General features: G+C 59.7%; 25 protein-coding genes and 1 pseudogene across 52 annotated transcripts; 17 read left to right on the forward strand and 9 right to left on the reverse strand.

Moving 5' to 3' along the window:
* Positions 1-915: 915 nt before the first annotated feature.
* On the forward strand, positions 916-4,039 carry NKX1-1 (NK1 homeobox 1; the record flags this gene model as incomplete). The annotated part of the gene is made up of 2 exons (XM_080678831.1): positions 916-1,375; positions 3,186-4,039. 2 exons carry the CDS (start codon positions 916-918, stop codon positions 4,037-4,039), a joined length of 1,314 nt encoding a protein of 437 aa, XP_080534957.1.
* A 4,906-nt stretch (positions 4,040-8,945) lies between these two features.
* UVSSA (UV stimulated scaffold protein A) lies at positions 8,946-32,599 on the reverse strand. Of its 2 annotated transcripts, none has more exons than XM_080642752.1 (14): positions 32,566-32,599; positions 31,805-31,904; positions 30,406-30,736; positions 29,761-29,881; positions 28,686-29,060; positions 27,727-27,839; positions 27,506-27,634; positions 21,489-21,600; positions 19,032-19,176; positions 18,559-18,684; positions 18,073-18,256; positions 17,702-17,813; positions 15,110-15,284; positions 8,946-13,656 (listed from the first exon to the last, which is right to left on the reverse strand). In XM_080642752.1, exons 2-14 carry the CDS (start codon positions 31,900-31,902, stop codon positions 13,563-13,565), a joined length of 2,115 nt encoding a protein of 704 aa, XP_080498878.1. In that variant the 5' UTR covers positions 31,903-31,904; positions 32,566-32,599; the 3' UTR covers positions 8,946-13,562. The 2 variants fall into 2 exon arrangements, with proteins under 2 accessions (XP_080498878.1, XP_080498879.1); XM_080642753.1 differs by lacking the exon at positions 32,566-32,599 and adding an exon at positions 32,224-32,328.
* Positions 32,600-33,914: 1,315 nt separating this feature from the next.
* On the forward strand, positions 33,915-37,918 carry LOC308242287 (putative GTP-binding protein 6; annotated as a pseudogene). The gene is made up of 2 exons: positions 33,915-33,976; positions 36,078-37,918. The product of its transcript is annotated as a putative GTP-binding protein 6 (transcript).
* A 2,764-nt stretch (positions 37,919-40,682) lies between these two features.
* On the reverse strand, positions 40,683-61,287 carry MAEA (macrophage erythroblast attacher, E3 ubiquitin ligase). 3 transcript variants are annotated; one of them, XM_080671663.1, is made up of 10 exons: positions 61,158-61,287; positions 49,872-50,054; positions 48,256-48,459; positions 47,199-47,321; positions 46,580-46,693; positions 44,254-44,330; positions 43,799-43,907; positions 42,491-42,624; positions 41,735-41,930; positions 40,683-41,342 (listed from the first exon to the last, which is right to left on the reverse strand). In XM_080671663.1, the coding sequence occupies exons 1-10, from the start codon at positions 61,224-61,226 to the stop codon at positions 41,247-41,249; spliced, it is 1,305 nt and encodes a 434-aa protein (XP_080527789.1). In that variant the 5' UTR covers positions 61,227-61,287; the 3' UTR covers positions 40,683-41,246. The 3 variants fall into 3 exon arrangements, with proteins under 3 accessions (XP_080527789.1, XP_080527790.1, XP_080527791.1); XM_080671664.1 differs by lacking the exon at positions 46,580-46,693; XM_080671665.1 differs by lacking the exons at positions 44,254-44,330; positions 46,580-46,693; positions 47,199-47,321 and having other exon boundaries at positions 40,689-41,342; positions 41,735-41,926.
* Positions 61,288-65,180: 3,893 nt separating this feature from the next.
* CTBP1 (C-terminal binding protein 1) lies at positions 65,181-85,514 on the forward strand. 5 transcript variants are annotated; one of them, XM_080687735.1, is made up of 10 exons: positions 65,181-65,388; positions 71,679-71,873; positions 73,358-73,512; positions 79,378-79,522; positions 81,049-81,255; positions 81,935-82,149; positions 82,731-82,861; positions 83,488-83,615; positions 83,943-84,060; positions 84,611-85,514. In XM_080687735.1, the coding sequence occupies exons 2-10, from the start codon at positions 71,867-71,869 to the stop codon at positions 84,792-84,794; spliced, it is 1,290 nt and encodes a 429-aa protein (XP_080543861.1). In that variant the 5' UTR covers positions 65,181-65,388; positions 71,679-71,866; the 3' UTR covers positions 84,795-85,514. The 5 variants fall into 5 exon arrangements, with proteins under 5 accessions (XP_080543861.1, XP_080543857.1, XP_080543859.1 ...); XM_080687733.1 differs by having other exon boundaries at positions 65,192-65,388; positions 84,608-85,514; XM_080687734.1 differs by lacking the exon at positions 65,181-65,388 and adding an exon at positions 65,555-65,671 and having other exon boundaries at positions 84,608-85,514.
* Positions 85,515-106,138: 20,624 nt separating this feature from the next.
* Positions 106,139-110,917, forward strand: SPON2 (spondin 2). The gene is made up of 6 exons (XM_080678277.1): positions 106,139-106,908; positions 107,325-107,550; positions 107,888-108,111; positions 108,186-108,377; positions 108,738-108,912; positions 110,160-110,917. Exons 2-6 carry the CDS (start codon positions 107,328-107,330, stop codon positions 110,342-110,344), a joined length of 999 nt encoding a protein of 332 aa, XP_080534403.1. The 5' UTR covers positions 106,139-106,908; positions 107,325-107,327; the 3' UTR covers positions 110,345-110,917.
* A 5,086-nt stretch (positions 110,918-116,003) lies between these two features.
* Positions 116,004-139,963, forward strand: LOC308246067 (transmembrane emp24 domain-containing protein 11; the record flags this gene model as incomplete). Its single annotated transcript, XM_080663990.1, has 6 exons — positions 116,004-116,355; positions 116,576-117,870; positions 130,846-130,946; positions 137,523-137,648; positions 138,339-138,485; positions 139,814-139,963. Exons 2-6 carry the CDS (start codon positions 117,621-117,623, stop codon positions 139,961-139,963), a joined length of 774 nt encoding a protein of 257 aa, XP_080520116.1. The 5' UTR covers positions 116,004-116,355; positions 116,576-117,620.
* Positions 139,964-143,669: 3,706 nt separating this feature from the next.
* On the forward strand, positions 143,670-160,504 carry RNF212 (ring finger protein 212; the record flags this gene model as incomplete). The annotated part of the gene is made up of 10 exons (XM_080656268.1): positions 143,670-143,778; positions 144,685-144,746; positions 150,033-150,107; positions 151,702-151,758; positions 152,700-152,758; positions 155,347-155,392; positions 156,844-156,904; positions 158,557-158,629; positions 160,183-160,325; positions 160,467-160,504. The coding sequence occupies 10 exons, from the start codon at positions 143,670-143,672 to the stop codon at positions 160,502-160,504; spliced, it is 723 nt and encodes a 240-aa protein (XP_080512394.1).
* An 18,100-nt stretch (positions 160,505-178,604) lies between these two features.
* On the reverse strand, positions 178,605-192,036 carry FGFRL1 (fibroblast growth factor receptor like 1). 2 transcript variants are annotated; one of them, XM_080659303.1, is made up of 7 exons: positions 191,772-192,036; positions 191,195-191,290; positions 181,853-182,125; positions 180,719-180,799; positions 180,353-180,634; positions 179,921-180,274; positions 178,605-179,776 (listed from the first exon to the last, which is right to left on the reverse strand). In XM_080659303.1, the coding sequence occupies exons 2-7, from the start codon at positions 191,274-191,276 to the stop codon at positions 179,322-179,324; spliced, it is 1,527 nt and encodes a 508-aa protein (XP_080515429.1). In that variant the 5' UTR covers positions 191,277-191,290; positions 191,772-192,036; the 3' UTR covers positions 178,605-179,321. The 2 variants fall into 2 exon arrangements, with proteins under 2 accessions (XP_080515429.1, XP_080515428.1); XM_080659302.1 differs by having other exon boundaries at positions 179,921-180,634.
* A 13,909-nt stretch (positions 192,037-205,945) lies between these two features.
* On the reverse strand, positions 205,946-222,799 carry IDUA (alpha-L-iduronidase). Of its 4 annotated transcripts, XM_080642122.1 has the most exons (15): positions 222,538-222,782; positions 221,613-221,753; positions 212,047-212,068; positions 210,574-210,659; positions 210,289-210,396; positions 209,700-209,795; positions 209,409-209,611; positions 209,144-209,323; positions 208,839-209,055; positions 208,345-208,557; positions 208,116-208,237; positions 207,906-208,031; positions 207,730-207,806; positions 207,329-207,429; positions 205,946-207,172 (listed from the first exon to the last, which is right to left on the reverse strand). In XM_080642122.1, the coding sequence occupies exons 2-15, from the start codon at positions 221,665-221,667 to the stop codon at positions 207,066-207,068; spliced, it is 1,713 nt and encodes a 570-aa protein (XP_080498248.1). In that variant the 5' UTR covers positions 221,668-221,753; positions 222,538-222,782; the 3' UTR covers positions 205,946-207,065. The 4 variants fall into 4 exon arrangements, 3 of the variants coding, with proteins under 3 accessions (XP_080498248.1, XP_080498247.1, XP_080498249.1); XM_080642121.1 differs by lacking the exon at positions 212,047-212,068 and having other exon boundaries at positions 222,538-222,799; XM_080642123.1 differs by lacking the exons at positions 212,047-212,068; positions 221,613-221,753 and having other exon boundaries at positions 222,538-222,774.
* SLC26A1 (solute carrier family 26 member 1) lies at positions 217,078-221,272 on the forward strand. The gene is made up of 2 exons (XM_080642151.1): positions 217,078-218,554; positions 219,086-221,272. The coding sequence occupies exons 1-2, from the start codon at positions 217,970-217,972 to the stop codon at positions 220,616-220,618; spliced, it is 2,118 nt and encodes a 705-aa protein (XP_080498277.1). The 5' UTR covers positions 217,078-217,969; the 3' UTR covers positions 220,619-221,272.
* A 5,780-nt stretch (positions 222,800-228,579) lies between the features above and the next one.
* On the forward strand, positions 228,580-240,220 carry DGKQ (diacylglycerol kinase theta). Its single transcript, XM_080676308.1, has 22 exons — positions 228,580-228,959; positions 231,424-231,503; positions 232,086-232,185; positions 232,450-232,535; positions 232,619-232,744; positions 233,121-233,274; positions 233,371-233,442; positions 233,540-233,879; positions 233,987-234,077; positions 234,180-234,234; positions 234,312-234,373; positions 234,707-234,857; positions 235,214-235,252; positions 235,640-235,755; positions 236,999-237,150; positions 237,303-237,451; positions 237,568-237,746; positions 238,025-238,125; positions 238,303-238,449; positions 238,567-238,678; positions 238,760-238,912; positions 239,204-240,220. Exons 1-22 carry the CDS (start codon positions 228,680-228,682, stop codon positions 239,303-239,305), a joined length of 2,847 nt encoding a protein of 948 aa, XP_080532434.1. The 5' UTR covers positions 228,580-228,679; the 3' UTR covers positions 239,306-240,220.
* On the reverse strand, positions 239,743-253,027 carry TMEM175 (transmembrane protein 175). 4 transcript variants are annotated; one of them, XM_080676324.1, is made up of 11 exons: positions 252,806-253,027; positions 249,671-249,840; positions 249,370-249,408; positions 248,077-248,171; positions 245,380-245,431; positions 245,147-245,182; positions 244,546-244,629; positions 244,058-244,171; positions 242,564-242,642; positions 242,291-242,426; positions 239,743-241,104 (listed from the first exon to the last, which is right to left on the reverse strand). In XM_080676324.1, exons 1-11 carry the CDS (start codon positions 252,912-252,914, stop codon positions 240,450-240,452), a joined length of 1,569 nt encoding a protein of 522 aa, XP_080532450.1. In that variant the 5' UTR covers positions 252,915-253,027; the 3' UTR covers positions 239,743-240,449. The 4 variants fall into 4 exon arrangements, with proteins under 4 accessions (XP_080532450.1, XP_080532449.1, XP_080532452.1 ...); XM_080676323.1 differs by having other exon boundaries at positions 244,058-244,222; positions 252,806-253,022; XM_080676326.1 differs by having other exon boundaries at positions 244,058-244,222; positions 252,615-252,888.
* On the forward strand, positions 253,002-294,998 carry GAK (cyclin G associated kinase). 2 transcript variants are annotated; one of them, XM_080676292.1, is made up of 28 exons: positions 253,002-253,240; positions 255,323-255,384; positions 256,131-256,190; positions 256,966-257,080; positions 259,017-259,159; positions 263,460-263,585; positions 264,499-264,588; positions 269,670-269,805; positions 270,070-270,182; positions 271,345-271,435; positions 272,885-273,008; positions 276,826-276,875; positions 277,367-277,515; positions 277,954-278,076; positions 278,798-278,931; positions 281,734-281,928; positions 282,100-282,217; positions 282,453-282,532; positions 284,306-284,499; positions 285,031-285,177; positions 285,341-285,787; positions 286,122-286,295; positions 286,945-287,055; positions 289,160-289,276; positions 292,607-292,831; positions 293,112-293,260; positions 294,009-294,185; positions 294,541-294,998. In XM_080676292.1, exons 1-28 carry the CDS (start codon positions 253,096-253,098, stop codon positions 294,640-294,642), a joined length of 3,897 nt encoding a protein of 1,298 aa, XP_080532418.1. In that variant the 5' UTR covers positions 253,002-253,095; the 3' UTR covers positions 294,643-294,998. The 2 variants fall into 2 exon arrangements, with proteins under 2 accessions (XP_080532418.1, XP_080532419.1); XM_080676293.1 differs by lacking the exons at positions 253,002-253,240; positions 256,966-257,080 and having other exon boundaries at positions 255,350-255,384; positions 256,131-256,178.
* Positions 294,999-303,153: 8,155 nt separating this feature from the next.
* CPLX1 (complexin 1) lies at positions 303,154-319,332 on the forward strand. The gene is made up of 4 exons (XM_080642812.1): positions 303,154-303,307; positions 304,523-304,623; positions 314,148-314,323; positions 317,732-319,332. The coding sequence occupies exons 2-4, from the start codon at positions 304,593-304,595 to the stop codon at positions 317,927-317,929; spliced, it is 405 nt and encodes a 134-aa protein (XP_080498938.1). The 5' UTR covers positions 303,154-303,307; positions 304,523-304,592; the 3' UTR covers positions 317,930-319,332.
* A 6,681-nt stretch (positions 319,333-326,013) lies between these two features.
* On the reverse strand, positions 326,014-353,601 carry PCGF3 (polycomb group ring finger 3). Of its 6 annotated transcripts, none has more exons than XM_080671709.1 (11): positions 353,408-353,599; positions 344,881-344,919; positions 344,444-344,588; positions 343,526-343,643; positions 342,362-342,458; positions 341,443-341,498; positions 340,210-340,320; positions 338,284-338,372; positions 336,677-336,814; positions 329,672-329,752; positions 326,014-329,156 (listed from the first exon to the last, which is right to left on the reverse strand). In XM_080671709.1, the coding sequence occupies exons 4-11, from the start codon at positions 343,632-343,634 to the stop codon at positions 329,109-329,111; spliced, it is 729 nt and encodes a 242-aa protein (XP_080527835.1). In that variant the 5' UTR covers positions 343,635-343,643; positions 344,444-344,588; positions 344,881-344,919; positions 353,408-353,599; the 3' UTR covers positions 326,014-329,108. The 6 variants fall into 6 exon arrangements, with proteins under 6 accessions (XP_080527835.1, XP_080527837.1, XP_080527836.1 ...); XM_080671711.1 differs by having other exon boundaries at positions 344,435-344,588; positions 353,408-353,571; XM_080671710.1 differs by lacking the exon at positions 344,881-344,919 and having other exon boundaries at positions 353,408-353,601.
* A 9,326-nt stretch (positions 353,602-362,927) lies between these two features.
* Positions 362,928-371,243, forward strand: SLC49A3 (solute carrier family 49 member 3). 4 transcript variants are annotated; one of them, XM_080687872.1, is made up of 10 exons: positions 362,928-363,521; positions 366,211-366,369; positions 366,486-366,699; positions 366,868-366,944; positions 367,557-367,694; positions 367,818-367,934; positions 368,332-368,484; positions 368,702-368,859; positions 368,975-369,084; positions 370,031-371,243. In XM_080687872.1, exons 1-10 carry the CDS (start codon positions 363,387-363,389, stop codon positions 370,258-370,260), a joined length of 1,491 nt encoding a protein of 496 aa, XP_080543998.1. In that variant the 5' UTR covers positions 362,928-363,386; the 3' UTR covers positions 370,261-371,243. The 4 variants fall into 4 exon arrangements, 3 of the variants coding, with proteins under 3 accessions (XP_080543998.1, XP_080543996.1, XP_080543997.1); XR_013961630.1 differs by lacking the exon at positions 362,928-363,521 and having other exon boundaries at positions 365,697-366,369; positions 368,979-369,084; positions 370,031-370,170; XM_080687870.1 differs by lacking the exon at positions 362,928-363,521 and having other exon boundaries at positions 365,697-366,369.
* Positions 370,517-376,373, reverse strand: MYL5 (myosin light chain 5; the record flags this gene model as incomplete). Of its 4 annotated transcripts, none has more annotated exons than XM_080687903.1 (8): positions 376,223-376,373; positions 374,138-374,308; positions 373,128-373,235; positions 372,907-372,982; positions 372,198-372,302; positions 371,740-371,818; positions 370,942-370,990; positions 370,517-370,676 (listed from the first exon to the last, which is right to left on the reverse strand). In XM_080687903.1, the coding sequence occupies exons 1-8, from the start codon at positions 376,361-376,363 to the stop codon at positions 370,575-370,577; spliced, it is 831 nt and encodes a 276-aa protein (XP_080544029.1). In that variant the 5' UTR covers positions 376,364-376,373. The 4 variants fall into 4 exon arrangements, with proteins under 4 accessions (XP_080544029.1, XP_080544030.1, XP_080544031.1 ...); XM_080687904.1 differs by having other exon boundaries at positions 370,518-370,676; positions 376,192-376,241; XM_080687905.1 differs by having other exon boundaries at positions 370,518-370,676; positions 375,635-376,237.
* Positions 376,374-376,376: 3 nt separating this feature from the next.
* On the forward strand, positions 376,377-377,805 carry ATP5ME (ATP synthase membrane subunit e). Its single transcript, XM_080687938.1, has 4 exons — positions 376,377-376,502; positions 376,671-376,725; positions 377,377-377,475; positions 377,733-377,805. The coding sequence occupies exons 1-4, from the start codon at positions 376,467-376,469 to the stop codon at positions 377,756-377,758; spliced, it is 216 nt and encodes a 71-aa protein (XP_080544064.1). The 5' UTR covers positions 376,377-376,466; the 3' UTR covers positions 377,759-377,805.
* A 2,989-nt stretch (positions 377,806-380,794) lies between these two features.
* On the reverse strand, positions 380,795-400,699 carry PDE6B (phosphodiesterase 6B). The gene is made up of 22 exons (XM_080658916.1): positions 400,182-400,699; positions 397,093-397,245; positions 396,884-396,973; positions 393,529-393,669; positions 393,384-393,458; positions 393,117-393,181; positions 392,330-392,396; positions 392,051-392,098; positions 391,062-391,211; positions 390,708-390,851; positions 390,339-390,404; positions 389,811-389,957; positions 388,405-388,512; positions 387,972-388,081; positions 387,710-387,797; positions 387,355-387,455; positions 387,066-387,173; positions 386,470-386,533; positions 386,112-386,186; positions 384,657-384,740; positions 382,101-382,254; positions 380,795-381,222 (listed from the first exon to the last, which is right to left on the reverse strand). Exons 1-22 carry the CDS (start codon positions 400,647-400,649, stop codon positions 381,161-381,163), a joined length of 2,568 nt encoding a protein of 855 aa, XP_080515042.1. The 5' UTR covers positions 400,650-400,699; the 3' UTR covers positions 380,795-381,160.
* Positions 400,700-410,646: 9,947 nt separating this feature from the next.
* TMEM271 (transmembrane protein 271) lies at positions 410,647-412,783 on the forward strand. Its single transcript, XM_080688218.1, has one exon. It carries the CDS (start codon positions 411,116-411,118, stop codon positions 412,220-412,222), a length of 1,107 nt encoding a protein of 368 aa, XP_080544344.1. The 5' UTR covers positions 410,647-411,115; the 3' UTR covers positions 412,223-412,783.
* Positions 412,784-424,753: 11,970 nt separating this feature from the next.
* Positions 424,754-451,902, reverse strand: PIGG (phosphatidylinositol glycan anchor biosynthesis class G (EMM blood group)). The gene is made up of 13 exons (XM_080644356.1): positions 451,606-451,902; positions 450,576-450,781; positions 446,114-446,323; positions 444,727-444,915; positions 443,489-443,630; positions 440,635-440,847; positions 438,793-439,010; positions 438,278-438,556; positions 436,955-437,412; positions 434,776-434,967; positions 427,993-428,302; positions 427,241-427,404; positions 424,754-425,841 (listed from the first exon to the last, which is right to left on the reverse strand). The coding sequence occupies exons 1-13, from the start codon at positions 451,757-451,759 to the stop codon at positions 425,604-425,606; spliced, it is 2,973 nt and encodes a 990-aa protein (XP_080500482.1). The 5' UTR covers positions 451,760-451,902; the 3' UTR covers positions 424,754-425,603.
* A 13,602-nt stretch (positions 451,903-465,504) lies between these two features.
* Positions 465,505-467,697, forward strand: LOC308242298 (disintegrin and metalloproteinase domain-containing protein 21-like; the record flags this gene model as incomplete). Its single annotated transcript, XM_080656280.1, has 1 exon — positions 465,505-467,697. One exon carries the CDS (start codon positions 465,505-465,507, stop codon positions 467,695-467,697), a length of 2,193 nt encoding a protein of 730 aa, XP_080512406.1.
* An 18,371-nt stretch (positions 467,698-486,068) lies between these two features.
* On the forward strand, positions 486,069-488,261 carry LOC308242305 (disintegrin and metalloproteinase domain-containing protein 21-like; the record flags this gene model as incomplete). Its single annotated transcript, XM_080656294.1, has 1 exon — positions 486,069-488,261. The coding sequence occupies one exon, from the start codon at positions 486,069-486,071 to the stop codon at positions 488,259-488,261; it is 2,193 nt and encodes a 730-aa protein (XP_080512420.1).
* An 18,301-nt stretch (positions 488,262-506,562) lies between these two features.
* LOC308242309 (disintegrin and metalloproteinase domain-containing protein 21-like) lies at positions 506,563-508,755 on the forward strand (the record flags this gene model as incomplete). Its single annotated transcript, XM_080656309.1, has 1 exon — positions 506,563-508,755. One exon carries the CDS (start codon positions 506,563-506,565, stop codon positions 508,753-508,755), a length of 2,193 nt encoding a protein of 730 aa, XP_080512435.1.
* A 19,802-nt stretch (positions 508,756-528,557) lies between these two features.
* LOC308242312 (disintegrin and metalloproteinase domain-containing protein 21-like) lies at positions 528,558-530,750 on the forward strand (the record flags this gene model as incomplete). Its single annotated transcript, XM_080656323.1, has 1 exon — positions 528,558-530,750. The coding sequence occupies one exon, from the start codon at positions 528,558-528,560 to the stop codon at positions 530,748-530,750; it is 2,193 nt and encodes a 730-aa protein (XP_080512449.1).
* Between the last annotated feature and the right edge of the window lie 11,009 nt (positions 530,751-541,759).

Here is a 541,759-nt window from a genome sequence, read left to right on the forward strand (position 1 = left end):
GCCCCCCGCCCGCCCCGCCCCGCCCCGCCCCCCGTGAAGACACCAGCAGGGCCCTAATTTGACGACGGGAAGGGGGCGGGCGCGGGAGGAGACGGAGGGGCAGAGACCCGGGCAAAGGAGACCCCAGACCGGAGAGGAGACCCCAGCGGAGAGGCGGGGCCGAGCTCCCTGGGACTCGGAGGAGGGGGCTGAAGGCGCGCCAAGACCCCGAGAGCAGGCCCCGAGGCCCCACTCCCCGCCCCGGCCGCCGAGGGGCGCCGGCGCCTCGGGAGCCCGCCGAACGCAAGGGCCCCGCGCGCCCGGACCCAGAAGAGAGGCCGGCGGGCTCCGCGTCCCGCGCGCGGGGACGTCCCAGCCGACTCCAAGCTCCCGCCCGCCCGCCCGCCCGCGCCCGGGCCTCCGCGGCCCCTTCGCCGCCGACTGATCCCGCAATTATTTAAAAGCCGCTGTCTCCTCCCCCTCAGCCCGGGAGGCGGTGCGCCGCTGACCGCGACAGCCGCGCGCGGACGGCACTGCAGCTCCGGGCTGCGCGTCTGTCGGTCCGGCCGGGTCTGCGTCCGTGCGTCCCGCGCGAGGCCCGCCTCCCCTGCCCGGGACCGTTCGCAGCCAATTAGGCGCGCGCGCTAACGAGGGCGGTGGCGCCCCGCGGCCGCCGGCGGGCGCACGTGTGTGCGGCGTGTGGGCGCGTGGGCGCCGCCGGTGGGGCCGCCATAAATGTGCGGGCCGGGCGCGGCGGGCGCCTGAGGTGGCGGCGGCGGCGACAGAACCCGCAGCACCGGCCGAGCGCGGAGCGCGGCGCGGGAGCGAGCTGAGCCGCTGCCGCCCGCACCGGGCCGTGCGGGGGCGCACGGGCCGCCGGAGATGGGAGCCCAGTAGCCGGCGAGTCCCGAGCGGCCGGATTGGCGGGAGGCCGGCATGAGCGCGAGCGGCCCGGCGGCTCCCGGGGACGGCCCCGCGCTGCCGCCGCCGCCTCCCGGACCCGGCCCGGGGCCCGCACCGCCCGCGCCCGCCGCCGCCGCCCGGGACGCTATGGACGGGCGGGCCGAGCCGCCTGCTTTCTCTCGGTCCGGAGCCCCGCCGCTGGCGGCCAGCGACACTGTGCCCGCGGCGCCCGAGGGAGCCGGGGCCGCCCGCGCCGCCCCGCCGCCGCGCCCCACCTCCTTCTCGGTGCTGGACATCCTGGACCCCAACAAGTTCAACAGCAGAAGACGCCGCTGCGTCCTGCTGGGCCCCGTGGCGCCTGCCGCGTGCGCCCCGGCCCCGTGCGCCCTCGTCCCCGCAGCCCCGGGGCGCCCACCGCGCGCAGAGGAGCTGGGGCACCGCGCCCTCGCCGCCGCCGGAGGAGCGGGAGCCGCCGCCGGAGCGGAGCCGCCGCGTGAGTAGGAGCCGCGGGCGCGGGTCGGGGGCACGGAGCGCGGGACGCGGGGCAGGGACCGGCCGTGCTGCGTTTGCGCTCCGAGACCCTCTCGGCGAGCCCAGCGGCCCGGGCCCAGGCTCGGCGGGAAGTTCGCAGCGCGCGGGGCCCGCACCCGCCCGCCCTCGGCCTCCGTCCGACCCGGACTCCGGGTGGCTCTGCCAGGCCGGGTCCGGCTGCGGGGCTGCAGGGCGGCCGGGTTCGGCCCCGCGTGTCGCCAGCACCGGAGGGAGTTGGAGGCGAGGACGCGCGCTGGCCGGTGACCTCCCTGCCCGGGCCGCGGCCGCCCGAGGCCTCCTTCCCTCCCCCCACTTTTTTTTTTTTTTTTTGACAAATCAGACTAATTGTGACAAAACGCTGGTTATCTCTGGAAAAACAATTAAATCCCTTCGATTACAGTTAAGGGGAAATGTGCTTAGCGGCGGAAAGCGGCCGGTAATGGGGCGGCCCGCGCCGGCCGGTCGATAACCCATTACGGCGGCGTGCATATCTCTTTCAAGCACCTTGCAAACTCCCCCTGAACATCTAAATTATAGGGTCAAAATTCGGATAATTACTCGATTAAAACCTATTACACTTATTAGGGCCGCGATCGACCGCGAGCTGCATTCGACCGCCTCCTGATTGCTTTGGGTGCCCCTCCCAGACCCTTCCTCCTCCCAACGTCCCGCCCGGCTCTCAGGATGGGGAGCTCGGGGAGGGGGCGCAGGACTGGGGCCGGCCGGGTACCTGCGCTGGGCCCCTCCAGGTGGGGCTGAGACGGGAGGGCCCTTCCCGCTTCCGGCCTGGCCTGCCGGGTTGCGGGGAGTCACCTCCACCCGCATGCGGAGCCCACCCCGGGGAAGGCCCAGACTCCTGCCGGCTCAGCCCCCTCCCTTCTCGGCCTGCCCTGCTCGGGGGCAGAGGCTGGAGGGAAGGTGCCCAGGGTCCCCGCCGCTGCTGAGCGGGGGTGCGGCCGGGCATCGGCTTTGTTGGCTCCCGAGCCCCTGCGGTTGCCCGGAGGATCTGCCGGGACGGAACTGGTGGTGTATTCCCTGGTCTCGGTACCAGCCGGGACCTGGGTGCCGCCGGATGGAGGGGCACCTGCCAGGCTTCCCTCTCGGTAACGTGACCTCTGGTGGGTGGGAGCGCACAGACCCGCCCCGTCAGACACTTCCTTCCCAATTTTCCGGGACTCAAAACGCAGCCCCGGGGCCTCGCGTGGAGGCCCGGCTGGCCTGGCGGTGCTTCCACGGCCCGCGGTCTCCGCGCTGCTGGGACCCCGCCCGGCCCGGATTCCAGCAGAGGAGCGAGGGCGGCCGGGTTCCGGGGCGGAGGCCCGAGGCCCCAGGCAGAGCCGGCCTGGGTCCCAGAAGCCCCCTCCGGTCGGCTCCAGCCTCCAGCCTCCAGCCCGCACACGGCCCGCGCCTTGCGTAGTTGGACGTCATGCCCGCCGGAATGAATGCAATGGCCCTGAACCAGTTTGTACTCCACACAATGAGTTTAATTAAGTTTGTATCTGCCCTGCGGGTCGATCCGAGTTTTCGCTGCGCCGGAAGCTCCGAGGGTCCCGCTCGGACACCGGCGCGCGGCTGGGGGCGCGGGAGGAGCGCACGGAAGGAAGGCGAAGGCGAAGGGGAAAGGCAGCGAATAAAGGAAGAGAAGCAACGAAACGGGGAAAGGGGTCGCGGGGCAGCGGGAATGGCGGAGGGAGGATGGGCCCGCGGGGAAGCAGGCGCGTGTCTCACTGTGCGTCCTCCTCCCGCCCCGCCCCCCCCCCCCCCCCCCGCAGACGCCGGCGACCCCTACCAGGCGGACGAGGCCGAGACCAACGACTACAGCAGCGGCGGCGGCCGCAGCCCGAGCGCGGACAGCGGGGACGAGGCGCCCGACGAGGACGAGGACCGGGACGGGGCGCCCGAGGCGGGGGCGGCGCACGGAGCGGAGGAGGCCCGAGGAGGCGGCGGCAGCCTCGCGGCCCGCGGGTCGGGCTGCCCGGGCACAGCCGAGGCCGAGACGGCTCCCGGCACCGTGGACGAGGCGGCGGCGCCCGGCCCCCGCGGGAACTCGCCCGGAGCTCAGGGGGCGGCGGCGCAGGGGGGCGCAGGGACAGCCCCGCAGGGCGCGGCGGGGGCCGCCAAACCCAAGCGCAAGCGCACGGGCTCCGACTCCAAGTCGGGGAAGCCGCGGCGCGCGCGCACCGCCTTCACCTACGAGCAGCTCGTGGCGCTGGAGAACAAGTTCAAGGCGACGCGCTACCTGTCGGTGTGCGAGCGCCTCAACCTGGCGCTGTCGCTGAGCCTCACCGAGACGCAGGTGAAAATCTGGTTCCAGAACCGCCGCACCAAGTGGAAGAAGCAGAACCCGGGCGCCGACACCAGCGCCCCGACCGGCGGCGGCGGGGGACCCGGGCCGGGCGCGGGGCCCGGCGCGGGGCTGCCTGGCGGCCTCAGCCCGCTCAGCCCGTCGCCGCCCATGGGCGCGCCGCTCGCCATGCACGGGCCGGCGGGGTACCCGGCGCACGGACCCGGCGGCCTGGTGTGCGCCGCGCAGCTGCCCTTCCTATCGAGCCCGGCGGTGCTCTCGCCCTTCGTGCTGGGCTCGCAGACCTACGGCGCGCCCGCCTTCTACGCGCCGCACCTCTGAGCGCCCGGCGGCCTTTGTGAGTGAGGCCCGCTGGCTGACTGCACAGCCGGTTGTACGGAAGAGTTTACGTTTATAAAGGACGCGTCGGGGCCGGCTCGGCCGCCGGGAAGCACTTTGCCGAACTTGATTCAATCAATAAAGCGCAGAGACTGCGCCGAGTCCCTCCGACTCTCGCGCCGCCCGCGCCCGGTCCCCCTTCCCGCCCTTTGATGGGAGCTTGGGTGCGACGGAGGCGCCCGCGGGGGGTTCGTTCCATCGGGCGCGGGCCCGGCCTCCCGCAGCCAAATTCGCCAGGTTCCACCCCGTGCGCTCGGGTTGGGCGCAGAGGTTACCGCGTGCGGCGAGCTGGAGTTCCCGTCCAAGACCCTTCCCTCCGCCAGGACCGGTGGCCCCGGGACGTCCCCTCCCCCCCCTTATCCCCGCGCAGCCTCGGGGACCTCCTGGGAGTGAGTGGGGGTGCGCCCAGAGGACAGAACAGGCGGGTCGCAGCTTCTCCCCTGAGCGCCCTCCACCCTGAGCGCCAGGCCGGGGTGGGGCGTCTCCAGCTGGGGCTCCGGGAGTGGAGGCATCTGTCCGGGAGCCCCTCCCCAGCCCGACTCCACGTCCCCGGGAGGAACCGAGTGCGCCTGCGTGGCCACCAGCGATGTGCCCACGCGAGACCCGAAGCCCTAGGCCCGGTGTCTCCGGGGTCAGGGACGCTGCTTGGCGGTGAGGGTCCCTGCGACAGCCTCCCAGGCTCGGAGCCACCAGGTCTTGCATCCTGAGCCTCGCACGGCGGAGGGACCCTGCCGCGCTGGGCCCGAGGGTCTAACACGGGTACCCGGAGCTGGTCAGCCGGCGCCACCGCTGCTGCAGGGTGGGGCTGTGGCCGGGGAGCACCATCACTCCGCGGGGGCGGCCACCCGCCCTGACAGGAGTGGGAGAGAGCGCCGCGGCTCCCCGTCACCAGTTGGCACAGGGCAGGTGTGGGGCAGCAGCATTGCGAACGCCCTGCTCTGTGCTGCCACCCCCACCCCTGGCCACCGGCCGTCCTTCCCCTCTGCCCCCCGCCCCCACCCCAGTCCTCCTCCAGCCATGCCCTCCTCTGCTCTCACGGTCTGCGGAGCGGGGCGGGGGTCTGAGCTCAGAGGCCTGACCCTGCCTCGCAGGCTCAGCACCACCCAACCTGTGGCCAACAGGAGGGGGCGCTGAGACCTGGGCCCCCAGGGGTAGGCAGCTGACTGAGGAGGCCCAGAGGCCCCAGAAGTTTCCAGAAGGCTCTTGGCCTCATAAAATCGTCAGCTCGCTGTGCACTTAGCCTGAGGGGGGCGGGAGGCTGGATGGAGAGGCCAGGACCTGGGAGGAGCCCCTGCCTCCCAACCTCCCCTGCGGAGCTCAGCCGGGCTTCTCAGACCAGGTGCAGGCACACGGGGACCCCAGCCCAGGCTCCGAGTGTGCAAACCTCAGCTGGCCAGCAGGGCCGGCCTCTCCCCCTGTACCTGCCCCCACCGGGGAAGCGGCAGGGGAGAGAGGGAGTTCCGGACACAGAAGCTCACCAGCGCTGGCCTCTCCCGCTCCCCTGCACCCACATGCTCCCTCCACCCTCATGCTGCTGACCTTCCAAGGTCACCAGACCCAGCAGCCACCACGCCTGGAGCAGGGCGCAGGGCGGGTTGGAGGCCATGAAGCCAGGGATGCAATGCCCCCCGCCCTCCCCCACCCTGTGCTCTGTCCGCCCCCAGGCTCCCCCGCCGGGGCCCTGAGCCCTGAGCGGGTGCACATGCTGGGCCTGTGCAAGCCCTGCTGTGGAGGGGGGCCCCCAGCAGTCCCTCTAGGGCGCACCCGGCATGTGCCAGGCCCCGCAGGGCAGCCCACGGCTCGGAGCGATGGTATTACTTGGAGGACACGGAGGCCGGGAGGTGGTGGGGCGTGCCGCCATGTGCCCCTCTCCCTCCTGGAGGAGCCCAGGTGAGGCCTGGCTCCGGCCCAGCTGCCCCGCTCTCCCCTTGGTGCCTGGGGAGAGGGGCGGTGCTGGGTGCTGGCCTCTCCGCTGCTGCCCGGGCCCTCCAGGCTGGCCCCGCCCCTCCTGCTCCCACTGGGCCTGGGCCCCCTGCCTGCCCAGCTCCCCTGGTCCTGTGTCTGACTCAGGGCCTGAGCTGGAAGCAGAGGCGGGCAGTGGCCTTGCTGTCCCCTTATCCCTGACCCCCTTCCCCATGGTTTTTCACTTTGGTGTCAGTGTCTTGGGGGGCTGTCACCACCCCAGGACCTGAGTGTCCTGGCCCAGGCAGCATCCACCCACAATCCCAAAACTGAACCCATGTAGTGTCCACAACAAACCGCCAGCGTGGAAGGAGACCCTGCCGGCCACCCTGGGCTCCCTCCGCCCCGCCCCGCCCCGGAGCCCCGCCCACAGCCCACTGCCAGCTCCGAGGGTGGTCCCTTGCTGTGTGAGGAGTGGCTTTGGCTGCAGGAAAGAAAACATCGTCTGGACCAGCATTAAAAGGAGGTTTTCGTCTCTCCTGTGGGGTAACTCTGGTCAGGGTGGCCCTGGTCAAGGAGGACCCCCTCAGAGTCCTCGGGCCGGCTCTGCCCCGCTGTCTCCTGCGTGGTCCCGGCTGGCCCTCGCCCGCAGACCCACACGGAGGACAAGACTCTGGCCGCCAGGTCCTCTTCCACTCACAACAGGCAGGGAGAAGAGGGCCAGGCCCTTTCCCTTAAACTTCCCAGCGAACACAGCTGCTCACAGCTCCTGGGCCAGAGCTCAGTCACATGGCCATTCCTGGCCCGAGGCGGCTGGGAAATGCAGGTGTTTAGCTGGGGAAGTGTTACTCCGAGTCAAAGGAGGAGACGGGCAGGGGGCTGCTAGCGGACCTGCCACCCTTGCCCAGAGCCCTCGCAGCTTTGCCCACTTCCCTGCCACCCACACAGCTGGCTTCACTAGCTCTGCTCTGCCCCCTTCCCCGCTGGCATGGTGGGGACGCAGGGCCTTATCCAGCCATGGCCACACCCTCAGGGGGGCACTCACCTGGCCTGCAGCACCTACCCCTCTCCTGCCCCCACCTGCCTCTGTCCTCATCTCCCTGCTGAGCCCGGTCAGTCTCCAAACCTGCCCTCAGCTCCCCCTGCTCGGCCCCTCAGAGCCAGCCACCCAGGGCTGTGGGCACTGCCCTCTGCACTGGCTTCTCACTCCCACCCACCACCCCTCCCTCTCGGGGTTCCTGTGGCTCCTGGGCCCCTCCTGCTCCACCCTCTGTCCCCCGGTCCAGTCTGGTTGGTCGGTCTGGAGGGCCAGGTTCCCTCTTCCCCATCTGGGACCACAGCCATGCCCAGGCCCCGCCCACCTCACTCCCTGCAGGCCCCCCCAGGCCCAGTGCAGCAGGGGGCCCCTCAGCTGCCCGCACCCCTGCCCACTTCTCGCATGCCCCTTGCTCCTGGTCAGCGGGCCTGGAGTGTCACGTCCACCACCCCAGGGTGGCAGCCAGGGCCCCTAGGTCTCCGACCTGGGTCACTTGAGGTTCATGTGCCACCAAGAAATGTCACTCAGCTCGGAGGGGCCTTCCCAGCCTGTGGGGACCAGGGGGCACCTGGAGGGCAGTGCTCACAGGGAGGGCGCGGGGGCGGGCAGCAGGGAGTGAGGGGCTGGGGGTTGGCCAAGCAGGTCACTCAGGGATGCAGGGAGTCCCAAGGGGAGACACAGGGCTGAGTGAGGCGCACAGGTTCTTGGGGGCCCCACCCCCCAGCATCCTGGGATTGGCCGCTACTCCAGGACACTGCCCCTCTCCACCCCACATCCTGTGTGGTGGCCCCTCTGTGCCCAGTGGTGGCCTGAGGGAGGAGCTGCTGGGACCTCCGCGCCCTCCCAGCTGTGGAGCGCTCTCTTATAGGGGGCTCACACCCCTGGCCCCAGCTCACCTACTGACCAGGCTGTCCCAAGCCCCCTGGCCCTCTGACTCACAGGGACACAAACCACATTGACAGGGAGAGGAGGGCAAGAGGAGGGGTGCTGAGGACAGGGAGGGGGTGCAGCCTCCTCGCCCTCACCTGGGGCCTGAGGGAAGTGCCCCCCCACCCCAGCGCCCAGTCACTGGGCACCCTGGACTCCGCGTGCTGGACCTGCCACCCCGCCCTCCACAGGCCCCTCTCTGGCCAGAGACACATTGAAAGACCCACAGGTTTGTCTTTGGATCGACACTCAGGAGCGGCACCCAAGCACGGGACACAGGAACACGGGTGACAGAGCGCTCCGGCCTCAACGCCAGGGAAACTCGGCCCCCCTCCCTGGCCTCTAACTCCACCTCCAGATGCATGGACACAGCTGCTGGGATCACAGGGTGTGACAACAGGCAGGCAGGCAGGGGGGTGGGGGGGGACGGAGAAAGTTCGGAAACAGCACCGCCACACAAGGGACCACCTGCGAAGCAGGGGCTCGTTAATAACGGCGGGACAAGCCGCTGATAGGAACCCAGGTTTCCCAGGTCACAGTGCATTAAAACAAAGGAGCTGCAGAGAGGGACCTAAGTGTCAGATGGAACCCATCAAGTACGGGACAGAGTGGGGCAGCATTTTTACATAAACCTTGCTGGGGAAAGCGCAAGCCTCAGACGCCATGAAAGATGGGTCAAACACGGCTACGTGGAAGATGCCCAGCAGCCCGGCTGGCGTGGCTGGCGGTTGAGCGTGGTCCCATGCACCAGGAGGCCCTGGTTGGATTCCTGGTCAGGGCCCATGCCCAGGGTGAGGGCTCGATCCTCAGTAAGGGGCATGCCGCAGACATCTGATCGATGGTTCTCTCTCATCAATGTTCCTACCTCTCTCCCCCTCTCCTTCCTCTCTCTCTAAAGTCAATGAAAATGTTTTTAAAAACCACACCAAAAACAACACAAGCAAAATCAGAAGACAAATGAAGGAATATTTGCAATGTACAACGTAGAGCTCGCTTTATTAATGAATGAAGAGCTCCTACAATTTAATAAGAAGTAAACAAATAGGCCAACAGGGAAAGAGCAAGGGCCAGAACACAGAGTTTACAGGAAAGGAAACCAGTCTCACTTCTGAGACAGATACCCAACTCTAAGACTGCACCTTCCATGTCGCCTGGCGAAGATCGACTGTCACGAACACGCCGAGGGCGGGGTGGTCAGACCTGGGGTCCGATGTCATGAACACGCTGAGGGCGGGGTGGTCAGACCTGGGGTCCGATGTCATGAACACACTGAGGGCGGGGTGGTCAGACCTGGGGTCCGATGTCATGAACACGCTGAGGGCGGGTGGTCAGACCTGGGATCCGATGTCATGAACACGCTGAGGGCGTGGTGGTCAGATCTGGGGTCTGATGTCATGAACACGCTGAGGGCGGGGTGGTCAGACCTGGAGTCTGATGTCATGAACACGCTGAGGGTGTGGTGGTCAGATCTGGGGTCTTATGTCATGAACACACGGAGGGCGTGGGGGTCATACCATGCCGGCGGGAGGGTGGACTGACACCACTTCTGAGAGCCACACTGTAGTCTCACCACATCGTACTTGCCCCACCGCCCTGACCAGCAACCCCCTCCCAGGAGTGAAGCCCAGGAAGCATTCACATGTGAGAAGACACGCGTGTAAGACACACATGTAAGATACGCATGCATGCACACTGCCGCAGGACTGCTGGCAACAGCGAGGGGGCAGAGCCCTTGCCAACACTGAACCTCCATGCACACCATGGCACCGTCCGCACTGCGGATGCCACGCAGCCACAAGGGCAGAGGAAGGGCCCCGGAGACCCTCTCCTGTGAGCCACAGAGAAACTGACCAAGTAAACTTTCCCAAAACTCTGGGAATGCAGAATCAGAACAATCCAAGGAGCGTTCATCCAAGAAAAAGGCTGAACCTGACTGGTGGCCCGGGGAGGGGGGAGCAGGCCTGGGCTCCCCAGGAGCCTCGTCCTCAGGGAACAGCCTCTAGATGACTCACCCAGCTGCTCCCTGGAGATCCCACTCGCAGGGCTGGGCTCGCCTCTAACTGGCACCTCCCGAGTGCTCGGTGCAGGTTTGCAGGGACATCAGCGTGTTGTTTAACGAAGCAGCTGCCTGCTGGGATACCCACTGGGCACACCAGAGGCTGACCAAGACCCCAAAGCCCTCACCTCTGGCTGACCATGAAGCTCTGCACAGGAGGGAGGAGGAGGTAAGGCAGAGTTGGCACTGCCTGGCGGAGTGAAGGTGCCCCACCCCCACCAAAAACACACAGCTTGTGGGCCATTCAAGGGAGCCTCTGTCCATCATCGGCTGGCCAGTATGCTGGCCCAGCAGAGACCTCATGGCCAAGCATGATAAAGAACACAGACTTTACAGAACTCATCAGACACCGAACAGTCTGATTCCCAGAGCTGCTACATCCTATTATTTAAAATGTCCCATTTTCAATCACAAGACAATTATGAGACACACAAAGAAACAGGAAGTGTGGCCAATACACAGGCAAACAAGGAGTCCATGGAAACCGCTCTGGCTCCGCCCAGCTGTTGAACTTACTGGACAAAGACTTTAACACAACCACTACAAACATGTTTAGAGAACTACAGGGAGACACATCTAAAGAATCAGACTGTGAGAATGACGTTACACCAAACAGAGAATGTCAGGAAAGGAAATCACAGAAGAGAACAAGCAGAAATGCTGGCACGGAGAAGTACAAGACCTTCTTCCGGTGAAACGAAGACGGACTTTCAGTGGCAGAAGGAAGAACCTGGACCTTGAAGATAAGCCACCAGGTCCAGTCCGAGGAGCAGAAAAAAAGACTGAAGAAGAACAAACAGAGCCTCAGAGACGAGTGGACACCGTTGGCCAAACGGTTGCTCACACAATGGCAGCCCAAGGAGAGGAGACGGGGCGGGAAGACCGAGGGTGAGGCGTGGTCAAGGAATTACGGCCAAAACCTTCCAAATTCTACATCCAAGAAGCTCAACAAATCCCAAGTAGGACACACACACAAAGATCCACCCTGGGTGCCTCCCAGGTACACCGGCAATGACAGGCATCTCGGAAGCAGCAGGAAAGTCCACCCATGTGTACAAGGCTCTGCCGTGACAGTGACAGTGACAGCGGCTTCTCATCAGGTCCATGAGGCCAGAGGGCAATGGGATGACAGATTCAGTGTTAAAAAGACTGTTAGTAAGAATTCTACAGCCAGCAAAGCTGTTCTTCAGAAGTGAAGGCAGGAGAAATTAAGACATTCCCAGACAAATAAACACAGAGAGAACTCATTGTCAGATCTTCCCTTCAAGAAATAAAAAGGGCCCTAACTGGTTTGGCTCAGTGGATAGAGCGTCAGCCTGCGAACTGAAGGGTCCCGGGTTCGATTCCGGTCAAGGGCATGGACCTTGGTTGCGGGCACGTCCCCAGTGGGGGGTGTGCAGGAGGCAGCCGATTGATGTTTCTCTCTCATCGATGTTTCTAACTCTCTATCCCTCTCCCTTACTCTCTGTAAAAATATCAATAAAATATATTACAAAAAGAAATAAAAAGGGCATCTCTCAGGCCAAAGTAAAAAAGCCCTAGAATCAAACCCCACGAAGAAATAATTAATGCTGATAAAGGCAACCACAGAGCCAGATAAAAGGTAGTATGATTGCACATTTGTTTCTAACTCTTCTTTTCCCTCTGATTTAAGACAACAGCATAAAGGAGGGGTGGAACTTTTCCTGCCAAGGGCCCTGTGGATATTTATGACATCATTCATGGGCCACACAACATCATCAACTTAAAACTAGCCTGCTCTACTTGGCCAGACATTTAATTAACTCACCCCGAATGCTTTGGCAGGGCCAGCCCAAATGATTTCGCTCCAATTCCCAAATTAATTTCTTCCAACCTTACAGAAATAAAACGATTATAAATGAATACTATGAACAACTATATGTTAACAAATTATAAAACCTAGATGGAATTCCTACAAACTACTGAAACTGACTCAAGAGAGAACAGAAAATGAAAACAGAACTCTGAAACGTTGAGTTAGTAGTAAGACAAGTGAAAACTTCCCACTTGTACAAAAGTCACATGAAAAGGTTCTCAAGCCCGGCTGGCGTGGCTCAGGAGTTGAGCACCGACCTATGAACCAGGAGTTCACGGTTCAATTCCCGGTCAGGGCACATGCCTGGGTGCGGACTCGATCCCCAGTGGGGGGCGTGCAGGAGGCAGCCGATCAATGATTCCCTCATCACTGATGTTTCTCTCTCTCTTCCTCTCTGGAATCAATATATTAAAAAAAAAAAAAAGATGCTCAATCTGGTCAGTCACCAGAAAAATGCAAACTGAAGCCTCCCACCCACGAGCACGCTGTGGTTAAAAGACGGACGCTAACGAGTGTCACGGAGGACGTGGAGCCGCCAGAGCCCTGCACAGCTGGGAGACGTACAAGGTGCAGCCACGTGGAAAGCAGGTCAGCAGTTCCACAGGAGGCTGAACAGTCACCCTGTGAGCCAGCAATTCCGCTCCTCGCTATGTGCCCACGAAAGTGAACACACGTCCACACAACACGCAAATGTTCCCAGGAGCATTACTCACAAGTCAAAACGTGCCAACATCCACGTCACTAGCGAGCGGTTAAACCAAGGCCCCTCCATACGATGGAGCATGTGGGCAGAAAAGGGGAACGACTTTCTGGCGTTGGCTGCAACACGGAAGAACCTCGGACCACCGCACTGTCATGAGCCAGACAGGCCATCAGGGCTCCATGCCATGCAGGGTCCGGGACAGGGAAATTCAGACAGACAGGAGCTCAGAGGGTGCCTGGACTGGATGTGGGGGTGGGGTGGCCACTCCTGGGGACGGGCTGCCTTTTAGGGTGATGAAAAGTTCTGCAACTACATGGGGGGTGGGGGCGGGGTCGAGGTTCAGCATGGAAATACATGGTGCCACTGCACGCATGCCTTCGAGTGCAAGTTATGGCACGCGAGCTGTCACTCAATTAGGTAGTGTTTTAAACACACACAGTGAGTCATGGAGCCAGCACCGAGGCAGGGTGAACTGGACACTCACCGTGTGACGAGTGGGTGCCCACTTCCCTTGTGTTTGCATTAAAACAGCATTTACACAAGTGGGGGTTTTCCTAGAGGCCCGGAGGGGCTGGCCCCAGCAGAGGGCTGGCAGGTGGCTGGGGTGGGGCCACACGCACATTATCTACACTGAGAAGTGAAGGAGAAATGAAGACATTCCCAGACAAGTAAACATGGAGAGAATTCATTGCTAGACCTTCCCCACTGAACACATCATGACGTGCGCAGGCCCTGCCAGGTGCCCGCTGGGGACACAGCTGCCGAGGCGAGGCCTGTGTGCCAAGGGCCTCGTAGGCAGGCCAGGCCCATAACCCAGATGGTGGTGGCCCCACGGCCAAGGAGCATCCACAGCCTCAGCATTTCAATCAGAATGTGCACCATCTCCTCACATTTCACACCATCATGGAGGCTGAGGCCACTGCCCAGACCTGTCCGCTCTCCCCTCCGGGGCCCTGGCAAAGGGAGAGGAGCTGATGAGCAGAGGGGACCACAGCACAGGCCCCCCTAACTCAGCGCGTAGTTAAACTGGTTGGCAAACTTCTCGTGCTTCTTCCGGTCCATCTGGTTCATGGCTGTGACCACCCTCTGCACGGCCGCCCTGCAGGGAGAGCAAAGCGAGATGTGACCAGGGAGCCCAGGGCTGGGGTCCTGACCAGGGCCCGGCTGCGATGGGGAATCGGTCCTGAGGCAGACACGGCCCTCGGACCTCTCACAGACTCCCAGCCGGTGAGTGACGGCCGGCGCTGGAGGCCACAGTGGGGAGCCCGATCTCAGAGGTGGCCTCACCAACGCCGACTGCCCTCGGACGGGCACGGCCTGCCCAGCCATGGACGGGGAGCGATGTGCAGGCGATGCAGCGGGAAAGCACGGGCTGACTCTGCCCCACGGCGGCCCAGCCACACCAGGCTCCATGCCCACGGTCGTGGGGAAACACTTAAGAACGTGCCGCAGAAAGATGTGGATGGGGACCCTGCTCAGCTGACGGCTGTGATGGTGGGTCTGGACTCAGCAGGGCCCGTGCCCAGGAGGAAGCCACCGAGGCCACGAAGCAGTGACTGCTGGACCCTGTTCCAGGGGCTCTGCCCCCTTCCAGGGGCTTGGTCACCCACGGCTCTCCTTAGGGGACTCAGGGGGCTCCCAGTCACACAGCTGCTGCGAGCACCCGCTCTGGGCCCCAAGGATGCAGCGAGGACACTTCTCCGGGTCAGCACCCAGGGTGCCCTTTACCCCTGGCTGGTCCATAGGAAACCAGCCTCGTGCCTGGAGCCTGGGGCCACGCCTGCATCTGGACGTGGAAGGACACATGGAAGGACAAGCCAGCAGTGAGGAGCCCGTGGGCTCCATGTGGGCACCCAGGAAGCTGCCCTGCTGTCCAGCCCACCTGGACCGGGGAGACAGCAGGGCCAGTATGCTCAGCTGAGAGCCTTCAAGGGCCTCGGCCTGACTCTGAGGAGGGCGGCCCCGCCTCGTGGCGTTTCCTAAACAAAAGCCGTGAACACTTTCTGGCCACACCCTGGGCGTGGTGGCAGCCTGTGACCACGGCAGCGGGAGGGCGGTGGGCGGCGGGACTGGCAGCCTTTCTTCTAGGGCCCTGCCCGGGCCCACCAGCCAGGCTGGTCCAGCTGGCGGGGAGATGCCCTGACCCGACCCCTGACCCCAAGCGGCTGAGAGAGCAGCACATGGAGTGACCACCATCCTGGTGGCACCGAGCTCTGCAATGCCCGTTCTGCCTGACTTGGAGGTGACCGGCCTCCCTGAAGTCGCCAGGTGGACACCTCTGAGCACTGACCGTGAGGGCCCACCGGCCAGTGCCCAGCTCTCCGGGCCAGGGAAGACCCAGGCTGGCTCCGCACCAGCAGCCCCGCTTGGGAAGAGGCTCACCCGTCACCACGGGGCGACCGCTCCGGGCTCCACCCAATGGCCTGCTGCCCCCTCCGTGGCTGGGAGCCCCCGCCTGCCAGGGGCCCAGTGGCCACAGGAAGAGATGCACAGCAGGGGGTGCCTCGGGGGACGGCTGGGAGCTTGGTCGGGGGCTGGTGAGGGGCTCTTACTTAGCGAAGACCTTCTTGGCGATGCGTGTGCGGGCGGTGTCCGCCTGCTGCTTCAGGTCGGTAAGGCCGGGGTGCCTCCTCTTCTTGCCTCTGCCTCTCCTGCCAGCCCTGGACGAGCCAAGGTCCACCCCCGTGGCCACCTCCACGTCTCTCATAAACTCGGGATCCCGCCAGTCTGCAAACAGACCCGAGACTTCAGAAAACACCCGGCACCAACCCTGTGCCTCCCCGATTGCCCACGGTGACCGAGGGGGCAGGGAGGCTGCTGGCCGCTCCCTAGGGCTGAGGCCAAGGCAGAGCTCCTCCCACCGCCTGCACCCTAGAACGCAGCACCCGCACAACCAGCCGGGGGCTGGGCTGGGGGACGTGCCCTCCACAGGCTGCCTCCTGGCATCCAGGCTGGACTGTGTCCCACCAGGCCCCAATCACAGCCTTTCGACCTGCCTGCTGGCCAAGGGCATGCACAGCAGGGTGGGCCCTGGTCGAGGGGGCAGGGAGGGCTGGGCTTTCTTTGTGTTGGTCCAAAGGTGACGTGGCCACAGGTCTCAGCAATGAGGATGTGTGTTCACCTGGAGCCCTGTTCCCGCACCGTCCTTCACAGCCAGGCCCCTCCAGGGGAAACGATGCCAGCGCCGCAGGCTGCACCAGGCCCGGCCCATGTGCTCACGTGCAGGGCTGCCGAGAGCTCTGTCTAAGGGGGGCTCTGGCCCGGGGCAGGGGCAGGGGCAGGCATGGGGTCAGAGGCCAAGGTGCCCACTCTGGCAGCCAGGGCCTGGTTCATGCTACTTCCTGCCTGGGTCCTTGCTCCCGCGTCCCTGGTGGAGGGTTGGCTCTGAAAGGCCACGTGGGGTCCATGAGACATGGTCCCGTTTGTGTGGTGTTGGTTCAGCCAGAGGGCCACACAGCTCAGGAATCCCAGCACAGCACCCTGGCTCACCCAGACAGACCCGCAGGGGGCGCTGGACCCCCACCACACCAACGGGAACTTGGGGGTGAAGGAGGGTGTGTGTGAGCAGAGCACGCAGGGCACAGGGGAAGCCATGCCTCAGACAGACAGATGGCGAGGCCTCCCAGGCTGATTTTTTGAAGTGAAGGAAAGCGGGCTGCACAGCTCAGATACAGAGACGATTAATCCAAGATTAAGGAAAACTGTCTAAACAGTTTATCTCTCAGTAATAAGAAGGCGTCACAGTTTAGGAACCCGGTGAATGGAGCAATTGTTTAAACACAACGGAAAACGCAGCGCCCGCGCGAGATGGAATGAGCATCTCGGGAAAATGAAGGAGCAATTTAAAAGCCTTTGAAGAAAATCAATAGCTGCCGGGGCGCGCCTTCCTGCCGATGGCTGAGCTCCTGCATTGTCACCGAGGAGGGCGCCGGCAAAGAAAATTGCCCCGCGTGCAGGGAGGCGGGATCGATACTGTAGTTAGTGCAGAGATGCTATTTCACATCTGACTGGCCAGCCCGGCCCGCGGCCGCGGCCCATACCTGTTGTTAACAAGTCACCGCGGGCTGGGAACAGCCACTCTCCAGGGCTGACACAGAAACAGGCACTTAATCTGCTCCTGAGTGTGCACCTCCAGGGAGGCTCGGCCTGTGGATTAGCAGGTCCCACCCTCCTGCCCATCGGGCCAGGGCCAGGCACTGGCCGGGCATCAGGCTAAATCTCATCTTCGTCTCTCAGGACAAAGGAAACACTCCACTAATGATGACAAACAGCCCGGCTGGGACCCCACACGCTGGCCAGCACCCCCCAGACTCAGCTGCCTCCCACCTTTCTTGGGGGTCTGGGGAGAGGACACCTGGTGGCCAGGGCCTCAAGACTCCAGCCCACTGAGTGCCCACGTGCTGCCCAGCGGTGACAGCACTGCCCCACGTCACCTTGCGGCCCTGCTGCTCGGGGCCCCACTTGGGGCCGAGGGGCTGCCAGCCACGGCATGTGCCCCAACACCAAGCAGACACGGCACCACGATAAGACAGTCCCCACGTTGTCGTGGGCATGATGACTAGGGGCTGCAGCCCACGGGCCAGCTCATCTGAAACTGGCCCTCTGCCAGAAAATGGGGAGCCCTGGCGAGGACCCCAAGGAGCATCTGGAGACCCAGCGCCCCTCGCCTCTGCCCAGACACACACGCACCCTGTATGCAAAACACAAGCGCAGCACATAAACGCATGGGTGCACATACCACACACCCTACAGACGCACAGAAACCACACCACACGTGTACATGCACACATACCGCACGTGCTATGCGGAGGCGTGGGGCTTGGCGAGAGCCAGAGCGTGGGCATCGGGGCATAAACGAGCTGGTTTTCTCTAAGTAGCATGGGCTCAGCCCGTCAGCTTTTCTTGCCTCGATTCCCTCATCTGCCTGCAAAGCCTGATTCAGAACCCAGAGCCCCACAAGCCAGTGATGACGGGGCTTCTGGAGTGGGTGTGCCCACCGCTCCCCCAGGAGTGCCTGAGACCCACAGGCTGCGTGGACCCAGTGGCCCAGCTGGGGAGGCAGGGTCCACACACAGATACAGAGTCGCCCTGGTGGCTGCTGGGACCCACTGTCCCCCAACAGGGTGCCCCCCCCCAGTGCCCACCTGAGCGCCCGGCCTGCCTCTGCAGCTGCTGCCTCTGCTCCCGGGCCCTGTCCTCCGGGTGCAGGGGCCGCCCCATGTCGTCTCTGGGAACGATCTTGCCGTGGAACGGGCACTGTGGCAAAGCACAATGGTCATCACCCTCTGCCTCTCGGCCACCCCCCCTCACCCCCTCGAAGGCAGGCGCCAGGGAGCTGCCGGCACGGAACAGGGTGAAGGGCGCCTGATGCCCGAGTCAGGCCCCGCACAGAGCAGGCAGCATGCACTGGGCAGGCAGCCCAGGGCCAAGTGACAGCTGCAGCCAGCACAGGCCCCCCAGGCGCCGGCCCAGCACCAGCCCAGCTCGCCCTCTGGCCCCCACGGCCGCGCCTCACCTTCAGCCGGTCCTGGCGCTCACAGAGCCGGCCGTCGGGCCTGGGGGCCCGGCACCGGTGCTGCACGGGCTCGAAGCTCCCCGCGAAGGTGATGTGGCGGCTCCGCAGCACCTCCGAGACCTCGGCGCTGTCCACCTCCTCATCCACCTCGCTCGGCTTCCAGAAGCGGTGCTGAGACTCGACCCTGCAGGCAGGTCTGCTGTCAGAGCCATGCAGGACTGCGCCCCGGTGGGGCTCAAGAGGTCAGAACCACGCCCCCTGGTCTGCAGGGCCGCAGTGCAGGCCAGCACAGCGAGGGGCTTTCTCACCCTCCTCAGGGCCCAGGCCCAGGCACCCAGGGCCCAAGGAGGCCAGAGGGCGAGGGCAGTGGGACGAGACCGCGGTGACAAGGGCTGGAGGCGAGTGCCCTGGGCCCTGGCACCCGGACGCCTGTCTGCGGGTGGTGGGAGCAGGGCAGGGCCCCAGACCAGATGCGCCTGCACTCACTTGAGGACCTTCCCGGCCGCAAGCTGCTCCTGGCCCCAGTTGCACAGGTCTACCCCGAAGGGCACCACGGGCGCCCGGGCCCGCTCTGCCGCCAGCCTCCCAGCCTCCTCCGGTCCCAGCGGTGCCCTGCAGAGGCCACAGAACAGAGAGGGGCGCTCAGACCGTGTGCACCGAGGCCACCACACACACCGCCTCTCCCTCCACGAGTGCAGGCCGGCAGCTCCAAGGAGCACTGAGGCCGTGAGCAGCCCAGCTCCCACTGTTCAGGGAGTGGCACGGGAGCTGGCCTTGGATCTGGGGCCCTGACCCTGGGCTGGGTGCCCCCGCCTGCTCCTGCGGCCCCCTCCCCCCGTAGGCACAGGTACTGGCTGTGCTCCCTGGCCAGATGCACACCTGGGCTGTCATCAGGAGCCCAAGCAGCCTTGGGAGCTCGAGGCCATGCCTTGGGCAGAGGCAGGGTGACCGGGAGTCACCTGGGGCTCGGGCACGGGGCTGGGGGCAAGTGGCCCCGGAGCCGATGGAGCTGGGCGGCAGCAGAGGTGGGGTCGCTCGCCTCCTCGTCCGTCCTCCTCCTCTTCCTCGCCAGCAAGCCCTGCGCAGCTAGGTCTTTCTCTAACCCTGAAACACATTCCTATTCCTGTCACCGTCCTGAGCAGACCCCTGGGCACTGTGCTCCCATCCCAGGAGGGAAGGTGTGACCCGGGGTTAGCAGGCGGCCTGCAGGTCAGTGCACCAAACCCTCCAGCGGCCATGGCTGCAGCCCACAGGGGGCTGGCCCTGCCACCAGCCAGCTGAAGCCTCTGTGCTGGCACCTCCCGGCATCCCCATGGGACACCGCAACCGCTGAGGCCGACATGCCCAGACCTCTGCAGGCCAGCGTCCATCCCACATTCCGGGGGCCGACGAGGGCAGACATTGATAAACTGCGGAGTAAACAGTGGACGGCAAATATAAGCACGAATCTTTAATTATTAGGGATGACCATCAGAATGAATGTTTGGGGGGATTTTAATCCTCACTGAGGATATGCTGAGTTTAGACAGAGAGGAAAGGAGAGAGAAACATGGAGACAGAGGGAAACATTGATCAGTTGCCTACCATATGCAAAGGTGAGCGGAGGGGAGCAGAGGGGAACAGAGGTGAACAGAGGAGAGCAGGGGTGAGCGGAGGAGAGCAGGGGTGAGCAGGGGTGAGCGGAGGAGAGCAGGGGTGAGCAGGGGTGAGCGGAGGAGAGCAGGGGTGAACAGAGGAGAGCAGGGGTGAGCGGAGGTGAGCAGAGGTGAGCAGGGGTGAGCGGAGGAGAGCAGGGGTGAGCAGGGGTGAGCAGAGGAGAGCAGGGGTGAGCAGGGGTGAGCGGAGGAGAGCAGGGGTGAGCAGGGGTGAGCAGAGGAGAGCAGGGGTGAGCAGGGGTGAGCGGAGGAGAGCAGAGGGGAGCAGGGGTGAGCGGAGGTGAGCAGAGGTGAGCAGGGGTGAGCGGAGGAGAGCAGAGGTGAGCAGGGGTGAGCGGAGGAGAGCAGGGGTGAGCAGGGGTGAGCGGAGGAGAGCAGAGGTGAGCAGGGGTGAGCGGAGGAGAGCAGAGGTGAGCAGGGTGAGCGGAGGAGAGCAGAGGGGAGCAGGGGTGAGCGGAGGAGAGCAGAGGTGAGCAGGGGTGAGCGGAGGAGAGCAGAGGTGAGCAGGGGTGAGCAGAAGGGAGCAGAGGTGAACAGAGGAGAACAGGGGTGAGCAGAGGGGAGCGGAGGGGAGCAGAGCAGGGGTAGGTGGAGATGAGCAGCTGCCAGGGGCGCACGTGGCCCACCATCCATCACAGAAGATGTCTGCCCGCCCTGCCCCAGACACACTGGAGCTCTGCCGTCTGCCATGTGAGCATGGGGTCCACCCCGTTCTTGGGGTCCCATGCTGAGAGGGGGGGACACAGGACAGAGCCCCTTAGAGTGACTGTGTCCACCTCTGGTCACCTGAGCACGAGCTTTGAGGCCCAGGCCCCACTGATGAGGGCTCCCGCATGCCCACTTGGGAGTCTGATGACACGCCATTAGGAACACGCAGTGGCCCACACAAGCATGCGAACACGCGTGCCCGCATGCCCACACACGGAGAGGCTGGTAATGACACTGGGTTTGGATGGATACAGTCACAGCCCAAGATCAATATGAGAATTCCTGAGTTACAAGAATGAAATACATTTTTCATTGATTTGTTGTTTTAAGCCATTAAAAAGATGGGTAAGCGTGTTAGAGCGGGGTAAATACTCGGGGCACTAAAAAAACCACCATTTTCACACTGCGGTAGAAAATCAATCTCGCTGACATACTTTCCACGTGAAACCGGAGAGCGGGCGCACGCGGCGTTCAGGGAACTTTCAGGGGAAGGGCAGGGCCCACGGCCACGGCCCACCCCGGCGTTGACTCCGCACAGGGCTTGGGCAGACTCACGCCCACGGCTGCTTTTAGCCAGAACCATGGGAATGCCCAAACCTCCTTTGTGTAAACGGACGAGTGGCACCGACGGCCGGGAGCGTGAAGGCAGGCGGTGGACGGATCAATCCAGGATGAGCGAGGCGGCCCCGCAGCCAGCCTCCCGCCTGACACTATTGATTTTGCCCAGTGCAGCTGGCCTTGTAATTAAAATGTAAATTTGAGGAAGAGATTGCGTCCTGACAGACGCAGGATCAGGGGAGATAAAAGCCCCCCTGGAAACGCAGAGGAAATGAGAGCGCCGTGTCCAGGCCGTGGGCTACGACGGAACAGGAGCAGCCGCGGCCCCGCGCTCAATGAAGAGCAGTGCCGGAGGCAGACCCGCGCGGGACGGACGGCAGCGTGCCGTGGCTCCACGCCAAGCGCACCTCAGGACCGTGGCCCGACCACGGCCAGCTCCCCGTCAGTGGGCCCAGATCCCACCCCGGGGCCCCGTGCCCGCCCCTCCGCACTCACCGTCCTCAGGCCACAGGTGCTCAGGGACACAGGCCTCGTACCCCTCCTTCTCCGGGACCTCCACGAAGTCGCCATCGTCCTCGTCCTCGTCCCCGTCCCCCAGGGCTGCTGTCTGTGGGACACCCCAAGGCTGAGTGGGAGGAGCAGCCAGAGGTGGAGGTGGCGGGGCCCAGCTGGGGTCAGCGTGTGGCTGTGCTCACTGACCCGTCTCCAAGCCCATGCCCTCGCTCCTAACACCACCAGCTCTGTGCACCCCCTCAGCGCCCAGCTCAAACCCACACGAACCTGCCGGCTGCCCGCGGCCATCGCCTGCAGCAGGCACCGCCTCCGAGCCCCGCCGAGCAGGTCTCACCCCAGAAGGCGAGGCCCAGGGAGGTGACAGCCCGGCTCAGCCCGGCCCAGTACCAGGCCCTGCTCGGGGCCCGCTCCTCACTCGGCCTCGGGTGCTGATGTGACCACAGCGTTCTGGAACATCTGTCCTTAACAACGATGCTAAAAAGCCACCACAGGAAGTTCCCTTCGGACGAGGTCCCGCCCAGGTCAGTGTACTGGGTCCCACCCCCAGCCCTTCCCCTTCCTGGCAGCACCAGCTCAGTGGGAGCCGCAGGCGCTGCGCACGAAGGCGGGTCCTCCTAGAGGAGCTCCCACACGGGCCACCAAGGCCACGCACACACCCAGGTGCCGGGCCACCAACATGGGGGGCAGGCGTCCTGGCCAGAACCTTACAAAGCCCCAGGACTGCTCCGCCCCACCCCAGGGGAGCCACCCCTCAGACGTCCTTCTGGAGAGGGAGAGGGCCACAGCAAGAGGCACCCAGAAACCCCGCCCACTGCCCCCCACTGTGCCTTCAGGCCAGGCCCCCTGCAGGCCACCTAAGGCAGGGCCAAGGAAGGAAGGGAGACCCTGTCCCGTGAGCACCAGCGATGGGGCTGCTCAGTTTGTCAGAGGCAAACGCAGGAGACGGACCATCTGACACGGCCCCCCCCCCCCCCCCCCCCCCGCTTCCGAAATCACTCCCGACACAACGCTGACCACAGGGGGGCGGCCGCGCGTGGCCCCACAGCCAAGTCCAGGCCGAGGCACCCTCGGCTGCAGGCAGTACCTGCGGTTCGCCCCCAGAGGCATAATCAGATGCAAATGCACTTGGCTGGGTTCCGGCAGCCCTGCGTCTGCGTGCGGGGACATCCATCACTGGCAACGGCAATTTTTGTTATCGGCCGAACACTGATCAAAGGGAAGCCTGTCTCCGCCACTGACCTGTGAAACGTCCCAATTATACTCTTTGGAAATGACAGGGGCACTTAACTCCCGAGCTGAGCAAATGACGACAATCAATCACGTTTGAATAACAATGAGCCGCAGACCTGAAAATTATTTTTGTGTAGAATCTCCCCAGGAATTTATGAAAGGTGGAAAGAGCCCAAGGTTTGAGGGCATGACGGCTCCCGGCCTGCGCGGTGCGCATCCAACACTAAACACAATTTATGTCTTTTAATTTTCTAAAAGGTAGATGTGGACCGACCGGGTGCTACAATGCATAACATAGATGCCAAGTTTTAAATATGGGGGTCATTTTCATAAAATATTATGCTGATTGCTCCCACCCTGGAATTTCACCAGGGACTTGTATTAAATTTTCACTTTCTAAAAAATACTTAGCTGCTGAGCTAACTACCAGGAACCACACCTTCTTCTCCGAAGTGTTCACTCCACTCCTTAGACACGGAGCGTGGCCTCGGCTCCCGAGTCCAGGGACGGGCTGGGCCGAGGGCCTCTGCAAGCGCAGGCGGCTGGGCCTGTGAGAACGGCTCGCCCCTCAGCACCGGGTCACAGCTCACTGCAGCCCGAGGGCAGCCTCCGGCCGACACCACCCTCAGCTCCACAGCTCCCACTGCCGAGTCAGGTCCCAGGCAGTCTGCACGGGGCTCCAGGCAACTGCGCGCCCGGAAGGCAGGGAAAGCTAGAAGCTCCACTTCGTGGAAGACTCTGCTGCCAGCCCTCCGTGGCCTCTGTGTGCGTGGCCTGCCCGTGGGCCTCCCACCAAGCACCTGTTCCAAGAAGCACCGCCCCCAGGCTGCCACTCCTCCCACGGCCACGGCCACGGCCACGGCCACGGCCACGGCCACGGCACAGCTGGCCACGGAGGCCTGCACCTGAGCTCCTGGGGCCAGCCCCGAGTTTAAGGCAGCAGCAACAACCTCCCCACGTGGTCAAAGGTCACGGATGGGGTCAGAAGCCTGCACTGAGAAAAAGGGGGTTGGGGGGCGCTGGGGGCAGGGCAGAGCGGGGGCCAGGATGCCCGAGGACTCGGGAGGAGGTCACGCCCTGAGGAGGCCCCAGCTGAAGGCAGAGTGTCCCTGGGAGCAGCTTCAGACCTCGTCCGGGACTCGAGGTCACACCAGTCACGTGCTCATGCCTAACAGGTGAGGGCCCGGCAGGCCATCAGTCCTGAGGCCACCGGACTCGTCCTGCGCTTTTCCAAGCTTTCAGACGCACAGCCCGCCCGCGGCCAGGGAGGCCTGGAGGAGGCCATGGCCTCGATGGTTCTATACAAACGGAGTCTCACCCACAGTTAAAAGGATTTAGAAAAATGAGCCTCCACACTCATAATTAAACAAGCAATAAAACGGCTAAAATATACAACGCAATCAGTTTGCAGAAGTGAGGAAGCGAGGTTACTAATTACTGGAGAGGAATGGGAAGTGCGCCTCGCACGAGGGCAGCCCGCCCGCCGGCCCGCCCGAGATACAGCTGGGACCATTAAATAAATTCTGTGCGATCTAATTAACTTGGTGCGCAATCTCAATTACTTTTCACCCAAGAAATCACTTTTGTTCAGTGTATGTGTGTTTCCCTTTAAAAAAAAATGATGTAAGGCCTCGTCAGACAAGCGAGCTCCCACCTGCATTTGTCTCTCAGCCTTGATGGCTGTGCATTTAGAACCCCATTCTATCTTATAAACTAAAAATTAAACGTGCTCAGCTGTGATGGCCGTCATCCGGCGGCTATTTATATGCTAATGCCCTCCCAGAAGGCCGTGCAAATTGCCCAGCCAGGCCGCTATCTCAGCAGCATCAGAGAGCAGAGGACGCGGGCAGCGGGCTGACCGTGGTGAGCACGGACCCCAGAGCCTGCGTGGACCAGCCATGAGCTGGGACAGCAGCTGCACGTCCTCGAAGGGCTGTCCCGTCCCTCTCTGGTCTGATGGCTCGCAGGAGTGAGCTGCACACAGCCTGGCTGTGGGGCGGCTCCAGTGCCCGGCCCGTTGCTGGCTAGAGGGCGCTGCCGCCTGGAGGTCCATCTCGGGGGTGAGGCTGGGGTCCGGCTCTGCTGGGTCTGGGCGAATGGGCAGCAGGCAGACAGGTAAGGGCGCATCCATGAACCTCAGGTGGATGGCAGCCAGGAGACAGGCCGGGTGCCCATGCCAGGCTTGGTCCAAATGGACAGCCCTCTCCTCCAGCGACCACAGGTGTGCCATGGAGGCCCCAGCCTGTCAGAGAGGGCAGGGGCACAGAGCCTCCTCCCCCGAGCTCCTGCACCTGATGGGACAATCGCTTCCCGGCTGGCGAGGCGCATCCAGCTGGAGAGGAAGCTCGATGAGGAGTCCTGCTCTCGGGCTCAGCCTGGCCTCCCAGAGCTTGGGAGGCAGGACTCCCGCCCTGTGACACTGTGGGTGGCACCCTCCCTGGGTGGCTCAGCCTTGGGAGGAAGGCAAGACTCACACAACTGCCCGACTCAGTCTTCCCACCTGTAAAATGGGCTACAGCATAACCCCTGGGGGAGCTGCTTTTGGGATCAGAGGGACATGGGAAGGTGCTGGAGCACAGGGCTGGCAGGGCCGTTGGGAAGTGAGCTGATGCAGGTGTTCACACGGTGGGGGGGGGGGGGGCGGGGAGTGGGAGGCTGGAGCGGGAGAGCCTGGCTGAGATGCTCCCCAGTCCTCAGGAGAGCAGCATGCGGACCCTCCCTCCTCTCAGCCCCTCGAGGCAGCAGCTTGGCCTTCAGCATGATGGAGGGGCCACGTCACAGGAAGGTTGTTTACTGGCCCTGCCGAGTACAAGGTCCCCACATCCCTGATTTAGTTCCTCTGCCTCTCTGGGAGCCTGACACGTCCAACATTTCATTCCCTGCGTTTCCTGCTCTGTCCTTTTCACCTACAGGAAGCCAGGCCCACAGGCCCACAGGCCCACACAGAGCGGCCTGGCCTCACTCCACAGCGGCCCAGACCCAGGAAACCCCACGTGGATGAGCGGGGAGGCCCCACCATTGAGACCATGCGCTGCCGCAGCCGCCTGGCGACGTGAGGACAAGGGCGCCGTGTGGGTTTTAGCCACTCGAACACGTAAGCCAACGTTACTTTAAACCCCCACTGCCGAGTTCAAACAGACTGACACTTAAAGTTATTTTTTTCTGACTTATTGGTTAGGGGAAATTACTATTTTGTTAATTACACAACACTAAGTAATTGCTGATCTTAGCTCCATAATTAGAAGTTTCCAGAGGATGTTTATCAGTGTAACAGAGGCAGGCAGCCGTGATCACTGCCGCTGTCGGGCGGGAGACTGAATCTCCCAGGGATGCATGCTATCGATCGGGGCGAGATTTATCCTGGCGTTTCCCAGCGAAGGCGGCGAGACCTCTATAAAGCACAGTCAGACCCATTTAAACCGGCTTAAATATTTTTTAAAGACAGAACTTCTACATCAAAAGGAAAACACGTAGGAACCAGTGGCTACGTGGACAGAAACAGGAAATCAAAAGGAAAAGGCGCCCGTTCCAGTGCAGCTGCTGGAGGAGAGGCCCCGCGGCCGGACCTTGGAGAGCCAGGCTCCCCGCCCGTGTCGGGGGCTCGGGGTCGCTGGGACCAGGGGCGCCCTCTCACACTGTGACCCGTTCTCAGGTGTTTAAGTCACTTACTGAATCAGCACCCCACTCAGCCAGAACCGGGCTAATGGGGAGACACCGAGGCCAGGGATTTAACCCCAGGCATCTCACATGAAAACGAGCCACGAACAAGGCGATCCTAATTTCTAACCACCAGCCCGCAGGCAGCCGCCCTGCCAGAACGGAACGGGAGCAGATGCACAGATAGCACGGCGTCTATTCTGGGAACGGCGCGCACCTGAGCCGGGCGCTGCCACTCAGCCCGCGCCCAATCGCTCCATCTACAGCCCCGGAATGAGCGCTGTCTCCAAGGACTTCAGCGCAGCGCCTTTAAATCAGCTCCTGGAGCCGTCTCGTCTCCGCCGCCCTCCCCGCTCCTTCCCTGACAGGCAGAGACAAGGTAGGGACGCGCCTCCCGCCTGCTCCCTGCACTCAATCAGAGCCCTGGCCCGCACCGCCCTGCGCAGCGCCCGCCTCAGTTTACCCTGCTGTCCCTGTCAGTGGACACACACACGGCCCCCGGTCAGCCCCTCGCCTGGCCAGGCCCTCCAGCCTTCAGAATGGGCATCTCCTCGACCAATGGCTTCCCACTCCCCAAGCTGCTCCTGCCACAAGCGGCCTGGAGCTGCCCCCACTGACGACCAGGCCGGACACTCCGACCCTCCCACCCACACAGCATCCGCAGACGCCTGGGGCAGCACCCAGGCTTCTACCCGTGAGAGGTGCAAGTCCCTGTGAGCTCGGAGGTGGTGGAGGTGCTGACATGGCCTCTGCAAGCAACTCACGAGCCCACGGCCACACCACCAGCCACCAGGCTCACCACCCGCCCGGCACCCGTCTGCTGTGAACCTCCCTGGCGGCCTCGCTTTTGAAGAAGACAAGATCGCCCTCTGCTGGTCCCAGGGGGCTGCACACCCCACAAAGTTGAGGCCCAACTGCTCAGAAACTCTCCTGGAAGTCACAGGCCCCCACACCAGGGACTGGGGCCTCCCTGTCCCAGCCCCTCTACCTCCTCATCCTCAACTCCAGGGCCTGGTGAGGAAGGACGGAGTGACCAGAGCCCAGCCTCTCTGCTTAGAGGGCTGAGGTAGGGCCAGAGACTTCGCCGCCCCACCAGCCCCCACCGCACTCACCTGCCTCCGGCGAGGCCCCTCGGGCTCAATGTCCAGTTCCTGGGATCTCCGCAGGGCGGCTTCCAGCTCAGCCTTCAAGTTGATGGCGGCCTCCAAGTGCTGACCACGTGTACCTGCGCGGGTGAACAGCTGCCAGCAAGGGGGCGCGTCACCCGGCTGCTGGGCACCCTCCCCTACACTCCCGCAGGCAGCCTCACCCGGACCCAGGCGCGCGGCCTCACCTGGACCCAGGCGCGCACAGCCGGCAGGAACTTGTTCTGGATGAGCTTGAGAGCATCCCGGGCCGACTGGATGACAGCACAATTGTCCTCGTTCTCCTGCACCCTGAGGCTGTCTGCAAGGGGGAACGGGGTCACCAGAGGGCCAGGGCCCCGGCAGGTCACCGGCACTCCTGCCCATCCCAACCGCGTCACAGACCCCATGGGACCCCAAACCTGACGCCCAAGAAGACCTGCTGCTTTATGATTTTGGCAAAGACCAGGTCAGGCGGACCCGACAGTCCTTCCCCCTGGGCCCAAGACCTCTGCGGCTTCCCACAGACAGACAGACCCGGACCTCCCACCGCTGCCCCCACTGCCTCAGGATGAAGGCCGGCTCCTCCCTGTGCCCAGCCAATCCAGCTGCCATCCCCATCTCCCACCAGCTGCCAGCTCCCTGGCCCCGGGCACAGGTGGGCATTTCCTTGGGGCTCGCCAGGCTCTGGGTGAACACATCTGAAGGGAACCCCGCCCACACCCACAGGGACGGACTTCGGGGCCAGGAGGCAGCGAGGCGAGAGGAGGCGGATACCTGGGGTGAAGCCGTGAGGCTGGGACACCAGGCCCTGTGGGCTCTGAGTGGCACCACCTGTACCTTTGCAGACACAGTGAGAAGCTGCTTCTCCACCTCGTTTTTCTTCCAGGCTCTGGCGGCCACCCTGTGACCCTGATGGACTGGGCAGCAGCCATGGCCACCCCCGTGCTCCCAGGGCAGCTGGGGGCCTCGCTGCACGTCACCGTGAGGGTGCAGGGCAGGCCTAGGGGCGCACAGCCTAACCCCACCCTGGGGGCCGGGCCCTGCTCTCAGCCCCAAGAAGTCTGGGCTGTGGGAAGTGCCTGAGGGCCCTGGTCAGAGGCCTGGTTCAGGCAGCCACCTGGGCTGCGGCCACGAGGGAGCCCCGAGCAGCGGCAGGGGCAGGTACCTGAGGAGAGCTCCACGGCCAGCATGTACTTGTGGGAGCCCAGCCCGTGGCTCCGCACAAAGTCCTCCTGGTCGCTGTCCCCGTCTTCCTCCTCGTCCTCCTGGTCGCTGTCCCCGTCTTCCTCCTCGTCCTCCGAGGAGGTCCCCGTGGGGGCCACTGGGCGGCGCACACAGGCAGGCAGGCTCTTGCTGCAGCAGGGCTGCTCCTCCTCCCCGAGGCCTGGGGCACTGGCTGGGCGAGGGGGGCCCTCCTCAGGTGCACCAGAGGCGATGGCAGGCGAGACGGCCCCCCGGCGCGGCCCCAGGTCAAAGGGCACCAGCAGCTGGAAGCAGCTGTCCACCTCCGCGAGGCAGCCCCGGATGTCCCCGCACATCTCTGCGAAGATCAAGATGCTGCTTGTCGGTCACGTCCCAGGACAGCACCGCCCACCAAGGGCAGGGCCCATTGTCTGAGGGAGACCCATCCAGCAGCAGGCGGACTGCCCACAGCTCAGGCCCTCCCACCCGGAGCCCAGCACCCGGCCGCAGCCGCAGCCCCGGGGCCATCCTCCCGAGTCCTGCTGACGCCAAGGGTCTTCTCTCAGCTGTGACAGCCGCTCCTCGGCAGGCCTGTGAGTTCCACATGGACGTGCTGCCTCGGGCCATGAGGACCCCAGCCTGAGTGCACCTGCACCCACTCCCCACGCGGCTCCCCCTCCTTGGGCCCGGCGACCTGCTGTGCACCTGCCTAGCCCTGGCCAGAGGCAGGGCCACCTCCCCATGCTCACACCCTGGCTGCCAGAAAGCAGATGCGGGGTTGGCGGGGCTGGCAAGAGCAAGTGAGGCCAGGAGATGAGGGGGTGAAGCTCGGACACAGGCCACAGGCCACCCAAGGACACACATCTCGTCTCCCTGCCTGGGCCACATGGGGAGGGGCACTCTCAGCGTGACCACCGAGGGGTGGGGAGAGGCGTGTGCTGCTCACAGGCCCCTCCAGCTGCCCACCAGGAGAGATTTCTTGGGCCAGGGCAGGGGTCCCTGCCCAGCTGGTCTGTCCACCTGCCGCCCCTCACCCCTGCCGGGTCCTGGAGACTCACCCTCCATCTCCCGCACAGCCTGCTCGGACCTCTCCCGGTAGATTCTGTCTAAACGCCTCTGCTTCTCCTCCTCTCGCTTTCTCTCAGCCAGAGTCCTGGCGTTCACATCTTGAAAATCCACCTGAGAAATTAATTGAGATAAAGATGAGACTCAACTGAATAGAAGACAAAAAAAGTCAAGACAGGCCCAAGAGAAACGGCACCGGCCCACGGCCAGGCCTTAGCGTCCCCGTTCAGAACACAAGGGACCCGCGGGAATGCAGGCTTAGTCCCTGGCGACAGCCCACGGTCGCTCCAACCAGCAGGGAAGGGCAGCTGCTGGCTGGGCCTGGGGCCGAGACCACCACCCGAGGGCGGCAGGAGAGGCGGCACCCAAGGGGTGGGAGGGGCTGAGGGTGGGGCTTGTTAGAGAGGGCTGCGTCTGAGAAGCGGGCGCTCGCTGTCCTTCCTTCCCCTGCCCACCTGTGGGCACCAGGTCCCCAGGCTCCACTCCACTCACCCTGGGGGGAGCGTGCCAGCTGCCTCCCAGAGCTGTGCCTCCCACCTGCTGGCTATTCTCAGGCCCGCTTGGTCCGCAACCCTGGCCCAGCCGCCGAGGGTCCCGGCACGTCTGTCCACCACGACGCGCTGCCAAGGCCCACCCACCTGCTGGCTGTGTCTCAGGAAGTGGTAGCCCAAGGCGAGCTTCTTATAGGCCGCGCCAAACTTCTCGCTCCAGCCCTGGACGGCCCGGGCGGCAGCCTGCCTCAGCCTCTGGGCCGCCTCCCGGGGGGGCGGCAGGGGCTGCCGGGGGTCGGTGCCCAGCGTGAGCTCCAGGAACCCCTGGAAGTCGGACACGACCAGCAGCCTGAACTGGTGGGAGCGGGCGAAGAGCTCGTCCACAATCTGGAAGGCGGAGAGGCGGATCTCGGCGTGCTCCTGCCTCAGCTGGGCCGTCAGCAGGTGGTAGGTGCGGCTCAGCTGCTCCTCCGAGGACCTGGGGACCCAGCTGTCCTTACCAAGCGCCCATGCGTGAGGACAGCAGTTAAACGCCGCGTGGGGAGTATCCACAAGCGGCAGGGACACACGCCCTGTCCTCATTCTCCCTTTTGTGCGGCCAGACCCAGTCCCTTTCTGCTTCTGGAAAACCCGAGCCAAGCCCTGGCCCGGTGGCTCCGTTGGTTAGAGCGCTGTCCTGTACACCAAGGGGTTGTGGGTTCAATGCCCAGTTGGGGTGGGTACGGGAGGCAGCCCACGGATGTTCCTCTCTCTCTCTCTCTTTCTTCCTCTCTCTAAACATCCTCACGTGAGGTTAAGCAAGAAGACAAAACAAAAAAAGGCCACAGCCGAGAATGGTTTTCTTTTAAATGGTTGAACCAAGAGTAAACCTCAGACGCGTGGAAGTTACAGGAGACAGCGTCGGGGAAGTGGGACTGGGGCCCCGCCCGGCCACACCCCCTGGCTTTCCTCCACTGAGCAGACAGACTCTACCCAGCCACCGGCCCGAGCGCCAAGGCTGATGGGGGTTTTCCGGGCCAACAGTGAAACCCTGTCTGGGCTGAAACCTTTGGGTCGAAATGTAAGTTTTCCATCACTTAATGAGCAACCCTCCAAATTCTCCTGCTTTGTAAACACAGGGTAAGGAAGACCCACAAAGCTCGGCCTAGGTCCCCAGGGTCTGAGCGGGAGAGAAGGGCGGGGTGGACACACAGGCCCACCTGGGACCCCTCACCTTCCTCCGTGGCCTAGCCCTAGTCCGACAGTTAAAGCAGCAGATGTGTGCTCAGCTCTAAGTCACATGTGTGCCCTCCAGGGACGCACCCGTCACCCACACGGTCCCACCGTGTTCCCGCACCTCCACCGGGGACCACTGCCCCCCAACGCTGCGGGGCCTGGGGCAGCGTCCCAGGCGGTCCGTTTGGGGTCCGTTCCCAGCCGAGGCGCCGGTGGAGGCCTGAGATGCAGGCGGGTGAGACTGATGCCGGGGGCCCGGGGCAAGCCCGCGGGAGGGGCACGGGCTTGCTGGGCGGCCAGTCACCAGGGGACACCGACCCTGAGGACATACTTGCAGATCTTCTTCAGCTCCTTCATCTTCTCGGGGTTCAGCCGGGGCTCTCCGGAAGTCGTGAGGTCTTCTATCAACTCGGAGAGTCTCTGATCCATTTCTAGACACGGAAGGCAGGGAGCTCAGGGGCGGCCCAGTGCTTCCTGCTCCCGGCTCCGTGGGCACGGCCTCCTGCGCCCACTGTGGGGCGGGGGCGGGGGCGGGGTCCTCCGTCCTGGCCCCCCGTGAGACGGCCTCCTGGGTGCTGAAGGAGAGCCGTGCAGGGCGACGTCCCAGCCACGGGCAGCAAGGCGCTCTGGGCGGGAATCAGGGAAAGTGCAACACGACGACGTTAACTCCGGGGGGAGCGGGGCGGGCGGCAGGGCGTGTCGGGGAGGATGCGAGCCTCTGTCTAAGACTAAGTCCTGCCCACTCCACACCTCAGGCCCAGCCGCGGGGGACGGGTGCGCTGCCGCCTTTCTCAGGAGAGCGGACTTGCGCCTGGGGGGCCACCTGGAGGCCGGGCAGGAGCAGGGGCAGGGCGGCGGGCGCGGACGGGCCGACGGGGCAGGTGCCCCCGGGGAGGCGCGTCCCGGGAAGGAGCGCTCGAGAGCAGTAACTTCCGCGGGCGGTTCAATACGCACTCGGGGGCGTCCAGGGACCCTGCGGGCCGGCTCGGCCGGCGTCCAAGGGACCCGCCCCGCCCCGCCCCGCCCCGCCCCGCCAGCCCCCAAAGCGGAACTCGCACCCACGCCCAACGACGCAGCCACCACAGCACCTACCGCGCCACCGGGTCGCTAGTCTCGCCCCGCCCCTTCCGGCGAAGGGTCCGCCTCCTGTCACGTGCCCAAGACCGCGCCAGTCATTGGCTCGCCCCGGGGTGCGCGGAGATCAGTGAGGTGACGTCCGCATCTACGGCGCGACGCGGCCTCTCTCGCCTTAGCCCCGCCTGTTCCGGTGGAGGACCCGCCTTCTATCACGTGCCCCGAGATCGCAGCCAATGGTTCGGCATGACCCTGGAGGCGAGGGCGGGGCCGAAGTCTGCGCGGTGACGTGAGCGCGCTCCCGGCGGGGGCGGAAAGGGGTAGAGCGTCCGCGGAGGACGACGCGCGAGAAAAAGGAGGCAGGAGGGCGCAGCAAGTCTTTAAAGGGGCCGCGCGCGCCTGCGCCTGCGCGTGCCGGGCTGGCCGAAGGGGTGCGAGCTCCGGGTGCACGTCACAGCCGCCAGGAGGTTCGCCCGGGCCCTGCCCTTGTGACGGGCCGGCCGGGCCAGGCTGGATGGGAGCTGGTGCGCGTTTCTCCCAGGGGTGCCAAGGCCACCGCCCCGCGTTGCCAGGAGGATCCGGAATGGGGCTGCCCCTGGGGCGGGCACGCGGACCGGCTCCGTGGGGTCCGATACGGAGGGGAAGGGGCCCTGGGGCGGCGGCCTGGAGTGAAGGGTCTGGCCGTCCGCAGGGAGGGGCGGATGGCCAAGCCCCGACCCGTCCCTAAGGGTTTGAGGGAGCCGCCTCTGCAGGTGACCCACTGGCCTGGACCTCCCTGTCTCCTCTTTCCCAGGACTCCCCTCGCCCTGCCCAATGGCCTGCTCCACTGAGCGTGGGCATCACATTGTGAGCCTGGGCTGACCTGGGTGCACCCACCCCGCATCCCACACCCCCCCTTCCCACCCGCATCCTGGGAGGCTGAGGGGTGTGGACATCCCTGACTGTGGGCTGCTCCTGGTGCAGCCTGGGAACTGGGGTCCAGCCACATGGGGCATGTGCACCTGGGTGTTCCCCAGGCACCCCATCCTGGCCATCACCTGTTCCTGGGGCTCCAGGCCAACAGCCCAGAGGAGGGCCCTGGGGGTCGCTCTCTCTCCATTCACAGCCAGGCCCCTGCACCCATGCCCACCCCGCGCGTGCTCTGTACTGGGCCTCAGGGCCTTTGCACATGCTCTGTGCCCTGCCCTTGCCCCACAGGCCAAGTGTCACCTACCTCAGCCTTTCTGCCCAGAGGCCTGCTGGGCCCCCAGTTGCTTTGGTCTCTGGGACCTGCTCAGCATGGCACCAGCACACACAGGTGCTCAAGCAGCGGATGGATGCTTTTAGGACCTGGGGCGGGGGGAAGATAGTGGGGAAGGGCTAAGGACATGGGCCCCCACGAAAGCGTGGACATGCCCGTGAACAGCAGCACTGTTCTGAGTGGCCAAAGGTGAGAATACCCAAATGTGCATCAACAGGTGACGAACAGAATACGTCTCCTTGTCTTAAAACATCGCCGTGAATGAGAGCCGGGCCCTGTGGCTGCCCTCGTATGAAATGCCCACAAAGGCAAGTCCACGAATGCAGAAGCAGGCTAGGGCTCCAGGGGGCCGGAGGGTGGGGAGCGACCGCCGACGGGCGCAGGGTCCTTCGTGGGGTGACGAAGGCGGCCTGCAGTTTGGGGTAGTGGCTGCACCACCTGGTTACGATATGCGAACACTGAGATGTGTGTTTTGAAAGAGCGGTTCTGTGGCGTGTGAATTATACCCCGATAGGGGTTGTTCACGGGAGACGTGGGCCGGTGCCCGCCAGGCCAGCGCCCGTCCCAGGCCTGCGGTTTCTCCGGTGGTGGCTCCGCTCTCCTGAGGAGACGCTTCTATCTTCTCCCCCCAGCCTGTTGCCTCTGGCTCCTCTTGCACCGAATTCCCAGAGCGCGCTGTTCCGTTGCCAGTCTCCCGGCCTTTCTCCGCTGCACCTGCACCCGTCCCGTTGCCCGTGGTGCTGGCATGGCTCACTCTCCTGTGCACGTGCCTGAGCGACCCGCCCTCTGCCCGCCCTCGCCTGGGCTGCAGACGTCCTCCCTCCACTCCATCCAACACCCGATAGCCCTCTCTCAGAAAGCACTCCGAAGAGGATCCCCTCCCACCACCCCACTGCCACCAGGTCCCAGCCGCCACCCCCTCAGCGGGTCCCCACGTCTGCCCTCCTGCCCCCAGTCCATTCGCCCTGCACCACCAGAGTGGCCCTTCAAGCCCAAGGCCAGATCACGTGACCCCTTCGCCCATGCACTGGCTCCCATCCCTGACATGTTGCACTGGGCACAGGGCCTCCCTGACCCCCAAAGGTGGGTGTTTGAAATGATACGATGGATGAGCTTCTGGTTGGACTGACCAAGACAAGCAAGCAGAGGCCTGGTGCTGGGGACATCGGTACAGGTCACAGCTCACCTACTGCGCTCCAGCACATCCGGAACCGTGCAGAATACCACACCCTGCCCGGGGGCTCTGTCAGGAAGGCGAGGGCTAATCATTCAAATCGTCAAGGTCATTCTTCAACAGAATACAGGAGGAAAACACGGTAATTTCTGTAGGTGAAGAAAAGCAGCTTTGACACAAGGAGTGGGTTTAATGAGGTCAAAGGACACAAGACGAGCAAAACAAATCTGTCCACGTTCCCAGACAGGAACAATTGTACAGTTAAACTTAATTACGTATGCAACAGCACCAAAGATGGTGACGTACGTGGGGTGAACAGAATGTGTGCACTGGGAACTGTCAGGTGTAGATGACGCGGTGAAAGGTCTGAGTGCGGGGGAGACCGTTCTGAGTTCACGGCTGGGAGGACTTTGTGTCGTCAAGATTTTTCAGAGCCTGTATGGACTCAGCTGTGCCCCTCGCCCAGGTGGCTGTGTTTGGAGGTGATGAAGGATAAATCGGGCCATAACTGCGGCCCGGATCCCACAGGACTGTTAGAAGAGGAAGAGCTACCCAGCATTCTCCCTCCCTCCCAGGAAGAGGCCTCACCCGGAAGCAGCCCGCCGGCACCTAGGTGTTGGACATCTGGCCTCCAGAATTGAGAAGAACCTTTCTGTGGTGATGGGTCGCCTGCACAGACCGACAGCCCCACCCTGATCTATAGATCCAGCGTAATCCCAATCAAAACCCCAGCTTTTTTGCAGACTTTTATGTGCTGATTCTAAAATTTATTCAAGGAAACTAGAAAAGCCAAAACAACTCAGAAGAAGTAGAAAGTTAAGTATTGCAAAAGGGACTCACACTCGCTTTCAAGACTGACTTGAGCCCGGCTGGTGTGGCTCAGTGGTTGAGCATCGACCTATGAACCAGGAGCTCAGGGTTTGATTCTCGGTCAAGGGCCCGTACCTGGGTTGTAGGTTCGATCCCTGCCATCGGAGCATGGGCAGGACGCAACCAATCAATGTATTTCTCTCACATCAATATTTCTCTTTCTCTCCCTCTTCCCTCACTTCCACTCTCAAAATCAATGGAAAAAAATATCCTTGGGTGAGGATTTAAAACCTTCCAACTAAAGAGTCCTGAGGAACTGCTGCGGAGGGAGCCCTTGCTGCTGGCGGGGACCCAGCATGGGTGCCTGGTTCACCCCGAGGTCAGCTGCTGCTCACGCGAGCCGAGTGGCAGGTGGCGGAGGTGAAGGCGCTGGTGCACGCGCTGGACAACTGGTCGGGGGTGGAGACGATGGCGGTGCCGACCAAGATGCCCGACGGGAAGCTCGTCTCTTCGGCACAGGCACGGGAACAGTTAAACTTAATTACGTATGCTTGGAGCAGCTGACAGCTGTCTTTCTGAACGCGGAGAGGATGTCTGTGCCCACCACGAAGAGACTGGAGGCCGCCTGGCGCATGCAGGTGTTTGGCCGACTCACCTCACCGTGGTCCTGCACATCCTCACTGCCACGCCCGGACCAAGGAGGCGCAGCTGCAGGTGGCCCTGGCCGAGCTCCCCCTCCTCAGGTCCAACATGAAGAACGACCTTGCCCACTGGACGGGCATGGAGGCAACTCTCGCTCCGTCACGGGGTCAGGAGAACCTTTCATGCAGGCGCAGCAACGTCTGAGGAAAGACAAGGAGATGAAAATCCGCAGGGCCCTGGAGAGACTCCGGCAGGAGAGGCAGCTGCTGGGCAGACAGCACAGGCAGCGGGAGTTCCTGGTGGGTTCCGCGGTGGGGTAACACCAACTGTGGGAAGGCCACGCTGATCAAGGCTCTGACGGGTGGCAGCGCCATGCAGCCCCGGGATCAGATGTCACGAAGCCTTATATCACGGCGCACATGGGCACCCTGCCGTCCCACGTGACCGTCATCTACACGGACCATTGGCTTCCTGTCCCAGCTGCCCCATAGCCTCATGAGCCCTCTGCCACCCTGCAGGACATGGCCCCCTCAGACATGAGGGATGTGAGCCACCCTGAGGCAGAGCTGCAGAAGGCCAGCGTGCTCACTGCCCTGGGCGGCCTGCCGCAGCGGGACTCTGCTGGAGGAGCACAAGGTGGACCGGGTACCGCCCATGGGGCTACGTGTCCTGGCCGTGTCTGCCCTCCGCGGGCTGGGCCTGGAGGAGCTGAAGGCTGAGCTGGAAGCGGCCGTGCTGAGCGCCACGGGAGGCGAGTGGTGACCCTCCGTGTGCAGTTGGCGGGACCGCAGCTCAACTAGCTGCACGGGGAGGCCACGGTGCAGAAGGTGCAGGTGGTCCCTGAGGCAGGCATGGCCGATGTCACCGTCATCAGCAACACCGCCTACGGCAGGTTCCGGAAGCTCTTTCCAGAATGATCTGCGGACAGTCCTCCCAGCCAGAGACGATGCAGGTCCCGCCTCAGTGTTGTGGCCGGAGGTTGGTGGGCAGATGTCCGGGTTCTGACCCCACCAGGGGATGCATCGGGGTGGGTGCATTGTGGGGACCAGCCTCCCTCCTGACGGTTTGGCTACAGGACGCTTCCCCTCGGTCCCCGTGTCTGTAAATCAGCCTTTGTCCAAAGGAAACCGGACTAAGGGCCTTGTGACCAGAGCAGGAAGTCAGTTCTTGCAGCAAAACTGTGCAGCATCGGCCACTCCAGGTGCCGAGGGCCCCCAGACCGAGGCCTGGACCCCAGACTCAGCTGCAGAACCGGCCCAGGTCCTTCAGGTCCTGGATACTCATGTGCTTCTCAGAGGCCAGCGAGGGGCTGAGCGCATTGCTAGGGAGATGCTCAGGGAAGGGAGTCTCTCCCTTCCTCACGCTGAAAGCATGGATGCGATCTTCCCTTAGACTGTGCTCACCATCGCACGGCTGATCCTCACATCGTCCCATCCTGGGATCATGAAGCAATAGCCTCGACCTCTCCTGACCAAAAAAAGGAAAAAGGTTCCTACAAGAATAGATAACCCGGTAAGAACAGGCGGAAGACTTGAATAGATGCCGTCAGCACATCCGTGCTGCATCAAGGAGCTCTGACATCAGTCGTCAGGGAAACCCCTCTGCACCCCTGCATGGCTATGGCGGGGTCTCTCTTTTCCGCGTCCGGCACGGAAAGGGGAGATGATCCGGTTCTTCGAGTAGAGGGGCGGGGATTGACAAATAAAAGAAAAAGACGAGACACAAAATGGAAGGAAAAAGCTGGAACCGAGTGGGACCACTGCCCTCTTCTGAGGGAGAGACAGTGACCCAGAGGTGATGCAGCGTGTTTATTTTATACCCCCCCATACCAGGAAGTTTCACCAAGTCAAGACAAAGGAGATTTTTTGCGTTCTTGAGCAGCCCGAGTCCTATTCATTCCTGGTGCTTGACTGGATTTACATATCAAAACCCACTTCCCTACACCTGGGCAAAGATAAGAGTCAATGCTGAGAACACATCTGCCTTTTTGGTAAGATGTGTAACCAAGACTCGGCTTTGCCTGTCGCCCTGGGTTCAGCTGACAATCGTTAAGGAAGAATGCCCATGTGCCCTCCCAGGCGCTCTCTACACATGGCCCCAGTGCACCCACGTAAACACTCACCTGCTCCAGAACCACAGCACCAGGGTTGGCAGAGTGTGCCCAGCAGGACCCTCGTGGCTGCTGTCGCTGGGGAAAATGGGGCCTTGGAAAGCTAGGTGCACAGCAACACCATGGCTGTCACCCCACTTCCAGGCACCCCTCGAGCAATGGATATTATATAAAGACACGCACCAATGTCCATCACAGGCAAAACTCGGAAACAAACCAAACACCCATCATGAAGGGATAAGGAACAGCGTGTGGTTTGCTGTGGGCTCGCTCAGCAGCTCGCAGGGGACCTGGCTCACGGCACCGACAGGCACGGGACTTGGTGAAACTCAGACGCAATTACTGTTTGCTTAATGATGTCCGTTTCTGCACACACATAACTTGATTGTTTTTACGCATCCATTGGTTATTCAGATAAGACAATTTCAGATAACTTGATTTCCTATTTTCTTTATATGGAAACTTGCTGTGGACCTAGTGACTAAACTTCAAAATAAAATATTTTATATCCTGAACATTGATTTTAATACCAAAGAAGATGGGGAAGCTAAAATTTGGATATGATTCTTGTTTTTTAATAGAAATTTTTTTTGAAATTGTTTAATAAACACCATAATTGTGATTTTTCAAAAAAAAAAAAAGAAACTCAAGACGCCAGGGAGGGGAGCTCCGACCATCAACAGTTGGGGTGGGGTGTGGCCGGTCTGGGGGAGACACAGGTGACATTCTGGGGTCTGGGAACGCTGCAGCCGGGCTTGGGAGTTCCAAGTCCACATTTATCAAGACTCACTGCATTGTTTAAAGTCTGTTTTCCGTGTATGTGGTCTTTACAGTTAAAACCCCGCCGTGGGCTGACAGCCAACAGGCTGTGAACTCAGATGAGGGTGCCCAGCTGGTGGGCCGTGCCGCGGGTGCTTCCACACTTGGGTGGCGAGCCCGGCGCCCTGCTCTGGCCAGCTGCCGCATCGCTGCAGCCAGGTGTGTGGCCACGCCCACTGCCTGCACACAGGATAACCCATGTGTCCTCTGGTCTGGTGGGCACTGCCCAGCAGCAGCAAGGACGAGGTCCAGCTTACCTGGCCTGCTGTCGGGAGCCACACTGCCAGTGTGTGTTCGTGAGGGCTAAGAACTGGCCGAGCCGCTCTGGCGGGATGACCATCCCTGCGGCATGCTGGCGGGGGAAGGCCTGCTCTGGGTGACTGCAGGCTGTGCACCCATCTTTACTTCGAGGAGGGAAGAGGCAAGGGACAGGCTGGAGGGTGATGGGGGACCCTGCTCCCAGCTGCCCCAGCGTGGCCAGGCAGCCGCAGGGCAGGCAGGCAGGCAGGCACAGCGGCCGGAGACCACGAGGCTGCTGCATGGCCAGCTGCAGGGCCCTGCTGTGCTGCCGTGCTGGGCTCCCCTGAAGCAGAGCACAGCGGCCCAGGCACAGGTTGGGAGCAGGACAACCAGCACCCAAGGGTGGGACCAGGGGAGGGTGCAGCAGGCAGGGGCCAGGAAGCAGCCAAGGGCGGGCGGTGCAGCCCAGGTGGGGCTGTAAGGGCTGTGGAGGCCACCTGTGGCTTTAGCAGGCCTCCAAGGAGCATTGGGGGTGCAAGTTAACCCCAGAGCATGTCAGGGTCAGGTGCTGGGCGGATGGTCCAGCTGCGTCTGAGCCCCACTTTGGCCGGTGACAGAGCTACACAATTAGGAGGAACTGGCCAAAGTAAGCTGGGCAGCTCCTGGGGCCAGCAAAGGCAGGGCCCTCCGCAAAGGGAGTCCTGCCTGAGGCTGCGTGCAGCCCAGCCCTGCCGCCCCGGCCCCTGGCGTGTGCTGACTGGGGCAGGCCGGACGGTGCGTGACCCAGCGCCCAGTCCCTGCCCAGCAACATCTCAGGAGGAACTCGGCTCCAGTGAGGCCTCGCCGGCTGAGGGGGTGGGGGTGACGCCGCCGGCTCCCAAGTTCAGCTGTTGCCTGGGGGACGGAGGGGGAAAGGGGCCTGCTGGTGGCCCAACCCCTGGACAGCGCACTGCTCAGCAGGGGACACCCCTTCTTCAGGAGCCTGAGACCCAGGGGACCCGCAGCAGGGCCCACCTTCGAGCTGCTGACTACGGGGTGGGGGGTGGGGACAGCAGACAGCGCCAAGGCGTCAGGGAGGCAGAGCAGCTTCCACTCACATGGAAACGAGAAATAGAAACCCTTTTATTGACACGGTTACATGTACAGCTTATCAGCTAAGCACACCCACATGCAACTGAGCGCTAAGCACAAACCTACGGACAGCGGCGCCGGCTACTCGGTTCCCTGGGTCCCAGTCGTTGCGGTCACTCAGCTGGACGTTCGTCGGTGACAGCAGCGTCTGGAGCTGAGTGTCACCACCACGCAGGCTCGCAGATGGCCACGGGGCCCCATGGGGGGCACAGCCACGCAGGCGGGAGGCGAGAGCCGTCCATGCGAGGCGCCACCACGCAGGGCCCGCCTGCTCCCAGGGCTGGTCCCGAGCAACAGGGAGGGAACTGTTTCTGAAACGTCCTCAGGTCTCCCTGGTGTCCAGTGGGTCTCCAGTCTCCGGAAGGTGCCGGTCCTCCCCGGAAGCATCAGCTAGTCGACTCCCGTTACCAAGTCCTACGATCAAGTGTGGCTCCAAGTCCAGGCTGCTCCCTCTCCTTCCTCCGCTCCTAAGCGTCTGCTGTTGCTCACGGATCTTTGGTCGCAAGAAACAGGCACCGCGAGGCAGGCGCCGCCTACATGATGTACACCTTCTCGGCCTGGGAGAAGTGGAAGACCTCTTTGGTTCTCGGGCAGACCACCTTGTCGTCTTGACGGATGGAGAGCAGAGACTGCGAGATAAGACGGCCGCGTGAGGACAGACCAGTGACCCAGGCACCGAGCCCCGCCCACCCGCTGCTTCCTGCGGGAGGAGCCCCCCGAGCCCCGCCCACCCGCTGCTTCCTGCGGGAGGAGCCCCCCGAGCCCCGCCCACCCGCTGCTTCCTGCGGGAGGAGCCCCCCAGCCCCGCCCACCCGCTGCTTCCTGCAGGACAGAGCACACAGTGACCCAGGCACCGAGCCCCGCCCACCCGCTGCTTCCTGCAGGACAGAGCACACAGTGACCCAGGCACCGAGCCCCGCCCACCCGCTGCTTCCTGCGGGAGGAGCCCCCGAGCCCCGCCCACCCGCTGCTTCCTGCGGGAGGAGCCCCCCCCAGCCCACCCCCCGCGGACCCGGCTCACGTTGTAGCCGTAGACGTAGCCGTTGGGCAGCATCATGGGCGGGTTGTTCTCGTTCATCACGTCGCCCGAGATCTTGCAGACCAGGCGGGAGTTGGCGCAGTGGGCCATGGGCAGGGGCTGCGCCAGCTTGTTCAGGGAGCGGCTGCACACGGGGCAGTCGGGGCTCCGGGAGCTGCCGTCCTCCTTGTAGCACTGCCTGTGCGGGGGTTAAGGAAGGGTCACGGGGCCGGGCCCCCCTGCACGCAGGCCCCGGCAGGAAGCAGCAGAATTCTCCTCCAAGGCAGAGAGACACGGCTCAGCAGGAACGCAGCCGGAGGCCGACGGAACCAGAGGCACAGCCCACATGGGAGCAGCCCACCGGTCCCCACAGGCAGGGCCTGCCCAACGGGCCAGCGTCGTGACGAGCAAGAGGCACACAGCCCTGATGGGTCCTGAGGGGACCCCGTGCACTCGAGGGACCCACAGACCAGCGCGGGGCCCGGGTCAGCTCTCTGGCCCAGGAGGCTCCGCTCTGGGGAGCATGCCCACTGGGACAGCAGACACCGCAGGCCCGGAACCCACCGGAAAACTATTCTAAATGGCCCAGTCCCGGCTGCCAGAGGACAGCACGCTTGCTCTCCATGGAGGGGGTGTGTGGCAGGGCAGGTTTCTACGACGGCCGGCGCCCCCTGGGGGGGGGGCCAGTACATGGACTGCACGCGTGACCAGGGCAGAGGCCGCGAGGCACAGGGCTCCCGACACAGCCCAGAAGGATACGGAGTCTTTATGGCCGAGAGGCCGGCCTGCAGGGTGAGGGTGAACACGGAGTTGTTCCCCAGCTGGTGCAGCCGGTAGTTGTCGTACCGGAACTGCTGGATCAGCATCCTCCACCGGGCCGGGTCCAGCAGGTCCTGGAAGGGAAGGCAGAGCTGGGCCACCGGACGGGCCCCTCCAGCCCACGGGCGCTCAGAGGGTGGGGTCCCACGGCCTCGGGACGGACAGGTCTCCATGAGCCGGCAGCACAGTGCTGAGCAAGCCTGGAGCCTCCTGCTGGGAGCAGAGTGAACGGAAACGCCTCCTTCCAGGAAATAAAGCTAAGCCTGGCCGCTGTCTGCCCCTACAGTGATCAAGTTTACACTCAAAGGCTGTGTGTGGGGGAGGGTGGGGGCACAGATGAAAAGGGAGATCCCTGACATCAACCGGGAGACCTGTCAGGTGCACGACACCCAAGCCCAGCGGCCACCTCGCCGCCCTCCTGCTCTCATCCAGCACAGGGCCCACGCTGGAGGGCAGCTCTGTGCCTCCTCCCGGCCCTCTGCTCAGGCCTCGTCCTGCCTCGCGTGTGGCCATCACACGCCGGGACTCCCCGCCAGGCCAGGCAGCTGCACGCGGCATGCGCGTGGTCCTCCAAGCCTCCCGTTCTCCCCGGGACTCCGCAGCCTCAGCTCTACGCTTCCCCTGCTGGAAGCTGCCCGCTTCCCGGGCTGGGAACCCCAGGCAGCGCTGCCACCAGGCCCCGCAGGGAGGAAGGCACAGGCCCCCGCGCTGGAAGCCTGCTCCCAGGGCAGGTCGGCCTTTCTTGCCCACGAGCTTCCCCTAGAGCGGGGCTGTGCGTGGTCCAGACTGCGTGTGGGCTCACCACCAGGAGCGCCAGGACCGTGACTCTGACGGGGAATTCCGTCGGGGAAGCTTCCAGATGCCCTGCAGAGGGGTGGGGCCGCCAGAGGCTGGCTGGCACCCTGGGTGTGGCCCCGCCTGGGATGGGAGAGGCTGCAGGGGAAGCGCTGGGCACAGCGGTTTCAAGGTCCAGACAGCAGGGCTGGTTCAGCCCAAGGAAGGAAGTCACTTGGGTCCCAGGGCACAAGCAGGGCGGGAGGAGGTGGGCCGTGGGGAGGGGCTCAGAGCTTGCGGCCCGCCCCTTCCTGACGAGCAGCGTCCACTCCCACCCCCACCCCCAGCCTCCAGGACACGGGCGGCTGCACAAAGCACAGGAGCGGCTCTGGACGGGGACAGCGGAGGCGGGAAGGGGAGCCTCGGTCTGCAGACGACGGTGGAAAGGCCTGCGGGCTCGTGGGGCGCCGTTACCTTGTAGGGGGAGATGTGCGTGTCTGGCGGGAAGGCCAGCATGCCCATGACCTGCCGGACCTCGTCCAGCTGGCTCCCCTCGGCCTGGCTGAAGTGTTTCCGGGCGTGTCTACAAGACAACGTTTGTTCTTCACCGTTTGCACTCCTCTCAGAGCCTGAGCTCAGGCTACGCTCAGTGACCTGGGCCGGGGTCTGCGGGAAGCGAGCGCGCCGGGGCCGACCCCACCCGAGGGACCGGAGGGACCGGGATGGGACAGTGGGAGATGCACCGGTGAGTCCCCCACAGAGACACCGGAGACAGTTACGCAGCCCCCGGCCCGAGCCCTTCCGGGACCCTGGTCTACACAAACCGAACCCCAAGGACCTCACTGCACCCGGACCCGGGTGACAGGACGGGTCAGCCCTCCCGTGCGTGACTGCCCGTCCGGACCCCGGGCGCCCATCTCGCTGCGCACCTCACGGCGTCCAGTCTCTTGTTCTGCCGGATGAGCTCAATGAACTCCTGAATCCTGAGGCTGAACTCCAGGCAGCTCTGAGGGCAGAGACGAGACGAAGGCTTAACCGTGGCGCCGCGGAGCCGTCGCCGGGCCAACCCCACAGACCAGCTTGATGCTGCGCACAGCGCCCCAGGCAGGCCTCCACCCGGCCGACCGTCCGTAGCCCACGGCTCCAGGGCCTGTGGCTCAGGGCCCGGCCTCTCCTGGCGCAGCCTCGGCAACGCATGGTGTGAGCAGCACTGCCGCCCTGGCCCAGGCCCTCGGGACAGCGGGGTGGACCCCACAGGTGTGACCAAGGTGAGACGCTGCCAGCGTCACCGCAAGGCTGCTGGGCCCCCAGCAGGTCAGGGTGTGGGGGACAAACGTCCTGGGTGAAGCAGGTGCCACGCGGAAACAGCTCCCTCTCTGCATGAGCCCTTCTCCTGCCCGCTCCTCCCGGGCGCCAGCCTCAGAGTCACAGAATCAAAGCCACACCCACCCTGACCTGCCAGGCTGTCCCACACCAGGACTGGGGGGGGGGGGGGCAGGCTAGCCCTGTGCCGAAGCCCAACCCCTGGCACCTGGCAGGAGGAGAGGCCAGAAGGTGGCGTCTTACATGAACAGGGGGTTGAGCAGGTGCAGGGGCCGCCAGGGAGGGGGGGGGGCGGGGGGGGGGGGAGAGGGGGGCGCGGAGGGGGGGCGGGGCACACAGACAGCCGGGGAGGCTGGCCTAGGCAGAGTGTGAGGAGTCAGGAGCCCCAGGACTGGCCGAGGCCGGCTGCGTGTCTGACAGGTGCCAGCCCACAAGCCGCACATGAAATTCTGGGGGCACTAGCACCCCACCAGCAGGGCCCTGGTACAGACACCCGAACAGTAACGCCGAGATCTCAGTGACACCCAGCCCTGTGGGGGGAGGGGAGCAAGAGGACTTGTGCCACCTAAGGCGACAAGCTGGGGCGCCGTGTCCACGCCATTTCAGGGACTCCCAGTGCTCCCAACCAGGAGCGGAGTCATGGGGACGGCGCAGGGCAACGCCTCGTCTCCCCGCATCCTTGGAGCCTCCCAACACCCAGACCCCAGGGGGGCCTGACTGGGGACTGCCCACAGCAGGTCAGGTCAGCGCCCCCCACTCCAAACCTGTTTACCGCTCACCCGCCCGAACCTCCTGGCTGCAGGCAGCCCCAGCTCAGCAGTGACTCAAGCCCCATCCCTGTGCCACGGACCACGTGGCACACCATGGACGCGCGGCCCAGACCCTGGGGCCAGCAGGCAAAGATGCGAGAGCCACTTACCTGGTGCCCACACGCCACTCCCCAGCAGGCTCCCTGCTCTCGCCCTTCCCCATGCGCACGGGGGGCCTTTCCCACACCCACACCTGACCCGCCTGGGTGAGGCAGGTGCGGCAGGGACCCGTGGGGAGAGAACGGCCTGCCTCCCAGCCTCTCAGGGCTGGAGCCCCAGGGGGCACCACGGACAGTGGGGCTGTGGGTGGCGCCAGGGACAGCTCCGTGCACTGACGCGCTCTATCGTTTACGAGGCGCTTTGCTCCCAGATTCACTTTCAAACACAGCAGCTCCTGACTCGCCTCGTCTATGGTAATGTTGACGAGGGGCCCAGGAACAGGCTCTTCTCTGCACCCATCACCCGAGAACAACTGTCCCACTGGTCAGACCCGCGAAGTGTCAGGCGAGGACCGACTGCAGGCTGCTCGCGGGTGACTGTCATGGAAGCACCGTGGTTGGGTGATCAAGAGCACTGACCACGCCTGTACTGCCGTGGCTTCCAGACACGCAGCGCCACAGGGCTCTGCGCACACGGCCTCAAGTGTCTGGAGACCCCGGCCAACGTACCAGGCGCTAAGCTGGCACCTCCAGCTACGTGACACTTGAGCCTCCGAGCGCCTTCCCTCCTCCAGCCTCCTGCCTGCCCTGCAGACCCCGCTGGCCCTGGTGTGACCCTCCCGCCTGCGTGCACACATGTAGAGACCGTCGGGTGCCCTGATCTGTCAGTCGGTGTCTGTGAGCGTGTTGCTAGGACGTTAGGGGTCTTCCAGGCATGCTGTGTGTGACTGCTCTCCAAGTTCACCGGCCGCCGGGCTCGGCCTGGCCCGCTCGCCCACACTAGCTGCGAGGCCCATCTGAGAGCACCGAGTGGCGCCCTCGCCAAGCAGCCGTGGGTCCGGGAGGCAACGGGCTCGCAGGGACAACCTGTCCAGACGGAAGCCCATTTCCTTCCGACCCGGTTCCCGCTCTGCGGGCAGCACGGCTGTGGGAAGGCGGGGGCGGGGCGGGCGGGTGTTACGTACCAATTCTGGCTTTCCTCTTATGGTTTCCATACCAAGATCCTCACTCTCCTTAGGGGAGCCACTGGCCACTCTACTTTTCCGTCCCGGCTTCGCGTCATGCTCGCCCTGGCGGCCCTGAGTGGCAGAGAGTGTCACCCTGGCTGGTCACCATGTGCACAGACAAGCTCACACGGGAGGGGGAGGCGCTCGGGTTAGAAAACAGGAGACAAGGCTTTCTAACGGAGGCGGAGGGTTAACACGGGGAACGTCCCTGCGAGCCCCTGGAAGCACCTCTCCACAGCATATTTCACTGCGACGGCTTAGGGTCCGTTTACAGCTGCTGTGGGTCTCAGTGGAGCTGCATTCGCGAACCCCGCCTGGAGCTCTGCACCCTGCAGGCGGACACCAGCTTCCTGCAGGCTCCCTCGACCCTGACGATGCAGGCGGGCGGGACGGGGCTCCAACCCCAGCGGCGCCCAAGCTGCTTATACGTGGCCGCCACTGGCTCCCCACACCAAACCCGGCAGCCCCGCAGGTGTCCGGAACTAAAACTCCGAATCAGCCGGTGCAGGTGGCACCACCTCAGCCCCACCCACCGAAGCCCCGCCCGAAGCCCCACCCCTCCGGGAGCCCCAAGCACCTTCATCTTGCGCAGCCGGGACTTGTTGTCGTGGCACCAGGCCAGGCAGGTGGCCGTCTCGCGCCTCTCCAGGGATTCCTCCACCTCTTTGGCCGTCAGGAACATCTCGATGTTCACCAGGTCCTTGTGGGGGGGGCAGCGGCGCACGCTCAGAGCACGGACCCCTGCACCCGGACCCTCTCCCAGGGCCCCATACTGGCCCGGCCAGGACCCCTCTGGTGGCGCGCAGGGGTCTGCCCAGGGCAAGGCCGGGCCAGAGGTGAGCCCCGCGCCCAGCAAGCCCTTTGAACCGGAAGGAGCTGAGGCTGGCCCGCCCCACCCTTCACAAGAAGCCGGGAAAGCCCAGCGGCCCATCCCCTCACTTCCTGTTGTTCCCGAGGACCTAAACTGGAGGTTTTCTGAAAGGTGGCCAGAGGGCTGGGTGGTGGGGCTCTGGGAGAGCCCAGCCTGCAAGGCGGCAGGACCGGCACCAGGCCAGGCAGAAGGGCCCCGGGGGCACAGGCCGCGCACCCAGGCTCGGGCGTCAGAAAGGCGCCCTGGAGGGAAACGGACACTTAGTCCGACAAGAAGGCCCTGTGCGGGACCCCGGGCCCGGGCCACGTCCCGACGGGTGAGGCGCTGTCAGGGCTGAAGCTCGGGAGGCAGGGGGTCCTGGGGGGCAGTGTATCGCTGAGGGGGAAGGGGCTCCCCGAGGGGCTGGGCCCAGAACGTCCCTGCAGAAGGCAGAGCACCAGCCGAGGTGGTCCCCCCGGGACATACGGTTGAAGACAGCGCTCTCCAGGTGCAAAACGTGGCCGTTTAGCAGAGTGGGTCATGGGCAGCGCCGTGGACCTGGGCGGGACCGGGCAGGCACACGCCCTGGCTCTGCCCCTGTCCCACCGGCGCCAGGGGAGGGGCCGATGGAGAGCGAGCCCCGCCCTGGAAAAGGTCCCACCAGCGAGAGCAGCGCACAGCGAGGGGGTGTCCCGAGAGCCGGGCGCTCCTCCTCAGAGCAGGCCTCGGGTTCAGGGGCGGGGACCCGCGCGGGGCGGCGCGGGGGGGGGCCCAGGACGCCCACCTCGATGCCGCTCTGCCGCGCCAGCTTCACGGCCGTGTTGTAGTAGCCGCAGCGCAGCAGGTGCTCCACCATCATGCGGTCCATGCGCTTCCGCTTCCACAGGCTGGCGGCCGCCGGCTGGTCGCTGCTGTGCTCCTTGAGGTGCTCGATCCTGCGCTTGCACAGCTTGGCGCTCTCGTCCTCGGCCTGGATGGACTCCACCGCCTGCGACGGGGCAGGGCGCTCAGCGCGAGGCCAGCGGCCTCCCCACCCGTGCGCCCTCCCTCCCTCCCTCCCCCACCGCGGTGGACCCGCACCCCCGCTGGCTGCTGCTTAGGTGGTCCGCAGGTATTGCTTAGCCCTGCCACCCACGGAATTCAGTGTCACGGCTTCCTAACCAGACCTTTTATCGTCACAAACCGACCTTTCTTTTACAAACCCTCCTCCTTAGCCAGTTTTGTTCAAACGAACACAGCTGCTCTGCAACGTCCTAGCCGAGCCGTCCACACAGCCCGCCCACCGCCAAGTGTGGCAGGCGAGTCCGGGCACCCCCTTCCCAGTCGCCACTCTTCGGGGCAGCGGGCTGCTCTTTACAAGTGCCTGCCCCTCCCCCCCCTCGCTGCTTTTAAGGTCCATCTCAGGGTTTCGCCGTTTTGTTGACCGCTTAGGCCCCCGTAGGGCGTGAACTGGCCCTGCTGTGTCTCCGCCCACCGCCCGGCCACTACCCACGTCTGCTCCCGCCTGCCCTCTTCCGGACCTCTGCATCCCTGCGCTGCTTCCGGGGCTCCCGAAACCGCAGCCCACCTCCCGCTCACTCCTTCTCACTGCAGCTGTCTGATGCACAAGTGCTCGAATGTGTCATAAGCAAACGCTTGAGTTTTTCATGTCATTTCTTTTTTCATTTCTTTAAGTTTTATTTGGTTCTTTTGAAACTGAATCACTTGGTCTATTTTCTGCAGAAACTTTCAAGCTGTTCTTTAGTCCTTAAACACAGCGAACCAGGGTCTCTGACAGCTGCCGAGTCTGAAGTCTGTGCAGGCCTCGCTGCACTGTCTCCTGCCCGTCCGCGGTGCCCCGGGTGCCTGCCCAGCACGCGGAGGATGGGACACACACCTCACACCTCAGACCTGCGTTCACTCTGCCTGGCGCCCTGCGGGACAGCTAGGCCGAGTGGAAGGGCTGCAGTGCCTTGTTGGGGGCCTCCACTCCTGGGCACCCTCAGGGCCCCAGGTCACTGCCTGCCAGGCCCTGGAGGGGCTCCACGGCCTCCGCCCCTGCTCCCCTTGGGCCCCTGTCCTCCTGGGGAGCCCTTCTTCTCAGTTCTTTGGTATTTTAAAGTATCACAATCTTTGGGTTGCCTCAGGGGCACACCAGTGCCAACGCCCTACCTACCAGAAACAAAACGCCCACGTGCTGTTCTAGGTGCAATTCCAAATACACCCCGCCCCATCCGGCCTGCGTGGGCGTGGGCACCCTGGAGCCAGCATGGCCGGGCCCCAGGAAGAAGGGACGGGAAGCTGGCCTGAGGCCGAGTGCAGGCGGCAGGGAGGGCCGCCGGTCAGCACAGCCTCCCGCTTCGGGCCGGGCCCCAGCCCTCTCTGGACAGCGTGGGCGGGCAGGCCCAGCCCAGGACCCACCTTCCTCTTGAGGACGCTGAGCTTCTCCACCACGCCATCCAGAAGGCTGACCACAGAGTCCACGGCAGGGCAGCTGCTCAGCGTCTTCTCCAGCTCGGCCACCACCATGGTGACGTGGCTCGTCTCACGGTCGATGTTCTTCTGAGCAGCTCGAAAGCGTTTGTTCAGGGTTTCGTAAGGCACCTGGAGGAGAGAGGGGTGCTGACCCTCCAGTGCCCCGGGCACGACCTTGGGGCTCTGGTTCTCTAACCCTGAGACCCGAATGGAGGGTCCCTCGGGTTCCTGAACGCAGACACCAACCCAAAAATGGAAGCCGCCCCGGCCGGGTGGCTGAGTTGGTTGGAGCAGCATCCCGTAGCCAAAAGGTTGCCGGTCCAACCCCCAGTCAAGGTGCGTATCGTATGGGAGGCAACCGATGAGTCCTTCTTCTTCTCTCCCCCGTCCTCTCTTTCTAAATTCAATAAACCATATCCTTGGGTGAGGATAAAGAAATTTAAAAAGCAAACCGTCCCCACACCCACAGAGCCGACAGGAACGGGGATGCCACGGCCAGCTTCGCCGCTGGGCCTGGAGGTCCAGAAAGGAAGCAGGAGACGCTGTGATCTCACCTGCAGTCGTCGCCAGTCCCCAGTCCCGCGATTTACACCCTAAGGTTAGAGTCAACTTTACCTGTTTACCTTCTGATGAAAGAAATCACTGGGGATGTGGTGCATGTCGGGTGCAGGCACCCACTGCTGCACAGAATCGCAGGTGGGCCTGAGGCCCAGTGTCCACGGGGTACAGCGCTGGCCCACCCTGGGGTCACGGCACCTCACGCTCCTACAGCTGCAAAACTCCACCTCAGCACCCTCCTCTGGGCTGAGCCAGCCCCTACACCTCCACTCACGCACCTCCAAGTGGCCCTGACCCGTACTTCCTGCCCCACCCCTCCCACGCAAGGACTGGCCTGCACTGGCCTTCTGCCACCCACCCTCCCCACCAGTCTGGCCAGAGCCCAGGACCTTGGGCGTGTCCAAGGTCAGGGGTGTGGCTAGCCCCGCCCCCCAGGAGCTCCCAGAGACGGCCTCCCTGGCTGTGTGGGTGCTGAGCCACGTGGCAGCCGCTCCTGCCAGCTGCTGCTCAGCCTCCACCCAGGGCACCCAGCCCAGCGCTCCTGCCCTTCCCACAGCCACCCTGCAGTTCGGTCCAGAGCTCCTTCCCTGGCTCCTCCTCCCCAAAGGGCTTTGGCCAGATGAAACAATGGGATTCCAGAGACGCTGAGCATTCCGACCACAGCCAGCCATCACCGAGAGCGAGCGAGGAGACGAGGGCGGTCTCAGCCGCTCAGGGACCGGGGCTAGCACCCACCAGCCCGGAGGAAGACGGCTCCCAGGAAGGCCTCAGCCAAGGAAAAACAAACAGCCAACGAGGCGAGACAACGGAGACATGAACAGCAGTGAAGAAAGAGCCCGATGAGGGACAGGCTAAAAGAATGTGGTTAGCCTAACGGGGAAAACATATTGCCTAAATAAACGTGGGGAACAGGGCTAGAAATGAAAGACTTTGGAAGAGTTCAAACTAAAGTAAATGAAAATGTCTCCCTAAAAGCACAGGCAACACAATCAAAAGTGGCCAATGGGACCCCATCGAACTGCAACTGCCGAGAGGGAAGCAGCCCAGACTACAGAGAACTCCTACAGCGCAACAAAACCCGGGCAGAGGTCTCCACGGACACTTCAGGCCCCAGGCCGGACCCTGCACGCTGTGGCGGGCGTAATGGTGCAGCTGCTGTGGAACCGGGCGTGACCAGCCCTCCCGCTCGTGGGGGCACAGAAGGGGGACACCCGCATACACTTCCTAGTAAGCCGCCTCCACATAGATGGATTCCCAACCTCAGAGCAAAGATCCTGTTTCCAGTGGGTTGTTGGTCAAACTGTGGACGGGACACCCAGGGACACAGAAGGCCAGCTGTGCAGTCCACACGGGGCTGCTGGAGGGTCCCCGTGCCCCTCACAGAGACCTCTGCAGCCCTTGCACAGAGCTGAGAATGGAGGAGCCCCAGTGTCCAGCTACGGACAAAGGGCTCAAGAAAATGTGGTCTGGCCTGGCCGGTTGCTCAGTGGTTAGAGCGTTGGCCCTCGGTCCGAAGGGTCTGGGGTTTGAGTCCCAGTCAAGAGCATGTACCTGGGCTGCAGGTTCGCTCCCCGCCCTGTGGGGGCATGTGCAGGAGGCACCCAGTCAGTATGTCTCTCATGGATGTCTCTCTCTCCGCCTCCTCCCCTCCCTTCCACCATCTGAAAAAAAGCGATGGAAACCATCCTCTGGTGAGGATTAACAGCAACAAGAAGACAGCACGACCTAGACACGGTGGCTGCCGCTCAGCTCAGCCTTCACAGGCAGGACACCCTCCCAGAGGCTGCAGCACGGCGGACCTGGAGAACATGGTGCAAACGAGCCAACCCGTGCAGCCGGCCCACTTCCATGGAGCCCTAGAGCCAGTCCCATCCGGACGGAAAGGGAGACGGCGGGTGCCGGGCCGTGGAGGGTGGGGAGCTGCTGTTGAATGGTGCCATGGACCCACGAGCCCCCATAATTCAAGTTGAAATCCTAGCCCCGACAAGATGGGGCCTCTGGGAGGTGGTAAGTCACGAGGGTGCAGCCTCATGAAGGGGATCAGTGCCTTAGCAGGGTCCCGAGGGTGCTCCCTCTCCGCCACGCCGGCCATCTGCAACTGGAAGCGGCCTCCCCAGAACCAACCATGCTGCCCCGACCTTGGACTGCCAGCCCCCAGCCGCGGCCTGTCTCTGGTAGTGGCCGCAGCCTGAGCTGCTCACACCGCTGTTGTGGCTATTCTGGGTCCCTCGCATTTCCCTAAGAATTTCAGGGTTGGCTTGTCAATTTCTGCAAAAGAACCAGCTACAATTTTCTTATGGCTTGTGCTGAATCTGCAGATCAACTTGGAAAGTATTGCTATTTTAATAGCAAGTCTTATTCCTAAATATTTCATTCTGTTTCCTTTTTGATTTTCACTTCTAAGGTACAGAAATGCCTCATATACGGACTCTGTCCTGCTTGTTAGTTCTACGAGGCGTGCACTCCTGAGAATTTTCCACGTCCAAGAGCATTTCACCTGCGAATAGCTTTGCTGTTCCTTTTTCCTGCCCTGACCAGGCCCCCAGGACGTAGCACAGCAGCGGCGAGAGGGACACCCGTCGGTGCCTGATTGCAGGCAGAGCGTGGTTCCAACTGCGGGTTTTCAGATGCCCTGACCAGGCTGAGGAAGCTCCCTGGTTTGTTGAGTGTTTCCGTCATCGGAAGGTGCCCAGTTCCGCCGAGTCCGCATGCCCGTCAGCGAGGCGAAGACAGTGGCTCTGCCTGGGCCGTTAGGACGTTGGCGTGTTGAGCCAACCTTGCATTCCTGTGGCCAGGTGAAGCCAGCACTCCTTTCACTCCCTGGTCCGATTCGATTCTCTAGCATTTTGTTGGCGATGACTGGCACCTATATTGATTCACGCTGAATAATGGTCACAGTTTTCGCGAGCTGTCCGTGTCTGGTTCTGGAGTCAGGGTGATACTGACGTCACAGAACAAGCTGGGAAGCGTTCCTTCCTGTGTTTGGAAGAGTGGGTCGAGGACCCAAAATAACCCTTTAAGGGACAGAATTCACCGGTGAAGCCATCTGGTCCTGGGCTTCTCTTCAGGCAAAGTTTCCTTTGAATCTCTTCAAATGTTATAGGCTATTCAGGCATCGGTTTCTATAGGATTCAATTCAGCACATTTTCCCGTTCGTGCCCGTGTCCAACTCCACGAGAAAGAGGTCTTGGATCTTCCTCTCAATTTGAATCAGCTCTTTCTAGTTCACATTTGGTGGGTTTTTTAAGTTGTTATTTGCTTTTAAATTCTGATTTTACCTTATCTGCTCAACCGGAGACCTAAGTCTGTCTGACTCAGATCTACTTGTTTTTTCCTTGGTAACTGGTCGCGTTTCAGCTGTTAAGATCATGGGCGTTCTCCAGCCAGTGATCTGTTCTCCAGCATTCCTCCCTCCCCACCCCAACCCCCACCCCTGCCCCAGTGGCTCTCAAAAAGAACCCTTCCAGTTTCCATAACTGAAACGGGTCCTGGCAATGCGCGGCTGAGACCTGCACAAAACATCTGTGCTCCCACCGGCGCCGCACGCCCCTCCCACGGGGTGCCCAGCTCCGCGGCCTCTGCAGTGTGTGCTGGGGCTTTCTGACGGTGTCTGCTGACAAAGAAATGCATTTCACTCGTCATCACAATGCCTTCAGCCATTTCTACCAGCACAGGAAGGACGGACTTCCCCAATGGCATGAGGCCTTTTATCTTTCCCGACTGAGAAACTCAGAAGAGGCTTCTAAACATCTGTCACAAAGCCAAAAACATCTCCCAAGGCGCTGGCGTGGGCCCGGCAGGCAGTACGCGTCCCCGACGCCCTGGAGAGCCGCCTCTGTTCTGGTGTGTGCTCGGGACAGCCTCCGGCCCGGTGGCTGCGTGCTGCCCTGAGCTGACCTTCCCAAGCACGGCACTCTCCCCGAGGGAGGCTCGCCACGGACAGCAGCGGTTCAAACCCCCGTTTTAAACAGGCTCCTGGAAAAATGACAGGTTTCTGGCCAGTGTCAGGGGGTGTGATGAGACCAGCTCAGAAGGCAGAGCGGTCAGCTCCTCCACTCGCCTCTCGGTGCTTGTGCGGCCGTCCCAGCACTGCCCGCGGGTCACCTGCAGAGGCCTTGCTGGGCCGCCGGCCCTCTTCAGGAAGGGCCCTGAAAGTAAAACACGAGCCCCATCTCCCGAGTCAGCGGGTGCGCACAGCAGCATGGCGCCAACCCCTGCCACCACGGGCAGGGCCAGGCCACCCTCCAGCAGTCCAGCGCCCCCCACCGAGGACGGCTCACTGACCAAATCCAACACAAACCCTGTGGGCACCCGTGTCGAGTGGCATAAGTAACACCAGCACAGCTCACGTCCTCGCTTTAAAAAGATGTTTATTGATTTTAGAAACAGAGGAAGGGAGAGGAGGAGAAACATCGAGGATGAGAGAGAACCTTTGATCGCCTGCCTCCCACACGCCCCCCCTACTGGGGATCAAGTCTGCAACCCAGGCATGTGCCCCGACCCGGAATCACACTGGCGACCTCTCGGTGCACAGGACATGCCCAACCAACCAAACACACCGGCCAGGGCACTTCCTGGCTTTTTATCTACTGTTGTTTGTTTGTTGGTTTTGGGGGGATTAATCCTCAACTGAGGGTATTTTTCCCCATTGCTTTTCAGAGAGTGAAAGGAGGGGGAGAAACAGCGACGGGAGAGAGATACATTGCCTGTTGCCTCCTGCACCTGCCCCACCAGGGTGGGGAGCAAACTCGCAACCTAGGCACGTGCCCTTGCAGGGGAATCGAACCTTCGGTGCATGGACTGATGCTCTAACCCAGCCGCGGGCAAACTACGGCCCGCGGGCCGGATCCGGCTGTTCTATCCGGTTCTCTTGCTCTCCCCTCCGCTCCTTTACTTTGAATTTATATTAGTTCACACAAACACTCCATCCATGCTTTTGTTCCGGCCCTCCGGTCCAGTTTAAGAACCATTGTGGCCCTCGAGTCAAAAAGTTTGCCCACCCCTGCAACCACTGAGAACACCAACGAGGGCTACTTTTTAGATAAAAAAGATAAATGGGCCCTGACCAGTGTGGTTCAGTGGATAGAGCATCGGCCTGTGGACTGAAGGGTCCCAGGTTCGATTCCGGTCAAGAGCATGGACCTTGGTTGCGGGCACATCCCCAGTAGGAGGTGTGCAGGAGGCAGCTGATCGATGTTTCTCTCTCATCAGTGTTTCTAACTGTCCCGCTCCCTTCCTCTCTGTAAAAATCAATAAATAAAATATATATTAAAAAAAATATACATATATAAATGGAAGGCAGCCACTTTCCGTCAAGGTTGTTACTGTAGTGCCTCACACCCCTCTCTGGTGTCAGGCAGGGCCCAGCCCTTGCTGCCGCTTCCTTGTTACAGGGAAGGAATTTCTGACCAAGCGCACACCGGCAGGGTGCCTGCACAGCTGCCATGCGTCTGCCGACAGGAACAGGCGGCCTCCTTCAAGGCGCCGGGGACGCCGCGGCCCGCGGGGTGCTGTGAGCGACGGGCTGGGTGCATTTTCATGCGCCGGTTACCGTGTGACCTCTCTTAGTCACCGCCATCCTTCCCAGCTAGTTGGCTTGTGTTTAACGGTATGTACACATGTGACGTCTCGTCCACCCTAACAGTGACGTTTGCTTCCGTTTGGATTCTTACTGCGTTGGACAGGATTGCCAAAGTAATACTGAACAGTCTACTTTCCAGTGAAGAGTTATTCCTTCTCTGCGCCCCAGAGCTTTAAGCCCCGGTTAGAGAGACAAAGCAGCAAATGCAGGAGATGGTGGGTTTTCCAGCTTAAGTCCGTGACCTCTGGGAAGGGACTTTGGGCAAAGACCAGAGCAGGCGAGCGACTAGCCGTGTGGCATCTGGGGGAGGGTTCTGGGCAGAGCAAGCATGTGCCAAGGCCTGCTTCTGCAGGGAGGCCTCAGTGGCTCAGTCCCAGGGCAGCAGAGGGGGGGAGGGGACAGGGAAGGGACAGCAGGAGGGCCTGGGGACACTGCAGCTCTGGTTCCAACCCAAGGAAGACCAGAAGCTCCCAGAGGCAGGATGGAGGGCAGAGAGGACCAGCAGCTGGAGAACAGGGTTCCGGATGGGGCAATCAGAGCGGTCAGAGGGGGAAACTGAGGCAGCGGGGAGCACCAAGTGCTGCAGCAGCGGGCAAGAAGGTGTGGGCCCCGGGCACAAGCTGACGGGACGGGCAGTTCGCCCACCGGGTCGGGTGGTGAGGGGACGAGGTGAGGAGGCTGTGTGCTGGGGGTGGGGGTGGGGGTGGGGGCGGAGGCGGGCGGCCGAGCACCACCTGGAGCCTGTGGGCCGCGGTCAGGACTGGGGCCAGACCATCCGCACAGCTGGTGCTCTCCTCTTTACTCAGGGACGTCACTTTCCAACCTTCATCGTTGGCAGGGTCACACACGTCCCTTTTCCTCCCACTGGCCCCCTAGCCCGTCCCTGCGCAGGCGAAGTGTAACTATTAGTTTGCAGTTGTCGAAACAGCAGACAATTCTTTTTTTCACAAGTTTTCAAAATAATGGTCTCCAGGTAGAGACTCTGGGGCGTGCTGCACCTGACACACCGCCAGCCCCTGGGCCTCACGGCAGGTCAGCCCCAGCCCTCCCACCGTCCCACACTTGCCTCGCCCTCATCCTGGTCGATAAAAGCTCTGAAATGTACTGTCCACGCGTTCAGTGCCTCCCTCCCACCACCGGGAGCCGCACCAGGTCAGGGACTCACTTGCCTTTTTCTTTAGGACACTCTGGCACCCCCACAGTGCCCGCGCTCAGAGGTCCCCGCCCCCCCCCCCCCCCCCCCCGCCGCCGCCCCAGAGCCGCGGGGGAGTCTCCGCAAGGCCTGTGCCTGGAGCCCAGCCCGCACCCTCTGCCTCCCTGTCCCCTGTCCCCGCACGGTGAGACAAAGGCACCACAAGAGGACCCGTCGGGGAGTGTTATGGGGAGCGCAGGAGAGCAGAACCCCAAAGCCAGGGGACTGGGGCTGCGGCCGCTGCCCGCTGGGGGCCAGCACTGACGCGGAGAGCTGGGCCTCAGAAAGCCCTTCTTTTCCTGACATGACATTGCTTGAGAAAACACTAAACACAGCCACCTGCAGCGAGCGAGCGGGAGGCCTCTGCTCCCAGCCTGCCCTCCCCGGAGGCTCGCTCAGGGCAGACACCTGTGTCAAACCTCCGGGCAACGTGAGGAAGAAAGAGGGAAAGGTGGCAGCGGCAGGATCAGCTCGGCTCTTCCCAGAAGGCCTTTCACCTGCGCTCCGACCTGCGGGTCTGGGAGGAAAAGGCAGTGTGGGCCTGCTGGTGGGGAGGAGCCCAGCGCGCTGAGGTCTGACAGGCTGGAGGCTAGGAGAGGAAGGGAATTACGCTTCAGGGGCCGTGGACCTGAGACCAGCAGTCGGCACCGTAGGGCAGCCACCCTTTGAGGGAGGGACGCCTGACTTTGTAAGTAAAAAAGCCTGCAGGAGGAAGAAGTGAAGACCCAGCGAGGCCACCACCCAGGACCCCGCACGCCAGCAGCAAAGCCCCCACCCCACCCGTTTGTCTCCTATGCCCACACTCCATGCTCACCGGTGTTTCTCCAACTAGAGACCACGTACCCCCAAATCCAGCCATGGCCAGGTTTGGAAAGCTGCCCGCAAGCTCCAACCTTAGGCACGTAGTTGTCACCCAGATTCTCTATGACAAGCTCAAACCCAGGCTTTGGAACTGCAGGCAGCACTTGGTCAAAAGACTGTCACCAAATTAAAAGCACAATTTACACATTCCGGTAGAGAAGTCCTCTACAGACCCACGCTCCCCCGCCTGCGCCTGTGAGGAGGGGACGGGGGGTGGGTGGTGGGGGGGTGGGGGGGACTGAGCTGGGCTGCTGAGATGAGGCTCCAGGTGAGGACGGAGGTGGGCCCAGTAGAGACTCGAGGAGCCAGGTGGCCCGCAGGCCAGTGCCAGGCCCCTTCTCCTGGGCGGTGAGGACTACCCAGTGTGGGTGATAATAAAGGCCTCTAAGACACTATTTGACATCAACGATTTGAAGGAAAGAAATAAAATATACCAAAATATTAGTGGGATGATTAGCAGAATAATTTGGGAGAATAAACATTAGCTACTTTTGTAATCAGAAAAAACTATCAAAAACGAAACTAGTTCAAGATACTGGGCTAGGCACCCAGGTTTCTGCCCTGGCCGTCCGTGGAGGCCTGAGGGCATGACCTACACCCGACACCCAAGGGCCCTCCACGGTAAGGACACAGCCAGGGCCCGAGCACGAGGCTGTGCCCCCACCCCAACCCTTCTAGGAACATAAAAACCAGCCCCTGAAGCCAGATCGGTCCCTGGTTCTCATGGGTGATTTCACCCCAGGGCACATCGGGCCGGGTCTGCAGACCTGAGGCCACACTACTGGCATCTGGTGGGTGGGAGCCGGGCGTGCTGAGCATTCTACAACCCCCACAGCAAAGCAGCACCCAGCCAAAAGTCTGCAGTGGTGGAGGCCCGTGCCATCCACAGCACCGGGGCAGGATCAGGTGCCAGCGAGGTCAGGTGCCAGATAAGGGCAGGAGCAGCAGCACCTCACCACAGCTCCTTTCCCTTCCTGGGGACTCAGGAGCCCCAGGCCCTTCGGCTGTGACACACCTGCCCCAGCTGCAAGTGTGAGGACTCCCATCCCCATTGGCCTGCGGGACACACGCCCTTGGAGCAAGAAGCACAGCAGCACCATTCAGGACCCAGCTCCCTGCCCTCCCTCCTTCTTCCGGCATTGTGTCCCCACCCTGTGCCCGGACCCTGCAGGGCTGCACAGCACGGCTCGGCCATCAGCTCTTCCAAAGTCCCGCTAACTCTATGTTAACAAACATCCAAATCAAAGACCCCCATCCCAGGGAAACGTCCTTATCCACTAGGAATCAGTCCTTCTAGGAAAACATTGGCTCGGCAGTGACGCTGACACGTGTCCATAGAACAGGAAGGACTGAACGGGCCTAAACCAGGGAGCAGGCGGAGGAGGCAGGGTCTCTAACTGCCAACACTCTGCCTTTAAAATCCTTCTAAAAAAGAAGTTCCACTTCTTCACAAAGCCGGCGAGCTCACGTGAAATGACTCGCACCGTTTCTTCACCTGTGTGACTGTGCACAACTATTCCCATCACAGGCTACTTAACAACTGCGGGATCAAGCCACAGCGTGACAGGGGAGGAGAAACCATTTCCTGTCTGTGTTTCTCACAGTCACCAGCCAGGGCCAAAAAGGACCACCAGTGCTGACCTTCGAACCTCGTCTATCAGCTCAGATGACAACAAGATGGTGGGCGAAGACACAGGCCAGCAGGTAACAGTCCTCACTAATGGGGGGCCTCGGTGGGCCGCACGCTGACACCCACACCCTGACAGGGTCCCCTCCTGCCCGACCGCTGGTGAAAGAAGAGCAGGGCCCGAGCCCAGCCCGGCTGGCTCCCGTCGGGTCTCTTCTAATACGAGGTTCCCCCATTTCACGCTCAGGTGACAGCGGAGCTGCCAGTACATCGCAGAGCCTGAGGCCTCCCAGCAAGTGGTGACCACAGGGGGCAGGCCTCCCGGCCACCCTGCACCCACTACCACGCCCACTACCACCGGTCACCTCGGAGGGGGACCCAGGGAAGGAATCCAGAGCCACTGATACTGCTCAGCCACAGCTCTCCCCGGGGGGCTGTGCCCTGACCCCGGAAGGAACTTATCCCCAGGTGCTCCCACCAGATCCTTCCCGGGCACAAGCCTCCTGCTGGGAACACCATTTCACCTGATGGAATGCGACTTGGCTGAGGGGCCACCCAAGGTCACCCAACCGGCCACCAGGTGGCAAGGGCTGTATTTCAGGTTTGGTAACCCCCCCGCAAAACGGGTTCCCATTAGCTAGTGGGGCTCTCCCTGCAACTCCCCTAATTAGTGACTGGAAGCCCACACACACCGCCTTCCGACACAGCACACGGAGGGAGCTGGCCACCCGCGACCCCCCACGCAGAACCCCGGCCTCCACCCCGGCCCCGTCACCAGCCCGCCCGCCGCCACGGCCGTCAGAGGGCAGCTCAGGCTGGTTCCGACGCCGGGGCCACAAGGCGGCCTCGGAGGGCGAAGCCGGCGGCGGGCTGACCCGCTCCCCGCCTGCCACGAAGCCCTCGCAGGCCGGGCGGGACTGCCGCCACCACACGCCACACCTGCGAGGCCGGCCCCACACCCCGCCGACCGGGAGAGCCCGGCCCCCTCGGACCTCGCAGACCCGAACCCCACAGACCCCAGAGGCTCTACCCGCAAGCCCCGCAGACCCTGGGAAGCCGGACCCGCACACCCCGCCGCCCCGCAGGCCCCAGACCTCGCTACCCCCAGGAGCCCGGCCCCCCGAACCCCGCAAACCCGAACCCTGCGACCCTATACCCGCAGGCCCCATAAGCCCTGCCCCGTGGACCGACACCCGCTGGCCCCGCCGCCCTCGGGGAGCCGGACCCCGCAGAACCGCAGGCCCCAGACCCCGCCGCCCCCGGGGAGCCCGACACCCCCGGACCTCAGAGACCGGCCCCGCAGACCCGGGGAGCCCGGCCCCAGACCCCGCCCTTCGTCCAGGGCGCGCCCCACCCCCCGCCGCCACGGCCCGCCGGTCCCGGCCAGGCGCGGCCGCCCACCCGCAGGCCCACCTTGAGGGTCGGGTACTCTTGCACCTTCAGGGTCATGGAGAGCTGGGCGGCCGACTCCTGCACCGCCATCTTGCGTCGGCCAAAACATTAGCGGGCGGAGGGGAAGCGCCGCGCGGCACGCCGGGTAGTGATGTTGCGGAGCGGGGCGGGGCGGGGCCGGGTGGGCGGGGCGACGCGTCCGCACCAATCGTGTCCGCCCACCGGCCCGGCGGCGGAAGAAGGCGCGGCAGCGGCGTGCGCGCCGAGAGGCGTCCAGCCCGACCAATCACCGCCGGCCTGTCTGTCGTTCAGCCAATCAGCGGGAAGACCAGTTGGGCGGTTCTCTCCTTGAACTAGGGGCGGGACAGGATGGCCTCTTGGCCCCTGGTTGCTCCCGACTGTTGGGCCGCCGTGGTCTGTGCGCGGGCCGCCGTGGTCTGTGCGCGGGCCGCCCGCAGCACCCGCGGGTGGAGAGAGATGGGAACGGAGTCGCTGGGGCTGGGACCCACGCGGGGCGCGGCTGTGGGGGCGAGTGGTGTGGGGTCACCCGCGGAACAGCCCTTAGAGACTGGGACCCCTCGTGTCAGTGACTCTCCAGGAAGTGACCCCCTAGCGGCACTGGTCCTCCGGCGACGTGGCCAAAATTTCTGCAGGCCAGCGGCTGCGTGTCAGCGTCTGCGCCCCATGTCCAGGTTAACAGCTGCTGGAGTCGCATTGGAACCCAGGTTTCCTACTGGAAGAGAAAAGGCGGGTATTTAAAACTAATCTGCAGGGAAAGCAACTCCCACCGCAGAAATAAAAAGTTCATTTCCCCAGGATGGGGCATGGGTGTGCTCTAGCAGAGTGAGCCCCGCATTGCGTCTGTCCTCAGGGCTTTTTTAACCTTCTTTTCTGCGGGCGGGAATCTTAGGGGTTTCAGCAGAATATTCATAAGCTTCCCAGGTGCACTTTTAATATGTTGATGCATCAAAATGAGCAAATGGGGGCGCGAAGGTGGGGCGCCAAGCCAGGCCAGGCACCCCTCCCCTCTGGGCACCACGGGCATTTATACCCCCTGGCTTAACAGCGCCTCCTTGTGATGTCACCCCGCGCCACAGCCAATTGGGGGGACTCTCCCGGGCCCTCGGCCCCCCCCCCCCCCCCGCCCCGCGCCTGCCTTGTCCCCTGCTGCGCCAGGCCCCTTCTACCCGGACCCGGACCTCGAGCCTCCCAGTCCTGGAGGCAGCCACGGAGCGGGAAACCCTAGAACTAGCGGTGCTGTCGGTCCGCCACGTGGGCGGGTCCTGGCCCAGGGGTTTCCATGGTGATCGCAGCCCGGGCCTGACGCTGCAACGCTTCTCCCATCTGATGGCCTAGACCTCGGAGAAAGATGGTCAGGGCCGGCAGGCTATAGGTGGCCTGGGGCCAGGACAGAGGATACGGAGGGGAGGGCCCGGGGACAGCACCCCCACCCTTCTGTCTCACCACTGCGCCCTTGATGAACAGTCCATTCTATACCTGGACTTTGGGTCCTGGACCTGCTGTTGAAAACATCGTCGGTCTTTCCCAGCCCCCGTTTCTCTCTAAATGGGTGACACTAAATATCTCCGGTACTAGTCAGTGTCAGCTGTCCTGGTCTCTGCGTGCAGTGGGTGCAGGCAGAGGCATTCCCTGGGGCCATTTAGCATGGTCTTCCCCTTCGTCGTTGCAGGGACTGCCTCGGGGAGGGAGGGCATTTGACCCAGTTCCAGCCAACAGAGCAGCCGTGGGCAAACTACGTTCGGCTGTTCTATCCGGCCCATGGAGCCGAAAGAGCGGAGGGTTCTCTTGCTCTCCCCTCTGCTCCTTTACTTTGAATTTATATTAGTTCACACAAACACTCCATCCATGCTTTTGTTCCAGCCCTCCGGTCCAGTTTAAGAACCCATTGTGGCCCTCAAGTAAAAAAGTTTGCCCACCCCTGCAATAGAGCCTGAGAGGGTGCCTGCTGAGGAGGCAGGTGGGTTCCGGGGTGTCGTGTTTTTCACTAAAAATAAGGCAGATGGCAGGGACCAGTCGCCGCTCTTTGCCTTTGACCTGCGAGGGTGAACATGTGATGCTAGGATCTGTAGCAGCAAAATGAGACCTTGCAAAGGCGGTCTCCGCTGACCCGACGGGTGACCCACGCTGGAGCCTCCTGACGCCGGACGGCTCCTTGGGAGATGACAATCACCTGCACCGGCGCCACTTTGGGCCAGAAGGTCTGGTGCACGAAGCGGAAGGCATCCTAGCCGATCCATTTCTCCCCCAGCATCGTCGGCATACTTCTGTGCCCAGCCCACCTTCTCACTTCCAGGGTTTGTAATTCTCCTGCCGAGACACAGGCCACGGACGAAGCCATGCCTCCCTTCCTCTGTGTCCTCCTGTCCTGCTCCTCGCTTCCCACAGAGGCGGGTGCTAAAAACGTGGGTGATGAGGGGATCGGCTTTCTGCTTTCAGTGCGTGCAGGGTGGGGACGGGCCGTGGGGTGTGTGCTGTGGCAGGATGAGCACCCGCATCTTCAGGTCCCGGGCCTGCCAGGCTCAGGAGGGGCCCTCCCGCCTGGGCTGCCGTGGCCCCATTTCCTGCCGACACAGTGTAATGACATTTTTCCTGTCATAAACGCCTCGTGTGTCTGCGAGGGTTTGGATTTGTCCTGCGGCAGGAGGCAGTTGGTCACCTGCTGCTGTGGTGCGGGTTCTCCGGTTCGCCCTCCTGTTGGTGGCGTCCTCTGCCCTTCCCCTGGGGGGGTGAAGCCAGCCAGCATCAGGGCTTCAGTCCTGGGGGGCGCAGCTCCGGCTCCCCTCAGCATTCTTTGTGGCCCTGAGCCGAGTTTGCCCAGAGGGAGGGAAATGGAGGTGTCGACATATTTGTGGCCCATCTTGGAGGGGCATCCGTCCCTTCTGCTGTATTCTGGTCATGGAATGGCCAGCAAGACGGTGCGTGTGTGAATGCCAGGGGTGGGGTCATCGGAGGCTGCCCCACCACCCGCCTTTTCAAAGCGCCAGCTTTTGGCTTTGTTAATCCTGTCTAACACAGGCTTTTCTATTTTTTCCTAAAATATACTTTTACTTATTTCAGAGAGGAAGGGAGAGGGAGAGAGAGAAACACCAATGAGAGAGAATCATGGATTGGCTGCCTCCTGCACGCCCCACACTGGGGATGGAGCCCGCAACCCGGGCATGTGGCCTGACCAGGAATTGAACCGTGACCTGGTTCATAGGCTGATGCTCAACCCCTGAGCCACGATGGCTGGGCCAGTTTGGGAGGTATTTTCATAGGTGAGCACCAAGCGAGGGGTTAAAAGCATTTGTTTTGCAGACAGATACCTAGTTCCCCATCATCCTTTATGAATCCCCCGACTTTCTCACTGACTTAATGGATTATAAAAAGAAATAGACAACAGGAATGATTTCGGGATGGTCTACCTGTCCCACAGAACTGCCCCACAGTCCAGTGTCCGCTCCCTCCGGGCATGAGGGCCTCCCAGGGCTGTCCGGGTCCTTCCCATCATCAGCGCCGGAGCACCTACCCTTGGGGCCAGGTCCCTTCTGGACCTCTTGAACTAAGCACCGGCTGGAGGTGATGGCCAGACAGACTGGGGCGTGGAACTCTTTCCAGCCACACCCGGCCACCTCCCAGGACGCCCCCTCCCCGCCCCCCAGGGCAAGCCCCGGAAACCCTTGCTCTGCCTTCTCTTGGAGCTGGTTCCCAGCGCTGTGCTCACAGGGGACCAGGAAGCTCGCCCAGGCGCCTCCCGTCCAGGCTGCCCGCTTGAGCAAGCGCAGCCCATCAAGCCGTGTTTGGGGAGGTAGGTGTGCGGGGCAGACGCGTGTTTGGTGCAACCGGAAGGAGGAAGCATGGAGGCCCGGGCCTGGCAGATGCTGGTGTGGAGCCGAGGCGGGCGTGGGCAGACTGGCCTCGGGCGGGGCGGGCGGGCGCCGTCTGCAGCCGCCCGCGTGGTGCTGCGCGGTGCCCGCGCCGGGAAACAGGAGGCCGCTGGGCCGGAAGCCCCGCCCGCGCGCGCGCGCGCGCGCGCCTGTCCCCGCCCGCCCGGTGGAGCGGCTGCTGGCGCGGCGCGGCGCGGCTCGGACGGCGGCGCCGGGGCGCAGGCGAGCAGGCTGAGCAGCGGACGGCGCCCAGGCCGCCCCAGGCGCCGGGCTCGCGGCGGAGCGCGCCGGACTCATCGGGGCCCGCGGCCGCCCGCGCCTTTCAATGGGCAGCTCGCACTTGCTCAACAAGGGCCTGCCGCTCGGTAAGGCCGCGCGCGCGCATTTCCGGCCGCGGGGGCGGGGCGGCGGGCGGGGCCGCCGCTTTGTGTGCGAGTGCGCGTGCGCGCCGGCGTGCGCGCGCCGGCGGCCTGGGGGCGGGGCTGGGCCGGGGAGCGCCGAGCGCGTGCGCGTGCTGCTGCGTGGGAGTGCGCGTGCGCCGGCGCCGCCCTCCCGCCCGCTCGCCCGCCACCGCGCAGGTGACACAAAGGGGCGCGGGTCCTCGACCTTCCAGCCCCCGGCCCGGCCGCCCTCCGGCATTCTGACCCGGTGATTCACAGTCCCCGGCCTGTCAGGTTCCCTGGCCCCGGCTTTCCCAGACCCACGGTGCCCGCACCCGCCAGGCCTCAGATCGCAGGTCCCGGTGTCCGCCCCCCCAAACGTTAGCTCCCAGGTCCCGGGTGTCCACCCCCCAGGCCTCAGATCTCAGACCCTGAGGTCCGGGGCCCCATACCTGAGATGCCAGACCCCAGCGTGTGGCCCCAGACCCCGGTGCCTGGCCAGAGGCTCTGGGCCCTTCGCTGCCCGGGGTCTGCCCGCGGGCCAGGGCCCGTCGCAGGGAGGTGAAGCCCCTGACCTGTCACTCCCTGTTGTGACTACCCCCGAGGGCTTAGCGGGCCAGGGATGCCACACCGGAGTGACACGATTAACTGCAAACAACTTGCTTTGAAAGGAAGGAAAGGAATTGCATTCTGGCCCAGGGGCGTCTGGCCCTGCCCCCGGGGCTCCTCCTCCAGCTGTTTGCTGCCCACTGAGGGCGGCCCGGCTGCCCTGGATGCTGGGCCGCTTGGGAGGTGGCAACCCTCAAAACGGAGGGTTTTCTCTGAGCAACAGGAGCCCGGGGCGCCTTGCCCTCCAGCCGGGTGGTCTTAGTGGGGCTTAGTTCTATAGCCGGCCCTGTACTGCCATTGGGATGTTTTGTCCGTTTCTGAAAACGTATGGAATTATATAGCGTCCAGCTCGTGGGGAGGGTGGCCTTCAGCGGGCACAGCCCTGCAGCCTCTGCATGGGTGCACAGGTGGAGGTGGGGGCAGGCGCCCGCACTGCCCTGCAGCGGGTGGCGCCGCCAGAACTTAGCAAACTGCAGGCCGCAGGCCCTTCCCTGAGCCGATGTTTCCACCTTAATAATTCAAGAGCTTTGGACCCAATTATGTTTGGCACCTTCCCCCCTCGCGTTTGGGAGATGTCAGAAACGGGGGCCTTCGCGGGGGCTCTAGGCCACGCTGGGGGGACCTGAGCCTGGGGCCGGGGGTTGCAGGCCGGGTTGGGGAGGGCCCCCGCTGCCTTCCTGCCCTGCCGACTGCCGGTGGCCATCTTGCACTCTAATCCTTGTCAACCCCCAGCCTGCAGGGCTGGGGCCTCCTCCTGGGAAGGGCCAGGCGTGGCGGGGAGGGTCTGCGGCTTCCTCTTCCCCGCCCCTCCCCCTGCCCTGGAGCCTGCAGAGTCAGGCTCTGGCCGGTAGGAGGGAGGGGCTGCCGTCACACCTGAGCTGCGGGTGGGAGGCCGGAGCTTTGTTTGGCTGGGCGCCCAGCCCTGCCCTCTGCCTGCTCGCGAGAAGCCAGGGTGCCCGAGAACCGGTCTTTGAGCTGGCAGTTCCTGGAGCAGCCAGCACCTGGCCAGGAGCCAGCCCCTCACAGCGATGACCTCTGCGATTGATCGGGGTTAGGGCAGATTCACTTCCTCATCACCCGGCGGGCGTGAGGAGGGCCTGCTGGTGCTGAGCCACCCCCACGAGGAGGTGAATGCGGCCTTCTTGCCGGTGCACTGAACCAGCCACCGCCCCCACCCCCCCACCCCCGCCCCGCTCCAGGTGGCGGGAGGGTCAGAGGGTCAGCTGCACGCACATGAGGGCTGAGGGCCCTTTCTCCTCTTCAAAGCAGCAGCTTCCTTTGTATAGAAACACGCTTGGCTTTGGGAAGCTGGGCATCAGGCTGTGAGGGCACTGCCGCCCACCCACCCGCGTGGTGGCATCCAGGGACCCTGTCCTGTGGAAGTGTCCTCAGAGGCCGCCCCTCTGCAGGGGAAGGCGCTTGGGGTTCAGAGCTAGGTCTAGCGCGGCTCCCCACAGCCCCTGGCGGGTGACGCTTGGTGGGGCTTCCTGGCCAGAGCACGGCCCGCCTGGGCGGTGCGGCCTGAGGGTGCTGATGCACTTGGCTGGCCCCCTGTGCTGCGGCCGAGACCCTGCTGGTAGGTCCTGGTGCCACCGGGGTCAGGTGCGAGGCGCCGTGAGGCACGTGTCCTGTGCCAGCTCTCCTAGAGCACCCTGCCGGTGGCATGAGGGAGGACCCATGCCGGGCGTGTCCTCCTCACTGTGGACAGCTGGCTCAAGCCCTGGCTGGCCCTGGCCCCGCCGTCCATGCAGGTGGGGTGACCCACACCACACTTCCGGCTGCCCCCCAGGACAGAACCTCCCTCCACGTCAGGGCTCACCTCTTCCAGAAGCTCAGCCCGGGGGCTGTGTGTGCCCTGGCCCCTCAAGCCCCTCGGTCTCCTGAGCGGAAACCCCTCTTCCTACAGAGCCAGGGAACTTGGGGGCCTGTTGTCAGGCGGACAGCAGGGAGGCCCTTAGTGCTGTTTCTGCCTGTCATTCCGGGGAGGTGGCCGCAGCCACGCCAGGTGGGGCTCTGGGCATGGAGGGCGGGGTGACCTGGTGAGGCTGGGACCTGGGTGGTCGGGAGAAATCCCAGCTGGTCCCCTGGTGGGGCCCGGCAGCACTGCAGCCTGAAGGGGGCCCGTTAGGGACCCGCCAGGTGGCCCGTGGCCCGTGTAGGTGGGCTCGGTGTCCACATGCCTCGTCCATGGTGACTCGTCAGGCGCGTCCGTGGCAGAGGCTGTGGCTTCAGTTGGCCGGCGCTAACCACGGGTCTTTCTGAATCTGATGTGAGTCCTGCGGCCCCCGCGGGTCTCCCTGCAGCAGGTACTTGTGTTGGGGGCCGGGGGTGGGCAGTTGCTGCCCCGTGTTCTTCCCGGGAGCCTGATGTTCTCACCGCCAGGATCTGAGCGAGGGGCCCGAGCAGAGGGGCTGGTTCCGGGGCTGGGAGAGAGCTGGGCGTTTGGGGCCAAGTTCTGGGTGAGCTGAGTGAGCTGCTTGTCAGAGCTTCGAAGGGCTCGGCGCCTCCTGTGACCCGGGGTGTGCCAGCTGCACCCCAGGTCCTTCCTGAGTGCCCGTGCAGCAGCGTGTGGCCTGACGGGCGGGGCTGCCGCAGTCCCTCCCTCGCTCCGTTTTCTCAGATGAATGGCTTTAGGCCCTCGGAGATGCGCCGGAGGCGATGGAGGTGGTCGGAGCGTCCGCCCCGCGCTGCGTGTTGGTGTGTCGCGCGTGTAGTGCTTGGTCAGTTGACGTCGGCCGTCCCTCCTGTCCAGGCTGCGGGGAGCACGTCGCCTGCTGTCCTGGACTCCGTGCGGGACACGGCCACGCCTGTGCGCTGTCACCTCTCGGAGTCACTGGCTGCAGGAGTGGACGGTGTCACGAGGCCCGGAGGCCGAATCTGGCCGTGTGACCGGTCAGCAGGCGCACATCAGGCGGTTGTGAGAACTCACTCCCCACGCTGCCCGCTGGGCGCAGAGGCAGGCGCAGAGGTGCGTGCGCAGCGGGGCTGACGTGCGGACCTCTTGGCTGTGAACCAGCACAGCCGCCGTCCCGGGGTGAACGCCGAGGCGGGGAGGTGGGGGGCGGGGAGGAGGGGGGAGCCCAAGGGAAGAGAAGGGGCCTGGAGGGTTCAGGTACTGGGATGTGCAGGTGCAGCCCGGGCATAAAGGCACTCTGACGTCTGTGAGGTGAGGGTGAGGGCCGGGGATCAGCTCTGCTGGGAGCTGGTGGGAGACTGGACGGGGCAGGCCGACCAGGGCAGGTCTCACACCTAAACCCTTGGGCAGCCTGATGCAACGTGAGGTGACCCATTCGTGCTCCCCGCTGGCCCCTGTGGCTGAGAGGACCGAGTCACTGCCTGGGAGGTGTCCTGGGCACTGGCCACCCACTCCCCACTATGAACTGACCGGGTCACCAAGGGGGCGGGGCTGTCCCTGTACGGACACGTACTGCTGAGCAAGGGGACCTGCAGGCCCCTCGAGCCACTCCGGGACCTGGAGGCGCGGCCAGCTGTGGGCAGAACAGAGCTTCCTTGATGCTGTTTTCACGAAAGGTGGCGGGGGGGGGGGGGGGACACGGGGACCAGAGGGCGCGACGCCCGAGCACCGCGGGGCCTGGTTCACCTCCGAGGGCGGCGAGGACCCTCGGGACATGTGTGCAGCGCCAGCGCATCACCCCTGGGGCTGAGCCCCGGGCCCCTCGGAGGGCAGGACCGTCCTGGCCATCAGGCCGCGTGGCGGGTGTGAGGACAGCGGCTCAGCTGCCTGTTTGGAATAAGCTCGTGGTGACTCTGGGACTCTCGGGAGCGAGAAGAGGTGAAGGAATTAGTTCGCCTTGGGCTGCAGGCCTTTGGGGGTCTGGGGAGCCCCTCCTGCCAGGGCCAGTCCCACCGCGGGCGGGAGCCACTGCAGGCCGCCTCGCTGCTGCGACACTCAGGCCTGGTGTCCCGAGGAAGCCCTGCTGGGCCCGCTGAGACCAGGGACGGGTTCCACCGCTGCTGGCCATCACGTGACCTGCAGCCGGCGTCCTCGCACCTGGCGCTGTCCGCAGCGTCTTCTGGGGAGGTCAGGGCCGAGGGCGAAACTGGCCTCCGACTGCCCTGAGCTGGCCTGCCGCCACTGGCTGCCCGGTGGTCAGGGGCCTTGGGACAGCCGCCCTGTCCTGGCCGGTGGGGGGGCTGCGGTGACGGCTCACGGGGCACTTCATGCAGCGAAGTGAAAGGCTCCGTCGTTTGCAATGAAAATCGTTTCCCGTGTTCTCGAGTCACGCGTGTCATAAAGCCGAGAGCAGAGGGGCTGTGAGTCTGTCGTGAGAGGTCGGAGGGGCCCTCAGGGTGTCGAGTCGGTCCCATGGGAGCCGCTGTCCATGCGGAGTGGGCGTGGCGGGGGCCGGGGCGGCTGGCCTGGGTGGGGCATCCCGTGCCCGCCTGGACCTGCCGCCCGCCTGGCTCATGAAGAGCTGATGGCGGTGACTAGAGGGACCGGGAGGGACGGGCTCTGCTGCCACAGCTGAGGGGTCAGCCCGCTGGAGCAGGCTGCAGCCAGGAGCAAGGATCCGGTAGGGGACGGACCTGGCGGGGCGGGGCCTCAGGGCGCTGGCCACAGGGGACTGGGGAGCCGAGGCCTGCCGTGGACCCACGTGGCCTAGCACCCCCCGCCCGGGCCGGTGCGCAGCCCAGCACGGGGAGAAGGGCTCGTGAGCCCTGTGTGGCAGGGAGCCGGTGGTGAGGGTCGGGGTGGCACTTGGCCCCACGGAGGGAACGGAGGGGAGATTCTTCCAGATGTAGAGCCCTTGGAGCTGCCGTCTCCGACGCCTGGGATGCGAGGCGGCACCGGCTGCAGCTGGCAGCCCTGACCTGGCTTCCTGGGGGCCCACAGCCCGGGTCCCGGGGGCGTGAGGCTGTGTACATCCGTGGCCGTCCCCGGCTGTGGTGGGGCCAGGCTGCCCCGTCTCCCAGTGGGCGGGGGCAGGGCCCTCCTGGGGAGGCTACCCTGCGCTGGCCACCAGGGCTGCGTGTTGTCACGGTGCACACCTGCGTGTCCAGCCACCTGTCGGGTCAGCCCTGCGCCCGTGCCCAGGCCCGGAACCTCCTCCAGCTGGTCCCGACAGGTGCGAGCCTCCGTGCCCTCAGCCCTGGCCACCGTCCGGTCACCCCGCCGGGGCAGAGCTGCGCACGCAGCACTTGGGGCGAGAGCGGCTGAACTGAGCGCCGGTCCCTGGCGCTGCCCGGGAGGCCAGTGGTGTGTGTGCCGGCCTGGGGAAGCCGCCCCCCACCCCCCCTCCCCCGGGCTCGCTGTGGGAAACTGGCGTCCCTGTCGGGGCTGCACTGCGCCCTCCGCGGGGCCTTGCTGCAAGTCCCAGGCCCGGGAAGTCATAGGGACCTGAGGTAGAAGCTTCCGGAAGGAACTGGCTGCAGACCTGCCTCCTGGCCTCCTGGGTCATGGGCACCGGTGGCTCCGGGTGGGGACAGAGCTCTGTGGGGTCCCGGTACAGGGAGGGAACATCGGCCGGACTTCAGGGCAGGCCTCTCGCAGCGTCTCCGTCCTGGCCACAGCCCCGCGGTCGCTCCCTCGCCAGCGTCGGGCGCCGCCCCAGCCGGCGTGGACCAAGCTCCGCCTGGTGGACGTGCTGGTGTCTGAGGCCGGGCCTCGGCGGCGTGTTAACGTGTCTCTTGTGTTTGATTTTTAGTCAGACTCTGAGCCTGGCGCGGGCGCCAGTGGCTGCCGTGGACCCGGAGCCTAAGAGCTTTGGTTCGAGACAATTAAGGACGTGGGATGAGGATCCAGTGACAGGACGCAGGTCTGCCTGGGGATTCGAAGATAAAACGTGTTGAAAAGTCGAATTCATGGTCGTGGAAGCCGAGCCCATTTTAGGCAATGTCAGGTTGGTAGGGGAGCCGGAGTGGAGGCCGTGCTAACCCTCCCCCCGCTCCGCCAGGGGGCGCCGCGCCCGGGAGCGTCCGTCCGTCCGTCCGTCCGCCGGTGCCGCCGGGCCTGCACCCCCATGCAGTGAGTGGGTCAGGACGTGAGGGGTTCCTGCGCAGGAACGGCGCCCGCTGCCGTGTTTGCTGCGTGTTTGCTGCGTGTTTGCTGCTGTGCTTGGTTTCCGTTGGGAAGCGGCAGGGCGGGGGGTGGGGGGTGCGGGGGAGGGTCCTGGGGCTGATGGAGACCTGCAGTTCCGCCGGGCTGGCCCGCGGCAGGCGGTGCTGCGTTTGCTCTGGTGTCTGTGGCCTCCGTGTGGGCGGGGGTCTCGCTGCTGAGCCCCGTACCTGCACCACCTTGATGGTTCCAGTCCGCCCCTCCCCCCCGCCCCAACACACACACGGCCGTCGGCCAGGAGCCCTGACGCTGGGCGAGGGCAGCCTGCTTCTCGAGTCGCTGTGCCCGGGTCCCAGCTGGGCCTCTGGCCCCGGCGCCTCCCCCGCGGGCGTCAGGTCAGGCCGCAGGGTCGGAGTGCGCAGGGTCAGAGTGCCGCTGCTCTGCCCGTGGCCACGGAGGGCCCTGCACGTGTGGGTGGTTGTGTCGTGTGGCCCGTGTGGACCTGCTGGACGTGGGAGTGGGCGCTGACCACGTCACGTAGGAACGGCAGCCGGGAGCCTAGTTCTCGCGGGAACGAAGGTGACCAGCCTCCTTGTGGTCAGGTGGAGCCGAGGGGGCCTGGGCGCGCTGCTCTCTGCTGCTGGGCGGGCGGGGGGCGGGCCTGGAAGCCGTGGCCGGGCCTTGCAGACCCCACACTGGGGCCGCTGGCCACGGGTCTCGGCATCTCGGCATCTTCGCTGTTTGCGAAGGCGGGTGGGCAGCGCACCCACGGGAGCGGTGGCCGTGATGGGCGGTGCGGCAGTGAGGGCTGGCATGGTCGCCCCTCCTGGCTGCTCCTGAGCCCTGGGCGCTGGCCTGTGCGGTGGGTCCCGGCGAGTCCCTGCGAGGGGCGGCGTGGCCCGGCCCGGACGGGGACCCCTGGGAAGCCGTGTCCCCTTCGCCCAGAGCGAGGTGCAGCTGCCTCACCTGCGGAAGGAGCTGAGCCCTCTCGTGTGGGAGGTCGGGTCCTCGTGTGGGAGGTCGGGTCCCCGTGTCCACCCTCTCTGCCTCGGCACCACCCGGCCAGGGTTTGGGGGCAGCCAGGCCGCAGCCTGAGGCAGAAAGGAAACATGTCCCAGCGCCACGTGGAGACCGCCCTGCGGGTCCTGTCACCCGTGGTCTGTCGTGGTGTCAGCGAGCTGTCCTTTTCCCACTGGTTTCCACTCACATCTGACGAGGGTCAGGTGACTGGACATGGAGCACCATCCCCAGGGTGGTGTGGCGGGCGTGGGGGTGGCTGGCGGGTTTCCCGGGCCGAGCGGGAGGCTGAGCGCGTGTCTGTCATTGCAGGCGTCCGACCCCCGATCATGAACGGGCCCCTGCACCCCCGGCCCCTGGTGGCGCTGCTGGACGGCCGGGACTGCACGGTGGAGATGCCCATCCTGAAGGACGTGGCCACGGTGGCCTTCTGTGACGCGCAGTCCACGCAGGAGATCCACGAGAAGGTGACATGCGGCGCTGGGTGGGGGCGTGGTGGGCGGGACCGGCCCCAGGCAGGCCCTGCAGGAATTCGGGCTTCCGTGGCGCCACCGCCCTGTTGGGAAGAAGAGACGGGACTCACCCTGAGGAGCTTTTCAGTCTCCGTCTCCATCACAGCAGCTTTGCCAGAGGCGGGGCCGGGGCTGTGGGGGCGGGGGGCAGGGCCCGGCAGCCTGCGGTGGGCGGTGGCGCTGGTGCAGCCCACCGTGGTGTCTGCTTAGGGGTCCTGGGGTCCCCCCGATGGGAAGTGGTTAACCTGGTTTTCTGTGTGTAGTCACGGCCAACTAAGTCCTTCAGAACCACCTTCCTGCGGAGACAGGGCGGAAACTGGACCCAGTTTTAAAAACCCAGCAGCATCCAAGAGCAGGCGGGCCTGAAGGCCGGTCCCTGGGAGGGGCGGGCCTGGGTGGCCGCGCCTGCTGTTCTGGAAGCGGCAGCTTTGGGCAGCCTTGCCGCGGGCCGGGTCATGCCGGCCACCTGGTCGGGGTCAGGCCTGGAGAAAGGACGCGACGGAAGCCAGCACCCTCCACGTCTGCACGGGCTGTGAGCTCGGCCTCATGTTCTTGTCGGCCGTTCTAGTGCCCCGTCGCCCACAGTCCAGGGTAACAGGCAGTGGAGGGGGGCTGGCTGAGCGGAGACCCCAGGCCGTGAGCACAGCCACAGCCAAAGGGAGAAGAGAGCGTGACCTCCGACCAGGAACTGATAACTTGGGAAGTGGCAAACGCTGCAGAGGATCTCGACCTGAAAGAGCCACGCTGTGGGAGGACCCAGGGGGTAGGAGGCCGGACGAGGACGACGGTGGGGAGAGGGGCCGGGTGCGGCGTCTACACACTCCTGACGGAGCCTCAGAACGACGGGTGGGCCAGACCCTGCGGAGACGCGGCGGACAGTGCCCGAGGCTGCGGGGACCAGGGCCAGCGGCGAGGCCGGGGCCTCGGGAGGACAGACGCCTGTGGTTACCCGTGAGGCTGGGCACCTGCCTGTCACACCCCCACGGCCACACCTTTGGTTTTTATGCCAGAGAAACAGCTCACGCACGTGAGGTTCCCAGCAGCCTGGCTCCTGGCTCCTGGCCTGAGACGTGACGTCCCTCCCCCGGGCGACGGATGTTGGATGTTGCAAAGGGAGCGAGCTGCCCAGAGACCTGTGACCTACAGAAGGCGCGAGGGCGGCGGTGCCGGGGCTGAGGGTGTGTGGGTGCCGTGCTGGCCTCTTGGGCGAGGAGATGCTGGTAGGGGGTGGTGGTGCCGGGGCTGAGGGTGTGTGGGTGCCGTGCTGGCCTCTCGGGCAAGAATTTGCTGGTGGGGGGGGGGTGGTGCCGGGGCTGAGGGTGTGTGGGTGCCGTGCTGGCCTCTCGGGTGAGGAGATGCTGGTGGGGGGTGGTGGTGCCGGGGCTGAGGGTGTGTGGGTGCCATGCTGGCCTCTCAGGCGAGGAGATGCTGGTGGGGGGCGGCGGTGCGGGGGCGGTGGGCAGGGGCTGAAGGCGGTGCCTGTGGTGCTGGCGGCCAGGCCTGTGTCCACGGTGGCTGCTGAGCGACGGGGTGACCCCCTGGAGCTGGGCGCACACGCTCACGGCAGGGCCGCTGGAAGGTGGCGAGGTTGTCCCGAGGGAGCTGGCTGGGGACAGGCACCCTCTGCGGCGCTGGCAACTGTGAGCCCTGAAACGTGCAACTGGAAAGACATTCCTAAAAAAAGCAGTTCGTGGGACGGAAGAGACGCAGAGGACTTTTAAACCGTCACCAGCCGTGTTCAAACAAGTTTTGCCAATAAATTTGAAAACTAAGACCAAACAGCCGGCTTCTCCTCAAGTTGTAACTGGCCGGAACCGCCTTGGCAGTGAATCCCTCCCACGGGAGCAAGTGACAGCCCCGCCCCACCCGGCGGGCGGACGGACGGACGGACGGACGGACAGACGGCCCCTCGGCCCTTAGCGTCCACCTCCCGGCGCAGTGTCCTCAGCTCTGAAGTGCCTCCTGCCTGTGCAGGGAGCACCCTCAGCCAGGACCGCTTGCCCAGGAAGAGCTGGCCGTTAAAAACGGGTGCATTGAACGTTAATGGGAGTTGGAAGGGCAGTCCCGAGAAGCCCGGAGGATGATGGGGAGGATGAGGCGGCCGACGGGAGCGCTGTGACCCGGGTGCCCTCTGGCAGGTCCCCAGGGGACACAGACCTGGGCAGCGTTTCCCCGGGGTGGCCGCGTGCCCGAGTTGTGTCAGCACCGTCCCTCTTTCTGCTGGAACCCAGACGTGACGGCTGGCGCCTCGGCCGCCTGGGGATGGGAATGCCCGGGAGCGAGGAGGAGCCGGCTCCTGGAGTGTGGGGCTGACAGAGGCTCCCCGGCCGCCCGCCCGCACAGGCTGTGGCGAGGAGGGGGACTGGCTGCGTGTCACTGTGGCGGGGAGCCCCGACCCCTCACAGCGGCTGGATGTCGACCTAAGTGCTGCGGGAAGAGGCGGGTCACCACAGTGCGTGAGCAAAGGCGCCTGCACTCGGCCACGCGAGTTCAGGTTCTGCCAGCGCCGGGGGTGGTGGTACCGGCAAACCCAAGGCCAGCCGCTGGGTGCTTCAGAGCCGCTGGGACGGCTGGTGCAGCACAGGCAGGCTCCTGTCCCTCAAGGTCGGCCCCTGTGAGGGGAGCGGCGACGGTGAAAGGAAGAGGGGCGCCCAGACGCTGCGTCCATCGGGGCTGGTGGGAGCTGGCCCTCCTCGCCGGGAGCCAGTGCCAGGAGGAAGGTGCTGGGCCGGTGAGGAACGAGGGAAGTCCAGGGAAAGCGCAGAAACGCCCTGTCGTGTGGCCGGTGGCTCCTGGGAGGCTGCGTCCCTGCTGAGAGTGGAACAGACGCTGGAAACAGCCCCTCCCAAGGGAGCACGGAGTGGCCTCCAGTCTGTGGGCAGAGGCCTGGTGACGTCCGAGGGGCCCCTGGTCCGTGGGCACTGGAGGACCGTGCGGAGGGATACGCTTACTGCCCTGAGACCAGGACAGTCCGTCCTGCACGAGGCGGTGGGTGGGAGGCCGTCTGATTGGACGACAAGGAGACGTCGCATGCGGAAGTGCCCGAGGCAGGGGAGACCAGGGTGTTGGCAGGACCTACAGCAGGGAGGACCGACGGACGTGGTCGACGATGCTCCGGTCCCGGGAACCACAAACCAGCAGGGGACCCCCCCACCCCCAGGCGCTCGGGGCACCGCTTGCTGCGGGAACACACGGGGCTGTGGCCTGAGGCAGCTGGGCCCTCGCAAGGAGACATCTGAAGCATCGACGCTGGGCCTGCACATGGCGGCTCGTCATGGAACCTTCTGGAAGGCTTCAGAGGGGCCCTGCCTGTAGATGGGGACTCAGGAGACGGTGAAATGGAAAGACACCCCCGAAAGCTTGTGCCTGGTGCCCACTGAACCCTGGCTTTGCCACGGTGCTCAAACAGCACCCTTGGGGCCCTGCTGCCATGGGAGTGCCACAGGCCCTGCTCGGAGCCTCTGCACGTGGGACCTGGGTCACCCTGTTCTGGAGTTGAGGGCACCGGGTTAGTCACTGGCCTGGTCACGCAGCTGCGGGGGGGCCCCGAGTGGACATCTGCCCACCTAAGGGACAGACTTCCTCCCGGAGGTGACACAATACCCGGGTGTCGGCTGCTCTGCAACCACAGAAGGAGCCGTGGGAACCTGCATGGCGGCCCTGCCCCCGGGTCCCGGGCGGGGCGGGCCCGGCTGTGGGCTTTCTGCCACATTGGAGCGTGGCCTCCGCTACAGCTGGCGGGGAGCCGCTCTGAGGAGCATCCCCGTCCTTACTCTGAGCCTTCGCCTGGCGCCAGGTGATGAACAGTAGGCTAGGAAAAGGACTAGGACGTGAAAAAACAACATGTCAAGACACACACGTGGGCAAGTTCCAGCTAAAATCAGCTAGCAATTCGTACCCATCGCAGTTCCCATTCAAACTGCCCAGCGCTGCATGGCCCGGCGGGGGGCGCCCCCCGGGGTGAGGCTGGGAGCCGCCCAGAGCCTTTGGAGGGCTCTGTGGTCCACCCTCTGGTTTGTGTTTCTAAGAATGGACACCCAGGACATGGACAAGCACTGGACGCAGCCGAGCGCCCAACCGTGGGAGCGGGCAGGCCACTGGGCCCCTCGCTGGGACGGAGCGCGGGCTCCCAGCAGCAGCGCAGACTTCACTCGGGATTAAGCCTGCGGGCGCGCTGTGCCTCGAGGGCTGTGGGTCTGGCCTGTCGGCAGCTGCGCCTCACCCTGGCGAGGGCCGTCACCCAGCCCTGCACAGGCCTCACCTCTCGTGTCTCTGAGGCTGGGGCTGCTGCTCCTCGGGCTCCGTTGATGGGTCCGCCTCCATTTCTAGGGCACGGCTGTGCCTGCCCACAGTGGGCACCCTCCCATCTGCCCACACTCGACTTGCCACAGGTCCCCCCTCACCAGCTCTGTGGCTTCCCCCCGCCCCCCAGTTCACACAAAAGAGGGGGCCGAGCCCTCCCCCACCCCTCCACCCTGTGGCCTTCGCCACACTCACTGCCAGGCTGTCCTCCCCACGCACTCCTGGTTCGTCCCTCTGCCCCTCATGGGCACTGGCTGCTCCTCGGCTGGCACAGGGCCCTCCCGCACCAGGTCCATCCTGGCACAGAGGTCCGTTGCCTGCGCTGCCTGACATCCCCTGACCCCGGGGCAGGTACCCAGCAGGCCAGCCGCACACCCCCTCAGCGCTGCCCTGCCTCCAGGAGCTGGTCCCAGACCCCAGTGCAGGAGCGGGCCCCTCCCTTCATCTCACAAGCCCCGGCCAGCCCGGTGCCTGCAGGACCAGGGTCCAGGCCCCTGCCCCGCCACCAGCCATCTGCCTGGCCCTCAGAGTGGCCCCGAGGCCGCCTCTTCCAGGCCGCCTCCAGGGAGCTGTCTGTTCTGGTGGCTGTATGTCCAGCTACAGCGGAGGCTCAGGCTGTTAGCCCTGCATCCCACACGTGGAAACCCACTCTGCTCGTCCACCTAGCGGGTCCACGTCCAGGCTCTTCTGGGTGCGACAGGCTTCTCCCTCAGCTCACACGTGGCGCACGGGAGCCCGGCAAGTTGTGCGCAGCGGGGACTCGGCCTCCCTGCCGTCCCGGAGGCTCCACCTGCAGTAAGGCAGACGGCAGCCCAGGTTCCACCGGCCACTGTCTCAGCGACTCTGAAGTGTCCTTGGCTGCAGGGCCCACTGCTCGTCCTCGGGGGAAGAACACGCCCTGTCCCCCAGTGACGACACGGCCTGTCCTACCGGTGCTCCGGCCCATCCAGAGTGGCCCGGCCATGGCCTCTGCCCTTGAGCCCGGAGATTGGACCTTGTGGGTCATCCGCCTGCATCTGGCTGTTGCCAGAGCATTTCCCCCCCCAGAACCCAACCCTGGGGTTTGGGCCCGATGCCCTCCTTGACCCACAAGGAGTCCCCACGGAGCTGCCCCCACAGAGGGGCCCTGGGAAACCAGGTGCTGGCGCTGGTCCTGCCCCGGGGAGCTGTGTGCTCCTGTCTGGTTTTGCAAGGAAAGTAGTGAGCCCTCATCTCAACTCCTAGGAGACACGCACCGCCCTGGGGCTTTGGTTCTGGACACTGTGCCCCCCAGTGCTCAGCATTCTCCATCCACGTAGTGTCTGGTGCCCAGCCTGCCCTCCCCATGCTGGCGGTGGGGGCAGGGACCCCTGCTTTCCTGGCTGGGGCACCTGGTCGGCTCAGGCGGCTTCTGACCCCAGCAAGCCTGCTGCGCGCACAGGAAGCTGCGGGGCTGAGGGGAGGTGCCCACGGCTGCCCGTGTTGGGCCAGGCGGGCGGGGCGGCTTCGAGGCACTCACGGCCGCTGTCCTCACCGCAGGTGCTGAACGAGGCGGTGGGCGCGCTCATGTACCACACCATCACGCTGACCCGGGAGGACCTGGAGAAGTTCAAAGCCCTCCGGATCATTGTCCGGATCGGCAGCGGCTTTGACAACATCGACATCAAGTCGGCTGGGGACTTAGGTAGGACGGGCCCTTTCTCCAGTCCGCGGTGTCCTTGGTGTGGCCTCCCCCGTTCTGGGCTGTGCCCAGCTCTGCTGCACAGCAAGCCTCCACTGCAGCCTCCAGTTTGGCTGCCGGCGACCTGCGAGCCGGCGTCATGGGGCCCCACGCGGTCGGCCCCGGCACGTGCAGGCTCCAGTGCTTCCCTCAGCCTGCCCGCGCCTGTTCCGTCTGGGGGCAGCTGGCACTCGGCCTCAGCTTCCCAACGCTCCCTGGGCCGGCGGCCAGTGTGTCCTTGGGTTTCACACGTCCCCGTCCAGGAGACACGGGAAGGGCAGTACGTGTTGTGAGTTAGGACACGCATGACTGTGTGTACACCTGTGACTACACGCACACACATGCACATGACACAGTGAAGCGGATTTAACGTGGACGGCACCATGCTACGCGGCCAGGGAGGCGCGGCCACACCAAGGAGACCTGAGGCTGAGCTGGCACCTCTGGTGTCTGGCATTGCCCCCTCCCACCCCCCGCGGTGCAGCGTGGGGAGCCTCAGGCCCTGGGGTCACTGCTGACCTGTCCTAGGCAGTGTCTCCAGGAGGCGCCTGCAGGTGGAGCTACGGCCTGGACACCTTCCTGACCCTGCGCAGTCGGCCCTCGGTCTCGATCCCACGGCGGCTGACGGTTGGCCAGGGAGTCTGGGCACGCCCTGTGTCACCCGCAGGCCGGGCCGGTGGGGATGCAGAAGTCCGGGGCCTGCTGCCCCTTCTCAGCTGGGCTGCTGCCCCTTCTCGGGTGGGCAGCAGCTTGCTTCCCCCCCGGCCTCCCTGCGCCCCTCCTGCGCTTCCCAGGGAGCGGGGTGTGGCCCTTCCTGGGTCCTCGTGCAGCTGTGTGTGTGCCAGGCCCCAACCCAGCCGCCGGGGGTCTCCTCGTCAGGGAGACAGGAGACAAGGGGTGCGCCATGCAGGTTGTTGGGGAGGGGGGTGAGGGCCAGGGCTCAGGGATGGGGGGAAGGGAAGGGGCCGGAGCCACTGGGGCAGATCCCAGGAGCAGCGTGGGCGAGGGCCACATGGAGAGCAGTGGGGGCCGAGGCTTGCATGGAGAAGCTTGAGGCAGCTCACTTTCCAGGGTCACTCTGCTGCTAAGGAGGCCCGTCAGGCTGGAGGTCGGGGACATGGGGGCACAGGGCTTCAGGGGATAGGGATGGCCATGGGGGCTGCGGGGGATGAGAGGATGGGGCCCATCCCTCTAAAACGAAGCCTCCATTGGCCGGGGAAGACAGGAGTGAGGCCTGTAGGTGTGTGGCTGTGGGGCTGGTTCCAGATTCTTCCCTGACCTTGACCCCTTCCCAGGAGGTGGAGGAGCAGGTGGTCCAGCCAGGGCCCAGGCGTCCCATTTTGTCCCGTCTCCTCCGTCTGCCCCGTGGCGGCTTTCCCACCTGGTGTTTATCTTGTGGCCTCTGGGTGGCCTGGGGCGTGTCCTTGGCCGCTCACACGTGAAGCACCGGGATGGCCGTGGTGACCACCCAGCATGTCTTGTGTCCCCAGGCATCGCTGTCTGCAATGTGCCAGCAGCGTCCGTGGAGGAGACGGCCGACTCCACCATGTGCCACATCCTCAACCTGTACCGCAGGACCACCTGGCTGCACCAGGCGCTGCGGGAAGGCACTCGCGTCCAGAGCGTCGAGCAGATCCGGGAAGTGGCTTCTGGAGCCGCCAGGATCCGTGGGGAGACCTTGGGCATCATCGGACTAGGTGAGTTCGCCTCTGCCCTCACCCTCTGCGTGGGCTCAGCCGACGACGAGGTCCCCCACCCAGAGACGGTGAGGGGCGGAGGGGCTCTGCCCCGAGGCTGTGCGGGCCTGTGCCCAGGAACACCAGCCACGGCCCCAGGCAGACATCACCCGGGTGCCCACAGGTCACGCACACTCATGCTCACCTGCTGCCCTGTCTGTGGTGACGGCTGAGTGGATGTGGCCCTCGGGCGGGCCAGGTGGCCCTGAGGGCCCTTCGCCACTTTGCCCGCCAGGGCTTGTCGCCAGCAGTGGCCGTGGCGGGAGGAAGGTGTTCTCGCTGCCATACAGTCCCTCATTCACCCGCAGCTCACGCAGTGGCCCCTGTCCCGGCGGGGGGGGGGGGCGTCTGGCCCAGCACACACGGGGGCAGGCCAGACCCACAGCCCCACCCCGTGCACTGCCTCCTCGTGTCCGCTGAGCGTCCATCTGTGCTCCCTGTGGGCTGCCTCCAGCCCCTGCCCCTTTTCTGAAGCCCATCCCCTGCGCGGCCACGTGGGGGGTCTCATGGCTACTGATTTGGTGGCCCCATGCTCAGTATTGGGGGGGCAGAAGCCTTGGAGCCCAGAGGGTCTGCTCTCACGCTGAGCGTATGCACTGAGGCAGGGGCCCTGGCCGAGGTGACGCCCGTCTCCCCCCAGGTCGCGTTGGGCAGGCGGTGGCACTGAGGGCCAAGGCCTTTGGCTTCAACGTGCTCTTCTACGACCCCTACCTGCCGGACGGCACCGAGCGGGCCCTGGGGCTGCAGAGGGTGAGCACCCTGCAGGACCTGCTGTTCCACAGCGACTGCGTGAGCCTGCACTGCGGCCTCAACGAGCACAACCACCACCTGGTCAACGACTTCACCGTCAAGCAGGTGGGCGGAGCGGGGTCAGGCGGGGGCCAGAGGTCAGGGCCAGGCGGTGGGCATGCCCAGGGAGCGACAGAGGGCTCCTGCTAGCTGCCCCCCCGGTCCAGGGCCAGCGCCCTTCTCTGCTCCTGGTCCCGCTGGGAAGCTGGCTGCCCAGGCTGCGGTGGGCTTGCCCCCCAGAAGCCCCTAAGGGCCGTGGCCTATGGCAGACGTGAAGCCGCTGAGCGTTCGGTGCCAAGTTCCCGGCTAACGGGGGACACGGGGACCAGAGGGTCTTGGGGCCGCCCGAGGGTTGAGGCTCACATCACAGCAGAAGCGATGGCACTGGGCAACCCACACGCTCACCCAGTGTGTCCTGAACCGGGGCTGCTCCCACAGTGGGGGCGGGAGGCCACACAGGCTGAGCCTGCGGCCAGCCCGGGGAGCGAGGACCGCGAGGCACAGCCCCAGGCCTTTGCCGGCAGGGCCCGCCAGCCTGGTGGCCTGCCTGGGAAGTGCCAACGCGCCGTCCTCCCGCCCTCCCGCCAGCAGCAGGTAGTGAGGCGGCCTGGGCTGACTTGCTCTGGGCGTTGTTGGGTGTCTTCCAGATGCGACAAGGGGCCTTCCTGGTGAACACAGCCCGGGGGGGCCTGGTGGACGAGAAGGCGCTGGCCCAGGCCCTGAAGGAGGGACGGATCCGTGGCGCAGCCCTGGACGTGCACGAGTCGGAGCCCTTCAGGTGACTCCGGCAGGGCTTTGGGTGTCCCCGGACGGCACCTCCCCCACCAAGCACTCTCCCCGGCTCAGGCCCCTCACTAGCTGGCATCAGCACCCATGACGCGAGGCCCGGTGCCCACGGGCACCTCTAGGCCACAGCCTCCAGCAGCCAACCGTCCACGGGCAGGGGTGTAACGTGCCCAGCCCACGACCCCGCTCCAGGAGGACCTTCCGCGCAGGCCCGGCCAGGTCTCAGCAGGCGGCGGCCAGCACAGCACCGGGGCCAGGACCGCTCTCGGCCCTGTACCTGCTGGAGAGGGGGCGGGCTCAGACCTGCACTTCCTGCGGATGCCCAGGGCACGGTGTTGATGGTTGCCCAGGTGTGCGAGGTGGCCAGCCCCCACGTGGCAATGTCCAGAGGCCCCACAGCCGAGAAGCCAGTCTGAGGCCGCCGGCCAGCCTGGGTGGGTGGTGCCAGCAGGGCCTGGGGTCAGAGCCAGAAGCTCCCGGGACCAGTGTTCCCTCCAGGCGAGGCCCCCACCCCCGCTGTCGGGAGGCCGTGGACGGGCCTGAGTGCCTTGAGGACCCTGGGTCTGATGGAGGGTGGGAGCCCGGGCTGTGGCTCTGACCTGCGCTGTGCTGTCCTAGCTTCAGCCAGGGCCCCCTGAAGGATGCCCCCAACCTGATCTGCACCCCCCACGCGGCCTGGTATAGCGAGCAGGCGTCCATCGAGATGCGCGAGGAGGCGGCCCGGGAGATCCGGAGAGCCATCACAGGTGGGCGGGGCGGGGCGGGGCGCCAGCAGGGCCCGGGGTCCCTCTGAGGCTCTTTGAGGTGAGAACCACCAGGTGACGGGGGTGGGGGCACCTCCGCCTCTCACCCATTCAGCTGAGTCCGTCCTGAGCTGCCCTCCGAAAGCCCCAGGCCTAGCGGATGGGGTGGGGGTGACTGCCAGACCGACAGGACCCCCATGCTGAGGGGAGCTGGGAGGAAGGGAAGCATGGCTGGGGGACCCGTGTTCTCGACCGAGCTGCCTCTCCTGGGGCCCCCCAGTGGCAGCTGTGTAACAGGGACGCCGTCCTTCCCGTGCCCCTGCCGCCCAGGCCGGGTCCCCGACAGCCTGAAGAACTGCGTCAACAAGGACCACCTGGCAGCCGCCGCCCCCTGGGCCAGCATGGACCCGGCCGTCGTGCACCCCGAGCTCAACGGGGCTGCCTACAGGTGAGCGGGCGGGGCAGGGGCGGGGGCGGGGACAGTGGTCAGGGACACAGGTCTCGGGGACGGCTCTCGGGGGAGAGGGGCTCAGCCCGGGCTCTGGGCCTGGGTGTCTGTGCTCCCGTGGGCCCAGTGGACACAAAGGTCAGGAGTTGGAGCCTGAGTAGGGTGGCCTTCAGGCGGGTGGAAACGAGCATGTGGTGGAGGCCATGCTGGGAGCAGGGTCCAGGGTTCGGGGAGGCGGAGGGGGGTCAGGGTACCGGGAGGCCAAGGGGGGGGTCAGGGTATGGGGAGGTGGAGGGGGGGGCCAGGGTATGGGGAAGTGGAGGGGGGGGCCAGGGCATGGGGAGGTGGAGAGGGGGGCCAGGGTATGGGGAGGTGGAGGGGGGACCAGGGCATGGGGAGGTGGAGGGGGGCCAGGGTATGGGGAGGCGGAGGGGGGGTCAGGGTATGGGGAGGCACAGGGGGCCAGGGCGGGGTCCTCCCAGCAGACAGCTTGGGACGCAGCGCCTGCCCTGCCACTGGGCTCACGGTGGCCTCCCTCCTTTCCTAGCAGGTACCCCCCAGGCGTGGTGGGCGTGGCTCCCAGCGGCATCCCGGCTGCCGTGGAAGGCATTGTCCCCAGCGCCATGTCCCTGTCCCACGGCCTGCCCCCGGTGTCCCACCCGCCCCACGCCCCTTCTCCCGGCCAAACCGTCAAGCCCGAGGCGGATAGAGACCATTCGAGTGACCAGTTGTAGCGCGGGCGGAGCTCTGCAGCCTCGGTGCCGGGTGCCGGCAGCCGGGCCTCGGACAGGCGCCGGCGAGGAGGCGCCCTTGGATGGCGGTGGCACTCCAGAGACTGTCCGGGCGCCCAGCAGCGGGAGGTGGCGCCGGCTCCCCGCGTTGCCCAGTCCCGTCCTGAGGCCGTGCCACCCCGTGTTTTGCGTCCTCGTTAAGCAAAGCAGTTAGTAGTAACTATCATGAATGTCCTAGTCTGTGTGCAGCCTTTAGAACATCGCCAGGGATCTGTTTGCTTAGCTGTCACCAACCAGACCGAGAGCGCCAGCAGCCCTTCGGATCGCTCCTTCCCCGCGGAACGTGCCGTGCAAGGCAGTTGGCAAACTTCTCAGGACTACGAATCCTTCCCGTTTTTCTTTCCACGCCACACAGTGCATTGTTTTTTCTATCCGCTTGTCTTATTTTTAGAATAATTTAGAGAAACAAAACCAAGGCTGTTTTTCCTAATTTTGGCATGAACCCCCGTTCCAAATGAAGACGGCACCGCGAAACAGCGGGAGAGGCGGGAGCACGCAGTGCCCGCCCTCGGCGCTGCCCCGGGGTGCGAGGCGCGGCGTCTGGCCTTGGCGGTGCCGTCCTGCTGATGTGGTAGGCTAGCAGTATTTTGGTTAAAATCATGTTCGTGACTGTAACCATTTGTATGAATTATTTTAAAGAAATAAAAATCCAGAAAGAGCCGGCACGCCCAGCTTCTACTTCAGTGGCTTTGTCTCATAGGACGCTGGTCTCAGTGCTGGCTCGTGGCCTCGGGGGCTGAGCCGGCAGCCCTGGGACACTGGGGCCATGGTCCCCACCCTCGTGTGAGGGAGCCTCCTACCTGGGCACCTCTGCGGAGGGGGCCGCCAGCGGGCAGAGGGGCGGAGCTCCAGCCTGGCCAGTGGGCTCACCTGCCCTCACAGGGGCCGGTCCTAGAGCAGCTCAAGGCGAGTCCATTTCGTCTCCTGCTGACACAGCCGACTGTGGTCCTGGCCCCGCCGAAGCCCCGTTGGCACCGAGCGGAGCCTGTGCATGTGGGAGCACCCTGACCCTCTGAGCCCACCCTGTACCCCACAGCCTCAGGATGCCCCGAGCCCTGTGTGGCCCTGCACCTCCGTCCCTGACCTCTGCCCTCCTGTGCGCCGGTGTGGCCTGGATTTGTGGCTGTGCTCCCTCATCCATCAACTAGACGGGCCGCGTCGGCCTGCACCGTCCTTAGCTGGCGGCTCCACCCACTGCTCGAGAGGTACCGGCACAAGTTGGGGGAGGACACACCTTTCGCAGGTGACAGGAGCTCCCTGCGCAGAGGGCGACTCCTGGTGGGCAGATGTTGGGCCGAGACTGCCGAGGGCCTGGCCACCCTGCTCAGGGCCCTGCACCCCCAAGAACAAAGCATGAACCCTGGTGCTGGAGTGAAGAGGCGGTTCCCTGGGCCTGGTGCAGAGTCAGAGCGGGGGCAGGGCAGTGGTGCCGGCAGACCGCAGGCCTAGTCCCAGGCCCAGCCCGGCCCCCCTGCCTCCATCAGGCTGCCTCTCTGGTCATTCAAGGAACTCAGCAGCCACTGCCCTCAGCTCTCTCCCCTCAATCTGGGTGCTGCTCTGGGGGTTCAAGGCCGTGGGGACACTGAGTGAGTACAGGTTGGGCCCTGGACAGGAAGTTGGGGACAGTCCTGAGCAGGGGACAGGGCAGCAAGGCAGCTCTCCCCCATAACCTCAGCCCTGACCCAGCCTGGGCCCTGCCTCCCTGCCGTCAGGCCCAAGAAGAGGCTCAGAGGAGGCAGGTCCGAATCCACCTGGCGCCTGCTGCTCCCGGCCAGGCCCAAGGGGCTTGTAGAATTGTCTTCCAGCAAAAACAACACCAGGGAGAGCTGAGGCAGGGCCAGCGGCAAGCTCTTCAGGGTTTCCGCTCCGGCGGCCAGGCCTGCGTGAAGAGAGCCATCTGGTGTGCTGGGCCGGCGCCTGGCCCCGGAGGATGACCTCGGGCCCCATGACCAGCACTGCTCCCCGGCTGCCCCACAGCCTCTCCCCGGCACCCGGCATTCAGACCAGCCTGGGTCACGGGCACCGAGCCTGGTCACCTGGCCTAGTCACTTAGGGGCCCTGACGGGAAGTCATCAGCCCAGCAGTAACCCCCCCTCCGACCTGGAGCACCAAGGGCAGAGCAGCAGTTGAGCTCTGCTGCCGGACCCCGATCTCCCACCTGAACGCCCTGCCCCCTGCCCCACGCTGCCCGCTGCCGTCTCTGCAGACCAGCGGTGCCCCTAGACCAGCACCAGGAGGCGCACAAGGCCAGGGCGCCATCTCAGCCCCACCCACAGCAGCTGCACCCCAGCAGCCATGCGTCTCCTGTTTATGAGCACGATGCATAAATCACCGCTTCTCTCCCACAAGGGCGCAGACTCTTTTGTTGTTGTTAATCCTCATCCGAGGATATTTTTTCCGTTGGTTTTTCAGAGTAGATGGGAGGGAGGGAGGGAGGGAGGGAGGGAGGCTGAGAGAGAGAGAGAGAGACAGCAACTGGTTGCCTCTGGCACACACCCCGACCAGGGCTGGGGAGCCAACCGGAAACTCGAGTGCTTTCCTGGAAATGGAACCGAGGCCCTCGGTGCCCCAGCCGCAATAGCTCCTGAGCCACAGCCGGCGGCGGCGTGCTCCTCACTCAGTGGTCCTGGGATGCCAGCACTGAGTGTCTGCGGGAGGCTGCTGTGGCCGCCACGCGCCTCACCTGCCTGCGCCTCACCTGCCCATCCTGCTCTCACAGGACTGGCTCAGCCTGGGGCTTGTCCTTGGGCCAATCTGGGGGCGCAGGTCCCCACAGGGAGCGGCAGGGATTCACACCAGCAGCTGGGAGAGCGCTGCTCCCCACAGCACCCAGGCCCCGCGCCACAAGCCGTGACTCACATCCGTGCGGGGGTGGGAATGGCCCCTCTGGGCCAGCTCGTGTGCTGTCTCCCAGTCGCAGGGAGCCCGCGCTGCCAGGTCCCCGTGGCCCATGAGCTGCCTGTTCTATCTTCTAGTTGGGAAAAGATGGCGGACTCCGTACTGGTTTTTAAGGCTCCGTGTTAGTCATTTCACCTATAATGTGAGCTGTAAATGCAGCTCTTCATGTGCGGTTTACTGCATTGTTCGCTTACACACTTACCCTCCCTCTCTGCCCTGGATGGCCAGCCCCGGACGGCAGGGACTGACCACTGTCCAAACACAAGGTCCCCTCTCCCAGGAGCCTGCTCCAAGTTCCTCGTCCCCACGCACCCTGAAGCCCTTCCTACCCAGATCCAGGGCACAGGCTCAGTGGGGACCTGCCTTGCCCAGTACCTCTGAACACCCCGGAGTCTGCGGGGGTGGAGGCTAGGGCAAGGCCCCGGTGGGGAGGCAGGCTCCCTCCTTGCTGTTAAGGGCCAGGGGATTCCGGTCCAGGCAGCTAACGTCTGACGGTCTCACTGGGCCCAGAAGCTGAAACCCCGTGAAGGAAAACCATCCCAATCAGCCGCGGGCCAGGGTTGGTTAGGGCCCGTGTGGGGTTCATGCCGCTACGTGGAGGCCAGGGATAGGGCAGGTGGCTCCTCTCTGTCCTTGAGGGTCAAGGGCGTTGTTCTCAGCTAATTCCACATCACCCGGGGCACTGGCGACTCACCCTCACCTGCTCTGTCCCTCCTGGTTGTTCCAGAGTAGCCCCCAGACCCCTGACACACAGCTCCTGTCCCCACACAGCAGGGAAGGCCCCCCTCCCTGGCTGTCTCTGGGGAGGCCCTGCTCCAGGAAATGGCCTTCCCAGCGCCTCCCCCTCGCCTGCCCCCTGACCTGTCCATCTGGTGTGAGCTGGGCCTCTGTCCCCTGGGGGCTGCAGCTTGGTGGGGCCAGAACAGAACGAGGGGGGCTGGGAGGGCAGGGCGAGAGGAGGTCCTGGGGCGGGGCCAGCCCAGCGCTTGGGGAAAGGCCTGGGCAGGCTGAGCTGAGGCCAGGGACAGGCCACCTCCATCTTGTTGGTGGGAATCGGGGGACTTCCAGCCTCCGCGTCCCGCCCCCACCCCACCCCCGAGCAGGGGGGTCATGGCCTCCCCTGGCTGTGGCTGTCTGCCCTGGCACAGTCCCCTGCAGCACCCGAGGGCCTGGCCACCAGGACGGGCAGCCCCAGCTCAGGACTGAGGCCAGCTTTCCAGTGGAAGTGCTGTCTCAGCGGATGGAAGGCCCTGGGAACGGCAGGGGGACCAGCCCTGGGCGCAGCCAGGCCGGCCATGACCGTGATGGATGGCAGCAGCGGCTCTCGGCTCCCTGGATCACAGACAAGGTGCAGGGTGCACGTGGGGCTCAGCTGGCCTGGTGGGACCAGTTGGACCAGGCTGCACCCTCACCTGCCCCTCACTTGTCTCCTCACCTGCCTATCCCTCCCTCCACCAGTGGCTGCAGACCCTGCTCACCCCCATGCCCACGGTTGGGTTTGACCTCTGTGCTCCTAGGGGGGTGCTTAAACCACAGCCTCTCAGGGGCTCCCAGCTCTTCGGATCCTTGACTGAGACCCCCCAGGACAAGGCCTGCTCCCCCTCAAGGAGCCCCACAACACTCTCTCGGAGGTGGGTCCAGTGCTGAGCCTGGGGAGTCTCCTACGTGGAGGTACCTGAGTGCCTGCTGGGCACTGCTATGTCTGGGCACCGGGGCACCCCTCCCCCAGCAGGTGGCCAGGGCCCATGTCCCACTGAGCCCGCTGTCCACGAGCAGACCCACCCTCCAGTGCACTGCTGTGGGCCCGCCCCTTTCTCTCCACAGTGGCCCACACCCTCCCAGCTCTCATCAGTTGGTCTCTGCCCGCAGGACAGAGTCCCCATGGGAGGGTGAGAACGTTGTGTGGTCACCACTGTGGTCACTCTGGTGGCAAGGGTGAATGGACAGAGTGCCCAGCAGTCGGAGGGGGGGAGTGGCCGTGTGACCCAGTGGCCTGGTGACCTTGGCTGCTGGCTCCCTGCCCTGGCAGAGCTGCGACAGCTCCTGGGGGCCTGGTTGGGGTACGTGCACCAGGGCATCTGCAGCCCAGGGGGTGGGGGAGGGAGAACCCACAGGAGGAGCCAGCACACCCACAATGAGAGCCACATGCTGGGCTGGCCATTCCCCAAGCCCAAGATGGCCGGGAAGACGGGCTCCCTTCCCCACTCTTGCTCCAGCCCCTTCCTAGGGGGCTGGGGGGCTGGAGGGAGGCAGAGGTCAGGGCAGGTCTCCATGTCCACTTGGTGTCTCCAGGAGAGCTCAAGGTTGGGAGTCAGGGAAGAGGTTGCTTTCTGCTGCCCCGTCCCCGAGGCCCCCAGGCCCCCAATCCCTATTGGCTGCTGAGCGCTGAGCCTCCCCACCCAGTTAAAGTCTGTCCAGCTTCAGAGGGGGCTTCCCAGGCAGGGCCCACTGGGTGGGAGCCTCGCATGGGGGCCTGGGCAGTGGCAGGCAGCCCAGGCATTCATGGGTGGGGCATCCGGGTGAGCGAGGACAGGTGTGTGGGGAGGGGCCTGATGCATCCCGCCTGATCAGCAACAGATGACGCCCGGTCCCCTGCAGCCACCGGCCCTGAGGCTGTGGTCCCTGAGGGGGCCACTGGTGAAGCATTGGGCGGCTCGGCCAGGTGAGATGAGCCCAGCAGGTTCCCATGGGGCCCTGGGGACAGTGGGTGCTGGGCTGAGGGTGGCCCCACCGAGGGACATTCAACCTCCCATCTGTGGCTCTAAACTCTAACGCCCGTCGAGCCCCACGTCCCCACCCCATGTCAGGCACTGTGCTCCCAGCCACACGGGCACAACCAGTTCCATGAAGACATGGACGTGAGAGGCAGGGTCCGGGTGTTCGCCCGTGCAGCTGCTGCGAAGGGGGCCTGGCCCGGAGGACCTCCCAGGGCGATGCCAGCACGGCCTTCTGTGCCAGGGGCCCAGGACGCCACACATCTCACCCATGTGCCCCCAGCCAGGACGGGGCACAGGGGCAGGACGGGCTCAGCTGGCCAGGAGCCAGAAAGCATCCAGGACACCCCTCCTCTGCCCATCACCTCGATCTGCCCCGGGAAGGCCCCCCAACACTGTGGGCACCATAGGAGAATGCGGAGGCCGCTGCGCCCAGCGCGTGCTCACAGCGAAGAGATGAGAAAGGGAAGGCGCCGTGGACCAGAGCGGAGTGCACACTCGTGTGCCAGGTGTGTGTGGACCCCTGAGGGCCGCCGAGGAGGGCAGGCTCTGAGACAGGCGGGCCCGGCCTCTCCAAGGTGCCCGCTCAGCCTGAGCGCGTTTACGATCACAGGCACCAGAGTTTCTCCATCGCGCCACTAAAAGGTTACGATCGAAACAAGCAAGGGCAGCCAAGGAGAGTCTGGAGCAGAAGCCAGCGAGGGGGCCACGGGACTGATGTCAGTGTGCCTCCGCGGGCCACATCGCAGTCCGGGGGGGCGGGGCGCTGTCCCCCACAGAGCGAGGCAGAGCTCAGTGCACAAGGAGCAGCGTCTGGGAGAGGGGCCCTGCAATCAGCGGGGACCTGTGATGAGTTACACCCTGCAGCATGTCCCCCAGCGGGTGGAGGTCACAGCACCACTCCTGGCCAAGGAAGAGCAGAAGGCGTGTCTGTCACCTGCAGGGTGAGGCGGCTAAACACCCTTAGCACACACCATGGATTAACGGACAGAGACCCCAAGCGGACATTTCTCCAGAGGACGCACGGCAACAGACACATGAAGGGTGCTCCACGTTGCCGGTCACCGGCAGAGGCCAGTCGAACGAGTTAGCACCTCCCACCCACTGGGCGGGCCAGGGCCAGACGATGGGCCAGTGCAGATGTGGGTGGACGGACCCCTCACTCGGCTGCCGGGGCGCGTTGGGCCGACCTCACCAGGCGGGAGGCAGGGCACAGAAGTCAAGCACCAAGGGCTCAGCCTGGGCTTGTGCAGAAGGAAACCAAAGCCGGGGAGCTGGGCAGGGACCAGGCCCTGAGCTGGACGGGAAGTCTCGTGTGGGGCTGGGCCCGGCCATGCAGGATGGTCTGAACCATCCAGAATGTTCCGGCCTGGATACCGTGACTGGTGGGGTCCCGCAGAGAGCTGGAATACTTCCGGCCAGAGGTCTAGAGGGCGGTCCATCCACCTGGATTTGGGTGCCCAAGACTACACAGCAGGGGTGTAGGCCTCTGACCTGGGGCCGAGGGTCCTCAATACCGTCACCACCACCTCTCCCCCTCCACCTGCTGGTGATGCCCACGCGGGAGAGATGTGCCCCCCCCCCCGCCTCCTCCTGCTCCGCTGCCGTCTGTCTTCCCACAGGTCTGCCCTTTGTGGCGGGTCCAAGGCAGGGGGCGTGATTTGGGGGTGTCCACACCTGGCCTGCTGTGAACAGCAGAGGCTTCCTGCTGGCACACAAGGGACAGCCAGGTCCAGGAGCCCTGATGGGGAACAGCTGTTAGCGGCAGGCAGGCGGCCAGCGGAAACCGCGTTCCCCAGGCAGTGAGCTCACGGGGACGTGTTCCCGGCAGACTGAATAGGTCATGCGGGCTGGGCGCCTCCAGCTCCTCACCCATCTCTCCCAGTGCCCCTGCCTCTGCCCCAGGCCCCCAGCTGTTCCTGAAGGACCTCCTTGCCATCATCTTCCCCAGTTTCTCATTCAGGGGCCTCTGACGTGTTCGGGCCTCTATTCCGGGGCGCTGGACGATTCACCCTCCATGTTAACAGGGCACAAGTTGGACCTGCAAATAGTACTAACACAGGCTGTGCCCGACTCAGCTCGCCAGATGCCAGCTGCGGTGGCAGGCACTGCTCACACGTCCACTCACTCACCCACACAGCTGCCCCATTTGACATATGTGTAAACTGAGGCACAGGGAGGCGCAGTCAGCACCAAGGTCCCACAGCTGGCCACGGGCAGAGTTGGGATTTGGGCAGGCTCTGACCCTCTTCTTTTTAGTTTTAATTAAAAAAAAAAAAAAAAAATATATATATATATGGGGAGAAACCAAGATGGCGGCATAGGTAAGCACCTAAACTGCTGCCTCGCACAACAATATCAAAACTACAACTAAAAGACAGAACGGACATCATCCAGAACCACAGGAAGGCTGGCTGAGTGGAAATTCTACAACTAGAAGAAAAGAAGAAAGTTCACGGAGAATCAGAGGAGCAGCAAAGGGCTTAGGTACGGAGACACATGCGTAGAGAGGAAGGGCGACTGAGTGCCTGGCTGACTTTCTCTGGCGGGAGGGGGAAGGAAGCCCCCAACTGCACTGAACCCCAGTTCCGGGCGAAACCCCGTGGACCCAGGCTCATACAGGGTGAGTCTGGACTGTCAGGTAGAGAGAAAGGCACACGGAGACTCGGAGACCCGGGGGAGCCGCAGCAGGCAGGGGTCTGGAGGCGCGCGCGAGTGCTCGCAGAGAAAGCTGAATGCAGAGGTTGCTGCAGGCATTCCCTAGCGGGAGGGAGTCAGAAGCTCCTGACTGCACTGAACCCTAGTCCTGACTGCACTGAACCCCAGTTCCGGGCAAGCCCCTGGGGACCCACGCTCTTACAGGGGGAATCTGGACTGTCAGGCGGAAACTCAGGGGAGTTGGGGAAGGCAGAGATCTGGAGGCGCGTGCGCAAGGGTAGGGCTGAAGGGAAGCCAAGACTGCTGCTCCACCCTGAGACTCCGCCCCATCCAAGCTGAGCACAGAGGCTTTTGCAATTTGGCAAGTCTAATCCTATAAGGCTGTCTCCAGCACCAAACTTCTCCCAGCATAGACACAGCTGATCCTCACAGCCAAGTGGCCTGGAGGTCTATTCCTCCCAGTGATACCAACAACAATCAAGACTTAACTACAACAAGGCTGTACACACAGTCCACAAAGGGGTGCACCAAGAGTGTCCACCTCAGATAACTGGGAGGCCGACCCACTGGGCCATATAGGAAACCTAGCACACAAAGCTACCCTACCAACTCAGGGAAGCAACGAAAATGCGGAGACAAAGAAACAGATCACAAACGAAAGAAATGGAGGAAAACAAATGACTGGATATAGAATTCAAAACCACGGTTATAAGGCTTTTCAAGAATATCCTAGAAAAGGCCGATAAATTTAGCGAGACCCTCAAGGATATGAAAAAGGACCAACTAGAAATTAAACATACACTGACTGAAATAAAAGATATTATACAGAGACCCAACAGCAGACTAGAGGAACGCAAGAATCAAGTCAAAGATCTGAAAAACAAAGAAGCAAAAAAACACTCAACCGAAAAAGCAAAAAAAAAAAAAAAAAATCCAAAAAGTTGAAGGTAGTGTAAGAAGCCTCTGGGACAACTTCAAGCGTACCAACATCAGAATTATGGGGGTGCCAGAAGAAGAGAGAGAGCAAGGTACTGAAAACCTATTTGAAGAAATAATGACAGAAAACTTCCCCCACCTGGTGAAAGAAATAGACTTACAAGTCCAGGAAGCGCAGAGAACCCCAAACAAGAGGAATCCAAAGAGGACCACACCAAGACACATCATAATTAAAATGTCAAGGGCAAAAGACAAAGAGAGAATATTAAAAGCAGCAAGAGAAAAACAGTTAATTACCTACAAGGGAGCACCCATACGATTGTCAGCTGATTTCTCAACAGAAACTATGCAGGCCAGACAGGAGTGGCAAGAAATATTCAAAGTGATGAAAAGCAAGAACCTACAACCAAGATTACTCTACCCAGCAAAGCCATCATTCAGAATTGAAGGTCAGATAAAGAGCTTCAGAGATAAGAAAAAGCCAAAGGAGTTCATCACCACCAAACCAGTATTATATGAAATGCTGAAAGGTATTCTTTAAGAAGAGAAAGAAGAAAAAAGTAAAGATACAAATTATGAACAACAAATACATATCAACAAGTGAACCTAAAAATCAAGTGAATTAAAAACCGGAGGAACAGAATAAACTGGTGAATATAATAGAATCAGGGCCATAGAAAGGGAGTGGACTGACAATTCTCAGGGGGAAAGGGGGATGGGGGGTGCAGGAAGAGACTGGACAAAAATCATACACCTATGGATGAGGACAGTGGTGAGGAGGTAAGGGCAGAGGGAGGGGTGGGAACCGGGTGGAGGGGAGCTATGGGGGGAAAAGGAGAAACAATTGTAATAATCTGAACAATAAAGATTAAATTTAAAAAAAATATATATAGATGGATTTGAGAGAGCGCACATGGGAGAGAAACATCAATTTGTTTTTCACTTCGTTGTGCATTGATTGACTGATTTTTTTAAAAAAAGAGCTGGCTTTTATTTATTTATTTATTTATTTTTGCATCTTCCTCTTTTTTTTTTTTAAATGTACTTTTATTCTAGAGACAGGCATGGAGAGGGAGAGAGAAACATTGATGAGAATCATTGATTGGCTGCTTCAAGCCCACCCCCTACTAGGTATCAAGACTGCAATCTGGGCATGTGCCCTGACTGGGAATTGACACTCAACCACTGAGCAACACTGGCTGGGCAACTGATTGGTTCTTGTATGTGTCCTGACAGGGGACTGAGTCCACAATCTTGGCGTGTTGGGGTGACGCTCTGATGGACGCACTCCCGGCCAGGGCACCCCTCCTCTTCCCTTTCAGGTGCAGGCACTGTTCTTCCACAGCCATCTGAAGGTTGCTGCGTCCAATTTGAAAAGTTGGGATTCTGCCCTCGCCGGTTTGGCTCAGTGGATAGAGCGTCGGCCAGAGGACTGAAGGGTCCCGGTTTCGATTCCGGAAAAGGGCACATGCCTGGGTTGCAGGTTCAATCCCCAGTAGGGGGCGTGCAGGAGGCAGCTGGTCAACGATCCTCTCTCATCATTGATGTTTCTATCTCCCTCTCCTCTCCCTTTCTCTCTGAAATCAATGAAAAAATATGAAAGAAAAAGAACAACAACAACAACAGTTCGGAATCTAACAGCAGAGCCGGCACCCGTGACCCTGCGAGCTGGCGGAGCCTTCACATCAGCCAGGACTTCTGTTTGCTTCTCCCCATGTCCGTTCTACATCTTGTCTGTCCAAGGTTTTAGCTTTTGTCGGTGAAAAGATTGCCTGGTCCCTCCTGAGACGGACAGCCAGGCCACAGCCCGGGAGCGGCCAGCTGGCCTCTCAGACGCCAGACAGCACCTGTGTCCTGGGCCCCGCGGCCCGAGCTCAGGCCAGGCCGAGGAAGCCGCTTCAAGGAGGCCTTCACTCACAGAAGCTGGTCCATTCCTCGGAGGCAAGAAACACCTCAATAAGGGAAATGGCCAAGTGGGGTTATTACACTTAAGGTTTCTGTTCACCAGCAGACGCCTGAGAGAGAACGGAGAGGCAGCAGGCTAGCTGCATCGCACGTCTGCCCCTCTCTGGGACCCCACCCCCCGGAGCTTGGTTCTTGGTCCTTGGACCGGCTCTAATTCCACAGGGATGGCCTGGGGGCCAGTGGGTGCCCCACCAGGGCCTGGCGGGGTCACACAGAGGGGACACAGAAACCAAGGTGTGCGCGGGCCTCCCCAGCACACGTTCCCAACGGCGTTGGGGTCCGGGGGGTGGAGGGTGCAGGGGTTCTGGCACAGCCGGCCCCCTTCCTCCTGGGCCCCCTGCCCCGAGGGTCCCCTTTCCAGGTACTTCCTGGGCTCTGATAGGGCAACAGAGGCTCAGGGGCGCTGGGCCCTCCTCCTCCTCAGCGAGGCCTGGCCGAGGGTTCACACAGGCCCTTCCAGGCCCCACGTCCTCATCCTGTGTGTCCACGCCCTCTTGAGGCGTCAGCGTCTCCCTCTGCAGAGTGTGGGATGGGATGGGCTCACCAGATGGCTCCCGGCTCCTCCGTCCCACCCCTGCCTCAGAGGAGAGATAATCCCCTCCCGCATGACCACAGGCGGCCAGGCAGCTTGCTGCTCTGAGTCAGCCCGCGGCCTTGGCAGCCCTGACCCGTCGGCAGGGCTGACGCTGGATCCTGGAAGGGACCCGGAACTGGGGACTTACGCTTTAGCTTTCTCAGTCTCTTCTTCCCAATGGACTTTCTTCCTACTCTTCCCACAATGCCGTGCTCTAATGACCACTGGGGCACGGGCTGAGTCTCCACAGGAAAAACATCTTTCAAAGGACACGTGGCAGCCAGAAGGCCGGCTTCGTAAGAGTGAGCAGAGGGGCACGCGGAAGAGGGGGTCAGGCTCCCAGACAGAGCCGGAATCTACCAGCACCCCCACTGCCAGCGGACCCCTGGCAGGGCTCTGTCGTCCCCAGCCCGGCAGGGCCAGCACCCCAGGAGGACCAGGGAAGGCCCGCCTTCCCCCACGGGACCCACGCTGAGCCTGGGAAGTCTGCGCAGGTGCTGGCGGCCCCACAGCCTGTGGTGGGACGGCCTGGCCCCGGCCTCCTGTGGCCTACTTCGGCCGGCTCAGTGGAAATGTGGGTCAGCATTCGCTCACCTGGCCTGAGGCCAGAGCCGGGGAAGGAAGCACACACAGCTGGGGCCCAGCCCAACCCCAGCAGCGACCCTGACCCCACCTCCTGATGGTCGGTCAGTGGGAGGGCCCTGGCACATGAGGCTCCCCGGAAATCCAAGGCGCCGCCTGGGTCTCTCACGCACCCATCCTGCTGTGACTCCCATCGGATCGAGGTCGGCTGGCTCGGCACCAAAGGCCAGCACCCCCCTCTCCCTGGGCTACTTCGCCCACAAGTCTCACCCAGCTGGGCTGACCCTCACCCACAGCACCCACGCCTGGTGCCTTCACCCCTCCAGGATGTCTGCACCCTCAGCTGCTTGGGCACCCCGAGGCCCCAGAGCTCCAGGGGCGCCACTCTCGAAGGGCCAGGTGCCCTGGCGTTGCCCCCTGCAGCCCCTGCTGCAGGTCACGGAGAGCAGAGCCGGGGGTGTGGGGCCGGCGCCCTTTGCCACATGCCCACGGCCTCCCTCTAGGAACTCCCAAGACTGACTCATAGCGAAGGAAGGAGAGGAGGCCTCCGCACAAGAATTTAAAGCAGCAGTCGCCAATTTAAATCAGGTGGCCACCGCGGATTTAAAGGAAGGATCAGCTCTCCCACAACCACCCAAAAGTGAGAGGGAATGGCGAGGGAGCCCCAGCACGTCTCATCTGGGGGTGAAGGGGGGCGGGCAGGGCTGCGGAGCCCACCTCGGGGTCCTGGAGGCCTGTGCTGGGACCGAAGGGGTGGTGGTGGTGGGGGGGAGGCGTCTTCCCTCTGGTGACCAGGCAGCCCCGGTGTCTTCTGCGCAGGGCCAGGGGCTGGCCTGGGGCACAGCGGGCAGGGCTCCCTCAGGCAGATCACACAGCCTTGCCTCCCACAATCCACTGCCAAGACACTTCTTACCTAGAAGAACACACACGTGCGTCTGAAATAGTTTTAGACGCACAAAAAAGCCGCAAAAATGGTAGTGTCCCCACACGCTCCGCCCAGCTTCCGCTAACGCTAGGCTTTACCCCCGCACAGCGCTGACACCTGTGCGACCGGTGGCAGTCCTCGTCCGCCCTTCAGCAGTCCTCGTCCGCCCTTCAGCAGCCCTCCCCCTCGTGACCACCCCACACTGCATGGCAACCCCGTCTCCTGAGGACCAGCGTCCTGGAGGCTGGAGGGGTGCTGCTCAGTTCCGTGTTTGGGTCTGCCTGCAGCGAGGCTGGTTTGGGCAGGAATCCTGAGGGAGGGAGGGATGTCTGTCCTCCTTTCTCAGGGGTCAGGTCAGGGGCCGTGCCCATTGCCGGCATGTTTTTTTATTTTTTACTAGAGCCCCGGTGCATGAAATTCGTGCACGTGTAGGGTCCCTAGGCCTGGCCAGCGATCATGGCTGATCGGAGCCTTCCTTCCAGCTGCCGGCTGGGGCCTTCCTTCGTTCCACACCGCCCCCTGGTAGTCAGCACACGTCATAGCAAGCGGTCGAACTCCCGAGGGGACACTGTATATTAGCCTTTTATATATATAGATCTTATTTTTATTGATTTCAGAGAGGAAGGGAGAGGGAGAGAGAAATAGAAACACCGATGATGAGAGAGAAACATGGATCGGCTGCTCCATGTACACCCCCCTCTGGAGATCGAGCCTGCAACCCGGGCATGTGCCCCTGACTGGAATCGAACCTGGGACCCTTCAGTCCGCAGGCCGATGCTCTATTCACTGGGCCAAACCGGCTAGGGCTATTGCCGGCATGTTAACCGCTGTGTGAAGCCTGGTGATGAGTCCTCAGGGTCGGCCACCTGGGACTAGCTGGCTGGGGCAACACACCCACCCACTGGCACAGGCCCTGTGGATACAGATCTGATATGTGGGTGGATGGGTGGCTCTGGCCACCATGTGCAATGAGCAAGGCCCAGCTCCCCGTCCTCTGCAGGGTGACACTGTCGGGCTTGGCAATCAGAACATCTGAGGTCCTGGACACCTGTGACCACAGCCATTGGCTGGCACCATGGCTCTGGCTGTGACAAGTGGTGAGAGTTCTGGCTCAGCCAACCAGGGGCTGTGCGAGGTGCAGCCGCCCTGGGGGAGCAGTGATGGGCGGCAGATGTGCCGGATCCAGCAGGGCCTGGCGGGCTGCCCACCGCTGAAGGCAGCACGTTTCACCTGTGCTGTGTGATCTGAAACCAGGGGGATGCCTCCTGTGCAGGAGGCTCACGAGCCTGAGGCTGCCCACCCTCCAGCGTGCCTATCACCCTCGGCCCCACACGCCCGCAGCCTTCTCAGCTCCAGACCGTGAAGCCGCACCTGGAAGGTACCCAGCCTGGTACCCAGCGAGGGCTCAGCTGGGGCTGCCCAGGGAGGCACAGTCTTCCACTGGGTGCACCCCCACAGGAGGCCGCGAGCTCCGGGGGCAGGAGGCCAGCAGGTTTAGGCTCCTAACTCGCCAGCTGTGTGGCCTCAGGAGCTACTCGGCTTCTCTGGGCCTCGGCTCCGCCCCACCTGAGAGCGCGGGGTCTGAGAGCAAGTCCCTAAGGCCTCTGGGCCCTGTCACCACCTCTCACGTCTGCTGTGACAAGAACGTGCGTGGCTGCGTCCCAACAGCGTTATTGACCTCATGCGTCCACAGGAGTGCGAGGGAGGTTCTGAAAGTGGCGAAACCGTGAGTGCTGGCAGAGGGCTCGTGGGTGCTGCCGCCATGATCACAGCCGTGGCCATGCCCTCCACAGGGGCCTCCGCTCTCTCCTCTCCTCACCTCGCCAACCCACGGCCCTCCGGGACGCACGGTGCAGCAGGCCGGGGAAAACTCTGCGCCTGCCGGCCAAAAAAACGTGTGATTCAAGGGAGAAAACACCACCACCACGGCCTGCAGCTCGTATCTGCAGCCCTGGACAGAGGACGGTGCGGTGACATCCGTGGGCCGCCAGGGAGAAGGACTCTGCCTAGGCAGCCAGCCCAGAAGTCCTGTGAGCACGGGAGAATTAGTCATCCCTGCACCCCGTGCGAGGGATCACCGGGAGACCAGCGAAGTGGCCGTGAGTCAGACGAAGGCTATGGGGCCGATGCCAAGATGGGGCGACATGGAGGAAGAAGGACGGCGAGGAGCCGGTGCATACGCACCACACTCGTCTGCGCACCGGTGAGCGAGTGACCAAGACATACGCCAGGAAAGCCTACGTGCCAGACAACGCAGACGCTGCGCACAGGCCGAGCGGAAGGGAAAGGGCCGGCACACAGATACCGACCTTCACCGCCTCAGAGGGAAAACAGCACGTGCTACAAGGCCATGGTGTTCCGCGTTTGTCTGAAGAAAGTACATTCATCAAAATGATCTTATTGTAAGCCAACAAGATTTAAAACAAATAACAAAAACGTCACGCACGTACCTTCAGTATTAACAGTCGGAAACTAAGAGACACGCTCGTAGGGCAGCCCTTAGATACAACGGGACATCAAATCTGAACACGCAAGCTGCCGGGAAAGCCACAGAAAGTAAACACGTCTCGGCAGAGCCAGGGGCTCAACTGACACGGAACTCAGCGGCTGGGGGGAAGCGTCACGGAGGGACTGTGTGCCCATCTCAGGGAACCGGAGTGAGGACGATAATGAAGGGAGTAAGGAAGGTAAAGCCAGAGGTCAAGTAGAAAACAAACAGGTGAAAAGGAGAAATGATCGTGTTCTTGCTAAAACAAATGAAGCAGACACCCCGTCCCATGGACGGCTCACTGGGAACCACGTCTCTGTTGTGTGCTGGGATCTGGAGACCCCTGTGATCAGGAAGGAGAAAGGGCTCACAGAGGGGAGGGGTGGGAGCGTGCTGCCGTGCCATCACCTGCAAATCTGAGCAGCTGCTGTTTGACAATCTGGGGCAAACAGGTAATTTTCTAGTGAATGTAAATTACCGCAATGACTTAAAATAGAGGAAAACCTGAACAGGGGAACAGGAACCTGGAAGGTGATGGAAGGTGAAAGAATAAAGGAACGATCGGGGACAGATGCTCACGGCCCAGGAGGCTCTGACCTTAGCTTGGAAGAGAAGTCATTCTAGGGCTATTTTAACTTTCCCAAGAAAAAAAGACGAAAACTCTGCAATTCATCTCATGAAGCCAGTATAATTTAATACACAAACCTGATGTGATACAAAGAAAACTATAGACAAATGTCACTTATAAATGAAGATGAGAAAAAAAAATCAAGTAAGAGATGAGCAAAGAGAGCCCAGGAAGGAAGTGCAGGCCTGTCCATCAGGGCTCAGCAGGTCCGCACAAGGCTCGGGGTGGCTCCGGGTGGCTCCGGGGCGGACTGACGTAATTGCACTAACAGCACAGACAATTCAGAGAACCCGATCAGTAGGTACTGACGAGAAGTGTGGTGAAACCCAGCACCCATTATTAGTAACACTAATTAAAATAGGAGAAATCAAAGACTTGGCACACAACAGAGGCCACGCTCACTCTACACAGGAACACAAATCCGGTCCAAGACCTGCAGGCGCCTGGTGGTGCTGGCCGTTGCCATGGTTACTCAGCTTTTTCTGGGAGGGTCTAGCAAACACCGTAGAATAAGAAAATCAAATAAATGACATAAACATTAAGAAAAATAGGTAAAACCATTTGTGCTGATGACGTGATTGCAAACCTAGAGGCTTCCCTTTACCCTAGTTTAAAAAATTAGACGTCAGTAAGGAAGAGTGACACGGGGTGACTGACTATACAAACGCGAGGCACGTTCACTCCTCTAGCCACGAGCACCCGGAGGTGAGAGCGAAGATGCCTGTCCGCAGCCCTGACTGCAGTGAAGGCGAAGGGGCTGGGCCAGCCACCTGACGACGGGTGAGAACGCCCAAGGTGCTCCTGCACCGCAGGGCCCTCTGCTCCCCCAGCCCAGGGACAGTGCCCTCCACCCGCCCCCCTCCACCTCCAGGGGTTCGCACACAGCCCCTCCAGCCCGCAGGAGGTGAAGAGCTGGAGGAAGTGGCCACGCCCAGGCTGTGTTCTCTTGGGGAAAAGCTTTCATGCTGGGTGAGCTCTGAATCAAGTAAGTACAGGCAGCCGTGCAAGCGGGGTCTTCGCAGAAGCCACCAGACAGGTCGGGGTGGCAGCTTTCCGGGAATGCCTCTTGGAACGAGTTCCAGCCCAGCCCTTTCCATCCGGGACAGACAGGCTATTATTGTTTTCACCACGAGTGCTACACAGAGTGGGACAGTGGAGTGAGCCTGGGTAAATCCAGCCACCTCATTGCTTCCCAGGAAGTGGAGAAATTGGAACCCTGTGCACTGTGGGGGGGGAATGCAAAATGGTACAATCACTGAGGTTCCTCAAAGGAGGAAAAGTACAACCACCATATGACCCAGCAATTCCACTCCTGGGTACTCCCCCGAAGAACTGACGCGGGTCGGGAAGAGATCTTCGTGCGCCCGTGGTTACAAACGGGAGCAACCCACGTGTCGGTGGACGAATGAATAGATAAGCAAACGTGGCCCATCCGTGCAATGGCCTGCAGTTCAGCCTCAGAGAGGAAGGACACGCTGGCACAGCTACAGCACGGGTGCATCAGCCTTCAAGTCGCGAAGGGCAAATACTGGAATGATTCCACTCACACGAGTTCTCTGCAGTGTCACGTTCATCAGGTGGAATGGTGGGTGCCAAGGGCCGGGCAGAGGAGGGAAGTGAGTGTTGGACAGGGACAGTCCAGGTTCACGAGGTGGGAAGAGTTCTGGGGATGGTGGTGCTGACGGCTGCCCAACAGTGTGACCGATCTAAGACCACTGAGCCGGGCACTGAAGACGGTAAAGACAGACACACAAAACCACTCGCCACGTGGCCTCCTGCTCTTAGCACGACTCGGCCAATTTTCTTGATAAAACCCAAACCTTGCGGCCAGCCGTGGGCCGCCCTCCACAGGCAGCTGGCCCGGCGTCAGGTCAGGTCAGGCCGCGGCGGGCTGTTCGGTTCTAACCTTGAAGATGCTCAGGAGCTTCACCCTCGTTCACAACCACGAGCCTGGGGCACGACTGCCTTTGTCTCCTGTGGTTTTGCTTAAAGGCGCAGAACCCGTGGAGGCCACTGGGCACGCACGCGACTGAAACAAAGCCTGTTCTGACCTTTTCTGCCAGTTTGCTCGGACGAAGGACGGGCATTTTCGGAAACCCCCACGGCGCCATGGTGCTGAAGTCCTGACTTCCAAGGTGAATGAGACGCCGGGTAAGTGCAGCCCGGCACAGACAGACCTGTGTTCCCGGGAGGCGGACACATTTGGTTCACAGCCAGGATGGCACACCACCCAGCTCTGCGGCCCAGTGTGGCCTGGCCTCCTCGGAGACGTGGAGCTGGAGGCCACGGCCCTGCCTGGCCAGAGCCCTGGTCAGAGGGGGCATGGTTACTGAGCGAGGCTGCAGGCAAGGCCCCGCCCCCCCGGGATAACCCTGGGGCTCCCTTGCTCGGCACCTCCCAGACCCTGAACTGCGGAGGGTGTGTAAGCCCGGGACCTGGGGTTCCCTACGGGTCAGGGTGCTCTGAGCAACCTGAGCCAGAGTGGAGCTGAGCTGGAGGGAGGTGGGCAGGTTCCCAGGCAGGTGGGCGAGGAGCTGGTGGCTTTGGCAGCGCAGCCAGTCTGTCCAGCCTTGACAACTCTGGACGCGGCTTATACCTGAGGCAAACCCTCTGCCTACCCTCGTCCAGCTCCTGGCCACGACCAGGCACTCCTCCCAGACCTGAGGGAGGCGCCTGGAAGACTCCTGGGAGTGCCCTGGCCCAGATGGGTGCAGGGAAGGTGCGGAGAGGAGGGACCGGGCGGAGGCTGGGAAGCTCAGCCTGCAGGACGGAGCCGCCCTGGGGAAGCTGTGTGCGGTCTGTGGTGTCTGGCGGGAACGGCCCCGGGTGGATGTCTGCTGAGTGGGTGAGTGAGCAGACAAGCGTGTGCCTGTGTGACTGGCACTTAATCCCCCCAGGAAGCCAGAGTTGGTGCTGAGAAGCTGGCCTGTCCCCACCCTCACCTTACCCACATCGGGCTTGTGCCACGCCCAGGGAGGGCCTTGAAAGAGCCTGGTCAGGCCAGACCTAGAGGCCCCTGGGCCAGAAGCCACATGACGGGTGGCCAAGGTCATCGGGTCCAGCTGGAGGCAGAGCGCCCCAGGCATCCTGGGTCTGGGCTCCACGGCAGGGCCAAGCTGGCGACAGGAGGACGGCACTGCTTACCCAGCGTCCCTGTATGCCAGGCCTGTCCTCAGCAACTCACCACTCGGGCTCCTGGAAACCCACACCCTCTGAGGCCATCTGAGCAGCACAAACCACCTCCCGACGCGGGAAGGCCTGCGCAGCTGCCCAACGCCCCCCGTTAGCAGCACCCTGAGTTAGACACCTTTAAACACTGCAGTCATCCTCTGAGTGGGCCTGCAGAGTTCACTCTGTACTTACGCTCATCTGAGCTACGGCAGGCGCTGAGGTCGGGGGTCAGGGGACAGGGATGTCCTCCGTAGCTCTTAGAGTCACAGGGGAGGGGAGCAGGCAGGGAGCATGGGGTGCAGACAGGAGTGTGGGGGTGCACAGTCCTGGCCTACAGCCACACCCTGAGCCTCATTCCTCTGAAACCACCTCGGGGGTGACTGAGCACAGTGACTTACAGGAAGGGGCCCGAGTCAGTGTCGACGTTAACCAAGCACTCACTGAAGAACAGAACCCCTAAAAAGTGTATTTTCCGTCCCTCCAGCCCCTCCTCCCGAAGCCTTGGGGAGCAGGGCTTCCATCTATTGAGGTCACTCTGTGTCCCCACACCAAGACCCAGAAAGTACTCAGCCCTTAGTCCTCGGCAGGAGACAAGATAGAGGAGCATCCTGGTTTGCAGAAGAGGAGCCCAAGGGTCAGAGTGGTTTGCAGCAGAGTCCAGGACTCCCAAAGGAAGCCTAGTCCCTACTAGCTGGGCTCCCCAACTGAGGCCCAGCCCAGACAACGGGCCATAGGTCACAGGCCCCCAGGACTCTCCTATGCCCTCTCTGAGCACAGTAATTGGCCCTCCCCGTCCATGTGTCCTAAGAGCCCCTCAGGCATGGTCTTAAAGAGGGGCATTCTATCACCCAGGGCAGTGCCTTCCTGGCCAGCCTCCTCCCAGCGCCCCCTGGACTAGGCCGGGCCCTGTCTCCTGGCCTCTGGTCCAGCAGCATGTCCCAGGTGGGGACTGGAGAGTTGAGAGCTCTTCCGGTGGGTGTGGGTGGCTGGGGAAGCAGCCCCCCGATGACACTGGGCTGCCTCTCGGCCATCCTGGGCCTACTGTCAAGTGGGGTGAGCCCTGAGGCCCCCAGTGGCCGGTGAACAGGGGCGAGAACTGGACTATGCCTGAGCGAATGGTTGGAGAGCAGACGAGCTATCCCAAGCATGTCCTGCCTCTGTCCTCAAACCCGGGATGCTGCTTCTCCAGGAGGACCAGGCGCCAGGAGCTGGGAGCTGGCATCTGCTGTTGCTCACACTCCCTTGAGGGTGCGGGCTTTCCCAGAGCGACGGCAGGTCCACACAGACCCACCGAGGCCGTGAGAGCACTGCCCTTCTCCGGGGGGCCGCACAGAGGACCACGACACACCTGTCTGGCAGGCGCAGGAGCCAGACAGGACAGATGGGCCTGAAGGCAGAGCCAGGCCACTTGCTCACAAAGGTTTTCTTGAAAACGTAGTGGCTTTCATAAACACGGCTATTTCTGTGAGCGTGTGGCAGGTTACCTTGTTATTTTAAGTGAGTGACGTATCCTGAGCGACTGTCCATCACCCACGCACAGGAGCTCTTTGGTGTGAGGGTCCCGGGTCCACGTCTGAGCTGCAGGGCCCGCAGCCTCCACGCGGCGCTCACAGCCACGTCCCTGAGCCGTGTTATTGCTTTGAAAGGCAGGCGACATGGCTTGTTTTTGTCTGCATTCTGTTCTTGTTGATCCTTCTCCTCTCCTTTTTTGAAACATCCTAAAACCAGCATGCTTTCTGTTCATGCCTGAGACCTCCCGGGCTCGTAGGAGCGAGACCGTCCTGCCCTCTCCCAGATCCCAGGCCTGTGACTCGGTCCTAGAAACATCCTCCTGACCGTGAGCAGACAGACCGGAACCTAACAGCGATGCCCTGCGTGCCAAGCACCCCTGACCTCTGTCCCTCGAGGGAAGTGGGTCAGGGACGGGCGCCTCCTGCCCCGAGGGACCTGGCAGCCCTGCGGGTGGGAGGTTCTCCTCCCTGAGCACGCCCCCGGGGTTCTGATTCCCTGGAGGGGCGCCCGCCCAGCTCTGGGCAGCCGGGTGTGAAGGGGGCGGCTGTGTTCTAAGCAAGCGGAGCCCCAGGCCCCTCTCGCAGCCTGGCTCCGGCACTCCCACCACCAGCAGGCTGCGGCCGCGGCTGTAACACGCTGGCTTTAGCACCACCTCCAGGGAGACACTGGAAGGCCTGTTGGGAAAGCAGAGCGCAGTAGGGAGAGGAGAGGGCGGGGAGGCCGGGAGGGAGGGAAAGACAAAGAAAGGGGTGCGGCAACTGGCAGGCACCCGACCAGAGCAAGAGTGACCTCAGCGCCGGAGCAGCCTCTCAGCCTCAGAACCAGGCGGCCAGGGCAGCTGCAGGGCACGGAGTCCCTTTCTCGTCTGCGCTCTGCCGGCCGCAGTGGGGACCTGGGCCCGCTGGCCAGCCGGGTGCCATCCTCCGCATAAATTGGAGTTCTGGGCTCTTGCGGGGACCATCCCAGGCCACAGCCCAGCTGCCTGCCTTCCTGCTGCTCCTGCTGGGTGAGTACCGCGTGTGCGCCTCTGACCCCAACCCCTAAGTCACCGGCCTCCTGGCATTCCCCACCCCCCATACAGAAACCCGCAGCACCCCGGAGGGAGGCCCGAGTTGGCCATGCAGTTCTGGACATAGTGAGTCCAAAAGCTGACCCTCCAGGTTCTGGGTTCCCTCGGAAGGCAATACCAGAAGTGTGTAACTGGGGATGCCACGCCTGGGCGCCAGGGCCCCAAACCTGTCGGGCACCCTAGGTTCCTAGACACACACCTGCAAATCCAGCTTCCACTTTCCAAATGGGGGCCAGGCCGAGCCCGAGCCGGAGGTGGAGGCGGAGCAGGGAGGGAAGTCCCTGTCTGGGCTGGCACGCAGCAGGGTGTCTGGGGGCCGGCTGTGCAGCCTGTGGAGCTCACCCCTCTTCTAGGTGATGGGAACCCAGACCCCGGCTGCCGCCCAGGGCAGGGCCCTCTGGGCTCTCCTACTGGCTACACTTGGCACCACAGCCAGCCAGCCACTGCGGGGAGACTCGGTGTGTACGGCCCGGCCTCTGGCCAAGTACAGCATCACCTTCACGGGCAAGTGGAGCCAGACGGCCTTCCCCAAGCAGTACCCACTGTTCCGGCCGCCTGCGCAATGGTCTTCCCTGCTGGGTAAGCGCAGCCCTGCCCCTGCGCTTGGCATGTCCACGCAGGGGGGACGGCACCTGGCAGCGGCACCACACCTCAGTTTGGGGGCACTCTAATCCAGTTCACTTCAGTGCCAGCTATGTTTGCTGGACGCCGACTGCATGCTGGCCGGTGATGGCCTGGGCTCTGGGGGTGGGGGGGCAGGATGGTCAGAGTCAGGGGAAGGCCATTGAGCTGGTCACCAGCAGTGTCTCCGGGCAGCACGAGGCCACAGGGTGTCCCCATGTAACGGGGGTGGGGGGGGGCGGGAGGAGGGGTGCGCTCACGCGGGGCAGCTGCTCATGCAGCAACGGGCCCACAGGGGCAGCGCACAGCTCCGACTATAGCATGTGGCGGGAGAACCAGTATGCCAGCAATGGGCTGAGGGATTTCGCGGAGCGGGGCGAGGCCTGGGCCCTGATGAAGGAGATTGAGGCGGCCGGAGAGAAGCTCCAGAGCGTGCACGAGGTGTTCTCAGCTCCCGCCGTGCCCAGCGGCATGGGGCACACCTCCTCGGAGTTCGAGGTGCACGCTCGGCACTCACTGGTAAGTGCAGACGGTGGGCAGGAGGGCAGAGGCATGGGCGTGGCGGCCACCCTGCTGAGCCCCTGGCCCCCCAGGTGTCCTTTGTGGTCCGGATTGTCCCCAGCCCCGACTGGTTTGTGGGCGTCGACAGTCTGGACCTGTGTGATGGGAACCGCTGGAGGGAGCAGGTCACCGTGGACCTTTACCCACACGACGCGGGGACAGACAGCGGCTTCACCTTCTCCTCCCCCAACTTCGCGACCATCCCGCAGGACACCGTGACCGAGGTGAGGGACGGGGAGGCTGTGACAGCACTGGCCACTCGGGGCAGCTCCTGTTTTCCAGCTTTGTCTCTTGTTTGGACAGCACGCCTGTCCACAGGGTCACGGTGAGCAGGGGTGTGGTCCTGCCCAGGAGGGAAATGGCTGCGCTGCAGGACGGGGGGTATGAGGTGGGGGCCCGGAGGAGGCCAGGCCTTCCTGGTCCCTTTCCCGGACCATGTGCCAGGCGCCCCAATGAGCCGCGAAGGCCCAGTTGGGGTGTTTCCACACTGCCCTGCTGGCTCCCACCTGGGCCAAGCACACAGCAGGTGCATGTGGGCTCCTGGGCCACCAGCCGAGCTGACAGCCCTTCTCCCATCTCCCCAGATAACCTCCTCCTCTCCCAGCCACCCAGCAAACTCCTTCTACTACCCACGGCTGAAGGCCCTGCCTCCCATCGCCAGGGTGACCCTGGTGCGTCTCCGGCAGAGCCCCAGGGCCTTCGTGCCTCCCGCCATAGACGTGGCCGGCAGGGGCAACGAGATCGGGGACGGCCTCTCGGGTAAGCCCAGGTCCCACCCCCACTACCGCGTTCCCTGCCCTCAACAGCTGTGCTCCTGGGCCAAGTGCTCAGGCCTGCGGGAGCCACCACGCCACCACTGGCGCCTGGGGGCAGAGAACCACTCGGTGAGCGTGTCACACGGGGCTGAGCTCAGCTTTCACGGCAACGGCCGCGCCGACGCCCAGCCCTGCACCGGCTCTTACCTCTCCCCCGAGAGTAACCCTGAAGCAGTGTCCCAAGAGGGACTGTCTGAAGTGGCAATAACACCACCTCAGCCCCCCACTCTCCCGAGGCCAGCCGCCCACATGTGACCCCACAGGGAGTGACGGTCCAGGGGCCAGGTCACGTCATCCACCCCCACGGTGCTCCCCTGCAACAGCCCCAACTCGCCATGGAGGTCACCCCATTCTAAGCCAGGCTCTTGGGGGTGATTGCCCAGCACCAGGCTGGGCCAGGACCCCAGCAACACCAGGGGCAGGAAGGGAGTCAAACCAGGGAAAGGCCACTGATGCTCAGACAGCCCAGGGCCCCGAGCGTAGGGTTTGGCACAAGACCTCCGGGGTCCTGGTGGTTCACAGCATGTGGTACAAGATGGGGTTCTGGGGGTTCCGAGCGTTTGGGGCAGGACAAGTTGGGGTTTGGCGGTTCAGAGCATTCTGTGAGGATGACTAGAATTCTGGGAGACTTGGTAGATGGTTGATTCAAGCTCTAAACTTACCAACATTGGTAAGTGCAGCTGGGAGGAGGTGGGAGGGAGGCCCAGCCCCCCTGGGAGGTGGCCTGTCACGGCAGACAGGAAGGGCTTCACTAAGTGGACCCCTCTGTGCCCTCCACGGCAGACGTGGAGGTGGCCCTGCCCACGGGGGCGGATACCTGTGTCAGGTGCTGGTGAGTGTGGGGCCATGCTCCTGCGGTCAGCTCTGAGCGGTCAGTGACTGGATTCACAGCAGGGGTCCCCTCCCCCAGGAATGTGGGCGTGGCTGAGCCCGGGCTCTCGTCCTGCACTGCCTGTGGAGAGGAGAAGCAGGCGGCTCGCAGCGCAGCAGCATTAAGTCAAGTCGCACCCGTGGTTCCTTAGGAGGGTGGGTGGCATTTTCTTGTCGCGGACTCTGAACCACGCTGCGACGGCGCTTCCCCTCCACTCCGCAGTCTGGAGCTGGTCTCACGGGTAACCACACCCCGGGGTGCCCTTCTGCCACCAGCTCCTCCTCCCTGCGGCTCACGGGTCCCTTCTGTGCTTGGTCCAGTTCCAGAAACGCCGCTGGACTGCGAGGTCTCCCTCTGGTCATCCTGGGGGCTGTGCGAAGGTCTGTGCGGCAAGCTGGGAGCCAAGATCAGGACTCGCTATGTCCGCGTGCAGCCTGCCAACCATGGGGCGCCCTGCCCCGAGCTTGAAGAGGAGGCCGAGTGCGTCCCTGACAACTGTGTGTGAGCCCTGAGCGCGTGGCTGGCGGGCCCAGTCGCTTGGGTTGGGGCCACTCAGCGAGCAGGCCGAGCGCAGCTTCCTCACCTCTGAGCCGCACTGCTGACCGACCGCTCTGCACAGCGTGCCCGCGGGCCGGAGGGGCCTCAGGGGCAGGCGTCTCCTTTCTGCAAGTTCTCCCTTGTGGCCCCACATCCCAAGGTCCGCTCGTGTGGAGACGCACAAGTCTGCTCTAACCCACGTCCAGTGTGTGTGCCACCGTGCGGCCGTGGTCCTCCGTGCAGAGGACGTGTGCACAATGCCTGGCTGGGTGCCCTGCAGGACAGCCACCGCCCCAGGCCCAGGAGCCCGAGCCGCACGTGCTGGCTGTGAAATACCTCGGTCCTGGTGCCCGGGCGGCCGCTGGCACAGGAGCCCTCACCATGCCTGCTCCTCAGAGCAAGGATGCCTGGGCACTGGCTGCTCCTGGCATCCAAGTAGTGACGCCATAGGAGATAAAAACGGGGGTCAGGCTGGGGTACCTCACCTGGCATTGTCACATGACTGATCTTGCACTTGAATAAAGACTATCTGTTTCCTGATATTGGTGGCCATCTCCTGGCGGGCCCTGGGTGAGGGCAGACAAGGGCCGCCCACCTCCCCCGGAGGTCTCCTCCAGACTTCCTTGAAGAGCACACAGCAAGCGTCAGAACATGTAAACAGGGTGCCAGGCTCCCTGCACATCTGCAGTCCCCTCCCCAGGCCACTGAGCACCAGGGCCCCACCTCAGAGATGGCCCGGAGGGCTCACTGCTTGCCTGCCCTGGCCCTTGCCAGAGGTTGGGGGTCCCAAACCTTGTGCTACCAGCATGGATCCCACAGGGACTCCCCAGTGAGCGGAGTGGAGGCTGGGCTGGGCCCTCGGAGGACGGAGGACGGAGGAGGTGGAGACACTTGCAGGCCATCATTCCTCCTGCTTGGGTTCCTGCAGGCCCCTCTCTCACCCACCCTGCAGCCAGGGGCCTGGACAGCACTCCTCCCGCCCCGGGCACGCCCCCCATGCCTTCCAGGACCCAGGGGCCATAAATGCTGGCCCTCTCAGGAACAGGGGGCTCAGCTCCCCCTTGACACAGCAAGTTCCTGGCCGGGAGGTGTCCCTTCCCCTCCCTGGCAGGCCTTCCTGCAAACTCGACCTCAGAGCCCTTCCATCCTCTGCGAACACTCCCCTCCTTGGCCCCATTCCTCTCTCCAGATTCAGATCCCCAAAGGTCACCTTGACCCTTGGCCTTGGGGAGGAAGGAGGGAAAGCAGCTGCCTGTGACTATTTTGCTAAAGGCGGGGCGGGGGGCGGGGCGGTGAATGCCCAGCGAGTGCCTTAAACACGCGCTCACGCCTGGAAGTGCTGCTAAACAGACTGGCAGCGTCCCTGAGAGGAGGCATTTTTCTGCAGAATGTTCTGGGCATGTAATCTTGGGGCTCCCCTCTGAGATGCTGCATGACCGCGCTCCCCAGGGAGGGGTACTGGCCAAGCTCCTCAGGGAGCCCCGTGTACATAGCCCTGCACTCCAGCAAGGCCCCGTGCTGGGTGTGTCTGCTCACAGACACCCTCGCCCCTAGGAGCTGGCCTTGCAGGCTCCCAGCGAATGGCTTTGGGTGAAGGGCACCCACGTGGTGACAGCCACACAGCACTGCTTGGGCAGGCAGCAGACACAGCAAATTCTTGCTGAATGAGCAGGGACTCCACTCTGCTCATCTGTTTTGCAGGAGTCCTGACACTGAGCACATAAGAAACCAGACAAAATGAGACACCCTTTTAAAAAAGATAATGCCCTGATGAAGTGGTAGAAGGTACGGAATTCCTCCAAGGCCCAAACAGCAAGCAGCCACTGGGTAAGTGTACGTGCAGGAGCCAGACTCCACCCTGGATGCCCTGCTGGCCTGGGATGTCCCAGGCTCTCATCTCCCAGCGTGCCCACCCCCGCCCCACCCCCCAGTGTAGAGCGAGCAAACAGCTGGCCCTATAAAGGCACGGCCTCTCTTGCACTTGGCTCTGCAGAGAAGAAAAAAGTTGTCCCTGAAAATTCCTGAATGTCAGCCCCTGCTCACACAGGCAGGAGATCGAAACACCCGTTAGAAGTTTTGCTTGAAAGTTCCTGGGCTGGTGACGCCCTGAGGCACCTGGAAGACATGAGCACAAGTCCTCCCTGGAGACCCTGCTGTGGATTCAGGACTCAGAGAATTCCCACTGTAACATGAACTCACAATCTGAATGCACCAACACACAAGGGAGTCAGCAGGGCCCCCCTAAATTAGAGGAAACAGCAAACTACAAAGTCAGACCCACCATGCCCAGGCGCGGGATCGTCATGGGGAGAACGTGACTGAGCACATGACTGTGTTATGTAGCCGAGTGCAAACTTGAGAGCGTTCCATAGAACCAAGCACAGAGTCTGATCTGAACACACGGCTGCACATGCCAGTCCCATGACAGACCGGCAGGCAGGTCTCCCAGGACCATGTACTCTATGTAGGGCGTGTACAGTCCCAAAAGAACACCGCAGGTTGGGGGCAGATATAGCGGTACAGACCCCTGTCGACACCATGTTGCCTCCCCTCCTTCCGGGGCAGGGGGAGAAGTGACAAGTGTCATTTGGGGCCAGAACGTTTACTGCCCATGTCAGATGCTCCAGACCCCAAAGCGTATGACAACATGGAGGCGCCTTCGCAGATGCCACCTGGAGCTAACACACTGAGGACGCCCACCCTGGAGAGTGCCTCGAACCTGCACCCAACTTAGATATAACCTTTGTCGTGTTAAGGCGCGGAGATTTGGGAGACAGATGATGGAAGTAAACAGTTAAAGAATCTTGCGTTACACAGTGCTCAGCTCTGGAAAAGAGTGGAATACTTGCTGGTGGTGACGATGGTGCTGGTGCTGGTTCTGGTGCTGGTCCTGGTGGATAGTAGTGATGATGGTGGTGGTAGTGATGATGATGGTGGTGACGACAGTGACAGTGATGATGATAGTGGTAATGCTGGTTATGGTGATGATGATGATGATGGTGATAATGGTGATGGTGATGATGGTGACAGTGGTGGTGGTGATGGTGGTGGTGATGACAGTGACAGTGATGATGATAGTGGTGATGCTGGTGATGGTGAGAATGGTGATGGTGATGGTGACCGTTGTGATGATGGTGGTGATGATGGTGATGGTGATGGTGATGATGGTGACAGTGGTGATGATGGTGGTGATAATGGTGATGGTGATGATGATGGTGACAGTGTTGGTGATGATGGTGGTGGGGATGATAGTGACAATGTGATGATGGTGGTGATGATGATGGTGACAATGGTGGTGATGATGGTGGTGGGGATGACAGTGACAGTGGTGATGATGGTGATGATGAGGGTGACAATGTGATGATGGTGACAGTGGTGATGATGGTGGTGATAATGGTGATGGTGGTGATAATGGTGATGGTGATGATGATGGTGACAGTGGTGGTGATGATGACGGTGACAATGTGATGATGGTGGTGATGGTGGTGAAGATGATGGTGGTGGTGTCAACCCTAGTCACAACGTTCAGTACAGGAAGGTTTTGGCCACCTGGGTCAGCCCAGGGAGGGTGAGGGAATGAGTGAGGACAGGTGCACTCCGAGGCTCCTGTGGATTGGGCGTGCTACCATACACTGGGTGGCTGAAGGGCACTGGGCCAAGGCGCTTGTCCCAGCGTCTATGTGATACTGCAGGTCCCTCACACAGGCTGGGCCCAGCGGGGGCGGGACCCAGAGCTGGCACGCTGACGAGGAGGCAGAAGTGATCTGCAGTGCCAAATACAGGAGGAGGGGAGGGTCATGGCGATGGTCCACCATGCTCAGCAACACCAAGCACGTGACCAGGGCAGGGCAGAGCAGCTGGTGGCACTGGGGGGCAAGAAGTAGGGGTAGGACATTGAGAAGTGGTGGGAGGGGTGTCCTAGCAGAGATGGTGGACTGAACACTCACATCTAACCCACTCTGTCCACACTCCACTAAGACTACAGAAAAGGATGTTTAGATGGCATAACCCAGAGGCTGCCTTGGGCACTGGGTCTGCCCAGGCACTCTGAAGGAACCTCCCCACCCCCCACAACACACACACACACACACACACACACACACACACACACACACAGCCAGACCCTAACCCAGGGTGGAGACACCATCGGAGACACTGACATTCCATAAGAGGTCGGGAGAGCGCTCACTCCCTCCCACTTTCACAGCCAAGCAAACAAAGCACTGAACTGGCCTGGAGCAGAGGCGCTGGGTCAGGCCCACCCTGCGAGCAGCTGGAAGGCAGGGCTCCTGGGGCTGCTGCTGAGCGGGGGCCAGAGCAGAGTCCAGAAGACGGCCTGGCGCTCTCCTGCCCAACGGGCCCTCCCAGACAGCGGGGTCCCTCGATACCAGGGAACAGCAGATACATTCTCTCTGCAGGAAGCTTTCCCAACTCCCAGTGGGGTCTCAGGCCTCCCACCAATCAAAATCAAGCCATGAGTGCCACCCAAAAGCCACCAGTTAAACCAAAAAGCAAGTCACTATAATTGATTGAAAGTGAACAGAAAACCCCCCGTAGATTCTGAGAGCCAAGGTAATGAAATGATCAGAACTAGAACACAGAACAGCTACAACAAAAATGACCACTCAACAAGGGATGATTATAAAGGAACAGCTACCTTCGGAAAGAAAAGACCGTGTGGGCCGCCAGGCCTCGGTCAGTAGGTTAAAGAGCCGATCCAGGCACAGCTGGAGGATGAGCTAGGGACCTGGAAGGCGTTACTGGGACATCCCCCAGAATGCAGCACAGAGGAGGCAAGGAGGCAGGAAACTTCCAGAAGATACGGAAGATAAAATGAGAAGGGTTACACCCGACACTCTGAGGATGTACCAGGGATAGCGGAGAAAGCTAAAATAGCAACAGCATGGATGGATCTGGAGAGCGTTATGCTAAGTGAAATAAGCCAGTCAGTGAAAGATAAATACCACATGATCTCACTCATTTATGGATAATAAAGAACATTACAAACTGTTGGACAAAAATAGACAGAGGCAAAAAAAGGATCGAACAGACCGTCAGACTACAGCGGGAAGGCAGGGGACGGGTGGGGGGTAAGAGATCAACCGAAGGACTTGTGTGCATGCATGTAAGCACAACCAACAGACCCAAGACACTGGGCGCGGGGGGGACGAGGGCAAGTGCCGGGGGGAGTGAGGCCGGGGGGAGGTCAGTGGGGGAAAAAAGAGACATATGTACTATTATTTGTAATACCTTAAACAATATTTTTTTTTAAAAAAAAAAGGTATCTTTAGGACAAGAAAGCGTAACGGATCCCAAACAGGACAGAGAAAAGCCGCCACGCCCGTGCACGTGACATGAAACTGCCCTCCCCCCCAAACGAGAGACGACCTTCAAAGGCCCAGAGCAGGGGCAGGTCACCAAGAAGGCGCCCCCGTTGGAGCGACAGCATTTTCCAACGGCAGCCAAGGAGTCAGAGGCAGCCAACACTGCCGTCCGCACGCTGAGAGGAACTGTCAGCCCGGAGCGGTGACGGCAACACCGCTTTCAGATGAAGAAAAACGGAGCTTCACACCAGGCAGCTGCCAGGGAAGGAGCTCCTGGAGGAGGAGCTTCGGCACAAAAGCACCCTCTCTGCCCCGGAAAAGCTCAACGCGGAGACAGCCCTGGGAACAGACACCCTTTACCCGGTGTCTTCCTCGTATCAAAGGAACCCAGGACCAGGGGCAGACGGGGGAGGAGCAGGAGGCGCGGGGCCACCTGGACCGCCACCAGAATCTGTCTGATGCAACTGTCCTGGAGCGCTGGAGTCTGCGGACGGCCAGCTACGCCCAGGGGAAGACTTGGACGGTAAATTGTGGTTAATTTTGCTCAACTTCAGCTCTTAGCACAGTAGCAGCCACCCGTCCCCGACTCCAGCCAGGGTCAGGCGGCTGTGTACCTGCTGCTGGAGCAGCCTACGTGCAGCCTGCAGGAACCAAGGTGGGCAAACAGGGCCCTGTCGTCCAGGGGCCTGTGAGCTGACTGGTGACTGGTGCTTCTGATCACAGCGATGCAGACGGGGCAGGGGGGTGGGGGGGGGGTGGGGGGGGGAACGTTGTCACAAGCCCTGCCCTCTCCAGTGGAAGTGGCTCGCAGATTTAAAGAGCTGGCATTCTTTTCTGTCGCCGCCCCCTTAATTTTTCACTTTTTCCCCTTTCAGAGCCAAACACGGAGGAGAAGGTATTTAAAAGAACTGCGCACACAGGGAAACTAGAGAGTGACTGGGCATGCCGGGGGACGTTTCAGGAGAGACCTGAGGAGACCTCAGGGCCATTCCTCCGGTGGCCTTGACAGAGACAACCTACAACACATGAACAGCAGTAACAGAACAGCACCCTGGGAAGGGGGAGGATGGGATTTCCAGAGTTACCACGATATTCCATCCAACTAGCCCGTGACCAACAAATTATCACGGGTTACAGAGAAATAGGAAAGTATGGCCCATTCAAAGGAAAAGAATAAGTCAACAAAGTTGCCCATGAAAAAGATCTAATGGCAGATCTAGTAGACAAAGGCCTTTTTCTAAAGATGCTCAAAAAGACAGCGCAATCACCGTCCAGTTCGGTTCCATGATGCGGTTATGCGAAATGTCGCCACTGGGTGGGGCTGGGCGATGGGTACATGGGACCTCTCTGTACTCTTCCTGCAACTTTGTGAGGGTCTGTAAGTATATAAGGATAAAAAAATTAATTTAAATTAAAAGAAAAAAAGAATTAAACAATTTAAAGCTCGAGAAATACATTGGATGCCAGAACGGAAAGGACCTAATGGATCGCACGGGTGATTTGAACACTTTTCTTTAAAATAAGGAAAGAGACTCGGAGAGTCTTGTCCAGGGCAAGGCCTCTGAGCGCAGCACGTCTCGCCTCAGCAGCTGGCTGTTCCTCTGGCACATTCCACCCGTTTCCCTCCTCTGGACCCCTCCGCTCAGCTCCGCACCCCAGGACAGTCTTCACCTCCTGCTCCCCACCTCCTGCCCAGCAGCGGCGACCACCAGAAACGGCCATGCGGGCCTGGTCACCGGGCAGCCGCTGGGCGTGGCACTTTGGTCCCCAGGCCCACATCGTCCTTCATGCCGTTAGAACTCTGAAATCCTAAGACAACAGGTCGGCCGGCAGGCTGATGCCATAGGGCTGGGAAGGGCCCGGCACAGATGTCTCGTTCTCTGGCCTTGCCGCGATCACCTGCCCGAGGGTAGCGAGCACATGTCACTTCTCACGGAAATCAATGCACAGACGTGTCGGGGGAAACACAAACACTCCCTCAGCAGCAGCACTCGCAATCGATCCGTTTCACAGCAAGTACCACCGGGAGTGGCTGAAGCAGCCGAAATGCGAGCGCTGGCATTTCTTTTAAGTTTCTGTTTCCCACTTTCCACCGCTTTCTATTTCCACGCCGGGGAACGGGAGGAGAAGTGCATCATAGAAGACATTCCCAGCGACACGCTGATCACAGGTAGGTGGAGGTGCTCTGAACGCTGAGCTCGGGCGCCATGCTGTGGTCGCGCGCCCGCCCCTGATGTATGCGTGGTGAGCAGTGAGCGTCATGCCGTGTGGTTTCCTCTTGAGACAGTTTATCAAGTCATGCAAAACCAACATGAAACAGTTTGAGAGTGGCCAGCATAGTTCGTAAACAGGAAGCCCAGAGGCAACACCACAGAACGCAAGCTTGATTTGTTTTCCTGTTGTCACGTGTCCTTCAGTAAAAGATTCTGATGCTATCGATTCTGCTAAGTGTGGCTGAATTCTCCAAAGACACGCGAGGGCTCTAGACGGCTCCAGTAAAACAGACAAAACAGCAGATGTGACATGTCCTCTGAACGCCCATGTCCCACAGGGTGGGGCGGTGAGGGGCCTGACTGACGCTGCTGCCCGAGCCAACTGCCCACGAAGCCGGCCACCGTCTCGGGACGTCTGCTCGCGCCCATCCCCACCCAGTACGCCCCGCACGGCGAGGCTTCCCTGGCCTGCTGAGAGGGAAGCACGTGGCAGGGCCTCAGGGTGGCATAGAAAATCCAGTGTGTTCAACATTCAACATCAAATGCCCTGATCTTCATGCAAAAAAGAGAAAAAGGAGCAGGTGTGAACCCGGTCACTCCCTGTCGGGCTGGTCATGCGTGCGTATGTGCAGCTCAGCCCAAGTGCATGGCGTCCGGTCCGCCTGCGTTCTTGGCCTCCACACCGGGGGGTTCTATTGCAAAGACCAACATCCATCCTGCAAAAGCCCAACACGCACCGCGCCAGGGCAGAGGAAGAGACTGCGGTGTGGGACGGGCCTCGGGGAGGAGCGCCTGCAAAGCAGACACAGAAGCCCTGGTGGCAGAGCCCCGCGGCGGCCGCGGCACGGTGGACACGGGCTGTGCTGGCACTGTGGAGCACCGCCAGGTTCAGGTTCAGGTCCCGCTCTGCCGCCCAGTAACTGTGTGCCCTGGGCAAGCGATGGAACCTCTCTGCTTCACTGGTAAACGGCATACGGTAACAGTGACAACCGTTTATTCTGGCTGTGACGATGCCCGAATCAATACCGTAAGGCTCACAGGACTCAGCCACACACTTCCCTGACCCCAACTCTTCCCCTCAGGGATGCCCCGCTCCCGGGGACGACATCAGTGGTGGGTGGTCGCTTTCCCAGGAACCTGTGAGCCTCTCAGCCTGCGTGTGAAGGGGTGGCGGAGCCGTAGGAGAAACAGGAGCAGCCTACCTCCCCTTCGCCCACTGCCTGAGGCCCACGAGCTGGGTGGACTTGGCCCAGGGCACACTGGCTGGCAGGGAGCCCGGGCATCCCCGGACCCACGGGAGGGTCTGAGGCAGGAGGCCAGTGGTGTTCTGCACTGCCAGGAGCAGATCTCGGTCTGGCCAGCCCCTCCGCCCCAATCAGGGGCCTTAGTCCTTGTCCCCCACGGACATTGGGTCCACCCCTTCCTGGTCCTCCCTGCCTCCAGCTGCCCCTTCTCCCCTGCCTGCTCAAGCCTCCGTCTCCGCTCTCCCCGCTGTCCCCTCTGGAGCCAGCACCCTGTGCAATTATTTAGTCAGCTTCCAAAGTCTACTGTAACCACAGGGACAACTTGGAAACGTGTCAGGTCACCTGCTTACATTTTCCTTTAACAGAGAACGTGGTCCTAAAGTCCCAGAAGGTACAATACGCTAGTGTAGAACAACAGAAAAAGGCAGGAAAGCAGGGGTCAACAGGACAAACGGAACACAAACAGCAAGAACGTCGGCTGAAGCCGAGCTCCGTTTGACACTGCGCTGCGTGAAAATGGACAGCGCTCCAAGGAAAAGACACAAATCCCCTGGGTTTAAAAACAAAACAACGACACAGTGTTTCCAAATGTAACACTTTTCACACAGGGAAGGAATGAGAGGAAAGGAGAGGAAAGACATGGAAATGTGAACGAAGGAAAGTGGGTGTGAAGTGGACGTGCAGAAAACCAGTCTCCCGAGAGGTAAGGGACGCGGGGTCGAGCGACAGAAGGATGCCTGGACGTGCTTCCGCGTGACTCTTGGGCACCCCTGTTAAAGGCCTCTGAGCACACACTTGTGTGATTACTTACGTTCCTTTAGCTCAGGCAGGCCTCTCATCAGCAGCCCATCACTGACACGGGCCCGGTGACATAGAGCATACCTCCCTCCAGAGACAGTTCTTACACGTTTCTTTAAACCCTTTTATGAAGAGGCTTTGTTTCCTGGTTGCTGTATGCTGTGTCCACTGTGAGTTGCAAGCCCGTGTGTCTTCAGCGAGGACCCGGCCGCGTTCACCTGCTCGCCGTGTGGACCCGCTCCTGATGCTGTGGGCCAGGAGCTCGGCGCCTGAGCTGCCAGCGCCAGGAAGTGGCTCCCGCTCCCCCCACAGCTCACTGACCCGTCACAAAACCTTCGCCGCCTGTGAAGCCCACGACCTCCACTTGGTGCACACTCAGCCATGAACATACTTGGTTAAGGAAAGCGGATCCAGAACACACTTACGTTTGATCTTCAGATCGCCACTAAAGGGACAGACGGACTCAACATTTTCCCAGGCACCCGTGGGGCCCTGAGACCAGGAGAGCACAGCCAGCTGGGCACCATGGGGCCCTGAGAGCGGGGAGAGCACAGCCAGCTGGGCACCATGGGGCCCTGAGAGCGGGGAGATCACAGCCAGCTGGGCACCACGGGGCCCTGAGAGCGGGGAGAGCACAGCCAGCTGGGCAACCGTGGGGCCCTGAGACCAGGGAGAGCACAGGCAGCTGGGCACCATGGGGCCCTGAGACCGGGAGAGCACAGGCAGCTGGGCACCATGGGGCCCTGAGACCGGGAGAGCACAGGCAGCTGGGCACCATGGGGCCCTGAGAGCGGGGAGAGCACAGCCAGCTGGGCACCATGGGGCCCTGAGAGCGGGGAGAGCACAGGCAGCTGGGCACCATGGGGCCCTGAGACCGGGAGAGCACAGGCAGCTGGGCACCATGGGGCCCTGAGAGCGGGGAGAGCACAGCCAGCTGGGCACCCGTGGGGCCCTGAGACCAGGGAGAGCACAGCCAGCTGGGCACCCGTGGGGCCCTCAGACCGGGGAGAGCACAGGCAGCTGGGCACCCGTGGGGCCCTGAGACCAGGGAGAGCACAGGCAGCTGGGCACCCGTGGGGCCCTGAGACCAGGGAGAGCACAGGCAGCTGGGCACCCGTGGGGCCCTGAGACCAGGGAGAGCACAGCCAGCTGGGCACCCGTGGGGCCCTCAGACCAGGGAGAGCACAGCCAGCTGGGCACCCGTGGGGCCCTGAGACCAGGGAGAGCACAGCCAGCTGCTCGCGTCTCTCTTCACACCTCTGAGGGCCGGCCGTGCCCACTGAAGTGCACCTGTCGGGAGCGCCAGAGAGCCCTCGGGGCCAGGCACCCACACCTCCCTGAGTGGGTTTTGCTCCCTGGGACTGAATAGACGGCCGGGAACGTGAGCTCGGCCCGCCTCCCCATGGAGGCAGCTCGGAGCCACAGGGGAACAGAGACCCGACCTGGGAGTCAAGGAGGCGAGGCGTGCTTTGCAGCTGCCTTTGTTGCCCAATAGCCGGTGAGTCTGAGCTCTGCCTTATCTGTAAATGGAAGCCCACCTGCCCGGGAGGACACCCGGCACGGAGGGGACCAGCCGCAGGTGTTTGTCAACGTCGGTTCCCACCCCCTTGGACTCTGGCTCCAACCGTGTCACCTGCCTCCAGTGTGCGCCCTAAGCTACCACAGAAGCAGGTGCGGCTGCAACCTGGCTCATGTCCCGCCCCCAAAGGAAGGAAATTCCTGAGAAGCAGAGAAGACGCGGGCATTCCCCTCCTGGCAGCTGAGAGGGTGACGACGGAACCTGAGGGCCGCGCGGTCCAGGGCGCTGGGGTCAGACGCAGTTGCCTGGGAATGTGCTTAGAAGCTTCAAAGTCAAACGCGTTCTGCGTTTGTATAGACAGAGCCTCGCTTAGCTCTCTTCGCAATGCTCTGAGAACACATTCCAGACGGTCTTGAATGAAAAGGGAGAGAGGAGGAGCGGGGAGGGACTTCTGGAGGGGCCGCGGTGTAGGTTCCGGCTGCCAGCTGGATGAGTTTTAAAACCACTTGCTGGTCCTTGCACTTTTTTTTTTTTTTTTAAACAAGGCTGTTAGTCCCTTATAAAAGGCAGGCACTGAGAGCAATGGAGAGGTGCCACGGAGCACAGTGATCATGAAAAAGAAAATAATTAGCTTGGCTGGTGTGGCCCAGGGGTTGAGCATCGACCTATGAATCAGGAGGTCACAGTTTGATTCCCAGTTGGGGAACGTGTCCGGGTTTGAGGCTCGGTCCCCAGAGTGGGGTGTGCAGGAGGCAGCCGATCAATGATTCTCTCTCATCATTAATGTTTCTTTCTCTCTCTCTCTCTTCCTCTCCCTTCCTCTCTGAAATCAATAAAAGTACATTTTTTAAAAATAAAAATAAAATAATTAGAATTCTGAACCAATGCGTTTGCTCCTGGTTGCTCCCTTTCCAAGGTCCCAGATAGGACTCTTGCACTCAGCCATATACCAGGGGGGCTGTGTGCTTTTTCTTTAGAGCAAAACTCATTAGGGAGCAGGAAAAATTAAATGACGGTTATCATTCATCACTCCCACCCGTGTCTCGCAGAAGCCCACTCCACACCTCGGTGTCTGAGGTTGGGTGCTCTCTGGAGCGACCTTGAGACAAGGATTCAAGTACAAGTGATGGATGAAGGCGCTCCCAGGAGCCAGGGAGAGAAGCCAGGAGAGGTGAGGTTTCAGGTGAAGCCCAGACTCAGACTGAGCCGGGCTCAGGAACATAAGGTGCCAATGCAGACACGACCCAGCACTTCTGCTCTGAGTAGGCGCCCACAGGAGCTGAAAGCAGGGGCTCCAGAACCTGCACACCCAAGGTCACAGCAGCAGCATTCGCAACGGCCAAGAGGGGAAGCAGCCCAGTGTCCGTCGGCAGATGAACGGATAACAGAACGCGATGCAACGTTATTCAGCCATAAAAAGGAAGGCATTCCGACACCTGCTACCACGTGGACGAATCTTGAGGACGTCACACTCCGTAAAACAAGGCAGGCACAAAGGACAACGACTGTCTGATTTCACTTACGTGAGGGCCCTGCAGCGGCCAATTCAAACAGCGAAAAGCACGAGCTCGCTCGCCAGGAGCTGGGGAGGGGTGGGAGGCGTGGAAATGGGGAGTGGAAAAGTCCTGGAAAGGATGGTGGTGGCTGCACACAATGTGAGGGCACTTAACGCACCGGAACAGCACACTTAAAACGGTTAGAACGTTCAGCTTTGTTATATACATTTCCATGATTTTTTAAAACATTAAAAAATAGAAAAAAGGAAAAGAATGAAAATGAAAAAGAAAAAGAACAGTCAGATGAGATACTCACCGAGTTTGGCCCACCTCCAGGCTAAGGAGCTGGACGTTGTCCCCTCACCGTTGACTTCCGGCCGGGGCAGGGCACAGGTCACTGTGAAGCGTGTGGCGTGGGGCACACACAGTGTCCAGCAGGGCCGGGCCAGCACGCGTCACGGCAGGTGCTCTCATCGTCCTCAGCGAAAACGTGACGAGTACCTGAGAATGAACGTGAGGAGGCACCCCAGCACGGGGGGCTGTCCGTGTGGCTGGGACAGAAAATGGGGCGGAGACAGGCAGATGCCCCACGAGAGGGGAGACCAAGCACCCGGAAAGCCGATGGAAAGGGGCTCCGCTTCCTTCGTCTTCAGGGGAACACAGAGCAAAGCCAGGGAGGGGCACATCCCGCGGATGCAAACGGGAGAGAGAACAGCAAGCGTGCGGGCAGCCCTCGCGGGCTCCGGCCCTGGCCTTGCACTGCCCGGCCTCCACGGGAGTTCACACAGGCACACCCGTGGCCCAGGCAAACGGCACGTTCCCAGCGGAAACGCATGCACGCACTCACACGCACGAGAAGCTTCGTGGCGGCTCCCCGTGATGCCGGGAAACAAGGCAGTCACCCATGCAGAGCGAAGCACTGGGCAGCACACGGGCCTCACAAACACGGTCGCTTCGGTGCCGACACACGCGTGCACGTACTTTTACAAGGGTCAGTCAGACAGAAACAGCCTGTCTTTACAAGTCGGGTGGTGGTTGCATTCGGGGAGGGGGTGAGTGGCAGGTAGTTTGGGATGCTGGCCATGTTTTGACCAGGGTGAACTGGCTAGCTATCCACTCATGGCGCGTGTGTGACGCGTGACGTGGGTATTCACTCCCCCTCAGCCACACAGCACCTGCCTGCCCTCCCGCTACGTGCTATCTCAGAAAGGGTCCCTGGGGAGCCTGGAGCATTCTAGAAGGGACCACTCTGTGTTCATAGCTACTCAAGAGCAACTGCTTTCCATGCCCAGGTCTTACCAGGGGTCAACCAGACCCCTGGGCCTTTGACCCCACCCCTTCATTCTTTTACTCATGTGTCAAACACCAAACCAGACGCCCGATTCCTGTCTGCAAAACTCTGCACTCAGCTCTCGATCTTCCTTCCGCTCTGACAGCCCGCAGTTTAGGCGCTAGAAGAACATTTAAGGAATAGAAAGACGGTCACAAAACAGGGTGGAAAAACCAAGTTACAAAGAGTAGGTGCAGTCTCATCTCCTCTTTTTAAAATACATTTTTATTGATTTCAGAGAGGAAGGAAAAGGACAGATAGAAACATCAGCGATGAGAGAGAACCATCGATCGGCTGCCTCCTGCACACCCCCTATTGGGGACCGAGCCAGCAACCCGGGCATGTGCCCTGACTGGGAATCCAACCATGACCTCCTGGTGCATAGGTCGACGCTCAACCACTGAGCCACACTGGCTGGGCAGTATCATCTTATTTTTTTTTCCCCTAAATATTTTCTTTTTTTTTTTAAGCATCATCTTATTTTTTATAAAATATATCATTTGTACTTACAGGGGAAAAGGTCTGGAAGGATCATAATGAATACAGCAAACTCCTAGAGGGGATTTTTTACTTCCTAAAATCCCTACAATGGATGCATTTTATTTTTCTGATACTAAGTCAAGTGCCCATGGCTCCAGCCTCAAGGACTGGGGTCAGGGACAAGCACATCAGGTCACAGGACAGGGATGGGAGCCTGAACAGTGCGTGCACTGCGCTCGGGGAGACCAGGAGAGGCACCTGTGTGCTTGGGGTAACTGGTCTGCACGCGCCCAGCTCTCAGCCCGTGTCCACTGAAGGGACGCCCAGAGGAAGGGTGCCTGGCAGTGAGGCTGGCCCGCTAGCTGTGTACCCATTGGGTGAACGTACTTTGTGGTGAGAGCGCAAGGCCCTCGATTCCGGGACCTTGTCATTCGCTCAGCCTTTTGCTGCCGCGTGTTTGCAGAGGAGTCGCTTAGGCCCTGGGGCCTGAGCCTCCTGCTCCGTGGCAGTGGGGACGGTTGGACCAGCTTTACAGGGAGCTCACAGAAACACTGCCCGTTAAAAGCCCACGGTACTGCCCGGAATCATGTAGCAAGGCGTGCATAGAGCCTACAATGTGCCAAGTTCTGTGTTAAGCAGCTGACAAATTTTAAATCATTTAAAAATGGTTATTTATTGATTTCAGAGAGAGAGGAAGGTGGGGGAGAGGGAGAGGAACATCAATTTGTTGTTCCGCTTATCTATGCATTCATCGGTTGGTTCTTGTACATGCCCTGGCCAGGTATCAAACCCACAGCCTTGGCATCCTGGGACGACACTCTAACCAACTCAGCCACCAGGCCAGGGCTCGAATCACTCTTCAAACCCTAAGACACTTGCCTCCGTTATCTTGGTCTTACAAGGTGGGGGGCCTGAGGCACACAGTTCTGTGCTCTGCCCATGGTCTCATTTCTAGCCAGAAGCCCCTGCCGCTGCGAGGCAGCTGTCCCTGCCCCGTCCCTGTGCTCTGTCCCCGGGGCCGCTCCACCCACACTAAGGCCTGCTCTCCCAGCATGCTTCTCTCCTGCCATCTGGTGGTAACTGAGGGACATGACATCTCCCTCCAGCTCCCCTCCCACCCAGGGGCCCAGTGGGGGTTTTGGGACTGGGTGATTATGGTGAAAGCAAACAGAAACCACCTCACTTGTTCTAATTACTCAGGCAGTGTGCCAAGTACACTGGCGTTTTAACAATGGGCCACTGACATTCATTCAAAACTCTTTATTGAACATGTACTGGGGGGGGGGGCATTTCTACCCACCCCACAAATCCTTACCAAGCTTCCACCCTGGAGCCAAACGCTGCCCTGGGCTTACTGCCAGGCCCCAGCAGCCCACGGAAGGGGACACAGCGTGTGCCTGTGCCCCAGAACCTCAGCGTGCAGACACGGGACGGCGGCAGAGGAGCGGGCACAGTGACAGGACCCGGAGTGGGCAAGTGTGGGAGCGTGACAAGAGCCAAGTCCCGGGGGAGGGGAGGGCAGCCACTGGCAGAGCAGGGGCACCCCACCCAGAGGCAGGCAGAGAGGGGGGGGCACGGGTGAGCACTTGGTGGTGGAAAGATACTGTCCCCACGGGAGGCCAGGGAACCATCTCAGGTGCGTGGGCTGTGGGAAGGGCACAGCCTGGGACTAAGACACGCTGATCCCGGCTGGCTACAGCACAGGCTGCTCAGAAGTGCGCGCAGGACGTCCGGAAACACGCACAGAGGCTCCCAGGTGGCCTCGCGTGGGGAAGCCTCCCGCCGCGTGGCTGTGTCCTTTTATTCAGTGAAGCCCAGCGTTCACGCAGCCTCTTCAATCTGTGGGCTTTTCCTTTCGACAGGTTTGGGGTTTTCAGCCATCATTTCCCCCAACTTCCTTACTGTGCTTTGAGATGTTGCATTTTTTACAAACTGAAGGTAAGACCAGCAAAAAGACTGTCACCCGCTGGAGGCTCAGATGATGTCGGCATTTTTAGCACAGAAGTATTTTTAATTAGGTATGCATGTTTTTAGATATGCGCTGTTACACACTTGGACCACAGTACAGTGCGCACACGCTTCCCCATGCACTAGGACAGTGGTCGGCAAACTGCGGCTCGTGAGCCACGCGCGGCTCTTTGGCCCCTTGAGTGTGGCTCTTCCACAAAATACCACGGCCTGGGAGAGTCTATTTTGAAGAAGTGGCGTTAGAAGAAGTTTAAAAAATTGGGCTCTCCAAAGAAACATCAATCGTTGTGCTGTTGGTATTTGGCTCTGTGGACGAATGAGTTTGCCGACCACTGGGCTAGGACACCAGAGAGGTCACATGGCTCGCTGTGTTGCCACGTGGCCTTTACGGGCGTGGTCTGGACGGACCTGCAGCATCTCCGAGGCGCGGCTGCACTTCTCTCCCCTGGGACCTTGTTCCGCTGGTTCAGGAGGCTCGTTCCCCCGTTCGTTTTCTTTTCATTGAATAGATTTCATTATTTCTATTGATCTAATTTCAAGATCACTGACTCTTTTTTCTGTTGTCTACAATCTTTCAGTGAGTCTATTCGGTAAGTTTTCAATGTCAAATATTGTATTTTTCCTATTCTGTGTCCACTTTTTCTTGTTATACCTTCTAGTCTCTTGCTGAGAATTCCTATTTTTCCATTATTTAAAGGGTGTTCCAACTTCTAGTTGATGCATTTTTATGACGGCTGTTTATTCTTGTCAGATAATTCCAGCATTGATGTCATTCTGATGTTGGTGTCTGCTAACCACCTTTTCTCATTCAAGTTGAGACTTTCCCGGTTCTCGGTATGGAGAGCAATCCTGTAATGTCATGTATCCTGGACAGTTTGAGTACCATGTATGATTCTGAATTCCATCTAATTACCGTTTCGGTAGGCAGCCAACCCATTCCGATTCAGAACACACCCTGATGCTAGTTTAGTTTTCCGAGACGTTGCACGACTGTTGTGGTCTACCCTGCTGTGCTACACGTCGGCCAACCTGAAACCGGGCAGCATTCCACTCCACAGGCGGGTTCTCCGAGCTTCGGCCACGCGGAGCCTCGTTGGCTACAGCACAGGCTGCTCAGAGGCGTGTGCAGGACGTCGGGCGCGGTCTTCAAGGCCCTTTCTCCAGCTCCCTCCTCTCCGCGACCCTCCCTCAGCGCTCCGGGGCTGACGTGGGGTGCTGCCTCTTTCCTGTCCTCTAGTGCAGGGCGGGCATCTCGACAGGCCCCACCTACCTCAACATCGAAGGGTCCAGGGGGAGGAGAGCAATTTCTTCCCTCCGGAGCAGGGCAGGTAGACGTGGAGGGGCTCCATCCTGCAGGATCACCTGTTCCAGATCCTTTGACTAGAGACACGTATGGGGAGTGGGTTTTCTCACTTCCTTCCCCCCTCTCTAATTTGGTCTGCAGCTGCATTTTGCTCTAGCTCCCAGGTGAGGACGTGTAGGTGTGGGGAAAACAAACTGGACGCACTGCTGAGTCGTGCTGAGTCATGAGGTCCTTAGCCAGTGAGCTTGTTTTTCCATCTTCCAGAGTTTCCTGACCACTGCCCAGTGCTCAGTTGTCATTCGCAGGAGGAAGAGGGTGGAATAGACTTGCTCCATCTTTTCCAGAACCATCTATGATACTTTTTTTTTTATAATATATTTTATTGATTATTTACAGAGAGGAAGGGAGAGGGATAGAGAGCTAGAAACATCGATGAGAGAGAAACATCAATCAGCTGCCTCCTGCACACCTCCCACTGGGGATGTGCCCGCAACCAAGGTACATGCCCTTGACCGGAATCGAACCCGGGACCCTTCAGTCCGCAGGCCGACGCTCTATCCACTGAGCCAAACCAGTTTCGGCCTATGATACTTTTCAAAAGACCTTAAGGTGGACCATTCTAAAAACGACAGAGTATACAGTTAGCAGACTGCTAAAGGGAAGAGGGCAGGTCTATGCAAACGATACCGAAGGTCAGTTACTCAGGGTGCAGGCTGCAGCCTCCGTCCCAGGAAACGCTCTCTCGGTGTCCCTCAGGGCCCCCCACTGTCCAAAGCTGCCCCCTACAGTTGCGTGAGGGAAGGGCTCCCGTCTCAGGTCCCTGTCAGGGCTGTCCTCTTGCCTCCCAGCAAGGCCGTGTGCACTGGAGACATCCTGGGCTTTCGAAGCAGGTGACTTCGGTGGTGATTCTGCCTCTGCAACTTATTCCTGGGTGGCTCTGGGCTGTGACTCTCTCTCTGAGACTGAGTTCCCAGCTTGAAAAACAGGGATGGTAATACAGACTCCAGCATTTTGTGCAGCCTCCACACTAGCACCTGGTCCACACCACCTGGGTTATGACAGCCTCCAGCTTCCACTCCTGATCCTTCTTCATCCTTTGCTCCACACAATAAAATTTCAAAATGAAAACCACAGCATTTCACTCCTCCAACCAACTGCTTCCCCAAATCCTTACAACGGACCTGTAGGCCCTCCCTGGTCTGGCCCCGGCTCTCCCATCAACCCATCTCCCTGCTAAGCATTCTCTCCCTGCTAACCTCACTCCAGCCACTCTGCTGTTCCTCAAACAGCGAGCATGCTCCTGGCCCAGGACCTCTGCACGAGCTGCCGCACAGAAGGCCCTTTCCGGGGGGACAGCACCATGTGGTGCTGAGGGAAAAGGCACACGCTGCCTGGGTCTGAACCCCGAGTCTGCCACGTGCTAGGTATGTGACCTCTGGCAAATGGCTTTTCCTGGTCTTTGGTTTCAACATTTATAGAATCATCATAAGAACAGTCCCTAGCAGCCCTGGCGGGTGGCTCAGTTGGTAGAGCATCATCCTGATACACCACGTTTTGAGTTCTATCCCTGGCCAGGGCACATACAAGAGTCAACCAATGAAGGCGTAAATAAGTGGACAACAAATCGATGTTTCGTTCTCTCTCCCTTCTTCTCGCTTTCTAAAAATCAATGAAAAATAGTATCTAACTATATAATGTCATTAAAATTCAGATTATATGTGTGAATTCCTTAGAAAGGTGCTTGGCACATAATTAGCACTGAGTGTGATAGAAATATAACTTTCATATTACATTTCTAAGTGTAAATAGTATGAAATTGTGCATTTCTACCCCCCTATTCCTCAGGCCTGTGCTCAATGTCAGCAAGCCCCCCGACTCCCCACAGAGTACTCGAGTCCCCTAGCACGCCTACTGCTACCTGCTCCTGTCGGCACCGGCACTCCCGACACTAGGTATCTGCCTGCTCGTGGCCTGACGGCCCGTAGGAAAGCTCCCGGGACAAAGACATTGTCCGTTCCGTTCACTTCGGTCCTCAGCTCCTGGGGCAGGGCTCCCACCCGTTACATACTTGTCACACAGCTGGGTGAATGAATGAATGGATACAAATACTTCCCTAAGAGCGCGCTCTGAGAATGCATGCGGTAGTGAATGTTAAATGCTCACACAGCGCCTGGCGTACCTAAGGTGCTGTTAGATCTTTTCCAACCAGTGTGAGCCAGTTCTTCCTTCTCATCGCACCTCTGAAGGCTCTGAGGAGAAAGCTGAGCCGCGTGATGCTTATCGGGTCCTAAAGGGAGAAGGTGGGGGGCCCTTCAGCAATCCACGTTTTAGTAGGAGCCTTTGGAGACAAAAGCATCTGGCATGCACACACCTAAGCTTGAAGAAGGAATTACGCTGGGAGTGTTCAGGGTAAGCTGGGGGGTCGGGGGAGACACTGAGGCGGAACCACTGAGGAGGTGCTGGAGGAGGCCCTGCATGACCCATGCCAAGTTATGCTCCGGCGGAAAGCTTCATGGGCTATCTTCCCCCGCAGCCCCACGGCTGAGACCCCAGAGGACTAGAACTGTCCCCGCCTCGCCGCATAGAAACTCAGGCTCAGGGCGGCGAAGCCACCGTAGACAAGAGACGGGGGACCAAGCGCTCAAACCTTCCTACATATCCCAGTTTTCCGCCTCTGCCACGTGACCCACTCAGGGTGCAAACGGCTCAAGAGCACAGGCGCGTGTAGTGGTAATCTCGGTAGCCATGCCTTCCAGCTCCTCTGTAACCTGGCGTGTCTTATACTCGGAAACAGGCTCTTTCAAGCTACAGCAATGGGACGTGGCCAGACAGGACTTCCTCGAATCTGCGCCTGGCCTGGGGCTCTTCGTGACTGTCACAACTTACAGCGAGGAGGTAAAACACTCTTTTACATTTTGTCACTAACCTGTTTCAGTCCCTAAAATGCATGTATCCCAGGAATGTTTAAAGTCTCCACGTGAGCACTCATTAACCAGCATCTTCACTTTTTAACACTCAGTCAGGCCCTGCACGGAGACACGGAAGGGGCCTGCTATCATGAGCCCCGTCTAGCCGATGCCCGCACAGAGAGAGTTTAAAAACGGGGAGTTTTGCTGCGTTTGCTGGGCAGAGGGCACCCACGGGGTCAAGGCGTCCCAATGCTTCTGCAGGGGCCAGGCTTCATCTGCTCTGCTGGTGCCTCATACACACCCTTCCCGTGAGGGCCAGGCAGGACACCTCCCTCGGGTCCTGGCAGGGCTCCCTAGTCCTCGGCAGCCTCTGGGTCGGTCTGGTCTCTCTGGGTGTTAGCAAAGGAGCAGGAGAGGCCTCTTTTTTTTAATATATTTTATTGATTTTTTACAGAGAGGAAGGGAGAGGGATAGAGAGTCAGAAACATCGATGAGAGAGAAACATCGATCAGCTGCCTCTTGCACACCCCCTACTGGGGATGTGCCCGCAACCACGGTACATGCCCTTGACCGGAATCGAACCTGGGACCTTTCAGTCCGCAGGCTGACGCTCTTCCACTGAGCCAAACCGGTTTTGGCAAGGAGAGGCCTCTTGATCAAGGGGAACAGACATGGGTGTTGGAATCAGAGCCAAGGTACAGTGTAGACTGCCTCTCAGCTGAGTCCCGAGCAGGACACTTGCCTGTGTGACCCTCCACTTTGCGTCTGCACGATGGATATAACGACGTCCATCCCTGACCGGCCAGCTCAAGGTGCTCTGACCTGCCCGGCCAGCACCTCCAACACAGCTGCAGCCACTACTGCCACCTGATTGCCGTCGTCCCGCGCTGGCTCCTGGGGAGCAGGAGGTGGTGGAGCCCCGCCTGGTAGAACAGGCACCTCCCCTGCGCGGAGAGGTGCTTGGTGTAGGCAGGACAACGCTCCTCTTCTCGTGAAAACTAGGGGGTGCCTGGGCCTGAGCGTAAGGCAGACATGTGACACCCCTGCTCATGTGGAGGCTGGAGCGGTCGCTGGAGACTCCATTCCAACTGGACGCCTGGACACTTGGTTCTTGCCTGTTTAGCGTTCTTCTCTTGGCGCACTCGGCACCTCCCTCCTAACAGGTCCAGTCCCCTGTCCTCCCCGCACCCCACCTCCCGTGGCCTTGTCCGGGGTCACCAGAGCCCAGGTCTCTTGCTCTTTCCCAGGAGTCCCTCATGAGCAATCTGGAACTGTCTCCAAGGGTTATTAAAACCAGAACCCAAATCCTAGTTGGGCTTAGAACTGTCACAGGAAAATCTGTTTACTGTTTTTAAGACAGAGGAGGTCTGTTCTTCAAAAACACAATTGCCTAAGAGAGGAGATGCGTTTCTGTTCATTCTGCAAACACCCAACACATCTTAACATGGGCCTACTATATGCCCGGCCCTCTGCTTGGCCTAGGAGAGACAAAACTCTCACCCTCAGGCCTTATTTTCAGGAAGGCCCTTCCATTTGGAATATGATAAGAAATGGCAACACCCTAGCTGGTTTGGCTCAGTGGATAGAACGCCGGCCTGCAGACTGAAAGGTCCCAGGTTCAATTCCGGTCAAGGGCACATGCCCGGGATGCGGGCTTGATCCCCAGTGTGGGGCATGCAGGAGGCAGCCGATCCATGATTCTCATTCATCATGGATGTCTCTATCTCTCTTTCCCTCTCCCTTCCTCTCTGAAATCAATAAAAAATAATATTTTTTAAAAAAGAAATGGCTCTAGTTTCAGCATTTCGTACAAGATCAGATCCCCATTCAAGATACCTATCGGCACCCCCACAAGGACACTGGGGTTTGGGGTCCTCTAAGTTGTGTCCATTCATGCATGTGACCGACAGCCCAATAGAATAACATGCGCAAGCAGGCAGAACATATCAACAATGCATATGTGCCACACAAACATGTCTTCTGTGCTCCATTTCCCACTATTCCATGTCCAATATTCCTATTCCATGTTGTAGAAGAAAACCTGTTGTTCTGAGAGGTTACATGACAGACAAGAGCTCACCATCAGCAAGTGGCAACAGGGAGAGTTAAACTCATGTATGTGTGTCTTTTCCCATCACCAATCAGCAGGCATTCAGCGTGTGTGCTGAGCTGACTGTGCCCTGGAAGTAGACTATGCAGAGCTTGAAGCAGACACAAAACTAACGCTCAGACACCGAATGCGATAACCAGCAGCCAGAATGCTTTTCAGAGAAGAGTTCTCTGTTCTTCATTTAAAATCAGAAATCCTTTTTTTTTTAAGATATATTTTTATTGATTTTTTACAGAGAGGAAGGGAGAGGGATAGAGAGTTAGAAACATCAATGAGAGAGAAACATTGATCAGTTGCCTCCTGCACACCTCCTACTGGGGATGTGCCCACAGCCAAGATACATGCCCTTGACCGGAATCGAACCTGGGACCTTTCAATTCGCAGGCCGACGCTCTATCCACTGAGCCAAATCAGACCTTTGAATGCCGTCTTATTTAATAAAATTTCCCAATCAAGCCTGGCTGGTGTGGTGTAGTGGATTGAGCGTTGTCCGATGCAGGGGTCACCGGTTTGATTCCCAGTCAGGGCACATTCTAGGATTGGGGGCTTGATCCCCAGTGGGGGTGTGCAGGAGGCAGCTTCTCTCATTGATGTTTCTTTTTTAAAAATTTTTTCTTAAAAATATTTTTTATTGATATGGGAGAGGGAGAAAGAGACAGAAACATCAACGATGAGAGAGAATCATCGATCGGCTGCCTCTTGCACACCCCGTACTGGGGATTGAGCTCACAACCCGTGCATGTGCCCTAACTGGGAATCGAACCGTGACCTCCTGGTTCATAGGTCAATGTTCAACCGCTGAGTCACATCAGCCAGGCTTCATATATTTTTATCGATTTCAGAGAGAAAGGGAGAGGGAGCAACAGAAACATCAATGATGAGAGAGAATCATCAGTTATACTTTTTTGTAAACATTTTTTTTAGTGGTTGCCCTAGTGTTTGCAATATATATTTGCAACTAGTCCGAGGCCACTTTCAAACAACATCCTATCACTTCACAAGTACATGAAGTGCCTTGCAAGCACTCGGTATCCCTAAGTCTTCCTTCCTTTGCATCACTGCTGCCATTCATTTCACTGATGCGTAAACTATAGTCATTACTGCTGTCATTGTGAACAGACTGTTAGGTGTTAGAGCAGGAAAGAAAAATTAAATGTTAAAGTTTACTTTCACTTACTCCTCCTCTAATGCTCTTCTGTTCTTTATGTAAATCCAAGTTTCTGACCTGTATTGTTTTCCTCTTCTCCGAAGAACTTCTTTAACATCTCTTGCCTGGCAGGTCTACCAGTGACAAATTCCCTCGATTTTTGTTTGAGAAAATCTTTGTTTCTCCTTCACTTTTGAAGGAGAATTTTGCAGGATACAGAATTCTATGTTGGCACAGTTCTCTCTCTCTCTCTCTCTCTCTCTCTCTCTCTCTCTCAACACTGTTCCACTCCCCTCTCTACTTACTTGGTGGTTGCTAAGGGTTTCCCCCTCTGGTTTCTTTCATGATTGCACCTTTAATATCTGCAGTTTCAACTAAGATGCTTGGGCCTTTATCCTGCTTGGTGTTCTATGAGCTTCCTGGCTCTGTGGCTTGGCATACGACATGAACTTGGAGGAAGTCCTCAGTCATGGATGCTCTGAGTATTTCTTCTGGTCCTCTCTTTCTTCTCCCTCGGGGGTTCCCATCATGTGTGTGTTGTCCCATGGTTCCTGGATAGTCTGTCCCTCTTTTTTCTCTTTGCCTTTCAGTTTTGGAAGCTCCTGTTGACCTATCCTCAAGCTCAGAGGCTCTTTCCTCAACTGTGTCCAGTCTACCAAGGAGCCCGTCAGAGGCATTCTTCGCTTCTGCTGCAGCATTTTTACCTCTGGAGTTTCTTTTTGATTCCTTCTTCGGAGTTCCACCTCTCTGCTTACATTGCCATCTGTTCTAGCACAGTGTCCACTTTTTTCATTAGAGCCCTTAGCATATTAGTCATAGTTTTTCTAAATTCCGGTTCTGATCATTCCAATGTCCCAGCATGTCTGAATCTGATTCTGATGCTGGCTCTGTCTCTTCCAACTGTGTCTTCTTGCCTTTTAATGTGCCTTGTAATTGTTGTAAGCTGCACATGACATAGTGGGTAAAGGGAACCCAGTACTGGTTCCCACAGAGGTTCTTCTCTGGTAAATTGTATTCTTTGTATTTGCTTGTTCTTCTCTCTAATTTGGAGGCAGCAGTGGCCCTGTGACCTCAATTCTCTGACAGATCTAAGAAGTGATTTCCTTCTGTTCAGCTTGTGACTCCTTGTTAGGACAAAACAACAACGTCTAAGCTCCTTATATGCCAGACTAGAAGTCCTATACCTGTTTTAAAATCCCAAACAATATATAAATAAACCAAAGTTCCCCAACAAATATAACCACCTAACAATTTGGTGTGTGTTCTTTACAATTCTCTTGTAAGCACACAGAAACATATATGTGTATATGTTCTTTTACAAATGATGCTTTTTTTACAAAAAGAGGATCCTATACAGACTGCTCTACCAGGGGATATGATGGACACCTTCTATACAGAAATGGATATCCTATATAATAAAAGGCTAACATGCAAATTGTCCCCTCGGGAGTTCTACTGACCGGGAACTCGACCACTCGCTATGACATACGCTGACCACCAGGGGGCGGTGTGGAATGAAGGACCCAGCCAGCAGCCGGCAGTCAGGGGAAGGAAGGCCCCGATCAGCCCTGATTGCCGGCCAGATCTAGGGACCCTATTCATGCACGAATTTCATGCACTGGGCCTCTAGTAATATATACTAGTGCAGTGGTAGGCAAACTGCAGCTCGCGAGCCACGTGTGGCTCATGAGCCGCGGTTTGCCACTCTGTTGACTAATAAGTTTGCCAACCACTGACCTAGACTCTCCATTCCAATAATTACAGGCTGTTGTTGTTCATTGTGATTAAGCCCCTATCCTAGTGGTCGGCAAACTCATTAGACAACAGAGCGGCAAACCGCGGCTCGCAAGCCGCATGTGGCTAGCGAGCCGCAATATGGCGACCACTGTACTAGTGGCCCGGTGCACAAAATCCATGCACATTAAAAGGGAATTAATTAGAAGAAATATTTTAATATTGCTATTTGCCCTTTCTCTATAATAGAAATGTCAGAGATGAAAGAAAATTAGTAAAGTGTATATAAAATCTCCCTCCTGTCAAAGTCTGGGACGCGCCACGGGACCTACAGTCAAGTCCCTGCCCACCACCCGCACACACTTCGAAAATGCAGGAGAACCAGACCCGCCGGCCCTACCCCCATTGGGTGAGACCCAGACCTGGCTGGCCCCACCCCTGTCAAGCCCCTCCAGGCAGGGGTCACAGCCTCAGGACCCCCAGCCCAGTGCTGGGCGGGGGTGCAGCCTCAGGTCCCCTAGCCCGGTGCTGGGTCGGGGGAGCGCAGTCTCAGGTCCCCTGTCAAACCCTGCTGGGCGGGGGGCGCAGCCTCAGGTCCCCTGGCCTGGCGCTGGGTTGGGGGGGGGCGCAGTCTCAGGTCCCCTGTCAAACCCTGGTGGGCAGGGAGCACAGCCTCAGGTCCCCTGGCCTGGTGCCAGGGCAGGGGGTGTGGCCTGAGGTCCCCTGTCAAGCCCAGCCTGGTCGTGACTGGAACACCGTAACGGACAAATTGGTGTATTAACTCTTTATATGTACAGATTCTCTTTTAATGCCACATGTTTCGTTATTCGGCTTTGCCTGAATTTAATCAACCACCTTCACTGAAAGGTGTTAAAATTATTTCAAAATTGCAATTTTGGCCTGGCCAGATGGCTCAGTTGGTTGAGCAGCATCACAGCATCACACACACACACACACACACACACACACACGGTTGCAGATTTGATTCCCAGTCAGGGCACATACCTGGGTTACAGATTCTATCCCGTTGGGGCACGTACAGGTGGCAACTGATCGATATTTCTCTCCCACATCAATGTTTCTCTCTCTCCCTTCCTCTCTCTCTAAAACTAATGAAAATATCCTCAGATGAAGATTTTAAAAATTTTTTAATGTAATATTGCTACTATGAATAACATCACACTGGATATCCTTTTATATATAACTTTATCTACATGTAAACTTCTGTAGGTAGAACTGCTGGGTCATTGGTTACACACATTTTAATAATCAATATATAGTGCCAAAGTGCTCTCCAGTATGGTTGCTCAATTCCCAAAACAGTGTTGGGAGATAGTATTTCTCAATACGTCCTTGGGCACTTGTAAATTGTTGCCAACCTGGTAACAAACAAGGGATATCCTACTGTGGATGGTACTTCTTTTATTTTTAGGAAGTCTGAACATTTTTCATGTTTGATTTCTCCTTTGGGAATTGCATACTTTTTTTTACTAGATATACAGAGATTATTTATTTTTAAGAATGGCAACTAGAGAATAATAAACTTACACTATGGAAATCCTCCATCCTAGGTATTATTGTCCAAGTTATATGGCCCACAAGGAACATTCTATTTTACTTCACATTCACCTGGCGAACACATCATTTGCTTAGAATCTAATTCCACGAGGCTTGTGTCGTTTGGAGGGAGTAAGCTGGTAAGTACCCGCCCCCACGTCGCTGCTGCTGAGCACAGTGTCAGCACTATTCAGGCATGACATCAGTATGCAGAGCCATGACACCCGGGCCGGCTAGAAACTTATTAAAGTCCTGCGCCCAGATCTCAGTGCAGCAACCACGGAGGGAGCTGGAAAGCTTGGACGGGGTTCAAAGGAGCGCCACGAAGTTGATTAAAGGGCTTGAAAATTAAGAACTGTGAGGGGAGGTTAAAGGGACTGTGATTATTCAGGCTTGAAAACAAGTGAGGGCTGAGGGTGAATTAATAATGGAATTCCAATAAATAAAACTCTTCACGGTAGATGGTGATTGGCTATTTCCTAAATGTGCTGAGAACGAACGAGGAGAATGTGTACTTTAGCATCAGAAGCTCAGTTGTGTGTAAAGAAACTTTGCTGGGAGTAATCAGATTCTCAGCACCAAACGCATTTGCCTGATAGTAAATTTGATGTCCAGGAGGGTGTGCGTCCCTCAGGTCAGTAGGTGAGCATTCAGTGCATTATTATTACAAAGGGGACTGCTGAGTAAAACAGGGGGCAGAGCGGCAGTGAGGGGAAGGGGAGGTGGAGAACGAGGGGGAAAAGGAAGGAGAGGAACTGAGGACATGAAGAGAGAGAGCAGGAGAAAGGGGAGCTATTTTAAAAATGCGCTTCTTCATTCTGTTTGCACAGCGGATCCATTTAGACATCCACGTTGGAGAACATGACCTCAGTGCCGCCATTGCTCAAGCCAAGGACAAAGTTAATGAAGTTAGCTTCAAGCTTGAACATCTAATTGAGCAAATTGAGCAAATAGTCAAAGAACAAAACTATCAAAGGGTCAGTTTGCCTGTTCAGCTCATTTTATCTCTTCCTGCCAGGAACACAATTCCGCAGACCAAGTCCCTGAACCGAGGAAAGAATAAACTGTCTGCTCCTTGGTCTCCCCCTCTGAGCCACACTGCGTGGACACGCGGGGTGTGGGGGAAGGGCAGTTCTGTCCCCTGGACAGCAGGCTCCTCGAGGACTGGAGGCTGCGGCCCATCCACCTTTGGGGTATGAGCTTACAGCAGGGGTCCTCAAACTTTTTAAACAGGGGGCCAGTTCACTGTCCCTCAGATTGTTGGAGGGCTGGACTATAGTTTTTTTAAAAAAACTATGAACAAATTCCTATGCGCACTGCGGGCCCGGGACGCGTCGGCTGCTAAGCAGGACAGGCAGCGGCACCCGGCGGGCCGGATACATGTCCTCGGCGGGCCGCATGTGGCCCGCGGGCCGTAGTTTGAGGATGCCTGGTTTACAGAATGGATGAATAAGTGCTTCCGAATACAACCCACGGGTCTGAAGAGGCTAAGTGTGCCCACTTCCTAAGTCGCAGTTCTGTTCCTGTGACAGCATGTTTTCTGGGTCACTGCACTCAGTGGACTCTGGTCAGACGTGGGCTCAAATATGCTCCACCAATCACTAACCTTGGGTCATCGCTAGGCCTGTTTCCTCATCTGGAAAATAGGATGAGGGCAGGTGTGCCTGCCACAGAGTCCAGCTTAGAGTAAAGTAAGCATTCAAACCATGAAAATCTACAACTATTGGGTAACGTCCACTTTGCTTAATAGAGACAGATGTATGAAGTAATAGACCAAATACCTGATATTTTACACCAAAATACAAAAATGTCTTAAAAGGGTGATTCTTAATCCTTGTCTTTGCTAACACCACACCTGGCTTAGAAAATCAGAGATGACACTTTGGTATAAGATTCCAATTGAGAAACATCAAATACTTTGTTTTTTACTTGTTTGTTTGTATTTGTGTGTGTGTGTTTTATTGTATATCAAATACTTTGAATGCATACAGCACCTTCCCCGCAAACGCATGCAGTAAGTCCTTTAAGAACTGCCCTGGTCGGTGTGTTAAGTGGTTAAAGCTTCAGCCCCCGCACCAAAGGGTTGTGGGTTCAATTCCCAGTCAAGGACATATTTCTGGGTTGCAGGTTCAATCCCCCACCCTCTCTCTCTCTCCACCTCCTCCCTCCCTTCCACTCTCTCTAAAAAAGATGAATGGAAATATCCTTGGGTGAGGATTAACAACAAAAACAAAAAAAAGAAAAGAAAAAAAGAAAAGAAAAGAAAGAAAAAGAAACTAAACCTGCCTATTTCTCTTCTGTATAGGACCGTGAAGAAAATTTTCGAATGACCAGTGAAGACACAAATAGCAATGTTTTATGGTGGGCTTTTGCACAAACATTAATCTTTATCTCAGTTGGAATTTTCCAAATGAAGTACCTTAAAGACTTCTTTATAGCCAAGAAGCTTGTTTAAAATGCGAATAAAGACAGATAACTACCTGCTGATTTGCATAACATTTGAGTTAATAAATCAAAATACATTCATAAGTGTGTATTACAGCAGATCCTTACGTAACATTTTTTCAATGTCATATATATATACACACACACACACACACACACACACACACACACACAATCCTAATATGCAAATAGACCGAACAGCAGAACAACTGAACCACCGAACAACCAATCGCTATGACGTGCACTGACCACCAGGGGGCGCACATGGAACATGACAGGCGTCAGCCGCAGCGGGATGGTGCAGCAGGTGAACAGGGGCACCAGACCAAGGTGGGGCCCTGGTCGCTGTCATCCGGCGAGCCTCTGGTGGTTATTGAAAATTCTTTGCTCCCATGTGCCGTGGTCCTGCCCGGCACTTGCACCCACTGCCAGTGCCCTGCGCTGGCCCCGATTGCTCGGTGCTGTCAGCCAGTATGAGTGGCGGCTGCAGGCCCTGATCACCCCTGAGGGCTTCTCCACCTCCCCCTGCTCCTGAGGCGTGATCAGGGCAGCAGCAGCCGCTTGCACCCGCTGCTGGCGCTGGCCCCAATCGCTCCATGCTGTCAGCGGGTGCGAGCGGGGCCGGTGCCATCAGTGTATGGGAGCGGCAGCGACAGGAGCAGGGTTTCTAGCAGACAGGGGGCCGGGGGTCACGGCGGGAGGGGCCAGGTGGGGGTGCGGAGGATGGGCCAAGACCTGCCCTGTGCTCACCGCAGCCTTGCAGCCCACAGTTCCTTTCAAGGTGCACAAATTTGTGCACTGGACCCCTGGTTTTGTTATAATGTTGATAAGAAAAATGTTTCCCAGCTGGGCTCACTATCTGTGGAATTTACACATTCTCCCCGTGTGTGTGTGTGGGAGGGGGGGATCCTCCCACATCCCAATGACGCGCACAGATGTACATGTGAAGTGAATGGTGCATCCATATTGTCCCAGTCGGAGTGAGTATGGGTGTGGGTGTGGGTGTGGGTGACCCTGCGATGGAAGGGAATCCTGTCTGGGTGGGGTCCCACCTTGCACCCTGAGCTGTCAGGATGGACTGGCCATCAGTGATCCTAAACGGGAATAAGCAGGTTGGAAAATAATGATCTTACTTGTTTTCATTAATCTTTTGTTTTTGTGGTTTTTTTTTTTTTTTTGGTCTTTTTTTCATTAATCTTTCTTAAATGTACATGTAGCTTATATTTACTTCAGTGGTTAATATGAGAAGTGTTTGGGGTCTTTATTTAGAAGTTAGGTGTTTTTCTGACCAGAAATATGCTTTAGGAACTTAACTCTTGTTAATATCAATGAGCCTAGGGTGAAATTGGTTTCATTATATGTCATTTTGTTTAAAGTTACAACTTCCAAGAACCTGTCAACGACGTTAAGTGAGGTTTACTGTACTTCCATGACTCCAGTCACCAGAGGTTGAAGTTATAGAATTCTAACACTGATAAAAGGTTGCTTTGACAACGTAGCTCCTGGATTTGATAGGTAAGCGCATCATCAGTTCTTATTTCAAACTTGGCATATGCCAGCACTGCCCAACAGAAATAAAGTCTCAGCCACATAGGCAAAATTGAAGTTTTCTGCTTGTCACATAACGAAGGTTTTAAAAAAACAGCAAAATCAACCCTAGTGACACATATTTAACCCATTACATCAAAAATGGGCCGGCTGTGGTGGCTCAGTGGATTGAGCATCGTCCCATGGACCAAGAGGTCCCAGGTTCGATTCCCAGTCCAGACACATGCCCGGGTTGGGCTCCATCCCCAGTGTGGGGTGTGCAAGGGGCAGCAAATTAATGAATCTCTCTCATCATTGATGTTTCCATCTCTCTTCCTTCCTCTCTGAAATCAATAAAAAGATATTTTTAAATGTTACCACTGCTGGTGGGTGTGGCTAAGTGGTTGAGCATAGACCCCGCACCACCAGGTCTTGGATTCCCCAACGGGACACGTGCCTGGGTTGGCTCCACCCCAGTAGGGGGCGTGCAGGAGGCAGCCCATCAATGTTGCTGTTTCTGTCTCATCCACGTTTCTATCTGTCTCTCCCTTCCTTTCTCTCTAAAGTCAATACAAACGTGTATTTTAATGTTACCGCTTATATAGAATCAGCACCAATTGTTACTGCACTCCTCTTCCCATATGAGGGCTTGGGAATCTGGGTATTATTTTGCACTAGGCACACACCTCACCTTGGACCAGGCACATCTCAGGGGTCACAGCCACGTCCCAGGGGTCAGAGCCATGTCTCAGGGGTCACAGCCCCATCCCAGAAATCACAGCCACGTCCCAGAGGTCACAGCCCCATCTCAGAGGTCACAGCCACGTCCCAGAGGTCACAGCCCCATCTCAGAGGTCACAGCCCCATCCTAGAAATCACAGCCACATCTCAGGGGTCACAGCCACGTCCCAGATGTCACAGCCCCGTCTCAGGGGTCACAGCCACGTCCCAGAGGTCACAGCCCCGTCTCAGGGGTCACAGCCACGTCCCAGGGGTCAGAGCCATGTCTCAGGGGTCACAGCCCCATCCCAAAAATCACAGCCACGTCCCAGAGGTCACAGCCCCGTCTCAGGGGTCACAGCCACATCTCAGGGGTCACAGCCCCATCTCAGAGGTCAGAGCCCCATCCCAGAAATCACAGCCACATCTCAGGGGTCACAGCCACGTCCCAAAAATCACAGCCACGTCCCAGAGGTCACAGCCCTGTCTCAGGGGTCACAGCCCCATCCCAGGGGTCACAGCCCCGTCCCAGGGGTCACAGCCACAGTAGGACGGCCCACGCTGAGCGCAGAGTCATCCTGAACCTCCGCTTCTCCCCACTGCCCAGGAGACACCACTTTCCTGCGCAGCAGCCACCGCCCAGGGCCCCTCTGAGACGGGAGGTAACAGCTCGGGCCCAGCAGGCCTGGCGGCGGGCTCCCACCTGCCTTCTGTTCCTTCCGATGCGGAGATAATGGCCGCACGTGGGGAAGCATCCCAGCCGCGGCCGAGCCCCCCACGTGCGGGAGAGGAGGCGGCCGCCCACGGGCGCACCTGGCCCTCAGGTCCCCAGACTCCACCTTCCCGTCCCCTCCAGCGCCCCGCCTCCCCACCACCCTTCCCGAACTTCTGGACACCCCGTGTCACCGCCCGGCCTGCCTAGCCCCAAGGACCCACCCTTGCACCCACAGTTACGGACAGACGGACAGATGCGGGGCCACCTGGTCCCCCTAGGCCACGCCATGTCCCCGCAGTCGTGTCCCCGCAGTCGCGGCCTCACCTGACCCTGCGGCCCACGCTGACGCGACACCTTTGTTGTGGCCTGGCCTGCGACCCGCTGCCCTCAGGACGGTCCAGCGCCGCCGGGAGGAGGTGCCAGGTCCTCGGTGCTTGTTGCTCCCTCAGAAGTGCAGCCGGAGCAGGAGAGACAGGCCCTCCCTGCGCCCTCACGCCGCCTATGCCTGTCAGGCTGGGGTTTGGGCGGGAGCACCGGGCGCTGGTGCACATGCGCAGGGCTGCGCTCCCGTAGGCGCAGGCGCAGAGCTGCCTCGGGCGCAGGCCCGGACTTCCGGCCAGCCCTGGGCCGCTGGGGCCGTGCGTGCGTGGGCGCGTGCGTGGGTGCGTGCGCGTGCGTGGGTGCGTGCGTGTGCGTGGGCGTGTGCGTGGACGTGCGCGTGGGCGCGTGCGTGGGCGCGGCGGCGGTCGCACGCATGGCCAGCTGGGTGTTCTGTAACCGCTGCTTCCAGCCGCCCGGCCGGGCCTCGCACTTCAGCCTCACCAGCTGCGGCCACGTGTACTGCGACAGCTGCCTGAGCAGAGGTGGGCGCGGCCCTGGGGGGCGGGGCCGTGGGGGGCGGGGCCGTGGGGCGCGGCCCTGGGAGGCGGGGCCGTGGGGGGGCAGGGCTGAGGGTTGGCAGGCCTTGGGGGCGCAGTGGGGCCTTGGGGGGCGGGTGAGGGGCGCGGGCAGGACACGGTGGGGGCCGGTGGCAGGGACATCCAGGGCGATGAGATGTCAGCGCCGGTGCGGGGACGTGTCGGGGCGTTCCCCCCCCAGGACGGAGAGGAAGGGGCGGTGAACTGGGCTCCGTGGTGGCAACGGGTGGAGACGCTGAAGCCGCTCCCAACTGGGGGCCCCTCTCTCCTCAGCCCGTACGAACCCCGCAGAAGGAATGGGGGACACCCAGGAAGTAGGGGACACCCCGTAGGGCTGCAGAGCCCGCGGTGCTGGGACCCACTTCCCAGCTGGGTGATGCGGTCCTGGGTCAGGGGACACCCGCAGCTGGGTTTGGGGTGCGGGCTGCCGCCTGGGCCCGGGCTGCTGGGGGAGGAAGCGAAGCTGGCGGGGAGCGGTGCGGGGCCTGCCGGGAGGAAAGGCTGATGCTGGCGCCGCCCCCCACGCGGTGGAGCTGGGATTCCAGAGGAGCCCCGAGGAGTAGGTGCTGCAGGCTCTGGGTTTGGGGCAGAGACTGGGGGAGGCAGTCTGTCCCTTTAGGGTCGCTGTTTGGGGGCGTCTTTGGAAAACAGGGAAGAAAAGGATTGTTAGTTGTATACATCTTTTCAACTCCATCCAGAGTCTCACCCACTGTCTGAAGGTGAAAAAAAAATGTAAGGGCCAAAACCCTGCATGTTTTTTGAAGAAGTGTTACCACTTGAAGTCTGTATTTATATGTATGTAACGGCACTGCCGACCAGGATAATACAGCGTTTGCTCTTTTTTTCATGTAGGTAAAAAGGATGAATGCTTGATTTGTAAACTTCCTTGTCAAACAGTTTTACTTTCGAAACATGTAAGTTGAAATCTGCAGTGTATACTCTGAATATTGATCACTGTGTCTCCCCTTCCATTTGAGATTCAATTTTTCGTCATTTGTGGTGTCTAAAATTTTCATTCATTTTGTCAGGTTAACTGGAAGGTCTTACAGAATTTCAAAGCACCGTTAGGATTTGGTTTGGGGGACTTCATACAACCTTATTTTTTTTTAAATATATTTTTTATTGATTTTAGAGAGGAAGGGAGAGGTTAGAGATAGATAGAAACATCAATGATGAGAGAGAATCACTGATCGGCTGCCTCCTGCATGTCCCCTACTGGGGATCAAGCCCCCAACCGGGCATGTGCCCTTGGCTGGACTCGAAACTGGGACCCTTCAGTCCTCAGGCCAATGCTCTATCCACTGAACCAAACCAGCTAGGGCCATACAACCGTCTTAGTTGTAGGCCGGCCTATTGGCCATTTGCTGTGCGATGTGCCTGGGAATTAAAACGGGTTGCATGGATTCCTTCGTGCAACGCAAGCTCCTTAAGGTGGTGGAGCCCTGGGGTGTGCTCAGTGCTTACCAGGCACAGCGGCCAGAGGTGGAGAACCTCAGGTTGAGAACCGCCAGCAGGGTCGCGTAAGACCATCGGAAAACACAGGTATTTACATTGTGATTCATTAACAGTAGCAAAATTACAGTTATGAAGTAGCAACGAAAATAATTTTATGGTTGGGGGTCACCACCACATGAGGAACTGTATTAAAGGGTCGCGGCCTTAGAAAGGTTGAGAACCCCTGGCTTAGAGTGCCAGCCCACGCACCAAAGGGTGGTGGGTTCAATTCCCAGTGAAGGGCACATATCTGGGTTGCAGGTTTGATTCCTGGCCCCGGTCAGGACATGTGCCGGAGGCAACCAATCGATCTCTCTCACATCAATGTTTCTCTCTCTCTCCCCCACCCCTTTCTTTTTCTCTCTTCCCCTCTCTTATCCTTCCCCCTTCCCCCCTCCCTTCCACTCTCTCTAAAAATCAATAGAAAAAATACCTCAGGTGAGGAGTAACAACAAAAAGAAGGTGATCGAGTTTGGTTTTTCACAGCTGTGATACCTAGTTAAGAGGATTGGAGGAAAGTAGGTTTTAAATGGATTGCTGTTGCAGTAGGCTTAAAACGGTGTCTTTTGTTCTCTTTGTAAAATACATGAATTTAACTTGTTTGCTTTCAATTTAGTTACAGATAATTGTCCTCTTTACATTTGATCTGATGTTTTAATCTACAACAATTGCCTTTTTTCTGGTTACAAATGTAGAACAGTCACACATTATGTGGATGATACAAAAGACACAGTGGGGGAGTGGAAGCCCTGGACTCTGTTGCCCAAAGACAGCAGCCAGGAGGGGAGCGCCGGGTCTGATTGTGCTACTCGGGTCTGTTCCTACAAAAATGGTGCTTTCTCAGGCGACATATTGTGGGCACACCCACACTCTTTAAAGGTGACTGCATGGCCCTTTAAATAGGTTTCTATTGTTTTTATTTTATTTTTATTTTTAGAGAGAGGAAGGGAGAGGGATAGAGAGAGAGAAACATAAGTGGGAGAGAAACATCGATGGGCTGCCTCCTACACGCCCCTTCTGGGGATTGAGCCCGCAGCCCAGGCATGTGACCTCTTGGTTCTTGTGTTAATGCTCAACCACTGAGCACCCCGGCCGAGCACCATCGAGTCTCGTCTATGAGCTTACACCTGCTGGCCTCCTACGTGCACCTGGTAACCACTGGCTCAGCTGTCGGTTTGTCCACACTCCACAGTCGTCGTCTCTGACTGTGTTTCAGTCCTTCTGTGTTTCTCTCCCCTGCCTCAGCCTGGACCCCGTACTGTGCGGAGCACAGACGGCCGGACGTCTCCCTGACTTCAGGGTCAATAGCAGTGTTTCCATGAGGTGCTGTGTGCGGCGTGGGTTTTTTGCTAAGGCTTTTTATCATGAACGGTGTTGAGCTTTACCTAATGGCTTTTCTGTCACTGGTGAGCTTATCATTTGGTTTTCCTACTTTATTTTGTCAGTGTGGTGAGTTGCATTTGTTTTTTAGAGCTTGAAGCCCACACTAGCTCCCGGAATAGATCCGGCCTGGTGTGAGGCAGCTAGTGCGTGTGTCTAGATGAGCTAGACGCCGTGCACCTGTGTCCACGCGGGAGCTGCGTGTGTCCTCTCTCCGGGCCCTTTCCAGGCTTCGGGGCGAGCCTCGTGGAAGCAGCTGGGACCTTCTGTCCGCTCCTCTCCGCGATGGGGCTTATTCGTAAAGTGTGGTGGCATTCTCGGGTGAAACTGTCTGAACCGGGAAGGGATGTGGGAGGAAGGTTCCCACCAGGGACTTAATTTCTGTGTAGACAAGTGACTGCTCAGCATGCCTCCCTCTCCCCGGGCGACCTAAGTGAGCGTTTACCAGGAGTGTGTGCACTTCATCTCAAGGTTTGAACGTCCTGCCCCCAACACGTGTTCAGTCCTCGGGGTTCTTAGTGTCAGGAAGGTCTGGAGTGAAACGCGTTTTTTCGTTTTAATGCTGGTTATTGTGCCTTCTCTCCTTTTCTTGAACAGTCTTGTCAAGTGCTTGTTGACCTTTATTCGTATTTTCAAAGAGCTCACACTTGGTTCTGTGTATCTTTATTGTACACCTGTTGTCTGCTTTCTTGTACACCTGTTCTCTTGGTTCTGTGTATCTTTATTGGACACCTGTTGTCTGCTTTATGAGTCCGTGCCCTTTGGTCTTCTCTTTTCTCTTTGCTTTCGTTTGCTCTTTAAGACGGTGCTCACTTCACTCCCCGACCTTGTCTTCCTGTGTTTCCATCCCAGGCCGCACCCTCCGTCTGTGCTCATCCTTGCCTGAGCAAGACAATTCACATTTCTTCTCAATTAGTCCTGCGACCCAGGGTATGTTGGTTAATTTAGAAATATTGGGGGGTTGTAGTTACCATTTCTACTAACCTTCATTGAAGTCTAATGCAGGAAGTGCACAAAGTAAAAGGGCACAGCTCAGCGAATTCTGCACAGAGTGACTCGCCCTGGTCGGGACACCTGAGCACACAGCACGGTTGCCTTTAAAGTCGGACAGGCTCCCATCCTCCCAGGCGGGGCCTGGACCTTTCGACTCCACTTCCTGCTTCCCACGGTTCCTCGTGCTGCCCCGCACACCTTCTTCTCTCGCAGAGACGTAAAGCCCACAGACATCGCTGCCCAGATCGCCACCGAAGCCCAGGTTCCCACAGTCCCGCTTCCTCCGGCTCCCCCGCTCCCCGTCTCCCTGACGCCCCTGAGGTTCACTTTCTGCCCTCGGGAATTCCTTTTGTCACCCCTGAGGTTCACTTTCTGCCCTCGGGAATTCCTTTTGTCTTCCTTCATTGAGGCCCTTGGTGACGGTCTCCCAAGGGGCCCTAGCTGCCTGCATTGTGATGCATATTGCACTCCTTAGCCTGCTTTCCTGGACATGAATGCTTTCTGTGTCTTGGATAACATTGCTCCGTTTGCTGTGGCTTTCACGGGTTGGCTGTCCTGTGGTATCCTGCTGAGCTTCAGGGAGACCCCAGAACCTGTGCAGGGGCTGTTATCAGAGTGGAGGTGCTCAGCCTCCCTACACCCGGTCCCACTCAGGTCCCTGTCCACGTAGAGTGAAGCCACACCTGCCTGTCCACTCAGGATCCTGTCCACATAGAGTGAAGCCACACCTGCCTGTCCACTCAGGATCCTGTCCACATAGAGTGAAGCCACACCTGCCTGTCCACTCGGAATCCTGTCCACATAGAGTGAAGCCACACCTGCCTGTCCACACGGGTCCCCGTCCACATAGAGTGAAGCCACACCTGCCTGTCCACTCAGGATCCTGTCCACATAGAGTGAAGCCACACCTGCCTGTCCACACGGGTCCCTGTCCACATAGAGTGAAGCCACACCTGCCTGTCCACTCAGGATCCTGTCCACATAGAGTGAAGCCACACCTGCCTGTCCACTCAGGATCCTGTCCACATAGAGTGAAGTCACACCTGCCTGTCCACTCAGGATCCTGTCCACATAGAGTGAAGCCACACCTGCCTGTCCACTCAGGATCCTGTCCACATAGAGTGAAGCCACACCTGCCTGTCCACTCGGAATCCTGTCCACATAGAGTGAAGTCACACCTGCCTGTCCACTCAGGATCCTGTCCACATAGAGTGAAGTCACACCTGCCTGTCCACACGGGTCCCTGTCCACAGGTGTCTTCACTGTGTGGTAATCTGTGTGTAACTTGCTCTCCACTCCTGAGCACAGGCCGCCATGCTCTGTGGGCGCTCCCCATTTCCTGTGGCCTGGGCCCCCAGGCCCTCGGAAGGCATGCTTCCCTCTGTGGCCTGGGACCAGGCTCTGAGGTGTGGGGCGAGGCCAGGGTGGCAGGTTGAGTTGGTGCAGAGCAGGCTCACGGGCACCTGGAGCCCCTGCCCTGCCTGAGGTCCACCTGCCTGTGACTTGCAAGGGTAGGGTCCAGGGACCCAGCTGTCCAGACGCCCTGTGTGGCCTCTCCCTCCAAGGTCTGGCGGCGGCTCAGGGCCAGGCATGGCCTTCCAGGGACATTTTCTAGCTTCTCCCGTCCATCAAGTGTCCTCCCTACACTTGGTTTACTTCATTTTGGTGGGACCTGGGACACAGGGAGCACAAGAGGATGGGCTCACATTCCATCCTGATGCCCGGGACATGCTGACAGTTCTGAAGCCAGGACCAGGCTGCGGAGGGGACGGCTCGCCGGCATCTTCTGGGTCTGCTGTCCTTACCGGGGGCTGTGTGTGTCCCCGTCTGTTCCTGCTCAGGCGTCCTCCCACGCCTAAGCCCTCAGATGGCTGTCACTGTCGGCCGCTGGGGATGCCGGGCTGTGGGTGCCAGGGAGCGGGGAGGAGGAGGCAGGCATGACTCTGTGGAGTGGGCAGCACCACTTCGAATCCCCGCTTTTCCTCGAGTTCTTCATGTTTGCTTCTTGAAGGACTGGCTGATAGCAGGCTCCTCAGCACTCCCGCCCTGACGCAGTGTTTCCTCTGAGCTCGGCTTCCCCTCCGGCCCTGAGCCCTCCCCAGAGGCCTGGGCTCCTTCTGACAGAGAGGAACCTGTGGCCCAGAGGGCTCCCCCAGCTGCCGGCAGGCTGCCCTCACCCACAGCCCCAGGCAGCCAGGAGCGGGGTGCCCCGCGCCTGCTGGCGACAGCGAGGGAAGCACGGGTCCCCGAGGTTCTCTCTGGGCCTCCAGTTTGCCTCTGCATCACGCCCTGAGCGTGCCCGGGCAGCGGCAGCTGGAGTCTTTCTCTTCCAGACGGACCCAGGGATCCAGGCGCTCTTCGTGGGCGTAGACGGCCTGTGCAGGAAGTACTCCAGGGAGACCGCCCAGGTGCGTGGGCCCTTCTCCTCCGGCGGCACGCGTGCCTGTCGCCGTGGGAACCCGTTTCCTGATGACCCAGGGCCAGTGATCTCGCCTGGAGAGCAGACCCCAGGGGCGGGGGCTGTGGGTGGGGCTCCCGGCCCCTGCCCCGTCTCCCCTCCGCGTTCCTGCCCCGCTGCTGCGGGGTGACGGGTCCTTTGGTCGGGACGCCCGGCTGATGGCAGGAGTCTGGGTCATGGCGCTGTGGCTGCAGTATCTGACCCTGAGCCTCTTGGCTGCAGGCGCGCTCCCCAGCCCAGCCTCTGAGGTTGCGAGTAGGTGCCCTCCCTGGTTCCGATGCCAGTCTGACCTCCTGGCCCACCAGGCTGTCCAGGGAGCTGTCTGGAGAGCAGCCCTCTCCGCCAGCCCATCCTGCCTCCCCGCTGACAGCCGCCCCCCTCCCTCCCCGAAGAGGCCGAGCAGCTGGCTGAGCGACCACACTGTGGCCTGGCCATTCTGGGCCGTTGGCTTGTCCTCTTGGAGACATGTCAGCCCAGGACTGCCCGGCTCTGGGGGCTGCTCTCGGGCGCGGTGCCCACGGTGTCAGGGCTGTGCCCCTCCACCCTGCAGGCCCCCGGGGGCCTGGACGCCCCAGGACACGGCCTGGGCACAAGGCAACAGCCAAGCAGGGCCATGGACCGACGTCGTTGCACATTCCCAGGGGCCTCTTGGGCCAGGTCCCCGGGACCCAGAAGCTGCCGTGTCGGTGAGCTGGGGCGCCCTCCCCATCGCACTCAGACTCACAGCAGAGCCTCGGGCAGCCTCAGGAGGAGGCAGGGCGCCTCTATCTCGGGCCCACGCCCCGCCCAGGTGGAGAGAGGCCATAGAGGCAGCTGGCTGCCGAGTGCCTCCCTCCGGGCCTCTGGGCATCATGTCTGTCCCAGCGCCACCTGGGATTCCAGAGCCTCGGACACCAGGGGTCGCAGCTCGCTGTCTCCCTCGGCGTGCTGGGCTTGCTGTTTTACAGTAATAAACCCTTGACATTTCTCTCAGTATTAACTTCTAGTGGGGAAACACTGACATAGCAGAGCTCTTAGGGGTCCTCAGTAACTTGAAGGTGAGCCTGGGACCCCCCCCTGCATCCATCAACCCGCTCCACCTTCGAGGGGCAGGAGCCAGAGGGGCTTTCTTGCTCTGTGTCTGATACCGTCCCTGGTGTGATGTAGTGCTTCCCTCCCCGGGTCAGCACGGCTGGTAGCGCTGGGGCCGCCTCCAGACCGTGTGCACTCCATGTGCAAGGGAGCTCCTGAACGGAAGTGCCGCTGGGAACCCAGCCCCGTCACAGCTCCCGGGAGGCGGCTTGTCCCGCCCACCTAGCCCTCTCCACGCACATGTCACAGAGGTGGGGGGTGGGGGGGCTAGAGAGAGACAGTGCCCTGTGTGTTCCTGGCCTCAGTGGGGCGTGCTCCCCTGTGTGAGCGTGCCCACTGCATTCTGCGTGCACGGCGGGGTGACCAAGGTCGCGAAGACGCAGGCAGCCCTGGGCCAGCAGGCAGCAGGGGTGTGTGGAATGCACAGCGTGGCCATGTGCCCCTGCAGCAGCTGACCTGTGTCATCTTCCCAGATTTCAGAATTTCAAGAAAAACACAGAAAGAGGCTGTTAGCCTTCTACAGAGAAAAGGTAAACCCCATCTTGACTTCATGTGACCCTGTGACCCCCCCACGGCTCAGCGGGGAGGGCCGGGGTGGGCATCTGTCCCGTGGACCTCAGCCCATTGCACGGCTCCTGTCGCCACAGCGATGCTCAGGGCCAGTGGTCACTGGGCCAGTTTTATCTCGGGGCTCACTTCTGACCCTCGGTACCCCCAAACTCACCGGGCACTTTTTCATGAACAGCGACTCTGATGAGCGCTGACTGATCCTTACAGGGAGGCTCGAAACGCCTGCTCATTTGCCCAACACACATCCTCCTTCCCTGATTGGTGAGCTAAGTGAAGGCAGGGGACGCTCCCGGGAAAGGAAGCTTCATTCAGGGCAGCGTTAGCTGGCTGGGACCAGGCCTCCTGGAGGGACAGGGACCGGCAGAGGGCAAAGGAGCAAGGTCAGCTTCCTGTGCTGGGGCCACGCCCACAGGATACACCCCGGGCCGCCGCCTCACCTGGCTGCTTCCTCACCTGGCCGGGAGTGATGTCTGGGCCTCAGAGCAGCTTAGACAATTCTCTATTCCTTCATACCATCGTGTTTTTTAAATTGAAGGTTATGGAGTGAGTAGGGCAAGGAGCCTGGCTTTGAAGCCACAGACCTTACGATCACCCCCTCGAGGGGGAAGCCGGCTGGTGTCCACCCTGGGGCCGTGACCTCTCTGTGTGCCACAGGGCAGGTGTGAGGCATCGCTGCCCTTAGGCCTGGCCCTCCTTACATGCCCCAGGCCAGGCCTTGGGTGGGTCTGCCCAGAGGGGACATGTCGCTACCCAGCCCCGGCCCCTGTGGGTTGTGTCCGCACCTGGCTGCTGCCCCAGGCCCAGCAGCTCCCTCCCGACTCAGGTGCTGCCTCAGGTGTAAGAGTTGAGGGTTGCGTTCTTTGCACTGCCACTTGTAACCGAGTCACTGCGTTGTGTGCAGATCGCCAGGCTGGAGGAGTCCCTCAGGAAGGCCATGCTGCGGGTGGAGCAGCTGCAGAGGTAGGTCTCCACCCCCCACCCCTCCCCACCCCCGCGCCCCAGAGCCCAGCCAGGCGTCCGCTCGCTGCCTCCCAGCCACGGCCCTCACGAGGGGCCGTTTCCCAGAAGCTGTCAGGGCCCGCCTGGGGACGGGAGAGGAGAGCACACAGCGAAGAGGAGTGGCTTCCCAGGGGGCATCCTGTCCTGTGACTCCCAGGCAGCGGGAGGGGCTGGGGAGCAGAGCCCACGACCCCGCCGGAGAGGGGCGGCCCCTCCACCTCCGGGCGGCCGCAGCCTGGGCCTTTCCCAGGAACGGCGGTCATGGAAGGTGAGCACGGGCTGCCGTCCATGCACGGTTCACACGGTCAGGGAGGGCGGTGCTGTGGGACGCGGCTGAATACTCAGAAGCCCCGTGTGTGAGACACGTTCACGTGAAGGCCACGGCGCCGAGGTCCTGGGGCTCTGCTGTCCACTGGCTGTGTGTGCAGGTGCCCGGCGCACTGTGGCCGGGCTGCAGCAGGAGCTGGGCACACTGGTCCCGCTCGGCCTCTGCCCACCCACCACCATCACCGGGCTGCTTCGGCGATGCTGCCGAAGGCCTGTGGGCAGCAGCACGGGGGGCTCCGTGGCCTGAGCCTGACAGGCCCCCTGGGGCGAGACCCAGTTGCAGGGGCACACAGGGCCCTTGTATTTGTCCCCCTTTGTATGACCTGCTTTCCCTCTGGGCAATCATCTCATCATTCTGGAAAGTTCCAGCCGTCGCCTTCCCGGCTGTGGCCCTCTGAGTCCCCGGCAGCATTGTCTGTGCCTCCTGCCCGCAGGCTGGCCCTCCCCGCGAGGCCCCCTGACGCCTGCGGGCGTCCTTCAGGCTCCAGCCCTTCTGTTCTCGCCTCTCCCTTGAGCTTATGTCCCTGCTCTGTTCAGCCGTCCAGGCCATCTGGTCACCGTGACCGGGGCTTATTTCTGTGTCTGCCAGGCATCCTATTCCTGCCCCTGAAACCCTCGAGAGGCCAAGCCTGCCTCCCCCTCGGCTTGCGCTCGCAGCGGAGCGTTTCTGGCGTGGCGGTCGGTGCAGGGTCCTCTGGGCATGCGGTCGGTGCACGCCAGTGAGGCCTGGTTTACCGGCAGCTCCCTCGCAGGCATCCTGGGGTGAGGGGTCCCTGCCCTGCCTTCTGTCCTGCATGGTCTGGGGAGACAGCCTCCCACGTGCCCAGTTGTAGGGTCGTTGGGAAGCAGGAAGTGCTGCAGAGGTGCTGGTGGGCCCAGCCCTGCCGCTGCGTGGCCAGCCTCAGGGCCTCTGGGCTGAAAGTGAGCGCTGGGCGGGCGAGGCGCTGAGGGGGTCTCAGCCCTGCCCGCCGTTGGGAATAAGTTCTTACGGTTTACCAATCCCTTTCCCCATCTGTTTAGTATGAGACCGTCCCAACACACAGCCTTCAGCGTGCTCCAAAGTCCAGTTTCAAGTAAGTGGCGGCCTGCTGCGCGGCGAGCCGAGGACGTGCCAGGGCAGAGCCGGGGGCAGGCGCGCCCTCACCCTGCGGTGTTTTGTCACAGCTCCTTCATCAGAGCCCCGCGGACAGCTGCTCCGGCCTCCCGGCTCCTCCGCCCCCTCCGAGAGGTGTGTGCGCAGGGCTGGGGGAGCTGGGGCGGGTGTCAGTGGGCCACACGCAGGAGCTGTGCAGGTCCTTCTTTGCCATCCCACGCCCCTCCTGCCACCCTTCACCCCTCCAAGTTCCCAAGTTCTGACGCTCAGCACAGGCCCTAGGAGCTCGCTCCGCAGCAGCTCTCACTCATCGCCACGACCTGGGGGCTGGCCCATCCCAGCCCTGTCCCTGTGGCCTTGCGGCAGGTGGAGGAGTGGTCATGTGACTTGGGTGGGCCTCTCTCCTCTGGGGTCAGGATGCCCAGGGCGGTTCAGAAACAAATCTGGCACAGGGGACACCCCTGGCAGCCGGTCCCTGGAGAGCATCCCTCCTCCACCTGTTTTTCCTTGAAATGCTGGGAGCGGGGTCCAAACGCAGCACAGGAGGCCCTGGCGGCATCCGCCCACACTGCCCGTCCCTGTGTCCCAAGGGCAGCCGGGCTCTGGCGCAGAGCACGCAGCCAGAAGGTGACTCAGTGATTGATTCCCTCCCCCTCCCTCCTCTCCATCCCTCCTTTCCCCCCTCCCGCCCTCCCTGCCCTTTCCTCCTGTGGGGAAGCCCAGGTGATGCTTCTCTGTCCGCCTTGAGCGGTAAGTTAAGGAGCTGGCCCTGTGAGCACTGATTGTGTGCAGTGAGCCCAGCAGCGAGTGGCACCGAAAGCAAACGAGATGCTGCAACTCCAGGTGCCTGGCAGGACCTGGAGGAGCAGAGACACGGCCGGAGGAGGCCACCTGCTCTGGAGACGCCCGTGGGCCGGCCAGCAGGGCCTTCTCAGAGCTCGGCAGGCCCTCCCTCCACGGGGGGCAGGGTTTGGTCTGACAGACAAGTGGCAGCCTGTCAAGAGCTAAGAGGGAGGCGGCTGATGGGGCCCAGCGTGAGCAAGGAGGATGGGACGGGCGTCTGGGCACCTCGTGCGCGTGTCAGTCGTCCAAGTCTCAGGCCAGTAACTGTGCGGCTGTCGGTTTACAGAGTGGAGCCCATGGAGGTTGACCTCACGCCCTCCCCACTAAGAAGGGTGAGTAGTCTGTTCCCCTGTGTGTCGTGTTTCCTGCACGTTCAGAGCCTCCTGCTTCTCAGTGCTAACAACCATGGCCGCTCCTTCCCGACGTGGCCTCTCCTTCCCGACGCAGCCTCTCCTTCCCGACGCGGCCTCTCCTTCCCGACCGTGGCCTCTCCTTCCCGACCGTGGCCTCTCCTTCCCGACGCGGCCTCTCCTTCCCGACGCGGCCTCTCCTTCCCGTTCGTGGCCGCTCCTTCCCGACGCGGCCTCTCCTTCCCGTTCGTGGCCGCTCCTTCCCGACGCGGCCTCTCCTTCCCGACGCGGCCGCTCCTTCCCGACGCGGCCGCTCCTTCCCGTTCGTGGCCGCTCCTTCCCGACGCGGCCGCTCCTTCCCGTTCGTGGCCGCTCCTTCCCGACGCGGCCTCTCCTTCCCGACGCGGCCGCTCCTTCCCGACGCGGCCGCTCCTTCCCGACGCGGCCGCTCCTTCCCGACGCGGCCTCTCCTTCCCGACGTGGCCGCTCCTTCCCGACGCGGCCTCTCCTTCCCGACGCGGCCGCTCCTTCCCGACGCGGCCGCTCCTTCCCGACGCGGCCGCTCCTTCCCGACCGTGGCTGCTCCTTCCCGACGCGGCCTCTCCTTCCCGACGCGGCCGCTCCTTCCCGACGCGGCCGCTCCTTCCCGACGCGGCCGCTCCTTCCCGTTCGTGGCCGCTCCTTCCCGACGCGGCCGCTCCTTCCCGACCGTGGCCGCTCCTTCCCGACGCGGCCGCTCCTTCCCGACGCGGCCGCTCCTTCCCGACGCGGCCGCTCCTTCCCGACCGTGGCCGCTCCTTCCCGACGCGGCCGCTCCTTCCCGACGCGGCCGCTCCTTCCCGACGTGGCCGCTCCTTCCCGACCGTGGCCGCTCCTTCCCGACCATGCCGCCGCGGGAGGCAGGGCCATGCTGGTGTGGGACACATGGTGGGCCGCCTCCGTCTGGGCACGTGGTGGGAAGGGGCTGAATGAATCCAGGACCCCTGACAGCCTGTTGGTGAGGAGGTGGTCAGCTCACCGTGAGAGAAACATGGCTGGTGCTGGGTGTGCCTGGCCGGGAGCAGGCCCGGCACGCAGGCCCTGCCAGGGCAGTACCAGGCCCCGTCATCAACACCTGGGTTTCCAGGTGACAGTTTTGCACCGAAAATGAGGATTGACTCGGGGTTTTAAAATGTCTAACGTCAGCTGAAACTGTCTGCTTTTTCTCTGTTCTGAAATTCTTAGAAGCACCTACCAAATCCCTTGTCCACTCACTGCTGTGAGTGCCAGGGGCACAGTGGGGCCAGTGGGACACCCTGTCTCACAGGGCTACGTCCCAGCAGACCGGGCTAGGCGGGCATGGCAAGCTGGCGAGGGGCTGTGTTCTCAGGGCGAAGGGGCTCTCATTACCCATGAAGAGTCATGTGACGCACTGTTCTCTTTCCCGTCCTTAGCCCGAGCCAGCCGGCCCCACCAGAGTCTCCCTGATCAGTCCTCCCCAGGACGGACGCATGGGTGAGTCCCTCCCTCACCCGGACCCTGAGGGATGTCTGATCACGTTCTCCAGGCTGTGCCCGAGGGCCGCCTTCAGCCGTCTCCCCTCCCCCCGCTTCACAGCGTCCGGGCGCCTGCTCAGCGGGGACTCAGCCTCGCCTGGTGGCACAGGGAGACGAGGCTCCCACGCCCTGGGGCTGACCCTCCCTCCTAGATGCCAGGTGTTTTAGGGGCAGCTCTGTCCACGCCGCATCAAATAGCCTTGCTTCCTGCGCGGAAGCCTCAGGCCTGGCTCAGGGGCCTGGGTCAGCAGCGCTCTGGCTGTCTCTGCTGGGCCGAGGCCCCGAGGGCGCCCTCCGTCTGCCCTGAGCTCCGCTCGAGAGGTTCCGCCTCCATGCGCCCCAGCAGACCCTGCGCCACGGCTCGGCCTGAACAGCTGAGCCCGATGGAGGGCCCAGGCCACCTGGCCTCGGAGCACTGTGCTCGGACCCAGACAATTGGTGACCTGTCGGGGCCTCGAGTCCCTCGTCACTGTTGACCACGGTTACCCCACAAGTCTCTGTGAGCGTGAAGAGGAGGTGCTTGCGTGTGTGGGTCTGCCTGAGCGTAAAACCGGGATTTGTGCATCGGCCGGGGAGGCCGGCAGGCCAGGAGACGGCCGCCACCCGGGCCAGCGGGCACCGGGCTCCACAAGGCCAGCCAGCCGGGGTTGGCCCTGGTTGGTGTGCATGGTGCTGGCGGTGTGGGGGTGCAGGGGCTGCCCCTCGGGTCGGCCCCGCCTCAGGGATTAGGGCAGAACGGGATGCCAGGTGGAGGAGGTGGCCAGAGCACAGGCTGTGGGCCGGCGACATCCTCACAGGCAAACCTCCGACCCAGGCGACTTAGCCTGCCCAGCCAGGGCAGTGTGTCTGGGATTAGCAAGGCCCCGGGGAGTCCCCCATCTGGAAATACAGGAAACAAAAACAGGACTACCAGAACCTGCCGGGATGTTTGCGTCACGGGTTCTCAGCTGTCCGCGGGGTCTGCGCGTCAGAGGGCAGTGTCGCCTGCGGTCCACGCAGCCCAGGCCACTTGGCGCTCTGCCGCCTCGGAGCAGTGCTCAGCCTCTCTGACCGGGGCTCTGGGCTGGAAAGGACACAGGGAGCCTCCCTGCCCGCTCTCTCCCGTCTCTGCCTTTTGTCTGTCGCCATCCGCCTCAGCAGGGCTGCTAGGGCCACGCATGCCCTCTGGTCTCACTGACATACAGCCGGCCTCTGATCCAGGAATGGTTCTCGTAAGCCTGGAGACGCGGGCTCGGGGGAGGTGGCACCTCAGCCCTGGTCGGCGCCGCTGACCCCACCCTCTCCTCAGAGCGGAGAGCTCCTGAGGGCAGTGATAGGAGCGGGAAGACAGGAGTGGCGTGTGGGGGCGAGTGCTGAGCGCCCCGTGCCCCGGCGTTGCCCTTGCCACCATGGCAGCGCAGGCGGAGGCCGGCCCGCAGCCCGTCCTGAGCAGTCCTGTGGCCTTCACGCGGCTGCTCAGGGTGGTGGTGTGAAAGCTCTCGGTGCACAGGGTGCCGGCTGAGTGGGGGGGTGTGCAGGGCGGCGCAGTGGGGGGCGTGAGTGGGACAGCAGGTGTGTCCTTTTCTCCCGAAGCAGCGCTGTGTTCACCCCCCATCCCCCCCATGCCTGCAGGCAGCGTCTCCCGCCTCGGGCCTCAGCAGCTCAGCCTGACGCCAGGTTGCACCAGCGGGTCCCAGGCGCTCAGGTAGGTCCCCGGGCAGGTCCCGAAGGACGTTCGGGTGGGGAGTGAGACAGGAGGTCTCGCCTGCTGCTCTCCAGCCCGCTGTGCGCTCGGGGAGCGTGCTGTGCGGACCACGTGATGGTTCGCTTTTCTGAAGTTAGAATGTAACTCAGGCTGCTCCCGGTTAGTGGCAGCTCCCAGGCGCCCTGCGTGGCTGCAGCGTCTTGGCTCAGGGTTGGCAGGCGGGCGGGGAGCCGATGGCACATCTGTGTCCCGACAGCTGCTGACAGGCAGGAGCTGGTTTGGCCCAAGGGCTGCTGTTTGCCAACCCCTGAACAGAACGTGACCCATGACCCAGCCCGTTGCCTGAGACGTGGGCCCGCATCTGCGCAGGGCTCTGCCTGGGCACCGGAGCTCAGGCGGGTGCCCCTCACCCCTCCTGGAGCCTCTTGTTGGCTACCTATGCCAAAGGCCACGTCCACACTTGGCCTCCTGCCACGTCCAGCCGTGGCCTTCGCATCCTCCCCAGCCCAGAGCCACACTTGTGCCCACGGCCCCGGTGCATGAGGCAACCCTACCCGCTGCCTGACCACAGCTCCCATGCAGGACTGTGCCAGCCCCTCACCCCGCCCACTGCCCGGGACCCAGCCCCCTCACCCCGCCCACTGCCCGGGACCCCACCCCTCACCCCGCCCACTGCCCGGGACCCCGCCCCTCACCCCGCCCACTGCCCGGGACCCCGCCCCTCACTCTGCCCACTGCCCGGGACCCCGCCCCTCACCCCGCCCACTGCCCGGGACCCCGCCCCTCACCCCGCCCACTGCCCGGGACCCCGCCCCTCACCCTGCCCACTGCCCGGGACCCCACCCCTCACCCCGCCCACTGCCCGGGACCCCACCCCTCACCCCGCCCACTGCCTGGGACCCCACCCCTCACCCCGCCCACTGCCTGGAACCCCACCCCTCACCCCGCCCACTGCCCGGGACCCCACCCCTCACCCCGCCCACTGCCCGGGACCCCACCCCTCACCCCGCCTACTGCCCGGAACCCAGCCTCCTCACCCCGCCCACTGCCTGGAACCCAGCCCCCTCGCCCCGCCCACTGCCCGGGACCCCACCCCTCACCCCGCCCACTGCCCGGGACCCCACCCCTCACCCCGCCCACTGCCCGGGACCCCACCCCTCACCCCGCCCACTGCCCGGAACCCCACCCCTCACCCCGCCCACTGCCCGGGACCCCACCCCTCACCCCGCCCACTGCCCGGGGACTGGCCCTCCCGCAGGTGCCTGCGATTGTGACTCCTGGGTTTTGTGGGCACCAGCACAGAGGACAGCAGTGGCAGGGCCCGCTGAGAGCAGGCCCCGGGCCTGGTGAGGGGCAGCCACGTGCATCGGAGGCTGCCTGGCGAGCGCTGTGTGTGCCGCTGTCGCAGTGCCATCGCCCAAGCACAGGGCGTGACCTCCTCCTGGGCACTGGGAACGTGTGTTTCAACCAACACACGGCCTTTAACCCTAAAAAAGCGTCATGTAGCCAAAGTCATTTGACGCGCTGGTGACTGTTTGTGACCTTGCTCCTAGGGTCCCACCTGTGCTGATGCCCGGCCGGGGGTCGTCCCAAAGCCTCGGCCTCCAGGCGGCCGGCAGAGCGGGAGGAGGGGGCTCGGCCCCGGCCCCCAGGCCGCCCATCAGCATCTCGGGGCTCCTGCAGAGGCAGCAGTCAGGCAAGGACCGCGGCCTCCCTTGGAGAGCGTGTGACCGGCGTGGCGTGTGTGGCAGCACGTGTTCTGAGTTGTGTCTGAGCGTCCCCTTGGTGCCTCAGAGCTGGTGGCGCTCACACGGTGTCTCTGCTCTGTGCTCCGCAGGGTCTGCCAGCCTCGGGGGCTTCCCGCCCAGGAGGTGACGCCCTGCCGTGCCCGCCACGCCCCAGCCGCCCGCCACGTGCTCACCAGAAGCTCACGAGAGGCAGCGGGTGGATTTTCCGGTTCTCCTCGATGCAGCGCTCTGGCAGTGCCACCCAATAAAGCGTCTTCTGGCTTCCAAGGCCGTGCAACTGCCTTCCTGGTGCGACGCGCCCCTACACCCCGGGTGCGCGAGCAGCGTCTCGGGGGGCTTTCCGGTCAGGCCGGGGCAGAGCCGGGAGGTGGGGCCGCAGCCTGAGGAGCCCCGGGAGAGCCTCGCACTGACCCACACGCAGGCTGGCCAGCAGCTCGGGCAGGTGACTGTTGTCTGGGACATCCTGTCACGTGTGCCCGTGACTCCGCGTGACTCCGCGTGACGCTGTTCCCGGTGACTGACTCCCCGTGACTCCGCGTGACGCTATTCCCGGTGACTGACTCCCCGTGACACTGTTCCCAGTGACTGACTCCGTGTGACACTATTCCCGGTGACTGACTCCCCGTGACACTGTTCCCGGTGACTGACTCCGCGTGACACTGTTCCCGGTGACTGACTCCGCGTGACACTGTTCCCGGTGACTGACTCCGTGTGACACTGTTCCCGGTGACTGACTCCCCGTGACACTGTTCCCGGTGACTGACTTCGCGTGACTCCGCGTGACACTGTTCCCGGTGACTGACTCCCCGTGACACTGTTCCCGGTGACTGACTCCGTGTGACACTGTTCCCGGTGACTGACTCCCTGTGACACTGTTCCCGGTGACTGACTTCGCGTGACTCCGCGTTGACACTGTTCCCGGTGACTGACTCCCCGTGACTCCGCGTGACGCTGTTCCCGGTGACTGACTCCCCGTGACTCCGCGTGACGCTGTTCCCGGTGACTGACTCCCCGTGACTCCGCGTGACGCTGTTCCCGGTGACTGACTCCCCGTGACTCCGCGTGACGCTGTTCCCGGTGACTGACTCCCCGTGACTCCGCGTGACGCTGTTCCCGGTGACTGACTCCCCGTGACTCCGCGTGACGCTGTTCCCGGTGACTGACTCCCCGTGACTCCGCGTGACGCTGTTCCCGGTGACTGACTCCGCGTGACACTGTTCCCGGTGACTGACTCCGCGTGACGCTGTTCCCGGTGACTGACTCCCCGTGACTCCGCGTGACACTGTTCCCGGTGACTGACTCCCTGTGACACTGTTCCCGGTGACTGACTCCCCGTGACTCCGCGTGACACTGTTCCCGGTGACTGACTCCCCGTGACTCCGCGTGACTCTGTTCCCGGTGACTGACTCCCCGTGACTCCGCGTGACACTGTTCCCGGTGACTGACTCCCCGTGACTCCGCGTGACACTGTTCCCGGTGACTGACTCCCCGTGACTCCGCGTGACTCTGTTCCCGGTGACTGACTCCCCGTGACTCCGCGTGACACTGTTCCCGGTGACTGACTCCCTGTGACTCCGCGTGACTCTGTTCCCGGTGACTGACTCCCCGTGACACTGTTCCCGGTGACTGACTCCCCGTGACACTGTTCCCGGTGACTGACTCCACGTGACACTGTTCCCGGTGACTGACTCCACGTGACGCTGTTCCCGGTGACTGACTCCCGTGACTCCACGTGACACTGTTCCCCGCCGGCAGGTGGGACTGATGCTCCCTCTCGCCCACAGTGGGCCACGTGGGATGAAAGAGGCTTGTGGGCTCATTGTAATCCTCTACGTCACCGTCACCTCAACATGGTGTGCGCTGCGTCGCCTGGGCCTGCGCCTCACGGAGGAGGGGCACGCAGGCAGGTGACTTACTGCAGGTGACGCCCTGTCACACGGCCTGGTGAGCCCTCAACAGCGGGAGCCCCGAGCACAGCACGGACGGCTGTCCCGTCAGCGAGTGCACAGTGCGGGGACGCCCGCCACCCAGTGGCTTCAGGGGGCACGTGTTCCAAGTGGGTTCCAGCCCCAGGAACGTCCACGGTCGTGAATCCTGCTGGGAGGTGGCAGCCTCCCCACAGGCTTGGGGTTCAGAGTGAGGGAGCCGCCCAGCCCCATGCCAGCTGGGCTACCCTCGTCCTGCTCAGCGACCGGTGCCAGGGCCAGTGGAGGGTGAGGGCGGAGGACAGCGGGCCGGGACAGGCAGGGCAGCCCCTCCCTGGCCGTCTCAGGCCTCAGTTCCTCCTCGGCAGCCTCCCCGCCACGTCCCCCACGAGCGCTGGGGCGGCGTCTGACAGCTGTGTGTAGCTGCCACCAGGGCCCCGCCAGGGCTCTGTCCTCCCTGCAGCCTCTGTGAAGCCGAGTTGGCGGGCTTCTGAGCTCAGCTCCATGTTTGCCCGTCTCGTCTGCCCACCGGGCGAGGCCCCCCCAGGCCACGGGAGGCCCTGGTCACCACCACGCCCGCCGCCAGCAGAGCGGGCCGGGGGCCGACAAGAATGTGCCCCGGAGCTCCCCGCGTGCCATACGTTGTATCTCCCAGAACCGCCCGCCATGTGAGCGTCTTATCTGTGGCTCTTTCTTCACTCAGCCTCTGAGTTCTGAGAGGAAAAGCACTGGAGGCCAAGGCGAGTGTACAGACAGCAGGCGTCACAGACGCGCACGTGGCCTCCCAGAAACGCCTGCGGGAGTGAGCTCGTCTGCTGGAAGAGGGGCCGGTGCCGAGGTCGCACCCCACTCTGTGGGAAATGGGCTGGACGGGGGGCCAGTGCCGAGATCGCACCCCACTCTGTGGGAAATGGGCTGGACGGGGGGCCGGTGCCGAGATCGCACCCCACTCTGCGGGAAACGGGGCTGGACGGGGGGCCGGTGCCGAGATCGCACCCCACTCTGCGGGAAACGGGCTGGACGGGGGGCCGGTGCCGAGGTCGCACCCCACTCTGCGGGAAACGGGCTGGACGGGGGGCCGGTGCCGAGGTCGCACCCCACTCTGCGGGAAACGGGCTGGACGGGGGGCCGGTGCCGAGGTCGCACCCCACTCTGCGGGAAACGGGCTGGACGGGGGGCCGGTGCCGAGGTCGCACCCCACTCTGCGGGAAACGGGCTGGACGGGGGGCCGGTGCCGAGATCGCACCCCGCTCTGCGGGAGACGGGCTGGACGGGGGGCCGGTGCCGAGATCGCACCCCGCTCTGCGGGAGACGGGCTGGACGGGGGGCCGGTGCCGAGATCGCACCCCGCTCTGCGGGAGACGGGGCTCTCAGACCAGCCGCCTCTGCTCCTTGTAGATGCTGTTAACATGCCATTCGTGTGGGACATGACAACGTGGCGCTCTGAGGGAGCTGGTGAGGTCCCAGCACCCCAGGTCCCTTCCTGGTGGCCACAGGCCCGTCCCAAACAGGTCCTGCAGGACCTCCGTGAGGCTCCGCCCGCCCCGGGCGCCAGGGGTGCTGGCCCAGCTGCGGCGGGGGACTCGGCTGCGCAGACAGCGGGAGAAAGCCCAGCGCTGAACGGTGCCGTGCTTAACGTGGAGGTTCAGCCCACGAGGAGAGACGGCAGCCCCACGGACCGTCCCTTCGCCGCTGTGACCGCCATGTGGGCCCCGGGCGCCGGGGTGTTGCCTGTGGAGCGGGCTCAGTGGACACGCAGCCCCGGGCAGCACTGGGCATCAGTGGCCCAGGAAATGTCACGCTGAGTGACCCGGTGGAGCCTCACGAGGGGCCTCGGGACTGCCTGTCCGTCCGGGGGGCGAACCTCCTGCACAGGGGGCGAGGGGGGAGGCACTGGCCGCAGACGCCGCGCCCGTCCTGGGCCGTATGACGACCTCTGTCCAGATGTGCCCCCAGAGTCTCCGTGTCTTACCCCCGACCGTGCGCCAGCACCTGCTGCGTGGGTGACAGCGCACCCCGTCCTGGTCTTCATGGTTCCCCATCCTGTTTTACTCACAAGGGGACACCGCTTCCTTCCAGCCCAAGACCGAGCGAGTGGGGGGCAGTCCACTCACGCTGGCGCCTCAGGCCCCGGAGACGGCCCAGCCTGGGGCAGGGCCCCCACCCAGGACCCAGGCCCCCCTCCCCCAAGCCCCCCCTCCCCCGAGACCCCTCTTCTGCTGCCTTCCCACCAGCCATCCCACTCAGGAACACCCCCCGCCCAGGGCCCCGCCTGGCCACACCGTCTTCTGTGGCTGCCCAGCGCCCTCCGGGCCAGGTCTCACCTTTCAGACCCTGCTTGTGGGCGGGTCACTGGGTTTAACGAGAACGGGACCACGCGCGGGTGGGGATCTGCCAGCGTGGTTGTGAGCTCCTCCGTGGCTCCGTGGCCCAAGTGGGGAGTGAGCAAGTCCTGCTTGGTGCCCTCCTCAGTGAGCACAGGACGCACCCCCTCCCACACCTACAATGACAGGCCTCGGCCCCAGGGGCCCAGCCCGCCAAGAGCGCCCTAAAGCCTCCCTGACACTGGAAACCCGGTGGGGGCAGGTGAGGGCCCAGGGCCTGGGAATGGGGCTCAGCCTGGAGAGGAGCAGATATCGGGGGCTCTGAACCAGGTAGGGAGTCGGGGGTCCCAGGATGATGGGGTTCCAGGGCTGATGCAGGGTGGGGCTGGGGGCTGCCCGAGGACAGTCCGCTCTGAGACACTCGGCAGGCGGGTCTGGGTCCTGCAGCCGCCACGGAGCCCCCCAGGAGCACCTGGGCCACAGCCCCCCGTCCTCCCCGTCGCCCCCAGGAGCACGGCCTCTCGGCTGCCATCACAGAGGCCCTTTCGCCCGGCCGTGACTGGAGGGAGGCTGTGAATGAGTGCCTTTCAGGCTGGGAGGAAATTCCTGCAGTTCTTAGCGGGCAGTGCTGGGCTGCGCTCCGATCCTGTCGCACCTGGGGCCACGCCGCCGCACTCGAGGTGGAGCAGGGGGCGCAAGCCCTCGGACCCAGTCCTCCTGAGGGAGCCCGGACGCCAGCGGCCTGGTGCCCCACGTGACCCACCAGGTCTGCCCTGGAGGTCCCTGCCACCATCCGTGCAAGTCCGGAGAGGCCACCACGGCAGACGCCCCGTGCTTGGGGACCACACTCACCCCGCGAGGCACCTGACCTGTGTGACCTGCACGCAGGAGCGCCCGCTGCCCGAGCCCCGGCACCGGGTCCGCTCAGGTTCGCCCGTCAGCCCCGAACTCCCGTCCCGTGGAAGGAACCTCACGCACAGAAACGCCAAGGGGTGTGGGGGCTGAGGTCCTGCGTCCCGGCGGACAGCGGGCTGCACATGCACACACATGCTAGCGCACTCATGCATGCAAACGCACACATGCACACACATGCTAGCCCGCCTTTTTTTCTGAGCCGTGACCACGGACACCAGCCTGTCAGGGCAGTGGCTCCGTGGTTCTCATCGGCTTCCTCTGGCGTTTCCGTGTGGCCAGTCGCCTGTCACTGAGCCATGGGCGTGGCTGCGTCCTCAGAGGAGGCGTGTGGCGGGTGGGGTCTCACGTGCCGGGGGAGGCACGGGGAGCCCAGGCTCTTCGAAGGGGGGCTTCCCTGTGGCAGAGACACCCGGCAGACCCCGTGGTGGGCGGAGCTCCTGGCTGGGGTCAGGCCCTTCGGAAGCCCGTAAACCCACCTCAGAAAATGTTTCCTCCCACGTAGAGGCCTCAGCACCCACTTTCCCAGCCACCCCATCGAGCCCCCGCAGCGGGTGGGCTGACTCGGGAGGGTGACGGACGTGCGTCATCACGGCGCCAGCATCCAGGGCGGAGTCCACCCCACTGGGGGTGGCAAATGCAGCCTCGTGGCTGCGTCAGGGACACCGAGGCCCGGAGCCACAGCCCCCACCCCCTGCTCCTCGTGGCCCTCAGGGGCCAGATGTGGCACGGGACGTGGCGGCCTCTCCTAGCCCCTCTGGACACACCCCAGCCACGTGCACCACGCGTGAACGGCGCGTAACAGCTCATCCGGGCCCCCAGCAGGGGTGGGCGTGAGCAGGCCCCCGGGCGAGGACCCTCCCGCGTCCACGGAGCCTGGAGTGACCCCAGCAGCGGAGCCACCGCCTGGCCCGTGCAGACCTTGTGGACGCTCGTCTGCTTCGCTCCATCCACTTTCGCTGCCTCTGGTTCCTGCGCTTTTAAGTCTGGGCCTAAATTTGGCCGAAGAATGATTGGCCTCAGGACTTTCCTGACCCAAGACCCCCAGCGGGCGACTAATTGGGAGCCGGCGGAGCGCGAGCAGGCGTCCTGGGCTGGGGTTTGCTCTCTCTGCGAGCCCAGCCTGGACCCTGGCCCGTGCTGGGGGGCAGCGCAGACCGGGGCCCATCTCCCTGGCGCCCGAGGCGCACGGAGCCACAGGAGTGCTTTCCTGGCGCATGCCGCGGGGCTGGGGTCACCGTGGGGCCCCTCTGGCGTCCCCACCTCGGGAGAGAGGATAGCCGGGCCACCGTGGCTTCTAGAATTCTCCACAGGGTCACCCTTCACGAGGACGTTCGACAAGACCCGGTGTCAGAGGAGGGGCCCCTCACACACCCAGGGCCGCAGGGCAGCTCAGCCGGCTGAGGATCGGGCCAGCGCTCAGCCTTCTGGACCCTCTCCAGCTCCTGCTGTGAGAAACCTCCCGGGAGCTGGTCCCAGAGTCACCCAGGGCTGGGGCACCCCTGGCGGGCGGGGCGGGGGCCAAGGCACGGGCTGGAACCGCCGCCGCCTCGTCCTACACGGCGGCCGGCTTCCAAGTGCGAAGAGCTCGGATCCGGTCCTTGGAAGCATTTCCAGATGTTTTTGGCATCGGAAGGAGCCTTCCGTGGGCCTGGGAGCACGGCCGGGCGGGCGGGCGGGGGTCCCGCCTACCCCGTGGGCACCTTTGTCATCTGCATGTCAGCACGTGGCACCAGGAATGTTCACTGTTTCCAAAGAAAACAGGCCGGCGGGCGCCTGGCTTGGGGGACACGGGGATCAGGGCCCCTCCCCGAGGACGCCTGCCTGGGCCCAGCATGCCCACCCCCAGCCAACAGGACCTTGGTCCCTCCCAGAGACCTGACCTGCGTGTGGGCAGATGACTCCCGCTGTGTACACGCATGCTCGAACACACATGTGCACCCAGGTGCATGCACACCACACGCGCAGCAGCTCCCAATGACCGCCCCACCGAGCCCCGGCCGCCCTGAGACCCGCACCAGCTGGGCTTGCACCCTGCTGGCCAGGCCCCGTCCCGGCGGAACGCCCCGCGGTGACGGGGGGACACCGTGCCCACACGACTCAGAGCAGCAGCTGGAGGCAGGGGCGCCCTAGCCTCGGGGCGGGGGGCAGCCGCCGTGGCTGTGGGGAGTGGAGGGAGCTGGGAAGCCTGCCCACCACAGGTCAGGGGATGACCACCGGGAGTGGGGACCCTCTGGGACAGCTGCCTCCGACGGGGCCACGCAGCCTCGGTCCCCACCTCCCGGCCGCCTGCCGCTCCAGCTGGCGGGCGCCGTGCGGCGGCAGCGGCCACTTCACTTCGTGAGCTCCTCAGGAAGCTGGTATATTTGCGATGTTAAAAGCTCAGCCAACTTTCAAAACGGGGCTGTTTTTCCAGTGGAAACTGTAACGTGAGCCCAGAAGCGTTCTCACTCACTCGCCGCGCAGACACCCCGACGCCCCCTCCACCGTGAGGCCGGCGCCGGGCTCCGTGGCCACGCCAAGCCAGCTCCCCGCCTTGCCAGCGCGGTCCCGACCACAACGGTGCCTGCCCCCAAGCCCCCCTGCTCAGGCCTGGAAACCCACCCCCGCCCCCAAACACGCTGGGCCCGGCCGGGAGCAGGGCCGGCTGCAGACCCGGTGCAGGATGGCGAAGCCACGCACTGTCTGGGCCCAGAGGGGGCGCCAGGGCCAGGAGGAGGTGCCCACAGCAGCGCCCGAGGCTTTGGCGCAAACCCCCAGTGGCACCTGGACCCAGCCCTCAGCCAGACCGAGCCTTTCACTCAAGGCCCCAGCTGGCCAGCTGGGGGCACGCGAGGCCTGCCCATAGGCACCCTGGTTACAGTCTGCCAGGTGCCCGGCAGATGCCTTGTGCTCCAAGGGTGCCCCCAAGGCCATGACCCCCGACCCCAGGCACCCGGCATCTGAGCTGAGAGCCAGCGTGGTTGTCATGCGGCCTCCAGGGCCCCCAGGCCCGACCGGTCCTCCCACCGGGGCCAGGACCCTGGGCTGTGCGGCCGGGCTCGCCAGCCACTGCCCGTGCCTGGGAAGAGCCGTGTCTCCAGCGCCAGGGGTGGGCAAACTTTTTAACTCGAGGGCCACAATGGGTTCTTAAACTGGACCGGAGGGCCGGAACAAAAGCATGGATGGAGTGTTTGTGTGAACTAATATAAATTCAAAGTAAAGGAGCGGAGGGGAGAGCAAGAGAACCCTCCGCTCTTTCGGCTCCGATCCGGCCCGTGGGCCGTAGTTTGCCCACGGCTGCTCCAGCCGCTGCCGCTTAAGCAGCAAAACAGGAGACTCCGGCTATGGACTTGGCAACCCAGAGCTTCCGGAAGACAGCCCCATGCTTTGCAGGGGTTTGGGGGTGAACAGATGAACAGTGGTCCCTGGAGACCTCACAGCTGGCACTGAGCAGACGCAGAGGTTCCTGGGACCCCCACCCCCCCGCGGCCGAGATCTTTCCTGATCCCAGGGCCACCCTCCCGGCACCAAAGGCAAGGGCGGGCTCAGCTGCTGTCCCTGACCCTCCCGGGGAGTCTGTTCTCACTGCCCATGCGGAGCCCCAGGCCCCCGGGGCAAAGGAGTCCCAGAGGCCGGCCCCCGGGGCTGGGCACACCTAGCACCTCAGGCTGCTCCCTGGGTGCCGGGTGCTGGAGGCCACGGGAAGTCAGCCCCGCCCCGGGGACCCGTTGCTGCAGCCCAGGTGCTCTCTGCAGAGCCACAACCGGCCTCCCCTGGGCCTCCTGGGGGACCAGAGGGGCCGGTGGTGGCGGGAGGCAGGGCCCCAGCCCTGTGGCGGGCGCGACTGAGAAACCGCCCAGGGGTTTGCTATGGTCTGAGGCCTGTGTTGGGGGCAGGGGCAGGGGCAGCGAAGGCTGGTGGGGAGTCCAGCAGACCGAGCAGTTGGGGGAGACAGGGAGAGGCCCGGTGGGCCAGGGGCACCCCAAAACCAGAGGTGGGCCCCCTCTCGGGCGTGGGGCCATGTTGCTCGAGCCTGGTCTTCCCGGAAGCACTTGGCACCACGGCCAAGGCCTCGGGCAGCCCCTGTGGTGGTTGGTACTGCGGTTACACCACACCCACCTCACCGTGCAGGGCCAGGCTCCGGCATCCTGAGCCCCTGCCCCTCGCCACGCAGCACCCGCTTGCCCTCTTGGGACAGGCCCCCTGCCCTGGGGCCTCCCACTTCCAGGTGGGCTCGGGCGAGGCCAGCCCCAGGGTCCAGCTCGCAGACCTGAGGTGAGGGTGGCCCGCCCCCGCTGCTCCTGCCTGGCACCCGAGAACTGCTGTGTCCCCTGTGGGTGCCCGTCCCCAGGTGGCACCTGCGGGGGCCCAGCCGGGCCGGTGGCGGGAGCCTGCCTTGGTGGCATCTACCAGCAAGGGGCAGGGTCAGCCTCGGGGGGGGGGGGGGGAAGGATCTAGGCGCAACAAAGGGACTTCAGGCGCCACCCTCAGGAGGCACAGGCTCAGGCGAGGCCAAGACTCACTGAGTTGGAGACCTCCCGCGGGGGCCATCCCGGGGGACCCCAGGAGACCCCGGGCAGCCTCCTGAACAGGCCCCAGGGGTCCTCAGTCCCATTGTGGGGGGACATGGCACGAAGGAGAGGTGTCAGGGGGACAGAAGGGGTCTCAAGCCCCACACAGCCACATGCACCCACAGGTACATGCACACGCATGCATACAGACATACATGCACTCACGGCACACATGCCATCAGTGGCCCTGGGTTGCCTGACAGGATGTGGCAGAGGGGACAGCTCCCCAGACAGCACCCTTCAGACCCAGCGACCCTCCTCGGCGGGTGAGGGGCCAGCTTGGCTGCCTGAGGACGGGGGCGAACCCTGTCGGTCCCGTCTGCCAGGCTCTGGGGAGCAGCAAGGAGCAGGGAGGGCCTGGGCCAGCCCCAACCCCACTCCTTCAGTCTGGGGCCAGGGTGGGGGGCAGAGAGCAGGGGCTATGGGCCTCCTCTGATGGGAGCAGGGTCTGCCCAGGACCCGCCCTCTGCCTGCTCAGGGTGGCCCTCCCAGTCGCCCAAGCAGTCTCACGGGTGGGGGAGGGGGGCGCCTGGCGGGGCTGCTGGAGGTGAAGGGGGGAGACCTGGGAGGTGGCCATGGGCTTCCAGGCCCCAGCCCTGGGGACCTGCCTCCCCCTGGAGGGTGCCCAGAGCGCTGGCCTGGGACTCGGGTGCAGCCTGCCCCTCCCAGGAGCCCCTCCGCTGGGCTGGGCCTGGCGTCCACGGGCCCTGGCGAGAGGTCTGCGGTGGGTGAGGCTTCTGGCTGGCGCTCCCCCCCCCCCCCCCCCATTTCCTCTTGGCCCGCAGACTCCCGGCGGCCTCGGGAACAAAGGGTGGATTGTGCCCCGCTCTGGGCCTGCTCCCCTCCCAGCGCTGCCCCTGACGGGCCCCGTGGGCGATGTTTGTGTTTGCAGCCAAGCAAGGCTTCTCCGGCCAGCCTGCGAGCTCTGTGAGCGCCAGCCGTGGGCATCAGCGGCCGGCCTGGGGCCTGGGGCCTGGGGCCTGGGGCCTGGGGCCTGGGGCCTGGAGCCTGGGGCCTGGGGTCTGAGGCCTGGGGCCTGGGGCCTGGGGCCTGTCCCGGCCGAGCGTCCTGCCTTCTCCCCAGCGCCCCCATGAGCGGCCCCCGCACACGGAGGCAGGGCCTGCCAGCACCTTCCCCTGGGCATCACGTCCTGTTGCCCGCCGGGCCCCCCACGTGTCCTGTCTGTCCACCCAGCCCCCGTCACCAAGCCTCTGGGTGCCCCTGCTCAGGTGGCTTTTGAAGGAGGCAGGAGGGAGGCGGCGGGGCCACAGCTCCCCCACTGCCTGGCACCACAACCCCACATCCTGGGTCCAACCACCCCTTCTCCCACCAACATTTAGTGAGCACCCCTGAGTACAGGAATGGGCGCAGAGCCCGGCCCTCCTGAGCCCACGGGGAGGAACGTGGCCGAGGACAGACACCCCAAGCCAAGCGCCATCCCATTTCCCAGTGGGCCCAGCGTCCTGTCTGCAGCCCCCACGCCACCAGCAGGCAGTGCAGGCCCACCCTCGGACACCCTGCCCTCGGACACTCGGACCCTCGCACCCTGCCGTGCTCCAAGGCCGGCCAGTGGACGGCTCAGCCCACGCCCTGGTGACATCGGCCCTTCACCAGGGGAGCACGAGGGCTGGGCTCCAGGCAGGAGGAGTGGGGGCGCAGGCTCAGCCCGGCAGAGCCCCGGGCAGGGATCCCAGCACAACCCTGTGTACCCCCTGGTGAAGGCACAGGGCGGGGGGCTCTCCCGGCTGCCCCATCCCTGCTGTGGGTTCGGCTCCGTGACCGCCGAGGGAGCGGGAGCGATTGTCTTGGAGGGGACCCAGGAATGAACCGTGGAGGGAGGCTTCGGGGGGAAATGTGGGGAAATGGAGGGAAAAGCTGTGAAAGAAGAAGGAAATCGCCTCTGTGAGGCCTGGGGCCACTCGGTACCCTCAGGAGCCAGGCCTGGGCCCTCTCCTCCAGCCACTGAAGAGGAGGCTGAGGGTCAGAGTGGCTGGGTGGCTGCGGGGCCCCTGAGGACTCAGCTGTGAGCACTCAAGGGGGGAGGTACTGTCCAGGCTGCAGAGAGTGGGGTGAGGGTGGAGTCAGGGTCCTGCTCCCTGAAACCCAGGGCCAGGAGGGCCGAGTGCTGACCCAGAGGGGCGCCGAGGGCGCTGACCGCTGTACCAGATGCTGGACCGCTGGGCCGTCCTCCGGGGAGCTGGCAGTGACACCCCTCCCACAGAGGAGGCTGGGGGAGGTGGGGTGTCAGCGGGGGCAGAGTCCGTGCCACCCTGAGCTGGCTGCCCCTTGCTTGATTGGCAGGCCTGCAGCTGGGTGGCCCCAAGGTCCTGGAGGTATAACGCGCCCCCCCCCCCCCCCCCGCCGAGACCAGGTCCCAGGGCATGGCGGAGGGAGGGGTCTGGCCAGAGAGTGAGCAGTTCCGGGCTGCCCGGCTGGGGGCTTGGAAATGGCTGCTGAGATGATGCTGGGGCAGCCGTCCAGACGCAAGGCTCATCCCTGGAGACGGCCGGCTTCCCGGAAGGTCGGGGTCTGGGTGGGACCCGCTGCCTCCCCTCATGCGAGTCCCCGTCCCTCTGGCCAGGGCCTGCCCCCCGAGGCCCACCTGCACCGCCCCCTCAGGGTGGACGCCGCCTTCGGGCAAATACCCGGCCTGCTGCCAGCCTCCTCCTCTGGCCCCACACGGCCCGTGGGCCCCCCTGTGGGCCCCCCAGGGGCAGGTGCTGGGGAGTCCTCAGTGGAACCTCCTCCCCGTCTGTCCCGGGCGTCCTGAGCAGCCCTCCTTCCAGGGCCCAGGGGAGGTGTTTGGGGGATACGGGGGGGTGTGGGGGGGACAGCTCACCCTTGCCGGGACTCACACACACCCCCTTCCACTGCCACGGGGCCCAGCTCCTCAAGGGCCCAGCCAGACCCCCGGCCCTCACCTGTGGCACAGGGTAAGGCCGGCGCCCACCCCTCCAGCCAGCTGTTGGCAGCTGTCACCACCTGCCGGCCCAGGGCCAGATGCCAGGCGGCTGCAGCCGGAGTGGGGGTGGGGCACGCTGCCGCCGGGTAGGGGGACCTCAGGCCCACACACCGCCCTCATCTGGGGCTGCTGCCGACCCTTCACCCGTCCCCCGATGGCCACTTGGGACCCAGTGTGTGTCTCAGCGCAGCCACCACGGGGCGTCTGAGGTCACCTTCCCGGGGTCTCCCGCACCCAAGCGAGTGGCATAGGGCCCTCAGATAGGCACTCCTGGTGAGAGGATGCAGCTCAGGGCAGCCTCTGGGGGTGGCCCGTGCCCCGCGGCCCAGGAGAGAGGCCTGCACCAGGGCCAGGCGGCGGGGGAGGGGGCCTGCAGGCTGCCGCGTGGCCCGGGGTACCCAGGTCTCGGAGTGAAGACGGTGGGCGCTCAGCCCGGCCCCGGCCACAGCTGCAGCCTGACCCACACGCCGTCCTCTCACCTAGACAAACACCAAAGTCAGGGCCCTCCCAAGAGAAGCAGCCTGCCCCCCAAGAAGAGTGTGCCCAGGGCCCCTCACCCAGAGCCTCGCCCTGCCCCAGCCGATGCCCAGACCTTGCACAGGCAGCAGCAGCCCAGGGACCAGGGTGCTGGGCTGGGGCTGGGGGTGTGCCAGCCTTCGGGGCTCAGACCCAAGGTGAGGACTGACCAGGGCTGGGGTGGGGGACACCCAGGTGGAGTAAAGGGTGGGGAGAGCCCAGCCGGCATGGCCTGGGGGTTGAGCGTCGACCTCTGAACCAGGAGGTCACGGTTCAATTCCTGGTCAGGGCACATGCCCGGGTTGTGGGCTCGGTCCCCAGTGGGGGGCGTGCAGGAGGCAGCCGGTCCATGATTCTCTCTCATCAGTGATGTTTCTCTCTCTCTCTCCCTCTCCCTTCCTCTCTGACATCAATAAGAAAATATATTTTAGGGGGAAAGGGAGGGGGTAAATCAGGAGGACACCATGGACGTTCATGGGGCCCCGGTGGGCAGGGCAGGGCGGGGCGGGGCAGTCCGCGCCATAGGACAGGAGGCTTGGCGGCGGTGCCTGAGGGTCTGGCCCGGGCGCCAGGGAAGAGGCTGGCGGAGAGGGTGTGTCACAAGGTCCTGCCCAGACGGGAAGCCCGACTTCAGGTCAGCCCTGCTGGGCCTGACTGTGCCTGCTTCACACTGACCCTGCACGGTGGGGCAGCGGGGCCTGGGAAACTGGGGACCCCCCTCTGCTTCCAGAGGCCAGGCCCACTCAGCCGCCTCCACGGGTCCTGCCTCCCACTCAGCCGCCTCCACGGGTCCTGCCTCCCACTGACCCGGCCCCCACGGGTCCTGCCTCCCACTGACCCGGCCCCCACGGGTCCTGCCTCCCACTGACCCGGCCCCCACGGGTCCTGCCTCCCACTGACCCGGCCCCCACGGGTCCTGCCTCCCACGGGTCCTGCCTCCCACTGACCCGGCCTCCACGGGTCCTGCCTCCCACTGACCCAGCCTCCATGGGTCCTGCCTCCCACTGACCCGGCCCCCACGGGTCCTGCCTCCCACTGACCCGGCCCCCACGGGTCCTGCCTCCCACGGGTCCTGCCTCCCACTGACCCGGCCTCCACGGGTCCTGCCTCCCACTGACCCAGCCTCCATGGGTCCTGCCTCCCACTGACCCGGCCCCCACGGGTCCTGCCTCCCACTGACCCGGCCCCCACGGGTCCTGCCTCCCACGGGTCCTGCCTCCCACTGACCCGGCCCCCACGGGTCCTGCCTCCCACGGGTCCTGCCTCCCACTGACCCGGCCTCCACGGGTCCTGCCTCCCACTGACCCAGCCTCCACGGGTCCTGCCTCCCACTGACCCGGCCTCCCGGGTCCTGCCTCCCACTGACCCGGCCTCCCGGGTCCTGCCTCCCACTGACCCGGCCTCCACGGGTCCTGCCTCCCACTGACCCGGCCTCCACGGGTCCTGCCTCCCACTGACCCGGCCTCCACGGGTCCTGCCTCCCACGGGGCTCACATTCCAGGCCGGCTCCACTGTGGCGTTGAAAGGGACCCTGAGTTGGCCTCTGTCAGGGCCCAGGCACAGCCTTGGGCAAGAACGACCCCGTGGGCATGTATTTCCTGAGAGACAGTGTCCTGAGCCCTTAACATAAACCTCGAACCCCAGGGTCCCGGTTCCCATGTGGCCCCGGGCTCCCCCCACCCACCCCAGGGCACTCCCAGCCCGTCCTATGAAGGCCCTGAGCCCAACCAGGCCTGGGCGAGGTCACACAGGCTCAGAGGAAGCCCAGCTGCCGGGCCCACCTGCCCCCGGACCCAGCCCCTCCACAGCCCCTGGGCGTGCACCAGAGCTTCTCCCGCCCGATGCTGGTGCCAGGCACAGGGCAGGGATGCCTCCCACGTCCCAGCCCAGGGGGTCCCTGTCTCTGTACCCCACTTCACAGCAGCCCCCCGCCCCACAGGCCCGCATGTCCTTGTGCCCTGGGTCTGGGCAAGGTCACCTGGGGGCACCCCTATCAGTCCCTCCGTCAGGTCCAGGCCCTTGTGAACCCCACACAGCACCACCCAGGAGTCCTTGACCCTCTGCCCCGGGTGCCAAGCCAAGTCTGTGTCCACCCAGCACCCCGTGCTCCTGTCCCCGCTCCTGTGTCCCACACCCTGAGCTCCTGTCCCAGGTCCCCTGGCCCGGCCCCAGGACAGGGCTCTGATCTCCTGCCAGGTCTCACAACACAAGGCCCGTGGGGGTAGGGTTGCCCCACGGGCCCCTCATCCTGGCCTCTGTTGTGCTGCCCATCCCTGGCATCAGCCCGGCCCCCGGCAGGACAGCTGCGGGCGGCTCGGCTCTCCTTTGAAGCCGGCAGAACTGGGCACAGCAGCCGGGGCAGTCACACCCGAGGGTGGCAGCGCCCAGGCCACCCTTTCAAGTTCCCCGCCTTCAAGGGGACCAGCTGACTGTGCCCAGAGCGGATCAGAGGGGAGACGGCCGGCGGGCTCAGCACCTGGGGCTGTGCCCGCCTGGCACCCCGCCCACCCAGCACCCTACGCCCACCAAGGACAACAGGGGTCTCCCGAAATGGCCCAGCCCGGCCTGGTCTGGGGGTCACTCGGAGGACACAGTTGATCCCCCTCCTCCACCTCCAGACTGGGAGCTCCAGGGCAGGGCCTAGACCCCACCCCCCGCCCCCCGTCCCCCATCCTCCACCCAGAGAACCCCGCAGAGCTGGGACAGCAGCATCTGTGTTCCTGTTGGTGAACCCATAGTGCTGGCAGCTGCCCGCTGGCCTTTCTGCCTGTGGCCAAGGGCATTTTGGGGCCTGGTCTGTCTAAGTCCGGGGCAACCACCAAGGGGCCAAGGAGCCCAGGGCTCCGCCCACAGAGCCCGCAGGGGCGTGGCCCAGCCAGTGCCTCCCTGGGTGACTGGGCTCCTCCTGGTCCCTGAACTCCTCCCGGCACCCTGGCGTGTCCTGCCCATCCAGCCCCCCACGGCCACACACCCCACCCCAGGCCCCCCTTGCACCCCAGAGCCTGGCCTGGGAGTCCTCCAGGGAGCAGAGTGGGGGTGACCGTGGGCAGAGAGCCACAGCCCATCAGGGTCTGCCTGGTGAGCCAGTGTCAACGCTGGTCAGGGTGGACTTGGCACCCCTCAGGGCGCCCCTTTCCGAGACTGCGCAGCCTACACACCTCACCCGCCTTCTCCCCTGTCCGACCCACCACGGAAGGGACCCATGACTATCCTCCACTCGGGGTGCAAGGAAGTGAGGTTCCGTCCGGGGGGGGGGGGGGGGGGGCAGGGCGGCTCCCGTGCACCTCTGCAACGTCGGGGAACAGACCGGAGGCTGAGGGGCGTCCTGTGGGCCCAAAGTCACCCAGGCGTCAGGGCAGGCAGCCTGGAGCTGGAGACAGCCCAGGGACAGGACGGCCTGGGGGTCAGAGCTGGGGCCGGGGGCGGGGCTGGGGCGGAGGGAGAGGGTCTGGAGGCCGAGGGGAGCAGACCCCTCCTGGCAGCACCTGAGGCCGAGGGAGCAGGAGAGACACGAGGATGGGGGAGGGGGCTGGAGCCAGGGTGTGGCCTTGGGTAGGGGGCTTGGTCCCTGAACAGCCCAGCACCCCTGAAACGGCCCCCTGGGTGGGGAGCCCAGGCCCCGGGCCCTGCCAGGCCTGCCTTGCTCATGAGACTTCCCTGGGGCTGAAGGCCGTCCCCTTGGGTCCCCCGTGGACAGCACCGGACATGAGGCCAAGAAGGGCCCTGGGGGCTGCACTCCCCCACCCGCTGCAGAGGGCCGGCCCCTTGCTATTCCCCGACCTTGTGTCCAGATGGCACACTGCCCAAGGTCTCTCCACCACTGGACAGAAGTCTCCCTGCTACCAAGGTCACTCCCTCGCCCCCCTCCCCCTCTTGACTAAAACCCAACCATGCCGCTTCCCCACCCCCGAGCCTGCTGTCTGGGGAACATCTCTGTGGGCCACCATTGTGGGCCCCACGGCTCCTCGGCCACTGCAGCCCCCCCAGCCGCCTGCTCACGGCAGGGCATCCAGCCGCTAGGGCCCAGGCCTCCCAGTGTCCCCACAGGTGGTCTCCAGCACCTGGGCCGGACCATCCGAGCAGGGCCTTCTTCGGGGCTGGACCCTGCCTCCTTGAGGACAGGAGTGGGGTCCCCAAGGAGGCATGTGGGATGTTAGGATAAGGGACTGTCCTGCACAGCATGGAGGCCCTGGGGTCCAGCCCTGGGAACCAGCAGGGAGGGGCCCCCAGTGTGAGAAGCTGAGGGAGGGGTGCCCCACCCTGGCCTTGGGGAGCCCAGCAGTGCCTGGGAAGGACGGTGGGTCTCCCACCCAGCAGGTCAGAGTCCGTTCTTGTCGGAGAAGCCAAGACCCAGCGCTGGCCGGGCGGTGCCCTGGACCCCAGCAAGGCCTGGCCCTCCCGCCGGACGCCTCCGCCGGCGGCTTTGCTATAATCACGTCATCTCAGTGCCTTCTTCTCCCCAGAGGCCGCACCCCAGGCTGGAGGAAGCCTCAGCTTCCCCACTGGGAGCAAGGCCTGCGGCACAGCTGGACGAGGGTGCCCCGCGGGCAGGAGGGGCCAGGGTGGAGGTGACCTCACAGCCCAGCCCAGCCCTCTGAGGGCCAGCTGAGCCCCAGAGGGTGGGGTCATGGGGGCTGCACCCATAGAGGGGCCTTCACTGGGCCGGGGGCAGCTACCACGGAGGCGTGTGGGGGCAGGGCTTCTGTCCAGGGGACTGAGAGTGAGCCCTGGACACCCAGGGCCCAGGCCGGACTTCAGGCCCAGCAATGGCACTCAGAGCCCAAGGCGCAGGCCTACACAGGCACATGTACACACACACACACACGTACAGACACAGGCCCACACACGTGTACACAGGCCATGGTGCACTCACGCACACACGTGTAGACACAGGTCCCCCCCCACACACAGGCGTGTAGACACAGACCCACGTGCGTACAGACGCAGGCCCACAGGTACACACGTGTACAGATAGCCCCACACACACGTGCACTCATCTGTCCAGAGATGCACACACAGGCAGAAACACCAGTTTAGAGAAAAAGGATGCACATTTTCTTGTTTAACAAAATAAATTAAATATACGAAGCTTCAGCTCAAACTCTATATAAAATTACAGAGGTCTGGGGCCCCCTCGGGGGACGTCCAGTGGGTCCTGGGCCCCAGCAGAGGCCGGGTCTGTGCCCAGCGCTCCTCTCACCATTAATATTATTATCTTAATTTTTAAATATAAATACCAGGCCCCTTCTCTCCGACAGGGAGGCCGGGGTGACGAGGCGCTCCCGGCTGGGATCCCGCCTTTCCGGACGGGGCCTGGGCCCGCTACGCCGACGCCCGGCCCGGGACACCCCGGGCGGACTCCTGCACACCGGACAGGTGGCGGCAAAAATAGCCACCCACCTGCCGGGCAGGGAGAAGGGCGGGCCGGCGGGGCAGGGGTGGGGGGTTTTGGTTTGCTAAGCTGGGGGGGGCCTCTCAGATCTCCTGCCAGGCCGGGCGGCGACCGCAGCCGTGAAACCCTCCTCGCAGGCCAAGGGCTTCCTGCGAGGGCCAGCGCTGTGTGCACGGAGAGCTGCAGGCGCAGGCCTGTGCGGGGGCCTCTGCGGTCAGCGTGTGTGTGTGTGTGTGTGTGTGTGTGTGTGTGTGTGTCCTCCCCGCACAGCCTTGGTGCTCAGCCCGCCCACCTGGCCCAACCTCCAGGTGCCCCCAGGGGCACCCGCCCGCCCCCACTGTGCGCCCAAGAGCAACACCCCTAGCACTGGTAGTGGATGTGCTGGTGCTGGTGGACCTTGCCCTCCACATGCGAGTGCGTGTGTGAGTGCGTGTGCGTGTGCGTGTGCGTGTGCACGTCCGTGTAGAGTTTGGGGTAAAGCTTGGGGCCGGCAGCCGACCCAGGGCCCAGCAGGTGCTGGGGGGGCGCTGGGACCCCGAGCTCCTCACACAGCCCCACGCTGGCAGTGGTGCCGAGGGCCGGTGACACGGGCAGGTCCTTGTCACCACCGCGGTCGCGAGAGGTCCCGGGTGCACGGTGTGCGGACACAGGGGGTGCGGGGACGGGCGCGCACGGCTTCTTCTTGGCCTGGCAGAGCCACAGGAGCACGGTGCCCAGGATGAAGACGGCGCCGGCTGGGATGCCGATGACCACGGGCCACGGCAGGCTGGTGGCGGAGGACGAGGGGGACACGGGGGGCCCTGGCGGCTTTGGATCTTCAGAAGAGAACAAGGGTGTGGAGGGTTAGGAGTATCTGCGGGGCGGGGCGGGGCGGCTGGGGCGGGGTGGGGCGGGGCGGAGCGGGTGGGCGGGCGCGCGGGGGCGGTGGCTGGGGCGGGGCGGGTGGGCGGGGCGCGCACCTGGCAGCACCGTGAGGAAGGCGCTGCGGAAGCTGTAGCCCATGGTGTTGGCGCCCAGGCAGATGTACATGCCCGCGTCGTCCTGCCGGGCGCGGGTGATGAGCAGCTTGTTGAGGTAGGAGCCGTCGGGCCGCGACCACACGTCGCCCGTGGGCAGCACCACGAACTTCTGGCCGCCCACGTCGATGGTGGAGTTGTAGCGGCCCTCGGCGCCATACTCCACGCGCTTCAGCCACTGGATCACGGGCTTCACGTCGCTGCGCACTTTGCACTGGAAGGAGGTCGTGCCCCCGAAGTCCACGGTGGTGTTCACGGGGTGCGTGCCCGTGAGGACCGGCTTGGACCGCGTCCGCTCTGCGGGGGAGACGGCGTGTGGGTGCCTCCCTGGCCCCGCCGGCCCCGGCCCCGGCCCCGGCCCGGCCCCGTACTCACGGATCACGTCCACCTTGTAGGTGGCGTTGATGGCGCCCGCGCGGTTGGACACGCGGCACGTGTACTTGCCGCTGTCCTCGGGGCGCAAGTTCTTCAGGCTCAGCGTCCACTTCTTGCGGTGCTCACTGTCCTCGGGGCGCGTCAGGGCCTGGTCATCCTTCATCCACATGATGTCGGGCCGCGGGTGCCCGCTGGCCACACACTTGAGGCGCACGGAGCTGCCCACGGGCCGTGCGATCACCCGGCGCCGCATCTTGGAGGGCTGCGTGAAGCGGGGCCGCGCTGCGGGGGGCGGCGCGAGGTCAGGGGGGCCCCCGGCTAGAGGGGCCGCCCGCACCCGAGGGGACAGGGTGTCGCGGTGCTCACCCCACTGCTTGCTGGCTGGGTCCTCCTGGCCCCCGGAGGAGCCCTCATGCCCCGGGCTCTCCCTGGACGGGCTGGTGTCCTCTGCAGGGGGAGGGGTACATGAGCGGGGCTCCCCCTGCCCCCCCCCCTCAGACTGGGCTGGTTCCCAGGCCCCCGGGTCTGGCCCAGCTGGGAAAGCTCTCTAAAGGCACACCCACATCTCAGGCCCGAGACAGCTGGGCAGAGCCTGCCCAGCCCACCCCCAGGGTGCAGGTGACCCTGACAGGCGCGGGTGGGGGGGGGGGGGGAGGCCTGAGAGCTGGCCCCTCACCCCGGCTCCAGGGGGTCTGCAGGCCGGGGGAGGGGCGGCCCGCGGCAGCTGCAGTAACCCTAGCCCACATCAAGGAGCCGAAGGCTGGGGAAGCGACATGGCCCGCATACCGCCCAGTGCTTCTCCCCTTGAGTGGACAGTGTGGGGGGGCGCCTGCGTGTTCCCATTCCACAACCAGAGGAGGCCCCGCGGGGGGCGGGGGTAGGGACCCCTCCCCAGACAGCCTCCCCCAACCCAGGACCGGGACCCCACCCGGGACCCAGCGGGGGGGAGCGTGAAGCATGCTCCTGCTTTGTGAGAGGGGCCCACCCTGGGGAGACCCCTTCCCCAGGGACCCAACACCCAGAGACCCTTCCCCAAGGGACACCGGGGCAGCGCGCGGGGAAGGCTGGCGGCTGAGGCTGGAGCAGTGAGTGCAGGGCGTGGCCGGGACAACGCCCAGGCCCGAGGCAGGAGAACAGAAGGTCCTTGGCTCCAGCGGCCCCTCTGAACTCCGAAACCCGAGCCTCAAAGTCACCGCCGACACCGAGGCCACCCGCCCGCCCGCACGCCCTGCAGAGGGACCACCATCCGGGCACCAGCACCTCCCGCTGCCCCCGCTGCCCAGGTCTGGCGGCAGGACCCCAGGGGAGGAAGGCTCCCTGAGGAGCCGGCCTGGGGAGAAGGGGTCCGGGCTGGGGTGGCGACGGCGGTCAGGCCCCTGTCCTGGGCTCAGAAGGGGCGACTGGACTCCTGGGGCCAGGGGCCCGGCTCAGACAGACGGGGTTGGGGGGCCCGGGGAGGGGACTCAGGCCCGCGCCCCTGCCCGGCCCGGCCCCACTGACCCATGACGATGAGGGTGTAGTTGACGCTGAGGCTGCCGAAGCCGTTGGTGGCCTTGCACACGTAGGCGCCCGCGTCCTCCCGCTCCACCTCCTTCACCCGCAGACCCTGGGGCAGCACGCGGAACCGGCTCCAGCCGCCGTGGATCGTGCGGCCATCCTTGGTCCACATGGTCAGCGGCGGTGGGTCTCCCTCCACGGGGCACTGCAGCCGGACGGTGCGGCCCAGCCGGGCCACCTGCCGGGGGACCACCTTGTCTGCCATCCTCGGGGGGCCTGCGGGCGGGTCGGAGGCCTGGGTCAGCGGACAGGGGGTGTGGGCACTGGGAGCCCGGGGAGGGGCTGTCCCTGAGGGTCCCCACCCCGGACGCCGCCCCAAGACTCCTGCCCAGCACAGATCTGGGGGCCGAGGTCAGGACCGTCCTCCCAGACCGTGGCCGGCACCCACCGGGGCCCACAGCGCTGAGCGCCAACCACGGACCCCCGCACGGAAGCAGGAGCCCCGCGTGGCTGAGCAGCTCCCCGGACGCGTGTCCACGGGAGAGCGGGGGCCCCTCACGACCCCGCAGGCGCACCCGAGTATCTGTGTGCGCACCTGTGCCCAGGATACTGCCCCGGGTACCCCGCATGGCACCCCGCGTCTAGGGGCCCATTTCTGTGTGTGCGGGACCCGTCGCCTGGGCCCAGGCCTCCCTGCTGCCAGCCACACCCAACACCTAGCTGAACCCAGGCCCGGGGTCACAGGGCCAGTGGCTGAGCACGTTGGCCCAGGTGCAGGGCCTCCTGTCCGGCTGGCGGTCTGCGCCTGCTGCCGACCAAGATAGAAGCCACATCCCAGGCTGAGGCCGGCACCCCTCTCCACCGGGCAGACCCCCTCCCATCCCCACCAGCCAGGTCCAGCCTCGGGGCCTCTGAGTCAAGTGAGGGGCAGTGGGCGACCAGGACCGGAGGGGACTGAGTGACCAGCTGACTGGGAGGACAATGTCAGTGTCAGAAAGAACAGCCCCCCCCCGCCCCGCCCTGTGGCCGAGGCTCCGAGCTGGGGGCGGTACACGGTGCAGCTCCTGTGCGTGGGTGGCCCCAGGGCGCTGGTTCTCGTGCAGTCGCCCGCCCACTGTGCCCCGGCCCTGAGGAGGCACCCAGCTGCCCTCCCCAGCTCCCGGGACCCCACTAGCACCCCGTGTCCTGGCCTCACGGGGGTGCCGGGAGGTGGTGGGGCCCGAGACGCAGTCGGATGGGCCTTTGGCGCATGTGTTTTCAATAACCAGCCGGTACTCCCTCCACAGGCGACTACCAGCTGGCGACGGCGGGGCCTGTGCCACCGGGGCCCCCAGGGCCCCTGCGCGTCCGTCAAGACGGCCAAGTGGCTAGCTTCTGCCTCGTCATCGCCCGCCTCCTGGGACCTCCCAGGGCCCTCAGCCCTCACCACTCATCTGGGGCTGTGGGAGGGGCAGGCGCCACCCCCATGTAAACAGAGGGGCCCTGGCCAGTGTGGCTCAGTGGATAGAGCGTCGCCTGCAGACCGATGGACCCGGGTTCGATTCCGGCCAAGGGCACGTACCTCGGTTGCAGGCTCCCAGCCCTGCTCGGGGCGAGCAGGAGGCAACCGGCCGATGTGTCTCTCACATCGGTGTTTCTCTCTGTCTCTCCCTCTCCCTCCCACTCTCTAAAGACCAATGGAAAAGTATCCTCAAGTGAGGACTTAAAAATAACGAGGGAACTGACAGCTCAGGGTTCAGGGTCTCCGGGATCCCAGTGGCGAGGAACTCCTCCCAGCCCCCCCGGCCCTCACCCTGCCCGGCTCACCCCACTCCGCCAAGCCCCCCGGCCCAGGTGCAAGCCCACTCCCCATCCTGCCTCTACTCAGGTCCCTCCCACCCACCACGTGGCTCCCCGACTGTGCACCTCGACCCCAGGCCGCTACGCTCCCCGCCAGCCCCTCCTCATCAGCTCCCACCCATCCCCCGAAGGGACAAAAGCAGAGGGTCAGGGGTCTGAGACCCACCTTTCCCTAATGACTGAACTGTCTGCAGCCCACCCCCTGGCACCCTCCCTAGGACCTACAGACAAGATCCAGCCTCATTCCCAGGCAGACCCTGTCCGCCACCTGTCACCGCCTGCAATTCCACCATGCACAGGGCCTCCCGACCGCAGGACAAAGAGGGTCCCCCGCCAGCCTGCCCGGGGCCTCCAGGGCTGCCACCTGGGCCCCCACGGACCCACCCCGATTGTTCAAGTGCAGGGAAGGGGGACAGTGCCAGGCCGGAGGGGTCTGCCCGTCCCAGCACTACCGAGGGCACAACGGGGCCGCTCCAACACCAGTTCCCTGAAGGAGCCTGCTGCGTGGCACAGAAAGGTCTGAGCTGCCCGTGGGGGGGTCCCCTCAAGGCCCACCCCACCCTGGGCAGAGGCGCCGGGGCAGCGGGGGTGTCTACACGCTGATTCATGCAGATGGGGAGGTCAGGACGCCCCCCGTCCCTGCAGAGGGACAGAGCCAGGCGCCCGCAGACGCAGGAAGTGGAGCCCCGGCACAGCCCTGAGCGGTGCTGGGGGACAGGCCGGCTGGAGCCAGCCTTATCCTAAAGCAAACACCCCCTCCCCCCACCCCTGTGGCCAGCCCGCCCCACCCCTGCTGGACCCAAGGCCAGGCAAGGCCCGGGGCTACCCCCACACCAGCCTCACAGAGACCCCGCAGGCAGGCAGGCGGCCACGCCAGCCCTCCCCCTGGCAGATTCCTGGGAATTCTGGCCGTCGGCGTGGCTGCTGCTGCTGCGGCTCTATATTTAGCCTGGGAAACACAAGCCCCCATTGTGCCACCTGGGCAGGGTGTCCAACCCCTCAGCCACGGGAACTGAGGCAGGGGCCGGGCCCAAGGGCACCCTGAGGGTGCGGCGTGCCTAGGAGGCGAGCCCACAGCTCCCGGGCAGGGTGTCCGCCCCCTTCCCGCCCCTCCCCCTCCCCCAGCCCTTCCTTGTGGGCACCTTCAGGAGGCCCCCAACCTGCCCGCAGCCTGAGCCACAGCCCGGGGAGTTCCGGCACGGGCGGGCCACGATGGCCGTGCGTGGAGGGGCAGCCATGGGTAAGCGGGGCCGGGGCGAGGTCTCGCCCCAGTGAGGGCTGAACCTGAGGGGAGAGGGAGGGACCCTTCCAGCTGTGAGAACACGCAGGAAAGGGGTGCCAGGAGGGGCCAGCAGGCAGCAACCTGGAGCCTCGCACCAGCCAACACCAGGCTTCCCAGCTGCTCCCCGGAGCCCAGGTGCACACAGACCTGCCACACTGTCCCCAGACACACATGCTGCCCCAGACACGCATGTCCCCAGGCACGCATGTCCCCAGGCACGCATGTCCCCAGGCACGCAGGCTGCCCCAGACACGCATGTCCCCAGGCACGCAGGCTGCCCCAGACACGCATGTCCCCAGGCATGCAGGCTGCCCCAGACACGCATGTCCCCAGGCACGCATGTCCCCAGACACACATGTCCCCAGGCACGCATGTCCCCAGACACACAGGCTGCCCCAGACACACATGTCCCCAGGCACGCAGGCTGCCCCAGACACGCATGTCCCCAGGCATGCAGGCTGCCCCAGACACGCATGTCCCCAGGCACGCATGTCCCCAGACATGCAGGCTGCCCCAGACACACATGTCCCCAGGCACGCATGTCCCCAGGCACGCATGTCCCCAGACACACATGATGTCCCCCCTAGACCCATGCTTCCCCCTGAACACCCGCTCTGCCCTCAGACAGTCCCCAGGTGTGCAGGCACACACACGCACACACACACACACATATACACACATACAGTGGATGCAGGCCCCTCCCTGAGGGACCAAACCCACCTCCGAGCACCTGAGACCCCAGGCCCACCTGCCACCGGCCTGCCTGGCCGGGTTTAGTAAACACGGTCCCTCTAAGCCCAGAGCCGGCCCAGGCAGGGCAGAGGGGCAGGGTGCTGGGTAGGTGGCGAGGTGGCCCAAGAGGGAGGGGTGGGGACGGACCCGCTGGACCCACCATCAGCCTCCACCGCCCTGGCCAGCACCACACCTCGCTGACCCCGGGGCCTCCACTCTGACACCCTCCCTCCCCTCCTCCAGGGCACCCACACCCCTTTTTGGGGTTCCCTGGGCACATCCATCAGGGGCCTGGCCCTGGGCTATGAGCCTCGGCCGCTCCCCACTGCCCAGGGCAGCCTGTGGGCCTGACCTGCTGACCAGGCGCTCCCTCCAGGGGGGTGGGCCAGGCCCCGCCCTGCTCCAGGCCCCGCCCTGCTCCAGGCCCCACAGGGTGGCAGGTGTACGGCTCAGGCTCACCCCACACCCTCCCCCTGGTCGGGTCCCCCCGCCCTGGTGGCCGCAGATGCAGATGGGAGGGAGAGTGCCCAGGGACCCCTGGCCAGCTCATCGGGGCCAGCTCCGCCCTGGTAAACCGTGCAAAGCCCCAGAACGTCTTGCCTGGAAGAATCCTCTGGCCGGGGGTGGGTGGGCGTCAGGCCCCTCACGCAGGGACCAGCCATGGGGTGAAGGTGCCACCGGAGCCGCTGACCGGCTGGGCCCACCCCTCCTGGAGGACCTAAGTGGCCTGGGGACAGCCTGGCGGGGTCTGGTCAGAGAGGGAGGGGAGGCAGGTCCAACCTGAATGCCCGCGCCAGGTGGAGCAGGTGGGCACGCTCCAGGAGGGCGGGGGGCTCACGTCCTCACCCCCCAGTGAGAGCGCTGGCAGAACCGAGCTGGGGAGGCCCGCACACGGCGCCCCCAGGGCCAGCCCCCTCCCCAAGATGGCGAGACGTGGGGGAGGGACAGGGATGCCCGCAGAAGGGGGCACAGGGGACAACCAGGGCAGGGCCTGAGGGGCAGGCCAGGCGCCGCCCAGGCCCCGAGCCGGTCAGACACCACACACACATGCACACATATGCACACTCACACGGGCTCCCAGTCCCTGGGCGGCCCCCGGGGCTGGACCCACAGGATCCGTGGTGGAACTGGTAGGACCCGCAGGACAGGTGGTTGCCCCAGAAACCAGGCCATTCTGGGCGGGGCAAAGGGACGGCCTGACCCACACGAGCAAGCGGGCGGGCGGGCGGGCTGGCTGGAACGTCCATCCCCCCTCCTGCCCAGCGGGGCCCCAGGCGAGCCGATAGGTCTGCTTCCTTCCCTGGAGTCCTCAGGGGGTCGGTCACAGGAAGTCCCTGACCACAGGAAGTCCCAGGGGGCACAGAATGTCACCCCGATGATGCCACTGCCCTGAGGGAGCCCCACATAAACAGCCGGCAGCCGCGGTGACCAGGTGCCCAGCCAGGGGCTCAGCCCGCCCCATGCCCAGGCCCACCAGGCTCCAAGGTGACGCCCGCACCCACCCGGCCGACAGGGAACCCGGAAGGCTCTTTCCGCTGGGCCTCCCTCGAATGCCAGCCTGGACCCTGCCCACCTGAGCACATGCCCCCCGGACGTGTGCAAAGAGCCTGGAACCCTGGTCCAGAGGGCGGGCTCTGGCAGAACTGATGCTCTGGCACACTGGACACCCCAACGCACGCAGCACCGGCACTGGGCACCCCCAGGCCTGAGGGCCCCTCGCGCCCACCCGTGCCGGCTCCCGCACCAGGGCCCACGGCCTGCGGTCCAGCAGGCTCTCGAGGACAGGCCTAAGACGGGGCCACCCAGCTCGAGGGGAACACGTCAGGTCAAGGCGTGCCCCGCAGCCCCACCGGGCAGGGCAGGCCACAGCGGGAGCCGGACGAGGAGCCGCTGTGCGCTCGGCTCTGCCGGACTCAGCACTGTGGGGGCCGAGGGGGTCCCTGCCCAGGTCTGAGGCCAGGACGAGGCAGAGACCTCCTCCCGCCCCGTGGCAGACCCTCCAGTCCCTCCTCGGCACTCAGCTTGGGTCAGTCTCTCGCGAAATGGACTCGCCAGGCAGGAGAAAAGCACTATTCCCAGCCGCATGGGGAGCCCGGGCTCAGCGGCCAACACAGGGCACCCTCCTGCCGCCCGCTCTGGGCACGGGCACGGCCCCGGCAGCCCTCGCCCACCCTTGCTGGCTGCCCCCGCGGCAGGCCCTGTGTGTGAGGGTGTGCAGGCCCAGCTGACCTGCCCAGCTCCAGGTCCTACCCGAGCCGACAGTGGGGGCACCGAGTATGGACTCCTTCCTCGGGACGGGGGGCTGGGGACAGGTGGGAAAGCGCCCCCCCCAAGGACACTCCCAGCAGCCCCCTCCCTGAACCCCCCCAGCCACCCAGCCTCCCAGCCCCAACCTGGCCTGTCCCCACTCACAACCCCCCGTCCATCTACCCCTGGACACCCATGTACCCTGGGCGTCCCCCTGGCCAAGGTGGGCCACCCCTCGGCCCAAAGACCGCCCCCCCCCCCGGGAAGCCTGTCCTCTCCTAGGTCTGTGTGCCCAGCCTCTCCCGGTCCCCACCCACCTCCTTCTGGACTGTGGGCCCAGGACGGGCCCATACACAGCCCTGGGCTTGACCGAGGGCACCCAGTGGCCGCCCCTAGGAAAGGGGAGCGGTGGGAAGGGGGTCGCAGCACTGGGAAGGGTGTCCGTGGGATTTGGGGACCTAGGCACCCTCCCTCCACGCTGAGACCCGCCCGCCGAGGCCGCCCCCGGGGCACACCAGGTGAAGCACAGAATGAGCCGAGGAGGACGCCCCGCGTGGGTAGGTAGCCAGCAGCCGGCGCTCCAGCCTGCGGGGTCACACCCTGCCCCCACCCCCACCCCACCCCCCACCCCACCCCCACCCGCGTTGGTCAGCAGTGCTGAGCCCGGTCCTGGGCAGGCCACAGGCTGGGGCCGCTGCTGGCTGGGGCCGAGGTGCGCCAGGAGCCGGGGCCATTGATCCCCCACAATGGAGGAGCCAGCGTTTCCAGGCCAGCCAAAGGCGACTTTGTTCGCAGCTCCCTCCTCCCCATCCCCCCCGGGGGCAGTGATTTATTCTCCCGTCCAGGAGTGGGACCGAGTACAGGAGGCAGCTGGCCCGCACCCCACCTGGCAAGGCCTGGGCCTGGCTCCCGCACCCACCTCGGCCCCACCACGCAGGCAGGCCAGCCGCTGGCTGCACAGCGGGGCTGGGAGGCAGGAGGGGGCCCCCAGCAGCCTGGCCCGCGCCGCGCGCGCCGCACCACAGCCATCCTGACAACCACACACCTTCCCGCTGAGTCACACGCCGCAGACCCCGATGGCCCCCCGAGACCGCCCTCCCCGCGGGGTCGGGGCCCCCCGCGTGCCGGCCAGCACCCAGTCTTCTGGGACCCGTGTTCCGTTCACCCAGGGCACGCTGGCTGGGTCGAGCACGGGCCGACCTCAGGGCTGGCTCCTCAGAGGCCGGTCGGCTTGCGCCAACCTGGGAGAAGTTCAGACGTGGCACTTCCCAGAAAACCCCCAAACAACTGCCTCCCACATCCCCCGTGAAGTCCACGGCGCCCCCGAGCCTCTCAGGCTCCCACTGTGAGCGACAGAATGGACGTGCAGAGAGCCAAATCCTATCTTTTCTCAAATTTGGGGAAAGAAAACAAAAAACGTTTTAGACAAACCCACCAAGATTGTGAAACTTTGGGAAAAGGGGAACTTTAAAAATATGATCCGACTCTAGAGATGTGATTCCAGACACTGTGACACCACGGGGCCGACGCGCTGCACACAGGTTCCCTGGCCTGAGGAAGTCCACACGCCCCATCGCCCGGGAAGTGGGAAGTGCCTCCCCAGTCCAGGCCCCGAGAAGCCAGCACAATTCAGGGAGAGTGCCCCCGCCCCTCCCAAAACCACAGAGGCCCTGCCCTTGGACGGCGGCCCCCGACTCCCACTGCCCGGAGCCAGGCTGGGCTGGGCTGGGCTGGGCTGGGGCTCAGGCTGGGGCTGGATACCAGGCACAGCCCAAGGCCCAGGCTGAGGGGCACCGACTCGGGGCCGTTGCCCACTACCATCCACTGCCGACCGCCATCACCCACTCCGCCTTGGGGCCAGCCAATGACCAAGCCAGGACAGTCGCCTCAGAGCCTCCCTGACCAAGTGGCGAGGGGACAGGCAGATGCGAGGATGGGGGGGGGTCCAAGCAGATAAAAGATCCGAGTCTGGGCCGCCCGCTGCCAGGAGGGCCTTGCTGAAGATGACCTGAGTGCCCGCTGTACCAAGGACGCTGCCCAGCCCAGTCCAGCCATGGCTCGGCAGCCCCCACCATCAAGCCAGCCGGCCAGTGCCCAGCCAGGCGGGCGGAGAGGGGGGGTACCATGGCATGAGGCCCACCTGGGCCGCCGCCCGCCACCCAACACCCGAACGCGGCCATATAAGGCCACGTTGGGCTCGGTGCGCCCGCTGGGTAGCAGGGGAGGGGTTCAAAGTCTCAGAGGACTGGCGGATGGGGCAGGGCCGATCCTGAGTGGTCAGCACACCCAAAGGTCCCGCCTAGCTGAGGGGAGGCCAGCACTGACCATGGCGGGCAAGAGTCCGCGGGCACTCATCACCCATTGCCTACCCGCCGAGGACGGCCCCGCTCGCCGGGCTGGGGGCAGGGGCAGGGTCCCTCAGGCGCACACCGGGCCTGCCCGCTTGGACATCAGGTGGGTGAGCACACACCCAGCCCTAGCGTGGCGCAGGCGGAGGCATAGAGTGCAACCCCAAGTAGGTAGGCCTTGGGGTCTGCCATGAACAGGCACCACCCCCTCGGTGCAGCAACCCCAGGATCTGTACTTAAGGGTGCACAGGCCCAGGGCTAGGGCTGGGTCACGAGTCCCAGGCACCAAGAATGTCCCCCCCATCCGCACACTGGACCCTGGCCACCCTGTGGGGGGGGGGGGGGTCTCTGCAGGTCCCTGGGGATCTAAAAGAGTCCACTTGGCCAAACACCTCACCCTCCAAGAATCCAAGGTGACCAGCTGCCCTCAACGGCAGACATGTGTCCTATGAGGAACTGGGGCCAGAGCCCACCCTGCCAGCAAGGGTGAGTCCCCATGGCTGAGCTGGGGGTGCCCTGTGGGTAAAAAGGTCCCTGTGGGGTCCCAATGGGTGAGCTGGGGATCCCAATGGGTAGTAGGGGTCCTTGTGTGAGCTGGGGGTACCCTGTGAATAACCTGGGGGGACCTTCAGGGTAGGCTGAGGGTGAACTCTGTGGGTTACCTGGGGTGCCCTGCAGGTGAACTGAAGGGACACCACGGGAAGGTTGGGGTGCCCCAGAGGTGAAAGGGGACACCCCACCGGTGAGCTTGGGCCTGCGGGTGAGGGACCAGGAGCGCGGCCGGCAGGGGCGGGGCGCAGGCACGCGCCAGGCGGGCACTGGGGCAGAGTTGAGGGCCGGAGGGAAAGGGGCGGCGCTGGCGGAGGCCGGGGCGCCGGGCCGGGCGCCAGGACTCACCTCGGGCGGCGGCGGCCGGCGGGAGGGCCCCCAGCAGCAGCGGCGGCAGCAGCAGCAGCAGCAGCGCGGGGCTCGGCGTCATCGCGGCCTCCGGACCTGGGAGCGCGGGGCGGGGGGGCGGTCACTGGCGCGGGCGGGGGTCGCCCCCTCCGGCCTCGGCCCCAGGCCGCGGGGTCGGGTGCGGCCGGGGCTCCGGGCGGAGGAAGCGGCGGGGAGACCGCGGATATCAAAGCAGACAAAGGGTTCACACTAATTACCTCCCGCCGCCCTCCAGCCCGTCTGGATTCCTGCGCGGGGAGCCCGGGCCTGCCCGCGGGACACACAGTGCCGGCGGCCCCGCGATAATCGCCTGCGCCATTAGCGGACAAATTTGCGCTGGGGGGCCACGTGGGGTGCCGGGGGGGGGGCGGGGCGCGCAGGACCCCGGGCGGGCGGGAGCAGCGGCGGCGCGTGCCAATGCCCGCAGCGGCCCCGGACCGGGGACCCGGACCCCCGGGCCTGCGCCCCGGACCCCGGACCCGACCCTCCCGCTCGGCCCCCAGGGGTCCCCGGGCCGCGGGCGCGCGCAGGAGCTCACCTCGCGGGGCTCAGGGCGGCGGGCTCAGGGCCGGGCCCGCGGGGCGCGCTGCGCGGTCATCGCCGCCCCGGGCGCCGCACCCGCCGCCCCGCGCCCCCGGGCCCGGCCTCGGGACGGCGCGGCGCTACCTGGGCGCGGGCGGCTCGGGCCGGGGCCGGGGCAGGAGTCGGGGCGGGCCGGGCGGCTCGGTCGTGTCCGGGGCCGGGGGCGGCGCCGGGGTCCCGGGGCGGCGGGGCGAGGGGCCCGGGCGGCGCGCCGCGAGGCGTCCTTCCCTGCGGGGCTTTGTCAACTCTCCCGGAGCGAGCGCCGAGCCCGCCGCGCGCCCCGCCCCCGCCCAACTTCCCACCAATCGGCGCGCCACGGCCCGTCCGCCCCCCCTCTCGCCCCGCCCCCGCCCGAACTTTCAACCAATCGGCGCGCTCTCTCGCCCCGCCCGCCGGGCCCGGGGGCTTAACCCTTGCGCTGCGGGCGGCCCGCGGGCGGGGCGTCTCCCTCCACCCCGCCGGGTGCGGTCCCGCCCCACTCGGCCCTGCCCCCGCCCAGGCCCGCCCCCTCCCTGCCCTGCCGGCCCCACACCCGGCCCCCGGCCCCGCCCCCACCAGGCTCCGCTCACCGCCAGGTGCCCTGGCGCCCACCCCATACCTGCACCCACCCACGACCGGATCAGAGGTCCCAACCCCAGTGCACCCCGCTCTCCAGGACCCCGAGAGCTGACCTCGGGCCAGTTTCATCCGGCGGCCCAGGAGAGGCAAACTGGATGGCCTCAGGCGCTTCTGGGCCTTGAGGTCCGTGTTTCCCGGAGCTGTTGGAAGCAGAGGGGTGACCCAAACCCGGCTCCGGCCCAAAGCGGCGCCAGCGGGGGGCAGGTGTCAGGGAAGTGGGCCCCAGGCTTACCTGGTGCCTTTGACCGAGGGCAGGTGTGTTCCCACAGCCCACCTGCAGGCGTCTGGTCTCTCAGCCGCTGCTGAGAGCAAACAAGGACGTGAATGATAACAGGACACCACGCACCGCGCCCCCTTTCACCCCACAGGCAGGCGGGCGGCTCTGTCTGGTGCAGGTGAACCACGCAGGCCCAGAGCGGGCATGTAATTGACCCGCCATCTCCCAGCCAGGGCGTGGCGTCCGGGGCCGCGGAGCCCAGCTCCCGCTGTCCTTCCTCCACTTGGCGCTTTCCCTGCGCAGCACCCTGGGCAAATGACTCCCATCACCCCCCCCCCGCCCCCATCCTCTCTGCCTGAACTACTGGGCCAGGCTCCCCTGGCGTCCCTCCCACTGTCACTGGAATCAAACATCCTTTTTAAATACAGCCTTATTCGGTTGTGGCTCACCAGTGCCCACCACACAAACCCCATGACCTTTGAGGCCCTGGATGCCTGGGCCCTGTCCATCTCTAACCCAGCTCTGCCCAGATGGCAGCGGCCTCGCCCCCACCCCCAGTGCAGCAGCCTCCCCGTCCCCCAGGACCTCTGCCCATACGGTTCCATTGGGGTCCCTGCCTCCTATCTCTTTCCTCTCAGTCCCCCCCCCCCACTTTTGAGAAGCCTTCCAGAGAAGACGGGACTGCAGAGGCCTACAGGCCAGCATCCCCGGGGCAGAGGATAGCTCGGGGAGGGGTCCAGCCATCAGGGTCAGGGCCCATCAAGGCCCAGTCTGCCCACCAGTCCACAGCCAGTGAGTGGCAGGTTCTCGCCCTAGCTGGGATGGCTCCGTGGATAGAGCTTCGGCCTGAGGACTGAAGGGTCCCGGGTTTGATTCTGGTCAAGGGCACATGCCTGGATTGCAGGCTCAATCCCCAGGAGGGGGCGTGCAGGAGGCAGCTGATCAATGGTTCTCTCTCACCACTCTCTCTCTCCCTCTCCCTTCCGCTCTGAAATCAATAAATATGTATTTTTTAAAAAAGAAAAAAGAAGACAGGTTCTTAAATCCTCTCTCTGGGCTGGCGTGAGCACCCCTGGATGGTGGAGCCGAGTCCGGCGGCTTCTCTCCTGCCTGCACGGTGTGGGCGACCTGGGCATGCAGGCGGGAGGAAGCTAGGAGCCACACCCGGGCCCACCGGGACCCCGAGACTGCACAGTGGCTCTGAGGCAAACTGGCATGCGTGTGGGGAGGTCCCAGGCCGGTTCGAAGGCCGGGCAGCCGGGACTTGGAGGACAGGGCTGTGAGGAGCCGTGAAGAGCGAGAGCACAGGTGTGCGGGCGGCCAAGGGCAGGTGTGTGGAAATGTGGCTCTGAAGTAGGGGGAGGTCAGAACAGGAAGTGGGTGGAGGGGGGGCAGTGGGGAGGGGTCACAGCAGGTGAGCAGGCCACGTGGGGGTGGCAGCCCAGGTGCAGGTGGCAGCCGGTGGGGTGGGTGTGATCGAGAAGGGCTGTCCCTGCACGGTGACACGCTGCCCCCTGGTGGAGGCGTGGGGCGAGGCGGCTCCCCCTCCCCGGCTGTTCCAGCTCTGACCCTGCGGTCCCCACAGGCTCCCCAGGCCCACGCCCACGCCAGGCCTGCTGAGCGCTCAGCAGAGGCCGCTTCCTGTGGGAAGCCCTGACACCAGCAGGCTCCAATGTCCCTTCATGACAACTGTCCGGGAGTGAGGAACCCGTTCAAATCTCGCCCCTTTTCCACGGAGGCTCAGGGCAACCAGCTAACCTCTGGTCTCCGCCCCACCTGGGCAATCCCATCCCGCAGAATTACCAGGAGGATGGCAGGGTTTCCGTCGCCCCCTGCCCGGCACAGGTGAGCCCCTAGAAGTACTAATTTGCTTGTCAGAGGGTCCTCATTCAACCAGGCTCTATGCCAGGCTGTCCCAAGGCTGGAGACGTGGGGTGCAGTCTGGAGGACGGGGGCCAGCAGGCGTGGACGGTTCTTGGCAGGGGATTAAAACCGGCTGGTGTCCAGGCTTCGGTTCCCAGTCGGGCACATGCCCGGGTGCGGGCTCCATCCCCAGTAAGGGGCGTGCAGGAGGCAGCCGATCCATGATCCTCTCTCATCATGGATGTTTCTCTCTCTCCCTCCCCACCTCTCCCTTCCTCTTTGAAATCAATAAAAATATATTTTTTAAAACTATTTTAAGAAGAAATGACCAGAATCTTTCCAAATGTAACGAAAAACGTAAACCCCACAGTCTGCAAAAGCTCGACAAAATGTAAGCACAAGAAGCGAAAAAAAAATAACTACTCCAAGGTATCACTCTCAAAATGCTGAAAACATCCAGAAACATAATAGTTTAAAAGCATCCACAGCCAGGAAGAAACATTGTGTGTGCGGGAACCAGAAAAGGAAGCTTTGTTCATGTCTTGTCGGATGAACACAATGCAAGCCGAGCAATATCTTTAAAGTACTGAAAAAAGAAGCCCACTCAACCTCTATTCTTCTTGTAAAAAATATGTTTTATTGATTTTTTACAGGGAGGAAGGGAGAGGGATAGAGAGCTAGAAACATTGATCAGAGAGAAACATGGATCAGAGAGAAACATCGATCAGCTGCCTCCTGCACACCTCCTACTGGGGATGTGCCCACAACCAAGGTACATGCCCTTGACCGGAATCGAACCTGGGACCCTTGAGTCCGCAGGCCAACGCTCTATCCACTGAGCCACACCGGTTAGGCCCGTGGTCGGCAAACTGCGGCTCGCGAGCCACATGCTGCTCTTTGGCCCCTTGAGTGTGGCTCTTCCACAAAATACCACGGCCTGGGCGAGTCTGTTTTGAAGAAGTGGCGTTAGAAGAAGTTTAAGTGTAAAAAATGTGGCTCTCAAAACAAATTCCAGTCGTTGTGCTGTTGGTATTTGGCTCTGTGGACGAAGGAGTTTGCCGACCATAGAGGTAACCGTTAGGCAACCTCTATTCTTTACCAGCAAAAAGATCCCTTGGGCCCAGCTTGTGTTGCTCAGTGGTTGAGCGTTGACCCATGAACCATGAGGTCACGGTTTAATTCCTGGTCAGGGCACATGGGCTGTGGGCTCAATCCCTTGTAGGCGGCGTGCAGAAGGCAGGCAATCTATGATTCTCTCTCATCATTGATGTTTCTCTCCCTCTGTCCCTCTTCCTTCCTCTCCGAACTCAATAAAAACATATTTTTTTTTAAATGGTTTTCTTGTTATCCTGGCCTGGTGGTTCAGTTGGTTGGAGCATCATCCCATACACCAACACACACACACACACACACAGACACAGACACACACACACAGACACACACAGATACACACAGACACACATACACACACACACAGATACACACATACACACAGACACACACAGACACACACACACAGACGCATACATACACACACACAGATACACACACACAGACACACACAGAGACACACACACAGACACAGACACACACAGACACAGACACACACACACAGACACACACACAGACACACACACAGACACACACACAGACACACATACACACAGACACAAACAGACACACACAGAGACACACAGACACAGACACACACACAGACACACACACAGACACACACACAGACACACACAGATACACACATACACACAGACACAAACAGACACACACAGAGACACACAGACACAGACACACACACACACAGACACACACAGAGACACACACAGATACACACACACAGACACACACAGACACACACACAGACACACACACAGACACACACACAGACACACACAGACACACACACAGAGATACACACACAGACACACACAGATACACACATACACACAGACACACACAGACACACACAGAGACACACAGACACACACACACAGACACACACAGATACACACACAGACACACAGACACACACACAGACACACACAGAGACACATACACACAGAGATACACACACAGACACACACAGATACACACATACACACAGACACACACACACAGACACACACACACACAGATACACACACATACACACACGGACACACACACAGATACACACACATACACAGAGACACACAGAGACACAGACACACCTACACACACACATACACACATACAGACACATACAGACACACACACAGAGACACACACAGACACACGTACACATACACACAGACACACACAGAGACACACACAGATACACACAGACACACACACAGATACACACAGATACACACACACACAGAGACACACACACAGACACACATACAGAGACAGACACACACAAACACAGACACACACACAGACAGACACACAGACACACACACACAGAGACAGACACACAGAGACAGACACACACAAACACAAACACAGACACACACAGACAGACACACACACAGACACACACACAGACACACACACACAGACACACACACACAGAGACAGACACACACAAACACAGACACACACACACAGACACACACACAGAGACAGACACACAGACAGACACACACACACACACAGACACACACAGACACACACAGAGACACACACACACAGACACACACAGATACACACACAGACACACACAGACACACACACAGACACATAGACACACAGACACACACACAGACGCACACACAGATACACACACAGACGCACACACAGACACACACACAGACACACACACAGACACACACAGACACACATACACAGACACACACACAGACACACACACACAGACACACAGACACACACACACACAGACACACACACAGAGACACATACAGAGACAGACACACACAAACACAGACACACACACAGACAGACACACACACAGAGACGGACACACACAGACACAGACACACACACACACAGAGACACACACACACAGAGACAGACACACACACACAGAGACGGACACACACAGACACAGACACACACAGAGAGACACACACACACACACACACACACACACAGTTGTGGGTTCCTTCCAGGGAGGCAACTGATGGATGTCTCTCTCTCTCTGTCTCCCTTACCCTCTCTAAGATCAATAAAAGCGTAGCCTCGGGTAAGGGTTGTGAACAATAAAATAAAAAGAGAACTCCCTGGATAGGAGGGTTTCCCCTTCTCTGTGTCTCAAAAGGAAGACACGTGTTTTTCTCATTTCACCCTCTGGAAAAATGATCGACTGCGGAAAGCAACAACACCGATGTGCTGTGGGTTCGTCCTCCATAAAAACGTAGAATGTGTGGCCCAGGGCACAGGCGAGGTGGGGAGCAGGACGTGGAGCCCCGAGGGCGCCTCACCGCAGGGGCGACGGCACCCTGTCCCTTCACAACAGACATGGGCGAGTTCACAACGTCCGGTGCTCGATTCCCAAGCAGCCGCGGAGGCACCTAACAAGGGAATGCGGCTGACGAGGCACCCAGGGAGACACATGGAATGGTTTTTAAAAATAACAGTCTAGGCCTCGCTGGTGTGGCTCAGTGGATAGAGCGTCGGCCTGCGGACTGCAGGGTCCCAGGTTCGATTCCGGTCCCGGGCACGTGCCTAGGTGGTGGGCTCGATCCCCAGTAGGATCTCTCCCTTCCTCTATGACAGGTGTCCTCAAACTACGGCCCACGGGCCACATGCGGCCCGCCGAGGACATGGATCCGGCCCACCGGGTGCCGCTGCCTGTCCTGCTTAGCAGCCGATGCGTCCCGGGTCCGCAGTGCGCATAGGAATTTGTTCGTAGTTTTTTTTTGTTTTTGTTTTTGTTTTAATATTTTTTTTTTATTGATATTTTACAGAGAGGAAGGGAGAGGGATAGAGAGCTAGAAACATCGATGAGAGAGAAGCATCGATCAGCTGCCTCCTGCACACCTCCCACTGGGGCTGTGCCTGCAACCAAGGTACATGCCCTTGACCGGAATCGAACCTGGGACCTTTCAGTCCGCAGGCCGACGCTCCATCCACTGAGCCAAACCGGTTTCGGCTGTTCGTAGTTTTTTTTTGTGTGTTTTTTTTTTTAAGAGATATAGGATTTAATGCCTAATTAGATTTGATTGGGACCATAGTTTTTTTTTTAACCTATAGTCTGGCCTTCCAATGGTCTGAGGGACAGTGAACTGGCCCCCTGTTTAAAAAGTTTGAGGACCCCTGCTCTATGAAATCAGTAAAAAACAATAATAATAATAATAATAATAATAATAATAATAATTAATAATTAATAAATAAATAAATAACAATCCAAAAGACAGGAGAAAAAGCGGGGGAGAGAACAGCTGAGACAGATAGAAGGTACACACCAGGATGGTAGATTTCACCCCACACATACCAGTCCTCTCACTCAGTGTGAGGGAGGCCGACGGCGAGAGAGAAGCAGAGGCAGAGGCTCCCCGACTGGGTGGGAAAGCAGATTTCCCTCCGCTCGGTGCCGCCTACACAGACACACGGCCGCCCGCACACACACCGGCTGACGGGAGAGGGTGGGGAGTACCGGCCGCGGAGCCGCTCCTGAGAGAAAGCCGCACGTGTGGGACCCTGGGCAGCGCAGATTCCAGAGCCAGAGTCGTTCCAGGGAGAAACAGGGTCATTTCAAACCATCAGGAGAGAACGACCCTCACAAACCCCAGGAAGCCAAGCTGATTCGGACAGATGGGGGAATCCACCGTCACCCTCGAGATTCCAAACCCCTCGCCCAGCGTTGGATTCAAGAGACGAGAGAGTCCCTAGGAACGCACCAGCGTGGCCTCGTCGATACCCTAGAACAGTCCGCCATTTTCGGGGCCACACGTCTCAATATATTCAACGTGGTTTGAGCAACTCAGAGAATGTTCTCGGACCGTGTTGGAGTTACAGTAGAAAATCACGCACAGAAGGATGTCTGGGAAATGCTCACGTAGTTGCAAACCAAATAATCCACTTCTTAATTTCCCACGTACAGAAGGAGAAGCCAAAAGGAAAATTAAACACTATTTCAACCTGAATGGAAATGAGAAGGAGACATATCCAACACCGGGGCACGCAGGTAAGGCGCACCTGGAGAGAACTCGATGACGGAGCTCCTCTGTTAGGGGGACAGGTCTCAGGTCTGTGACCTCAGCGTCCATCCAAAAAAACGAGGAGAGCCGAAACCGGTTTGGCTCAGTGGATAGAGCGTCGGCCTGCGGACTGAAAGGTCCCGGGTTCGATTCCGGTCAAGGGCATGTACCTTGGTTGCAGGCACATCCCCAGTGGGGGGTGTGCAGGAGGCAGCTGATCGATGTTTCTCTCTCATCGATGTTTCTAGCTCTCTATCCCTCTCCCTTCCTCTCTGTGAAATATCAATAAAATATATTTAAAAAAAAAAAAAAACGAGGAGAAATTAAAACAGACAAAACCCGAAGGAAACAGAGGGAAATAGCAAAGATCGCCTTAGAAATCAAGGAAATGGGAAAAACAATGAAGAAAATCAATGAGAACAAAAAGCTGGTTCTTTGAGATCAATAAAAATCGAGCCCTCGCTGGTTTGGCTCAGTGGATAGAGCATCGACCTGCGGACTGAAGGCTCCTGGGTCAAGGGCATATGCCCGGATTGTGGGCTTGATTCCCAATACGGGTGTGCAGGAGGCAGCCGATCAATGGTTCTCTCTCATCGTTGATGTTTCTATCTCTCACTCCCTCTCTGAAATCAATAAAAAAATATATTTTTTAAAAAATTAATGGAAAAATATCCTCAGGTGAGGATAAAAATAAATAAATAAAAATTGATAAATCTCTTCCCAATGTATCTGAGGAAAAAGAGAGAAGACACAAATTATTTATTTTTTATTTTTTTTTAAACATTTTTTTTTAAAAGTCCTTAGGAACTGAGTCTTTTTTTTTTTAATATATATTTTATTGATTTTTTACAGAGAGGAAGAGAGAGGGATAGAAAGTTAGAAACATCGATGAGAGAGAGACATCGATCAGCTGCCTCCTGCACGCCCCCCACTGGGGATGTGCCTGCAACCCAGGTACATGCCCCTGACCGGAATCGAACCCGGGACCCTTCAGTCCGCAGGCCGACGCTCTATCCACTGAGCCAAACCGGTTAGGGCAAGACACAAATTATTGATGTTAAGAATGAGAGACATGACATCACTGCAGACTGGACACACATTAGGAGAATAATGGCAAATATCATGAGCAACTTGGTGCCAATAAATTCGACACTTTAGATCAGTGGTTGGCAAACTGCGGCTCACAAGCCACATGCGGCTCTTTGGCCCCTTGAGTGTGGCTCTTCCACAAAATACCACGGCCTGGGCGAGTCTATTTTATATATATATATATATATATATATATATATATATATATATATATATATATTTTATTGATATTTTACAGAGAGGAAGGGAGAGGGACAGAGAGCCAGAAACATCGATGAGAGAGAAACATCGATCAGCCGCCTCCTGCACACCTCCCACTGGGGATGTGCCCGCAACCAAGGTACATGCCCTTGACCGGAATCGAACCCGGGACCCTTCAGTCCGCAGGCCGACGCTCCATCCACTGAGCCAAACTGGTTTCGGCTGGGCGAGTCTATGTTGAAGAAGTGGCGTTAGAAGAAGTTTAAGTTTAAAAAATGTGGCTCTCAAAAGAAATTTCAATCGTTGTGCTGTTGCTATTTGGCTCTGCTGACTAATGAGTTTGCCGACCACTGCTTTAGATGAAATGGGCAAATTCATTGAAAAACAAAAACTACCAAATCTCAGTCTAGAAGAAATAGGTAACCTGATCATACTATTAAATAATTCGAATTTTTAGTTAAAAACCTTACCCCAAAGAAGACACCAGGCTCCGAGGGCTTCCCTGAGAAAGTCTACAAAATATCTGAGGAGGAGATAAAGCCCCTCGGAGAGAAGGGGACCCCAACACACTCCATGAGGCCAGAGCCACAGCAGCACCTGCCCGGACACAGAGGCCGCCATCGCTAACTCGCGTTCATCAGACCCAACAACAGAAAAAGGGGGGATGCGTGAGGACCAGGCGGGGCTTGCCCCAGGGGTGCCACGCTGGGTTCACCCTCGGGCCCCAGTCAACGTGAGTTGCTATGTTCACAGAAAGACAAACCACGTGACCGTCTCAAGAAACACGGACAAGGCCCTGGGCAGAATCAGCGCCCAGTCCTGATTTTTAATACACACCTCGCAGCACACCGGGCCCCGAGGACGGCCCCAGCCTGGTAAACGCACCCCACACCCAGCGCGGTCACCACCACACCGAGTGGTCCAGGCGAACACGGCCCCCACATGGGAGCCAGGCATGCGCTGCTCTTCCCACACCATCCAGCGCGGGCAGGGCGGCTCAGCCGGCACAGATTGTACAGAAATACGTGCAATGACATGACCGTCTACGGTGAACATTCTACAGAATCTGCCCAAAAAAAAGGTACCGGCCCATCCGGCGTGGCTCAGTGGTTGAGTGTTGACCTATGAACCAGGAGGTCCCGGTTCGATTCCTGGTCAAGGGCACAAGCCTGGGTTGCAGGCTCGATCCCTGGTGGGGGGTGTGCGGGAGGCTGCCGATCAATGACTCTCTCTCCTCATTGATGTTTCTATCTCTCTCTCCCTCTCCCTTCCTCTCTCACTGAAATCAATATATATATATATATATATATATATATATATATATATATACACACACACACACACACACACATATACACACACACACACACACACACACACACACACACTAGAGGCCCGGTGCATGAAAATTCATGCACTGGAGGGGGGTCCCTCAGCCCGGCCTGCCCCCTCTCACAGTCCAGGAGCCCTCAGAGTGGGAGGTGACCCGGCGACCAGGGGAAGGTGACGCCCCCATCACACCTCTGCTGCTGCCCCTGCCGGCAGCGCAAGCCTCAGCCGGCCCTGGTTACCTGAGCCTCAGGCGGCCCTGGGCAGCTGGGCAGCTGCCATCTGAGGCTTGCCTGTGCCTCAGGCCAGCCCTGGGCAGCTGGGGGCTGAGGGGATTGGGGGACTCTGGAAGCAGGCGTGCAGCGAGGTTGAGGGGATTGGGGCCACCATCTTGTGGCTGTGGGCACTGCCATCTTTGAGGGCGGGGCAGTCCATTAGCATATTCCCTCTCTATTAGATAGGATATTTTTAAAAGGCAATGAACTAACATCCGTGCACTTGGTGAGGTGGCAAGATGCCAGAGCACTCTGCACACATCGTCGCCTGGGGTGCAGGCCTGAGAATTGGGGCAACCCTGTGGGAAGAGCAGGGCTAAAAGCCAAGTCCTCCCCCACAGCTGTCCCACCAGGGGCTCCCCACCAGGAGAGAAGGCGTGCAGCAATGGAGGTCCGGGCACCCTGCTCACAGCGGCTTCGTTTGCAGGGGCCCCAAGCTGGCAATGACCCAGACGTCCACGGACACACGAATGGGCCGCTGCACGTCATCTCGGGGCCCAGCCGGCCGTGAAGAGGAGGGAGTGGCCTGGCCGGTGTGGCTCAGTGGATAGAGCATCAGCCTGTGAACTGAAGGGTCCTGGGTTCGATTCCAGCCAAGGGCACATGACCGGGTTGCAGGCTTGATCCCCAGTGGGGGGGCGTGCAGGAGGCAGCCGACCATGATCCTCTCTCATCATTGATGTTTCTCTCTCTCTCCCCCTCTCCCTTCCTCTCTGAAATCAAAAAACATTAATATATATATATATATATATGTATATATATATATATATATTAAAAACGAGGGAAAAAAAGAGGAGGGAGTGCTCCACACAGCAGCACAGATGAAACCATTGTGCTGAGGGAGGACAGTCCATTAGAATGCAGACCGTGTGATGGGACACTCCGGGAAAAGCCGTGGCTAGTGGCAGAGCTGGGGCTGCGGGAGGTGTGTGTGGGGAGAGGGGGCATGAGAGGACAGAAACATTCGCTACACACAGACAGTGGTCATGGTTCCATGTCAAACGTGTCAAACGTGTCAAAACTGATCCAACGGCAGTGCCGTTCGCGCCCTGGCTGACGTGCTCGGTGGGCTGAGTGCTGATTCCTGGTCAGGGCACATGCCTGGGTTGTGGACTCGATCCCCAGGAGGGGGCGTGCAGGAGGCAGCGGGTTGGAGTTCCTCTCGTTGATGTTTCTCTCTCTCCCTCTCCCTTCCTCTCTCTCCCTAAAACAATCAATACAACCATTGAAAAAAACACAGTGGAGTAAGTCCCGGTCCCTCTCTGCCCACTTCTAAGAGGCACGGTGCCCCCTGGGACTGGGACTTGGGGGGCCACTGGTACCGCACCTGCAGCTCTGACCGTTTCCTGGGCAGCAGGTCACGTTGGCAAGACAGCCTCTGCGGCAGCGCAGGTGAGCCGTGGCCCCAGCCCCTGCACGGGCAGCCTGCTCCGGGGCTCAGGTGACCCGAAGCAGCTGAGGCAGAGACCCCGGACCCCGGCACCCAGGCAGGCCCGCTCGATCCTCCCTGTCAACCCTCCTCCCACCGACAACGTCTCAGGCCTGCGGCTGAGCGCTCTGGGAACTGCCTGACCTGGGTTGTGACCCGGCACCCGGCGAGCGCCAAGTGCAGGCAGCGTTCTGTCCAGAAAGGAGTCACGTGCTGGACTGGAGGCTCCGGCTCCGCTGAGCTGCCGCCTCCCTCGCCCGCGCTGGGCTGCCCGTCGGCCGCACGGAGAGAAGGGAATAGCACAGGCGGGGCTATGGCAGTGGGTACACACCCGCGTCTGAGGGTGAGCCAGGGTGGCTCAGTGGGCCTGTGTGGCTCTCCCATGGGCGGCAGCCAGGAGGTCGACCGGCTGACCAGACTCAAGGCCCAAGACGTGATGTGTGGGGTGAGGAGGTCCGGGGGGAGGAGGTCCGGGGGGAGGAGGTCTGGGGTGAGGAGGTCTGGGGTGAGGGCACTGTGTCCCATAGGAATGCCTCGTTGACCCCGAGAACCTCCCCTCTGGGACTCTCATAATCGGGGCCCTGGTGCAAGTGGCCGTGGCCGCAGGGGCAGAGGCTGTGTGAGCCATTCGTGTGGCCTCCCCACCTCAGCACAGCGCCACGCCCAGCCCCCACCAGCCGAGACCAAAGCCAACACAGCAACCTGATGGCCACCTGGCTACACGGAAGCCAGTCCCGGCGGAAACGGTGGCTTTCCCCCTGGGGACAGAGGGACGGGGCAGATGACTGCCCTCAAGCCACGGCCACCTTCCAAGGAGGGGCCATCTTACCAGGACAGGGGGCAGCTGCTGGGCCAGGAACCCAAGCTGGGGTGCAGCCTCGAACGTGTGCTGCTGTTTTGCTGGAAGCCAGAGCGCTCAGGGCTGGGGAAGCGGGAAGGGGCAGGGCCACCCACCACCCCTCACTGCCCCGCAGGATCCCCGCTCGGCATTTGCAGGCCCTGCTGTCCAAGGAAGGGTGTGGTCCGCCAGGGAACCCAGTCCCCTCCCGGTGAGCAGGAAGCTGAGGTGGTCCCTGACCACGGGGTCCTCAGGCCCCTGACCCAGCAGGCGGAGAGGCTCTGCTCTGCCCTTGGGGTGATGGGTCCTGACACCAGGGGACACAGGTCAGGGCCTGTAAGCTGAACCGTCCCCCGCAAAGTTCATATGTTGAAGGTCTAGCCCCCAGCACCGCAGAAGCGGTCCTATTCAGAGATGGCGCCTCGGAAGAGGTGATGATAATATCATGGGTAGGCCCTACTACATGTGACGTGTCCTCATACGTGGAGATCAGCAGCACACAGCCAGCCACGGAGATGGCACCGTCTGCGAGCCGGAGCCTGTCTGCCTACACCGGGGTCTCAGGCTTCCTGCCTCTGGGTCTGTGAGAAGATCCATTTCTGTCGTCTGAGCCGCCCAGATGGTAGTGTGTGTGTGTGTTTGTTTTAAATGTATTTTGATTGACTTCAGAGAGGAAGGGAGAGGGAGAGATAGAAACATCAATCATGAGAGAGAATCATTGATCAGCTTCCTCCTGCCTGCCCCCTACTGGGGATTGAGCCTGAAACCCGGGCATGAGCCCTAGGTTGGAATCGAACCTGGGACCCTTCAGTCCACAGGCCGATGCTCTGTCTACTGAGCCAAACCAGCTAGGGCTATGGTAGTGTTTTGTTATGGCCGCCCGAGCTGACTCAGGGCTTCATTTTGGGGTAGGAACCCTTGTGCGGTCACAGTGGTCAGTGGGCAATGGTGTCCCACAAAGACACAAGGCCCCCCCCCCCCCCGCAGGCCCCGAGCCCTCAGACATCCACATGGGGAAAGGGGCATGGGGAACAGGTGCTGGCTTTGGGGTTCAGATGGACATACGACCAAACTGATGTCTCCCCCCCGTGACAAGGAGTTGGTGGCCCATGAACGTTTCTTTTCTTAAAAATATATTTTTATTGCTATCAGAGAGGATGGGAGAGGGAGAGAGAAACATCAATGAGAAAGAATCATTGATTGGCTGCCTCCTGCACGCCACACACTGGGGATCGAGCCTGCAACCCAGGCACGTGCCCTGACCGGGAATCGAACTGCAATCTCCTGGTTCATAGGTCGACGCTCAACCACCGAGCCACGCGGGCCCTGTTGAACTTTTCACACAGACACTGGATGGGCAGTCTGCAGGTGGACGGGCCTTGTCTTCTGTCTGCCCTTCCAGACCCATCCCCTCCCAATCTGAGCTCAGGGCAGGCAGCCCAGAGCGCGGTGGGGAGGAGTGGGATCGGGCCTCCACACCCTCCACTCCACCCGCAGGGACCCCAGGCCCAAGGTCTCTGCTCCCGCCCGGGTGAGCTCTCCACACCTCTCTGGTCTGCAGAGTCAGCGCTCCCTCACCTGCTCTGTCTGCCGGGGAGTGGTGGGCTGCGGGGCTGGGGTTCTGGACGCCCCTGTGGCTACCCTGCCCCTGCCCACAGCTCTATAGATGTCCCCAAACTGTCTTCAGCTGAGCACACCATCCGTCTCCCTCTGGGCCCAGACAGGGCACCAGGATGTCCGTGGAAACAGGCACAGCCCACTGGTGGCCTTTTCTGCTGCTGGCCACAGTCTGTGCCAGGCAGCCTGGAGCTCAGCCTGCCCCCACCTGGCAGGTGCAGGGAGAGCCCAGCTGGGCCTCAGGAAGTGGGTCCCCGCTTTGGGCAGAAGATGGGATGGGAATGGGGCCTGCTGCCCCTGGGTGCCACCAGAGACCCCAGCTGGGCAGGGAACCACCTAAGAGCACTGCCTCAGCCCCTCCGCCTGCTTCCCAACCTGGCACCCGCGGCGGGGGTGGGGGGGCGGGGAGAGGGGGCTCTGAGTGGCAGGGAAGCAAGGGAGATTGCTCCAGCGGTGTCTCCACAAAGGTCAACTCCAAGGCACAGGTATGGGAAGGCACTTTAAGGGGGTGAGTGACCGGGCGGGAGGGTGAACAGATCTGACAACCAACGGACAGCTGCTGCTGGCCCAGCCCACCGGTCAGCACAGGCGCAAAGTCACTGGACAGCAGGGCCCTCATGGGCCAAAGGCCTCCAGGTACCGCACTGGGTTCGAGAAGGGGCCTGGCCGGGCCCAGTAGTCCACCGCTCGAACCCGGTAGGAGCCAGAGACGACAGCCGTGTCTGGGAACACAAAGGTACATGCGTGTTCTGGAGCATGTGACCCCCTGAACCCACATCAAATTCCTGGCGCCCCTTGACCACAGGCTTGGCGAGGCCCCGGCCCCACCCCCACCCCACGGGCACCCGGCGGAGCCCCAGGAGTTGTGGCAGACGCACCTGGGCTGAACACGAAGAGGTTAAACGTGGACGGCTTCCGGCTGACCGGCGCGAACACCTGGCCATCCGGGGAGAACTGGACCTCGTATGTCCACAGGCACCTGGGAGGTCAGTCGGGACGGGGCTGGGGGGTCCAGGTGGTGGGGCGCGCAGGGCCCTCCCAGAGCCTGGTCCCCCCAGCCTCCTCCCGGCTCCTCAAAGGGCTCTGGGCACTCTGCCCGCTGTGAGGACAGGCCACGCTGGCGGGGGGGGGGGGGGGGGGGCGGGGGGGGCGGCAGGTGTGTGAGGGAGACTGCGTGGCCTCCGGGTGGTGAAGGCTACAGTGGACTGACCACGTGGGCTGCGCAGGCTGGGGGAGCATGTGGGTGGGGAAGGATGGGTGAGCGCCCGCACTCACGTACTTTGAGCCCATGCGCTCATCCGACCAGACCAAAAGCAGCTGCCCACGGGTCAGGGGCAGAGCGCGGAGCCGAGTCACCTGGGAAGAGGGAGGCGGCGTGACGGGGCACGATGGGCGGGGTGGACGGGGCGGGGCGGGGGGGGGGGCGCGGTGGGCGGGGCCGGGGCCGCCACTTGCCTGGCCCGGGGGCTCCTCGGGGCGCGCGCACACGTGCACCAGCAGCAGCGAGGGCAGCGGGAGCTCGCGGCGCAGCGTCAGGCGGCCGTCGGCGGGGAAAGGGCGCGGCGCGGTGACCACAGGGTCCTGGGGACAGAGCCGGGGACTCAGGGCCCTTGGACCGGAGGGCAGCCCCGCCCCTCACCCCCACCCCCCACCCCGCCCGCGGACCTCGGCCGCACGCAGGCGCCGGAACTGCTCTGGCGAGGGGAAGACCGGCCGGCCGAGGCGCTGCCACTCGGCGTGGGGGCTGCAGCGCCGGTTGTCCAGGTAGAGAGTGACGTACACGAGCCCTGCGGAGCCGGACAATGGGGCCCCGCCTCCCGGGCCAGCCCCTCCAGGCCCCGCCCCCGGACACAGCCTGCTGGGGCCACACCCCACTCTGGGACCCCTGGCTCACCCGGGCCCGGGGGCACCCCGTGCAGGCGCAGGGTCACAGCGGCGCTGCGGTTGGCGTGGGCGCGGGTGTCATCGCTCGCGTAGACCAGAACCGTGGCGCGCCAGGCGTCGGCGGGGCCAGCGGGGCGGTGGGCGCTGGCCAGGACGCCCACCGTGTGGTTGGTGTCCAAAACCGCCCCAGCTTGCGACACTTGGGCCCAGAGCTGCTCGCCGTCTGCGGGGCGCGGGCAGCAGTCACCACACGGAGGCTGCCATCCCTCTCCCCCCCGCCCAGGGCCTGGCTCCCCTCCTTTTGCTCCCCTCCACTGGGCCCCCCGCCAGGAGGTCCCGGACACACCGCAACCTCTGCGCCCACCCAGCAGGGCGCATCCACCCGGCTCCCCTGCCTCCTCAGGGCCTGGAATGACAGTCCCACCCAACCCGGGGTGTGCGCGCCCAGCCCCGCAGCGATACGACCTGGACCCCTGGACCGGACCAGACCGGGCCGGGCCTCACCCAGCAGGGCCAGCAGCCCCATGGCCGTGACCACCGGCTTGCGCAGCAGCTGCACGTGGGGCGGGCGCGTGTCGTTGACCTGGAAGCGCGCGGTGAGCGTGCGCTGGGAGAAGGGGTGCGGGTGGTAACTCAGGAAGGCGTTGTCGTTGCTCAGCAGCTCGTAGCGGGTGGAGGCGCTGCTGTTGGCCACCAGCAGGTCCTGGTGCTGCGCGATGACCTGTGGGCACCAGGGGGCTGGGACCTTGGCCGCCACCCACCGCCCCACCTTCCACCGCGGAGGGAACCGCGCCCGGGGCAGGGCCCACCTTCACCACCAGGGCCGCGTAGGTCACGTCCGCCCGCCACGGCTGCGGCAGCGACCAGCCCACCAGCGGGTCGGCTTCATCGTTGTAAATGGGGGTGTCGGCGAACTTGGGGAACAGCTGCTGTATCTGCTGCACGACCTCCTTCTCCTGCTCCAGGATGTAGATGGAGCTGCCCGCACCCTGCGGTCAGCAGCCCGGCCTCAGCACGGCCGGCCGGCGTCCACCCGAGAGACCGCCCCCAGGGCACGCAGGGTCCCTGCCGTACCTTCCTGTGCAGGGCGATGAAGTCCAGCCGCACGCCCAGCTCCCCCGTGAAGAAGTTGGCGCCGTGGTGGCAGTGCGCCAGGAGGCCCCAGCTCAGCGGGGAGCGCGGTGGCGGGTGGAAGGAGTCCCCAGGGCCGCCCAGGCGCAGAGCGGGGCTGGCCGCGCGCAGCCCCTCGGAGCAGGCGTCGTAGTAGTTGAAGAAGCCTGCGAGGTGTCAGAAGGGCGCACCCTCAGCCCCCAGTCCCGGAGCCCCGCCCCCTCCACACACACAGGTCCCGGAGGCCCCGCCCACCTTGCAAAGTCATGGACACGTTGTCGAAGTCCTTGTGGTCCGGCTCATTCCACGTCTCGAAGTTCCACTTGGAAACCTGCTCCAGTCCGTACCTATCTGCAGAGTGTCCATGGGGTGGTGTGTGGGCCCCTGCCCTGGAACAGGGCTGCCCAGGATTGGGGGTGTGGGTGTAGGGCTGTCTGACGCCTGTGAGTCTGCCCCCGCCCCCCACCCTGACCTCCCTCCCCATCAAGTTCATGACAGATGGATGCCTGGCCAGTATGGCTCAGAGGTTGAGCATCAGCCTATGAACCAGGAGGTCACAGTTCAATTGCTTGTCAAGGCACAGGCCCGGGTTACAGGCTCAATCCCCAGTGTGGGGCGTGCAGGAGGCAGCTGATCCATGGCTCTCTCTCATCATTGATGTTTCCCTCTCTCTCTCTCTCTCTCTTTCTCCCCTTTCCTCTCTGAAATCAATAAAAGTATATAGTTTTTAAAAGTTCACGACAGAGATTGGTGAGGAGGCTGCAGAGGTGCAGGAGGAGCACAGCCAGCCCAGGACCCTCCCCACCCCACCCCCGTCCCTCCAGGTCCCCGCTTCCTCACCCACCGATGTACCGCCTGGCCAGGAGGGAGACCAGTTCCTTCCACTCAAACACCTGCTGTTTGTCTTCAAAGTCAGTGAAGTGTCCAGAGGGGCTGCCCATCAGCTCGAAGCCTGCAACACAGGAGGATGTCTGTCCTGCTGCCCACCTCCCACACAGCCCCATGCTTCCCAGGCCTGGCCCCACCATGTCGTGCGAAGGCCAGTCCTGGGGTAGCAACCAGCCAGGACCCAGAGGGGCCAGGTCACAGGGAGAGTGCACCGTGGGCAGAGGCCAGGCCAGCCACTTACCCGGGAGGAGCTGGTTCTCCCTGAGAAGGTCCAGGTACCCATCCAGGTGAGTGAAGTTGTATCTCAGGCCCTGCCCCGCCGACCTTCTGTAGAAGGACACGGAATGTCAGGGCCCTGGGCTGGAACCGAGGCCACATTCACGCAGGTAGAGAATCCACAGGTGTACACAGGATTCAGCTCCACACTCATGGGTCCCCCCCCCCTTGGAAAAACACCAGTTATGGAAACCTATCCCTCACTGCCTAGTAAGAACTAGTGGTAAATATTTCTCTCTTTTCCGCATACAGCGCAGCTAGAGAGTGGTCTGGTTCCTGAGTAGGGGCTGCTGGGGGTTGAGAAAATGAAAGAGACAGACACAGAGATAGAAGGAAAGAGCAGGGGCTGGGTGGGACAGCTGTCCTCTGATGGAGAGACAGAGACCCAGAGTGGATACAGGGAGTTTATTTTATACAGCAAAATACCAGGAAGTTTTACTGAAGCCCAAGACAAAGGAGATTATGTGCATTCTTGTGGGTTCTTTGTAACCGTCACTTCTGGGGGGGCCCAGATAATCGTGTTTGTTCCTGGTGCTTGGCTGGATTTAGATAATGAAACCCACCCCCGGGCGCCTGGGCTGAAGGTCAGACTGACAACACACCTGCCTCTGGCAAGGTGTGTTTCCAGGATGCGGCTCTGCCAACACCACTGGATTCAGCTGACAATAATTAAAGAAATGCTCATGTGCCTTCCCAGGCGCTCTCTACACTAGTGCCTGTCCTGGAATCCCCAACCCAAAGCCATCCGGGGCTCTGAACAGCCAGGGGCTCAGGGGTGCGGCAGGCAGACAAGTCTAAGAATGATGCAACAGGATAGAGCAGGGAGAACCGGCATCCTGCAGACAGCTGGCCTGGACCAGGGGCTGGGGGACAATGGTCAACAGGACCCGCTCTCCTCTGCCCCCCTGGAGGCCAGCGCCCCTGTCTCCTCTCCCACACTCCAAGGGGCAACCTGGGCAGACAGGAACGGGGAAGACAGCCTCCCCTCCCTGCACACATCCCAGACAGAGGCCCACTGCCCTCAGGGCCCCTATTTGGAGAGGAACCGGGCATCACCAGGCAATTAAACAAATCAGACGTGCTGGGAGGGGGATGTGACAGGGAGCCAGGGTCAGGCAGGGGCGGGCCTTCCAGGTAGCGTCCAGGACCCCCACATGATGGGACAAACCAGCAATAAGAGTGCGCAGGGGACAGCTGGGACAGCGTGTGCCGTCCTGAGGCGGACATGCATTCCTGGTGATGGAGTGGCAGAAAGGCGTCTAGCGGACCGGGGCAGAACCAGGGTGTGGGTGTGAGAGATGAGGTCACACGGGGCCTGGCGACCACAGTGAGGAGGGACCCCGACTCAGGAGGAAATGGGGAGCCCTATCAGAGACCCAGGGAGAGCTGTGCCATGACTTTTTTTGTTTGCTTGTTTTTTGTTGTTGTTAATCCTCACCTGAGCACATTTTCCCATCGATCTTCAGAGAGAGTGGAAGGGAGAGGGAAAGACAGAGAGAAACACCGATATGAGAGAGACACATCGATTGGTTGCCTCCCGCCCGCACCAACCAGGGCCAGGATCGAGCCTGCAACCCAGGTACATGCCTTTGACCGGAATCGAACCCGGGACCCTTCAGTCTGTGGGCTGACGCTCTATCCACTGAGCCAAACAGGCCAGGGCTGGGTTTGCTTGTTTTTAAGACTCTTTTTTTTTTTTTTAACAGCAGTTTTATGTTTACAGCAAAATTGAGGGAGGTACAGAAACGTCCCATCCTGCCCCCCACAGCCTCCCACGATCAGCCTCTGCACCAGAGCGGGACATTTGTGACGACCAATGAGACGACACTGACACGGCATCGCCCCAGAGCCCTCAGTGTGCATTAGGGTCACCCTTGATGACGCGCATCCTGTGGGTTTGGAAAGATGTCTCATGACCCTCTCTACATTGTACAGAGAGTCTCAGGGCCCTAAAACCCTCCCCTGCCCCCTCCCTCCACCCCACACCCATGACAAACACCTCTTTCCTGTCCTCACAGTCCTTCCTTTGCCGTGTTTGAAAGGGTCCCCCTGGTACTAACTGGAGCCAGAAGATGGTCCCCAGGGGCAGGTGTGGTGTTCAGACCAGGAGGGCTGAGCAGGTGGGCTGAGAGGGAGCAGGGAGGTCTGAGAGGAAGGGCTGAAAGGGAGAGGGGGCGACCAGCACCTGATAGAGCCAGGAGAGCTGGGGGGGTGGGTCTAGCACAGCCCTCATTTCAGCTTGAGCAGTGTGGCAGGCAGGGGTGCAGGTGGCAGAGGCAGGCAGGGGTAAGCAGCAGAAAGATAGGTCACAAAGGTGGGCGTCCAGGGTGGACCTGGCTTTGGGCTAGGAGGAAGCGGGTGGTCCTGGTCAGGCCGTGGGCCTGGCAAGCAGGAGGTGGCCCAGGCAGGTGGGGAGGCAGGGGTTTGAGGGCCCCGCTTGAGGGCGTGCCCGGCCCACCCACAGGTCTGAGGGTGACAGCAGCGCGTTAGTGGCCTGGGCACCTGGCGGAGGGGTCACATGGGTCAGGCCCTAAACAACCCTTGTCTGTCTCCAGCCCACCCACAGCCTGGCCGGCCCAGCTTGTCCCCTGAACAGGTCAACACCCTCCCAGGTCCTCTTTCCCCACCCCTCACGGCACCCCATCAAGGCAGAGCCTGGGCCTGACCTGCAAAGCCCACCCACATGCACAGCCTCCTGCTCCTTCCGGCTGCCCCTCTGTGCAGGGGCCACTTCCCGCTCTGAGCCCAGCAGGACAGGCGTGTGCCCAGCAGGACAGGCATGAGCCCAGCAGGACAGGTGTGTGCACAGGACAGGCGTGAGCCCAGCAGGACAGGCGTGTGCACAGGACAGGCATGAGCCCAGCAGGACAAGCGTGTGCACAGGACAGGCGTGTGTCCAGCAGGACAAGCGTGTGCACAGGACAGGCGTGTGCCCAGCAGGACAAGCGTGTGCACAGGACAGGCGTGAGCCCAGCAGGACAAGCATGTACACAGGACAGACATGTGCCCAGCAGGACAGGCGTGTGCACAGGACAGGCGTGTGCCCAGCAGGACAGGCGTGTGCACAGGACAGGCGTGTGCCCAGCAGGACAAGTGTGCGCACAGCGAGGATATACCCCTCCCGCACCTCCCTCCCATCCAAAGGTCACAACCGGTAGCAAAAAAGAAAACTTAACAAGCACTTGGGTAAAAATTAAATGCATGCAGCAGGTGGGTTCCAAAGTCCCACAGATGTGTGGAGGGGGGCGGGGCGGAGAGACAGATGCAAACAATGGTGACCAAGTGCAAAGTGAAGACACAGGTCCCTGCACACCCACCCACACAGCGCTGGGCCCAGCAAGCCTTTCTAAATGTGGGCCCTGCTCAGCCTGGCCAGTGGGGAGCCCCTGGGGAGCCCCGGGGGCAGAGGTGTGCCCAGCCTCAGCCTGTCACCTGGATGAACTTGAGTGTCTGCTGGCCCGGCCAGCTAGGAACCCTGGGGCAGTCCTTGGGCCCCCGCGGTCGGTGCCTCCGCCCTGTTGGGAGGGGAAACGGCGCTGTACAGTCTTAGCTGGGGGCTGAGCGGTGAGGTGAGCGCACTGCCCATGCCAGGACTCCCCCCGCAGAGGCCTGGCTCACACACGCGGACTTGGCCACCGCCCGAGCGCAGGGCCCCTCCATCGGACGGCCGGGCGGTAGAACCTGGGCTTGCGGCACAGCGGAGTAGCCTCCCGCACGTGGCCAGGGCGCGGCTGCGGCACAAGGGCCTCATTCACAGCGCGCTGGCCGGCGGTGCGCGGCTCGGGAGCCCCCACCCCAGGGCCTGAGCACGTGGCCCCGAGGACGGAGCTGCCCACGGCCCGGTGAGTGCTCGGTGCTTGCGGGAACCGAGCCGGTCGCCCGAGCTTGGCAGGGGGGACGCGGAGCGGGGCGCGCGCGCGCGCGCACGCGGTGGGATATGCAGGTGGAGACCCAGGCCGGGGGCTCCCAGAGGGGGGATGGTGTGCCCGGAGGCGCGGTCTGCCCTCCCGGGATGGGGGTGGGAGGGTGTCCGGCCAAGGGGCCGGGAGGCGGGTCTGCTTGGCCTTCCTTCTGGAACCCGGGGGCGCTCGCACACGCGCTGTGGCGGCGGGGCTTTGGGGGCGGGGGAGACTCGGGTCTGTCCTCAGGGCCCTGGAGACTGAACCGTGTCTGGAGGCTCCCCTTTACTTGTAGGAATACAGTGTCTCCTTCTCCAGTAACTGTCCTTAACCATGAAAACCTCGGCTGGAAGACAAATATTAAGGAAATAACGTGTGGGTGTGGCAGGGAATGGGCAGGCGGCAGGCCCTGGAGACCCCAGCCCCTGCCCTGAGCCAGAGCCTGCAGCTGGGGGGAGGGGCACGGGGGGCCCAGACACCTGCCCAAGTGCCTGGCCAGACCACAGCACAGCATTGTCACCCAGGGGATACCAGACAGAAGAGCAGGCTGGGGTGTGGGTGTGGGTGCTAGACCCAGGGGCCCTGCCATTCTCTCCAAGGGCAGATGCGACCTCAGTGAGTTCCTTCACCTGCTCAGCTGGTAGGAGCTGGGGGGTATCAGGCTCAGTCCACACTGCCAAGGACGGCCAAGGCCAGGCTGCCACGCAGCTGACAATGGGGCGCACGGAAAACAGCCCTCCCCGAAATACCCACCTGCCCAGAATCCCACCACAGGTGCTACAAACCCAGACAGCCTCCCAGGTCCTGCCCCCTCCTCCATTAGGTTTCCCCCCCAAATAACCTCCCCCTTCCTAAGCCCCCCACATCCTGTCCCAGCACCGATGCTCATCACTCCCAGCCCCCAGCCCGCATGCACGTGTCTGCACCCCAGAACCCTCCATGCCTCTTACATATGTATATGGTATTGGTTTCAGAGCAGAAGGGAGAGATGGAAACATCAATGAGAATCATGGGTCGGCTGCCTCCTGCACACCCCACAGTGTGGCCTGACCTGGACTTGAACCATGATCTCCTGGTTCATAGGTCCACGCTCAACCACCTCCATGCCTTTCAGCTCTGGTGTTCCCCACCCCAGGCAGTGAGCCCAGCCCCCAGGGGCAGCATGGCCCCACCTCACAGCCCCCACTTCTGCCCTCAGGGGCCACCGGGGAGTTCCCTCACTGCCCTTTCCAGGTAGCTGGTTCAGGAGACAATTGTTTTATGACCCCTCAGTAGCTGCCCTCCCCGCACCCACACCTCCTCAGAAGTGCACCTTATTGGCCCTACGTTGGGACTTGAGGCCCTGAACTTCTGACTCACCCCACCCAGACCTTGGGCCAGTGAACTGCAGTTCCTCTGGCAAACAGCTCCCCGGGGTGAATGGATCCCAGGCCCAACTCCCAGGCAGTACAGCCCTGGCTCTGCCCTGTGCGGCCTAACGCAGACTCTTCAGACCTGGAGATAGAGCCGGCCTAGCAGGTGGTTACCTCACTGCCTTGAGGTGTGGGGACCCCTCCCAGTCCCTGGCCATCCACCCCGGGGCATCTCTCCCATCTTTGCCTCCAAATGGGGCTCCTGGTCTCCCCAGCGAGGCCAGGGCTTCGGGGCCAGGACAGGACCTGTAGGCAGGCTTCCCGAGGTCCCCAAATGGGCTGAGTGTGATGGGGTCTGGAGGGAGCCCCTCAACCTCTCACTGTCCCGTCGGGCGGAACAGAGTCCTGCAGGTGGGTGGCTGCTGACTCTGGCAGCGCCCGTGGGGATGGGAGGGTCAGCTGGGCCAGGGCCAGGGCCTCCGGGACAGCAGCCAGGCCAGCTCAGCCCTCCAGCGCCACAGGGACCACCACCTCCAGGACGGGGAGCCCTTGAGGCTTCAGCACCCCCAGGATCATCCCCTGCTCACCCACTCCTTTACTTAAAAAACGGGGGACTGAGGTTCTGAATAACCACTGCAAACACGGCAGCCTGCCCTTAGCGTGTCGTGGGGGGCAGGAGGCCTCGTGCCAGCCCTGCCAGGCGGGCCCTTCCTCCAGAGAGAATGCACCTGCAGGGAGCCAGGCGCCTGCCACTCACAAAGGGTCAGCACTGGGCTGGGGCACAGGTGGTTGGGCTCCGGGGGACAGACTCCGGACCTGTGGCCACAGCAAGAGGGGCACACCTGACTGGTGCCAGAATCTCAGTGCCTGGTAACCCCCCTCCCCTTGGCAACACACACACACACACACACACACACACACACACACACACAGCAGCCTTTCACACAGACATAGAACAGAGAGGATGTCGGGGACCCCTTCCCTGGTCCATACCCATCCTTTAGGGTCCCGGGTGTCAGGGCCTCCTCCCCCAAGCATCCTGCCCAGCCACGCGCTGCCCCGGGCAGCCCGGTCCCCCACCTGCAGCCCCGTCCCGGGAGGCTGGGAGCCTATCGGGGCCACACGTGTAATTATTCGGGGCCTGATTACAGCACAACTCCCAGGTTGGCCGCTCAGGTCACACGCGTCTGGGGGAACCCGTGACTCAGCAGTCTCTGGGGTAAATAATTTAATGGCCAGCCCAGCCCGCCAAGGACTGCCTGCAGTCGGGCTCGGGGTCCAGCCAGCCAGCCAGCAGACCCGGGCCGGGCCGGGAGGACAGACAGCCGCTGGCCCTCACTACCCACCGAGCCCGAGCCCGAGCCCGTGAGGGTTCCCTCAGGTAAGAGTCCTGCGGGGCCTGTGTGGACCTGAAGGCTCCCAGGGGAGAGGAACGGGCCAGGCTTCTTTGGGGGACCCTCAGCACAAGGCAGGTGGCATTAAAGTCCCAGGCCGTGGGGTGAGGTCTCTGGACACAGCTTTCCTCGGTCCCCTAACGGGAAGAACCACCCGGAGTCCATGGGGCTGTGCCCGTGCCTCACGCCCTCCACGCCCCGGCAGTCCAGGCCCAGCTCTCAGCACAGGCGGGGAGTGACCAGGGTGAGGTCACTGAGAGGGCAGCGTCAAGGGCCCCAGTCCGGGCTGAGCAGCCGGGCGGGGATGCTCGCTGTGCGCCGAGTGCGGGGACAGGGTCGGGCCAAATGGCAGGCACGGCCCAGCTCGCGTGTTGCACGGTGCACCCGTGTGTTTTGAGGCAAGACCAGGAGAGCTGCCTCACACGTGGAAAGGGGGCCCTGCAGTCGGAACAGACAGCTGGCCCTGCAAGGCCACTCTCCCAAAGCAGCTGCCAGGGTTCCTGCCACGGGGCCCGGCAGGTGGCGAGGGCTGCCGCTCCTTCCCCCGAGGGCCAGAGGGAGCTCAGGGGTCTGGACGGGGGTGTCGGGTGAGGGGTGAGGGCAGGGCCTGGGCCTGGACAGGGAGGTGGCCGGGGCGCAGCAGAGCCTGGGTCTGTGACGAACCTCCCACGGCCCCACGTCTCCATGGCAGGTTCCCGAGGGCCTGGCTCCCCACGATGGACGTGTCCCCCGAGCAGCAGGGCGGAGCACCGGTGCTGGTCCGCCGGCGGCCCCCGGCACCCCCAGGCCCGCGCCGGACGCTGAAGGCCAGGCTGCGGCGGAGCTGCGTGTGTAGCGTGCAGGGGGCGCGGGCGCTGGTGCAGGACCTGTTCCCCGTCGCGCGCTGGCTGCCCAGGTATAGCCTGCGGGAGGACCTGGCGGGCGACGTCACGTCCGGGCTGGTCATCGGCATCATCCTGGTGCCCCAGGCCATCGCCTACTCGCTGCTGGCCGGGCTGCTGCCCGTCTACAGCCTCTACACGTCCTTCTTTGCCAACCTCATCTACTTCCTCATGGGCACTTCCCACCACGTCTCCGTGGGCATCTTCAGCCTGCTCTGCCTCATGGTGGGGCAGGTGGTGGACCGAGAGCTCCTGCTGGCTGGTTTCGACCCCGCCCAGGACGGCCCCGGGCCCGGGAACAGCAGCAGCGCCCTCAACGCCTCAGCTGCCAGCCTGGCACCCGGGCTGCTGGACTGCGGGCGCGACTGCTACGCCATCCGCGTGGCCACTGCCCTGACGCTGATGACTGGGATTTACCAGGTGAGGAGCCGGCGCGGGGGTCCTGCCGAGCTGCGGGGAGCCCCGTTGGGTTCTCACGGTGCCCCGGGAGGGCCAAGCCCCCGGGAAGCGCAGGTTGGAGCCTCCAAGGATGGGGGGTTTAACCACAGGAACAGGACAGAGCAGGGCACAGGCAGAGGGAGGCCTGAGATGGCGCCCGGGGCAGAACAGCTGGGCGGAGGGTGCCCAGGGCCCATGGAGCCTGCGGCCAGCGGCAGCCTGAGCAGGAATAGGTGGCCGGAGTGACTGGCCCACATGGTCTCCCCGGGCTTCCTGCCCCCGGTGGGACGCTGGGGGCTGCCTGCCTTCCTAGGGCCTCCCCGTACCACCCTCTCCTGTTCCGGCTTGTCCACCGCAACCCCAAGGTCCCCCTCCATTGCCTCTGGGTCTCGGGAGGGGGCAGTACCACTTGTGGGGCGGGAGGGGGTGCCTTCCTGTGGCTGGTCAGGCTCTCTGTGCGGCCACCCCCTCGGCCGCAACGGACAGCCACTCCCTCACGACCTCGGCCCACAGGTCCTCCTGGGCGTCCTGCGGCTGGGCTTCGTGTCTGCCTACCTCTCGCAGCCGCTGCTCGACGGCTTCGCCATGGGGGCCTCGGTGACCATCCTGACGTCCCAACTGAGGCACCTGCTGGGGGTGCGGGTGCCCCGGCACCAGGGGCTGGGCCTGGTGGTCCGCACGTGGCTGAGCCTGCTGCAGAGCGCCGGGCAGGCCAACCTGTGTGACGTGCTGACCAGCGCCGTGTGCCTGGCCGTGCTGCTGGCGGCCAAGGAGCTCTCGGACCGCTGCCGGCACCGCCTGAGGGTGCCGCTGCCCACGGAGCTGCTGGTCATCGTGGCGGCCACTCTTGTGTCCCACTTCGGGCAGCTCCACGCCCGCTTCGGCTCCAGCGTGGCCGGCGACATCCCCACCGGCTTCGTGGCCCCCCGGGTGCCGGACCCGGAGCTGATGTGGCGCGTGGCACTGGACGCTGTGCCCCTGGCCCTCGTGGGCTCCGCCTTCTCCGTCTCGCTGGCGGAGATGTTTGCCCGCAGCCACGGCTACTCGGTGCGCGCTGACCAGGAGCTGCTGGCCGTGGGCTGCTGCAACGTGCTGCCCGCCTTCTTCCACTGCTTCGTCACCAGCGCCGCCCTGGCCAAGAGCCTGGTGAAGACGGCCACCGGCTGCCGCACGCAGCTGTCCAGCGTGGTCAGCGCCGCGGTGGTGCTGCTGGTGCTGCTGGCGCTGGCGCCGCTGTTCCGGGACCTGCAGCGCTGCGTCCTGGCCTGCGTCATCATCGTCAGCCTGCGGGGGGCCCTGCGCAAGGCCAGGGATGTCCCGCAGCTGTGGCGGCTCAGCCGGGCCGACGCGCTGGTCTGGGTGGCCACGGCGGCCACCTGCGTCCTGGTCAGCACCGAGGGCGGGCTGCTGGCAGGCCTGCTCCTCTCACTGCTCAGCCTGGCCAGCCGCACCCAGCGCCCCCGCGCCGCCCTGCTTGCCCGCATCCGGGGCTCCTGCTCCTACGAGGACACCGCCGAGTTCGAAGGCCTGGTCCCCGAGCCCGGGGTGCAGGTGTTCCGCTTCGCAGGGCCACTCTGCTACACCAACAAGGACTTCTTCCTGAGGTCCCTCTACAGCCTCACGGGGCTGGACGCGGGACGCGTGGCGGCCGGGAGGGCGGAGCGAGGCCCGGAGGCTGGGGCCAGCGAGGGCGGCCCCGTCCAGGACAAGGACCGGGGCCCGGTGAGCAGCACGGCCGCGCTGGTGCCCACGCCGGCGCCGGGCTTCCACACGGTGGTCATCGACTGTGCCCCGCTGCTGTTCCTGGACGCGGCCGGCCTGGCCACTCTGCGGGACTTGCAAAGAGATTACGGGGCGCTGGGCATTGCCCTGCTGCTGGCCTGCTGCAGCCCCCCGGTGAGGGACGCCCTGCGCAGAGGGGGCTTCCTGGGGCGCGGCCAGGAGGGCGCGGGGGAGGAGGCGCAGCTGCTCCACAGCGTGCACGACGCCGTGCAGGCGGCCCGAGCCCGTCACAGCGAGCGAGCGCCCGCCAACTCCTCGCTGTAGCGGAGGCGGCACGGCCCAAACCCAGTCCCAGCGGTGCCCACGCCGATGCCCACGCCGATGCCCTCACCACCAATCACCCAGACCCACTCCTCCAGGGCATGGGCGCCATGTCCTCCCGGGAGGGCAGGGGAGCCTTTAAAACAGACGCCACCTCTGTGCGAAGCTGGACCCTGGTGCTGTGTTGTGGGGGCCAGTCTGACACTCGGAGTTACTGTCTTATTTGAACGAGGACCTGAGACAACCCAGTGGCCTGGGCCCCCGCAGTCCCTCCCCCCGGGGAGAGCGGGCAGCTCTGGCCAGGCCGGAGGGTCTGTGTCTCTGGAAGCTCCCCCAACACCCCCCCCCCAAGTGTCCCTTACACCTGGCCAGGCCCCGGCCGGGCCTGTAGGGCCAAGGCCATGACGTGACCAGCGCAACCTCAGGCAGCCCGCGCGCAGCACCTCCCCGCACAGCCGACTCACGAACACCCAGCACATGTCTAGCCGGTGTGGCTCAGTGGCTAGAGCGCTGGCCTGTGGACTGGAAGGTCCCAGGTCTGATTCCGGTCAAGGGCACATGCCTGGATTGTGGGCTCGGTCCTCAGGGGCGTGCAGGAGGCAGCCAGTCAATGGTTCTCTCTCATCACTGATGTTTCTCTCTCTCTCCCCCTCTCTGAAATCTAATAAAAATAAAAATAAAAAACCCAGCACAGGGTCCGAGTGTGAATACTCGCTGGAGCGGTCCAGCCACAGAGCCAGGGCGGCGGGACCCAGCCCCACCCTGAGCGCCAGGTGACCAGCAGGAAGCCAGCAGGGCCCATCCCGGACGGGACCCGTGAGCCCGAGGACACTTTGCTAGGAACGTGGGGGCGAGGGCTCCTCGGAGCCAGGTTCCCCTCCCCGGTGCCCCCACAACAGCCGCACCGCACTGTCGTCCATGGACACAGCCTCGGTCCTGTCTCCGTCAAGTGGGCTCTGCCCAGCCGCTCAGGACTGCCCACCCCTCCACCACCCACCTGGCCGTGACGAGCTCCAGCAGCCAGTGGGTCCGAACCTGCTGGATGCCGCCATGGGGGACGGCGCCCACGTAGGCCAGGTTGAGCTGCTGGTCCCAGCTGAGGTCGTACTGGTCAGCCCGGCTGTGTGGCAGTGGGGGGCTGGGGACAGAACAAGGGCGTGGGAGCATTAGTCTCCGTGAGGGAGGCCCACAGACCAGCCTCGCCCAACATCCGCACGGACAAAGCCACGGCCAGGCGGGTCCGGCAGGCAGACTGGGAAGTGTCCGCAAGCGAACGATGCTCTCCTTGGTGCAATACAATGACCCCCACGACAGAAATGTTGTGAAGTCTCATGTTTTGGGGGATAGGGGTCTCCCTAAGGAGAAAGGACTACATCCCCGCCCCCTCCGTGCTCCGGCAGCCGCAGATCTGAGCTCGAAGCCTGACAGAGGGGGTTGGGGACCCACCGCGTGGGGACAGGTCCCAGGGCAGGGGTGCCCTACAACCCTCGGGCTGCCCCTGGGAGGCCTCTGGGTGGCCGAAGAGCCGTGTGCTGAGACAAGGCCCTCCCCGGGGCATGCTGCCAGCCATGCCGCCTCCGCCATCAGGCACACTCAGCGGGGCCCAGGCCTCCACCACCCCGTCCTCCCTCAGCTAGAAAACCCTGGAGGCGCCCCAAGCACCCATGGAGCCGGACCGAGGAGACCCCCGCTGAGCGAGGGTGGGCCTCAGAGCAAGGAGTGGGCCGGCTGGGGCCGCCTTCCTTACTTGGTAGCACCCACTGTGTGCCATGGGCGCAGGAGCCTGTGTCTCCGCACGCGCGACAAGGGGGTCCCGGAGACCCGGGAGCCGGGCTCGGGGCTCAGGTTAGAGGAGCGCTCAGCGGGAGAGGCGCGGGGGCCGCCCGAGCCCCCCGAGTCCGTGGCCCCGCCGCCACGCTCACCAGAAGCCGGTGCTCCTCCAGAAGGGCCGGAGGGGCCGCAGCGCGCGAGCCGCGTCCACGCGCACCAGGTGCGGGGCCTCGGCCAGAGCCGCCGGGAGCGCGACCAGGAGCGCGAGCAGCAGCGCCCCGGGCTTCGGGGGGCGCATGGCCGGGCGCGGCGCGGGGACACCCCGGCCCCTGCCAGCCCGCGGGGTCCTCTGCGCTCCCAGAGCGGAGATCTGCGCCACGTCGGGCGGTTCCGCCTCCGGGTCGCGCGCCACCTGACGCCATCAAGGGGCGGACCCTCGGGGCCGGGCCGTCGGGGCTGGGGCGGGGCCTCGGTGGGCGGGGGTGTGTGTGTGGGCGGGTGGGGGGCAGTGCAGAGGAGGGAGCGGCGGGGGTGGCTTAGGGGCGGGGCGGGCACTCTGGGTGGGGTCTCTCCGGCCTCCAGCCGCGGGGAGGTTGGATTGCTGATTCCCCCGGAAGGTTCCTTCCCGCACGCCCTCCCCGCCCCCCGGGATGACAGTCCAGTCCCCGGCCACGCGCGGGACCCTTAGCAGCCGGGTGTCTGGGCAGCAGCACGAGGCTGAGCCCCGTTCTGTGGCTGCGTTGGCAGCTGCCCTGGAGGCCGGGCGGGGCCGAATGGGGCTCGGGGCGGGGCTTGCTGGCGGGCGGTGGGGTGAGGGGCACCTTGGGGCAGTAGGACCAGCTGACGGGTGGATGTGTGGGAAGAGGAGCAGAGGCCAAGGCGACCCGGGTTTAGGGGGCATTTTCTGAACGTGGGGCTGTTGTCAAGGCACGGCTACGGTCCAGGACAAGCTGCCTCGGAGAAGCCAAGTGACGTTTCTTTTTTTTTTAATTTTTTAAAAAATATATTTTTATTGATTTCAGAGAGGAAGGGAGAGGGAGAGAGAAACATCAATGATGAGAAGGGATCATGGATCGGCTGCCTCCTGCACGCCCCACATGGGGATCGAGCCCGCAATCTGGGCATGTGCCCCTGACTGGGAATGGAACTGTGACCTCCTGGTCCATAGGCGGACGCTCAACTGCTGAGCCATGCGGGCCAGGCTCAGGTGACGTTTCTAGTAGACAGTGGGGTGACCCCACCTGTGACCCGCGGGAGAGGGAGGGAGTCCCATGGGAATGTTTACACTTTACGCTGCAAATCCGCTGAGGGGGTCACACAGCCTCATACCACCCAGCAGTCCGTCGGCCCCTTCCAGGCAGCGTGGCCCCACTCTGCAGTCCCGTAGGCTGGTGACAACAGTATTTTAAGAGAGAGGAGCTGGTGATTTTCTAAAGGCGATGGGATATGTCAGCTGCAGAACCAAGAAGCGCTGTGAGGTCATGGTGATAAAGCGGGAGACAGACAGACAGGGCTGCTGGTGCCGCTGGACCGAAGGCCTGCCGCCCGCATCGGGCACAGCGTGGGTGCTGACACCTCCGGCTCCAAAGGAAAACCTCAATGTCCTGAGAGTGAATGACTGCAAACCTGGGATTCTAACTCCAGCAAAAAATATGCTTAGAAAATGAAGCTCGGCCGAAACCGGTTTGGTTCAGTGGACAGAGCGTCGGCCTGCGGACTGAAGGGTCCCGGGTTCGATTCCGGTCAAGGGCATGTACCTTGGTTGCGGGCACATCCCCAGTAGGGAGTGTGCAGGAGGCAGCTGATCGATATTTCTCTCTCATCGATGTTTCTAGCTCTCTATCTCTCTCCCTTCCTCTCTGTAAAATATCAATAAAATATATTTAAAAAAAAAATGAAGCTCGCCCTGGTCGGTTTGGCTCAGTGGACAGAGCGTCGGCCTGTGGACCGAAGGGTCCCAGGTTCAATTCCAGTCAAGGGCACTACCTCAGCTGCAGGCTCCTCCCCGGCCCATGCCCTGGTGCAGGAGGCACCCAATCGATGTGTTTCTCTCCCATTGATGTTTCTCTCTGTCTTTCCCTCTCTCTTCCATTCTCTCTAAAAATCAATGGAAAAATATCCTGGGGTGAGGATTAAAAAAAAAAAAAAAAGAAGGTCTATGGCTCAAATAAACTCACAGAAATTCTCTAAAAAAAAAGGAGGAGGCGGTCCAATAGACATTTCAGAGAAACAAACTCTGAGAACAGTTGCCGTGAAGGGTGCCCTTCCCGGAAGTCGGCCAACAGGCCTGGGGACAGGAGGGTGGGGCAGGAGGAAGTCTCCGAGGAGTGTCCTGGAAAACCGTGACCAGGGTGTTGTGTGGGGCCTGCCATAGGCCCAGGGAATCAAACCGTGTGACAGTGACATGGAAGTGGGAGGGGAGTGACCGGAGTGTGGCCCGCGGCCCGCCAGGCCTGTGAGCGTGACTCCGGGTGAAGGGACTTTGCGGGCGTGATTAAGTTAAGGCTCTCACACGGGAGATGATCTCAGATTATCCGAGTGGGCGCTAATGCCATCCTTGGGAGGGGAGGCGGAGGGACACTGGATGCGGAGAGACCAGACCTCAGAGAAGAGGTTTGGCCCGGCCGGTGTGGCTCAGGGGTTGAACATCGACCTATGAACCAGGAGGTCACGGTTCAATTCCCAGTCAGGGCACATGCCTGGGTTGCGGGCTCGATCCCCGGTGTGGGGGGTACAGGAGGCATCCAATCGATGGTTCTCATCATTGATGTTTCTCTCTCTCTCTCCTTCATCTCTGAAATCAATAAAGACATATATTTTTTAATTTTTTTAAAAGAGATTTGAAGCCGAAACCGGTTTGGCTCAGTGGATAGAGCGTCGGCCTGCGGTCTGAAAGGTCCCGGAACCGGTTTGGCTCAGTGGATAGAGCGTCGGCCTGCGGTCTGAAAGGTCCCGGGTTCGATTCCAGTCAAGGGCATGTACCTTGGTTGCGGGCACATCCTCAGTGGGAGGTGTGCAGGAGGCAGCTGATCGATGTTTCTCTCTCATCGATGTTTCTGACTATCTACCCCTCTTCCTTCCTCTCTGTAAAAAATCAATAAAATATATTAAAAAATAAATAAATAAATAAATAAATAAATAAAAGAGATTTGAAGATGGCTCTGAAACGTGGACCCAGGGTTTGTCTTCATCCGTGAGGCGAGACAGCCACGCGGAAATGATTGTCATAAAGGGAGACGCTGGTGCCCACAGGCCCTGGGAACAGGAGGCAGGGCCACAGCGGGAGGGAGGGCTGGGGCGCATTATTCCCCCTCCTCCTGGGAAATGCAAGGTCATTTCTCTCTCTGGCTGAAAGCAGGGCCCGAGGTCTGGGCAGTCCTCTCCTGGGGATGGCCCCGTCCACGGTAGCATCAGGTTTTCCCCTTCTTTCTTCTCTTAAACAAAACACCTATTGTCTTTTCTCTGAAACAGAGTCTGGCTTGCATCCCCAGACAGGCAAAAATGTTCCCTCCTTCCCCCGCCCGTCTGTCCGCCTGACTCCATTTACTGTATCTGCTTGTTTTCTGTATTCTGGACTCCTGGGACCTTGGTTCTGGACAGACTGCCCCAACCCCATGGCCCTCCAGTCCCTGGAGTCGGCTAAGAGGCCCCTGTGAACACCTTTGATTACAAGTCAATCCGACCAGTTCATCATCGCACCTCAGACGCCAAGCCAGGTCCCGGACGGCTAGGGCCTGCCCTCCCTGCGCCAGGCTGCTGAGTTTATCCCCACGAAGCCACACTAAACTCACCCTCTCCCTCCTGTGAAAGCCCCAATCAGATCAGAACTCTGGGCCACCTCCCTGGGCTCCTGAGTCTGCCTCCCGGCCCGCACTGGGGCATCCCTGTGCGGCTCTGCACGCCCCTTCTCCCGGGACGTGCACGTAGTAAGTTGTTCCTTCAAAGACAGTTGCCTCTCTCTCTGTCGCCTTACCACATCTGACGGGAACAAATCCTGGGGACACATTTTATTTTCTCTCTCCCTCTCTCTCTCTCTCTCTCTCTCTCTCTCTCTCTCTCTATATATATATATATATATATATATATATATATATATTGATTTCAGAGAGGAATGAAGAGGGAGAGAGTGCTAGAAACATCAATGATGAGAGAGAATCATTGATCTGCTACCTTCTGCACACACCACACTGGGGATCGAGCCTGCATGCAACCCGGGCATGTGCCCTGACTGGGAATCGAACCATGACCTCCTGGCTCATAGGTCAACCCCTGAGCCATGCCAGCAGCCCGGACTTGGGGACAAGTTTTGGAACACAGATGCTGTGCTGCTGCTTTGGTGATGGAGGAAGGGCCATGGGTGCGGGAACGCAGGAGCTGGACAAGGCGGGCAGGTGGCCTCTGGGGGACTTGGTCCTACCCACACCGGACACACACAGAGGCATGTGCTGTCCTAGACCCGGCCCCCAACGTCTGGGCCTTAAGACGGCGTGGCCCTGGGCACCTCAGGGACACAGCAGGTCCGCACAGTGGCATGAGCTCCCCAAGGGCCACATCATTTTGTAAAATTTGCTAAACTAAGATACCGTGCCCCCGGAGGTCCCCACACTATCTCACGTTCCCTCTGTCACGCTTCCCCTCATGTTGGGGTGGCGCTGGGGAGGCGGGGTGCCTTCGGGATCTGACTGAGGGGAGTCGAGCTGTGGGAACAGTGGCCGGGGTTAGCTGAATGTGTCATCTGTGTCACTTGCAGGCCCTTCTCTGCATAGCGAGGTTAGCACCAGACATCCCAGCAGAAACAGCGTGAGGAACACCCAGGGCAGTTAACCCCGGGGAATCACACTGGCTGCTGGGAGAGGGTAAACCGGCTGCTACTTGACAGGAAGTGCTGGGTTGGCCAGATAAACTGCAGCCGCACAGCAGTGTGACCAGGCCGGGGTCAGAAGGGGCCTCTTAGATGTCACCGCACCGAACGCCCCCAAAACTCTCCAGCTGGCGGGTGGAAGAAGCTCCACAAAGTTCTCTCCAGACCTGACAGCCGTCTTGACAGCGGAGGTGATGCCGGCGGTGCGGGCAGTCCAGCCGGAGCGTCTGTGAAACAGCCACCTCCATCTGCTTCCCAGCCTCCTGTGCTAGAGGGACTCGATGCTTCCTTTTTGCTCCCTGGAAAATGATATTGCAAAATCAGTGTAAAAAAAGACAAGACAAAATTAGTCTAAAAAGTATCATTGTCTCCGGGGCTGAGCGTCATCGCCCTATGAACCAGGAGGTCACAGCTCCATGCCCGGTCAGGACACAAGCCCAGGTTGCGGGCTTGGTGGGCCGCCCCTCCGCAGAGCCGGGTGCCCAGCAGGGCTGGGGCGGGGCGGGGGGGGGGTGTCCACTGCCGGGAGGGAAGGAGGGACGCCGGCGCCTCGGCCTTCCCACGGGAGAACTGATGTGAGGGGCCCCTGAAAGGCCATCTGCAAACAGGCAGGCAGCAACAGCCTGGCGGGCTGCAGGTCCTGCGGACGCTGGCTGAGGCATCAGTCCCGGTTTGCGGTGAGGACGGGGGCCGGGCGCCTGGGGTGCTGCGGACAGGAGGTCCGCGCGTCCGAAGACCCCCCCAGGCCCGCCCAGCCCAGGGCGGTTTCCATCGCCCTGTTCCTCTCCCGTGGACGCCGGCCTGGCCCCGAGTCCAGCCCAACCCGGGGCCTCGGGATGTGCCGCGCGCTCGCGGGGTCGCCCTGCGCAACCGGGAGTCACAGGCGGGATCCGGGGACCGCGTGGGAGGAGTCCCTCTGCGCAGACGCGCTCCTGCACGCCACCTGCGTCGATGTCGGGAGGCCGCGTGCGCGTGCGAGGCAGGCACCGTCCTGCTCGCCAGGCAGCCCCACACGGCGCTGTCGGGACCCTGACTGGGACCCCAGCTCCGCAGGCCCGCCCCGCCCCGCCTCCCGCCCGGAGCCACGCCCCTCCCAGGCCCCGCCCCTCAGGACCGCCACGGTAGGCCCTGCTTCCCTAGACCCCGCCCCAGGCCCCTCGGCCCCGCCCCTGCAGCCCTCACTTCCGCGTCAGCCCCGCCCCCAGCTTAACTCTGCGGGCCCCGCCCCGTATCCCGGCCCCGCCCCCATGCCGCACCCCTCTCGGCCTCGCATCCTGCCCCGCCCCGCCGCCCGGCCGGCTCGGTCCCGAGAGTGCGCGCCTGCGCAGTGGCGGCGGGCGCAGTCGGAAGCCCGGCGGACCGGACCGCGGGGGCACCGCTGGGACCACGGCCTCTCCGGCCCGCAGCGCGGGTCTGGGCCGCCCGGGTCGGCGATGGCGGCGGCGGCCGAGTCCGGGGCCCGCACCTGGCTTGGCGGCGGCTCGCCGCGCCCGGGCAGCCCGGCCTCCAGCCCCGATCTGGACCGGGGAGGCCGCGCGCGGCCGGAGCCGGGGCCGGGGTCCGGGTCGGGGTCGGGGCCCGAGCGGGCAAGCGCCAGGTCCCCGGGCCCCGCGGCGCTGGGACACACTTTCCGGAAGGTGATGCTCACCAAGCCCACCTTCTGCCACCTCTGCTCCGACTTCATCTGGGGGCTGGCCGGCTTCCTGTGCGACGGTGAGCGCCACGACCCCATCGCCGCCCGCAGCCCGCAGCCCCGGGGCGGCCGGGCCCGCACCTCTGGCCTCTGCACGCCCAGCGGCGGCTTCCCGCGGGGCAGGAATGTGCGGGCCAGAACCTCCCCAGGGAGGTGGTGAAGACCAGCTCTGTTAGGGTTTGGGGGCGTCCGTGCCTGCGCCCCTCCGACAGGACTCCCTGGACGTCCTCCCCTGGGTCAGGATCCAATGGGGGAAGAGAGTGGGGGCCCCTGCCTGGGGCAGGGCGAGCGAGGGGCAGGTGCAGTGACTGGGAGGGAGGCCAGCGCACCGGAGCAGCCCACTCCTCCAGCCGGGCTGCCCGGCGCTGGCTCCGGCGCTCTGTGCTGGGCCCTCCGCCCAGGGGCTGCCTGATGTCTGCTGCGCGGGTTTGGCTCCAGCACAGCCCTCCCCAGGCTGCTGTCCCACCTGCGGCGTGTCCCGACAGGGCTCCCATCCAGCTGCCAAGCGTCTGGGCGAAAGGGCCTTCCCTCCTCTGGATCCTGGGCAGCCCGGGCGGGAGGGGGGGGTGCGGAGGGAGGCCAGCGGGGGGAGCTTCCAGGGCCTGCTGTCTTCCAGTCCTGCCCCCTCCCTCAGCCACGTGGGAGGTGACAGGGGTCTGTAGAGCCTTGGCCCCTCACACAGGATGCCTTCTGCCAGGGTACATGGCATGGTTGTCCTGACCATCCCCCCCCCCGGGGGCTGCCCCAAGGTGGCCCGGCAAGCTGGCACGGGGGTGGTTACCCCTGGCTTCTCTATCATATCAGAAACGTGGCACTGTCCTGCCTCCCCTCTGGGAGTTCCAAGAGGCTCTCCCAAGGTGAGATGTGTTTGTGCAGGCCACTCAGCTCCAGCCCGAGGCTAGACCCAGGGCCCCCAAATAGGTGAGAGGTGAGGGCGGGGCCCCCCACACAAGTGAGAGGTGAAAGGAGAGCTCAGCTCTGAGGGCTCAGCAGCTCATTGGCAGAAATGGGGGGGGGGGAAGGGGGGCAGGGGGGGGGGGACGTGAGGCTTTCACTGAGCAGCCGTGTGGAGAAGGGGCTGGTGATCTCGGCAAGTAGAGGCCTGACCAGGATGCGGGAGGAAGACCGCCCCCCCCCCCCCCCCGCCCCGGCCAGGAGCACCAGGACATGTGGGTGGCGTGATGGGCGCTATCTTCGTGGGCCAGAGGAGGAAGCTGGGCACCGCCTGCCCACAGCACTGCCTTCTGTGGCAGAGCTGGTCCTGGTGCCGGGAGGGGAAGCTGGTAGGGGGCTCACTGCTCGGCCCTGTGTCTCTCCACATCTCCCACCTGAGCCCGGCTGCTTCTGGAATTTTCTGTGAAGCAAGGCCTCGGGCTGCTCCTGTCCGGAACTTGTCTGCCTCCCTCCAGGGAACCGGTGGGCTGGGGCTGCCTGGAGGCTCGGTGGGCAGTCTTCGTCAAGGCTGTCCCTCCGCCACCTGCCCCTCCCCTAGCCCTGCATCCTCGTCCATCCCATCCCCCCCCCCCGAGCCCCCCGCCAGGTCCCCATCCTCACAGGCTCTGCCCGCTGTGTGTGCCACCAGCGGCCACTCCAGCCACTCTTCTTGAGGTCCCTGCTCCTGTCCACCTTGGGGTCCATCCCACAGCTGAACCGTAGTCTGGCTGGGCCTCCCCAGGATGGGTGGGGGTGCCCCCATGCTTCTTGGGTGGGCCTTGGGCGCACAGCACAGTCTGAGTGCTCACTGCTTTTGGGGCCTCTGCGCCGTCCACCCCTCTGGACAGGCACATGCAGCCCTCACCAGGCCAGCTGTCCAATGGGCCTCAGTGAGGTTCTGGTGTCACAGACTGGCTGTGGGTCTCGGCAGGCACACACGGGGTGTGGGAGGGGTAACTGGGTGTATGCCACTGCATGAGTGAGGGAAGGGCGTCCCTTTCCAAGCTGGTCTGGTGGGTCCCGCCTGTAGGGGTCCTATCTGCCTGCCTGCCCTTGCAGAGCCGGGAGGAGAGCTGAGCCTGCATGTGGGAGGAGCCCCACTCTTGGGGTACCAGAAATGTCATCCAGGATGGTCAGAGTCACCAGGCCCCTGTCCCCCAATCTGTGCTCTCAGGACAAGGGGTGGGGGTGGGCAAAGGATCAAGGTGTCCCTCTGTGCTTCTGGGGGGGGGGTGTCTGTTGCTATGGCTTCCCTTTCTCCCATGACCATGGGGAGTGGGAGGTCACGGGGCGGGGGGGGGGGGGGAGATGGCGGGAACCACACCCCCACAACGGGATGGGGCAGGGCCTGCACTGACTCACCCAGGCAGGAATTGGCCCATCAGCCAGGGCCGACTGCACCCACTGTGACGGGTACTCTGCCCTGGCAGAACACTGGTCCCGTCACGGCCCTTGGGGTGCCGCTGGCTGAGGCTCCCCGTCTGCATGCCAAGCCGGGGTCTCTGGACTCCTGGGCAGCACAGGGTCTGACTCCCAGCTTTGTTCCCACAGTCTGCAACTTCATGTCCCATGAGAAGTGTGTGAGGCAGGTGAAGACCCCGTGTACCAGCGTGGCGCCCAGCCTGGTCCGAGTGCGTATGGATTCGGGCTGCCAACCAGGCCGGCGGGCAGAGGGGTGGCAGGGCCTGGGTGGTGCAGGGCCTCAGGCTGGGTGGGATGGCCGGGACCAGCCTAGGAGCTGGGGTGGGTCCCCTCCCAGAGCAGCAGCCAGGCCTCACTGCCCACTGTGCTCACCTGTGTCCTCCGCGCCCCAGCGCGGCTCCTGCCTGTTGGTGGGCCCTCCTCCACCTGGGTTTCATCTGGGTTGCCCCAAATGTACCACAAGGGAACAGGCCCAGGGAAGCGGTGGGTGCCAGGGCTCCCTGGGCAGCGGCTGGGCAGGGAAGGACCAGCAGGGTGGCCCCCGGCAGAAGGGGCTTCCTGAGGTCGCAGTGGGGGCCCCTGCACAGAGAGTGGGGAGGGTCGCTGCAAGGCATCCCCGTAGAACCCCTCATAGCACCTTGGGAAGAGTGCGCAGGAGAATGGGGCTGCGGTGGCCAGGCAGTGGGTGGGTGGTGAGGGGGCTCTCTGGGGTGTAGAGGGCTGGCGGGGGGGGGCGCTGTGGTGGACAGTGGGCCCCCAGCTGAGCGGGCTGAGGCTGTGCGCCCCCCCAGGTCCCCGTGGCCCACTGCTTTGGACCCCGCGGGCTCTACAAGCGCAAGTTCTGCGCCGTGTGCCGCCGGAGCCTGGAGGCGCCCGCGCTCCGCTGCGAAGGTACCGCTGGCTCAGGGCCCTGGTCCCTGCTGCCCCGGACGGCCTGGCGGCGGGTGGAGGGTAGAGTGGCTCCAGGGACCTGGTGGAATGTTCTGGATTCTGGAGCTGCCCAGGCAGGCGGCAGGCTCAGCGCTGAGGCTGCAGGTTGAGGGGGGCCCAGCCCGGCCCCTCAGGCCCAGGAAGCTTGCCCTTAGCGGGGCTGGGGCGGGACCCAGGCCTAGCGGAGAGGCCGGCGAGAGGCCCCTAACCCTGCCCGCCCCTCAGTGTGTGAGCTGCACGTTCACCCCGACTGTGTGCCCTTCGCCTGCAGCGACTGCCGCCAGTGCCACCAGGACGGGCACCGGGACCACGTGAGCGCACGGCGGGGTGGGGTGGGGGTGGGGTGGCGGCGGGACCGCAGGGAGCCTGCTGACGACCCCCCCCCACCCCCCAGGACACACACCACCACCACTGGCGCGAGGGGAACCTGCCCTCGGGTGCGCGCTGCGAGGTGTGTCGGAAGGCGTGCGGCTCCTCCGAGGTGCTGGCCGGTCTGCGCTGCGAGTGGTGCGGCGTCCAGGTGGACGGGGAGGGCTGGAGGGCGGGGAGGGACCTGGGAGGAGGAGGGCTGGAGGGCGGGGAGGGACCGGGGAGGAGGAGGTTTGGAGGGCGGGGAGGGACCGTGGAGGAGGAGGGCTGGAGGGCGCGGAGGGACCCGCGGGAGGGGTGCGGCGTCCAGGTGGGCGGGACAGGGGGTCCCTTCTTTCGATTGGAGACTGCTCTTTTGGGGTAGGGATCCCCGTTGTACATAGAGGCGGGTTCCCTGTGCTGGGGGCGGGGCTCCGTGAGGTGGGAGCCCTCAGTCCCGTGTGGGCCCCGTGGGGTCGCTGAGGGCAGCCTGGCCCCGCCCCCCCCCCAGGCAGAGGCCCCTGGCTCAAGGCCGTGCCCCCCCCCAGGTGCACACGGTCTGCTCCCTGGCGCTCGCCCCCGAGTGCACGTTCGGGCGCCTGCGGACCCTGGTGCTGCCCCCCGCGTGCGTGCGCCTGCTGTCCCGCAACTTCAGCAAGACGCACTGCTTCCGCATCTCTGAGCGCGCCTGCCCCGAGCCAGGTGAGCTGGGTGTGGGCGGGGCGGGGTGCGGGGGGGGGGGGGGGGGAGAGCCCGCGGCGGCTGGACCCCGAGTGAGGCCCGTGTGTGCATCCACAGACGAGGGGGACGACGGCGAGGACGGAGGCGACCCCGCGGGCTCGGGCAGGGAGGTGCTGGTGCCAGAGTCCAGTATGTGCCCTTGGCCGCCGCCCCGCCCCCCACCCCGCCCCGACCCCGTCCCCGATCCAGCCCTGTCAGGGTTCACACCTGCTTCGCTCTGGCCCAGACAAGCAGAACCTGAAGATCTTCGACGGCAGCGACGCGGTGCATCGGAATCGCTTCCGAGTGGTCAGCGTCCCCCGCCTGGCCAGGAGCCAGGAGGTGCTGGAGGCTGCGCTGCGGGCCTACTACATCACAGAGGACCCTCGGGGCTTCGAGCTGCAGGCGCTCCCCTGGCCGCTGCAGGCCGGCGACCCCGGGGCCGGAGGGAAGGCCGGGAGTGGCAGGACGTCGGAGGAGGAGGGTGGCAGGGGCCCCAGGTCCCGAGAGGTCACCCCTGAGGCCTGGGTCATCCGCACCCTCCCTCGAACCCAGGATGTCCTGAAGATCTACCCTGCCTGGCTCAAGTGAGGCCCAGGCTCCATGCATAGAGTCTGCTTGCAGGGGTTGGGGGGTCGGGAGGGGTTGGGGGGCTGGGCTGTGTGGCCCCAGCTCCTGAGCGTGTCCCCTGCAGGGTGGGTGTGGCCTACGTGTCCATTCGCGTGACCCCAGAGAGCACTGCGCGGACCGTGGTGCTGGAGGTCCTGCCGCTGCTCGGGCGCCAGGTATGTGCCCTGGGCTGCCCTGGCCCCGCCCCGTGTGGGTGCCCCTGGGTGTCCTGGGAGGTGGGGCTGGTCCAGGCCTGACACCCCGTCTTTGCCCCACAGGCCGACGGTCCTGAGAGCTTCCAGCTGGAGGAGGTGCTCATGGGCAGCAGGCAAGGTGAGGGCTGGGCCGGGTGGGCAGCTGTCTGCTCACGCCGCTCGGCGCCCGTGCTGACGGCGGTGCTTCCCCTGCAGTGCAGCGGACGGTGCTGGCGGATGAAGAGTCTTTGCTCAGCCGGCTTCGAGACATCCGGCAGGTCAGTGGTGTGAACGCTGGCCCCTGGGAGCCACTGGCCTTTGGCCACGGTCGCTACCTCATAGAGAGGACCCCAGGGCCGCCCGGGGGGCAGCTGACCATCTAGGCCTCCCTCCCAGGCCTGGCACGTCCATCTGCTACCCAACAGAAGGCGGGGTTTCGGGCCACAGGCCCCCTGAGTTCCCCGAGGGCCTGCAGGGAGGAAGCCTGTGTCTTCTGTCCTCTCCTCTCCTCTTCTTCCCAGGCCCCCTTTCTGGGTGGAGGTGGCCGGGCCTGGAGTGGGGTGCTGCCCTGCGCTGTGCTCAACGCTGCCCTGCTCCCCCCTCCCCCACAGACGTCCCTGCGGCAAATGAGTCAAACGCGCTTCTACGTGGCTGAGAGCAAGGCTGTGGTCCCCCGAGTCTCCCTGTTCGTTGGTGGCCTGCCTGCCGGCCTGTCTCCCCAGGAGTATGGAAGCCTGCTGGACGAGACTGTGGCCACCAAAGGTGTGACCACCTGGGCTGGCCTGGGGCTATAGCCACTGGGGACCGGAGGGGGCCCTGAGACAGACTGTGGGGGCTGCCGGATGGGGCCAGGGCCCCCCCCTCCCCTGCCGCTGCCACAGCCTTCCCCACCTGTGGTCTCTCCTCCTGGGGCTCAGACTGTGACAGCTCCTTTGAGGGGCTGAGCCTCTGGAGGCCCAGTCTCTGCTCTAGGCTCTGGGAGTGGGGGAGGGGCTGTGCCTGGAGTTGGGGGTGGCCCTTCCTGGGGTCGCTGGCCCTGCCACGCGGTGTGCCGTTTCCCCTGGACACAGGGCTGGGCTGGCGTGGCCTCCGCCTCCCTGACCCGCCTGTCTTTGCAGCTGACCTGGTGACCCTGAGCCACGTGTACGCCTCCCAAGGTGAGTGCCCTGCCCCTTGGCCACGTGAGCCACGGGTGAGGCCGAGTGTGCGGTTCCCTGGCCCTCGGGGTCATGCTTTGCTAAACCATGACGAGGCCAGAACACTGCCATCCTGCCCCTGGATTCGCATCCTTGTCACGGAAAACTTTACATCTCCCAGAAACAAAGTGGGCTCGTCCCCCGTGGGTCCCGGGGGCTTGGTGGGCCGGGGGGGGGGTGGGGCGGCGGTGTTCTGTCCTGCGTCTGGAGAGCCTCCCTCACCTGCACCCACAACATCCTGGCCACCCGTAAGCCTCCCCTGGGGTGGTGGGCCTGCACCCTCTGGACACCCTGGGGTGGGTGGACTTGAGCCTGGCGTGGCCCGAGCTCACGGCCCACCTGCCCCAGGCGCCGTGGTGCTGGATGTGGCCTGCTTCGCGGAGGCCGAGCGGCTGTACATGCTGGTCAGGGACACAGCTGTGCACGGCCGGCTGCTGACCGCCCTGGTGCTTCCGCATGTGCTGGTGAGTGGGAGCTGGGCCTGGGGGGACGTGGCTCCCACTACTGGTTTTAGCTAGAGCTTGGGCGTCTGCCACCTACGCTCGATTCACACAGTGAGAAGCCTCCATGGACCAAGAGGGCTTCCCACAGGCCCTTGCTCTCCCTGGGGTCCTAGCCCCCCTGCCCGTGCCCTTGGCCGCCTCGGCCAGCAGGTGGCACTCTCTAACCAGATACCGTCCTGCAGACCCAGCACTGCCAGAGGAGGGGTGCGTGGAGGAGGGTGCCTGGAGGAGGGTGCCAGAGGAGGGTGCCTGGCGCCAGCCCGGGACGAGGGTGGGCTCCACCATGGCACATGGGTCAGGGCAGGGTGCGGGGCCCCCAGGCGTCTGCAGCCGCCCTGTCCGAGGGTCCAGGGGAAGCAGAATGACAGCTGTGACCTGAGCGTGACCGAGTGGGTGATGCCTGCAGGTGCCCACTGCCCCTCCCCCTGAGCGGGCTCAGGACAGGGTGCCCACCAGCCCTGGGCAGAGCTGGCCGATGCCGACTCGCACTTCGCTCCCGGGAGCCTCCTGCCCGGGGAGCGGAGAATGGTGCTGCAGGCAGCTCTGCCTGTGGGTCACACGTCACCTCGTGTGTCCTGGGCTACTGTGTTAGCGCCAACCTGTATGTCTCAGCCAGCAGCCACCTCCCTGTGGGGACCCCGGCCTCCTGCCCGCTGTCTCCTGGGCACGATGTTCTGGAGATGGGGGAGGAGGGCTTCGTCCTGACCCTGAGGGGAGGTGTGTGGCCTCCCTGTGACCTGGGCTCCTGGCTGCTGTGTGGTGGGAGGGGCCCTGGGAGCAGCGGCCTCCCAGGCTGCACACCAGGAGGCTCAAGGGGGGGCAGGGTCCAGCCTGGCTGTGCGGCCTGGACGAGGCGGTGGGCGAGGTCTCGGGGGCATGTCAGAGGCTGGGCCTTGGCCTGCGAGCTAGAGCCCCCAGTGGCCGCTGCCCTGTCTGCCTCCGGGTCCCTAGAGGTCAATGCTGTGTATCCCTAGAGGTCAATGGCGGGGTCCCTAGAGGTCAGTGATGGGTGCCCCTAAAGGTCAGTGGCGGGGTCCCTAGAGGTCAGTGGCAAGCTGTGATGCTGTGTGGCCCTCTGGGCCCTTTCCTGGGGAGGGGGCTGCTCCGGGTGGGCTCAGGCCAGGTGGGCTGAGGGGTGGGGGCAGCCACTGCCCAGGCAGCGAGGTGGGGAGACGCCTTCCGTAACTCGGCCCCCGTCTCGCAGCACACGAAGCTGCCCCCGGACTGCCGCCCCCTCCTCGTGTTTGTGAACCCCAAGAGCGGAGGCCTCAAGGGCCGTGACCTGCTCTGCAGTTTCCGGAAGCTGCTGAACCCTCACCAGGTCTTCGAGCTGACCAACGGGGGGCCTCTGCCTGGGTGAGTCTGGTGGGGGCCCGGCACAGGCCCTGCGAGGGGCTGGTGGGACAGGTTGGGGTACGGTGTCTCCGGTGGGGGTGAGCTGCAGCCCGATGGGCCGCTGGGCCTCTCCTCCGGCCTGTGGCAGACAGTCCCCACCTCCCTCCTTCCAGGCTCCACGTGTTTGCCCAGATGCCCCGTTTCCGGGTGCTGGTGTGTGGAGGGGACGGCACCGTGGGCTGGGTGCTTGCTGCCCTGGAGGAGATGCGGCACCAGCTGGCCTGTCCGGAGCCTGCTGTGGCCATCCTGCCCCTGGGCACAGGTGGGGCAGCCATGGGTGTGGAGGCGGGGCCTTGCTTGTCCTTCCTTCCTGTCCTGTCAGTTGAGGCCCGGGGGTGGGGGGGCTTCGGAGAGTCAGGCTGCCTCTCGCCGTCCCAGGGAATGACCTGGGCCGGGTCCTCCGCTGGGGGCCGGGCTACAGCGGAGAGGACCCACTCTCGGTGCTGGTGTCAGTGGACGAGGCCGACGCCGTGCTGGTGGACCGCTGGACCATCCTCCTGGATGCACACGAGGCTAGCGGTGCCGAGAATGGTGTGGCAGACCTGGAGCCCCCCAAGGTGTGGCGTGCCAGGGAGGGAATGGTGGCCGGGGGCCCCGTGGGTGACCCTCCCTGGCATCCCCTTTAGGGAAGGGGAATTGCGGCTCGGGGCGGTGGCTGCCGGTAGTGGCCCTGGGTGCCGGGAGCCCGCTCACTGCACGTGCCGTGTGGTCCTCTCCCGGTGCTGGCGGCTACCAAGCAGGCCTTCACGGAGGGGCAGCTCCCAGCACGCGGTGCCGTCGGGCTGGAGCGGGGCGCCGGGAGGGCTGCCCAGGCCACGGAGTTGTCTGCCCCCAGATCGTGCAGATGAGCAACTACTGCGGGATCGGCATCGACGCGGAGCTCAGCCTGGACTTCCACCAGGCGCGGGAGGAGGAGCCCAGCAAGTTCACGAGCAGGTGCCCGAGCGGGAGTCGGGTGCTCTGGCAGAGCAGGGCTGCGTGGTGGCCGCACCGCCCCGGGTCACCCAGCACCACCCCGGGTCGCCCAGCAGGAACTGGAGAGGTGCTGGCCCGGGCTGACGGAGGCTGGCCAAGGCCCACCCACCCGGTAACAGCAGGCGTGTCCTCCTGCAGGTTCCACAACAAAGGCGTGTACGTGCGCGTGGGGCTGCAGAAGATGAGCCACGCGCGCAGCCTGCACAAGGAGATCCGGCTGCAGGTGGAGCAGCAGGAGGTGGAGCTGCCCAGCATCGAGGGCCTCATCTTCATCAACATCCCCAGGTGCCGGGGGGGGGGGGGCTCTCGGGCTTGCCCAGGGCTCTAGCTCGGGCTGGGGTGGGCGTGGGGCCCTGTGCAGCCCGCACCCTCACCCATGCACCCCTCCTCCTCTCCGCACAGCTGGGGCTCAGGGGCTGACCTGTGGGGTTCCGACAGCGACTCGAGGTTTGAGAAGCCTCGGATGGACGACGGGCTGTTGGAAGTGGTGGGGGTGACCGGTGTCATGCACATGGTGAGTACGGGGGCCGGGGGTGGGCCCAGGTGCTGCCAGCGAGTGCTGAGCCACCTGCCCGCCCCCCTCGCCCCTCCCCAGGGCCAGGTCCAAGGCGGGCTGCGCTCCGGCATCCGCATCGCGCAGGGGGCCTACTTCCGGGTCACCCTCCTCAAGGCCACACCCGTGCAGGTCGATGGGGAGCCCTGGGTCCAGGCTCCCGGCCACATGGTCATCTCAGCCGTGGGCCCGAAGGTGAGTCGTGGGGTGCACCGGATGGGCTGGCAGGCACGGCGGGAGGGCATGGGGCCCAGGTGCGCCCTTGAGAGCACCTGCCTCTCCTCTGGAAACAAGCCCCCAGGCCTCTGAAGGAGGCGTGTCTGCTGGGCCGTGGTGGGGCTTGAGCCCCGACCCCACAGGCCACAGCCACGTGGCCCCCACTCCTTGCCCTTCTGTGAAATGGGCTGAGATGACACTAGGGGTTCTGGGGCCCTTGGCTGGTGGCCTGCAGCGTCCTGCCCTCTGACCCCACCTGCCCCGTGACAGGTCCACATGCTCAGGAAGGCCAAGCAGAAGCCCAAGAAGGCTGGGACCCCCAAGGATGCCCGAGCGGATGAGGGGTCTATCCCCGAGGGGGGCCCCAAGTAGAGGCGGCGCTGAGCAGCCCAGTGGCAGGCAGTGGATGGACGTGTCTGCAGCCCTGACCTTGGGGTGCCCCTCCCCTCACCCCTGCCTCCCAACCAGTGATGGGTGAGCAGGGGCTCTGCTGGCCTGAGCGCTGCGCCTGGACCTCCTCTGTCCCCTGGGTGGTCCCAGGTGCTCCTGGAGCAGCCGGCTCCAAGGATCCCGGTGTGCCCAGCAGAGACGTGGGGACCCGCCCCCACCAGCTCCTCCGGCCCGACCCCGTCCCCCGAGCCTGGCTGTGGCCGGGAGTGGCGACTGCACTGCACAAGAGGCCGGTGGGCTGGCCACCTTCCTGAGGATGGCGTGGTCGTGGTGCCTGGAGGCGGCGGGAAGCAGTGCCTGATGGGACCAGAGCTGAGCAGACCTGTGCCCCAGGCCCAGAGAACGTGGAGACGGGAAATGGGAGGAACCAGCTTTAGTTGCCAAGGACTACTCGCACTTTGTGTTGTTTGCCAACAATGGACGTGGACGTGGAGGCCCAGCATGGGCCGTGGCTGCTGGGCCATGGGTCACCCCGAGGGGGACCCACAGACCATGCCCTTCCCACTGTCCGGCCCGGCGCCGGGTCCCTTTGCTGCTATTTGCCCTGAGGTTTGGCTCAGCCTCAGATATGTCCCCCCCCCCCGCCCCCAGCTTCTGCCAAAGCCGCACTGACATGCACTGAGCAGCCTTCGTCCCGTGCGTCCCCCGCGCCCCCCTCACTGTCCTGTGCGTTAGCCTTTGTCCTGCGGTGCTGCTGTGTCTAAGCCGTGGGCGGGGTCTGTCCTGTTGTCTACGTGCGTCTGCCGAGGTGTCTGTGGCTTTGTACCGGCGCCTGCTGTGCCACACACGACCTGCAGCCCTAACTAGGTCGGCACAATACAGTCTGGGCACGGCCTCCCTCGTCTCCCTCCTGTCTCTGCGTCAGGACCACTGTGGGGAGGGTGGGCCAGGCCGGGCCATGGGGTCCCAGGACGGCCTGCCTGGCATCGAGGACCCAGGGCCACAGCACACCCACCTGCCCCACAACCACCCGACTGCCAGCCCCATGCAGCCGCCCAAGCCTGTGTGGGCCCAGGACACAGATGGGCGCGTGTCCCCACAAAGCCGAGTCCTGGCAGGGGCGGTGCTAGCAGGGGGCAGGGAGCAGTGGGGCCCTCGGGTCCATGGTGTCCCGTGTGCGCGGAGCCAGGCCCCGCAGGGCCCGCAGGAGGGCCAGCGCCAGGCGCACGAGGAGCCGCAACAGCAGGAAGGCGAAGGGCACGGCGATCTGCATGCTGTGGAAGATGGCCGTGCTGAACCTGCTCAGCACGCAGGTGAGGGTGAAGGCCAGCAGGCTGGCGCAGGGGTACAGCGCCAGCTTGGCGCACATGAAGGCGTGCTCCTGGCCCCCGAACCGTGCGGAGGGCCGCAGCGTCTCCGCCTCGTGCAGCAGGGCCGCGGTCCACATGGCCAGCTGGAAGATGCTGGCGAAGAAGATGATGGCGCAGCTGACGCGCACGCTCTCGAGCTCGTCGCGTGGCTGCCGGGCGAAGGCCGAGGTCTGCTGGTAGGCCAGCGGCAGGCCGCCCACAAAGGCCAGCGAGAGCGTGTTGAGCAGCCCCATGGACTGCGTGGCCTTGCGCACGTGCAGGAAGAGGGAGTGGTGGGCGAACCAGAGCAGGCCCACGGTGGCGAAGGAGCCGAAGTAGGCCAGGAACTGCGGCCCGTCCACGCTCAGCGCGGCCACCAGGCTGCCCTGGAACTTCTCCTCCACGTCCTTGGCGTCCGGGACGTTGTCCTCGCTGGGGATGGGAACAGACGGCACCTGAGGGGCCTCGTGCAGGTGTGGGTCCACGCCCGCCCCCCAGGCTGCCGTCTGCACCGGAACGCCGGGCAAATGGGGCGGACTTTCGGAACACGAAGTTCGTCTTATCCCCGCTATCAGGGCTCAGGACGGGCCCCGAGCCGAGGCCTCTGGGCTGTCTGTCCAGCCCCCGGCAGTGGCCTGTCCACTTGGGATGGTAAGGGGCGACTCTAGCCCCCCGAGGCCGTGCGGGCCGCTGCCCTCGGGCGCAGCCGGGAGCCTGTGCAGCTCTCTGGTCCCCTGGGTGAGGCGCCCGAGACACCCCCACTGGGGTGCTGCACGTGTCAGCGGGAGGCGGGCTGGACTCCAGGGTTGGAGGAGGAAGCAGGACACAGAGCCCAGGGGACCCATGAGGCCCTCAGGGCCCGGAGGGTAGAGCGGAAGCAGTAACATCCCTCCCCAACCCCAGCCAGTCCACACACCGCTCACGGCGGGGCCGAGCCAGCCACAGGTCATTTCGGGAGCTTAGATCTAGGCTCAGAGATCGGCACCAGCGGGCACTTACTCCCCATTTCAGAAACTTACAAGTTACAGTGAAAGGAGTCACCAAGAGAGAACTAGACTTCAGACCGACAGACACAGAACACGGAATCAGGGTTCTAACACGTCAACGAAACAGGATAGCTGAAACTCAACAAGGAACACAGGCTGTGCAGCGGAGGGAGACCCCGGCCAGTGTGCTCAGCGGTCAGAGCGCTGCCCCACACACCAAAGGGTTGTGGGTTCGATTCCTGGTCGAGGGCACGTACCTGGGTTGCAGGTTCGATCCCCGCCCCTGCTGGGTGTGTGCACGAGGCAACCAACCCATGTGTCGCCCTCACGTTGATGTTTCTATCTCTGTCTCTCCCCGTCCCCCCTTCCACTCTCTCTAAAAATCAACGGGAAAAACATCCTTGGGTGAGGATTAACAAAACACCAAAGAGGGAGACTGACAGGAAGCAGGTAAACCTTGGAAGTAGAGGCAGGACCCGGAGGCGGTCAGGTGGGGCTGCTGGCGAAGACCCACAGCTGGGAGCCCTGCCCAGAGCGGGATCCCTTCTCTGGGGCTGAGGACCGGACCAGAGGCACTTCCTGGACAGGGAGCCCGCCCAGTACGCCCAGGGTGGCCTGAGCAGGATTCTCACCAGATGTCCAGAATGAGCAGCGTGGCCACGATGGCGTAGACCCCGTCGCTGAAGGCCTCCACCCGCTCTTTGCTGAGCGGCTCCTGCAGGTCAAAGGTGAAGAACTCCACGCTGGGGGCTGAGGGCTCCCGGGGACCTGTGGTGTGGCAGGAGGAGCTCGCATTCTGTGGACCCTCCGCCCTCTTCCCCGAGAGGCCGGGAGCATGCAGGCGGGGAGGGGACCCCCAGGGGCGCCTGGCGCGGGCTGGGCCCTGGGGCAGCACCCGGACGCACCCACGAGCCTGCCTCTGCACCAGCTGGCCGCCTTGCTGGCGTAGGGGAGGAAGATGACCGTCGCCATCAGCAGGTACGACTGCGAGACACAGACACGTCAGATCTGCTCTGAAGGGCGGGGCACCGCCAGCGGCACAGGTGACAGCGGCGCGTCCGAGAACGTCCGGGAGGGAGCCAACGCCCACCAACCACGTCTGATACAGGACCGCAGCTCCACTCCACGGGGAGCCCGGGGCCCCCAGGCGGGCACAGGACCGAGGCCACAGCGAGCTCCCCCTCGCCCTCGTACCCACACGACAGCTCCTCTCACACCGCCAGGCGCCGTGCTGGCGAGGGGAGGGCGCGGGAACCGTGTGCATGGGGGCAGGAACGCACGAAGGCGCAGCTACTGTGGCAAACAGGAGCTTCCCCCACATCACACAGCCCACCCAGACCCGGCAGTCCCACCTCGGAGCATCGCCCAGGAGCGAACAGGGTCCCGAGGGGTCCGTGCTCCCTGCTCGCAGCAGCCCAGGCCCACGGAGGGAGGGGCGGCTAAGTGCACGGCCCCCTGGCACCACGGCCATCGTGGGGAGGACGAGCCCGGAGGACCTGACACCTGTACAGTGGGCCTTGTGGACATGGACCGAGGGAAGCCGTGGCAGACGTTCACACGCCATCCTCCTGCGCTGGGCCCTGCCTCCCCACTGGGGGTGTCACCCTCCGCTCCGCCTTCCCCCCCTCACCGCGCCCCCCCGCTCACCTCCCCATCTCACCCCACCCCCCCCGCTCACCTCCCCTTCCCCCACTCCATCTCACCACTACCCCCACCCCGCTCACTTCCCCTTCCCCCGCTCTCCACCCCATCTCACCCCACCCCCCGCTCACCTCCCCTTCCCCCACTCTCCACCCCATCTCACCCCCCCCCGCCCCACTCACCTCCCCTTCCCCCACTCTCCACCCCATCCCACCCCCCCTCACCTCCTCTTCCCCCACTCCATCTCACCACTCCCCCCACCCCGCTCACTTCCCCTTCCCCCACTCACCACCCCATCTCACCACCGCCCCCCCCCCGCTCCCCTCCCCTTCCCCGGCTCCCCACCCCATCTCATCCCCCTCCCCCCCCCCCGCCGCTCTCCACCCCCACTCACCACCCCATCTCACCCCACCCCCCGCTCACCTCCTCTTCCCCCACTCTCCACCCCATCTCACCCCCCCTCACCTCCCCTTCCCCCACTCCATCTCACCACCCCCCCCCGCTCACCTCCCCTTCCCCCACTCACCACCCTATCTCACCCCCTCCCCCGCTCACCTCCTCTTCCCCCACTCTCCACCCCATCTCACCCCCCTCACCTCCCCTTCCCCCACCCCATCTCACCACCGCCCCCCCCCCCCCGCCGCTCTCCACCCCATCTCACCACCGCCCCCCCTCCTGCTCACCTCCCCTTCCCCTGCTCCCCACCCCATCTCATCCACCCCCCCCCCCCCCGCCCGCCGCTCTCCACCCCCACTCACCACCGGATAGAAGAACAGGGAGAAGCCTGCGGCCAGGAAGCACAGAGCTGGGCCTCGGAGGACGATGTGCAGGATGTGCCGCCGGTAGAGGGCCCGGTGGGCAGAACGCCCGATCTGGGGGTTCAGGAGGTGGGGCAAGCTGAAGGCATACACCACGATCAGCGCCTGTGGGAGAGCTGGGCTGCAGGACCAGCAGAAGCCGGGGCCTCGGAGGGCAGGCTCTGCTGTCGGGCCCACCGTACGTCCTGGGGGCGCAGAGGGGACGGGCACCCTGCTCTGTGCACGTGGGTCTCTTCCCTCTCTCCCCACGGCACGGGGCCCAGGCCCTGCCTCTGGACACTCGGCTTCGGCCACGGCAGGTGCCCCGGGGCAGGCAGGCGCTCCACGGCGCCCGTGCCTGGGGCTCACTGCGCACACCCCACCCTGCACCCTGCTCCCTGCACCCTGCTCCGAGAGGCTGCCCGTGGGAGGCTGGGCGGGCGGCCTACCTGCACGGCGCCGATGGCGATGACGCACGCACAGAACAGGAAGATGCCCAGCGGCACCTCCGGGAAGGCCACCATCAAGGAGAACTGCAGCCAGAACACAGAGCAGGCCCTGCAGCCCGGTCCAGGCCCGGGCGTCCCCCCAGGACGGCCAGTCCGTCGGAGCTCGGCCCTCAGCGCTGAGACAGGCCCAGGCCTGAGGCGCAGCCCTGCACTCAGCACTGCCCTCCGCCAGGTGCGGAGGGAGGGGCAGGCGGGGTGGGGAGCCACATGCTGGGCATGGGCTGGGAGTACCAATAAGCGGGGAGGGGGCGCCCCGCATCGGCCTTGGAGGCCCAGGCACATCCCTGCCATGCAGGCTGCTAGGGCCCCTGGGGCGTCCCCTCCCCCACCCGCCTGCACACCCAGGTGCCCCCTCCCAGGCAGCATGCCTGCCGCCCCCCCCCCCCCCCCCGCACAGCCTCCTCTCCTCCTTGCCTGCAGCCCCCACTGGGCTGAGGTTCTGAGGATGGAGCATCTTGGGTCCTGAGTCCTCTCACCAGGCTGGACCCCGGGGGCGGGTGAGGGGGGGGCTCAGCGAGGCCTGGAAGCGGCCAGTACTCACGGTGAAGGGCAGGAAGGTGATGGTCATCATGCAGGCCTAGGGCAGGGGCAGGGAGTCAGGAGGGAGGAGGGGGCGGGCAGGGCACTCCAGGTGGCTGGGCCCCGCCCGTGCTGCCCACCGCCATCTTCTCAGCGGGCCGGGCCGCGAGGAACTGGCTGTGATGGCGCCCCTTTCACTCCTCCTCGGAAGGAGGAGCCACACGCAGCCACTTCCCCTCAGTGGAGGGAACTCACCAGGTTGAGCAAGGCCAGGGTGTCGTCGATTTTCCCAACGACCTGGAACAACCTAAGCGGGTGAGAAAGGCCAGGACCCGCCCTCAACAACGCGGCCCAGCAGCACCACCGTCACCACACGCTGCCGTGTGCGGAGGGCGGGAGACCGAAAACACGCGGAAGAGAACGGAGGTGCCCTGACACCGTCAGCGTCTCCACGCGTCCGCTCCTCCTTCTCACTCACAGCTGCTGCCCGAGCAGAAGCCATTTGTGGAAACCAATGGACGCGCTTGGCAGCGCTGGGCGTCCACGTCCTCGCGCCACGGGCAGGCTGACCATGGGGGGCCGTTCCCCGTTCCTGCAGCCACAGGGCCTGAGGGAGGCCGTGGTGGCCTGTCCCGAGGTGGGAGGCCTGTCCCCGGTGGGTGGCCTGTCCCGAGGCGGGAGGCCTGTCCCCAGGCGGGAGGCCTGTCCCGAGGCGGGAGGCCTGTCCCCAGGCGGGAGGCCTGTCCCCAGGTGGGTGGCCTGTCCCGAGGCGGGAGGCCTGTCCCGAGGCGGGAGGCCTGTCCCGAGGCGGGTGGCCTGTCCCGAGGCGGGTGGCCTGTCCCCAGGCGGGAGGCCTGTCCCCAGGCGGGAGGCCTGTCCCCAGGTGGGAGGCCTGTCCCCAGGAGCCCAGCCCTGTGAGGGATGCCCTGCAGCCCACAGCAGACTTGCTCTTCAGCCCTCGGGTCCAAAGGCCATTTAAGGAAGCAGCCCCAGCCCTGGCCTGTGCGGCTCAGTGGGTGGGCGTCGTCCTGTACACGGAAGGGCTGCCAGTCGGACCCATCAGGGCCCCTCCCGGGATGAGGGCTTGTCCCCCCACAGGGTGTGCAGGAGGCAGCCCCCCGTGTTTTGCTCTCATATAGCTGTTTCTCTCTCTCTCTCTCTCAAAATCAATTAAAAAACCTTTTAAACAATAAGACAAAGTAAAAACAGACAAGGAATCCCTCTCAGGATGGCCCACACTGCACCGGCGGGGCAGCTGCTCCCGGAGGGCTCCACGTCGTGCGGGCGAGGAAGCCAAAGCGGACGCACACGCGAGCTCCCAGGTCGGCCCAGCGGCTGGAGACACACCCTGGGCCCTGCCCGCCTTCCTGCCCCCGGGTCTCCGCAGGGCTCGGACCCCAGGATGCGCCTGCTTCTGGCCTGGGCTCAGCGGCCGAGTCCTCCACCTGTTGGTCCGTGTCAACCAGGGGCCAAGCATGGCCTCTGGGGCTGGCACTCAGGGCAGGCCCCGGTGAGGGATGGCCCCGGTGAGGACAGGCCCCGGTGAGGACAGGCCCCGGTGAGGGATGGCCCCGGTGAGGGATGGCCCCGGTGAGGACAGGCCCCGGTGAGGGATGGCCCCGGTGAGGACAGGCCCCGGTGAGGGATGGCCCCGGTGAGGGATGGCCCCGGTGAGGACAGGCCCCGGTGAGGACAGGCCCCGGTGAGGGATGGCCCCGGTGAGGGATGGCCCCGGTGAGGACAGGCCCCGGTGAGAACAGGCACCGGTGAGGGATGGCCCCGGTGAGGACAGGCCCCGGTGAGGGATGGCCCCGGTGAGGACAGGCCCCGGTGAGGGATGGTCCCGGTGAGGGATGGCCCGGTGAGGACAGGCCCCGGTGAGGGATGGCCCCGGTGAGGACAGGCCCCGGTGAGAACAGGCCCCGGTGAGGGATGGCCCCGGTGAGGGATGGCCCCGGTGAGGACAGGCCCCGGTGAGGGATGGCCCCGGTGAGGGATGGCCCCGGTGAGGACAGGCCCCGGTGAGAACAGGCCCCGGTGAGGGATGGCCCCGGTGAGGACAGGCCCCGGTGAGGGATGGTCCCGGTGAGGACAGGCCCCGGTGAGGGATGGCCCGGTGAGGACAGGCCCCGGTGAGGGATGGCCCCGGTGAGGGATGGCCCCGGTGAGGACAGGCCCCAGTGATGGATGGCCCCGGTGAGGGATGGCCCCGGTGAGGACAGGCCCCGGTGAGGGATGGCCCCGGTGAGGACAGGCCCCGGTGAGGGATGGCCCCGGTGAGGACAGGCCCCGGTGAGGACAGGATCTGCGCTGGCCTAGAGCCCAGATTCCAGTGAACCAGCGCAGTAGGAGGTCAGCGGGGACTATGGCCACCCCGCCTCCTCTCTGTGAAGGCGGTGGGGGATGGGGTTGGGGATGGAGAAGCCGTCGCTTTGCTGAAAGCACTGGGACACTTAGCACAAGTGCCAAGCCTAAAGCCCCCGCATTCTCCTCTGGGTGCCTGCACCCCAACTCCCCCCCCCCCGGGCGCCCGCTGGGGCTCTGGGTCCCCGCAGCGCTGAGACCCTTTTCCCTCGGATCCTAAGGAAGCTTGTCCTGGGGAGCAGCTCGGCCCCAGGGCGCTGGCCACAGTCGAGGGCGTCCCTCCATCCCTCCTGTGCCCTGCCCTGTGCGTCCGAGGCAGCTCTAGAAGGCGGCAGCGGTGCCCGCCCGGACCTGGGAGCTCTCCCCGTCACTGCCCCAGGCCCGGCCCGGCCATGTGCAGGGACAAAGCCAAGGCCTGGAGTGGGAACTGGGCGAAGGGGCGGCCCACTGCCCGATGCCCTTGGGACTCAGCCCAGGAAGCGAGGGGCAGCTCGCCCACCCCCAGAACGGGACCTATGGGCGCTGTGAGTGCACGCAGCTGCCCGTGACCCCATCCGGAGGGAAAGCTGCAGCCCAGCCCAGCCGCACCTCGTGTGTGCCGCCCAGGCCACAGTCACGATGAGGAACGTCATCAGGTAGACGGCGATCCTGGTCGCTAGAAGTCTCTGGATGCTTCGGTCAAACTGCGGGGACAGAGCAGCGTCCGGTCAGGGTCAGGGGTCAGGCGGCTGCACTTACCCTCAGCATCGCGGGGCGTGCAGTCGCCCCCTGGGGGGCTGGGGAACAGGCACTGCTCCGGCCGGCCAGCCCCATCGGTGTGGCTGCTGCTGCCCAGGCAGACCCACTGCCCTCCTAGTGAACTCTCACCCGAACCCCGAGAGAGGAAAAAGCCACACCCAGCACCCATGGCCCGTGGCATCCAGGCCCCGTGCACTGGCTGGGACCAGGCCACGGCCGTGCGGGGCGTCCTCACCCCTCAGCTGAGAGGATGCCATCGATTGCACGGGAGGAGGCACCCCAGGACCTTTCGGTGTCTCCTCAAGTCAGGTCCAGCTCCTAACGGTGCTATTTACCCCGCGGAGCAGAAATGCTCCATGCTGGCCGCCCACGGGGACTCTGCTGACTGCCCATGGGGACTCTGCTGGCCGCCCACGGGGACTCTGCTGACCGCCCACGGGGACTCTGCTGACCGCTCAGGGGGACTCTGCTGACCGCCCACGGGGACTCTGCTGACCGCCCACGGGGACTCTGCTGACCACTCAGGGGGACTCTGCTGACCGCCCACGGGGACTCTGCTGACTACTCAGGGGGACTCTGCTGACCGCCCACGGGGACTCTGCTGACCGCCCACGGGGACTCTGCTGACCGCCCACGGGGACTCTGCTGACCGCCCACGGGGACTCTGCTGACCGCCCACGGGGACTCGGCCTTAGGAAGAACACCCTTTCCACTCGCTCCATGACGTTAACCTGTTTTACACGCCATCAGCCACTAGGCCCTCACTCCGAGAACCCACAGCAGGGACCCGATGCCCTCCCTCCTAGCCTGTCCTAGGCTCCCCCGTCCCCCTCCAGCCTGTCCTAGGCTCCCGCGTCCCCCCCCCAGCCTGTCCTAGGCTCCCGCGTCCCCCCCCAGCCTGTCCTAGGCTCCCCCGTCCCCCCCAGCCTGTCCTAGGCTCCCCCGTCCCCCTCCAGCCTGTCCTAGGCTCCCGCGTCCCCCCCCCAGCCTGTCCTAGGCTCCCGCGTCCCCCCCCCCAGCCTGTCCTAGGCTCCCCGCGTCCCCCCCCCCCCCAGCCTGTCCTAGGCTCCCCGCGTCCCCCACCCAGTCAGGTACTGAAGTGGACCCTCCCCGCACCAGACGCTATAGACTGTGCCCAAGTACCTGCTCGGGGGAGATCTCCGTGTGGGTCACAGGCAGGATCTATCAACAACACAAAAGGAACGGAGGGACGTGTATCTCTCGGGCTTGGTGCTGACTGGTGCTGGGGGATTTGGGTCCCTGCTGGGCTGCTCCCCCCCACCCCACCCCCACCTTCGTAGCTGTCTGAGGGGCTGGGAGCCCAGGATGCTGCTGAGATGGGCCAGGCTCCACCCAAAGGCTGCTGGGGAGGGTGAGGCTGGGTCCTATGGGAGTGGCTCTGGGTGGGGGCAGGCTCTGAGCTGGGTGTGACCCCCCCACAGACCATGACGGTGGCGATTATGGACAGCAGTGCGTCGCTGAAGCTGAGCATGCGATGGGAGTGCTGGGTCCCGTCGTCGTCGTCGGCAGCGTCCTCGTCCCCCATGGCGGTTGTGGAGTCTCCCTGCACGTTGAGGGCTGGCTCTGGGGCCTGAGGCCCGGACATGGCGGGGCCTGGGAAGAGGCACAGGCCTGAGCCTGCTGAGTGCTCCTGGGCCTGTCCCGCTGGCTCCGCAGTGAGCCCAGCAGGGGTCCCTCGGGTGTGCCAGGGGGAAGCAGCATGCAGATCCACACCCGCGCTTGGCTCAGCAGTGAACGCCCCAAACCCTCTAAAGGGAGCAACTGGTAAACCCCAAATGGACTTAGAAAGGGCTGTGGACTGCCCGGCGGGTGTGGTGCAGTGGCTAGCGCATCGGCACCAAAGGGTCGCAGGTTCAATTCCAGGTCAGGGGCACATACCTGGGTTGCAGGTTTGATCCCCAGCAACCAATCAATGATGTGTCTCTCTCACATCAATGTTTCTCTCTCTTTTTCTCCCTCTCTCTTACTTCCTTTCCTTCCACTCTCTCTAAAAAACAATGAAAAGAAATGCCCTCGGGTGAGGATTAAAAAAGAAAAAATGAAAGTGCTGTGGACTAACTGTGTGTGTCCCTGAAGAGTCACATGTGGAAGGAAGCCCTGGCCGGGATGGCTGGGAGGTGGAGGGAGTGAGGTTAGATGAGGCCTCAAGAGTGAGGCCGGTGATGGGCTCGGGGCCCTGGTGAGCAGAGACCAGCGCCCGCTCTCCGCGGTGAGGACCGTGACAGGCTGTGGGCCAGCAAGCGGCCCTCCCCGAAAACGGACTTGACCGCCACCTGGTCGCAGACGCCCAGGTAAGTTCCTGCCTGTGGTACGTTGTTCTGGTGGCCCGAGCTGAGACAGGAAGTGACAATGGATGAAGCAGAGCCACATGAATAAAACTTAGAAACAGCCGAGACCGGTGTGGCTCGGTGGATAGAGCGTCGGCCTGCGGACTGAAGGGTCCCGGGTTCGATTCCGGTCAAGGGCGTGTACCTTGATTGCAGGCACATCTCCAGTGGGAGGTGTGCAGGAGGCAGCTGATCGATGTTTCTCTCTCATCGATGTTTCTAGCTCTCTATCCCTCTCCCTTCCTCTCTGTAAAATATCAATAAAATACATTAAAAATAAATAAAAATAAATAAAACACAGAAACAATGCTGACAGGATCACGTCAAATTGCCCAAGGATACAGTGTCGGGCCATTGAGGTGCATGTTCACACAAAACCACCTCCCACACGACTAACACACGGCGAGAAGGAAACAGGAGTGACAACGGCCACCCCTTCAGGGCTGCTGCAGCGATCCGGCGGGCGGGCCGAGCTGTCTCTCTCCTTCTCACTTTGCTCCCTGCTGTAGGTTCTAAGAGCTCCTGACAAGTGCAGGACCTACCAGACACAAAAGGAACCGAGGGACGTCACTTGGTAACCACAACCACACCGGTCTGCATCCGAGCAGTCCCTTTGTGGCCAAGCCTTCCTCCACCACAAACCCCGGCCACCACCAAGTTTCCTATGTTTGTTTAAAAAATGTTTTTATTGACTTCAGAGAGGAAGGGAGAGGGAGAGAGACAGAAACATCAATGATGAGAGAGCATCATTAATCGGCCGCCTCCTGCACGCCCCCCACTGGGGATTGAGGCCGCAACCCGGGCATGTGCCCTGACCCGGAACTGAACCGTGACCTGGTTCTTAGGCCGACGCTCAATCACGGAGCCACACCAGCCGGGCTCACTAAGGTTGCTACTGTCATTTTTCCTTTTCCATATTGTCCCACAGGTGGGCTTGTCCCCATGGCACCTCCCGAGTCTGGTTTCCCTCACTTACGACGCTGCATCTAAGATCTATGCGTGTTTCGTGAGTACCAGTGTTTTCTCTGTGCAGCTAAGGGCTGATGTGGGTGGACCTATATGCTCCCCCATTCACCAGCTGTAAAATGTGGGTGGTTCCCAGTTTGGGGTGGTTATCAATGAAGCCACACCCCTGCTCGCAGCAGCATTATTCACAGCAGCTAACGGTGGAGGCAACCCAACGGTCCGTCTGCAGGTGAATGGTCAGCAAACATGTCCATCCATAGAGCAGGGTGCTGTCCAGCCTTGAAGAGGCAGGAAATCCCCACAGATGCTGCAACATGGATGGGCCTTGAGGACACCATGCTCGACAAGTGAAGTTAAGTGGTCACAAAGGATAAGCGCTGTGTGATCTCACCTCCATGAGGTCCCAGAGTGGTCAGAAACAGAGACAGAGAGCGGAGGGTGGGTGCCAGGCACCCCAGCCCCTGTATTGCATTTACCAGACAAGTGCACTGGCTGGGAAAGCCATGTGACCTGTGTGCCATGCTAGCTCAGGTGCTGGCCTTGGCCAAGTAATGACATGGTTGAGTATGTTTTCTCACCCCCCGAAAGGGAGGGGGGAGGGCTAACCAGACTGTGCCTTCTTCTCCCAGATACCCTAGGACGGCAGAGAAGGATGTGTGAGCATCAACGCGCTGGGTTAACTAGGCTACTGTTCCTATTAACATGGCCACGAACAGAGCAGCCTGTCTGGAAAGCGCTCCGATAGCTCAGCATGCGGGGAGGATCGGGCTTTCGCGTGCATTTTTTTCGGTTTGAAACCGAATACTCCGTGGAGGGGTTGCAGCCATAAGTGCCTACTGCACCCGCCAGGTACAGAAACCAGCCACGAGTTCGGTGAATGACCGTATGCCCCGAGGGGGCGGCTCTAGGTGATGGGTGACACATGGGGTTCTGGGTCTGATGTTTCTACAGAAACTGGGAAACTGGGTTTTTAAGTTTCTCAGCCTTTAGTAACAACCAATTCTTAAAAACAAACCCACTGATGTGCCCCCCAACCCCACAAGCCAGGGCCGTCCACGGGGCAACGAGCCTTACTCACTAAAGTTGCAGGGGCTGTGGGGTCGCTGCGAAGCTAAAGCTGTCACTGCTCCCCTCGCCCCCCGCCGGCAGAGGCCGTCCGCCGCACACACAGCCGGCTCCCCCGGGCCTGGCGGGGCACCTGGCCACCGGCCTCCGCAGACTCAACCCCCAGGGGAACCGGCAGGGCTGGGGGGCAGTCGGACTACCTGGGCAGGAGTCCCCGGGGCCACCGCTCCGAGCGTCGGTGCCCCGATCAGTGGCGAGCCAGGAACACGACACCCGGAAGTTCTCCGAGAGGCCGACGGCGCCGCGCATGCGCAACCCGCACCTAGGGCTCTGCACACGCGCCGTCGCCCAGCGGGGCGGAAGTGAGACGCCGGCGTCCTTCCGGGCCTGCGTCACGGCATCGGGGCGGAAGCTGGTGCGGCTCGGGCCGGCGGTTGCTCAGCTGCCCGGACGCCCTGGACCCGAGCCCCCGCGCCCGCCGCGGGCCGCCATGTCGTTGCTGCAGTCTGCGCTCGACTTCCTGGCGGGCCCCGGCGCCCTGGGCGGCGCTGCCGGCCGCGACCAGACCGACTTTGTGGGGCAGACGGTGGAGCTGGGCGAGCTGCGGCTGCGGGTGCGGCGGGTCCTGGCCGAGGGTGAGGCGCGGGCAGGCGGGCGCCGAGGGTCAGCGCGTGGCGGGCGGGAGGGTCCCGGCCTGTTCGGGCTGGGAGGCCGGTCTCGGCTCGGGCACTTCCTGGTGGGCGCGGGGCCGGGCTGGGGCTGGGCAGCCCCCGCAGCAGGTGCCGCCGTCCTGCGGGGTGCGGGGGGCTGTGGCTTGGGTGGAGGCCGTGCCGGCGGGGAGTTCGGCCGAGCGCGGGGGTTCCGTGGAGGCCGAAGGCTGGAGGGAGAGAGCGCGGCGGGCGGGTGTCAGGCACACCCTTCCCTTCACGACGGGTCTGCCGTGGGCGGGCGGGAGTGGACGTGGGCGCGGGGCCGGCGCCCCTCCGCTGAGCGCGGTGGCGGCCCTGTCCTCCCCGGGCGCTGGGCTAGGCAGTGGGCGTCCTGTGCCCGGCTTCCTGCTCTGACCACCGTGCCGTCCGTGCCCCTGGTGTCGTGTGGGCTCGGTTCCTGCGAGCTGGTCCTCGCCTCCCGATGGCCTCCCCCTCGCTCACACGGAAGTCGCCACCGGCGCTGGGGAGGCCCCTCTCTCCTCTGGATCCTCCTTCTGTTCCCGGTGCCCACAGGGAGGCCGGACTTCCCAGTCCTGCTGCTTCCGGCTTTGGGCCTGGCGCTGCGACAACCCTGTGTATCGCCCCACATTGCACATTGACTCGCAGGAGTAGGGTGGGCCTGCCCCCGTGGCCACCCCTCTGCCAGTGTGAGGCGGCGACGTGACCTCTCTGAGTCCTGCTGTCCTTATTCTTAAAGGTCGCAGCAGCATCACCTACTTTTTCTCCAATTTGTTGCAGAAACAGATTTGTGTGTGATTTATCGGGAAAACCACAGGCTCTGCTCCTTTCCGAGTTGAGGCCAGCCCCTGTACTGACGCCTCCCCAGGCCACCTCATATGTCCTGAAAATACCAGGCAGTTGTCTTGTTTCCTTAAGAAACTCATGGTGGACAGGAGGTGGCTTCTGCCTTTAAGTAAGACACGCGCTCCAGTGATGGAAGGACAGCGAAGTGCAGGGGAGCCTCAGGTGGGGCACGCAGTGGGGGGAGGGGCGGGAGCAGGCCAGGGCCAGGGGCTGGGAGGGGAATCGCAGGTGGGAAGGGGTCAGGGAGACAAGGAAGCTGTGCCTCCGCTCAGCGCCCAGGAAGAAGAACGAGGAAATGTGCCAGCCCCTTCCCTGTGCCCTGTAGGCGAGCCAGGACGTAAAAGTAACCAGTGTGGCTAGGGCTGGCGGCTCACAGCCTCTAAAGCTCGTGAAGCCTCTTTTGGAAAGGAAACGGTTGAAGTCAGCGTGAAGTCTTTCACGTGAAATAGCTGCCGTGGCGCCGAGGCTGCGGAAACTGACTGTCTTGTATAAATAAACATGGGGTCGGTCCCAAGCCCTTAACCCGTGGGCCAGAGAGCAGTTCAGAGCTCTTCAGGTTTCAGAAAGATGACATGTACCCGTGGGCCCCCAGCGTGTCCCCACGGGCTGGGAAGCACTCCATAACCAGGTGCATTGATGTGTCGGTAACTAAGCCAGGAGGTGCCGTCACTGTGGGATGCGCTATAACCGCTCCACGTCAGTTCACGCCAGGGGTTGCCCCAGATGCCGGTACGTTTACAATCGATCATATTTTGCTGTCAAATGATTTAGGAAGAAAATACGGGTTTTCATCACTTGTTGGAATTTGCAACTGTAGGACGAAATGGGTTTGGGGCAGAGTCGTGGAGCTAGATAGCTTTCTAGTCTTTTCAGAATGTGAGCTACATTTCCATTTAAATTTTGCAATTTAAAAAAAGGGGGCGAGGTAATTGCTGGGCCAACCCAGTATGAGAGAGCCGCCGAAGGGTCCCTCGTGGGCAGGGATGTTGGACCTGTTTTCATGAGCTTACTCACATCACCTGTCTGTATTTCAGGACGTATCTTTTCAGAATTTTGTTACTGAATTTTGCGTGTAAATTGGAGCCATTATTTTTGCAGAAAACATATCGCTATCTGCAAGTCCAGTTTGTATTGACTTAGTAAGGACATCTAAATGTTGAATAAATCACAGCGTGGGCTGATGTGTTTATTTTCTGATTTCAGGAGGGTTTGCATTCGTATATGAGGCTCAGGATCTGGGAAGTGGCCGAGAGTATGCGCTAAAGGTAAGGTGGACGGCACCTTCTGCATGGGTTTGGTTACCTGAAAGGAAACCTCAGAGTGGCAGTGTTGAGGGGTTCCCCTGTCGGTGTGTTTCTCTGTGCGTTCTCTCTCGTCCTGTTAGTTCCCTCTGATGGCCAGGAGCCGTCAGCACTTTCAGTGGACGTTACGGCTGCGGTGTCCAGCTTGGGGCCTGGGGCGAGAGGAGCTCGAGTGCCGAGAGTGCACGTGAGACTCGGCAGAGAGCGGGAGCGGCACAGCCCCTCGGGTGGGCCGCGCGTGCAGGCCACGCTCGCACGCCCCAGAGCAGCTCACGGTGGGACGGGGCAGGGCTGTCTGGTTTCGTCGCGGTGGCTGGTGTCCAGCCTGGGCAGCGGAGTGGCGTGGCCTCCTGGGCGTGCGGCTAAGCTGTACGGGGCCCACGTGACTGGGAGACGAGGGCGAGGACTCTCCTTTCTGCTGCGCCTCCTCTTCCACCTCATTTCCTGCAGCCTGTTGGCAGAGCGGCTCCTCCTGTGGTTTTCTTGTGCCCTCGGGCTGCAGGGGCCATTTCCAGGGGCCTCTGCGCTGTCAGTGTCTGCGTGGGTCAGGGGTCGGTGCATTGTCTGCGTGGGTCAGGTGTCGGTGCAGTGTCTGCGTGGGTCAGGGGTCGGTGCAGTGTCTGCGTGGGTCGGGTCGGTGCATTGATCCGTTCTGCGCGGACTAGCCAGACACGCGGCCACTAACCTTGCCTGTGTTCCCTCCACTGCAGAGGCTGCTGTCCAACGAGGAGGAGAGGAGCCGCGCCATCATCCAGGAGGTGTGCTTCTTGGTATCCTTTCCTGGGCCGGCGGTCTGCCGTGCTTGTTGAGGAGCTGACGGCGGGCTTCGCTTTGCCTGCTGGTCTATGGCCGTCTCTAGTGAAAAGGAGCTGTTTCCTTGTTCTTCCCTCCCAGGGCAGCAGGAAGGGACTCCATGGCTCTGGGAGTGGAGATGTGGGTCCTGCCCCAGAGGTCTCTGTGCCGGGGTGGGCAGCCCTTGGACCTGCGCCACGGCGCCCAGCCCTCCCTGCACCCTGGGCAGAGCATCAGCCAACAAGTAGTTGGCGGCTGGCTTTCTTCTTGGCCTCCCCCGGCTGGCGCTGCCCCTTCGCTGCCACAATCTGCTCTCTTCCCTCCTGAAGCTCTGTCCCTGGGAGCATGCCGGCCGCTGAGCCCGAGGGTGCTTGCCTCCCTGAGTTTCGGGTAGACACCCTCACTGCTCACGGCCTCACGCCGCGCTCTCTCCCGCTGGCCTGCCTGGCTGTGGTCAGGTGTGTATGGCTCCGTGCACACTTCGCGGTCCCTCCCCCCACCCTGCCCCTCTGCTGGCCCTCACCTTTCCGCTCTGATGCGCTGAGGTCTAAGATCACGTCGTTCAGCATTATGGTTTGTACAGGGGAGGGCAAAAGTAGGCTTACAGTTGTTTGTGTGGGAAAGAATACAACAATAAGCAATGACACGGGAGTAAGTCCTCGTGCTCACAGCTGTACGCCTGCCTTTGCCCGCTGGGCATGTTTGTGTGAAGTGTGCAGACTTACGCGTTCTCCTTTAACAAGACACCTGCAGAAAAAGCTTTCTGGCCACCCCAACATTGTCCAGTTTTGCTCTGCAGCGTCCATAGGGAAAGAGGAGTCGGACACGGGGCAGGCCGAGTTCCTGCTGCTCACGGAGCTCTGCAGAGGTAACGGCTCCCGGCGCACGCAGGTCCCGGAGGAGGGGGCCCTTCCCAGGAGGAAAGGCTCTCTCACCGACGGGATGGGGGGCCCAGTGCCTTCTACAGAGTCCCAGGGGCAGGGGGGTCACTCGGTGCTTGACCGAGGAGGAGGAGGAGGGCTCAGTCTGCCTGCACTGCCTGTGGAGGGCCGGGGTCCGCCCTCCTGGAGCCACGGGCTCAGCTGGTGGTGGCGTACCTTAGGGGGAGAGGAGGGCACAGGACATGCGAGGCCCAGTGGGCCAGGCGCCGGCAGCCAGGCGGGGCCCCCGGGCCTGTGGCAGGGTGCTGCCTCATGCGTGGGTGGCGTGTGTGGGAGGAGGCTAGGGCCCTGCTGCCACAAGGCCGGGGAGCAGCAGCAGGGGACCCTGAGGCAGGCGTCTCCCTGGGAGGGACACGTGCTGCGCCCACAGATGGCCCTCCCCGGGGTCCCAGCCACCACGAGCAGGTCTGTCCCGGAGGAGGGGGCAGTGAGCGCAGGCACCTCTGCAAGAGGAGGAGGAGATGGTGCAGGTGGCGGCAAGGGTCTGAGCCCTGAGCAGCCAGCGCAGCCCTGGAGTCGGGGGGGGGGGGGGGGGCGGGGGGGTGTGAGGAGGGGAGGCAGCAGGCTGAAACAGGTGCAGGCGGCTTTATAGGCTGGGGAAGCCGGGCCCTCCCCGGGGAGTGGGGCTGGGAACTGACGGGAGGGGGAGAGGGCTGTGTCTGGGCCCTGCTTCCCGTCGGCTCACTGGGCGGGCTGGGCGGGGCCGGCTCCCCACCCGGGTCTTCCAGGTGGCAGGTGTCCACCGTCACTGCTGCTTTTCGTTACGAGAGAGTGTGCTCCTTGGAAAAGCGCTGTGAGGTGTGCTCAGAGTGGGGTTCCGTAGACACACTTCCTTCTGGAAAGTCTGCGCCCACAGGCTCGCCTGCTCTCCAAGGCCTGGTGCCCGCAGACCCAAACCTCTGGCCCTTGGCCAGTGTCGGCGGGACGTGCTCCCTGCCTCGTGCACGAGTGTTGGTGCACGGGTCGCTGCGTGTCTCTCCCGGGACCTGGCCTCCCCGTGGCTGGCATTCGCAGGGGACTCGGGTTGGGGGTGCCAGTCGGTGGCCTGGTCTGACGCTCAGGTGGCGTGGGTGAGGCCACGCTGCTTTCCGTCCGGGCAGCGCGCTCCTCTGCCGGGCCCGTTTCCGGCTGGTGCCGTGGCGTCTGTCCTGCTCCTTGTCTGGGAGCTCAGGCGGCTTCTGCTCGCTCTGCGCTGGGCCTTGTCAGGCTGGGGCCCTCGCCCCTCTCCAGGCGGTGCTCTCACCAGGTGAGCGTGGTGTTGGGGCACTGTTGTGTGCAGGCGCGGGTTCAGTGACTCGCCCAGCGTCGGGGGAAATGAGCTGGAGCGGGTGCCCGTGTCGCAGGCTGGCAGAGCTGGCTTCCTGCGGGGGGGAGGGGGGGTGTCTGAGCGCAGGAGGCCGGGCAGCGTGGCTGAGGGCCACCATGGAGCTGGAGCCGTGGTAGCCACGGTGGCTGCATCCGTCACTGAGGTGGCCTCGGGCCTGGATCAGGGACGGGCTGGGACCAGGGCAGCGCGGGCACTGAGGTTTTCTGAACACGTGTCCCTGGCGACAGGATGGGCCCAAGCCTCACGTGCCTGCCTGTGCTGTCACTCCCCCTGGCCCGTGTGCAGTCTCACTCGGTGCGGAGTGCGTGTTGGATTCCACGCCCCCGGCAGGTGGCCGTGTCATTTAGGGAAGTGGAGCAGGTGTGACATGAGAGACGAGAAGATGCTGTGCTGTGGTTTCTCTGGCCCCTGCCGTCTCCGACTCGCTGTGGGAGCCTGTGCTGCCCGCGCCGTGGCCACCGGTGTCCCCCGTGTAAGGGCGGCGGCCCCGCCCCTGCCCCTGCCCCGTGGGGATGAGTGTCTCCTGTCTCTTGCAGGGCAGCTGGTGGAGTTTCTGAAGAAAAGCGAGACCAGAGGGCCGCTGTCGTGCGACGCCATCCTGAAGATCCTCTACCAGACGTGCAGGGCCGTGCAGCACATGCACCGGCAGAAGCCGCCCATCATCCACCGGGACCTCAAGGTGCTGCCTCCCACCCGCACGCCCCGCCGCGCCCGGCTAGGAGGCCTGGCTTCTGCCAGTGAGGCCGCCAGGCTCCGCCGAGTCTCAGAGACCATGCAGGAGCCCCTTCCCAGCGAGCGGTTTTCCCGAAGCTCCTCGGTTGAAGCCGTGAGAGAGGCCTGGGGGGCCTGGGCTCCCCCTGTGCCCCAGCTCTGGGCTGTGGCCCTCGTCCTCCCTGGAGACAAGGAGTGAGCCTCCCATGGACGTGCCCTCGGGGTCCAGGGCGGCCTGCAGCGTGGGTGGTGTCAGCGCCTGCCTTTCACGCAGGGTCGCTTTCCTGCCGGAGGTGCTGAGTGTGTCCTCCCGTGCAGGCGGGCTCCAGCGCGTGCCGCTGGCTATCTGTGCGCGGAGCTGCCGCCTTCATTTCACGGGGCGGGGCGGGGGGCGGGGCGGTGAGTGTAGCGGTTCTGCTTTTCCTGGTTGTTAGTGAGTTAAGTGCTTGTTGCTGCTCATGCTCTTCAGTTACGGTTGTTTTCGGTCCTTTTCCTGCTTTTTGCTCTGTCACGTTATTGCTTGGAGCTCCTCGTATGTCCACACTTGGTCTTTGTTTGAGTTATATGTGCTGCGATGTTTTCTGGCTTATGGCCTGGTGTGTTTTTTAAAAATACATTTTTATTGATTTCAGAGAGGAAGGGAAGGAAGAGAGAGAAACATCAGTGATGAGAGAGCATCATGGATCGGCTGCCTCCTGCACGTCCCCCACTGGGGATGGAGCCTGCAACCCGGGCATGGGCCCTGACCGGAAATTAAACCGAACCATGACCTCCTGGTTCATACGGCGATGCTCAGCCCCTGAGCCACGCCGGCCGGGCTGGCCGGGTTTTTATTCCCCCTGTTGTGTCTTTGGAAAACCCAAGACTTTGTGGAAATTGTCCCGCACCCAGAGCTGTGCCTGGCTCTGGCCACGTCTTGGGCGGCAGCCGCCTCTCATCCGGCTTCCTCGAGAAGTGGGTTTTCCTGAAGGATTTTAAAGCCGGGCCCCAGACATCACTCCATTTCACGCCTGGACACTTGAGCACAAAACTGTGGGAGAACGGGAGTTTTCTTAGCAGCTGCACCATCCCTGCCTTCGCAGCACCCAGACACTCGCTAGCGCAGAGGCGTTCACGGGGCGCTGCGAGGATTGGCTCTCCGGTCAGGGCACCGACCTCCTTTCCCTTAGCTTCCCAAGTAGGAAAACGACAGCAGCAGCACAGTAGGTGTCCAGTGTGAATGCGTCAAGATGGCACCTGTTTTTGGTCAGACCAGCAGAATGCAGGCAGTGCTCGGGTCACGTAGGACTCGACAAATGTTGTTTCGTGGTCACGTCGCCGTCTCGCGTTTATTTATAAAAAAGTTCCATCATTTCGACGTCTGTACATATGCGCTTTATGTTTTTTATTATTTATTTACCACAAGTAAAGGTCAGGAATTGTCTTTCTTTTAAATCTTCTTTACTGTGTCACGTCATCACTGCTGTGTCTGTGCTCCGTGTGAGTGACGTAGGTGCTTATGTAGGCGGGTTCCGACTTACGGCGAAAATCGCGTTACGTTGCGCCGTAGGAACGCATCTCCGAGGTAGCCCCCAAGGACCTACTGTACGCTTTTGGGTGCCTGCAGCATCTTAGTAGTTAGTTTATGTGTCACAAGATGGAAAGATGGGCAGTCGCTGCTCATATCCTTTCACACCCAGTCTGCAGCCCGTTCCCTGGTGCTCCCCAGATGTGCTCTCTGACACCCCGTCTAGGGTCATTGTCTTCGTCTAGATTTGAACCTCTGAGGACCTGGCCTTCTCTTCCCCCCGAACCCGAGAGGTGGTTTTAAGCTGTTGGCAGGCACCACCCCACGGGGTTGGGAGGGCGCCGGGCGGTGGTGGTGCTAGGGGTTGGAGGCCTTTTCTGCCGTCGGGGCTCTCCCGCTTACCGGCTAGGGTTTCCCGTGCCTTCAGGACTGTTGTGCTCACGTGTTCGCATGTGCTTGTGTGTGTGAAAAGGAGGAGTGAGGTTAGAGAGCCGTGTCTGTGAGCACGCCTGGTTTACTCCCTCACCTCCGTGCCCTGTGTGCGCCAGGTGTCCCCGTGGCCTGTCCACAGGCCCCGGGCGGCGACCTGTCTGCTGCGCGTGGCTCCGGAGGGCATCCCTCGTGCGGCGTTCTGCTCAGCGCTGTGGTTTAGGGCTCGTCCGTCTCATGGCCCACAGTTGGCAGAGAGTGTGCGCTGTGGGGTCGCTGCTTCCCACGCGGGTGACCTCTGAGCCTTGCGCGTGGGGCTCTTGGTGTTGGCAGCAGACCGTGGGCCTCGTGGCTCTTTCCTTCTGTGGCAGATCCCGTGTTCAGGTGCATTGGCGTTGGATTCCCTCTGGGGACGCACCTGTGCGGTGTTTGCCTGTGTTCCTGCCGCGTGGTGTTTCTGTCTCCTCCGCAGAAGCCGCGTGTGGGGAACGTGTGGGGTGTTTGCGTGCTGGCTCTCAGCGGGCCGTGTCTGCTCAGGTGCTGCTTGCGGTGGCTGGTCAGCTGCCCGGCTTGGCGTGCTCCTGCCCCGAGTGTTGACCTGAGGCCTGAGGCCGCCCTTGCGTGTAGAGGCAGGGCCTCTCTTCCCTGGCCTGTCCCGCTCCCCTGGCACGGGTCCTGGTAGGCGCCCTCCCCTCGGGGCTGCAGCCAGGCTGACCTCTGCCTCGGGGTCGCCTGGCTCTTCTCAGCTCTGTGTCTCCTCACACACGTCTTAACCCGTTGATCAGGTTCCACCCGTGGGATTGCCTCGGCCGTCCCCGAGCAGGTCGACAGGCTTCTCTGGGCAGGGCCTGACGGTAAACATGGCTGCTCTGCGGGCCCCGCGGCCCCCGCGGCCCCAGGCGGTGAAGAATTGTTGACTTTTCCCAGCACGCAGATTGTAAAAGCCGTCCTCAGCTGTGGGCCTTGGTGGACGTGCCCTCGAGGGGCTGGGACAGGTCTGTCTCTGCTGTCAGAGCGTGGCTCCTGCTTACGCTGCATTTTAAAGGTGCCTCTCCGGTGGCGGCTTCCGGCTGGATCCTGCACAGCTCCTTCGTCTGGCTGACCAGAGGCTGGTGCACGAACCGTGCGCGGGTGCGGTCCCTCGGCCTGGCCAGTGATCGAAGCGCGAGTGTCTGGTGTGGAAGGGCAGGTCCCAGCTGACCTCTGGGCTCTGGGCAGCACCTGGGCCCCCGGATCCCCGCGCCCCCCTCCACCTGAGTCATCGGGCCCTGCTCGCACCCACCTTGGCCTGGCGCCACCCGCTCCACCATCCCGCTGCGGTCCCGCTCTCATCGGGGCCAGCAGCGCCTCCACTGTCGCCCGCTGCCAGTGCTGCATCACTGACACCTGCCATGTTCCACGCCACCCCCTTGTGGTCAGCGCACATCATAGCAAGCGGTCGAACTCCCGGTCAAGGGGACAGTTTGCATCTTAGGCTTTTATCATGTAGGACGTTAATGACATAGGACTAGAGGCCCGGTGCACGGATTTGTGCGCTGGTGGGGGCGTGGCCTGCGGGGATCGGCGCTGTGGGAGCACCACTCATCCCGGTGAGCCAAGCAGCTGTGGACCTGCCCTCTGAGCGCCGCTCCCTGGTCCGGCATCTTCCGTGGAGCTGGAGCGCTCGCCTCTCCAGCGACCTGGTCGGGGCCGGGCCCAGGGACAATAGCACTGAGAGGCGGTGGAGGAGGCCTCAGTCCGTGGCGGCCACGAACCCACCTCCCAGCCTCTAGGGTCAGCCTGTGAGCCTGGCGGCGGCGGCGCTGCACGGCCTGCGGGCGCTCGGAGGAGGCAGCAGGGAGTGAGGAGGAGGAGCCTGGGGTGAGGAGGCGATGACCACAGCCCGGGTTCCTGCCCGTCGGCTTGGGGTTCGCAGCCGGAGCAGCCACTCATCCCGGTTGGCCGAGCGGCGCTCCCACTGTGGTAGCGCACTGACCACCGGGGGCAGCTCCTGCCTCGAGCGTCTGCCCCCTGGTGTCAGTGTGCGTCATAGCCGCTGGCCGACGGTCGTTCTGGTCGTTCGGTCGTTCGCCCTCCGGTCGCTGGGCTTTTGTCAGAGAGGGCGGCTTTCAACCTGGGTCAGTGCAGCCTTTTCCAAAGGCTCTCACTGTGTGCCCCGTGGCATCGACGTCGTGTATCTTTTGACTGAGGCTGACGTTTTCTGAATTACGTGCTTCTAAAGGTACCCACGCTGATTTTGACCAAAAAGAAGGGGGGTGCTGCATTTTCCCCTCAGAGCCAGCTGGCTGTCTGCACCCCAAATCCCTAAGGACGGTCTCCTGGAATTTTTCAGGTTGAGAACTTACTGCTGAGTAACCAGGGGACCATTAAGCTGTGCGACTTCGGCAGCGCCACGACCGTCACGCACGTCCCCGACTACAGCTGGAGCGCCCAGCGACGGGCCCTGGTGGAGGAGGAGGTGAGCTGCGGCAGGCGCTCAGCATTGCGTGTGGGGCGGCTTACACCCACTCCTCGTGCTGTAGGGGCGTCGCGCTGGGCCGGGGTCCGTGCCTCACACGGCTGCTAGCACGCCGTCTCAGTGCAGGGAACACGCGCACACACGTGGGTCACGGGCCTGCAGCTTGGTGACTTCCTGTGCGGAGGCTCTGCGGCCGCGTCCGGGTCTCAGTGCCCTCTGCCCGCCTCCCTCCCGGGCTCAGCATCCTTACGCACCTGGACGTGGCATTGTGTTGGCCCTGGGTGTCTCCCGGGCGCTCGTCCCGCCCAGGCCCTCCTCCTCCTGAAGCAGACCTTCCCGGGAGAACCGTGGTTAGCCTCCCTGTCTCGCCCGGGTCACGGCATGTGCCAGCGGCATCTCTGGCCCGGGGTTGGTGGGTGTGTGTCTGCCACGCGTGGGCCACGCTGCCTCCCCCATGCTGGGCCCCAGTCTCGGCCACAGGGCCCACCCTGCCTGCCTGGGTCTCGGGCTTCTCACGTAAAAGCCTGGCTGTCCATAAGTTCAGTGTAGCTCTCTCCCGGGACGAAGGGTCTCTGTCCACGAGGACTCGCAGGAGGCGGCTTTGAAAACAGCCCTCCTCTCGGGCCACACGTGGCCCACCTCCCGGGGCCGGCGGTGGGCCGCCCTGGAAGGGACCGCCGTCCACTTCCGCTGAGACGAGTCTCCTGGACACACAGCTGACATCCCACAGTGGGTGCTGGGTGTGGCCACTCCAGCAAGAGCTGGGGCTGCGGAGGCGGCCGTGGGGTGAGGAGAGGAGGCGAGCACCCGGGCGAGAGATGCTGGGCCCTGGGGTGGACGTGCGCTTCCTGCAGGGAGGCCGTGGACACCGATGCCAAACAACTTCCCTGTGAAAAGTGCGTCTGTTCTTCAGGTCACCAGGAACACAACGCCCATGTACAGGACGCCCGAGATCGTGGACCTGTACTCCAACTTCCCCATCGGCGAGAAGCAGGACATCTGGGTGAGGCCGCAGTGCCTGTGCTCCCTGTGCTCCCTGTGGGCCCTGTGCTCCCTGTGCTCCCTGTGCTTCCTGTCCTCCCTGTGCTCCCTGTCCTCTCTCTGCTCCCTGTGCTCCCTGTGCTTCCTGTCCTCCCTGTGCTCCCTGTCCTCTCTCTGCTCCCTGTGCTCCCTGTGGGCCCTGTGCTCCCTGTGGGCCCTGTGCTCCCTGTGCTCCCTGTGGGCCCTGTGCTCCCTGTGCTCCCTGTGGGCCCTGTGCTCCCTGTGCTTCCTGTCCTCCCTGTGCTCCCTGTGCTCCCTGTCCTCCCTGTGCTCCCTGTGGGCCCTGTCCTCCCTGTGCTCCCTGTGCTCCCTGTCCTCCCTGTGGGCCCTGTGCTCCCTGTGCTCCCTGTCCTCCCTGTGGGCCCTGTCCTCCCTGTGCTCCCTGTGCTCCCTGTCCTCCCTGTCCTCCCTGTGCTCCCTGTGCTCCCTGTGGGCCCTGTGCTCCCTGTGGGCCCTGTCCTCCCTGTCCTCCCTGTGGGCCCTGTCCTCCCTGTGCTCCCTGTGCTCCCTGTCCTCCCTGTCCTCCCTGTGGGCCCTGTCCTCCCTGTCCTCCCTGTGCTCCCTGTCCTCCCTGTGGGCCCTGTCCTCCCTGTGCTCCCTGTGCTCCCTGTCCTCCCTGTGCTCCCTGTGCTTCCTGTCCTCCCTGTTCTCCCTGTGCTCCCTGTGCTTCCTGTCCTCCCTGTGCTCCCTGTCCTCCCTGTGCTCCCAGTGCTCCCTGTCCTCCCTGTGCTCCCTGTGGGCTCTCTGCTCCCTGTGCTCCCTGTGCTTCCTGTCCTCCCTGTGCTCCCTGTCCTCCCTGTGCTCCCAGTGCTCCCAGTGCTCCCTGTCCTTCCTGTCCTCCCTGTGCTCCCTGTCCTCCCTGTGCTCCCTGTGGGCCCTGTGCTCCCTGTCCTCTCTCTGCTCCCTGTGCTCCCTGTCCTCTCTCTGCTCCCTGTGCTCCCTGTCCTCCCTGTGCTCCCTGTGCTCCCTGTGCTTCCTGTCCTCCCTGTGCTCCCTGTCCTCCCTGTCCTCCCTGTCCTCCCTGTGCTCCCTGTGGGCCCTGTGCTCCCTGTGCTCCCTGTGCTTCCTGTCCTCCCTGTGCTCCCTGTCCTCTCTCTGCTCCCTGTCCTCCCTGTGCTCCCTGTGCTCCCTGTGCTCCCTGTCCTCCCTGTCCTCCCTGTGCTCCCTGTGTTTCCTGTCCTCCCTGTGCTCCCTGTCCTCTCTCTGCTCCCTGTGCTCCCTGTGGGCCCTGTGCTCCCTGTGCTCCCTGTGGGCCCTGTGCTCCCTGTGCTCCCTGTCCTCCCTGTCCTCCCTGTGCTCCCTGTGCTCCCTGTGGGCCCTGTGCTCCCTGTGGGCCCTGTCCTCCCTGTGCTCCCTGTGCTCCCTGTGGGCCCTGTGCTCCCTGTGGGCCCTGTCCTCCCTGTGGGCCCTGTGCTCCCTGTGCTCCCTGTCCTCCCTGTGCTCCCTGTGGGCTCTCTGCTCCCTGTGCTCCCTGTGCTCCCTGTGCTCCCTGTGGGCTCTCTGCTCCTGTGGCTCTGGATGCCACGCTTCTTTGGCCTCTTCTTTTTCTTTCTTTCCTGTCACGGCTGCCAGTGGGGATGGGCTGAGGAGAGGGCGGTGGGTCGGGTTGGGTGGGGTCAGCCAGCGGTCTGCCGCCTGCGGGTAGAGCCCCTGCACGGGGCAGGCCTGGTGGAGCCAGGGCTCGTGGGGCCGGAGCCCGTGTCGGCTGGGAGTCGTGCCTGGCTGGGCTCCTTCGTTGCTGTGGGTGCCCTGCGGCCCCCCTGCCTCCCTAAGAGCAGGGACAGGGACACCTCAGCCCAGGCCTCCCTGCGCCTTGCACCTCAGGCCCCCAGTCTGGGCCTGTGAGGCCCGTGTCCGGTGCTGGCCCGCTGCGGCGGGAGCTCCTGTCCTGGTGCCATGGAGGCAGGTGGCCGTTGAAATGAGTGACCTGCTGGGACCTGGGGGCTGGAGCTGTGCTTAGTGATCTGTCTTCCCTTCCCAAGTCTCAGGTGACCCCCGGTGGGCCCTCAGCCGCCCTAGCCCATGGAAAACACACACACACACACACACACACACACACACACAGTCACACGTGTGCATGTGCGCACACACATACACACACACAGGCGCTGAAAGGGTGGCCCTGGAGTTGCGTGCTGGGCTGGGGCATCTGCGGTGTGTGCTGTGCATCCTCAGCTGGATGAGGTTTCCCAGGGTCTCCGCCGTGTCCCCAGTGGGTGCTGTAGGTCGTCAACAGTGAGGAGAGACTGGGCTGGGTTCGGGGCATGTCTGCGGACGTCCCAGCTACCTGTGGGTTCCTTCGTGTTCTGCCCCAGGGCTGTCCGCCTGTGCTGTGTTATCACGAAAAACGTGGACGTGGCCCCTCCCTCCCCAGTCACCCAGCTGTCCCCTCCCTCCCCAGTCACCCAGCTGTCCCCTTCCTCCCTAGTCACCCAGCTGTCCCCTTCCTCCCCAGTCACCCAGCTGTCCCCCTTCCTCCCTAGTCACCCAGCTGTCCCCTTCCTCCCCAGTCACCCAGCTGTCCCCCTTCCTCCCTAGTCACCCAGCTGTCCCCTTCCTCCCCAGTCACCCAGCTGTCCCCTTCCTCCCCAGTCACCCAGCTGTCCCCTTCCTCCCCAGTCACCCAGCTGTCCCCCTTCCTCCCTAGTCACCCAGCTGTCCCCTTCCTCCCCAGTCACCCAGCTGTCCCCTTCCTCCCCAGTCACCCAGCTGTCCCCTTCCTCCCCAGTCACCCAGCTGTCCCCCTTCCTCCCTAGTCACCCAGCTGTCCCCTTCCTCCCCAGTCACCCAGCTGTCCCCCTTCCTCCCTAGTCACCCAGCTGTCCCCTTCCTCCCCAGTCACCCAGCTGTCCCCTTCCTCCCCAGTCACCCAGCTGTCCCCTTCCTCCCCAGTCACCCAGCTGTCCCCCTTCCTCCCCAGTCACCCAGCTGTCCCCTTCCTCCCTAGTCACCCAGCTGTCCTCTTCCTCCCCAGTCACCCAGCTGTCCCCTTCCTCCCCAGTCACCCAGCTGTCCCCTTCCTCCCTAGTCACCCTGCTGTCCCCCTTCCTTCCTAGTCACCCTGCTGTCCCCCTTCCTCCCTAGTCACCCAGCTGTCCTCTTCCTCCCCAGTCACCCAGCTGTCCTCTTCCTCCCTAGTCACCCTGCTGTCCCCCTTCCTAGTCACCCAGCTGTCCCCTTCCTCCCTAGTCACCCAGCTGTCCTCTTCCTCCCTAGTCACCCTGCTGTCCCCCTTCCTAGTCACCCAGCTGTCCTCTTCCTCCCTAGTCACCCAGCTGTCCTCTTCCTCCCTAGTCACCCAGCTGTCCCCTCCCTCCCTAGTCACCCAGCTGTCCCCTTCCTCCCTAGTCACCCAGCTGTCCCCCTCCCTCCCTAGTCACCCAGCTGTCCTCTTCCTCCCTAGTCACCCAGCTGTCCCCTTCCTCCCTAGTCACCCAGCTGTCCCCCTCCCTCCCTAGTCACCCAGCTGTCCTCTTCCTCCCTAGTCACCCAGCTGTCCTCTTCCTCCCCAGTCACCCTGCTGTCCCCTTCCTCCCTAGTCACCCAGCTGTCCTCTTCCTCCCCAGTCACCCTGCTGTCCCCCTCCCTCCCTAGTCACCCAGCTGTCCCCTCCCTCCCTAGTCACCCAGCTGTCCTCTTCCTCCCCAGTCACCCAGCTGTCCCCTTCCTCCCTAGTCACCCAGCTGTCCTCTTCCTCCCTAGTCACCCAGCTGTCCCCTTCCTCCCTAGTCACCCTGCTGTCCTCTTCCTCCCTAGTCACCCAGCTGTCCTCTTCCTCCCCAGTCACCCTGCTGTCCCCGCCCACAGATCCAGGGCTTGGATGTGGAGCTTTCGTTTTGAAAGGGCTTTTTCACCAGGAATGAGAGATTGGAGCTTGTTTACTACTCTGCCCTCCATGTTCGTGGTCCCTGAGGAGCACAGAACGAGGGCTGCTGTGCAGGGAGCTGTGTGTGTGTGTGGGGGGGAGCTGTGTACATGGGGGTATGTGCGCGTGGGGGAGCTGTGTACATGGGGGGTAGTGCGCGTGGGGGAGCTGTGTACATGGGGGGTATGTGCGTGTGGGGGAGCTGTGTACATGGGGGACTGTGTACATGGGGGAGCTGTGTACATGGGGGGTATGTGCGCGTGGGGGAGCTGTGTACATGGGTATGTGCGCGTGGGGGAGCTGTGTACATGGGGGGTAGTGCGCGTGGGGGAGCTGTGTACATGGGGGTATGTGCGTGTGGGGGAGCTGTGTACATGGGGGAGCTGTGTACATGGGGGTATGTGCGCGTGGGGAAGCTGTGTACATGGGGGTAGTGCGTGTGGGGGAGCTGTGTACATGGGGGGTATGTGCGCGTGGGGAAGCTGTGTACATGGGGGGTATGTGCGCTTGGGGAGCTGTGTACATGGGGGAATGTGCGCGTGGGGGAGCTGTGTACATGGGGGTATGTGCGCTTGGGGAGCTGTGTACATGGGGGGTATGTGCGCGTGGGGAAGCTGTGTACATGGGGAGCTGTGTACATGGGGGGTATGTGCGCTTGGGGAGCTGTGTACGTGGGGGTATGTGCGCGTGGGGAAGCTGTGTACATGGGGAGCTGTGTACATGGGGGAATGTGCGCTTGGGGAGCTGTGTACGTGGGGGTATGTGCGCTTGGGGGAGCTGTGTACATGGGGGTATGTGCGCTTGGGGAGCTGTGTACATGGGGAGCTGTGTACATGGGGGGGAATGTGCGTGTGGGGGAGCTGTGTACATGGGGGGTATGTGCGCTTGGGGAGCTGTGTACATGGGAAGCTGTGTACATGGGGGGCGCTGTGTACATGGGAAGCTGTGTCCATGGGGGGAGCTGTGTCCATGGGGGGAGCTGTGTCCATGGGGGGAGCTGTGTACATGGGGAGCTGTGCGCGTGGGGGGGCGCTGTGCGCGTGGGGGGGCGCTGTGTGCGCGGGGAGCCGTCCCACGGCTCACCGGCGTAAGTCAGAGCAGCCTGAGCCTGACTCCCCTGTGGACCCAGGAGGGCCGCCCTGCCCCTCCGCCCCCTGACCCTCGCCCTCCGGCCACAGGCGCTGGGCTGCATCCTGTACCTGCTGTGCTTCGGGCAGCACCCTTTTGAAGACGGAGCCAAGCTTCGCATCGTGAACGGGAAGTACTGCATCCCTGCTGACGACACTCGGTACTGCGTGTTCCACGGCCTCATCCGTAAGTCCCGTGTGCAGGGACCTCGGAGGACACGCCTCCTGTAACGTGCTGCGTGGCCCTTTGGCAGCCTCCCTGTGGGCTTTTCCCGTCCGTCAGCCGTGAGAGTTACGTGCTCCAAACGGCGGCTCTTGTTGCTCCTCGGGCTGTGGCCTTGCTTGCTGTTAAAGTCTGTAAACGAGGCCCTCCGTGGGTCCGTCACCTCCACAGGGCAGGGCGTGGGTCCCTGGGGTCCTGGGACCCTGAGCGCACCCTTCCCTACTGCAGGCGCCACGCTGAAGGTCAACCCGGAGGAGAGGCTGTCCATCACGGAGCTGGTGAACCAGCTGCAGGAGATCGCGGCTGCCCGGAGCGTGAACCCCAAGTCGCCCATCACTGAGGTAGGGCCTTCCAGGTGCTGCTCAGAGCAGGGTCTCCGAGGCCCCGTCTGCGTTAAAGGGCTGACCGTTGTGCAGGCCGTCCCCACGCCCCGGGGACTCCAGGGCGGGGTCCCTGGCAGGAGGGAGCCGGCACAGGCAGACGGCTCGGAGCGTGGGCAGGAGCTGGAAGGAAGACGTGCCCCGTCAGACAGCGGCCAGCGCGGGGAGGAGGGGCAGGGAGGGCGTGGGGGTGGACGCGGCTCGGAGGCGTCTGCTCTGGGGCTGCCCCGTGTGTGCCGCCAGGAGTCCTCTGGGGTGCGGTGGGGGTGCCGATGGACAGACAGGCCGCTGGTCAGTGGGCGCCAGGGCACCTTTCGATCTTGGCGCTTTCAGAACTCGGGGCCCTGGTGCAGACACTGCCTCCTGCAGCCTCTTCTGCCCGGGCAGTGAGGACCGTGCCTGCGGGTCGGGCCTGGAGCCCAGGAGCAGCCGAGGGAGGACTGGCCGGCCTCACGCAGGCGAGGACAGTGGTGTCTGCATGCCCTCGGCAGCAGGGCATCGGGTTGAGTGGCCTGGCGTGTGCGGTCCCAGCGGACGGTGTGCCTGCCTGGCAGCCGGAAGCCTGGCGGTGAGACGGCGTGGAGAAAGCCTGGCTGCCCACCGCCACGCCGCCTGCCACCTGCTTGGCCAGAGAAAGGCAACGTCGCCTTCGTTTTACCGCGTGAGCTTCATGTGGCGAAACTTCAGCTCCATAACAAGGGTGTTCTCAAACACGGCACCGGAAACGGCCACGGCCGGGGACCTCACAGGAGAGAAGCAGGCACACGGCCCTCCCAGCCGGGCCCGAGCACCTCTCTGAAGGTTGCGGGTCGAGACTCTGGCCAGCGCCGGCCGTGGGCTCAGCTTGGTGCAGGCAGGGTCCTCGCTGCGCAGCCCACCCCTCTGGCAGGCAGGCTGCGAGCCGCTGGGCGGGAGACTGGCACACGGTGGGCGTGTGGGAGCGGGCAGGCTGCCCGTGACCCCAATGTCCGCTTGCAGCGCTGTGTGACCACCCTCTGTGTGGGGATTTCCAGGGTCGGGTGGAGATGGGCTGCCGTCAGGAGGGAGGGCTTCTCCCTGCACGGAGCCGGCGGACGGTGGCCCTGGCCTGTACAAGCTGAGTCCTTGCTGTTCGAACCCTTAGCTCCTGGAGCAGAACGGGGGCTATGGGAACGCTGCCCCGTCCCGAGGGCCACCTCCTCCCGCGGGGCCCGTGAGCAGCGGCCAAGGCGGAGGTGAGTGCACGTGGCTGCTCGTTCGGGTCCCCTAACTGCCTAGAGCTCCCAGAACTGGCGGAGGCGACACTCCAGGCCACGTTTAGGATGGAACTTGGGGAGCGGTGTGCGTGCCAGCACCCTGTCCTGTGCCGTAGGAGCTCTGAGCACCCTGGCACCTGGCGTGCGGGGCCTTTGGGGTGGGGGCGCAGGTCCCAGGCCCTGGGGGAGAGGCGGGCTCTTTGGGCAGAAGAGGGTGTGGCCGCGGCAGAGGGGCCTCAGCGGGTTTCCCCGCGCTCGGTTGCATTTGTGAGTGAGCTGCACCTCATCCTGTGGTCTGGGCGCCCCGTGCTGGCACGCGGAGCGGGTCCCCGAGGAGCCCTGCCGGGCTTGGTGCAGCAGGCCCGGGAAGGCTCTGGATGGCCCAGCCAGGCAGTGCTCTGCCCCGCGCCCCATCCCATTGGCCACTCTGGTTGTTTGGGGTGGAATCAGGTTTGTTTCCTGGGGAGTCAGGGTCCCGGGCTCCATCTCCATACAGCGTGGGTCTGGTCACCTCTCTGGATGTCCAGCATGTGGGGCCACCCGGACGGCCCTGGGGGCGTTCTCCAGGTGCTGGGACAGGACCACACCGCACACGTGTGCACACGTGCTCGTACATGCTTACACCACGCTCATGCCCACATGTGCTCAACACACACGAGTGCTGGTCACTTCCTGGGGAATGGCCAGCAAGAATGTTCTACACGTAGGACGTGTGGGCTGCTTTCTGTGCTGCCTGACAGCCGGAGCGTGGGGCCCAGTCCCAGCTGCGCCCCAGCCACCTGTGCCAGCGCTGCTGGCTGGTCTCAGAGGCTGCACACAGGCCGCAGGTACCCTCGGGCACAGGTGCAGCGTGCCGGCCACGACTTCCTCTTGTTACCCCAACCCCCCGCCCCCCAGCTGCCTTTGGGGACCACATCCTCCAGGGTTGCCATCACTCTGTTCACACCGGGCCGTACGCTGCAGGTAGATAGCACACCCGCTGTCCCGTCCCACGGCCTCTCTGTGCTCGGCCCGGGCCATATGCACGACCCCACTCCTGCCCTCCGTGTCCACCTGTGTCCTCCCACCTCGGGTGGAGGCTTGCCTTTGCTGGGTCCTCAGCGTGCGTGCATGCAGGGGGCCCGGGGTCCAGGTTTGCAGGAGTGAATGGGTGCACATCCTAGAGACGGGATGGAGGCCGTGGGCATCCGGAGGCTTCACTCTTGCCGGCTGGGTCCAGGCTCGGCCCTTGTGAGAGCAGCTGGTGGGCTGTGGGCGTGGGGCACACTTCGATGCCAGCTGCTGGTTTAGTTCCTGTGCCCACGTGGGGTCCAGCAGACGGCGGGGTGACGGGGAGTGTGTGGTCCTCACAGGTTCTGGGGATGCTGACGCTCCCGGTCCTAACCCCACCGGCCCCGGTGGCCCGGCCTGAGCTGTCTCTGCTTGCAGGCCTGGCGGTTGCCGAGTACGAGCAGCCCTACGGCGGGCTCCTGGACATCCTGCGGGGGGGCCCCGGGCGCCTGCTCACCAACCTCAAGGACACCTCCTCCAAGGTCATCCAGTCCGTCGCCAAGTGAGTCGAGGGTGCGTGGGTTCAGGGCCCGGGCGGCTTGTGGCTTTCCCATAGTGTGGGGGTTTTTGACCTTTAGCGCGGCCTGCCTCCCAGCCTGGCAGAGCCTGCACTCGTGGCTGTGGGGTGGGCCCCATTCCCCCCCCATTCCCCCCCCATTCCCCCCCCCCACCCCCACCCCCGTCGTGAGGGACTTGGGGTGGCGGAGAAGTGCGGGCCCACTGCCGGCCACGCGGGGGCCCTGGAGCTGAGGGGCACCACCTCGCTGGGGTTTGTGCCTCCTGCCCGGGCTGTGGAGCGTGTGCAGTGGGCACGGCGCCTTGCTCGTATAGACGTGATGCCCAGACTCGGCCGAGGGCTTAGGTTTTTATATTTCACTTCGTGAAAAAGAAAAAACGGCTTTTCCTTGTCAGTTACTGGTCTTTTTCTGTGGGGTTTTAATTAAAGCACAAATCTACCCATACTTCCCTTTATGTCTTTTGTTTGTTTTCCTGAGTAGGAAGGTTAGATGTGTTTCAACATACATGTTTCAGAATGTTTAAGTTAAACGTATTTTTAATGGTTTTCTTGCGCACCCGGGTCTTTAATCTACGAGGACCTTATTGGGGATTTTTCATTGGTTCTTGTCTGCTGATGCAAGCAGGGCACTGTCCCCGTTTGTGACCCAGGTCCCCCACCCGTCCCCTGAGCTTCCCCCTCCCGTCCGCGCCTGACGTCCTGCAGCCCTCAGCGCCGCTGCTGCTGTCTGTGTGTGCCTCTCTGTCCGTCCGTCCGTCCTTCCCAGGAGTCGTGTTCCTCTCAGCTGTGTCTGCAGAGGAATTCTAGAGCGAACGTGTCAGGCTGCCTGCGTGCTTCCTAGCCTCCGAGTTTTACTAGTTTTACGGTCGGACTAGGGTCATGGCCTCGGTGCTGACGCTGGGCTCCAGCGGGGATGCCTCCCCAGGCCTGCGGGCGCCGTTCCTCCCTCCTAGGTGCTCCTGAAGCCAGCAGGACCCACCTCCCTGCCCAGCCTGCCCTGCCTGGCTGAGCCCAGTGGGAACCATAATTAGACCTGAGCAAGTGGAGAGACTTACATGTGGGAGAATTTAAAGATGGTATCACTTTTCAATTAAGCTATAAATTCATTGTCATAAAAATGGTTTTCATAGGTTTTTTAAGAATGTTTTTTTATTGATTTCACGGAGGAAGGGAGAGGGAGAGAGAGAAACATTAACGATGAGAGAGAATCATGGATCGGCTGCCTCCTGCACGCCCCACACTGGGGATCAAGCCCTCACCCGGCCATGTGCCCTGACTGAAATCGAACCCTGACCTCCTGGTTCATAGGTTGACACTCAACCACTGAGCCACGCCGGCCAGGCTGTTTTTATAGATTTTGATCTTAAAATTTATGTTACCAATTGTTGCCCGGGAGTATTTTAAAAAACAAGAATATAGAGGAGGATCCTGTTACACCTGTGGCCTTTCTCGGGCGTCCATGTGGTGAGTTGAGTGCTGAGGCTGACAGATGGCGCACTGAGGCCTGGGAACCCCACGAAACACCGTCTGACAGGGAGCCCCGGCCTCGTGGTCAGTGCAGGCGCCAAGCCCTGCCTGCAGCGGGGAAGTCGGGTCCCTGTCCAGCAGCAGCGAATGCGTTATTCTGGCCAGTTAAACGGTTAGTTCTAAGAAGCGTGTGTTTTTAAGGAAAAATTAATAAACTATAGAGGGGTATTTTTATGACACTGGAAGATTTCTTAAATGAGACAAAATACACAAGCCATGGAAGGAATGGTTAATAAAGTTCACTAACTTAAAAACTCTCTATTCCTCAAATTACCACATTTCCTTAAAATAGCAAAAAGACACAGCACTAATTGGGAGTGAATACGTTCAAAATATATAGCGTGCAAAACACTTACTGGACAGGCTGAGGAAACCTCGAGCAGGGTCCCTGCTTGCTGTGCAGATGGACCCCCGGCTCGGAGATGGTCGGTGCGGGGTCTCTGCCTGTCACCGGGCGTGGAGGCCGCCGGCGCTGGGAGATGGTTGGTGCTGGGAGATGGTCGGTGCGGGGTCTCTGCCTGTCACCGGGCGTGGAGGCCGCCGGCACTGGGAGATGGTTGGTGCTGGGAGATGGTCGGTGCGGGGTCTCTGCCTGTCACCGGGCGTGGAGGCCGCCGGCGCTGGGAGATGTTGGAGCGGTGGGTCAGCATCTGCCCCTCTGTGGCCGCTTCCTCCTCAGCGCTCTGCTCTTTGTCCCTGTTTTCCTCCTCCTGCCTTTGGGGTTTGAATGGAGGTTTTATTTGGCCCCATGACCGCCGTTCTTAGCCCGTGTTGGACTTGTTCGCCTTCCCAGCCGTGGCTCTGTGGGTGGTGGCGTGCGCTCAGCCGTGGATTCGGGGGTTCGATGCCAGTGACCCACTCCCCTGTCGTCACGGCATTCGTCACTGACGTGGAAGCACACGGTCCACGCACATGCACGCACGCACACGCACACGCACACAGTGTGTGCTGAGCACACGGACGCTCTGTTGCCACCGTTACCTTGACCAGGCTCACTTGTTAGATAATTAGGACTGACAGAAACAGAAGTATTCGTCCTCCCTTCACCTGCTCCTTTTCGGATGCTCTTCGTTCTTCACGTGGATCTGAGTTTCTGGCCGGTATGATGCCCTTTTCTCTCTAGGAAACTTTTAACAACATTTCTTGCAAAACAGGACTGCTGGCAACAGGTGCTTCAGTTTCTGTTTGAGGAAAAAGTTCTGGTGTTTGGAGGACAGCTTCCCAGGCCCGAGCTGTGCTGGAGTGCTCTCCGTTAGCCCTTCAGGTCTCTTCTCCCGCTCGGCCCGCGCGGGTGGTGTCGGAGGAGAAGGAGGTCTGTGATTCTTGTCCTCGTTCCCGTAGGCCAGTGCCCCACCCGCTTCTCTTGGACCTCGTCCGCACCTCTGACTCTGCAGGTGGTACCGTGTGCCCAGGCGCAGGTTCCTGGCGTTTATCCGGGGCCGGGGGGCGGGGGGCGGGGTTTCCCTCGGAGTTTCTGGATTCGTGGTTTGTGTCTGACGTGAATGTGCGGAAATCCTCCGACGTTTCTGTTCCTTCTCTCTGTCCCCGTGACGTGAGCGTCAGGCCTTCTGTGCTTGTCCCCGAGCCTGGGTGCCACCTGGCGTTGGCAGTCTTGGTCCCCTTGGCCTTCCTGTTGTGGAGGCTCCTGATGTGCCCTGTGGCTCGGAGCCGCTTCCTCGGCCGTGTCCAGCCAGGGAGCCCAGCACTTCCTGGTGCTGCCGCAGCGCCGAGGCGGCCCTTCCTTAGGGCTTCCTTCCGTCTCTGCCCACGTTGTCTGTTCTCGCGGGCTGTCTGCTTTGTCCACTGGCTCATTGGTCACCGTTGCTTTACACTCTGGCTGGTCGTTTCAGCATCCCGCCGTGTCCGGTGCCGATGCTGGCTGGGCCCCTTCAGGCTGGGCGCTTGCCTTGGGGTGCCTGCAGTTTCCCGTTCCCCGTGGTTGCCAGGCACGACGGTGCGGGTCAGAGGCTCGGCCGGGCGTGTTTGCTGCCGCTTGTCACGACCAGCTCCCCATTGCACCTCCCGGGGAGCAAGCCCTGAGTCAGGCCTGTGTGGGTACCTGCCTCTCCCCCGCCTCTCGGGGACGTCAGCTTCACACACACGTGCCTGCACTCACACGCAGTGACCCACGTACATCCCCGTGAGTGCACACCACACACACACACACACACACACACACAGGCTCACCCCAGGGCCTCGCCAGGACTTGCTCTCTTTAGCTCTCCCATCTCACTGGGCGTTTCCTGTCCTAACCCGCTGTTCCTTTGGGTTCCAGTTACGCGAAGGGAGACCTGGACATATCCTACATCACATCCCGGATCGCAGGTGCGTTGGTCGCTCTCACCACGGGCTCTCCTGGCCTCCCGTCGGCGATGGCACGGGGCGCGGGCCTCCCACGTAGCCTGCTGCAGCCTGGGCGGGAAGGGCGGGGGCGGGGAAGGGCCCCGGGTCAGGGCACCTCCAGGCCCGCAGTGGACGGTGCTCCCGGGCTGGCCTCTCTGGGCTCTGTGGTGGAGGAATGAGCGAGGCCACGCACCGTTGAAACGCAGTCTCCAGGCCAAATCAAAACCAAAGACGAGATCGGAGTCTGGGAGACCCTGCTGTGCGTGGGGTCTCGGCAGGACCTACCGCCCAGAGGCCCCGTGGGGAGGTCCCGAGGGGCTCCTGTGGATGGCAGGTGGGCCGCAGGCGGCGAGTTCTGGCTGCACCTCAGCACTGCGGCACCCGCTGGAGGCCGGACGGGGCCTGAGCGTGGTCCCCACGGTGCCCCCAACCCGCCCCTCCCCCCCCCGGGCTGACGGGCTGTTTGCTTTCAGTGATGTCCTTCCCGGCGGAGGGTGTGGAATCCGCCATCAAAAACAACATAGAGGACGTGCGCTTGTTTCTGGACTCCAAGCACCCGGGACACTACGCGGTCTACAACCTGTCCTCGAGGACGTACCGGCCCGCCAAGTTTCACAACCGCGTGAGTGCCCCGCCCGCCTCCCGGCTGCGCCCTGCAGGCCTCACGAGGCCTGCTGACGTCCCAGGCAGCGCGTGCAGCGGGCTCTGCAGGGTCTCGGCTGTGATGCCAGGGCCGGTCCTCAGGGGCGTGGTGACAGCCGGGGTCACCTCACGGGCACGGACACCGCTGAGTCGGGTGGAGGTGCGGAGACCAGCGAGCCTTGGGCCCCGCTGCTTCTCGCCCGTGGGAACATGGTTTTCTGGTCCCTGAGTTTTGGGTCACGGACGCTGTGTACGGCTGACCGAGCGTGGCAGGGGCCGGCTCCTGGTTCCCGTTGCCAGGTCTGTGTAACCGGCACCAGTCCTGTCGCAGAGGAGTGTGCCTGCAGGGCGGGCGCTCGTGATGGGAGCCCTCCTGACTGGGCTGAGGGTGTCAGGCTGAGCCGGGCCCGTCCTGCAGGTGTCGGAGTGCGGGTGGGCCGCCCGGCGGGCCCCGAGCCTGCGCAGCCTCTACAGCCTCTGCAGGGACATGCACTGGTGGCTGCGGCAGGACCACAAGAACGTGTGCGTGCTGCACTGCACGGTGAGTGTGCGCCGCGCTAGAGGAAGGGGCCGGGGGATGGGGGACCGTCGTGGACCCCGGGCGTCAGACGGGCGTGTCCTGAGTGGCGGCCGGGTGGGGAGCGGAGCACCGGCTGCCTGCCCCTCCCCGAGCCGGGGACTGTGGGGCGCTGGGCTGGCACGTGCCCCCTGGCGGGGTCTGGGTGCCCAGCAGTGAAGCGCCCTCTCCCGCGTGGGTGCACCCCAGGCCCCTAGGCATCAGCTGCTGCTGGGAAGCTGCCCACTCAGGTGGTTGCCCTTCTGATGCAGCATGCGGCCCAGGCGCGTTCTCCCGTCTCCCCTCGAGGCAGCACCGACGGGTCTCTACCGCCCTGCCCCGAGGCCGCTGCCCCGACACCCACCTCTGTCCCTCCTGACAGTAGCTGGGATCCCTACCCACTGCGCAGTGAGGCTGAGGTGCGGGCGTCACAGCACCTGCCGAGTGCGGGCGCGAAGGTTAGCACAGCCGTCCTGGTGTTGGTCAGAGTCACTCGCAGCGACACCAGGAGGGCTCAGTGAGGGGTGCACGTGGGGGGCAGTGAGGCCAGCGTGTCCCGTTGGAGAGGCCACGTCTTGTGCCGTCACGAAGGCGCCCGTCTGTGGGGATGTGTCTGCACGTTCAGAACCTGCTCTGCCGGGGAGGCCCGCTGTCTGCCCCCGGAGGCGGAGCCGAGCCCCAGGGAGCTGCCTGTGCCCTCTCCTAGGACGGGAGGGCGGCGTCGGCCGTGGCCGTCTGCTCCTTCCTGTGCTTCTGCCGGCTCTTCAGCACCGCCGAGGCCGCTGTGTACATGTTCAGCATGAAGCGCTGCCCGCCGGGCATTTGGCCGTCCCACAAAAGGTACCGTCCCGCGGTCGGACGCCGGATGCCGTGTCCCTGGGTGTTGCCGCCGTGGGCCCTGGAGGTTGGAAGGGTTTCAGAAGGGGGTGTGTGGTGTGGGTGGGGCTCCAGGTGGCAAAGCCAGCCTGCCCCTGCCTCCAGGCCTGTCCCTGCTGTGCCGCCAGGAGCCCGGCCAGAGGGTCAGGGTGGGCGGGGTCAGTGCCTCTGTCCGGTTCCCTGGCACCAGCCCTCATAGCACAGGTGCCCTGAGGCCGTGTCTGAGGCGACTGGCAGCACTCTGGCCGCCAGCTCTGGGCACTTGGGCCTGTGGGGGTGGGTGATGCTGGAAGGAAGGGAGGAAGGAAGGGGTTCAGGCCATTCCTTCTGCCTTGGATGGTGGCACAGCCTGTGGACAGTGGGCGGGCGGGCAAAGGCCGTCCTGCTGTGGGGCCACCTCGATGCCGGGGCTGGGACTGGTGCCAGGGAGCCAGCCCCCAGCTGTGTCCTGTGTCGCTGGAAAGTGGCGAGGCCACCAAGCAGAAGGACTGCTGACCCTATCAACATGTTGACCTGAAAGTCCTTAAAAAAACGATTTTTATTGATTTTTTTAGAGAGGGGGAGAGAGAGAGAGAGAAACGTCAGTGAGAGAACACCCATCAGCTGCCTCCTGCAGGCCCCCCACTGGGCATGTACCCCCCCTCGCCCCCGACTGGGAATTGAGCTGTGTCTTCCTGGTTCGTGGGTTAACGCTCAGCCACTGAGCCACACGGGCCTGAGAGCCATTTTTGCTCCTGAATTCCAGCTGTGCCGAGGGTCCAGAGCCGCCGTGAGATCCCGCCGAGCAGCCGCTCACCATCAGGGCAGAGCGGGAGGAGGGCTGTTAGTGGGGTGTGGCCTGACAGTAGGACCCCAGACCCAGCAGGGACATGCGGGTGCGCAGAGCTACTTAGCAGTGGGACCAGCTTCAGACTCGGGAAGAGCGGTTGGTCCTCAGAGCAGTGGGCCAGTCCGCAGTCTAAGCAGAGGACGTGAGCCGGGTGCCAGAGAAGAGGGCCCGCCAGTGGCCGGAGCGTGTGCAGAAGCAGGCGAGACCGCGGAGCTTGGGAGTCCGTCTTCCAGTCCCCGAGGGCGCTCAGACGCGTCGGAGTGTGGCTCCAGGGGCACAGGCAGGAGGAGCCCGGGGGTGCCTGGTGGGGGGTCACCTCAGCCGAGGACAGTATTGCAGACGCTGAAGAGAAGGCGCCCCTGCGGGCCGGGAGGCGGGGCCTGCAGCAGAGGGGCTGCGAGGGCGCGGCGAGATGCTGGGCCTGGTGGTGCAGGTGCGGGAACGCCGCCTCCCACGCGTCGGTTGCAAAGGGAGAGCAGGAGAGCACCCGAGAAGGCGCTGGACGCCGCCCGCCACACCTCCTGGGGGTGGGTCACCAGCTCTGACCAGCCAGGCGCCGGGAACTTCCTCAAGGTCCCTCCGCACCAAACCTCAGGTGCTCAGGACCCAGCAGGACTGAGCAGCGCCGACCGACACGGAAGGCCAGCTGCTGGCCCGTGCTCCTGCGGAAGCCACGCTCAGGTGAGCGGAGCCTGCTGACAGCCACGCCAGAAGGTCCTCGTGCGAACCCGGGCAGCGGGGAGGCGCCGTGCCAGCTCAGCGGCCAGCGGAGGCGGCACCTGAGCGCTGGAGCCCGCTCAGTGACCGGGAGACCAGGGAGCAGGACCCGGAGCCGCTGGCAGGCCAACCCCGGGCCGGAGGGTGCTGCCGGCCGTGGCGGCCACGGGAGGGGGGGCAGCAGGCCCGGCGCAGGGCCGTCTGCACTCGGGACAGAGTCTGGCCAGGCTGCCGTCAGTGAGGGAGCCTGAGGGGCAGCCGTGGCACAGCGCCTGGACTCGCACCCAGGTCTGGGCCGGGCAGGACGGCCGTCGGGTGCAGGGGTGCTCCCAGGAACTCCGCTCCGAGCCAGGCTGCTCTCGCCCCGCCCCGCTTCCCAGCTCTCGGGTTTGGCTGTGGCTCAGGTCCTGGCATCGGCCTCCTGCCGGGGGTTGGCGAGAGCCCAAGAAGACGAGTTCGCTGGGAGAGTGGCTGCATGGAAGGGGTGCCCATCCCTTCTGCTGACTAGAAGCAAGTCAAGGAGGGGTCCCCGGGCAGGAGCCCAGACGCAGGGGGCACTGTGCCAGAGAGCGCCAAGCGGCTCGCAGAGCAGAGCCAGGAGAGACTCAATCCCAGGCAGTGGGACCAGCACCCGCCCTCTCAGAAGGACAGACAGTACACGCACCCGGCCGGGCCTTGCTGATGTCCACAGAACGTTCCGTGGCAGGACGCGTCCTTCCCGGGCACACGGATATTCAGCCAGAGCTGCCACATGCAGGGCCCTTCGACCACAGCCAAGTTAGAACGGACGCTGGACAAAACGGGGTCAGGGCCGGAGGACCCCAGTAGGGGTAGCGGGGGCTGGGAAAACCCTGCGTGTTCCAGAGCTGGCCAGTCTACTCCTAATAAGGAACCCACAGAATCGAACAGCATTCTGGACAGAGTGGAAATTATAGCATCACCTTTGGGAGATGCAACTAGAACCTGTGATGTGGCGTGTGGCATGCGTGTGACGTGCGCAGGTGTGCACAGAGTATGCATGTGATGTATATAGCCACGCAGAGCATGTGTGTGATGGTGTGTGACTTGCCACGCAGAGCATGTGTGTGATGTGTGTATTTGTGCAGAGCATGTGTGTGGCTTGGTATGCGGCCGTGCACAGAGCATGTGTGTGGCCATGCAGAGCATGTGTGACGTGTGGCTGTGCACAGCACACGTGTGATGTGCTATGTCTTCTGCAGGTACATTGAGTACATGTGTGACATGGTGGCGGAGGAGCCCATCACGCCCCATAGCAAGCCGATCCTGGTGCGGGCCGTGGTCATGACGCCCGTGCCGCTGTTCAACAAGCAGAGGAGCGGCTGCCGGCCCTTCTGCGAGGTCTATGTGGGGGACGAGCGCGTGGCCACCACGTCCCAGGAGTACGACAGGATGCGGTGAGCGCAGGCCAGGGCAACGAGGGCGCTGCCAGGAGGCTGGGAGGGGCCCTGGCGTCTGGAGCCCCCGCTTGGGTCCCCGAGGCGCAGAGGCGTGGAGGCCCCCGCGATGGTGGCGAGCTCCCCACGGCACTGCTCTGTCTCACGGGGACCCGCCCGTCCTCCCCACAGGGATTTCAGGATTGAGGACGGCAAAGCGGTCATCCCCCTGGGCACGGCCGTCCAAGGGGACGTTCTCGTCGTCATCTACCACGCGCGGTCCACCCTGGGAGGCAGGCTGCAGGCCAAGGTGAGCGCGCTCCGAGGCCTCGGGGGCCGCGAGCTCTGACCTCTCCTTCCTGCTGGTTCCCCAGGTCGGCAGGGCCACCCGCATGGGGTCCTGGAGCCCGAGGAGCCGCTTGTCGGAGGGGGTGCGGTCCACGCCCACGGCTCAGCACCAGGAGCCGTGCACGGGGCTCGGGCTTGTGGCGGGTCTGGCGGGCGGCCTGGGTCCCCGCCCCACTCCAGGTGTGCTCTCCCCGCAGATGGCGTCCATGAAGATGTTCCAGGTCCAGTTCCACACGGGGTTCGTGCCTCGGAACGCAACCACCGTGAAGTTCGCCAAGTGCGTGGGTGTCCCGCGGGGAGGGCGGCAGGGTGCGCGCTGGCAGGGGTCACAGAGGGGGTGTCCGCACAGCCTGGGGCCTGTGGGCTCTCCACCTGTCATGGTCAGGAAGGAGCTCAGGACACAAGTCCAGGTGCGCGAGCAGCTCCTTGGAGCCTGTGGGGTCGAGGAGCAGGGTCACGGCCACGGCCTGCTCCCCGGCTGCGTGCCTCGTGGGAGCCCCTAGCGCTGAGGAGAGCCAGCGGGAGGACCCCTGTGGATGGGGCGGGGCTCGGGAGCGGGCGGGGCCTGGTTGGGTCTGTGCTGTAGGTGGGAGTTGAGGGGCGTCTCAGTCCGTGTCAGCTTTCCAGGCGGGTCCTTCCACGTGGGGGTCGGTGGGGTGTGGGGCCACGTGCTGGGCAGGCTGCCCTCTGGGCTCTGTCCGGCGTTGGGAGGGTTGCAGTCCTTCCTGCCTCCGTTGGCGCTTTGCTTCCTGGCAAGTGTGTCAGGAGCAGTGGGCTGAGCCCTGTCCCTCTGCCGTCCAGGGCCGGCCGCTCCCTGCTCACAGGCCCTCATTGTGCCCTCACTGGCCTGCTGGGTCAGCGGGGGACCTGGCCTGGCCAGTCTCCTGGGCCAGTGGGGCTGGGGAGGCCGGATGGGCAGCCCCCGGGTGGTGCCTGGGGCTGACCTGCCGAGGCCATGTGCTCCCCCGCACGGCCCCGCCTGGCTCCCTCCTCCCGGCCTCGCTGCAGCCGGGCTCCTGCTGTCTCGGCTCCCTTGGGCACCCCCGTCGCTGCTCCAGCTGGGGAGGCCGTCTGTGTCGTCTGCTCACTGCAGGTGCCCAGCCTAGAAAGGCAGGCCGGCCGTGGCCTGGGGTCGGGGCGGGTGGGCAGGGGACGCCGCAGCTGAGGAGGGCGCGTGCATGGCAGCACTCTGAGAGGGGGCGGGGGGGGGGGCGTGAAGCAGTGGGCGCCACCTAGGGTGTGTCACTCGCCCGTTCTGTGGAGAAGCTGCTGTGGCTCCACCGCCCTCGCTGAGCACCCGTGCGGCGTATCCGCGGCCCCTCCTGTCCGGGGCGGAGGGGGGGGCGGTGGTTTGTTTGGGTGGGTGCCCCCCGGACGGTGGGGGACGGCAGAGCCCCTCCCTCCACACCTCAGGTCTCGTGTTTCCATGTTGCGTCGTTTTACTGCTCTGATACATGAAACAAGACGCACACGGGGTGGGTGTCACGGCCTGAGCCCGAGCCCGTCGCTGAGGCGTCGTGAGTTGCAGGGACCTCAGGTGTCTGTGACCCTCCTGGGTTCCCTGGGGAGCAGAGCCCATCGGTGACACGGTCACTGAGGTCGCTGCTGCCGCTCGCCCGGTGCCCGGCCCCTGGCCGCTGCCTCCAGTGGCGCGTGGAGACCAGAGCCTGTGGTGTCCTGCCTGTCCCTTTCCCTCCCAGCAGGGCGGGTGCTGCCTCCCTGCAGGCGATTGTGGGGCTTCTGTCTCAGGGGCATCTGTTAGCCATCAGGGCGTTGGCCAGGGCAATGGCATCATTTCCATGGAAACACATTTAGTATCTCCAGACGGCCTGACCTGGACCCAGGACCCAGGACCCAGGACCAGGGGGCGAGGGCAGGCCCAGGGCTCCCCTGACAAGCCGGTGCTGCTCTGAGGGGCGCTCACGCCCGGCACAGACTCTCCTACGGCCGGACCAGGATGTAGCCTGTTCTGTGCTCGTGTTCCGGGGACGGACGTGGGGTGAGCTGTGAAACGGGCCTGCTCCCCTGACTGGGGTGTGGCCCCCTGCAGGTATGACCTGGACGCCTGTGACATTCAGGAGAAATACCCAGACCTGTTCCAAGTGAGCCTCGAGGTGGAGGTGGAGCCCCGAGACCGGCCCAGCCGGGAGGCTCCGCCCTGGGAGAGCACCAGCATGAGGGGGCTGAACCCCAAGATCCTCTTTTCCAGCCGAGAGGAGCAGCAGGACGTCCTGTCTAAATTTGGTGAGTCCTGTGGGTCAGCGCTGGGCCCTGCAGCAGGCCAGGTCTGTCCTGGCGGCGGGGGCTTGCTTTCTGGATGCGCCTCCCCTTTGCCCGGCCTCCTTCTGGACCAGCTGGGCACAGCCAGGCCGCCGGCATGCACGCCGGAGCTTTTTCCTGGCGACCCTCCCTCAGTTCAGGTGTCTCGTCTTCTCCTTGCAGAGCAGTTACAGGAAGTAGCGCAGGCAGTGCGCTGGCGGGGGCTGTGCTCCCGTGGCCACGGCACAGCGCCCCGTGCCCTCGGGTGCAGTGTGTTCATTCCCTTACGTGAAGGCAGCCAAGTGCCCGAGGTGTACGTGTGCGCTGTGAAGTGTGTGTGTGTGTGTGCGTGTGCGCATGTGACCCAGGCCAGCACCTGAGCCTGCGCTGGGATCCATGTGCAGACTGGACTCGGCGGCAGGCAGCGCAGGGTCCCGGCGGTCTGGAGCGGGACTGCCGGCTGCTGCAGGACGGTGCGCTGGGGCTCGGTGGCCTGATGTCCTCCTCTCCCCGCAGGGAAGCCCGAGCTCCCCAGGCAGCCAGGCTCCAGCGCCCAGTACGACGCCGAGACGGGGTCTCCCGACACCGAGCCCACGGAGTCAGAGTCCCCGCAGAGCAGTGGCACGGACACCAACCACTTTCTGCACACGCTGGACTGGCAGGGTACGCGCGGTGGGGCCACCCGTGCCGCGTGTCTGACACCTCCGTGCCCTCGGGCCTACGGGCCTGCGCTGCTCGGCTCGCTTTCAGACCCTCCCCCGCCTCCTGCGTCAGCGCCCGCTGCCCGTCAGCGGGGCTGGGCCGTCAGCGCACTGCTCTCTTTCAGAGGAGAGAGACGGGGAGCCGGGCCCAGAGAGCAGCTTGGCCCAGGAGACACCATCCGTCCCGGCTGCGGATGCAGGGGAGAGCGAGCCGTCCGACGAGGATGTGGCCACGCTCTCCGCCGAGAGCAGGGACACGGCAGACGAGGACACGCCAGGCCCAGCAGCGCAGGCCCCCGAGCGGGAGTTGGTTTTCGATGCCAACAGGCCGGCCACGCCGCAGGAACCCAGGCTGCCGGAGGATGGCGTCGACCTGCTGGGGCTGCACTCCGAGGCAGGGCCAGCGCCCCCTCAGGCCCCGGGGGGGCCCCCCAGCAACGCCGACCTGCTCAGCTGCCTTTTGGGAGCCCCGGAGGCTGCTCCTGAGGGTGCCCCAGGCGACCTCCTCGGTGGGGAGACCCCCCTGCTCTTCACGAGTCCCGCCCCCACCACAGGCGGGCCCCCCGCAGCTGGTATGTGAGCTGAGAGGGTTCCAGTGGGTTGGCCTCCAGGCCTAAGAGCTGCCAGGGCCAAGGAGGAGCTGAGGATGGTGGGCGGGGCTGCAGCCAGGACCAGAAGCGATGCCCCCTCCCGTCCATCCTGAGCTCACGTCCTTCCCAGCTGCTTGTCTGAGGCGAGGGCGTCGGGACTGAGGCTGTGCCCAGCTCTCGGTCCCTCTGTGTTCTGGGTCCGTGGGTTGTCTCACTGTCCAGGCCGCGCAGCCGGGTGGGGCCTGGCGCTCTGGGCTGGGTGCTCCTGTGGTGCCCGCACACGCCTCACTTGGCCCGCTCCTGGGTGTCTCTGCAGCCGACCCATTCGACCCTCTCCTGCTGACGTCCGATCCAGACGCCCAGCCCTGCTCCAAGCCCAACCTCTTTGGTGAATTTCTTAATTCAGACTCTCTGGCCACTCAGCCTGCGTCCTTCCCCTCCACCCACAGCGCCCCGCCCCCGGCCTGCAGCAACGACTTCCTGCAGCTGGGTGAGTAGCTGCGGGGCTGCAGGGCCTCCCTCCCCGGAGGATGAGGCGGCCGCTGGTGTCCACCCTCGTGCTCTGCTAGGTTCCGGGGAGGGTGGACGGAGGTGCTGGGGCGCCGTGTGCACCGTTAGTTGAGTGTGTGAGCCTCTGCGGGAGGGGGACCTGTTGTGTTGTCCTGGGAGCTTTTCCACCCATTCCCCCGTCCCCTTGGTCCCTTCAGCGGCGTGAGGCATCCACAGCCTGTGAGGAGGGGAGGCTGGTCAGTGCTGGCTGAGCGAGTGCCCAGCTGGGCCCACTGGGACTCGGCCAGGTGCCCCGGCCAGCTGTCCTCTGTCCCTCCTGCTCCCATGTGGCGGGTGTCTGTGTGTGGGTGGGTGTGGGTGTCTGTGTGTGGGTGTCTGTGTCTGTGTGTGGGTGTCTGTGGGTGTCTGTGTGTCGGTGTGTGTGACGGTGGGTGTCTGTGTGTGTCTGTGTGTGGGTGTCGGTGTCTGTGTCTGTGTGTGGGTGTCTGTGTGTCGGTGTGTGTGACGGTGGGTGTCTGTGTGTGTGTGTGGGTGTCTGTGTGGGTGTGTGTGGCGGTGGGGCGATAGGAGCCATTTGAAGGCCAGATCCACCCTGCTGGGGGCCCACACGTGGTGCTGCTCTCTCCCAGGGGACGCGCCAGCCGAGCCCAGCAGGATGTCCGCCTCGGCCAGCCACCCGGACCTGCTGGGAGGATGGGACTCCTGGGCTGAGGCGCCGGCCCCCGCCCCAGCCACAGAAGGTACGGCCCTGCCTCTCCTCCACGTCACCAAGACGCAGCCCTGCCCTCCCAGGGTCGGGGGTCCTGGTGGTCAGCATGTCCAGGGCTGTCTCAGGGCGTCCTGCCCGCCTCCCCGCCCGCCCCTGCAGGTGTGCACAGGCGCCCGGCGCCCTCCACGTGCTCCCTGCTCGTCTCCTGTGGGCGCGTGGGACACGGCCCATGGCCGACCCTCTCACCGCCGCGTCTCTGAGTCATTTCTGGGTCCTGCGGCTGCTGTGCCTCTGGAGGGCCTGCCCAGGACACGGAGGGGTCCCGCGCTCACTGGCTGGACGTCTTTCCTGTCCTCCGTCTGTGATTCTGTCTTGTTGGGGAACTGGCTTGCACGGGGCTGTCGGAGGTGACCTGTGACGAGGCCTGTGGCACACGTCCCCTCAGGACCTCCTGGCGATGGGCTTGCCCAGGCCCCCGGCCTCTGGTCTCACCAACGCTGGACGGCGACTAAGACGCTGTTCCCACTGGGTAGACGCCGCTGTCCCGCTTGCGTCCCGCGTCCCATCCTGCACCTGAGCTAGCTTACGTCATGTCCTTGGCTTTTTGTTTCTTTGGAGAACTGCTTCGTGTTCCTTTCTGCACAGGACGTTCCTTCCTCCTGTTAGCGTGTGAGAGCTTCCCATAGGAGCCGCCGGCATGTGCAGTGATGACTGTGTGCCGCCAAGTGGCTGTACAGCAGTTTGCTCAGATGTTTCAGATTCTGATACTTAGAATATTCTCAGGCTGACACTGTTATAAAGAATACCATACGTCAAGGTGAAAAGGAGCCCCCTGACTGGGAGACTATATCCAACAGGGGTGCATTTGATAAGGGTTAATTTAAAAAACGTATAAAGAGCTCAATACCAGGAAGACAATCCAATCAAAAATGGGCAAAGGACCTAAATAGGCACTTTTCGAAAGAGGACATACAGAAGGCCAAGAGACAGATGAAAACTCTGTGTCACTGATCATCCGAGAGATGCAAATTAAAACAACAGTAAAGTATCACCTCTCACCTGTCAGAATGGCTACCATCAACACATCAACACATGACAAGTGCTGGCGAGGATGTAGAGAAAGGGAACTCTCATGCACTGCTGGTGGGAAGGCAGACTGGTGCAGCCACTGTGGAGAACAGTATGGCGTTTCCTCAAAAAACTAAAAATGGAACTGCCATTTGACCCAGTGATCCCACTTCTAGGAATATATCCCAAGAAACTAGAAACACCCATCAGAAAGGATATATGCACCCCTATGTTCATAGCAGCACAACTTACCAGAGCTAAGATCTGGAAACAGCCCAAGTGCCCATCAGCAGATCAATAATAATAGAAGTGTAATATGCTAATTAGACCGGACGTCCTTCCAGACGACCTTCCGGATGAAGTGGGGGCTGAGAGGGAAGCCTGGGTCCAGGGTGCCAGAGGGAAGCCGGTGCTGGCAGTCGGGAAGGAAGGCCAACTCTTAAACAAATTTCGTGCATCAGCCTCTAGTGAATAGATTAGAAAAGCTGTGGGACAACTATACCATGGGACACTCTGCAGCAGTAAAAAAGGATCTCTTACCCTTTGTAACAGCATGGAGGGACCTGGAGAGTATCATGCTAAGTGAAACGAGCCATTCAGGGGAAGACATGTGTTACATGATCGCACTCGTGTGGAATCTGATGAACACATAAACAAAATAGACCGGAGGCATGGATTCGTGGAGCAGACCGACAGGTCGGGGTGGGGGGAGCTGGATGGCAGAGGATGAGGGGACTAGCCAAAGAACTATGTGCATAGCCCATAGACAACAGTGTGGTGGTGGCCAGGGGGAGGGAGGGCAGGGCTGGGCGGAGGGGCAGAGGGCGAAAGGGGGGCCGCCGTCATCGTATCACAAAGCATGTTCAGACGTGAGGGGTTCCAGGAAGCAGCATCACCAAGCTGGGACACAGACGTTTGAGGTCTTTACGCTTCAGGGCGTCTCCGTGGGGGCAGCTCTATCTCGTGCGTGTCCGTGTCCTGCGCGAGGCCTGCGGGGGCCTCAGCAGGGAGCTGGGCTGCATCGCCCTTGGGTGGCGCTTGCATTAACGTCCTCTGTCCTCCTCCAGGCCCCTTCTTCCCTCCTGGCGGCCAGCCAGCCCCTCCGGGCCCCCCAGCCAGCCGGGCCAAGTCTCAGAGCCTGGACCCGTTTGCAGACCTCGGGGACCTCAGCTCCAGCCTCCAAGGTGAGGTGCGGGGCGGATTGGGGGCGCGCAGGGCGGATCGGGGGGTGGGGGGGGCGCAGTGCTAGGCCTGCGCTGGGAGGTGCAGTCGTCTGTCCTCCTCCCACTCCCTCTGCCAGGCTCAGTGCCTAGACACGCCTTCTCCTCCGTCCCCAAGGCCCAGGGCACAGTGACCCTCGGAGCAGCCGCCTGCCCCCGTGGCAGGGGCTTGGGGACCAAGCTGCGGCACAGGTGCTGGGTGTGTAAGGGGGTGGGTCTCCACGTGGGGCCCCAGTGTCATGCCTGCCTGTGGCCTCGAACCTCCCAGAGCTGACCCGGCGCCCTGGGACACGTGTCCCTGGCCCCTTGGTGCCTCCAGACACGTGTGGGTATCTGAGAGTCTCCTCCCTCGGCGGGCGGGTGGGTGGGTGGAACTCCAGGTTGGAAGTGATGTCTCCTGGGGAGGCTTGCTCGGCTGATCCAGCATCTCCCCTGCTGAGTGGGGGCCTCCTCGGCGCCCCTGAGCCTTCGTGGGAAGCCGAGGTCCCTCAGCACGAGGCTCCCTGCTGTCTGCTGCCTTCCCCCCCCGCCCCCCGCCCAGCTCTTCTGCCCCTCCTCCCGCTCCTGCTGCGGGCGTCTGCAGGGCCAGCATCCATCCCTCGTCATGTGAGCCCTTCTGCTACTCTTTTTTTAGGTAAAGGTTATAGCATTTCTTTCAAAAGAAATGCTGTTATTGATTTTTAGTGGGAGAAGGGGGAGAGAGAGAGAGAAACATCCGTGATGAGAATCATCCGTGGGCTGCCTCCTGCACGCCTCCCACTGGGGATCGAGCCCGCAAGCTCTTAGTTCCGGGGTCGACACCACTGAGCCACGCCGGCCGGCCTGCTCCGGCTTGTTGAGCCCTGAGGTTTTCGTTTTGTGGGCAGTTTGTTCTCTAACGTTTCTTGGAGTTGCGGCTGCGGTGTGTCTGGGGTCTCTGGAAGGTTGCGTTGCCTTGGCACCCAGCCCTGCGTGGCCCTGGCTTAGGCCATCGAGTGTGAGGGGCCTCCCCAGCCTCCTGGGTGCCCCTGGGCTGTGGGCTGCCGACCCTGTGGGGAGGACTTACCAGATCCGAGTCGTCCGTTCTCATGATGGAGCCGGCCCTCAGCTCTGCACTGCGCTGAGGCCTCGGGTACACCCTGTCGTACCCGCCGCAGAACGGGTGTGAATAAAGCTGGTGGCACCGAGAGGAGAAGTAGACAGGCTCAGACCTCACACCCTCTCTGCCAAACCTGGGGACGCTGCTCGCTGCCAGCAGGCGCGGGGCTGGGCACCGCTGCCACGGTCCACGGACATCCTCCTGCCCCTGCGGCCTGCACCGTGGGGCCGTGTGACAGAAGGGTCACGGCCCATCGTCCTGCTCCGACCACAGGGCCAGCTGGACACCAGGCACAGCCGCGAGAACCTGACAGAACAGCTGCTCTCGGGGTGTGGGGGGCGGGGTGCCATGCTGGATGAGGGTGGAGGTGGGAGGCCCCAGACCTGGGGTGCACGGCAGCGCCGCTGGGAGAAGATGAGAGCTCGTCACCACAGCCTCATCTCGGGTCCTGGAAACCAAAGCAGAGCGAGCGCAGAGCCAGCGGAAGGAAGGGAATGACAGGCCCAGGCCCTGAAGTCCACGGCAGGAACCACCGGAGAGCTGAAGGACAAGCTGCTCTTTGAACGCCTGCGGGGCGTGGGGTGGGGGCCGCGCTGCAGACAGGAGGAGGCCACCCGGCCCCACAGCACAGCACAGCACAGCACAGCACGCGGGTGAAACGGCCTTGAAAACAGCCGTGCTGGGTGGCGGGGGTGAGCATGGGTGATGTTCCTGCCCCGGCACCTCCTCGGCATGAGAACCACCTGCTGTCCACGGAACACACAGCCATACCGTCAGAAAGGGGCGAGTCGGAGGAGACACCCAGCAGGGCCCACGCAGAGCCAGCGAGCCCCGAGCACCGGAGAGGTCCAGGAGATCTCGCTCACTTGCAGCTGCTGGGATGTGAGGGCCAGTTTCTATCGAAGTAAACGTACAACCAGCATTCACCCCGAGAGATGGAGGCGGAGGCGTGCACATGCCTGTACACATGTGTTCACACCTGTGTACACATGTTCACAGCAGCTTTGTAAACTCTCCAACCTGGGCTGGTGGCTGAGTGAACCTTAGTGCGTCCCCACCAGAAAATGCTGCTCAGCAGTGAAAGGGGGGCATCCTGGGTGAGAAGAGCTCCTTGAGAGGCTACCTACATTCTGAGTCCCTTTCTGGAGCATTTAAAGTCGATAGACAGACAGACAGATAGACAGACATAGATAGATGGATAGATAGGCGGATAGATGGATAGATAGACGGATAGACAGATGGATGGACGGATAGACAGATGGATAGATAGACAGATATATAGATAGATAGGCAGATAGATAGATAGGCAGATAGATGGATGGACGGATAGACGGATAGATGGATAGAAAGACGGATAGACAGACGTATAGATAGATGGATAGATAGGCAGATAGATGGATAGACGGACGGATAGACAGATGGATAGATGGATAGAAAGACGGATAGACAGACGTATAGATAGATGGATAGATAGGCAGATAGATGGATAGACGGACGGATAGACAGATGGATAGATGGGTAGACAGATGGATAGACAGATTTCAGAGAGGAAGGGAGAGAGAGAGAGGAACATCAATGAGGAGAGAATCTGATTGGCTGCCTCCTGCAACCCCAGCATGTGCTCTGACTAGGAATCGAACCATGACCTGGTTCATAGGTGTATGCTCAACCACGGAGCCACGCCAGCCGGGCTGTTTCTAGAATGTTCTTGAAGTGAGTCACAGAGATGGTGAACAGATGGGTACCTGGACCCAGTGCTCACACAAATAGGAATGCGTGGTAAAATGGCACAGAGCTGGGCATACGTGTGCGCACACGTGCACACATGCATATGGCAGCACACACGCGGTGCACACGTAGCAGCTGGCAGGAGGCTGAGCTATGCCGAGGCCGGTTGCCTGTCTGCTCTGTGAGTGCCGGGCTCGCTCTGGCTCCGGGTTCCTGTGCGTCTCTTTCCAGGTAAAGGGTTAAGGAACCAGCCCTGCGCTCTGCGCGCACATGGGAGGCAGAACCCACGCTCGCCCTAACCACCCCACTGTCCGCGGCCCCGGGGGTTGTCCCCACCATCGCCCACAGGGAGCCACTCCGGCGGCTGCTGGCCCTGTGTCCTGGCTCCCGACTGAACGTTGGTTTTGCAATGCGTGTGTCTCTGAGACTCCCTCACGGACCAGGCGCTGCCCCATGTTCACGCTCTCCGCCCGGGACTGTCTCCCCAGGCTCACCCGGTGGATTCGCTCCTGGGGGCTTCGGTCCCAAAGCAGCCCCCCCTCCCAAGGGCGGCACCTCCTGGCAGACAAGTCGGCCCCCGGCCCAGGGCGCCCCATGGGCCCCCCAGACCAAGCCACCCCCCAAAACCTGTGCACAGCAAAGATCTAACTACACCACGAGCTTCAGCGTTATCGGCGGCCGAGAGGAGCGGGGTGTCCGCGTCCCCAGCTTCGGTGAGTCTGTCCTCTTCCCTCCGCGTGGACCTTCTCCCGGGAAAGCTCAGCCCAGAGCCCTCGCCACAGGAGGCACGCCTGGTGGGGGCGGTTCCGAGGGTGTCTGGTGGCCAGGCCATGCTGCCGGGAACTGGCCTGGCTGCGGTGTCATCCTGGGATGGCACAGCCACGTCAGCCCCAGGCAGCGACCTTTGCCCCTGGGGAGCCCTGTGGGTGCTTCCCACACAGGGTCCAGCGGGCAGAGGGGTCGGCAGCCGTGTCCAACCCCCTCCCCCTCCAGCTCAGAAGCCGCGGGTGTCAGAGAACCATTTTGAAGACCTGCTGTCGAACCAAGGCTTCTCCTCCAAGGCCGACAAGAAGGGGCCGAGGACCATTGCCGAGATGAGGAGGCAGGACCAGGCGAGGGACACGGACCCACTCAAGCTGAAGGTGCGCGGGGGCGGGGGCGGGGGCGGGGGCGGAGCGGCCCGGTCACCCAGGGCGTCCAGTCGGTGTGGCTGTGCCCTGGGCGCTGAGGCTCTGGGGCCACAGATCATCTGGCTGCGTGGGCAGCAGCCACCGGGCCAGCTCGCACCTTTGCAAGGGTTTGTGGGACGGCGTCTCCCATCCAGGCTCTGGCCTTGGAGAGTGTTGGCCGTGGATGCAAAGCAGGGCCCGGGCGGTGTGAGGCTGAAGGCGGAGGCTCTGCGTTCTCCTTTGGTTATTCGGCATCTGGCTCCTCGGGAATTCTAGCCATACCTCACCCCCACCCGGTCAGGGCGACGTGCCCTGAGGCCCCCTGGGTGAGGGCCTCTGCTGGGCGGCCTCAGCCCAGGTGTCTTCACTGCAGATGGGTAGAGATGCGGGGGGCGGGCCGCAGCGGGCCCCGTGGCCCTGGGTCGCTGACAGGCCACCGAGCCCAGCCTGTCATCCCTGCTGGGCCCTGGAGCTCCAGGACAGGCCGTGCGGCCACAGTGGGGGCCGTCCGTGAATTCTGCGCTGTCGTGTCCTGTGTGGGGCCCAGCCTGGCCTGGGAGTGGCTGACCGTGCCTGGTAGGTCAGCACGGGAAGTGGGACAGGGCCTTTCCTTACGGCGTCGGAGGCTTGCTTGGGGCGGACGCGTGTGGAGTATTGCGATGCTGGCCCACGCAGGGCGGCTGGGCCAGGACTCCTGCCCGCAGCCCCACGTCTCCCCCAGCTCCTGGACTGGACCGAGGGCAAGGAGAGGAACATCCGCGCCCTCCTCTCCACACTGCACACCGTGCTGTGGGACGGCGAGAGCCGCTGGACGCCCGTGGGCATGGCTGACCTGGTGACGCCCGAGCAGGTGAAGAAGCAGTACCGCCGGGCCGTGCTGGTGGTGCACCCCGACAAGGTGAGTGTGGGCGGGGTCCACCTGAGGAGGTGAGCACCCACTGGGCGGGGTCCACCTGGGGAGGTGAGCACCCACTGGGCGGGGTCCACCTGGGGAGGTGAGCACCCACTGGGCGGGGTCCACCTGGGGAGGTGAGTGCGGGCGGGGTCCACCTGGGGAGGTGAGTACCCACTGGGTGGGGTCCACCTGGGGAGGTGAGCACCCACTGGGCGGGGTCCACCTGGGGAGGTGAGCACCCACTGGGTGGGGTCCACCTGGGGAGGTGAGCACCCACTGGGCGGGGTCCACCTGGGGAGGTGAGTGCGGGCGGGGTGCCGGGAGCTGGCATGGGACCGTCGTCCCCTCCGCCCTGCAGGCCACGGGGCAGCCCTACGAGCAGCAGGCCAGGATGATCTTCATGGAGCTGAGCGACGCCTGGTCGGAGTTCGAGAGCCAGGGCGCCCGGCCCCTCTTCTGAGCCCTCTGGTCGGAGCTGCACGTGGACCGGGAGCTGCCGTTGGCCGCCGAGCCCTGCCAGGCTGAGGCGTGGGGGACGCGGCTGCAGCAGCCGCTGTGCCCTCGGAGGACTGGAGCCGCCCCCGACGGGCGGGAAGAGCATTCCAAACCCCTTGGTTTCCTCTTTTCTTTTCCCAAAGGAAAGTGTTGATTCGCGTTCCTCCCCGTCGTCACGTCTGTGATTTGTTGGTTCAGGGCCGTCCCCTGAGAGCGTCCCCTCTGGGGAGAGCGCTGCTCTGTCCTCTGCCCGCGTGACGTCCGTGTCCCAGGTGTGATCAGCCTGAGGCCGCCTGTACATATTAAACTATTTTCTGATGACGCTCGTCTCGGGCTGGTCTTGGCTCCGACCCGAGGACGCAGCGCAGGGCCTGGGGCTGCAGGGGCTGCTCGTCCCTGTCCTGAGCCGCCTCGGCCCTGGGGCAGCCTGGCTGGTCGGTCACGTGCAGGAAGAGGCGGCGGTGTGGGGGCTGACGGACGCCGTGGCACTGGGCAGCTGTGGTCACTGCCCCTCCAGACACGGATGCCTGAGTGGAAGGCCCTGAGTCCTCCTTCGGAGCGGGGGGTGCGGGACTGTCGGGCGTCCAGAGCAAGGCCAGTTGGAGAAGCAGCAGCTGCCGAATCCTGCGGGCCGTGAAGTGGCCGCAGAGGCCAGGGCTCAGCAGGACAGCAGGGTCAGGGTGGGTTTCGAGCCTCCTCCCAGCCGCTGGGCCCTGGAGACCGGCTCCCGGCGCTTTGAGGAGGTGACCCCTCCTCTCCTGGAGGCAGGTGAGGTGGGGCCCCACAGCTCCCGTCAGCAGGCCCCGATGCCCACGACCTTTACCCAGTCAGGTGCAGGCAGCGGGGGAGGGGCGCAGCGTGTGCGTGTCCCTGCCTGGTCTGCGGAACCGGGCACTGGTCCCTCCGCTCTCGCCTGGCTGAGCTGTGCTGGGTGTCCGGTGTGAGCACCTGGCCTGAGCGCAGGCCCGCCTCCCACTGCTGGAGGCGAGCTGGCCGGAGACTGGCACAGGCTGGGCCAGGACCCTGGGGCCCTGGTGGAGGGAGCATGGGGTGTGCCTCTGAGGGTTCAGGGCCTCGCCCAGCCACGACCCCTGTCCAGGAGGCGGGACGGTGCTGGGGGGACGGAGAGGCCCCAGACGCTCGCACCCAGGGCAGAGCCTGTGCTGGACAGTGCAGGCATGCGGCAGCTGTGCCGCTGGCAGAGAGGAAGGACCGTGTTTGTTACGCACCCGCCGCTATTTTTAGGTTTTACTTCTTTTAAACGATGAACAGCCTAAACAGTCGTGCGCTCTCGCAGGAAGGTCTCGGGCCGGAGCCTGCAGGAGCCGTCTCCCCTTCGGTCTCCAAGGCCCTCGCCCCTCCTGCCTGTGCCCACCTGCTCCCAGGGGCCCCAGATCCCAGGGGGCCGGCCAGAGCAGCTCCTACCCTACAGGCCACAGGACCAGGCATGTCCACTCCAGGGACGGGCTGGCCTGCGCACAGGGCCTCGCCCCCGCCCCAGCTCTAAGGGACATTCTGCCCACACCGCGGGACCTGGGGCGGCCCTTGCCCAGCCCTGCAGGCCTTGCTCCAGAGACAGGTTCTGGGCTGGACGTGGGCTCGGATAAGGGGCCTGGTGCGGGACGCGCCTCCACGCTGCCTGCCCGGTTAGCACTCCACACCCCGTGGCCTGGGCTGGCTGGTCTGGGAGTCCCCCCACCCCCACCTGGGTCCACAGGGTTGGGCCTCCCTCCTCTGTGACATCCTTAGAGCCAGCCTGGGTGCCTGGTGGCTGGGGGCAGAGCTGAGGGGCCTTGCTCTGAGCCCCCAGTGCCCGGGCCACTGCCAGGAGCCACCCTGCGGTCCGGCCTGAGCCTGCCGGCAGCTGGCTGCATCTCCGTGCCACAGGAACCCTCCCGTACAGGGCAGCTTTGGGGCGGGATGGGAGGGGCATTGGGACACCGGGAGGGTAATTCACAGTGGTGTTGGCTCTGTTCCCACCAGGGCCCGGGACCCAGCAGGCCCTGGTGCACCCCTCACCTGTGGGCCTCACGCTCAGGCCAGGAGCCCTCCTGGGCAGAAGGAAACCCTGCCGCTCCCCTGGGGGAGGGGCACGCCGAGTGGCTCCTGCAGCTGCCCTGAGCCAGGCCTTCCGGGCAGGTATGGGGGCCGGCCCAGTGGGCAGCACCCTGGGGCCTGAGTCCCAGCTCAGCTGTGTGGGCACCTGGGGCCTCCACTGCCTGTGGATGGTGTGATGGTTCCCACTCCGTTCCCACCAAGGCCGGGGCCGCTGCCAAGCTGCTGTTCCTCCTGGTTTCCGGGCGGACTTGTCCAGGGGCGCTGAGCAACTCAGTCTAGGCCCCAATGCCCCCCCCCAGTGCACCCCCACCCGCCAGGCCCCGATGCGTCCCCCACCCGCCAGGCCCCGATGCCCCCCCCGCAATGCACCCCCACCCGCCAGGCCCCGATGCCCCCCCCCAATGCACCCCCACCCGCCAGGCCCCGATGCCCCCCACCCACCAGGCCCCGATGCCCCCCACCCGCCAGGCCACGATGCGTCCCCCACCCGCCAGGCCCCGATGTGTCCCCCACCCACCAGGCCCCGATGTGTCCCCCACCCGCCAGGCCCCGATGCCCCCCACCCGCCAGGCCCCGATGCCCCCCACCCTCCAGGCCACGATGCGTCCCCCACCCACCAGGCCTCGATGCCCCCCACCCGCCAGGCCCCGATGTCCCCCGCCCACCAGGCCCCCATGCTCCCCACCATCGAGGCCGTGATGTCCCACCAACGACCACACTCGGTCTTTCACTCACTTGGTAGTGACCCTCTGTGGGCCTTCACACCATCGGCTTTCCGTATCGCCTAGAACGGTGGTCCGCAAACTTTGGTCAACAGAGTGGCAAACCGCAGCAAGCCGCAGTTTGCCGACCACTGGCCTAGAAGGTATGCATTGGGAGGACACAGCTGTCCTGCCATCACCGGCGCCACCGCTGAACCCCAAGGACAAACCTGGGAACCCTAACCCTAATGCTACCCTAACCCTAAGTTTAACCCTACCCTAATCCTCACCCTGCCGAACCCTAACGCTAACACTAACACTAACCCTAACTCTACCCTAACCCTACCCTAATATTAACCCTAACCCTACGCTAACACTAAACCTACCCTAATATTAACCCTAATCCTACGCTAACACTAAACCTAACCCAAACCCTACCCTAGCACTGCCCTAACAATAAACCTAACCTTAACCCTACCCTAACCCTGACCCTAACCCTCACCCTCACCCTAACCGTCACCCTCACTCTAACCCTAACCCTACCCTCACCCTCACCCTAAACCTGACCCTCACCCTAACCCTACCCTCACCCTAACCCTGACCCTACCCTAACCCTGACCCTGACCCTAACCCTAACCCTAACTCTACCCTAACCCTAACCCTAATATTAACCCTAACCCTGACCCTGACCCTAACTCTCACCCTCACCCTAACCCTAATATTAACCCTAACCCTAACACTAACCCTAACCCTAAGTTTAACCCTACCCTAACCCTAACTTTACCCTAACCCTAACCCTAATATTAACCCTAACCCTACGCTAACACTAAACCTAACCCTAACCCTACCCTAACCCTGACCCTAACCCTCACCCTCACCCTAACCCTCACCCTCACCCTAACCCTCACCCTCACCCTAACCCTAACCCTACCCTCACCCTCACCCTAAACCTGACCCTACCCTAACCCTAACCCTACCCTAACCCTGACCCTGACCCTAACCCTAACCCTAACTCTACCCTAACCCTAACCCTAATATTAACCCTAACCCTAACCCTGACCCTAACTCTCACCCTCACCCTAACCCTAATATTAACCCTAACCCTAACACTAACCCTAACCCTAAGTTTAACCCTACCCTAATCCTCACCCTGACCGTACCCTAACCCTAACTCTACCCTAACCCTAACCCTAATATTAACCCTAACCCTACGCTAACACTAAACCTAACCCTAACCCTACCCTAACCCTGACCCTAACCCTCACCCTCACCCTGACCCTAACCCTCACCCTCACCCTAACCCTAACCCTACCCTCACCCTCACCCTAAACCTTACCCTACCCTAACCCTAAACCTACCCTAACCCTGACCCTAACCCTAAACCTGTCTGGGCCCACCTCCTTGGGGGAGTGGGGGCGGAACAGGGGCCATGGTGGCCCTGAGGTTCCCAAGATGCTCTCCTCCCCTTGGTGGGTGTGGGGCCTGGACTTCCACCCCCTCCTGGCCGAGAGGGGTCCTCGCACGCTGTGCCCACAGGTTAGGGTGAGGCTGTTGCTGTCTGTGGTGTGGCCTGAGCACCTCCCTGGGCCAGGAACTCCTCTGGGACGGGGGCCCGGGCCCTGCCACCACCCCCCTGACCCTGACCTGACCCCACCAGCTCTGCGGCCTCTGTGCTGTGTGGCAGGGCTGGTGTGGGGTGAACTGCCCAGAGCGGAGGCCAGGTGTGCAGGTGAGTGTGGGAGGGAGCGGGAAGCACGGCCCCCTGTGCGGAACAGCCTGGGGGGCAGGGCCTCTGTGGAAATGGACAGTGAGGACACCCGACTAGGCCCATGTCTCAGCACCCCAGGACTGGACGGGGTCTGGGGATCGAGCTGGTCGCCGAGACTGGGCAGCACTGAGCCTTGGAGACTGGACCTGCCCCATGGAGGCATCAGGGAGGCACGCGGGGTCCTGCCCAGCTGCTCACTTTCCTTCTCCCTGTTGCAGCCTTTTAAGTAATAACGGGATCCCGCAGGAAGATGGCCAGGCGGTGGGCGGTGCCAGGGACTGTTATTCATCTTGTTAAATTATTACAAGTTTGCATTTGAAGTTTCTGGGGAGTCCCAGGTGTGCCAGGAGCCCCTCCCAGGGCCCCCTCAGCGTCTACACCCCCTGCCCACCCCCATGCAGCAGGGTGCCCTGGGGCACGGGAACACCAGGGAACATGCAGACAGCTGGCACCAGTCAGGCCTCCTTGGAGGGAGCAGAGGGGTGCCCAGCAGGGGCTTCCTGAGCGGCGAGGTGGGGCTGGAGCAGGGAGGGCAGTGGCTGCCTCTGCCATCTGGAGTGACCGTGGAGGGGCAGAGGGGACCTGTGGACGGCAGGGGTCCCACAGGCAGCACCAGGTCTCCTTCAGTCCTGCTCTGGGCTGGGGCTGCCGTCCGGTTTCTGGGGGGCAGTGCTATAAAGAGCTATTGGGGCGCTGAGCTGACCTCCTGGTGGGACACCTCCCCTCACCCAGCTGCCTGCCATATCCCTCCCCATCCCACCTCTCTCCACCTCCCCATCCCACCTCCGTCCACCTCCCCATCCCACCTCCCCATCCCACCACCCCATCCCACCTCCGTCCACCTCCCCATCCCACCTCCATCCACCTCCCCATCCCACCTCCCCATCCCACCACCCATCCCACCTCCGTCCACCTCACCATCCCACCTCCCCATCCCACCACCCATCCCACCTCCGTCCACCTCACCATCCCACCTCCCCATCCCACCTCCGTCCACCTCACCATCCCACCTCCTCATCCCACCTCCGTCCACCTCCCCATCCCACCTCCCCATCTCACCTCCGTCCACTCCTCATCCCACCTCCGTCCACCTCCCCATCCCACCTCCGTCCACCTCCCCATCCCACCTCCCCATCCCACCTCTGTCCACTCCTCATCCCACCTCCGTCCACCTCCCCATCCCACCTCCGTCCACCTCCCCATCCCACCTCCCCATCCCACCTCCGTCCACCTCACCATCCCACCTCCTCATCCCACCTCCGTCCACCTCCCCATCCCACCTCCCCATCCCACCTCTGTCCACTCCTCATCCCACCTCCGTCCACCTCCCCATCCCACCTCCGTCCACCTCCCCATCCCACCTCCATCCACCTCCCCATCCCACAGCCCAGCCTTCCTCACTGGTGCAAATTCCCACGAAGCTCCACGGTCTCGCTCGGCTGGCTGTGGGTCTGGGTCTGTCACCAGGACCGGGTCCTCTTCCCAGCACTTGCAGGACCCGAGTCCTACTGGGTGTGGCTCCGCGGCCCTGGAAGCCTGGCTCGGGGCTCACCCATCACTGGGCACCCAGGTGTCGTGTTCTCCCTCCTGCCAAGCTGCACTGCGCCCTCCGGTCCTCCGCTCCCCGCTGCCCGCACCCGCCTTCCTCCTCCCAAGCGTCCATCACTCTGACCCACCTGCCAGCAACCTGTCTGTCTCCCTGGGAGGGCTGCCCACCCCTGGCTCGGGGCCAGGCAGATGTGAACTGAGGGGCTGCTGTGTGTGGCGAGGGTAAGATGGGTAACAGAGAGACAGAGACGGGTAGGGAGAGACAGCGAGAGAGAGGGAGATGGTGACCCCACAGCTGACCTCTGAATGGTGAACCCCCAGGGAGAAGGAGGGATGGAGACAGACGTGGAGGGTCAGCAGCGTCCAGGAGCCAGCAGAGGCCTCTGTGCCTGGGCCTGTCCCGGCCAGTGAGCCCCTGGCTCAGGGTGTGGGTGCACTTGGGGCTGCAGACTCCAGCACTGGGGCTGGGCCCTGCCCTGTCTGCTCAGACAGCCTGTACCTCCCCGGCCTGCAGGCCGCACCCGCCCAACCTGGTGCCTTTAGGTCAGGGGGTGTCTCTCTGCAGGTGGCTTGTGGGAGTCCTCTGGGGGGTTGCCCGCAGGATGTCAGCTGTGGGTCATCCCATCAGTGGGGCAAGGACCCTGAGCTGGGGATCCTCAGACCCTGGAAATGGGTGACCCCTCCACAGCTCCTGTCCCCCAGACCTGCACGAGGCCTGACCTTTGACCCACCTCATAAAGAGATGAAGCGGCCCGAGCCAGCGTGGCTCAGTGGTTGAGCGTTGATCTATGAACCAGGAGGTCACGGTTCGATTCCTGGTCAGGGCACATGCCGGGGTTGCGGGCTCGATCCCCAGTGGGGGGCGTGCAGGAGGCAACTGATCCATGATTCTCATCATAGATGTTTTTTTTCTCTCTCTCTCTCCCTCCCCCCTCCTCTCTCTCTAAAATCGATAAAAAAGTATATTTAAAAAGAAAAACAGCCCTAACCGGTTTGGCTCAGTGGATAGAGCGTCAGCCTGCGGACTGAAAGGTCCCAGGTTCGATTCTGGTCAAAGGCATGTACCTTGGTTGTGGGCACATCCCCAGTAGGAGGTGTGCAGGAGGCAGCTGATCGATGTTTCTCTCTCATCGATGTTTCTAACTTTCTATCCCTCTCCCTTCCTCTCTGTAAAAAAATCAATACAATATATATATTTAAAAAAAAAGAAAAAAGAAAAGCAAAAAGCAGAAATGTGCTCCTCCCATTCTTGGGGGTCTGCAGCCCTGACGGGAGTCCCCTGTCCTGCCCCTCCACCCCCCTCCCCTCCCTCCTCGCTGGCTCAGTCCTGCCAGAGCCTGGAGGGGTCAGAGAGGCAGCAGCTGGGGCGGAGGGGCAGCTGACTGGGACCAGGCCCGTCCTCCTGAGCTCAGGCTGAGGTCAGGGCAGCAGCGGAAAGGGGCACGTGAGGAGCGGCCTCCCCTCCGTGGGGGCAGGGGCAGGGGCAGGGGCAGCCCCAGGGTCCGCCCCTTCCATCTCGACCCGCGACTCCCCATGACTCAGCCCGGCGGGGCCGGTGACAAGTTACTGCTGCGGCCACCAGGGTGTCCACCGGCCACCAGGCAGCCGGCCCTGCGCGGTTCCGGGAGATGCGGGCCCCGCAGCCCTCTCCCCGCACGAGGCCCTCGCAGGGACCCCCGAGAGGGGAGGGCGCAGGAGGCGGACCTGCGACCTTGCAGCGACCGCCAACCGCCGTCCCGCAGTGCAGCTCCGCAGAGGCAGCACCCGCGCAGGGAGGGGGCGGCGGGCGGGGCTGGCGCGGGGAGCGCGGGGCTGGCGCGGGGACCGCGGGGCGGGGCGCCGGGGAGCAGTGCCCGCCCTCCTCCCGCCGCGGGCCCGACTGTCCGCGGACCGGGTCTCCCTAGATCACTTTCATTGAAAAATAGGCCAGGGCTCGTCTGCGGGTCTCTCTCCGCCAGGGGAGGGGGTTCAGAAGTCTGGGGGCTCCCTTCTCCCGCTCAGAAGAGGCCCGAGAGCGGGGGTTGGGGTCACTCGGGTTCGGGACCACTGCCCCTCCCCTCCGCGCTGGGAACCCCCTCCCGTGGCGGAGCAATTGGGGAGGGGGCGACCCCCACCCCCAGGCCCGCCCCTCTTCAGCCCCAGGAGGGACTTTCCCTCTAGGTTTGCGGGGTGTCGGTCCCGCACGCGCTCACGAAGGACCCGGCGAGGGGAGTGCGGACCCTGCGGGAGGAGGGCGGCCCCCACCGGGTCCACACCGCGGGGCGCAGGGGCACAGGGTCTGGGATTCAGGCGGCCGGGCCAATCCGGCGCGGGGAGGGCTCTGGAGGAAGATGGGGGCGCGGCTCCGCAGTCCCCGCCCCCGCCCCCCGCGCCGCGAGCCGCGCGCCCCGCCCTCCCCGTCACGCTCGGGGGGCGGGGAGGCCTCCGTGTGACGCGCCTCCTCGCGGTGCCCTTCAGCCGCCGCCGCAGTTCCTGGGGCGCCACATGGACCCGGTCGGCCCGAGCGCGCCCCGCCGCTGACGCCCGCCCGCTAGCCCGCACCCTAGTCCGGGAAGGTAACCGGCCCCGCGCGCAGCCCCATCCCCGGCCCCGGCCGCCCGTCCCCAACCCCGGCCGCCTGTCCCCGGCCCAGCTGGGCAAGCTCTCGGCCGGCCGGGCGCTGTCCACCCGCGCGGTGCTGAAGCGGCCCTCCGTCCCGGCTCGCCCTCCCTCTCGGCTCGTCCCTGGCTCCTGCCTCCCGCGGCTCCCTGCACTGTCCTGTCCCCTCTGCCCTCCCCTGTCCTCTGTCTCCTTTCCTCCCCTGGTGCCCCCCCCCCCAGGGCCGCTCCGCAGAGCCAGGCAGCTCGCCCACCGCAAAGCCCAGAGGGACGGCGACGGGAGCCAAGCCCGCGCCCTGGGGGAGCCCAGCAGCACCCCGACCTCTGCGGTGGGCCCTGCGGTCCCCTCTCCCCAGCCTCCAGGGGAGAAGTTTGGAAGAGAATCTGCTTTGCGGCAGAGGCGCCCTGCGCGCCAGTGCTTTGTGAGGGGGGGGGGCACTCCCGCCCCCCTGCCCAGTGCACAGCGGGTCTCCTGCAGAGGAAGGGGGGGCACAGGAAGCAGCGGCTCTGCAGGGACCCCCCCCTGCACAGGCAGGTTTTACAGGAAGCACCTCCCCCCCAGAGTGCCACCTGGCCTGCACCCAGGGGCGCCCCCATTCAGAGGCAGGTGGAGGGGTGGTCTGCCCCAGGCTGGCCCCCTCCTGGCTCTCCCACCCCCCTCTTTGTGGTGGACCTGTGGCAGTGGGCACGGGGTCTCCCCTGGATGGAGCCAGGCCTCCCAACACCTCCACCAGCAGCCACAGGGACCTCCCCCCCTAAACCTGATTCTTGGATGGACCCCGTCCTCCCTCCCTCAGCCCGGGCCCACCAGGAAGCAGCAGAGCCAGTCACCTTCAAATGCCCCTGTGCCTGCCCCTGCTTCCTGCAGGCCGGCTTCTCGGAGCTGTGCCTCTCCCCAAGATTGAGCACCCCACCCCTGCTCCAGGAACCTCAGGGGCCCTGAGACCACTGCAGACCCAGCAGGGGTCCTGGGACCTGCTGCCCTGGCCAGGGTGTTGGGGGTAGGGGAGCCCCTCCACAGGGACCCGCCAGGGTGTCCCCTCCCGGCCGGGGTCCAGGGAATGATGCTCTCCCAGACCCCAGCGCACACTCGGGGGGAGGGAGGCAGGACGAGGAGGAAGCCCCGCAGGTGGGCTGGGCGGCCTGTGACCGGCTCCTCTCTCCCACGCCCAGGACTTGGCGGCCACACTTGATTGTGAGTTGGGACCCCCGGAGCTGCCTCTGAGGAATCAAAGCCGGTGCCATGGAGTTCGTGATGAAACAGGCCCTGGGAGGTAGGAAGGAGGGGGGTGGGGCACGGTGCACCCAGCAGGCGGCTGGCTGCACACTCGGCGGCCAGGGTGCTGCAGGGGTCGAGGCTGAGTGAGCAGTAGCGCCTCCTTGGGCTTGGGCACACCCCAGGGAGGGTTTCAGGGGCACGAGGGACAATCCTCCTGCAGGGCGGTGGCCCCTCGGGGAGCAGAGCCACAGCAGCTGGACCTGGGGTGGGGGCAGCAGGGGACACAGGGGACGGGGCTGGCTGAGCACAAGACAAGGGACGTGTCCCAGACAGCGGGGAGCTGCCCCTCCACGCGCAGTGTGACCTCCTGACCCCCATTTAACCTGCTGACCCCCATTTGAAGGGCATCCTGTGCCTACTTGGCTCCAGGCATCCTCATGGCCAGAGACCCCGGCCCCAGAGGTGGATGAAGAGGGGGGCCCGGTCCACGCGGGCACAGAGCAAGGGCGCTCTGGTCAGCCAGGCGGTGGGCCATCCGCGCTCCTGCCCGGTCTCCCGTGATGGGGCCCAGCTCCTGGTGGCCGTGACAGACGCTGGCCTGCTGCCGTCCACTGCGTGGCATTAGGTGCTGCTGCTGTGTCAGGAGCTTAGCCGGAGGTGGGCGCTGCCGTCAGGGACGGGGTGCAAGAGGGGCCGATGCCCCTGTCCTGTGGGGTGTCTCTTAGAGAAATGACATGAGCAGACCCTGGCCCGGGCCACACTCCCCGAGGTTCCAGGGTCAAGGAGAGACAGGCTTCACGTTGCATCTAATGATAATGATTACGTCACCAGGACGTGATTCAGGACCTGAGCATCCTGGCACCGGCGGCCGTGTTCCTTCAGCCAGCCGCAGGCTGTTGCAGATAATTAATTAGGCGGCTAATTCGGGCCCAGAGGTGGGCTCTTAGGAAAACCCAAGTCTCCGATGTGGCTGTCGACACGGCTGCAGTGAGCTGGGTGCCTGCCAGCCGCACGCCCTCTGCGTGTGTCACCCAGAGTTTCCCCTGCGGCGGCGACGGGGCGCCCCGGAGGGTGTGGGAGCTGCGAGGGGGTGGCCCTAGGGTGTCCTGGCTGCCCAGTGCTCCCAGACATTCGCTGTCCTGGCGCTGGGGTGGGGGTGGGGGGGCTGGGGCTGCGCTGGCCTCCTGGTGAGACTGGATTTCTTTTCTGTTTGCCGTCCCTGGGCCCGGTGACAGCGAGACAGGCAGAGACCAGGAATATTCTGAGGGAGACAGACGAGCCCCAGGCACAGAGGAACGTGCAGGACTGACCCAGAAATGGTCAGAGGAGGTGAACCCAGAGAAGCAGGGATAGGGATGGAGCCGGAGAGAGGAGATACAGAGCAGAAACTGAGAGAGAGAGAGAGAGAGAGAGAGAGAGAGAGAGAGAGAGAGAGAGTCAGGAAGTGCCCCAGGACGTGCGAGACGAGATGGAGAGAGACAGATGGGAGACAGACAGCAGCGAGGCTTCTGGGAGCCAGGCAGGGGCGCCAGCTGCCCGAGCCTCGAGGGAGAGATGGCGCCTGGACGCAGGCTCTGAGGACCCCACGGAGACGGGGCTGGGGGTGTGCGAGCAGCGAGGGCTGAGAGGGGACACAGGGGAGGACAGAGACAGACAGACACAGGTGTATCCAAACAGGAGTGGAGGGGGCAGAGACCTGAGACAGCTCTGCAGGCAGCCCGCAGCAGGCGGGGCAGGACGCCCTGCGGCCGAGGTAGGTGCTGGCCACCTGAGGCTGTGCCCAGCTCGCGGCCGCAGCCGCACGTCCTCCGCCCAGGACACACTTCCAGCGCCTCCTCTCCTGCCCTGACCCCGTGTCTCAGGCAAAGCCGCTGCTGGCACGGAGGCTGCCAGGTGACCGCCTGATGGGCACCTGCAGGAGACAGGCAGGGGGGTGACTGCAGGCCTCCCAGAGCATGGCTGGCTCTGCTGGGCCTCGTCTCTCGGGCCCAGAGCACCCTGGGCTGTGGAGGAGCCGGTCTGGACAAGCTGGGCCTGGCACACGGCAGGTGCCCTCCGTCTGTGGTGCCTCACACCTCTGGCACCTCTGGCACGGCCCTGGGCGGTGAGCAGAGGGACCCAGGTGCCAGCACACGGACTGTCCGGGCCTGCCCACCCCAGCAGGGCCAGCAGCACGGACCTGTGGCCTCATGGGGACTCCTGGCGCCACGCTGTTTCTCGAAGGGCAGGGGGCAGCTGTGGCCAGGGAGGAGGAGACGGGGCGCCCAGGGCCGCTTCCCCCGAGATGGCGGGGTCGGCCCAGACACACCAGCCTCGGGCCCTGGCGTGGACGTGGGAGGCGCACACGGTGTCTCCGATGCAGCTGGAGGTGACTGACAGGGCCTGTGGGGACATCTGCTCTCGGGGCCTGACCAGGGCTCCCCGTTCCGTTCCCTCAGACCAGGAGACGTGACCCCAGGCACAGCCGCCGGGCCTGCCCCGAGGCCAGGGCGCCGTGGGGGAGGTGGCGAGACGCTCCTGGGCCAATCATTCAGGAAGGCTCTGTGAGGCCAACTGCCCGCCACCCCAAGGCGCCTTAGGCAAACGCAGATTCCCGTCAGCCCAGGCTCAGTCCTGAGAAGGGAGAAGGTGCCCCCGGGGGCCGGGCCTCGGCTCACAGCCCCCTCCAGCTGGGCCTGGCGCCTGTCACCAACCGGCAGGGTCGCTGCCTCCAGCGGATAATTTGAAGGAACTGTTTCCCCCGAGGCCAGGAAGTGCGCCCGGCCTGGAGCTACATTGACCCCTGGGCAGAGCGTGGCCTGTCAGAGGAGCGTGGCTGGGTAGACGCTCCTCAGGCCCAAGCAGGCAAAGTAGCTATTTTGGCCCAAAAGCCCCGGTTCAGGTTGTCTGTGCCGTCATCCGCCTCAGGGCGACACGGTCTGTGTCCAGAACATGTCCAGGCCTTGGGCCCTGTCGGGGTGGGGGAGCAGGGCAGGCTTCATGGAGGAGGGGACGTCTGAGCTGGGCTCAGGCCCCCCCTGGCTGAGCGGATGGCAGCCGAGGCCCAAGGAGAACTTTGCAGGACCCTGCCATAGGGGGCTCCCGTGGCTGGTCAGTGTGGGCCGGGCCCTGCAGGGAGTGGGCCCCTGGAGCGTAGGCTGTTCTGTTTCAGGAGGAGGAGGCACCGGGGTTTGTGGGGCTGGAGGGAAGGACCTGCCTGCACACGGAGTGGGTGGCGGTGCCCTGGGCGGCTGCGGCCAGGGGCCCCGAGCCCTGTGGGTGGTGGGCCATTCGCCCTCGGCCAGGTCGCCCTGGGGTTCCGTGTCCAGGCCATGACAGCCGGAGAGAAGGGAGGGCATGCCCACCTAGGGGCTCCCACAGGTCGGAGGTGCGGGGGTCGGGGAGGGCAGGGGTGGTCAGAAGGGGCTTCTGTTTGCCAGACCCTCAGGGAGGGAGCCACTCGGCCACTGCTCGCTCGGCCGTCTCGGGGGCCGGGAGGTGCGGGAGGGGGGTCAGGAGGGTCAGGTCCCCCTCCCGGCCCTGCCCCCCACCCTGGTCCTGTCCCCTCAGACAGGTGCCCACGGCTGTGCCGGCGGTGAAGGGTGGTGAGTGAGTGGCAGAGAGAGAGGCTGAATGGAGGGACAGGCGGCGGGATTACTCCTGTCCCTGAGGCCGGACGTGCCATCTGCCGCGAGCTTGTCTCTGTCTGGCTCACTAATTGGCGTCTTCATCTCGCCTCCGTCCCTGTGTGCTCTGCGTGCGTGCGGTGCGGCAGGGGCCACAGGCGGGCGGGGCCTCGGGGGTCAGGGAGGCGGAGGGGAGGGCCTGTTCCCGCGGGGAATCCCCAGGCAGCTAAGGAAGGTTTGCAGGACCACAGAAGGGGTTGGTGGGGGGGAGGGTGTCTCCCGCACTTGGGCGTGGTGAGTGGTTTAAAAGCAGCAGAAGAATTGCAGGAAACAGGGAAAGGCCTCCAGTGTGGGCGGCGGGGGGGGGGGGGGGGGGGCGTGGCCAGGCCAGGGGCAGCGACCCTCAACCTTCCCTCAGGTCACCTCCAGGAGGCGGGCCCTGGGGGCCCCCCACACGCAGGAGGGGTGGGCTCGCCTGTGCTGGCAAGGAATGGCGAAAGCGGCTTTCTTTTAACCAGGTCGTCCTTGCTGGCTGGTCTGACCTTGGCCAGCAGGGATGGGGGTGGATGAGCGAGTCGGAAGCTCTCCTCGGAACCTGGTTTGTTCCCTGACCCTGAATGGCCCCTCCCGTTACAGGCCCGGGGTGTACGCCCTGCGGCGGGCGGGGGGTGTCTGGTGAAGGGACTTTGCCTCAGCAAGGTTTCCTGTTCCAGGGGTCACACCTGACCCTCCTGACTGCGCCCCTAAAATGCCTCCTCGGTGTCAGAGTTTCGTGGGCCGAATGGTCTCTCACACCGTCTGCTTTGGAGCAGACGTGCCCTTTGAAAGCATCGCGTCAGCTCTGGTTATCAGAGTCGAGGCCGCAGGTCGTTGGCCGGCCCTCGCCTTCCCTGGGGCTCTGCCCGCCTGCGCCCCTCCCCCGCTTCCGGCTTGTGGCTCAGATCCGGAGGACTGTGTTCCTCACACAGGAAAAATGTTTTATTAGAGACATTTACACACGGTTATCCTTTTAACATGAGAGTGAATTTTCCCGTCATTAAAATGGTGACTGTTCAGCCCTGGCCGGTGTGGCTCAGTGGATAGAGCCTCGGCCTGAGGACTGACGGGCCCGGGTTTGGTTCTGGTCAGGGCACAGGCCCGGGTTGCAGGCTCCATCCCCCTGGGTGGGGCGTGCAGGAGGCAGCCCATCGATGATTCTCCCTCATCAGGGATGTTTCTCTCCCCCTTCCTCTCCGAAATCAGTAAGAGTAACAGTTCATTGCAGGGAATTGAAATTCTGGAGAACAGTGTAAAGAGTGATGTGGAAAGGGGAGGCACCGTGCCGTCCTGGCCACGCCTGGCTGTGTGCATTGTGGACAGTTTTACAGGGGCCCCCATCTCTCCCTGCCCCTGTGTGAGGGCCCTGGGGCTGGAGGTGAGTGGGCAGGCGGGAAGGGATCCGTAGTCACAGGCCTTCTGGAGGGGTGAGCTGTGGCAGGGCCCGTCTGCACTGCACCCCACCCCAGCGGCACCTTCTGCCGGGAGGAGGGCGAGGGGGTGTCAGAACGCACATGGGGCTCCGGATCCAGGAGCAAAGGGTTTCTCTCATAGCGAACCTCTACTTCCTTAGAATGAACCCACTGAGCCCGAACTCTGAGAACAGCCGACTCCTCGCCCGTCACAGCCCTGGCCCCCCTCTCCCCCCTCCCTCTCAGCTGAGTTTTGGCGTCGTTCTCAGGCCGATTTCACAAAAATAAGCTGCGGGACTTCCCCCTTTCCCTCCCTCCCGAGGACGCTCTAAATGCCCAGCGTTTGGAAGCGCCCACCGCGAGTTCTTCGACGCGGCCCCGTCTCTGACAAGCCTTTAGCGCCTCCTTCATCCGTTTCAAATGGGTGGGCACAGCCTGGTCAGGCTGTTCTCGCGGCAGCCATTTCTCACGCGTGTCCCCCCGGATCCGCCTGTCTTTCCGCTGTCCTTCCGCCCCCCTTCCCCCGGAGCAGGCCGCCGTCGGGGTGTTTCAGGGTTGAATTGTGCACCTGAGCCCGGCCTCCCCGCCAGAGCGGAGCCGTGGGGGCGCGGTGCACAGGCCTCCCTCGGCGGCCCGAAGACCTGGGGCGTCCTGGACGCGAGTCCCCGTGTTGTTGCCGGACGGGCGGAGGCTCCGATCTCGGTTCCCAGACGTCGGCCACGTGGTCTGACTCACGTTCTGACTCCTTTGCCTCCGAGAGGTTCCGCACGGAGGGCCCGGGCCGTGTGGCCCGGGAGGCCATTGTCCCGGAGCCTGACCGTTGTGCCTCTCTCTTTACGGTGGCGACGACACCGAACACACACCCGCCCTCACAGCCGCTCTCCGTGCCCAGCTCAGGGGCAGGGGCACCATCGCCCCAGGGCTCTCCGTCTGCCCCGTCGCACACGGACGCCCCGCCCTTCCGTGGGTTTGACACCCCAGGGGCCGTGAAGGGGACGTCACGCAGGCCCTCGCACACGCTGCCCGTCCACAGAGCGCGAGAGCCGCGAGGCTCCTCCCCGTGCAGCCGGTGTCACTTCCTCCTTTTCGGGGCTGAGCACCATCCCACCCGTGGGTGGACGCGCCCCGCTCACCCGCCCTCCACCCGGGGCACGGGGCTGCGCCACCTTTGGCTGCCATGAGCACAGGTGTGCAAACATCTGTTTCCGAGGAAGGCCCTCCTTTTACGGCTCCGCGCCGAGGGGCGGCCCGCGGGCCATGCGCTGCTTCTGGGTGTAATTCTTTTGAAAATGTATTTTTATTTACTTCAGAGAGAGGAAGGGAGAGGGCGAGAGAGAGAGAGAAACATCAAGATGAGAGAGAATCGGTGATCGGCTGCCTCCTGCACGCCCCGCACCGGGGATGGAGCCCGCAGCCCCAGGTAGGCGCCCTGACCGGAACCAACAGTGACCTCCTGGTTCCTAGGTGGACGCTCAGCCACGGAGCCACGCCGGCTGAGCTTCTGAGTTTGATGGCTCTGCACCGCGGCCGCCCGGCTGTGCCTCCCGGCACGTGCTGTTGGCTGTGTTGTGTGCCTGTTGGTGTCGGTAACAGCCGCCTCCCGGTGTGAGTGGCCTCTCGCTGGGGGTGGACTGGCCTCCGGGAGCCTCCCAGGAGCCTCCGGAAGGAAGTGCCGGTCAGGCGAGGGCCCGGTGTGCGGCCGCAGTCTCTCTTCTGTCCTTCATCTGTGGAATCCTGGTGTCCACACCTGCCCGTCACGGCGCGCACGGCCCCTCGCGCTCACGGCCACCTGGGCGTCCCTGCCGCGGCGCCTGGTGGCCGGGTGCTGGCGTGGCCACGTGCCCAAGGTGTCACCTCATCTCCAGTCACTTGCCGGGGCCGCAGCTGTGGCAGCGTCTGCAGCCGTGTGCCCACGGGAGGAATGTGTGTTTTCCGGGCACGGGCCCCGGGGCAGGTGGCGGGCAGAGGGTTCTGTAGGACATTCAGACCCTCCCAGCAGGTGCGAGCACCACCTTCCTCGCTCGCGGGCTTCCCAGCGGTGGACGTCCCCACAGAAGGCCCCCCGCCTGCGGCCTCCGCGGCCTGGGGTGGGCGTTGTGTACAGCGAGGCGGGGCAGGGATGGAGCCGTTGGCGGAGGGAACCTAAACGCCTCGGGGCCACAGTGGGAAGGCTAGCCCTTCCCCACGAGTTATCTTCTCGGCTTTTTTAAAAAGTCAGTAGTCCTGGCAGGTGTGGCTCAGTGGATAGAGCGTCGGCCTGCGGACTGAAGGGTCCCGGGTTCGATTCTGGTCAAGGGCACGTGCCTTGGTTGCGGGCTCCTCCCCGGCCCTGGTCAGGGGCAGCCAACGGAGGTGTTCCTCTCACGTTGAGGGTTACCATGTCTGGTCAGGGTGGCTGATGGAATGGCTTTTGAATTTCACATTCCCGTTGTTTGCTCACCTCGTCTCTCCAGAGCTTGCTGTCCCCCCGGTTCCTTCAGATTCTCTGCGCCGAGGAGCATGTCCTTTGTCAACAACCGTTCGCTTTTCATTCATTAAGCAATATTTTTTATTGATTTCTGAGAGGAAGGGATAGAGAGAGAGAAACACCCATGAGGAGAGAGACTCATGGATGGGGTGCCTCCTGCACGCCCCCCAGTGGGGATCCAGCCTGCAACCCGGGCACGTGCCCCGAGGGGGCATCGAACCCTGACCTCCTGGCTCGTAGGTTGACGCTCACCCACGGAGCCCCGCCGGCCGGCTGCTTCTGTCTTATTGACCTTCACGCCTTCTCTTGTCTTGCTGTGGTGCAAGGCCTGGGTCCTCTGGGGGAGGGGGCGCGAGGGGCACCCCTTCTTGTGACTGAGCCGCGAGGAGGGCGTTCAGGATCTCACTGTGGGCTATCTGTTAGCTGTAGGTGTGTGGGGTCCACTGTGGCTGACAGCATGACGCATTTCTCCGAAACGTTAAAATTCTTTATTAGCCAGATATTCGCTGAGCACCTTCCGGGCACGGGTCCGAGTCCCTGGGTTGTGGGGTTTGCGCCTGCCTCCCCCACCCCCGCCAGAGAGGAGCGGGCGGGTTCTGGCCTCATTACCAGGGGAAATGTCGGAGGAACGTGTAAGTGACTCCATGACCCAGTTCCCCTTGAGCCATTGGCCCCAGATCTGCTTTGCAAAGTTGTGATGTGGCTGAACCCGGACCTCGAGGCTCTCGGTCGGCCTGGACGCGTGCCCACGAGGACAGCGGTGACCAGGTCACCTGGGCTCCTCACGCCCCGTGAGCCACCGAGGTTTCTGGCGCCAGAAAGGCCCCGTGGGATCGGCATCATTCCATCAGAGAGCTGTGTTCCCCGCCAACAGCCGGTGGCTTCCCAGTCTGTGCCCTCTGCCCACACGGGGTCGCTCCCGAGCAGTCGGCAGAGGTGGCAGTTGGCACTCAGACCTGCAACGAGAGGCTACCGACCGGGGCAGCACCAGATCAGCACCGTGGCCCCGACACCCAGGACGGGGAGCCGCGGAGCTCAAAGGGAGGGGTGGGGCTGGGCCTTGATGCCAGGCTGGGCCTTGATGCCAGGCTGGGGACAGGCCTGTGTGAGGACCTGGGTGAGCACCTACCCCAAGGCAGTCGGGGACTCCGTGCGTCTCCGCCTCAGGGCTTAGTCCCGAGGCCCGTGCTTGCCAGCCACGGGCAGTGCTCATGGGGCGATGAGAGGTCAGAGGAGGGGACGACCTTCAGAGACTGAGGATCCCAGTGCGTGGGGGTGGCTGGCACTGGGAGCAGCGGGGGTCCTTCAGGAGCAGGAGAGTCCCCAGGGCGCGTGCAGGGTGGGTGGGCAGGCTCCTCCGGCCGAGGAGGGTGCCCTGTGGGTGGCTGCTCCAGGCCGTGATGTGCCGACCGCAGCGCCCCCCTCGCTGCCCGTGGTGCCTGGCGCATCAGCCGCTCTGCTCCCTGGAGCCCCCAAAGGGCCAGGCCTCGCTGGGTGCCTGCCGAGATCAAGGCTGTAATTACAGGGCTCCGTCCTCGGGCCGAGCCACGGGGCGTCCGGGGAGGTGTCTGCTGCTGCCTGTGAATCAGGAGCTCCCGAGGAAAGTGGTGGCTGGTGGGGCGGAAGGAAGATTAGGGCCCCGGTGCGGAGACACGAGCCGCCGGCCCCTGCACACAGCCTCAGCAGCCGCCTTCCGGGCCGGGCCCTCAGCCACGGTCTCTACGTGGTCTTCCTCCAGTCCTGCCGGAGGCTGGGCTGTGGCTGGACACGGGCCCTAAAGAAGACACACACCTGCCCGCTCCGGGGGCTCACGCATACACTCACAGATACACACACACACACACACAGTACAACCGCACACACACACACACACACACACACACACACACACACACACACGCCTCCTGCTTCCTACACATGCCCGTGCACACGCACTGCCTCCCACCCCCACAAACCCACGCTTCCCCCTGTGGATAGAACCCAGGTTAGTGCTGGGAAGGCCCTGTCTGAGCAGGGCCGTCCGTGGGGCTGCCCTGACCAACCCGCTTTCCTGTGCCAGGGGCCACCAAGGACATGGGCAAGATGCTGGGGGGCGACGAGGAGAAGGACCCCGACGCGGCCAAGAAGGAGGAGGAGCGCCAGGAGGCCCTGCGACAGGAGGAGGAGGAGCGCAAGGCCAAGTACGCCAAGATGGAGGCGGAGCGCGAGGCCATGCGGCAGGGCATCCGGGACAAGGTGGGCCTGCGGGATGGGCGGGACAGCTGGGCCCCGGGACAGGGGAGCCCCGCCCTGACCCCTAGAAGGCAGCCCTGAACTCTCCCAGGGGCCTCACCACTGGGAGTGCAGGACCCAGCTCGGGGGCTGGGGGCTGGGGACCTGCCCTGGACACAGGGATGCTTGCCTGGGTGGGGCCTGTGGGCTGGGGGCCTCTTTCCAGCCCCCGCTTTTTAAAAAAGTGTATTTTTATTGATTTCAGAGAGGAAGGGAGAGAGAGAGATAGAAACATCCACGATGAGAGAGAATCACTGATGGGCTGCCCCCTGCACGCCCGCCCTGGGGATCGAGCCTGCAACCCAGGCCTGTGCCCTGACCGGGAATCGAGCCCTGACCTCCTGGTTTGTAGGTCGACGCTCAGCCCCTGAGCCACGCCGGCCGGGCCCACCCTCCTCTTTAAGCTCCAGCGGACAGAGCTTGGCCTGCTGGCTCAGGAGCCATGGGAGCTGGTTCCATGGGGTGGCCGAGCCCGCTGTCCTTCCTGCTCCCGACGCAGAGCCATCCTGTCCTCGTGGGTAGGAGGCTCCCGGGCGCCCCTGCGGGTGGGGGCTGGGCGGGGGGCCGTGAGGCCTCCGAGGGATCTCCGTGGTGCCCGGCCCCGGACCCGCCGAGATGCCTGGATGCCTCGGTGCTCCCAGTGAAGGGCCTGACACGGGAGCCGGGCCTCGCGGGGGGAGGGGGGGGCAGGGCAGCCGCAGCCTCTGCGCCCATCGATGGGCACGGGGGCCCCACACCCAAGGGTCCTTCCTGGGACCTGCAGGGAGCAGCTCACAAGCCCCCCCCTCCCCAGGACGGCCGGCTGCAGCCCGGAGCTGTGGGGGAAGAGCTGGGACAGGCGCTGACCACCAGACCCCACACAGGCTGTGCCCGGGGCGCTCGGGGGCTGGTGGGGAGACGGGGACCAGATGGGGTCGTCAGAGGACAGAGACAAAGAGAGACAGAGACAGAGACAGAGAGAGGCGCCCCAAGGCCTGGTCAGGCAGCAGGAGGGTCTGACAGGCCTGGAGGCTGGCCCAGGTCTGTCCCCCTCACACTCCAGCCTCCAGAACGTGGCCCCTCCCAGGAGCACTCACCTCAGCAGAGGTGCCCAGGCCCCGGGAGGTGGGAGGCTGCCCCTTGACCTGCCGGGGCAGGGCGCCCCCTGGTGGCCAGCGTGGCTTAGTGCCTGGCACCTCCTGGCCGACCCCCACGGTGACCCATGGTGTCCCCAGGTCCCCGGCACCGCCCAGTGACCCAGCCCTATGACAGGCGGGCGATTGCCCGTGACTGCTGGTTGGGTCACGGTTCCGATTCTCACCGTCAAGCAGCATGGCGATGCTCCCTCCCAGCCCCCGGGTGTAGGTCAGGGCTCTGGCCATCAGGGGTCAACGGGCTCTCAGGGGTCAGCGAGGATGGCTGGGCGCCTGGGTGGTCAGTGTCCGGTGAACAGCTGTGATGGTCACTGGGCTCTGGGCCTGGGAGCCTCAGATACGCTCCAGCCAGGACACATGGGGCCAGGCTCTGAGGTGGAGCCGGCTCAGGAGCCCCTCCCCTTCGGGGTAACCTTGACCCTCAGCTCAAGTCCAGGGTGAGTGGCCTTGGCCTCAGAAAGCCTTCGAGCCTCTGGAGCAAATGAGCCGGGGCCTGGGTGTCCTTCCGGGCCCCAGAGGGACGACCCCGAGGGTGCTGGCAGACGGGTTCCCCCCCAGCCCCTGGTCAGGGGGTCCTCTGGTCCACGGGCACCACATGCTTGGGTTACACGTGTGTTCCCGCCGTCACCCTTGCTTCAGCGAGCACCGCGTGCTCCCCGGGGCACGTTCACCTCTGCCGTGTGGGTGTGGGCTTCGGGCAGCACAGCCCCTGGGTGGCCCCGGCCCACGCATGTCCCCGCCACGTGCACAGCGTCCTGTGGGGGAGGAGGCTGCCGGGCTCCCTGCCCTGGGCTGGAGGGAAGCGCTCGGGTCTGACCTACTTTCTGGCGGCGTCTCTCTCCCCCACGCTCTGCTCCACAGGCTCCCGCACGCAGCCCTCCCCGCTCCCCGCTCGGCGCCCTGGGGCTACCTCCCCGCTCCCCGCTCCCCGCTCCTGGGGCGGTCCTCCCAGAGCCATGACTCAGGAGAGGGCTGTGCTCGCTGCACCCGTCCCACGGGAGAGCCTGGGCCTGCCCAGAGTGTCCCGTCTGCTGCCTGCTGACCCCATGTCCGTGCTCGGTGGGGAGGGCCCTCTGGGCAATGTGCCTGCCGCTCCAGACATTCTGGGTGCCCACTGCCCCCCGAGAGAGAGACCCTCCCAGAGGCCTAGCTCGGGTTCGGGGCTCCCAGGGGCTGGAGCCGCACAGGAACCCTGCCGAGAGGTGTCGACAGCCCTCGTCCCCCTCCAGCCGCAGGCCCTGGCTGTGCTGGTCACACTGCACCCAGAGCCGGAGCGTGGCTTCCTCTCCTGGTTCCTCTGCAGAGGGCAGCCCTGCCTCCTCTGCCTGAAGCCACCCCATGCACCGCGGGGAGAGGGAGCTGAGGTGCCCCCAGCAGGGGGTGGGCACAGTCAGCCCCCCCAGAAGCAGAGGGAAGGGCTGCAGAGCCAGGTTTGGGGGGAGGAGCTAATGAAGAGAGATAAGTGGGAAGCGGGGAGAGGAGAGGAGGGGGTCCCCCCCACCGGTGCAGAAACCCCCCTCAGCAGGCCCTGCAGCCTGTCAGCAACTGTCAGTCACTGACCCCCGCGCCCTCTCCCCATCATCCCTCTTTAGAACTTGTGATCCAGTGCCTTAGACCTGACCGAGGGGCACCCCTCCCCCCGCCTGGGCGGGTCCTGAGCTTAGTCCATGGATGACCAGCCTCCCAAGGCCATGAGGCCAGTGTGGCCCTGCCTGGCTCCCACCAGCCCTAAGGCCGGAGGCCCTGTGGGCTCAGGTCTGTCTGTGACCACAGGCTCCCCTGGCCAGTGCTCGGGGGACGGGGGGAGGGGGGCGCCGATGGGTCCGGCAGGGGGTGCGTTCCTCTCCTCGAATCTGTGCTCAGTCCTGGAGCCTGCAGGCCAGCTGTGCTCCCTTGAACCTTGTAGGGGAGACCGACCCCGCCCTCGGCAGCCCTTGGGGTCCTTGGCTGTGGCAGCATCACTCCCAACCTCCCTCCGTGTGCATCTCCTCTGCTTTCTTTGTCTTGTAAGGAAACTCCCGGACGAGGACCCAGGGTTGTCGGGTTTCTGTCTCTACCTGCACTACACCTGCAACGCCCCGTTTCCCAGTTAGGTCCCCGCCTGAGGTCCCGGGTGACATGGATTTTGGCGGGAATGCCATTCAACCACTACAATGGGAGACTTGGGTAGGGTGGAGGCCTGGCGGGATCCCCCTGCCCTCCCCGACTGGGGAGCCCCCTGACCCCCCTGTCCCCACAGTACGGCATCAAGAAGAAGGAGGAGCGTGAGGCCGAGGCCCAGGCCGCCATGGAGGCCAACGCGGAGGGCAGCCTGACGCGGCCCAAGAAGGCCATCCCGCCGGGCTGCGGGGATGAGCCGGAGGAGGAGGACGAGAGCATCCTGGACACGGTCATCAAGTACCTGCCCGGGCCGCTGCAGGACATGTTCAAGAAGTAACGCCGCGGCCGCAGCCCCCTCGCCCCCCCGCCCCGCCCTGAGCCCCCTCCCCTCTTCCGAGGCCCCGCAGGGAGTCGGGAGCAGAGTGCAGCCCCAGCGCCCACATAAGCCATAGTCCCAGGTCCCCCGCCCCCTCGCCTCGGGAGCCTCCGCCCCTCCCTGCCCCACCATCGCCGCCAACACAGGGCCCCTGCGCCGGGACAGCGCACCCCAGCTCCTCTGGCCGCGGGTGGGTTGGACCCTCCCCCAGACCTGGAACCCCCACCGCTCCGCCCTGCACCGCCCACCCCGCAGCGCCTAAGGCGGCCCGAAAGGGCTGGCCCCCACCACCCTGGGCGCGCAGTCCCTGTGTCGGTGCGCGCGCGTTCGGCCCAAACTCAGGAGCACAGCCATAGGGGGGGCGGGCGGCCGTGCTGGGGGGCGGGGTGCAGCCCCCTGTCGGATCAGCCGGGACCCCAGAACCTCCCCGGCACTGACACCTGCCCTCGGCCGCCCACGTCTCTCCGTCTGAACGCATCAGGTTCGTGCGTCGTGCGTCCGTCTGTCCTTCCCTCTTCCTTGGCCTGCCGTCCTGCAAGGCTTTGCTGCTTAGGAACGCCACGGCCCAGACTAAGGGGAACACAGCAATACGATCGCGGGAACATCCCGCCCCCGAGCGTGCACAGAGGGCCCCTCACACACCCTAACAACTCCCCGGTGGCCACCTCTTCTTCTCCGAGGCTGCTGGGGGGAAGTACCCGCCCCCTCTCACCTCTGATAGCCTCCCCGGCAGCTGGGCCCGGAGGGGACCCAGAGTCCCCCCACCCCCGCCCTTGACAGCCGGCGTCTGGAGGGGGGTCCTGCCCTCCTCCATCCCTTTCGCAGGGCCGGGCCCCTCCAGGGGTGGTGTCGGGGGTCCTTGCGCTCAGCTGGCGGATTCACAGACACCCTGACCCGCCTAGGCCTGGCCCGCCTCCTTGCCCCTGTCCCCACCCTTGTTTGTTGAATCTCAGGTAAATGAGGTCGAATGTGTCTGGGGGTGTATCTGGACAGAAAGCCCGCCCAGCCCTTGGTGTCCACGTCCGTTCATCGTGTCCACGTGCTGCGGCCAGGGCGCGGCCTCCCGCTGTTAGAGAAGCCATACATGAGACTGCAATACCACCGCGGGCCGCCCGACGCGCCCCGCGCCCTGCGCCCGCCCCTCCCGGCTCCTGTCTTTCCATGCCCGTGTTCACACGTAAAAAGCCAGCTCTGAGCAGACACCCCGCACCCGTTCCCGCGCATGGGGCGCCTGGAGCAGCCAGCTTAGCTAGACCGTGGGCGTCGCCGTCTGTCTGTCCTCGTGCCGCGCCTCCTCCTGCATGACGGGGCGTCGCGTGTGTCCTCTCCGGATGGAGTCACAGCCAATAAACACAGTGATTTCACGCCGCGTGGACATGCTCTCCAGAGTCCTGACTCCTCTCGGAGGGGCGGCGGGACCCACGACCCCATAGGGACCCACACCCTCAGCCGTGCCAGCTGGGAGACAGCCTCCCCTCTCGCTGGGCCACGGCTGGGTCTCCCCACCACCCTGACCTGCCTGTGGAAGGCCCTGCCTTACTGGGGACCAGCCAGAGTAACATCTAACACGCAGACTGGCCCCTGCAGCCACCCCCTCGCTCACACCACCTGCAAGACCCGTGCGGGCTTTTCCTTGCCCTCAGCCACCCCAGGCCCTGGGGGCTCAGGCCCCATCGTGCTGACCACATCCAGGGCCCTGTGCCGCCCAAGGGTCCTGCCCCGCTGGGTACTCAGGCAGGCCTCCGTGCCCCTGCACCTTGGGGTCCCACCCGCAGGGGAGGCCTGCCCATCTGGGCTGAGACCATCTGCGGTGCCAGGGGACCTGCTTGACCCTGAGCACCCCGACCCGGCCCTGAGGTCAGCCCTGCTGTCCTTCCTGTGGACCCTGCCCACGTCCCTCCCGGGCCCAAAGCCACCCCGACTTGTGCCGCAGGTACTCGTGTCCCCAGAGAGGCCTGTTTGACTGCCACTTCCGGGGGCCTCTCTCCAGGCAGGCAGCAAGGTGGGGACACCTATGGTTTTCCTCCTGCTGCCGGCACGCACAGTGAGCCCGGCAAAGCCGTCCAGTCTCCGAGGCAGAAAGGGCGCCCTCGTCTCTGCAGGGGAGCCAGCACGGCCCCTGCCTCTGCCTCAGGCGCCTGGGAGGAACCCGGCTCTCGGCCCAGCACAGGGCAGGGGGGTGTCCCCCATCCCCTCCTGCTGCCTGGGGTTCAGGGGGCTCCAGTCCTGAGTACCGCTGAGCCGTCCAGGGCAACCTCCACCTGCGGAGGGAGCAGCTGTTCACCCTCTTTCTCTGGATCCAACACTCAGTCTTCGCAGCCACTCCGTAGGTTGGGCTCCACAGGCCGCCCCCTGCAGGCCGATCTCAGAAGGGCACCCACCATGCGGCCTCCCCCAGCCCCTCCCATTCCCCCCCCCCCCCCCACGCCAGCCTGGACCCGGCTTGGTCCTAAGCACCGACCCCATGTGCCTGGTGACCTTCCCTCAACCCTGTCAGCCGGTCCTCAGAGCTGGCGGGCGGGGCCCCTCGGTGCTGGGTCCGAGGGCTCCAGGGAGAGCCCTCCCTCATGCTTACTGAGCCCTCTGTGTGCCCAGGGCAGTTCTAGGCGCCGCGGACGTGGAGGGCCCCTCCTCTGGGATCTGGTTTCCCAGCGGCAGATAATAAACACAGACCAGGCCGAGCGGTGCCGTCCTGGGCGGCACAGGGCAGGGGGCGGAGAGGGCGGCGGGCCCTGGCTCACTGGAGGGGTGGTGTCCGCTGGGGCGTCGTGGGAGACAGCGTTTCGCGCGGAGGAACGGCCAGGCCAGGGCCCGGCTTCAGGGCGGGACGTGGCCTTGTCCGGCCTGCTTTAGGCCACGCTGCCTGTCGGCAGCTTCTTTCCTTTCCGGACGTTTAACTGCTGGACAAAGCCGAGCCCGGGGTGGTGCTGGGCACCCTCCAGGGACGGCCTTCCCTGGGCAGGAGGGCCCCCTGATGGCCTCTCCCCGGCCCGGGGCGCGCCGCCTCGGAGCCCTGCACTCGGTGAGAGCCTCAGTCGCAGCCACTGATGACCAAGGCCGTCAGGACAGAATGTGAAGGTTGGCAACGAAGGGCCAGGTGTCTCGTCTGCTAATCCGCAGCCAGACGGACCCTGCTGTCCACGATCGCGGCCAGCGCGCGGTGAGCCTGGGTCCGCGCCACCTGCCGCCTGGGAGCCGGCTCTGCTCCAGTCTCAGGGTTCCCCTCGGCGGCGAGGTGGGTCCCCGGGACCCGATCGGCTCGGGCGGGGGCGGGATCGGCTGCCTGGAGGCTCAGCTAGTGCCGTCCCGTCCGCGCGGCTCCGAGGACGGAAGCGCCTCCGAGCAGGACCCCAGGCCAGTGCCACGGAGCTGGGCGCTGGGAGGAGGAGTCAGAGCCGGGCGCACGGGCTCGGGGCGCTGGGGTCCCCTCCGCCTCTCTAGGCCCCGCCCCCGCCCATCTGGGCCAATCAGCGCCTGCGAGATAAGGCCACCGTGATTGGCTCTGAGGCCGCGTGGCAAAAGCCTGGCCAATTGGAACCGGGAGACACCCACGCCGTCTCGGTTTCCCCGGAGCCGCGGGCCCCGGGAGGCTGGTGGCGGGGTCGACTCGCGGGCCAGTGCAAGACTCGCCCTGGGCCGGGGCAGCGGAGGGGCCCGTCCTTCGCCGGGAGCCTGAGGCAGCGCCAGGTGGGGCCTCCCTCCCGCTGCCCCCGAGGACAGCCTGGGGGAGGGGGGCGCACGAAGTCCCGGAGCCGCCGCCAGGTGGGAGGGCGCGGGCGGCCCGGAGTCCGGCTTCCTGGAGGGTGGGCCCTTTTAGGCCTGGGCACCCCGGGCGATTTCTTCCAGCCCCGAGGACGAGCCCTGGGGGCCGAAGGCTGTTTGAATTCTACAAAATAAAACAATTTCTTGCACCCGAGGGAGACCACGGAGATTTATGCCGAGCGGCGGGCAGAGGGCTTTGTCAGGAGGCGGGGCCGGGCTGTGGGGTCAGGAGACCCCGGCCGGGAGCTGGTGGGGGGAGAGAAGCGGGGGCTGTACAGTTGCTGCCACTCCATCCCCACTGCTGCGCGCTTTATTCCTCGGAAAGGCACATGTTAATGTTCTTTTCCATTGATTTATAGGGGGAGTGTACGAGAGAGGGAGAGAGAGAGACATGGATGGGAGAGAGACACATCCATGGGTTGCCTCCGGCGCGCACCCAGACCAGGGCCTGGGCCGGGGAGAAGGCTGCAACCGAGGTACGTGCCCTTGACTGGAATCGAACCGGACCCTTGGGTCCGCAGGCCGAGCGTCCATGGGGAGTTTGCAGCGGGAGCGCCTCTGGGCTTGTGTGCGTTCCCCTGTGACGCTCCCCAGTGTTCGTGGCCACTCCCATCTCCCTCTGAGCCTCTCGTTGGAATCTTTCGTCGTTTTAAACAGTTGGGTTGTTGTCTTTATGAGAAAATTAATAGACTTTGTATTGAGCAGTTTCAGGTTCACAGAAAAATTGAGTGGAAAGTACCCAGCATTCCCATGGACCCCCGGCCCTCTTCAGTCTCCCCTCTGGTTAACATGTTGCATTAGTGCGAACTTACTGACTAAACTTCCTAGTTTTTCTTGCACATTCCGTGGGCTGGACAAAGGTGTGCCACGGGTCCAGGAGTTCGTGTCACCAGCACGTGGTGGTGTCCGTGTCCTGGATTCTGGCCATTCTGACAGGTGTCTCATTATTATAATTTGCAGTATTCTAATAACATGATTTTGAGCATTTATTCATGTGCTACTTGCCATCTGTGTATCTTCTTTGGTGAGGTATCTGTTCAGGAGAGTTTCACTGCCCTAGAACCCGCTGAGCTCTGCCTGCCCCGCCCTCCTTCCAGACCTCCCGCTGCGCTCCATGAATGCATAGCTTTTGCAGGACGTCACACTGCTGGGTCACGCCCGTGTGGCCTTTTCTCATTGGCCTCTGTCACTGAGTGACATGCGGTTAAGGTTCCTCCACATGCTTTCTTTCTTTTTTTAAAAATATATTTTACTGATATTTTACAGAGAGGAAGGGAGAGGGATAGAGAGTTAGAAACATCGATAAGAGAGAAACATCCATCAGCTGCCTCCTGCACACCTCCTACTGGGGATGTGCCCGCAACCAAGGTACGTGCCCGCAACCAAGGTACGTGCCCTTGACCGGAATCGAACCCGGGACCCTTCAGTCCGCAGGCCGACGCTCTATCCACTGAGCCAAACCGGTTTCGGCCCTCCACGTGCTTTCGTGGCCTGAGAGCTCCTGTCTCTTAGCGCTGAATCATATTCCTTTGTCGGAGGTGACAGTCCACCCACCTGCAGAGGACAGCTTGGTTGTTTCCAAGTTTTTAGAGACTATGAATAAGGCTGTTCTAAACGTTTGTGTGGCTAGAAGTTATTTGGATAAATACCAAGGAGGGTGGCTGCTCAGTCATAGGGTAAGAGTAGGTTCAGTTTTGTCATTAAAGAGCCAAGTAGCCCGTGTGGCCGCATGGCACACCCCACCAGCACTGGGCTAGGTCCTGCTGCTCCACGTCCCGCCAGCACGTGGTGGTGTCCGTGTCCTGGATTCTGGCCATTCTGACAGGTGTCTCATTATTATAATTTGCAGTATTCTAATAACATGATTTTGAGCATTTATTCATGTGCTACTTGCCATCTGTGTATCTTCTTTGGTGAGGTATCTGTTCAGGTCTTTTGCACATATTTAATTGATTTCTTATTTTTGAGTTTTAAGAGTTCTTTGTATACTTTGGATGACAGTCTTTTATCAGATACTAGTGAGGTTCCTCGGCCCGGCCTGCGGGATTGGGCCAAAACTGGCTCTCCAACATCCCCCGAGGGGTCCCAGATTGCGAGAGGGCGCAGGCCAGGCTGAGGGAGGGGTGCACAGTTGGGGCCAGGGAGGGACGTGGGAGATTGGCAAGCCAAGGAGGGACTGTGGGAGGGCTCCAGGTGTGTCCGTCCCGATAGGCCAGACCCCAGCAGCAAGCTAACCTACCAATCAGAGGATCTCTCCCCTGGTGGTCAGTGCATGTCATAGTGAGCGGTTGAGTGGCCTTAGCATATTATTAGCATACTAGAGGCCCAATGCACAAAATTCATGCATGGGGGGGGGGGGTGTCCTCAGCCTGACCTGCACCCTCTCCAATCCGGGAGCCCTCAGGAGATGTCCTACTGACGGCTTAGGCCCGCTCCCCGTGGTTCTCTGCACTGTGGGGCCTGCCTGCTCCATACCACAGCGACTGCCAAGCAGGCCATGCTGGGTGCTGCCTGCAGGCTGCGCTTCACTGCTCCCGGGTCGCTGAGGCTGTGCTGGGAGCTGCCTCCTCCCTGCTGTCAGAGGCAATGAGGTTAATTTGCCTACTCACTCCTGATTGGCTGGTGGGCGTCACAAAGGTAAGGTCAATTTGCATCTTTCTCTTTTATTAGTGTAGATTACACTTTGATTGGTTGAGCAGATGACCGGACACTTAGCATGCTAAGCTTTTATTATATAGGATCAGTGATGTGCAAATATTTTCTGCCTGTCTGAGGCTTGTCTTCATTCTCTTAACTGTCCTTCCCAGACCTTCTACTTTTAATGAAGCCCAACTTACCGCTTTTTCCTTTCACACACGTGGTGTCGTATCGAAGACCTCATTGCCAAACCCAAGGTCATTTAGAGTTTCTTGTTATCTTTTAGGAATTTTATAGTTTTGTATGTTACATCAGGTCTGTAATCCATTTTTTTTATTATTTTAAAATATACCCAGGCATGTGCCCTTGACTGGAACTGAACCTGGGACCCTTCCGTCTGCAGGTCAACATTCTATCTACTGAGCCACACCGGCTGGGGCAGGTCTGTAATCCATTTTGAGTTGATTATTGAGGAAGGTGTAAGGCCTGTTTGTTTTTTATTTTTTGGAACCGTTGCTGCAGCACCATTTGTGGGGGTCTTTCTCTGGCCTCTCTCTCTGTTCCTTTGGTCTGTGGTTCTTTTACCAACACCACCCGGCTCCATCACCGCCCTTCAGCCTGGAGCCGGGCAGTGCCAATCTGTCCGACCTCGTTCTTCCCCTTCGTATTGTGTTGGTGCCAGCTGGGAGCTGACTTTTTGGGGAAAATCACTTCGTAAGTTATATAAACACCTAATCACTGAATTGTACACTTGAAACTAATATATTGTACGTCAACTGTAGTAGGAAAGTTATTTTAAAAACTAAGGTTTTTTGTTTTTGTTTTTGCCCTAGCTGGTTTGGCTCAGTGGATAGAGCTTCAGCTGCAGACTGAAGGTCCCGGGTTCAATTCCAGTCAAGGGCATGTACCTCGGTTGCAGCCTCATTGCAGGCTTGATCCCCTGACTTCGGTAGGGGTTGGGTGCATATGGGAGGCAGTCAATATGTCTCTCTCACACTGATGTTTTAAAAAAAAGAAACTAAGGTTTTTGAGCCTAGGCCCTCTCCCCTCCAAGTGGTCGGATGGGAATTTCAGGTGAGCATGAAATTGATTGAGCCCAGATTAAAACTATTCTGGGCACGGGGGCTGCTTTGGATGAGCTGAGCCTTGGCATCTGAGTCCTCCCCAATGTGTGGGCACCACTCAACCCCTGCAGGCCCGGACAGAACCAAGAGGCTGAGCGGGGGGGCCGCTGCCCACCTGATGGCCGAGCTGGGTGCAGGCTTCTCGGCCCCTGGGTGCGCGGCCTGCGCCCTCCCGGGATTCTGGGCCTCCGCATCCTGTGAGCAAACTCCTCGGAGAAATCCACGTCCACAGATCGTGTCTGTGTGTCTGTTCTCCTGTGGGGTCTGGTCCTCACGGAGCCCAACTGACGAGCCGCCACAGGGAAGCTCACCCCTGCCTGCCGGCTGGCCTCCCACCAGCAAGCACTCACCACCTTCCCCGGGCCCCTTCACAGCACTCTGCGTCCTGGGTGCCACGTGGAGCCACGTGGCGAAGGCCTGAACCCCGGGATCCAGACCGGGGCGCACAGCCTGGTTTCCCACGGCAACCTTAGGCTCTTACTGACATTGTCGAGGATACGCTCCCAGCCTGAGAGACGGAGCTGTTTCCTTTGCTTTTATTACAAGCATATAATATTAATTGGCAAAACACTGAATACAAGCTTCACTGTCATAAAATCAAAACATTTAAGCAATATTCCAAAAAAGATTTAGACGAAACTAGCCACCAATAGTACAAAAGTTACACACCAACACAAAGCATAAAAATGTAAACTTTCAAATTAAACAAAAATATGCATCCGCATTGCCATCCCATAACCCACGGCAGCCGCGTCGAACCAGCACCGACTGGGAAAACGTGGTTTTCTTACACCCAACCAGCCGTGGGGACAGACACCTGCCCCTCCAGGGACACCCTGATGTGGGGGCGCGGCCCTCCCTGCCCGCAGGCGCCTCAGGGAAGGTGCGGCCTGAACCTTTTCTCGTCTGCTCACCCCAACGCCGTCCGCGTGCTGCGACCCAGGCAGACACACCCTTTAGGGCTAAGGGCACAGGTGATGGGTGGGGTGCACATGGGTTCCTGAGGAAAGAGAAACTGACTGTGTCTGCACGAGCGTGATTTCCCGTTTTGAGAGCACATCCAACGGCATGGAAGTCGGCTGGTTTGCTCCTAGAACATTCAACCCAATGACACTTCCATCAGCGGCACGGCCGTGTGCCGAGGCACCCGACGGTTGTAAGGACTCCTAACAAGGCCGCCCGAGGGCTCGGGGCCTGGGACTGCATCTCACATCTGGGCTGCTGGGGGGCGGGGGGTGTGTGCCAGGGCCTGAGCACGCGGGGTCTGGGTGCGAGGCCCCCCCACACGCGGCCGGTCTAGATGGCGCCACAGGCCCGCGGCCGCCTGCCTGCCTGCCTGCCGGGTCAGCTGTTTGTAATATTGCTGACAGGCGATGCGTAATTCCGAAAACAGCATTCTTATCATAACAACGAAAAAGGAAAACCCGAGTAGCTTAGTGGGCAGGTTTGGGATCCCACGTACATTCCCGTCCGTTTCGACGTCGGTAACACGTGTGGAGCCTATTGCACAAAAGCACAAAAGCATAAACAACGCTCCTCATCGCACAAACGGAAACGAAGGGCGACCCCCGAAAGCAAAGGAAGAAGCTTGCAAAACATCCCTTTCACCTTATATGCCTGTAAACAAAGCGGGCACGAGCCAGATGACTGATGGGAAAATAGGATAGAACGCTTAAAATAGAATAAATAATTTTATAAAGTTAAGTTTTCTTTTCCAACCCCCCAAATCTTAAATTCCATATTATATATTCTATCTGAACTTTCTGTTTTCGTGAAAACCGCACGGTGAGTCCCATGGCTGCTGAGGGCGCAGGTGCTGAGCGGCCGTCCCAGCCGTGCACACGGGAGGGAGACGTCACGGGAACTCCGCCTGGGAACCCCCGAGGCCTGCCGCTCCGACCGACTCTCACGCAGGAGAGGGTGAATCAGCCTCCCGAGCCGAGTCCACGGGCTGCAGTCCGACCAGCAGGTCCCGCGTCTGCGTGAACAGTCTCACGAGGAAATCGTAGAAAAATAGGCTCTGCTGCTGCTGGGGCTCCCCGGGTCCCGCCGGCCCACCGCACCTCTCGGTGTGTCTCACGGTGTCAGCTTAGCACCATAGCAAATTCAAGTGGTCGCACAGAGAGCTACAGTCACAGCGTGCATCAGGCGCTGCGGACACCATCGGCCCAGGCTGAGCGGGAACCATGTTTCTGAAGGTGGACACTCTCGCTGTTCACCCCTCTTCACCCCACGGGAACCCCCTCCCCCTACGCTCGGAGACCGCACTGGGGTCCTGGGTTCGACAGATGCGCCAGCGGCAATGTGCGTTTTGAGGTAGACAGGTCATGGTTGCTCACACACATCCACTCGCCAGGCCTCGGAGAGCAACGGAGAACCGCATGGATGAACAGGACGGGGTCACGGCTGAAACGGCGACTCGACCCGTCCCTAACAACGCGTTTCGATGGTTTTAAAGGCCTTACGTTAAAATTGCCTGGACTGAATTAATTTGGAGGTTTTTCTCTACGCTTACGGCTCATCGGTAGCTGCTTCTGAGCCTGTGTACATGGAACAGGAAACAGCCCGTGAGCCCACAGGTCTGGAGCCAATTAGAGGAAATTCTAGTCTCTAAAGTGAGAACTTCATGGAAAAGCCAGCACAGAGGCAGGGTGGGCGTAGGGCCGGGACCACAGGCCTGAGGGGCAGGGACGGTGGGAGGGGCCGGGGGGCCTCGGAGTGACCACGAGCCCAGGACCACACTGACCACAGGAACGGCCCTTTCTCCCCCATCTCGCCTTCAGCACCCCAAGGGACTGTCTAAAAGGAACACGTTTGTGTGCTGCCAAATGTTTTTCCTCCGATTCCACAAAATATGAACGTTTGGGTGGAGAAAGGGGTGAGAAAGCGAGCGTCCCTGGGGCTGGGTTTGGGTCGCGGAGCGCTGTCCCCGTGCCCAGCCCTGGTGCTCGGGGAGAACCACCGGGACCGGCAGGGAGGGCGGGCACCCCGGCAGCGGGGACGAGGGGTCTGGGACTCCCTGCGGCCACCAGCTCCCTCTCCAGGGCATGGGGCAGCAGGAGGGAGCATGCTCTGACAATGGCGCCGTTCAGTGGTCAAAGCGACTTGGCCGAGACGGCTGTGCACACAGGGCCAGGCCCCGGTGCCTGCGGGCGCACGGGGGCTCCCTCAGGTCACAACAGGGACACCAAATCCCGCAGGAACCGCACTGTGAGCGGCAACCTCTTTTGTTTTGCTCTCGAAGCAAATCCTTTTAGATCCTGCGGGAGCTAACGGCCACATGGTCATCACCCCCCATGAAAACACTTCTCAGTGACTTAGCGAGGACCCAACCTACACACACGTGTTTTTATCCTGAGCCCTAACTCATAACTAAACGGAAATGACCCAGATTGTGGAGACCTGGGAAGCCGGGGAGGCCGCGGTCCGTGAGCGGAGGGTCGTGAGGGCCGGTGGCCGCGTGAGCCTGTGAAGTGTGTCGCCACCTGTCACCGTGCTGCTGGTAGTGTCTCGTCGAGTGTGAACTCTCATACAAAAGTGATAAATATTCTCTGTTCAGAAGTCTGGTCCCGGGCCTCGGGTCCGCGCCCGTGCTCCGTGCCCGGGCCGTCCGCACGTCACAGCAGGTCCATCTTGGGTCTGTAGTGCAGCAGGAGGGGCGCCTTCTGTAAGACAGGCCGCGGGGCCACGCACGGCTCAGCTGGACCAGAGCGGCGCGCGGGCGCCCGGGGAGGGAGGGCGAGCGGAGGGTGCGGGCTCCTGCCTCCGTCTCCGACCTCTGAGGGCCCCTCCCCGGAGGACAGGGTGCCGCCCACCTGCTCCCACAAAGAGCCCAGGGAAGGCGGGGGCACCCCGGCAGCGGCACCCCCCATGCCACCAGGAGGGAGCGGGAGGCGGCTGGGCTGCGCTTCACAGCTCCTGCGAGTGGACCTTTATTTCTAAACTCTCCGACGAAGAGGTGGAGCCCGCCGGTGGCTCCCTGGCCGGAGCGTCGTCCGCGCGCGGAAAGGCTGAGGGTCAGTCCCTGGTCGGGTGCATACGGGAGGCAACTGATCCACGTTTCTCTCTCTAAAAACACTGGTGAGCATCTCCTCGGGCGAGGATGAAAGCACGTGCACAGAACAGTGTTGGCGGTCGTGGCAGACTCTAAAAACCAAACACACCAGCACGAGGGCCTCACCTTGAACCTCCACCGCGTGACGACCACGAACTTGAGTGTGTGGTCCTTGCCCAGGATCTCCTCGTTGCATAAGATGTCCAGCTGGCGGGAAAGACGCTGGGTCAGCGGGGCCGGGCGCTCAGCACCGGGGCCTCGTCTACCCAGCCCGCGTAGGAGGGAGGGGGAGGAAGCCTGGCCACACCCCCCGGGGCAGCCCGGCTGCCCTCACCGGAGCGCCCTGCCACGCCTCGTGCACCTCCTGGCCAAGCTTGTCCCTCCCACCTCATGGGAAAGGGAATGGGCTCCTTGTCGTTATTTTCTTTTAAAAAAAAGATTTTTAGAGCCTTTTAGGTTCACAGCAAAATGAGCAGATGGTCCAGACTCTTCCACCTGCCCCGTCGCCCGCCACCAGCACCCCTAGAAGGGAGACGCCCGTCACCACCACCCAGAGTCCACGAGGGTCGCCCGTGCTGACGCCCTGTGGATTTGCACAAAGTGCCCAGCGCACAGTCTCACGGAGAACCTGGAACCCTCGTGCTCCGTCGGCTCAGCCGCCCCCCGGTGACCAGGCCGCCACAGGGGGCAGTCCCGGTGGGCGGCCTTGCACACTGGCCTCCGTCACCGAGCCACAGCGTTTACGGTTCCTCCACAGCTTCCCCTGGCCCCATCGCTCATTTCCTTGTCGGGGTCCGGACGGACCGGGGTAGTTACCCCACCGGGGAGGGCACCGTGGCCGCCTCCAGCTTAAAAGGCCTTACATTAAAATTGCTTGGACTGATTACGAGCAAAGCTGTGACAAACATCCGTGTGCAGGTCTCTGCGGACGTGCGTCTTTAGCTCCCTTGAATGTTGACTGTGGAGCCTGACTGCTGGGCTGTGTGCGCGTCTGTTTGGTTTTGTGAGAAACGACCCTTCACCCCCCAGCACTGAGCCCTGCTGCTCCCGTCCCCAGCACTGAGCCCTGCTGCTCCCGTCCCCAGCACTGAGCCCTGCTGCTCCCGTCCCCAGCACTGAGCCCTGCTGCTCCTGTCCCCAGCACTGAGCCCTGCTGCTCCCGTCCCCAGCAATGAGCCCTGCTGCTCCCGTCCCCAGCACATAGGGTCCGTGCCCTGGATTCGTGTGTCTCGCTGCTGTTTCAGCTTCCATTTCCCGGGTGAGACAGGACGCCAGGCAGACGGTCGTAGGTGTCTCCTTAGGCAAGAGTCTGAGGTCCTGAGCCTGAGAGGGCAGTCGCCCTTGGACAGACCGTCACCCGTGGACAGACCGTCGCCACGGACAGACAGTCGCCTGCGGACAGACAGTCGCCTGCAGAAAGATTGTTACCCGCAGACAGACCATTGCCTGCAGAAAGACCGTCACCCGCGGACAGACCATCGCCACGGACAGACCATCGCCCGCGGACAGACCGTCACCCGCGGACAGACCGTCACCCGCGGACAGACCGTCACCTCGGACAGACCGTCACCTCGGACAGACCGTCACCACGGACAGACCGTCACCACGGACAGACCGTCACCACGGACAGACCATCACTCATGGACAGACCATCACCACGGACAGACCATCACCCACGGACAGACCGTCACCACGGACAGACCGTCGCCACGGACAGACCATCACCCACGACAGACCATCACCTCGGACAGACCATCGCCCGCGGACAGACCGTCGCCTCGGACAGACCGTCGCCTCCGATAGAACATCACCGCGGACAGACCATCGCCTCGGACAGACCGTCGCCTCGGACAGAACATCACCGCGGACAGACCGTCGCCTCGGACAGACCGTCGCCTCGGACAGAACATCACCGCGGACAGACCGTCGCCTCGGACAGACCGTCGCCTCGGACAGACCGTTGCCTCGGACAGACCGTCGCCCGCGGACAGACCATCACCCACCCCTGAGCTCGCTGCAGGCAGTTCAGCAGGTGGGTTCCAGGCTCCATAGGTTCCTGGCTCTGAGCCCCTGGGGTCAGGCCCTTGGAGAGCTGCCACCCTTTGCTCCCCACTCATCGACCAGGCTGAGACTTCCAGGCACAGGTCATGCTGGGTTCCTCTCAAAAGGGGGAACCCGAGGATTCACAGTAGCTGTCGGAACAGCCGATCAGCTCCTCACAGCTGCTAACACGACGACGGGTCAGCGCCTGTGCCTTGCACCTGTGCGGCGTGTAGGCACTTCTGGGCTGAGGACGGTTCGCGATTAGAGAGAAGGCAGTGTGTCCAGCGGTGGGCAGCGCTCCTGCAGCGGCTACGTCAGCCCTGCGGCCGCATTCCACTCTCCCTGGGCTGCATTGTCACCGCCCACCCTCCACCGTAGGCGACTGGCCTGCGGAGGGAGTGGGGCTAGGAAAGCTGGGAGAAGCGTGGCCCCCTCACTTCCAGGGGAGAAAAAGGAAAAGGGACTGTGAGCCTGGCCGGTGGGTCGGGGTTGGGCACTGTTCTGTGCACTGAGAGGTCCTGGCTCATTCCTGGTCAGGGCACACGCCTGGGGTGCAGGCTCGCTCTCCAGGGCGGGGGTGCAGGAGGCGGCCGATGTTTCTCTCACATCCCTGTCTCTCTCCCTCAAATCAATAAAAACACACCCTTAGGTGAGGATCTGGGAGAAAATGTACCTTCTGCTGTTATTCAGGCCCCAGGACGTTCTCACGTGACTCCCGAAAGCTCAGGGCCACCACCTGTGTGTTCTGTGGGGCATGTGGCCGTGGGGGAGCCAGCCGCAGCCACACTGGGCAGCGACCAGAGGGGATAAGAATAACGTGGAAAAGGCATGCAAGGAGCCCAGGCTCCCGCCGACCACTCGGTGCACTGACCACGGTCCACGGAGGACAGTGCTCGAGACCCAGCAGCGGGGACGGCGGGAAGCACCACCTCCCTGTCCACCTGTGCCGGTGCCGCCAGGGAAGCCGTCCACACGGCCAGGACGTTTCCAATAGCTTCACGGACACGGGAGGCTGGAATGGGATGCGCACGTCCCCCGGGCTCATGTGGAAAGGTGACTGAGTCTTGGTCCGATGTGCCCTCGCTGGGGAAGGACGTGTTTGGGCACAGGCCCTGCCTCTGCTCCGGCTGGACTGATGGCGGAGAGCTCCCGGCTGGGGACCCGGACCTGCCCGGTGACCCGAGCCCCTCACCGGCAGGTGCTCGGCACATCATGGGGTGGACAGTCCCACCTCCCACTCACGCACCACCTCAGCCTCCGGTGCGGGCGCATGCTGAGGGTGTTACGATTCAATAGGCAAGATTTACACTGACTCTCTGAACACCGTGGCCCAAGACAGGACCCCATGCATCTAGCTCGGGCTTCTCCACCCGCAGGCGACGGCGGGAAACACATCTCATCGTTCTCAGGGCCCAGCTGCTTTTCCGGGGGCATGGCATACATGCTCTGCAGAGCAGTCTCGGGGTGCCCCGAGGGGGGGACCCGACCTACACTCTCAGACGGCCCTGTTTACTGTAAACACACCTCCTGCCTTGAAGGGCCCGGGGCTGCGGAAGGACAGGGAGTGGCCGCTCGCTCATGAAGCCATCAGGGCCAGGGTTTTCCTTGTGGGGAGATTTTTGACGAATGATTCAATCTCCTTCTTGGTTGTAGGACTACTCAGATTTCCTATTTGTTTGTGGTTTAGTCTTGGTAAGTTCCGTGTCTCTAGGTATTTGTCCATTTCATCTAGGTTATCCAACTTGCTGGGGTACAGCTGTTCACAGTATCCTATATAATAAAGAGGTAATATGCAAATTGACCCTCATACCCTCACAAGATGGCCGCCCCTACATTGTCACAAGATGGCCACCACAAGACGGCCGCCCCCACGTTGTCACAAGATGGCAGGCAGGGGAGGGCAGTTGGGGGTGACCAGGCCGGCAGGGGAGGGCAGTTGGGGGCGATTGGGCTGGCAGGGGAGCAGTTAGAGGATGATCAGGCAGGCAGAGGCGGTTAGGGGCAATCAGGCAGGTGAGTGGTTAGGAGCCAGCCGTCCTGGATTGTGAGAGGGATGTCCAACTGCCAGTCAGACATCCCTCGAGGGATCCCAGATTGGAGGGTGCAGGCTGGGCTGAGGGACCCCCCCACCCCCCGTGTGCGCCAGGCCTCTAGTTCTCTTATAATCCTTCTTATTTCTCTAGAATCGTAGTGATGTCATTTTCATTTCCAATTTTAGTACTTTTTATTCTTCTTTTCTCAGTCCATTCTCGCTAGACCCTTTGGAACAACCACTGATTTTCTCGGTGGTTTCTCCTCTCAGCTTGCTTACCTGCCATGACCTCCATTACTTCACTCCTGCTGCTGCCTGTGGGTTTAGCTTGTTTTTCCTGGTTCCTCACGCTGTAAATGTAGGCTGTTGAGGTGAGATCTTTCCTGCTTTAAACTTGACGGTTGACCGCTGTAGTGCTCCCCCAGCACGGCTTTGCTGCTGCCCATGCGTTTCGGTACGGTGTGTTCTCATTTTCAATCATCTAAGTATTTTCTCTTTTCTCTTTGATTTATTGATAAATTGTGTGTTAATTTCCACAAGTTTGTGTATTTTCCAGATTTCCTTGTGTTACTCATTTCCACCTCCATTCCTTGTGGTCAGAGGAAATACAGTTTGTATCTGCCCTTCTCTGATAAGACCTATCACTGGGTTTAGGGCACCTCCTGGGTAATTCAGGATGATCTCCTCACCTCCACGTTCTTTTTTTTCTTCACATCCACATTCTTAACACATATCCGAGGCCATTCTAAGTCACACTCACATGTTCTGGGGGTTAGGAGACGGGCATATCTGTTGGTGGGGTTGCCATTCAACCTACTACAGGCAGCTTTGGTCCGCCAAACCCAAACCCATCCACTCCATCTCAACATCCCCGAGAGTTTCAAGCGATTCCAGCATCAACTCCAAAATCACATCCAGATACCAGCAGCTTAACATCCCAGACCTGTCTCTGACTCACACTGACCAGGGGTGGTGAGCTCCGGGTAGGCTCCACCCTGGGCAATGCCCTCTCCCGCCACGGACCTGGAACACGAGGGTGAACAGGCACAGGGAGACAGGCCTGTCCCACAGGGAGGTGGACGAGGAAGCACAAGGGTGACTGGTCTCAGCAAGCTTGAGGTCCAGCAGGGAAAACACCAGAGCCTTCAGGAGTCACCACCACAGGGGCTGAGGGTCTGCCCTCTGCCCGAAGGTCGGCCCGGAGCCCTCTCACTTTTCCGGAAGGGCAGCTCACACTGGCACCGAGGAGCTCCATCCGCTTAGACCCTGCATGAAGAGCTTGGAGGTGATGGCCTCTCCTCGCTTCCTGTCCAAGCTGGCGGTGTTTCTGCCGACACAGCACTCTCATCAACCCTGTGGGCCGCCCAGGATAGCTCCTCTCCTCTCTCCTCTCCTCGCCTCTCCTCTCCTCGCCTGCAGCTCATCTCTCAGCAGAAGGCTGTGCAGCCACACCTGGCCCTCTCCGCGGAGCATGCCTTCCAACATGGCATTCCTGATATAACCACCTTTTTGCCTCTGGATAGGCTGTGGACGCACAAGATCATCGAGTGCTAGTTTGCTTTTGCTTAGCCGTTGTTTTCTGAGCTTGTCTCTCCTCGCGTACTTTATTGTACGTAGAGAAACTAGGCCACGCGTTCAATACTTTGCTTGGACATCTCAGCTAATTATCCAGGTTTGTCACTTCCAAGGTCTGCTTCCCACACACTGCAGGAACCAGCCAGCCCCATTCTCCGTTTCCACACCACACTCCTCGTTCCCTCTGAGTCCCCACCAGAAGTGTCTTCTATACCCGTTTCTGGCGACAGGTACCCTCGAGGAAGCCCGTCACTTCCCCCTGGGCCATCACCAGATCACCTGTAAGGGCCGTGCTCCTGCAAGTCTCTCCAAGGTGACCTTCAAGGCGTTTAAAGTTGTGTTTCTCAAAATTCTTCTCGTCTCTACCTGTCACCCAATCCCAAAGCCACACCCACGTTTTTGGGGACTTGTTAGGCATCACCCCACTTCCGGTACCAAAATCTAGTTTGGTTTCCTATGGCAACTGGCGGCTTAAACAGCTGAAGTTCACTCTCTCACAGACGTGCCAGCAGGCAGAGCTCCTCCAGGTTTCTTGGGGGGGGCGGGGGGTCCTTCCTGCGGCTCCAGCTCCTGGGGCCCGAGTCCCGGGCTTGTGTCCGCCTCCCTCCTCTGTCCTCACACCACCCCTGTGTCTCAGGTTTCCGCCTGCCTCCCTCTTGTGAGGACACCTGTGATGGGCGTGAGGTCCACTAGATGACCCAGGGCTACTTCATCTCAAGGCCCTTCATTACATCCGAACAGATCCTTCCCCCAAAAAGGTTCCATTCACAGGTTCTGGGTTAGGCTGTGGCCACAGCTGGGTCGGGGCCACCGCCACCCCACTGCTCTCTCTACAACGCACCTCAAGTCCGTCACGTCTCACCACCCTGGTCCCCCTCCCCTGGCAGTCCTGTCAGAGGGCCCCCCGCTGGCCGCCCTGGCTCCCATTTCTGAACCCCAGCTTGGGGACTATTTTAAAACCACAGCTCAGATCAGTATCCTGCGCTCAAGGCCCTGAGCCCTCTCCTTGCGCCTCCTCAGCACAGCTGGCTCCTGCGGACGAGGTACATCCTGGCATTAGTGCTGCCCGCAGAAGGGCCCTGCGACTCCCCAGCTGTGTGCTCCCAGCCCACCACCACCGAGCCCCACCAGCCACCAGGCTTTGCTTTATTCTCGGCACTTATCACAACTGGGCAGTAGTTTACCTGCCTGCTACCCACCCAGTCATCCCACCCGCCGCCCGTCCACCCATCCGTCTGTCTGCTGGTGAACTTAAACCTGCAACACATTTCAACAAGCTCTCTCATCACCGCCCTCCCATTCGCGGTCTCTGGGCCCTCCTGCCTCACGGCTTCCTGGTACACTCTGGGCATAGGCTAAACAAACAGATTCTTTCTAATTTAAACTCTCCAAAGGAAGCTGTAGAAAACCCACTAAAACACGAGGCTCGAAGCATCACTGAAATAAGAAGGCCTGTTGGGCGCCCACTGTGGGCCCAGTACCTCGTTGAAGGACGAGAGGTTGAGCTTCTTGGCGATGAACTTCTTCAGGTGCAGCACGGTGGCCTGGGCGGAGCAGCGGATCCACTTGCGCTTCAGGCCGCGCAGCTTGCTGCTGTTGCACTCCAGGCAGATGCTCACCTTCGGGAGAGAGGGCAGCGCTGGGCGGCTCGCCACGGGGTGTCGGCGCTCTATGAACCCCCTTACAGCCAAGAAGGCTGACTTTCTCGAAATCAGAAACCAAACAGACCCAACACCACAGGAAGGAATTTTAAAAATCATTTTCACACACGTTGTCTTAAAACCCACGGACTGTTTGCCACATTGTGAGAGAGGATCTGACGCTGCCAGTTCTGTCTGACTCACAGACTTCAAGGTGAACCGAGAACTCTCTGCTCCCTGTGGGCTCTGTCTGGTCTCCAGTCAGACCCCGAGGCGGGAGCCGTCGGGAAGCTCCTGTGCGGGACACACACGTGCCCGTCTGCCCACAGGCTGTGCTGAGCACCCTGCTGGCGAGAGGCCCACAGCACGACAGGCCCGGCGCCCTGCAGGACGTGTCGTGTGGGGAGTGGTGTCCCGTTGGCCATTTCAGGAGCAGGAGCAGGAGCAGGAGCAGGAGCTGGGGGCAGCCTGTGGTTCACGAGGTCCCTCCTGACCATCAGCAGGGCGGGGGAGGGAGGGTGGGTCTGCGTACGTGTGGGTGAGAGGAACCAGGGTACCACCCTGAGGGAGAGGGGCCTGGGAGCCACAGGTGACTGTCAGCTGCTGAGTCACCAGGTTAGAGGTCGACAGGACACGGGATTCATCATGTATTCTACAGAATCCGTGTTGCTTACTTCTCCCTTTTTAGTCTAATACTGTAGTGAATGACCAAATTACTCAATGACAACCAGAGACGGGCTGAGGTGGCCCACAGGGTGTGAACTTTACCCTTTTTATATTTAAAATGTTTACTTTGACAATTAAAAAAGAAATAAAAATAAAGTAAGGAGGTGGCAGGAAAAAACTAAGAAAATGAATGAACATTTTGTGTTTCTACTTTCTTTCCCTCATGGCCTTTCTCTGTTTTAAATGACAGCAAGTCCCACAGGAGTGCTGGGCTGTGCTCTGTGGCCTCAGGGAGCGAGCGGCCTTAGGGAGCGAGTGGCCTCAGGGAGCGAGTGGCTTTAGGGAGAGCGAGTGGCCTTAGGGAGAGCGAGTGGCCTTAGGGAGCGAGTGGCCTTAGGGAGCGAGCGGCCTTAGGGAGAGTGAGGGGCCTTAGGGAGCGGGGGCCTTAGGGAGCGGGGGCCTCAGGGAGAGTGAGGGGCCTTAGGGAGCGGGGGCCTCAGGGAGAGTGAGGGGCCTTAGGGAGCGGGGGCCTCAGGGAGAGTGAGGGGCCTTAGGGAGCGGGGGCCTCAGGGAGCGGGGACCTCAGGGAGCGGGGGCCTCAGGGAGCGGGGGCCTCAGGGAGCGGGGGCCTCAGGGAGCGGGGACCTCAGGGAGCGGGGGCCTCAGGGAGCGGGGGCCTCAGGGAGCGGGGACCTCAGGGAGCGGGGGCCTCAGGGAGTGGGGACCTCAGGGAGTGGGGACCTTAGGGAACGCGGGGGCACAGGGGGCGCCAAGGCACCGACCTGCTCGTCGCTGCGGTGGTAGTCGCTGTCCTCCTCCTGCTTCTCCTCCGCAGCCTCCGTGTGGGAGCTCTCGTCTGCTCTGGCTTCACCTTTTAGCAGAAAGAGAACGTCCTGTGTTTATTAAACCCAAAATGCTAAGCCGTCAACTCCTCTGGACACTTGAAATGCTAGGAAACCAGTGTAAGGCCCGGCCGGCGTGGCTCAGTGACTGAGCATCGACCTATGAACCAGGTCACAGTTCCATTCCTGGGCAGGACACACACCCAGGTTGTGGGCTTGATCCCCAGGGTGGGGCGTCAGGCAGAAGCCCATCAGTAAGTCGCTCTCATCATTGATGTTTCTGTCTCTCTCTCCCTCTCCCTTCCTCTCTGAAATCAATAAAAATATATTTAAAACATTTTTAATTACATATATTTTTTAAAGAACAGTGTAGTGAGAATTTGCACCACAAAGCACACGCCAGAGGCGGGGGCCAAGTGTGCTGCCGTGTGCTCCTCAGTCGGGGCCCCTGAGGCGGGGCTCCGCATGTGGTCTGCAGCGGGGGGAGGGGCACAGAGGGCGGCACGGGAGGTGGAAGGGGCCACAGCAGCTCGGCCACCACTGCTGCTCAACACGTAACGCCTCCACCTCCAGTCCGCACGGTGCCCCAACGGCACAGCTCAAGACCATTTGTTTAACAGATCACTGCCACGCGTCCACACCGGAAACCATCCCCACATGCCACGATATTTTTAATTGAATTGCATCGATCGATGCTTATGGCGTACAAGGGGTTAAAAATAGAGTTTAATTGATTTCAGAGAGAGGAAGGGAGAGGAAGAGAGAGAGAAACATCAATGATGAGAGAGAATCATTGATTGGCTGTCTCCTGCACACCCCACACTGGGCGTTGAGCCTGCAACCCAGGAATGTACCTTGGCCGGGAATTCAAGGGTGACCTCCTGGTTCACAGGTCACCACTCAACCTCTGAGCCACACTGGCCGGACTCATCACCCCTTTGAAATGAACACGCCCGTGGTTGCCACGCAGGGACAGACTCCCGGGTCCCAGCATGTTCCCGACCGCCTCCCAGGGCCCCGTGGTGCCAGCGGGGCCGGCGGAGGTGACAGCAGCCCACCCTTTCTCCCCTGACGGTTCCCACAGCACAGGAAGCCTCAGGTTCCCGGGGATTTGTGTGGTCCACAGGAAAACACCACAGCATCAAAGATGGCTTTAATGTGTTACTCGATGTACTGACCTAAAATGCCATTAACTTTACATGGAAGCCACACTCCACTTTGCCATCCTACAACACAACTCCCCAAACTCAGGGAACTTCGGGAGCCACTGGCCATGCCCCCCAGGTGCCCTTTGTCCCCAACCCCAAGGGATAAGCATGTCACTGACTTTCACAAAGATTATTACTCTGCACTACAAACTGCCTGGGGGCCGGGGAAGGCAGGCGGGGACAGGGGGACGGGGACGGGGATGGGGACAGGGATGGGGACAGGGGATGGGGACGGGATGGGGACAGGGGATGGGGACGGGATGAGGACAGGGGATGGGGACGGGATGAGGACAGGGGATGGGGACGGGATGAGGACAGGGGATGGGGACGGGATGAGGACAGGGGATGGGGACGGGATGAGGACAGGGGATGGGGACGGGATGAGGACAGGGGATGGGGACGGGATGAGGACAGGGTATAGAGGACAGGGTATAGGGGACAGTGATGGGGACGGGAACGGGATGAGGACAGGGGACGGGGATGAGGACAGGGGACGGGGGATGGGGACAGGGGACGGGGGATGGGGGACGGGGACAGGGTATAGGGGAAGGGGGACGGGATGAGGACAGGGGATGGGGACGGGATGAGGACAGGGTATAGGGGACAGGGACGGGGACGGGAGCTCTCAGGAACAGCCTGGCAGCGATCCGTCACTCACCATTCCGATGGGGGTCCGAGTGCTGCTTCGCAGAGCCAGTCTCGCCCTTGATGTCCCCAGGCACCTCCAGGCCCAGTTTGTGGTAGAACTCCCGCTGCTTCCTCATCTCCGCTGTGAGAGAGGAGTGACAGCCTTTAACCTTAAGCAGCCATGAGTCATTGAACGCTCTATTCACAAACATCACACGAAGAACACAGATGGTTAAAAGCTGGAAGCTGCATGAAAGGGAAATACCTTGAACTGGGGTTCTCAGGGCCCCCGAGCGGCCCAGCGAGGACGGACAGGGGTCCCGGGGGTGACTGATTTTGCCCACGGCTGCATGTCTAAAACCTTCTCTGGTGACTTTGCCGGTTCCAGGACTAACGCTGCTCCTGTCTACACGCGTGAGGGCGTTTCAGTCCCACATGGATGCATGCGGGACCAGGAAGGACTTTAACATCCAAGTTACATATTAAAGCCAGACATGCTCTCTACTGACCTAAGGCAGTAGCTGAATCTTCAACTATCACCCTCTCTTGAAACTTGGCAACAAAAAGATCCAAACTCCCTACCAGCCTCACCGTGGAGGGCACCTGAGACTCGCCAGCAGGTAGCGCCCGCCCGCCCGCCCGCGTGGAACGGAGCTCGCCCCCCACGCCCCTGATAAGGGTGAAGACAGTCTCAGCCTTGAGCACTGCGCACAACTTTTTTTTTTATATATATATATATATGTTTATTGATGTCAGAGAGAAAGGGAGAGGGAGAGATAGAAACATCAACGATGAGAGAGAATCGTGGATCGGCTGCCTCCTGCACGCCCGCCACTGGGGATCGAGCCCACAACCCAGGCATGTGCCCTTGACTGGAATCGAACCCGGGACCCTTCAGTCCGTAGGCCGAGGCTCTATCCACTGAGCAACACCAGCTACGCAAAACTTTTGAAAGAATGGCCACTCCCACACTCAGGATGGGTGTAGCACAGAGCATTTCTTTTTAATTCTCCGTGAAATCTGACTGTAAGCACAGTTACACTGATTGGCACCCCTGTGCCCCCACAGCCCAGACAGCACTGGCTGCACGACGCCCACACCAGGGCTTCCGGGCTGAGGGCGCAGACGAGGGACAGACGACGGAGGAGACCAGCGGGAGATGCCGGTGAGTTCAGAGCAGGGACAGATGGCGGTTCTGCCAGAAGCTGGGGCCTCGTGCCCAGCCCTGCCCCACCCACTGCGGAGGGAGGCACCCGACACCCACCTTCCTGCAGGCCCGGCACCAGCTTGTACACGATGTCCTGCATGGTCCTGTCATGCCTGCAGGAAGAGCAGCACGGATCAGCCGGCAGGATCCTCGCCTCTCACACTTCTCTGCAAGGCCTCCCGTGGCCCGAGTTCCCTCTGGGCCAGGCCTCCCGTGGCCCGAGTTCCCTCTAGGCGAGGCCTCCCGTGGCCCGAGTTCCCTCTGGGCGAGGCCTCCCGTGGCCCGAGTTCCCTCTGGGCGAGGCCTCCCGTGGCCCGAGTTCCCCTCTGCAAGGCCTCCTGTGGCCCGAGTTCCCTCTGGGCGAGGCCTCCCGTGGCCCGAGTTCCCTCTGGGCGAGGCCTCCCGTGGCCCGAGTTCCCTCTAAGCGAAGCCTCCCGTGGCCCGAGTTCCCTCTAGGCGAGGCCTCCCGTGGCCCGAGTTCCCTCTGGGCGAGGCCTCCCGTGGCCCGAGTTCCCTCTGGGCGAGGCCTCCCGTGGCCCGAGTTCCCTCTGGGCGAGGCCTCCCGTGGCCCGAGTTCCCTCTGGGCGAGGCCTCCCGTGGCCCGAGTTCCCTCTGGGCGAGGCCTCCCGTGGCCCGAGTTCCCTCTGGGCCAGGCCTCCCGTGGCCCGAGTTCCCTCTGGGCCAGGCCTCCCGTGGCCCGAGTTCCCTCTGGGCCAGGCCTCCCGTGGCCCGAGTTCCCTCTGGGCCAGGCCTCCCGTGGCCCGAGTTCCCTCTGGGCCAGGCCTCCCGTGGCCCGAGTTCCCTCTGGGCCAGGCCTCCCGTGGCCCGAGTTCCCTCTGGGCGAGGCCTCCCGTGGCCCGAGTTCCCTCTGGGCCAGGCCTCCCGTGGCCCGAGTTAATGCCTGCTGGACTCCTCAGTCCCGCGGACGGCAGCTCTGAAGTCCCCGTGACCCCAGCTGGCCCACCAGGGCGCTCACCCGATGTACTGCAGCGGGTGGCTCTGGTGGATGACGATCCTGCAGGTGGGACAGGTGTTGTTCTCCTCCAGGTACTTGACCAGGCAGCTCCGGCAGACTGTGGGCAGAGGCAGAGTTACCCGGTCCGACCTGGGCCCAGCCCTCCCCCGGCGCTGACTGTCCGCCGCACCCCTGCTGCCTCGGAGGAGACGAGGAGCCGAGGCCAGAGCGCGGGAACGGCTGGGCCCGGCTCACTTGGGCTAGCGGTCCAGTGCTGTGCTGGCCTGGAAGTTCACAGGACTTGTTTTGTGCATCAGAAATTCAGTGAAAACAACATAAATTATACCCCCCTCATCTAAAAATACAACTCACTTTAAATAAAAAACCATTAAAATTGGAAAATATTTTACTTTCTAAAGTGAAAAACACAGGATCGAAGCTACAGGGCCCTGACTGGGCGGGTCAGTTGGCGCGTCGCCCGTGCACCAAGAGGCTGCAGGTCTGATTCCCGGCCGAGGGCATGGACTGGTCAGGGAGCACATGGGAGGCAGCCCACCAATGTCTCTCTCTCCCACGACGTCTCTCTCTGCCTGCCGCACTCCAGAACCAACGTAAAGAGCCAGAAGGAATGTGCAGGTATTCCAGGACTCGTAGTTTAAAGATCCTGTCTGCCGTGCACTGAACAGCTGCATCGCCGGAGAACCATGCTGGCTGCCTGCCAGGCGGGGCTGTGCTTCAAAGCAGCCACATCCACACAAGCCAAGAGCCTTCCCCATTCCACCACCTGAGGCGGGGGCCACCGTCCCCTCCGTGTAAAACGTTTACGAACACAAGCATTTCTGCCCGTCAGGAATGAATTCCACATTACAGTTGTCTGTTCTATGCAAATCACACCATTTCCCGGACTGAGCTTTCTGAAATGGTATCTCTATCGAAACACCCCCAGTATTTTTAACTTGAAATCATTTTTCTGATGTATCCTCAAGGTTGTTTTTATCCCTGCTTCTGTGTCCTGCCTTATACTTGAGCTAAAACTTTTGGCTAAAAAAAAAAAATAGCCAAAGTGTCAAAGAACAGATGACTAGAAACCGTCAGAGGCCACGTTCTAGACATTTTCACACACACGTGTGCACTCGGTCAGACAGTGTACAGCCAGAGGCCACATTCTAGAACATTCTCACATACACGTGTGCAGACACTCGGTCACGGTGGTCGCGTCGATGAGATACCCGCTGCACAGACGGCAGGTGATGTGGGCGTTTATGTCCCAGAGTTTAATCTTTCTGGTCAACATCTTTGGCTTCTGCAAGAGAAAAATACACATCAATTAATATCTGAAATATTCCAGTGCATTTCATCAAAGGTTCAGGTGCCAGAGAAAGGAAGTCAGAGGACGTCCCTCCAGGAGGCCACGGCGTGCAGAGGGCGAGGCTGCACCACACCTTGGCCAGGGCCAGGCCCCCTTCCCAGCTAAGGGCACAGTCCCGCCCCCACCGCACAGCCACAGAGGGGGGTGGGGCACAGGGCGGAGGAGCCCCACAGGCACCACCTACTGAGTGACAGGCGACCCCAGGGGACCAGAAGGAGGGCGGTGTGCCTCCGACACCGCACCCGGGGACATGTACCCCTGACGGGACTCCTGCTGAGAGTCCGAGGGAGGGAGGCCACTTTCTACATCAGGTCACGAAGGCCGGGAGGGACAGGGCGTGGATGCAGCGCCGCCTGAGGGCCGCCTGCCCAGCTGGAGAGGAGGCCCTGTGTCCACTGACCACCGCATCTGCGACAGGACCGCCCTGTCCTGACGCCTGTCGCCACCAGTGGGCAGAGGTGGCCCTGAGCACCCTGCGCACTGCACAGACACCGGAGGGGCCTGTCTGCTTGGACCAGGGGCAGCAGCTGGAGCTGCAGGTTGGTGCCCGCTCCATGCGCCCACCTTGCTGCGCCTCTCACAGGTGCTTTCCAGGGCGGAGGCAGAAAGCCTCAGTAGGGAGCAACCCTCAGTCCCTGAGCGCCGCCCCTGACGTCATCCCCTGAGCGCCGCCCCTGACATCATCCGCCTGAGCGCCGCCCCTGACGTCATCGCTGAGCACGCACCACGATTACCTCCTCTAGACGCCTGGGTCCGCCGCTCCCTCCGCATGGGCACTCAGGCCTCGGCTGTGCCGCTGAGACGCCCGGGCTGCCGCGCTCCGCACTCCGCGTCTTCACCCCTGCGCCTTCCTTCCGTCCTCTGCTCCCTTTCCATTTTCTGCACAGAAACAGCCTGGTTCAGTCACTCATGGGTGACGTGCAGTCCTGCACCGAGTTCTTGCTGGGATGTTTAGGGTCCCGTGGCCAACAGCGGACAGAGCCACACAGCAAGGAGCCCGCAGAACGTGTGGATTCCGTGCACCATCGGCGCTCTCTCCCGAGCTCTCAGGAAGCTCGTTTCAGGAGTCCCAAGGCGCCGCCTTCCTGTGGCCACAGGTCCCCGCACTGAGGGAGGCAGGCACACCCAGCCCCTCCGCATGCACGGAGGGAAAACCAAACGCTGCTCTCACCTGGACGGGTGGCCGGGACCCTCTGCTACATGCTGGGGCCTGTGGAGACACAGACAGCAGGTGTCACCAGTGCTGCCGGCCGGGACCCCACACTGTGTCCCCCACACTGCGACCCCCACACTGCGGCCCCCACACTGCGGCCCCCACACTGCGACCCCCACACTGCGGCAATGGCCTGGTCAGTGAACACGTCGGTTCCTTTCCTTGCTTAGAACCAAAAGGAAAGCAAGAATTAATGACAGTGAAGGGCCAGGGTCGACCAGAGGGACACAGGCAGGTCTCTGTGGCTGTGGTGTCCCTGAGGCCAGGTGCGGCGGGGGGAGGGGGGAGTACCGTGGGGGCAGTGGGGCAGGGCCCCAGGAGGCAGGATGAGGGTCTGTGAAAGCTCTGGAGGAGAAGCATTTCAGGGGCACCTGGTGGCAGGCTGGGCCTCCGGGAGGGACAGGCTCTAGCTGACTGTGTTATTTAACTTCTGTGTGATGAGTAGGGTGTCTCTTGGGGCCACCCGCCCAGGGACATGCATCAGGGGCCCCTCCCGCAGGCTCCAGCTTGGGTTCAGGGCACAGCGGGGACGAGGATGTGGGCTCTGTGGGAGATGGACTAGAGGCACCCACAGCACACTGTGTATTTGGGACCAGGGAGAGGCCCCGTGAGGCTCAGTGGGCCTAGAGCCTTGCCGGACAGGGGCCAGATGGGGCGGGGTAAGGATCAGCCACGGGGCTGCAGAAAAGGCAGTGGCGGGCCAGCGGCCCGAGGCTCTGGGACAACCACGTACAGAAGTCACAGCCCTAACGCCACTGCGGATGCTTGGGGTTTAGCAACAGAGGATAAACACAGCCGTGGAACCACGGGCCACAGAAATATAGCTCGAGTTCACATTACATCCCATTCATATCATCTGACTCCCAGCTTTCCCATAATTGCATTTTTTATTAACTACTCTTTGAAGCTCAATTAAGTTTCACACACACAAAAAAAAAGGCAGAGGGAGGGAGGCGGGAGGGAGATGCAGGCCTGGGGGCCCTTACACAAGGCTGTGCCGGCCACATCCCCTGCCCAGCACGGGTGGTGTGGCTGTGGCTCCCTAACCTGTCACAGTGCCGGCCTCTGCCAGCGGCAGACAAGAACAGGTGCCTGGGGCCGCGCCTTCACGGGGAAGAGGCAGTGAGGTAACCGCAGTGGGCAGGTAAGGTCGGAAGGTGGCCGCAGGTGAGTCAGAAGGGGGCGGGGCACTGAAAACGTGACACGTGACACATGAGCAGCAGTCAAATAGTATGGACAAGTCTGTGCCTGTAAAGTTGCAAATTTGTATAAAATGACACATTCCTGGTGGAGGCTCTAAAGAGAAAACCCAGAAAGTCCGGTAACTACGTGGAAGCCGACGGTCGCGTCTCGAGGGCGGCTCTCCTGACCCCCATCTCAAACAACTAACTCCCTGGGGGAAGCAGTAAGGACAGTATTTCCCCCCCCGTCTCAGGAAGCTACCGTAGCGTGCACACCGGCCAGGCGGGGCGGGAACCGCAGACCGAGCCCACGGCGGACAGAAAGCCGAGGAGGCGCCGTGTCCCGTCGGGAGAGCAGGTGACCCCCAGTACAGCAGTGAGTGTAAGAAATACATGCAGCTTTGACCAAAAGGAGAAAAATGATAAGATCTCCCAAGGCACCCCCAAAAAATCACTTGATGAAAAGCATTACCCATTCCCAATTTTTGTTGTTGTTGTTAATCCTCCCCGGTATTTAGAGAGAGTGGAAGGGAGAGAGGGAAGCATCGATGTGAGTGAGAAACACTGATTGGTTGCCTTCTGCAGGCACCCCGCCTGGGGCCAGGTACGCGCCCTTAAATGGAACTGGGTGCACTGGCTGGTGCTCTAACCACTGAACCACTGGCCAGGGCTCCATTCCTGAGTTTTTAAAAGACGTAGAGAATTAAGAATAGCTCTGGCCGGTGTTGCTCAGTGGTTAGAGCACTTGCCCACGGACTGAAGGGTCACAGCTCTGTTCCGGTTGAGGGCACGCACCTTGGTCACAGGCTTGATCCCTGGCCGGGGTTGGGGCACATGCAAGAGGCAACCAATTAATGTGTCTCTCTCACATGAACGTTTCTCTCTCTATCTCCCCCCCTCCCTTCCACTCTCTCTAAAATCAATGGGAAAATATCCTCAGGTGAGGATTAACAGAAACAAATAAAAATAAAAAGTGGCCTGGCTGGTGTGGCTCAGTGGTTGGGCACTGACCTATGAACCAGGAGGTCACGGTTCAAATCCCGGTCAGGGCACGTGCCTGGGTTGTGTGCTTGAGCCCCAGTAGGGGGCGTGCAGGAGGCAACTGATCAATGGTTCTCTCTCATCATTGATGTTTCTATCTCTCCCTCTCCCTTCCTCTCTGAAATCAATAAAAATACATTAAAAACAAAAAAAAAAAGCAGCCGAGTCTGGCGGCCTGACCCCGTGGCAGGCCTTTCGGAGCAGAGTTCTCTCTGGCTGGTGAGGGGCCGTCAGAGGGATGAGCCCTGCTGGCTGGGCAGAAAGCAGAGCCGTGTCAGCTGCCACAGCCCGGGCATGGGACTGGGCCCTGGGAGCTGAGGGAGAGGGACCGGGCCCTAGACCAGAGCCACCACCGGGCTGACATGCTATTTCAGCCTCTGTGGCCGAGCCAGCCCCACGGTGCTGCCCCAGACCTGTGGCCAGTGAGTAGGAGTCCTTTGAAGCCACCAGGTGTGTGGCAGTTCGTTATGCAGCCACGGGAAACGAAGGCAACAGGACCTTCCACTTGGCGATGACCCTCCCGGTCCAGAGACAAGAGACAGGCTGATTGACCCTGGTACGCACTGCACTGTGCCCCCTAATGTGGGGCCTAGGGGCGATTAGGCTTAGGGTCATGGCGGGGTCCCGTGTCGGGATCAGTGAGCACAGCGAGAGGGGTCCTCGCCCGGAACCAAACCACCGGCACCAGGATCTCAGACCTCAGATCCCGGGAGGCCTGGATGGACCCTGCCTTAGGGCAGCCGGGCTGGCTGAGACGCCCCATCTGACGGCTGTGGTCTCGCCAGGCGCCTGGATGAAAGGCCCAGGAAAATGAACTGCCTCTTGCCGGCCCATCTCTGTGGAAGGAAAGGCAGCTACTTTCTTTGACAGCGAGAGTCGTGTTCCCATGAACGACTTCCAACACCTTCCACCCACTCTACCGGGTACAGAGTCAGCCACGCTGGGAGCCTGCCTGTGTCAGGGAAGGGAACATGGCCGCGAAAGACGCTCTCGGACACCCGGGAGATCTGGAGGTAAGCAGGATATTAGCTAACTCGAGAAAAAGTGCCCCCAGCCCCACATGTGAGGATGGTCCCGCAGATCTGAGGAGACCCCCTTCCTGGCCCTGCTGCCTGAATCCCCTGAGGTATGCACGGTCAGCCGCAGCCACTCTCACGACCCGACAACAAGTATGTACTAGAAAGACATGAAGCAAATGTGGCGAGACAAACGATGATGGGACGGGGGGGGGGGGGTGGTGGAGAGGGGTAGAAGGTGCTCACTGTATAATCCTCTCAGTTTTCTCCACGGTGTTTCCCCAAATAAAACACGGGTAGGAGAGTAAGATGAGCCCAGTTGGCGTGGCTCAGGGGTTGAGCGTCGACCTATAAACCAGGAGGTCACGGTTCGAATGCCAGTCAGGGCACATGCCCGGTTGCAGGCCCTATCCCCAGTGGGTGTGCAGGAGGTAGCTGATTGAGTATTCTCTCTCATCGTTGATGTTTCTGTCCCTCTCTCCCTCTCTCCCTCTCTCTGAAATCAGTAAGAATGTTTTTAAAAGAAAGAAAAGTAAGATGACATGACTTGAAATGCAAGAAGAGGACAGGCTAAGCCTTCTTTGCCCCTCACTGGGCACCTGTGGCTGTGCCCGGGTCTCCGCGGGGCGGGCGGCGGGGCTGTGCAGAGCCATCCTGCGGGCTCAGGAGTCGGGGCGCCTTCGGATCAAGGCCAGGAAAGGAAGTCACCAAGGAGCAGTGAGCAGTGGCTTCCAGCTATTCTTTGTTGAGCACCCAGGACGGGCAGGTCCTGCCGAGAACCCCACGGAGCAGCCGACAGGACCCCCAACACCCGCCGGAGCGGGGCTCCAGGGCGGTCTCGGGCAGCTGCCTCCTGTTCATCTGGAATCTGCTGTCGATGCGGCAAAGTCCAACAAATACGGATACGTTTGCAAAAAAACCCACTGAACCTCCACTCCCCGAATTCATTTTATCCTCCTCAAAATCCAGCCAGCCTCCCACTCGGCCTTTAAGAGCTCTATTTGCTGGTGAGTTTTAGTTCTTACCAGGGAAAGCTTCGCTTCCCTCAGCGGACAGCCCTGAACATGCCTCTAAAGCAGTAGCCCTCGCCACACGCTTCTCCGCCTTGTCACCTGGCCCCCCACAGTCAGCTCCGCGGGGAGCAGCGACGCCCCGCAGGAAAGGCAGCTGGGGCTGCTCAAAGGTCCCACCTTTGCAACCTCGATGATGAACTCTCTCTCGGCTGTTGGACCAAGGAGACTGGCTCCATTTTCTGCGGCACAGCGACTGGGGACCAACAGCAAACCACAGGAAGGCGACAAGAAGCTGTTCCCAAGCCTCAACATATCTCAGCCGCAAAAGAAAACTACGTTTTCAACTTCAAATTCGACTCCGACCATTAACCACACGAAGCTCCGAGTGAAACAGCCAACCCAGCCCTTTAATAGGTTAAAGAATAAAAGTATAGGCTGAAAACAAACCTTGCTCTATGACCTAAATCACAACCCAAACGATAATTCCCCGCACCAGATGCCTCCCTCACGGGGCTCCGGACAGGTCTTCGGGGGGCCCCTGTGGGGCCCTCCAGCTTAGAGCATCGGGCCCTGAGCTCTGGGCCTGCACAGGGCTCTGGAAGCACTGCTTCCTACAAGGGCCAAACATCCAAGGCGTTTCGGGATCTCACATCTTACAGAACTTCTCACAAAGGCCAGTGTACAGCTGTTGGAGCAACACCACTGGCAGGAATGAAAGGATGAAGCTATCGGCGAATCCGACCACGCTGACACACCAGGATTTAATCTGCGGGGACTGGTGCTCTGCTCCAGGGAAGTCCCTAAAGAGCTTCCCACCTGCAGTTCACCCCTCACACGGCAGCTCAGTGTCACCCAGCTGCCAGTCCCGAAGGCCCTCCACAGCACTCTCCCCTGCATGCAGCTGCCAGTCCACCTGGGGCACTTCCCAGGGGCAGGCCCTGTGTTAGCTGACACCTGGCAAGTGCAGGCTCTACCTCCTCCCCATGACCCCACCCCCCCCAGTCCCCCCCAGTGACCCCAGCCCCCTCCTAGTCCCCCCGAGTGCCCCCAGCCCCCTCCTAGTTCCCCCCGAGTGACCCCAACCCCCTCCTAGTCCCCCCCAGTGACCCCAGCCCCCTCCTAGTCCCCCTGAGTGACCCCAACCCCCTCCTAGTTCCCCCCAGTGACCCCAACCCCCTCCTAGTCCCCCCAGTGACCCCAACCCCCCCTTAGTCCCCCCCAGTGACCCCAGCCCCCTCCTAGTCCCCCCGAGTGACCCCAGCCCCCTCCTAGTCCCCCTGAGTGACCCCAGCCCCCTCCTAGTCCCCCCGAGTGACCCCAGCCCCCTCCTAGTCCCCCCGAGTGACCCCAGCCCCCTCCTAGTCCCCCCGAGTGACCCCAACCCCCTCCTAGTCCCCCCGAGTGACCCCAACCCCCTCTTAGTCCCCCCCAGTGACCCCAGCCCCCTCCTAGTCCCCCTGAGTGACCCCAACCCCCTCCTAGTCCCCCTGAGTGACCCCAACCCCCTCCTAGTTCCCCCCAGTGACCCCAACCCCCTCCTAGTTCCCCCCAGTGACCCCAACCCCCTCCTAGTCCCCAGTGACCCCAACCCCCTCCTAGTCTCCAGTGACCCCCACCCCCTCCTAGTCCCCACACCCTGTGGAGTTCCTCCCCTCAAGTGTGGGCTGGGCCCTGTGCCTCTAACAGACAGAATATGGCAAAAGGGATGGGTGTCACTGCCAAGATTAGGTCATGAGACTGGCCTCCTTCTCGCTCCCTCTCGCTCTGTGGCTGGCTCCTTCTGAGCTGACGGATGGGAAGCCCCACGTGGAAGGGAGCCCCACATGGAAGGGAGCTGGCCTCTCATGAGTGAGCCTGGAAGCAGACCCCCCCCCCCCCACCCATGGAGCTCCCACCAGCACCCTGGCTGCAGCCTGAGGCAGCTGGGGACCCAGCTGAGCGGCACCCGGACCCCTGGCCCACAGAAACGGAGAGGATATAACTGTTGCTCTCGTAAGGCACTACGTTTTGGGGTAATTGGTTGGACAGCAATATATAAAGAATACAGCCACCGGCACGACCACACCTTTAAAATCCAAAAGTGCGTGTGCATGTGCGTGTGCGTGCGTGTGTGCGTGAGGGGTGCGGGGAGCGGCCGGGGAGAGGTCAGTGGGGGGGAAAAGGAGACATACGTAATACTTTAAACACTAAAGAATTTAAATTTAAAAATCCAAAAGTGGGGAAATAAAGAGCCCAACCCAACAAAATACTGCAAGCCTTTTCCAAAATGCCGCAGAGCAAATGAAGCCAGTGTATGTTTAGAGAGAAGTCAGAAGTCAGCACGGAGGAAGACGTGTGGTTCTATCTGGCAAATAAACTTTCCTAACCCGGACTCCGTGGGGACTCCGGGTGAAGACTGGTCCTCGGGAGCATTGAAGTGAGCATCTAACGTGCTTCCTCCCGAGTAACAACATGAAATACTGAACTGACGAGTTCAAGTACCTCTCCTGGGAGCCCATGCGGCCGGAGTCAGATTTATATCTCACCTACCGCCCAGGGCTGGCTAAGTTTGCAAGCCCAAGGCAACTGATCTTCCTTCAAGTACTGCTGCTCGCACCCTCAGTCCCAGTGCTGCCTGCTGACCTCGTGCCAGGCGGCCCGGCCAGGCAAGGGGCTGAGTGAGGCCCCTGCCTGGGGGCCTTCCCTTCGCTCAAGCCCTCCCCCTCCTCCCCTCCCCCCGCACCTTACTGGATACATCCTGGAGCCCTTCCCAGGCGAAGAGCAGCATTCAGCGCACCCTACTTTTTTCATCACCACTTCCGAATTCAAGGAGCACAGAGGCAAGTTCTAGATGACACCCTGAGTTACAGGTTTCAGGGAAGCAAAGGCCTCATCCCAATTCCTTTGACATGTGCCCTTCCTGAAGTGGAGAAGGTGCCCAAGTCACCCGACATGCACCCTGGCCTGCTCCAACCTTCCTCCCGCTGCCCCCCCCCCGCCCCCCGCCCCAACACACACACGTCGGAAGCCCAAACTCCTGGCTTGGACCCAACCCTCCCGAACCTCCTAGAACTCAGGAACAGGAAACACCTCCAGACTCAGGATGGGGGGAGAATGGGGTGAGTCTGGTGACACACCAGAGGGAGAGGGGGTCAGGAGCAGGGGCTGGGAGAACAGGGGGCAGCTTTCTGGTCTGGGGAGTGGGCACAGTGATGGCCTGGGAGCCAGCGTGGACCAGGAGCCCCTCTTGAATCCCCAGTGCCAGGGGGATGGTCCCCAACCCTGCCTCCCATCTGCCTCCCAGACCCAGCCAGGCGGCACCTGCTGAAGGTCAGAGGTCTGCAGGCCCGCCCCGGTGCTCAGATGTCTCTGTGCTCAGGGGCCTCACGGAGGGTGTGCACCTGTGGGGCCCAGGTGACCAGGGTCCCTGATGCTCCAGGGCCTTCATAGCACGAGGGTCCAGTTGAGTGGGCTGGGGAGTTTCGGGGCACCACTGGGTCTCGTCTCAGGGCCCCAACTCCTGGGGGCCTGGCTTGGGTCCCAGCACTCTCTATGGTCCACTAGTGAGGCCTGGGCACTTCCCACCACTTGTCCCGAGTCCTGGCCTGGCTGAGACCTGTCTCCAAGCCCAGCTGTTAACAGGTTCCCGGCCCTCCCCGAGAGCCTGGCCTTCATGGTCCTGCCCCAGCACTCCCACCCTCCTAAGGGGCCTCTGTGGGGCCCTGTTCACCCCCAGAGCCTGTCATATGGCTCAAGCCCTACCTGCTGGGACCGTCCGAGGGTCCCGGCCTCGGGGAGGGGCTGTCTCAGGTCCCAGGACTCACAGGACTGCCCCAGGATCCGGCCTTTTTGGATCTGGGGTCCCAGTCCTCCGAGTGGGTGTATCCCCGAGTCCTGACCTTTCCACGGCCTGTCCCAGGTGCAGACCTCCCAGGCGACCCCTCCCAGGGTCCCGCCCGCCCTGGTCCTGCCCAGTCCCTGCCCAGTCCCAGGTCCCCGCACTCCCCGTGACCCGAGCTGGTCGCGGACCCTCCTCGATGCCCATCCCGCGGGGGACGCTCTCAGTGACTGTCCCGAGTCCAGCGTTCGCTGGTCCCGCGGTGGGCCCTCCCCGGCGGCGTGTCCTGGGGTTCGGCCTCCGGGGGCCTGCGGGCCGGGCCGAGGTTCGGAGCCTCCCGGGCCCGGACACGGCCGAGGCCGCGGCCTGAGCGACGGGCGCCGCGGGCCAGGCCGGGCGGGGCGCGGACTCACTGACCTGCCGTCTCGGCTGCGGACGAGCGGGGCGCACGCGGGGGCAGCGCCGGGAGGGGAGGGGGCGCCGCTCCCTCCGGGTCCCCCCCAAGAGCCGGAGAAAAAAACCCGTCCGGAGTTTAAAACAAAGAGGCGGAAATGCCCGAACGGAGCCGAGCGCCGAGTCAGGGGCGCCGCGCTTGGAGCATGCGCGTTGCGCGTCCCAGCTCCCACCCGGCAGCCGGGAGGGGGCGGGGCCGAGCGGGGGCGGGGGGAGGCGTGGCCAAAGGGCGCAGGCGCGTTCTGCCGGGGCTCGGAGGCACCGGGAGAGGGGAGGGTGCTAGGGGCCGGGCGTGGGCGGGGACGTGGTCAGACTGTGGGCGGGGTCGGAGGGGGCGTGTCCGGAGGGAGCATGGGGCGGGGCTCTGCGGAGGACTCCCTGGGCACGTGTGACCCGCAAGAGGTCGGGGAGGTGAGGCCGGAGGCGGGGTCTGGAAGGGGCGTGGCCTGGGCGTAGGTGGGGCTTTGTGGAGGCGGAACGGGGCGGAGTTCTAGCGGAGGCGGGACTTTGGAATGGGGCTGGCGGAGGCGGAGCCTGGCGGAGGCGGGGCCTGGAAGGGGCGGGGCATGGGCGGGGCCGTGTGGAGATAGGGCTTTGCGGGGGCGGGGTAGCAGAGGCCGCCCGGAGGAGCCTGGTGGGCGCTGGGACAGCAGCCGCGGGGCCTTGCGGGGCCTTGCGGGGCCTGGGACCCTGCACGCAGCTCACGCTGATTTCTGCTGCTCCTGGACCAAGGTTTCCTCTGGCGGAGGCGGTGTCGTTCTTGCATTCCTGCCCTTGGCAACTAGCACGGAGCGCCCTCTGTGCACTAGTCAGGGGCCCTGCCTTTGGCTCCTGGACGATGGGTAGCAGGGCTGACCCCACAACTCGTCCGTGTGTCCACCTTTGCTCAGGCCCCGCCCTGGAGCTTTAAACAGTGATGGTGACTTCTCCATCCCAGTGGGCTCCACACTCTGGCAGGGACGATAACAGAGGGAAGCAGCTGGATGGGGAGGCCGAGGTGGATGGGAACCGAAGGGACACAGAGGGAGCCAGCCCTGCAAATATATGTAACAGAAGAGTGCAATACTTAGATTCTGAAAAATACCAAACATTGTTGAGTGAAATTAAAGAAGGTCTGAATGAATAGAAAGATATCTACCACCATGTTTGCAGCCAATATTGTTAAGATATTAATTTCCCCCAGTTTGATCTACAAATTCAACACAATCCATATGAAAACCCAGTTGGTTTCTCTGCAGAAATTGCCACACTGAGCCTAAATTCACATGCAAATTCAAGGGACCCAGAATAGCCAGACAATCTTGATAAAGAAGAACAAAGTTGCAGGACTCCCATTCGCTGACTTTATTTTTTTTAAAAATATATTTTATTGATATTTTACAGAGAGGAAGGGAGAGGGATAGAGAGTTAGAAACATCAACGAGAGAGAAACATTGATCAGCTGCCTCCTGCACACCTCCTACTGGGGTTGTGCCCACAACCAAGGTACGTGCCCTTGACCGGAATCAAACCCGGGACCTTTCAGTCTGCAGGCTGACGCTCTGTCCACTGAGCCACACCGGTTTCGGCTCATTCCCTGACTTTAGAAATTACCACAAAGCTACCGTAATCAATACAGTGTGGTGCTGGCCTAAGAAGAGACAAGTGGGTGAATGGATTAGAATTGAGAGCCCAGATATAAATCCTAGAATACATAAAGCATATGTCAGAAAATAAATAACGTATAAGCTGTTCCTCAACAATAAAAAGACAACTTAGAAATGAACAAATCATCTGAATAGATATTCCTCTACAGAAAATATACAAATGGCCACCAAGCACCTGAAAAATGCTCAATATAGTCATCAGGGAAACACAAATCAAAACCACAGTGAAAAACCACTTGACACCCACTGGGACGGCTGTAACCAACAAGACAGGCAGACCAGTGTTGCCAGGGATGCGGAGAGCTGGCACCTCGAGCACCGCCGGGAGATGTAATCGGTGCGTCTGTGGAAAACAGTGTGTTAGTTCCCCAGAAAGTTAGTACACAACCCTGCAGTTCCACTCCTAGGTGGAAGAGCCAAAGAGACGGAAATACGCCCAGCCCTGGCTGGTGTGGCTCAGGGGATAGAGTGTGGACCTGCAGACTGACCGGTCCGGATTCAATTCTGGTCAAGGGCGCACGCCTGGGTTGTGGGCTCAGTCCCCAGTAGGGGGTGTGCAGGACGCAGCTGATCAATGATTCTCTCTCATTGATGTTTCTATCTCTCTCTCCCTCTCTGAAATCAATAAAAAAAAATACTTGTTTTAAAAAGAAAGGAAGTGCTAATACATGCTACAACATGGATGGACCTTGAAAACATACTCAGGGGGAAAAAACAGGCACAAAAGACCACATATTATGATTCTATTTATATAAAATGTCCACAATCGAAGATCCAAAGAGACAGTGAGCAGATTAGCAATTGGGGGGGCTGAGCCAGAGGGGGGGGGTGCTGGAAAGCTGGGGGAAATGGGGCGTGGCTGCTAATGGGCACAGGTTTCTTTGAGGGGGCGATGAAATGTTTTAGAATTGATCATAGTTATGGTTGCACATATTTGCAACTATATTAACATCTACTGACTCATACACATTAAACGGGTGAATTGTATGACATGAGAATTTGATCTCAATAAAGCTATTATTTTATTTTTTAATATGTTTTTATTGATTCCAGAGAGAGGAAGGGAGAGGGGGAGAGAGAAACATCAATGATGAGAGAGAATCATTGATTGGCTGCCTTCTGAGGGCCCCCTACTGGGGATTGAGCCCACAACCCAGGCATGTGCCCGGACAGGGAATTGAACCATGACCTTCTGGTTCATGAGCTGCTACTCAACCACTGAGCCACACCGGCTGGGCTTGAAATATTCTTAAAAAACAGATCCAGCCCTAGCCGATTTGGTTCAGTGGAAAGAGCGTCAGCCTGCAGAACAAAGGGCCCCAGGTTCAATACCGGTCAAGGGCATGTACCTCGGTTGAAGGCTCCTCCCTGGTCCGGGCCCTGGTTGGGGTGTATGCAGGAGGCAACCAATAGATGTGTTTCTCTCACATCGATGTTTCTCTCTGCCTTTCCCTCTCTCTTGCACTCTCTCTAAAAGATAAGTGGAAAAGTGTCCTTGGGTGAGGGTTAACAAAATAAAACAAAATGAAAACCCAGATCTGATCGGGAAGCCATTGTCCATGGAGACCTCCTGTCTCTGTGTGTCTGTGTCTGCAGGTCCCTCCCGGTCCTCAGAGCAGAGTCACGTGCAGCCACGTGTACTGTGTTTGCCTCCAGACGGTCCGGTCCGTGGTAGACAGGGAAAGGACGCCTCCTTCCCCTTCCTGGAGGACACTTGCTTACGATCCAGAGTCAAGAGGAGGTTTCTCTCTGTAGAAGGCGGATGGGTGAGTTTCCTAATGTCAGGGGCACGGCCACCGCATACCCCTGGGGATGGAGCCGGAGGGACCAGATGCAGGCGTGGCTGCCCCTGTGAGAACAGCCGCTCTTTGCCTCTGGCCCGGCCTCGTGTGTTCTGGGGACTGCTTGCAATGGAGCAAAATCTCGCACCCGTCACAGTTTCTGATGGAACACACTCATCTCACACCAGACACACACACACAGCGGACAGGGTTCCCACACGTGCACCGAAGAATCAGGTGCGAGGTCCTTGCCATTCAGACAGAATTAGGTAACCATTTCACCCACACATACACGGAAGTCAGAGGCCCATCTCACATCACACATGCCATTAACCCCGACAGCCTTACATAGCACGCCCCAGACACATACTAAGCTACCCACTCACGCCAGACACGTGAATAAACAGGGGACTGTCAGGACCCGCACAACATCAGGTACCCCCCTCTCCCCACTTCCTCACTCTCTCACACACGTACTCCAGATAGTCCTTAGATCATGCTCATCTCACACCACACACACACATACACACACACACATGCACACATACACAAAAACAAGAAAACCAGCTTTCTCTAGGGGAGAAACCAAGATGGCGGCATAGGTAAACACCTAAACTGCTGCCTCGCACAACAATTTCAAAACTACAACTAAAAGACAGAACGGACACCATCCAGAACCGCAGGAAAGCTGACTGAGTGAAAATTCTACAACTAGAAGGAAGGAGAAAAGCTCACAGAGAATTGGAGGTACGGCAAAGGGTCTTTGTGCACGCAGAGAGGAAGGGCGGCGGAGTGCCTGGCTGGCTTTCTCTGGCGGAAGGGGGAAGGGAGCCCCCGACCGCATTGAACCCCAGTTCTGACTGCACTGAACACCTATTCCGGGCGAGCCCCTGGGGACCCACGCTCTTGTGGGGGGAGTCTGGACTCTCGGGCGGAGACTCGGGAGCCGGGGAAGGCGGAAGACTGAAAGTCCGCTCGCGCCAGTGCGCACAAAGGCTGCGGGAGGCTGCCACAGGCTTTCCCTAGCGGAAGGGAGTGAGAGGCTCCTGACGGCACAAAACCCCAGTTCTGACTGAAGTGAGCCCCAGTTCTGACTGCAGTGAACCCCAGTTCCAGGCGAGCCCCCGGGGACCCACGCTCTTGTGGGGGGAGTCTGGACTCTCGGGCGGAGACTCGGGAGCCGGGGAAGGCGGAAGACTGAAAGTCCGCTCGCGCCAGTGCGCACAAAGGCTGCGGGAGGCTGCCACAGGCTTTCCCTAGCGGAAGGGAGTGAGAGGCTCCTGACGGCACAAAACCCCAGTTCTGACTGAAGTGAGCCCCAGTTCTGACTGCAGTGAACCCCAGTTCCAGGCGAGCCCCCGGGGACCCACGCTCTTGTGGGGGGAGTCTGGACTCTCGGGCGGAGAATCGGGAGCCGGGGAAGGCGGAAGACTGAAAGTCCGCTCGCGCCAGTGTGCACAAAGGCTGCGGAGGCTGCCACAGGCTTTCCCTAGCAGAAGGGAGTCAGAGGCTCCTGATGGCACTGAACACCAGTTCTGACTGAAGTGAGCCCCAGTTCTGACTGCAGTGAACCCCAGTTCCAGGCGAGCCCCCGGAGACCCACGCTCTTGTGGGGGGAGTCTGGACTCTCGGGCGGAGAATCGGGAGCCGGGAAGGCAGAGGACTGAAGGCACACACGTGCTAGCAAGGGCAAGGCTGACGGGAAGCCAAGACTGAGACTCCACCCCATCCAAGCTGAGCACAGAGGCTATTGCAATTTGGCAAGTCTAATCCTATAAGGCTGTCTCCAGCACCGGACTTCTCCCAGCATAGACACAGCTGATCCTTACAGCCAACTGGCCTGGAGGTCAATTCTTCCCAGTGATACCAACAACAATAAAGACTTAATTACAACAAGGCTGTACACACAGTCCACAAAGGGGTGCACCAAGAGTGTCCACCTCAGGTTAACTGGGGAGGCAGACCCACTGGGCCAAATTGGAAACCTAGCACACAAATCTACCAACTCAGGGAAGCAGTGAAAATGCGGCGTCTAAGAATCAGATCACAAACGAAAGAAATGGAGGAAAACAAACGACTGGATATAGAATTCAAAACCACGGTTATAAGGCTTTTTAAGAATATCCTAGAAAAGGCCGATAAATATAACGAGACCCTCGAAGAGATGAAAAAGGACCAACTAGAAATTAAACATACACTGACTGAAATAAAAAATATTATACAGAGACCCAAAAACAGACAAGAGGAACACAAAAATCAAGTCAAAGAATTGAAATACAAAGAAGCAAAAAACACTCAACCGAAAAAGCAAAAAGCAAAAAAAAAAATCCAAAAAGTTGAAGATAATGTAAGAAGACTCTGGGACAACTTCAAGCGTACCAACATCAGAATTATGGGGGTGCCAGAAGAAGAGAGAGAGCAAAATACTGAAAACCTATTTGAAGAAATAATGACCGAAAACTTCCCCCACCTGGTGAAAGAAATAGACTTACAAGTCCAGGAAGCCCACAGAACCCCAAACAAAAGGAATCCAAAGAGGACTACACCAAGACACATCATAATTAAAATGCCAAGAGCAAAAGACAAAGAGAGAATATTAAAAGCAGCAAGAGAAAAACAGTTAGTTACCTACAGGGGAGCACCCATACGACTGTCAGCTGACTTTTCAACGGAAACTATGCAGGCCAGACGGGAGTGGCAAGAAATTTTCAATGTGATGAATAGCAAGAACCTACAACCAAGATTACTCTACCCAGCAAAGCTATCATTCAGAATTGAAGGGCAGATAAAGAGTTTCACAGACAAGAAAAAGCTAAAGGAGTTCATCACCACCAAACCAGTATTATATGAAATGCTGAAAGGTATTCTTAAAGAAGAGGAAGAAGAAAAAAGGAAAGATAAAAATTATGAACAACAAATACATATCTATCAACAAGTGAACCTAAAAATCAAGTGAACTAAAAACCTGAGGAACAGAATAATCTGGTGAATACAATAGAATCAGGGGCATAGAAAGGGAGTGGACTGATAATTCTCAGGGGGAAAGGGGTATGGGGGGGTTCATAAAGAGACTGGACAAAAATCATACACCTATGGATGAGGACAGTGGGGGGTAGGTAAGGGCAGAAGGTGGGGTGGGAAATGGCTGGAGGGGAACTATGGGGGAAAAAAGGAGAAATAATTGTAATAATCTGAATAAAGATTTATTTAAAAAAAAAAAAAAAAAAAAAAAAAGAAAACCAGCTTTTTCTGAGTTCACAGGCTCAATGGGTCTGAGCAGTAGAGACGGATGAGAGCACAGGGTCCTCGATGGGAGGGGCCAGCAACCTGGGTCCCAGGTACTTGTTGCCACACCTTAGGGTGTATGTGAGCGCCCCTCCCCCCCACTGGAGGCAGAGAGAGGAGAGGGGCAACCCCAAGGGCTTCCCTCTGGCAGGGAGTGTAGGCCTCAGTGAGCAGGGCGGTCTTCTTCAGACAGCCCCCTACAGTTTCCCGTGGACATGTCCCGAGCTGGCCTGCTCTTCGGAGAAGGAGGGGGTCACGTGTCCTCTTCCAGGAGCCTGAGAATCCAGATTCCGCCCTGCCCACTCAGCTCCCCGCCACGGGTGGTGTGAGTGTGGGCTCCCGGCAGCCGCGACCTGGAGGCAGGTGGCTCGAGCAGGCACGAGTGAAGGCCTGCACTCCTGGAGGGCGGGGTGTCTCTGGAATCAGGTCCGGAAGGTTAGGCAAGGGATGTGGGTAGGTGGGGGTGGAGGGGTCACCTGCGAAGAACCTGCCAGGCAGGCCGGTGGGGGGCGAAGGGGGCAGGGAGGGGTGCAAGCAGAAAGGTCACCCGCCCCTACACTGCTATTCTCAGCACAGCCACGGCGCTCCAGGGTTCAGGTGTGGACACACCTGGGCCTGCCCCCACAGAGCTGACATTCCCTTGACAAGAGCAGATAATGAGCAACAAACAGGTTGGGGCAGATCACCTGGCGGTATTTCTCTCCCGACATTGCCCTCAGCAAAGGAGGTGTAGCCTTTGCACCAGTCTTGGCAAAGTGAGGCTCTCAGTTGCTTACTTTCGAGCACATACTGTTTAGGGAAGAAGACACATTCGCCTGAAAGAGCCTCGCCTGGTGCTTGTTTCGATGCCGAGAGGAGCCTACATTTGGTTAAGCAGAAAGGAGGTGAAGAAATAGACACTGACTTAGTCATAATGGTGCGTGCTGAATGTTATTTGAAACAAGCCACTAAATATAAATCAAAAAGCAAGATGTAGGTGTTTTTCATGGGAAAACCACTAAGAGATGCCACAGTGTCCTGGACCCGAAGGCGTGCACGTGGACCTGGGCTCCGGTGAGGCTTCTGTGCACGGCGTTCGACCAGGATTCGAAATGTGAACCACTTAGGGGCGTATGGTGAAGACACTGGTCCAGAACCTAAATAAAACAGTTTCACTGAAAGTAGAAGAGGTTATTGTCTCCCAATGAACGTCCTCTCCATAGTGTGTGAGTTTTACAAGTTTTATTTTGCACAGTGGCTGTAACGTTTTACCAATCCTTTAAAATCTTTTAAGATCTATTTGCATTGATTTCAGAGAGGAAGGGAGAGGGAGATATAGAAACATCCACGATGAGAGGGAATCCCCCTCCTGCACGCCCACTCAGGGGATTGAGCCCACAACCTGGGCATGTGCCCTGACCAGAATCGAACCGTGACCTCCCGGTTCCTAGGTCAGTGCTCAGCCACTGAGCATGCCAGTCGGGCTGGGCACATTTTACAACCCTATCAGCAGCGCGCGTGACCCAGTGACCCAGGACCTTGCCACCTGATGTCGCTGTTTTTAGTGGAGCCATTCTGCAGGGTGTGTGGCGTCTTACCATGGGTTTGATTTGCATTTTCCTAAAGGCTAACGATGTCAGCCACGCCGCACCAGTACCATCTGCATGTTCTCTTCAGTGACACGTCTCTTCATTCTTCATGTCTTCTGCCCATTTTCTCACTGGACTTTGTTGTTGTTGTTGTTTTTACTGCTGAGTTGTGTTTTGTTTTGTTTTTTCCAAATAGATTTTTTTTATATTGATTTCAGAGAGGAAGGGAGAGGGAGAGAGCAATAGAAACATCAATGATTGACAGAGAATCCGTGATGGGCTGCCTGCTGCACGCCCCCTACCGGGGGTCAAGTCCGCAACCTGGGCATGTGCCCTGACGGGAATTGAACCTTCTCCCTTTCATCCGCAGGCCGACTCCATCCACGGAGCCACGCTAGCCAGGGCCTTCCTGAGGAGTTTTGAGGCCTCCCCGTCTCTGGGAGGCTGCAGTGCTTTGTTGGATGTGTGGTTGCCAATGTTTCTGCCCGTCTGTGCCTGCAAACACCCCTCCTAGGAATTGTGTGGGACCTCCAGGTCAACCTGGGAGAACTGACATCGTGACTGCGTTGACGCTGCCGACCCATGAGCAGGGTATGCCTCCGTCTTTCAGGTTTTTGTTGTGTCATTTTTAGCGTTCAAGTCCTGTGTGCATTTTGCTAACTTTACGCACAGGGACAATTTCCTATGAAGTCATTAACTGAGCATGTGTCTAGCTTTGGTCCCCAGGTCCGCTGTGGGCTGGCTCTAGCCTCTGTCCTGCGGCCTTGTTGGGCAGTGAGCTCCACACAAGGGCCCAGGCCGGGGTGGAGGCCCAGAATCTGAGCCAGAGGGCCCCAGGGGGTGGGCCCCAGGGGTTGGGCCCCAGGGGGTGAGCCCCGCAGCACTCAGTGAACACCGAGCCCACTCCTGGCAGCCCCAGGGGCATCAGGTGACCTCGGAAGTTCCCCTGGGGCAGTGGGGAGCCAGGGATCCCCGATGGACTGGGTGGGGACACCCCCCCTCGCTGCCTTCCAGCCCGCAGGCCTCTCAACCAAACAGAAACCACGTCCTCCTCCGCCCGTGTTTTCTCAGCTGAACTGCAGACACTGACCCTGCGGGGGAGGCTGCCCGCCCACGGCCCTCCCGGGCGGGGCTCAGCGCCGCCCCTTCCTGGGCAGCAGGACAGGCTCGCCACGCCTTCCTGCCCCGCCCGGGCCCCCGCTGCCCGTCGGGTCCCGGCCTCCCTGCAGGGCCGGGCAAGGGGAGTCGGGGCTCCTCGCTCGGTGACGGGGACTCCAGCCCCGACCTGCAGGCGGGCCCGGCTGCTCCCTGGGCCTGTTGGGACCTCCGGGGTGGAGGGGTGGCGAGACGACCTTTCCACACCCCTTTCAGGAAATGCTGGGACCTCGGGCGCCCTCTCGCGCACCCACCTACGTGGGCGTGTCCGCCGCGGGGGCCACAGAGGCGGTGCTTGGCCCCCGGAGGGAGGGACCGGGTCCCAGTGCTTGTGGCCGACACTTCCCCGCTGGACACCCGGCGGAGTCGGCTTCACCACGGGCCCCTTTCGCGCCCGCGGCGCCCGGCTCCTGCCCTCGGCGGGACTGACCCGCTCCCCCGCCCCGCGCTCCGGGCCCCTCCTCCTCCAAGGGCGGTCCCGACCCCAGCGCCGCTCCTGCCCCCGGCGATGGCGGGGCTGGCGGGGGACACGCCGGGGCCCCCCACGTCGCCGGCCCTGGGCGAGCTGCGGGGCTACCGCGCCTACGCGCGCCGCTGGGTGTTCCTGCTGGTGGTCAGTCTGCTCAGCTGCTCCAACGCCACGGTAGGGGGGCGTCGGGGAGCGGAGGGGAGTTTGGGGGGCACCGGGGGGCGGGGCCTCGGGGCCCCAGGCGGGAACCCAGCGCGAAGTCCCTACCGCGGTGCTCGGTGGTGCTCGGTGCTGGGGCGCGCGTGGGCAGGGGTCCTGCCACCACCGGGCGCGGGTGCCGGGCCGGAACCCCTTCTCCTGGCTGTGCCGTGTGTAGGGTTCTGTGCTCTATGGTCGTCTGCAGAGGTTCCCCGAGGCGGGCGGGTAGGAACCTGGACAGATAAACGGCATCTCCCGACGCCCTCCCTCCCCCTGAGAAACCCCACGCGTGGGCCGGGCCTTGGACCGGCCTCCCCCTCCTCCCCGACCCCTTCCGCTGCCGCCTGTGCCCTGACGCCCTCCTGGGTTTCTGATTCAGTTCTTGGGCCCTCAAGGGCCTTCCTTGCCTGCCCATCCTGACCTCCTCAGCCCCCGGCTGGGATCCAGTGACCTCATCACCTGTCCTACACTTGTTCCTAGGCCAGGGGCTCAGCCAGTTCCTGGGGCCCAGCCCCCAGCCTGCTCCTCCCCCAGACTCACCCCTGAGCCCCCAGTTGCTCTCCCCAGAGGCCTGTCCCCCTCTTTCCCCAGCCTGTCTCAGGCAGGCAGCTCGGCCAGTGAACTGTTCTCCACCTCTGCCCGGTTGGACACCCCCCCCCCCCCCCGCCATGTCCCTGAACTTGAGCAGAGGGTGGCGGCCCCGAGAAAGAACGCGACCCTAGGCTCTCCGGCTGGTCCAATAACCGGACGACAGAGACAGATCACCAAGATGAATAACCGCCTTTAACCACAGGTGTGCCTGTGGGAACCCACACTCGAGGGTCAGAGACCACAGATCAGTGAGGTCCAGAGGGCTTTCGAGCCAAGATGGGGCCAGGCGCCTGGGATGTCGGGGGGGGGGGTGTTAATGCAGGATGGTAACTGTCCAGGGACAGGCGTGTTCCCTGCTCTCCAGCCGATAACTGGACATAAAGCTGACAACCCATGGGGGACGCGGCCGCCGCTCTAAGTTCCTTAGGAGGCGGTGTTTCTCCTGAGGAGGCAGTCTGCCTTCAGCTCCTGCCCGAGGGGCGCGTCTTGGGGAGGCCTGTCCTGAGCCCACACCTGACCCTTCGTGGGCCGGCTGCCGGTCTGCCCACAGGCTGCCCACATGGGGCCTCCATGTGATCCTGTAACTCGAAGCCAAAGCAACCGATGGCAGCAGGACGGCAGGGGGACGGCAGCGGGACGGGGGCAGCGGGACGGGTCTGCTCTGCCGGCCACAAGCTCTGGGGGGGAGGGAGATGAGGGTGAGGCCAGCGAGGGATGGGCTCTGCTTGGCCGGACGGGTCTGGAGAGTATGCCATGTGGTCCCTGCTGGCTCAGGCCGGCAGGAGGCAACCAGGCCCGCCTGGGACTCTCTGAACCTAGAGATCCGTCCCCTACTCTGGCCTTTAAAAGAGGAAGAAAAGGCCCGGCTGGCATGGCTCAGTGGTTGAGTGTTGACCTCTGAACCAGGAGGTCATGGTCAAGGCACATGCCGGGGGCTGCAGGCTTGATCCCCAGTGTGGGGTGTGCAGGAGGCAGCCAATCAATGATTCTCTCTTACCATGGATGTTTCTATCTCTCTCTCTTCCTGCCTCTCTGAAATCAATAAAGATACTTTTAAAAAGAAGAAGAAAAGGCAGCTGTTGCAGAACCTCAGTCATGTGAGGGTCTGCGGTCAGAAATCTCAGGAAGTTGGGTCCCTGCCTGTGGCTCTGACCCTGGAGACAGCTCCTGGGTTCTCTCTGACGGGAGGACTGTGAGCTTGGGTTTGTGACACCTCTCCTGGATCCATCCTGGCCCACCTCCCTCCTCCCTCCTGCAGGGCCCCTCCCCCCTCAGGGGCCAGGTGGCTGGTCACCTCCTCCAGGAAGTCCCCCCCTCCCAACCCCTCCGGCCGCACTCACTGTTTGCTGGAGGTCTGCTGAGTGGAGTCCCAGCGAGAGTTAGTGCCTACAGCGGGAGCGTCTCCTGCTTGGAGGCTCTCCCTCCCAAACACCCCATCTCCTGCAGGGGAGGTGGGGGGCTGGCCTTGGGCAGGCCCCCACATCCAGGTGTTTCCTGCGACGCAGTGTGCATTCAGGCGGAGGTGCCTTCTGGGCTGTCTTCTGTCCCCAGCCCAGTACCCCGCCACCGTCTCTTCCCCTGGGCCGTCCACAGCTCTTCCCACCCTGCCTCCTTCCCCGTCCACCTGGACACCAAGGGTCGCCCCAAACGTGCTCCCCTTCCCGGTCTGTCCATGCACCGGGGGCCAGGGCTACTGGCTCCGCCATCCCAGTGCCTCTTCCAGCTTCCGTGGTCCAGCCATGCCCGGCGCCTGCCTGCCGCACAGTGCACCTCCCCCCGACAGCACTCCAGCCTCCTGGCAGGGTTAGCCCGGCAGGGCCCATCATCCTGCAGCTCTGGGCAGGCTGTTGGCCGCCTTCTTCCTGTAGGACACGCCTGCAAGGGGAGCGCTGTCCACAGTCCAGGCGCGCTGTCTGACCCTCCGCCTGGCAGCCTTCCTCGGGTGACCAGGAGAAGACCCTGGCCATCACGGGACTGCTGGACACTTACTCAGGCTGGCCGGCCAGCCCAGGAAGGCGGGGCCGTGGTGCCTGTGGTGCCCGCCCCTGGGCTGACGCCAGCCTGTGCCCTGCAGCTGTGGCTCAGCTTCGCGCCCGTGGCAGACACCATCGCCCAACACTTCCTCCTGTCCACCGAGCAGGTCAACTGGCTCTCGCTGGTCTACCTGGTGGTGGCCATCCCGTCCGGCCTGGTGGCCATCTGGATTCTGGACTCAGTGGGGCTCCGCTGGGCAGTGAGTTAGACCCCTATCAGGGCTGCTGTGGGACGGGGCGGGGCCCCAAGGGCTGGGAGGCCATTGCCCCTCCCAGACCAGAGTCCCCAGGCAGAGCTCCTGACCGCTCCCTGCAGACCATCCTGTGTGCGTGGCTGAACTTTGCCGGGAGCGTGCTCCGTAGCCTGCCCTCCATGATGTTTTGGATCCAGGCCCCATTTGCCTTCCTCATGGGTGGCCAGAGCCTCTGTGCCCTGGCCCAGACCCTGGTCATCTTCTCTCCGGCCAAGCTGGCTGCGTTGTGGTTTCCTGAGCACCAGCGGGCCACGGCCAACATGGTCGGCACCATGGGTGAGTTGAGGGGTGAGGCCGACGTCTCCTCTGGCTCAGTGAGTGGATCCTGGCCCCTCTGCGCTCCCAGGTCTTGGAGACGGAGGGCTCCCCTGTGGGCTGGGGCCCAGGCCAGGCCACAGTGGACCTGACGTGTGTCTCTGTCCATCCATCCATCCATCCATCCAGCAAACCCCTTGGGCATCCTCCTGGCCAACGTGTTGTCTCCTGCTCTGGTGAAGAAGGAGGATGACATCCCCATAATGGTGAGGGGGCTCGCGGGGTGCACCCACATACGTGTGTATATGGGTGCTACGCATGCATGTGTATGTTTGTGTGGTGCGCACACACGTGTGTATGTGGTGTGTGTTTGTGGTGTGCATGCACATGCACGTTTATTTGTGTGGTGTGTATATGTTTGTGTGGTGCTCACGCTTGTGTTTGTGTGGTGCATGCACACACATGTACATTTATGTGGTGCGCACACGTATTTGCGTGGTGTGTGCACACGTGTATGTTTGTGTGGTACACACATGCACGTTTGTGTGTGTGTGATGTGTGTTTATTTGTGATGTGTGCGTGCATGAGTGTTTGGCTCTCGTGTGCACAAGTGTGTCCACACGTCTTCGAGAGTGTGCACCTGCCCCACCTGGTAGCCACACGGGGCAGTGCCCTCAGAGCAACACTGCCAACACTGCGGGTGCGGGGCAGCCGGACGGGCAGGCCCCCCAGCCCGGGCTCGCCCTTGCCCACACCACCCAGGGAGCCCGAGCGGCACCCCCGAGGGGCCTGTGCAGTGCATGTGTCTGCGGGGCCTGCGTGTACCTGCACACGCGTGTACCTGCATACACATGTGCTGCGTGCACTCCCCTCCCCAGCTGGGCGTCTACATCATCCCTGCCGGCCTCGCCTGCCTGCTGGCCACCGCCTGCCTCTGGGAGAGTGTGCCCCCCACCCCGCCCTCCGCGGGGGCTGCCCACTCCAACTCGGAGAAGTTCCTGGACGGGCTGAAGCTGGTTGGTTTTGTGGGCTCTGGGGCTGGAGAAGGCCTGGGGCAGGGAGAGGCCGGGGGTGGGGGCTGGGCCCGTGGGAGCCCCTGCCTGTCCTGCTGGGCTCCTGACTGAGTGCCCTGCCCTCAGCTCGTGAGGAACAAGGCCTACGTCGTCCTGGCCGTGTGCTTCGGGGGTGGCGTCGGCATCTTCTCCAGCTTCTCGGCCCTCCTGGAGCAGGTCCTCTGCGTGAACGGCTACTCCAACGTGAGTGTCCGCCCTGCGGGGGGTGGGGAGCCCATACTAGGACGGGGCTGTGGGAACCTGTCACCCCAAAGGCTGTTTGCCTCTGCGGCTCCTGCGTGTGGCCGTGGAGTGACCTCCCCAAGCCCTGGTTTCCACATCAGGGCAGGGACCTCCTGTTGCGGGCACTATTGAGATGCTGTGAGTGAGGGGTTGGTGCCAAGCAGGTCACCGGCGGTGGGCTGGGGCCATGGAGCCGTGGAAGGGGGGACTGTGTGTGCGGGTTGGGGTGGGGCCGTGTGGGGGCGTGCACAGCCGGTGGTGCAGGGGGCCTCAGCACGGCTCAGGGACCCGCCGTGGGCTCCCTGGGGAGGCGCCTGTCCTGAGGGTGCCTGATGCCGGTGCCCGGCCTCTCCTCCAGGAGTTCGCAGGCCTCTGTGGGGCCCTCTTCATCGTGTTTGGGATCCTGGGGGCGCTGGCTCTCGGCCTGTATGTGGACCGGACCAAGCGCTTCACGGAAGCCATCAAGATCGGCTTCTGTCTGACCTCTTTGGTCTGTGTGGCCTTTGCCCTGGTGAGTGTCCCCGCAGCCGAGACCACCCCACGGGGAGAATGGGTGCTCCTGGCTTGGGCAGCTGGCAGCCCAACCAGACAGGCATCTAGGCCCTGCCCGCTGGGCACAGCCTACTCAGCCACTGTCCCACTCAGCCAGCTGGAGCCCGTGCGGGCCTGCCAGGCCGGCGTCCCGGGCTGGGGTGTCTGACTGCGCCTCCCACGTGCTTGCTGCCCAGGTGTCCCAGCTGCGGGGACAGACAGTCGCGCTGGCCGCCGTCTGCTCCCTGCTCGGGCTCTTTGGCTTCTCGGTGGCACCCATTGCCATGGAGCTAGCCGTGGAGTGCTCCTTCCCCGTGGGTGAGGGCGCGGCCGCCGGCCTGGTCTTCGTGGTGGGGTGAGTATGTGCCTGCTGTGTGCAGGCCTGGGCTGGGGCCACACTGACGGGCATCTGGCACTGTGGGGGGCAGGGAGCCGTGTTGGGCGCGGCTGAGGGCCTCGTGGCTGTCCAGGCAGGCCGAGGGGGTGCTCATCATGGTGCTGCTGACCGCCCTGACTGTGCACCGCTCGGACCCATCCTTCTCCACCTGCCAAAGCGGCCAGGACCCCCTGGACTGGAAGGGTGAGTGTCTCAGCCCACGGGAGCCCCCGTAACGCAGGCGAAGAGGGCAGGGCCTGGGCCTCCACCTGCACCAGCCCTGGGAACCTCCCTCCATGGGCTCTTTTGCTTTCCATGGTGGGTGGGTGCTGGGCACCCACTGGGCAGGGGCAGGATGGGGTCAGAGGGCAATAGACAGAACTCAGCTCAGCATGATGGGAGCAGCCCTGTACCCAGTGTGAGTCGTGTGAACATGAGATCAGGAAGCCCTAGTCCAGCCGTGGGCAAACTACGGCCTGCGGGCTGGATCCGGCTGTTCTATCCGGTTCTCTTGCTCTCCCCTCTGCTCCTTTACTTTGAATTTATATTAGTTCACACAAACACTCCATCCATGCTTTTGTTCCGGCCCTCCGGTCCAGTTTAAGAACCCATTGTGGCCCTCGAGTCAAAAAGTTTGCCCACCCCTGCCCTAGTTGGTGTGGCTTAGTGGATAGAGCGTTGGCCTGCGGACCAAAGGGCCCCAGGTTCAATTCCAGGCAAAGGCACAGTCTCCTCTCCGGTCAGGGTGCATGCAGGAAGCAACCAATCGATGTGTTTCTTCTCACATCGATGTTTCTCTCTGTCTTTCCCTCTCTCTTCCACTCTCCCTAAAGATCAATGGGAAAATATCCTCAGGTGAGGATTAAAATGAGATCAGGAAAAGAAAAAGAGATGAGAGAGAGGGTGGGAGGCAGAGAGAGAGGAGAAACACAGAGACAGACAGACAGAGAGACAGAGTGCAGATGGCACAGAGAGGTGGGGTGTTGCACCGGGCCCTGAGACTGTGCCAGCGACAGCGTCTGTGACCTGCTCTTGGGGCAGGGGGCTGGGACGGGATGTGACCCTGGTCACTGTGGTTGTGCTCAGTGGGGTCAGCTGTGCTCTGCTGGCTCCATGGCCAGGCCTCAGGCTGGCTGCTGTGTCCCCCCAGTGTCCATGCTGACGATGGCCGGCCTGTGTACCCTCCTGAGCTGCTGCCTGGTACTCCTCTTCCACACCCCCTACCGGCGCCTGCAGGCCGAGGCCCGCTCCAAGTCCTCCCTCCAGGACCTCAGGAGCCCGGCCGTGGACCACGCACCCCTCCAGCAGGCCCTCCCCCCGGCCCCGCTGGGGCGCCCCCAGGACCCTGGCAAGGACACTGCAGGGGCAGCTCATTCCTAGAGCTCCCTGGACGTGCAGGGGCTGAGAGGCAGCCTGGAGAGGGGAGGAGCCGGGAGAGGAGGCCGGGGCAGCAACCGTTGCGCCCGGGCGGGTCCTGCAGGGGCACGAGGACTGCAGCAGGCACGGTGCAGGTGCAGGTGCAGGGCAGGGGGCACGGCTCACGGGGAGCAGATGGAGGGTCCCACAGGCCGATGCCCCCCAGGCCCTCCTGCCCCAGGTGGACACGAACCCTCCCCACAGACACCTGCAGGCAGGTTGGTGGGTTCAGGTTTATTGAACTGGCCACACCAGTGGGGGTGGGGTGGGGGCACCCCTCACTCCTCCTTCTCCTCCCCATGGGTGAGCACATAGCTCAGCGCCTTGTAGTCCAGGTTGCCTGCAGCGTCGATCTTGGCAAATTGCAACATCTGGTCGACCTGTGGGCAGGGTGGTGGGTGTCAGGCCCTGCAGGAGGGCAGAGCAAGTGGGTCCCAAGGGGTGCAGCCCGAGGGTGACAGGTCCCCACCTCCAACCTGCTCTGGGCTTGTTTCTGTGCTTGTGGGAATGAGGGAGGCTGGGGCTCAGCCGGTGGGTGTCCCACCCACACCAACCCTCCAGCCTCTCAGGGCCAGGGCCCACCCCCAGCCAAGCCCTGGGGTCCCCAGGGCTGTGGGGGAGGAGGAGTGGGGCCCAGGGCCAGACCTCCTCTGTAGTCATCTTGTCCGCCTGGGACATGAGCAGCCGCTTGATGCTGAGGACAAGGAGGGAGGCACCGGGTTAGGCTGCTCTGAAGGAAGGGTCAGCCTGGCCGGTGTGGCTCATGGATAGAGTCAGCCTGCGGACCGAAGGGCCCTGGGTTCAATCCCGGTCAAGGGCACATGCTGGGGTTGTGGGCTTGATCCCCGTGCAGGAGGCGGGCCATCAATGATTCCCTCTCATCATTGATGTTTCTATCTCTCCCTCCCTTTCCCTTCCTCTCTGACATCAATAAAAATATATTTTTTAAAAAAAGAAGGGGTCAGCACCGGACAGCTGAACAGTGAGGGGGGCTGTGATGGGGACAGAGACTGGGGGCGATGGGAGGCAAATGCCAGGCACCCTGCCAAGACCGGTTTGGCTCAGTGGATAGAGCGTCGGCCTGCGGACTAAAAGGTCCCAGGTTCGATTCCGGTCAAGGGCATGTGCCTTGGTTGCGGGCATGTCCCCAGTGGGGGGTGTGCAGGAGGCAGCTGATCGATGTTTCTCTCTCATCGATGTTTCTAACTCTCTATCCCTCTCCCTTCCTCTCTGTGGAAAATCAATAAAATATATTAAAAAAAAAAATGCCAGGCACCCAGACCAGCCTGTTCCCAGGGCTTGGCCCAGGGAGCCCCAGACCCAGTGCCGGGCGTGTGGGCAGGACTGGTTTAGCCATCGGATGCCGTGGAGGACTCAGGACCTCGGGGAAGCTGGTGGGGTGGGGTGGGCTTGGTGCCCCTCAGACCCTGCGGCCACACTCACTAGTCCTTGTTGATGCTGCCTTTGCCCTCGGGGTCCAGCATCTTGAAGGCGTTCAGGATGGTCTCCTCGGCATCCGTACCTGCCACAGAGGCTCCGGTCCTGCTCCACCCTGGCCCCCCACTCTGCCCTCAGCCCGAAGGCCCCTGCTCCCGACAGCCTGGGGCACGGGCAGCTCCTGGCCTGGGGGCTCCTCTCTGGCCCTCACGGCCCGCCTAGGCCCAGAGCCTGGGCAGCACTCAGTGAGGGGACAGGGGCCACCAGTGGCCAGCAGGAGGCAGGGCTGGGGCTGAGGGTGGAGCTCCCAGCTGGGCGGGGGGCGGGGGGCGGGGGGCGGTGAGGGGTTAGGGAAGATGTGGGGGCCACACATTTGGGTCCCAGAATGCTGGCTCCTGGCTGTTGCAAGGGATCTGATTTCATGTGCAACGTCTGGATTTCTGAATGAACTGCCCGAGGCTCACCAGTCAGCTTCTCCCCGAACATGTTGAGGAAGGTGGTGAAGTTGATGGGCCCCGAGGCCTCCTGCAGCATGGCGTCCAGCTCCTCGTCCTTCACGTTGGTCTTGCCTGTGCAAACACAAGGTCACGGGGGCAGCCGCCCTTGCTGATGCATGCACTGTCCCCCCGCCCCCCGCCCGCCGGCAGGTGCCCGTGGACAAAGTGGGGAGGGAGACCAGCAAATGGGGGACTCCTGGCCCAGGCTGGTGGGTGCAGGTTCTGCATGTTAGAACCCCGAACCCTGAACCCGGGAAGGTGGGCTGCTGAGGACGGGGGGGGAGGCCCCATGGTGCTGGGAAGGCCTGTGGCCTCACCTGGGCATGAGGGGACCCAGGGGAAGGCAGGTGCGGGAATCCCTGCAGGTAGAAGCAGCCCGCCCTCCCTGGGCTGCGGGCAGGACGACTCAGGCTGGGAAAAGTGTGTCCCCCGATGGGGAGGGCGGGGAGCAGGACCTGCCTCTAGCTCTCACCCCATCCTGGGCAGTGGTGTCCCTCCCTGGACCCCCCCGCCTTGGCGGTCCGCCTCCCTGTGCCCTGCCACACCCCTGCCAGCCCTTGCAATGCAAAGGGGAATTTCTCCGCAGCCTGGCCCCCCTCCTTGCAGCCTGTAGGTGTCAGACCAGACTTGAAGGCTGAGGGCAGGGGCCTGGGGTGGAGCTCTGCCCAGCACCCACCCAGGGAGGCGTAGGTGTCCTTCAGGTCCTCCTTGTCGATGAAGCCGTCTCGGTTCTGATCCATCAGTGTGAAGGCCTGGAAGGAGGCCGCCCAGTGAGGCCCGGTGCCCACTCTGACTGCCCTAGGCAAGGCCCCCACGGGGTCTCCTGGCAACCTGCGGCCCCTGGGTAGGAGCTGGGCGGGGGGGGGGGGGACCTCTCCTACACGAGCAGAGCCTCACCTCCTTGAACTCCTGGATCTGCGTCTGCTCAAAGTTGGAGAAGACGTTGGAGGACGCCCTCTGCGCCCGGAGGGCCCCCCCCTCCTTCTTCTTGGTCTTCCTGCTGGCCTGAATGAGAACACAGGCTGAGGCTCCGGGCCAGGCCTTTGGGGGACTTAATGCAGAGGAATGGCAGACCAGACCGTAGTGGCCGGAGTCTGGGTCCACAGGCTGGGCAACTTCAGGTGCTGGTGAGCATGGGAGCCCCGAGAAGGCTCACCTTGAACTTGGCCCTGCTCCGTCTGCAGTCCAGCCAGGAGCTGGCTGGGGGTCCAAGGAGCCAGTGGACTGTGCAGGTGGCCAGCGGTAGATGGGTTTGCTCTGGGTACCCCGCTACGGCAACAGCCAAGACCCGTCTTCCAGCCCCAGACTGTTACTGGGCAGCCACAGGGCACAGATCCCCCCATGCCCAGCCGCCAATACCTGTGCACACACTCACCTTGTGTGCACACCCTCACACGGTCACACTCGAGAGAGCTCTCGTGCTCCCCTGCCCAGCTGCCTGCCTGTGCACACTCACCATGCCAGGTCCGCTGGTGCGATGGTCTGTGCCCTCCCTGTCGGGTCGTCCGTCTTAAGCTCCTGCCCACTCCCCCAGGACAGCTCGCACTCGGCCTGTCACTCCCTATAAGGATAGGCTCGGGCCCCCCGGGGACCGGACAACTGCCGAGTGAGCTTGGCAGTCAGCAGTGACTCAGATGCCCCCTCCTGCCCTGCCCAGCAGGGCCCCAGTCTCCCAGGCCCCTCCCGACAACTCCCCCCAGGAGCCCCGCTATCCTGTGCACCTCCCGGGTCCCTGTATGTGGACCCAGTGGCTGGTCACCAAGCATCTCCCACATATAGTTCGTGTGCCCTCACTTCCCTGCCTTAGAGGCAGAGAGGTGGCAGGTGCTGGAGCCACCACTGCCGTCCCCACCTTGGGTTCACAGAGGAGAGGGAGGGCTAGGTGGGCGGGCTGGGCCGGCACTTACCTGGTCTTCCCACATGCCAGGACCGTGGGTGTCCGTTAGCATAAGGTCAGAGGCTGATGTCCTGGTCCCCAGCCCTGGGTGTGCAGGGATGAGCGCATTGCGGGGTCTGTGCAGCCACAATAGCTGGGTGGGTGTTCCTGGCACCTCTCTGAACCCTTGCCTCCGCTGCAGCTGTAGCAGGGCACACGGAGCGAAGGTGGGACCACAGGCACCCCGAGGAACCAGGGGAGGCGCGGCCCACCCGCAGGGATGCGGGGGGGTGGGGACTTTCAGGGGCTCTTCCCAGAGGACACCAGAGGATGTGGGAGACGTGGGCCTGGACTGCACCTCAAACAGGGGCTCCACTGTCCCCAGCTGGGTGGGGTTGGCTGGGCCTGGAGGGACCTCAGGCCAGGCTGCAGGAGTGGGGAGGGCCATACCCAGGGGGGAGGCATCTGAATTCTGTGCTCACAGGCCCAGCAGGGGAGGCAGTGGGCCAGCAGAGCCCCCAGGGGTGCTCCTGGGCCGGCCAGGCTCTGAGCACAGCACTAAAGATAGCCTTGCAGCCTGGTTCCCGGGAGAATCTCGGGATCCGGCATGGACAGCTGGCCCTGACAGGTGCAGGGACGCAGCAGGCCATCCTGGTGCCTTGAGCCAGGTGGGACCCCCACCACCCACCCCAGGAAAGGCCCTGGCCAAGGTAGGTGTACGGGCTCCAGGGGTCTGCCTGTGTGCCTCTGGGGCACCACCCCACCCCGCGGGAGCGCTGGTGTGTGGCCCCACCTGCTCTCTGCCCCACCTTCCCCCCACACTTATTTTTGACTCTGGAAGCAGGAGTTGCTGAGGAGCCTGGTTTATTTTAAAATCAGGGAAGGGTGAAGACGGTTGTCACCTGAGGTCACCGCCCAACTGCTCTGGGGAAAGAACGCATGTGCTTGAGTGTGGGCACTCAGTGGGCACGGCCTGTGGGCACAGGGAGTTTATCCTGTACCTTGTAGGGTCCGTGAGCCTTCTATCTCCTCCGGGAGCCCTGAGGGTGGAGGCCTGCACCCAGGAGAGGGCCTGTAGGGCCCGCCTCCAGCCTCCCCAGCCTGGAAAAAGCACAGGGACTTTCCAGCCCGGACCCCCGGGCCAGGACTGCAGAGAAGGCGGCTGAGGGAGTGCTGGGCCCTGGAAGGGGTCCCTCCCCGCCTCCCTCCCAGATGCACTGATTAGATTTACTGGTGTCCGAGCCTCGTGCCCCGCATTCCCTTCCCTTTGTGCAGTTCAGGTCTCTTCCGAAAGCCTGGGTTTGGTGAGGAGTAAGGAGTGGGCTTCCCCCCTGTCCCTGCCACCGCAGCCAGCAGAGCCGACCCTCCTGGCCCCAAGCCCTGGCTCTCAGGGAGCTTCTCCAAAAGGCGCGGGGGGAGGCAGCAGAATGCTCGGGTGGCCGGGGCGGGCCAGCCAGTTGCCATGGGAACCATGCGCCAGCACGGGGGTGGGGGGTCGGTGTGGGAGTCTGGGCAGCCCCTTGCACACCTGGGTCTGCCTGGCGGTGTTCTCAGAGGCGCTGCCCACAAAGCTGGGGAAACAGGGCTGCTCCCAGGGGCGAGGGGGCGCAGCGGGAGGGGAAGGGACCCCGCGGGGGTGACCGTGGCTTCCACCCAGAGGCCCCTGAGGCCCAGGTTCAGGTGGACCTTGGACTGCAGGTCCCGAGGGCAGGAGCGGGGAGACCCAGGGAGCGGGCCCTGCAGGGGGACTCCTCCCGGGAGCCTGGCCCGGGGGTGGTGGGGAGGCACCCGCGCAGGCTGGACGCTGGAAGGGGCCCCGAGGCCACAGTGCGGGGCTCAGCCACCTGCCCGGGCGGCCAGGGGACGCTCAGTCCCGGACCGCCCCAACCCGGCCGCTCAGATTTTCTGGAACAAACATCAGCTCCAAGCGACCTGCGGTGGAGGAGAGGGGCCCGGGGGGGTCCAGGGCAGTGGCTGACCGCACTCTGCGAGCCTGACTTAAGACTTAATTTCGGACCCACGGCGTGCGGGCCGCCTCGTGCGCTCGCTGAGCCCGAGCGTCAGGGAGGCGAGCTGCTCACTCACTGGGTCCCGCGCAGTCGCCCGCCCCGCTCACCCTCCGCCATCGCGCACGCGCAGCCCCCGCGCAGCCCGGACCTCGTGCGCGCACGGTGACGTCACACGTACACCCTGCGGGCGCGCACCGCTCCCTCTGGCCGCCAAGGGGCGCCGCGCTCGCTTGTCGCCGACGGCGCATGCGCTGGCTCCCATACACTTTTGCGACTTCACGGCTTTCCGGGGGCCTTGTGACGTCTTCGTCCGCCCCGGATTGAGTTTCCGGTGCGAGGGTCACGGACAAGATGGTGCCGCCGGTGCAGGTTTCTCCGCTCATCAAGGTGAACTAGGGTTCGCAGCCGCCTCCCGGCGTTCGGCTGTGCGTGGGCCCCGCGGTGCGACATCGCCCGCCTCCCCCCGCACCCCCAACCCCGTGGTGCGACCCGGTCCCCCACCCTCACCCCGCACCCTGGCCCCTCCCGCCGCCTCTGACCGCCCTCTCCCCGCAGCTCTGCCGCTACTCCGCCCTGTTCCTCGGCGTGACCTACGGAGCCAAGCGCCACAGTGAGTGACGGGGCTGCCCGCCGTTCCGCAATGCCGCCCCGTAAACCCGGCACCGCGCCCCCGGGGCCTGGAAACCGGGGTGTTTGGAAACCTGGGGCGGGGGGGAGTCCTGGAAACCGGGGGGTAGGGGTCTGAGAACCCGGGGGGCCCGGGATCCGGGGACGGGGGGGCCTGGAAACCGGGGTGTTTGGAAACCTGGGGCGGGGGGGGGGTCTGGGAACCCGGGGGGCCTGGGATCCGGGGAGGAGGGGCCTGGAAACGGGGAGGGGAGTCTGGGAACACGGAGGGCTTGGAAACCTGGGGGGGGTGGGGCCTGGAACCTGGGGTGTCTGGGAAGGGGGGCTGGAAACGGGGGGCGGTCTGAGAACTCGGGGGGGCCTGGAAACCGGTGGTGGTTGACAGCTGGGTGGGCGAGAGCTGCTGTCTGAGTCCAGGCGCTGGGCAGTGGACCCTGTCGCCCTCTCTGGGCGGGGCTCTCTGTTGAGGGGTGACCTGCAGGCCTTGCCGACATGGAGGTAAAGGAGAATGAAAAGCAGGCACACGGGGCTCATAAAGCACCGGAAGGGAGCACTGGCTGGGACTAAGCTGCTTTTAGGAGCATGTCCGAGAGGAAGCTCATCGGCAGTGCCTCCCTTCCCGCTGCCCCGACAGGTTACCTGAAGCCTCGGGCGGAAGAGGAGAGGAGACTGGCCGCGGAGGAGAAGAAGAGGCAGGATGAGCTGAAACGGATCGAAAGAGAACTGGCAGAAGGTACTGGGGTCTGAATCTTACAGATTTGCCCTCCGCCCAGATTTTCTGGAACAGACATCAGCTCCAAGCAACCTGGGTTGGAGGAGAGGGGCCCAGGGGATGGTCCAGGGGAGTGGCGACACCCCGCCTTAGGCGAGGCCGCAGGACCTGGATGCGCACGGCTCCCTCTGACGTGCAGAGATGAGGCCGCCAGGGGCCGAAGTGCTCCTTTTAAGTTGCTTGGACAGGCAGTGACGCCCGTCTCCTTCATCTTCCAGCCCGTGAGGACAGCATACTGAAGTGAGCGGCCTCTCCGAGCAGTGCCATGAATAAAGCTCTCTTGCTGTGTGATGCTCTGGTTCTCCTTGAGTCCTCAGTGTGCGTGTGGTGGGGGCGGGAGGGGTTTCAGAAGAAGTATCACCCACCAAGGGCTGCTGCGTGAGAGGCCACACGTTCTGGGACAATGACTGCCCTTACTATGCTCTGTAGGCCTGAGCACCCGGGCACCTGGCGGGTGGAGGGGGGGGTCGGGGGGGGGTGCTGGGATCCCAGGAGCCTCAGGGCTGGATCCACTTTATCTGAGACGCCCGTGGCCGACTTCGGAAATACCAAAGGCACCCGGGGGTTGGGGGAGCCTGAAGATTTGGCGGGGAGTTAAGAGAGTCAAGTGGGAGAGATCAAAGGGGTGTGGAAGTGGGTGGGATTAAAGTTGGGGGGAGAAGGAAGAAAACACGAGTTGGATGCGAGTAAAAGGAACCCAAGGCATAAGGAAAGGAGGCCGGAAGGGGTGCTGGGAGCATCAGAGGAAGCAAAGAAGAGCGCTGATGGTGGCGTCCTCCCCTGAGGCACTGCGAGGGCCTGTGGGGCCAGGCAGTTGAAGGTCAAGGTACCTCTTTGGAATTGAGATGGTATTTTGTGTGAAGTCATTCAGCTTGCTGGCTCATTCCTACCCCCTCCCCCAACTTTGCCACCTCAGGTCCCTCCGCCTGCTCATCCTAGCTTTAACTCAGCCATAATGGCCATGCTGGAGTCCCAGGAACTTGGCTACTGCTCCCTAGTCCAGCCATGGGCAAACTACGGCCCGCGGAGCCGAAATAGCGGAGGGTTCCCTTGCTCTCCCCTCCGCTCCTTTACTTTGAATTTATATTAGTTCACACAAACACTCCATCCATGCTTTTGTTCCGGCCCTCCGGTCCAGTTTAAGAACCCATGGTGGCCCTCGAGTCAAAAAGTTTGCCCACCCCTAGTCCCTGGCATGACAGCATTCCCTTGTCACCCCCGATTGGCTCTGGCTTCAGTCTCAGAACTGGCTGGGGAGTGATGGCAGGTACACTCGGCTTCCAGGAAATGCCAGGGCTACGCTCCTGGGTGCCTGGACACACTTGTGGACTGTTTGTCAAGGGAGAGCCCGTCACAAGCAGCACTGTTCTCTCTGCCTCAGAAGGTAAGGCCCCGGGCTAGCTGGACACCTGGGCAAGTTAGCTCTCCGGGAGATTGGATTTGGTTCAGGTGAGCTCTTACGGGCCCTTTTGCTTTGTCAGTTTATGGTCTGTTGGCACATACAGATTAGAAGCCACATTCTTCAACCTGAAGTTGGAGAGCTGCCATTCGGAACACACACGGCCCCTGTGGCTGCTTGAGCTGAGTGTGGTCCTCCACAGCCCAGGAAGCACGACCAAACCAGCCTGCAAGCTCAGCGTTCAGGCCGCTAAGCCACAGCCCACCCTCTGTCCTTGCTTTCTCCTCTGGCCCAGCCTGGGTTCTCTGAGCTTTGAAAGGTGCATCTCTCTCGAGGGAAAAGGATGCTTGGGGTTCCCCAAAATGAAAGGAAACCACATTGGGGGCTCTCAAGGAGAAAGGAATCCTATATAATAAAGAGGTAATATGCAAATGGACCCTCGCACAAGATGGCTGCCCCCATGTGGTACAAGATGGCCAGCAGGGGAGGGTAGTTGTGAGCAATCAGGCAAGCAGGGGGGGGCAGTTGGGAGCAACCAGGCCTGCAGGGGAGGGCAGTTGGGAGCAATCAGGCTGGCAGGGGAGCAGTTAGGCGTGGATCAGGCTGGCAGGGGAGTGGTTAGGGGGTGATCAGGCTGGCAGGCAGGCGAGTGGTTGGGAGCCAGCAGTCCCAGATTATGAGATGTCCAAGGGGTCCCAGATTGGAGAGGGTGCAGGCTGGAATGAGGGACCCCTCCCCTCCCCGCCCCAGTGCATGAATTTCGTGCACTGGGCCTCTAGTATGGGTATAAGAAAGGGAAAGCATTTCAAATCAAGAAGCAAAACAACTTGAAAATAAAATGGCACCAGAAGACGGCAAAAAAAAAAAAAAAAAAAGAATGATCATCCACCACAGATGTGTGTGTGGGGAGCACAGGAACTCTGTCGGGCATCCAGGTGGGATCCCCTACGGGTGCCGTTTGTAATGGAGACACAGCGGGACCGTCAGCCCTCTGAGCTGGCCCAGGCCCTGGACACAGGGTGGGGCTGATGCCCTCAGGTGAGACACAGATCTCCAGCTCTTCTGTGACACCCAGGGAGGGGATATGGTCCGAGGACAGGACAGGGCTGGGGCCCGTACCAAGGGGAGAGCCATGCTCTGCTCTTTCTCGTCCATTTCATTGTAAAATAAGTTCACGTGCACGTGGAAGAGAATATGGGGAGCAGCACACCAGCACCTCAAAGCCCTGGTTTTGGTTAAGTGAGGCCCCTGTGAGGTCGGTGAGATGGTGCCGAGTTCCTCTGGAGGAGCACAGCCCCAGGCACAGGCACAGGTCAGCCACCAGGTGCCTCTGGCCCCTGAGATGGAAACGGAAATGCCCCTCCCTCTGAGGCCTGGCTGTCCAGCCCACCCCGCCCCATCCCTGGGGGGAAGCACCTGGTGCCATCAGAACTGGCGTACAACTGGCCTGTACCCCAGCTGAAGGGAGTTTCCCGGGGAGTCTTGTCGCCCGGTGTCAGGAGCAGATGCTGGGAGCTCACATCAGGAGTTAAAAGTCCTTAATTTCTGCCAGAGAAGTAGCACCCCTCTCACCTGTGTCCTTCCTTCCCAGTTTGGGGGTGACTGCCCTTCTTCCTGGCTCAGATGTGGAGCCTTTGGAGGCGTGTGGTGCTGGTAAGGGGCCCCCCAGCTGCAGAGGAGCATGGGCAGCCGGGGCGCTGGGAGACCAACCTGCCCGACCTCGTCCCTCAGCAGCCACACACACGGCCTTTATTATGGGTTCTTTCTGCACTGCTCACTCAGGTCTGATCGCGCTCTGCTCACGGCCTCACATTTCTGCCAGAATTTTTCCAATTGGTCATATACAATGTGCCCTCGGCCATGCTTTCCACCAGAGGAAAAAAAGGGGCAACTTGTTTTCATTTATTCTACAGTCTGGTCACATATTGTTTCTTAAACCAGCCGGGAGACAGCATCTCTGTATCCACATAAGCACAGGTGCAGACTTCTCCCCAGAGCCTCCGACACTGGTCACAGACTCTCAGGGTCTCCGGTGTGACCATGTATCAAAGGCGATGAGTGTAAGTGTAGGGCAGGCTACACTGTTTGTTATTTGTCGTTGACTTCAGTTGATAAAAACACAAACCTTAAAAAAAATTCAAAGTATCCAGAATCGTCTCAGGCTTCCTAACCTCTTGTACCACGTGGTTAGAGGCAGAGTCCGCGTGGGCATGCAGGATGTGGAAGCCCTCAGACACCCTGAGGGGCTCACAGGAGGCAGCAGGTGGAGGACTTGGGTGCTGGGCCACCATTGCAAATTTCTGTGCCCCCTGCAAGAGAAGGCGAGAAGGTGAGGGAGGGCCACGCATGCCTCAGCCGGGCCCCCTCCCGGCGGCCTGCATGCCCTCTACCGGCCCTGTGGGAGGGGAAGAGCATTTGTGGTCAGCTAAGCCGATTACTGGGGCTCACCTTTCTTATCTCAGCCCCGGTGACACTCAGCCCTGGCCTCCCACATCCCTGACACTGTCTTGGTTCCCTCCCCATAGCAGGGAGTCGCAGGGAATGGCAACAAAAGCCCCGGAGCTGAGTGGCCGAGCACAGGTGGACACAAGGCCATGCGGCCCCAGAGTCCAGCCGGACTGGCTGAGCCTCTCCAGTGCAGCCACCTTCCCACAGTTCAGGGCGAACAGGCCAACGACTGCTGGACACAGCCCAGGGAGTCATGCACAGGGCTCCTAGCTCTTCCTTTCCTGTGTGTGTGCATGTGCAGGCGTGCGTGTGTAGGTGTGTGTGCGTGCATGTGAGTGCGTGTGTGTGAGGGGCACGGAAGTACAGGTGGGTTTTCTGAGTTACTCGGAGGGGACTGTTCTTTGAAGGAAAGGTCTGTGAAGAGTCGGTGATATTTCAGTGGGCTGTCCCCCTTTGTAAAGGAAGTAACACTCCACGATCACTTCCTGGGGGAAACGAGAGTCCCCACTAGGGCCAGGAGGAGGGAACCCTTTCGACTGGGCTGGTGAGTTCCCGAGTCAGCAGGTCCCACCCGTGGACGTGGTCGGGCCTCCTGGTGGACGGGCCTCCCCTGTGGCCGCCTCTGCAGTGAGGGGCCCAGGGACACCTGCCGTTCCTCTCAACTCACTTTGTTGTTTCTGTCTCTTCACTCGCTCTGACTGGTTAACCCGGTGCCCGCCCTGCGCCACGGGGCCCACACCTTTCTTGGCCACGGTCCTCTCCTCCTGCTGCTTCTCCTCCTCCAGGGCCCGCACTCTCTCCTCGTGCTCATCGGCCAGCGCCTTCCAGTTCTGCCTGTTGTTCTGCAGTCGCTCCAGCATGGGCAGGATCTCCTCGTGGAAGCGGGAGAACTCCTGGAAGGGAACCAGGCATCGCGACCTCCCCGGGCGGGTGGAAGGGACAGGTCATGACCCAGCCTCCGCCTCGGTTTATCTGAGGAGAACCCGGCGGCCTGCCTGGTGGGAGGAGGAACGGCCACCGAGATGCCACGTCCCAGCAAAGCCCTGAACAGGGAGAAGGGCTTGGCGTTTGCGTTCGGGAGCTGTGGGCGTGAATGCTTATAACCAGGGGTCCTCAAACTACGGCCTGCGGGCCACACCTTTATCCAGCCCGCCGGGTGCCGCTGCCTGTCCTGCTTAGCAGCCGACGCGTCCCGGGCCCGCAGTGCGCATAGGAATTTGTTCATAGTGTTTTTTATAAACTATAGTCCGGCCCTCCAACGGTCTGAGGGACAGTGAACTGGCCCCTGTTTAAAAAGTTTGAGGACCCCTGCTTATAACACATGCTGTCATAGCAGGCAAGGACCCCAAGAATGGAGTAGGAAGTGTCAACTGCAGAGGGGGTGGGGGACTCACAGACATGTGTGTCTTGTGCTCCTTCTCCCATGCCTCATACACACACCACACACAGTGCACACACGACACACAGTGCTCACACTACACGCAGTGCTCACACCACGCACAGTGCTCACACCACACACACAATGTACATACCACACACACTACACACAGTGCACACACCACACACAGTGCTCACACATCACACACAATGTACACACCACACACACTACACACAGTGTACACACCACACACAGTGCTCACACATCACACACAATGTACACACCACACACACTACACACAGTGCTCACACCACACACAGTGCTCACACATCACACAATGTACACACAACACACACTACACACAGTGCACACACCACACACAGTGCTCACACATCACACACAATGTACACACCACACACACTACACACAGTGCACACACCACACACAGTGCTCACACATCACACACAATGTACACACCACACACACTACACACAGTGCTCACACCACACACAGTGCTCACACATCACACAATGTACACACAACACACACTACACACAGTGCTCACACCACACACAGTGCACACGCCACACACAGTGCACACACATCACACACAATGTACACACCACATGCAGTGCTCACACTACACACAGTGCACACACCACACACAGTGCTCACACGACACACAGTGCACACACATCACACACAATGTACACACCACATGCAGTGCTCACACTACACACAGTGCACACACCACACACAGTGCTCACATGACACACAGTGCTCACACTACACGCAGTGCTCCCACCACACACAGTGCACACACATCACACACAATGTACACACCACACACAGTGCACACAGTGCTCATACATCACACACAATGTACACACCACACACAGTGCACACAGTGCTCATACATCACACACAATGTACACACCACACACACCACACACAGTGCACACACATCACACACAATGTACACACCACACACACTACACACAGTGCTCACACCACACACAGTGCTCACACTACACACAGTGCTCACACTACACACAGTGCTCACACCACACACAGTGCTCACACCACACACAGTGCTCACACCACACACAGTGCTCACACCACACACAATGCAAATACAGTGCACACACATCACACACAATGCACACACATCAAAAAATGCATGCACATCACACAGACATGTGAACACACAAGCTGTGGGCATGCGGGTGCAGCGGGGAAGGGATGCGTGGTGAGCTGTGACCTGTGAGGTCAGGACTGCAGGGCACATCCTGGTCCCGCCTGCCCCCAGCACCACGTCAGCTGTGGAGGCAGGAAATGGGGTTGGAGTTGCAGTGGAGGGCAGTGTGGTGTCCTGGGGGCCGAGGTGGGGGTGGGATGGTCCAGTCAGGGCTGACTTCACTCAGAACCAGGCAACATCCTCCTTGGAGCGTGGGGTCGGCCCTGCTGCCTGAGTGGCAGGGTGGAGGCCCTGGCCATGTTGGGCATCACAGGAGGGCCGGACAGTCAGATGCCCCTCCGTCCCTGGCCAGTCCCTGAGCTGTGACCTGCTGTCACTTGCCAGTTATGCAGCACGTGTTTCTGGGCAAAGCACGCCCAGCTCCATGGGGCCACCCTGTGCTCCCGGCTCACAGACACTGGCAGATGCACCTGCCGTCAGCCCCGAGAACAACACAGCCACGGGAGGGCCCGGGGGGCTGGGGAAGGGACGTTGGAGGCGAGGCCTCGAGGTGACTGTGAAGACATCGAGAGGGAGAGAGCCCAGTGGGAACGAGGAGCTGACTGGGCTAGGGAGGGGGGAGGGACTCAACTTGGGGCGACGCTGAAGATGTTGGATTTTAACTGCAGATGTGGGGAGGGTGGGCCAGTGGGCCCAGTGGGCCCTGTGCTGCTGCTCACCTTGTACACGAAGGTGCACACGAAGTCGATGAAGCCAACCTGCAGTTTGGGGAGCTCAGCCGCCTTGTTCCGGTCCATCATGGGCTTTGGGGGAAGCAGGGTCACAGTGAGGGGAAGGGGCAGGGGCAGGTGGGTCTGGCACATCCCCCAAGCAACCAGGACTCACTCAGCCCCACCCACTCGGATGAACATGTCCATGGAAACGCACGGAGGAAGGTGGAGCCCTGGCCCCGCCCAGCCTGCCTGGCAGATGCTGGCCCTTGGCAGGGCAAGCCCAGGATGCCCCACGCGCCTTGGAGCCATCCGGCCCTGGTTCCAGGGCATCCGTATCAACGTCATAGTGCTGGCCTGTCCCAGGTCTCCTAGGTCCGCCAGACACCGCGCCCCCAGAGCGGGCCCCCTCCATCTTCCCCCCGGAGCTCTCCATGGTGCCGAGCCAGGACCCCAGGCTCCCTGAGAGCAATCCCCAGTTCAGGGAGCTGTCCAGGGTTCTGAACCAGGCCGCAGATGCCCTGAGAGCGGCCCATCCAGCTCCCCAGGAGCTGTCCACGGTGCCAACCCGGGACCCCAGACCCCCTGGCACAAGCCCCTGGTAAGTCTAGACCAGCTGTGGGCAAACTACGGCCCGCGGGCCGGATCCGGCTGTTCTATCCGGTTCTCTTGCTCTCCCCTCCGCTCCTTTACTTTGAATTTATATTAGTTCACACAAACACTCCATCCATGCTTTTGTTCCGGCCCTCCGGTCCAGTTTAAGAACCCATTGTGGCCCTCGAGTCAAAAAGTTTGCCCACCCCTGGTCTAGACCGCTGTCCTTGTCGTCCCTCCGGACCCACCAAGCTGCCTCCTGTCCGTCCCTGATTCACAGTTACCCATGGTCTGGAGCCGGCATGGTCTGGGGAGAATGAGCCAGGCAGGGAAAGGACAAACCGGCCCAGTGTCCCCGAGACGCTGCTGGTCAGGACGCCTCTCCTGCTGCCTGCACCTGCCCAACGCCTCCTCAGGCCTGTGTTCAGACCACTCTTCACCACCCCATCTCTCCCACCTGTGGGACCTACTATGCTGCCTGGCCCCTGGTTCTCTTGCAGGTGCATCGCAGTTTCACAGAATAGTCGTGACCCACACTGGTGACCCACCACCCATGTACCATGTGTGGGCTCTGGCTCCAGCAACTCCTCCCTGGCTCGGCACCCTCCTTGGGGCCACGTCTGTCCCACCTGGGACTTCCTGGGCCTCTGAAGGCCCAGCCGTGTTCACGGTGGAGCCTCTGGCCACGATCCACTGCCTGGTTCCACCAGATTCAATCTTACAGCTTCACCCGGATCCCGAGCCACTGGCACCCACACCCCATCTCGTCACATGACCCAGAGTGAGAGCCCAGGACTTCAGAACCGGAGCACCCCGTCTGCACCGAGCCAGGACCACGCCCCGGGCAGAGGTTCTGGAAGCATCACTCACAATGGGCTGCTGATCCAGAACCGTCCTCTCCAAGTCCCCTTGTTCCCAGAACTCCGCTGCCACCAGCAGTGCCACCTGGGGGCGCAGAAAAGGCGGTCGTCCATCCGGTGGGGCTCCATGGGGCTCAGCTCTGGGTCAGAGAGCGTCCCACGGACCTGCGGAGGCTTTGTGCCCACGGTCCCCACCCCGACCCCTGGGAACCCCACACCTGTGAGCACAGGGGCACCTTCCACCCGGCGGCCCTGGGTGCCCGGCCCCAGGGCAGGGCAGTGCCCTGAGCACCACTTGCAAACTGAGGGTCAGGCTCCCGCAGGCCAACCCCACCGGGAGGGAGGCGGCGCCCCAGGTGATGGCTCACCTTGCTCTGGACCTCCCAGGGCTTGGTGATGGCAGACAGGTCGCAGGCCGTCATCATCATGGCCCTATGAGCAGAGGGCGCTGGAGGCGTGTCCAGGCTGGCCCCCTCGCCCCCTGCGCCCCTGCGCCCTCCTGCCCGCGCAGCCTGGGGACTGTGGGGCTCAGGTCCTTCCGGAAGAGGCAGCCTGTGCTCCCCCACTGCACCCCTGCCCCCGTCCCTCCCCTGCACTGCACGTCGAAGCCAGCCAGTGCGTATCCCGAGCCTTGCAGTGCGTGGTGTACAGGCGTGATGATCTGAACCGGTCTCCGCCGGGTGGACTGGCGGGCTCCTGGCTGAGCACGTGATCGCCAAAGGCCACGCCGAGACACTGGCCATGGTGCTGAACCAGGCCTAGCCACCCGGCCTGTCCCTGGTGCTGTCGGACCCCAAATCCCCCTGAAAACGAGGAGCAAGACGGAGCTCTGCTTTCAGGCACCAAAGCCTGTAAGGGAGGAGCTGTTCCTGCGTCAGAGCATGGGGGGCTTGGGCCTGGGGGCCTGGCGGAAGTTTGCGGGAGTAACCGGCCAACCGGCCCCCCAACCCCACCTCCGGCTCACATGACGATCTCCTTCCGCGTCGTCTCCAGCGACAGGAACTCGGTCCAGCTTCGCCGGTCCGCGTAGCTCTTAGACTCGTCCACGATCTTCTGGAACATCGTCCTCTTCCTGAACCCCGAGGACACGGGGACTGTGGGCCTCCCCTCCCCCTCCTCCCTCCCCCACCCCCCACACAGGCCCCGCCCTTCCAGGGAGGTCTCGCCAGGAGTCCAGGCGCCTGGGGCCGCGGGGTCTCCCCGGTGGCCCCACCCGGGCCTCTCTGCCTCCCGGCCCCCCACGCGGGACCCACTTGAAGTAGAGCGCCAGGTCCGTGGCGATGATGGCAATGTCCATGAGGTGGATCACGTGCTCGTGCTGCCGCCGGTTCAGGTTCTGGTAGATGTTCAGGCTCTGCGGGGGGGGGGGGGGGAGGGGGGAGGGCCTCAGTCCGTCCCCCACCCCAGGGGCGGGCACCAGACTCAGGCGGCCTTCCCCAGGGAGCCCAACCTCCGCGGGGAGACTTCCTGCGCCCCCTCCGGCTAGGGCGCACGGTCAGACTCCCGTCCCCAGGAGGCCAGGAGCGTGGACCTGCCCAGGATGGCCCGGGGCGCAGGGGGGCCCAGGGGGCCCTCAGGTGGGAGATGCGCGCACGCGGGGACTCGCACCTCCTCCGCCAGCAGGAACTTCCCGAACTCCAGGTGGTGTCGCTCCAGAATGGAGGAGCCGTGCAGCTTGGCCAACGGGTTCTGGGACCTGCCAGGTTCGGGGAGAAGCGAGCAGCCCCGAGTGGCCGGGAGGGCCCGTGGGTGCCACAGCGAAGGTCTCTGTTTCCCCGCCAGCTGCACGTGGCCCTCCCGGCGGGGCCCTCCCCGCGGGGCCCTCTGGGCGGGACCCCTGGGCACCCCTCCTGGCACCGCCCACGCCTACTTCATCTGGAACAGGTTGTTGGTGCCGCGGTGGTCGATGTCGTGGCACAGGCCGGCGGTGACCATGGCGAAGGCCTCCAGGTCGGTGTAGTAGTTCTTCAGCTTCCCCGTCTGCGGACACAGGCGCCCCAGTCCTGCACCTGCACCCGCACCTGCACCCACACCCACACCCGCACTCCGCTCCTGCTCCAGGGGCTGAGGGCTTTGGGGTGGCCTGGGGGCTGGGCCCGACCCGCCAACCCTCCCCTCCTGGCCAGGCGAGGGGCGGCCCCTGCTGAGCCCTCCAAGGCCCCGCCTCCCATGCGGAGGAGCCCTGCTCCGGCGTGGGGCTGCCTTTGGCCCAGGAGGTCTTCACAACGCTGGACAGGTGTGTGTGGGGGCGCCTCCCACCCCCGTACCCCTGGCTTCTGGATGCCCTGCCCCCCTCCAGGCACCGTGAGCAGCGTGAACATCGTCTGCGCCACGTTGAAGCCGTGGCGCCAGTTGTGGTAGGTGATCCTCCGGTAGCCTTTGCTGACGGACAGCAGGAACCGCACCAGCGCCTGGGGGAGCCGGAGACGTGTGGGCCAGGGCCTGGCTCATTCATGAGCTGCCAGGGTCTCCATCCCATTGCCCAGCCCCAAGTGTGGGAAGAGGACCCCAGCAAGGGGTCTAGGGTAGTTTATTTTTTGTTAATCCTCAGAGGGGGATGTTTTTTCCATTGGTTTTTAGAGAGAGTAGAAAGGAGGGAGGGAGGGAGAGAAACATCGGGTGGGAGAGACATATCAAGCGGTTGCTTCAGAATGCGCCTCAACCTGGGCCTGGAACAATCCTGCCACCCGGGTATGTGCCTCGACCGGGGGTGGAACCCGTGACCCTCAGTGCACGGCCCAGTGCTCACTAGTCACACCAGCAGGGCAGGGAGGGGGCGGTTCAGAAGAAAAGGCCTGTTTGGGGCAAGCTGTGTGAGCACTTGGCGCTGGCGGCTGAAGGTCCTGAGGCTGGGTGGGGTGAGGGTGGAGGCTGGGGAGGGGTGGTGGTGGAGGGCAGCTACCTCTGGACAGCAGAATGTGGCCCCAGGGGAGCCTCTATTGTTTTGTGTTTAATCCTCCCCCCAGGATATTTTTCCATTGCATTTTAGAGAGAGTGGAAGAGAGGGAAAGACAGAGAGAAACATCGATGTGAGAGACACATTGCTTGGTTGCCTCCTGCACGAGCTTTGACCAGGGTCCAGGCCAGGAGGGTCGTGCCCTTGACCGGAATCAAACCCGGAACCCTTCAGTCCCCAGGCCGACGCTCTATCCACTCAGCACACCAGCCAGGTCTGTTCTGTGATTTTTAGGGCCAGAAAATTATTAGGAAATAATTTTTTTCTGTCCACGTTTTCTATAATTTTTTTCTTTTGTGTTTCTTTCTTATTTCTTATCCTTATCTCCTGGGGATGCGGCCTGCTGCCCTGACATCGGCAAGAGGGAAGGTGTTTCCCTCGGTGGTGGTGGGAGCAGAGGCTTGGGGTGTGAAGGGGCCGCGGGGCAGCGCAGAGTGGAGGCGCCCCCCACCCCCTCTGGGCGGTCGGATGGTTGCCAGGACCTGGCTCCAGCGGGGCTGGTGGGTGCTTTCTGCAGAGATGATGGGCTGCTGTCTTCCCCGCCATGCCAGAGCCCACTATCACCCAGATGCACCTAAGGTCACATTGCCTGGAGCACCTGTCAGTCAGACTTTCCATCCGTCCATCCGTCCTGCGGTCATCTCTTCCACCCCATGCTCTACCTGTGTTTTACCGGCCTGCACTGCCCATTCTGTAATGAACAGGCTTGCCCCAAGTTCAGTGCAGGACCTGGGACCCCGGCCACGCCCTCACCTCCTGGGGCACCTGGAACTTCCGGACCACCCCCAGCTCGTAGTACATCTGGATGCCGCATTTGACCAGCTCCAGCTCCGTGCACTCCAGATCGGAGAAGTGGAACTCGTAGATGTCAAACTTGGTGGGCCCTGGCAGCACTTCCTTCTGTGGGAGGGACGTGGCTGAGGGAGGCAGGCCCACCACCCCAATGGCTCCTCGTTTCTCCTCCCAGGACCCTCTGTCCAGCCCCGATGCCCCAGTGAGATCTGCCCTGCCAGTCGCTCTGGCCTGTGCCTGTACACGGGCCCTCCCCTCTCCTCAGACCCGCGGTCCAACAACAAGCACTTGCCTAACTGGGCAGACAAAGTGATGTTGCCAGGGAAACAAACACAGAGTGGGAAGGTGCACGGGCACACAGCAGGCATCTGGCACGTGGACAGCGGCCACCACCACAGGGACATCCCGTAAGCACCCTTAGTCTCCCGGCCCCCATCCTCAGCCCCCACCCCACCCCGCCTCCACCTCAGGGTGGGGGCAGATTCTGACCAAGATTTCCCGCAGCTCCTCCTCCTCACAGTCAGCCGGCTCCTTCCCCAGGCGTTCTCGTGTTGGCTGAGAGAGAACCGATGCGCTGTGAGTCAGTGACATGTCAGCTACGCCCTTGTGAGTGTGGGACAGGTGACAGCATCCCCTACACCCTTGTGACTGGGACAGAGGACTAAGATCGCTGCAGGAGCCCAGGGGAGGGACCGTCCTGCCTCAGAGATGAGAGCGTGTGTGTGGGTGGCTCACATCACGTCCCTGCCTCTCCTGGAGGAAGGCCTGGGAGGGACCCACCCACCCTGGGCTGGCAGGGCGAGTGGGCCTCCAGGACAGGCCTGCTCCTGGGTGCGCGTCCCGCGTGGGGGGCAGTACCAGGATGAGCTGGATCTCGTCCTGGTCGCATCGCACGTGGTACAGCACCATGTCCTGGGCGATGTCCTTGCGGTTGCCCAGCTTGTTCATCTTGTCGTGGGTGTCGGTGTTGAGCACGGACCAGCCCAGGAACTGTGTGAGGGACTGCGGAGGGCATAGGCGTCAGGTGCGTGGGCCCAGGGCCGTGCGCGCTCCTACGGGGCGGCAGGGTGCCTGCCAAGCCCTGGCCCCGATGACCTCGCACGCTGCCTCCCGTCCACTCTCTGGGGCCGTGCGGGGTCGGGTGGGGGAGCAGATGGCGTGTCCTGCGTGGCGCCGGGTGTCCTCGCGAGCAGCCCCTGAGGCAGTGCTCACCTCCATGAGCACCTCGTCCTGCTCGTCGAAAGGCTTCCCGTCCTTCCTGTTGTAAAAGGTGGCGACCCCCACGATCTCCTCCTTCTTGTTGACGATGGGCATGGACAGGACGTTCCTGATGGCCCAGCCGGAGTCGTCCAGGGGGCCTTGCTGCGGGGGCGGGGCTGTGTGGGAACTGACGGCCTGGCCCTGCCCTCAGACTGCAGAGGGTGGGTCCACTCCCCGCCCACAGGCAGCAGGCACGCCCCACAGCACACTTCCCGGGCCAGTGCTCCGGGCACGCAGGGCCCCACTTACAGGCACCCCGCCCCCCCAGACCAGGCAGCTGGCCCTTCCTCGATGCCCTGGTGCCTGGCCAGTCCCCGAGGAGCCCTTGGTGAAAAGCCCTCTTCCACGGGCCCATGTGACCTCTGCCTCCTCCAAAGAAGAGCCTGTCCGTGTCCCCAGGGGAAGGCGCGGGGAGCAGACCTGAACCCTTGAGCCCAGCAAACCCGCAGGCAGGTGAGCGTGAGATACAGGTGCCCCTGCCCCCCCCCCCCCCCCGCTCTGCATACACACTTGGAACAGTTATAAAGTCAGAGTTTATTAAATTAAGTGAGTTACCAGCTGTTACAAGTGTGTGTACATTTTTTTTGGTGGGGGGACACTCTGTATGTGTTTGCCGCTGTTTGACACTGCGATTTTGAGGTTGTTTCTTAAGCAGTGAAAACCAATTCTGGCCCGTCCGGCATGGCTCAGTGGTTGAGCGTCGACCTAGGAACCAGGAGGTCCCAGACCGATTCCCAGTCAGGGCACATGCCCGGGTTGTGGGCTTCATCCCCAGTGGGGGGTGTGCAGGAGGCAGCCGATCCATGATTCTCTCTCATTGATTTTCTCTCGCTCTCCCTCTCCCTTCCTCTCGGAGATAAGATACAAATATAAAAATAAAGTTCCTGACTGTCCTTTCTGAACCCGATCCCTTCATGCCTGTCCTGTTGGTAAACAGCTACCTGAAATGTGAACATCTCGTCCGCAGGGGCGTTCATGATGTTACAGATCTGCAAGGAGCAGAGAGTAGTCTCAGCTGCGCAGCCGAGTGGACACACAATTCTGAAAGCGACTGTCCAGCCCGGAGCTTCTACAGAGGCTGAGCGGGGGCAGGGTCTGGCGGGGGTGCCCCCAGGCGGCTGGCGGGAAGGCTGGGGCTGGTGGGGGTGCCCAGCTGGCGGAGGTGCCCATGGGCTGCTGGCAGAAAGGCTGGGGCTGGAAGCAGGGCCTTGGGGACTCACAAAGCCGCTTTCTGCCACGTAGGTTGGAAGGCCACTGGCCAGGGCCCAGTGGTCAGCTGGGGGTGTGCTGGGGAGAGAAGCAGAGGGTCAGATGGGCCAGACCCAGGGTTGTGAGGTGTGTGTGTGATTGTGGCAGTGTGCATGTGCGTGCGTGTGCGTGCGTGTGTGCATGTGCGTGTGTGCATGTGTGTGTGTTCCCGTTTGTTCTGTTCTCTGAGCTCCGGGTGGGGCAGGGATTGGGGGGAGGGAAGCTGGGGAGGCTGCGGGCAGCAGAGGGTGTGGTTGGGGGCATTTGTGCTGCTTCATCCGCCTTCTCTGCCCACGATGAGGCCACTGGCCCGGTAGGAGCCCCTTCCCCTTCTGGGGCCTCTGGAGCTGAGCACTGGTCCCCTGTCCTGTGGCCGGGCCGGGATCTGAGGGTCCCAGTCTTTGTGGGGGCCTGTGGGTGGGGCCCTGACAGGCCTGCGGGGCCTGGGACCCTGGCCTCGTGGCTGTAGGGCTGGGACCGGGCCCTGCCCTGAGCTCCACCCAGCTGTGCTGCTCCCCCGGCGGACGTCCCCTCGGTCCATCCCACTGGGTGTGCAGTGTGACGAGATCTCGAGGGCCTGCAAGCTCAGGTGCTGTGGCAGGGCCCCCTGGACGTTCCCTGGGCCCCCTGGATGGCCACTGCGAGGTTCCCCCCTTCCTTTTCCCAGGGTCAGCGAGCCAGCACCTCCCACCCACGTGGGTGCCCACAGCCCAGGATCTGCTGGCACAGGCGGTGCCGTGCACGAGCCTTGGCACTCACGGGATGACCTTGATGTCTTCCTTGCCGTGGAGGATGTAGTCGATGACTTTGTAGAAGAGGATTTCCTGAGGACCAGACCACAGTGGGCAGTCGTGAGGGGCTCCGGGCCAGCACCCTGGGAACCTCTGGGCGACTAGGCGTCTGTCCCTGGCTCCCCAGCCCCCTCTCCCTCCCCCCTCCTGGGCTGGGCTGGGCTGGGACAGGCCCGTGCTGCCCTGGAGTTGAGGGGTGGAGAGCGGCTGGCCTGTCCCCACTGCCATGACTCACACGGCCATCGGGTGTACGCGGGCCTGTGTACGGCTGGGCTTCTCCCATCAGGATGGGCCACACGTCAAAGAATTCCTGGCGGAGAAGAGGGAGAGTGGTGAGCCAGCCCCGTGTGGCCCGGCTGGTGGGGCGGGCAGGGCCTCACCTTCTCCTTGGTCATGTCCAGAAGGCCCACGGAGTACCGGTCACAGTTGAGGTAGGCCCGCACCGTGTAGAAGGCCTTGTGGAACTGCCGCTCGATGTCCGTCAGCTCCTCAAACACCTTGTTGGCCGACCACAGCAGCACCTGCAGGGGCGGCACCCATGGCCCATGTTCACACCCACATGCCTGTCTGGGCACAGGGGCACCTGGGCACGAGCCGTCACACCTGAGACACACGTGCACAGCACCTGCCTCAGGGCCCTGGGGGACACTGAGCCAGGCGGCCCCCCAACAGCATCTCTGAGGGGCCACCGAGGGGCACCAGCCCCCACTCCTGCGGCCTGACCCCGGGGCCTGGGAGCGTCCGGGGGACGAGGCCTCCAGCTCCGGCCACGTCCCTGCTCAGCGCGGCCTGGCGTGGCCTCACACCGGGTCCGTGAGTGAGTGAGGGAACTCAGTGGCCATGAGCTCGGAGGGCAAAGCCGGGACCAGCCCGCCCTGGTCAGACGGCGAGGGCAGGGCTCTGAGGACACGAGCTCATGGTGTCCTGGGGCCAGCAAGGCGAGGAGAGGGATGGTTTCCTGCCACGTCCCCGAGGCCCAGGATAACCTGACCCCGGGGCCTCAGCTGATGGCTAGGCTCCCACTAACTCGGAGGGGAGCCTCTCCCCACAGGGCACCTGCTGGCCCCAGCCTGCTACACCTGCTCCCCCCAACACCTGTCCTCAGGCCTGAGCACTGTCTGGGGCAGAGCCCCTCCTCCTGCAAGATCATCCCCTGCCTGGCTCCCCTCCTGCCAGCCTCCCGGGGCCCCCACGGCCCCGCTGTCACCGGCCGGGACTGGTTCTCTGACCCCACCTGTGTAGACCAGGAGTTCCTCTATGTCCACCAATCCCTCCCCCGACCTGGCCAGGGCCTTGCACAGGCTGCGCCCTGGGCCTTCACATCCCGCGTTCGCGGAGCCAGACACCCAGCAGCGCCCATTCCTTCCTGACCTCAGGAAGCACAGTCTCAGGGTCTGGTCACTCGACCACAGCTGTGAGGTCAGGAGGCCACCCAGCCCCGCCCAGAGCCTCAGTGCTCGCCCACGGCGCAGAGGGCGGTGAGATCTGCGGACCATCTGAGCTGTGGTCCTGTGGCCAGCTGCCCCCGGAAGTCTACACATGTGTCGCCCACGCGTGTCATCCATGCGTGTCGCCCACCTGTGTCACCCACGCATGTTGCCCACGTGTGTCGGATGAGCACCTCAATCCTGCTGCTGAGGGCCTGGTAGCGAAAGGCCTGGGCACGTCCCCCACACACTTGTGTGAAGACACCCACCCGGCTCGTTCCCCAGGAGCACTGAGGTGGGATCCCCTACTCCCACCCGGCCCCCCATCAGTCACCCCTGAGCCCTGATTTGACCAGGGACCTCTCACCGTGGGGCACCCTTGACAGGAGCAGGTTCTGTAACAGCCGGAGGAAATGGGCACAAAGGTTGGTGGTGTGTCTGCGGCATTCTGACCCCAGCAGCCTGGCCCCACAAGGCCCTGCAAGGCCCCGCCCGCTTCTAACTCTGGGAGCTGAGCCCGGGTCTTCGGACGCGCCAGGGGATGTTTAGGCAGCTGCCTCGTGTAGTCGCGAGGTCGGCATTTAGAGCAAATAGCCCTGAAGGCCCTCTGCCCCAGTCAAGACCCAGCCCTGCACAGCTGCTCTCACTCGGGGTGTCCTGGGACTTCACCCCAAGGCCTCACGCAAGGCCTGCGCTCTCTCCGTCTGCCCGAACCTCTGCCCTCCTCTGTGGGGGGCCCTGGGCTGGTTCTGCTCAAGGTTACGACTCACGTCTGGTTTGGGCCTGACCTCTCCGGAGAAGCCAGAACCTCAGATGCTTTTATTTTTTTAATCTTCAACCCGGAGTGAGGATATTTTTTTCATTGATCTTTAGGGAGACAGTGGAAGGGAGGGAGGAGGGGGAGAGAGGAACATCAATGTGACTGAGGCACATCGATTGGTTGCCTCCTGCACATGCCCCAACTGACCGGGGCTTGGGGTCGAACCTGCAACCGAGGTACGTGCCCTTGACCGGGAATAGAACCTGAGACTCTTTGGTCCCTGGACAGACTCTGTAAACACTGAGCAAAGCTGGCCAGGGCTCAGCAGCAGCATTGCTAAAGGTCAGCGACAGACGCTTAAAACATTGGGAAGATTACATCCACACTATACTCACATGCCACCCAGACAGGTATTCGTATTCCCCTCCAATTACTCATCTTCTCAAAAACATATTTTTATTGATTTCAGAGAGGAAGGGAGAGGGATAGAAACATCAGCAATGAGAGAGCATCAGTGACCGGCTGCCTCCTGCACGCCCCACACTGGGGATCGAGCCCACACCAGGGCATGTGCCCTACCCAGGAATCGAACCATGACCTCTTGGTTCATAGGTCGACGCTCAACCCCTGAGCCACGCCGGCTGGGCTCAACGATGTCTAACAACCAACATCAAAGCAATAACTGTTCACAACCACAAATGTCAAACCGGGACCCTAACGCGGGCACCACGCGTTCTATCAGTCTGTGAGGCCATCACCAGACTGACGTCCGCGGGGATAAATAGGCTCAGAACAGCCTTTCCTCCAGGGCAGGAGCAGGAGCAGGAGCCCTCAGTTCCCTCATCCCGTCCTGGTCACGCGGACTGTTGACCGACACCAGTATTCCTGCCGGACGTGTGCTACTTTACCTCATCGGAGGCGTTACTGTTTGTGGCAAACATCGCACGACGGCAGCTTTTATCCGTTCTTATTCTCATTGCAGTGACTCTCCCCGAATTCCCAGGGGCCGTACGTGACCCAGGCTGTGTGTGCACCCGCCAGGTCAGCCTGCGCTTCAGTGGTAACACCTGATGACCCAGCAAACCTCGCAGCAGAGTCAAGCCAAGCACTCAGAGGCAGGGACACGCAGGGGACTGAGGCTACGTGCGTCAGCCCTGCACTCTTTCCCACAGCACCAACCCCCGCCCCCCCCCCCCCCCGCCAGCCCCCACGCCCTCGCTCAGGGAGGCAGATGCTGTCCCGCGTCCCGTGTGGCCAGGGCCACACCACCCGGATCTCGGCCTCAGAGCGGCAGGATGTGTTCCTGTCATTCGTGCACAATCCCCTGGCTCCTTCCAGGGGGGGTTGGGGCGGCTGGCAGGCAGGACCCCAGGCGAGGGATGGCAGCCCAGGTGCCAGGCCAGCCTCTGATGCTGGCCAGCACACACAGCACCACACCACGACGCCTGGCAATCTGCCCAGGTGGACCCAGCCCCGCCCGCCTTTGTCCAGAGCGACCAGGGGGCCTGAACCCCCGGCTGTGGCCAGGAGGCAAGGCCCGGCGGGTACCTGTCCGCGGCGCGTCTCACAGTTGTGCAGGTAGCTTAAGTGGTAGATCTTCAGGTTCAAGGCCCCAAAGTTCAGGTACTTCAGGAAAACCTGCAACGGAGGTTCAGCCACAGGTGTTACAGCCTGTTTTCCGGGCACGCATCCTCGTGCATGGAGGCGCCCACGGACAGCGGGACGGAGGTCAGAGCCACGCTTCCCCCCGCACTCACGTCCTCGTCCTCGCGGGTGAAGCCCGGCCCATCCAGCTTGTTTACAGCCATGACCACGGCCACCACGTCCTTGCCGTTCATGACGGGCGTGGCCAGGAGGCTCCTCGTCTTGTAGCCGGTCAGCTCGTCGGCGAAGGTGCTGAAGTGGGAGTTCTGTGAGGTGACGGAGAAAAGACAGAGGCTGTTGCTCTGTGGGCCTGGGCTGGGGTGGCCCCGTGGAGGCTCCAGGCCAGTGCTGACGCCCAGTGGCCCTGTCCCAGCCTGGGGAGCCTGAGAAGCTCAGAGGACTTGCCACGGGCCCAGCTCAGTCCCTGTCACGCCACCTTGGCTTCCAGACTCCACAGTCCTCACAGCCCCCCACCCGGTGCCCCACCTGTGAGCAGAACTGGGTCCCCCACGCCTGACACATGGGTGCCCCTCCTACTCCTGGCTGCAGCTCCTCCTGCCTTCCACCGCTGGGGCCAGATCCATGGGCTCCTCCCCCAAACATACGTGTGGCTGAACTAAGGAAAGCACAGTCTGATGGGGCGTGTTTGGGGGACAGCCAGTGGGTGGGCGTCGAGGGTTCCTTGGGGCCCCAGGATCCGTCCAGAGCCCCTACAGGCCTCCCAAGCCTGTGTTCCAGCTGGGGTCTGCCCCACAGGCCGCTGCCCCAGGTGACAGCCGTGAGCACCTGCCTCAAGGGGCTCCCACCACCCCAGCACCTGCCCCAGGGGCTCCCACCACCCCAGCACCTGCCCCAAGTGGGTTTCTGGTGGGGTGGGAGGGGCTCCAGGTTCTGTCTCTGCAGGGGCAGGGTCCTCAAGCCCTGACTGGGCCACGACCAGGGGTCCCCCAGGTGATTCGGACTCTGTCCTTCAGAGGGGATGTGCCGGCCTCACCCCCTTCCCGAGTGCGATGTGTTTTCACACGAGGCCAGAGTGAGCCGGGCGGAGGCCTCCTAGCAGAGACACAGGACTCACTCGCTGTCCAGGACAGACGTCCGAGCCGCTCTCTCAGCACCCTGTATGCGCTCCTCCTGTTTCTCTGTTATTCACTCTGGGGCTTACTCAGGACTGTGCAGGCCTAGTGTGGCGGTCCCTCTCTGGGCCCTCGGCGGGGCACTCCCTGCAGGGCCAGGGCCCGAGGAGGCCGTCGGGGGGTGGGGGCAGCCTTGTGCTCCTGACCGGGAGGGCTGGTGTGTGGCTGAGCCAACCCCTCCCCTCCCCTCCCCTCGCCTCCTCCCTGATTCCCCGGGAGGCAGCCCCACCCGCAGCCGCACCACTGGTGTGCGAGCCCTACGTGGTGGCCGTGTCCAGCAGCGGCACCAGCACGGCTTCACAGTGCTCAGCTCTGACCCTGTGAAGGAAGCCCGCAGCGGGTGAGAGTCCTGTGTCTGAACCGGAAGGTCCCACGTTCTGAGCCCTCCGCCCGCCAGCTCCTGGCTCCCTTCACAGCACCTGCCGCTCCGGCGTCCACACTCCTGGCTGTGCTGCCGGCCTCCTTCCTGTCCTTATGCCCATGGGACCCGCATGGACATGCAAACATGCGCCTGCATCCGGGGCCCCACCGCACGCTGCACGGGGCGGACGGCGCCTCCGAGGGTCGGGCACGTTGGGGCCGGAGCCATGCTCTCGGAGTAGAGTCACCGAAGCGCTAGGCTGCTCCGTGTTCCTCGTCCCTGCGCCTGGGCCCACTCCCGGGCGCCCAGCCTGTGCTGTTTCTGCTCCCCTGTCTCCCAACTCCCCCACCCCCCCGCCCTGCCGTGCCTCTGTGGGGTCAGACCCTTCTGGGTTCGGCCCCACCCACCGCCTGCCGAGGGGACCCCGTGCGGCCTTGGCATGCCTGTCTCTCAGACCCTGTAGGACCAGAAGCCTTGGGATTTCTCTAAAGTGTCCCCAACACTGTAGCCACTGCTCCCCCACGGAAGCATCCCCAGGCCTCACCCTGCCCCCCGCGCTGGCCCTTTGTCCTTCAACCACACGACTCCAGTCACCACAACGGGGTCCAGACGCCTTGGCTACAGGCAGGACCCTCTGGGCAAGGCATTTTGGGGACCACAGCTCTGTGTGTGTGTGGTGGGGGGGGGGGGAGTCAGGACCTCTCCCCCGCCCCCCACCCGAGCCAGGACCCGGGCCCATGGTCTTGGCCCAGCCACTCAGCCACAAGCCCTCACGGTCTGGTAGCTGTGAAGGTGTTGACATGCCAGCCCTGCAGCCCTCTCACCCCCCTGCACACCTGCTCCAGGAACAGCCCCTGCGGCTCTGCCCTCTGAGTGGCTGGTGCCCAGGGTGGAACCCAGACTCTGCCTCAGTCTCCCCTCTGCAGCTCGGACCCCCACTGACAATGCTTAGGGATTTGTGATGCACTTTGGGGAGATTCGCTTTTTGGTGACTTTTGACTCTGGTCTCTGTTCCATTGCCTCTGGGATTAAGGAGACCCCCGTGGCCTGAGGACAAGGCCAGCGCTGTGCGCTGCCCCACGGGGACTCCTCCGATGCTGCCCGGCCTGCCTGGGAGACCCAGGGAGACAGCCCTGCAGGGGAGGGACCTGGCCTGGGGCAGCCCCGAAGGTGGGACCAGACCCTCGGAGCAGCTGTGCGGCACCCACAGCACAGGTGTGGGGTAGGGAGGCTGGAAAACCGACCCCTGAGGGGACAAGACCGGGGAGGGGTCCCCACTACAGAGCGCCTCTGTTTCTGGGAAGTTGGTGCTCCTGACGTCCCGATTCTTGGGTGACCCACTTCTTAAAAAGGAAGCGAAGAGAGAGGCTAATCCTGGAGATTACTCTGCTCAGGCCACGGAGGCAGGCGGTTGGGAGCAGAGGCGCTAAGAGGATTGCAGCCTGGCTGCTTCCTTTCCAGCCTGGGGTCCGAGCTGCTTGGGGGCTCAGCCCCTCCTGACTCCTTCGTGGGCGCGGAAGAGGCGGATCCAGGTCATGGCTCCTGCTTCTCGCTCCCAGGCTGGGCCCCCTCAGGGGCCGGGAGATGGCGCGGGCCTCTCCCCGGCTGCAGCCTCTCCCTGCTCTTCCCGGGCGCCCCCTCCGACCCCCCACCTCGTGCGGCCTGCTGACCTACCCCCGAGGCCCTGTGAGGCGTGGCTGGAACCCACCTCCCGCACGTCCTTCACGTTCACCATCTTCTTGGTCTGAGCCACGTGGCCCACCACCCCGATGTCCAGCGGGAAGACGATCTCGGAGTCGGGGGGCACCAGGCAGTCCTCCAGGACACGGCCCGGCTGCACGCCGAAGAGGCGCGTGGCGAGCTCGGCCACACCGTTGCGCTGGCGGTGCATGAAGAGGCTGCAGCAGTCGGCGCGCAGGAGGGGGCCCAGGCGGCGCAGGATCTTGAAGAGCACGCGCTCCATGTTCACGTTCTCCTGCATGTCCTGCACCAGCTCGAACAGCGCCGCGCTCTCCTGCACCTGGCACAGCTCCCGGAAGCTGGCGCAGTCCGCGGGGAGCCCGTCCTCGCAGGCCCGGGCCGCGTGCTCGGGGCTCAGCGTCTTCCCAAAGTACCGGTCTGCAAAGCTGGGGTTCTGGTCCAGGTACCGCCGCACCTGCTCCTCTCGGAGGCTCATGGTGTCCAGCTGCCTGTCCCCAAGAAGCCGCTGTTTCAGGTGTGCGCAGACTCCCCGCAAACACTGTCATCAGCAAAGCCTCGCTTAGTGACGATTAGAGGCCCGGGGGACACCAGCTGACGCGCCCACGCCTGCCCCCTCGCCTGAGGCCTGGGCTTCCTGCTGCCTGGGAATGACAGGGCCTTTGGGACACTCCAGCGGCTGGCGGGGGTGGGGGGGCTTCCCTCCCGTGGAGGGAGGTGACCCTCTCTACCTGGTCCCACAGGCGGCCCAGACCTGGGCTCAGGTGTCCTGCACAGGTGGGCATCTGCCTGGGGAGACCCAGCCTGGTCCCAGGCCTGGAGAGGGGTCCCCTGAGGGTGCAGCTTCGGCTCCACCCCCACAGAGGGAGGTGGGGACAAGGGAGGGAGGTGGCCCAGCCCCTGGCCTGGGGCAGGAGGGGCTCACACACACATTCCCTTTTCCATGCTGGGAAGAGGCAGCCTGGGCATCCAGTCCGCAGGTAAGGGGTCTCACCTGGAAGAGCTGGCACCCTTAGTTCAGTTGTCTGAATGGACCCACCTCCCCCCATTCCCCGGCACCATTATTTGCCCACAACCTCTGGCCGTGTTTTACAGGCGAGTTCGTTCCCGAGCACCCGTGCCTCACGCAGGGACTGGCATGTCTGGGTGGCAGCATGCACCTCTCGCCGAGGGCTTATCTGCCCGCCCCCGATGTCATCAGATTTAGCTTCTCTGTGATCCATGGTGTGAAAAAAGGTGAAGTTACCACGGGAGGACTTGCCTGACGTCTGTCTGACTCTCTTGCTGTAGGAGTGCCCTTTGCTTCACAGAAAAAAGACTGTGTGAACAATGCACGAGTCTGTGTGTGCCCGTGCACAGGTGCACACATGCATGCACATGTGCATACATGTGCGCGCATGTACCGGTGTGTGTGCATGTGCACCACGGACTGTTGGAGGCTGGGGTAGAAGCTCTGTCCATAGAAACCAGAGTGCACATCGCAGTGGGCCTAGCGGCACCTGGCATTGGGAGTCACCTGAGGCAGCAGTGATGGAACCGGCCCGTCTGCAGAGGCGGCAGCAGACCATCTCCGGGGAAGGGTTCTGGCCCCTCTGGTCACGGACTCCACGTCGCTGGGTCTCCTCCTCACGGAGCCGTGTCTGTGTTGCTAGCACACTTTCCACCGGGATGCAGGGATGTGCGGGCGGGTCCTGATCAGCAGGTGAAGCTGTGTGTGTGTGTGCGCGGGCACATGCGGGAGTGTGCACAGTGTGCACGCCGGCTGGGGCGCCTCGTGTGCTCGGACAGGTGTTCTCCACAGGAGCATGGTCCTAGGGATCTCGGGCTCGGGGCCCAGCTGGCCGGGTGTGGGGGGAGGGGCGTGAGGCTCCTGCCTCCGCTGAGCCATGCAGCCATTTCTTTCAGGGATCTGCTCCAAGGTCCCCACGTCTCCTAAAAATAGGGGTTCTGACTGGGATGGTGGTGGGCCAGGGCTGCCGTCGCCTTGCTGGCAGTCAGCCCCAAACAGCTTCTGGGGTGCTCCCTGGGCATGGACTCCAGAGGCCCTGCTCTGGGCCTGGGGGTGAGGCACGTGATGACCACCGCCTGAGGGAGCGCCTGGCGTCTTTGGGGGCCACTTTCCAAATCTGCCACTCACCCCCGCCCTGAGGCCCACCCTCCGTCCTGCCAGCGTCCAACTCAGCTCGCTCCTCCCTCCAGATGGGAAACTGGGCGTGGGCATGAAGCTCACGGAGCTCACAGCACTGGGAAGCCACGCCCTTGGGCTGACAGTGCTCCGCAGAAGGCGTGGCTCCGAGGGCTGGCCCCTGGCCTTGCTAACACCGCCTGCTCCCCCCTCCCCTCCGCACCCCCCTCCCGCCAGCCACCCGATCCAGGGAAGGAGCCGCATCTCTCAGGCTCATAGACCGCATCTCTCCGGTCCCGCCTCACTCAACCTGAAAAGGACCAATGGCCGTGGCCGCCAGCCAGATGGCAGCCTGTGGGGTGGGATGGCGGATGCCCAGGGGCGGGGCTGCGGGGCAGGACAGTGTCCAGGGTAGCTAGAAGGCTGCCCTTTGTCTTGTGTAGCCTGGAGTCTGTCATGTGACCTGGTTTGGAAATTCATCCTCCCAGACGAAACTGGCTTCAAGTCCCCAGAGGGAGCCGGCCCTTGAGCTGCCCCCCAAGAGAGACAGCACATTTCTGGTGTTTTAAGTTCCCCACTTTCTTCTTTTGTTTGGTTTCTTTTTGGTTTGTTTGTTAATCCTCAGCCAAGGGATATTTTTCCATTGATTTTTAGGGAGAGTGGGAGGGAGGGGGAGAAACAGAGAGAAACATCGATGTGAGAGAAACATAGCGATCGGTTGCCTCCTGCACGCACCCTGACCAGGGCCTGGGCTGTGGAGGCTGCAACCGAGGAACGTGTCCTTGTCTGGAATTGAACCCGGACCCTTCAGTCCGCAGGCCGACACTCTAACCCCTGAGCCCACCAGCCAGGACTTACGTCCCCCACTCTCTATCCATGGTGGGGCCGCCCTCGGACGCTAACATGAGCGATGGGCCAGGTCAGCCTCTGGGCTGTTGACGGCCTGGTTTCAGCTGCCACACCAGCCGTGCAGAGGGCAAGCCGGCCACGCGGGCCAGTGAGGGCTCCTCCCGTTGGGATGTGCGCAGGGGTTGTCCAGGTGCCGCTGTCCCGGGGAGGCCAAGGCTGAGGCGGAGCCGGGACCCAGAAGGCCAAGCAGGAGGGTTTTCAGGGGCCGAGCCAGACCCTCCCTCCTCTGCAGGGTCCTGAGCCTCTCCCCGGCCTGTGAGCAGCGTCTCTGTGGGCTGCAGGAAAGCATCGTCCGAGACTTACCTGTGCCGCCTCACGTACTGTATTCTGCAAGGCCTCTCCGAAGAAACAGACGGTTAGCATAGAGCGAAAGAGGAAATTTTTAAATATATATATATATTTTTATTGATTTCAGAGAGGCCAGGAGAGGGAGAGGAGGCAGAAACATCAATGATGAGAGAGAATCATTGCTCGGCTGCCTCCTGCACACCCCCCACTAGGGATGGAGCATGTGCCCTGACCGGGAATTGAACCGTGACCTCCTGGCTCATAAGTTAACCTCAACCACTGAGCCACGCCGGCCGGGCAAGAGGAAATTTGAAGTAACTGCTGAGGTGCTGGAGATGAGAGGTTTGCAATCTGCCATCTGATGGTGGGAGATGGGGGTGTGGGGGTCAGGGTGAGCCAGTGGCACCCCAGCCCTGGTGCTGGAAAGGGGGCCCGTCCTCCCTTGCCCTATGCTGGCAGCCACATGGGGCGAGGCTGTCTGTTCACTGAGTCCACCGCCCAGTCTAACCTCCTCGGAGCCACCCTGTGCCCCGCCAAGTGGATACAAGAATAACCTTGCAGTCACTTAAAGGTTATCTCGGAGGCCCCATGCGGCCAGCTCTGATCACCAGCCCCCACATCAGACTCCGCCGTGAAAAGGGTGCCTCCCCCTCCAACATGAAACACAGTGGTGGTGGTGGTGGGGTGGGGGGATGCGCAGCTGCGCCAAGCACGGCCCCGCCTGAAGACAGGGGCTGGGCTGAGCTGGCTGTGGTCTCAGCCCTGTATTCTCGTCCCTTCTGCTGAGCGGTCTGAGGGAGGCCCTGGCCCATCCTGCCATGGAGCCCTGAGACCAGGACCAGCACCAGCACCGAGTATGCGCAGGGCCGCATGGCACAGGCAGCCTCGCAGGTGCAGCTGGGGTGCCCGGGCGGCGGCCCTGGTATGGTTGCGGGGACTGGGCCTGGCTCCTGACGCTCACCCCTGCGGGCGGGTCCTGATCAGAGCAGCCGGGATAGTCGAAGGAATGAGCTCTGAATGCCTTAAACATGAGGAAGCGTATCCTCTCACACCCCGCGGCTCAGAGGTCGGGCAACCAGCGGTACACAGTGGTTCCTGCGACTCTGGGGTCCCCCGCTGCTTGCAGTGGCAGCCAGGATCGCAAACCCCAGGTGCTGACTGGCTTAGCGGGGTCCCCAGCCAGCCACAGAGTCCAGGGGAGCCCTGCTCAGAGCAGGGAGGGACCCTCAGGGCCTCGGCTCCAGAGAGAAGCAGCTTGTAGCTGAGCCCGTGCAGCACAGACTGTGTGGCCGAAGAGCCTGGGACAGGTGCCCTCGGGCCCTTGACAGAAAAGGTGTGCTACCCCCTGGCTGAGGTCCATCGGAGCCCATGGCTGGGCCACCGGGACGAGAATGGGATCTGAAGGACACGGGCCCTGTCTGCACCCTGCGGCGTCTGGGGGCGCAGGCTCTGTGCTGTGCTGCGGGTGCCACGGGGACTGGGGTTCACTGTGGGATTGGGTCCAATGCTCAGCCAGGCAGGGAGATGGGCATGTCCTCAGCCTGGGACTTGCCGTGGGAAGTGGGAGGAAGAGACTAAATGCCTTAGAACACAGGGAAAAGGGTAACTTTGGGGTTACTGGGGGTAGGAACTCTCCAGGGTGACCACAGACCCAAGGACCCAGAGGAACATTTAAAAGCCTGTGACTGGACACGTGCGGAAGGGTGCCTCAGGAGGAGCTGTAGCTGCAGGTGAAGTGGCTTCATGGCCCGGGGCTGGGACAGAATGCGCTGCCCAGTGGGATGGCGGAGGCAGTCGCTGACGCTGTGCGGAGAGGACTAAGCTCCACCCTCTGCACCCCATAGTTGACCCCTGTGGCTCTGGCTCATGGAGTACGGGAGGAAGTGTCACTCTCAGCAGCCCTGGGGTGGGTCCACCCTTAGCCTTGACCCCTCTTCCCTGAAAGCCTCACTTCTCCAAGGGCCATCCCCCAGGTGGGGTCCTGAACAGAGAACGACCACAGCTGCTGTGCCACCAGGAAATGGGAGTGAGGAATAGCTTGGTGGTTGTTAGCCAGAGAGCTGAGTTAATCCTCTTCTCCAGTTTGTGAGACATTATCACCATGGGTCCATGCATGGTCCCTCTTACATCTTATTTTATCTATCTATCATATTTAGCTATCTATCCACCATCCATCCATCAACCATCCATTCACCATCCACCCACCCACCTACCCATCTATTCACCATCCATGCATCATCCATCCATTCACCATCCCCCACCCACCTACCCATCCATCCACCATTCATCCATTATCCATCCATTCACCATCCACCCACCCACCAATCCATCTTTCCATCCCCCTATCCATGCATCCATTCACCATCCCCCACCCACCTACCCATCTATCCATCATCCATCCATTCACCCACCATCCCCCAAGGTCCACAGGGGGAGGACAGCCATCTACACACCATCCATCCATCCAACACCCACCCACCCACCCATCCATCCATCCATCCCCCCCATACACTCATCTATCCATCCATCCATCCATCCATCCATCCATCCATCCACCATCGGTCCTCCCAGATCCTGTCTTCAAGTTGGACTAACCCTTCCAGTATCTGCCATCCCATCGCATCTTAAAAAGTTGTGGGGGAATGCCAGAGACCAGTGCATAACAGCATTGCATGGAAGTGCAAGCAGGAAGCTGGAAGGCCATCAGCCTTGGGCGGTCAGCAGGGCTGTGGCCAGCACAAGATTGCTACTGCTGTGATTGGGATGATGGCTGGAGGAGGTTTCCTGACCCGACAATCTTTACATTGTTTACTGAACCTTACTGACCTTTGATCCTATCTGCTCTGCCTGCATGCATTGCTAAAGGGCAAATGTGTGACAAAACTGAGTAAAAGCAGGCAGGACCCAGACGCGGGTGTTCCTCTTCTCAAAAGAGGTTCCACCTGGCCCCCCATGCCTTTAAAATTCATTTTCCTTATACAGTGTCTTCAGTGTGCGTCAGCCCTCCTACAGGTCATCCGGAATCTGCTGTGCAGGTGGTGGCAGGACAGTACAAAAAGTGAGTTTCCCTTTGATGAATTCAAGTTCAAACTAAGGGATTTAATTTGCTTATTGTTACTTTAAGCCACTAAGCAATGTTTATAGCATTAAATTACATAAAAAGAAATGTCTCAAACCAGAACTAGAAAAAGAGCAAACTAAAGCCAAAGTAAGCAGAGAAAAAGGGAATAATAAAGAAGAGTGGAAGTCAATGAAATAGAAAACAAAAAATAAAGAAAATGATCAAACTAAACACTATTTTTAATGATCAAAAATATTAACCTGTGGCCAAATTTATTTTTAAAAAGCGCACCACACAGCCCTGGCCTGTTTTCTCAGTGGTTAGAGCATTGGCTGGTGGACCAAAGGGTCATAGGTTTGATTCCCGTCAAGGGCACGTACTGTGGGTGCAGATTCCCCAACCCCAGTAGGGGTGCAGGCAACCAATCTATGTGTCTCTCACACATTGATGTTTCTCTCTCCTCCTCCTCCTCCCTCCCTCCCACTCTCTCTAGAAATCAACGGAAGAAATATCCTCCAGTGAGGATTAAAACAAAAATTAAAAAAAACCACACAAATTACCAATATCAGAAATGAAAGAGAGAATTTCACTACAGACCCTAGAGACATAAAAGAATAAAAATATTTAAAACATTTTATTCTTTCAGTTTTACTGAGGTATATTTTTCATACAATAACAATAACAGCTTATAGAGGAATAATGTAGACAACTCTATGCCAACAAATCTAAAAATTGTGATGGAGAAATTCCTCAAAAGATACTAATGCTCCTTCCAGAAAAAATATATATCCCTATACATGTCTTTAAAATTAAGTTTGTTAAAATCATCCCATAAAGAAAACTTCAACCCCAGATGGCGTCACAGCTGAACTCTGCCAAATACTTAGGGAGGAAATAATGCCAGCTCCACAGGTGCTTACAGAAAATAAAACATGAGGGAGTGACTGGCCGGCTCAGCGGCTGACTGTGGACCTGAGAGCCTCTCTCTCCCTCTCCCTTCCTGTCTGTCATCAATAAAAATATTTATATTTTAAAAAATCAGGGAGCCCTTCCCCACTCACTTTGCAAAATTAGCACCCCAGACTCTGAAAGGAGATGGCAACAGCACAGGCAGAGCATGCTGGGAGTGACGCCTCTCACTAACACAGACACCAAGGTCCACAGGGGGAGGACAGCACGACGAGTGCCCCTCTGGAGAGGGCAGGACGTGAGGACGGCGCCGGTCTTCCCGCCTGTTATAATGTTACGGCCATAAGGAAACCCCTCTAACGTATGAAATAACTTGTGTGAAATGTTTGCTGGTGGAAACCCCAATACCCTGTAACTCCCAAAATTAATGAACACCCCACTATCTTGCTGTGAACACCCTGAGCCCTTAAAGTGTAAACGCCCTGCTCCCAGCATAAGGCACACCGTCAGGCCCACACTGATAAGGACACAGGTCGTTTACTTCGGTCTATATAATCCTGAGGCCGTCTTCAGTGGAGGTCTCCTGCCCGATCAGAGGAGGACTCCACGTCGCTCCGAGAGACGAGCCCCTGACTGCTCTGCTGTGTGAGCCTGAACCAACTGCGGCCGCCTGCCTGTCTCCGTCTTCGTCTGTCCTTCAGTGTGCATCGCCGGGTGGCCTTTGCTGGAGCCCAGGACCCACCAGGAATAGGTACATAAACCCTGTGTGATTGCATACTAATTCTGTCTTATGTGTCCTGTGTTCTGGTTCGGCTCAGCTGTCTAGACATTGAAGTACCAGGGGACAGGCCGTTATTGCTGACTCCTGGTCACCTGCGTTTGTCCCACTAAGTCTAACTGGGGCATAACTGGGACAGCCCCTACTCATCGGAGCAGGAACGAGAACGGGCCTTGGGCTGAGCCCTCTGCACCGGGAGGACCCTGTGTGGGCTCATCACTGTGTGGGAATGTCTTTCCCTCTTCCCCTCAATGGGCACCCTCGTCCTGCTTCAGCGTGGGCACCCTCGGCACCTGGCCAGCCCCGGGTGTCTGTGCTGGGCAGGGGGGCGCCCCTTCTGCTGCAGCACAGGAGGCGTGCACGTCTGCTAATGGCCACCAATCGGCTGCTGGGGGCCTCCTGGCTTTGGGGGAGCAGATCCGGCGGATGGGCTGTCTGTCACTCCTCAGTGTGGGTAACGCTTGGCCCTGCTCTGCGTTCCTGTGGGAGAAGTATTTGTCCTCTTCCTGGTAAGGGGCAACAGAGGCTGCTGGCCTGACAATGACCAAGTGGGACTTAGCTCAGGAGTGCAAGGGTGGCTTAACATGGACACTCAGTGAAGGTACCTCATCACAGGAACAGACTGAAAAGGAAACAACAGATACAACAACAGCAAAGTTCTGCCCGGCTGGCGTGGCTCAGTGACTGAGCTCGGACCCATGAAGCAAGAGGTCACGGTGTGATTCCCGTCAGGGCACACTCGATCCCCAGTAGGAGTGCAGGAGGCAGCTGATCAATGATTCTCTCTCATCATTGATGTTTCTCTCTCTCTCTGTCTCCCTTTTTCTCTGAAATCAGTAAAAATATATTTTCAAAAAAGAGTGTACTTAAAAAAAAAGAAAAGAAAGAAAGCCACACAAAGCACCCATTGGTCAGGACTCAGGCACCCAACTGGAGTCAGCAGCTAGTTACTCAGGCCGAGATCTCACACGTGAAAGGCAGGCACGGGTAAGGGTGGGGCAAAGGGAGCGCCCTGCAGAGACAGAACAGGCACCAGGGCGGCAGGCACCAGGGCGGCGCGAGGCCGGTGAGCGGAGGAACAGGGACGTGGTCGGGGTACCAGTGTCCAGGGAAGGGTGGGTGCCGGGCGCTGGCAGAGAGAGAGGCCAGATCTGGAGAAATGCCGCTGCCCAGCCCAGTGTGGGCCTCGCTCGGCCCGCCCCGCGGGTTCACTGCGCCCCGAAGCTAATGGATCCGCAGCTCGGGATGGACAGGCTGCTCCATCCTGCTCCACGGAGCTGGCTGCGAACCTTGTCGCCCTGGAAACCGAGATAGTCTTTGGGAGTCGGCCCCTAGCAGCTCCGCTCACGCGCATGGGCGCACGACTTACACACTGGCCTTTAAAACCGTCCACCTTATGTGCGAAGGAGGCTCAGGATTCCCACTGTCCCGGGAAGTCACCCCCGCGGGCGGGCGGCGGGCGCTCGAAGGCCCGCAGTCCCCGCTGAAAATATGGCGAAGCCGGCTCCTTCCCGCGGCGTCCCACGAGGCGGATGGTGTCGGTGGAAGGTGGGCGCAGGGCCCGCGCGCGCTGCTGGGCCACTGCTCACCCGGCACCGAGGACGCTCCGCACGGAGGGGGTCCCCACAGCAGCCCTTGCACTTGGGAGGCAGGACGGAGGTGTGTGCTCAGAGCGCCCCCGCACACGCCCCTCGCCGCACGCTCCCCCGCCTCCCCGATCGGCGCAAAGCTATTTACACTGCGATTAGCCTGCGGGTGAGTCATGGCTCCCGGCCTCCGACTGCAGCGCGGGGACCGCGCAGGCCCAGCTGCCGCCCGAGGTACCTCCGAAGGCCGTCCGGAGATGCCGCATCCCAGACCCATTTCAGGAAGAGCCTGGAGTGCCCTGAGGGCCCGGGGACCACCTCGCCGGCCCGCCTCCTCTCACCCACGGGCATCTCCACCCCAGTCCCTCTCCGGCCCGGAGCCGCCTTCTAATGAATTAACTCACAGCCACCCGCGTCCGGGGGCTCCTGCCTGATCCGGGAGAAGGGCTCATGGAGGTTCTGCCCGAGGCCTCACCTCCACTCACACCCCCATCACCCCACTTGGCACGCCAGCCGACCCCCCCCCCCCGCCCGCATCCAGACTCCCGCTTATCCCCCTGGCACCCGGGCCCCTCCCCCGGACCCCCTCTCCCACCCCTTCTGTCCCCCAGACTCGCCCCCTCCCCTTCTGCACTCAGGCCCCCCAGCCCCGGCCCCCCTTCTCCGTGCCGCCGCCCTGCCGGCTTCCTCGGGGTCGTGGCGCTGCATGCCGGTGGCCGTGGAGAGCAGCGGGACTTGTCGCCTGGGGAGCGCAGACGCAGCAGCTCGGGAGGTGGGAGGTGGGAGGTGCTGGGGGGTGGGGCCTGGGGGCCCTCCGTAGAGAGCCCGGGGTTGGAGGGTGGCCTTGCCTAAGCGGCCGAGGGCGCCCATACCCGGAGGAAGGTGGGGAGACGCGTGGGGGCCCCTCTCCTCTGGGAGCTGGCCGAGGGGCGTCCTCGGGGCGGCGGGGGCCGGGAGCGTGGGAGGGCGGCGTCTGGGCCGGGCGCGAGGCCGTGGGCCGGGTGCGGGGAGCGCAGCGCCCTGGGCGGGGCGCCGCGGGCTGAGGAGGGGGCGCGCTCCCTGCCGGTCTCCACGGCGCCTCGGTTCCCGGCGCGGGGCCGCGGCGGCGACGGGAGGCAGAGGATGCGGGCTCCGGCGGCGGCGGCGGCGGTGCGGGCCCGGGAGGACGCGGGAGGATGAGGGGGAGGCCGGTGGTCCGGCCGCGCGGCGCCGGGAGGAGGCGCAGGCGGCGGGGGCGGCGGCGGGCGGCGGCGGGCGCGCGGGGTGCGGGCCGGCTCGGGCGCGGAGGATGAAGTGGAGCGTCCGCGGGGCCTGCGCCGCGCTCTCCGCCTGCCTCCTGCTCGCCTGCGCGCTCAGCGCCGCCGCCGTCGGCCTCAAGTGCTTCTCGCTGGGCTCGGAGCTCCGCGGGGAGCCGTTCCGCCTCGGGGCGGCCGCCGGCGCCTTCTACTCGGGGCTGCTGCTGGCCGCCGGCCTCTCGCTGCTCGGCGCCGCCCTGCTCTGCTGCGGGCCGCGGGCCGCGCCTCTCGCGGGGCCGGGCCAAGGGCTCGGGGTCCCCGCCGCCCCGGCAGGCGCTCCGGAGACCGCGCCGGGCCTGCCGGGGGCCGCTGCCGAGCCCGAGGGGCCGGGGAACAGCCAGAACCTACTCCTGCTCGGCGCCCTCGTCTTCATGCTCGGGGTCCTGAGCGCCTTCGCGGGCGCCGTGATCGACGGCGACGCCGTGTCCCTCGTGGAGCGCAAGTACTCCCACTACTGCCTGCCCCCGCGTGCGCCCGCCTCGGCCCCGGCCTCCGGCCCCGCGGCCCCCGCCCCCGCGGCCCCCGCCGCCGGCCCGGCCCCCGGCGCGCCGCGCGCCCGCGCCACGCCCGCCAAGTGCCGGCAGCTGAAGGACTACCAGCGCGGCCTGGTGCTCTCCACCGTCTTCAACGCGCTCGAGTGCCTCCTGGGCCTGCTCAGCCTGCTGCTGGCCAAGACCTACCGGGCGGCGCGGGCCCGGCGCGGGCGGCGCGGGCGGCGGGGAGGCCGGGCCCCGGCGCGGCCCCGCGGCGGCTCGGGGCTCCGTGCGCAGCCGCCCGCTTCCTGGGTGCGGCGGGGCCGGCGGGGCCGGCGGCTGCAGCATCGCCCGAGCGAGGCTTCCATCCTGGCCCCGGAGGAGTCGGACTTCGTCGCCCCCGGGGACTGCGCGGGCTTCGCGGCGCACCACGCCGTCTCCTACATCAACTTGGGAGTCGTCCGCGCGTCGGACGAGGCGGGGGTGGAGGTGTGCTGCGGCGGGCACCCGTCCGTGGAGCTGCCGGGGTACGCGCCCTCGGACCCTGACCTCGACGCCTCCTACCCCTACTGCTGCCGGCCGCCCCGCGAGACGGCGCGTCCCTGGGAGCCAAGTCGCGCCTGCTGAACCCCGATCCCTGACGGACTCGCGGGCCGCCTCCCCACCCACCACCGCCGCGAGGGGCGCGGGGCTGGCGGAGGCTGAACCAGGCCAGCTGTGGTGTCGCCTCCCCAGGGCTGTCTGGCCGGCGCCTCCCTCCGAGTCCCCCCGCCCCCGCCCCCGCCCCCGCCACGAGACTGGCCTCGAGTATTACCGTTTCTGTGTCTGGGAGGTTTCTCTTCTTTTCCGTGTCTGTTCGTATCCGGATTCCATTTTAAAGTTTACAATAAATGTTTGGGGTCAGCTCGCCCCCACCGCACTTCTCTTGGCAAGTCCCTTCCCTGGGGCGAAGCTCCCAGGTCCCGGGTGCGAGCTCGCGGGGGAGGAAGACCCCGCTCGGAGAGGACAGAAGGACCACTTCTGGAATGAAAGACGACGGGGACGCACCGCCGGCAACACTTTGTACACGGATGTGCCTGCTTTTGTCAAAACTTTCTTACTGTAAAGCTCCAGAAATGGTGACAATGTTTGGTAAATTTATTGCAATTTAAAATTGGTGAGTTCCTTTATTAAATTAATTGCTATGTCGTTGGAGTTAGAAGATGTCTACGCACAGATCAGTTTGGTTGGGGGGAGAGGGGAGACGGGGAATGGTAAATTCCCGCAGCGCATTCTGCTCGCGGGTGGACTAACCCAGCCTCTTTCTGAAGGGAGCGTTTCGTGTGCACCAGGCCCCAAACATTTCTCTTTTTGGAAACTGGTGATGAGGTTTGTGCTGCAAAGCTGAGCTTATTTTTGGTTAATGCATATGAATTTCCAATCCTATTTTGGAAAACCACAGGCCTGGCTTTTCTGGCAAAGGTTATTTTTCTGTTGATGAATTTGGTCATTTGAACATTATACCATTTCATTTAAAATATACCCCTCCGCTGTGATGTGAAGGTCATAGTTTTAAATCTTTAGGATGTCTATTTACACACACAGTGTGAAATGCATTCCACATGGTGGTGTGGTGAGTGTCCCCCCCGCCCCCCCCCCGCCCCCCCCCCCCCCCCCCCCCGCCAGCCTGGTGGGCTGGCTGGGAGCCAGGCGGGCTCAGGGTCTCAGGGAAAAGGTGAGCCGGGCCAGAGCTGAGGTGTCGGGCAGGTGTGCGCTGACTCTGAACTCGCTCAGAGGAGAGCCCCACTCTTACCGAAGGGTTTGACCTCCTGCAAAATGAGGTGAGGACACCCCAGTGTGAAGGTCACCTCTGCCAGAGAAAAGTGAAAGCAGGGTGTCACGTACTTATGTTTGGGGTCCACTTCATTGTGAAAAAGGACCCAGGTTTGGGGGTGAAGGTGCTTCCCAAGTGCAGGCTGTAGGGTGAGACCTCCTCAGCTCCCTGGTGCCCCGCCCTAAGTCCTAGATCCCCTGGACCCTGGCCACCAAGGCCCCCCGTCCTGGTCCCGGCCTGGCCGGGCTGCCCAGCTGCAGCAGACGCTGGTAGGGAGGTGTGGAGGCCTGTCACCATCTGGCGGGATGGGCCCATCAGCCTGACCTCAGTGACTGTAAACCTCAGCCGATCAGAGGCAACCAACCAACGTCCTCTCCGAAGCATGGATGCCGCCTGAGAAAAAGAGTCATTCACGTCCAGGTACTCGGTTCTCGCCCACAGGCCTCTTCAGATGCTTGTCCAGATTAGCCCTCTGGATGCAGCCAGGCTGAGGGCATGGCCCGAGCACTGCCGCCTGGCCCCTCTCCGTCCCCACTCCAGCAGCCCCCTGGCCATCAACCTAAGGCAGCAAATGTGATATGTGGCGGCAAAAGTGACTTTAAAACACTTCTCTCTCTGCCTCAGTCCAACCAATCAGGCCCTGCCAGCAGTTCCTGCTTCCGGAGCCGGGCTGCGCCTGCGCTCCACTCCGGCACCCACGTGCCACGCCTGCGGAGACAGCTCAGAGCTGCAGAGTGGAGGTGGTCCAGTTGATGTGACAGAGGACATCAGATCTCAGACCCTTGTTCTCTGAGGTGCTTCGTTCTACGCGATTTGTGCAGTTTACATGTTGGATGCCTTATACGTCAAAACCAGGGGCCTCCCTGAAGTTTCAGACTTTCTGGAGGTGGAACAGAGGCAGCGCCGGCCCAGGGCCAGCAGCGCCCTCCTGTGTGGGCGTCTGGCCAGGCAGCGGGGCGCGTCTGGGTCACATAGAAGTGAATGAACTTCAAGGCAACAAAAACCCAGGTGACATTTTTAAAGATGCAAATGTCTCTAACTTCACGAATACTCTTAGCCCCACTCAAAACAATGATGTGTGACACTGGGGTTTTATTTTTTAAAGTTTATACAGGAAATGAAACCCCAAATATCCCTAAGCTGAAGATCTAAGACCAACCTCAGGGAACAAGTGGGGTCCGGAAGCTTTGAGCTTCCTGTACTCGGGACCAGCTTCCTGGTGTGGGCTCCACACCCCTACGCCCACGTCCCCCCACACTCCCGCGGCCACGCCCCCATGGCTGCACCCCTCACCTGCACACTGTCCACACTCCCTGCTTTCTGAAAGTGTCATTTGTTTGGAATTGACTCTTTGGAAGACAAGGCGATTCTGGGGCCTTCCTCAGAGTGGGTCTTACTGGTGGCCCATGGAGGCCGCCCCAGGAATTTAGGGTCACAACGAAACAAGATTAAACAAATCTTAGAGTTTTTACATGGCTTGATGCTGAGTGTATAGGTGGTTGTTTTATTTTTTTGTTAGTTTTTGTTTTTGTGAATACTCGGCAAAGGATACTTTTCCATTGATTTTTAGAGAGTGGAAGAGAGAGGGAAAGACAGAGAGGAACACTGATGTGAGAGAAACGCATTGATTGGTTGCCTCCCGCAGGTGCCCCAACCAGGGCCTGCACGGGGAGGAGCTTGCAACCGAGGCATGTGCCCTTGACCGGAATCGAATCCGGGACCCTTTGGTCCGCAGGCTGACGCTCTCTCCACTGAGCCAAACCGGCCAGGGCTACAAGTTGCTTTTTTAAACATAAAAGTTTTTTTTTTTTTTAAATCTTTTATTGACTTTTTACAGAGAGGAAGGGAGAGGGATAGAGAGTTAGAAACATCGATGAGAGAGAAACACCAATCAGCTGCCTCCTGCACACCTCCTACTGGGGATGTGCCCGCAACCAAGGTACATGCCCTTGACCGGAATCGAACTCGGGACCCTTGAGTCCGCAGGCCGACGCTCTATCCACTGAGCCAAACCGGCCAGGGCTACAAGTTGCTTTTCTAAACATAAAGGTTGTTTACTTTTAAGAGAATAATTTAGTTAAGATAACACATGATGTGGTCGCCACACCAGCCAGGCTCTCTGAAGACAGGTGGACAGCTGCGCCTGGGCCTCAGGCTCTTGGGCTGCCGTGTCCCTTCATCAGAGCAGCTCTGCCCTGCTGCGCAAATCTGAACCCCACAACTGGCGTTTTGACTGGAATACAAGTAAACAATCCGTTAAGTTAAAAATCAGTCAGATGGTGTTTGCGGTGAAGATTGAGCTGCTGGTGATTAAATGTTTTATTTAATGCCATGACCCAGCACACTCCAATATGCACGCAGATACAGTACATACATCAAGTGCACATGCATGCATACAGGGGCACACGCGGGTATACACATGAGTCCCCATGTGTGTATATGCACACGAGCACATGCACACGGGAGTGCATACAACTGTAAAATCAAACAGTGCACGCACATGCATGTGTGCACAGCACACCCATGTTGCACTCATGTGCACAGACATGCATACACACATGCACTGCCGCCTGGGCATGTCTAAGGCCAGGCCAGCAGCACTGTCTGGGGTGCCCAGGATCCTGGGGACTCTGAGGGAAGTGGCCTGGCTGTGGACTGCACCCCGGGCACAAACACCAGAATGTGCATGTAGGGAGCGTGACTCTGACGGCGGCTAGTGGGTGCTGAGCTGCAGGTTGGCCCACACTGGGTCACAGGAAGGTGGGGCAGGCTGGTGGGTGCCCACGCACCCCAATGCCTGCACAGACTGGCCAGCCAACTGCACTGGAGCTGCACTAGGGTCTGGGCCAGCGGTGGGGGCCAGGCTGAGTCCCGGGGCCCCTGGGTGGGTCTGTGTTGCATAGACATTGTGCGTGGTGGGTGCCAAGCATCGGGGTCACCTTTGGGTCATGCTCCCCATGGGACCAGACTGTGTCCGCATGGTGATCATTGCCCCAAAGTACTGTTTCTTCACCAAGACTGGAAAGAAACTAATACCCGACAGAGACGGTGGGACAGTGAGTTCTGGCACACTGACGAGGGTCAACTTGGTGGGCCTGGGGGCCACTTTCGACTGTGCCAAGGAGACAAAAGCTCCCATCAGCTGGCTTACCTTCCAGACCATCTGATGTCTTTGCTTAATCTGCTACTTTTCAGCGCAGCAATCGACAGGAACAAAACGCCCGCAAAAGGGAAGAAGGTTTCACAGAGGAAAACTGTGCATGTCTCACGTCCCCAATCGGAATTCTCCTCGCGACTCCTGGCTGGCGGAGGACAGCGGGCCAGCACCTCAGGGAGCTGTTTACAACAGTTTTCTTAAAATCTCCGCCGTCAGTGGGAGTCTGCTCACAGCGTGAGTTTGTCGCTTTAGGTGCCCTTATCCTCAGCAGGATGTCTGAGATCCGACTCCATACCACACACGCCACAGCAACGCCTGCCTCCCCACCCATGTCCACGAGGCTCTCCTCCTGGCCCTGCAGGCTGTGTGCTGTGGCCAGACCTGCCTGGGTTGCTAGGGGCAGGAGGGCCGGGCAGGTAAGTGGGTGAACAGAGGCTGCTCTGGCCGAGCGCCCCTGCCTGGGCCTGCTCAAGGCATGGGAGAGGTCCCAGCCTGCCTGTCTTTCTCCCCATCACCTGGGCCTGGGTTTGGCCTGTGCACCTGTGAGGTCTTTTTTGTTGTTGCTGCTAATCCTCACCCAAGGATATTTTCCATTGATTTTTTAGAGAAAATGGAAGGGAGAGAGGGGGAGGAGGAGGAGAGAGAGAGAAAGGAGAGAGAGAGAAAGAGAGAGAAAGAGAGAGAGAGAGAGAGAGAGAGAGGAGGGAGACATCAATGTGAGAGACACATCGATTGGTTGACTCCTGCATGCATCTGGAACAGGGCCAGGGATTGAACCCGTAACCCAGGCATGTGCCCCAACCGGAATCGAACCTGAGACCCTTCAGTCCACAGGCTGACGATCTAACCACTGAGCCACACTAGCTGGGGCCATTTTAAATTTTAACAGTTTAAAATGTTATTGCCCATGTTTGGTCCACATTTCTCTTAGTTTTTATTTATTTATTTATTTATTTATTTATTTATTTATTTATATATATAAATCTTTATTGTTGAAAGTATTACATATGTTCCCTTTTCCCCCCATTGACCTCTTCCAGCCCACTCCTGACCCCCACCCCAGGCCTTTACCACCTGGTGTCTGTGTTCCTGGGTTATGCATATACGTACACAAGTTCATTGGTTGATCTCTTCCCACCCGCCCACCCTCCATAATCCAAAGACATAGAAGCACCGAACAGATCTCTTAGTTTTAAATATAGAAAATGTTATGGGAGCAGCTTGGGCTGCCACCTCAGAGTGGCTGTGGGTTGTTTCTAGGAGCTTTTTCTGTTGCTGTTAATCCTCACCCGAGGACATTTTCCCATTGATTTTCAGAGAGTGGAAGGGAGGTGGAAAAACAGAGAGAAACGTTGATGGGAAAGAGACACATCGACTAGTTGCTTCCTACATGTGCCCCGACCAGGGGTTGGGGATCGAGCCTGCAACCAAGGTAGGTGCCCTTGACGGGAATTGAACCTTCAACCCCTCAGTCCTTGGGCCGACGCACTGTCCATGGAGCCACACCGGCTGGGCCCAGGGAGTGTCTGTGACCCCATCACTCCATGCATGTCTGCCACATGCCTCATGGGCGCTCTGCACGCTTCCCAGTTTGCACAATGGTGCCGTCTGCACCTCGTCTTGTGCAAAGGTGCTTGTTTTGCGCCAACATTATGTTGGGGGGTTATTTATTTATTATATTATTTAAATACTAGAGGCTCAGTGCACGAAATTCATGCACGGGGGTGGGGGGGTGTCCCTCAGCCCGGCCTGCACCCTTTCCAATCTGGGACCCCTCGGGGGATGTCCGACTGCCGGTTTAGGCCTGTGGGATTTGGGCCTAAACCGGCAGTCGGACATCCCTCTCACAATTCGGGACCGCTGGCTCCTAACCACTCACCTGCCTGCCTGTCTGATTGCCTGTAACCACTCTGCCTGCTGGCCTTCTTGCCCCCAACTCCCCCACCGTGCTGGCCTGCTCGCTCCCAACTGCCCCCACCTGATCACCCCAAACTGCCCCCCCCCCCCGTCCTGGCCTGGTCACCCCTAACCACCTCTGCCTCTCCCTGCCTCGCCCTGCCACCATGGCTTTGTCCGGAAGGTCTCCTGGTCTAATTAGCATATTACCCTTTTATTAGTATAGATATTTTTATTGATTTTTACAGAGAGGAAGGGAGAGGGATAGAGAGTTATAAACCTCAATGAGAAAGAAACATCACTCAGCTGCGTTCTGTACACCCCCTACCGGAGATTGAGCCTGCAACCAAGGTACATGCCCTTGACCAGAATCGAACATGGGACCTTTCAGTTCGTGAGCCAACACGACACTCTATCCACTGAGCCAAACTAGTTAGGGCTGTTTGGAGATTTATTTGAGGGGGCCACCTCCCTCAGCACCACTCACTTGTCTCCTGTTGGTTGCTGTGTGATGGTACCTCACTGTTCACACCCGCCTTCCCAGTTACTGGGGGAGGTTTGTGCTTTTAGCAGTGTCATCTGCACCCTGGTTCTCTGGCTTTAAAAAACAATGGCTTGTTGTTTACTTACAGAGCCCCCGGCACATACTCTGGGCTCCCCTTTGAGGTTTGCAAATACCTTATCCCAGGGTTTTTAAATCTGGTTGTGGTATTTTGTAAAAAAATAAATCACATTTATTAATCTTTTCCTTTATTGCTTGTCTTCTTTTTTCTTGCTTAAGAAATTCTTCCTACCCCAATGTTTTATGTCTCCTTTTCTTGTAAAAGTCTTACAGTTTTGCTGTCATATTTAGGTCTTTTATCCACCTGGGAATTTATCTTTGTTTATAATGTGATCTCATTTTTTATCTTTTGTTATATGTATGTATGTGTGTGTTCATCTATCTATACACATCCATCATCTATCCATCATCCACCATCCATAATCTACCCTTTACCTATCCATCTCCTTTATCATTTTTCCTTTGTTGTATGGATAGCTAATTTCTCTAGCTCCCTTCTCTTTTATCACGGTAACCCAATTATTTCAGTGCTTTATGAAACCGTTTATTATTAAGCTGTTTGAAACATATCTCACATGATGATATTCTATATTTACACAATTTTCCTTCTTTGCTCTGTTCTTCCTGTTGATCCACATATAAGTGTTGTCCTGGGCACTTTCCATATGCATTCTAGTAAGCCTGCCACGAGCCGCACCGAATGCACAGGACGCAGACTGGCCTGGCTTTGGGGGTTTGCTCGTTAATTTGGGTAGAATGCCATCTTGACAAACTTGAGTCCTTCCATCTCTGGATAGATCTCTCTCTTCACTTATTTAGGTATTATTTTATGTTTTTTCAATAAAGTTTAATACTTTTCTCTGTAAACATCTTGCTTGGCTTTTGTTAGATTTTCCCGAGATGCATTTTCGTTTTTGTGGCCATTGTAAATGTTGTCTTTTTAGAAATTACATTTTCTATGTGTCTGTTGCTGGTCTAAAGACTATTGCTGACCTGGTATAGTGACCTTGTGCCAAGCAACACGCCAAATATTTCTTTACGGTTCTAATAACTTGTCTGTTTCCGATATCATTGGTGTTAGTGACGGCTCTGTGTCTGGCTTCCTGACCCCCTGCCTGCATTCTGGGGCGCACGTTCTTGCTGAGACTTCCAACACGATCGGACTAGAGGTGGGGATGACAGTCCTCCTCTTGGTTCTAGCTTCAGTCCTTAGATATGGGGCTGTCCCTCTGAACACATGAAGGAAGTTTCCTTCTTTGGCTAGTTTGCAAATAATTCTTTGCTGTTGTTTCCATAAGTGGGCATTCAATTCTAAAGTGAAAATTAATCAAGGGAACCTCAAATTGCAACTGGAGTTGGAAAGGCCGAGAGAGGAAGCCCCACTCTGTCAATGGCCCCAGGTGCAACTGCTCTCTGGCTCAGCAACAAGCCCAGCCAATGGAAACGCTGCAGCTCAGCCAATGAGAAGCGGTGGCCACCGGACCTCCTCCTTTGCCCAATGAACCTGACTTTTTCTCTTGCTGAGACTGTCCCTCCTGTGCCCGGAGGTGTCTCTGCCTGTGGGGTGAGCTGCAGCCCAGCTCATGGACCATTCACAAGACCCACGGATCCCCAGATTTAATCAGCGGATTTTGTTTTTAACACTGTGTGTCTTTCCCCCCTGTTAGTTACTATGCTCGTTTGCTTTCTGTGCTAAGTTACACGAATACATATTTTGATGTAAATCAAACAATACTGCACCTGATTTAAAAGTCAGTAATGGTTTTGTTTTCCCCTCTGACTCTGTATGTCCACCACTTCCTTTGCTAATATCCATTTTTGTGGAAAAATGGTTGCATTGCTAATCTGTTATTTCCATTTTGGACAGGATTACTGGTTTCTTCTGGCTGAGCCCCGATATTAGTTTTCTTACACCCACAAGTTGACACACAACCTTCTCTCCCCTCCCTCCCAGAGAGTGTTGGCATTAAAAAAACAACAACCCGTATTCCACTTTATTAAACTCATAGACATTGTCCACAGGGGAGGCATACGGTGGTCCTGACTGCATTCTTGTTTCTAGGAATCTGGGCCCACGCCATCCCAACATTTGACAGAGGTGAGAACAACATGCTATCCTGATTCAGACGTGCCCACTAACTCAGAACTTCTCTTCCTGTGGCCTCTCTCCGGACATGGCTCTGTGGTCTCCCACTGTCACCGTCAGGAACCTGCCTGCAGCTGCACACGGTGTCCAGGGCTCTGTGAATGGCACACAGGGCCGAGAGATTCTGGTCACATGTTTATAGCAGCTTTATTCATAATTGCCAAAACTTGGAAGTAAACAAGATGTCGTTCACTAGATTCTGTGTCCACCCAGACAATGGAATAGTATTCAGCACTCAAAGGAAATGAGCGATCAAGCCATGAAAAGACGTGGGGGAACCTTAGATGCATGTTACCAAGGGGAAGAACCCAATCTGAAAGACTACATGTGGTGGGATTCCAGATATGTGACATTCGGGGAAAAGAAAAACGGTAGGGTGTCCCCTCAAATGTATACACACACTTTGAATAGTTATAAAGGCAGTGTTTATTAAAATACATTTCATTTTCCAAGTTGAGCTACCAGCTGTTAAAATGCGCATACATGTTTTGGGGACACCCTGTATTTAGACAGCAAATAATAAAAAACAAAGAGAGAAAAAAACCACTCTCCTAAAAACCTTTGAAAGGCAAGGGGGAAAATCCAGACAGAGAAAACCCAAGGAAGAAAAGAGGGAGGGCTAGGGAGGAAGGAACCAGTGAGAGCAAGTTGGATGTAAGGGAGGAAGGGGTCTGGGCCAGACCACCAGCAAGCACAGTGATGCAGACTCCGCTGCACAGAACCCACAGCAGACGCTTTACGGTGCTGTGGGAACCACACCAGAGCCAATGGCCAGGGCCAATTAGACTGCGGAAATCTTTATCAAAGTGTTCAAGGCTAAGAGGCTATACACAGGCGCAAGGTACAGCAATCTCACGGTGCCCTGGGCAGGCGTCCCCTGCTATAACCCAGGTGATTGCTGCCACTATTTGGAGAAGCCTCTTTTGTCTAAATAGCATTAAGGTATGTTACTGAGGCTGCTGAGGCTGTGAGCTTAGATGCAGCTGCTGAGAGGCTGTGGGTCCAGAGGCAGTGCCCCCGGCTGCTCAGATAATGGCTGTGGGGACAGAGGCTGCTGCTGCTGCTGTGGGAATGGTGTGTTGTTGCCTAGCCGGCGTGCAGCTACCTGCTGTATGGGACTTTGCTGTGGAGAACTGCTTTGTCTAATGGATCATTGTTAGCAATGGCTACATGGCCCACTGGCTCCTACAATCAAGACTCTCTTAGATATTCACAACTTGTCATGGCTTCTCTGTCTACCACCCAGCGTCCCAGAAGGTCCAGCCCCGGGCAGGATCAGGACCTACTTGGACCAGTTGGCAGGATGGCGCAGTGAGAGCTTCCAACAATAGCACAGTGAGCAGGGTTCAAGTAGGAACTTGCTCTGGCCATTGGCACTGTGAGCAGGATTTAGGAATAAACACTCCAAGAATTAGATCTTGCTCTGACAGATGCAGAGTTCAGAAGTCCACATCCATGAATCCTCTTTGAAAAGATTCAAAATAGAGGAAAGAAAATAAAAAGCAGCGTGGAAATGCCTGGGGGCAAGTTGTGAGCCATTTATCACAGAATCAAAACTGACCAGTTGTGTAGATTACAGCACAAAACCGACATGTCATAAATTGTGATAATAATCCTGTAAAAGAAGTTGTAAGTGGAGGAAGGGAGAAAGGGCGTGTGATAATTTTGTCATGTTTTATAGCAAGGAGTCCAGGGATATGGACTAAAATAGGACAGAGTAGTTAATTTTTAAAATGAACATTTAAAAATATTTTTTCTTAAATTTTAAGGAATGTTTTATGAACTAATACTTCTTGTAAGAAGGAACAGTTATCCAAAGTTCAGCACTTTCTCTTTTTCTGTTAAATTCAGAAAAATTACATTAAATGCTCGGGATTAAAAATAGCAATGGAGTGGAGCCTGCTGGACAAATCGCCCCCGAGACAGCTTCCTGAGTGTCTGTGACTGCTGCTTCTGGGCAGTGATAGTTAAAAATACTTTCTTACCCTGACCGGTGTGGCTCAGTGGATGGAGCGTCGGCCTGCGGACTGAAGGGTCCTCGAGTTCGATTCCTGTCAAGGGCATGTACCCTGGTTACGGCCATATCCCCAAGTAGGAGGTGTGCAGGAGGCAGCTGATCAATGTTTCTCTCTCCTCGATGTTTCTAACTCTCTATCCCTCTCCCTTCCTCTCCGTAAAAAAATCAGTAAAATATATTTTAAAAAATACTTTCTTTAAAAAATGTGTTTTTGCCCCAGCTGGTTTGGCTCAGTGGATAGAGTGTCGGCCTGTGGACTGAAGGGTCCCAAGTTTACAAGACCAGTGCTCTAACCCCTGAGCTATAGGGCCTTACAGCTTTGCGCTCCTGAAGGGTCCCAAGTTTGATTCCGGTCAAGGGCTCAATGCCCAGTAGGGGGAGTGCAGGAGGCAGCCACTCAACGATTCTCATCACTGATGTTTCTATCTCTCCTTCTCCCTTCCTCACTGAAATAAATAAAAATGTATTTTTAAAAATGCAGTGTTTTTATTGTTTATGATTAAAAAATTACAAGTGATATCAAGTCATTATTTCTTAAAAAGAGGGGGCAGACCCTGGGGAGGCCAGGAAACGAGGGAGGAGAGGGGAGAGAAAGGTGGCAGAGGTTGAGAGAAGTTCCCCATTCTTTCTAGATCACACTGCTCTTCCGAATCAGAAGTGTTCAAGGGGCCCGACTGTGAGTCTGTGGTGACTGTGGAGAAGGAGTGCCTCCTCCAGGGCGCCCGGAGGCAGGACCATGACGATGGGTGGAATCCCACCTGCGGCTGTGCACGGGGACCTGGTGCACCAGATGCCTCTAGGAAAGCCCCGTGACCATGACGATGGGTGGAATCCCACCTGCGGCTGTGCACGGGGACCTGGTGCACCAGATGCCTCTAGGAAAGCCCCGTGACGATGACGATGGATGGAATCCCACCTGCGGCTGTGCACGGGGACCTGGTGCACCAGATGCCCCGTTTTCACCTGAAAGAATGAGCACCTAGTGGTTTGGGTTTGGGGATGTGGCAGTCATTTCCTTGAAAACCAAGTGGACTGTCGTTGCAAAGACAACTCAGTATGTGCTGATGAGCTTTGAGTTTTCACAAGTTAAAGAGTTTTGGGCCGAAACCGGTTTGGCTCAGTGGATAGAGTGTCAGCCTGCGGACTGAAGGGTCCCAGGTTCGATTCCGGTCAAGGGCATGTACCTTGGTTGTGGGCACATCCCCAGTGGGAGGTGTGCAGGAGGCAGCTGATGGATGTTTCTCTCTCGTCGATGTTTCTAACCCTCTATCCCTCTCCCTTCCTCTCTGTAAAAAATCACTAAAATATATATAAAAAAAAGAGTTTTGGGACACTTGCACCTGCCCCCTTGCTCCCAGCATTTAGAGTTCTGATGAGGCTGTGGGCGATGGAACTGGTGGTGTTTGGCTTTGCATCATGAACCGTGTTGCCACGTTATTTTCCAGATGAGAGTGTGATGGAGCCACCCCTGGGGCGGGTCCCCTCAGACCACAACGGTGCAGTGAAGTCGAGTGCAGCCCAGAGCCGGTCACGGTGTGGTTTCGGACTGCACAGCACAACCAAGTTTCCTTTTCAAAGTAACTTTATTCTGAAAAAGTTTAAATCTCACAAGAAGTCCCACAGCAGCCTCCCCCGTGGCATTTAAAGCTACAGGGCTCGTCGACACCAGTGTGAAGCGCAGGGCACGCACTCACTGCTTTGCCTCTGGCGCACCTTCCACAGTTTCGGCGCAGCATTGACACAGAACACCCACAACGACCACGAACAGACCACACCCTCCTGTCTGGCCCCAGGCTGCGCGCCCGCACCTGCACACAGCACAGCAGACTGAGTGCAGAGCCCAACTGTCCCCACCTGAGCCAGACACTCAGGAGATTTGCAAAAATATAAGAAAATGCCACTCTTCTTGCTAATCTTTGTGTGTGGAAAATAGCTATTTTTCTTAAAAATATATTAAAGTTTGTATCTTTATTTTTAAATGAATAAATTGTTTTGAAATGTCTTTAATTTTCAATGCCATCAGTGCTGACAGCTGTGACCCCATGAAGCCGAGCTCCGGGGGTCCTAAGGTCGAAAAGGTCGAGCCTTTGAAGGTCGCACACGCGACACCCACCCTGGCAACCTTTTCGCGCACCATGGAAACACACAGGGCTGGTCATCGCCCAACGCATCCAGAGGCAATTAAAGGCCAGCAGTTTCTGGAGTGACTGTCCACAGGGGACTATGATTCATATTCAAACTAAGTATTTTAAAGTGACCTTTTATTAAGCCACTTACTACTGAATTCAACTTCAAGTACAGTCGTCCAAGCAATTGAAGCTATTCATCCACATTGTAGAATTCACCTCTTCTTTTTAGAATAATCTTGCACTTACACCTACTTTTATTAATCAAATCCATGAAGTAAACAGTAGACTTTAACAATGTGCTGTTTTCCCAGCGTCTGCCTTGGCGCCGGACCGGTCCACTGCGGTGAAACACAGGCAGAGGGCGGCTGTGACGAGCAGGTGCATGCCCTCGTAGAGGAGCTTCGGGGAGAACACACTCCATATGAACAGGTGGTAGCGCAGGGCCGTCACCAGGACGATGTAGGCGGACACCGGGATGGAGCTGAGCAGCGCGTAGCAGAAGCAGGCGCGCCTCAGCGCCGAACCGCTGCGGGTAAAGGGAAACGGGGTTAGTGCACTGTGCTCTGTCCCAGGGGCACTAACAAGTCACTGACATTTGTATTTTGAAAACGAGAAGGTAATTCTTGCTCCTGGGCCTGGTCAGTCTGGTGGGCAGAGGCGACTGAGGAGGTGAGGCTGTAGGCAGACACCTCCTATCACGCTACTTCACGCCCCATTTTGCAAAAGTATCTATTTAAAAACGATATGCACGCACTGCTATACTCTCACGTGTATTAAACCTATAAACAATGCAAGGAAAACTGCACAAGACTATGATCAACTATATGCCAACAAACTGAACAATCTGTAAGAAACGGATAAACTCCTAGAAACGTACCATCTTCCAAGTCTGAGTTAAGAAGAAAGAATCTGAAAAGACTGATAACTACTCATGAAATCAAAGCAGGAATAAAAAAACTCCCCACAAACAAAAATCCTGGACAGGATGACTTCACAGGTACATGTTACCAAACACTTAAAGAATTATTAACATGCATTCCTCTTAAACTATTCCCAAACATTCAAGAGGAGGGAAGGCTCCCAAGCTCATTTTAAGTGGCCAGCATCATCCTCATTCCAAAACCAGACAGAGACACTGAAAAAGAAAATTATAGGCCGATATCCCTGATGAACGTAAGATGCAAAAATCCTCAACAAAATACTAACAAATCGAGCCCAGCAAGATCCTACACCATGACAAGGGCTAAACAGAGCCCAGAAGGGAGGCCAGCCACATGGTCTAGGACAGAGGTGGTGACAAGAGTGCACAGTGGGTAGACAGTCTCTCAATAAAGGACGCTGGAACCTGGACAGACGTGCAAAACATGCAGCCAGGCCACCAACTTACACCACATGGAAGAACCAACTCTAAACGGATCACAGACCTAAACGCAAGATCCTGAGCGTCAGCGCATGCTGCCTCCCTCTACGCTCAGACACACGCGGCCCCCACCCGCTTCCCTGGACAGGCCGTGATCCCTGCTGCCCCACGCCTTGCTCCGTGAGGCCGCCTGACTCCGGCGCTCTGGCTCTGGGGTAACTAGTTCACTCTCCGTGGTGGCTCCAGACCTGAGCTCCTGCAGCAAGTCCTTGTATACACACCGCGGGTCCCACTAGGGATTCAACCATCAGGAAGGGGACCCCCAGGGAGCTCGTCACCTCCTGGAGCCACGGCACCAACAATGAAGGAGAACTGGGAGAAGCTTCGTCGACAGGTGGGCCTTGGCCCCTCCCTGCCCCTCGCCCGGGGAGTGGGTCTTTCTCAGCCACAGAACAGGGGCTTCCACAGTTACACTCCAGGGTCACCCCTCCTGTCACCCTGGCAAAGGGAGCTGCACACTTGAGGGGCATGGCCAGACTGCTGAGGGGCAGAGGAAGAGCTGCACCTGCTGGGCTCCCCACTCAGGAAGTTCACCAAGTGGCTGGCCCACAGCACGGGCCCCGCATATGTCGCAAATGCCGTCAGGAACATGGCTGGGACCGCCATGTAGGTGTTCAGGCCCACGAAGCCGGCCGAGACGTCCACCGTGGCGATGTTGTTGGAGTTTCCCTGGAACGATACGGCGACGCTCACAACAAGGCCATGCGACCGTGAGAAGCCAGAAGCCCCGGCCGCCCGCCCACCCTTCTGTCCCGGCCGACCCTGGACACACTTCCAAAGGTGGCGAGGAGCAAGTGCCAGGTCTGATCATGGAGAGAAGTCTCTGATGAGCTGCAACAAAGTCTGCCTTTCCTCAGATCTGTCTACTTCACACAGACACATGACACACCCTCCCCCCGGGACCCTGTCCGAGGGCTGCATGGGACCCCGGGAGGACATGCGGCCCAGGGGCCATTGCTGGAGGCTGAGGGTGGATGCTGGGCCCGGGGGATTAATGACTGAGGGAACAGGCGAGCAGGATGGCCACGAGAGCACAGTCACCACCTCAGCAGATGAAGCTGTGCAGATGGTCCGGCAGCAGCCACGCCTCACGCAACTACTGTGTCATGTCTTACAGACACACACACGGTCGGAGCAGCACCACCACTCTACACTGACAGCTCTTTCACCGAACTAACACTGAAACTTCCCAAAGAAAAACTAAAAGATAAGTGACAAAAAGTTACTGGTCTACCCACAAAGATAACGAAAACCTACCTGGAAATAGAAGAACGCTTGACCAAACCAATAGTGCATGACAGCGACCTCAGCGGCACCGTGCCTCAGGGGTCTCCAGATGAACCTGGTCATCATGGTCTGGATTAAGAGGCTGCACACCAGGACAGGAAGGTTATGTGGCCTGCAGAGCAAGGCTGCCAGGAGCACCAGTCCACTGTACATGTCCCATAGGCCTACAGTCTTGACTGGGACGTCTGCAGCAAGGACTTGAGACTTAAGCACGCCTTTGATGCCCGTGAACAGAATGCCAAGGACAAACACGTACACTAAACGCGCTTCAATGATGCCCCTAAGAAAAAGAAAAACAAATTAGCACATATTTCCCCACAAAGACCCGTGTCTACTCAGCTAACAAGCCCCAGCCCCGCCTGCCGGGTGCCCAGTGGAAGCGCCAGGCCCCCTGTGTGCCCTCCTCTGACGGAGCTGGCGTGCGGGAACCTTCCTCCTCTTGTCCAAGGATGACCTGGTACAGCTCTGCCAGGAACAGCCACGAACTCACAAACACCGAGACACACCTGCACGTGTTTGCACACACAATGATTTGGTCCACACCAGCTGTTGTTGTGGGCAAGTTAATTAGGACTTCTGATGCTCAACTGTGTTATTTGCAAATGAAGAGAGACGGCACCTACACCCCACAGAGCCGTCCTGGGAACTGGTGGAGGGACCGCACGTCCAGTGTCTGCGCAAGTCCCTGCTGTGAACTGAGTATTTCCGCACGTCACCTACAGCTGTCTGCACAGGATACTATTTGTGACAACACGCCAAAGAACCTCATCGTGTGAAACACACATTCCTACAACATACGTAAATAAATTTCGTACCTGGCCCTATCTCAATTTGCAGCCCCACCCAAGCTGTTGCAGCAGCTTTTTCATGTGAATAAGCCTGTGCTGGCTCAGGTTTCAAGACTGAGAATAAACAAATAATCTTCCCTGTCACAGAAGGGAGTGTTTGCAGCCGCCATTCTGGCCCTCATGACTTGCAGCTCCCCTGGGGCCGCAATTTTGAAATGGTAAAGGTCAACCCCTTCCTTTTCCCGTTAAATTAGCCAATTGTGCAGGACTGGGAGCCTAAGCTCTCCCATCAAGAGTGAGGGACAGATCAGGTGTGTCAGCAATAAAAGCCCAAGTGGACGCCGGCTCAGGATGTGCATGCTCCCAGCCCCCATGCATACACACCTCCTGCAGGAGGAAAGGTACTGCCTTGCTGTCTGGCTCCCAAATGTCCTTTGTGTTCTGCCAGGACCCCTGGTTTTAGGGGATCGCCTTATTTCTAACAAGACTTTTTAAAACTCTCTCAAACAAGCAGCAGCTGGTGTCAGCACACCCCATAACTATCAATAAGGGGCCCAAGACCCGGCATTAGCACCAGCCTACCTTGCTTCACAGCGTGCCCTCACCTGGCGTTTCCAAGCCCAGTACAAGTAACAGCCATATGCAGATAGCTCTGTAGCTCCTACAGGGTGGCCCCCCAGGCAGTGGCTGACTTTGTACCACCTGGGAGGCACCAGACCCGGTACACCTGGCGGACAGCTTCAGACCACACCAGATTACAACTGTACACATCCACAAGCGACACACTCAAGGGGCAGACTCAGTGAGCACCAAAGCTCCACTGAAGCAAGTCCTGCTCCACAGGGGTGTCTCCTGCACAGCAGCTCTCCCACGATAGTTGCAGCCTGGTCTGCACAGCCAATTGGCCTTGAGGTCAACTCCTCTCAGTGATGCCAATAGCAATCAAGGCTCAACTACAACAACTAGATATAGAGTTCAAATTAATGGTTACAAGGATGCTCAAGGATGCTCAATGAGAGCTTCAAGGGACTTAGTGAAAATGTGAAAGACTTGCAAAAGGACCAGTCAGAAATTAAGCATACACTAACTGAAATACAGAATAACTTACAGGGACTCAACAGGAGAGTAGAGGAGTCTGACCATCAAATCAACAATTTGGAATACGAGGAAGCAAAAAACACCCAATCAGAAAAGCAAAAAGCATCCAAAATACAAAAATAGTGTAAGGAGCCTCTGGGACAACTTAAAATTTACCAGCACTTGTGTTATGGGGGTGCCAGAAGGAGAGCAAGATACTGAAAACCTGTTTGAAGAAATAGTGACGGAAAACTTCCCCCACCTGGTGAAAGAAACAGACATACAGGTCCAGGAAGCACAGAGAGTCCTAAACAAGAGGAACCCAAAGAGGCCCACACCAAGACACATCGTAATTAAAATGCCAAGGGCAAAAGACAAAGAGAGAATATTAAAAGCAGCAAAACAGTTACCTACAAGGGAGCACCCATACGACTGTCAGCTGATTTCTCAACAGAAACTATGCTGGCCAGACGGGAGTGGCAAGAAATATTCAAAGTGATGAAAAGCCAGGACTACAACCAAGATTACTCTACCCAACAAAGTAATCATTTAGAAATGAAGGTCAGATAAAGAGCTTCACAGACAAGAAAAAGCTAAAGGAGTTCATCACCACCAAACTGGAGGAGGAAGAAGGTAAGGAGGAGCAGCAGGAGGAGAAAGAAAATGAAAAAGAAGAAAAAAAGATAGAAAATATAACAATAAAATGGCAATAAATACATATTTATCAACAATTAAATCTAAAAATAAAAATGAAAGAACAAGGAATCTAATGAATAAAATAAACTGATGAATAAAACAGAATGTGAGGCATGGAAACATGGAACAGACTGACGAATCTCGGGAGGAGGGGCAGGAAGAGATTAACCAAAGAAATTCATACTAGAGGCCCGGTGCACTAATTCATGCACGGGTGAAGTCCTGAGGGGGGTGAGGGAGACCGGGATGCGCTTGCCGACCCGGGATCCGGATCCGTTCCGCTGAGTTCGCGCCGGTTGTTGGGAGCCACCTGGAGGCTGCTTTCACATCCTTTCTTCCTTGCGGAGCGTCTAAGGAGTGGAAGCGTGTGGTGCCTGAGGCCGACTTCCAGGAGGGCAGCGCTGTCGGGCTTTTCCCTGTGGCGCTGGCCCGTTGGCGCCTGGCCCATTCTTCGGAAATTGGACCTGCAGGACTACTGAAGGAGTGAGTGGCTGCTGCTGGACTGGTGGGCCGCTGGGTCGGATCTGTCAGCTGAGCGGCGCTCCCACCGTGGGAGTGCACTGACCACCAGGGCGCAGCTCCTGCACTGAACGTCTGCCCTCTGGTGGTCAGTGTGTGTCATAGCGACGGGTCTTAAAGGTCGCTTAGGCTTTTATATAGATAGACTAGAGGTCTGGTGCACAAAATTCGTGCATGGGTAGGGTCCCTAGGCCTGGCTGGCTATCGGTGCCGATCGGGGCCTTCTGGCTGCCAGCCGGGGCCTCCCTTCCCTGGCTGCCAGCTGGGGCTTTCCTTCATTCTGCACCACCCCCTGGTGGTCAGCGCACGTCATAGCGAGCAATTGAACTCGCGGCCTCCCAGTCGAACTCCCAAGGGTACACTTTTCATCTTAATAGATATACATCACCTATGGACACAGACAATAAGGTGGTGAAGGTCTTGGGTGGGACGGGAACCAAGTGGAGGGGGTTATGGGGGGGAGGGATACCTGTAATACTATTAACAATAAAGGTTTAAAAAAATGTCATACAAAACAAGAAAGCCCACTGCATGGGAGAACTTATTTGCCAATGATATTTCAGATAAGGGTTTAATCTCCAAAATTTACAGAAAACTCATACAACTTAACAAAAGGAAGATAATGATCCAATCAAAAAATGGGCAAAGGACCTAAATAGACACATTTTGAAAGAGGACATACAGAAGGCCAAGAGACATATGAAAACATGTTCAAAGTCACTAATCATCCAAGAGATGTAAATCAAAACGACAATGAGGTACCATCTCACACCTGTCAGAATGGCTATTATCACCAAATCAACAAATGACAAGTGCTGGCGAGGATGCGGAGAAAAAGGAACCCTCGTGCACTGCTGGTGGGAATGCAGACTGGTGCAGCCACTGTGGAGAACACTATGGCGTTTCCTTAAAAAGTTAAAAATGGAACTCCCATTTGACCCAGTGACCCCCACCTCTAGGAATATATCCCAAGAAACAAGAAATACCAATCAGAAAGGATATATGCACCCCTATGTTCATAGCAGCACAATTCACCATAGCTAAGATTTGGAAACAGCCTAAGTGCCCATCAGCAGATGAGTGGATTAGAAAACTGTGGTACATCTACACAATGGAATACTACGCCGCTATAAAAAACGAACTTTTACCATTTGCAACAGCATGGATGGAACTGGAGAGCATTATGCTAAGCAAAATAAGCCAGTCAGAGAAAGATAAATATCACATGATTTCACTCATATGTGGGATATAATTTGATGAACAAGAATAGATCCAGAGACAAATGGCAGGGCAGGGGGCGGTTAGAGAGCAACCAAAGGACTTGTATGCATGCATATTAGCATCACCAATGGACGCAGACACTGGGGCGGTAGGGGCTTGCCCGGGGTGGAAATAGCGGCAGGGGCGGGGGGGGGGGGGGTTCAACTGGGGAAATAGGAGACATATGTAAAACTTTAGACAATAAATAAATTTAAAAAAATTTCATAAAGCAAGCATTTTATCCTAGCAAGGCTGGTCATTTAAAGTAAAGCTCGGTGCCCCACCTGGGCTCTCCCGGTGCTTCCTCTATCTTAAGCCCTTCCTTGTTTCCCTGTCCCCAGCTTCAATAAACATCCTCTCAAAATAAAAAAATAAATACAGTAACGCTAAGTAAGAATTTTTAAGTGAAATAATCAAAATAATATATATTTTGAAAAAATAAACTTTCCTATTTTCTTAGGAAGGTTTATGCAATTTTAAAACATTATCTTTTTAGTATGATGCGTTCAATTCAAACAGTGGAACACTGTCCACCGAGGCCTACCATGGGCCACACCCTGCCACGGAGATGTGGTCAGGTGCAGCCCGCCCAGGCGGGAGCCACGCCGAGCAAACAACAGACCCTCAGGATCAAAGAGAATGCAGCAGAGGCCTGAGTGGTCAGAGCTTGAGAGGGGAGGGCTGGGCTCTGCGTCTGCAATGCCGGGCGGGCTGAATGCCAGACGACCGGGAGGAAGAGCGCCACCGAGAGAGTGGGTGTTGCTTAGCAGTTGCCTAGCATGCCCGCTGAGCATGGGCTTCCGTGTACGGAGAGCCAGGAGTTAAATGTAAAGGCAAGTTTTAGAAGATGGACGGGCAGCAGCACCTGGGGCCCGAGAGGTGAGAAGCAGCTGTCAGGTGCTCTAGACTTGGGACAGCTCTGGGAGAGCAGCTCTGGAAGCAGGAGGGGCCGAGGACTGGGACAGAGAGGCTGGGGCCAGAAGAATGTGAACCAGCAGCACAGATTAACCAGAGGGGGCACCGGCCTACACGCCGCTGGGCCTGTGAGAGGGTGACACTGCCCAGCTCTGAGGCGAGCGGTGCTGAAATCGGTGCATCGACCAGAGGAAAGGAGGGTCTGTTTGTGTGTCACAGACACTCTAAGATTCAGACAAACAACTGCATTAAACATCCGGAAATGTGACTTCCATCCCCGGCATGTGCCCAACCTCAGACTACAAAGTGCACATCCTTTGAGATGCCTGCACACCACGCTGCCCCAACTGGCCTCCCTGTGTCAGGTGAAGTCCCCTCAGCCAGGCCCCTGGCATCCCTGACTCCCCACTCCAGTTGGCAGGCCATTTCCAGGGGTACCCCGTGCCCCTCGGCCACCTAACCCAGCCTGGCACGGCCCTCAGCTTTCAGCTGGACCTTTGTGTGAAGATGATCAGAAAAGCAATATAGCCCTAACCGGTTTGGCTCAGTGGATAGAGCGTCGGCCTGCGGACTGAAGGGGCCCAGGTTCGATTCCGGTCAAGGGCATGGACCTTGGTTGCGGGCACATCCCCAGTAGGGAGTGTGCAGGAGGCGGCTGATCGATGTTTCTAACTCTCTATCCCTCCCCCGTCCTCTCTGTAAAAAAATCAATAAAATTTATTTTTTAAAAAAGAAAAGCAATACAGCACTAGTGAAATGGAGGCCAGCGCCATCTGTGAGTCTTTCACATGAACATGAACAGCGATGCCCCTACTTCACAAGCTCAGGCCATACAGGGACAGCCTGCTGCTCTGCATCTTTGCATGTCCTGTGAAAACTACACGACTAAGCAGATGCAGAGGGGCTGTGAGCCCAGAACAAGCCTCGCTCACTCAGAGGCTCCCCCACGGCTGGCCCTGCTGCCTCCCACGGAGCAACGCTAGTGCCTTGGAGAGCAGAGCGCCCCCCCTCGCCTCGGGCCTCCTCGCTGCTCGAGAGGACACCTGGGTCGGAGGGTCCGCACGTTTCCAACAGTCCTGGGACACTGCCCACCCGTCTCCAGGAGACACAGAGCAGCTGCCCTGACCTGCAACGTGTCTCGAGGCTCAGCGGCACGAAGCTCCTCAGGGGTTCCCTACAAGACCCGGGTGAGTTTAGTTTTCTGCCGCATTTCCCAACTGCTAGGCAACACCCACTCTCTCTTCTCTCTCATTTCGTCTTGACCAAGCAACACTGAATCCTTGAGACTCCTTGTTTTTTTAAAAAATGACCCTCAAACACCTCACTGCCGAGCTACTGTGTCTCCCAGCAGTTCACTGAGCGTGCTCAGTCAGGCCCCAGGATCTGTCGGTGAAACCACTTCACCAACAACCAACTCCAGCGTCCTAAAGGCAGCAGGCAGGTGTCCCTTCACAAACCAGAGAGACCTCTAAACACGTCCCGGGCTGCAGCACACTACCTGGAAATGTACTTGTTGCCTTGTTGCCATGGGGACAGCACGTGGCCAGTGGCTGCCCTGTAGCAGTAGACACCCAGCAGGCCAAGCGCCAGGGCCCCCTTGGACACGGGGGAGCACCTGCTCTGAACCAGCGCGAAGATGGCGAGGAGGGAAAGGGCAGCAAGGATGGTGAGTTCGGCTTGGTGGTCAGAGCTGAAAGGGAAGGAAAGTGCCAGGAATTACCCACAAGTGCAGCTAGTGAGGCTTGGGTCTAGCTGAGGGGCTTTCTAAGAACTGTGCTATAAAAATAGCTGATTTTCCCGACAAGCATGGGAGAAAATGGTTGGCAACTTAAGCGCAGACTGAGGCTCTCACAATGCACAAATGAAGGGCTGCTGCCCTGACCTACCGCTTCTTGTCCAGTGTTCCACCCCCCACTCCGCCATGCGTCCCTTTTCTGGGCTGCCACATGTTCCCTACACAGGTGAGGAGGTGCTGGGCAAACCCTGTGCTTCCCAGGGTGCATCCCACTCCCGGGAGTCATGCATCTCCTTGGTGTGACTCCCATTCAGGGCCCGAGACCCCAGAGCAGTTGGGAGGCTCACAGGCAGCGGTCCCAGGGTGGGTGGGCGCCCTACTGCCTGGCCACATCCACCGCTGCTGCCAGGGAGCACCGTTCACTCACGAAATGAAACACACGAGGGAAACACCCCTTGGGAACAGGCAGAGGGTGCCTGTGGCCAGGGTCCTGCTCTAGGGGTGGTCACATGGGGTCACTCGTTGTTGCTGTTTAAACTGGACATTTATGTCCTGTCCTGGTGGTAAATGGTCACAACTGAAAAAGAACCAGAAGGCGAGCCTGGATGCCCCAAGCAGCTCTGTCCTGGTCCCGTGGCCGCCTCTGCAAACTGGCAGGGATGCAGAAGAAGCCCGAGTGGAAGGGGCCAGGTCCAGTGTGAGGAGGAGCAGCACCCCCCCCCCCCCCACTGCCGCAGTTTGCTGAGCACTAAGGCGTGGGTCACCGTGAGGTCCCAGGGTTCCGTGGGCTCGGGCTCGGCTCCTCTCTCCAGGTCACTGAGAGCGAGGAGTGGGCTCGCAGCAGCACCTCGAGGAGCGCTGCCCGGGGCGCTGGGCTGTCGGGTGGCTAGGGAGCTGACACTGGAATGGGAGATTCCCCACAGAATTCGCAGTCAAGGAAGGAGCCGCACCTGGGCTGGAGGCACAGGCCACGCTGTTTCCCCAGTGACTATCGTGTGGAGCCAGGTCGCGGCCTCACCCAGGCGGGCCTATCCCTTCTGTTCCCTACCTTGTTAGCTAAAAGCTGTGCCCTGTTATTCTACCTGAAGCTCCCAACTGCAGATGGGAGTAAGCATTTCCCTGTTCTCCTGCTGAAGTTTCCTGCTGCAGTGCGCCTGTGACTGTCCTGAGCCCCTCACAGCGCCCGTCCGGCTGTCCTGAGCCCCTCACAGCGCCCGTCCGACTGTCCTGAGCCCCTCACACCGCCTGATTGTCCTGAGCCCCTCACAGCGCCCGTCCGGCTGTCCTGAGCCCCTCACAGCGCCCGTCCGACTGTCCTGAGCCCCTCACAGCGCCCGTCCGACTGTCCTGAGCCCCACAGCGCCCGTCCGACTGTCCTGAGCCCCTCACAGCGCCTGATTGTCCTGAGCCCCTCACAGCGCCCGTCCGACTGTCCTGAGCCCCTCACAGCGCCCGTCCGACTGTCCTGAGCCCCTCACAGCGCCCGTCCGACTGTCCTGAGCCCCTCACACTGATGTCTGACTATCCTGAGCCCCACAGCGCCCCCTCTAACCGTCATGAGCACCCCTTTCCTGCCTGGTTTTCACCTGCTGCACTTCTCTTAGGTGTTGAAGAAGTACCCGCACAGCCACTGGCTGTTGAGGGCTTCTGACCACGTACCTCACAGCCTGTCCTGTTGTCCTGCCGGGAGCAGCTGGCCAGGGCAGAACCAGATCCTCGCTCACAGGTTCTCAAACGTTGGTTGGTGATTCGGTAATAAAACCAACCACATTAGGCTAGCCTCAAGCAAGTTTGCTTTTCAACATCAATTAATGGGCTAGGGTGTATTTTTCTAATTCTTCAAATCTCAAATACCACTTCCATCCTGAACATGGAAAACGGGCCCCATGTGGGGAAAGGCGACTGCTGGCCAGCTAGCTGCGGCCACGGCGCGTGCTCTCACCTGGTGAGCCAGTGTCCCAGGTCAGGGCGGTGGGCCCACTGTACCCCCGTCTGGTTCAGAGACCGCAGCAGCCGGCAGCAGCCGAGGACCAGCCACGGGCTGGCCAGCGCCATGCACTTCTCACGGCCTCGGAGCCCGTCCAGGGAAGAGGGGCTCTTGCGTGCTTGGTTGAGCTCTAACACGTCACAGCTGACGCTCCTGTCCTGCAAAGCTGATGCCGGGCCAGCAAACCCTCCTTCTGCGCGTGAGCAATGTTGAGGCTCCCCGTCGTCCCCCAGAAAGCAGGTTCTGTAGCTCTCGTGACACAGAGCCAGGCACAGGGTGCTGACGAGGAAGTACCAGGTCTGGTGCTCCTCCTCGATGAAGCTGCTCGCACCCAGACTCAGGACGTGGCCCGCAGTGCCCGCCAGGATGAGGAAGTCCAGCTCTGACCACCTCCAGGGGGAACTAGCCGGGTTCTGTGAGAGGAAGATGCACTTTGTAAGGGAAATCTGAAAACTGCACGTGACTTGCTGCGTGCTGGGCCCAGAACAGAGCCCACGAGGACACTCATTGGCTGCTCCCCCTGCTCTGGAGGAATGGCCCCTCCTCCTCGGCACAGCCCGTCCTCAGCCGGTGACAAGACATGGCTGTCTAGACCCGCACCACCTGGGCAGTGTGGGGGTTCGGAGACCTGGCCCCGGCCCCTGGACCCAGCCCTTCATACACATCTTCGTCCGCTCGAGCCTGGGTTGTCAGGCAGCCACAGCCAGTTCCCGCTACTAAAACCAAAGAACCTCAATGATATTTCCCAAGAATCCGACCATGAATTTTCCAGAAATCCAGGAAGTTTCCACTGAAACGTTCATTCTACTGAAACAACAAAGTTGGCACCACACACCATCCCTTCAATGTCCCAACTTGAAGCATATAAAACTAAAGACAGCCCGGCCAGTGTGGCTCAGGGGTTGATGTCGACTTATGAACCCGGAGGTCAGGGTTCGATTACCGGTCAGGGCACATGCCCAGGCTGTGGGCTCCATCTCCAGTGTGGGGCATGCAGGAGGCAGCTGATCAATGATTTTCTCTCATCGTTGATGTTTCTATCTCTCTCCCTCTCCTACCCTCTCTTTCACTGGGACCCTGTCTTCCCTCCTGACAGGCGAGGCCTGGGACCTGTCAACACGGAGCTGAGAGTGAGGTGGGTCCAGAGCCTGGGGACAGGCTGCCCTCCCCGGCTCCGGCCAGCGCTGTGCCTGCCGCACATGTCGGGAGGGAGAGGTACTAAGCTACAAAGTGCGGCCTACACAGGGAGACACGTCCCACCTGCGGAGCCAGCCTTACCCTCCTCAGGAGCTTTCCATCCACACACGTCCTGGTCAGAGCGGACAAGACGCCACAGAGCAGCGCGGAGACCAGCGCCAGCACCCCGCCCGCCATGGGCCACGCGAGGCTGCACAGGTAGCGGGAGCTCTCGGCTGAGGTGCACACGACCACGTGCACGGCCCAGAGAAGCAGGAACGTCAAGTAGAAGAGCAGAGAACACATGGGTGACAGAGGGACCTCCAACTCCGCTGCGGCGCCCAGGGCCTGCGGGACGCTGAGCAGGAGCAGGGCGAGGACCTGGGCGGGAAAGCACGGGCTGGTCCACAATGGGCCGCAGGGAATGGCCCAAACCACGCTTCCAGCCACCCGCCCGGACAGGACTGTGCACAAGGGCGCACAGGAACAAACAGGAAAACCGGTTTCCCGTTTTTGGAAACACTGATGTTCTACAGACACTCCAGTGTCATGTTCTGGCTGGGGTACTGAGCCAGCTCCACAGGTGAGCCTCGCTCCGCTCTGTGAGAGCAACGTACCTCCAGAACCACGACGGTCCCCACCACCATCGAGTAGATGTCGTACTGGGCCACCTGGCTGCTCAAGGTCCGGCTCAGGGTCTTCAGGGCGTCCAGGTACTGCCTGCGCACCTTGGCTCCCAGGTTGAGAAGGACTTCCGAGTTACTGTCCTCTAAGTACAGTCTGACCCAGTTTCCGTGCAGCCTTTCTGCCATTTTAAACTGCTCGAACCCAGGCTCTGACAAGAGGAGGCACAGGTTGCGGACGCAGCACAGACGTAGGCACTGGTTTCCCAGTGTGCTTCCGCAGCCTGTGGGAGAACCTGACAGCTGGCGCCCAGGAACCTTCGTGTGTGGGCTGGTCATGGGCCAGTACCCCCCGACCTCCTTCCAGGCAACCTCCCCCGACCCTTCTGCCTCCGCCCCTGGCCTTGCTTCTCTCCTCCCTTGCTCCCCCCGCCCCCCACTCCCCGCTCCTGCAATGGAAAACCACCCAGAAATGCATCATGTTAACAGATCCTCAACTTTACAGAAACCTTCCCATGCTCGCGCTGCGTGAGGACTGGATGGACCGGTGCCTGACGCTGTCTCCACCACATCCACGCCCCCCCGCCCCCCACTGCATGGCTAACCCGCCTGCCTCTCAGCAACAGCTTGCGTCTTCTACCGGCTCTGAACTGCGAGTCCTCTCTGGGCAGGATGGCCTCTGCCTCCGCTGTGCAAAGCGGGGCTGCTGCAGAAAGCCCAGCCCCAGTACTGCTGGCTCCCCAAAGTCGGCCGGCCTTCCTCTCAGAGCTGGGCCAGACGCAAGGACTTCCTTTTGGGGGCTCCCTGGTGTTCAGGGCACTCTCCCGCCTCGCAGCAGAGCCATCCCAGGTGTCTGGGCTCCTCCTTGAGGCCTCCACCCCCCGCAGTGGTGTGCTGCCCAGCTCTCCTGTCACAGCCAAGATGGAGCCCTCGCCACCCCTCTGGCACTGCCTGCATCCAAGCCCCGAGCGGCACTGCTCCTGCCAGCAGCTCTCTACATGGCGCTCGTTCCTGCTTCTGGAAATTCTTTCGTTGGCTACTTGGCTTCCTCGACACCTGCCCCTCACCCACGAGCACCACCTGGTGAACCTGCTCCCCTACAGCCATCCCCACCTCTGTACAGCCACCCATTCCTTCGCTGTTGAGCAGAAGCCTGCGTCAGGCCTTAGCTCAGGCTCATTCGGGCTGGTGTCCGGGGTACCAGCAAGCCCTGCCTGCACTGCGGTCAGCATCCAGACCGCCCCCTCCCGTCCCAGCTCCACCGCCACTGCCACCACCTGGGCCCACCCTCTTCGTGCCCCGCAGCCTCCTCCAGCCTCCCCGGCCCCAGAGCCTCTCAAGTGCTGGCTGCAGAGCTCAGGCTCTGCAACTCAGGACGAAAACGAGAGCGCCTATTCCAGCCAGGGTCCCAGAGGCCCCCACACCCCTGACCTCCCATCCTCCTGTGCCTTCCTTTGCTCCAGCCACTCGGCCCCTTCATTCCTCCAAAGTGAGGCACGTGCCCGCCCCCGGCACAGGACCCTGAGTCTGCCACATGCTCCCTCCCAGGCCCTCGCCACCCGCACACCACCTGACACCAATGGCCACCTCCTGCTCTCCCTCTCAAGCTGCGCTCTGTGAGGGCAGCACCGGCCCTGCTGTCCAAACAGAAACTGAGTGGGAAGAGTTACCACTTGTTGACTGAATACACTTATGGGGGCACGTGACTGAGACAACGGCCTCTGGGTGCTGCTCCCGGTGATGGCCGAGCCCTGAAAGCAGAACCATCTGCATAGCCAGCAGCAGTGAGGACCAGGCAACGGGAGCCCCAGCCTGACAGAGGTGGCCACAGCTCACCTCTCTCGTACGCCGGGACGCTTGCTTGCAACAGCCTGCCGAGCTGCACTGCATTCAAGTGTAGGAACCTCAGCTGTTCCCGCATGGCTCTGCCCTGGACGACCGGGAACAGGAAGCGGCCCACACTGTGCTGCGGGATAGGCAGGCCGAGCCCCACCGCCAGGGTGGCAGCCAGGTCCGTCTGCTGCACACGCTCTGGGGGCCTGACTTCACCTAGGGGAGAAAGCAGGGTAAGCGACAGGCTCTCGGACACACTTGACCTTCGACAACGCATGTCAATCACCGTCTCTCCAAACCATCCCTCCCTGTGGATTTACATGGAGCACCGCACTGTGTTGTCAGTGGCACGTGCCTTCCCTGAAACAGCCACGGTGCCTGGGAGACACTGGCACAGGGAGCAGGTGGCTCAGCAGATGGTCACCTGGGGGGTCTCTGGTGGCCCCGCCCTCTGGATGCAGAGTGGTGCTCACAGCCCCTCGGGGCACCTCTGGGAAAGCAGAAAGGAGGCTGGCCCAGCGCCACGGCCTGCGCACTGCAGCACTTCATGCTGAGCAGGGGTTGGCGTCTGACGGACCCTGCAAGGAGCCTGGGTGAGTCAGGACCTGGGCTCAGGCCTGGCTTTGCCCTAGGCCCCGCGAGGCCCTGGACAGGAAGCTCAGCGCAGGCGTCCTCTTCTCTGTGGAGAAATCCCCCCTCTTCACCCAGACGCCTGATGCAGGTGGGCCAGCGGAGCCTGGGACCAGCCTCTCCCTCTAGAGCGAGTCTGTAGAGATTTAGTTTTGATTACGGTAATTTTGGGTTGTATGAAATTTTTTTTTAATTGGGTCAAATTTGTTCTTTTCTGACCAACTCTCAGTACTGATGCCTCCCGGGTTATACTTAGAAGTTTTCCACTCCAACATTATTTTTCTTCTCAGTCTCTTACACTGAGGGCTTGTTCTGAAAGAAAACAAAGCCCTCAGCACTGACACTGGGGGGCCTGGCTGTCGTGCTGAGACAGCGGGGCTGCGTCCCGACACTGACTGCAGCAGCCCCGCCGCTGCGCACAGAACTGGCTGTGCCCTACCGAAGCGCACCTGACAGCAACAGCACAGAGGGAGGGTCAAAGCTGTACTGGAGAAAAATGTCACCACACAACCCAGCCGGTCAGGGCACACGCCCAGGCTGTGATTCCATCCCAGTGAGGGGCGTGCAGGAGGCAGCCGATCCGTGATGCTTTCTCATCATTGATGTTTTCATCTGTCTCCCTCTACCCTCCTCTCTGAAATCAATAAAAAGATGTATTAAAAAAAAGACACCATATGAAAATGTCTTCACAAACACTTGTTCACGAATGTGCACAGCCCCATCCACTGATGGACGAATGGACGCGGGTGTTCACACAACAGGTATCACTCAGCAGCACTGCAGGGCCCTCTATCCTGGCGCACAAAACCACGCGCCCCAGGGCTCCTTGCATTCGAAATCTAACGAGGAGGCAAACGTAACAGCGACAGAAACATAACTTGCTGGAGGAGGGTGGGGAGTGGTGGGGACCACTCACAGAAAAGTTCTAAAACTGATACTGACTCAATGAACAAAAGGAGTGAAGTCTGCAGAATATAACTATTCTTAAAGCAAATCAACAAGTTAAACAAACACACCCGCAGCCCTCCAGGCCACCTGCCCGCACAGCCACAGGCCTCCCAGCCAGCCCGGCTATCCTTTTCCTCCGAGTCAGCCCTGCTGCACACGGCCCACCCTCACTCCTTCCTGCTGCTCGGTGGTATCTGCTGTGTGGACGCACCATGTTCAGCAAACTCATCAGGGCTTGGGTTTCCACTTGGCTGTCATGAATAATGTTGCTGTGAACATCTGTGAACCAGTGTTTGTGAAGACATTTTCACACGGTGCCATTTCCACCACAGGAGCTCAGGCACCGGGGCAGGACGAGAAGTGCAGGGAGGAAGCTGTTTCTGGTGCAGGGCTCTCACTTTGCTCAGTGGCCACCCTGGTCCGAGTGAGGGATAGTGGGGTGCAGAGGCCGTGCTGTGGTCCGAGTGAGGAACAGTGGGGCGCAGAGGCCATGCTGTGGTCCGAGTGAGGAACAGTGGGGCACAGAGGCCATGCTGTGGTCCGAGTGAGGGATAGTGGGTACAGAGGCCGTGCTGTGGTCTGAGTGAGGTTGGCGGAGTATAGAGGCAGGTGCCCTGGTGGGCACTGTACCTGTTCACTGGAAGGCTGGCTCCAGCAGTGCTGGGTGATGGCAAGGAACTGGGAGAGGAAGCCACGGCGTCCACAGGAACAACAGCACGTGAAGCGAGGGGCACAGGCAGGCCCGCATGGAAGGTGGTGGGAGACGGCCAGGCCTGAGGCGGGGGGGGGGGGGGGGCGGCGGGAGGGGGGTCAGAGGGGCGCGTGTGTTTGGGTGCAGAACTGGGTGTGTCAGTGATGACAGATAAGTCCTCAGTTAACCTTGCTCGGACTGGTCTGGTGACTCCTATTGACATGGCTATTCAACCTATAGTTTCTAATAGTGGGTACTTTTAAGGGGATGTAAGTACCTCTGTTTCTCTCAGTTCATATATGTACCTCCAAAGTCGCTAAGCTACGGCACATTATTACTAACAGTCCCAGGCATCCAGGCAGCGGCATTCATACGACTGAATTCCCACGAAGTGTATTTGTATTGTAATCATCAGGGCAAGAAACCTAAACTCCCAATCTTGACTGCCCCTCGCCGTTAATTTTCATTCTGCCATTGCTCAGGATATTTCAAACTTAGCTTCCAAGAATAGTCATAAAATTAAAACCGGGTGATAGAAAACAGCAGTAAAAGGCAGTTCCAGCATGTCAGCCATGTCCAAGTCCTCACCAGGCTTCCTCTCGAATGCAGAGCTGGTGAGGAGCAGCACGGTGCTCACTTCCTCCAGGGAGGAGGCCCCGTGGCCCCCACTCTCGGACATGCCGTGGTCGCCACAGAGAACCAGCAGGCTGGGCGAGAGGGCCTCCCTCTCCTGCAAGGCAAAGGGGCCATTTCAACGGCATTGACACCAGGAACATGTACTCGCTGAGAAACCAACATCAGGTTTCAGCTGTCATGAGCAGTTGCTTTCTAAACTAGTGGTTTTTTCCTTTTACCTATGAGCTTACAGTCAGATCAAAGGGTCAAGGTCAAATAATGTCATATATGAAACAAACAGAATCACATGGTGATCACACAGCACAGCGGGCTCGGACATAGGGCCTCTCAGGGCAGAGGATTTGGGCCCGGACCTCTTTGCCACTTCCGAGCTGTGAGAGTGCTGGCACATTACTCTGGGTGCCTCCGTGTCCCCATCTGTCAAATGCAGCCGCCTTCCTGCCCCTGGGGCTCCAGCCATGACCTCTGCTGCCCAGGATGTGCCTGGCAGCTCCACCTCGCCCTTGCTCTTGGCCTTGTCACATTGGCCCCCTCCTGTCCAGCCTCTCCTCACATCTCCCATGACTGCTCTGCCCAGGCTGCTGAAAACCACAGCCACTCAGATGCAGTTCCCTCCTCCTGCCCCCATTGCCCTGTGGCACATCACCTTCAAGAACACTCATGCAGCCTGGCCGGCATGGCTCAGTGATTGGGTGTTGCCCTATGAACCAGGAGGTCATGGTTCGATTCCCGATTAGGGCACATGCCCAGGATGTAGGCTCGATCCCAGCGGGGGGTGTGCAGGAGGCAGCTGATCCAGGATTCTCTCTCATCACGGATGTCTCTCTCTCTCTCCCTCTCTGACAGAAATAAAATATATTTTAAAAAAGAGCCCTGATGCACTCGGTTACTGTGCTTCTTGTCTGCCCTCCTGGCTGGAGCCCACACCCCGCAGACACCCAGGCAGGCTCAGCGTCCCGAAGGCACTCAGGAAGCAGGAGCAGGAGGGATGGTGATGGTGGAGACAGAGCCACTGGAGGCGGGACCAGGCAGGTGAGCATCACAGTGGCACCGTGCCGGCTGAGGCTGCCGAGGGACGGTGGGCGTGACATTCACTCAGGTCACCTGAGCTCACGCGCCAGCTTTAGTTTTTCTGGCGAGTGTGGGCACAAGGACCTCCTGGCACCAAGACCCTCTGAAGTGCAGCTCACCTCTGACAGCAGTGAGGTGTGGATTCTCATCAGGATGCTGTCCATCTCGCTGAGCTTGCGCCCAATCAGGGGGCTGCTGGGCCCGGAAATGTGGCCGATGTGATCCAGCCCCAGGTAATGGAGGATTAACACATCCCAATCCCCTCTTTTCAATACTTTATCCAAGTGCCTCGTCACGTTATCGTCCACCTTTAAGGGGAAAGTGCATGTCAAGAGCTCCTGTAATGGCCTAGATCTTCACTCCCCAAGAAAGTGATGCGGTCACTATAAGTCACAGGGTTTAGTTCAGGTGACAGGACTAGCGGGAGTTTGAAAAGACCAAGAAAAAAAAAAATAAGAACTGCCATAAAGAATTCAACAAACATCAGATGAGACGAAACTTTCACTGACATCGTTTCACACCTCTAGGCTGCAGACAGAGTGTGTTACACAGATGGACCAAGCAGGGTCTGCTCCGAGAACATCTCTGTGGGCACCACGGGGGCTGCACTGAGGAAGGACCCAGGACCCAGGACCCAGGACCCAGTTAGACAGGGGAGGGCAGTTAGTGAGCACAGGACAGTGCTCAGGGTTCAAGTGACCAGCATGAGAGCTGTCCTCGGAGGGAGGAGACAGCATTCTGTGACCAGCTGCCCCCAACGGACCCATTTAGCCTGGTCAGCCCCGACCCCTCCGCTGGCCCACCTCCCTCTCACTGAAAAGCCTACAGCAGAGAAGTGTTTCTGAGTGACTGTACACAGGACGGGGAGGGGCCCAGTGGCCGCTGGCCAGCACTGCTATGCTGCACAGGCCACTGCAGCAGAGGGCATCTGTGTCAGCCAACGGACAGGTGTGGGGGTGCAACGCTGACCGCCCTAATGCCAAGTCCAGACATGTGATGCCACTGCCCTTAGGGTCTCCCTCTGCACCCAGGCTCAACTTTTCAACGAGGGCTCTCATCACTCCTCCCCTTGGTGAAGCAGCACGCCCAGCACAGGCTGATGCCTCTTAGGACCACCCACCCAGCTTGCCCTTGACCCTGTGCCTCCCACTCGACACTGACCCACTTGCAGAGGGACCAACGGCCTCGGAGCCCCAGGCAGTGTGGCAGCCTCGGGCTCAGCCTCAGACAGAGAGGCTGCCACCACTCTGTCCTTCTGGGACGTCCCCACTCACCTGTGTACCCAGCTCACCTGGCTCCTGGCTGGGTTCTTGACACTCGCCAATCGGTGCTCAGCCTCCAGGCTGTGGGCTCACACCTGCACCAGGCTCACGGCCCTGGCTGTCACGGTACAAGTGAACCACATCTGTACTGTCTCCACGCCCTCCCAATAGAGTAACCAACACCACACAAACAACGCTGCCTCTCCGCCTAGTAGGATCTTTGTTTCTTACTTTCAACACTGACCTCTGTATAATCTGACACAAAAAATGAGGTTGTTCCATCATATTCCACAAAGTGCTTTGGGAATAACTTCACCCATGTTTCGTCTCCATAGAAGATGATTCTTTTCCCTGCGGCTTTTGCCTGTGTGACAACATTGTCCTCCAGCAGAGCGGGGGAGTTGAGGTTTCTGACGACATCCACGAAGCCAGGGAGGCTCCCTGTCATCAATGCCTGCAGGAGGGAACACTCTCGGATTAGACTTTGGGGCCCAAAGTGCAGCAGGGGGAGGGGTGCTGGCCACTACACAGATGAAAGATGCAAGCATAAAAGCAGGGCATCCCCAGTACCGGAGCGTGGGTCAGTCTTACGACAAATGGGGAAAGCTACCCGCAGATTCTGGCAAAATCAGAACGCTTCACCTGAACGCCTGACCCCATTTCGGACACGGAGAGGATAAAGGAGGCGCTGAGGGAACCAGACGACCGCAGTGCCAGAGGAAAGGACCAAAACAAGCGACAAAGGGTGGTGTGCGCTCAAACCTGTGCGTTCACACCCACGGCCAGGCTCTCACCTGAGCTTCAAGTCTGCAAACTCCATGTCCTGATTCACAAACCAGAGACTCTACTGTCCAATCCCAAGTGAAAGAGCAGCTCCCACACACCTCTCAGGAGTTCCCCTGGGAAGCTGGCCCAGGTGTGCTGGTGGGGACCCCTCCCGTCCCCACCATATGGCCCCATAGTTTTGGGGAGTGGGAGGGGTTGTGATATCTTCACCCCTTCCTGCGATTGTAAGTCAAAAGCCTCCCTCATTTTAACCCAGATACCAAGAGACCGCCACGATGGGGCGCGGTCTCTGTGGTCTGCATCTCCCAACAACCCACAACACAAGTGTCCGGGCCTGTGCATCGGGTCACACCCAAGGAGTACCTGCCAAGACTTCTCCAACAGCAAACAGACATGTGCGTTCACTGGGCGTCTAGAACGCATGTGAGCTCGCCCCATTTTCTCCCCCAAGAGCAAGATGACACCTGGATAAAACTGTCAAAACCACCATTTGGGGACTTTGAAAACTCACCAAGGATAGACAATCCATTGAGAAGTTCTTACTGAAGACAAACTGCAAGGTCTCAGTAAACACTGTGAGTCCCCGCAGTGCTTTAAAGGGGCTGCGCCCTCCTCCACCCTGGCTCTGTGCTGCAGGAGCGGAGGACAGGAGGACCCTTGATTTGGAGCTGGCTCCGGGGGACAATGCCACGCCAGGGTGTGGCATCCATGGCAAGACCACATCAACAGCTGCCCGAGGCGCCGTGCTGGTTGTGGTAAGAGACCAGCCCAAACCTTCAAAGGGGACTGGAGGAATGAGACCGGTGTAGTGGACCCCCATCAGCTCCACCGATTCCTGGCACCTGGAAGGCTGTGTGTACCCTCAGGAGACCGGAGAGGGCGGGCCTACTTACTAGTTCCTGCTGGCTGGACAGAAGGCTACCCACAGAGAAAGTGAGAATCAGGGCGGACGTGTAAGGCCCTGACCAGTGAGCATCTGGCCCGTCCCACACATGACCCCACTAAGGGTGGTAGCCTCACCACATTAGGTCTTTATGCACAACTTCTGACCAATTGCTAGCCTATGCTGACCCCGAGTGACCCTTGGAAATACTAGCCTAAAACTAAAAACAAGAATTAGAAAAACAACCTCAGAGACATCAGTTGCCCTACACTCAGGGAGAAACTCCCTAGGCCTAGTTCAGGCAAGTCACGCCACACAAACAAAATAACAGCGACAACAGCCACCACTCCTGGGTGAGCGTCAATCTCGAGTGGAGGTGGGACACCTTATGTCTCGTCCAACTATACACATACAAATGTATGTGCTGGATTGTACAAAAATTCTATCTCAACAAAGGTATTGCTTTTTTTAAAGATTTTTTTTTTTTTTATTGATTTCTAGAGAGACGAAGACAAGTGTAGTGGACTTCCAAAAGCTCGATGCAACAGAGGTAAAGGCGAGACAGCCAGCCGGAGCCCACAACCAGGATGTGTGTCCTGACCAGGAATTGAACCAGCGACCCTCCGATGCAGAGGAAGGACACACAACCGAGACACCCAACCAAGCCACACTGGCCAGGGCTAAAGTTATTTCTTTTTCTTTTTTTAAATATATTTTTTATTGATTTCAGAGAGGAAGGGAGAGGAAGAGAGAGATAGAAACATCAATGATGAGAGAGAATCATTGATCAGCTGCCTCCTGGATACCCCCCACTGGGGATGGAGCCCGCAACCTGGGCATGTGCCCTTGACTGGAATCAAACCTGGGACCTTTCAGTCTGCAGGCCGACGTTCTATCCACCGAGCCAAACCAGCGAGGGCTAAAGTTATTTCTTAAAACGTGAGCCTCTCTCTTACCCCAAATTCTACTTCCTAAAGATAACTGGTTATTTTTGTAAGTACCCTTTCATACTTTTTTTCTGTAGGTGTACAACCAAATTTATACAAAGATATATTTTTCACCGAAATGGTAACAGACTATGTAAATAATTTCACAACTTGGTTTTGTTTTCCAATTAATAAGAGACCACGAATTTCTTTGCCCAGAAAACCACAGCTATAAAAACGACATGTATATGTATATGTATATGTATATGTATATGTATATGTATATGTATATGTATACACACACACACACACACACACACACACACACACACACACACAAACGTTCACCCTTACCTGTGGATATTTTTTCCTTTTAAAAGACTGGAAAAGGGGGTGGAGAAACACGTGAGAGGACACATCAATTGGTTGCCTCTTGCACATGCCCCAACCGGGCTGGGGATGGAACCTGCAACCCAGTATGTGCCTTTGACCGGGAATCAAACCCACGGCCCTTCAGTGCGAGGACCGGCACTATCTACTGAGCCACACCAGACGGGGCTATGTTTTTAGTGCTCAAATATACAACATATTTACATCCAATATTTGAATGCACAATATATTTAACCAAGACCATTTTAATGGGCATTTACTTTAAAAAGCTTCCAATGGAAGTACCATTTGAGCTGAGACCTGAGATTTAAGTGTTGTCTAGGTGAGATGAGGTGGGGCCTTCCTAGGGAGACACAGTAAACTGCAAAGGCTCCAAGCCAGAGGGCAGTGTTCATGGGAACCAAGCTACATGTGATCATGAAAGAGGAAAAGTAGCTCAGACGAGGGTGAGGTAAACGGGCAGGACAGCCACGAGGCCTGGGTGAGTAGGCACAGCGGAGGGCGCTAAGTTGAGTAGCACGAGCTGGAGACCAATTGGACTGGATGAGGGAGGTGGCTCAGTTCAGCTATATTCTCAGAATTAAGATACCTGTTCACCTCATTTCTCGTGAAGAGTAGGTTATCATCAATCTTTAAATTTTTACAAAGTGATAGACAAAACTTGGCCTTGCAGATGGTTTTAATTTGAGTTGCTATGATTACCAGTAAAGTAAAAAGAATCTTTTCACATGTTTAACGGACATTTCAATTTCTTCCCCTGCGGAACTCCCCTTACCCTCTGGGCTGTCACCCCAGGGAGCATGCAGGTAGCCACCGAGTTGCAGTTGGGGGCTCTAGGAAGTGTTAAGTGAGAACTCAAGTCTGTCATCTCCTTGGAGGTTCCCTGGCTGCCATGGCCTTGGGAATGGGCGTTTCTTGCCTTCTGAGAGAAGGACCTGTCTCAGTCACCCTGCACAGCAGTGCTGCCATGGGCTGCCTCATGACGGCCAGTTGTTGGAGCCAGGCAGCCTTGTGCTCCAGTCCCCATCCCAGTTGCGTGACTTGGATACTTCAAGCCTGTTCCCTCCTTTGGAAATGGTCCCTAATAAAGCTGTAGTCTTCTTTACCCGTAGTTCCTGGGTGAAGCACTAGGCACTTGAAAGCCACTCACTAGCTGAGCACCTGCAGGCAGTTTACACAGCAAGAACTGTGGAGGCCAGACCCTGCTGGGTCAGTCACTGTATGCTTCAGTGCTGGCAAGTCTGAGTTCCCCTTCTCATCGATAAAGTCAAAAGGCTGAACTGGATAACCCTAAGGCTTTCCAGGGTTATAACTGACATAATGACCATGACAGAAAATAACAGGGGAGCAAGGAGGATGGCATCCCTGAGACCAGGCTGGCCTGGAATAAGTGGCTTTCAATCCTTTATGCCTCCCAGGAAGCATGGACTCTGGCTACTTGAAAAGGGGTACAAGTCACGGTCTCAGTTCTACCTTATGTCAGGCTTCTTTGTCCGTCTACTGCCCCAGCCAGGCTGACGGCACCAAATGCACTTCAAGTGCAGACAAGTTAACAGACTATAGAGAGCCCTCTAAACCTCTTAGAGCCAAACCATCCTATATAACAAAGAGCTAGTGTGCTAATTAGGACGAAGCCAGGGCTGCGAGGGGCTGCGAGGGCTGAGCCCCTTGCGTGCCTCTGGCGTCTAGTGATTTATAAAACACGGTGTTAAACTGTTTACCTTGATTCGAGGCATAGTAACTGTAGGTGGCTTTGCTTCAGCCACAAAACTGTGAGATGCTCCTTTTTCCACAAGGTAAGTTGTGTAGGGCATAAATTTCACACCTTTTGACCCAAACACAAAATCATCTCTCAAGGCATCGATCAGCATAATAACAATTTTCCTGAAGAGAGGTGGGGGGAGCTTGGTCCAATTGGAACTGGCTCCTAAAAGGGTTTGAAAGGAAAAAGAAAATTGAGTTGTCCACTTTACTTCGCATTCAATCACCTGTAATCTAGTTTCTGCCCACTTCTCCAGCACAGATCCTGCCATGTATGAACCAACCCAGAGAACAATGCCCTCCCCTACAGGGTGGGGGCGGCTCCCTCCCAGGTAGTTCAGGAGCCCCAGTACCGAGTTATGAACTGCCCTCAGCATGGCGAGGAGAAGTACTGGGCCCGGGGAGTCCCTTCCGAGGCGAGGGCCCTGGAGTGGTAAAGGCAGGCGCTTGACCTGCGAACACGTGCTTCACTGCGCGGAAGGGCGAGCTTCTGCCAATTGTGTTTACATGGTCAGCGGCTCGTATTGTGTGGCCCTGGGGCAAAACGGAGCGCCTCTCCCTGGCATGGATTGCTGGGAGAACCACGAAGGGGTCCCGGCAGGGCGGTCGTCACTACTGGCGACAAGGGGGTCTGACGGAATGTAAAAGAAGAGAAAAGCGAGGGTTCAGCAGGAATCTTTATCTGTTGTGACTCAATGAGCAAAATGGGTGCCGGGAACCGAGGGGCTCGGAGTTGCTCGGGGAAGGGGCGCGGGCTGGAGGGGTGGCAGCCCGGCGCGGAGAGCTGACTTTTCGGTGACTAGACAGGAGGGTCGAAACGGGGCTGACGGTGGCGGTTGTCAAGTTGTAGGTCAGACACAGAAAGAGAGGCCCCGTTGGAGCGGTAAGGAGAGGGGTCTTGGGGGTGGTGGGTCCGGGGAGAAGCCCGCGAGGAGGGGCTCAGGAGGAGGTTCCTCCGGCCAAGGAGTGGGCCCGGGAGCGGGGCCGTACCTGCCGAGGGCTCGGGCGCCGCGGTCGCTGCCGGGGGCTCGGGCTTGGAGGAGGAGCGCACGGGAGCCGGGAAGAATCCCCGCAGGAAGAGCGCGACTCCCAGCACCTCGATCACCACGCAGCCTGCGGCGAAGGCCCCGCAGCCCAGCCGCATCGCGCCCTCCGCCGCTGCCCGGCCGCCTCCGGCTGCGGAAACAGCAGGGAGCAGGTGTGCACCGCGGCCCCGGCTGGAGCCAGCCCCGCGCGTCCAGGCGGCCTGCGCACCACGGACACACACGGAAGGGGCGAGCGCTTCCGGGTGCCCAGCCGCCTGGGGTTGGAGGCCCCATACACCACTTCCGGCGCGCCGGCCCAATCCCCGCACTGTTCCCGCCCACAGCGGATCCCCGCCCACCGGCGAATCCCGCCGCGCGGCCCCGCCCACCCCGCCTCGGAGCCTGTGGCCGTTGGGCTGTGGCTCGCCCGTCTCCCGCCAGGTTTGGGGGTTGGGGTGAGAGTCGTGGGATAAGGAGTGAGGACAGAGCTTGAAGGTGAAGCCCCACAACCAAGGGGTCGGGGCGCTGGTGGCTACTTGAGCCAGTCCAGCAACTTGAGCCAGTCCAGCAAAGACAGGGGTGACTCACGTGAGCGTTTATTCGGAGCCCGCCTGCCATGTGGCAGACCAGCAGGTCATCCCCAAAGTGTGCTCTGCATCCCCCATAAGCCAGCGGCTTGTATGGGGTAGTGAGAAGGAAAACCCCTATTTTGTAAAAACTGCTGTTTGGAATTCTCTGCTGTTTTTCTTAGATGGCCTCTTATTCTATAAAGGTAACTTTGCTTTCTAGCCTGCTTTAGCCTGCTTGAATAATGAGGACCATAAACTTAGCTGTCTGACCTGGTAGGCCAGAGACTAGATGTGCCCATAATTTTTAGAACTGTGTTTGTTTTCAAGGCCAGCAGCGAGATAACCACTAATTGCACAGAGGACTGGCTCCTTAATAAAAAGGGAAGTCCTGCTTGTAGCTTTGCTAGAATTTGAATTCATTTTCTCTAAGACCACCGTGGTGAATAAAGTGTGACTCCAAACTCTCCTGCATTGTTTGATTATTCCGGTTTTCTGCAACAGTAGAAGGACAAAGATTACATGGGGAAGTAGGCAAAAGGAATAAGAATGTGTATAATGGTTACAGATTAGAAGTGTTAATGTGAAAAAACATTCAAACCTGTAAAGATTTTCTGTGAGTTTATTTGAGCCCAACTGTCGACAATCACCAAAAAGCAGAATCTCAATGTATTGGGGCAATGCCCCGGATATCCACAGTTCCTTCACACAGCTTTGCACACCGCAAGCAAAGGTGGAGACGCAGTGGGCTACATGAAATCTACCGGTGACAGACCAGGTTGGTGGGAGAAAGCAAAGCGGGGAAACCTCCGGGAAGGGACGAAAAGTAAAATGACACATACTTCTACCCAGGTGGGCACAGGACAGTCAGCAGTCAACAGCCAACATAACAACAATGAAGGAACTTATGGTATCCTTCCCGCCCTGGTTGTGCCCTCGTTATAGAAGACCGGAGAAAAACCAAGCAACGCTTAGAGAAATGGAGTTACACAGCTTTATTACACCAGTGGACTCAGAGGAGGTTGCCTCTCAAATTCTGAGCAAACCAATATGATGGAAGCCCCTCTTTTATCCCCTTTTGGTGTCTTTGTCCCCCAAATATGGATTATACTTCCAGACCGTTCTCAGGCTTTGCAAAAAGCCCCAGGTGTTGGGGGTCCTGAGACCATACCTAAGGGCCTGGCCTGGCACCAGGGCTATAACCCCCTCTGGGGGCTGTGAGATGTGAGCATTTAGGTAACAGGTCTTGCAAGACCAGTTTCTGGGAAAGGGGCAGTGACTTAATTATAGGCTATCAAGAATGTACACTGGGCTTGCTGGCACATAATCCGATTGCCCCCCCCCCCCAATATCAGGGTTACATTGGAATTAGCCTTTTAGCCTTCTCACCCTGAGGGGTCCAGAAAAAGGGAAGCCACAAGTCACTCTGACATTTCACAGGTATGCCCCCCAGATGCAAAAAGACAATAGGCTCAGCTAAGATCAAAGTTGATTTTTGCCAAGGAACTAGCCTAGGACATGACCACCCACCATAGACTGCTCTCTAATCAAAGGTCTTCAATTTCAGACCATCCTCTGTGGTTCCCCCCCCCCCCCCCCGCATCCCTTTCCCAAAAGACTGCCATGCACCTCCCTGCCACCCCAAGCCTGCCGGCCAGCATGTAGCCCCTTTCCAGTCCACACAGGCAATGTGGGCTGTGGGCTGGGGATTTGCAAAGCACAGGCACATTCGGGACTCCATTGTTTTCTTTCTGCAATAAGGTTGTTGATCTTTCCAGGGTACTAGTTCTCCAATACTCTCATGTCCTGGGGAGTACAACTCTCAGCCAGGTTAGGATATGCATTCTCTAACCAGAACAGAACAATCACGGTTAACAGAGCAGGATTACCATTTCTTCCCCTAACAAAAGAGGGTGGAAAGTGGATGTGGGCTACCTGAGAGAGGCTGGGTGGGGGTGGGGACAGGGGATCCGAACGTGGTTGTTCCCAGGAGTGCCTGATTTCTCCTAATCTGAATACAGAAAACCTCAGGAGTGTTAGGTTTGATGGAGCAATTAAATCAATACCCCTCCCCCGGGAACTGGCTTTTCAGGTCATTTCACTATGGCTATTCCCTTTGCTGAGACCACATTTTACTTGTGCTGACCACTTCCATTCTCTCCCCTCTGGGTATGCATAAAGAAATCTTCGCCCAAAAATAAGCCTGCCAAAAGTCCTTTAAAGGCCGCTGACTACGGTCACTGGGTGTGTTGTAGTGAACCCCCATCTTACAAAGGACGCCTCAAGAAGTCGAATTACGGAGTCATTTATTAAAAGCCGGCGGCATACGAGGGAGCAAAAGCGCTCCAGATCTCGCAGCCCCGAACAGCTTGCCAAATCTGGCTTATATTGGCAGAATATAACAAAGGTATCGATTATATCTTTGGGTCTGGAATGAGAAACCTGGTTCAGTTACAGAAGCGAAATTGAGCAAGTTAGTTATCTAAAGTTGTAAGGTTTAATCAGAGATGTAGGACTTAATCTGACCGAAACCAATAAGTTGACCAAAACAAGCAGGTTAAAAGCGAAAAATTGCGTTTATTGAAAGCTCTCGGGTGAGGTCCCGTGGTCTGAGAGCACAGGCCGGGGGAGTCACACCCGCCTGTGCCTGGCAGAGTTCCTTTATGCTGCTGTTGAACCAATCAGGTTTATTTGAGGTAGTTTATTTGAGGTAGTTTATCTGAGGTAGCTTGTGGTGGGTGATTTATGAAGCTGGAAGCTGGTACAGCTACACTCCGGCCATCCTTGAGAAGTCTCGGGCAGTTATTTATTGTCCAGCAGGGCGCCAGCACGGCTGTGGCTTGTCCAGCTTAGCGGGGGTGGGATCGGGAAAGTTCCTGCTTTCCCAGCCCCAGACCTTACATCCCGACCTCTTTGGTGATATAGGGCGATGACCGGTCTGACTTCTTCAGGCTGACCAGGGGCGGAGTTTAATTGAGGTCGGGATCCGGGGGGGTCCAGGGGCAATGGGCTGTAAGGGTGTAAGAGAAGCTGGTTGATGGTTATCCGAGAGATTTCTTGCATGCGGGACTGCAAAAATTTAAAAATACAGGGAGCAAGCATTAGGATTAGGCTGAGGGTTAGTAAGGGGGTGAGTATGGGGAGTATCCATTGCATCATTTCTCCCTCCCACCATCCCGCGAAGGGGCCTCCCCCCCCGTCAGTGTTGCTTTAGTTCCTCCCCCATTTTACTGAGGACGTCAATGTTTTCTTCGACTAGCCCTGTTTCGTTGATGTAGTAACAGCATTCCTCTCGCAGGAATAGGCAAGTGCCACCTTTGTCCTCTGTAAGCAGGTCGAGGGCTCACCTGTTTTGTAAGGCGACTCTGGCCACTGATGTTATTTGGCGTTGCAGGGAGGCTAGGGATGCAGCGGAGGCTTCTAGTGCTACCTGCAGTCTTCCTTCTAGGTTCTGAGAGGAGGAGATGCTGTGGCTTAGAGCCCCGCCACTTAGGCCCCCTGCTGCCAGAGCGGAGGCCAGGGAGAGACCGACCACCACAGGGAGAAAGACAGCGCGTTTTAAGCAGGAGGGAGCTGGCGAGAGTTTTTGTAGGAACTCTCCCCGTCCATACATGGTTAGCTGAGGGACCAGGGAAGCTGGGTAACAGACCTGTGTCGAAGGTGATATAGCCTTTGTTAGGGTACCATTGCACCAGAAGAATCTTCCGGGGGGTGCCTGGATGGACTTGTTGACTGGAACCATGATGTTGCAGGAAGTCGGGTTCGGCTGGAAGGAGTAGCAGACCCTTGGGAAATCCGCTCCAGTGTATAGGGGTACTTCTGTAAGATTTTTAGGCTGCGGGGATGTAGGGCTCGAGAGGTCAAAGGGGGTGGATAGGGGAACCGCTGTTAGCGGAGGGCGTCCGAGGGCAGCACACAGAAAGCAGTTGGTGGCATTTCCTATTGATGTGTTATTTAGGAGGGTTACTCCTGCCCTAATGACCGCCAGCCAGGAGAAAGGGTGAGCCGATTTGGATGGAGGGGGGGCCTGCTCTTGCAAGGAGGTTTCCTGTTCGATAATGGTGTCTGTCATGTCCCCTAAGGCCTGGATTGTTTCGGGGAGGATTCGAGTGTATGTTCGGTATATTCGAATACCTCCCACTGGGGCTGTAGCGCGGTACCAGCTGTATATTTTCCCTTCTACCCCCTGAACCCAGCGGTTATCCCAGGGGTCAGGTATACTCAGGGTAAAGGTCCCCATCCCATCAGAGGTCAGTCTATGTTTATGGTACTGGGTCCCCGCTGTGTCTAATCTGTTCACATGAATTCTGCATCGAGCATATGGGCACCCTCCATAAAACGGTACCTCATATCCCTTGCAGATTGGGTCAGTCTGGTCATACTGGAAACAGATTGCTGGGTTTAGTGCTAGACCAACCGTGAATGGTAGATTCTGGTTAAGCTTGATGGTGATCAAGGCCTGGCAGCCTCCAGGTTGGCAGTCTCCTGTCCCCACGATGCGGCCTGTCTTTGGGTCTTTGGCATAGAATCTCCACACAAAAGGGTTAGTCTGAAGGGCTAGCCCTGTCGGGGCTAGAAGGAGGAGTATTGGCACAGAGAAGGGACCCGGCCGTTGTTTGGGCTGAGGTAGCCAGCAGAGAGTGCAGAAGGCTAAGAGGGAGGAGAAGAGGAACCCGCAGGCTCCTAAGAAGGTTAGGATAGCTGTGCAGGGTCGAGTCCAACAGAGCCAGGTAGAGGAATTATTTAGGCCTTGTAAATTTGAGGGTGGTGGGGCCAACTGTATGGACTTGCCAGTCAGGTTGAGGAGGGGCCCGTTTAAGTCTGGAAACATGATACCAGTGGGGCTTACCCAGGAGTTTGGCAGCTGTTGGGGTGGTTAGGATAACTATGTGGGGCCCCGTCCACCGAGGTTCCAAAGCCTTGGGAGCGAGTTCCTTGAGAAGGACGGCGTCCCCGGGATGCAGGGATTCAGCCTTCTCTGCACCTGCGACCTGGGGGAGTGCTCGATCCGTGTGCTCCTGAAGGAGAGAGCGTAACAGTGAGAGGAAAGGAAGATATTCAGCCAAGGGCGGAACCGTCATAGGGAGGTTATGGTTGATCAGAAACGGCCGTCCATAGAGTAGCTCGAAAGGACTGAGGCCTGTGGGAGCCCGGGGGGTGGCTCTGAGATGGGCTAGGGCCAGGGGTAGGAGATCAGGCCACCCCTGGCGTAGCTCAAGAGTGAGCTTAGTAAGCTGGTTCTTCAGAAGCCCGTTAGCTCTTTCAGCCTTACCTGATGACGGGGCGGTAAGGGATGTGTAGTTTCCAAGTGATGTTCAGAGCCTCTCCAACTAGCTGGACGACACGGGATGTGAAGGCTGGGCCGTTGTCAGTCTGCATAGACACCGGTAGTCCAAACCGTGGAATGATGTGGCTGAGGAGTATCATGGCTACTGTTTCGGCCGTTTCACTGGTCGTGGGCAGAGCTTCAATCCAGCCTGAAAAGGTATCAACTAGAGTGAGGATAAACTTGAATTTTTTATGGGTGGGCATGTGGGTGAAGTCAATCTGCCAGTCTTCAGCTGGCAGGTATCCCCTTAGCTGATGGGTGGTCTGACGGGGATGTAGCCCACCCTGCATGTTTGTGGCTGCGCAGATGGAGCAGGCTTTGTGGATAGCTATGATGGATTGTTTTAGGGCAGGTAAAAAGAACAGGCTGTAAGAAGCGGTGCAGGGCTTCAGAGCCTATATGAAGTGAGTCATGGATTTCTTTGAGTATCTTCTGTGCCTGGGTGGAGGGTAAGGCTATGAGATTATTAATGGTTATCCACCCCTGAGGGGTTAGCTTTCCACCCTTATCTAGGAGACGTCGCCGCTCATTTGGGGAATATTGTGGCTGTAAGGAAGGAGAGAAAAAGAGTGCCGTGGCCTCTGCGGGTGTCTGAGTAAGACCCCGAGCTACTGCATTCGCTCTGGCATTTCCCGTGCTACCCAGTCTGTCCACTGCTGGTGTCCTCTGCAGTGGATGATAGCCACCTCTGATGGGAGCTGTAAGGCATTTAAGAGGTTATGGATGAGTTTGGCATTAATTACAGGGGACCCTTTAGTTGTTAGGAATCCCCGCTCTTTCCAAATTGCAGCGTGGCTGTGGGCAATAAGGAAAGCATATTTAGAATCCGTGTAGACGTTGACCCACTTGCCTGCAGCCAGCTGCAGAGCCTGGGTGAGGGCGATGAGCTCAGCCTTCTGAGAGGTTGTGCCTTCTGGGAGGTTTTTCGCCTCAACCGTTGTGGTAAGGGTTACTACGGCATATGCTGCTCTTCTTTGGCCCTGTGAGGAGAGGACGGAGCTTCCGTCTACAAACAGAGTTAGATCTGGGTCTGGCAAGGGTTTGTCTAGCAGTCCCGTACGAGAGGCGGAGAGCAGGTCGACTATTTCAGGGCAGGAGTAGGATGGGCCTGTTGTCCCCTGTAATGGGAGAAGGGTAGCTGGATTAAGGGAGGTACAGGCCTACAATTTAATATTAGGGTTTTCGAGAAAGAGGTGGTGGAATTCCTGGATTCTCGAAGGTCCGAGGATGTTGAGGACCCGATGGTTTAGGAGGTCTTGGAGCCTGTGGGGTGAACAGACCGTGAGCGGTCCGTGGAGTGTCAGTTTTAGGGCTTCCCTAGTGAGCGTAGCCGCTGCGGCTAGGGCGCGCAGACAGGGCTGCCAACCCCGGACTGTCCCATCCAGCTGTTTGGAAAGAAAGGCGATCGGCCTGTAAGAGGGGCCGATCGGATGGGTTAGAACACCAGTGGCTATGCCACGTCGCTCGTCAGTGAAGATCTGAAAGGTAAAGGAAGGATTTGGGAGGGTTAGGGGCTGCGAGGACTGGAGGGCTGTGCACAGGCGACGGAAATCTCGCGCAACTTCCCCAGGAGAGGTGAGGTTGCCTGTGGGGACTTCCTTGGGGGCCTGATAGAGGGGCCTTGCCAAGAGGGCGAAGTTAGGGATCCAGTGTCGAAAGAACCCGACGAACCCTAGGAAGGAGAGGATTTCGTCTGCGTTCTTCGGGGGTGAGAGGTCTCTCAAGGCCGCTAAGCGGTCGCTCGTCAGAGAGCGAGTGGTTGGAGTCAGTTTTATTCCTAGATAGGTAACCTCTGAGAGGAATAGCTGGGCCTTTTTGGCAGAAACTGGATAACCTCTGCCTGCCAGGAAATTTAGCAGGCGGAAGGTCTGTCGGCGGGAATCTGCCTCCGAGGGGCTGCAGAGTAAGAGATCATCTACATACTGCAGGAGAATAGATGGGGTAAGCTGACATTCCTGGAGGTCTCTAGCTAGGGCCTGGCCAAATAAGTGGGGGCTGTCCCTGAAACCTTGTGGTAGGACCGTCCAAGTTAGTTGCTGGGCCATACCCATATCTGGGTCCTCCCAGGTGAAGGCAAACAGATTATAGCTGTCCGGGTGTAGGGGGATGGTAAAGAAGGCGTCCTTAAGGTCGAGGACGGTGAAATGGGTAGTGCCTGAAGGTATTCTGGATAGGAGGGTGTAAGGATTGGGAACTACTGGGTGTAGGGGGTTATTGCCTGGTTGATTAATCTGAGGTCTTGCACGAGGCGGTATTCCCCCGATGGCTTACGAACTGGTAGAATCGGGGTATTGAAAGGAGAGTCAGTAGGGATTAGGAGTCCTCTGTCCCGGAGACGGGAAATTATGGGTTTTAGTCCCTGCCTGTGTTTGCGTGAGATTGGGAACTGAGGACGGCGGGGGAAAGAATTGGGGTCCCGTAACCGAATGTGGACCGGAGGGTGGTGTGCAGCCACACTGGGGGAGGAAGTGTCCCATACAATGGGATCTACTTCAGCAGGGGAAATGGGTGGCTGCCGGGTTTGAGAAGGGAGTGTCGCGGTGGAGAGGAGCGCAAGAAGAGAGGAGTGTGGGAGGGAAGGGAGGTGGATACTGGCTCCAAGGCGGTGTAGGATGTCCCGACCCAGTAGGGGAATCGGGCAGGAGGGAATAACCAGGAAGGAGTGTGTAAAAAAGGTTTTTTCAAGTCGGCAGCGCACTGGGCCAGTGGCTAACGGATGGGATGGTTGGCCATCAATCCCCACCACGGAGACCTGGGAAGGACGTAAGGGACCGGAGAAGGAGGGAAGGACAGAGTAGGTAGCCCCGTGTCCACCAGAAAGGTGGTTGACTTACCCGCTACCTGGAGAGTTACCCTAGGCTCGGCGAGGGTGATGGGGGTCTCCGAGTCTGGGCCTCCTCAGTCGTCCGCAAGTCCAAGCATTGCAAGATCCAAGGCTGGGGCCTCAGCTCCCTCCCCACGTGGAGGCGCCGAGAGTGAGTCGGCGGTCCCAGGACAATCGGATTTCCAATGTCCGGCCTTTTTGCACAGTGGACATGGCTTGTGGGGAGGACGAGGGTTGGGGCAGCTTTGGGCCCAGTGACCTTCCTGATCACATTTGTAGCAGCGTCCTGGAGGGATGCCGCCTTTTTTTGGGACCCCCTTCCCAGCCGCCGGCCTTAGAGCAGCCACGAGGGCGTGGGCCTGGAGAGTAGCAGTCTCTTTAGCCTGGCGCTGGCGGGCTATCTCTGCGTCCTCCTCACGGGAGTTAAAGACTTTAATTGCCATGTTTACCAGGTCCCGTACTGGAGTTTGAGGGCCCTGTTCTGCCTTTTTGAGCTTCCTCCTGATGTCCGGGGCTGACTGAGTGGGTCGCTAAGACCACAGCCCCGGCAGGGTCTTCAGGGGAGAGTCGGGTATGGAGTTGCATGGCCTCCGTGAGGCAGCTTAGGAAAGTGGCTGGGTTTTCGTCTTTGCCCTGGGTGATTTCCCTGAGTTTGTCATAGTTGACTACCTTCTGAGCCGCCCTTTCCTTGCCTTCTATGAGGCGTCGGAGCATGTAGTCTCGGCGTCTCTTTCCCCCCTCCCCATCCTGATATCCCCAGTGGGGGTCTACTACCGGCGCAGCCTCTACTCCTGTAGCAGCAGTGATGTCGGCTACGTGTGCTCGGTCTGCGTAGTCTCTTGCTGCTGCTTGGACTCGGTCACTTTCGTCTGCGGTCATGGTGGAAGTTAGAATTATGTGGATGTCATGCCAGGTGAGGTCATAAGCCTGAGAAAGGTATCTGAACTCCTTGATAAATTGGGTGGGGTTAGCAGAGAAGGAGCCTAGCCTTTTTTCTATAGAGGAGAGATCGGCTAGAGAAAAAGGGACGTGGACCCGGACGATTCCCTCAGGTCCTGCGACCTCTCGGAGGGGAGCTAGAGTCTGAGGAGTCTGAGGGGGCGTCCAGGGATCAGCGAGGGTGGGGTGATTTGACCTGGTCCGACCTGCTGTAGGGGAAGAAACCAGCGGAGGTTTAGAGTCTGCGGTATGAGGAGAAGAGGGAGCTGGAGCGTATGGAGGGGGAGGGGGAGGGGGAGGGGGAAGGGGGATTCGACTCAGATGGGAGTTGGGGGTAGAGTGCTGCGGGCGTGGGGGACTGCGCAGAGACGGGTGGAGATGCCCGGACAGGCACAGGGACGGGAGGAGGTGCCGGGACAGGGGGCGTTGCAAGCAACTCCGGCGGGATGGTTAGTGCTGAGTCCTCTGGCTCCGCCGGGGGCGAGTCGCCCGTGCCCGCGGGTCGCTGATCCGGCACCTGTGGAGCAGAAGCTTTCGGGTCTGTTTTAGCGAGGAGAATTTGGGTGGGACAGCAGGTCATACAGAGCTGGGGGCGAGAGCGGAGGTACCAGAAAGCCTGAACATAAGGGATTTCAGGCCATTTACCTGTGCGTTGGCAAAAATTGGTTAGGTCAGTCAAGATTCTGAAATCGAAAGTGCCGCCCAGGGGCCAGACGGAGCCATTGTCCAGAGTGTAGCGAGGCCAAATTTCAGTGGACAATTGGATGAGGCGTTGCTTTCTCTGTTCCGTCTGATCGTACCCTAATTCGCGCCAATTGGAGAGAACGCACCCTACGGGTGTTTTGGAGTCTGGCTTGGAGGAATTGCTGCCCATACTGATTCAGGTCCCGGTCGGAGAGGTCTCTCAAGCAGGCGTCCCCAGTTGGGAGAGAACTCCGAATACAGACAGAGGCAGGGGACAGGCCGTCTCGGGGGCGTCCCCACCGGAGAGGCAAGTCCGTGGAAGATATCCCTGGGATACCTTGCAGGAGGGCCCCCTGGCGCGGCCGCGACTACAGACAGGGGTGCCCTAGGAACGCTGAATAGAACGGGTGGAAGCTTACCTCACCGCTGGGCCAAGATCGGTTCGGAGGCCCACTGGTCCGGTCAGGAAGGTCCTGGCCGAGAGGCTTAATAAGCCTCCCGGGTTTCGGCACCAGAATGTAAGGTTTAATCAGAGATGTAGGACTTAATCTGACCGAAACCAATAAGTTGACCAAGACAAGCAGGTTAAAAGCGAAAAATCGCGTTTATTGAAAGCTCTCGGGTGAGGTCCCGGGTCCGAGAGCACAGGCCGGGGGTAGTCACACCGCCTGTGCCTGGCAGAGTTCCTTTACGCTGCTGTTGAACCAATCAGGTTTATTCGAGGTAGTTTTTTTGAGGTAGCTTGTGGTGGGTGATTTATGAAGCTGGAAGCTGGTACAGCTACACTCCGGCCATCCTTGAGAAGTCTCGGGCAGTTATTTATTGTCCAGCAGGGCGCCAGCATGGCTGTGGCTTGTCCAGCTTAGCGGGGGTGGGATCGGGAAAGTTCCTGCTTTCCCAGCCCCAGACCTTACAAAAGTATCTGTGAATCACTGAATCAGCAGAAACACATTATCTGGGACCACCGGGGCAATTTAGAGTAATTGTGCTGTCCAGATCCCGGGACCACTGAGTCAACCGAAACTCAATTATCTGTAGCTACTGAAACAATTTGGGATAATTGAGCTGTCCTGGTTCCCAGAAGAATGTGCTTCAGTAACCAGTGAGATCACAATCAATGGGATATTCAAACCATCGTCAATGGAGTATTGGGATAGCATACATAAGTTCAGAAAATCAAAATAACTTTCTATTGTTTTAGCAAACAAGTACAGAACCCAAGCAGCAGTTTCTACCTGAGATGATTGCTACCATGCTTCAGGTGCTGGAGCCATGCAGGCTCAGCCACCTGGTGTGCGGATGACCAAATAAATCCCTCACCACTCTGCCTCATGCGTTCCTCCTTTGGCTCCTTTGGCGACCTAACAAGGAGCAGCACACAACACTCCTCGTCCCTCCCTGGGTCCCAGCTATCCTTTGTTACCATGTGGGCCACCCCAAGGTTGCGGGATGTCTTGCCCCAAACAGGGACACTTCCCCAAAGGGCCACAAAGCCCCACATGAGGACTCTACATGGTGTGTGTTGTAGATGGTGGAGGGGCACCCAGTGTCTGACCTGTGGAGACAGATCAAACCTGGGGTCAGCAACCTTGGTACTTGGGTTCTGGCTGGGAAAGAATTCAGAGCCATGACCCAAACTGTAAGAGAACATTTATTTGGTAAACCACAGAGGCAGAAAAAGTAATGTCTAGAAGAAATGGGCTTAGGAAACAAGTTATAAACGCAAAGGAAGGGCCCTTGGAGCTTGGGAGTGAGGAAGATGATGGTAACACTCCTGGGGCAGGGAGGGGGAGGGGAAGGGAAAGGCAGGGGTTGTCCTGGGAAGAGAGTGAAACAAAAATGCTGTGGTGGTAGGTCAGAGTTCTTTGTCTCACAAAACTGAAGAATGGGTTCAAAGACAAAAACGGTGGGTGGAGACAAACCTTTTGGGGGCTTGTGGGAGCACTTACTCTTTGATCTTGCTTGACTATGCCAACTGTTGGGAGCACTGGTCCTCGGATGCCGGGCATTAGACAGAGAAGACATGAGAAGTTGTAGGCACATACAGGAGAGACTATTGTAGATCAAGTAGCCATTGCTACTCTAGGAGCCATTAGACAAAGTAGTTCTTCAAAATAGCCTCACAAGAGCAGCTGTAGAAAGCGGCCCATCGCCAGCTGGTCAGTAGAAACTTATATAGACACTCAAACAGAAGAGGCCTCATGCCAACTAGTGATACACGATCAAACAGAAGAGGCCTTGTGCCAATTCGTGATGCTTGTGCTACATTAACATAAACAGGTTACATCTGTTAACATAATGTCAACGAAAAAACCCATTGAAACCTGTAAAGAATTTTTGTGAGTTTATTTGAGCCAAACTATCGACATGTGCTGGGGAGCAGAACCTCAACGAATTGAGATAATGCTCCGAGAATGGCGGGTCACATTTATATTTATACATTGCCATCAAAAGAGGGACGTAGGTGGGTTACATGAAATTCAATGGTGATAGATTAAGGAGGTAGGATAAAGCAAAGCTGTGGGAAACCCCTGGGATTGGATAAAAAGTGAAATGATGGACACATACTTAGGTGGGTGCAGGAACAATTAACATGACAATGAAGGAATTTGTGGCATCAGTCCTGGCGCCCACCACATTTGGTTGTGCCCCAGGGGCTCCAGAAAAAGGGAGGTTACAAGTTACCCAGACATTTCAAGGGTATGTTATTATTGAGGCAAAAAGACAGATAGGCTCAGTTAAGGTAAAGATTGACCTTGTCAATGAAGATACCGGCCTAGGAGGTGACTACCCATCATCACTGCGTTTAGTTTTTAATTTCAGACCATCCTTTGTGGTTCCTTTAGGTCTCTGAGTTTGCAAGACCGCCATGCAGGCCTCCCCTGAGCTGTCAGGTCAGCACGTGGCCCCTTTCGTCCACAACAGGTTTCAATGGTTTTTTACATTGACATTATCATAGATGCAAAGGGACAATAGGCTCAGTTAAGGTAAAGATTGACCTTTGTCAGGGAAGATGCTGGCCTAGGACATGACTACCCAGTATAAACTGCTTCTTAATGAAAATGTTTTAAGTTCAGACCATCCTTGGTGGCTATTTTAGGTCTGTGAGTTTGCCAGGCCGCCATGCAGGCCTCCCCTGAGCTAGTCAGGTTAGTATGTGGCCGTTTTTCGTCCACAGTAGGGAACTTAACTTGGCTGTAATGACATAGCATGTGTGCAAGTAGCTAGAGGGAAGCCTGACATGTATGTAGTGGAGACATGGGTCTGCTTCCTTCTCTCTTATTTCCACCTTAGCATTCACGGGCAGGGTTCCCACCTCCCCGTCTTCAACACCAGCTGAATGCACACCCAGCCCCACCCACTGCCACGCCCTGTCATTGTTGCCTCAGCTGACCCAGCCAGGGTAGGGTTTCTGTCACTATGCCCTTGGCAGGAAGTGGCCACTGCAGATGGTGGGGACCAGGTTTCACTGAGGACCCTCCCTCTCTCCGTTCCCATCCACGGTTCTCCCCCACCAAGGGCATGAGGCTGGCAGAGGGCCCGGTCACCCTCAGGACGCCCCTCTTGCTGCTTGGGCTCTGGGTGCTGCTGGCTCCCGCCCAGTGTTCTCAAGGTCGTCCCTCCTGGCGCTACATCTCCTCCGAGGTGGTGATTCCCAGGAAGGAGCTGCACCATGGCAAAGCCGTGCTGGCAGCAGGCTGGCTCTCCTACAGCCTGAGGTTTGGGGGCCAGAGACACGTCCTCCACATGCGGCGCAAGAGACTGTTTTGGCCTGGACAGCTGGTGGTGATGACTCAGGATGACCAGGGGGCCTTGCAGGTGGACTACCCCTTTTTCCCTCTCGACTGTTACTACCTGGGCTACCTGGAGGACGTCCCTCTCTCCATGGTCACCGTGGACACGTGCTATGGGGGCCTGGAAGGCATCATGAAGGTGGACGACCTGGCCTATGAAATCAAACCCCTCAAGGATTCCCAGAGGTTTGAGCACATCATTTCTCAGATCGTAGCCGACCCTAACGCCATAGGACCCATGTCCAGGCTGGGACACAAGCCTGAGAGGCTCCCGCTGGTCTCTGACCCGAACCCCAGTGCAGCCTCCAGGATCAGCAGTAAGCTCTATTCATCCCACATTACAACTCTGAAAGGCTGTCTTATGAGTGCCCATTCCATTTATACTCTGTACAACAATGTGTCACAGTGTGCCCAATTCCTGGTACATCTAGGTAGTTTAATAGACGCCATGGTCAGAGGTATTCATATGAGGTACTACATCGGCCTCATCATCATTTATAATGGGGGAGAACCAGCAGATATGAACAACTATGATGTGCCACGGGGTCCATTTGCTCAGAATTATGCTAACAACATTTACAAATATTTTCGTCCATATCCAGCCATGATTGTGAAAAGAGATGGACCCCATGAACTTAATCATGTACCAGACCTATACAGGATATGCAGTACTGCAAATCTCATCTTTCTGGGCCAACTATCCAGACATTATTTATTATTATCAATTATAGCCTCCCACCAAATAGGGGTCAGTTTCGGTCTGTATTTAGATTCGAGCGACTGTGTTTGCCAGAGAAGGACCACCTGCATCATGTACAGATACCCTGTGTTGACAGATTCATTCAGTAACTGTTCCTTTGTACACACACAACACATACTTAATAATAATTTAAACCTCTGCGTCTTCAAAGAAATAGTGTATTCAAACAGTAGCCTGACAACCATTCGATGTGGAAATTCTGTGGTGGAAGACAAAGAGCAGTGTGACTGTGGGACCTTCAAGCAGTGTTACAGCAACCCATGCTGCGACAGTGACTGCCGCTTCACGCCTGGGAGCATTTGTGACAGGGACACCTGCTGCGCAAACTGCACCTACACGCCCGCGGGGACGCTCTGCAGACCGATCCGGAACATCTGTGACCTTCCGGAGTACTGCATGGGGAAGGACACGCGGTGCCCCAGTGATTTTTATCTGCAAGATGGAACCCCGTGCACCGAGGACGGCTACTGCTACCATGGCAATTGTACCGACCGCAGTATGCACTGCAAGGAGATCTTTGGGGAAGGGGCGCTGAGCGCTCCAGACGTCTGCTACCGCATAAATAAAAAGGGCCAACGATTTGGACACTGTAAAGTTACTGAGTATTATCACCCAGCTCGTTGTGCGGACGCTGATGTTAAGTGTGGACGCCTACAGTGTGTCAACGTCACTCATCTGCCTCGGTTGCAGGAACATGTGGGGTTCCATCACTCAATCATAGGTGGGTTCTTGTGTTTTGGGGTGGGTGCACACCGAGGGACAGAAACAACTGATGTGGGTGCTGTGAGACCTGGTACCCCCTGTGGCGGTGGACACTTCTGTCTTCATGGCCTCTGCAATGCTACTCTGGCGGCCTTAGACTACAACTGTCCCCCTTCGAAATGCAACTACAGGGGCGTGTGCAACAATAACAGGAACTGCCATTGCCATGTAGGCTCGGACCCTCCCCTGTGCATAAACAGTGGTGCCGGAGGGAGTGTGGACAGCGGACCCCCTCCAAGAAGAAGGCGGACAGTGAGGGCAAGTGGTATGTCACTGGTGTATTTGAGAGTGATTTTTGGTCGCTTGCTTGCCCTCATAGCTGCACTCCTCTTTGGTGTAGCCACGAATGTGAGAACTCTCCAGACCACTACAGTCACTGAAGTGAACGTTGGTAGATAGTGAACAGCAAGTCAGCCTTCGGACCCCTGTACAACTCAGACAACATGAAGAAACACCTGAAAAAAGTTACCATAACCGGCTGGCTGGCAGAGCTCAAGCCCACACTTCTGAGCGGCTGCAGGGGTCCTGCCCCACATCCAGGGTGCGCACCGTGGATGTTTTCACACCACTCTCTCTGACAGCTTGCTGGCCAGCGTCTGCAATAAAGCTTGAGCACCGCACGTTGGCGTCCTGTGCAGTCCTTGTAGGTCTGTAAGAGCCCTGAGTGAGCCTGTGGCTCGGGCCTGGACAGGAGACCTGGTCAGCAGCAGGCCTTGCGCTGTGGCCGCCTGTCCCAGGATTAGTGACAGTGGCCACAGGTTCCTTTAGGGCCAATTGCTGACAGTTCCCCACAGTCATGCTCTTGAGCACCGAGTGTCCCTCAGTCCCTGGGTAAGGTCTCCTCTAAACTGCTTGGGTTCAGGGCAATGGCGTGCTCCTCCCCTCGTCCCCCGTTTCACACGGGGGTGGGAGTGGGGGTGTGGCTGTTAGCTGCGGGCTGAGAGTGAGGGTTCCTTGTCTGCTAGTGATCCCTGAGCCCCGTGGAGAGCACCCTTTCCCTGTGTGGAGGCGGACCAGTGAGTGGCACTAAATCAGAAAGAAGAAGTGGCCCTCCTGACTCTGGTCTTAGAGGGAGAAGGCAAGCCGAGAGCAGATAACCCTCCCCTTACTTGCTCCACCAGAACCATCCTCTTGGCTTCTGTAATCTCGCTTGCTTCTCGCATGATGCACAGCCAACCGCCCAGGCTGCCACATGTGTGGAAAGACCCCTGAATACCCGGAAGCTTCTCATGTATAAAAAACGGTCAGAACACTGACACAGGGCTCAGTCTCTGGAGAGAACTCCCCTGAGCCCGCAGTGGTGCAAACAGAAGTCTTTTTCTGAACCTCCGAGTGCATTTGGATTGTCGCTTCTGCCCAGCCTGATTTCTGCCATCAGATTTGTTTTCCTGTTCCCGGAGAAGCCAACAGCCACTCTGTCCCTTTGAGCCACCATTGTCGAAAGCCATCAGAAGAGGCCGCTAATTTCGGGTCCCCGCGACGGACAGGAAGGCACGCTGCTGGTGATTTCACTGGACCCCGACCCTCGCCGGGCCTGAAAGTAGCAGGCCACTGCTGTGCTCGAACGGACTCCAGGGAAGACAGTAAAGTCTGCCGGGGCCAGGACATGAGACGGGTAAGTGTCCCCGGGGACCCTGGACCGAGTTCAGGCCCGCCTCAAAGGTGGAAGGGCAGCTTGATCACCTCCCGAGCGGTGTGGTCACAGCATAGGACAGGAGACTCCTGGGGTGGGAGTCTGGAACTCTGTGTGAATCTGTGCGCATGTGTGTTCGAGTGACTGTGCCCCATGGCGTCAGCTGTGGAGCATGAATGAGTCCCAACCTGTGGTTCTGTGGTGACCTCATAGGGCTTAGGGCGGTGTCAGGTTCTGGCGGACACTGTCCCTCCCAGTGAACCTGATCCGGGTCCGGGGCTTATACTGACCTGCTAATGCTAAGAGGCACCTAATTCCCTGGGAGGGGAGTGGGCAGGTGGACGACAGGAAGAGCTCCCCTTAGTTTGTCTCGCAACACCGTTCACTGGGAGGGTTTTAGTTCATCATTTTGGACACCATCACGGTGTTGGGGGGGGGGTGGGGGTGGGGGAGCTCCTCACAACCTACAGTTCTGGGATGTATGATTAAAAACTTTAAGAAAGGGTTCTCAGGAGATGATGGGGTCAAATTGACCCGCGGAAAGGTGCGCACCCTCTGTGAATTGGAGTGGCCCACCTTTGGTGTAGGATGGCCCTCTGAAGGCGCTCTTGATGTCCCCATGGTCTGTGCTGTATATGGGGTCATCACTGGAAGCCCCAGCCACCTGGAGCAGTTTCCTTCCATAGCCCAATGGTTGGAAATAGCTCAGATCAACCTTCCTGGGTCGGTCCGGTTCTACGTTACTGGTCAGGGACAGTGTCCGGTCCTCGTGGCACAAAGTGAAAGGAAGACTTCACGAAAAGTACAGAGGCCCCCCATATTACAAGGGGACTCAGAGGAAGCTATTTCACTGCTGCCACCATACGCCCAAATGCCCCACTACCAGAAGATGGGGAACCTCACCTGCCGGGTAGCCCGCATCCATCGATCTCACCTCTGCCTGCAGCTAGCTCGCCGCCACAACCAGGGTCACCTGAGCCTGTGGGAAGACATCTTGGGTCAGCGGCCCAAGCCCAAGGACCAAGACCCCCAGGAGCAATGCAGATGCCATTGCGGGAGATAAGGGCTCCACAGAGAATAGGCCCTGATGGGACCCTACCAGAAGGGGGATGAGTCTTCTAGTATCAGCCATTCTCCACCACTGACCTCCTCAACTGGGAACATCACATGCCGCCATATTACGAAACACCTCAGGCAATGGTTGATCTCCTAGAATCCATATTTCAGACTCATTGCCCCCCCGCTGGGTCAACTGTATATAGCCCCTCCTCACGTTGTTCAACACAGAAGAACGCCGACAAATAGTCGCTGAAGCCAGGAAATGGCTCCAGACTCAAGCCCCAGCTGGACACCTAGGTGGAGAAGCCTGGGCACGGGAAGCCTCGCCTGATGAAGTACCACGCTGGAACCCAAAGACGGAGGAGGGAAGAAGTTGTCTAAAAAGTTATCGACTCGCCTTCCTCCAAGAGATCCGGGCAGGGGCCAAGAAGCCTACAAACATGGCAAAGACCTCTAAGGTCTTGCAGAAATGGGATGAGAGTCTGGCTGAATTTTATGAGAGACTCTGCGATGCCTTCAGAGTCTACACTCCAGAGGCCCCTGAAAACCAGCGCATGGCCAATGCTGCCTTTGTGGGGTAGGCTCAAACCGACATCAGACAGAAACTTCAAAAATTAGAGGGGTTCGCCGGAAAGAATGCCACTGAAATGAGAGAAATTGCCAACAAGGTCTTTGTGAACCAAGACCTCACTACCAAGGAGGAGGAAGAACAAAGAATGAAAAGGTAGGCGGCTCTCCTGGCTGCTGCCTTGAGGCAACCAGCCCTGCCAGAAGAGCCCAGATGGAGACAATGAGGGACTAAAGAACCAAGAAGGAAAGGGCCCCAGAGAGGAGACCAATGTGCCTACTGAAAGGAATCGTGGCACTGGAAAAATGAGTGCCCCAACCATCAGAAGGCGAGCCAGCGGCTTCTGCTCCACCCAGCTGCTACCGGGCAGACCCACCAGAGGCTGACCAGATCGGCCTGGTAGGAGTAGATTCTTTTTTTTTGTTGTTGTTGTTCCATTCATTGGTTCATTCTTCTTCTTCTTCTTCTTCTTAAATAAATCTTTATTGTTCAGATTATTACAATTGTTTCTCCTTTTTCCCTCCATAGCTCCCCTCCACCCGGTTCCCACCCCACCCTCTGCCCTTACCTCCCCCCCGACTGTCCTCATCCATAGGTGTACGATTTTTGTCCAGTCTCTTCCTGCACCCCCCATACCCCTTTCCCCCTGAGAATTATCAGTCCACTCCCTTTCTATGCCCCTGATTCTATTATATTCACCAGTTTATTTTGTTCCTCAGATTTTTAATTCACTTGATTTTTAGGTTCACTTGTTGATAGACATGTATTTGTTGTTCAAAATTTTTATCTTTACTTTTTTCTTCTTCCTCTTCTTAAAGAATACCTTTCAGCATTTCATATAATACTGGTTTGGTGGTGCTGAGCTCCTTTAGCTTTTCCTTATCTGTGAAGCTCTTTATCTGACCTTCAATTGTGAATGATAGCTTTGCTGGGTAGAGTAATCTTGGTTGTAGGTTCTTGCTGTTCATCACCTTGAATATTTCTTGCCACTCCTGTCTGGCCTGCATACTTTCTGTTGAGAAATCAGCTGACAATTGTATGGGTGCTCCCTTGTAGGTAATTAACTGTTTTTCTCTTGCTGGTTTTAATATTCTCTCTTTGTCTTTTGCTCTTGGCGTTTTAATTATGATGTGTCTTGGTGTGGTCCTCTTTGGATCCGTTTTGTTCGGGGTTCTGAGCGCTTCCTGGACTTATAAGTCTATTTCTTTCACCAGGTGGGGGAAGTTTTCAGTCATTATTTCTTTGAATAGGTTTTCAGTATCTTGCTCTCTCTCTTCTTCTGGCACCCCCATAATTCTGATGTTGGTACATTGAAGTTGTCCGAGAGGCTTCTTACGCTATCTTCAACTCTTTGGTTTTTTCTTTTTTTTTTTTTGCTTTTCCGGTTGAGTGTTTTTTGCTTCTTTGTATTTCAAATCTTTGACTTGATTCTTGCATTCCTCTAGTCTGCTCTTGGGTCTCTGTATAATATTTTTTATTTCAGTCAGTGTATGTTCAATTTCTAGTTGGATTTTTTTTCATATCTTCGAGGGTCTCGCTAAATTTATTGGCCTTTTCTAGGATATTCTTGAAAAGCCTTATAACCATGGTTTTGAATTTTATATCCAGTCATTTGTTTTCCTCCATTTCTTTCGTTTGTGATCTGTTTCTTTGTCTCCGCATTTTTGCTGCTTGCCTGAGTTGGTAGGGTAGCTTTGTGTGCTAGGTTTCCTATATGGCCCAGTGGGTCGGCCTCCCCAGTTAACCTGAGGTGGACATTCTTGGTGCACCCCTTTGTGGACTGTGTGTACAGCCTTGTTGTAGTTAAGTCTTGATTGTTGTTGGTAACACTGGAAGGAATTGACCTCCAGGCCAGTTGGCTGTGAGGATCAGCTGTGTCTACGCTGGGAGAAGTTCGGTGCTGGAGACAGCCTTATAGGATCAGACTTGCAAATTGCAAAAGCCTCTGTGCTCAGCTTGGATGGGGCAGAGTCTCAGGGTTGAGCAGACAGTCTTAGCTTCCCGTCATCCCTGCTCATGCGCGCGCGCCACCAGACCTCTGCCTTGCGCGGCTCCCCTGAGTTTCCGCCTGACAGTCCAGATTCCTCCCGTAAGAGCTTGGGTCCCCAGGGGCTCGTCCGGAACTGGGGTTCAGTGCAGTCGGAACTGGGGTTCAGTGCAGTCAGGAGCTTCCGTCTGCCTTCCGCTAGGGAAAGCCTGCGTCAACCTCCGCATTCAGACTTCTCTGTGAGCACTCGCATGCGCGCGCCTCCAGACCCCTGCCTGCTGCGGCTCCCCTGAGTCTCCGTGTGCCTTTCTCTCTACCTGACAGTCCAGACTCCCTCTGTATGAGCCTGGGTCCACGGGGTTTCACCCGAAACTGGGGTTCAGTGCAGTCGGAACTGGGGTTCAGTGCAGTCAGGGGCTTCCTTCCCCCTCTCGCCAGAGAAAGTCAGCCAGGCACTCAGCCACCCTTCCTCTCTGCGCGTGTGTCTCCGTACCTCAGCCCTTTGCTGCTCCTCTGATTCTCCATGAACTTTCCTCTTTCCTTCTAGTTATAGAATTTCCACTCAGCCAGCCTTCCTGTGGTTCTGGATGATGTCTGCTCTGTCTTTTAGTTGCAGTTTTGAAATTGTTGTGCGAGGCAGCAGTTTAGGTGCTTACCTATGCCGACATCTTGGTTTCTCCAGGAGTACATTCTGACTAAGAAAGACCAGCTCTATCCAACTTGGCCCCCATGAGCCCATGGTCCAAGTGAAGGTTGGGGGCCAAACAGTAAACTTTATGGTAGACACAGGCACCCAACATTCTGTAGTGACACAAAAGGTGACACCGCTATCAGGACAAGAAGTCACCATTGTGGAGGCTACCAGGACCAAAACCCGTAGACCACTCTGTGGCCCCCGACAATGCCATTTGGGGAACCACCGGGTAGTCCATGAGTTCCTATATCTACCATACTGCCCAGTCCACCTGCTGGGCAGGGACCTGTTGGCAAAGATGGGTGCAGAGTAGCCTTTACTCTGGATGGATGGGCATGACTGCGCCTAGATAAGGAAGTCCCTCCCATGAGCCTGTCTCTGACGGTACCACAGGAAGAAGAATATGAGGCTGTATACCTCCCCACCCGATAAGCCAACAGTGGCCCCAGAACTAGAGACCGAGTTTCCATTAGTCCGGGCAGAAGAAATCCTCATCCCCCTGGTCTGGCCAAAAACCACGGCCTGGTACTGATTGACCTGAAGCCTGGAGCTCAGCCTGTCAAGATACGCCAGCATATGGTTCTGCGGGAAGCGCTTCTGGGGATCCAGATTCACCTACACTGACAACTCAAGTGGGTGCTTCTAAAGCGATGTCAGTTTTCGTAGAACACCCCCCCTGCTGCCCGCAATGAAGCCTGGGAGAAACGACTACCGCCCAGTACAAGACTGAAGGGCCATTAATGAAGCCGTTATCATTGCACTCGGCGCTGCCTAACCCATGCACTCTGCTAGGATTCATATACCTTCCGAGGCAGAATGGTTCACATGCCAGGCCTTGAAGAACGCCTTTTTCTGCCTCCAACTAGTGCCCAATAGCCAGCCTCTGTTTGCCTTCAAATGGGAAAGCCCCAGCACAGGCACAAAGGAAAAACTCACTTGGACTAGATTGCCTCCGGGATTCAAAAATTCACCAACCTTGTTCTGCAGGGCACTAGCCTCTGACTTGGACAGGTTCCTGGGGGATGTGTCCTCTTCCAACATGTAGAGGACCTCCTACTGGCTAGCCCCACTGGAGCCCAATGCTGGGAGGGAACCCAGGCTTTACTCAGGCTGCTGATGGAGGCTGGATGTCAAAGAAAAGGGCACAGATTTGCCAAAAAGAAGTCAAATGCTTTTGCTTTAGAATTACCGAAGGCAAACAAATGCTTGGGGCTGAAAGAAGACAGTCAGTCTGTGCTATTCCAGTTCCCACTTCCCATCGACATATTCGAGAGTTTCTGGGAGCCGCTGGGTCCTGTCGAATATGGATTCCCGGATTCTCAGAACTGGCAAAACCCTTCTGTGAGGCCCTAAAAGGAGAAGGAAAGGTGCCCCTTGTCTGGGGCCCTGACCAAGAAGAGGCATTTACGACCATCAAGACAAAACTCACGGAGGGCACCGGCTTTGGGACTCCCAGACGCATCACAGGACTTCAACCTGTTCGTTCATGAAAACAGTGGGATCGCTCTGGGTGTCCTAATCGAGAAATTTGGGCCTTGACAGGACCAGTGGCCTACCTTTCAAAGCAAACTGACCCGGTTGCAGCAGGCTGGCCACCCTGCCTGAGGGCCTTAGCGGCCACCACACTGCTGACCAAGGAGGCAGAGAAGCTCACGTTGGGACAAAATCTAAACGTCAAGGTGCCCCACTCCATCATTACCTTGATGGACACTATGGGACAGCACTGGCTAACTCAGGCTCGGATGGCCCAGTAACAAGGGCTCCTATGTGAAAACTCATAAGTCAGACTAGAAACAGTAAAAACTCTAAACCCTGCACCTTCTGGCTGATAGCAGCTGGGGCCTCAGAGCATGACTGCCTGGAGGTGCTGGATGAATTTCACTCCAGCTGGCCAGACCTGACAGATAAACCACTGCATAATCCTGACCTCCTTCTGAATACAGACAGCAGTCGTTTCATGAGTGAGGGCAAAATATATGCTGGGTATGCAATAGTTTCAGATTTTGAAACTCTGAACTCAAATGCCCTTCCTGAGGGTTGGTCTACCCAAAGAGCAGAACCGTGGGCCCTGGTGCGGGCATTAGAACTTAGCAAGGATAAGCAGGCCAACATATATACTCATTTGTGCTATGCCTTTGCAACCCTACATATACATGGGGCTATATACAAGGAAAGAGGACTCTTGACTGCAGAAGGGAAAGGAATCAAAAACCAAAATGAAACCCTAAAACTGTTAGAGGTACTCTGGCAACCAAAGGAAGTGGCAGTCATCCACTGCAAGGAGCACCAGAAAGGAAGAGTCTGTCAGAGGGGAACCGCCAGGCAGACACTGCAGCTAAACAAGCCGCAAGAGAACAGGCAATACCATCCAAAATCATGCTGGCCCCAGAACTACCTACACCCCCACCATACAGAGTTCAGGAAGAGGAATGGGCACAGCAAGAGGGAGGAAATATGACCAAGGAAGGATGGTGGATCCTCCCAGACCGCAGAATCTATGTGCCAGAGCAACTAGCCCACCGAGTGGTCCTCCAGGAGCAAGAACTCACCCACCTGGGAAACCCGCTCGAGAAGCCTTATGGAGCTGGTACTACCTGATTGCTCGGCTTCTGTCCCTGTGCGCCTCAGTCTCCCAACGCTGCCTCCTCTGTGCTCAAAACAACGCCAAGCAAGGCCCCATTGGGCCAGCTGGAACCCAGCACTGCGGCCAAGCACCCTTTGAAGATCTGGAGGTAGACTTCACTGAAATAGGACCCAGCACGGGAAGTAAATACCTCCCGGATTTTCCTTGTATTTTCTCAGGCTGGGTCGAAGCTTACCCCACACGCACGGAGAAGGCAACAGAAGTAACCACAGCTCTACTAAGAGACATCATCCCGAGAGATGGAATGCCATTAACTATGGGCTCAGACAATGGCCCAGCCTTCATGGCAGAAGTAGTACAGCAGGTAGCTAAGACTGTAGGCATCCAATGGAATTTACATACGGCCTACCGGTCTCAGAGCTCAGGGAAAGAAGAATGCATGAATCGGACCCTTAGCAGGCTATGGCAAAACTGTCAGGAAACCAACCTGCCACACTGGCTCTGGCTCTCCTGAGGGTACATTGTACCCCATGGGCAAAGATAGGGTTCTCCCCCTTTGAAATCCTATACAGGAGACCTCCCCCATTAATCAAACTCAGGGGGTACATAAAAGAACTAGGAAATTTAGAAATACAGAAACCATTCGAAGGACTAGGAAAACCTGTCCTTAGGGTACATAGGTGGTAACTGACAGAATACCCATTTCTCTGGCAATAATGGTACATCCCCATAAGCCAGGGGACCAAGTCTGGGTAAAAGACTGGGAAAAGGAACCCCTCAAACCAGCCTGGAAGGGGCCCTATTCAGTAATACTAACCACTCCCACCGCCCTTAAAGTTGCAGGTCTGAACACCTGGATCCACCACTCCCGAGTGAAGGCAGCCCACCCGCTGAAGGACAACCAACCTGAGTGGAAGACAACTCCCAACCAAGACAACCGTCGGCGGGTCACCCTTAAGAAGACAGTAAAACCAGCTGATGGACCTACACAAAAGCCTAAGGACTCTGTCAGTGGACCCGATGGTCACCACCTGCTGGCCTGAGCCTGGCTTCAGATGCTGTACCCTTACTTATCTTTCTCTGTTAGCAATATTAACTGTCCCCTTCCTTGCCCTCCTCCTTCATTGCTGAACTCTGGCATTCCTAACTCCCCAGATGAACATTATCCCCAACAATCAATCTCTTGTAGTTCCTCTGGCAGCACACACCCGATCTAAAAGAGCCAGTTAGCTTATACCGCTGTTAATTGGACTAGGAATCACTGCTGGAATAGGTACTCGTATTGCAGGAATAGCCTCATCTGCCTCCTATTAGCAGAAATTCAGTAGTATTACAAAACAAAACAGAAGGGGTTTAGACCTACTAACTGCTGAAAAGGGAGGAATATACCTCTTCTTAAATGAAGAGTGTTGCTTTTATGTTAACCAATTGGGAATAGTTAGAGATATGGCCCAGCAGTTAAAGGAATGGGTTGCAAAAAGGAGATAGGAATGGCCAGAATCTTGAAACTCCTGGAGTAATATCTGGAATTGTGCATCTTGGACTCTCCCGCTCGCTGGCCCCCTCCTAGTGCTTCTCATGGCACTCCTTTTTGGCCCCTGTATTCTCAACATGCTAACCCGTTTCATTTCCTGTCCTTTAGAAGCAATAAAACTGCAGATGATGCTTCAAACAAAGAACCTCAACTACTGATACTACCCTCTGGACGGCAAGAAGCCCTAGTTGCTGCATCCCCTCCCCATTCGACACCCCATTCAGCAGGAAGTAGCAAGAGCAGTCGGCACCCCATTTCCTTCACGCAGCACAGCGGGAAATCCCTTGTCCATACCTAACCTTAAAATAATGATGTTCTCTAAGTCTGCCCAGAGCAGATAACCCTCACCTTACTTGCTCCACCATAACCACGCCCTTGGCTTCTGTAATCTCACTCGCTTCTTGCATCAGCCAACCACCCAGGCTGCCACGTGTGTGGAAAGACCCCTGAATACCAGGAAGCTTATCCTATATAATAAAAGGGTAATATGCAAATTGTCCCCTTGACCGGGAGTTCGACGTGACTTTGACCAGGGGCCGGGGCTGGCCCACCTACTGCCTGAAACCCCCCCCCCCTTGGTCACTCCCTCCCGCTGGGCAGCCCCACCCCAATTGGCCACCCACACCCTGTTCGGGGTGGGCCGGCCAGACCCCACCCATGCACGAATTCATGCACCAGGCCTCTAGTCATGTATAAAAGAAGGTCAGAACCCAGATGCCTGGCTCAGCCTCCGGAGGGAACTGCACTGAGCCACCAGCAGTGCGCATAAAACGGTCCTTTTCTGAACCTCTGCTGTGTTTGGATTGTCGCCTCCCGCCAGCCTGATTTCTGCCATAACAAGAGGAGCCTGCTCATGTGGGCCTGTCCTCCCCACTGTGCACTGCAGAGAGTGGCAGTGAGTGTGAGCTGACTCCTGGGGAGGCACCGACACCCTCTTCCCCACAGGCCTGTGGGACTGGAAACCCTCCTCCTCTGTGTCTTCATAGTTTGCCCCTAAATGCCATTGTACAATGTCATGTAAACCTGATGAAAGTAAACCTTTACACGAACATTTAAAATTAGATATTTCCTCGGTGCAACAAAGGTTCATCATGTGGAATTTAAAAGCCCAAATCCCCACAAATTCAAGGGCCTGGGTGTCTGTGATGGATAGACATGTCAGGTGGATGTTAGAAGCTGAGGTAGGAACCTCTTTCTCCTGAGACGGGTAATGTGGGGGAGCTGGGAAGAAGGATAAGGGCCCTGGGCTCAGGGAGCACAGAGTCTAGGTCTGAGTCGGTGAGAACTAGACAGCGGGTCCTGCTGGGGTGGTTTCCACATGCACTTGAGTCACTGAGCAGCCAGAGGGTCACTTGTGGTCGGATGGACACACACCCGAGGGTACAGGTCCCAGGGGATGATCCTAACCCCTGTGGAGCAGGTGGGCCAGTCAGGAGGCAGGAGAGAAGTGGGCACAGGTGGGCATGAGTGGGACAAGTCCTGAGCTCAGCACAGAGCTGCCTGGGCTGTGCTGGGGTCCCTCTTGGTGGGAAATTTACCAAACACAGGAAGGTGAGAGCACTGTGGATGGTCTTTGACAAGAAAGACAAAGGACACGTGCACTATGGTGAAGAAAGGTCACCAGGTCTGGTGCTACCTCATCAGCAAACGGGCAGTGTCTCTCCCTCATTTGTGTCTGCAGTGAGGCCATGAGAAACTAGAGCCACGATGAAGGAAGTGTCCATGGGGTTGGCTGAGCCTTGAGAGGAAACCCCTGGGCCCAGGAGGTACAAACTTTCTTCTCCACCAAGTCCGCAGGGGCTCCTGGGTCTGTGCTGGGTCAGTCCTGAGGCCCCTGCTGGTCCTGAACGTCCTGCTGGTCCTGAGCCCCCTGCTGGTCCTGGACCCTCCGTGTTGGTCCTAAGGCCCTGCTGCTGGTCCTGAGCACTCCCTGCTGTCCTCAGCACCCACTGCTGGTCCTGAGCCCCCCCCCCCTTGTTGGTCCTGAGCCCCCTGCTAGTCCTGAGCACCCCCTGCTGGTCCTGAGGCCCCTGTGGGACCTGAGTCCCTGGCTGATCCTGAGCCTCCCCTGGGTGTTCCTGAGCCCCCCCTTGTTGGTCCTGACCCCCTGTTGCTGGTCCTGAGCCCCCTGCTCGTCCTGAGCCCCCTGCTGGTCCTGAATCCCCTGCCGGTCCTGAGCTCTCCCTGATTGCCTGGTACATCTCTTGGTAAATTATGTTCCCCTTGCCTCCCTGGCCTCATGTCCCCTTCAGGGAGGTGTGTGTCTGGGCTCACACTGACTTCCCCTCACTGTGTCTCTCCCAGTTATACACTGCCTTGACTTTTGTGGCAGGTTCAGAATGACTTGAAGGATGTTCTACCACACAATAAACACAGTATGCAAAAATATGAATTTAGAAGGCATTAGGGGCCAGGTGGAACTTCTTTTGTGAAGAGGAACACTGAGACCAGGTCACATCTCATTTTATTCTCTTTGAATACACATTTTCCCTTTAGCAATGCACACAGGCAGATCAAAGGTAAAGTTTGGTAAACAATGCAGGGATTATCAGGTCAGGAAATCGCCTCAAGCCATTGCAATCACAGCAGGAGCAACACTTGTGATATTCAGCCTTGCTGAAAATCAAAGTCCATTGGCCTTCCAATGTCTCTTTTTGGTGCTAATTGCTGTTTGCTTTAGCTTCCAGCAATACACTGCCCAGTCCTGGCTCTCAGGTAGGATTTCAGTGTCGCATTATACTTTGTACTTCCACCAGCCCACATAACCCCATCCCACTGCAGCCCCTATCCCTGGAACCTGGTGGGTCCAGTGCATAGCATCGCTCATTAAAGAGAATCCAGGGACAGTGCAGGTGAGGGAGGGGGTCTGCTAGGGCTTCACCAGTCCTGGGCCCGACTCCTGCAGCTGCTTGTGGGACAGGACCCCTGGGCACAAGGAGCATCAGTCCTTTCAGTCCCCTGCCATCCATGACCCCTGTCTCACCTCTGAGACTCTCACCTTGGGGGGCTGTCAGCAGGCATAGGAGAAGACCCAGCGGTCTCATCTTCTTCTAGACCACAGCTCTGCCTTCCTGGAGACCTCAGCCCTGTGTGAGGAGAGAGCTGTGAGCTTGCACAGCCCAGAGAGGATTTACCATGGGGCTTGAAGAGACATTTGCATGTGGGGACTCTGTTCTCATATGTGGGAGGGACTGTGTTCAGTCTGACATGTCCTTCTAGGTCCTGAGCACATTCCTTCTCCTGGACTCAGTGGCGTGGGTCTTGGATGGGAGAACACTTGGGGTATGACGCACCTTGGAGTCAGGTCAATGGATGGCCCCATCTTTTCAAGTTTAACGATGAATGCTGGACTAGATGAGTGGGTCACACCACTTTAATCTTATGTGCCATGGAATTCTTAAAAAAGTGGATCAACATTATGTACAAACATCTTTCCAAGTTGAAAGAAAGACATTAAATAGGTTCAACATTGTAAAATCAGATAACCACAATTTCATATAAAATAACATTTTCATGTCAGAGAAAATGCAGAGATATAGGAAATAAGTGAGAGATCAGTGAAAATGGAGAGGTAGCAGGATACAAAATGAACATTCAGAAATCAATGGCATTTTAATACACCAGTAATGAACTCTCAGAAAGAGAAACTGAAAAAACAAAACCAAAATCCCATTTTCCATTGCAACAAAGAAATTAAGATACGTGGGAAAAAACTTAACTAAGGAGGTAAAAGATCTATACTTGGAGAACTATAGTACCCTGAGAAAAGAGATAGAGGAACATAGAGAGAAATGAAAAAATATACTGTGTTCATGGATCTCTAGAATTGACACACTAAAATGTCAATACTACCGAAGGCAATCTACAGATTCAGTGTAATCCTTATTACCATACCAAGGGCTTATGTCACAGAATTTGAACAAATACAGCCAAAATTTATATGGGACCATAAAACACCCTGAATAGCTGCAGCAGTCTTGAGAAAGAAGAACAAAGTTGGAGGGAATCACAATACCGGATATCAAACTATGCTACAAAGCCATTATAATCAAAACAGCCCGATACTGGCACAAGAACAGGCACTTAGACCAATGGAACAGAACAGGGAACCCAGAAATCGACCCAAGCCATTACGCTCAATTAATATTTGACAAAGGAGGCAAGGATATACAATGGAGTTAAGACAGTCTCTTCAACAAATGGTGCTGGCGAAACCTGGACAGACACATGCAAAAGATGAAACCAGACCACCAACTTACACCATACACATGAATAAACTCAAAATGGGTAAAAGACTCAAATGTAAGTCATGAAACCATACAAATCCTGGAAGAAAACATAGGCAGTAATATCTCAGGCATCTCACGTAGCAGAATTTTTGCCAATACATCTCCTAGGGCAAGAGAAACCAAGGAAAATAAGCAGATGGGACTACATCACAATAAAATGCTGAGGACAAGAGGCCCCCTCCCCCCACTTAACCTAGCCTTTTTCTCTTCATGGGTACAAAAGTCCTGGACGCATCCTCTAGATTGTGAGAAATGGCTGGTCTATTTAAATTTTAAAGGACGGACTGGGAAACAAAAACATGAGAAAATGAGACTTTTAATTACACTCTGAAGAGTGGGTGTCCATTTCACAGGATCACCAGGAGACCTAATAATTAATGGGCTGGGACCTTTTTCAGTTACCTCCCTTTGTCTAGGGAATCTTTCTAGGACCTGTGATATCGGCCACGTGTACCGCTTATACTCTCTTTCCCCACCCCCACATCCTGTTTGCTCTGGGGAAATTCAGTAATGGCTTGGCCCCGACTGTTTCTTTTCTATGAATATAAATCATAGGCATGCTCAATAGACTAACAATAAATAATTAAACCTAACAACAAAGACAGTTAAAACAACAATCAACAGACATTCGCCCATAACACATAGACAAGACTTAATAAATCAGAGTTCTTTTCATGGATCTGTTAATGAAAAAAAGCATTGAAACCTGTAAAGAATTTTTGTGAGTTTATTTGAGCCAAACTGTCGACATATACCGGGAAGCAGAACCTCAATGAATTGAGATAATGCTCCCGAGAATGGCGGGTTACATCTGTATTTATACATTGCAGTCAAAGGAAAGGGACATAGGTGAGTTACATGAAATTCATTGGTGATAGATTAGGGAGGTGGGATAAAGCAAAGCGGGGAAACCTCTGGGTGAGGCTAAAAAGTTAAATGATGGGCATGTGCTTCTTTTACAGAGATGGATACAGGATACTTTAACGTAATTAACAGTTGACAATTAACTTGATAACAATAACAATGAGGGAATGTCCTGGTGCCATTTGTTGTGCCCTGATGGGTCCAGGGTAAAAAGGAAGTTACAAGTTACCCAGACATCTCACAGATATGTTATCTCAGAGGCAAGAAGGCAAATGGCTCAGTAAAGATCTAAGTTGATCTTTGTCAGGGAAAATATCAGCCTAGGACATGACTACCCACTATAACCTGTTTGTAGTTAAATATTTAATTTTCAAACCATCTTTTGTGGTTATTTTAGGTCTCTGAGTTTGCAAGACTGCCACTCAGGCCTCCCCTGAGCTTGACAGGTTAGCATGTGGCTCCTTTCGTCCACAGATCTTTCAGATGTTTTACATTGCCTGGGACTTACAGCCAGATGCAGCCCAGATCTCAGCCGGCTGTTCACAGATCTCATCATATTCTGCTCTCCATAGCATTGACTGGCATCTAAAGTCATTTGAGCTAAAATCTGCCAGTTCCAAGGTGTCATATGGTAATTTTTAGACGAAGCATTAAAGAGTCCTTTTTTAAATGGACTGTTAGCCCCATTTTCTCTAGTTGATGAGCCTTCCCACACTGGAGGTGGAGGATCGGGGGGTTTTACAGGCTCTACCTTAGGAGGAGAAGGTGACAAATCCTCCTGGCATCTGTAGGCTTTTGATCCTCAATACAAAGTGGGCATAATGCAGTTTGAACAGGAGCCCCCATAGTTAAAGATGACAAGGGCACTCGTTTTCCTTGAGCCTGGTTTAAGAGAGTACCTTCTGACACCTTAATTCCTTTATCCTTGAGCATTCAAGGTAAAAATTTGCAATGATTTTTTGCCTTTTACTCCAAATCTTCCCCCTTATAACCTGGCTGATTCCAGAAGTTTCCCTGTCCACTGACGGTCACGACTTCAAAGCTGGCAGGGGTCTTGTGCGCCCATGAGTTTCCATCTTTCCTGTGAGTTTCCACTTTTCATTTGTCACTCAGGTGCATTTTCTCCTTCAGTCTCCTGTTTGAGGCACCAATTGCTGTGACCTGCACGGCGAGGTTCAGGATCTGAAGGAGGTGCCGACGGACAAATGAAAATGCTGTACATGAAATATGAATTTAGAAGGCATTGAGGGCCAGGTGGAGACCTCTTTCCTGAAGAGGCACACAGAGCCCAGGTCCATCTCCTTTTTATTCCCTTTGAATACACATTTGCCCTTTAGCAATGCACAGAGGCAGATCAAAGGTAAAGTTTGGTAAACAATGTAAGGACTATCAGGTCAGGAAATTACCTGGAGCCATTGCTCCCACAGCAGAGCAGTTTTGTGCTGATATTCAGCCCTGCTGAATATCAAAGTCCATTGGCCTTCCAATGTCTCTTCTGCACTTTTATGCTAATTGCTGTTTGCTTTAGCCTCGGGCAACCAAGTGTAGGAAATAGGCCTTCATGATCCATGTCCAGCATAGTCAACTTTTAATGGAACTGGTTATTGAATTTCCCCAGAACAAAGAGAATGTGGGGAGGAGGGAAGAGGATAAAAGAACAAAGGACTGTGTGTGTGAGCCAGCATCATGATGGAAACCCCCAGGGGCGCCCATGACAAACTAGATAGGGGGAGGTGGAGAAAACTAGAAAAGGCCTCAGCTACACCCCCACTTTTTTCTAGGAAGAGAGAGAGAGAGAGAATCATCAATGATGAGAGAGAATCATTGATAGGTTGCCTCTTTCACCCCCTATAATGGGGATCAAACCCACAACACAGACATGTGCCATGATGGAGAATTGAACCATGACCTTCAGGTTCATAGGTCGAAGCTCAACCACTGAGCCATGCTGGCCGGCTTTCCATTGATTTAGAGAGAGTGCAAGAGAGAGGGAAAGACAGAGACAACCATCGATTGGATGCTTCTTGCACACACTCCGACCAGGGCTTGGGCCCGGTAGGAGCATGTAACCAAGGTACGTACCCTTGACGTGAATGGAACCTGGGACCTTTTGGTCCACAGTCCAACACTCTACACACTGAACCGAACCCGCTAGGGCAGCCCTTTTTTCTTTTTAATGGCCCAGTGCGATACAATGAGACCTAGTTTACATATGAGGAAAACCGTTAACCCCGTAGCACTGAGCCGATGAGGAACCATAAGAGGGACTTTTGCACCCTAGGGAGAAATAGCCTGTGATGGCTACTCCATATGTGCCTGTACAGCCCGACACCCTCTCTTTCAAGGACGTGTTAAAAGTCGCATTTTCGCCATACCTCTGTCTCTGAGCCCGTTATTTTAAACCATACAGATGAACATTTCTTCACTGAGGCCCAGTGTCCTGGGGCTCATTGTAGGCTTTGTCCTGCTGCAGGTGTCTCATGAGCTCAAGGCTGGGCAGTGTTGCTTCTTGGTAGTGTTAATGTATAAACATTCAAACCTGTAAAGAACTTTTGTGAGTTTATTTGAGCCAAACTTTTGACAATTGCCAGGAAGCAGAATATCAACGGATTGGGAGAATGGCACTTTTTCATCTTGCTTCATACATTATAATCAAAGGAGGAGACCAACCTGGGTTACTTGAAATCCATTGGTGATACATTAGGGAGGCGTGAGAAAGCAAATGGGGGGCGGTGGTGAGACGGTGGGGGGCGGGCGGGGGAGACCTCTGGGAATGGATAAAAAGTGAAATGATGGACACATGCTTTTTTTTACTTCTTTTGCTTCTTTTGATGGGTATAGGACAGTTAACAGGCAACAATTAACACGGTAACAGTAACAAGGAAGGAATCTGTGGTTGCTGTCCTGGAGCCCAGGGCATTTGGTTGTGCCCTGAGGGGTCTGGAAGAAGGGAAGTTACAAGTTACCCTGACATTTCAATGATATGTTATCATAGATGCAAAAGGACAATAGGCTCAGTTAAGGTAAAGATTGACCTTTGTCAGGGAAGATGCTGGCCTAGGACATGACTACCCAGTATAAACTGCTTCTTAATGAAAATGTTTTAAGTTCAGACCATCCTTGGTGGCTACTTTAGGTCTGTGAGTTTGCCAGGCCGCCATGCAGGCCTCCCCTGAGCTAGTCAGGTTAGTATGTGGCCGTTTTTCGTCCACAGTAGGGAACTTAACTTGGCTGTAATGACATAGCATGTGTGCAAGTAGCTAGAGGGAAGCCTGACATGTATGCAGTGGAGACATGGGTCTGCTTCCTTCTCTCTTATTTCCACCTTAGCATTCACGGGCAGGGTTCCCACCTCCCCGTCTTCAACCCCAGCTGAATGCACACCCAGCCCCACCCACTGCCACGCCCTGTCATTGTTGCCTCAGCTGACCCAGCCAGGGTAGGGTTTCTGTCACTATGCCCTTGGCAGGAAGTGGCCACTGCAGATGGTGGGGACCAGGTTTCACTGAGGACCCTCCCTCTCTCCGTTCCCATCCACGGTTCTCCCCCACCAAGGGCATGAGGCTGGCAGAGGGCCCGGTCACCCTCAGGACGCCCCTCTTGCTGCTTGGGCTCTGGGTGCTGCTGGCTCCCGCCCAGTGTTCTCAAGGTCGTCCCTCCTGGCGCTACATCTCCTCCGAGGTGGTGATTCCCAGGAAGGAGATGCACCATGGCAAAGCCGTGCTGGCAGCAGGCTGGCTCTCCTACAGCCTGAGGTTTGGGGGCCAGAGACACGTCCTCCACATGCGGCGCAAGAGACTGTTTTGGCCTGGACAGCTGGTGGTGATGACTCAGGATGACCAGGGGGCCTTGCAGGTGGACTACCCCTTTTTCCCTCTCGACTGTTACTACCTGGGCTACCTGGAGGACGTCCCTCTCTCCATGGTCACCGTGGACACGTGCTATGGGGGCCTGGAAGGCATCATGAAGGTGGACGACCTGGCCTATGAAATCAAACCCCTCAAGGATTCCCAGAGGTTTGAGCACATCATTTCTCAGATCGTAGCCGACCCTAACGCCATAGGACCCATGTCCACGCTGGGACACAAGGCTGAGAGGCACCCGCTGGTCTCTGACCCGAACCCCAGTGTATCCTCCAGGATCAGCAGTAAGCTCTATTCATCCCACCGTGGAACTATGAAAGGTTGTCTTATGAGTGCTCATTCTTTTTATACTGTGTACAACAATGTGTCACAGTGTGCCCAATACCTTATACAACTAGGTAGTTTAATAGACGCCATGTTTCGAAGTATCGATTTAAGGTACTACATCAGCCTCATTGTCATTTATAATGTGAAAGAGCCAACAAGTATGGACAACTATAGTGTGCCATTTGGTGCATTTGCTATGCATTATGTTCCCAATATTTACAATGTATTTACGCCACATCCAGGCTTAATCGTGAAAAGAGATGCGCCCCATGAACTTAATTTCAATCCAGTTTTCTACGGGCTATGCACACAATATAGTCTCATCTTTATGGGTCACCTATCCAGACATTATTTATTGTTATCAATTATAGCCTCCCATCAAATAGGGATCCTTTTCGGTCTGTATTCAGATTCGAGCGACTGTGTTTGCCAGAGAAGGGCCACCTGCATCATGTACAGATACCCTGTGTTGACAGATTCATTCAGTAACTGTTCCTTTGTACACACACAAAACATACTTCTTGGTTCTGCAAAATGCCTTTTTGAAACTGAAAAAGTGTATTCAAACAGAAGCTTGACAACCATTCGATGTGGAAACTCTGTGGTGGAAGACAAAGAGCAGTGTGACTGTGGGACCTTCAAGCAGTGTTACAGCAACCCATGCTGCGACAGTGACTGCCGCTTCACGTCTGGGAGCATTTGTGACAGGGAAACCTGCTGCGCAAACTGCACCTACACGCCCGCGGGGACGCTCTGCAGACCGATCCGGAACATCTGTGACCTTCCGGAGTACTGCATGGGGAAGGACACGCGGTGCCCCAGTGATTTTTATCTGCAAGATGGAACCCCGTGCACCGAGGACGGCTACTGCTACCATGGCAATTGTACCGACCGCAGTATGCACTGCAAGGAGATCTTTGGGGAAGGGGCGCTGAGCGCTCCAGACGTCTGCTACGACATAAATAAAAAGGGCCAACGATTTGGACACTGTAAAGTTACTGAGTATTATTACCCAGCTCGTTGTGCGGACGCTGATGTTAAGTGTGGACGCCTACAGTGTGTCAACGTCACTCATCTGCCTCGGTTGCAGGAACATGTGGGGTTCCATCACTCAATCATAGGTGGGTTCTTGTGTTTTGGGGTGGGTGCACACCGAGGGACAAGCTCAACTGATGTGGGTGCTGTGAGACCTGGTACCCCCTGTGGGGGTGGACACTTCTGTCTTCAGGGCTTCTGCAATGCTACTCTGGCAGCCTTAGACTACAACTGTCCCCCTTCAAAATGCAACTACAGGGGCGTGTGCAACAATAACAGGAACTGCCATTGCCATGTAGGCTCGGACCCTCCCTTGTGCATAAACAGTGGTGCCGGAGGGAGTGTGGACAGCGGACCCCCTCCAAGAAGAAGGCGGACAGTGAAGGCAAGTGGTATGTCACTGGTGTATTTGAGAGTGATTTTTGGTCGCTTGCTTGCCCTCATAGCTGCACTCCTCTTTGGTGTAGCCACGAATGTGAGAACTCTCCAGACCACTACAGTCACTGAAGTGAACGTTGGTAGATAGTGAACAGCAAGTCAGCCTTCGGACCCCTGTACAAATCAGACAACATGAAGAAAAACCTGAAAAAAGTCACCATAACCGGCTGGCAGAGCTCAAGCCCACACTTCTGAGCGGCTGCAGGGGTCATGCCCCACATCCAGGGTGCGCACCGTGGATGTTTTCACACCACTCTCTCTGACAGCTTGCTGGCCAGCGTCTGCAATAAAGCTTGAGCACCGCACGTTGGCGTCCTGTGCAGTCCTTGTAGGTCTGTAAGAGCCCTGAGTGAGCCTGTGGCTCGGGCCTGGACAGGAGACCTGGTCAGCAGCTGGCCTTGCGCTGTGGCCGCCTGTCCCAGGATTAGTGACAGTGGCCACAGGTTCCTTTAGGGCCAATTGCTGACAGTTCCCCACAGTCATGCTCTTGAGCACCGAGTGTCCCTCAGTCCCTGGGTAAGGTCTCCTCTAAACTGCTTGGGTTCAGGGCAATGGCGTGCTCCTCCCCTCGTCCCCCGTTTCACACGGGGGTGGGAGTGGGGGTGTGGCTGTTAGCTGCGGGCTGAGAGTGAGGGTTCCTTGTCTGCTAGTGATCCCTGAGCCCCGTGGAGAGCACCCTTTCCCTGTGTGGAGGCGGACCAGTGAGTGGCACTAAATCAGAAAGAAGTGGCCCTCCTGACTCTGGCCTCAGAGAGAGAAGGCAAGCCGAGAGCAGATAACCCTCCCCTTACTTGCTCCACCAGAACCATCCTCTTGGCTTCTGTAATCTCGCTTGCTTCTCGCATGATGCACAGCCAACCGCCCAGGCTGCCACATGTGTGGAAAGACCCCTGAATACCCGGAAGCTTCTCATGTATAAAAAACGGTCAGAACACTGACACAGGGCTCAGTCTCTGGAGAGAACTCCCCTGAGCCCGCAGTGGTGCAAACAGAAGTCTTTTTCTGAACCTCCGAGTGCATTTGGATTGTCGCTTCTGCCCAGCCTGATTTCTGCCATCAGATTTGTTTTCCTGTTCCCGGAGAAGCCAACAGCCACTCTGTCCCTTTGAGCCACCATTGTCGAAAGCCATCAGAAGAGGCCGCTAATTTCGGGTCCCCGCGACGGACAGGAAGGCACGCTGCTGGTGATTTCACTGGACCCCGACCCTCGCCGGGCCTGAAAGTAGCAGGCCACTGCTGTGCTCGAACGGACTCCAGGGAAGACAGTAAAGTCTGCCGGGGCCAGGACATGAGACGGGTAAGTGTCCCCGGGGACCCTGGACCGAGTTCAGGCCCGCCTCAAAGGTGGAAGGGCAGCTTGATCACCTCCCGAGCGGTGTGGTCACAGCATAGGACAGGAGACTCCTGGGGTGGGAGTCTGGAACTCTGTGTGAATCTGTGCGCATGTGTGTTCGAGTGACTGTGCCCCATGGCGTCAGCTGTGGAGCATGAATGAGTCCCAACCTGTGGTTCTGTGGTGACCTCATAGGGCTTAGGGCGGTGTCAGGTTCTGGCGGACACTGTCCCTCCCAGTGAACCTGATCCGGGTCCGGGGCTTATACTGACCTGCTAATGCTAAGAGGCACCTAATTCCCTGGGAGGGGAGTGGGCAGGTGGACGACAGGAAGAGCTCCCCTTAGTTTGTCTCGCAACACCGTTCACTGGGAGGGTTTTAGTTCATCATTTTGGACACCATCACGGTGTTGGGGGGGGGGTGGGGGTGGGGGAGCTCCTCACAACCTACAGTTCTGGGATGTATGATTAAAAACTTTAAGAAAGGGTTCTCAGGAGATTATTTGGTCAAATTGACCCGCGGAAAGGTGCGCACCCTCTGTGAATTGGAGTGGCCCACCTTTGGTGTAGGATGGCCCTCTGAAGGCGCTCTTGATGTCCCCATGGTCCGTGCTGTATATGGGGTCATCACTGGAAGCCCCAGCCACCTGGAGCAGTTTCCTTCCATAGCCCAATGGTTGGAAATAGCTCAGATCAACCTTCCTGGGTCGGTCCGGTTCTACGTTACTGGTCAGGGACAGTGTCCGGTCCTCGTGGCACAAAGTGAAAGGAAGACTTCACGAAAAGTACAGAGGCCCCCCATATTACAAGGGGACTCAGAGGAAGCTATTTCACTGCTGCCACCATACGCCCAAATGCCCCACTACCAGAAGATGGGGAACCTCACCTGCCGGGTAGCCCGCATCCATCGATCTCACCTCTGCCTGCAGCTAGCTCGCCGCCACAACCAGGGTCACCTGAGCCTGTGGGAAGACATCTTGGGTCAGCGGCCCAAGCCCAAGGACCAAGACCCCCAGGAGCAATGCAGATGCCATTGCGGGAGATAAGGGCTCCACAGAGAATAGGCCCTGATGGGACCCTACCAGAAGGGGGATGAGTCTTCTAGTATCAGCCATTCTCCACCACTGACCTCCTCAACTGGGAACATCACATGCCGCCATATTACGAAACACCTCAGGCAATGGTTGATCTCCTAGAATCCATATTTCAGACTCATTGCCCCCCCGCTGGGTCAACTGTATATAGCCCCTCCTCACGTTGTTCAACACAGAAGAACGCCGACAAATAGTCGCTGAAGCCAGGAAATGGCTCCAGACTCAAGCCCCAGCTGGACACCTAGGTGGAGAAGCCTGGGCACGGGAAGCCTCGCCTGATGAAGTACCACGCTGGAACCCAAAGACGGAGGAGGGAAGAAGTTGTCTAAAAAGTTATCGACTCGCCTTCCTCCAAGAGATCCGGGCAGGGGCCAAGAAGCCTACAAACATGGCAAAGACCTCTAAGGTCTTGCAGAAATGGGATGAGAGTCTGGCTGAATTTTATGAGAGACTCTGCGATGCCTTCAGAGTCTACACTCCAGAGGCCCCTGAAAACCAGCGCATGGCCAATGCTGCCTTTGTGGGGTAGGCTCAAACCGACATCAGACAGAAACTTCAAAAATTAGAGGGGTTCGCCGGAAAGAATGCCACTGAAATGAGAGAAATTGCCAACAAGGTCTTTGTGAACCAAGACCTCACTACCAAGGAGGAGGAAGAACAAAGAATGAAAAGGTAGGCGGCTCTCCTGGCTGCTGCCTTGAGGCAACCAGCCCTGCCAGAAGAGCCCAGATGGAGACAATGAGGGACTAAAGAACCAAGAAGGAAAGGGCCCCAGAGAGGAGACCAATGTGCCTACTGAAAGGAATCGTGGCACTGGAAAAATGAGTGCCCCAACCATCAGAAGGCGAGCCAGCGGCTTCTGCTCCACCCAGCTGCTACCGGGCAGACCCACCAGAGGCTGACCAGATCGGCCTGGTAGGAGTAGATTCTTTTTTTTTGTTGTTGTTGTTCCATTCATTGGTTCATTCTTCTTCTTCTTCTTCTTCTTAAATAAATCTTTATTGTTCAGATTATTACAATTGTTTCTCCTTTTTCCCTCCATAGCTCCCCTCCACCCGGTTCCCACCCCACCCTCTGCCCTTACCTCCCCCCCGACTGTCCTCATCCATAGGTGTACGATTTTTGTCCAGTCTCTTCCTGCACCCCCCATACCCCTTTCCCCCTGAGAATTATCAGTCCACTCCCTTTCTATGCCCCTGATTCTATTATATTCACCAGTTTATTTTGTTCCTCAGATTTTTAATTCACTTGATTTTTAGGTTCACTTGTTGATAGACATGTATTTGTTGTTCAAAATTTTTATCTTTACTTTTTTCTTCTTCCTCTTCTTAAAGAATACCTTTCAGCATTTCATATAATACTGGTTTGGTGGTGCTGAGCTCCTTTAGCTTTTCCTTATCTGTGAAGCTCTTTATCTGACCTTCAATTGTGAATGATAGCTTTGCTGGGTAGAGTAATCTTGGTTGTAGGTTCTTGCTGTTCATCACCTTGAATATTTCTTGCCACTCCCGTCTGGCCTGCATAGTTTCTGTTGAGAAATCAGCTGACAATTGTATGGGTGCTCCCTTGTAGGTAATTAACTGTTTTTCTCTTGCTGGTTTTAATATTCTCTCTTTGTCTTTTGCTCTTGGCGTTTTAATTATGATGTGTCTTGGTGTGGTCCTCTTTGGATCCGTTTTGTTCGGGGTTCTGAGCGCTTCCTGGACTTATAAGTCTATTTCTTTCACCAGGTGGGGGAAGTTTTCAGTCATTATTTCTTTGAATAGGTTTTCAGTATCTTGCTCTCTCTCTTCTTCTGGCACCCCCATAATTCTGATGTTGGTACATTGAAGTTGTCCGAGAGGCTTCTTACGCTATCTTCAACTCTTTGGTTTTTTCTTTTTTTTTTTTTGCTTTTCCGGTTGAGTGTTTTTTGCTTCTTTGTATTTCAAATCTTTGACTTGATTCTTGCATTCCTCTAGTCTGCTCTTGGGTCTCTGTATAATATTTTTTATTTCAGTCAGTGTATGTTCAATTTCTAGTTGGATTTTTTTTCATATCTTCGAGGGTCTCGCTAAATTTATTGGCCTTTTCTAGGATATTCTTGAAAAGCCTTATAACCATGGTTTTGAATTTTATATCCAGTCATTTGTTTTCCTCCATTTCTTTCGTTTGTGATCTGTTTCTTTGTCTCCGCATTTTTGCTGCTTGCCTGAGTTGGTAGGGTAGCTTTGTGTGCTAGGTTTCCTATATGGCCCAGTGGGTCGGCCTCCCCAGTTAACCTGAGGTGGACATTCTTGGTGCACCCCTTTGTGGACTGTGTGTACAGCCTTGTTGTAGTTAAGTCTTGATTGTTGTTGGTAACACTGGAAGGAATTGACCTCCAGGCCAGTTGGCTGTGAGGATCAGCTGTGTCTACGCTGGGAGAAGTTCGGTGCTGGAGACAGCCTTATAGGATCAGACTTGCAAATTGCAAAAGCCTCTGTGCTCAGCTTGGATGGGGCAGAGTCTCAGGGTTGAGCAGACAGTCTTAGCTTCCCGTCATCCCTGCTCATGCGCGCGCGCCACCAGACCTCTGCCTTGCGCGGCTCCCCTGAGTTTCCGCCTGACAGTCCAGATTCTCCCCGTAAGAGCTTGGGTCCCCAGGGGCTCGTCCGGAACTGGGGTTCAGTGCAGTCGGAACTGGGGTTCAGTGCAGTCAGGAGCTTTCGTCTCCCTTCCCTAGGGAAAGCCTGCGTCAACCTCCGCATTCAGACTTCTCTGTGAGCACTCGCATGCGCACGCCTCCAGACCCCTGCCTGCTGCGGCTCCCCTGAGTCTCCGTGTACCTTTCTCTCTACCTGACAGTCCAGACTCCCTCTGTATGAGCCTGGGTCCACGGGGTTTCACCCGAAACTGGGGTTCAGTGCAGTCGGAACTGGGGTTCAGTGCAGTCAGGGGCTTCCTTCCCCCTCTCGCCAGAGAAAGTCAGCCAGGCACTCAGCCACCCTTCCTCTCTGCGCGTGTGTCTCCGTACCTCAGCCCTTTGCTGCTCCTCTGATTCTCCGTGAACTTTCCTCTTTCCTTCTAGTTATAGAATTTCCACTCAGCCAGCCTTCCTGTGGTTCTGGATGATGTCTGCTCTGTCTTTTAGTTGCAGTTTTGAAATTGTTGTGCGAGGCAGCAGTTTAGGTGCTTACCTATGCCGACATCTTGGTTTCTCCAGGAGTACATTCTGACTAAGAAAGACCAGCTCTATCCAACTTGGCCCCCATGAGACCATGGTCCAAGTGAAGGTTGGGGGCCAAACAGTAAACTTTATGGTAGACACAGGCACCCAACATTCTGTAGTGACACAAAAGGTGACACCGCTATCAGGACAAGAAGTCACCATTGTGGAGGCTACCAGGACCAAAACCCGTAGACCACTCTGTGGCCCCCGACAATGCCATTTGGGGAACCACCGGGTAGTCCATGAGTTCCTATATCTACCATACTGCCCAGTCCACCTGCTGGGCAGGGACCTGTTGGCAAAGATGGGTGCAGAGTAGCCTTTACTCTGGATGGATGGGCATGACTGCGCCTAGATAAGGAAGTCCCTCCCATGAGCCTGTCTCTGACGGTACCACAGGAAGAAGAATATGAGGCTGTATACCTCCCCACCCGATAAGCCAACAGTGGCCCCAGAACTAGAGACCGAGTTTCCATTAGTCCGGGCAGAAGAAATCCTCATCCCCCTGGTCTGGCCAAAAACCACGGCCTGGTACTGATTGACCTGAAGCCTGGAGCTCAGCCTGTCAAGATACGCCAGCATATGGTTCTGCGGGAAGCGCTTCTGGGGATCCAGATTCACCTACACTGACAACTCAAGTGGGTGCTTCTAAAGCGATGTCAGTTTTCGTAGAACACCCCCCCTGCTGCCCGCAATGAAGCCTGGGAGAAACGACTACCGCCCAGTACAAGACTGAAGGGCCATTAATGAAGCCGTTATCATTGCACTCGGCGCTGCCTAACCCATGCACTCTGCTAGGATTCATATACCTTCCGAGGCAGAATGGTTCACATGCCAGGCCTTGAAGAACGCCTTTTTCTGCCTCCAACTAGTGCCCAATAGCCAGCCTCTGTTCGCCTTCAAATGGGAAAGCCCCAGCACAGGCACAAAGGAAAAACTCACTTGGACTAGATTGCCTCCGGGATTCAAAAATTCACCAACCTTGTTCTGCAGGGCACTAGCCTCTGACTTGGACAGGTTCCTGGGGGATGTGTCCTCTTCCAACATGTAGAGGACCTCCTACTGGCTAGCCCCACTGGAGCCCAATGCTGGGAGGGAACCCAGGCTTTACTCAGGCTGCTGATGGAGGCTGGATGTCAAAGAAAAGGGCACAGATTTGCCAAAAAGAAGTCAAATGCTTTTGCTTTAGAATTACCGAAGGCAAACAAATGCTTGGGGCTGAAAGAAGACAGTCAGTCTGTGCTATTCCAGTTCCCACTTCCCATCGACATATTCGAGAGTTTCTGGGAGCCGCTGGGTCCTGTCGAATATGGATTCCCGGATTCTCAGAACTGGCAAAACCCTTCTGTGAGGCCCTAAAAGGAGAAGGAAAGGTGCCCCTTGTCTGGGGCCCTGACCAAGAAGAGGCATTTACGACCATCAAGACAAAACTCACGGAGGGCACCGGCTTTGGGACTCCCAGACGCATCACAGGACTTCAACCTGTTCGTTCATGAAAACAGTGGGATCGCTCTGGGTGTCCTAATCGAGAAATTTGGGCCTTGACAGGACCAGTGGCCTACCTTTCAAAGCAAACTGACCCGGTTGCAGCAGGCTGGCCACCCTGCCTGAGGGCCTTAGCGGCCACCACACTGCTGACCAAGGAGGCAGAGAAGCTCACGTTGGGACAAAATCTAAACGTCAAGGTGCCCCACTCCATCATTACCTTGATGGACACTATGGGACAGCACTGGCTAACTCAGGCTCGGATGGCCCAGTAACAAGGGCTCCTATGTGAAAACTCATAAGTCAGACTAGAAACAGTAAAAACTCTAAACCCTGCACCTTCTGGCTGATAGCAGCTGGGGCCTCAGAGCATGACTGCCTGGAGGTGCTGGATGAATTTCACTCCAGCTGGCCAGACCTGACAGATAAACCACTGCATAATCCTGACCTCCTTCTGAATACAGACAGCAGTCGTTTCATGAGTGAGGGCAAAATATATGCTGGGTATGCAATAGTTTCAGATTTTGAAACTCTGAACTCAAATGCCCTTCCTGAGGGTTGGTCTACCCAAAGAGAAGAACCGTGGGCCCTGGTGCGGGCATTAGAACTTAGCAAGGATAAGCAGGCCAACATATATACTCATTTGTGCTATGCCTTTGCAACCCTACATATACATGGGGCTATATACAAGGAAAGAGGACTCTTGACTGCAGAAGGGAAAGGAATCAAAAACCAAAATGAAACCCTAAAACTGTTAGAGGTACTCTGGCAACCAAAGGAAGTGGCAGTCATCCACTGCAAGGAGCACCAGAAAGGAAGAGTCTGTCAGAGGGGAACCGCCAGGCAGACACTGCAGCTAAACAAGCCGCAAGAGAACAGGCAATACCATCCAAAATCATGCTGGCCCCAGAACTACCTACACCCCCACCATACAGAGTTCAGGAAGAGGAATGGGCACAGCAAGAGGGAGGAAATATGACCAAGGAAGGATGGTGGATCCTCCCAGACCGCAGAATCTATGTGCCAGAGCAACTAGCCCACCGGGTGCTCCTCCAGGAGCATGAACTCACCCACCTGGGAAACCCGCTCGAGAAGCCTTATGGAGCTGGTACTACCTGATTGCTCGGCTTCTGTCCCTGTGCGCCTCAGTCTCCCAACGCTGCCTCCTCTGTGCTCAAAACAACGCCAAGCAAGGCCCCATTGGGCCAGCTGGAACCCAGCACTGCGGCCAAGCACCCTTTGAAGATCTGGAGGTAGACTTCACTGAAATAGGACCCAGCACGGGAAGTAAATACCTCCCGGATTTTCCTTGTATTTTCTCAGGCTGGGTCGAAGCTTACCCCACACGCACGGAGAAGGCAACAGAAGTAACCACAGCTCTACTAAGAGACATCATCCCGAGAGATGGAATGCCATTAACTATGGGCTCAGACAATGGCCCAGCCTTCATGGCAGAAGTAGTACAGCAGGTAGCTAAGACTGTAGGCATCCAATGGAATTTACACACGGCCTACCGGTCTCAGAGCTCAGGGAAAGAAGAATGCATGAATCGGACCCTTAGCAGGCTATGGCAAAACTGTCAGGAAACCAACCTGCCACACTGGCTCTGGCTCTCCTGAGGGTACATTGTACCCCATGGGCAAAGATAGGGTTCTCCCCCTTTGAAATCCTATACAGGAGACCTCCCCCATTAATCAAACTCAGGGGGTACATAAAAGAACTAGGAAATTTAGAAATACAGAAACAATTCGAAGGACTAGGAAAACCTGTCCTTAGGGTACATAGGTGGTAACTGACAGAATACCCATTTCTCTGGCAATAATGGTACATCCCCATAAGCCAGGGGACCAAGTCTGGGTAAAAGACTGGGAAAAGGAACCCCTCAAACCAGCCTGGAAGGGGCCCTATTCAGTAATACTAACCACTCCCACCGCCCTTAAAGTTGCAGGTCTGAACACCTGGATCCACCACTCCCGAGTGAAGGCAGCCCACCCGCTGAAGGACAACCAACCTGAGTGGAAGACAACTCCCAACCAAGACAACCGTCTGCGGGTCACCCTTAAGAAGAGAATAAAACCAGCTGATCGACCTACACAAAAGCCTAAGGACTCCGTCAGTGGACCCGATGGTCACCACCTGCTGGCCTGAGCCTGGCTTCAGATGCTGTACCCTTACTTATCTTTCTCTGTTAGCAATATTAACTATCCCCTTCCTTGCCCTCCTCCTTCATTGCTGAACTCTGGCATTCCTAACTCCCCAGATGAACATTATCCCCAACAATCAATCTCTTGTAGTTCCTCTGGCAGCACACACCCGATCTAAAAGAGCCAGTTAGCTTATACCGCTGTTAATTGGACTAGGAATCACTGCTGGAATAGGTACTCGTATTGCAGGAATAGCCTCATCTGCCTCCTATTAGCAGAAATTCAGTAGTATTACAAAACAAAACAGAAGGGGTTTAGACCTACTAACTGCTGAAAAGGGAGGAATATACCTCTTCTTAAATGAAGAGTGTTGCTTTTATGTTAACCAATCGGGAATAGTTAGAGATATGGCCCAGCAGTTAAAGGAATGGGTTGCAAAAAGGAGATAGGAATGGTCAGAATCTTGAAACTCCTGGAGTAATATCTGGAATTGTGCATCTTGGACTCTCCCGCTCGCTGGCCCCCTCCTAGTGCTTCTCATGGCACTCCTTTTTGGCCCCTGTATTCTCAACATGCTAACCCGTTTCATTTCCTGTCCTTTAGAAGCAATAAAACTGCAGATGATGCTTCAAACAAAGAACCTCAACTACTGATACTACCCTCTGGACGGCAAGAAGCCCTAGTTGCTGCATCCCCTCCCCATTCGACACCCCATTCAGCAGGAAGTAGCAAGAGCAGTCGGCACCCCATTTCCTTCACGCAGCACAGCGGGAAATCCCTTGTCCATACCTAACCTTAAAATAATGATGTTCTCTAAGTCTGCCCAGAGCAGATAACCCTCACCTTACTTGCTCCACCATAACCACGCCCTTGGCTTCTGTAATCTCACTCGCTTCTTGCATCAGCCAACCACCCAGGCTGCCACGTGTGTGGAAAGACCCCTGAATACCAGGAAGCTTATCCTATATAATAAAAGGGTAATATGCAAATTGTCCCCTTGACCGGGAGTTCGACGTGACTTTGACCAGGGGCCGGGGCTGGCCCACCTACTGCCTGAAACCCCCCCCCCCCTTGGTCACTCCCTCCCGCTGGGCAGCCCCACCCCAATTGGCCACCCACACCCTGATCGGGGTGGGCCGGCCAGACCCCACCCATGCACGAATTCATGCACCAGGCCTCTAGTCATGTATAAAAGAAGGTCAGAACCCAGATGCCTGGCTCAGCCTCCGGAGGGAACTGCACTGAGCCACCAGCAGTGCGCATAAAACGGTCCTTTTCTGAACCTCTGCTGTGTTTGGATTGTCGCCTCCCGCCAGCCTGATTTCTGCCATAACAAGAGGAGCCTGCTCATGTGGGCCTGTCCTCCCCACTGTGCACTGCAGAGAGTGGCAGTGAGTGTGAGCTGACTCCTGGGGAGGCACCGACACCTTCTTCCCCACAGGCCTGTGGGACTGGAAACCCTCCTCCTCTGTGTCTTCATAGTTTGCCCCTAAATGCCATTGTACAATGTCATGTAAACCTGATGAAAGTAAACCTTTACACGAACATTTAAAATTAGATATTTCCTCGGTGCAACAAAGGTTCATCATGTGGAATTTAAAAGCCCAAATCCCCACAAATTCAAGGGCCTGGGTGTCTGTGATGGATAGACATGTCAGGTGGATGTTAGAAGCTGAGGTAGGAACCTCTTTCTCCTGAGACGGGTAATGTGGGGGAGCTGGGAAGAAGGATAAGGGCCCTGGGCTCAGGGAGCACAGAGTCTAGGTCTGAGTCGGTGAGAACTAGACAGCGGGTCCTGCTGGGGTGGTTTCCACATGCACTTGAGTCACTGAGCAGCCAGAGGGTCACTTGTGGTCGGATGGACACACACCCGAGGGTACAGGTCCCAGGGGATGATCCTAACCCCTGTGGAGCAGGTGGGCCAGTCAGGAGGCAGGAGAGAAGTGGGCACAGGTGGGCATGAGGGGGACAAGTCCTGAGCTCAGCACAGAGCTGCCTGGGCTGTGCTGGGGTCCCTCTTGGTGGGAAATTTACCAAACACAGGAAGGTGAGAGCACTGTGGATGGTCTTTGACAAGAAAGACAAAGGACACGTGCACTATGGTGAAGAAAGGTCACCAGGTCTGGTGCTACCTCATCAGCAAACGGGCAGTGTCTCTCCCTCATTTGTGTCTGCAGTGAGGCCATGAGAAACTAGAGCCACGATGAAGGAAGTGTCCATGGGGTTGGCTGAGCCTTGAGAGGAAACCCCTGGGCCCAGGAGGTACAAACTTTCTTCTCCACCAAGTCCACAGGGGCTCCTGGGTCTGTGCTGGGTCGGTCCTGAGGCCCCTGCTGGTCCTGAACGCCCTGCTGGTCCTGAGCCCCCTGCTGGTCCTGAACCCTCCGTGTTGGTCCTAAGGCCCTGCTGCTGGTCCTGAGCACTCCCTGCTGTCCTGAGCACCCCCTGCTGGTCCTGAGGCCCCTGTGGGACCTGAGTCCCTGGCTGATCCTGAGCCTCCCCTGGGTGTTCCTGAGCCCCCCCTTGTTGGTCCTGACCCCCTGTTGCTGGTCCTGAGCCCCCTGCTCGTCCTGAGCCCCCTGCTGGTCCTGAATCCCCTGCCGGTCCTGAGCTCCCCCTGATTGCCTGGTACATCTCCTGGTAAATTATGTTCCCCTTGCCTCCCTGGCCTCATGTCCCCTCCAGGGAGGTGTGTGTCTTGGCTCACACTGACTTCCCCTCACTGTGTTTCTCCCAGTTATACACTGCCTTGACTTTTGTGGCAGGTTCAGAATGACTTGAAGGATGTTCTACCACACAATAAACACAGTATGCAAAAATATGAATTTAGAAGGCATTAGGGGCCAGGTGGAACTTCTTTTGTGAAGAGGAACACTGAGACAAGGTCACATCTCATTTTATTCTCTTTGAATACACATTTTCCCTTTAGCAATGCACACAGGCAGATCAAAGGTAAAGTTTGGTAAACAATGCAGGGATTATCAGGTCAGGAAATCGCCTCAAGCCATTGCAATCACAGCAGGAGCAACACTTGTGATATTCAGCCTTGCTGAAAATCAAAGTCCATTGGCCTTCCAATGTCTCTTTTTGGTGCTAATTGCTGTTTGCTTTAGCTTCCAGCAATACACTGCCCAGTCCTGGCTCTCAGGTAGGATTTCAGTGTCGCATTATACTTTGTACTTCCACCAGCCCACATAACCCCATCCCACTGCAGCCCCTATCCCTGGAACCTGGTGGGTCCAGTGCATAGCATCGCTCATTAAAGAGAATCCAGGGACAGTGCAGGTGAGGGAGGGGGTCTGCTAGGGCTTCACCAGTCCTGGGCCCGACTCCTGCAGCTGCTTGTGGGACAGGACCCCTGGGCACAAGGAGCATCAGTCCTTTCAGTCCCCTGCCATCCATGACCCCTGTCTCACCTCTGAGACTCTCACCTTGGGGGGCTGTCAGCAGGCATAGGAGAAGACCCAGCGGTCTCATCTTCTTCTAGACCACAGCTCTGCCTTCCTGGAGACCTCAGCCCTGTGTGAGGAGAGAGCTGTGAGCTTGCACAGCCCAGAGAGGATTTACCATGGGGCTTGAAGAGACATTTGCATGTGGGGACTCTGTTCTCATATGTGGGAGGGACTGTGTTCAGTCTGACATGTCCTTCTAGGTCCTGAGCACATTCCTTCTCCTGGACTCAGTGGCGTGGGTCTTGGATGGGAGAACACTTGGGGTATGACGCACCTTGGAGTCAGGTCAATGGATGGCCCCATCTTTTCAAGTTTAACGATGAATGCTGGACTAGATGAGTGGGTCACACCACTTTAATCTTATGTGCCATGGAATTCTTAAAAAAGTGGATCAACATTATGTACAAACATCTTTCCAAGTTGAAAGAAAGACATTAAATAGGTTCAACATTGTAAAATCAGATAACCACAATTTCATATAAAATAACATTTTCATGTCAGAGAAAATGCAGAGATATAGGAAATAAGTGAGAGATCAGTGAAAATGGAGAGGTAGCAGGATACAAAATGAACATTCAGAAATCAATGGCATTTTAATACACCAGTAATGAACTCTCAGAAAGAGAAACTGAAAAAACAAAACCAAAATCCCATTTTCCATTGCAACAAAGAAATTAAGATACGTGGGAAAAAACTTAACTAAGGAGGTAAAAGATCTATACTTGGAGAACTATAGTACCCTGAGAAAAGAGATAGAGGAACATAGAGAGAAATGAAAAAATATACTGTGTTCATGGATCTCTAGAATTGACACACTAAAATGTCAATACTACCGAAGGCAATCTACAGATTCAGTGTAATCCTTATTACCATACCAAGGGCTTATGTCACAGAATTTGAACAAATACAGCCAAAATTTATATGGGACCATAAAACACCCTGAATAGCTGCAGCAGTCTTGAGAAAGAAGAACAAAGTTGGAGGGAATCACAATACCGGATATCAAACTATGCTACAAAGCCATTATAATCAAAACAGCCCGATACTGGCACAAGAACAGGCACTTAGACCAATGGAACAGAACAGGGAACCCAGAAATCGACCCAAGCCATTACGCTCAATTAATATTTGACAAAGGAGGCAAGGATATACAATGGAGTTAAGACAGTCTCTTCAACAAATGGTGCTGGCGAAACCTGGACAGACACATGCAAAAGATGAAACCAGACCACCAACTTACACCATACACATGAATAAACTCAAAATGGGTAAAAGACTCAAATGTAAGTCATGAAACCATACAAATCCTGGAAGAAAACATAGGCAGTAATATCTCAGGCATCTCACGTAGCAGAATTTTTGCCAATACATCTCCTAGGGCAAGAGAAACCAAGGAAAATAAGCAGATGGGACTACATCACAATAAAATGCTGAGGACAAGAGGCCCCCTCCCCCCACTTAACCTAGCCTTTTTCTCTTCATGGGTACAAAAGTCCTGGACGCATCCTCTAGATTGTGAGAAATGGCTGGTCTATTTAAATTTTAAAGGACGGACTGGGAAACAAAAACATGAGAAAATGAGACTTTTAATTACACTCTGAAGAGTGGGTGTCCATTTCACAGGATCACCAGGAGACCTAATAATTAATGGGCTGGGACCTTTTTCAGTTACCTCCCTTTGTCTAGGGAATCTTTCTAGGACCTGTGATATCGGCCACGTGTACCGCTTATACTCTCTTTCCCCACCCCCACATCCTGTTTGCTCTGGGGAAATTCAGTAATGGCTTGGCCCCGACTGTTTCTTTTCTATGAATATAAATCATAGGCATGCTCAATAGACTAACAATAAATAATTAAACCTAACAACAAAGACAGTTAAAACAACAATCAACAGACATTCGCCCATAACACATAGACAAGACTTAATAAATCAGAGTTCTTTTCATGGATCTGTTAATGAAAAAAAGCATTGAAACCTGTAAAGAATTTTTGTGAGTTTATTTGAGCCAAACTGTCGACATATACCGGGAAGCAGAACCTCAATGAATTGAGATAATGCTCCCGAGAATGGCGGGTTACATCTGTATTTATACATTGCAGTCAAAGGAAAGGGACATAGGTGAGTTACATGAAATTCATTGGTGATAGATTAGGGAGGTGGGATAAAGCAAAGCGGGGAAACCTCTGGGTGAGGCTAAAAAGTTAAATGATGGGCATGTGCTTCTTTTACAGAGATGGATACAGGATACTTTAACGTAATTAACAGTTGACAATTAACTTGATAACAATAACAATGAGGGAATGTCCTGGTGCCATTTGTTGTGCCCTGATGGGTCCAGGGTAAAAAGGAAGTTACAAGTTACCCAGACATCTCACAGATATGTTATCTCAGAGGCAAGAAGGCAAATGGCTCAGTAAAGATCTAAGTTGATCTTTGTCAGGGAAAATATCAGCCTAGGACATGACTACCCACTATAACCTGTTTGTAGTTAAATATTTAATTTTCAAACCATCTTTTGTGGTTATTTTAGGTCTCTGAGTTTGCAAGACTGCCACTCAGGCCTCCCCTGAGCTTGACAGGTTAGCATGTGGCTCCTTTCGTCCACAGATCTTTCAGATGTTTTACATTGCCTGGGACTTACAGCCAGATGCAGCCCAGATCTCAGCCGGCTGTTCACAGATCTCATCATATTCTGCTCTCCATAGCATTGACTGGCATCTAAAGTCATTTGAGCTAAAATCTGCCAGTTCCAAGGTGTCATATGGTAATTTTTAGACGAAGCATTAAAGAGTCCTTTTTTAAATGGACTGTTAGCCCCATTTTCTCTAGTTGATGAGCCTTCCCACACTGGAGGTGGAGGATCGGGGGGTTTTACAGGCTCTACCTTAGGAGGAGAAGGTGACAAATCCTCCTGGCATCTGTAGGCTTTTGATCCTCAATACAAAGTGGGCATAATGCAGTTTGAACAGGAGCCCCCATAGTTAAAGATGACAAGGGCACTCGTTTTCCTTGAGCCTGGTTTAAGAGAGTACCTTCTGACACCTTAATTCCTTTATCCTTGAGCATTCAAGGTAAAAATTTGCAATGATTTTTTGCCTTTTACTCCAAATCTTCCCCCTTATAACCTGGCTGATTCCAGAAGTTTCCCTGTCCACTGACGGTCACGACTTCAAAGCTGGCAGGGGTCTTGTGCGCCCATGAGTTTCCATCTTTCCTGTGAGTTTCCACTTTTCATTTGTCACTCAGGTGCATTTTCTCCTTCAGTCTCCTGTTTGAGGCACCAATTGCTGTGACCTGCACGGCGAGGTTCAGGATCTGAAGGAGGTGCCGACGGACAAATGAAAATGCTGTACATGAAATATGAATTTAGAAGGCATTGAGGGCCAGGTGGAGACCTCTTTCCTGAAGAGGCACACAGAGCCCAGGTCCATCTCCTTTTTATTCCCTTTGAATACACATTTGCCCTTTAGCAATGCACAGAGGCAGATCAAAGGTAAAGTTTGGTAAACAATGTAAGGACTATCAGGTCAGGAAATTACCTGGAGCCATTGCTCCCACAGCAGAGCAGTTTTGTGCTGATATTCAGCCCTGCTGAATATCAAAGTCCATTGGCCTTCCAATGTCTCTTCTGCACTTTTATGCTAATTGCTGTTTGCTTTAGCCTCGGGTAACCAAGTGTAGGAAATAGGCCTTCATGATCCATGTCCAGCATAGTCAACTTTTAATGGAACTGGTTATTGAATTTCCCCAGAACAAAGAGAATGTGGGGAGGAGGGAAGAGGATAAAAGAACAAAGGACTGTGTGTGTGAGCCAGCATCATGATGGAAACCCCCAGGGGCGCCCATGACAAACTAGATAGGGGGAGGTGGAGAAAACTAGAAAAGGCCTCAGCTACACCCCCACTTTTTTCTAGGAAGAGAGAGAGAGAGAGAATCATCAATGATGAGAGAGAATCATTGATAGGTTGCCTCTTTCACCCCCTATAATGGGGATCAAACCCACAACACAGACATGTGCCATGATGGAGAATTGAACCATGACCTTCAGGTTCATAGGTCGAAGCTCAACCACTGAGCCATGCTGGCCGGCTTTCCATTGATTTAGAGAGAGTGCAAGAGAGAGGGAAAGACAGAGACAACCATCGATTGGATGCTTCTTGCACACACTCCGACCAGGGCTTGGGCCCGGTAGGAGCATGTAACCAAGGTACGTACCCTTGACGTGAATGGAACCTGGGACCTTTTGGTCCACAGTCCAACACTCTACACACTGAACCGAACCCGCTAGGGCAGCCCTTTTTTCTTTTTAATGGCCCAGTGCGATACAATGAGACCTAGTTTACATATGAGGAAAACCGTTAACCCCGTAGCACTGAGCCGATGAGGAACCATAAGAGGGACTTTTGCACCCTAGGGAGAAATAGCCTGTGATGGCTACTCCATATGTGCCTGTACAGCCCGAAACCCTCTCTTTCAAGGACGTGTTAAAAGTCGCATTTTCGCCATACCTCTGTCTCTGAGTCCGTTATTTTAAACCATACAGATGAACATTTCTTCACTGAGGCCCAGTGTCCTGGGGCTCATTGTAGGCTTTGTCCTGCTGCAGGTGTCTCATGAGCTCAAGGCTGGGCAGTGTTGCTTCTTGGTAGTGTTAATGTATAAACATTCAAACCTGTAAAGAACTTTTGTGAGTTTATTTGAGCCAAACTTTTGACAATTGCCAGGAAGCAGAATATCAACGGATTGGGAGAATGGCACTTTTTCATCTTGCTTCATACATTATAATCAAAGGAGGAGACCAACCTGGGTTACTTGAAATCCATTGGTGATACATTAGGGAGGCGTGAGAAAGCAAATGGGGGGCGGTGGTGAGACGGTGGGGGGCGGGCGGGGGAGACCTCTGGGAATGGATAAAAAGTGAAATGATGGACACATGCTTTTTTTTACTTCTTTTGCTTCTTTTGCTGGGTATAGGATAGTTAACAGGCAACAATTAACACGGTAACAGTAACAAGGAAGGAATCTGTGGTTGCTGTCCTGGAGCCCAGGGCATTTGGTTGTGCCCTGAGGGGTCTGGAAGAAGGGAAGTTACAAGTTACCCTGACATTTCAATGATATGTTAACATAGATGCAAAAGGACAATAGGCTCAGTTAAGGTAAAGATTGACCTTTGTCAGGGAAGATGCTGGCCTAGGACATGACTACCCAGTATAAACTGCTTCTTAATGAAAATGTTTTAAGTTCAGACCATCCTTGGTGGCTACTTTAGGTCTGTGAGTTTGCCAGGCCGCCATGCAGGCCTCCCCTGAGCTAGTCAGGTTAGTATGTGGCCGTTTTTCGTCCACAGTAGGGAACTTAACTTGGCTGTAATGACATAGCATGTGTGCAAGTAGCTAGAGGGAAGCCTGACATGTATGCAGTGGAGACATGGGTCTGCTTCCTTCTCTCTTATTTCCACCTTAGCATTCACGGGCAGGGTTCCCACCTCCCCGTCTTCAACACCAGCTGAATGCACACCCAGCCCCACCCACTGCCACGCCCTGTCATTGTTGCCTCAGCTGACCCAGCCAGGGTAGGGTTTCTGTCACTATGCCCTTGGCAGGAAGTGGCCACTGCAGATGGTGGGGACCAGGTTTCACTGAGGACCCTCCCTCTCTCCGTTCCCATCCACGGTTCTCCCCCACCAAGGGCATGAGGCTGGCAGAGGGCCCGGTCACCCTCAGGACGCCCCTCTTGCTGCTTGGGCTCTGGGTGCTGCTGGCTCCCGCCCAGTGTTCTCAAGGTCGTCCCTCCTGGCGCTACATCTCCTCCGAGGTGGTGATTCCCAGGAAGGAGCTGCACCATGGCAAAGCCGTGCTGGCAGCAGGCTGGCTCTCCTACAGCCTGAGGTTTGGGGGCCAGAGACACGTCCTCCACATGCGGCGCAAGAGACTGTTTTGGCCTGGACAGCTGGTGGTGATGACTCAGGATGACCAGGGGGCCTTGCAGGTGGACTACCCCTTTTTCCCTCTCGACTGTTACTACCTGGGCTACCTGGAGGACGTCCCTCTCTCCATGGTCACCGTGGACACGTGCTATGGGGGCCTGGAAGGCATCATGAAGGTGGACGACCTGGCCTATGAAATCAAACCCCTCAAGGATTCCCAGAGGTTTGAGCACATCATTTCTCAGATCGTAGCCGATCCTAATGCCATAGGACCCATGTCCACGCTGGGACACAAGGCTGAGAGGCACCCGCTGGTCTCTGACCCGAACCCCAGTGCATCCTCCAGGATCAGCAGTAAGCTCTATTCATCCCACCGTGGAACTATGAAAGGCTGTCTTATGAGTACTCATTCTTTTTATACTGTGTACAACAATGTGTCACAGTGTGCCCAATACCTTATACAACTAGGTAGTTTAGTAGATGCCATGTTTCAAGGTATCGATTTAAGGTACTACATCAGCCTCATTGTCATTTATAATGTGAAAGAGCCAACAAGTATGGACAACTATAGTGTGCCATTTGGTGCATTTGCTATGCATTATGTTCCCAATATTTACAATGTATTTACGCCACATTCAGGCTTAATCGTGAAAAGAGATGGGCCCCATGAACTTAATTTCAATCCAGTTCTCTACGGGCTATGCACAAAATATAATCTCATCTTTGTGGGTCACCTATCCAGACATTATTTATTGTTATCAATTATAGCCACCCACCAAATAGGGATCAGTTTCGGTCTGTATTTAGATACGAGCACCTGTGTTTGCCAGAGAAGAACCACCTGCATCATGAGCACATACCCTGTGTTGACAGATTCATTCAGTAACTGTTCCTTTCTACACACACAACACGTATTTCGTGGTACCTCAACATGCGTTTTTGAAACTGAAAAAGTGTATTCAAACAGAAGCCTGACAACCATTCGATGTGGAAACTCTGTGGTGGAAGACAAAGAGCAGTGTGACTGTGGGACCTTCAAGCAGTGTTACAGCAACCCATGCTGCGACAGTGACTGCCGCTTCACGTCTGGGAGCATTTGTGACAGGGAAACCTGCTGCGCAAACTGCACCTACACGCCCGCGGGGACGCTCTGCAGACCGATCCGGAACATCTGTGACCTTCCGGAGTACTGCATGGGGAAGGACACGCGGTGCCCCAGTGATTTTTATCTGCAAGATGGAACCCCGTGCACCGAGGACGGCTACTGCTACCATGGCAATTGTACCGACCGCAGTATGCACTGCAAGGAGATCTTTGGGGAAGGGGCGCTGAGCGCTCCAGACGTCTGCTACGACATAAATAAAAAGGGCCAACGATTTGGACACTGTAAAGTTACACTTGGATTACGCCCAGCTCGTTGTGCGGATGCTGATGTTAAGTGTGGACGCCTACAGTGTGTCAACGTCACTCATCTGCCTCCGTTACAGGAACATGTGGGGTTCCATCACTCAATCATAGGGGGGTTCTTGTGTTTTGGGGTGGGTGCACACCGAGGGACAAGCTCAACTGATGTGGGTGCTGTGAGACCTGGTACCCCCTGTGGGGGTGGACACTTCTGTCTTCAGGGCTTCTGCAATGCTACTCTGGCAGCCTTAGACTACAACTGTCCCCCTTCGAAATGCAACTACAGGGGCGTGTGCAACAATAACAGGAACTGCCATTGCCATGTAGGCTCGGACCCTCCCCTGTGCATAAACAGTGGTGCCGGAGGGAGTGTGGACAGCGGACCCCCTCCAAGAAGAAGGCGGACAGTGAGGGCAAGTGGTATGTCACTGGTGTATTTGAGAGTGATTTTTGGTCGCTTGCTTGCCCTCATAGCTGCACTCCTCTTTGGTGTAGCCACGAATGTGAGAACTCTCCAGACCACTACAGTCACTGAAGTGAACGTTGGTAGATAGTGAACAGCAAGTCAGCCTTCGGACCCCTGTACAACTCAGGCAACATGAAGAAACACCTGAAAAAAGTCACCATAACCGACTGGCAGAGCTCAAGCCCACACTTCTGAGCAGCTGCAGGGGTCCTGCCCCACATCCAGGGTGCGCACCGTGGATGTTTTCACACCACTCTCTCTGACAGCTTGCTGGCCAGCGTCTGCAATAAAGCTTGAGCAGCGCACATTGGCGTCCTGTGCAGTCCTTGTAGGTCTGTAAGTGCCCTGAGTGAGCCTGAGGCTCGGGCCTGGACAGGAGACCTGGTCAGCAGCTGGCCTTGCTCTGTGGACGCCTGTCCCAGGATTAGTGACAGTGGCCACAGGTTCCTTTAGGGCCAATTGCTGACAGTTCCCCACAGTCATGCTCTTGAGCACCGAGTGTCCCTCAGTCCCTGGGTAAGGTCTCCTCTAAACTGCTTGGGTTCAGGGCAATGGCGTGCTCCTCCTCTCGTTTAACCCCGCCTATTTCACACGGGGGTGGGAGTGGGGGTGTGGCTGTGAGCTGTGGGCTGAGAGTGAGGGTTCCTTGTCTGCTAGTGACTTCTGAGCCCCGTGGAGAGCACCCTTTCCCTGTGTGGAGGCGGACCAGTGAGTGGCACTAAATCAGAAAGAAGTGGCCCTCCTGACTCTGGCCTCAGAGAGAGAAGGCAAGCCGAGAGCAGATAACCCTCCCCTTACTTGCTCCACCAGAACCATCCTCTTGGCTTCTGTAATCTCGCTTGCTTCTCGCATGATGCGCAGCCAACCGCCCAGGCTGCCTCATGTGTGGAAAGACCCTTGAATACCCGGAAGCTTCTCATGTATAAAAAACGGTCAGAACACTGACACAGGGCTCAGTCTCTGGAGAGAACTCCCCTGAGCCCGCAGTGGTGCAAACAGAAGTCTTTTTCTAAACCTCCGAGTGCATTTGGATTGTTGCTTCTGCCCAGCCTGATTTCTGCCATCAGATTTGTTTTCCTGTTCTCGGAGAAGCCAACAGCTACTCTGGCCCTTTGAGCCACCATTGTCGGAAGCCATCAGAGGAGGCCGCTAATTTCGGGTCCTCGCGACGGACAGGAAGGCACGCCGCTGGTGATTTCACTGGACCCCGACCCTCGCTGGGCCCGAAAGTAGTCGGCCACTGCTGTGCTCGAACGGACGGACTCCAGGGAAGACAGTAAAGTCTGCCGGGGCCAGGACATGAGACCGGTAAGTGTCCCCGGGGACCCTGGACCGAGTTCAGGCCCGCCTCAAAGGTGGAAGGGCAGCTTGATCACCTCCCGAGCGGTGTGGTCACAGCATAGGACAGGAGACTCCTGGGGTGCGAGTCTGGAACTCTGTGTGATTCTGTGTGCATGTGTGTGAGTGACTGTGCCCCATGGCGTCAGCTGTGGAGCATGAATGAGTCCCAACCTGCGGTTCTGTGGTGACCTCATAGGGCTTAGGGCGGTGTCAGGTTCTGGGGGACACTGTCCCTCCCGGTGAAGCTGATCCGGGTCAGGGGCTTATACTGACCTGCTAATGCTAAGAGGCACCTAATTCCCTGGGAGGGGAGTGGCCAGGTGGACGACAGGAAGAGCTCCCCTTAGTTTGTCTCGCAACACCGTTCACTGGGAGGGTTTTAGTTCATCATTTTGGACACCATCACGGTGTTGGGGGGGGGGTGGGGGTGGGGGAGCTCCTCACAACCTACAGTTCTGGGATGTATGATTAAAAACTTTAAGAAAGGGTTCTCAGGAGATTATTTGGTCAAATTGACCCGCGGAAAGGTGCGCACCCTCTGTGAATTGGAGTGGCCCACCTTTGGTGTAGGATGGCCTTCTGAAGGCGCTCTTGATGTCCCCATGGTCCGTGCTGTATATGGGGTCGACACTGGAAGCCCCAGCCACCCGGAGCAATTTCCTTCCATAGCCCAATGGTTGGAAATAGCTCAGATCAACCTTGCTGGGTCGGTCCGGTTCTGCGTTACTGGTCAGGGACAGTGTCCGGTCCTCGTGGCACAAAGTGAAAGGAAGACTTCACGAAAAGTACAGAGGCCCCCCATATTACAAGGGGACTCAGAGGAAGCTATATCACTGCTGCCACCATACGCCCCAATGCCCCACTACCTGAAGATGGGGAACCTCACCTGCCGGGTAGCCCGCATCCATCGATCTCACCTCTGCCTGCAGCTAGCCCGCAGCCACAACCAGGGTCACCTGAGCTTGTGGGAAGACATCTTGGGTCAGCGGCCCAAGCCCAAGGACCAAGACCCCCAGGAGCAATGCAGATGCCATTGCGGGAGATAAGGGCTCCACAGAGAATAGGCCCTGATGGGACCCTACCAGAAGGGGGATGAGTCTTCTAGTATCAGCCATTCTCCACCACTGACCTCCTCAACTGGGAACATCACATGCCACCATATTACGAAACACCTCAGGCAATGGTTGATCTCCTAGAATCCATATTTCAGACTCATTGCCCCCCGCTGGGTCAACTGTATATAGCCCCTCCTCACGTTGTTCAACACAGAAGAACGCCGACAAATAGTCGCTGAAGCCAGGAAATGGCTCCAGACTCAAGCCCCAGCTGGACACCTAGATGGAGAAGCCTGGGCATGGGAAGCCTCGCCTGATGAAGAACCACGCTGGAACCCAAAGACGGAGGAGGGAAGAAGTTTTCTAAAAAGATATCGACTCGCCTTCCTCCAAGAGATCGGGCAGAGGTCAAGAAGCCTACAAACATGGCAAAGACCTCTAAGGTCTTGCAGAAATGGGATGAGAGTCTGGCTGAATTTTATGAGAGACTCTGCGATGCCTTCAGAGTCTACACTCCAGAGGCCCCTGAAAACCAGCGCATGGCCAATGCTGCCTTTGTGGGGTAGGCTCAAACCGACATCAGACAGAAACTTCAAAAATTAGAGGGGTTCGCCGGAAAGAATGCCACTGAAATGAGAGAAATTGCCAACAAGGTCTTTGTGAACCAAGACCTCACTACCAAGGAGGAGGAAGAACAAAGAATGAAAAGGTAGGCGGCTCTCCTGGCTGCTGCCTTGAGGCAACCAGCCCTGCCAGAAGAGCCCAGATGGAGACAATGAGGGACTCAAGAACCAAGAAGGAAAGGGCCCCAGAGAGGAGACCAATGTGCCTACTGCAAGGGATCGTGGCACTGGAAAAATGAGTGCCCCAACCATCAGAAGGCGAGCCAGCGGCTTCTGCTCCACCCAGCTGCTACCGGGCAGACCCACCAGATGCCGACCAGATCGACCTGGCAGGAGTAGATTCTTTTTTGTTGTTGTTGTTGTTCCATTCATTGGTTCATTCTTCTTCTTCTTCTTCTTCTTCTTTTTAAATAAATCTTTATTGTTCAGATTATTACAATTGTTTCTCCTTTTTCCCTCCATAGCTCCCCTCCACCCGGTTCCCACCCCACCCTCTGCCCTTACCTCCCCCCCACTGTCCTCATCCATAGGTGTACAATTTTTGTCCAGTCTCTTCCTGCACCCCCCATACCCCTTTCCCCCTGAGAATTATCAGTCCACTCCCTTTCTATGCCCCTGATTCTATTATATTCACCAGTTTATTTTGTTCCTCAGATTTTTAATTCACTTGATTTTTCGGTTCACTTGTTGATAGACATGTATTTGTTGTTCAAAATTTTTATCTTTACTTTTTTCTTCTTCCTCTTCTTAAAGAATACCTTTCAGCATTTCATATAATACTGGTTTGGTGGTGCTGAGGTCCTTTAGCTTTTCCTTATCTGTGAAGCTCTTTATCTGACCTTCAATTGTGAATGATAGCTTTGCTGGGTAGAGTAATCTTGGTTGTAGGTTCTTGCTGTTCATCACTTTGAATATTTCTTGCCACTCCCGTCTGGCCTGCATAGTTTCTGTTGAGAAATCAGCTGACAATTGTATGGGTGCTCCCTTGTAGGTAATTAACTGTTTTTCTCTTGCTGTTTTTAATATTCTCTCTTTGTCTTTTGCTCTTGGCGTTTTAATTATGATGTGTCTTGGTGTGGTCCTCTTTGGATCCATTTTGTTCCGGGTTCTGTGCGCTTCCTGGACATATAAGTCTATTTCTTTCACCAGGTGGGGGAAGTTTTCATTCATTATTTCTTTGAATAGGTTTTCAGTATCTTGCTCTCTCTCTTCTTCTGGCACCCCCATAATTCTGATGTTGGTACATTGAAGTTGTCCCAGAGGCTTCTTACACTATCCTCAACTTTTTGGATTTTTTTTTTTTTTTTTGCTTTTCCGGTTGAGTGTTTTTTGCTTTTTTGTATTTCAAATCTTTGACTTGATTCTTGCATTCCTCTAGTCTGCTGTTGGGTCTCTGTATAATATTTTTTATTTCAGTCAGTGTATGTTCAATTTCTAGTTGGATTTTTTTTCATATCTTCGAGGGTCTCGCTAAATTTTTCGGCCTTTTCTAGGATATTCTTAAAAAGCCTTATAACCATGGTTTTGAATTTTATATCCAGTCGTTTGTTTTCCTCCATTTCTTTCGTTTGTGATCTGTTTCTTTGTCTCCGCATTTTTGCTGCTTGCCTGAGTTGGTAGGGTAGCTTTGTGTGCTAGGTTTCCTATATGGCCCAGTGGGTTGGCCTCCCCAGTTAACCTGAGGTGGACACTCTTGGTGCACCCCTTTGTGGACTGTGTGTACAGCCTTGTTGTAGTTAAGTCTTGATTGTTGTTGGTAACACTGGGAGGAATTGACCTCCAGGCTAGTTGGCTGTGAGGATCAGCTGTATCTACGCTGGGAGAAGTTTGGTGCTGGAGACAGCCTTATAGGATTAGACTTGCCAAATTGCAAAAGCCTCTGTGCTCAGCTTGGATGGAGTGGAGTCTCAGGGCAGAGCAGACAGTCTTGTCTTCCCATCAGCCTTGCCCTTGTGCACGCACCTCCAGACCTCTGCCTTACCCGGCTCCCGAGTCTCCGCCCGAGAGTCCAGATTCCCCCCACAAGAGCATGGGTCCCCAGGTGCTCACCTGGAGCTGGGATTCTGTGCAGTCAGAACTGGGGTTCAGTGCAGTCAGGAGCTTCCGTCTGCCTTCCGCTAGGGAAAGCCTGCGGCAACCTCCGCATTCAGACTTCTCCGTGAGCACTCGCGTGCACGCGCCTTCAGACCCCTGCCTGCTGCGTCTCCCCTGAGTCTCCATGTGCCTTTCTCTCTACCTGACAGTCCAGACTCCCCCTGTATAAGCCTGGGTCCACGGGGTTTTGCCCAGAATTGGGGTTCCGTGCAGTCGGAACTGGTGTTCAGTGCAGTCGGGGGCTTCCTTCCCCCTCTCGCCAGAGAAAGTCAGCCAGGCACTCAGCCACCCTTCCTCTCTGCGCGTGTGTCTCCATACCTCAGCCCTTTGCTGCTCCTCTGATTCTCCGTGAACTTTCCTCTTTCCTTCTAGTTGTAGAATTTCCACTCAGCCAGCCTTCCTGTGGTTCTGGATGATGTCTGCTCTGTCTTTTAGTTGCAGTTTTGAAATTGTTGTGCGAGGCAGCAGTTTAGGTGCTTACCTATGCCGACATCTTGGTTTCTCCAGGAGTACATTCTGACTAAGAAAGACCAGCTCTATCCAACTTGGCCCCCATGAGCCCATGGTCCAAGTGAAGGTTGGGGACCAAACAGTAAACTTTATGGTGGACACAGGCGCCGAACATTCTGTAGTGACACAAAAGGTGACACTGCTATCAGGACAAGAAATCACCACTGTGGGGGCTACCAGGACCAAAACCCTTAGACCGCTCTGTGGCCCCCGACAATGCCATTTGGGGAGCCACCGGGTAGTCCATGAGTTCCTATATCTACCATACTGCCCAGTCCCGCTGCTGGGCAGGGACCTGTTGGCAAAGATGGGTGCAGAGTAGCCTTTACTCTGGATGGATGGGCATGACTGCGCCTAGATAAGGAAGTCCCTCCCATGAGCCTGTCTCTGACGGTACCACAGGAAGAAGAATATGAGGCTGTATACCTCCCCACCCGATAAGCCAACAGTGGCCCCAGAACTAGAGACCGAGTTTCCATTAGTCCGGGCAGAAGAAATCCTCATCCCCCTGGTCTGGCCAAAAACCACGGCCTGGTACTGATTGACCTGAAGCCTGGAGCTCAGCCTGTCAAGATATGCCAGCATATGGTTCTGCGGGAAGCGCTTCTGGGGATCCAGATTCACCTAGACTGACAACTCAAGTGGGTGCTTCTAAAGCGATGTCAGTCTCCGTAGAACACCCCCCTGCTGCCCGCAATGAAGCCTGGGAGAAACGACTACCGTCCAGTACAAGACTGAAGGGTCATTAATGAAGCCGTTATCACTGCACTCGGCGCTGCCTAACCCATGCACTCTGCTAGGATTCATATACCTTCCGAGGCATAATGGTTCACATGCCAGGCCTTGAAGAACGCCTTCTTCTGCCTCCAACTAGTGCCCAATAGCCAGCCTCTGTTTGCCTTCAAATGGGAAAGCCCAAGCACAGGCACAAAGGAACAACTCACTTGGACTAGATTGCCTCAGGGATTCAAAAATTCACCAACCTTGTTCTGCAGGGCACTAGCCTCTGACTTGGACAGGTTCCTGGGGGATGTGTCCTCTTCCAACATGTAGAGGACCTCCTACTGGCTAGCCCCACTGGAGCCCAATGCTGGGAGGGAACCAAGGCTTTACTCAGGCTGCTGATGGAGGCTGGATGTCAAAGAAAAGGGCACAGATTTGCCAAAAAGAAGTCAAATGCTTTTGCTTTAGAATTACCGAAGGCAAACAAATGCTTGGGGCTGAAAGAAGACAGTTAGTCTGTGCTATTCCAGTTCCCACTTCCCATCGACATATTCGAGAGTTTCTGGGAGCCGCTGGGTCCTGTCGAATATGGATTCCCGGATTTTCAGAACTGACAAAACCCTTCTATCAGGCCCTAAAAGGAGAAGGAAAGGCGCCCCTTGCCTGGGGCCCTGACCAAGAAGAGGCATTTACGACAATGAAGACAAAACTCACGGAGGGCACCGGCTTTGGGACTCCCAGACGCATCACGGGACTTCAACCTGTTCGTTCATGAAAACAGTGGGATCGCTCTGGGCGTCCTAACCGAGAAATTTGGGCCTTGACAGGACCAGTGGCATACCTTTCAAAGCAAACTGACCAGATTGCAGCAGGCTGGCCACCCTACCTGAGGGCCTTAGCGGCCACCACACTGCTGATCAAGGAGGCAGAGAAGCTCACGTTGGGACAAAATCTAAACATCAAGGTGCCCCACTCCATCATTACCTTGATGGACACTATGGGACAGCACTGGCTAACTCACGCTCGGATGGCCCAGTAACAAGGGCTCCTATGTGAAAACCCACGAGTCAGACTAGAAACAGTAAAAACTCTAAACCCTGCACTTTCTGGCTGATAGCAGCTGGGGCCTCAGAGCATGACTGCCTGGAGGTGCTTGATGAATTTCACTCCAGCTGGCCAGACCTGACAGATAAACCACGGCATAATCCTGACCTCCTTCTGAATACAGACAGCAGTCGTTTCATGAGTGAGGGCAAAATATATGCTGGGTATGCAATAGTTTCAGATTTTGAAACTCTGAACTCAAAGGCCCTTCCTGAGGGCTGGTCTACCCAAAGAGCAGAACCGTGGGCCCTGGTGAGGGCATTAGAACTTAGCAAGGATAAGCAGGCCAACATATATACTCATTTGTGCTATGCCTTTGCGACCCTACATATACATGGGGCTATATACAAGGAAAGAGGACTCTTGACTGCAGAAGGGAAAGGAATCAAAAACCAAAATGAAACCCTAAAACTGTTAGAGGTACTCTGGCAACCAAAGGAAGTGGCAGTCATCCACTGCAAGGAGCACCAGAAAGGAAGAGTCTGTCAGAGGGGAACCGCCAGGCAGACACTGCAGCTAAACAAGCCGCAAGAGAACAGGCAATACCATCCAAAATCATGCTGGCCCCAGAACTACCTACACCCCCACCATATAGAGTTCAGGAAGAGGAATGGGCACAGCAAGAGGGAGGAAATATGACCAAGGAAGGATGGTGGATCCTCCCAGACCGCAGAATCTATGTGCCAGAGCAACTAGCCCACCGAGTGGTCCTCCAGGAGCATGAACTCACCCACCTGGGAAACCCGCTCTAGAAGCCTTATGGAGCTGGTACTACCTGATTGCTCGGCTTCTGTCCCTGTGCGCCTCAGTCTCCCAACGCTGCCTCCTCTGTGCTCAAAACAACGCCAAGCAAGGCCCCATTGGGCCAGCTGGAACCCAGCACTGCGGCCAAGCACCCTTTGAAGATCTGGAGGTAGACTTCACTGAAATAGGACCCAGCACGGGAAGTAAATACCTCCCGGATTTTCCTTGTATTTTCTCAGGCTGGGTCGATGCTTACCCCACACGCACGGAGAAGGCAACAGAAGTAACCACAGCTCTACTAAGAGACATCATCCCGAGAGATGGAATGCCATTAACTATGGGCTCAGACAATGGCCCAGCCTTCATGGCAGAAGTAGTACAGCAGGTAGCTAAGACTGTAGGCATCCAATGGAATTTACACACGGCCTACCGGTCTCAGAGCTCAGGGAAAGAAGAATGCATGAATCGGACCCTTAGCAGGCTATGGCAAAACTGTCAGGAAACCAACCTGCCACACTGGCTCTGGCTCTCCTGAGGGTACATTGTACCCCATGGGCAAAGATAGGGTTCTCCCCCTTTGAAATCCTATACAGGAGACCTCCCCCATTAATCAAACTCAGGGGGGACATAAAAGAACTAGGAAATTTAGAAATACAGAAACCATTCGAAGGACTAGGAAAACCTGTCCTTAGGGTACATAGGTGGTAACTGACAGAATACCCATTTCTCTGGCAATAATGGTACATCCCCATAAGCCAGGGGACCAAGTCTGGGTAAAAGACTGGGAAAAGGAACCCCTCAAACCAGCCTGGAAGGGGCCCTATTCAGTAATACTAACCACTCCCACCGCCCTTAAAGTTGCAGGTCTGAACACCTGGATCCACCACTCCCGAGTGAAGGCAGCCCACCCGCTGAAGGACAACCAACCTGAGTGGAAGACAACTCCCAACCAAGACAACCGTCTGCGGGTCACCCTTAAGAAGACAGTAAAACCAGCTGATGGACCTACACAAAAGCCTAAGGACTCCGTCAGTGGACCCGATGGTCACCACCTGCTGGCCTGAGCCTGGCTTCAGATGCTGTACCCTTACTTATCTTTCTCTGTTAGCAATATTAACTGTCCCCTTCCTTGCCCTCCTCCTTCATTGCTGAACTCTGGCATTCCTAACTCCCCAGATGAACATTATCCCCAACAATCAATCTCTTGTAGTTCCTCTGGCAGCACACACCCGATCTAAAAGAGCCAGTTAGCTTATACCGCTGTTAATTGGACTAGGAATCACTGCTGGAATAGGTACTCGTATTGCAGGAATAGCCTCATCTGCCTCCTATTAGCAGAAATTCAGTAGTATTACAAAACAAAACAGAAGGGGTTTAGACCTACTAACTGCTGAAAAGGGAGGAATATACCTCTTCTTAAATGAAGAGTGTTGCTTTTATGTTAACCAATCGGGAATAGTTAGAGATATGGCCCAGCAGTTAAAGGAATGGGTTGCAAAAAGGAGATAGGAATGGCCAGAATCTTGAAACTCCTGGAGTAATATCTGGAATTGTGCATCTTGGACTCTCCCGCTCGCTGGCCCCCTCCTAGTGCTTCTCATGGCACTCCTTTTTGGCCCCTGTATTCTCAACATGCTAACCCGTTTCATTTCCTGTCCTTTAGAAGCAATAAAACTGCAGATGATGCTTCAAACAAAGAACCTCAACTACTGATACTACCCTCTGGACGGCAAGAAGCCCTAGTTGCTGCATCCCCTCCCCATTCGACACCCCATTCAGCAGGAAGTAGCAAGAGCAGTCGGCACCCCATTTCCTTCACGCAGCACAGCGGGAAATCCCTTGTCCATACCTAACCTTAAAATAATGATGTTCTCTAAGTCTGCCCAGAGCAGATAACCCTCACCTTACTTGCTCCACCATAACCACGCCCTTGGCTTCTGTAATCTCACTTGCTTCTTGCATCAGCCAACCACCCAGGCTGCCACGTGTGTGGAAAGACCCCTGAATACCAGGAAGCTTATCCTATATAATAAAAGGGTAATATGCAAATTGTCCCCTTGACCGGGAGTTCGACCTGACTTTGACCAGGGGCCGGGGCTGACCCACCAACTCCCTGAAACCCCCCGCCCCCCCTGGTCACTCCCTCCCGCTGGGCAGCCCCACCCCAATTGGCCACCCACACCCTGATCGGGGTGGGCCGGCCAGACCCCACCCATGCACGAATTCATGCACCAGGCCTCTAGTCATGTATAAAAGAAGGTCAGAACCCAGATGCCTGGCTCAGCCTCCGGAGGGAACTCCACTGAGCCACCAGCAGTGCGCATAAAATGGTCCTTTTCTGAACCTCTGCTGTGTTTGGATTGTCGCCTCCCGCCAGCCTGATTTCTGCCATAACAAAAGGAGCCTGCTCATGTGGGCCTGTCCTCCCCACTGTGCACTGCAGAGAGTGGCAGTGAGTGTGAGCTGACTCCTGGGGAGGCACCGACACCCTCTTCCCCACAGGCCTGTGGGACTGGAAACCCTCCTCCTCTGTGTCTTCATAGTTTGCCCCTAAATGCCATTGTACAATGTCATGTAAACCTGATGAAAGTAAACCTTTACACGAACATTTAAAATTAGATATTTCCTCGGTGCAACAAAGGTTCATCATGTGGAATTTAAAAGCCCAAATCCCCACAAATTCAAGGGCCTGGGTGTCTGTGATGGATAGACATGTCAGGTGGATGTTAGAAGCTGAGGTAGGAACCTCTTTCTCCTGAGACGGGTAATGTGGGGGAGCTGGGAAGAAGGATAAGGGCCCTGGGCTCAGGGAGCACAGAGTCTAGGTCTGAGTCGGTGAGAACTAGACAGCGGGTCCTGCTGGGGTGGTTTCCACATGCACTTGAGTCACTGAGCAGCCAGAGGGTCACTTGTGGTCAGATGGACACACACCCGAGGGTACAGATCCCATGGGATGATCCTAACCCCTGTGGAGCAGGTGGGCCAGTCAGGAGGCAGGAGAGAAGTGGGCACAGGTGGGCATGAGGGGGCAAGTCCTGAGCTCAGCACAGAGCTGCCTGGGCTGTGCTGGGGTCCCTCTTGGTGGGAAATTTACCAAACACAGGAAGGTGAGAGCACTGTGGATGGTCTTTGACAAGAAAGACAAAGGACACGTGCACTATGGTGAAGAAAGGTCACCAGGTCTGGTGCTACCTCATCAGCAAACGGGCAGTGTCTCTCCCTCATTTGTGTCTGCAGTGAGGCCATGAGAAACTAGAACCATGAAGAAGGAAGTGTCCATGGGGTTGGCTGAGCCTTGAGAGGAAACCCCTGGGCCCAGGAGGTACAAACTTTCTTCTCCACCAAGTCCACAGGGGCTCCTGGGTCTGCGCTGCTGGTCCTGAACCCCCTGCTGGTCCTGAGGCCCCTGCTGGTCCTGAACCCTCCCTGTTGGTCCTAAGGCCCTGCTGCTGGTCCTGAACACTCCCTGCTGGTCCTGAGCACCCCCTGCTGGTCCTGAGCCCCCTGTGGGCCTTGAGTCCCCGGCTGATCCTGAGCCTCCCCTGGGTGGTCCTGAGCCCCCTGCTGGTCCTGAACCCCCTGCTGGTTCTGAGCGCCCTGCTGGTCCTGAGCGCCCCCTGATTGCCTGGTACATCTCCTGGTAAATTATGTTCCCCTTGCCTCCCTGGCCTCATGTCCCCTTCAGGGAGGTGTGTGTCTGGGCTCACACTGACTTCCCCTCACTGTGTCTCTCCCAGTTATACACTGCCTTGACCTTTGCGGCAGGTTCAGAATGATTTGAAGGATGTTCTACAACACAATAAACACAGTATGCAAAAATATGACTTTAGAAGGCATTAGGAGCCAGGTGGAACTTCTTTTGTGTAGAGGAACACTGAGACCAGGTCACATCTCATTTTATTCTCTTTGAATACACATTTTCCCTTTAGCAATGCACACAGGCAGATCAAAGGTAAAGTTTGGTAAACAATGCAAGGATTATCAGGTCAGGAAATCGCCTCAAGCCATTGCAATCACAGCAGGAGCAACACTTGTGGTGATATTCAGCCCTGCTGAAAATCAAAGTCCATTGGCCTTCCAATGTCTCTTTTTGTTGCTAACTGCTGTTTGCTTTAGCTTCCAGCAATACACTGCCCAGTCCTGGCTCTTAGGTAGGATTTCAGTGTCGCATTATACTTTGTACTTCCACCAGCCCACATAACCCCATCCCACTGCAGCCCCTATCCCTGGAACCTGGTGGGTCCAGTGCATAGCATTGCTCATTAAAGAGAATCCAGGGACAGTGCAGGTGAGGGAGGGGGTCTGCGAGGGCTTCACCAGTCCTGGGCCTGACTCCTGCAGCTTCTTGTGGGACAGGACCCCTGGGCACAAGGAGCATCAGTCCTTTCAGTCCCCTGCCATCCATGACCCCTGTCTCACCCCTGAGACTCTCACCTTGGGGGGCTGTCAGCAGGCATAGGAGAAGACCCAGCGGTCTCATCTTCTTCTAGTTCACAGCTCTGCCTTCCTAGAGACCTCAGCCCTGTGTGAGGAGAGAGCTGTGAGCTTGCACAGCCCAGAGAGGATTTACCATGGGGCTTGAAGAGACATTTGCATGTGGGGACTCTGTTCTCATACGTGGGAGGGACTGTGTTCAGCCTGACATGTCCTTCTAGGTCCTGAGCACATTCCTTCTCCTGGACTCAGTGGTGTGGGTCTTGGATGGGAGAACACTTGGGGTATGACGCACCTTGGAGTCAGGTCAATGGATGGCCCCATCTTTTCAAGTTTAACGATGAATGCTGGACTAGATGAGTGGGTCACACTACTTTAATCTTATGTGCCATGGAATTCTTAAAAAAGTGGATCAACATTATGTACAAACATCTTTCCAAGTTGAAAGAAAGACATTAAATAAGTTCAACATTGTAAAATCAGATAACCACAATTTCATATAAAATAACATTTTCATGTCAGAGAAAATGGAGAGATATAGGAAATAAGTGAGAGATCAGTGAAAATGGAGAGGTAGCAGGATACAAAATGAACATTCAGAAATCAATGGCATTTTAATACACCAGTAATGAACTCTCAGAAAGAGAAACTGAAAAAAAAAAAAATCCCATTTTCCATTGCAACAAAGAAATTAAGATACGTGGGAAAAAACTTAACCAAGGAGGTATAAGATCTATATTTGGAGAACTATAGGACCCTGAGAAAAGAGATAGAGGAACATAGAGACAAATGAAAAGATATACTGTGTTCATGGATCTCTAGAATTGACACCACTGAAATGTCAATACTACCCAAGGCAATCTACAGATTCAATGCAATCCTTATTACCATACCAAGGGCTTATGTCACAGAATTTGAACAAATACAGCCAAAATTTATATGGAACCATAAAAGACCCTGAATAGCTGCAGCAGTCTTGAGAAAGAAGAACAAAGTTGGAGGGAATCACAATACCGGATATCAAACTATGCTACAAAGCCATTATAATCAAAACAGCCCGATACTGGCACAAGAACAGGCACTTAGACCAATGGAACAGAACAGGGAACCCAGAAATCGACCCAAGCCATTACGCTCAATTAATATTTGACAAAGGAGGCAAGGATATACAATGGAGTTAAGACAGTCTCTTCAACAAATGGTGCTGGTGAAACCTGGACAGACACATGCAAAAGATGAAACCAGACTACCAACTTATACCATACACATGAATAAACTCAAAATGGGTAAAAGACTCAAATGTAAGTCATGAAACCATGCAAATCCTGGAAGAAAACATAGGCAGTAATATCTCAGGCATCTCACGTAGCAGAATTTTTGCCAATACATCTTCTAGGGCAAGAGAAACAAAGGAAAATCAGCAGATGGGACTACATCACAGTAAAATGCTTAGGACAAGAGGCCACCCAAAATCGGGTGGGGCAACCCCCTCCCCTTAACCTAGCCTTTTTCTCTTCATGGGTACAGAAGTCCTGGACACATCCCCCAGATTGTGAGAAATGGCTGGTCTATTTAAATTTCAAAGGTCGGACTGGGAAACAAAAACATGAGAAAATGAGACTTTTAATTACACTCTGAAGAGTGGGTGTCCATTTCACAGGATCACCAGGAGACCTAATAATTAATGGGCTGGGACCTTTTTCAGTTACCTCCCTTTGTCTAGGGAATCTTTCTAGGACCTGTGATATCGGCCACGTGTACCGCTTATACTCTCTTTCCCCACCCCCACATCCTGTTTGCTCTGAAGATATTCAGTAATGGCTTGGCCCCGACTGTTTCTTTTCTATGAATATAAATCATAGGCATGCTCAATAGACTAACAATAAATAATTAAACCTAACAACAAAGACAGGTAAAACAACAATCAACAGAGAAACCAAGATGGCAGCATAGGTAAGCACCTAAACTGCTGCCTTGCACAACAATTTCAAAACTGCAACTAAAAGACCGAACGGACACCATCCAGGACCACAGGAAAGCTGGCTGAGTGGAAATTCTACAACTATAAGGAAAGAAAAAAGCTCACAGAGAATTGGAGGTACGGCAAAGGGTCTTTGTGCGCGCAGAGAGGAACAGCAGCGGAGAGCCTGGCTGACTTTCTCTGGTGGGAGGGGGAAGGAAGGCCCCGACTGCACTGAACCCCAGTTTAGACTGCACTGAACCCCAGATCCGGGCGAAATCCCATAGACACAGACTCATACAGGGGGAGTCTGGGCTGTCAGATAGAGAGAAAGGCACCCAGAGACTCGGAGACCCGGGGGAGACCAGGGGGAGCCCTGGCGGGCAGGGGTCTGGAGGCGCGCGCACCAGTGTGCACAAAGACTGCGGAGGTTGCTACAGGCTTTCCCTAGCAGAAGGGACTGCACTGAACCCCAGTTCTGACTGCACAGAACCCCAGCTCCAGGTGAGCACCTGGGGACCCATACTCTTGTGGGGGTATCTGGACTCTCGGGCGGAGACTCGGGAGCCGGGTAAGGCAGAGGTCTGGAGGCGCGTGCACAAGGGCAAGGCTGACGGGAAGACAAGACTGTCTGCTCCGCCCTGAGACTCCACTCCATCCAAGCTGAGCACCGAGGCTTTTGCAATTTGGCAAGTCTAATCCTATAAGGCTGTCTCCAGCACCAAACTTCTCCCAGCGTAGATACAGCTGATCCTCACAGCCAACTGGCCTGGAGGTCAATTCCTCCCAGTGATACCAACAACAATCAAGACTTAACTACAACAAGGCTGTACACACAGTCCACAAAGGGGTGCACCAAGAGTGTCCACCTCAGGTTAACTAGGGAGGACGACCCACTGGGCCATATAGGAAACCTAGCACACAAAGCTACCCTACCAACTCAGGGAATCAATGAAAATGTGGCGACAAAGAAAGAGATCACAAAGGAAAGAAATGGAGGAAAACAAACGACTGGATATAGAATTCAAAACCATGGTTATAAGGCTTTTCAAGAATATCCTAGAAAAGGCCAATAAATATAACGAGACCCTCGATATATGAAAAAGGACCAGTAGAAATTAAACATACACTGACTGAAATAAAAAATATTATACAGAGACTTAACAGCAGACTAGAGGACCGCAAGAATCAAGTCAAAGAGTTGAAATACAAAGAAGCAAAAAACACTCAACCGGAAAATCAAAAAGAAAAAAAAATCCAAAAAGTTGAAGATAGTGTAAGAAGCCTCTGGGACAACTTCAAGCGTACCAACATCAGAATTATGGGAGTGCCAGAAGAAGAGAGAGAGCAAGATACTGAAAACCTATTTGAAGAAATAATGACTGAAAACTTCCCCCATCTGGTGAAAGAAATAGACTTACAAGTCCAGGAAGCGCACAGAACCCCAAACAAAAGGAATCCAAAGAGGACCACACCATGACACATCATAATTAAAACGCCAAGAGCAAAAGACAAAGAGAGAATATTAAAAACAGCAAGAGAAAAACAGTTAATTACCTACAAGGGAGCACCCATACAATTGTCAGCTGATTTCTCAACAGAAACTATGCAGGCCAGACGGGAGTGGCAAGAAATATTCAAAGTGATGAACAGCAAGAACCTACAACCAAGATTACTCTACCCAGCAAAGCTATCATTCACAATTGAAGGTCAGATAAAGAGCTTCACAGATAAGGAAAAGCTAAAGGAGCTCGGCACCACCAAACCAGTATTATATGAAATGCTGAAAGGTATTCTTTAAGAAGAAGAGGAAGAAGAAGAAAAAAGTAAAGATAAATATTATGAACAACAAATACATATCTATCAACAAGTGAATCTAAAAATGAAGTGAATTAAAAACCTGATGAACAGAATAATCTGGGGAATATAATAGAATCAGGGGCATAGAAAGGGAGTGGACTGACAATTCTCAGGGGGAAGGTGGTATGGGAATGTTCAGGAAGAGACTGGACAAAAATCATACACCTATGGATGAGGACAATGCGGAGGAGGTAAGGGGAGAAGGTGGGGTGGGAACCAGGTGGAGGGGAGCTATGGGGGGAAAAAGGAGAAACAATTGTAATAATCTGAATAAAGATTTATTTTTAAAAAAACCACAACAATCAACAGACAAGCGCCCATAACACCTAGACAAAGCTTAATAAATCAGAGTTCTTTTCATGGATCTTTCAGATGTTTTACATTGCCTGGGACTTACAGCGAGATGCAGCCTAGATCTCAGCCTGCTCTTCACAGATCTCATCATATTCTGCTCTCCATAGCATTGACTGGCATCTAAAGTCATTTGAGCTAAAATCTGCCAGTTCCAAGGCGTCATATGGTAATTTTCAGACGAAGCATTAAAGAGTCCTTTTTTAAATGGACTGTTAGCCCCATTTTCTCTAGTTGATGAGCCTTCCCACACTGGAGGTGGAGGATCGGGGGGGCTTTACAGGCTCTACCTTAGGAGGAGAAGGTGACAAATCCTCCTGACATCTGTAGGCTTTTGATCCTCAATACAAAGTGGGCATAATGCAGTTTGAACAGGAGCCCCCATAGTTAAAGATGACAAGGGCACTCGTTTTCCTTGAGCCTGGTTTAAGAGAGTACCTTCTGACACCTTAATTCCGTTATCCTTGAGCATTCAAGGTAAAAATTTGCAATGATTTTTTGCCTTTTATCCAAATCTTCCCCCTTATAACCTGGCTGATTCCAGAAATTTCCCTGTCCACTGATGGTGGCAACTTCGAAGCTGGCAGGGGTCTTGTGCGCCCATGAGTTTCCATCTTTCCTGTGAGTTTCCACTTTCCATTTGTCACTCAGGTGCATTTTCTCCTTCAGTCTCCTGTTTGAGGCACCAATTGCTGTGACCTGCATGGTGAGGTTCAGGATATGAAAGAGGTGCCGACGCACAAATGAAAATGCTGTACATGAAATATGAATTTAGAAGGCATTGAGGGCCAGGTGGAGACCTCTTTCCTGAAGAGGCACACAGAGCCCAGGTCCATCTCCTTTTTATTCCCTTTGAATACACATTTTCCCGTTAGCAATGCACAGAGGCAGATCAAAGGTAAAGTTTGGTAAACAATGTAAGGACTATCAGGTCAGGAAATTACCTGGAGCCATTGCTCCCACAGCAGAGCAGTTTTGTGCTGATATTCAGCCCTGCTGAATATCAAAGTCCATTGGCCTTCCAATGTCTCTTCTGCACTTTTATGCTAATTGCTGTTTGCTTTAGCCTCGGGCAACCAAGTGTAGGAAATAGGCCTTCATGATCCATGTCCAGCATAGTCAACTTTTAATGGAACTGGTTATTGAATTTCCCCAGAACAAAGAGAATGTGGGGAGGAGGGAAGAGGATAAAAGAACAAAGGACTGTGTGTGTGAGCCAGCATCATGATGGAAACCCCCAGGGGCGCCCATGACAAACTAGATAGGGGGAGGTGGAAACAACTAGAAAAGGCCTCAGCTACACCCCCACTTTTTTCTAGGAAGAGAGGGAGAATCATCAATGATGAGAGAGAATCATTGATAGGTTGCCTCTTTCACCCCCTATAATGGGGATCAAACCCACAACACAGACATGTGCCATGATGGAGAATTGAACCATGACCTTCAGGTTCATAGGTCGAAGCTCAACCACTGAGCCATGCTGGCCGGCTTTCCATTGATTTAGAGAGAGTGCAAGAGAGAGGCAAAGACAGAGACGACCATGGATTGGTTGCCTCCTGCACACACTCCGACCAGGGCTTGGGCCCGGTAGGAGCATGTAACCAAGGTACGTACCCTTGACGTGAATGGAACCTGGGACCTTTTGGTCCACAGTCCAACACTGTACACACTGAACCGAACCCGCTAGGGCAGCCCTTTTTTCTTTTTAATGGCCCAGTGCGATACAATGAGACCTAGTTTACATATGAGGAAAACCGTTAACCCCGTAGCACTGAGCCGATGAGGAACCATAGGAGGAACTTTTGCACCCTACAGAGAAATAGCCTGTGATGGCTACTCCATATGTGCCTGTACAGCCCGACACCCTCTCTTTCAAGGACGTGTTAAAAGTCGCATTTTCGCCATACCTCTGTCTCTGAGCCCGTTATTTTAATCCATACAGATGAACATTTTTTCACTGAGGCCCAGTGTCCTGGGGCTCATTGTAGGCTTTGTCCTGCTGCAGGTGTCTCATGAGCTCAAGGCTGGGCAGTGTTGCTTCTTGGTAGTGTTAATGTAAAAACATTCAAACCTGTAAAGAACTTTTGTGAGTTTATTTGAGCCAAACTTTTGACAATTGCCAGGAAGCAGAATATCAACGGATTGGGAGAATGGCACTTTTTCATCTTGCTTCATACATTATAATCAAAGGAGGAGACCAACCTGGGTTACTTGAAATCCATTGGTGATACATTAGGGAGGCGTGAGAAAGCAAATGGGGGGCGGTGGTGAGACGGTGGGGGGCGGGCGGGGGAGACCTCTGGGAATGGATAAAAAGTGAAATGATGGACACATGCTTTTTTTTTACTTCTTTTGCTTCTTTTGCTGGGTATAGGATAGTTAACAGGCAACAATTAACACGGTAACAGTAACAAGGAAGGAATCTGTGGTTGCTGTCCTGGAGCCCAGGGCATTAGGTTGTGCCCTGAGGGGTCTGGAAGAAGGGAAGTTACAAGTTACCCTGACATTTCAATGATATGTTATCATAGATGCAAAAGGACAATAGGCTCAGTTAAGGTAAAGATTGACCTTTGTCAGGGAAGATGCTGGCCTAGGACATGACTACCCAGTATAAACTGCTTCTTAATGAAAATGTTTTAAGTTCAGACCATCCTTGGTGGCTACTTTAGGTCTGTGAGTTTGCCAGGCCGCCATGCAGGCCTCCCCTGAGCTAGTCAGGTTAGTATGTGGCCGTTTTTCATCCACAGTAGGGAACTTAACTTGGCTGTAATGACATAGCATGTGTGCAAGTAGCCAGAGGGAAGCCTGACATGTATGCAGTGGAGACATGGGTCTGCTTCCTTCTCTCTTATTTCCACCTTAGCATTCACGGGCAGGGTTCCCACCTCCCCGTCTTCAACCCCAGCTGAATGCACACCCAGCCCCACCCACTGCCACGCCCTGTCATTGTTGCCTCAGCTGACCCAGCCAGGGTAGGGTTTCTGTCACTATGCCCTTGGCAGGAAGTGGCCACTGCAGATGGTGGGGACCAGGTTTCACTGAGGACCCTCCCTCTCTCCGTTCCCATCCACGGTTCTCCCCCACCAAGGGCATGAGGCTGGCAGAGGGCCCGGTCACCCTCAGGACGCCCCTCTTGCTGCTTGGGCTCTGGGTGCTGCTGGCTCCCGCCCAGTGTTCTCAAGGTCGTCCCTCCTGGCGCTACATCTCCTCCGAGGTGGTGATTCCCAGGAAGGAGCTGCACCGTGGCAAAGCCGTGCTGGCAGCAGGCTGGCTCTCCTACAGCCTGAGGTTTGGGGGCCAGAGACACGTCCTCCACATGCGGCGCAAGAGACTGTTTTGGCCTGGACAGCTGGTGGTGATGACTCAGGATGACCAGGGGGCCTTGCAGGTGGACTACCCCTTTTTCCCTCTCGACTGTTACTACCTGGGCTACCTGGAGGACGTCCCTCTCTCCATGGTCACCGTGGACACGTGCTATGGGGGCCTGGAAGGCATCATGAAGGTGGACGACCTGGCCTATGAAATCAAACCCCTCAAGGATTCCCAGAGGTTTGAGCACATCATTTCTCAGATCGTAGCCGATCCTAATGCCATAGGACCCATGTCCACGCTGGGACACAAGGCTGAGAGGCACCCGCTGGTCTCTGACCCGAACCCCAGTGCATCCTCCAGGATCAGCAGTAAGCTCTTTACATCCCACCGTGGAACTATGAAAGGCTGTCTTATGAGTACTCATTCTTTTTATACTGTGTACAACAATGTGTCACAGTGTGCCCAATACCTTATACAACTAGGTAGTTTAATAGACGCCATGTTTCGAGGTATCGATTTAAGGTACTACATCAGCCTCATTGTCATTTATAATGTGAAAGAGCCAACAAGTATGGACAACTATAGTGTGCCATTTAGTGCATTTGCTATGCATTATGTTCCCAATATTTACAATGTATTTACGCCACATTCAGGCTTAATCGTGAAAAGAGATGGGCCCCATGAACTTAATTTCAATCCAGTTCTCTACGGGCTATGCACAGAATATAATCTCATCTTTGTGGGTCACCTATCCAGACATTATTTATTGTTATCAATTATAGCCACCCACCAAATAGGGATCAGTTTCGGTCTGTATTTAGATTCGAGCGACTGTGTTTGCCAGAGAAGGACCACCTGCATCATGAGCACATACCCTGTGTTGACAGATTCATTCAGTAACTGTTCCTTTCTACACACACAAAACGTATTTCTTGGTTCTGGAACATGCCTTTTTGAAACTGAAAAAGTGTATTCAAACAGAAGCCTGACAACCATTCGATGTGGAAATTCTGTGGTGGAAGACAAAGAGCAGTGTGACTGTGGGACCTTCAAGCAGTGTTACAGCAACCCATGCTGCGACACTGACTGCCGCTTCACGTCTGGGAGCATTTGTGACAGGGAAACCTGCTGCGCAAACTGCACCTACACGCCCGCGGGGACGCTCTGCAGACCGATCCGGAACATCTGTGACCTTCCGGAGTACTGCATGGGGAAGGACACGCGGTGCCCCAGTGATTTTTATCTGCAAGATGGAACCCCGTGCACCGAGGACGGCTACTGCTACCATGGCAATTGTACCGACCGCAGTATGCACTGCAAGGAGATCTTTGGGGAAGGGGCGCTGAGCGCTCCAGACGTCTGCTACGACATAAATAAAAAGGGCCAACGATTTGGACACTGTAAAGTTACTGAGTTTTATCACCCAGCTCCTTGTGCGGACGCTGATGTTAAGTGTGGACGCCTACAGTGTATCAACGTCACTCATCTGCCTCCGTTACAGGAACATGTGGGGTTCCATCACTCAATCATAGGGGGGTTCTTGTGTTTTGGGGTGGGTGCACACCGAGGGACAAGCACAACTGATGTGGGTGCTGTGAGACCTGGTACCCCCTGTGGTGCTGGACACTTCTGTCTTCAGGGTTTTTGCAATGCTACGCTGGCGGCCTTAGACTACAACTGTCCCCCTTCGAAATGCAACTACAGGGGCGTGTGCAACAATAACAGGAACTGCCATTGCCATGTAGGCTCGGACCCTCCCCTGTGTATAAACAGTGGTGCCGGAGGGAGTGTGGACAGCGGACCCCCTCCAAGAAGAAGGCGGACAGTGAGGGCAAGTGGTATGTCACTGGTGTATTTGAGAGTGATTTTTGGTCGCTTGCTTGCCCTCATAGCTGCACTCCTCTTTGGTGTAGCCACGAATGTGAGAACTCTCCAGACCACTACAGTCACTGAAGTGAACGTTGGTAGATAGTGAACAGCAAGTCAGCCTTCGGACCCCTGTACAACTCAGGCAACATGAAGAAACACCTGAAAAAAGTCACCATAACCGACTGGCAGAGCTCAAGCCCACACTTCTGAGCGGCTGCAGGGGTCCTGCCCCACATCCAGGGTGCGCACCGTGGATGTTTTCACACCACTCTCTCTGACAGCTTGCTGGCCAGCGTCTGCAATAAAGCTTGAGCAGCGCACATTGGCGTCCTGTGCAGTCCTTGTAGGTCTGTAAGTGCCCTGAGTGAGCCTGAGGCTCGGGCCTGGACAGGAGACCTGGTCAGCAGCTGGCCTTGCGCTGTGGACGCCTGTCCCAGGATTAGTGACAGTGGCCACAGGTTCCTTTAGGGCCAATTGCTGACAGTTCCCCACAGTCATGCTCTTGAGCACTGAGTGTCCCTCAGTCCCTGGGTAAGGTCTCCTCTAAACTGCTTGGGTTTCAGGGCAATGGCGTGCTCCTCCCCTCCCCCAACCCTGCCTGTTTCACACAGGTAGGGGGGTGGGTGGCTGTGGGCTGAGATTGAGGGTTCCTTGTCTGCTAGTGACTTCTGAGCCCCGTGGAGAGCACCCTTTCCCTGTGTGGAGGTGGACCAGTGAGTGGCACTAAATCAGAAAGAAGAAGTGGCCCTCCTGACTCTGGCCTCAGGGGAGCCTGCTCATGTGGGCCTCTCTTCCCCCCTGCGCTCTGCGGAGAGTGGCTGTGAGTGCGAGCTGAGTCCTGGGGAGGCCCTGACACCCTCTTCCCCACAGGCCTGTGAGGCTGGAAACCCTCCTCCTCTGTGTCTTCATAGTTTTTCCCTAAATGCCATTGTACAATGTCATATAAACCTGATGAAAGTAAACCTTTACGTGAACATTTAAAATTAGATATTTCTTCCATGCAACACAGGTCCATCATGTGGAATTTATAACTGAAATCTCCACAATTCAAGTGCCTGGGTGTCTGTGATGGGCAGATATGTCACGTGGACGTTAGGTGCTGCAGTTGGGACCCGGGTGCTGCCTTATTGATTGAGAGTTTCTTCTGAGAAAGGCAATGTGGGGGAGCTGGGAAGAAGGAGCAGGGCCCCGGGCTCGTGGAACTCAGAGTCTAGGTCTGAGTTGGTGAGAACTGGAACAGCAGGTGACAGCAGGTCCTGCTGGGGTGGTTTATAGATGCACCGGAGTCACTGAGCACCCAGAGGGTCACGTGTGGTCGGATGGACACCACCCGAGAGCGCAGTTCCCGGGGGATGATCCTAATCCCTGTGGGCCTCTCAGGAGGCAGGAGAGTAGTGGGGACAGGGCCTGTCAGGATGCAGGAGAAAATTGGGGTGAGGTGGGCATGAGGGGAACAGGGCTTGAGCTCAGCACACAGCTGCCTGGGCTGTGATGGGGTCCCTCTTGGTGGGAATGATGCAGAATTTACCAGGCAACCAGAAAACAATGGGTACTCAGAAGATTCAGGAAAAAAAACCTTTATTTGCAGATGTACTAGTACATGGACTCAGTTTTCCAAAGCCTGAGCAAGCTTTCCTTTTATCCCCTTAGTGTCAGTTAGAATGGGGAAGATTACAGTGAAAGACCTGGTCTGGGTGGTGCCAGTGACCTCCCCTCTGGCTAAGCTGTTAAATTCTTGGTTTATGGCCCTTGTAAACTGGGAATTTTTGGGAAAAATATTAAGTCACTTCCACTTCCATATTGCTTATGGAAGTGGAAGTGACTTAACTATAGGCTTATAAGAATGTGTGTAAGAATACTGGTTACTGGCACAGATTCTGATTGCTAGTCCCCCAATTGTCTTATTTCCCTCTTCATTCCTCCCTCTGGATCTTCAAGCTGAATTTCAGCCTTGGGGATTCAAATAGAAGACTCAAAAGCTAGGGAGTAGGTGTGTTCAGCAGCTCGAGTCTTTTTCATCTTCATCACCCGAGGGATTGTAATGGCAGTCCAGAGACCTGGTCTGGAGTAACATCTGGGTCTTCAGGGCTTATTGATTCTATCTCTATTAGCTGTTCTAAAACCTGTTGGCTTTCTTAGAGGAAGGGAGAGGGATTCTACACAGGTTTCTTCATTTCTGGCTTCAGAACATTTGCAATGGTGAGAAGCATGTCTCAGGGTCCCATCTATTTCTCTTCCAGTTGACCCATTGTCCTAGCTCTGCTCATGTCTGTCCAACTGCCTAACACATCTCCTCAAGGATCTTGGCTGTGAATTCTTTCAGGGAAATTGGGTGTTGGTGGGCTCCTCTAACTGCTTAAATGCTGAGGAGGGACGAAGTTTTCTTTCAGAGCCAAGAGATCTTTGCTCTCTGTCAGAAGGGTGATGAGGCCTGGGCATGGAAGAAGGTGGGCTTGTTACCTGGTGGAGACAAACTATTATAAAATTTAGTATTATTGAGCAATTAGAACAGCAAGAATTACAACAAATAGTCTGGTGGGAGGGAAGAGAAAACATTTCAGTTCTAATAATTTCCTATTGAAATAGAATTTTTCTCCTTAAAATCACCCTTATTTTTTTTATTTTCATGTATTTCTTTTTTTTTTGTTTACAGTATTACATAAGTAGTACATATGTCTCCTTTTTTTTCCATTGACCCTCCCCCAGCCTCCCCTACCCCCTGTTGCATGTCCTCATCCCCCCCCCCACCCCCCAGTGTCTTGTGTCCATTGGTGTGCTTATAGGCATGCATACAAGTTCTTTGGTTGATCTCTTTCCCCCTCTCCCCAACACTCCCCAGCCTTCCTGCTGTAATTTGACAGTCTGTTTGATGCTTTACTGCCTCTGTATCTATCTTTTTGTTCATCAGGTTATAATGTTCTTTATTTTCCATAAATGAGTGAGATCATGTGGTATTTTTCTTTCATTGCCTGGCTTATTTCACTTAACATAATGCTCTCCAGATCCATCCATGCTGCTGCAAATGGTAAGAATTCCTTCTTTTTATAGCAGCATAGTATTCCATTGTGTAGATGTACCATAGTTTTCTAACCCACTCATCTGCTGATGGGCATTTAGGCTATTTCCAAATCTTAGCTATGGTGAATTGTGCTGCTATGAACACAGGGGGTGCATATATCCTTTCTGATTGGTGTTTCTAGTTTCTTGGGATTATTCCTAGAAGTGGGATCACTGGGTCAAATGGGAGTTCCATTTTTAGTTTTTTGAGGAAACTCCATACTGTTCTCCACAGTGGCTGCACCAGTCTGTGTTCCCACCAGCAGTGCATGAGGGTTCCTTTTTCTCCGCATCCTCGCCAACATTTGTCATTTATTGATTTGTTGATGATAGCCATTCTGACAGGTGTGAGATGGTACCGCATTGTTGTTTTGATTTGCATCTCTCGGATAATTAGTGACTTTGAGCATGTTTTCATATGTCTCTTGGCCTTCCTTCTGTCTTCTTTCGAAAAGTTTCTATTTAGGTCCATTGCCCATTTTTTGATTGGATCATTTATCTTTCTTTTATAAAGTTGTATGAGTTCCCTGTAAATGTTGGAGATTAAACCTTTATCAGTGATAACATTTGCAAATATGTCCTCCTATACAGTGGGCTTTCTTATTGTTTTGTTGATGATTTCTTTTGCTGTGCAAAAACTTTTTATTTTGATGTAGTCCCATTTGTTTATTTTTTCTCTTTACTTTCCATTGCCCTAGGAGCGGTATCTGTGAATAAATTGCTTCTGCAAATGTCTGAGATTTTGCTGCCTGTGGATTCCTCTAGTATTTTTATGGTTTTCCATCTTATGTTTAAGTCCTCTATCCATTGTGAGTTTATTTTTGTGTATGGTGTAAGTTGGTGGTCTAGTTTCATTTTTTTTGCATGTATCTGTCCAATTTTCCCAACACCATTTATTGAAAAGACTGTCTTGACTCCATTGTATGTTCATGCCTCCTTTGTCGAATATTAATTGAGCATAGTGGTTTGGGTCGATATCTGGGTTCTCTGTTCTATTCCATTGGTCTATATGTCTGTTCTTGTGCCAGTACCAGGCTGTTTTGAGGACAGTGGCTTTGTAATACAGCTTGAAATCTGGTATTGAGATCCCACCTACTTTGTTCTTCTTTCACAGAATTGCTGTGGCTATTCGGGGTCTTTTTTTTTATTCCAGATGAATTTTTGGAGAGTTCTTTCTGGGTCTGTGAAATATGCCATTGGTATTTTAATGGGGAGTGCATTGAGTCTATAGATTGCTTTGGGTAGTATGGACATTGTAATGATGTTGATTCTACCAATCCATGAACATAGTATGTTCTTCCATTTGTTTATGTCTTCCTCTATCTCTTTTTTTCAGTGTCCTGTAGTTTTCCGCGTATAGGTCTTTTACCTCCTTAGTTAAGTTTATTCCTAGGTATCTTAATTTTTTTGGTGCGATGGTAAATGGGGTTGCTTTTTTTTAAAATGGGGTCTCTCTTTCTGTAAGTTCACTATTGGTGTATAGAAATGCCATATATTTCTTGGCGTTAATTTTGTATCCTGCTACATTGCCTAATTCATTTATTAAGTCTGTTAATTTTTTTGATGGAGTCTTTAGGGTTTTCTATGTACAGTATCATGTCATCTGCAAATAGGGACAGTTTTACTTCTTTTCCAATTTGGATGCCTTTTATTTCTTCTTCTTGTCTAATCGCAATGGCTAATACTTCCAGTACTATGTTGAACAGGAGTGGTGAGAGTGGGCATCCCTGTCTTGTTCCTATTCTTAGGGGAAGTGGTTTCAGTTTTTGCCCATTGAGTATGATGTTGGCTGTGGGTTTATCATATATGGCTTTTATTATGTTGAGGTATGATCCTTCTATTCCCACCTTGCTGAGAGTTTTTATCAAGAAAGGGTGTTGGATTTTTGTCAAACACATTTTCTGCATCAATTGATATGACTATGTGATTTTTATCTCTCAATTTGTTTATGTATCACTTTTATTGATTTGCGGATATTGTACCATCCTTGCATTCCTGGGATAAATCCTACTTGGTCATGGTGTGTGATCTTTCTGATGTACTGCTGGATCTGATTTGCTAGAATTTTGTTGAGGATTTTGGCATCTTTGTTCATGAGGGATATTGGCCTGTAATTCTCTTTTATTGTGTTGTCTTTATCTGGTTTTGGTATTAGGGTGATGCTGGCTTCATAGAATGAGCTTGGAAGTGTTCCTTCCTCTTGAATTTTTTGGAATAGTCTGAGGAGGATAGGTTTTAGTTCTCCCTTGAATGTTTGGTAAAACTCCCCTGTGAAGCCGCTTGGCCCCGGGCTTTTGTTTGCTGAAAGCTTTTTGATGACTGCTACAATTTCTTCCATAGTTATTGGCCTATTGAGATGTTTAGATTCTTCCTGATTGAGTTTTGGAAGGTTGTATTTTTCTAGGAATATGTCCATTTCCTCCAGGTTGTCCAGTTTGTTGGAATAGAGTTGTTCATAGTATTTTTTAACAATCCTTTGTATTTCTGTGGAGTCTGTTGTTATTTCTCCATTTTCATTTCTGATTTTGTTTATTTGGGTCCTCTCTCTTTGCTTCTTGGTGAGCCTGGCTAGAGGTTCATCAATCTTGTTTATCCTTTTCAAAGAACCAGCTCTTGGTTTTATTGATCTTTTGTATTGTTTTTTTGGTCTCTATGTCATTTATCTTCGCTCTGATCTTTATTATTTCCTCCCTTCTGCTTACACTGGGTTTTTCTTGTTTCTCTCTTTCTAACTCTTTGAGCTGTAAGGTTAGGTAATTTATTGCCATTGTTTCTTGTTTTTTGCAGTAGGCTTGTAGACCTATGAACTTCCCTCTCAAGACTGCTTTCGCTGTGTCCCATAGATTTTGGATTGTTGTGTTTTCATTGTCGTTTGTTGCCATGATGTTATTTATTTCTTCTTGATCTCTCTGGTAACCCAGTCATTGTTTAATAGCATGCTATTTAGTCTCCATGTGTTTGATTTTTTGGATTGTTTTTATTGTGGTTGATTTCCAGTTTTATGCCTTTGTGATCTGAGAAGATGCTTGATATGATTTCTATCTTCTTGAATTTGAAGAGACTTTGCCTGTGACCCAATATATGGTCTATCTTTGAAAATGACCCATGTGCACTTGAGAAGAATGTATATTCTGTGGCTTTGGGGTGAAATGTTCTGAAGATGTCAATTAATTCCATCTGGTCTAGTGAGTAATTTAGCATTGATGTTTCTTTGCTGATTTTTTGTTTAGAGGATTTGTCCAATGGTGATAGTGGGGTATTAAAGTCCCCTACTATGATTGTATTGCTGTCAATCTCTCCCTTGATATCCTCCAGGAGTTTTTTTTTTTTTTTATGTATTTGGGTGCTCCTGTATTGGGTGTGTATATGTTTACCAGAGTTATTTCTTCTTGTTGGATTGCTCCCTTTAGTATTATGAAGTGGCCTTCCTTATCTCTTTTTATGTCCTTCACTTTGAGATCTAATTTGTCAGATATAAGTATTGCTACCCCAGCTTTTTTTTTTTTTCATTTCCATTCGCCTGAAAAACCATTTTCCATACCTTCACCCTCAGTCTGTGTGCGTCTTTTTTCTGAGGTGGGTTTCCTGTAGACAGCAGATATATGGGTCATGTTTTCTTATCCAATCCATTACCCTATGTCTTTTCATTGGTGCATTTAATCCATTTACATTTAAAGATATTATTGATAGGTACTTGTTTGTCACCATTTTTATTCTTTACCCCTGTGTTCCTTCTTTGCTTTCTATTTCTTCTTTTTACAGCAGACCCTTTAGCATTTCTTGCATTGCTGGTTTGGTGCTAATAAATTCCCTTAGTCCTTTTTTGTATGTGAAGCTCCTGATTTCACCCTCAATTTTGATTGATAGCCTTGCTGGGTACGGTATTCTTGGATTCAGACCCTTCTTTTGCATGACTTTGTATATTTCATTCATTCCCTTCTGGCCTGATGTGTTTCTGTTGAGAAATCAGTCACTAGTCTGAGGGGGGATCCTTTGTAGGTAACTTTCTGTGTCTCTCTGGCTGCTTTTAAGATTCTTACTTTGTCGTTGGTGTTTGCCAATTTAATCATAATGTGCCTTGGCATCGGTCTTTTGGGGTTCATTTTGTTTGGGACTCTGTGAGCTTCTTGGATTTGTGTTGTTTTTTTCTTCCCCATATCAGGGAAGTTTTCTGTCATTATTTCTTCAAACAGGTTTTTCATTCCTTGCTCAGTTTCCTCTCCTTCTGGCACCCCTATTATGTGGATGTTGTTTCGTTTCATGTTGTCCCAGAGTTCCCTTAGGCTCTTCTCCTGCTTTTTAATTTTTTTTTCTAGAAGCTGCTCTACTGGAGTATTTTTTCCTACCTTGTCTTCTAGCTCACTCACATGTTGATTCTACCAATCCATGAACATGGTATTGTAACAGTGGCTTTGTAATACAGCTTGAAATCTGGTATTGAGATCCCACCTACTTTGTTCTTCTTTCACAGAATTGCTGTGGCTATTTGGGGTCTTTTTTTATTCCAGATGAATTTTTGATTCTTCTAGTCTACTGTTGATGCTTTCTATTGAGTTCTTTATAGCAGCGATGTCATTTTTCATTTCTTCTTGGTTCTTCATTTCCTCTTGGTTCTTACACATATTGTTGAATTTGTCTTCCATTCTTTTCATCCACCTTATGACCATTTCTCTGAATTCTTTCTCTGACAGGTTGCTTGCCACCATTTCATTTACTTCCTTTTCTGGTGATGCCTGCCTCTCTTTGATATGGGGGTTGTTTCTATGTCTCCCCATGATCTCTCTCCTCTGGGTGTCTGGTTATGTAGTTCTCTCTCTCCTGCATTGATTTCAAGGCACAAAATACAATACAACAAAGCACAATGCACAAGGCACTGAACACAAATGTATTCATGAAATTAATAACCCCAAATAAAGGTGACTACCAGAGAAAGGCGAATTAGAGGATAAGAAGGGGGGAAAAAGGAGTGCAAAAAATGAAATTGGGAAAAGGAAAAAAGAAAGTAAGAGAGAAAAGAAAGAGAATAAGAAAGAAGAGGGGAAAAAACTATTTATACAGGGAGAAAACTCCAATAGAACAGCCACTAATCCCAACAAATGCCAGAAACAAATACCTAGGGATGAATGCAAACTACAAACAACAACTAATATAAAGTGAGGCGAGGGAAAACAGAAGCAAAAACAAAATAAAACAAAACAAAACAAAAACAAAAAGAAAAAGCGAAACAATCTCACAAACAAGCATAAAAAAACGATGTAATCAATAGTCAAACAAACAACAACAAAAGGACAGAGAGAAAAAAAAATTTTGGATAGTGAAGAAAGAAGAGAGAGGTGTGTATGGACTTGGACCTGGGGATTGGAAATTAGATATATAAGTAGGGTGAAATTTTAACAGGGGATAAAAAGAAGGGATAGGGAAAATCTAAAGCAGGAATAGCATAAGAGAAACAGGACAACAAAAGGGGAGAAGTGAGGAAGAGAGTGTTGGCATAAAGGTAAAGTTGAGATAGAGTAAAATGATGCTAAAGGAAAGATGAAAATAGAATGTAGAACACTAATCCCGAAGTAAAATAAAAAGAAAAGAAAATGATACTTTTTTTAAAAAAGGTAAAATAGTAGTAGTAGTAATAATACTGATTGAAAATAAAAATGTAATAATTAAAAGGGTAAAGTCAAGTGAGGAAAAAAGAAAAAAAATTAGTTTCTTAAGTAAAAGATGAAAAAAATAAAAATACAAATGTGCAGTAGTGAAAGTCATTCACTTCCTCTACTGTTCTGTTTGGCATGCCTGTTTTCTAGTCAGGACAGTATTGAAGTTCCCTGTGTTCCACTGCTCCTCAGTGTTGTAGGCCACAGTCCTGATTTTCAAGCAGGCAGTACATCTTTATTTCTTATACTCCTTTATTTGTGTTTATATAAGAGTCAATTTGTGATTCAACCCCTGGGTGGCAGTGTTTCTGTATTGACCTCCAGGTCTATAGGTCCTCTCTAGCTAGTGTTTAAATTTTGTTTTTCCCATGGCACTTAATACTGGTTTGGGGGAAAGGGTTGCCCCAGAGCTGGTTCTCTGATCGTTATTCCCCGCTCTGATCGCCAGGCTCCACAAAAACAACTTTCCCCTGCAGTCTCTTAGAGTGTCCCCAATTGGGTGATCCTATGTATTGGGCTTAGTAATCAAAAGCAAGGATTTAAACAGAAAGAGAGAGTGAGAGAGAGAGAGAGAGAAGAGCCAGAGTAAGTGCACGAACTCTGGCACTGCGCGCAAGTCTGTGCAGTCTTTTGTCCCTTGGGTCTAAGCAGCCAGCACACTTTTAAAATTTTTAGGCTGTCCTTTTGCACCCAGTTCAGCTATGGGTTGCTTTTTAGAGTTCCCTTCTGTTAGCAGCTCTGAGGACCCCCTTCCACATTCATGGGTCATTCCAGCCCCAACGGCCACGGATTTTTCTGGTTGCAGACTTCCCCAGGTCCTCCAGCTCCTGCAGTTCACGTTTCTCTCTCCTGCCCAGACCACAGACCTCACCTTATTCCAGGCGAAATCTGACCTTTCGTGAGGGAGTGCAGAGCTACTCTGAATCCACGTGCTTGCACCACTTGGGAACCGGTGTTCTCGGGTTCACAGCTGTTCGCTGGGTGCCATAGTTGTAAATTTTCAGGCTTCTGATAACATCCACTTTGCCCTTCAAGATGGCACGGTCTCCGTGTCAGAGTTGGTCACTCCGGGAGGGAACCCAGCAGCAGTGGGGGCTGCCCGTTCAGGGGAGCCCCGTCCAGCCATCCCCCACAGTCTACTGGAGTATAGTTGTCCCTCAACTCACTAACAAACACTCCCCATGTGACCACACACTCTGCTTTTGTTCTCTCACACAGTATCTTGCAGTCTGCCTTCCTGTTGGCAGCCATCTTCTCCAAATCCTCACCCTTATTTTTATTAAAGAGCCAAATTAAGACCAATTTATCAATTTGGCCTGATTGTTTGCATAAACACAACAAGAATGGTAACTGACTGACTTTGCTGGAATTTCATGATTGAGTCTCAATGTGTCCCTTAGGACAGAGAAGGCAAGCCTTCCAGCTTCCATCAGGCCTGTCTGCAATATCTGCTGGGTTAGGTGAATTCCTCACCAAGATCTGTATTTGCAGCGGCTCCACTGGGACCCATACCTTAGCCTTCAAAACCCATCTCAGCAGCCCTCCTACTGGTCATGGCCTAGAGTGCATGGGGGTTTGGCAGGGATGCAGAAGCGCCCTTGCTGCTCCCCTTCCACTCTGACCAATCACCAGTGATGGCAGGGTATGGGCCTGATGCTCCAGCACCATCCATTTTCAGGGCTACCAAGCAAGATACCAGGCTTTCTCCATGGCACTTTTATTGGCTTCAAGTCTTCAGAATCCAGACAAGACCCTTTTAAACATGACACTCCAGTCAAATTTTTTGGTCAATATAGCCACCATTGGAAACCTGTCTTATTGAATTTATGCAAAGAAATGCATTTCCATGATTCATTCATTAAGAATTGTCAAGTTTCAGAGGGCTCATATAGGCAGAAAAATATACTAACTTGCTTTAAGATCTTCTTATTTTCCTTACCAGTCCTTTCCATGGACTCTTCAGAAGATGTGATATGTTCCCAAATGCATTATAACAAAATAGTAACTGTCTCCAAATGACAAGAAGAAATTTAAAATGACACGGTTATGGATTTCATTATAATGCTGAGACATGGAATGTTGTCCTTTCTGTAAAACCCAACATTCTGTAATATAACCAATAACCATTCGTTATAACTGTATTTGACAAAGGCTCCTACATACCTTCAGTATAAAATTTTCCTTCATGAGAGAGAAAACAAACATTTGAGGCATTTCCGAGCTTATTGGGATGATCTAAAGCCAATTCTAGATCAAGAGAAAGTTTCTTAAAATTCAAACCCTTGAAGGATTGTCAAACTTTGTTTTATCAAAAGATTATATACCAAACTGTATTAGACACAAACATAGGCTAGCAAACTTCAATTCTTATGATTAAAAGATGGTCTTTCTTTTCTTTTCTTTT

Source organism: Plecotus auritus (assembly GCF_963455305.1).
Source record: "Plecotus auritus genome assembly, chromosome: 1".
Taxonomy (NCBI): domain Eukaryota; kingdom Metazoa; phylum Chordata; class Mammalia; order Chiroptera; family Vespertilionidae; genus Plecotus; species Plecotus auritus.

Coding starts and splice junctions, on each gene's coding strand:
- UVSSA (XM_080642752.1), bottom strand. CDS start 31,902: ATGGATCAGAGACTCTCCGAGTTGATAGAAGACCTCACGACTTCCGGA. Junction 29,061..29,760: donor GGCTGTGCGGGAGATGGAGG/GTGAGTCTCCAG, acceptor TGATCTTCGCAG/AGATGTGCGGGGACATCCGG. Junction 18,685..19,031: donor GCCCCGTGCCCGAGCCCCAG/GTGACTCCCGGT, acceptor TGGCCTCTGCAG/GGCACCGCTGGGACCGGAGG.
- MAEA (XM_080671663.1), bottom strand. CDS start 61,226: ATGGCGGTGCAGGAGTCGGCCGCCCAGCTCTCCATGACCCTGAAGGTG. Junction 41,931..42,490: donor CTCTCGGCCATAAAGACTCC/GTATCCTTCTGG, acceptor ACCCCCGCACAG/GCAGTGCTACAAGGAGGACG. Junction 41,343..41,734: donor GCTACGTCTACGGCTACAAC/GTGAGCCGGGTC, acceptor CTTATCTCGCAG/TCTCTGCTCTCCATCCGTCA.
- CTBP1 (XM_080687731.1), top strand. CDS start 65,349: ATGGGCAGCTCGCACTTGCTCAACAAGGGCCTGCCGCTCG. Junction 73,513..79,377: donor CGCAGGAGATCCACGAGAAG/GTGACATGCGGC, acceptor TCCTCACCGCAG/GTGCTGAACGAGGCGGTGGG. Junction 82,862..83,487: donor CACGAGTCGGAGCCCTTCAG/GTGACTCCGGCA, acceptor GTGCTGTCCTAG/CTTCAGCCAGGGCCCCCTGA.
- SPON2 (XM_080678277.1), top strand. CDS start 107,328: ATGGGAACCCAGACCCCGGCTGCCGCCCAGGGCAGGGCCCTCTGGGCT. Junction 108,378..108,737: donor CGCAGGACACCGTGACCGAG/GTGAGGGACGGG, acceptor CCATCTCCCCAG/ATAACCTCCTCCTCTCCCAG. Junction 108,913..110,159: donor GATCGGGGACGGCCTCTCGG/GTAAGCCCAGGT, acceptor TGCTTGGTCCAG/TTCCAGAAACGCCGCTGGAC.
- FGFRL1 (XM_080659302.1), bottom strand. CDS start 191,276: ATGACGCCGAGCCCCGCGCTGCTGCTGCTGCTGCTGCCGCCGCTGCTG. Junction 180,800..181,852: donor CTACACCCTCATCGTCATGG/GTCAGTGGGGCC, acceptor CTCCCCCTGCAG/AGGACACCAGCCCGTCCAGG. Junction 180,635..180,718: donor CCCAGCCAGCAAGCAGTGGG/GTGAGCACCGCG, acceptor CGCCCCCCGCAG/CGCGGCCCCGCTTCACGCAG.
- SLC26A1 (XM_080642151.1), top strand. CDS start 217,970: ATGGACGTGTCCCCCGAGCAGCAGGGCGGAGCACCGGTGCTGGTCCGC. Junction 218,555..219,085: donor TGATGACTGGGATTTACCAG/GTGAGGAGCCGG, acceptor CTCGGCCCACAG/GTCCTCCTGGGCGTCCTGCG.
- IDUA (XM_080642121.1), bottom strand. CDS start 222,683: ATGCGCCCCCCGAAGCCCGGGGCGCTGCTGCTCGCGCTCCTGGTCGCG. Junction 208,558..208,838: donor GGGGCTGCTGGCCCTGCTGG/GTGAGGCCCGGC, acceptor CGCGCCCCGCAG/ACGGCGAGCAGCTCTGGGCC. Junction 207,430..207,729: donor GATGAGCGCATGGGCTCAAA/GTACGTGAGTGC, acceptor CTGACCTCCCAG/GTGCCTGTGGACATACGAGG.
- DGKQ (XM_080676308.1), top strand. CDS start 228,680: ATGGCGGCGGCGGCCGAGTCCGGGGCCCGCACCTGGCTTGGCGGCGGC. Junction 231,504..232,085: donor TGGCGCCCAGCCTGGTCCGA/GTGCGTATGGAT, acceptor GCGCCCCCCCAG/GTCCCCGTGGCCCACTGCTT. Junction 233,880..233,986: donor ATCTACCCTGCCTGGCTCAA/GTGAGGCCCAGG, acceptor TGTCCCCTGCAG/GGTGGGTGTGGCCTACGTGT.
- TMEM175 (XM_080676323.1), bottom strand. CDS start 252,914: ATGCGCGGCGCCGTCGGCCTCTCGGAGAACTTCCGGGTGTCGTGTTCC. Junction 248,172..249,369: donor CGGAGATCTCCCCCGAGCAG/GTACTTGGGCAC, acceptor CTGTCCCCGCAG/TTTGACCGAAGCATCCAGAG. Junction 241,105..242,290: donor CTGCTCATTCTGGACATCTG/GTGAGAATCCTG, acceptor TCCCATCCCCAG/CGAGGACAACGTCCCGGACG.
- GAK (XM_080676292.1), top strand. CDS start 253,096: ATGTCGTTGCTGCAGTCTGCGCTCGACTTCCTGGCGGGCCCCGGCGCC. Junction 269,806..270,069: donor CGTGTTCCACGGCCTCATCC/GTAAGTCCCGTG, acceptor TCCCTACTGCAG/GCGCCACGCTGAAGGTCAAC. Junction 278,932..281,733: donor ATTTGGCCGTCCCACAAAAG/GTACCGTCCCGC, acceptor TGTCTTCTGCAG/GTACATTGAGTACATGTGTG.
- CPLX1 (XM_080642812.1), top strand. CDS start 304,593: ATGGAGTTCGTGATGAAACAGGCCCTGGGAG. Junction 304,624..314,147: donor GATGAAACAGGCCCTGGGAG/GTAGGAAGGAGG, acceptor TTCCTGTGCCAG/GGGCCACCAAGGACATGGGC. Junction 314,324..317,731: donor GGCAGGGCATCCGGGACAAG/GTGGGCCTGCGG, acceptor CTGTCCCCACAG/TACGGCATCAAGAAGAAGGA.
- PCGF3 (XM_080671706.1), bottom strand. CDS start 343,634: ATGTTGACCAGAAAGATTAAACTCTGGGACATAAACGCCCACATCACC. Junction 342,459..343,525: donor GACCGAGTGTCTGCACACGT/GTATGTGAGAAT, acceptor CTCTGCCCACAG/TCTGCCGGAGCTGCCTGGTC. Junction 338,373..340,209: donor CTCGGACCCCCATCGGAATG/GTGAGTGACGGA, acceptor TTCTGCTAAAAG/GTGAAGCCAGAGCAGACGAG.
- SLC49A3 (XM_080687870.1), top strand. CDS start 365,809: ATGCACCGGGGGCCAGGGCTACTGGCTCCGCCATCCCAGTGCCTCTTC. Junction 368,860..368,974: donor GGCCTGGTCTTCGTGGTGGG/GTGAGTATGTGC, acceptor GTGGCTGTCCAG/GCAGGCCGAGGGGGTGCTCA. Junction 369,085..370,030: donor GGACCCCCTGGACTGGAAGG/GTGAGTGTCTCA, acceptor GTGTCCCCCCAG/TGTCCATGCTGACGATGGCC.
- ATP5ME (XM_080687938.1), top strand. CDS start 376,467: ATGGTGCCGCCGGTGCAGGTTTCTCCGCTCATCAAG. Junction 376,726..377,376: donor CTACGGAGCCAAGCGCCACA/GTGAGTGACGGG, acceptor CTGCCCCGACAG/GTTACCTGAAGCCTCGGGCG. Junction 377,476..377,732: donor CGAAAGAGAACTGGCAGAAG/GTACTGGGGTCT, acceptor TTCATCTTCCAG/CCCGTGAGGACAGCATACTG.
- PDE6B (XM_080658916.1), bottom strand. CDS start 400,649: ATGAGCCTCCGAGAGGAGCAGGTGCGGCGGTACCTGGACCAGAACCCC. Junction 392,099..392,329: donor ACGTGGCAGAAAGCGGCTTT/GTGAGTCCCCAA, acceptor TGCTCCTTGCAG/ATCTGTAACATCATGAACGC. Junction 391,212..392,050: donor ACGAGATGTTCACATTTCAG/GTAGCTGTTTAC, acceptor CCGCCCCCGCAG/CAAGGCCCCCTGGACGACTC.
- TMEM271 (XM_080688218.1), top strand. CDS start 411,116: ATGAAGTGGAGCGTCCGCGGGGCCTGCGCCGCGCTCTCCGCCTGCCTC.
- PIGG (XM_080644356.1), bottom strand. CDS start 451,759: ATGCGGCTGGGCTGCGGGGCCTTCGCCGCAGGCTGCGTGGTGATCGAG. Junction 439,011..440,634: donor CGTCCCGGCGTACGAGAGAG/GTGAGCTGTGGC, acceptor TCCTCTTGTCAG/AGCCTGGGTTCGAGCAGTTT. Junction 428,303..434,775: donor GGCAACAAGTACATTTCCAG/GTAGTGTGCTGC, acceptor TCTTTTTCTTAG/GGGCATCATTGAAGCGCGTT.